This window comes from Mauremys reevesii, linkage group 19 (genome assembly GCF_016161935.1).
Source record: "Mauremys reevesii isolate NIE-2019 linkage group 19, ASM1616193v1, whole genome shotgun sequence".
NCBI lineage: Eukaryota > Metazoa > Chordata > Testudines > Geoemydidae > Mauremys > Mauremys reevesii.
Window position 1 is genome coordinate 16,572,296 of NC_052641.1, and position 423,182 is coordinate 16,995,477.

Genomic DNA, 423,182 nt, shown 5'->3' on the forward strand with positions numbered 1-423,182 from the left:
TATGCAACATATGCATGCATCATTTCACTGAGCCATTTCCCATTGGAAAACTGCCCATAAACTTGCTCAGAGGCAGTCAGTCAGTGGCACAGCCAGGCTGATAACACTAATAACATTCAGGGGGCTGCTATGAGGTTTGATATTGATGCTAGAGCTGTGCATAGTGAAATCAGAGACCAAATCCTAAAATCTTGAGATTGGTTATAAATCATGAGATTTAAATAAAAAAAAATACTGTTCCACCTTGTATTTAGCAGTGACACACTGAGTTAGTTTCCCAGACCTGAAGAAGAGCGCTGTATAAGCTTGTGAGCTTCTCTCTCTCACCAGCAGAAGTTGGTCCAATAAAAGATATGACCTCACCTATCTTGTCTCTCTAACATATCACACTGGTGTTTTTAATGATTTTCAAGTCTGCCCCTAATTTGTGCGTGATCATTTGTGAAGATGTTAAGGGAACTCTCTACCTCAGATGACAAGGCCTTTGGGGATGATTTATCCCACTTGGGGTCCAATATGCAACTGCCGTCACCATGGAGCATGACTGATGATGTGTTCTGATGGAGGAATATCCTCATCCAGCTATTATATTCTTTATCTGCAGATTTCCAAGTGTTAAACAGAGGAGGCTAAGTATCATTATTCCCATTTTACAGATGGGGAAACAAACACAGAGCTGAAGTGACTTGCCCATGGTCTGTTTCTGTCCACTAGACTGCACTAATTCAAGTAAAAGGTGCCCTGTGGGTAACTAGTGGAGGCTACACCTAGCATTAGGAGAGCTCCATAGAGTTTAACAGCCTTTCCCTGTCATATGCACATTTAGACCCTTACTGATAAAAAGCAATCTCCTTTTGATCTTTAGCTGCTGCCACTGTAACACTTCCCCAACTTTGAAGTGTCTCTTAGCTGCAGATGCATCCCTTGTAACCTCGCTGTCTCAGCCTTTGATAATTTTGCATTCTCAAGGACTTTCTCTAGAACACCACTGAGACCATTAATGTTCCATGAACATATGTTAAGTTACATATTTGTTTGACTCACTGGAGTTCTAGGGGACTCAGTTCTGTTTTTTAGTGCTGTTAGAGCCGCATGCTGTCATTTATAACGTAGCCTGCTACGCAGAACTTTGTCAGCGTTGATTCTCTCTTAGCTCTGGCCTAACTTTTTTTGTGTGGCACTTGTTTTTCTAGCTCTACCTACAATTACTTTGTTTCTTCCTCATGTTTCCTCTCCACCTGTGAGATGACAGCATTTCCTTCTGCACTCTATGATGTTTTGCTTCTTCAAAATAAATAAGTGAATGAGGAAGTTGGGTGTTATGTTACCGCCCTTTCAAGTCCCATTGACGGGACAAGAAAGAGTTAGTAAGTGCCTCTCTCCCAAAGATCCCGCTCCAGTGTGGCAGACTTCTCTTCATCCAGTCCTGCTGGTGAAAGAGACCAGAAACATAAGTGTCAAAATAAATAAGGCGGTCAGAATCACTGCCCTGTTTGGTTCCACTGCTGGAAAGGAATCTTGAGTGATAAGCTACTTCCCCTGCCCCATTCCCTCTGCAAGCTGTCTCCCTCTTGTTCCCTAGTAGATACAGGATATCTGCACATTACTCCAAGCAGTTGCTTGTACTGCAGGCTGCCATTGCACGCTAGCTCTAGCATGCAATTCTTGCTACTGTTACAGGCTTCACACCTACTCTAATTTTTTTTTTTTAAGAGGCAGCTATTCCACTTTATAAACCGGACAAAAACAATTTAGGTGATAGCTTAAACCAGGTTTATTGTACTACCACAGGGCCTGATTCTGAGGATGCTCAGCACCTCATAACTTCCATTGTTTCAATTAATTTGTGTGTCCTCCTTAAGAGGCATTTGTGAGAACCAAAGGGGTTAATTTAAGAGGGAGGACGGTTGAAATTCACCAAGGGCATGGCTACACTTGCAGATGTGGAGCGCTGAGAGTTAATCCTGCCTTTGGAGAGCACAGTAGGGAAAGCGCTGCAGTCTGTCCACACTGACAGCTGCTTGCACACTGGCATGGCCACATTTGCAGCACTTGTAGTGGCATTGGGAGCAGTGCATTATGGGCAGCTATCCCAACATGCAAGTGACTGCAATGTACTTTTCAAAGGGCGGGGTGGAGTGTGAGAGGGAGGGTGCTGTGTGTATGTGGGGGGAGAGAGAGTGGGTTTTTGGGGGGCTGAGAGCATGTCAGCATGCTGTCTTGTAAGTTCAGACAGCAGCAGACCCCCCCGCCCGCCTCTCTCTCACACACAGCATTCCACACTAATCTGTCTCGGAGCAGATAAGCAGCCGGCTGTCAGAAACGGAGCTCTCAAACGGCATATCCGCATTCCTACAGCAAGTTCAAAACAATGACAAGAGTGGCCACTTGACTTAAGGGGATTATGCGACTTCGGAGGCTGATCAGAGCGTAGTAATGCAACACCTCATCCACACTGGTGCCACGGTGCTCCAGCGGGGGCGCAGCAAACATTATTCCATTTGCCGAGGTGGAGTATCAAGCAGCGCTGTAGCTGCAGTCAGAGTGCTCTACATGCCTTGCCAGTGTGGATGGGTAGTGAGATAGTGCGCGTGGGGCTCTTTTATTGCGCTGTAACTTGCAAGTGTAGCCAAGCCCAAAGATTCTCAATGGCTGTGGACCAGTTGCTTATTATGACTCAATGTTATAATGAACTTAAGTTTTATTAAAGTTAAACAATAAAAAATAAAATCAAGAAGACAAACTACAAAAAAAAGATAAAACAATACAACTGTCAAATTAAAGTCAGATTAAAATCAACAAATTAAAAATTAACAAATTATGGATTTGAACCAAATAACCAAACCAATGTTAATTTTGTTGCAACAAATGTCAATTTTTTTTTAAATATAAGTGATACCACGTTATTTTAATATTATGTTGGATATAACTAGGGCCCTACCAAATTTGTGGGCACGAAAAATGCATCAAAGTCCATGAAATCTGGTCTCCCCCCGTGAAATCTGGTCTTTTGTGTGCTTTTACCCTATACTATTCAGATTTCACAGGGGAGACCAGTGTTTCTCAAATTGGACATCCTGACCGAAAAGGGAGCTTCAGGGAGGTCACAAGGTTATTTTAGGGGGGTCACGGTATTGCCACCCTTACTTCTGCGTTGCCTTCAGATCTGGGCAGCAGGAGAGCAGCAGCTGTTGGCCAGATGCCCAGCTCTGAAGGCAGCACCCCATCTGCAGCAGCACAGAAGTAAAGGTGGCAATATCATACGATGCCATCCTTACTTCTGCACTGCTGCTGATGGCAGCTCTGCCTTCAGAGCTGGGGCTCCAGCTAGCAGCTGCCTCTCTCCAGCTGCCCAGCTCTGAAAGCAGCGCCGCCACCAGCAGCAGCACAGAAGTAAGGGTAGCAGTTCCACAAGCCCCCTCACAATAATTTCACAAAACACCCCCCCCACACACAACTCCTTTTTGGGTCAGGATCCCTACAATTAAAAACACCACGAAATTTCAGATTTAAATGAAATTTATAACTGTTAAAATCCTATGACCATGAAATTGACCAAAATGGACCGTGAATTTGGTAGGACCCTAGATATAACCATATTATTATTATTAACAACCAATTTTTTTGCAAAAGCTCAAAAAGGCCTCATTAATACATATATATGCAATATATTTTTGACTCAACAAATAATGCAATTGCAAACAAAAATAATTTTCTTTTATTAATCACAAAGTTTTTTATTCAAAGGAACAAATGTAAGCGGAAACCTCAACATGAATGTATACGTAATATTAATAAAATGTAAATTTCTTGTTTAGGTTTTTATAAAGTTGTCTGTGCCTTTATTAATTATTGAAATATAGTTACAAGAATATTATATCAAAAATGTCAAAAAATAATATATACTATCTGGTTATGTCAAAAAACATTAAAGCTAACCAATTTCCAAAGTGAGCAAAAGTCAGGCCCTGCTGATATAAAGCAAAGTTAGCAAGAATCAGGCTACAAGCAAAAGTCAGGCCTTGTTATAAAGCAGATGCCTGCTTGCAGGTTCACTATCCAAAACATGAACTTGGCAAGAACAGGCCTGGCACTGCAAAAACAAAGCGCTCCAAGGCATAAAGTATTCACGCAAACACATTCCAGAAGATTGTGCCAGAACACCTCGATACAAGGGTATGGTGTAAAGACACTCCCCGAAGATGATACAGGGGCACACTGACCCCTCCCTATGGATAAAGTCAGGATGAGACGGTGATGGATAGAAATGTTTTGATTGGACCAACAAATACAAGGTAAAGGGTGGTAACTAACCACGTCAGAGGGGCAATGCGTAACTTGTTTGTATCAGTGTATAAGAAATGGGTCACAGAAGGGGGGTCTTTGTCTGGCCAAGAGGGAGTGGAAAGTCCTACTGCTCACTGAGCTGGTCCATTGTCGCAGGCATATATGTATTAGTGTACTTTGAGCCGGGGCATTAGTATTGTGCTTTGTTGGCAATAAACCTGGCTGAGTGCCTTCACCACTGATCTGAGTCTGTTGTCTTCCTGGGCAGTCTGATCAGAGTCTGCTATATTGGCTATCTGGCTAGAGCCGGTGCAGCACACAGAGAGAACACACACAGAACCAACAACTGACATCCCTTGTGTGTCTGGCTGAGTGCATACAATCAGAACAAGCATCTCAGTTTTTCAGATGCTAAAATGTGATCTTTGCAGGCCAGGATTAGCCAGCATCCACTTGTACAGTATTACTAATCCTACACTTTCAAAAATCATGAGTCAGACTCCCAAAAAATCATGATGGGCTTAAAAATGAGACTTTAAAAATAATCAATTTTGGATTCTTTTTATTTGCCTTCTAGTGTTTGAGCCTTTAGGGTTTACAGTTTTCAAACTGGAAACTTTTTTTTAAAGTGAGAGATAAGATTCTCACCTAACAACCTGCCTCCAGGAGGTGGAAGTTTAAGTAATACACTAAATATCATAACAGGTTGCAATACTGCTTGTATCCTCATTTTCTGATGAGTCTTTACAGAAAATGTAATGAACAAACCCTATACAAAGACAAACTTTACTTGCAGTCACAGCAAATTATTTACACTCTTAATCTATTTATAGAAAGATGCCATTATCTTACAACAATTAAATCCTAAAATGAAGACATATGTACAATTTTCATCTTGTCCATCAACATTCTTATTATTGTAATATTTACATAGAAATACTTCACTAAGAAAAAAGGAATATATGATCTATTGACTATTTTCTCTCTCCATTATAATAAAAAGAATATCTTAAGTGTGTCACTTCAGATTTCATAGAAACATTAAAACAAAGTAGTCAAAGTAAAAGGCACATATGCCCTTTTTTGTTGTATAAAAGATTAAAACAGAGTAACCCGAGCTCCAAAACTACTAACAGTTTATGCAGGACATATTACAGCTGTTTTTAAAACAAAATAGATGCCAAAACTACAATTCAGGTTTCCGCGATTACTGTGCAGCAACATAAGATGTCACAATAATCTAAAACAGTGCAGCTCCCTGATTTCTTTTAGTTGTTATTGGGTCATCAACTGTTGCTGGAGAAATAACTGAATTTCAGGTCTCAGCAGATGAATAGCTTTCTAAACTGAATTCATGGAAGTCCTATGGCCTGTATTTGCTAGATGTCTGACTAGATGACGACAATGGCATCATTTGGTTTTAACAACTATGAATAGATCATTCTAATATTGAAGAACTGGCAACATACCACCACACTGAGCATACACTAAGCATAAGTCAGAGTTTGACACTAGAATAAGCAGTCTTATTAATACAGTTTTCTGAACTAAACTTGCACCCTTCCTTATTCTGGAACAGTTTTCAGCTGTAGACAAGCCCTTAGGAAACAACCTAAAAGTTTTTACTCATAAAAGTTAGTATTTTTGATTAAAGAGAAAAATATAAAATGCACAGGCCAATAAAAACACATGATGTACCTAAGAGACCACACTATGGCTCCTCTATGAATGTGGACATTTTATAAACTTATACTATTTAACCAGAGGCCCAGAAATGCTCCATAACTCTTCAAAAATTTATTACTCTAATACTTCTACAGTGCCCAATGTGGGCTATATAATAAAGATTCTTAAGTATACTTTTCTGAAAAAAATTCTTCAGATCAATAGAGTGTTTATGAACTTCAGTTATTTGACCATTTTTACATTATCAAAATCAGTTTGGTCATATACTGAAATGGATACGTCTTAGCCAGTCAGAGCAAAGGGGAGCGGAAGGAGAAAGGGGGCAACTGTGCAGTTACTGACTCACCAGCTTAAATTAGCCAGATAGCAATCAATTCTCCGTAGTCTGGCTAACAGTATACTGGTTTCATTAATACTCCAATGTTTCAGTTAGGTGGAAAATGTTTGACAGAATCTACAAAATCTTAGTCATTACATTTCAAGTGGATTTATCCCCAGTTGTTGTTATCTCTGAAGACTGGCGGTACCCTCTACTTACCTAAACAGTTTGTTGCATTTTTTTAAATACATACTGAACACAACAAATTAAAAAAAAATTCTCCTTACACAGACTTAAAACAAATGGACTAAAAAAAAAAAAGCAGTTTTTTTTAAAAAGATCATAATTTGACATTAGAATGCTGAAAATCTAAATTCACTCAGACAGGTTTACCCAGGACTTTTAGTAAAGTTGTAATGAGTGAAGTATTAAGAAAAAAATATTGTTTTTCAGTGTTTCCACAAGTCCAATACACAGTGACCTTTAGCTTCCTCAAACAATCTGAAGATAAAGTTAAATGTCTCTAATAACAAAAGATACTGCAAAAAATAATCTATATTTACTTCTCTTTTCAATACAAAACAATAGAAGCAGGCTTGCGTGTCTTCATTCTTCCCATTATTTCAGTTTCTGATTTAAACCCAGTTTAATCAAAATCCATTTTTCATTTTGGGGGTGTGCAAAGAGGGAGCATTTTGGAGGATAATCAGTCATTGTCATCAGCATCATCTTCACTGTTGTCAAAGATATCGCTGAACTGGAAAACCTTTCTCTCACAGCTGGAAGGCAACCTGTCACAACTCTGAGACCTCTTCTGCCTTTTTTCTAATCTTTTCTCAAGCAATGGAAGTGTCTCTTCGTAAAGATAATCGATTATTTCTTTAAAAATGAACAACACTCAGTTTAGTTTTAATCTCATCTTGGTCTTTTCATTAGCAAACTGTGTTCTCTCAAAGATTTGCAAAACTAAACGTATTGTTACTTTTTCTTGCTGATTAAATTAACAATTGCATTTATGTGCTAAGAGTATATGGTGCACTTTTTGCAGACAATCTCAAGGCACCATATTAACATTAATGTTTGCAATGTACCCCCATAAGCATAAGATCTGTTTTACTGATATCAAAATTTTGACAAAGAGAAGTGACTTGACTAAGCTTAGGGAGCAAGTCAGCAAGTTGGAAGTAGAACCCAGGAATCCTGAGACTCTTCGTCTTCTGCTCTAACCATGAGTTTGTTCTGCACGGTCTTAATCACAGACTCAAAAAGGAAGTTTTTCTTGTTTAATATCAGAAAGGTATTATGTGATGGACGCTGCTGAGTGGCAGATTAGGAGACTAGGAGCTCAGACTCCTGAGTCCTCTTACTTGTGTCAATAATTCACTGTGTGAACTTGAGTAAATCCCTTAACCACATGTGAAATGGGGATGAAATACAATCTTACAAAGTGATTGGTATGTCTTAATTAGTTGGAAGTGCTTTAAGAACCTTGGTTTAAAGATGTGATGGATGTCTACAACACAGTACTGTAAAAACGTTGCAACAATCTCCACTTAAATGTCTGATGGTTTAAAAAGGAATAATTTAATATAATCTTTTAATGGGAAACCTCAATGCCCTACACCCTTAACAGCTTGGTATTCCACCACTGTAATCTGTTTATACTCTTCAGGGCTCAAATTGGTTACCAATGCCTTTTTTATGCCGCCTCCTTGTTCTCCAGAACCTAGGCTTTTTATTTTTAAATTAATTTTCTAGCTGTTATGGTTGCTGAGATAGCACTGAAAATGTGAACTGAGCATATAACTGATACACTGACGTCTGACTGCATTGGTGGTACCCAAAACAATAGCTCTGATAGGTGTGACCCCGCCCTATTCATCTCATACAGTAGGTGCTAATTCAGACACCCAGTGATAATACTTTAAATGTCAATATTGTTAACAGTTTCATGGCTCCTCAAAGCATGCCAGAAAGGAATGGGGAGATAACATGTGAAGATCTGCACAATGTATAATGAATGACAGCTCATTTTGGCACCATGAGCAAGTTGACTTGAAAAAAGCACCACTTCTTCCCACCTCAAATCAAGAAAGAGCCAAGCCCAGAGAGACTAGTAGAGCTCTACAAGGCATATAAACCACATTGCCACCCTTTATGGGAGCCACGTTTCAGAAGCCCAGTGGGACATACATGTCTAATGCAGGGCAAGTCAGGTCCAAGCTTCCCAGCAGAGCCATTGATCTGACCAAGAGGAAGCCAAGCATAGAGATCATGCATGATCATATTTTGAATATCTACTAGGAGCAGCATCTCCAATGGGTAGAGCTTGGACTGGTAATCCTATCAATACACACACATATATGCTTTCTAAGAAAAGTAGTACTAAAAGTTCCGAGTCTAGGGTGGTTGGGCAATGCAGACTGACACCGTGAAATACACCAGGGATTGGGTGCTATTGCGTAACTATACATCAAAAATATTAAACAACGATAGAATGTGTATGATCTTAGTCAAATTATATAGGGGAAAACCTGACAGAATGACACACAATGCAACCATAAATACACTAACCGGGAAAAGTCTTTGTTTGCCAAGAAGGGACACGGGTAGCTTTTAACTTGTAAAATTTGGCTTGAACATAGGCTTCAGGGACATCTCTGAAAACAGAAAGGTTCAAAATTAGTGATACAACATACTATCAGGAAGTTTCACTGTCAGAATGGCGTCCATTCATGGGAATGGCACTTTTTGCTCCAATTAACCAACCTCTCACAGTGTTAGCTAAAATCTTTTTGGTATTTAGACCACTGAATACAGATCCCAAATGAATAAAAAATATTGGCCAAGCCACTCGTCCCTTTAGCAATAGTACATCACGGCAAACGCTGTATGTTATGAATGTGTACTAAACAGTAAGTGGGGTTTACAGTGGAAAATAGTTTCCCTTCAAATCAGCTCTATTGTATGATCTGAAACATTCCGTACACGAAGTCCACAGTACAGGGTAATTTTACGTACAACATCCATTCTGTTCTAAGAAAAGACTGCAGAATTACAGTTCAATTATCCAATAATTATACTACAATGATGAAATAAAAATGTCCCCAGTGTTACTCATCACAGGCCTTCATATAGGGACCAGCAACTCAGCCTCAGAATGTAGGCAGTATTTGTATGGCTATAAGATGGGGTGGGTAGAAGAAATAGCTTTCTGGCATCCTAAATTTCAACACTGATACCCAAAGTTTTAGGTTCTAATCTTGCAGAGATCTTTGCAAGTGCAGAATCCTATTGAATTTAACAGGACAACATGAGGCTGTATGGGTCCAAACCTGTGGATTCCTTTGTAGCACAAGCCAAATAAGATGCATGATAAATGCTACTTGTTTGTGGCCAAATAATAAACAAATGTTTTTACCCAATTATCTCACAGAGCTCTTCCCAGTTCACTTCATTAGCATCTTCCACCTTCATTTCATACAATCTGAGAATCAAAATACAGAAGGAACTTATAGGGAGATCTGAGACGGCAATTAACTAAACCCTGAGTCTACGTTCCTCCTCCCCATTACAAGACACAGCACATTTTGGGCTGGTAAAATCTGTGTGTAAGTGTGCTTGTGTGTTGAGTGCACAAACTGTGTTAATGCAACATTAAGGTTGCCACACTAAAACAAAGCTCACAACAGCATTTTCAAATACTGTCTCATGCGCACTGGCAAGACTTACACTGTCCATCTATTGTATTACTGGTTTTAGGCTCCAGGGGGCAGGGACCACCTTTTTGTTCTGTGTTTGTACAGTGCCTAGCACAATGTGGTCATGGTCTATGACTAGGGCTCTCAGGTACTACAATAATAGTAATAGTAATAATAAAAGGAGAAGGAGAAGTAGTAGTAGTAGTAGTTAAGGTGCTAAAGTAGAAGCATTTAGTTTAAGTCCTTATTTTGAACTGCTCCTATCTTTCTGAAAGTTTAATCTATTTCCACTAAAATTTTCCAGATTGAGTATGCTCTGATTACAAGAGTAAAACCATTTTTTTCCAAGTGCCAGCCATGAAGATTCAGCCAACACTCTTTCCATCTCATGCTTCATTACCAGTAGATAAAGGTGCTGAAAACTAAATTAGGTCCTCAATAATACTTAACATGCATGCAACTGCCTGTCTTCAGATCATGCTCTCATTGACCTGTGGCAAAACCACTGAAGGCAATAGGATTACACAGTTGTTACTGATTGGAATTTAAGTAATTTTCTTGATGATGCACAAGATGGACTACTTGCTCAATATCAGCTAAATTGGCTCTGTAGGACTAACAAGAATAAAAAGAAATGGAGAACAAATATGAATCTGAACATACACAAGGAGCAGCTCTGTTGAGTATGAAAGTACTGTTTTTACATAGTCAAGCCACGGTCTAAGTCCCCAGGATAATTATTAGGGTGCTTTATAACTGTTTTTCTGTTACAAAATGCCTGTATAAACATTACAGAAACCTAAGTGTGGAATATAACACCATGGAGGTTACTGTCCTTTGAGTTTAATAATCCAGAAACCTCCCACTCTTCACTTTCCCTCTACATGTAGTACAGATTTTTACTTTACTAGCAGGTTCTTGTCAATCAGGACACTTTCATAACATAACCCATGATCCCTAGACAAAAACCACAGAACATTGCACAAATATGATCCATACCTTTTAATAAGATCGATTTTGGCATGTAAACCTTTAGTCCCACCATATACCTTCTGCCCATTGGACATTTTCTTTGTTACAATTGAAATCCTGGGGAAAACAAAGATAAGAAAAGAGCATTTTCCCACCATGTCAGAGAAAAAAAAAATCAGGGTTAGGGTATAAAAAAAAAATCTATTTTTGTTCCCCACAAAATTAGAGAGTGATGTGTTTTGTTAATTGTCTTATATGGCTCTATAGCTTTGCTTTTCCCTCTAAGACCCTTTCTCCCCTACCTTCCAATGGTTTTACCTCTCTTATGAGCTTGCTAACATGTTTTGTAAGTGAAACTGTTCAGATCCAAGAGGCTCAGTCTAATGCAACATTCAAATCTAGGGGCTTGAATCTCTTGTCACTTACATCAGTGTAATTCCACTCACTATAGTGGAATTACTCCAGATTTGCATTAGTGTAAGGTCAAACTCTGGTTCCAGATCTCCTAGTTCTTAAAACTTTTACTTTTCTGTCATTTCCCTAACAATTTCTTTTCATTGCTATGATGAAAACCACCAACTGTGCCTATGAAGTTGCCTCCTTTCTTTCAAAAAATAATTCATAATATGTAACACCCCACTGTCACAGACAACAATAGAACAGGCCCAGACTGTGCAAAGACTTAAGCATATGTGTAACTTCACATGTAAAAGTAGCCCCACTTCCAGTTATGCATATTCTTATGTCTTTCCAGAATTAGGGCCATAGTCTGTGCACAGGTAAACACAAGTTTTGGAACTGAAAAAGAAGAAAGTCTTTTAAAACCAACTGATGTGACACGTACCTATTCTGACCAGTTGTTTAATCATGCAAACATATGCCACAGTACTTCTAGTTTGGGGAAAGGGAAGAAGACGGTAAGAGAGGTAACTCCAGAAGTGTGTATTAGTATCCAGACCCAAAATAAACCTTACCATTTCTGTTTACACTGTCTCCAATATCTGGTTCCCACTTTAGCTTCTATCTCGGTCCAAGATATGTTCTTGTACAATTTTTCACGTTCAACTGAGAGAGTTCCCTCTGAGTTCTCTGCCTGTAGCAATAATTTTATGTCTTCCAGATCAGCCCTCTTCTGAATGGTCTCCTTCACTGCTTGAACTAGCTTCTGTGTCTCCTCCTTACTCCAAGGACCAGAATTAACCTCTGTATTATTAAATAAAGTTATTGATTTATATAGCACCTCTCACAAGTGAGTAGAATAAAGAGAAAAATAAGTGTCTGATCTTGCATCACAAGTGAACAAAAGACAATATCAGGAGCCACGAACTCCAGAGCTCCATTCCTGCACCTATCACTAACTCCTTCAGTAGACTTTGACTGAGTTACCTACCCTCTTTGGCTGAAGTTTTCAAAAAGGATACCAAAAATTAGAAGCCTAAATCCATATCCAGGCATACAAATAAGTGGCCTGATTTTCAAAAGTGCCAAGCACCCCAGCAATGCCCACTGACTTGAGTGGACATTGCTGGGTACTTGGCATTTTTGAAAAGTTGAGCCGCTTAGTTGCATGCCTAAATATGGACTTAGGCTCCTAACTTTAGGCATCCACTTTTGATAACTGGCCTCGGTACCAATTTCCCTGTCTGACAAATGCAAATCATACTTGCCTACTTCACACAGGAATGTTGTGATATTCACTTAGTGTTTATATAGCACATTATATTTTCAAAGTGCAGTGCAAAGAACTAATTAGGAAAACAAGAAAAAACTGTTACAAGCTAATGCCATCTGTTTCTTGTAGTAACAGCTGGAAAATAGAAATGGACCTCTTAGAGAACAGTGATTTTTTTCTCAATATTTGCTGATGAATTATACCTCACCTTAAATTACAATGCAGTTTCAAACAACGGCAACTTTTCAAACATTGTATATGAGAATATGGAAATGAGAGAGAGATAGAGAGAGTGTGTTGTTTGTGAGTGGGTGGAAGGGGGGAGAGAGATTAGATTAATGCACTGTTTGGGCTTCAATCTCCAATTTAATTTCTCCGGCAAACAACAAGTTTACTTGACTTTTCGTAAGTACTAAATTGAAAATGTAACAGGAATACATATACACTAGCTACTGTACAAGTATTACTTATTTGTGCTCTTTTTGCAATGGAGGAGCATGGGGAAGTGACACATACTAATGCATGTACTTTTTAACACCAGCCACTGTGTTACAAAAGCCTCCCAGTGAATATTTTTACTGCCATTCCATGAAGCAAGGAAAAATCTTTCCTCTCTGCAGATTAGAGTTACCCAAAAAAAAAAAAAAAAAAAAAAGTCTTTTCATTTTTGAGAAACAGCAAACCAAAAAACCACATTTAGCCATTTCTTTGGCTAAAGGGACTGCAGCCAACTGAATCGGTCTTAAATAGAATATGAATTTGCAAAGGGTATATTTCCCTGTACATGGGAATACCATTATATACATTATTATGTAATAAGTCATTTGATTGTGTTTAATTAGGCCTGTATACAGTTGATTAAATAAGTAGTTCCTGGGTCATTCCATGCCAGGTGTTGTTCTGTTTTACATATACTATGGCAACCTGCGACTCCTGAGTAAGCAGTTGAGCACATAAGTGGAATTTGATAACCCCAGAGATTGCTAGTTTAGCCTCACTATTTCCTGTGATTTCTTTCTCACTCATCAGATCCTGAAGCACTACATGAAACCCTTGGCAGAAGACAGTTCAACAGCAAGAGAAATTTGGCTCACTAAGTTGTATTCCTTTGTATTTGTTGGCTTGTGAAGACTGTGTCCTTGTAAGGAAACATTTATGCTGAGATAGTCAAAGGAGCCTAAAATGGTAGGTGACCCGAGTGCCATTGAAATTCAGTGAGAGTTAGGCACCCAGGGCCAGATTTTCAAAGGTGTCTAGGCACCCAATCATGCAGGTAGGCAAACTGTGAAAATCCTACTTAGGCACCTATCTGCATTTTTAGGCATCCATATACCTTTGAAAAACTGGCCCTAACTGCCTTAGGCTCCTTTAGTTTTCTAGTTTAAGTCTATCAAAATAAAAAGCATGTGTCAATCTAGATTTTGGAGTCACTTACTAAATAAATGTCCAAAACAGAGCTAAAAATTGAAGGGAAAATAGTGCATCACTTCATCGTTGTGCCTCTTATAAGATGTGCTTGTTCTTATCAATTACATATAAAGATATAGTTAATCATGTAGGCAGGACTTGATGAAATTCATCCTAGTGTACTTAAAAAACTTAAAAAGATGTGGACAAATTGAAGAAAATATAGAAGAAAGCAACAAAAATGTTAAAAGGTTTAGAAAAGCTGACCAATGAGGAAAGGTTTAAAAAAAAAAAACTGGGCATGTTTAGTCTTGAGAAAAAACTGAGTGGGAACATGATAAAAAGTCTTCAGATATGTCAAGAGCAGTTATAAGGAGAGTGGTGATCAACCATTCTCCACATCCAGTGAAGGTAGCACAATAAGTTAAGGGTTTAATCTGTAGCAAGGGAGATTTAGGTTAGATATTAGGAAAATCTGTTCAGTCAGGCTGCGAAATAGGCTTCCAAGAGAGGTTGTGAAATTCTCATCACTGGAGGATTTAAAACAGGTTGAACAAATACCTTTCAGGAATGGTCCATACAGTGTTGTTGTAGCCTTGGTCCCATGTTATAGAGAGATAAGGTGGGTGAGGTAATATCTTTTATAGGACCAACTTTTGTCAGTGAGAGAGACAAGCTTTTGATCTTACACAGAACGCTTCTTTAGGTCCGGGAAATGTTTTGGGATGGTCTAAGGTTTACATGTCCTGCATCAGTGCAGGGAGCTGCACTTGATGACCTTTCAAGATACCTTCTGGCCCTACATTTCTAAAATTCTATGCACTTAAAACAGTGATTTGGAAAAGCAAGAACCCATGCAACCCCCAGAAAGAAATCAACCCCCTGAACTGTTTAATTCATAACATCCAAAAATGATACTAAAAATACTTGCTAGAGTAGTAACTTAAAATGTGAATTGTTATTCTTAAATGATGCATATTATGACTTACGGGACTTAATCTGAGAATACTTCATAGCAACCGAGTGGGTACTGCGGGACATCATCTCAGAAATTTTCTTCCAGTTGTTGCCATGTATAGCATGATACTTCTTTAATTTTTCTTTTTCAGCCTCAGAATACCTACGATAGCAAAAAGTAAGTAGCTTCAATTGCAAATCCAAAAAACCCCAGGTTGCTATAGATGAACATCACCTTTAAAAAGTCTGAAAAGATGCCTGCTCCTGTTATAAGTAGTACTTTAAAACAGACTTTTCCCTCTCTCTAGTCTTACACTTACAGGAATATTAGTTTGTTTACTTTGGCTTTACTCACTGTCAAACGCACATTTTCCCTGTACTGTCAGTCTCCCTGTTTACATGGATGAAGCAACAAGGTAGAGAAAAATATTTTAGAGTAGAAAAATGTGATTGTAAACGCATAGACTTGGCAGAGGAACTTTGACAGAGGCAGTACACTTTATTCATTCAGTCATTATGAGACATGGAATTTTCAGACTACAGGGCTCAACAATTTATGTTTTAAAAGGAAAAAACCAATCAGCAATGAATTATACTTGCCACATTTTGTTTTTAAATGAACCCAAGTTGACTGCAACCATAAGAGAGCTTTTTTTAATGCAGTGTCAAACTCATCAAAAGATGTGTTCTGTTTAAGATAGCCCCTTCTCCATTGTTCACACAATGAGTAGCAATCACAACAGAAACTCTGGAACCAAAATTCTCTGAGAGCCTCAATTCTGAAATGCACTTCTTCCCATTCTGCCCAAACCCAGATTTTTTTAACCTTCCAGACATGCTGCAAGGTCCAACTTTTTGCTCAGATATTTGTGTAGGGGTTAGATTGAGGGCAGGACAGGGTGTTTCATTATGTGGGAGTTGCAATGTAATAGCAATGGAATTGGAATCAATTGGTCAGCAGAACAGTGTAAATTCATTATTTTGTTTTAATAACTGGCAAGTTCTCTCACATCAGGGGAGGGGAGTGGTTCTCTCAGTATATATGTTTTTAAAACTGAAATAAATTAATGTGTGAACATCTGAGACAATTTGTGAATTCAGATGCTGCCTGAATTATTTTCTTACCTCCCTTTATAGTTGTTTGGGTCAAACATCTTTCTTGCTCGAAAATATACCTGTTTCCAGGGCCGTGGAATCCCCTCAGCTACAAGACAGAAAAATAATACAGTTTTAAAATATATTCGACACAGAGGAAATGATATTGAGGAAAGTAACATAACATAGTAATTGGAAAAAGATCAGTGTTTTTATATAATAAAAGTGTAAAAACATATTCTATGGTGCCGAAGAAAAGACCAATTTGAACTGAATCTCCTGAGTAGTTTTGTCAGTCAGTACAACACAAAATAAACATAGTATGAAAAGTCATTTTGAAAGTGCATCAAATAAATAGCTAAAAGACACAGATGAACAAGTATGTTATTTGAAACATCTGCTTTTTGAAGAGAAAAAATGGTTTGATCCTGTTTTCTAGCACACATGAAAAAGGAGCTTAGCAAGTAACTTAGGAAATCATCAAAAGTTCAATAGTTAATTTTTCAAGATAGGAACAAAGCAAATAGAATTTTACACACAAACATTTTGACTAGTTGCCTCTTTTAGTAATCTAATTTCCTTTTGTTTAGGTCAACACTGCACGGAATTTGCCAGCTTATCATGTACACTGAGAACAATGGTTAAGATTTGCAAAGCAGCCTAAGGGATTTAGACTCATTTATAAGCCTCCTAGATTGCTTTGAAAATTTCAGCCAGTTGGTTTACTTATTGCCCAGCCAGTAAGAAATGGCAAAAATTGCACCTTCGATCATAATGGCCTTAAAAATCAATTAATCTTGCTAGGTGGGATGAAGCTGAATCCCAACCTCCAACCCCATCACAAATGAACACAGCTATTCACAACAGCATGAAAGATATTTTACCAACTATATGTAATCTCAAAACTCTGTTTCTTTCATTTTAGTAAGAGTTACAATTGAACATTTTTAAACAACAGATCATTTTACAAGACATGCAAATGATGCCACCATATAATGGGGGGCAGGATCCATTTACCTAAAGTGGAACTATAATTAATACTCACCAATCTTCATACCAAAAGCATATTTTGTTTTCAATTTGGTGATGGCTTCTCGCTCTTCTGGGTACCGGTAGGTAAATAATAGTTTCTCTGCATTCTCTATTTCTGTAAGTGATAAAAAGTCTTCAACATTCTTCTGTATTTGAGTATTTTCCTTCTGAGAAAACCTGCCAAACTTAATAGGCATCCCTGGAATATACAAGAAGTTAGGTTTAGGGAAACAAAAACTCAAACAACTCATTTGCATGACATCTTGAAAAGACAAGTTTACAGGAAATTTTGGCAAACAGATGATAAGATGGCAATTAACAGAGAAAGGGAGCAATGACGGATGATTTAGATGTACCCTAGTGATTGTAATTTGAGTGCCAGGATAATGTGCACCAATAAAGACTGAAATAAGAGAAAAACGGAACTGGGAATAAGAACATCATAGAGCTGTTCACAGATGGAATGCAACAATCGTTTTCAACAGACTATAACGCAGAACGAGGAAACAATATTCAGACAGTAAATGTTTTACCTCCTAAAGCAGAGGCCTTCAATCTGTGGGGTGTGCCCCCCTAGGGAGGCCTGGAGTAATGTTCGGGGAAGGACCGGGAACCTGGACCAGCCCCCTACAGGGGGCGGGGAGGGAGTGCTGCCCAGTTCCACTCATGACTACTGCCTTGGCTGCCACTCCGCTCCCAGGGATCTGTACCTGGGGTCCTGGCTGTCGGCCCCACGCCTAGGGTCCCCGCTGCCTGCTCTGCGCCTGGGGTTCTTTGTCCAGTCATCGCTGCTGACCTCACGTCCGCTCCTCCCCCACCCCCAGCTGTGGCCCCTGCCTTGGCCTCCTTATCCCTGTCCGTGACACACTCACACACCCCTCGGAGCCACAGCCCCGCTCCTGGATCTGGGGTAGGGGGCTGGAGGGGTGTGGGGCAAAAAGTTTGGGGACCACTGTCCTAAAGAAATACTCTAGCTGGAGCTAAGTCAGACTTTTTGTCTTTCTGTTAAATAATTTAAACCTGCTGCTATTCCACTTGAATTGGAAGCTGTGATAGAGTCTCCTGCATTTCAATTTCTAGAAGCCAGATATTTTGGACATGAAAGGCACTATATAAAATCTCCTTTTTATTCGCCTCTATCCAATTACTTTCAGTCCCCCAATCAGTACTGTGTCTTCCTGGAGGCTCACCTTGTTCTTTAAACTTTTTAAACCTGATCAGGTCTCTCCCAGCCATCTTTAGGACTGATGTTTCTGACATTGTCCACACTTGAGGAATAAACTCCTCCAGTTTCCTTTTGACAGTCTCCAAATCCATTGCTGAATACACGGAACTTTCAAGCAACTCTTCATTATTCAACACCATAGAGTTTTCTGATTCTGTAAATCCAACATCCTGGTCTTCCTCAGTTTCAGATGCTATAGACTCTGGTAACCTGGTAGAGAGAAGAATTATATAGCTCAATGGTGTAGATGATTATCAGCCTCCCTATGATTCTTCAAGCAAAGGGTAAGGAACTATATTCCTTGCCTCATCCCAACCTATATTTCTAACAATATAGCTGTAATTCCATTAAGGAATTCTGATACCAAATCCTGATCAAATGGTTTGTCAAGGTCATCAAAATCCCCAACATGTAAATGTAGCTCATATCCACAGACATTTTGATGGAGGACACAAGTAAGAGATGCTGTTGACTTATAACATTTCCCTTTCTCTCTGTTACTAATACCTTTGATTATTCATAGTGGAATAATTTTTAGAACATACTTTCCTTCACCAAATGCAGTAGCTCAGATAACTATGTGATGGATGCAATAGAAATGATGAGAGAGAAAATTCAAGCCTTACTTTCTCTTAGCTTCTGAGGTTGTTTGTTCAGAGTGTGATTGGAAAGGGAAATCAGTATTTCTAACTGGTACCATGGTTTCTTCAGAACAGCCATTATTACCCTCTGAAGTAATCTTAGAAACGTCAGCAGTCACATCCAGAGGATTTTCATCAAATACTGAAGAAATCTTTGTCATACCAGTCTTGTCTTCTTTGGAGGATTTTCTATGTTTATGGGTTTTGTGGTGTTTTTTGGGCACTATTGGGCTGCTCATTTTAGTAGATGACCCTGACATCATAACATCATCATTCCTTTCTTGAGAGGACGTAGAATTTTGTTCCGAATATGACAAAAATGATGATACAAAAGTTTCATCTCTGGCTTCTTGTGTATCACAGGGGCTGGTCTGTTTTCTCTTTTTTTGGCTTCTGCAATCATTTCCAAATGCATACAACCCAGGCAGTTTGTTTACCTCATCCTGCTCTTCTGACAAATTCTTTTTTCTTTTTTTCTTCTTAGCAGATGTATTTACATAAATACAATCAACGCTCTCCAAAGTTGTGTCCATCTCTTGATTCTCATCGATACAGAGTATATTATTTTCCTCCTGCTCACTAGCACTGTGTTTCCGTTTCTCTTTTTTCATTTTCTTTTTGGAAGCATTTGTTACAGTTTCATTATTAATTTCACACTTCCCACCAATATAAGAATTATCTAGCCAAGAGTCTTGTTTCTCTTGCTTAATTTTCTTTTTTTTCAATTTCTTTTTGTGAACGTCAATGTCCTGGGAAGACTGATCTTCAAAGAGCAAAGGAGAATGAGGGCAAACTTCCACCCTCTGCATACATTCCTCTTTGTTGCTTTCAAGGCTCTCACTATGTCCTCTGTTTTTCTTCTTCATCTTTATAAAGTGCAGGATACAAAAATAATTTGTACTCACTTATGTCTGCTTCACTCTCCTTGAATAATAAAAAGAAAAGAAGTTTTAGTCAAGTGTCATAATTTACACAAGTAAACTTCATAAAAGTCAACAACCTGCAATTGGATACTATCTTGATAATCTCTATATCAACACCATTAAATAGTTACATGGAGGAAAAACAAGAATATTTAAAATGACCATTGGCACTACTTAGAGTCATCCAGTTTTCCTAAAGAACCAAAACATTTAAGCCAAAGGTGGGCAAACTACAGCCCGCGGGACCTTCCTGCCTGGCTCCTGGCCAGGGAGGCTTGCCCCCAGCCCCTCCCCTGCTGGTCCCTCCCCTGCAGCCGTACTGCCCGCGCTCTGCTCTCAGCGGTGTGGCTGGCTCCGGCCAGGCCGTGCAGCTACAAGCTCCTGCCGCTCCAAGCGGCATGGTAAGGGGGCAGGGAGCAAGGGGGTTGGATAAGGGGTAGGGGGTCCCGGAGGAGTTAGAGGACAAGGAGCAGTTGGATGAGGTGGAGGTGGGGGAGTGGGTGAGTTGGGAATGGGGAGCCTGTCAGGGGGCGGGGTGTGGAAGGGGTTGGAACAGTCAGGGGACGGGAAGAGTTGAATAGAGGGTGGGGTCACGGGGGGCAGTTAGGGGCTGGGATCCCGGGAGGGGGCCATGAGGGGACAAGGAGGGGAGGGAGGTGGGTTGGATGGGTTGGGAGTTCTGAGGTCGGCAGTCAGGGGGCGGAGGCCAGGCTGTTTGGAGAGGCACAGCCTTCCCTACCCAGCCCTCATACAGTTTTGCAAGTCCATTGTGGCACTCAGGCCAAAAAGTTTGCTCACCCCCGATTTAAGCTGTTGTGTTTTCAAATGCAATTTTACTTTGAAAAGTGACTATGTAAAAGCTGGTCCAATAAAAGATATTATTTCACCCATCTTGTCTGTCTCTAGATAAAAGTGGTACATTCTTACTCAAAAGAGATCTCCCAGGTTCTATTCATTTCAGGTTATATCTCCTTACTACAGTGACAAAAATAATTTTTTATTGATAATTTACTATCAGCTCTTACTTGCCTAAGACCAACAGAGTTACGGAAGAGAGCTGAATTCTATCCTAGCTCAAGTATCATACTCTAGAACAGTGGTTCTCAAACTGTGGTCCGTGGACCACCCAGGGTCTGCGAGCTCCATTCAGTTGGTCTGCGGTTCGTTCCCTCTAAGGTGCGCGCCTGAGCAGCTGCACACAAGAGAATGAAGCGCCACCCACCTAAGTAGTGGAGCCACGCTGGTGCAGCTCCACTAATTAGGTGCCTGACCCTGGAGAAGATGCACATGTTAGGTGAGGTGGGAGGGGGCACTGGGGGAAGAAGAGGGGTGGGGAGAATTGGGACGTGCAGGGTTGTGGCAGCCAGAGAAAGAGGTGACTTTCCCCAGCTCCAGAGCTGCGGCTGTTGGGGAGAGACGGCTCTCCTTCCCAGCCGCAACTCTGTGGCAGGGGAGTGACCGCCCTCCTTCCCAGCCCCAGCTCGGGGGCGGTGGCAGGAGGGAGAGAGGGCACATCCATTACATTACACATCCATTACTGATATTAAAATATGAGTTGTGGGCTTTTATTTGTAGAACCAAAAAGTTAATTATTATTAAGGGGTTTTTTATATAGCACTTTTATGCAAAGCACTTTACAATAGTTAGCTAATGGCACCAACAACATTTGGAAAGATCATTAAGTGGTGTGCCAAGACCCTCAGCAATTTTCAAGTGGTCCACAAAAAAAAAAAAAAAAGTTTGAGAACCAGTGCTCTAGAAGATACACACTGATTACGGACAGATTTGCAAAGACTGCAGAAAGGTGCAAGCTGCCAATCAATCTGAAAAAGAAGAGGTCATGTATCAATCTGCGCAAGGGAAACCCAACACAAAACTAAAGCAACACACAGCTGGATGCTGGTACAAACTTCTGCTACCTTGGTAGTATACTGTCAAATGATATTACCATAGACACGGAGCTGACAAGTCATATTAACGAAGCCAGTTCATCATCTGGCAGACTATCAGAGTCTGGCAGCAACATGGTATAAAAGCAGTTGTGCTGTCCAACTTGCTGTATGGTTGTGAGACCTGGACATGCTACAGGCACCACATTAAGCTTCTAGGTAAGTTCCATTTACTATATCTGTGTGCCATACTGTGCATCAAACGGCAGGATAAAGTTACCAATAATGAGGTTCTGAAACGTAGTCACTCTACAGGGATTGAAGCTATGCTTATCGCATCACAGTTAAGCTGGGCTGGTCATGCATTTCGGAGGGGTGACACCAGAATGCCAAACCAGTTGCTGTATGACCAATTGTAAATGGGCCACGGCACATGAGGTGGCTAGAAAAAACACTTCAAGGACACATTTAAAGCATAACTTGAAACAGTACAACACTGAAGTTGACAGCTGGGAGTCGTCAGCAACACATAGATCACACTGGAAAGCAGAAGTCAAAAATGGGGTTACCCAGTTCAAGATTAACCACCATATGGATTTTGAAGCACAGAGTCTGAGTCGTAAACAGCATCAGACTCATCAGACACAGACTGTAATCCCTTGCTCAACATCAAGCTACTTATGCACTTTGTGTGAAAAGGACTGCCAGTCTTTTCAGTCACAGCCACACTTGCAATAGGTAAAACCATCATCAGCATCATCTTCAGTCATGGAGGACAACAGCAGCAACTAGGATGAAACTACAAAATTAGTCCACAATAGACTTCCTAATAATACCAACAGGAGATCATACAAAGATTAAGGCTAGAACATGACCCTTATATAAAATCAAATACAGGCCTGTCTCATCTTATGCTGGGGTTACGTTCCGCAGTCAGCACGTAAAGCGAAAATCGCGTAAAGTCAAAATTACATTGAGTGTAATGGCGGGCGGAATCGCCCGCACTACAGAAACAGTATTTAAATTGTTATTTTTCTCTTTTTTTGTTATTTTTTTCTTGTTTTTGCCCGACTGCGTAAAGCTGAAATCGTGCATGTTAAATGCACCTAAGATGCGACAGACCTGTAAGACCACTTTTTCAAAAAAGATGCTTAAAGATCAACACCTAAAGCCATTTTTAGGGACCTACATAAAAGTGGCGTGATTTTTAGAGATGTTACTGTTATAGAATTTAAGGCCGGAAAGGACCACTAGAAAAATCTAGTGTCACCTCCTGGACATCACAGGCCACCAACACCACCCTGCAGCCACACACTAAACCCAACATCTGAAATTAGACCAAAGTATTACAGTCCTCAGGAGACTAAACTATTATGTGCCACAGGCAGCGAACAGGAGGCACTGAGGTGCACCAATACCTGAAGACCCTGCAATAGCAGGAAGCTGATTACATGAGATGTACCCAGATGAACCTGGCAAACCACCATGCTGCAGAGGAAGGCAGAGCTCCCCAAAGGCCAGTGCCAATCTGACCTGGGAGAAAATTCCTTCCAATCCCAAATACCGTGATCAATTAGACCCAAGACATCTTTGTAAAGGTTAAGGCTTGTCTGGACACACTCCAAAGGTTTGTTGCTAGTGTAGCTGGGAAAATGTTTTGGAGAGCATCAAGATTAGCGTACCAAAGTGCTAAAGCTCTTGAGTTAATTAGCCATCAGTTAACCCAAGATAAAAATCGTCAGTAGGGACAAACCATCTGAGGGCTTCCCCTACTCCTGCCCCTTTTTTATTTGAGACAGACAAGGTGGGTGAGATAATATCTTTTATTGGACCAACTTCTGTTGGAGAGAGAGACAAGTTTTCGAGCCGCACTGTACACCATTTATAGCTGCAGCTACATTAACTACATATGAAGAAATCAAGCATGCTGCCATGAACCATTGACTCTCTGGCCTCTCTACTGAGTCTGCCAACAAGGGAACTGATTAGTCAGTAATAGTTTTTGTCATCTCATTACCTGATAGATACCCCTAAATTCATTTCACACAGATAGACATTCCATGGCCAGACAGTAGTTATTAGAGAATGGTAGGGCTGAACTACCTACCAACCTCAGGGAGGCAAGTTACGGTGTTAACGCCAGTGTTGTGATCCTTCCCATAATACCATCCACAGCTGCACTTACTCCCACACAAAGAAGCTCGGTTCTGGTGTCCCAATAATATTCTGCCCCAAGCCATTATAATTCTGACCATAATCCTCCCCACCTAGCCCCACCTTCCTTCCACTTGCCTCCTCACTGCCCCCAACCCTCCAACCATCCTTCCCTCCCTCCTGCCCCCAACCCTCCAACCATCCTTCCCTGCCCCCAACCCTCCAACCACTCTCCCCCTCACTGCCCCCAATCCTCCATCCATCCCCACTCACCCCCTCAACCCTCCCATCACTGCCCCCAATCCTCCATCCCTCCCCCTCACTGCCTCATCCCTAATCCTCCATCCATCTTCACTCGTCCCCTCACTGTCCCAACCCTCCCATCACTCGCCCCCTCACTGCCCCCAACCCTCCATCCCTCCCCCCAGTCACCCCTCACTAACCCATCCCTCGCCTCCACTCCCCCCAACCCTTCATCCACCCTCTCGTTCTCTCCAAAATCATCCCGCTTCCCGTCCCGCATCGCCGTCACTCCTCCTGCCAACCATCTCCCCACTCACTACTCCTATTTCAGGCCGCTCCCCCCACCCCATACCTGGCCGGCTCAGCTTTCCGCAGGACACAGCAGCGCCACAAACGCACACGCCTCGCTCCCGGAAGTGTCCGTCGCTATCGCTCTTCCCCCCGGCGGCCGGGCCGGAAGTGTCTTAGCCGAGTTCCGCTGCCCCATAGACCGGAAGCGTCCCCTGCCGGACCTGGGGAGGAACGGACCCGAGTTCTTCGGTCACTGGCTAGCGGCTGCGCTGCTTCCGCTCGGGAGGCGAGAACGCGGTGCCCCGCCGCGCCTGCGCCTCAGTGGGCTGGGCCTGGCCTGGTTCGCATCTCCCGACTAGGCCTGGGCCCTTCCCCCGACCCCCGCCGCCTCGGGGCTGTGGTGAGCCCGGCCAATCCCCTCCTCTCCCGGGCCAGGCCAAGCCCGGGGCGCTGCTGAGCCCATCGGCTTCGTTCAATGGGAAACCTGCACAACAGCCGGACACGTCCCACTGCGTCCTCAGTACACGTGCCCGCCCCCGAGTGTACATCACTGTACCAGAACCTAACGACGGGCCTGGGACCCGGTCTGCAGCTTCCTGGAAACCTGCCTGGGAAGCTGCTTTTGTTGGCAGGAAGGTCAAAAGTAAAAACGTGGCTAGGGTGACCAGACAGCAAATGTGAAAAATCAGGATGGGGGTGGGGGGGTAATAGGAGCCTATATAAGCAAAAGACCCAAAAATCGGGACTGTCCCTATAAAATCAGGACATCTTCTCGCCCTAAATGTGGCCAAAAACTGTGCTTTAAATATTCCAATTCTAGGTTTGTGTGAGCAACCTGGATGAGAAAATGTTTTAAAGTGACCATGTAATTAGCTGCTGGGAAGGCCTGATCCTGCAAATCACTTTACCCGGACACAGTGCACCTGCCTGCAGTAAATTATAGGATCAGTAGAGCCCTGAAAATCTGTGAATGTCCATGCATGGGAAGAGATACAAATTTTGTATCTGCACAGGGCTCTAAGGCTCAGGGATCTTGTATGTGCATTGTAACATGCATTTTCCCTGCACAGCTATTAATGCAGTATAGAAGTTTCAAAGACTGATTTTTTTAAAAAGAACTTGCACAGTTGAGGTGCATGGTGCTCATTTGCTTTAAAAAGCTAAAAGCTGAAATATCCATTTGCCTATCATATCTGGTCAAAAGCTCATCCAGCGTGATCATCATCAGTGACCTGAAGTAGAACATTGCAGAGGGAGAGATAGCTCCATGGTTTGAGCATTGGCCTGCTAAACCCAGGGTTGTGAGCTCGATTCACTTAGGGATCTGGAGCAAACTCAGTATTTGGTTCTGCTAGTAAAGGCAGGGGGCTGGACTTGATGACCTTTCAAGGTCCCTTCCAGTTCTATGAGATAGGTATATCTCCATATATATTATCCAGTTAGGATGTTTTGATGTAAAAAGGCAGCTAACCTTGCCAAGTGGGCATTTTGCTTTTCTGCTTTGTCCTGCCAATCACAGCTACTAGTAAAAGTGTATGTCCTGCTTCTTTTCATGGTGGTTGTTGGGTCAGGTGAGTAAAAGATTTGCTTAGCAACAACATTTTAAGGATGCATTTCCTTCAGAAATTAAAAAAAATAATCTTTCAGTGAGGATTAAAGCAGATTCTAGTGGGGGTATAACTTTAGGCTGTGATCCTGGAAAGACACAGACACTTAACTTTATACGCTATGAGCAGTGGCTGTGCACAAGTCTTCTTAAGATTGGAGTCTGAGGTTTTTTGAGTAATCCACTGTGAGAATCATAGTTGAATGTATGCACAAGGTTTAATGGGGCTTCAGTAGTATTCGCAAGAACGATAAGTCCATGAATGGCTACTAGGCAGGGTGGGCAGGGATGGTGTCCCTGGCCTCTGTTTGCCAGAAGCTGGGAATGGGCGACAGGGGATGGATCATTTGACGATTACCTGTTCTGTTCATTCCCTCTGGGGTGCCTGGCACTGGCCGCTGTTGGAAGACCGGATACCGGGCTAGATAGACCTTTGGTCGGACCCAGTAGGGCCGTTCTAATGTACTTTGGTGACCCAGGTTTCCTCCTCCATTGCTGCTGCTTTGGCACAGCAAAAGGCTTGTGACAGGGCCCGTCCCCCAGCAGGGCAGGAGCGGGGGTCAAAGCTTGCTTGGGAGGGAGGAGGCCGGGTTAGTGCCTGGGAGCCTCCCCGCCCCTTAGTAATTTTCCCCGCCCCGAAGCCCTTCCTATATCCATTAGAGCCTGTTAGCGTCCTTCGTTGTCCCGGCAACGGGCCGCTCCATCACTGCGGGGGGGTGTCTCCCCTCACAGCGGTGCCTATTGCCCCCCCCCAGCTGTAGCCCCGGTGGGGCGGGTCTCAGGGACGGGGTCTTCGCCTCCCTTCTCTCCCTGCGCCCGCAGGGTGCCCCTGCCCCAGGTGGGGGCTGTCTCCGCTTTCCCTCTCCCGAACCTGCCCCCCTCCCGCCTGGTGCGGTCTAGGGGCCCGGGAGCCAGCGGCACCGCGTTCCCGAGCGCCGGAGCGGGACCCCGGCCATGGCGGCGGCCCCCAGCGGCCCCAAGGAGCTCCCCCGGCGCCGCAGCGCCAGCCAGATCTGCCCCCCGCCGCGGCGGCCCAGGACCCTGGCCGAAGTGCAGCCGGGCAGCGAGAACGAGCGGCTGGGGGTGGCCCGAGACAGCATGGTGCAGAACCCGCTCATAGCCAAGGTGAGGGGCACCCCCGGCACAGATCCCCCATAGACACCCCCCGCCTGGGTAACCTTAACCCCAAACACCCACCTTCCCCCAGACAGCCTGGTGCAGAACCCGCTCATAGCCAAGGTGAGGGGCACCCCCGGCACAGATCCCCCATAGACACCCCGCCAGGTAACCCCAAACACCCACCTTCCCCCGGACAGCCTGGTGCAGAACCCGCTCATAGCCAAGGTGAGGGGCACCCCGGGCACAGATCCCCCATAGACACCCCCCGCCTGGGTAACCTTAACCCCAAACACCCACCTTCCCCCAGACAGCCTGGTGCAGAACCCGCTCATAGCCAAGGTGAGGGGCACCCCCGGCACAGATCCCCCATAGACACCCCCCGCCTGGGTAACCCCAAACACCCACCTTCCCCCGGACAGCCTGGTGCAGAACCCGCTCATAGCCAAGGTGAGGGGCACCCCCAGCACAGATCCCCCATAGATACCTCCCACCCGGGCAGAGGGAGACCCCACCCAACCTGGGGGGAACCCCTGTCCCAAATACCCACCTTCCCCCAGACTGCATAGTGAAGACTCCACTCGGAGCCAAGGAGAGGGGCAACCCTCGTTAGAAGCCCCCAGATACAATCCTCCCCCATCATAGAGCCCTCCAGGACCCTCCTCACTCCATCCTCCACCCTAAGTGAGCAATCCCTCCCCCAGTAGATTTCACACTTCTGGGGAGAGCATGGTGCAGAATCAACTTGTTTTCAAGGTACTTGGGTGCCCACCTCATTGGAAGACCCTCCATCCATGTCCCCCAAGGATAAGAAAGAGCCCCATGGAAAAGAAAGAGCCACACACATCTCCCAGGGGAACAGAGAGCTAGTTCCTGAACTTCCATTACTGGAGGGGAGGCTCCCTGGTTCCCCAGTCCTACTAAGGAGTCCCCCCGCTCAGCAGAAAATGGTCCAGATTACACCACAACCAAAGTACCCTCTTCCTCTCCTCCCACCACCAAGAAAGGGTAAATAGCAATGCCAGATTATGTAGTAGCAGGGTAAGTTTACTATATGGCTGTGATAAAGACCAGTGACCTTGATCTCCCTGACATAGTAACGTTGTTGAGCAGTGACAGCATGTTTATAAGTATTGAATAGAAGAGCAGTGCTTGCTGGTGCAGTTTTAAACGCTAGAGAGCAGCATTTAATACATTTATATCATGCAGTGGTGTCCTGCTCTTATTAATGCTGAGATGCAAGTGATCTCTGAAAATAAACGTTCCAGGCAGAGAGGAGTTGTGAAAATACTTGTTAAAATACAATTACTTACTAATAAATGTTGGTATTTAGAAACAAGCTTTCCATTGGGGTAAACAATTTTAGATCTGTTAATTTTTCAACAATAAACAGAATTTACACTATAACAATAACAATTACAAGAGTACCAGTAAAACAAACACATCTGCCATCCGTACTATAAGCTACAGAGAAAATGGGCTAGAGAGATCATACAGTAACCAAGATAAGGAGAAAATAGTTGTATGTACAGGGGTAGAGGGAGCCAATACTGATCCCATGGCCGCCAAAACTGGTAAAAGTTTTCAGAATGAAATACTGGGAAAGGGGGAGACTAAAAGGAAAGAAATCCCCATATCTATATAGTAGTAATAGAAAATGTTAATTCTCTCTCTCTCTCACTCAAGGAGATTAGTATCTTTTCATTAATAAGCAGGAACAGGTCTTAGTGGTCCAAAAATAGTAATGCAATAATAGTTTGCCTTTCTATAATACCTTTCATCTCAGGATCTGAAAGCATTTTACAAATATTAACTAACTGAGCCTCCACACCCGTGGAAGGTAGTTACGGGACGTACAGAGATCGTAAACTACTGAAATGCAGGTGCCGGACATGGTAGCTGTTTATCAGCACCTAGCAACACTAAACAATAATGTAGGGCAAGATGTGAAGAAAAATCCTGCATCCAGTTGTAAATTTAGAGGCTGGATTTAGTTTAGCCAGGTATAAGGCCTAAGTTGACATTTTAGCCAGAGTACTAGGGTTAATACCACTTCTGAGACCTCCAGACTTCTTGGCCATATCAGCTCAGCTTATATCTTTCTGAGGTGGATAAATTGAGCTTCATGCAGTTTACTGTGTGCACCTTTCAGACTAGACCTTAGAAATGGAGGTTCTGTGTGGACACGAAATATTCTAGGGTACTTTTTGTGGCAAGGTTTGCCCCAGTCAGGGCCGGCTCCAGGCACCAGCCGACCAAGCACGTCCTTGGGGCGGCACCTTCTAAGGGGAAGCCAATCTTGGGCTGGTGGGGCAGTGCTCCGGTTTTTTTGTTTTGTTTTTGTTTCGGCAGGGTGGCGCTTGGGGGGGGTTGTTTTGGTAGGGCGGCGCTGGGCGAGGTGGGTTGTTTCGGTGGGGCAGCACTCAGGGGGGTTTGGTTTTGTTTTGGTGGGGCAGTGCTCGGGGGGGTTGTTTTGGCAGGGCAGCGCTCCAGGGTTTTGGTTTTTGTTTCAGCAGGGCGGTGCTTGGGGTGGGTTGTTTCAGCGGGGCCGCGCTGGGGGGCGGGTTGTTTCAGCGGGGCAGCGCTCAGGGGTTTTTGTTTTTGTTTCCGCGGGGCAGTGCTCAGGGGGTTTGCTTTTTGTTTCGGTGGGGCAGTGCTTTGGGGGGGTTGTTTCAGCGGGGCAGCGTTCAGGGGCGTTGGTTTTTGTTTCGGCGGGGTGGCGCTTGGGGGGGTTGTTTCGGCAGGGCAGCACTCGGGTTTTGTTTTTTTTTGCTTGGGGTGGCAAAAAAGTTAGAGCTGGCCCTGGCCCCAGTGTCTTTGGGCAAAGTATCATTTCTCTCTACTTTTGTGCCTTGTGTTGTGTGTCTGTTAATTCCCTGACATCCTAGAATTGGCTGCATTTCAGTACTCTTGTACATACATAATTTGTACTTTGGGTCATTCCCCCCCCCCCCCAGTACCTTAAAATAGAAATAAGCCAGAAGGCCATTCACAAAGCTTGTCTCGATCAGATCCTACACTGTGCCTCAGGCATCTCTTCAGAGCAATTGTAAAAAGAGAGAGATCATTCATTTAAAAAGCAATTTAACTTTGCCAATGATAGCAGGAATAGGATTTCGGGGGGGGGGAGAGATAATCAGTTGGGAGTGGGAGGTGTTAGAAAATGAAAACTTGGCAAGTTTGCAGCTGTTCAGGGCTTGTGGGGCAGTGGAGATGGGAATCCCACTGTAAATATCAAACAGTGTAGCAACGTCTTAATCTGGGGCTTGTAAGGTAGGAACGTGCTTATGGAGAGAAGGGGTTGTGAACTGTTATTTCTCATTTAAAAACAATAGAATGGAGAAGGGCACAGCCTACGTCACAAGTGGAAATGGGCCTAAATCAAAATTCCAGAGCAGAGCACTCCCCAAGCTCAGCTTTTCCCTATTTACAAGTGAAAAATGAATTGCTGATTACATCTTACTTACATATCCACATAAGTTACCACAATGTTGTGCATGGCTGGCATGCTCTCAAGATCATAACTAAATAACAATGGGTGCTGACTGCACCTCAGAACTGGGAGTTTGCTCAAAGAGTGACAGAGATCACACACTGCTAAGATGTAGCCACTGGATTTGGTAGCTGTTTATCAACACCTAGCAACAATAAACAAGGATGCTTAGCAGCTTCTGGCAGGATGACTGTACTGTTAGGCTCTTGCTTCCTGGTTACTAAATTCACTCCAATTTGAAATTATTACAAATGGTGTGTGTGATATTTTTCTAGTCTCTGGCTTCTAGGCTTTCCTTTTAGTGCAATACTCAGGAAGAGTTTGGTAACCAGACTTCATCCATTGAGTATTCAGAGAGACTTGGGGCTGTTTTAAATTCCTCTCATCTTTGCTGCTGTAATATAGTAATCTCTTGCTAAATATACGTTTGCATATATTTATACACACTCATCGCTGCCGGATCTGAGCACCTTGTAAACCTTCTTGTATGTCTCTTCCTTTGAATGAGACATTTCAGACTAGCCTTTTTTGTCACCTTTTTCTTCAGTCATATTCATGTCGGTAAAGTTCTGCTTCTGCACAGAAATCACCAAAGCCTGACCTGTGGGGGGCATTCCAAGTCTTTCAGCATTTTCAGAGACACTGTTTGTATTACTGTTATGCCTTTTTAAAAAAAAAATTATTTCAGTGAGTGTTTGCTCCATTCCTCCTCCTGTTTTGCATCTAATTTAAATAGAAGTTATATTTAATATCATAAAGCAGTATGAGTAAATTGAGGGCTTGTCATAAACATAAGCAAACAGCAGCTCTGGGACCCTACTCTTGAGAGGCTTCCGCAGCCTGTACGAGTTCAGCAATATCACCCCTTTGGCAGTGGATGCAGAGCTGAAGGAAACCACTCACCAGCAAATGCCCATGCACACGTCAGCGCTGGGGCTTTTAGCCTGATTTCTCCTCCGCAGCCTTTCTGGAACTTTGGGGCCCTGCACATCATAAGCTCAGCCCTGAGCAGACCTCAGTTTTGTAGGTATGAAAAAGTAACTGATTTGCTTTTCCCCCTGGCAGCCACTTGAATTACAGCTTTTGTCCTCTTGATGGCACTCGCAGAATAGCCTCAAGGATCAACCAACTCCTTGAGTCCCAATCCTCAGCCAAGGGCTGGGAAAAAAATGCTGACCTATTAGTGTTCCTCCCTGCAGTACTGTGGGGCTGTGATTGCTTCTTGTTAGAGGATGAAGAGGAGAAGCAAGGTCTGCCTCAGTCAGTGCCAAGCCTCTCTTGAGTCAGCAGCATTGAGCAAATTGCAAGCGGTTGAACTGTGTCTGTGTTTTTTCCTCTCTCCTCTTGGAGGCAGCCTCTCCTGCTTAATTTCCTCATTTTACTACAACATACAGTGGTGCCATTCCTACGAATATCGTTCAGGTTGTGTCACTGTAGTTAGGGCTTGAGTTCCTTTTATAATCTCGCCCACCCGAATTCCATGGGGTTTATAGTTTAGCCATAAAAATTCAGAGTTTTAAACATGATATAAAAACTTCCAGCAATTAAATTTTTTTCTTTAAAAATCAACGTGGTGATTATATAATGGGAATACAAAGAAAAAAGTAGTTTTTTTTTTGCTTGTATCTCAAAACCAACTTCATTTTATAACCTGAAAATCTGAAGGCTGTTAACTCACTGGATCCTTCAGCTATGTTATCAAATGACACTTCCTTTTTTATAAGTGGAATTTGCCTGGGACAAGATTGTACTACATTTCATCCCTCCCTCCAACTAAAATTTTAGAAGGATTTTTATAAAGGACAGATGTTAACAGATCACTATGATTTTTCACTAACTAAAATTAGTCAATATTTTCCCCCTTTATTAAAAAAGGTGTTAAATAATTACGTATTTATTTGAGAGTTAAGGTCATGCTCAGTTAAGGAGTAGCTACTGTGTATTGGGTAAAAGCACTTCTCACAATTCATGCACATGCTTTACATCAAAGCAGGTATAAACAACCGATCTGCTGAATAAATTATATGTTTACAAAAAATATAAATTGGGATAATCCTGCCACGTACGTATCATATCATAATTGATATGCATTTGTTACCCAGTACACAACATTATTATAGAGACAAAGCTTCCACTGAAGTCAATTTAAGAACTACAGAACTGGGCTTAGAGTTACATGTGTCACTATCGCTCAGTTGATAGTGTTCTTATGCCTCCTCCAAGAAGTCATTTGTTCAACTCTAGCTCCAAGGCCTGAGTTTAGTCACTGCAGAGGAGCATGGCGATGGGAGTCCTGAACTGGTAAAGGAGCAAGCTTTTGCATGAGACATTTTAAAACAGTCTGTCTCTGATATTTCTGCAGGTGTAAATTAAAGATCCTATACCACTCTTTAAAAAGAGGAGATGATAATCTTGGTATCCTGGCCAACATTCCTTCAGTCAAAGCTCTAAGGCTGATCCTGGGAGTTGAGGTTATATAGCACCTTGCAAAATCAGGTCTTACACTGGTGGAGCATATAATGGTTACAGTCCAAAGCTACTTGTGATTTGAGACGTAATTTGAGAGAGACCATGGTTATGAAATGCACTATATAGAAATCACATGTTATGGGTACCAAAGCATGTGCTTAGTTGTAAACCACTTAAAGGGGGACTTTCAAGAAAGGAAGCCCCTGACCCAAGACACATACTAGTTTGCCTCCATTGAGTCTCATAGAAAAGCCAGATGCAATTTTAAAAAAAGTTACTTCAGTGTCAGCAACCAGCAGCTTGGAAAACAAGGATGGAAAGAATCCAAAAAGTCAGAGTTGCCACACAGGAGCCCTGTGCAGCTAGGGCCTAACCTTGACAGAGCTACTTTAAAAATGCCTAAATATGCTGGCCCCTGTGAATGGGCAGGTCTGTCAGGGTCCCAGAGCTCAGGCTTCCCACCACAAAAAAACCACCAGAGGTTTGCTAATGCTCTAAGTGTTCCAGAATCATGAGTCAACCTCCCCACAATCATCAGATTGGCTTAAAAAGCATGAAATTTTAAAAGCAACAGATCTGAGGTTCTTTTTATTTGCCTTCTGTTGTAGCATTTGGGGGCGGTGGGGAGGTCACATTTTTAAGCTTTTGTCCATAGCCACAAAGGCTAGAAATTGCCTTTAATCAAAAAATGAAAGCTAGGATACTCAGGCAATAACTTAAGTACGTGAGCGGAGGCTTTAAAAACAAGTAAAATATATCACAAAACTCCTGATAAAATCATGAGAGATGACAATGCTGATCCCATCACCATTAGCCCTGCAGTCACAGCAGAGCAATAATGGATTAAGTAGGGCAGAGAGACTGAACTTCCATTCCTTCCAAGTCAAAGTGAGATAGGGTGGGTAAAGCTAGCCCTGCTGCTGCCCTTGCTCTGGCAATTCTATGGCTACACAGAGTACTTCAGTTTCCAGGATCTTCAGTCCAGAACGTTTCACAGGGGCTCCACCTGGTATGTAGGTGTATAATAGGCCAGAACCTTGCCCCAACATGGCATTCAGATTTATTTTTTCAAAAAGCCTCAGTAATATTGCTACCAGATACTCCTAAACAATCTGATTGGTTACAGCCTGAGGCAACATGGAAAGTCACTCACGGAAGTAATTTTGTTTTCAGAAGCATAAGGGATAGGGAGGAAGAGGACAAGAAAGAAAAACCATATTGCATCAAGTTAAAGTGATAGTACACCCTGCAGAAATCCAGGAAACTAGGTTAAGGAAAGACATTAGCTATAAATATGTGTGGTGGGAGGGAAAGGCTATTTATTTCAACTTATAAAATGCACTAATCAAGGCTATCTCTAAGCACACCCGTGAGTTATTGTTGGGTTACCCACCTTCATTTGCAGTTCGGGCCTCTGTTAGCACGCCTGCATCCAGCATCATCATCCTAACAGTTTTTTGTATGTCCTGTAATCATCATGAATTAGTTTCTTGTACCTATAGTTAAATCCGATTTCATATCTTCAACCTTCTTTCCTAATCATTCTCTTTTCTTAAGCACTCACTGAATAGTTAGATCCATGTGCCAAGGTAAAACTGCAACTGTCAAATAGTCTCACCAGCACCCTCTGTCTTTGCACGAGCCAGTGTTACAAAGCCAACATGCTCTGCTTAACCTTTGGCCACTTGGTTTCTCACCATTTTCTTGGCAAGAGCAATCACCCTATTAAGCAAACCATGCCTATTTAGTGCACTGAGATTCAAAACTGCATTGCTGTGCCTTGTGACACTGCTAGATTTACACCTTCACACTATTATTTATTTTAGAAATTTCTCCATAATTGTATCAGGGCACATTTACAAAAATTATACAACAGTATTGCTAGCAACTGGTAAAATAACCAGATCCCTGCTCCTCCTCCTTCTCAGACTAACCTAGGGTGGAATCCTGCAATTTTCACTCATGTAAGGAATCTGTACACAGTTTTGTGTGAGTTGGAGGATTGGACTTTAAGTTACTAAAATAAGGGCTTCCTTTTAAAAAGGATCACCGCTACTGAAATTTACCAACATGTTCATAAACAATAACATAGCACATTAATGTTCATATGCATGTGAACATAGTGTCTTTGTGAAAGGTGACAGATTGACATGTAGTAAAATCATCACTCTAACCACCGAACAGATATAGCATATTCAGCAACAGTTCAAGGTTCTACACACTGCCTCATGTACATGCCTCCCCTGTGAACTGGAGGGACCAAATCTAGGAGTGAAATGATAGTTAACATAGCAACATAAGAATGGCCACACTGGGTCAGACCAATGGTCCATCTAGCCCATTATCCTGTCTTTTAACAGTGGCCAGTGCCAGATGCTTCAGAAGGAAAGGACAGAACAGGACAATTATCAAGGGATGCATCCCCTGTCGTCCAGTCCAAGCTTCTGGTAATCAGAGGTTTAGGGTCATCCGGCCACATGGGATTGTGTCCCTGACCATCTTGGCTAGTAGCCATTGATGGATCTGTCCTCCATGAATGTATCTAGTTCTTTTTTTGAACCCAGTTATACTTTTGGCCTTTACAACATCCCCTGGTGACGAGTTCCACAGTTGACTGTGCGTTATGTGAAAAAGTACTTCTTTATGGTTGTTTTAAACTTGTTGCCTATTAATTTCATTGGGTGACCCCTGGTTCTTGTGTTATGTGAAGGGCTAAATAACACTTCCATACTCACTTTCTCCAAACCATTCATGATTTGATGGATGTCTATCATTTCCCTCCATAGTTGTCTCTTTTCCAAGCTGAACAGTCCCAGTCTTTTTAATCTCTCATAGGGAAGCTGTTCCATACCCCTAATAATTTTTGTTGTCCTTCTCTGTACCTTTCCCAATTCTAATATATGTGTTTTTGAGATGGGGCAACCAGAACTTTGTGCAGTATTCAAGGGTGTACCATGGATTTGTATAGTGGTGTGGTGATATTTTCTGTCTCATTATCTATCAGTTTCTTAATGGTTCCTAACATTGTTAGTTTTTTTTGACTGCCGCTGCACATTGGGAAGATGTTCAAGACTTCAGAACCCATTCAGCCTTTGACCTCGCTGTGGAGGCTGCCAGGGAGAGGGCCAAATGTGGCGTGGCGGTTGTTTATCCGTCATGATCTGGAATCCAGAGGCACTCTAAGTAACTTCCCCTTAATTATCAGTTTTGTTGCTTTAAGTTATTGTTCTTTTTCCCAATTTCTGTATTGGCTTAGTTATTCAGAACCAAGAAATCTCCTGTTTAAAACATCTGAAGGGGCCAAATCTTAGCTTGCCTTAGTAATGTGAGTATTCCCACTTATCTAAATGAGACGACATGCATGAGCGGAGTGAGCAGGGTTTGGCCCAAAGTCTTTGTTTATTTGATGTTAATTATTCTATTTACCCAAATTCTCTGCATGTGGTGCCTTTTGTACCTACCAGTCAGGGACACTGAGGATTAATTAGTGTTTGTGCAGCACTTTGAGTCCTAAATATTATGATTACATTATTGCCATCTAAGGCCAACGTTACATTTTTAAAAGTGTGTTCCAAGAAATCTAGAGTGTAGCTCAGTAATTAATTAGATAAATACATTAATGTAGGGCTGGGTCGTTGAGTAATCATTCAACTGGTTTCTGAGCTTTCTTTCACCAATCCACTGATTTCTAAGGGTTCCCTTCTCAGCATGAACTGATCTAAGTTTTAAAACGTAAATTATTTGGTACCCAAGAAGTTAAACTCCCAGTGTGCTTCAGTGCCATCCCACATCTTACATGGTCACTGTTGAGATTAATAAGGCATTTCAAAGTAGTAAATAAATATTCTTTACAAATGAAAATGCTGCATTTTTCTCACAATAACTTAAAGGCACATCAGGGTTCAGGCTAGAAACTGACAAATGTGGGTCAGTGGACAGAGGAGTTAGTTACTAGTAGCACATTAAATGGAAAGTTGCTCAGCCAAAAGGATTGCGTAGAGTATATAAAAGAATGAGCAAGAGGGAGTTTTGATCCTTTATGCGACCCAAACAATACAAATTAGTGAGACCAATAAACCCATAGACATCACAAGGTGAAAGCCTTTATGTTGGTGAAAATCTCCTGTGTTTATCTGTGTAATACAATGGAAATAAAGACTCAAAGATGCTTTGATTTAAAGATGCAGTATTAAAGTTAGGCAGTACAATAATAACCATTAGACTGGATTGTTGTAATAGTGTAACCATAATGGCAGTGTTGTCATAGCAGAGAACATCTACACTGCCTCTTGTGAGAACCTTCAGTGCTGGGAAATCTCAAAGAAATTAAGCTAAAGGAGGACAGAACGTAGCTGGAAGAGAAAAAAGGTCACAAATGGAGCCATGCATAAAATGAGGCTGTAATGCCACTAAGTGCAGCTGGAGCGGTGTCAAGCTGTAACGTTTTGTGACAAACCTAAGTCTTGGACTGTGTCATCTGAAAGATTGAAGAAGCTTTTAGGTTAGCAACCAGTTTATGGCGTGGACCCAAAACCATGCCAAACCAGGGTTGTTGTTTTTTTCTTGGTGTTCTCAGATTAATTCAAATTCCAAGTGAAACTCAGAGGGAGTGAGCCCCTTTTAAATAGAGGAGAGAGGTCTTCAAAGTCGGCCAGCACCACTCAATTTCTCACAGTTCCTTTTAAAGTGTATTCCCCTCTGCTAGTTCAACCAAATACTTGATGATACCGCCTCATTCACACACCTTTCTCCAGAGGCAGAGAACCCAGCAACTTGAGAGCAACACCTTAGACTCCACTAAAAGAAACTCGTAAGAACACAATATCAGCCCTACCTACTGGAACAAAAAACCCCAGCACCTCGGGAAGAGCCGGAAGAAAGCAGGCTGAGCATACAGTAAAAAAAACCTGAAGAGGCTCAAATAAGGAATTGCGACATCCAGAAGAAATAAGAACTACACAATGGGGAAGGCAAGAAAAATTCTCAAGCACACAGGTATATTTCTAGTTTCCTGGAGGAAAGTCATAAGAATATCTCTTTATTTTTAGAGGATTTACTACAGTGAAAATAATTTGTCCATCTTTCCATGTACTGGATGGCAGAAGATAGATCAAACCAAATGCCATTACAAAGGTCTTAGGGACCAATTTTTTATTTCAACATTTTGAGAGTGAGTCACACTTTCTTAAAAGGCAAAAACCCCTTACCATGCCAATTCCCTTAGGCTAGGTATTATGTTTATTTATTGTATCTAAAATCTTTGTAATCTTGCAGTAATGATTTAGTTCTCACCTTGGCCACTCACTCTATATAGATTAGACAAAGTCTTGAATTTTCAAGGATGTTCTGATTTTAACTTTTACAATTCTTTAAAATAAAGTACATTGCAAAGTAACTTTTTGTTTGCATTTGTTTTGATTTAGAATTGATTTAAAGCAACACTGTCAAATGAAACTTGGACCGAAATTTTAGATAAATAAATCAGTAGAAAGATATATTCCATACTATGTTTATTTTATACACCTCTACCCTGATATAACATGACCCGATATAACACGAATTCAGATATAATGCGGTAAAGCAGCGCTCGGGGTGGGGGGCGCGCTCCGACAGATCAAAGCAAGTTCAATATAACGCAGTTTCACCTATAACGTGGTAAGATTTTTTGGCTCCTGAGGACAGCGTTATATCGGGGTAGAGGTGTATATACATATATTTTAATACCAGTGGAAATATTTATTTTTAAACAGACACCCCCTTCTGTGATTGCAACCCAAAACCAGAGCACTTAGAACCTGCAAGTGAAACTTCATTAAAAGTAAAAGTGAAACTGCCTTCACCAAATTCTCAAGCTAAGAGAATGGCAAATGTTCAAAGTGAGCTAAAGACTATTGAGTGAAGAGCAATTTGGATTTTTTTAAAAATCTGCTTTCATTATGCTTATTGGGTAACACAGATAAAGAGATTTCTTTGTTTACAGTATGATTTTTAAGCTGGCAATGTCCCTTTAAGTTTGCTTTCTTATGACTCATTCAGCTTGCCTCCATGGTTGCTACGTGTCCCCTTCTATAGTCCCATGAGACACAGATCAGCTGGCCAGGAGGCGATTGTAAGGACAATAATTACCATGTATTATGGTGTGTTAAAGCACTAATATACACTGAAATGTAAGTTTCCTCTCACATCCAAAAAAAAATAAATGTATCTTCTTCTCTCTCTCTGTCTCCACCCCTCTCTTCCTTTCCTTTTCCACCCAGAGCCACTGTTATGGGCTCCCTCACTATCTCTGCTTCCATAATCAGAGACATAAAATTATTATCAGATTAGCCCCAGCAATGAAAAGCACAGTCCCAGATCACACTCACAGTTAGTTAGCATTTAGATAGGCTGGGACAGGGGTCTGTACAATAGGCATCAAAGCTGAACTCTTGGTGCAGCAAGAGGGATTAATTTCTTTAACCAACATGCCTGATCTGGCCTATCTCATTACCCTGCCTTGTCAGTGTCGATGTTAGATTTGATTGAAGATTATACCATTTAGGCCTTTCCCCTGTTTTCCACAGAAATCAGGCCTATTGAATTGCACATTCTTCCATGGGCCCCCATCAATACTCAGTGGCCTGAGCCTCTAATTCTGCTTCATTTAAACTTCATCAACTTTTCCAATCAAGTGGAAGGATCTGAAATAGGCTCCGTAAGCAGAAAGGCCCTTTTTCCTTTTGTCAGATAATTTATTCTGTTTTCTCTCTTCCCCCCCCCGCTCTTTCCCTCTCTCTTTTTCTTCTTTTCGCTCCCCTTCCCTGATGCTGAAAATGAGATTACAGTATTTAAATGACTATGATAATCAATCGGGGGACCTTGAGCCAAGATTGAGGTTAATTTTTCTTAGCAGAACAAAGAAGCGTGATGCCTTTGGGGATTTGAAGGTGCAATCTGTGTTTCATGCTTGTGTTTTTCCCCCCCTAAAATTGCAGTTTTAGGAGTCTTTTCTTGTTACTAACTAGGCAGTTGTTGTGATTTTTAACGGAGGCAACCCCTAAGAGAGAAGAAATGTAATTTTGAGCTGATAAACAGCTAACGGCCTTCAATCAACAATTTTAATAGGAAAAAAAAGTCACTCATATAGTGTGACTACAGATCTAATGAAAGTGCTATCATTTACCTTATTTATTTTTAAACATACTTTGAATAATTTTCCACAGTGTTATAACTAGTAATTACAGCCTACATTGTGCTGCTCTAAACTTTTGAATGAATAGCCCTTTCATTCAGCTGTACTCCGCACTTTGGCAGCTTTTTGGTACCTGGAAAAAGTTGAGAGTTCATCATGTTTTTGTTAGCTGGAAATAGGATCACTATGATCTTCCTTAAAACACACACAGAAATGGCTTATTAAATTATTAGATAATGTATTTTTAGTTGTAACAAGTGGCCCTTCACTCCTACAGCTCTTTCCCCTACCTTCCTTAAGAAAAGGAAAAGAGAAACGTGTATTTCTTTGCTTCCATCCCAGCTGTCTTGTCAGAACTGTTTTACATGCTGCCACCCAATGTTATCTTTTATTTGTGTCAGGAGAGAGGATTTGACAAGTTCAGTACACAATGTTCATTTGGCAAGGCAAATTTTTCATACCAATTTTGAGTAGAAAATGAAACCATCTTTCAACAGAATGAGCAACATCATTTTTGGACAGACTTATTATGAGGGGAAGGATTGCAAAACTTTATTTCCCTACACGATCCTGAAAATCCTGGAAATAATACATTTTGTAAAAAATGTACCATTGTTTCTTGAGGCCATCAATTTGTTTTAGAAATAAAAAATCACCCCAAAAGGTAGTCAGGAAAGTGCAGCCCCTCTGTGCTAATCAGATGCTGCTGAAATTGGTTGCATCATAGATAATGTGGCTTTGTTTCAAATCTTTTAAACTGTCAGAAGGTTGGGAAAGGCAGATTGACTTCAGAAATGTGTCAGCATTCACCAAGAACATCCACTAATCAATAGCAGTAAAAGATGAGAGATTCAAAGGTGCCTGAGGAAATTAGGTGCCACGTCCTATAGAATTGCAATGGAATCTGGGTGCTTGCCTCTCTTAGGATCCTTTGAGAATCCCAACTGTAATTTCTGGCTGTAGTAAGAACTGTGAACAATCCCATAAAAGGAAAAGTCTAGTGGTAAATTCTACTGTCATGTGCTCCCCCAACTGTATGTATCCACCTGTTGTAATTTAGACTGTAAGCTCTATGGGGCAGGGACTGTCTTATTGGTCTGAGTTTGTACAATACTTAGCACCAATGGCATCCAGGACTGGGATTCCTAGGTGCTACCGCAATAGGAATCATAAATAATAAGATAGTAGATAGCTAAATATTTACTAAAGACAAATGTGTGTTTAAAAAGGAATGGTCAGAACCATATTTTAGAAACACCTTGCACAGTTTAAATATCTCCAGTGAAGTTTGGATTCATCCCAGTGCACAGGGCCCACACCAGGTCCTACCCGCCATTTAAGTACCACATTAAACAGCTTAGGGCCACATCGTGCATGAGCTACATGTTGCCACAGGAGTCCACCTTTGGATGTTGTGGAGGGCTTCAAATGAGCCCTCCGCAGATGGTGAATTTCACCCCCTGTAAGTAGGTCTGTCACTGAGGGGATTGTCATTATAAAAGATGCTTCCCAGCAAAGCCCCATTTGATGCAGGAAGGAAGGGCCCTGCTTACCCTTTAGAAAGTAGCAGAAATTGGAAAGATTCAATGCTATTGCAAAGTAAGTTTGTAAATTAACCAATGTACTTATTTAAAACACATTAAAGAACATATCTTACAACAAGCTTTAATATTTCAGATTTCCAGTGTTTTCTTGTGAGGGGAGGTTAGGGCTGCTGGATCCTTGTAATTGCGGATCAAGTGACCCACCCCCAACATGGGCTTTCCACACCAGAGCAAATGTCACTCTTTGGGATTCCAATCTCTCCTGTTGTACTGGAATTTTCTCCAATGGCGACATGCATGCAAGTGTAGATTCCTCCATGCTAGGCCCTCTGCATCTGTAAGCCTTTAAGATTTGATTTTGCTCCCAGGAAATCGCAAGTGCCACAGCTCCCACAGAGTTCAATGAGAGTTGAGAGCACTCAGCACATCCCAGGATAGGGCCCTTAATGAATTTCACCCATAATAAAAGAGGAAGTGGACCATGGATCTTCGTCACTATGTACCTGAAAGAGCCGCTCACTTAGCCTCTCCGTTACCAAACTCATTTGGGGCAATGGTTTGCAATGACATTTTCCTCTCTTTAAGCAAATGTTGACTCACCATGGGGGAATTAAAACTCCATTAGATGTTGCCACATTCTACTGCAGACCCCATTACGGTGGTTGAATTGCAATTAATTGGTTTCCTCAGATATTACTTAATTCAGAGAAGGCGGGGATGGAAAGGAAAGACAAGACTGATCTAAACAATAATTTCCTAAAATGACAATCTAAATAAACTAATGAGGTGATTACATAGTTATTAATCTCAATATAAAGCAGAGTTAGAAAAAATATTGGGTACATAATTAAAAAAATATAGTAGAGTTAGTATCCACTCTGGTTATAGTCATCATAAAGCAATCAGCCTGTGTATATAAAAATGGATGATGTCTTAGCACATTAATTATATTTTATGTGAAAATCTGCCACTTCGGAGGATAACCAGCCCCTACTTTTGTTTAGCTCTATTGTTTGTGTCGCTGTACTATAACTTTCTAATAGCTGAGTTTGCGGTGGCATCTGCAAATTTGTTGACGTCAAAAAAGTTTTGTTAATTTTGTGTTTTAAAAAAATTAGAACACAGTAACAGCAAATGGAGACACTAAGTATAAAAACTTGCTGTCGTTAGTAGTCATTTTGTAACAGTCGCATCTGTAATATATTCCATGATGTGATAGCCATATCGGTCCCAGGATATTAGAGAGACAAGGTGGGTGAGGTAATATCTTTTATTGGACCAACTTCTGCTGGTGAGAGACACAAGCTTGGAAAAACAAACCTACCTGTCTCTCTCACCAACAGAAGTTGGTCCAATAAAAGATATTACCTCACCCATCTTGTCTCTCTAATACACCTCTACCCTGATATAACGCGACCCGATATAACACAAATTTGGATCTAACACGGTAAAGCAGCGCTCCCGGGGGGGCAGGGCTGTGCACTCCGGTGGATCAAAGCATGTTCGATATAACGCGGTTTCACCTATAACGCGGTAAGATTTTTTGGTTCCCGAGGACAGCGTTATATCGGGGTAGAGGTGTATATGCCATGAGTCAAATGCCACCTGCTGTTTCCCCCCTGGTAAGAACGGTCCCAAAAGCACAGCCTCTTTAGTTGCACAGGGAGAGAGGCAGATCAGAGAAGAACCATGCAAGAGTGAATCTGTGATGTCACTCACTGAGGACTTCAGAAAATGGGCCAAATTGTGTTTCCAGTGGATCTCCATAATTTGTCCATCCAGTGTACTCTGTACACAGGGGCATTCAGGAGCTGTTACTCTCTAAGGCACCTATCTCTCAATTAGCTGAGCATCCATGGACTATAGTAGTGGCTGCAAAGCAGCTCTCTCACATCCTGCTGCCAGGGGAGCAGGGAGAGGATTTTGTCTCTTCCAGCTTGTATGCAATTCCTCTGTGCGAGGCTCATTTACTCAGAAGGAAAGCATTTGACTCTATGCTAATAAATAGGCCATATAATGTTTTAAAAGATATTATAGGGAAATTATTGAGTGGATGTATCTAATTTTTAATTCAAAGTTTTTACACAACGTTATTATTTATCACCACCCTCAGTTTTTAGGTGAATTTAGAACTTGTACTCATTGGAAATTGACGGCCCTTGAAATTGTAGGCTTGCAGCTTGGGCATCAGCACTGCAAGCTTCCCTCACATTGGCCCCTGCAAATATACCTTAATTTTGATGATCAACCTCTAGTGACAATAGTTCAGGTTGTGTGACCCATTCAGTCCGTGGTCTGTCTCCAGAGATTGCCAATTAGTGCAAGCTGGGGGTGGGGATCTTTGTGGTGTGATCACTGACCACTGGGAAGGAGACTGACACCAAGCTCACTTTTTTTTAAGGAAAATATTTTATTTATTGATTTCAGCTCATTTACAACAAAATATTTCAATTACAGTGTCTGGACATGTATAAATACCGATCTTATTACAACATGAATATTTAACAGCATATTGTATATTGGCTGTACAGTGCTGTATCATTATTTGTTGCCCTTTTTCAAATTATTTAAACAAAACCATAGGTTGATCTATAATATTTTAACAATTCCTATTCACTTTTTAAAATCTTTATTGGGAAGCTAAACATTTTCTGGGGTTGGGGTGGAGTCTTAGGAGATAGAAAGAGTGGAAAATTAGAGGAAGAAGGGGATGTAATTCAGTTTTCTTCTTTGTGTGCCCTTTTTGACTGACCAAATTCATTTCACAGAGGCTGCTGAACAACCATCAGAGGGTCACCTCTTTCAGCCACTACTGATCTAGGCTTGATTTGAGCTGAAAGATTCTATTATCCCACTTCCAACCTCTTGAGCCATCATGTCCTCTGGAAAAAGTACTGATTTTATATATAACAAACTTCAAAATACTGGTCCTGCTCCCATTGACAAAAGTGGGAGCAAAATTGGGTTCAAATAGACCACATCCACTTGACGGAATCTCTTCTGTGTGAAACTCATTGTTGGCAATGCTCATTCCTTGTGTCTTGGAAACTCCACAGTGTCCCTTCACAGGCCCCCTCACCACTTCAGGGAAGTTGGTTCTTTGGCCTAGTTTACATTTAAAATTTATACTGGCACAGCTATGTCAGTCAGGACCAGTGGTGCTGGAAATAGGGATGCTACTGCACCCCCTATCTTGAAGTAGTAATAAGCACCAAATACCATCATTAACCTCCCTCACTATAAAAAATGTGCCAGAACCCTGGTCAGTGGTGTGGAAGAGCCACACCCCAGTGACATGGCTATGCCAACAGAATCCCCAGTGTAGATGCAGCTATGCCGACAGAAGACGGCATAGCTAGCGTTGTTTGGGGTGGCGGTGGTGGTATGTTGCCAGAATCCTGCCTCCTGTCAGTATACATTGCATCTGTGTCAGCACACAGGAAAGAGTTGGGGGAAGGACATATGCAAATCAGTGGCCAGGAATCTTGTATATGGAACACAACAGCCGTCATAGGGGCCCATGTGGTTTCCCTGAGTTGAGGAGGTAGATATCTCTTCAGCCCCCACGCAGAGCAGTGCACAAAGGCTGATTGGCGGAGCTTTACATGGGTGAAGTGTATTTCCTGTATAGTTAACCAATGTAAATCTGCTAAGCACCACTTCATTGACACTAAGGCTTGAGCTACACTTAATGTATATTGACATAGCGATGTTGTCGGGGTGAGAAAAACCACACCCTTGCCCAATATAGCTCTGCCGACAAAGCCCCTTCTATGCCAATAGAAGAGTGCGGCTGTCAACACAGCTAATGTCCCTGGGCGATGGTATTCGCACACAGGCAGAAGAACTCCTGTCAGCATACACTGCATCTACGCTAGGGGGCTATGCGGGCATAGGCCTTGTAGCATCAACATAGTCTAACTGAATGTGTCCCCATTAAGCAGAATTTTTGGTAACTGTCCCATTTAAACAGCAGTCACTGCCATTTACTAGCATTCTCTTAAATATGCTCCCAAGGGGACTGACCCAGTTAAACAGATTCCCCAATTAATCACACCCAGATTAGGCAAAGTATCTTGTGTAGGCTCAGGACAAACCTTATAGTTCATGTAGAGGTGCAGTTTCCAATATAGGAAACATATATACAGCCTCTAGAAATGCTACATAGGTTGTCTAGGATTTATCCTCCTTACAGGGAGGTACTTTTTCATACCTAACCAGGATGTCGGCATCTCTTTAACATCTGAAGAGAGTCCATTGTAGACTTGCAAGGAGTATCAAACAAGAAGGAAGCTGGTGCATATTTCCCAGTGACACGTCTAGTTAGATCATATTAATTAGAACAGATTTTCTAGAGATAAACCAAAAGCATGCCAAAGCTTGGGCAAAAAAATCTAAGTGCCCAGTGTCAGTTATTCCTTCTGCCACTCCAGAGCATCCCTTTCCAGGACCAGGATGCCATTTTGAAGCACCTGAAATACACAAAGCAGTGTCAATAGCGAGAACTGCTGTAGACAAAGGCAAGGCATCATGGGAAATGCCAAACCAAAATTCCAGGATACAGATTATCGATGGCTATTCCACTAGTGTCGTTCTGGAGCTAATGCTTCAGTGTATTTAATTTTCACCTGCGTTCTTCTGCATCACAGTGAAATTGCTTCAGTTGTTTTTCTGAGACTCTTAGATTACATATCATTATGTATGTACAGTCAACCTCATTTATCCAATAAGATGCGGGATATGAAATAATTCAGATAACAGAATTTCTGATAAGCAAGTCATTTTTCAGCATATGTTATACACAATGAACTTGACTTTGGTTAAAATAAATTAGTTTTGTGGATTCTCATGATTTGGCTAGCTAAGGTTTAACTGTATTCATTTTTCTTAGCATCAGTGTAGTAAAATGAATCACCATTTTAAGGGAACTGGTTATTTCACACATCCTTGTCTTCAGTCTCACTCATTAAAATTATTGGTCTACTCATGCTGACTGAAGTCAATGGGAATTTGGCTATTGACTTCAGTAGGAGCAGAATTGGACTGCATGTTTTCTGTTGTCAACATTCTTAAATATTTGAGGCCACTAGATGAAGTCCAATCATTTTTGTTCATCTTACCGTAAGATGTAACCATTACAAGGTCTGGCAAAAACACTTGTGAAACTTTCCAATTTAGTTCACCTGTTTGATGTTATATCTCTGAGAATCTAAACTAACCAGACTCCAAAACAAACAGGCATTGGTGCCTAAAACTCCACAGTGACATATTTAGAATTGCTTAAGTGTCCATAAGCAAACAATATGTTTCTTTAAGGAAAATGTTGGGCAACCCCATTGTTCAATGATGAACAGAGATAATGTTAATTCAAACAGAAGAATCTATATTTAGCTATTCAGGTCAAGTAAAGTAGGACATAGGTCTGAATGATGAATCTTAATAGTTTAATACAATTTCTTTAATATGGATGAGGTTTTTGTGCAGTTTCCATTTCAAGAAATGAATTGTTTGTAATGTACATGACATTGATGCAAGAGACAAATTGCGACAATATGGCCCAAAGGAAGAGAGACTTGTGTTGGTTAGTAAAAATTAGAGATGGTCCTGAGCTGGAACATAGCAACTGAATTCCCACCAACTTTGGGGAAGTTTAGATATGGATCCAAACATCACTGCTCAGGTCTGTTTATAATGTGCTGAACAAGACATTGCCCAGAGCATGAGGACATTTGGATTTCGATCTGATTCCAGGTCAGAACTTAATGATTTGGACCCATCTCTTGTTTACAAATAATAGTCTGTGGGCCAATTACGGCTGCGCAGCTCCATTAGCATCACATGAGTGTACCAGAGAGCAGAATTTGTCCTTTTATGCTTGTATTAGCTCTGTGACCACATTTCAGTTAGCTGTTTCAGTATTGGTGAAACGTTACCATATGATTTCATGACCAGCTCTGTTTACCTGTGGTCATTTCTGTGCAAAAATGAACTCCACCAAGTGCTGACTAGAAAAAGAGAATTGCCTTTTCATAAGATCTGCGTAAATTGTTTATTTTTATGCCACCAAAATTCATAAGAGCCTATTTATGAAACTGTGCCACGCAATACAAACCTGCTCTGTTTTCTCTTCTTCTCCCCGCAGGGCTGTTTGTGTGCATCAGTCCTTTTGATTTGAGAATTTAACAAGTAATTCTAATTTGGGACTTTGGAAAACCTGTGATCCTATCTAGCATGTCGATCCTATCAGATGTGGCTCTGTGCTTTCACTGCATTGAAAACAAAAGGGAAGAAAGAGAACACATGGCAGTCTCAAACTAGAAAGGGCTTTGCCGTAAGAGGATATTGAGGTTTTTTTTATAAAGCCCAATATTACGCTTGAATTATGCCTGAATAAGGAGAAAGGACATTGTTAAAGAGCCCTAAACACTGACCATAGTGGATCCCCTTTCTTCCAAACCCTTCAGTGATGTTGTTTTTGGCTGTAATGATTTGGTATTGTATTTATAAGCCGACAGGGTAATCCAGAGAGCAGCAGGAGGGACGGCTGCCTTAAATAAAGCTTTACAATGCTGCTAATTAAAATGATCCTTCCTCTCACTAATGGCTAATGAGACAGAAAGAAGAACTAGGGAAAGTTAATGAAAATGTTGCCATGAGATTCCTTTCTTTAATTGGTCTTTTTAATGTTTTAATCTCCTTTTGCGGAGGGGAGGGGGGGTTGAGAAGAATTTTCTTTAAATCTTTTTTGTACAGTGCTGATAGGTTTAAAATCTTAATGTCTGGCCTTTAAAGTGTGTGTTTCTGTATATATTAAGTGCCAACAACAAAAATTGTGTGTGGTGGTAGTGGTGGTGCACGAGGGGACAGGTTTTGAATTTGAACCGACGTGAGAATAAAGAAATTTGAAATATATTTTAATGCGCTGCCTCCAAGAGTTCCAGGGGGGCTATTTTCAATGCATCCTTGCCCCAAGGGCTGAGCCTGTAATATATCTTGAAGAATTGGTACTGATGCTTGATGGTATTTAGAGGCTTTAGTCATGATGCTCTATTAAATGCAATGTTTATCCCATGAATGTGTCACAGGTCAGCTAAGATGTCAGGAATTCAATTAATATTCCATTTAATAGAACTCTCCCTGCCCTAACCTTTTAATACTATTAGCATGTCCCAGGCCTCTTTCTTGTTAGGGTCAGTCCTCTGACTTTTTGCCCGAGCTAATGCTTCTAGCAATAACAGGGCTGGGGAAATTAGCCGCACACACACTAAAAATTAAATTACAGTGGAACCTAATGGATCCGGATTTTTGTTCAATATGTAAACTCACCAACATTCAACTCTTGCAAAACTCAGCAATTTGGTTCACGGGGATTTCTGTGCAAACTCCTTCCCCACACCCCATTTTTCAGCTTGTATGGGGCTTGCATCCCATGAGTTTCATGTCCAGATGCCCCCCAAAACTCAGAGAAACTCAACTGAAACTGCCAAATTTTGCATAGTTGTGGGCCAGTGATTTCCACATGAAACCATATATCTCCTCTCTGGCACCTAAAACTCACTCAAAAATAGGGACTTCTCACTCATTGGGATTATTAATGTGCACAAAGCATACTCACATCAGTAACTGTTTATAGAATCAGATCTTTATTTTGGAACTCAGGCAGTTTAGCTTGATGGTGGATTTAAAGCTAATTACAATTGTATATCAACTGGAAGTCACTGTTTTAAAGTGTAGCTACACTATATCTCTCTTCCAGCATGCTCATGTTACCCAGTTTTAATGTGGGCAAAAGTTTAACAGAATGAAACCAATACCAAACAGTATCAGGATCATCTGTTCGAGCTTCAAGCATGCTTCAACTTTGAAAATCGACTCTGTGAAAGAGGTATCAGATCCTCAGCAGGTGTAAATTGATGATAGCTGTATTGAAGTTAATGTAGTTATGCCAATTTACATCAGCTGAGGATATGGTCCATTTTTTCTAAAAGCCAGCTCTCTGAACAAGTAATGAAAGAAAGCTAATATTGTGCCAGTATTTTTAAAGGGTTAATGGATGACCCTGGATAATTATAGGCCTATCAGCCTGACATCGATCTCAGGCAAAATAAAGTAATGACTGATAAGGGACTCTATTAATAAAGAATTTATGGAGGATAACATGATTTATGCTAATCAGCATGAGTTCATTGAAAATAGATCTTGTCTAACTTTGGTATTTTTTATGAGATTACATGGGTTTTCTGATAAAGGTAATATTATTGGTGTAATATACTTGCTATATTGCAAGGTCAGAAATCTAATAGAGGGCTCTTCAGTCTAGCAGATAAAGGTATAACAAGATCAAATGGCTGGAAGTTGAAGCTAGACAAATACAGATTAGAAATAAGGTGCAAATTTTTAACCGTGAGGGTAACTGGGACAATTTACCAACAGTTGTGGTGGACAGGGCCGCCGAGAGAGGGTTCAGGCCCCAGTGAAAAAAATTTTTCAGGCCCCCCCAGCAAGGGGGCTAAACAGGGCCGACGAAGCCAGGGAAGCCAGGCCCCAGGCCCCTTTCCAGACCGCTGGGCCCCGGTAATTTGTACCGGCTTCCCCCACGTCTCGTCGGCCCTGGTGGTGGATTCTCTATTACTGGAAATATTTGAATCAAGATTGGATGTTTTACTAAAAGAGATGCTCTAGTTTACCCACAGCTCTTAGACTTGAAGCAGGAATTAATTCATGAAGATCCTGTGGACTGTGTTGTGCAGGAGGACAGATTAGATGATCACAGTGATCTCGTCTAGCCTTACAATCTATGCAACTATGAATAAACTCAGGAATCTGAAGGTTGAGCTGGGCTCTTTCCTGTTTGGCACCACCAGCAATAAAGATTCTGCAGTTGGAACCTAAGTTAACAATTCTCTTGGTAATACAAGATCTGGAGTAGAATCCAGGTGCCCCCATCTTTGTGTTGTCTCTGGAGCGCTGAGAGGAGTAAAAAGTAGCAAAACCTTAGGCAAGTAAGCAGATCTGGCTACACTGAAGAACGGCTGAGTAAGAAGATGCTTTTCTCACTTTTCAGAGTAGACTCCATTTTAAGAACTCCTCAAGAAAGCAAGATTGGCCTATACTGTGCGAGGGAAAACAGAACTCCATCATGTAGTAAAAATGAAAGAATATTCAAAGGAAACCAATGTTCTAAATTATTCTTTACCCAGCTTGTCTTTACATTTCCAGCACTAAATGGAACAGGGTCCTTTTCAGGCAGCAATTATGGTGACTTAAAACAGACAATATGGGTTACAGACAGTAAGAACACTTGCATGTAGCTGTTATCAGGGACTCTGCTATTACCACAGCTGTGATTTCAATAAGATTTGTAAGAAGATCAACCAATAAATACAGAGTATGTACAGCAGCTCCTTAGAGTGGAATGAAAATCAGACTTTGTGCCAGATATTTTCATGCAACATTCATTATTTATGCAGAAGCGGAGATATTTCAGGAACACAGCATTGAACCATGAATGACAAGGCATCTTTCCACAGTGCAGGGTGCAGGAAAATTGCAGTGAAGTTGACAGCTTTTTAATGTAGAGTCGCTATTTCACTGAAATACGGCATGTTGGCATTTTTAAAGTACAAGATGACCTATTTATTAGCTGTGAATCAAAAGAAATTATATGCTAGAAAATAAAAAATGGAAAGTTACATGTTTCTTCCAGCTGGTAGGGTCTTTATCCCTCAAAAACAAAGGACCAGCGATCACAAAGCATTAAAAGAGGTGACTTCTTTTAACATGTGTGATCAGTGTTCATCTTGTAATACTGGGATTATCTGTTTGTGTTCCCTTATTATGTGATGTAACACTAAAGATAAGTGTAGTTTCACTATCATGACTTTACTTAGGCTCACATCATCCTCTCCCACATTGAAAGGGGAAGGTGCCTGAAAAACACTGGCTTCAATGGAGCTGCCCGTAACCTGCAGCAGGACATAAGGGTTCCCTGAATTTAAACTTGTGTGACTCCTAGGTGTCCGCTCATTCACAGGAAAGCATTTCCTTCCCATGAAGAAGATGGGGGTATGGCTCTCCAGTGCGTGGGATATCCCAGGATACATGAGGATCTCAGGGCGTTTATATGTAGAGGCAGTTCCCTCCATCCCTGCATGCTACTCTGAGGCTCTTCTTTTGATCCTAAAGAGTCAGCCATGCCATAACATGAGATCGCCAAAAATCACCAGAGGGTATAGAAGGTGCAGGGTTAATAAATGATGAAATTCAGTTGCTGTGACCAGAATTAATGACTCAATTTCTTTGAGGTTGAAGAGGGATAATGCCATGTAAAGCAGCCATACTGCCAACTCCGACACTGAATGCTTTACCCCATGTCCTCTTGGAATCCCAATCCTGAACAGTTTATTTAGCAAGGCATCTGTGGTATATCGGGAAGAAGGGGAAGTGTCACTTGGAGTTCTCTCCCGCACTTGCTTATGGGGGGTCTATCATCCTCTCCATGCAAAAAAGCAGCGGAATGCTATGGGCCCCTAGTTTTCATTTAACACTAGTGATCATAATGAATTATTTCTGTGCAGACATCATCATTTTGTAATTCAGCCATAGTCAATGAACTACAAGACCCCGAGTTTTGTAGTAATGTCGTCCATGTCCTGCCACCAGAAAAATGCACATTTTTTCTGCTGTAGGGAGACTAGATTGTCTCTCTGATTTACAGAAGTAACTTGGACAGAGCTGGCCACTAGGTCCATCCATGACATTTTAGGACCAGCAGGAATTTATCTGCAGTTTTCCCATTTCATTCAATGGGCAACAGCAGGCTGAGCCCCTCATCCAAGAGACTAATATCAACGTGTAAGTGAGACTAAGCCCAGTGTAATGAGCATTTATTTGAACATGGGAAGAGGTGTCTTTTCCTAACCTCATCTCCTACATCTAGTTAACTCACTGTACCAAAATCTTACAAGAAACTTGCTTAAATTCCTCTCACACGTGAAAAGGGGAACCGAATGCTACAAATGAAAGAGGACTCAATGGAAGAATGGGGTGTTAGAAAATACAACAACTCAGGAAGAGTTTTACCATACAATGAACAAAGGCAGATATCCAAAGCCACCTGAACAACTGTTTTACTCTCTGCCAAGAAGGGAAATGCCACATCTGGAGGAATATCCATGTAATCCAGTTTGTCATTTGGAGAGTGAAAATTCAGTTTCCTCTGAGAATTTTGCTAATTATGGTTTGAACAAATGCCAAAAAAAGAAGAAAATCCATTAAAATAGTTGGATTTGGCAACTGACATTCAAATGAAGGAGGAACAAGTTTCAACCATCTTTCTCTCCTATCCCCCACAGTTGACTTTAGTGTTTTATTTTAAGAAGGGAGGAGGGGTAATTAATGTATGAGCCCAGATTTGGTAGAGTGTTAAATGGAGCTTTATGAATCCACACCTGTGCATATGCAGTTGCATTTCATACATCTTACAAATCTCAAGGCAGCAGGTCCCTATCCTAGAGGGTTTGTTTTTAAATTGTTTCTCAGTTTTTACTTTAAGAACAGAATTTACAACCAGTTTACATGAAACCTAATCCCCACACAAAAAAAGGGAAATGCATGTAGTACAAAAGCATGTGCCAAATTGTTAGATATAGATATATATAGATATATATACACACACACACACACACACAGTAATACACGTTACTATCAATGTGCAAGTACAGGAGTAAAAATCCGATCCCTAGACTGATGCATGCCACCCGTGGGTCTGTAAATATCTGAATCTGCAGGATCATAGCTAGTTTGTGGCATCATCTCCTGGCTTAAGCAATCTATCTTTTTTCTGCTGCTTCTTTAGTGAGATGGTGATGTCTTGTTGTCCTACTGTATGACTTGGATGTTGTTTTCAAGATCAGAGTGGCAGACTTTGTAGGCAAGATGAAATGATTGCTGACTCTTTTCTTCTTATTAAGTTTGTTTACATGTTGGACCACTGAGATTTAGCTGGATTTCTATTTCATGAACTCTGTTGTGAGAAGACCCCCAACATTCATAAAAGTGAAGCTGTCTAAACCCACATGACTCTTAGATTACTTTGAAAGATATAATGTGAATTTTGTATCACAAACACAAAATTCTTAAAAATAAACCAAAAACACAATTGGCTGAATAGAAGGCTAGAGATACACCTAAGATTATAGGGTAGGTGCGGTGCAAACTTCAACACACAGGCCTCTCAATGCACTCTAGTCCTGAGCAGAGAATATCAGCCATGTCCAACTGTATAGTAGAATAGTGATGGGGACATGTATCCATTAGGCCATGACCACCAAACTCACTGACTCTGTTGTGACCTAACAAGGATTTGAACCTATGGGCAGATCTACGCTACGGGACTCAGTTGACCTAAGTTACGCAACTCCAGCTATGTGAATAACATAGCTGGAGTCAATGTAGCTTAGGTCGACTTTTGCAGTGTCTACACCATGCTGGGTCAACAGGAGAAACTCTCCTGTTGACTTACCTCACGCTTCTCATTCCGGAGTACCGGCGTCGACGGCAGAGCAATCGGCAGTAGATTTAGCATGTCTTCATTAGACCCTCTAAATCGAACCCCAATCGATCGATCACTGCACGTTGGATAGATAAGCCCTATGACTCCAGAAGTGGACAGTGGGTATTGCACAATAAACCATTCTGTATAGTTTTCACCTGTGCTAAGCCATCTGTGCATCAGGGAAGGAGAGAATTTCATTTAAAATCTTAAGAAAGGAAAATCCCCCTTCGGTTCCTTAGTTGTTTCTGTATATAAAAGTATATTAACAGTTTTGTTTGTCAGCTAACTACCTAAGAAGGTAATTAAGAGGTGGAAAAATGATATGAAACTCCCATTGACTTCAGTGGGAGCAAGACCACAGTCAACCTTTTAGTGAAGACTGAAGCAAAATAGGCATTAAACACCTCAACCTTCTCAGTCACATCTGTGATTAGCTCTCCTTCCCCACTAAGCAGAGGACCTACACTTTGCTTTCTGTATCTCTTGCTTCTAATGTATTTATAGAACATCTCTTATGTCCCTTGCTAGGTGTAATTTATTTTGTGCCACGGACTTTTGGATTTTGTCTCTACATACTTGTGCTATTCTTTAGAAATTTGTTCATGTTTCCGCTTTGTAAAATTTCTTTTTGGTTTTTAGGTCATTAAAGAGCTCCTGATGGAGCTGTATTGTCCTGTTACTATTCCTCCTATCTTTCTTTCACATTGGGATACATATTCCATCAGTATCATAGCCAGTCATATCAGTATAATCTTCACCTCCCTGAAACACCTGGCTAAAAGTTATTTTAAAATACATGTAGACTCATGGCACATTTGAACTACAAACAAGGCAGGTATTTCAACAATTATGTACATTCATTTATGCAAAGTTAACATATTTGCTCTTCCACAAATAATCAGTCCATTTAAAAAATACCTAATTGACCATTTGGCACTTAATCAAGTCCTCCGTGCTGAATTCTGAATAGTAAAACTTAACACAATTCCGTCTTTTTTGCTTAAATTATGTTTCTAGCGCCACACTTGCATATATACAAGCAACATACTGTAATACAAGATGCATACATTCATCTTAGTAATTTATCTCATTTCCTTTGGAATGGTGTCCCTCAGTGGCTCAGAGAAAGTGGAGCTGTTGTTTTAATAGATTTGAATTTTATCTGCCTCTGTATTTGCAGCAGGGCATCATAATAATAATAAATTATTATACTAATAAGTAAGTTGTACAGAATGGTAACAGTTGTACCATTCCCCACCCTCCAAAAACTAATTTATGGGTACATTCTTGTGACTTTAGGGGTGTAATAAATTATCAGAGTTCATTTTTTCATCCAATTTGAGGTGGTGCAGCTGTGTTTTGTAAGCAATAAACTCTCTTGTTGTATTTCTTAGCTAAGCACTGAAAAACAGTACGATTTTTCCCCTCCCTTTCCAGTTATTGTAGCAATGCCGCCTGGTAGCTTCTCTGTAGTTAAGAATTTGCCAGTATTTCCATTGTAAACCCCAATTTTCAGGGGTCTATAACTCTGCCCTTTTAAATCTCATTGGCCTGAAACTTGACATACAACTTTGTCAACCCAAATACATTTTAAAAAACTAAAATCTGGCCCCAGCCCAAAAGTCTTTCAGAGTCTAAAACTCCCAGGGAATTTAGAGCTATATGTGGTGCTCAGAGGTATATGTAAGTGTGTGTGCGTGAGAGAATTTATACCCCTTCAGTCTGCTCTTCTGTATTTGTGGCTGCCATACAGTGGCTGAGGACCTCTTGTCTCGAACACAACTCAGGACATGATTTGATCCTGGAAAATGTTAGATTTTTGTAATATGCTACTGCACAGTTGATATGCAAGGCCTGATTTACCCATGCAGTATGCCACTTTCCACCACACATCTGGTGGATTCTGCGGCAAAGCTGGTCCAGTCACTCAGAATTCCCCAAGGGAGTGTGATTCTCTAGTGCTGCAGAGCTGACAACAGTTCCCACACAAACCCACCTGCCTGAAAGCAACATAGAGATCAGAGGCCGATACATCCTCAAGCCCACCTAGTGCCCAGCTGCCACGTCATCTTCTTGGTGCTTTTGGGTGACAGAGTAACTTAGAGCAGCCTTCAGCCAGCCTAGGATCCAGGGGGTGGACCAGCAAGATTTGCATACACCCTTCTTCAGCTGTAGCATACGGTCTTTGGATGTAGCTGAGGATCAGACCAATATTATCAGTATCAATTACTGTCCCTGCGCAAATACATGTACTGTCTAAATTCAACATGACACAAGTGAAGGTCAAACAGAAAAAAAGCGTGAGAGCGAGCAGGGAAGATGAGGTACTATGGTGATAGTAATATCAAAAGGTAATGCTGTAAGGCAATTTTGGTGGTCCAGTTGCTGGGGATGGCTTGCATGATTAGAGCATGGCTCTGCCAGACAGTGGCATCTCACAAGGTATTATTTTAACTATGCAAAGTCTTCCTGAAATAAAAAGGAGGATTGATTTTGTCAGCTAGTATCTGATTCTGTATAGCTAGTATCATGCACTTGCTATGCTGTCTTGCTGATGCTCTGTGACGGAGGTCCAAGTAGGCTGGTAGCTTCTAGCACAATGGGGTGAACCAACAGTAGAATAAAAATCACCCAGGCTTTCAAGAGCTCTCTCAGGGGGAGCATCTGACCATGCTAGACAAAAAGCATTTCACAGTCCCTTTGTGCAGCATGCCATTCGATCTGATGTCACCTCAGACCTCAGCAGCAGTGCTAGACTAATGCTTTTGATAAGCCAGCCTTCTACGTGATCAGCAATTAAGCTGTGAAGTCAGCCCCTTAATATTATGTTAATATAGTTCAGTATATTAAATGTAAAACAAGTCATAATTTATAAAGGTACCTCAGCTTACTGAGTTTAAATGAAGGCAGCCGTAGGGCTATCACAACTGTATGCAAATCACCTGCCTTTTAAAGCTAACAATAGATTTTGCTTTATTGTTTTGGCATTTAACGACTGGGAAAATAATAAATTAAGCCACATGGGGAATCCCTGGTGCTTTTGCAAAGTGGAGCACTGCCTATTTGGAGAGAGAACATTCCCCATATTTTTCCCTAGCTGCATTTCTCTTAACCTACCACCTTGTTAAAGTTATAGGACAAAATACTCCTCTCACATTACCTGGTAGATCTCAGCTCTGAGATTCTGTTCTCCCTACATCCATTGTACAGCCATAGATGAAGGCGACAGTTCTCTGCATGTTCAGGGAACAGAACAACAGGATCAAGTTCTGTTAGGCCACAGGGATCTGGGAGAAGAATATTGTTCAGAGTGCTGGAACTTTTAAAATACCTGCTAGGTAATAACGAACGTGCTGTAATAGGGAGTGTGGTCAAATGGCTAGAGCAGGGGGGGACTTCACAGGTGTCACCACGCTGCACACCACGGTTATTCCAAACTTCCTGGTGACAGGAAGGAGAGAATTCAGATCCTCTTGCTTCAAAGCAGAGGTCCTTTTAGCTAAAGAAGAATCTCCTTTAGTTGCTCTCAGCATAGAGCCTATGACAATTGAGCAGTTCAGATTCCATCCAGTGGTGCAGATATGTATAGCAATCTTATAGGTATCTATAGAAATAAAAGAATGTGTTTGCTGAATCTTTCTATCGTGCAGCAGACCACCTAAAATATTAATTATATTACTGCTGGTCTTGTGCTCAGTAGACAAGCACATGGTGGAAGCGCTATAGATGGGGCAGGGAGAGAAAACAGGTGATTGTCTTATTAACGTTACCTGTCCAGTGGATTGAGAGGAGATCGGATTGCTCAGGGCATGGGAAAGAGTGGGGATGGACTTTTGCTTCTGATACTGATTCAGATCTGGTCCAGGTCAGTAATAGCTGCAAATTACTCCCACCGCATGGCTCTTTGGAGGACTATGTGAAATTAAGTTGGTTTGGTCCTTAATGGGCAGTTGTACACATCACAAATGGCACTATGTAGCCCCCACTCGTTGGCAGCCTCTCAACACAGAACCAAGTGTGTCATGGAGAGTCAACTCCCCCACATCCCTAGAGACGGGCCCTCCACGCCAAAGTTTTGCCAATCAGTGTGTGAGGGAAATGAGCTCTTCTGCTGCCCATGCTGTTCCTGTCCTGTTACTGAACATAGGACGTCATTCTCCAGGGCTGGCACCTTTCACAGGCACTTTCTTAATTCAACAATGTACATATCTATGTGAAGTAGCATGAGTGGCCTGTCTCTCGGAATGTGACTGATACCAAGGCCTCCTTGGAAATGGGGAAACCAAGGCATCCTAGAGACAACAACAGCAATATAGGAGCTTGAGCAAGATAGCCCCCCTGGAGTTACTGTGATACTAGGCAGCAACATTAATTAGCAACAGGAAATTGCCACCAAAAAAACCCCACAAAAAATTAAATACACAAATGTTTAAAAAAATTATAAATGCAAACACACACCCACAAAATGCAGCGAAATTCCACCTTGAGCGTCTCTACACTTATTTACAACCTCCTTAAAGCCTTCCTACATATGTCTGTTTCACATCAATGCTGCTGTTTGTCCTAGTTCACTCCATTTAATCCATTGTCCTACCATTTGCACTTATGCATGTGCCACGTGGGGAAAGTGTAGGTATCAGTTAATGTTTGTGCAGCGCTTACACAGCACTTTGTATGTTCAAAGTGCTGAGGATTATGGTTATTTTGATAATAATTCTGTACAGTTACCTCTGTTTGGAATAAAGGATGTCTGGTGAGTACAGATGGTTGAACCAGTCAAGCAGAACACACAAAAAGCCCCAATTAGTTTTACATCTCCAAAGCTCTTACAAATATTAATGCACTAAATAATCATTGCAACATGGAATGAGTACTGGTATGTATTATTGGCTCAAATCCATTCCTAATGTATCTTGTTAGAAATTGATAGTTGCACTATCAATTAATCTAGTCCATTCTCCCAGTCTGTAAAATGGGGAGGAGTCTGAAGTAGAGAGGTAAGTGACAAGTCATGCCACAGAGCAAGTTAATATCAGAGCTAGGATTTGACACTCAGCCATTCCTGGCTCCCAGTGCTGCACTCAGATCACTAAACTATGCCCCTTGCAAAATGCAGTCCCAACCTTCCATCTGCGAACAAACCTTTTTAAAGTTCAGATTCGGTCAGAGTGAATTAGGATTCACTGAAAATCTGGTCCTAGAGAACTGAAAACTGGATGTTGATCAAAACGTAGAAGGTATCAAAAATATGGAGCTAAATGTCTAGAGGGGCTAAAATGTTGGAATAAATGTTTGATTTAATAATACAGATGTGTGAGTACATACATAAGGAAGCCTTAGAATGAGATTTACAGAACGGAGTGTCTTTAAAAGAGCAGATTAAAATACAGATGCCCCTATTATTTTTCTGTAATAAAAGTGGAACACAGAACAGTTCGCTTGTGCCACAAACTATTTTTTCATTTGTGTTTTTGTTTCATGGTTCAATATCTTCCTCCAGCTGCTTGTGTCTCTTTTGCCTTCTCCTCACTTTGATCTATTAGTTTTCCACAGAAATGGGGTTTATAAATCATCGTAATGCAGCCCTGGGAAAGACGGTGCTTAGTGCAGGGAGAAATACATTGCAGCTAACAGCCACGGCGGGGAGGAAAACTCTCGCCTCGGAGCAGGGCTTTCGCGACAGGTTACTGATGTTGCTTGGTTATTTTATGTCTGCATTCGTGCCATCGGGGGCAAGGCCGCAGGGAGCACTGCCTGCACCCCCTTTGTAATATTTCAAACCTTCGTCTGCAAGCTAACACAAACAGCTCGTGGGCTGGCACGGGAAGGGGAAGCCAGCAGTACAATGGGAGGGAAGGTAGGACAGGTGGGGATGAATCGCTTTTGTTCCTGCTTTTGTGATACTGCCTCTTTTTTAAAAGAAAAATGTTTCATCACATCTCTAATACATGCTGGAAACATGCAGATTTCAAGCAAAATCTAATTTCTTGGGGGCGATAGTAGGGTCCAGCTCTCCCAGGGGCTTAACAGCTTTGATCCCTTCCAGCCAAATCTTTGGTGCCCCATTTTTCTTCTATGTTTGTACAGCCCCTAGCACGGTGGGGTCCTGGCCTCTGACTGGGGCTCCTAGGTGCTCTGGTAATAAAAATAAATAATCAATGTCCCCCCTTATGATTCTTATCCTCTGTATCGGGATCTTGCTGAGGAAGGTCCATGCTTGCTCGTGGTCTCAGTCCTGGCTGTTACATGAAACTGAGTAATGAAAAAGCAGGCCAGACACCAAGATTTAGGACTTGGCTAAATAGCCCCCATCTAAGTCAGTGTCCCATTCAGCCCCTGTGAAAGCAGGCACAATCCCATTCACTTCAGTGGAGTGGTGCCTGCTTATTTGTCTAGCTCACCTCTTGTGCTTTGTATATCAGAACTAAGAACGCTGCGCTTTTGCTTTTTGTTTTTGTTTTTTACTATGGCTTTTGAAAATGGCCGTTGCTGTTAAATAAAAAGAGAAAGCTAAGGGGCTGAGAATCCTAGTAATAGCCAGGGACCTAACATTTATCAATCAGCAACATGCATACGCCCAGTAGTGAATTGAGGTGAATTATTCCAGGCCAAATCCTGCTGGCCTTACTCATGTGTACACTGTCCCTGCTTTCAGTGGACCTACTTGCCTGAGTAAGGTAAGCAGGATTTGGGCCTCTGTCTATAGTTCACATAATGCAGGACACAAGCTCTTCTCTGTCCTGTTTGTAAGATTAGAAAATGATGCTCCCCTACAAGCCGTGCTGCTAGTTAGCTCTGCAATGGCTGGACACCATATCAGTGAGCAAGCTCAGGAGGACCCGCAGGGTCAAGCTGGTTCAAGAGCTATTGCAGATGTCTCACAGCAGAGCTCTGGTTATACCAGATAGGAGACAGAGACAAAGAACGTTTTCCAGTTTATCTGCTTCTTCCTGCATTTCCACTCACTCTCTCCACCGTCCTCCAACCCCCATTATTACTGGTATAACCTGTGTTGGCCAAACCCTTTGCCCTCCTCTGCAGCCATGGCAGACCCTAACCTACTGGACATGGTTCTGTTCTCCTCCAGAATGGGAGGGAGGAAGGTCAGTACCCTCACCCACACCCATGTGTGCTGTGAAGCTCTGATCTGCAGGAGGTCCCTATCGTCCGTGGTGCAGGACCAGCATCCCCTTGAGCGCATAGATCCACCAGCCATTCTCCCCTACAGAGGTGGTATGCACGAGTCACAGGGGTTCCTGCACATCCAAGGCTGCAGTAGCAGCCATGGTGCTGCTCCGTAGCCATTCTGCAGCACAAGACAGGGGTTTCCACATCCCCAGCCCAAGATGGGATCCCCTGAGCCTGGCTGCTGGGAACAAGGATTTAGTCCTAAATGCATGAAAACCGATACAGTAAATCACATCCTCCTTAGCTATGTGACTTTTAGCTATTAATATAATATGGGGGAGGGTTTTCCTAAAGGAAACCCACCTAGCTTTGTAAACACTTGCTGCGTTCTTAGGACCCTGGCTACTGATCAAATTACACACACACGCACACACACTCTGTCTCTCTCTCTCTCTCTCTCAGCACTGAAGAGCAGAAACAGCCTTGGATTGGCCACCATGCTGGAAACTTCCCCATCTTTACCAAAGCACTTGACCCTCCCCACCCTCTCCCCTGTAATTGCCTTGTGATTGTCATTGTTCATCGGCTGGCCCCGAGAGAGGCCCATGGGAGCAGTTCTGCCTTAGCTAAACCAATATCTCCTGCAATAACCCCCTGCAGTTTCCTCTTTGCTGTCCCACGTTGAATACATCCTCCATCTGTGTTTGCTGAATGATCATAAAGACATGATTGAAGTTTCAGATTTATGGCTTCCTTTGGGTTGAAGTGCAACGCTGGTAATGCCAGAGCCTGGTTTGTGACTTCATTTGACAAGGTATAGGTGAGGGGGATGGGTAGGAGCAGAAATAGGAATGCAAAGATTAAAACTATATTTTATATCCACAGTATGTACACACACGTGTGTGTTTAATTCACAGACCTTTCCATAGCACCTTCCTTCCAAGGACCATAATGCGCTTTACAAACATTCCTGAGACAGGTAGGGATGTGTGTGTAATATTTTACACGACCAGTGAAACCTGGCTCAAGTAACCACACCATGGGACCTAACAAGAATTGGTTGCTTAATACAGGTGGTCTTTTAACTACGGATCAAACAAAGTGGTACTGTTAACTACTCTAGAGTGGTTGCATCTGAGTGTGGTCCTTAGTGCAGGTTTCATTATCTATGTACCCATGTCACTTCTTCTAGATTCCATTGTTAGCCAGAGGTGGTCGCTAAGGGAGTGATGCCAAGCAATCCCCCTCGTATAGTAACGGAGCATGTTGCAGCCCTTTTTACGATCAAAGCACCAGCAACCAAAGAGGCTGAAATTCCTAACCTCAGCAAGTAACAGTCAGTCCTTTTGTGGCCAAAGGTACGTTGTGCTCCATGAAAACAGGAACTAACTTTGTAAATACACTGAGTATTCCATCCTCCTGTTTGGTAACAAGTTACTTTTGAAAATTTGGGGTATCTGTGTTTGGAGCTTTGGCAAGTGTCTTGATATTCACAGTCTTTCAGAGCAGCTGTGCATGCTACCATGTATTGAGACCTGTCCTGTGCCTTCTGCTCTAGCCCAACAGTATTTTATGGACTATTACAGGTGATTGATGGTCACGGTAACTTGAAACACTGAAACAGGTACTGTACAGCTGTCCCACTGGGAACTGCATGTACTTGGGGTGCATAAGTATTTTAATCTGGACAGTGTGGCCTTTAAGAACAAAGACCCACCATTCAACCTTGCTGAGATTTACATTTTTCAGCTTTGGTATAAAAAACCAAATGGAGCTTCCCAAATATAGTTTGCTTCCAAATATGTTGAGCCACCATTCTGCACAATTTTGTGGTCATAGTAAATTTACTCTTCTCTGATTCATGGCCATTTATATTCTAATTTCAGCAGAAACCTATAAAATTAATACAACACAATGCAGCCCTAAATTAAATGCTTTTCAGCATCCCTATATAACCAGTGAGTCTTTGGTCTTTAAATTACTGTGTGTGGCTGAGAAGGGAACCTCTCTGGGAAAATTTATTCCACCTTATTTAGAAGGGGAAAAAAACCTCTTCCCACCTTCTTCAGGAACAAAGATTATTGTGTGTGTTATAATGAGGTATTTATAATAATGAAAGCATTGCGTGTTTGACTGGCTATAAGGCAGACAGAAAAGGAATAGTAGACTTCTGTGAGCAGCAGTATTTGTGTGATGCATGGTGATATTTTTCCTTAGTGCATTATCAAAAGAAAAAGGCAAGATAAAAATATCTTCCATTTTCCCCTAATTTGTAGTTTTCTGGTGTTAGCAGGGCTTATAAGACACATGCTCCCAATTAGCTGCTCCTCTTAATTTAAATGCTTCATAAATTATCTCCTGCGCTTGTGGATTATCACTTCATAATGTGAGTTAGCATTTAAATAAATAGCTGCGATGTAGGAAATTAGAGAGGTTTACTGTCTGAGGTACCAGAATAATGAAGGAAAATACCACAGCAGCTGAACAGGGGTTGGGAGAGATATGAGGAGCCGCATATATCTTTACCTTTTAGCAACCATATTTGGGCTGCTGCACTGAAAATATGGGTCAGAACTCCAACAGAGCAGAATCCTTTTGTAAGAGTTGAGTAATAAGGGAACATACAGAATTTTGAAGCATATAAAACATCTGATGTAGCAAATACTGGCTTTTTAAGACCAAGTCTTGCTGGTCTTATACAATTAGCCCTTTTGGAAATGAGTGGCATTACTCGTGTATGTTAGACAAGCAGCACGACCCACAGTGCTTTAGACTTTCAACAAAACCCAATAAAGACAAAGTCATAGACATGAGTAGGGCTGGTATTTTATAGTAACGATTTGGTGAAGAAAGGAACAGGGAAATCACTAGCAGGACTATAGAAAATATAGTAATAAAGTAAAAAATAATTAGCATTAATATGTACCCCAAATTACTTAAACTAAAAATGTGGAAAAAAAATAAGTGACGTTCTCAGTCTGTGGGCTTCAGTTGCAGTTTTGACCATACCAGAGCCACCTTTGTAAACCCAAAGCAATAATTGGAAAGCCAGGTTAAGTGTAAAAATTTAGCAGGGTAAAGCAGGACAGGAAGAAAACTCAGGAGGGAATTAAAGATCTCACCAAGTGACCACTGTTCTGGTCCTTGGTGTGTCTGCAGTTTTTCTACATGAGCTCCTGGGCGAGATTGTGCAAGGTATCAAGCATGCTCTGCTCCGCTCCCATTGACTGACCTCAGTTGGGAACAGCTTCTCTCTGCTTGCCTCCCGTACAGCCGCAGGTTTAACACCACAGCTCTCCACGCAGTTTGTTGAGCCGTTACGTCTCCCAACCCACTCGCTCACACACACACACACACACGAGTCCCAACATGTCAAAATCATGGATATTTTTGGAAAAAAAAAACACAACAAAAATCATAGAATCTGTGACAGCCATGACCAAAGTCCAGCCTTAGGCAGGAGTAAAGTTATTAGTCACATTATTGCCTGGAGAAACAGTTTGACACATTAAGCTTTCACAGTAACTACCATTATGTAATGAGGAGGGTGTGATTTTGCTTGCCTGGTTTTGCTATTAAATTTCAATGTGCCAAATACTTTTTGCTGGGCGACGGAGTAAACAATATAGGCCAGAATCTTCTCTCAGTTACACATATGCAAGCCCCACTGAGTTTACTTATCACTGGCAGCACAATTTGGGTCCATTATATTTTATATACTCAAAGATGTGGGGCCAAATTCTGTCATTTACATCCATGCAAGCCTACTGATTTCAATAGAATTGCACAGATGTAACTCAGGACAAAATTTTGCCTGAAGAGAGACATTTAACCAACTTGATTTCCCCTATGTTTGGTTAGTAATTTTTATCTAATTTTTCTAACAGCCTGGGTTGAAAACTGCTCTCGGTTACCCATGCAAAGATTTTGATGTCTGTGGGGGTTGCACATGTGTAGTAGAGCTGAATATGGCCCCTCGTATACACAGATACACACCCCTGCATTCACATGATGATAATGAAGCATGCAATTATTATAGCATATATTTCTCCCTGGAGTGATATTGCAGTTCTCATATGACAAAAAGTGATGTGAGTATTGTGATACACTTCAAAATAGCAAATCCTGCCCTGTTCAGATCATGAAAACATACTAGTGGAAAAAGCCAAACTTGGACGCTGACAAGACAGACATATTTACTGGTTCGGGGCATCATTAGGAAGGAGAGAGAAGCCCACACTTGAAGCTCGCATGCACAGACACAGGGTGAATATTAGTGAAGATATTTCACTGCATGGTTTCTGACACAACTATCTTTAGATTGAGTGCTACCAAGTCAATTTGTGATGCACCAGAAGGGTTTAAGCTTGATATTCCTGACCTTACAAATAGCATAAGTGCTTCCTATGGCATTTCTTCTTTCAGGCAGCTGCAACAGCCAATAAATTTCAAATTCTGAGACTGAAATCATCAGTGGGGCTAGAATTTCTTCCTAGACTTTTTGGGGAGCCCATTTCAGCCTTTGCTTTAAAGTTCAGGTCCACTGTGAAATGTAATTCTGTAGAAAGTGTGTGTTGTGGGATCTCATGATTGTCTCCTAATAATTTCCATAGCAATTGTGCTCCATTTACAAATAAAAAGATGTTTGTTGGTCCCCTCCCTACACCTCAGAATATGAAAGTCAGGATGGGTTCTTGTCTTCTCACTCACCACCAGCAGGCCAAACTGTATCCTCATTGACATCTGGGAATCTCCATTGTACTCCATGACATAGTTGCATCCTGACTATCTTCAGATTATGTTCTGCGTGACATCCAATGTGTTTGCCCAGGTGTAACTGATTTGCCCCATAACTGGAAGTTAGTGAACACTTATTCTGGTGGTGCACAGGGAGTAGAATCTAGCTCTTTCTTCCCTAGCTGTGTTGGCTCTGCAGGTCTAAGTGTAAAAGCTTAAAGCATTAAAAGGAGCTGATCTGACTAAAGAGACACAGGGACCAGATCCATTTAGTAAGAAGGTGCCATTTTTACAGTCACTTTCTGATGCAGAATGGCACTTTACATAGTCAAATCGGAACCTGCTGCCTATGTCTTTCCAACTGATCTACTAATCATATTTCTGCAAATTTTATATCCCTGACCCTTGTAAAGGGATTGCAGTGAAGGCGTTTTTTAAGCTGCATTTTAATAAGTCAATATGAAAGCTCAAAATTATTTAAAGCTTCTTAAATAGGATTATATTTGATTTCTTATGGGAATTGTGGGGGATAGTCTAGTAAAGATGTTCTGTCCTGCTGAGGTTTTATTACATTAAAGAAACAGCATCCTTTTTAGTAGCAAAAACTTTTAACTGTTCTATGATGAAAATGGAGATTATTCAGTCCAAGAAGTACAGAAGCTGGTAACTTGTTGCAATTATCACAGCCTTGTGTCTTCCTATTGGAGGTCTAAGCACTGTAAATAAGGAAGGGTTGCCTGAATGTAACACATTGCTTGCCAATCTCTGATATTTGATTGTTTGGCTCTGGACGTTACTGTGATCGTATTGACTAATATGTATACAACAAATACCAATTCCCTTGAATTAACGTGTGCAACCCTCAACGCAGCCAACAGATACGTATCAGAGGGTCAAGTTTTGGTCCCCAAGACTGAGTTCTATGCCAACGGAAGTCAGCTTTGGACTGTATCCACGGCCAAGTAACACTGCCTCCACAGAAAGGCATTGAGCCAAATCCTGGTCTCTGTTACACTTTTCAGCTCCCTGGACATCACTGTCGTTGCATGGATCTCACTGAGAGCTTGAGGTCCACTGTGTTCTACTGAGCCCCAGGTGATTTATGAGGAAGGACCAAAAGTGCAAAATATGCGTAGCACAGCTAAAGCAGGGGACAGGATACATAAGTGTCTGCAGGGTGTGAACACCAAGGGCTTAATTCTCCCCTGACTCATTGGGCTCACAGTGGATGTAAATCTCAACAAAATTTGGCCTCAGTGTTCTAGAAGGATTCTATAAAGTGGTACCAGCGAGGTTCATGAGGAGTGGCGAAGTAGGTAAGTATTATCCCCATCTTGCATATGGGAAATCTCAGAGCAAGAATAAAACACAGAACTCTTGACAGCCAGTCCCATGCACTAATCACTAGACAATGTTCCCCCCACTAAGAACACCAAATAATGAGTCATATTCTACCTTCAGATAGGCACTCAAAATTCCTTTCAAAAGCAATGGGAGTTGAGCACAAGTATCTGAGGGCAGAATCTGGTTTAATCTGATGAATATTCTCAAAGCTCTGGTTGTTTTGGGAACAACGACCCATTTACTGCTAACCTTTCCAACCCCTCTTTTTAAGGGGTCAAATTTTCCTGGGTGCCAAATGCAGATATTGATACTAGTTGCTCCCACTGTCGGAATGGATGTACAGTATTTTGCCCACGTTCTTGCCTGTTTGTTCTAGGGTCTGATAATGTGCTGGAAAGACAGAACAGTTCAATCTACTTTCCCTTTGCCCCCTTCTAAAGGCATCTCTGCGCTCTGCTCTGCCACACTGTCTACATGACTCACATGAGTATACAATTCAGAGGGTTACCTGACATCAGCAGAGGCTGCTCTGGGAACCACGCCAAAGCCAGCAGAGCAGAGGCACCCCCACATCAGCCCCTCCATATTGTTTCCTCTGCTCACCTTCCACCTTTGACAGTCTTATTTCACCTCGTAGGGATGAGTGATTAGTGTAGCTGGTGTGTGGTGGGATTTTCAAAAGAGTAAGTGACTTAGGAGCATAAATCCTATTGAAAACCAATAGGGACTTATATTCCTAAATCACTTTAAACCCTTGAAAATTCCACCCACAGTGTCTATGTTGCTTTAGGAGTCATGCATGTGAGGAGCATAAATTTGGCCATCCCTGTTTAGAGATGGGCTCAAGCCAAAGCCCTGGATCTGAACACCCCTCAAAATTTGGAAAATTCAGATCTGAACTTCGCAGCTCAGACCCACTTCTATCCACACCCACTTTTGCTCTGACCATGTGCCCCCTTTTCTTCCTGCCTAGCAGCCTTGCATAATATGTACAGTCCAATCTCTCCTCCTTTTCTTGCTTGTGTATTAGCTCTGGAGCAGAATTGCTCTGGTGTGCACTTCACCAACTAGACCACCCTTACAGAGAACAGATTTGCTTTTTTGGCCCTGTCCATTGGCACAAGACTCATATTTGGCCTAAAATCAAGAGCAGATTTAATAACAGAGGGAAACTCATTTTCAATATTTCCTTTTGATCTAAATTAAACACTGAAGAACTTTCAATTTTCAGGTGTGTACCTGACGGACTTAATGCCATCTTAGCAGAATCAGCAGAAAGAGCAAAACTGTGCAGGATGTGGTTGATTTATCAGTGATCATTCATAGTGTAGACAGAGAAATGTATAAATACTGATGAAGAGCCCAGAACCCCCACAAATCTCCAGGGTTACCTGACACCATGAATAGACTGGAGCAAACCAAACTTGGAATTTCATTCCCTAGCAAATTGCCTCCTCTTTCCTTGTTATATGGAAAACTGATTCTGTGTTTGTGCTATTCTGGTGCTAGAACTGTCCATCTAGAATACAATATCTGCTAAGTCAAGAAACAGTGCAACAAGCATTTACAAACTACCACAAGTTGGGAGCAAAATGTAGCTGTCAAGTGAAAACTAAAAGACTGGTAAATACTCCCATGAAGAAGAATGAAAACAGTGTGCGCGTAAATACTTTCATATCTGGCTGGCCCTTTAAAACCAAAAAGATAGAGTTCATTTGCATTTAGATCTCTTTGGCTCCCTCTTTTCATCTAAAGACAAATCCTCACAAAGGCTGCTTAATTAGACCAAATTAGATTTCCACCTAGTGGCTTGTCATTCATTAGGAAATGCTGTTCTTTTTCTCTAGCTTGGTAATTATAAGCTGGTCTGTACCAGCCTCACAGTATTCGCTTCAGACTCGAAGTATGACTAGCATTCATGATTTGTGCAGAAGAGAAGAAAATTATTCAGTCCCACCAAGTCCGCCCATTTTACAAGTTGGATAAAGATCATCACTGGAGTCTTTTATATAATAGGGTAGCCTCTTTCTTAAGTCTTTAATAATTAATTGTAATAGCATATCTCATGGTAATTTTCAAGACTAAAAGCTAAGTACAAACAGTTCTCGCGTGTACCAGCATCTCGCATGGTCTAGCTCCTGTACCAGACAGTGCATTTCTTTCCCTTAGAGATGCACTCACAGTCCATCTAAGAAAACTCCCATTCAATCTTTTATTATTATTTGTATTACAGTCGTGCTCAGAGGCACCAGTGGAGGTAAGGGCGCTAGGCGCTGTACATATGCATAGTAAGAGACACTCCTTGCCCTGAAGAATTTACAACTAAATAGACAAAACAGACAAAAGGTGTGGGAGGGGAAGTATTATCATCCCCACTATTACAGATGGGGAACCGGGACAAGTCCTTTAATCTCTCTCGGCGAAATCCTTGCCCCAGTGAAGTTGATAGCAAAACTCCCATTATCTTCAGCTGAGTCAGGATTTCAACCTCAGTGTCTAAGGCCATGCAGGCAGTATGATGCAGAATGGAGGATTGAACCCAGCTTTTCTGAGCCCCGTTCCAATGGCTTAACCACAGGAACATCCTACCTTTTCACCCTCTGGTTAACATATCAACCATATTTCTGGAGTGAGTAGTTGATAACTACACTTTTAGACAATGCTGAAAACCCCAGCAAAGTCAGTCACCTGTTGACTAGTTTGCATCCTGTCTCAGGGCTCTGTTTGGAAATTTTACTTGCTTATATTTGAAGGGAGGCTTGCGAGCCACCGTATTTTTCCTTTCAGAAAGAGCAACTGAAATAAGTTTCCAGCTGAGCCTCTTCCATACTCTACAGTAGCTAAGAGAGAGCACTGTTTTCTAATTGTAGACCTCTTCAATCGCATATTAAGGCCCTGTGCCCCAACTCTGCTATACCAAATGGTCAGTTGCCAGGTGTTGTTAAATTCACTTTATAGCTGTCATCTGAGAGCGTAGTAGGATGAGCTGTAGCATAAAGCACGTCACCATAAAAAGGGATTTTTTGTTTCAGAAAAATAGTTCTAACTGTGCTTCTGCCCAACCTGGTTAAATGTGGACTTTGCCACACAAGGAGCCAGGGTTGCATTTCTCAGTCCCTATCCAATCTTGGAGATTATTTCTTCACAAGTTGGGGCAAGTGTTATCTTTCTCTGTGCCCCCTCACTTGGCCACCCCAAAAGTGAATGCAACCCGAACGTACAAGTCTTTTAAACTGGACCGGTTATTTTTCAGCACGGTCACTCCACTAGGGCAGTGGTCCCCAACCTTTCCCGGGTGGCGGGCGCCGGACGACGAGCCACTGAGGACCGTGGCCGGCAGACAAGAATCCGCCAAAATGTCGCTGAGAAGCGGCAACGTCAAGAGGCGTCGCCACCGAAAATCAGCGGCTTTTTGGCGGCAACGCCTCTTGGTGACGCCACTTTTTGGCGGCATTTCGGCGGATGTTTGTCCACCGTCCAGTACACGGGCGCACATAGATGTCCTGGCGGGTGCCATGGCACCCATGGGCACTGCATTGGGGACCACTGCACTAGGGTGTCTGGTGATTGCACATTTGGAGTGACTCATCCTCATCTTAAATGTTGACGTTTTGCCAACACACCATCCTTAGTGTGAGGCAGAGACCCTTTGCTCAGTGGAGGCCAGTGACATCTGACACTGTAGGCAAAACTGAGGCATGAAAGCCGGTTTATAGCAGTGGGTAAAGACCGTGCCAGAGAGCAGATGATGCCCGTCCTGCTTACCCTCACCAGCCTCTGCTACTTTTGTTTCTTAAACAACATCTCAAATGGGGAAAATCTTTCAAATGAAATAACACTTAGCACTTCAGTAGCACTTTCAAGTTCTACACACCTCAGTTAAACTTTGCAACCCTCACCTGTGAAGTTGCTAAATATTATCCTTACTTTACCAATCGGGAAATTAAGGCACGGGGAGTGCATGTCTCACCTTTGACGGTTACAGGAGATATGTCTGTCAAAGCCAGTACTCAAAAGTGGCTGACTCTCGGTCCAGGACTTACACCATTAGTGCTCTGCCTGTGGCTAACAACCATAACTTGACACTGCAACAACAATTAAAAAAGCCAGCCACCATAATGAAATATGTCAAAGTACAAGGCATTGGAGCCAACGTTTTCATCTGGTCTTTGGTAGGGAAGAGCCAGGAGTATGCACAGGAACTAGCACATTAATCATGTTCACTTCCCTCTTACATGGAGGGATTTTCAATGAATCTATAAAGAAATGAAAACAAACGCACACAGAATGACCCCTGCACCCGTCAAAACTTAAAACAGTTCAGTAGCTTTGATTTCTATTTTTGAAGCACTCCTGTCACTGTTTTATTTACTCAAGCTTCACTCCAAACTTGCTAACTCCACTGTCCAGTATATTCGACCCTTCACTGATTAGCTGGCCAAATGAGCGGGCCACAGATCTGCTAGATATTTATTATTTCATCCTATTTTTATATCCAAGATATCACCTGTACAACAGGAGCCAGGGGATATGGCACCAAATGAGGCTTTAGTCTCTCCTCTGCCACTGGTTTCAGAGGAGCAGCCATGTTAGTCTGTATCCGCAAAAAGAACAGGAGGACTTGTGGCACCTTAGAGACTAACACATTTATTTGAGCATAAGCTTTCGTGGGCTACAGCCCATTTCATCAGATGCATCTACCACTGACTCGCAGGGTGACCTTGAGAAGTCACTTTTCTCTGGCACAACGCCTCCATCTGTACAATGGGGGTTATGCCCACCGATCTTAGAAAGTCACTTGGAGATCTATTTTTTTTTTTTTTTTTACTCGTTTTCAGTGCTACAAAAGCATCATGCCATCCTTTTGGAAACAGATAAGCTGAATTCTTATCACAGTCCCATCCCCCATGCAGCCCAATGAACTCAATTGCATGAATACAATGGCAAGATTTAGCACAAAACGTGTTGATGTTAGGTCCAATTGTTACAGTATAGAAACGCTATTTGAAATCTAATGAGCAATACCTCTTCCCCCGCCTCACACTTTGTAAACTAGAGGCCAGATTCTGTCCCTCACTATAGCAGCACAAAAGACCTGGAAAGGCCTTCTGGGGAATTCACCTAGAACAAGGCCAGTGTAGGCAGCCCAGCCCATGCAGCCCTGGCACAGAAGTGCACTGATAGGAGGAGGAATGGTCAGTGTGCTTTGCACTACAGCTATTTTGGACTGCAGAGCAGCCCATTGGCAGCTGTGGGGATAGTCCCTGGGGCTGCTCTAACTTACACTGGGTGCCATGCTGGCCCCTACAATAGCCCAGAACTTCAGGAGGGAGAAAGGTGGCAGAAAGCCACCCCTCCCCACAGCCCAGCCCATGTTTACGTGCTGTATCTTCAAATTCATCCCTAGAGTAACTTCAATGAGAAGAGTGGAGTTACACCAGGGTGAATTTGGTCTAGTGTCTGAGAAAAACAGATTATTCTCAGATGTTGTAATACTTGTATCTAAAAACACCTCACCCTACGCCCTGTTGTATTAATCTAGATCAGGGGTGGGCAAACTACAGCCCAGGGGCTGCATCTAGCCCTTCAGCTCCTGCCGGGGAGCAGGGTCCAGGACTTGCCCCGCTCCATGCGTGCTGTGGCTCTGCACAGCTCCCGGAAGCAGCAGCATGTCCCTGCACTGGCTCCTACGTGTAGGGGCAGCTAGGGGGCTCCGCACGCTGCCCCTGCTCCAAGTGCTGCCCCCACAGCTCCCATTGGCTGGGAACAGTGGCCAATGGGAGCTGCAGGGGTGGCACCTGCAGACAGGGCAGCACGCAGAGCCGCCTGGCCTCACCTCCACCTAGGAGCTGGAGGGAGGACATGCCGCTGCTTTCGGGAGCTGCTTGAGGTAAGCACTGCCCAGAGCCTGCGCCCCTTACCTCCTCCAGAACCCCAACCCCCTGCCCCAGCCCTGGTCCCCCTCCCACCTTCCAAACCCTTCAGTCCCATCCTGCTGCACCCCAGAGCCCGTACCGCCTGCCAGAGCCCTCATCCCCCCACCTGCACCCCAACCCCCTGCTCCTCCCTGGAGCCCCCTTCTGCACACTGAATTCCTCATTTCTGGCTCCACCCCAGAGCCCACACCCCCTCCTGCACCCCACCCCTCAATTTCATGAGCAGTCATGGCCTGCCATACAATTTCCACACCCAAATGTGGCTCTCGAGCCAAAAGGTTTGCCCACCCCTTCTATAGAATGACAGATGCATCCTGGCCCACAGCATTTAGTAATTTTTGTTTTTAAAGGGAAAGAAAAAAAATCCTACCTTGTGTAACATTAAGATTATGGTTTTGAGTACTCAGAAGTCAGGAAGTGCAAAAATTAGGATTTGCACATTAGTGGATTAGCAGCTATTCCATTGAGTGCAATAGCTTTATCTATAATATGTGCAATGTGGGTGAGTTTAAGCTTATTATGAGAATATTAGCCATTGCATTTTTTTATTTTGAATATGTGACACTTATGCACGTGAGTCACTTTATTCACCAGAGTAGTTTAATTGAATTCACTGAACTACTCACGTAAGTAGCTTTATTGACATTTGTAAATGTTGGGTCCCTAACATGCTGTCATTGATGCTGAGTGTAAGTAGGTTTCTGCATTTAACATTAATTTGGCATTGTATTGTGTCTAATGTACCAACATACATAGCTTATTCTCCCACTGGCATCATATTATGAATAACAGATTCATAGACATTATGTCACGTCCAAGCAGTCCTTTTCAGACGGGATGCAACACCCATTGATATACAGCCCTGTACCGTTTTACTCTTTCTGATTTACTTCTGTGGCAGTAGTCTGTGGTCTGGTGATCTGACCACAAGACCGTGAGCCAGGAACCAATAAATTGTATTTCCTGCTATGTCCCTGATTTCCTCTGCAGTCTTGCACAAGATAATGAGCTTCTCTGTCTCTCTTTCCTCAGCTGTAATATAGGGATTATTACTTAAGGACGTGTTGTGAGGATTAATAAATTAGGGTCAAATTTTGTGGTCTTTCAGCAAGCAAAACTCCCATTGAATTTGACCTTTTATGTTTATGAAAAGCTTTGAGGATGGTAAAGCGCTGAGTGTTATTACTCCTCTGCTCAAGAATGGAAGTTATATGGAGCAAACTCCTTGTAACTAGCTGCCAGGTAGCATTTCTCCAGAGCTAACAAACCTGGAGCTGTCTTTAGAAAACTGCATCCACATTTTACTAATCATTTTGGGGCAGGAGGGGAGCAAACAAGTTTTCCCTCCCTTTTTTTTAAAGCTCAAATTTGCCTCCTTCAAAACACCAAACATTCCTGTTCTCATCTACCTAAACCTGATGTTGAGTTACTGTCCCCCAGAGGCTCTCAGTATCTCAGATCTGATGTATCCCTGCACTTTGTAGCTCACCGCCTTCTTAGAGTGTAATCAAACATCAAGCTAAGTAGCAAATAAATCTCCCGATCTCATAAGCTGCACAGCAAGATCATGTAAATGCAAATGAGGGGCTTGATTTCAAGCTGTCGCGGGGGGAAGGGGGGAAAAATGCTGGGCCGTGTCACTGCAATCACTTCACTCTGTAAGTGCAGTAAATCAGCAGTAATAATAGTAATGGCAGCGTGATGGGAGGCTTTACTGTACAAGGGGGTGTAATGAAAAGTAGAACAGAAGGTAGGGAAAGGAACAGAGTCATATGGATTGAAAAGGCACAGGCATGGGGTTTGCAGGCTTCCAAAGACCACAGAATCATCTAGGAAGAAGCTGGGTATGCCCAGCTGAATAAAAGCACAGAGAGAATTCATGAATTTCCAGAGCACCTCCTCCCAGTGAAGAGCTGTGTTAGATACAGAGATTAAAAATACATGCCTCCCTCTCTCTCTGTAGCTCTCTTTGCAGGCTTTTTCTATCTTTCTGTACCTCTCACATTCTAAATCTCCCTAGATGAGTGAATGTAGGGGGTGGGAGGTTGATACGCTATAAGTATATATGAAATGGGAGGTGCACAACATATTTGCAACAAAATAGGAAATGCTTGAAATGTTTGCATTTTGGTGAAATTTTGAAATCAGTCCCATTTCCACACTGAAACCGGCCCATTTCCAAGCAGATTTCTTTTCTTTGCCACTGAGTGAGATTTGGCGATCGCCTTGCGCTATTAGGAGTATATGGTTTATGACATGTAGCTGAGCAGTTCTGATTCTATCCAGCAGAGGGCAGTGGGGCACATACACAATAGCCATTTTCAAAATAAAACCAAACCTGCCAAAGCACAACCCCTATTTGAAAGTCTTATTAACAAAACAAAACAAAAAAATGGACAAGTGTACTCAGATTTAAATGGAATTCATTGTTTCTTATAGGAAATAGAACATTTACCACCCTTCTAACTGCATCCTCAGTGAATATATGGAAAGAGTTAGTTACAGCATGGGTCTCAAGGTGACATCTCTCTCGCTCCCATCCCTGGAAGGATGTGATCTCTGCAGGATGATTAAATGTATTGGGAATGCTTCAGGGGGAAAAAAAACAGGGTCGTCTTTTCTGAATGGGCTTTGTAAACAATATTTAAGATGCCTGATTTTCCTTGCTAACATCATAAAGGGAAGAAACTTGCAGAAGGCACCAAGAGAAAATTAGGACCGCCTGGGATGCAGAGCGAGATGGTTTTAATTAGAGCGGAGAGGTGGGAAATAAGGCGGAGAGATGACATCTTAATGAGGTTTAATGAAGTTGTCTGCTGATGGGGACAGCTGTCAGACAGATCTGTATTCCAGCCAAGCAGCTTTGTGACAGGCTAAAGACTGAAAGGAGGCAATGCTGCTGGGGTGGGGGAAGAGACAGGAGGCTTTGCATCAACTTTGGGTGCCTCTCTGAAGCATTTAGTAATGCAGCACATCTAATCACTTGATGACAAACAACTTAAACTGACTGATAAAGTTATAATAGTTTTTTGCTAATTCATGAACTAGGCGAACTTTAATCCTTAATGATTGTTACACAGATTGCCTTCCGATAAGGAGACTTCCTTACATAAGTGAGCACTTGTGGGCGGAAGGACGCATACGACTAAATTCTGGGAGGTGTTCAGAACCTCCCAGTTCCACTGTTTTCAGTGGCAGTCATGGGTTCTCTCAGGGTTTGACCTGTTGGGCCAGATTCTCCGTTGCCCTGCATCTTGTGTAGTCACTTACACCATGGGGCTGTAAAATGCAACCAGACGCAACTGTGCACTCACTGAGCAGTGGTGTAAATGACTGCACAAGGTGCAATGCAAAAGAGAATCAGGCCTCTTGACTATGAAATGAGCTCAGTTTGTGGAAAAATTCAAATCCTACCAGGGCCCCCATGCTAAAAATCTCAGTTAAGCTTTTTCAAACAGATTTGCAAGAGTGTTACAGTCCTCTGCCTTTGCTGGGGTTTCTCCCCCACAACACGTCGCCTTCATTTTAATAACTAATTTCTGACGGCAAATTGTCATGTTCTGTGATATCAGGATAGGATCCCAGGAAAAAGCCTGTGCTCATGTATTTGAAAAATGCTATAAAACCACAATTTGCCTTCTATGTCAAATTTTTCCTGCTGCTCAGGAGGAGGCTGTTTATTGGTTCTGGGTTATATGTAATCTCATGAAGGTGGCATCACGTACAGACTCCCTGCAGACCCTTTGAATAGGCAGTCTCTGGAACCAGGTTGCGTATTATTAAACCTTGCAGTAATCTGCAGTATCTAATGCAGCCTCTCTCTATAGCTGCTATTAATCTGGCGTTTATATAAAAGGTAGACACATTGCTTTTGTGGAGACATTTTCAAGGATTACAAAATGGGAAATGATTGCCTAGGAAGGAGTACTGCAGAAAGGGATCTGGGTGTCATAGTGGACCACAAGCTAAATATGAGTCAACAATGTAACACTGTTGCAAAAAAATGCAAACATCATTCTGGGATGTATTAGCAGGAGTGTTGTAAGCAAGACACAAGAAGTAATTCTTCCACTCTACTCCACGCTGATTAGGCCTCAACTGGAGTATTGTGTCCAGTTCTGGGTGCCACATTTCAGGAAAGATGTGGACAAATTGGAGAGAGTCCAGAGAAGAGCAACAAAAATGATTAAAGGTCTAGCAAACATGAGGGAAGATTGAAAAAAATTGGGCTTGTTTAGTCTGGAGAAGAAAAGACAGAGGGGACAGGAGAACAGTTTTCAAGTACATAAAAGATTGTTATAAGGAGGAGGGAGAAAAATTGTTCTTCTTAACTGCTGAGGCTAGGACAAGAAGCAATGGGCTTAAATTGCAGCAAGGGAGGTTTAGAAAAACTTCCTAACTGTCAGGGTGATTAAGCACTGGAATAAATTGTCTAGGAAGACTGTGGAATCTCCAACATTGGAGATTTTTAAGAGCAGGTTAGACAAACACCTGTCATAATACTTAGTCTTGCCATGAGTGCAGGGGACTAGACTAGTGGCTACAGTCAGCATTCACCCTTTGACTTATGTTAAGTTTTCTTTTCTTTAACATGCCAGGTTGCGAGGTGGGGTCCCCTCTCCAGCCTGTAGGTAAGCACTCTTCTGTGCCGTTTCCCCTCGCCTGGACCATACCAGCTTCCACCAGTCTTATGCCTCTCCAGCACCTCTTAAATGCAACCAAGTGGTTTGACACCTATACGCGAGGTTTTGCTGGATTGCTGTGCTGGAGTCTGGACTACAGTAGGGTGATTTGTAGAGCACACCAGTGTGTTGTACTCTAACTCCTGCAGGCTGACCCTGCTGCCGCACACTACGGGTTCCTTAATGGAAGCTGATGTAGCCCTGTTTGGAACACGACTCTATCAGCGCATGCTGGCAGGGTCTACACAGGGGAGTTAGAATGCAACACACTGGTGCTCTCTACAAATCACAACCCCGTAGTGCATTCTCTGGGGCTGTGTAGACAAGCCCGAAGATCCAGAGGAAGTCTGCAGGCCAGATTAAACCGTTCTGTGGGCCGGATGCAGGCCATACGTTTGACACGCCCGCTCTCAATGCATCACTGCCCTTCTTGTTCCGCTGAGCAGGAGAGAGGTTGCACAGAAGGATGGGTTTGTTGGCATGGCGCAAGGTATCTGCCACTGCACCAAGCCAAGGGCTCAATCCTCATCGTAAGAGTGCACAGCGGCTACTGAGCTATTGTAGGAGCACTGGAGCTGCTGCTCACCAAGGTGTCAGGTTAGAGTGGGGATGGTTTCATTGCCCTCCCAAAGAACTCTTTCATCCTGTTGCCTCAGGCTTTGCAGACAGGGCAGCGGTTGATCCAGAGAGGTGCCAATTGCCTACTATAGCTCAAAAGGGTGTTGACCCTGGAGTGTAACAACAGGCATTTAAATATCACTGCCTCACTGCTGATGATTCTGAAACATCCACATGTGGCTAGAGCTAAGAATTTCCACACCCATCCTGCCAACCTGACCCTGTGATACACACGACCTGGCAACTTCATATTTATATCCTCTCTGGACTGAAATAGATCCTGTCCCAAGGCCCACAGAGAGAACAAGGTCGACTGCAGAGGGTTTGGGAGCTCACTGCTTAATCTTGCTCCAGCCACCCGAGAGCAGAACCTCACTAGACATAAGCTTTCGGGCAGCCCCCTCCCTTTCAAAAGCCAATAAGGTTTCACGACACACAAATCTCAGAGTGACTTCACCATGGAGATCATGGTCCAAATATAAAGGAGGGAAGTGAGGTCGGTTAATCCCACAGATTCCACAAAGCTGGGACACACACAGGAGAGCAAAAGGGAGTTAATTTTAAAACTAAATAAAAACGAAGTGATTGTGTTCATGCTCTTTCTTTGCTGAGCCGTGAACACCAGTCAATAATATTTTTTGTTTTCTTTCCCCCCTTTGGTTGCTTAGATTTGGCTTCTCAGAGATTATTGATCATTCTGGGCATGAGTGAGAACATGACAGACTCTTCTGGGGTTAGTGCCAAGTTTCAAAAGGGATGCACAACTTGTAAATGAAAGACGCACCAGCAGAGCTGAAGGAAATTTAAGGACTTTTAGACACGGCAAAGGTATAATCTGCAGACGTAGCCCTCCAATAACCTTGTTCAAACAGATGGATTTACTCAGCGTTAACCAAGCAGATTTGAACATATACTATTTTAATATTTCAAATCCATGTATTCTTAAAAGCAAGCCTCGCCCCACTTTTCCAGTAAATCTAGGTTGGTTTACGATTTTGGGACAAACCCATGCAAAATTCTGGTGAACCTTGATGGTTTTGACTGAGTTTTGTTTTGAGATTTGGAGTTCATTTGAATCTGGGAGAGGGCAATTCAAACGCACATGGATCAAAAAAACCTAAAGCAAATGTTGGCACAAACCCCTGTGATCAAACCTGCTGAGTAATGTTTTTCTCTGACACAATGTAAGAACGGTCAGTTTGCGCCCCCACCCCATCCCCGTCATTCTCATCCACCAGTCCAAACTGGTTTACAGCTGCAAGCGACGACACTTGAAGAAAAGGGGTTGAAAGTAATGAAGGACCTGGAGAATCTAGGTAATTTTAATAAACAAGGGCTGAAAAAAAACCCTTATTGGTGCAATACAGAATAATGTTGCATAGATGAAAAATTTAAGTGTGAAAATATGAAGTGTTTCCATGTGCAGAAGTTCTGCTCCTGCCTCCTTCAATAAAACAAGAGCCTCTCCTTCTGAAGGTGCCGCTTTTTTATAGAGTTGCTTTTCAGACAGAAGCCACACTTCAAGGGACCCATCTGTGACGTACTATACCGTGGGGGAGTGGCTTGTAACCCCCATATTCCTCATCTGTATATATTTGTGATGTTGCAGATAAAGCATGCCGTGTGAGGTATCAGAGGAAATGTTATAATTGGCAGAAAGTCACTGTTCTATCTAAATATGTATCTCTTTAGTGCATATGAAGTTATGAGAATTGTGTTGTATGGTTGTCACTACAACATGCTGCAAGTTGGGGAATCAGCCAGATATTGGCTCCCCAGAGACAACAGCAAGGAAAGTAACCAGCGTCCAGGTGGGGTGTCAAACAACCATCAACAGCCATTGTCCAGCAAGGGAGCTACAATTCACTGACTCACCTGCCTAAGGCCACACCAGGGGAATTGCTCAACCTTGCCAGGGGACTCAGCAATGCCCACCAGACATGCCTGGACTTGTTTTCTCCAAACACATGGACTAAGGGTATAAAACAGAACAGAGGGGGCCCATGCTTCGCCTTTCTCCTGCCCCCACCTGTGCTGCAAGCAACAAAAACATTCAGAAGAAGACTGAAGACTCCAACAGAGGAGACTGGCCCAGGTTTAAGGGACAAACCTGTATATTATGAATTGCAGTACCCAGTGGGCTGAAGAAAAACTGCTTAATCTAGATGTTGCCCAGTCTAATAGGGTTGAGAGTTTAGACTATATGCTTAGATTTTATTTTATTTTGATAACTAACTTTTTGCCTATCACTTAAAATCTATCTTTTATAGTCAACAAATTTGTTTTACTGTTTATCTTTACCAGAGACTTTACCTGAAGTGTGTGGTAAATGTGCTCAGGTTTGCAAAGGCTAGTGTATATTCACTTCCCATTGAAGTGGTGAGCCAGTTAATAAATCCGCATGGCTCATCTTAAGCAGTCTATTCCTGAGGTACAGTGCTGGGAGCTGGGGGGATTTGGCTGGTGTCTTACTCTGTGTGATTCATGAGTGGCTCTGGGAGCATTCATGGTGTTGTGGGGCTCGACATGCTGTTGTGCTGAGTGATAACAGCACCCGGAGGGGCTTGCTGCTGGTCATTAGCAAGGCACGGTGAGCCAGCCCAGGCTGGAGAGTTAAGGGGGCCCAGCAGTCCCAGGCTGCACCCCAGGGATCCCATCACCGTCTACACTAGGAAATGACCCATTGCTGTCACCAGCAGGCTCTGCTAGCCCAGCCTCATCTGGAGATGACAACAATTTAGGTTCTGATGTGTTTCCATACCAAACTTGTTTCCATACCATTCCTGAGAGTGTAATATGTCTCATTAAGACCAGTCGAGCTCCACCTTTGTTAGCAACATGAAGACAAGGTTCCAAGCAGGTGCTGCCATTTTAAGAACTGTGTTGCCTAACTCTCCTCAGAGTAAGTCGAATTGACATGGTGCTTAAAATGACACCAGCAACTCATCTATGCTAGAACTCCCAGCATTGTTGACACTAGTAGAACCAAACTGGTGTTAGCAACATGAGGGACTTTTTGAGAAGTTTCCCTGCTGTAAACAGGGCTTAACTGTCCGAGCTTTTATTACAAATCCCTATTTTCAGAGGGTTTAACGTGTTAAGCAAAATCTTTACTTTTCAGACCCTCTTACTCCCAATCCTTTCCCTTGCAGGCAGAACTAGGAAAACCTCGGAGAAGCTGCTACACTCTTCCAGGCTATGACTTTGCATATGGGTTATACCTTCATGGGGCTGACGGAGGAGTACCTGAAGGTATGACAATGCAAGTAAAGATTAGAGATGCCATTAGAGGCTATTAAAAGGTTCCCCCCACCTGGATGTCACCAAACGACCTGCAGGTTAGAGTGTAACAACATGCCTTGTACCTATTAAAGTCTTAATACCAATGGAGGAGGGCAGGGCAGAAAACACTCTCATTGAGCTGAAGGGGGAGAATAAGAACTCTAGCATTTTACCTGCTCACGTGAACACCATCTGTGGCATTTGGTAACTGTTGTGTGCAAGAGTCCCTGGCCTTGTCTATATTTGGGATTCAGCCATCAATGGCCAGCAGCCGGCGTAGCCGCACCAGTGCAAGCCCCAAAAGCGTAGACCAGGAAAGTTGTAACATGCTCCAGGTGAGCTTACTCCTGTTTGAAATCAATGTAAGGTCAACTGGTGCAAGTCACAGCTTTCCTTTTCTACACTCGGGGCTCGTATTAGTGCAGCTACACCAGTGGCCAGGCTCCGATGATTGAATCAGGGCTAATTCCAAATATCAACAAGGCCTTTGCTTTGACCTGTACCCAACTGCTGAGCCTGGTACTCAAGCACATGAAAAACCCTGCTTTGCATAGATAGTGTGGAATGGATGAAAATAACCATGTGCTTCAATCAAGACCAAGTCAGGTTGTTGTGACCCTTCTGTCCTGTAGCAGAGGCCTTCCTAAGAGTGTACAAAGTTTTTCTAAGAAAATGCACAGCTACTCCCAAACTCAAGGTTTGTCACGGTTCCTTACAACTTTTGAAGCTGACCTACCTTTGCAGAAACTTTTGTTCATGTATGTGAAAACTGAGCAGAGCTGGGCCCAAATCCAAGCAATGATGGGCACGAATTGGCCCACTTTCATGAGCAGAGCTGGCTTTTGCATTGGATACTTGTGAAAATTCATGCCAGTTTCAGTGAGGAAAAAAATGGACGGCTCTGTCAAAATTGCTGAGCGTTACAAATTGGAGGTGGGGAAATTGTGGGAAACAGGAACAATTTACTTGAGAAACTCTGTGCTTAAGACTGATGGATCTTCTTGCTGGTCTCCGTTTGAACCGCACTGATGTGAATGCAGTTTGAATTTCGCTCTGACTAGAGGACTAGCAAAAGGCCTATGCATCACTTAATTCCCCCTATGTAGTACATAGGCCTTGAGCTGGCCCTCTGCACCAGAATGAGATTCACCCAGGCTGGGTTATTCAACATGAAATCCTAGTAACTTCCTTTATTCTGGCTCTTGTCTTCCTTTCTGTCCTTAGCGATAGGTCACTGGCATTCGATGAAACCCAGGCCCCCTTCCCCAAGGGAGATGCCACGGAATGACATTGCCATGAACCGTGGGGCTCTTAAGGCTGGTTACGTCACAGCACGTGAATACAACCTGTACCGCCAGCTCAAAGACATCCGCTGCAATGAAGATAACGAGAGTCGTTTTAAAAGAGCCCCCCCAAAAGTACCTCCAGATATGACCTATGGAATTCTAGCACGGTAAGAGGGAGAAAACCAGGGCTTCTCTAAGGGCTAGATTCTCCACTCAGATCTGATCCTCATCTCGCTGTCTCCAAACAGTGACTTAAGGGAGGTTTGCTGTGAGCTGAAGTGCTGTAGCGTAGGAGTCTCCTAAAACATGTTCAACTCCAGCATGCGTATCTCCTGAATCCCCAGAAGGGGAGGGAACACGGTGGGTTGGATAGGCGTGGGAGTCCCGGGGGGCCTGTGGGGAGTCAGGGCAGTCAGAGAACAGGGCAGGGGGGGGTTTAGATGAGGGGGAGTCTTTGTGGGTTGGATAGGCGTGGGAGTCCCGGGGGGCCTGTGGGGGGAGGGTGTGGATAGAGGTCAGGGCAGTCAGAGAACAGGGAGCAGGGGACGGTTAGATGAGGTGGAGGTTCTTGGGGGTGGTCAGGGGACGGGGAACACGGTGGGTTGGATAGGCGTGGGAGTCCCGGGGGGCCTGTCAGGGGGCGGGGGTGTGGATAGGGGTCAGGGCAGTCAGAGGACAGGGAGCAGGGGACGGTTAGATGAGGTGGAGATTCTTGGGGGGTGGTCAGGGACGGGGAACACGGTGGGTTGGATAGGCATGGGAGTCCTGGGGCCTGTCAGGGGCGGGGTGGGGATAGGGGTCAGGGCCGTCAGAGGACAGGGAGCAGGGGGCGGTTAGATGAGGTGGAGGTTCTTGGGGGGTGGTCAGGGGATGGGGAACACGGTGGGTTGGATAGGCATGGGAGTCCTGGGGGGCCTGTCAGGGGGCGGGGGTGTGGATAGGGGTCAGGGCAGTCAGGGGACAGGGAGCAGGGGGCAGTTAGATGAGGTAGAGGTTCTGAGGGGGCGGTCAGGGGGTGGAAAGTGGGAGGGGGCAGATAGGGGGCAGGGGCCAGGCTGTTTGGGGAGACACAGCCTTCCCTACCCAGCCCTCCATACAGTTTTGCAAGCCCAATGTGGTCCTCAGGCCAAAAAGTTTGCCCACCCCCGGTCTAGGCTCAGGCCACTGCCCTTTTTGGGATTCTGATATCTGAAATGCTGGAGATGTGCATGATGAAGGTCAGTATGTTGCAGGCGACTCCTATGCTGGAGCACTTCGATTCACAGCATAGTACATAGGGCCTGATTCTCTATCACCCTGCAGCCATGTAACCATTTACACGAGTACAAAATACGTATAAAATTCAGATTTGGTAGCATTTAGCATCCACTTTGCACTGATGTAAATGACAACATGAGGTGCTGGGCAATGGAGAATCTAGCTCATAATCTCAAAGAGCCTCAATTAGTTGGACTCAGTTATTTGAGTTAAAGGATTAGTGCTAAATGTATTTTTCAAAAGGGGCTTCGGTCGGGCCACTCTTTTTGTGGATGCAATTTTGCACCAGCAGCGAATTAGAGGCATGGCTAACTGCAGGCATGCAGGCTAGCATTAGATGTCTAGCTACCTATTTTCTACTGATGTAAATGATTACCCAGGTGCAGGGCATTAGAGAATCAGGCCCTACATACTTTATTCATGCATAGGTGATGACCTCTGTGTTTGGAGATATACATCCAAATAGATAGGTCATCAAATAGTCATCATATATGCATGAGTAAAGAACATAGGGCCTGAATCTGCATTTCTCTGCACCTGTGTAACCATATATGTATATAAATATAATCAGGAATAAAACATATACTCTTCAGAGACTTAACAACAAAGCAAAATAACTCAGGGTCTCGGTTAAGAGGGCTGAGAGATTAGAAAGCTCGATTTAAAAGTCATCCAGGGAGGGAGACAAAGCAGCTGCAGACTGGGTCAGCCTCTACTAACATACAAATCATAACAGCCTCTTGCAGAGGGGTTTAATTTATAGGGTTTTTTAATGAACAATAAAAGCATGCAAACAATAATGTATGGAGCAGCACAGAATATTCGCTTTTCATCCCGTTCACATATGCCTCTTTGTTTATTCATTTAGTACATGCAGAGTCTTCTATTTAGTGCCTTGAGTGGCTTGTTTTAAGATGTGTGTTTTGTCTTTGGTGACTGGGATGCTAATGGTTTCGGTCGCGGTCTCGCCACTTGACTCCCATATTACTATGCTACTAATACTTAAAAATTCCTTTTTGTCTCCAAAGCAACTCTCCTACCCATGATTTTATCACAAGCCTGGCAATATGGGGTGTTTTTCTTCAAGCGCCAGCTCCCAGAATCATGTGAATATGTGAGACTCTCAGCTTCCGTTTAAAAAAAAAAAAGTTTCTAGCCCTTGTAGATGAAGAAAACCTTGAAAACGTGACTCTGAAAGACTCAAACACCAGAGGGCAAATAAAAAGAACCCAACATTTTAAAATGCTCATATTTAAACTAGTCTCATGATTTATTTTATTTTTTTAGGGGGGGAGGGCAGGGGGACCCTCATGGTTTCTGGATGCTTGAGGCTGGCAGTACTGTATGATGGGGATGGGGGCACCCTGTTGGTCAGCCAGTTCCTCTCCCTTTCGATTTAGGATGTTCCTATTTTCTAATGCATTTGTGCAGTTTGTTCCCACCAGTGCCCCACTCCTCAGCCATCATTTCCCTGAGGAGACTATTCAACAGCCCAACACAACTCACTGCCATCCATTTTTTCCTATTATTCATCCTAAATTGTCTCCATCTTACTTTCATCCCATGCCTCTGTTATACTTCCATGAACCACCCTAAATCATTCCTCTTCCTCCTTGACATTTATGTCCCTCCTTAGCCATCTCTTAGCTAAGCCATACAAATGTAGCTCTCACATGGCCCCTTCGCTCTCTGATCTCTTTTGTGACTCTTCTCCAGTCTCCAATTCATTAGTATTTTTACAGCAATATCTCGGGGCAGTTGCCTCAGAGGTGAACAGAGAGGGATAAATACCTCCCTGCACTATGACATGATGCTTCTACACATGCAGCCCACTGGTTGCTTCAGTCACATCCAGACCTCAGAGCAGGAGTTTCATACCCGTATATTTGTCAGTAATTCTAAGACTATGATCCATGTGTTTCTCCTCTGCAAAAATACGGGATGCACACAAGAACTACGTGGCCCAGAAAGAGCTGCGGAGTCAGCATATTCTCCACCACGGGATAAGGTTGTATGGAGCAGCTGGCTCACAAATGTACAGAAAGCCAGAAATCTGCAGGACAGCAGTGCCCCAACTCTAGTGATCCTGGCCAGCTGCATGCAGGAACCCTCCTTGTATGCTTTCCCTGGACCCTGCTCATCCACATCCGCATGGGTAGGCCCAGGAATGCCTTAAATCATAGGCACAATAAGCTCATGCCTAAGGCCCCAGCTCCCTGAGTCATGGGATTACATCAGACTCTCATCTTTCATTTTAAAAAAGTAAACATCTAGCTCTCACGGATGCAAAGCGAACTTTAAAAACGTGACCTAAGGGTGACCAATGCAATAATTCCTGCCCGAGTCTGCAGACAGCCTGAAACAATAGCTCTGTCAGGTGCAAACTGGGCCCTGCCTCTCACTAGGGAGTTAACACCCAGACCCACCAACCTGACCTCAGAGAGTTCTGAGTGTGGCAGGAGGAGATGAGTGCAGTGGGCCCCACCTACCCAAGCAGACACATGCTGGTTGCTGGGGGTAAATACTAAGGTGCCCCCCCTGCTGCCACTCCTGCCTCTCTAGAGGGGAAGTGGACCTTTGTTGCTGTCCCTGCTGCCAGTCCTGGGGGAGAGAAAGGGGCTTGTACCTCTGCTTCCAGAGGAGGGGTGGGGATTACCTTGACATTGCCATTCCAGTTGTGGCACAGAGCCATGGCATGGCTCCAGCTGGAGCCACACTAGGCCCTGATCACCTTATTCAGTCCCCGGCTGGGCCAGTAGCTGTGCTGCCGTGGGCGGAAGAGCTGTCCCTTGCACTTCGCGACACCTTCAGAAAGGTTTTAGGGAGCACACAGCAGGCACAAATGCTGCCTTAACTTGCACCTGTTATACTGGGGGCGGGGGGAGCTTGAGGGGGTGGAGCAAGCCCCACGGCTTCATGGGGCTCTTCCCTTTGCATCTTGACCAGGATAATTTCCCCTTCCACCTTTTGCAGCAGGGAGTTAGTCAGCCACAAGGAAGAGCGGAAAGTATCCTGCTTAGCACCCTTTGCCTTCAGCCCTATCCTGCTGTGGCCTTCCCCACATTTCTCTCCCCTGGAGGGGTAGGAAGAGGGGAGCCTTTAAGAGCCAGTAAGAGTTTGTATCAGGTGCATCAAAAGCACCTCAAACACTTTCTGAAGCTGGTACAGAACTGCCTCTGTCGTTGTGTCTTGTAGGTTTTTTGTGCTCTGCCAGGGGCTGGGCTAGGCATTACTATCTAGCTTTTAAAATGAAATCTAATCACTAACAAAAGAAATAAATAGCAGCTACAAATTCAAGGGAAAAGACATGACGAGCAGTGGTGTGTATTTTACGCGATAGTAAATGGGCTTTGCATATGCAAATTGAATGGATTTTAAAATGGTATTTAATGACAATTTTCGTAGCAGACATTAACATTAATTGCATCAAAATGAAAATGCAGCATTAGCTTGCTGTTAGTAGCAAATGCCCCAGCTATAAAGCTTTATCTTTATCAGTACCAGCCCTTGCTGATGTGACAGGGCTGCTCTGCAAATTGCAGGCAAAAGGGCTTTTATGTTGCAAAAGTATCCCCTAACGCAGACCAAAATCAACATCAATTTTGCTTTATTTCTTCATAAACGGGAGGTTAAATGGCTGCCTGAGAGAGATCTAGGCCTGGCTCAAAAGTTTTACTGAAAATCCACAGACCCCACAGCATCAGGGAAAGAGGCACCAGTCTTTTAATTTAAAGTTATTGTAGCACATCTTGCCTGTTCTTTAATCGCCACCTTTTATGCAGACTGACTGTATTTATCCCCTTACTTTAAAAGCAGGTTATAGACAAAATCAAATTACTAGGATTATTAAGGAGTTGTTAGAAGTGGGGTATTTAACTCACTTCTCACAACTGGCGAGTTAAAGACACCACCAGCGAGGGCAAAAGCTATTGGGTCGGATTCTCTCTCAATTTACATTAATTTCAGCAGGGCGACCGAAGTTGTAAATCAAGGTGGAATTTGGCCAGTCATTCATTTATTCTAGGTCTGGAGAGTCTGCTTTAGCAGCCTCTTGGTTTAGTGGATTATGGCTTGGAAAATTATACTAGCCATGCTAAATTGTATTTGTAATGTCTGTTAATGTTAATTTACAGATCCCAGTCAGACGGCTTTAAGCAGATCCAAAATGCACAGGCTAGTTCATGCATGTTGGAGATGTCTAGGCCTTGATAGGTCAGGCAGCCAAAACTACACATTTTAAAAAAGTCACTTAATTATTGGTACATTTAAGTAATTTCCGTTTGCAGATTCAAAGCTATTGCCCGATACATGGGCCCCTACCAAATACACAGACCGTTTTGGTCAATTTCATGGTCATAGGATTTTTAAAATTATAAATTTCATGATTTCAGCTATTTAAATCTGAAATGTCACAGTGTTGTAATTGTAGGGGTCTGGACCCAAAAAGGAGTTGGGGGGGTCACATGGTTATTGTGGTGGGGGGAAGGTTGTGGTACTGCTACCCTGAATTCTGTGCAGCTGCTGGCAGCAGTGCTGCCTTCAGAGCTGGGTGCCTGGAGAGTGGCAGCTGCAGGCCAGGAGCCCAGCTCTGCAGGCAGAGCCGCTGCCAGCAGCAGCGCAGAAGTAAGGATGGCCTGGGATGGTATTGCCACCCTTGCTTCTGTGCTGCTGCCTGCAGAGCTGGGCCCTCAGTCAGCAGCTGCCACTCTCTGGCCTCCCAGCTTTGAAGTCAGCGGGTGGCAATACTGCGACCCCCTTAAAATAACCTTTTGACCACCCCCACAACTCCTTTTTGGGTCAGGACCCCCAATTTGAGAAACTCTGATCTCCCCCATGAAATCTGTATAGTATAGGGTAAAAGCACATAAAAGACAAGATTTCATGGGGGGAGACCAGATTTCACGGTCTGCAACGTGTTTTTCATGGCCACGAATTTGCTAGGGCCTTACCAATACATCTCAGCTGTGGCTGCTGATCATGGGAGAGCACTCTCAGTTAACAGGGGTAGGTGTTTGGAGGTGAAAGGGCAGAGATAATTGCAACATATGGTACCCTTCATGGATTCAGGGAGCTGGGAATTCAAATGCCTTTAGAAAAAAGCTGGTTTGGTGAACATCATATTCAAATAAAGCCAAGTTATATCAGACTATCTAGGGCATACTCTGTGCCTCATCTCCTGAGGTACAGCAGACAGCACAATTCAGGAGGAGTAGGGGCAAAGATGACTTTATGCCACCCTTGCCTCTTTTCTGGGCTGCTGCAGGAGTCCTAGGGTGGCCAGGGGCCTGGTTTTCAACTAGAAAGTCTAGTTGAAAGGGGGACCGGACAGTGTCCGGTCAGATCTACTGACCGGACACCCAAAGTCCAATTATTGTGAGTGGGGTAGGCAGGGAGGCACCAGGTCATCACCCGCTCCGGCCCCTGCTCAGCCAGGACCACCTCCTGGCCCCAGCTCCGCAGGCAAGTCCTTTCTGACCTAGGTGGCGGGGGGTGGGAGGGGAAAAACAGCAAGTGACAGGGGGAAGAGTAGACGGGGCAGGGCCTCTGGGAAAGAGGCAGGGCAGGGCCTCGGGGGAAGAGGAGGGCAGTGGCAGGGCCTTGGAGGGAATAGGTGGGGCAGCGGAGATTCCGGCACTCCTGCTGGAGTGTCCAGTTTTTAAATATTACCAAGTTGGCAACCGTATGTAGGACCTCTGCTTAAACTGCCTATAGGCTGCACAGCACCCCAGAATCCCACGTAGGGCTGACTACGAGCACTTGTAGACTGAGAGGAGGCAGCATAGGGACACTTCTGCTGGCCCTGCTCTGCATCCGGACTGGGGCAATCTCCCATGGCCTGTTGTGGTCACTTTACGCCACCAGAGGGGCCAGAATCCAGGTCTCTTGTTCACATTTCAGAACAGCAGCAGGAGTTATAAGGGCAATTTCATGTGGGGGAAGCAATTTTACTGTCACTGGCACATATTCTATATTATTATATTGCCGCCTCTGGATAATGCATAGACTCCTTTTCAAACTAGAGACATGTTTCTCTGGCCTCCTACATTTCAGGTGTCAGCCCCACTGCCATGACACAGGCCTACATGTCTCCCCCAGCCACTAATGTCAGGCATTCTCCAAGGGCACCGAGAGCAGACGTCCCTACCATTTGGGCTCATCCAGAAAAAAAAAATAAACATGAACATAATGCTTTGGTCGCTATCCAGGTCTTATTAATCTTGTCCCGATCTGTACATTCTCCATAGTAAGGCAGATCGTCTTATGCTTTTGAGAATGGCACTTTCCAATCTTGGTGGATGCATATTCCACAGTTCAGTTCGTATGCACAGAGTTGCGAGCATTAGGGTGAGGCTGAAGTTAGGGGGCCTGTTTCTTCCAATAGATGTTACCTTGGAAGGTCATGAGTGCTCCAGACTAGTTTACTAGGGGCTGGGCTCATTAGCCGCTCTGCTTTTTGCTGATTCCACCCCTCCCCCGCCCAGAGACTTGTTTTCTACAAACCATGTGGCCAGCTTTGTTGTAAGAGTCATAAAAAGGACATTTTTCATCTCCTTTTTCCTTCTCTCTCTCTCTCTTTTAGTATCAGACATAGATTTATTCTCTCCCTGATGCCTGTGGCATTCAGAGCTGGGAGGGGTCAGGGGAGGCGCTGATGGGACAATAATAGATAATACAGTGGTTCCCCAGGGTCTTGTCCAGCTCCATAGCCTATCCATCAGCAGGCAGTGCTTGTGCCAAGGTCAGCACTAACGAGGATGTGGTAGGGTCCCGGCCTCCCCCATGGGGCATCCTCCAATCAGAATCCTCGGATTCATGCTCCAGCTTCTGATCTTTACAAGAGCTACCTTGCGTGAACCAGGATTTGCAACAGAGAGTGTGTCCGCTGAGTACGAGGGCTGAAGTAATGGCTGGGCCGCTGCCTGTGCACATGCTCAGGCCCCGCTGAATTGTAAACAGGTTTCTGTGCTTTCTCGGAAGGAAAACGGCAGTCATCAGTGTTACCTCCTGCAACAGCTAAATACGCCCTTGCGGGATGAGAATCTCCTACACAGAGTGTAACATGCCTATATAATGTTTGCAAATTACGGTTACCATTTCCTTTGCATTTATTCCCCTGGCACCTTCACTTTAAGTAAAACCTTGCTCTGCGGTGTCAGCACTGAAAAATGGGTCTAACAGCTCTGTCCAGCCATGGTACTTATCTTGCCTCTATTCCTATAGTATCTGAGCACCTCACAATCTTTCATATATTTATCCTCGGCACCCCTGTGTGGTAGGAAAGTGCTGCTATCCCCACATTACAGGGGACAGAGGGCAGATTTTTAAAGGAATTTAAGCCCCTGAAGATGCAGATAGTATCTAGGGTGATTATTGTTTAAATCAATAGGAGGGGCACGTAGGTGCTGTTGAAAATCCCAGTCGGCAGCTATCTGCATTTTTAGGTACCTAAATGCCTTTAAAAATCTGAGTAAGTGACTTGCCCAAGGTCATGCAAGAAGTTTGTGAAAGAGCAGGAAGACTTGGGTTCACTTCTCAAGTCCTGGCCAGTGTCCTAACCACATGGTCACATTTCCACAGGTTTTAGTGACAAGTGTTTCTGTGACCATCACTGTGACTGGTGTTAGTTTCTCCTTTAGTGAATGCTCACACTTCGCCAATGCTCCACTAGACTCAACGTTCCTGTCAGGAAGTGGATTGAGACACAAGAAATGCATTTCACTATTGGACCGAATAGGAAATTAGGAATTTCTAGAGTTGTTGTAAGATAAATATGATTACTCTGGTTTGCTATTGTGAAATGAACCTTAAAAAAAAATCAGGACTAACCCCAACTGGACAATCAGCTTTCCAATCCAGTCCAAAGGCAACATGTATTTTCTGTGTCCTGACCACCATCCTCATGTAGTCAAGCGAGAAGCTTCTGTTTGAAGAATCATTCTTTTTATTATATTGGAAATATTTTAATTTTTTATACCAATTTACATTTCCTTCAACTAGCTGTAGTGTAGCTAGAGGCTGAATCTCTTTTATAGCACACTGCAGTTCTCCTAATTGTCTGCACAGTGCTTTGAACATGCAAAGTGCTCTGTAAAAGCTAAGTATTGTTATTGTTTTTAAATAACTTTGAGCGTACTCATGCAAACATTGGTTCTGGTAAAATATGGATATTTGCTGTAGTTGTTATGGCTTCTACTCAACTTCTTCAGGCTCTTCGATATTTTTCTTTTTAAGAGGAAATGAGCTGTCATATCGTTGTTAACATACAACCAAGTCTTGCTTATCTTACTTATTATGGAAGGCATGATGAGTAAGGAGAACAGCACATGGCCGTAGTGTTAAACTTAAGATCTAGATTGTTTCTTATCAAATCGGTCATCCTGAATAGCAAAAGAAAGGGAAAAGAATTTGCTCTCACACATATGTAATCACATTTTGTGGTTTGTGTGGGCTTTGATTGTACATAGATTAGAGCTGGTTGAAAAAATTCTACCCGTTTTTTTAAAACAGAAAATGGCTTTTTGGATTAAATGGAAATTTTCACCCCCCAAAAATTGTTTTTTTTGTCAAAAAATTATGGCTTTACAATGAAAAGCTGAAAATTTTAGAAGAAAAAATTTGATGGAAACCAAAAAAAATTGGAGTTTTTGTTAAAATGTTTCACAAGAAAAGTCCCTACCAGCTCTAATATAGATGTTCAAGCACTTTCCTTTTGCTGTAACTATTCTTTCAATAATGAGTGAAAGTCAAGGACCCGACGACTGATTTCCTCAACTCTGCTTTCACTTGTTGCTTTTGATGGTTGCCCATTGAATGCTGGAGCTGGTGAAGGCTCAGCCAACCTGCATTTCAAACTGTGCTTTAGGAACAGGGCCGGCGGGTTTGTAATGGCCGGCTTCCATAATAACCGTTTCCTGCCTTAGTTTTTCAGCGAGCAAGATACTGAGGCTTTCAAACCACTATGAAGGGAAAATATAGATATTTAGTTTTCTTACCCACTGCAAAGATCAAAAGGTTAAATTGGCCACAATTACAGCTGAGCTGCCTAACAGCCAATGCACAACTTTCAACTTGTGAAGTCAGTTATTTAATGGACAGTAAGAGCTGGACTTAGTCCCCTGTATATAAGATATGTGCTTGACTGTTATGAAGGTGTCTCTCATATTCTTAGCTTGGGAGAGAACAGTAAAGCAAATTGGTGCTCTTGTAACTATGTGTACTCCTAAGTACAGCTATGAGCATCTGATAAATCTTTTAAAGTGTATATTTACAATGGATTTTATTCTTTTTACTGTCCTATATGTACGAGCCCTCTGAGCAAAATAACAGATCCTCCAACACTTAAAAAAAAGCAGTTCTCCCATTGGCTGCCCACGGTGAAATAATGTATGTTATTTCCTCGTCCAGATTCCAAAGAAGAGTAGAGAAACACTGGAAATGCAGAGTAATCTGCAGCAGCACAGATCCAGCAGTCCCTGCGTAGGCAAAATACCCACTGATTTCACTGGGAGATTTGCCAGCATAAGGGCTGCAAAAAATTGGTCCCCATTTTTTAATTTTTAACCAGTTTGTCTCCTCTCATTTTCTTCAGCGGCTAATGAAAAGTGAGGCTAAGTGGAGGGCATTTAAAAATGATCTTTCAGGCTTCTCCATGGGTTTATTGCCAGGGCCCATTTAGAGTTCTCTGAAGCTGCAGGGGTAACTTTACTGTATGCTTTGCAAGCTCCTTAGGAAAATAAAGAGACAGGACATTAATGCCCTGCTAGTCTTTCCCTCTCTCCTTAGGAATATGTGTGCACGTGTATAGGGACTGTTGGAGCGGCTAATTGAATTCACCCTTGTGAAAATGTTAACAAATTGTAAATGACCTTTTATACAAATTTAGAAGTCAAGAATTTGCTGTTAAATATACGTCCCTCCTCTGCCGTTAGCTTTTATGCATAAACCACAATTAAAAAATAACAAAAAGCCCAGCGGCCCTCTTTCCTAATTAGCTGCAGAAGTCAACGCTTGTGAGTGTGGTTAAGTGCCTCAATTACTTCCCCCTCCTCTTGACTGTCCTTGTTAGAACAGACAGGGCTGCTGGCCAAAGGGGAACAATTAAGGCAAGCGAAAGGCAGGCGGTGTGCAGGGGGATGGCTGGCCTATGCCTGCCTCCCAAGCAAGGGCCATAGCTGTAATCATGCCCCGGATTCCTGCTGGGCTATACAGAGAGACAAATTAATGGTGGATAGATGGCTAGTTCTAGCTCATCAGTAACAAGGAAGGGTGGGGAGACAGCCTAAGAATACAGCTAGTGTAGCCGGCATTTTCCTGTGCTGTACACCTGCCCAGGCAGCCTGGGATAAAGCATTAACTCTTTACTATTATTTAAATTGTGGTCGCACCTGGGACCTCGATAGGACCAGAACCCCATTGTGCTAGGTGCTGTACAGACCCACAGCGTGTCTGTGGCCATGGCCCATCCTATGATGAACTGTAGTCATTAAATTGTGATAACTCTCAATGTCATCACATTTTTACATCTCCACGTCCGGACTGTTAGAGAGCAAGTGTCTGTCTCTGTGTCCCTTCCCCATCTCCTGATTTCAGAGTTGTTAGTCTAGGCTCACCCTAATGGCAAGAAAATAAAGTTCCATCTATTTTCAGAAAAAGAAAAACAGAATGAGGGGATCAACAGAAAACCCCATTTGCAGAAAACAATTTGCTGCTGTCTGTGGTCTTGCTAAGGAAACTTTTGCTTTGGAGAGTTCCAGGACATGATGGATTTCCTGATGAGGAATCCATATCGTAGCACCAGTTCCCCAGTTAACATTCTGAAGCCATCTACAGATAACAAGTTCTTGGTCAGTTAATGGGACACACAGATAAGTTCAGTAGGGAGAAAGTTGTTCAGTGGGTATCCAGATGGATAATAATAATAATATGAGGATAAAGAAGTAAATCCAGGCATCTTGCTAAGAGGTCATTCTATAAATGTGTTACTTTCTCTCCCACTGGGAGGAGCAGCTACTTCTCTGCAGTGTGACGATTCCAGCAATTAGCCCCCTGAGAGTCATACTACAGGAATGGAGGTTGATATTTAAGTCAATCTGATCATACCATGGGCCTACAGTATTGGTTGCACTGTTGTGACCAGGACATTTTCCTGGCTGGTGTGATGCAGCAAATTTTTCACGTCATATCCCACCATGTGACCAGAAATGACTGTTTCCCAAAAACCAATTGCCACCAAATAGTTACACTGCCTCGACATGGAAGGTAACTCATCTCACCCCAATGCAAACAAACTCTCCCTGCAACAAGGAAACTATTCACAGAAAAGATACAATGAAAGGCCTATATGGTGCTACCCACACATACTGTCTCACAGCACTTTACGACAAAAACAACAAAGCCAGAAGCTAAACAAACAGTAACCCAAAGCCTGTCCAATAAGAATAAGAGCTCAGTCTGCTTAGACTTTATCTACAAAGGCAGTGAGAAATTCAGAGTTCCTGATATCAACAGGAAACAAATTCCACAAAATGGGGACAACATCAAGAAAATGGCTCCATCAGACTCCTACATACAGGATTAACGGCAGCCTCAGGTCAGAGAATCGTTAAGAATAAACGGCTCTAGCGCATCTAGGATGTACAAGGGGCCTAAGCCATGCCAAATTTTAACAGTAAAAAGCAAGATCTTAATGTAAACATTGATTGCTCCCAGAAACCAGCGTATACTCTAGGGCAGGAGTTATATATTGTCCTTCAGAAGCTCTAGTATAGCACGTATGCTACAGCAAATGAAATCGCCCACTGTTCGGAGACATGAGCTTATGGATAAAGTTTCAACCCTAACTCTTATCTTGGGCTTTATCAAGCCAGTCCACTTAGGGCTGAATTTTCAGAAAATCTGCAAATCGGTGAGCACACCCTCCATTGCAAGATGTTTTGCACACCATAGGAATAAACAAAAAGCCTGAATTTGTACTTGCCAAGTTTGCATTTGTAGCAACGTTTGGAAATTCGGCCTTTACTGTGATCTTTGCCAATTGGAAATGCAATGCTCAGTTCTAAAGGAAAAGGAACTGGTTTGAAAGATTTTTCCAGTGAGTGCCAAGCTGGAAAAGTCATCTACTCATGCACTAATCTACTGCAACAAAACAGCAGCTAGGGTCTGACAAACCAACACAAACCAAAAATAATAGGCCTGGGCCTGCATTTTTTGCCTGCCCTCTGTTGCATCTAAACAGGATGTGGTTTTATGTAGCTCTTGTGCTGCAACTGTCATCCCTAAATCTAAGTTTTCCTGGCTTTTGGTGCATTTAACTCCTTGACATCCTAAGTCGTACTGATGGGAAGTCTATGAATAACAGCAGCAACCCAGTCCCCAAAAGAACTCAGCTAAACTCAGTGTTAATCTTACAGAATCTGTTTTGTAGACATTTCCATTTAAAAAAAAAATTTGATTAAGCTACCAGGAAGGTGGGTGACACCATAACTCTCATCTACTTGTTTGGCACTATTATGGTCTATAGCATAAATTCCATGTAGGGCTAGTTCCTGCTCCTATTAAAGCCCCATATGTCATGTACAGTTTTTGCAATAGGCCCTATCAGCTGCACCCTAAATATGGGTGAATCCAGTGGCAAATTCTGTCATTCTGCTCTGCCTGCCCATTTATCTTATTGATTATCAGTGGATGACCTGTAATGTGGGAGAAGCAGTATATTGGAGTTCAGGTCTACCAGGTCAATTTAAGAGCTCAATTTTGCCCTAAATGTTTATATCTGATCTGTTTTTGACTTACACTAAGCACAGAAAAGCACCTACAAGTATAGCTTTTACCCTTCTACTGCAGTGATCAAACCACTTGTGCCTTAAAAAATTCCTCCTGAGCAGAGTCCTTTATACCAACTTTTTGCCAAATGTGATTTTTTTTTCTTTTTTTTTTTTTTTATGGACAGTGTTTAAATCTTTGAAAAGAAGTTTGAGGGGAAACTGACACAACCTTGACTACAGTGGTGCCACTCTCAGAGTCGAGTATTGTCGATAGATTTAAATTTCATCGTAACAAAATAGCCGTCTCCACTGGAAGGAGCATCAAGAGCTAAATGAGGACCTGTCTTGAGCTGAATCACGTTGAACAGACCTCTGCGCTGTCATTGATTTTCTGGGAAGAAAAAAAATGCCTCTGGCTACTAAATCAAATTAGTAGTCACTGATGACCAATTATTTTGCCCCACTGTGAACGGAGAGGCGTACTAAAATTCCAGTTTGTCAGACCCAAGGCTCCCTTCTCAAACACCTTTCAACAAGCGTGTACCAAAAGTCCCTCAGAAGGTTCTGACGGCTCCCTATTTTCTGCAAGTTCTCATTCTCCACAAAGTTTTAATGAGCTGCAGATATTATGATGGCCTGCCGTAAAAGGATCCCGTCTAATCTTGGTAGAGCACTATTGGGCAGAACGCACGAATCATAGCTGTCAGGATTTATACACACATACACAAAGAAAGTGTCAGACTAATATTTGCAAATTATAATTACCATTTCTCTTGCATGTCCCCAGTGCCTTCATTTTAGATAAATCCCAGCTCCGTGGTATCAGTTGCAAAGCACTGAAGGATCGCATTGAGTAGAATAGATTTAACTAGTTTGTAGCTCATTTAAGGTCTACACCATTTTATTTTAATGTGTGTTAATACTTTATTATACTTAGCATTATTTTTACAGTAAAAAGAACCCATTAAAAGTTTCTTTTCCAAGAGATTTCTGGCAGGAGAGTCTACCACATCATATAACCAAGTTAGCAGGAGCCTGTCATTTCTATTGAATGTAGTTCTAAATCCTGTCTCTTGAAAATAATTTAGCAGAAGAGTCTATTAAAGACACAGAAAATGTTCCAAGGGTAATAGTTTTGAAAATGTGCATAAATAAATTTTAAACTATGTAGGGAAATGTCAACATTAGAAATGGCTCGAACAAGGTGACTATAAACGGAAGAGGCTGGGTTTTTTCCACAGGTATAAATAATTTGTTACATCATATCAAAACTTTTCTCTCCTCTCCTTCCCATGGCAGGGCCCTTGTGCCAAAACAAAGAAGATCTCGCTTGTTGTGAAGGAGCTTTGTTTTAATCCATAATAAATGTTTTAACTGGCTGCTCCCCAACCCCACACAAGCATCTGTAAAACAACAACAAATAAGTCTGCCTGATTTAAAACAATAGCATCTGTTTCCAGACATTTAGGCAGGGCTACAGGAAGAGAAACTCCTCTTCTTAAGTAACACTCATGTGAGAGTGAATTGCCTCTTAGGTCTGCTGCAGATGAGAGTTATTGCATTAGTGCCAAATCCTGGGCCCATTGAAATCAATGGCAAAACTCCTATCATCTTTGGACCAGGATTTGACCCACAAAGAGTGTGTTTCCCTCTGAAGTGTCTCTGGTTAAAGTTATTGTTGTAGAACTATTTTTCCCCCCTCCTCCATTCCCTTTTCCACATTTAGCTCATAGAGGATCTTGGAGAAACAAGGTGGCGCATCCACAATGAAAAGATACAGTGAAGCCCCTGCTCCAGCCAAGCACTTGAGGGTGGGTGTAACTTTGAACATGGGAGGCATCCCATTGAAGATTTAAAGTTACATATGTGCTTAAGAGCCTTGCAGGATCAGGACCTCAGTGTAATTAATCACAAGAGGGAAGGATCTCTGAAGAAGAGGATCAAACCGAAATTCATCTTTCAACCACTATGTTCAACACAGTTAAATAGTCACCTCCGTGGAGCGATGAGATGCCTCTGTTGCATAATGAATAACCCCAGTCTGTATTCAAAGCTTAGTTGAATACCTACCACACTTACACCTCTACCCCCTACGTACCATGTGGAAGTGAAATTAGTGCTGGTAGAAGGTGCAGTCTTGGAGACTAAATCCCTCTGTTTCTTAACACGTATAGCAGTGGCACTGGCAGCACAAGCTTCTTCCCACCCTCACTCTTGTGCTTTGACTCTAACCTGGATTTCATATCCAGGCTGAGAGGAGCTGAATATACAGTGGGGCCACACTTGCTGTCTGTTGGAGAGTGGGGGCAGGGTGGGAAGTGACATCACACAGCAGCAACCCCTCTGAATGATGAATGTGGGGAAGGAATCCCAGTCAACCAGGGAGATGGTGGCCATAAATAAATGGAGATATACCTAGCTCCTAGAACTGGAAGGGAAGGTTATTGAGTTGAGTCCAGCCCCCTGCCGTCACTAGCAGGACCAAGTACTGATTTTTGCCCCAGATCCTTAAGTAGCCCCCTCAAGGGCTGAGTTCACAACCCTGGGTTTAGCAGGCTAATGCTCAAACCACTGAGTTATCCCTCCCCCAAGCATGATCATAGATTAGGCCATGAAGTGTCGCACCAGTGGGAGTGGATTAGATGGGTCATTGCTCTGTCCCCAGTTTGATCATTTCTATGTTCCAAATGTATCTTTCTGCACACTGCAAGCCAATGTGATCAGTGATGCTTTCTGTTCCTTTGGGCATACTGCAGGGTACTGTAGTAGCAGCTTTCTGATGACACAATATGCGAGCACCGCACCAGTGGGACAGTGGCTTGCACTATACCATCCAAACAGTAACTAAAGGGTGATCCGCCAAGCAGCAAACAAGTTAATGTGTGTGGCTTTGTATTGTGTCTTTGCCAAGACTAAACAAACGTACCCAGCTAGACTGAGTTACTAACCCAGGCTGTCTAACTGAAGTTACCTGCTTAAGAGTTGCCCCAGTTTTCCCCCGGGGGCCCTCTCTGTGGATAAAGGGTGCTCAGCACTTCACACAATGAGACCTCAGTTTTGCATTTTCTTTTAGTAAATTATTTTAGTATCTAATTTGCCAAGCTCCCTGATCAGAATGTAGATTTAAATGAGAGGGAGCAAAGGAAACCAAAGGACAAGTCAGTGTAATCTTTTGTGTCATGGTGTCCCCTTGCTAGCCAGCTGGTGAATAGTTAGAGTCAGCAGCTGGTTTGTAAGCAAATGCTTGAAAAGCCCGACCCCGGCAGCATGTGATCTATGAAATGGTAGATTTGTAGAAAGATGTCTCTGCTCATACAAATGGCCTCTGGGGGTGTATATTGCTAGATTGGGCATCCAGTATCATTAGAAAACACGACCATAGATTAGGCTGTTCTGAAGCATGTGGCGTGCAATAATTAAGTAATAAAAGTCACCGCAGGGGTGAAGGAAACCGAAACAGAAGAGTTACTATTTGCATATGCACTGCTGGCATCCTTCTGCACTATTAAAAGATTCTCCAAGCACGAATGGCATTTAAAAGCTGGTTGCTATTGATTTCAGACCAAGTCCTGCTGGAAGCTTAGAAGCACAAGAAGGGAGTGGTTTTATGGACCAGAGGACATGCTCTCTCCACAGAAGACAATCTCCTGGTGCAGGAGGATGCAGTAGTAGCCCTGATGCTAACCAGTGGTGGTAGTTTCTTGCCGTTAATGACACCTAGCAGTTGGCCTGGACAGGCAGGGAAGAGAGAGCATTCCTGTTGTAGCAGTGGCAACTAAGGCTATGCTACAGGTGTAGGCAGAGCAGGGTGTCTGGTAGCTACATATTGTAATAGGCTGCTACTGCTGCAATGGAAGAATTCCTCATTGGAAGGGTGTGGGGGGAGGAGAATTTATAAAAATATTAAGACCGAGATCCCTTCACTTACTCATCATTTAGGGTTTTTATAGTTTAACATTTGCTGCTGGAAAAACCATCATGGAATCATAGGACTGGAAGGGACTTTGAGAAGTCATCTAGTTCAGTCCCCTGCACTCAAGGCAGGACTAAGATTCTCTAGACCGTCCTTGACAGGTGTTTATCTAACCTGCTCTTAAAAAAAAAAACCTCCTTGAGATTCCACAACCTCCCTAGGCAATTTATTCCAGTCCTTAACCACCCTGACAGTTCGGAAGTTTTTCCTAATGCCCAACCTAATCTATCCTTACTGCAATTTAAGCCCATTGCTTCTTGTCCTATACTCAGAGGTTAAATAAAAATTTTCTCCCTCCTCCTTGTAACCACCTTGTAAACTGTTATGTCCCCTCTCAGTCTTCTCTTCTCCAGACTAAACAAACCCAATTTTTTCAACCTTCCCTCATAGGTTATGTTTTCTAGACCTTTAATCAGTTTTGATGCTCTTCTCTGGACTCTCTCCAATCAGTCCACATCTTTCCTGAAATATGGTGCCCAGAACTGGACACAATACTCCAGCTGAGGCCTAATCAGCGCGGAGTAGAGCGGAAGACTTACTTCTCGTGTCTTGCTTACAACACTCCCGCTAATACAGCCCAGAATGATGTTTGCTTTTTTTGCAACAGTGTTATACTGTTGACTCATATTTAACTTGTGATCCCCTATGACCCCCAGATCCCTTTCCATAGTGCTCCTTCCTAGGCCGTCATTTCCCATTTTGTATGTGGGCAACTGATTGCTCCTTGTTAAGTGGAGGACTTTGCATTTGTCCTTATTGAATTTCATCCTGTTTACTTCTGACCATTTCTCCATCATGAAACTCACCCTGAGGAAACGAGCTGTATTTACAGTAAGGAAGTTTTCTGCTTTATTGCTGTTGCTCTGGCTGTCCCCATCTTTCACATGGGCTGGTGAAATTAAACCTGTCCTGCCACCTCGGACCAAAGGCGCAAAGAAGGAAGGATGCGCACACACACAGTTCTGATTCTAACAGCTTGCCGCTCTGGCTACTGTCAGCTCAATTTGGTTAGCCAGGAGACTAGCTGAGAAGCAGGTGCCTTTTTACTCTGTTTATTCTTCTGTTCCTCAAGGCTTAGCTGAGCCATGTGCTGAGCATGTTACCTCTGGCATCACACAGGCACTGTACATGTCTCCTGGCTGGAGCATTTCACCATTGTATCCATTCATACACAGCTAGTGTATTGGAGCCCGTGGGAACCCACATCGAAAGAGGAGTTTTTAGTGTGATATTAAAGTCAGACTTTTACTATTAAGACTCCGTCCCTCCTCCCTCCCCCCCACAAAAAAAAGGTTCTCCAATTTATTTGCCAACTTTAAGAACTTTATTTTAAGAGGCAGGTTGTATTTGGTGCACTTGGAGAAGACATTGGACTGGGACTCAGGAGATCTGGGCTCAGTTGCCAGCTCTGCTACAGACTCCCTACATGACCTTGAACAAGTCCATTTAATCTCTGTGCCTCAGTTCCTCCTTTGTTAAATGGAGATAATAACCCTTCCCTGCTCCCACATTTTGTCTTATCTATTAAGCTGTTTGGGGAAGGGTCTATCTTTTATTTATGTCTGTACAGGGCCTAGCACAATGGAACCCTGATTTCAGTTAGGGCCTATCGTCAGTAGCTATAGAAATTAAAATTCTGTATGAGCTTCAGAGCAGAGCCCTGCAACCCAACCCAAACCCGACAGGACCCAACTACAAGTGTTGGGTTCGGGTCACCTCTTCTCCTCCTACCCATGGGGTTGGTGCCGGGGCAGCTTCATGCCTTGCTCCTGCCAGCCAGCACCATCTTGCAGAGTGTGCGCGCCAAGGAGTCACAGCACCTCTCACTTCACAACACACATACCCAGGCTGGGGCAGTGGCTGGCAGGAGCAGAGCAGGAGCCACCGCTGGGCAGCTGCACTGACTTAAGTTTAGGGGGAAAAGTCGGAGTCAGGTCAGAAAACAACTCGACTCTTTTGGGCTTGGCTCATGTGGGCTTGGATCCAGTTTCGGTCTGGGTCGGGCGTAAAACTTAGGCCTGAGTACACCACCACTTCAGCCATCATCACTTGTAATTATCACTAAACCGCAGTGGCAGGGGTACCGGAATCTCTCTCTCTTTTGTTTTAATTGTATTTCCTTCCCTGATATAGTTGTCATTGTTTTGTATGAAGTGGGGGGAGGAGGTTAAAAAAAAAAAGAGGATAACAAAACAAAAACAAAAAAACTAAAAGTCCACCTACCATGCTAGGAATCAGGCTGTGAAACTCTATGCAAGGCCTGTGATTGGATTCATGGGGTGGGGGTGGGGTCGCTTTGCCATTGTTAGAAATTTTAAAATCAAGACTGGAGGTTTTTCTAAAAGATCTGAGCTAGTTCGAAAAGGAATTAAATGCGAGAAGCCCCATGGCCTCTGTTATACAGCAGGTCAGGCCAGATGATCACACTGGTCCCTTCTGGCCTTGGAATCTGTGAATCTTTGTGCAGCTTGTGTGATGAGTTCTGGCTCCTCTGTATACTGATTGCAGGGATCGAGGTCAGTGAATGATGAGCTTGGGGGACCTTGGCCTGAATGTCAATTTTCTTCATCAGTGAGGAGGAGTCTGTTGGGTTTGCTTTTCAAGACCTTCCTCTCTGAGCACAAAGGGGTCATTTTTCTGATGGAACATTTCAACTCTCATTTAAGTTGCTTAATGGGCAAGGTTTTTATCAGCATCTTCCCTTTGTCCCGCTACAGCTGAAAGCCCCTCCCAGGCCCAGTCTGCCAGGCCTTCAGCTCGGCCCTGCTGTTGCCTGGTTCAGCCTCTTTGGCACATGGGAGCTCTGATGGACTTCAGATCCTCTCGTCACACCACCTCACTCTTTGTGCCCCCTTGTTAATTCAGAGGCAACTACCACTCAGTTGGATGGGAACGTACTGACAAAGGCAGGACTTCTGGAGGCTTGTCAGGGCCAGAATCACAGCTCAGAGCTCTCGGATATTGATGTGAAGGCTCAGCACAGCCTTAGATCATTTTCCCCTGAGCTATTTGGTTTCCAAAATGGATGCCCCAAGTCCAGAAGGTGTTGTCTCTAAGCCTTAGCTGGGTCCAAGACTGAGTTGTCATGCAAGGTGCTGCTGTGATCCTTCCACCATACTAGAAACCTTTACTGCTGGAGATGACGCTGTCCCAGTAAAAGGCACATTTGGTGTTCGGGATGTGGTGAATGCACTAGGGAAGCTTACATTATAAATTGCATGGTTGTCTTGAGCAAATACTATACTTGGGGCATTTAGTGCTCTGTGAGTGTACATGATACTGTTTCTTTCTGCAGCAGGGCTCTCATCCAAACAGATTTTCGTGTTTCCAACAGAGAGGATGTAGCCATAGCATTCTCACCAGTCGCATTGTCCATCCTCTGCGGACATAAATCAAGGTCTTTTTTAGAGGGACCGAATGGGTGTACCTGGGGGGTGCTTTGGCCCATTGTGACATTATCTTCTGAATGTTTTGTAGGCCTTCCACTCCCTTCTTCGACCTTCTCCAGCACAGGTACAAGGAGGTGTGGATGGAACAACAGAGGGCAGTAGCCATGGCCCAGCAAGTGGGGAAAAAAAAGGTAACAGCACTTTGGACGTAGCATCCCTCACTTGCTGTCATAAACTTGTGTAGCTTTGCTGACTGCTGTTAAGCCCCTGCTTTGTTCCTCCCCAGAGTTGGAAACATTTCATGAGATGATGCTGGCTGGAAGGCACAGGGCTTTTATACTCTCACTCCCTAAGAATGTAGAGCTTGAGGGATACGCCTCAGCCCCTAGCAGCTCAAAACAATTCCATGGTTGGGCCTGGACTCTTCCTACAGAGCGACATCATGTAGGCAATGCATTTGGAGAACAAGAGCCCCTACATCCTACAAGCCCCCCCTTCATCCCCTTTTCATTTTTATAAATACCTGTGGGATTTTTCAGGGCAAAAGGCAATGCCCTAAATGTCAGTTGCTATAAGATCAATGATAAGTTTAAAGAGGAAGCTTTGGTTCCCTGGCTGCTAATAGCACCATCAAAACAAAGCAAAAAGATCTTAAAGTGCTGCATGTTCTGCGGCAAAGCATTTTCCCTCTGCAGAAATGTCTGTATTTCTCATTTTTTCCTTTCCATTAAAGTCAGCTTGGCTTCAGCTAGCAGGTATCTAGAGCATTGTGCTATGTCAGCTTACACCACCATAGCTATATAGTGCAAATCTCAAGATTTGTACAACTGAGTATATATTTTAGGGTCGGGGGGGGCAGATTTTTAGAGATATTTAGGCACCAAGAGAAGCAGATAGATGCTTAATGGGATTTTCAAAAGCCCCTTGGCGCCTAACTCCCAATGACTCAATAGGAATTAGGAATCTAACCTACCTAGGCAGTTTTGAAAATCCTACTATGCACCAATCTGCATCTTTAGTTGCCTAAATGCCATTTAAAGTCAAGCCCAAGGTTCCCACTGTGACTGAAAACCCTTATATCAATTAAGGTGAATGGGCTTGATTGTCCTTAACAGTAAGGCCTCTTTTTTGCCGCTGCTGAGTGAAGCGGCCTTTTTGTAAATGACCATTGGGCCCAAAGTCTTCTAAGTTCAGGAGTCCTCCAAGGAATTTTATCTTCACCTCAGGAGTCCCAGTGAAAGATCTCAGAATAATGTCACCCCCAGAAATGGACTCTCTGCAAGTTACTTGGGACCAGTGACCATCATAACATACATTCCAACATGCATTAAAATTAGTAAAGGCACCAGCCCTGATCTAGGCACTGCTTGTCTGTCTCCAGCAGTCAGAGTGGTAGTTTGAGTGTGAAACACAGCACCATTATATGCAGCAATATTGCAATAACATTTAAAAGCAGCCAATGACTGGTTTATTAGTTAATGGCTCAAGGAAGAGTTGAGTTAATATGGTAATGACCAATTTCAGTGGTATTATTGCCATTACAAAGTATGTTTTATAGTTGAAGTGCAAGAATACAATGTTTTTAATTAGCAGCTATTTTACGGCTGCACTGTCTGGAATGTTGGAAAATACATTGCTACCTGGTCTATTAATGACTGATTTTTTTTTTAAATCAGAGAGAGAGAGAGAGAGAGAGAGAGACTATTGTATTTCCCTCCATTTTATCAAGAGTTCCTGAAATCTGTAGGCATCTCCTATTGTATTAAGGAATGCAAACCTAAATACTAGACTGCACTTAGGTGATACAGAATCCCGAGTTTCACCATATAGCCAAAAATGTTCACAAAACCTGTAGCACTTTGTGTAATGAGTCTATCCGGTGCGACAAGCTAAGCATGGTCATGCTAGTGTAGTACTTGAATGGGCAACAGTCAAGAAATCCCCACCCTGCAGGGTGGACTCTTCTCCTGGGTCAGTATTGAACCACTGCTCTAGCATAGAGAATAGGGCTCTGTGCTGGTCCCTTTGGGATGGAGTATACAATAGAGGTCCTGGTCACTAAGAATCCCATAACCATTTTTGCAAGATAGGGCCATTAATCTTTATGCCCTGCTAAGATCAGAGCTACATCATCCGCTTATCTAAAATCCCTCTGCAATTCCGTTAAATATGGATAATTTTCTCCTTCCTCTTCGGAACAGCTGCCCTGTTTCACTCCAGAGGTGACTGCATTATCGTGAGGAGGGAAATGATGCGTCTGCATAGTTTTATCAGCTTATTACGTTTGTTGAACATTCAGGTTTTCCTGAGCAAAATGTTCTCTGCATAAATGCCAGCTAGAGTTAAAAGTTAATATGAGAGGAAGACACAACTCAATTTGGGAGGGAAGGATAGCTCAGTGGTTTGAGCATTGGGCTGCTTAAACCCAGGGTTATGAGTTCAATATCTGAGGGGGCCATTTGGGGATTGGTCCTGCTTTAAGCAGGAAAGGGAGGTCCCTTCCAAACCTAATAATCTATTATTCTAATTAAATAGGAGTAGCCCCTTTACCCAAAGGCTGCCTCTAAAGACTATTGATCCAAAAATGATTTATCAAGAAATGTCTAATTCACATAATTATATATCTGTTGGGATGAGGTTTAAATTGCCTCTTCATTTTGGAGATCACCTTATCCATGAAGGCATCTATTCACTGGAGTAGGCTTGTTCCTACGTGGTTATTTCCCACATTTTATTTACCTTTAGTTGCAGAAAAGGAAAGTCTATGAAACTCGGACCACGCTTCTCAGAAAACAACAACCGCCTGTGAAATTGGATTCCCTTTGGCACATGCCCCACTTCCAGAAGGTATGATTGGGCACCTGCACAGATACATGTGTACCCCATTTAACACTATACAACAGTGTGCTTGGTATTATTGTACAAAGCAAGCAATGAAGACAGCCCTTGCCCTGACGAGCTTGCAATCTAAAGCCCCAGTTTTGCAAACACTTACACATTTAATTTTAAGCTAAGCATGTGAATTGCCCCATTGACATCAGTTGTACCACTCACATGGTTAAAGTTGAGAATGTGCATGTTTGCAGCATATGGGCCTAGAAGATAGATACAGAGGAGACAGCCTGAAGGAAGGAGTAACCTGGAGGTTCCTATTTGTTTGCAAAATTCTTTTGTGAACGCTTTCAACAGTTTCGTCAGATTAAAAACTCATCTTTTTATGCCTCGCTCTTAATATTCTTTTATTCTTCATTAATATCTGAACTTCAAACGTACCCCTGAAAGGAGCATGCAATACTGTACAGAAAACAGGCATTTACAAAGCGCGCCATTTTGTTGCTTTGCTCTATAAATAATTCATATCACACCGGGTTAATTTGGTTCAAGAAGTATTGTTACCCTGAGAATTACAGGTTTCCAGAAAGTCTGCACTCTTGGTATTGCTCTAAACAGTCTGATTGACAATAGTCTCCTTGAGATTGAATGAAGGGTCTGCTGAGGATTATAGAACCACATGACACTTACCTAATTTGATCCAGGTAAGAGACAAGGTTAAGGTTTCATGTCCTAGCATGGGATCTAAACACCTCGCTGTATTAATCTATGCACCCTGTTGCACTCTTGGGTGCTTTTTTGAATTCTGGGATCTTTGTTTGTGGTGTAAATTACAGAGAAATTGCAAGTACAGAGCCAGGGGGCATTTCACAAAGAAAGGGAAGAAGGGAGCTAGGCTGAAGGGGAAGAACAACTGAAAGACTGAACATCCAAAACCTGTGGGGAGTTTACATGGCCAAAACCACATCTGGCATTGATAGATACTGGTATAAAGAACCCCTCAGCATGGGCCAACATGGGGGGGGCGGGGGCGGGTAGTTTTTGCCTCTACGTTGATTTAAACTGCAGTTTAAACAATGAAGAGGATTTGTGGCTTCCTGAAGCTAATCTACTTGAACAAGTTGCAGAGTTTCGACCAGGAAATATGTTTTGCACCACCTTGATGTATGCCTCTTACGTCCTGCCTAAGTCTGTCCTATTAGCATATGTCAGTAATCATTTATCCCAGCTGCCTGTCAGCACAGAGCTGCTGCTGCAGCTAATGTCAGGGAAGGAACATGACCGATCGCTGTTAAACAGATTGTGTAAGTCACACGAGATACTGGGGCAAGCCTTTGCTTTATAGTTCCTCTCACCCTGGACCTTTCCATCACTAGTCATTTTTCAGTCTCTCTCTGGTTTTCTTTTTCACTCGCCCCCTTTTGTTTGGTCTGTGAGAGCAGCTGGGTTTTTATATCGTGCCCACACAGGCAGTCTCATGCAGTCTCTTTTCCCAGCTCTTCTCTATCCGCTCTTCCCTTGGTCCACTGGGACGGTTTCAGCTGTGGGATCTAGGCCATAGCCAGTTTTCTATAGAGGCCCATTGATTCCATAATCCTTCGATTCCTTACTACATTAATCGGGAAAGTGTTGCTTCTCCCCAGCTGCAGATATGATTTGCTATCAGTCCATATGAGAACTGAGATTGGGAAAGGCAAAGCTCGACAGGGCTTCAGAGCATGGTTCCCATAAAGGGAAATTAAATATTTCCATTGTGCGGCCATGAAACTAGTTACCTAGTTAATAGAGCAATAATAATACAACAAAGGAGATGCATGGTCCTATGCCTGACAGTTCCATGGCCATGTACCTCTACTCAGTGGTTTCCAATCCCTGGACTTCATACATATCTCCCTTAGTTATAACTTCATATAAGGGGTGGTGAAACAGTTCCATTAAAATACGAACTGGTCCCACAGTTGAACCACACTGAACCTAAGCGTTTGTTGGGCATGGTACAAGATATCTTCTGAACTCAAGCACTTTCTTGGTTGTGGTTGACTGGCTGCGGTCTTAGTGAAAACTGAATATGATGGCACAGGGAGGGGAGCGGATAGTGCTGTCCACTGTCGGCAGTTTAACATGACGCCGCCTTTAATCTATATAATATGTCCCAATGCTTTGGTGATGGGGTTAAAAAAAAAATCAGTTAATAAACAATGTAAATCTCAAGAGTCTGTTCTCATTAGATTTCCAACCCATAAGAGGTTAGGAGAAGCTTCTCATAAGGCTTAAGCGGCACCTAGACTGGATCCTATCAATTAGTGCAAGAAACTCTATCACTCAGAACTGTTTGTAGACCAGTTTAAATTCTAATGGCTCCACTTCTCCCAGGCTTCCTACTTCTCTAAAGAAACCCTCTCCCAAGCATCACCTCTTGCAATCTTTGTTACTACTCCTTAGCCAGCCCACCCTGGTCTCACCATGCCCCACTCCTGCACACCTTCAGAATTCTGCCTCTGGAGCAGAAGCCAGCCCTGCATGGTTCCTAAGGTCCAGCTGAGCAGGGAGGTGCTCCAACAGAGATGAGGAGCTCCACGAATCAGACAGCCCACAGCTGGATTTTAACTATAATGGCTCTCCAGCTCCACCCTCTGTTTTGGGCGGTGTTCTGCATTACCCAGGGGAAACTCAAAAGAACCCCCTACACCTCCTGGCCACTGCTACATTTCCCCCAAGGAAGGCGGAGCATTTAAAGCCAGTTTATGGCAGCTGTCTAGAGCGTACGGGTAAGGCATATTCTTCTCAACCACACTAGCCCAGGGAATGGCAAGGAGAGAGGGTGATGGCAGTGCAGCAAATGGTTCTCGGCCTTGGAGCATAATGTTTTGGTCTAATGTGCCCCATAACACACATGGCACTTAATATACTGTCTTGTGTTATTTAACTGTGGATGGTAATTTGGGATTCAGGAGAAGGGTTGCTATGATACAAGACTGGAAGGCAGGAGATCCTGGTTCCACTCCAGGTCTGCCACAGCCTTGCTGAGACACTTGGGCAAATTCTATGCTTCAGTTTCCCCATCTGTAAAATGGGGACAATAACGCTTTCTCATCTCAATGAGGGGAGGAGGGAGGGTGGAAGGGTTGTAAGGTTCAAACTGATGTTTGTAAAATGTTTTGAGACCCTCCTCTGGAAGGCACCCTGAATGGACACCGATATTGTATTAATACTTAGCTCTCACATAGAGCGTGACAAGCATTAATCAGGCCTCAGCACTGTTAGGAGGTGGAAATTATTCCTGCGGCAACGCTGGAACAGGGAAGAGAAGGATATTCAATAGCGGCAGTGGGAGAGCAAGTGGTGTGAAGCGTCCTCTCCCTTAATGATCAGACTTTGTCATTGCACGTCATCTTCCAGGTGCTTTACAAACATCGGACCTGACGTCTCATTGATTTCCACGAGAAATGAGCGGGCTGAGTGCCCTGTAGCGCCACATCCTTGTAATGGAAGGATAAGCCCTATGGTAATGACATTCTTCTTTTAAGCCTTTGAAAATGAGAGGAAAATTTCTTACACATTTTGCCCTGGTCACTTGCAGGGAGCTGCAGAAATTGGGCACACAGATCTTCAGCAGCCCTTAAACTGGAGTCAACACTGAATCCACCTAGGACTTTCACCTGACCTCAAACTAGTGCTGGTGGGAGGGAGGGAGGAGGAGAAAATGAAGGAGCTTTGCTCTTTTCCACTAATTGCCTCTGTCCATTCTCCACAGCTCCACGGTTCTGTGACATTACATAGTCATTCAGTCACTAAAGTATAGACAAATTGACTATATTTTCATGTGGATTTAGGTTTCAGCCCCACTGCTTTAGAATAATGGCACATGCTATTAAGCTAACCATTTGATTTACAAGCTTTCATGCACTGTACAGTTTGTTCTTACTTAACAGCTCTTTGTGGAAGACTAACCCTGATTCCTGTCTCCTGGGCCCCCCAGCGCGGCAGTCGCTGCCCAGCTCGCTGATATAGCAGGGTAGTGGGGAGCCAGTGACACACCAAGGTGCAGTTCATTAGTGAAAGTTGCTGATCTGTGGTATTTTTACAAGACACAACAGGCAATTGCTCTAGGCTTAACCCCTTGTTTATCCCAACAGGAAGCCTTTACCCACCCACCCAAAGAAGGGAAAGGACACTTTTCAATTGATTTGTTTCAGTTTCTGTTCGGTTCCTGGGTTCCGATTTTGCTAATGTCGCTCTCATGTGTCCAAGAATTTCTCTTTGACCCATTTTATTTCTCCTTGATAGAGCTTAGCCTTGAGGGACCACATTCTAGGGAGTGCAGGGAAAAACAAACCGGTGTGTGATTAGTAGACACAACTACATACATACGCTACAAATGCAGGGGAATTCCAGCTAGGTACGGCCCAGAGAAATGCACCTTGCCCTCTTTAGACAATCTGTCCCTTCTAGACATGGGACTAAATACACAGGGGATTGTAAACAGTGGCCAACCTCTCAGAAGGGTCACGTGCATAAATACGCAGACCACCTCCCTTACTCATTGGTAGCATCTGTTATGCTCCGCTGCAATGCTGATTGTACAAGATGTGCAGATTGAGTTCTTCTGTAACCTTATCAGAGGCGCCGGGTGACGTGAGCTGTTTCACTGGCCAGCACATATATGCCCATGACCACCCAGAATTTGGCCATAAATTTGTTTTGCCTTTAAATCAACCAAATTCAGATTATTTTATAAGGGATGTTTTTCCTTGTGGGCCTGAAGGTCAGGATTCCAGCAATGCCCTTTGTGCCGACATGCCATGCAACAGCCGGGTAATTCAATTTATAAGAAGGAAATGTGGGGCCCAAACCAAAATCCCAGATCCAAACATTCCCAAGCTTTAAAGAAGTTTGGCACCAGTCCACCCTTTGCAGTGCTAACTAACTGCAAGTCAAAGCAAACAGAAGCACACAGTTCTTGTGTGTCCCCCATATACAAAGGAACCTTGTGCTCCCACGTTAGAAGCACACAATGACATCTCTGCATTTATGCTGTAGGGGCTGCTCACAAAGCCTTTTTTATTGTTTTAATATCTTGCTGCTATATGGAATAGTTTGAAAAGGAAGAGGTCATGAAAATCTTGAGCTTCAGAAGAAGAAAAGAGGTTAAGGTAATTTTGGAGATTTAAATAAATTGGACTCACCTCCTTGAATATTACCATGTGAGTTGATTAATCATGCTGGCATAATCTGACAGTGGTTGCCTAAAACCTCACCTTGTTAACAGGCAAGGATCCTGCTGGAAAGAATTGTGTTTTCCTGATATGCACTGGATATGAGGAAGTGGCTTTCTAGAAGAAGAATCCAGGATGCAGGCTGAGCAGTCCTGGGGGAGGAACCCTGGAGCAGCCAGAACCGGGGAGAAGGATTTGGCTTTGAGTTTTGTGTTTCATTTTGAATTTCTTTTGCAACTAAAACCAAACCCTATGAAAGGAGTAAATTTTGACCCACAGCAATCTAATCAGTGACAACTCCAAAGATGACTAGCTCTCTGCAATGCACTGGGCCAGCTTGGCTTCTGACCTCATATCTCAATCAAGGGTGTATCTGACCCTTTATCTGTTTAAAGGTCACCATTTGCCTGGTTGGTTTAACCAGAATTTAGTCCTAGGTGGCAATTCTGATTCTGGCAGGAAGCTGCTGTTGAAATATAGCATTTGTACAGCACCAAACACAGTGAGCGCCAGACCTGATTGGGACCTTTTGGCTCGACTCAAACATAAATGTTTAATAATAATAAGCTAGCATGTCAGTAAGCCAAAATTGGACAGTCTGGACTAGCTCCTAGTCTCAGTTGTACTAGTATAAATCCAGAATGGCTGTCAACTTGAGTGGAGTTACTCCAGATTGCACTGATATAAAAGAGAAGAACAGGCCCCTGTCAGAATAAATATACCTACACACTGTCATTGACACGCATTAGTGTCTCTTTACTCATTAGAAGTTTAAACTCACATAGGAATGCAGGCTCGCTTTCCAGGGAAAATATTCTTGTTTACTTGGGCACAAAAGAAAAAGAAAAAAAGAGAAATCCCACAACAACTTTGGACAAAACATTTGTCAACATGCACTGCTTTCCCAAACAGATAAAATAAGCTGCGCTCAATACACGATATGAATAAGCGATAAGCAATTGACAAGCAAGTGTTAGGATACCTTGGCAAAAGACTTAATTTGCAACCTAGCACAAAATCAAAGACACTGTCAACGGATGAGCAGCTCTCCTTGAATATGCCTTGCATTACCTGAGAAAGCACTGTCAGGTAAATTTCCAGTGAAAGTAATTAAGGAATCCCCACTGTATAAATTTTGCAGCAAAATTCTGGGCTCCAGAATTTGATTCTCACCAGGGATCTGATATCTGCTCTCAGCCTGATCCTTCGCAAAAATTAACAGTTGAGGTTTAATAAAAAAAAGGAGTAGAGTTTGTTTTTTTTATTCTGCACCTCTGTTTCTGTCTAAGGAACTGAACTGACAAGCACAGCTCATATAATCCTGCAATTGTCTTGTCAGAAAAGCCTTAGCCTGTGCTTAAATAACCAGTGTTGGATACATGTAATACACACTGGGCTAGCTGTTTAGATATGGCATTTATCTTCAAAAGTTTGAGGAGGACAGCAAAAAACTTCACACATCCGGGAGAGCTAGATCATGCTTAGAGAATAGAGTCATGGCCAAGAGAGCTTTCCATGCTAAGTTGCCAGTTGAAATCTAGCTCAGGTCAGAATATTGACTGACCAAGAGTCAATATCATCTGAGGGTTGTTCTGCGGACTACATGAAATGAATTGGTGGGTCTCAGTCCAGTTCCTAGTGGACAGAGCTCTGCATCAAATACCACTATGGCCTTTAATTGGCACCTTGTAGGCAATTTAGATGCCACGGTGATAGACGCTATATAAAAACCTAAGGCAGATAATCTCAGCAGAGGCACCAAAGATTGAATGGGTCTATGGAAAATGGAACTACCATTTTACCCTTAGAGGTGATCCTTCCAGATCTGGGTTGGGGCAACATGAGGGATTCTTACTACTGCCTGTGCAATCCTTGTTTTATGGCTAAACTGAGGACTTCAGTCTCCAGTGTTGGCACCAGCACTAAAATCACTTTGGTTTCCGCTAACACTTTTGCATAATGGTGGCCGATACCTCACTCAGCTCTGATCAGAGCCCCTGGTACTCCCCTTCCCATATATTTAATAACCTCAGTAATCCTATTTTCACCAGTATCCCTTTCCATGTCTACAGTGTAATTAGTAATTTCTCCCTTTGCATCTCTAAGCCCCCTTCAACAATCCTCAGTTTATCCTTCCTTCCCAGTGCACTGATGGCCCTCGGTGCTTTTCCTTCTCCACTGCTCTTCCAACTCTTTCTACTTCTCCTGATTGACACTGATGTAAGGGAAAGCCGGATCGGGTCCCGAAGTTCTCTGTTAAAAGGAGTTACCGTCTGATCAGAGAGGCCCAATCCGAAACCTAAACCCAAATACCTCAGAACCATTTGGAAGTTGATTTGCACCTGGTCCACTTCCACTGTACGTTCAATGAACCAGGCCAAAAATCTGAGCTCCAGACATACACACTGAACTTTGCAGCTCAGACTAGCTCTTGTTTTTGATGGGGGGGGGAAAAAGTCTATGTTTTAAATTGTTTTTCCTCCACATTTTGTTAAAATAAATTGAGTGATTTTAGTGCTGGAAGATCCCAGATTGACAGCCCTGGAGACTGAAGGCCTCAAAGTGTCCATAGGATAAGGTAGAGGACAGGCAGTGTGTAATCTTCCCCATACTAACACCTCCAGGGCTGAGAGGGTAAGCTCAGTATCCATGTTCATTCAAAGACTCGTCCCCTTCATTGGCTACCAACAAGGGTTGGCAGCTGGTGCCTGTTCTGCTGGTGTTTCTCGTGCTGGGGACACTTATCCATGAACAAATGGACTCAGACCAGTTTGCTTTCAACATCTTTTTGCAAATGTAATACAAATCATGTCCTCGGCATGCACTGCAGGGTACCTCCATCACTACTTTCACTATGAACTAAGCACATGCAAATGCTTTTTAAAATCACCTGACATTTCATACCATGGGTCCCTTTCTACCTTCAACACAGGACACATTTACCAACAGGTTTGTTGGTCTAGAGAATAGGCTCTCAGTTAAGCCCAGGACCTCATGCATGCTAACTCCCCAGGATGCTCTGACAGCCAACGTAAAAGTTATCTGAATCCAGTAGGATCATTTGTCAAGGTGAGCTGGATGAAGTTCCAAATGGGTGACTTCCTTTAGAGGAGTGGTTTTCGATCTTTGGTCCACAGACCTCTGGGGTCCGCAGACTGTGTCTAAGATATCCAAAGGGGTCCACGCCTCCATTTGAAAATGTGTAGGGGTCCACAAATGAAAAAAGGTTGAAAACCACTGCCCTATGCCCTCCCAAGGCCAAGTGACGGTCGGTGCTCAACTTAAGACATCTTAAAGGGCCCTAATTTTCAGAAAGTGCCAAGCACCTGCATTCTGCCAATCAGCCCCCTTTAAAGTGTCTCAAGACAAACAGAAAAATCACTAGTCACTTTTGAATAGCTTCATGTTTTTGAACCAAAATAAGAATTATACCCCCCCCACACACACGCCATTGTGTCTTTTAATCTCTTTATTTTCCTTTTAATTAGAAAAGAAAATGTGGAATGTGAGGAGGCAAATAACCCTCCATTTATTTAACTTGCTAACCACTCTACCTACAGTAATAGCCACAGTATTTTTATAACCCTAATAATCCAGATGCAAAACCCTCAGAGTCTGGTTCAGCTGTGGACAGAACAACATCTGCTTTAAAAATATCTCCTGCTCTGTAACTTGTCATGGCATTTGTTGACAACCCTACTGAAAGCAGCTCTCAATGTGACTGTGAAGGATCTTTCAGTACCTCTCTCTCTTTCCCAGACAGTTTTTGAAAGGGAGGTGCTGGGGCGGGGAGGGGGGGGAAACCATCAATACAGGGGGAAAAAGGCATCAGCAGCCAGCATCGGCTGATGAGGCTCCTCACCTGGGCCCCCAGCGCACCGCCTCCAATTAAATCAAAATGGTTTGTTTTTAATGGTCTTTTACACTGACAAGTGGGCTATCATTCCAGGCCCAGATAGCTGTCAGGGAGCTGAGGCAAATCCTCCGTTGATAATGCCCAATGCTTCCAATTAGGAACCGAGGCCGCTCCTGGCGTGCTAACGATTCCCCAGCCTCCCCCTAGGCCCCTTCGGCGCTGGCTGTTTCGTCTTCACTCCTCCTCCGCCGCAAATTACTGACACAAAACGGAGGCGCCCCGGCGTCTCCTCACCACGCCAGGCCCGGGCCCTGTTGGGTTTAATGAGGCGATGGAAGTTTTTGCGGCTCTTTCGCTAAATTCTTTTCTTGTTTGACAGCTGCTTGAGTGTTGACCTTATAAAAGATTTAGTGTTTCTCATTATTTTCTGTCAAGCTTCACAAGTGATGGCTTCACGGAAATCATTTGCATCCATATATGTGTGTGTGTGTGTGTGTGTGTGTGTGTGTCTGTGTTTTCTGCATGGGGAGATTGTGTATATAGGTGAGAGTGCACGTGGGTACTTGTCTCCCATATTGTGTTATTTTCCACTGGAAAGAAATCTATAAATATGACAGTGTTATTTTGTGTAGATTTTTTTTTTAAGAAAACTTAAAAGGGCCTGCCTTTGTTAGGATCCTGTAAATGAGCGATGCTTTGGAAAGGGAGTAAAGGTTGTTTTCCTGTAATGGAAGCTTAAAAAAGGGTTTTGTCACCTGCTAAAGGGATTAAATCAAGTGGGTGATGAGGAAACAAGGGGGAGTCTGGGGGCATCCTTGCTGTTAAAATGAAGAGTCATACAGGGAATGGATGCTACTTCCCCATACATGTGTAATTGGGGATGGAGCTTACAAAAGGAACAGGTAAAACTACATTTCTTTGCAACTGGATGCAGGTCCTTTCACGGAGGCAAGAAAAGCTCTGACCCCATTCATTCCCCACCTAGCATCCCTTAACAGGTTCATTCTCAAAAGCAAATCATATCAAATAATGTAATCCAGTTATGTCAATCAAATATTCTGCCACTCTCCCATGCAGCCCTGTTCATTAATAAATACTACTAATCACTTTATACATTCAAAGGGCTAAAGTGGTAATATAAATGTAGATTTCTAGTAAACAAACAAATTTAGTTCCTATATACTTGGAGCAAAATAAAAGTCTCGGGGCAGATCCTCAGAGTCACTCCATTGACACCAGTGGAGCTCTGCCAATTTTCACCAGCTGAGGATCAGGCCCTCAATCAGTGTTTATTGTCTTTCATACTATTTATCCACCCTCCATTAAAAAGATAGATCGGCCTTTACTTGCAGTGACTTTTGCACAACAATGCTAATGCTCAGTAGGTGATTCTTTATATTTTTCTCCCTTCTCAACTAAAAGGACTTTGTGTAATTGAGAAATGTATGTGGAAGTAACCCACAAATATGCATCTCTGATTTTTCATAATAAGGGTTTTCCCCTGTAATTCTTGGCTGTGAGGTCAGATGTTAGATACAATCCAGCTGCAAAAGGCTTGTATAGATTCTTGGTGTGATCTGACATTAAAATATGGTTTCAGTTAAAAGTTGCTTTTAATGAGCTGAGTTGAAAGTAATTACAAGTATAAAACCCTACAACATATGACATTTAAAAAAGCACTTTGTACATTAGCACCCGCTCACATGACTTGCTTCAATTTGTGTATCAGATGTGAGACTTCGGTATTACATTTCAAACACCATCAGAATAATAGTTTAGATTATCAGAGTTCTCTAGAGAAAATGTTATTTGGTCCATCATTTAAAATGAGAATTAGAAGTGGAACAGCCAGAGATTAGGATTCACCAGTTTAGCATTGACTTCTTGTACCAACCTCTGTCATATCATGACCTCTGACATAAAGCCATCCCAGTCTTGACTATAATTACTGTCCTGGGACTAATCCATACTTCTCAAACGACCCTTGTTATCAGAGGACTTCTCATTTTTAGGGGCAAATTTTGCTTTAACTTACACCTGGTGCTTCCCCACTTATTCATGCTGAGGTCAGATGCTTTAGGCTGTTCGTAAGTTTGTGGAGGGCTCTCACTGTTCTCATTGTTCCTACATTTGGGTGGTGTTAGGGTGCAATCTCAGTGCAAAGTTCCCAGGTGAGCCAGCCTCTCTCATTAGGGCCTCAAACACAACCAGGAGTTGATGTGTTATCGGTCAGGAGGGTTAGTTCCAGGTCCACCTAACTGCAACACGTTCAGATGCTCTGGAAGCTGCCACGCTTGAACTATTACCCCTGTGAAAAGTAGCCCTCCAAGTTTCGGGTGTCAGCCTGTGCCAGGAAGTTAATGTAGGAATTTCAAATCTAGGACTATTCGCATTCAACCATAATCAGCATTTACCCTGGGTAATGCTAATAGAATGCATCCACTTCTATTGTAGTTTATACACAGGACACCAGAGTACTGCTGTTCACTTGTAGGAGATCTTTACAAACCTAGGAACAAATCTGTTTAAATAACACTTTATTTCTCTTCTGTCATCTTTATATTTATGAACAAAGGACCCTGCATGAAAAGAGGGATTTCCCCCCCACCCCTTACGCATTCCCCTGCTTCTGTGTTCTGCTAGTGGTAGTCATTCTCACAGCATGCAATGCCAACGTCACAAACTATATCATGACTTCAGCTAGAGAATGAAGAGCTCGAGTGGAGGAAGTCAAGTCAGGAGTCTGAGCTTCTGGACTTGAAGTGCGATGGTAGAGAAATACAGCAAGTATTTATATATAAACTAGAATTGTTGCAAAATGTAGCACTTCCGTCCAGTTTCTCACAGTCTAATGGAAAATTAATACCATTGCATGTGAAATAAGTATATTCAAGTGATGTCTTTGTCCCTAAAGTATTTGAGTGGAATTTTCAAAAAGCACACAGCCCTGGTTCAATTCTACTTCAATTCCAGTCAGTGGTAAAACTCTCATGGTTTTCAAAAGGAGTAGAGTTAGCCCAACAATAAACACGTTTGAGAATTCCAAGTTCTGGCTCTTGAAAGAAACTGAAAAAATGATCAAATATTTTAAGAGAAAACACATTAGCTTCTTGGATATCTCTTCTCTCAGACACATTTTCTTCTCATAGAGAGATTTATTGTGTTACAACTGTGATGCTGAGACACTTATTATAGCCAAATTTTTCAAATTGGAGTGTCTACACTTAGGCACTTAAATCCATAAGAAAGCACTTAAATGCCTTATTTTCAGAGTTGCTGATAATCTAAACTCACCCTTTGTCTGCCTTAGTCTCTGCCCAGAAGGATTTACGATCTCATACACCCACATACATGCATAGACATTGTATATATTTGCTGTGTATGTACATGTACACACACCACCACGACTCTCAAAAATTTATGGGAACTAATATGTCATCTGCCAGCTATCACCCTGATCACTCTTCTTATATGTTCCATCCCTTTCCCCCACGCTATGTCTTCTTGCCTATTTAGGCTGTAACCTCTTCATGGCAACAGCTGTCTCTTAAGTATGTTTGTACAGCACCTAGCACAAGGAGGCTCTGATCCTGACTGGATCTTCTAGGTGCTACCATAACAACAGTATTTCCTCTTGTCTTCAGTGTGAGGAGTGGAATGCATGCCACACCTCTGACCATGAGCCCACTTACGTAGGGGCCAACCTTTAGCCAGGGACATTTGAAAATGTCAGCTTAAATGAGTGATTTGTTGTAATGAGGTTATAGGACTTGTTTCTGGAATGTTAACAAGATTATCTCCGTGATTAAATACTCATCAGCCAACCAGAGAGTTAGTCTTAATTTTAAAATTGTTAATTGACTCTCTTTAGAGTAAAAAGAATGAGGAGTCCGGTGGCACCTTAAAGGCTAACAGATTTATTTGGGCATAAGCTTTCATGGGTAAAAAAACCAACTTCTTCAAATGCAACTTTCTTTAGAGTGTGGAATCATGTTCTGAAAAAGACTGAAGCCGATGAGCTAAACTGTAATCTGTTTCCAGTTCATATTACAAGTTTCTTCTTTTTGAATTTCTGCTCGCTGTAACCAATCATATATCTGCTTCTTTCATTGTAGGTTGGTCCTCATCTCAGTACCTTTCCAGACCGTGACGCTCATAAAAAGGCGTTCAGTGTCTACCACTCAGAAATACCTGTGAGATGTGGTCCCCTTGCCCAGGGCATATATACAGCCGCCTGAAAGCTCCACAGAAGTCAATTATTGAACAATGTAACATGTTAGAATACTATGTTAGCAATATAAGATAGATTTTTATTCTAGTGTACAATTATTTTTTCAAGTTTAGAAAGGCTACATTCATGTTGATGTAACTGAATAAATCAGAACATTTACCAGTTTCTGGCTTCCATATACATTTCTTCACTAGGAGCATACACAAGCATTTTAACCAATCTTATCATATCAAATAAGAACGTAAGAACGGCCCTACTGGGTCAGATCAAAGGTCCATCTAGCCCAGTAGCCTGTCTTCTGTCAGAGGCTAGTGCCAGGGGCAATGAACAGAACAGGGAATCATCAAGTGATTGATCCCCTGTCGCCCATTCACAGCTTTTGGCAAACAGGAAAAAAAATCCATTACTGTGGTCAGGTTAATAATGCCACAGTGCATTTCTCCCTTGGATTCAAAATGGTAGCACAAAGCCACCCTTACCAGCTTGATTACATAGCATGACTACACTGAAGATAGCTCTTCTTTCCTTCATAGTACATTAGACAGGAGTAATGTTCCCTGATTTATATCTTATCATTGATATAATTTTTCCAATATTTTCCAATTGATAAATAAATCCTCCGGTAGGCCCCACCTCAGAACAGCACTTAATGGTGTATTTAACTTCAATAGGACTTAAGTACGTGCTTAACTACTTTGCTGAATTGGGGCCTCAGTGCAAAGTAACTCTTTACGTGGAGCCAGACAATGACGACATTTGTACTTGATTGACTCTTGGCTCTTTGTAGCAATCAGGCCTGTCCGTTTTCCACAGGGCTGCCAAATGAATTTACAAGCTCACCCAACCTCAGTAGGAGTCATGGCTATTAGTATTATTTCCTATACACATTACAGTAACGCACTTGGATGCCCCATTGTGCTAGACACTGTGCAAACACATATGAAGACCCAGACCTGCCCCTGAAGAGCAGCAATAACACTGGCAAGTTAAAAAAAAGGCCACTCCCAGTGGGATGTATCACCTTAAGGAAGTGCCTCTCAATAAGGGGTCTGATCACTTCAGTTGCTCTTCTGAAAAACTGTTCCCTGCATAATGAATCACTCCTGTGTTTTCTGCTTCTCAGCTCTATTAACATGTCTCACCTTGTACCAGATATATTTAAATACAATGTTTTAAACATCTGTTTGCATCAGTCTTTTCTCACTGAGTGGCCCTATCAAGCTAGGTCCTATCATTGTAGTTCCTTAGCACCTCACAATCATGCAAGTGTTTTAGCCTCACAGCACGGAGCCCCATGTACAATTCTAATAGAGAACTGGGTGGGCATGAAGCCAGCCAAGAGCTCAAACGGATGGTTTCAGAACTGGTGCCCAGCACAGGACTTCCACCTAAGAATATCAGGCTTTCCAGCCTGACCTCTTGAACCTATGCGTAATGGGACAGAGTCCTGCATGAATAGCGAGCATTTTTGATCTGGACACTGGGAATAAACAAGCACTTTTCTTACCTTGGAGGGATGACTCCATTACGCTGGCAGCTCCCTGGGGCGAGCTAGGCCTGGTGTGTTGTGGCTGAGATTTCTAAGTGGGCCTGCCCTTAGGGGCAGCTGCTGCTTAACTACCCATTTATATAAGGGAGTGTCTGCCTCACAGCTCCACCCTGAGCACACCTGAGCCCAGCTAAGCCTGGAGAGAGAGATAAAAGGCTAGTTGCTCTATATATTTCTCTCTGTCTAGTGTGGGTCTCTTAATAGAGCAGATTTGAAGTGACTGTCTGACTAATAGTAAGATGTGATGTGCTGAGAGAAGTTGGGTGTATCAAGAGACCTTTAAGGCTGGGCCTTAAATGTCTTGTTTAACTAAGAAGTGACTTGGCTTATAACCTGAATCCTGGAGCCAAGCAACTATGCATCTAATAAACCCTAGCAACAGGCTCTCATCTATACACTATGATTAAGTTCATACACAACCTGCCATTCAGCAACAGGAAAACAACTTCCCTGGCCATGTAAAGTGACCTGTCAGCTCCTTGGAAGGCTGGGTGAAAGGGGAAAGGACCATGGTAATAACATCTCTCTCCCCAGAAGGGCTTCATTAGAGCAGGGCTAAAAAAACTTTCTATGGCCCTAACGAATGCTTTTTGAGTGCTGTGGGCTCACAGAAAGTCAGTGTGGTGAAAAGGAGATTAGAACTAAGCTCCAGGGGTCTGATCCCACATGCTGAGAGCCCTCAACTCCTCTAGAAGTTAATAGGGTTTAGGCAATCTCCACACCTGGCAAGGCTGTGCCATATGAAATTGTGAAAATAAAGGGGTTTAGCTACCTCTCCCTACTGTACTATATTATACTATACTATGGGACCCTACCAGCTGGAATACTGAGCTTGTTACAGTAGTGGGTATCAGATGCCAAACACAGAATATGAGGGTAAGAAGAAGTAATGGTGGAGTCAAATAAAAGAGTGTTAAAGGGGCCTGGCTGGCTCAGGGGTTGGGTAATGGACTGTGGAGCACTTTACCTCTAGATTGCCAGGTTGAAGCCAAGGGCAAAAAGTTGCTGCAGTCTGGTGGCCTGCTCCAAAGGAAGTTGGTGCACCTCACTCCAGGTCCTACTGGACACACGTCCACATCACTTCAATTTGAACCAATTCCCACTCTCTGGCCTTTCTTGGCAGTTGCTGCAGAGAGGCCAAGGACTGAACGGGCCATGGAGCCTGAACTCCGTTCACACTGCAAGTTGTGGCACATTGGCAGGAGACGCCTACGCTGCTGCTGCCGCCCACCTAGCACCAAATTCACTAAGAAGAAGAAAATTAGGGTCCACTCATCTGTACATCATGATGCAAAGTGCTGTGTCAGCTAGTTCTAAAAGCTGTTTTGTTTATCTGTTAATTTGTTGCAAAGGGAACCTTGGCACTGCACAAATAGGGGGGGTAACAGAATATGCAGGTGTCCCACCTATTCATATGGTATTTCCAGGTCTGCCTCCTGTTTTTCAGATCCACTTTCTTCCCCCAGCCCTTCTTTACAGGATGCTGCTTGTCCTGCAGTGACACCCACTGGTAACTCTAAGATGTTGATGCTCTTGCAGGTTCCCCACAGCTGGGCCCTCTTTGTGAACACCTCCTAGTTAATGATTTCTGCAAAGCACAAAGCTGCAGGTTAACTCTGATTCCCCTTTCCCATGTTATCATCTTCCCGGAACCCCCTCTCCCTCTCTTCCCTTCTATCGGTGCTCTGCAGGCCTTCCTACCAGCTAATAAGATCTTCATTGAGTTATTAGAATATCCTGAGTACAGCACATCAACCCTGCTGCATTCCCTCGGCTGCTGGAACTATCTGCCCCTGCAGTCAATGCAGAGTTTACATGTCATCATATAACTATGAATTTAGCATAATAGAGTCTACGGGGATATTTTTATAGGTTAGCCTCTTAATAAGTCCAGGTGTGGTTTAAAGACTTTTTGTGGCAAGAGTTATACAAGAAATAGGTGCTAATTTAAAAAACAAAAACAAAAAACAAAAAAAAGGTATCGCTTCCATTTATAACTGTACCCAGACTGACCTGAAATCTCCTTGCCTTAAATATCTGCATGCATCCACCCTAACTGACTGAGATCGTTTACAGTTCACAGCCCCTGCCCTGATTTAGGGGCTCTCTTTGCCAGCTCACACACGCTCGGGAGCATGAGGGCTGGTTCTCCCACGTAAACAGGACAGCCAGTCACCTACAGGGCATTAAGAGCTAAATCCTCAGAACGGATGAACTCTTACAACACCCATGGGAGTTTTAGATGCCCTGTGCCTCTGAGGATGTGGTTCTAACAGATAAGGAGGCGCTTGCTTCGGAGGAAGGAGTGGATGTTTGTCAGTTTGTCACAAGACATCACAACTCCTAGCGGTGGCCCTGGGTGTGTGGCATAAGTATATAAGGACACTGCAGGAGGCACGGTTCAAACTCGGTGGGGTTTTGTGGTTGTGTACACACTTCTGGTGTTTTATGAACAGAAATGCCTCAGGAACATGGGTTTTAACAGCAGCTATGCTTGTGTTGTATAAAAATCACTGGACAACAAGCCTATCATAAGGACCAGATCCTGCAAAGGTGTTGGGTGCCCCCAATTCCTGCTTCAGTCAATGGGAGTTGGAGGACACGCAGCACCTCACAGGATCAGGCTCTAAAAGCTATAATAAGGCACTCATTAACTAAAGGATTTAGGCCCAGATCCTCAAAGGTAACTCCATGTGAGCTAGGTACCAAAATACCTTTGAGGGCCGTAGTGCCTGGGGCTTGGTAATAGAACACACAGCCTTTCATTTCTTGAGCAGTAGTCCAGCACCATCCCAGACGAGTAGCGCCCCAAAGTTGCTGCTGGCTGCATGGTGGCATGCTGTGAAAGGAGTTGATGGGGCTCGTTCCACTTGCTCCTGGACAACTGTGTACATCACAAAAGAAACCTGCACATTTGACACTGGAGACCCAACCTCACACGTTATATGCAGACAAAACTCCTGATGCAATCAGTGAGCATCTGGTGTGTGCAAGGAATGCAATATTGACCTCCTGACATTATTAACAGAAAGACCAATGAGCAAATGGGCCATGGAAACTGAACTACTTGACTTCCTCTCCCCTAGAATGGGGCCCTTTGCTCAGGTTTGAGACAGGTTCTAAGCGCCTGGAGGATAATAGGGTTATAAGGAAAAGCCAGCATGGATTTGTCAAGAACAAATCATGCCAAACCAACCTAATTTCCTCTTTGAAAAAATTACTGGCCATATTTCTGATAGGGAGGAAGCCATAAAAGTGTTATAGCTTGATTTTAGTAAGGCTTTTGACGCAGTCCCACATGCCAAACTAGGGAAATGTGGTCTAGATAAAATTAATATAAGGTGGGTGCACAACTGGTTGAAAGATCAACTGCAAGCGTAGTTATCAATGGTTTGCTGTCAAACTGGGAGGACAGATCGAGGGGGGTCACACAGGGGTAAGTCCTGGTACTATTCCCTATTTTCATTCATGACTTGGATACTGGAGTGGAGCGGATGCTTATAAAATTTGCAGATGACGCCAAGCTGGGAGGGGCTACAAGCACTTTAGAGGACAGGATTCAAATACAAACTTGAATATGCATCAACCATGTGATGCAGCTGTGAAAAAGGCTAATGTCATTCTGGGGTCTATTTACAGGAGTGTCATATGTCAGACATGAGAGGTAATTGTCCTGCTTTATGTGGTACCGGTGGGGCCTCTGCTGGAGAACTGTGTCCCATTCTGGGGAATCACACTTTAGGAAAGACATGGACAAACTGGAGAAAGTCCAGAGGAGAGCAACAAACATGATAAAATATTTAGAAAATTGGTCTATGAGGAAAGATTAAAAAAAATACTCAGCATGTTTAGTCTTGATGATTTCTCAGGTCCCATCCAGCCCTACAGGTCTACGATTCTACAATTCTGTGTTGATGGAGCAATGGGGAAGCTTGCACTGCTTCTACTGCACAGGTTGTTGCTATGGCTATGGATAAATAGAGATCCTCTGTTTCCAGTGCAATTGATCTAACGAAGTCCAAGCGAACTAGAATATAGTAAACACAGTGTGTGGTCAAAGCACAGGCCTAGGAGTCTACTGACTGGGGTTCTAGTCATGGATTTTCCACTAACTAGCAGTGAGACCTAGAATAAATCATCTGGGACCCAGGCCTGCGAAATGCTGAGTAATCTCAACATTTACTGATGTCAGTGGGAAATGAAGGCAGTCCAGTAAGAGGTGCTCAGTAATTCATGGGATTACATGCTCAACCACCCTTCTATATGGCAAATCTAACTGAAGTCCACCTAACTCACAAAGGGAGGGTTGAGTACCACACTCATTGCTTGGAAAGTGCTTTGAGATCCTCGGATGGAAGAGGAATAAGAAGGGCAAAGTATGTTATATTATATTATTCTTCCATCCAGTGTTCAGTTCTTCTAAATATATTTCACAGCGTTGGCTCCCCCAGTGCCAGATTCAACTAGAAGGTAGAGCCAGTGAAAAGTTTAGATCCTACAAAAACTTAAGCACATGCCCACACTGATTAGTTTCACTGAAGTCAAAATCCTAATTAATTAATACTTAATTGAAGTCAATAGGACTACTCACATGGGCAAAACTAGGCATGTGTTCAAATCTTTGGGAGACTAAATCTGGCATAACATAACGTTCATTCTTTATGTATATTAATGCATTAGTTATATTTATGTATTTATTAGTGATGTAGCACCCAGCAGATCTAGCAATGGCCCAGGACCCCAGTGTGATTGGTTCTATACAAACACAGAACCAAAAGACAGTCTCTGCCCCACAGAACTTATTCACAGCCGCTACCATTTACCATCAAGTGACTGGTTAGTAGAAGGTTAAAGGCAGAGGTTCCAAACCCAGACAGAAATCTAATCCCGCCTTTAAAAAACCTTAGACACAACCTGCTCCAAAGAGTTTAACATCAACTCTCCTCATTCCAGCGAGACTGCAGAATATTCCTTTTCCTGGTGTGCTGTTTAACAACTCTGAAAAGGATGAACATCAATCTACATGTAGTAATTTCCTCCCGAAAAATAATGACATGTAGATGACAGATTATGATGGACTTTGAAAGCCTCCGAGCTTGCATTACCTGGGAACCTTTCCAAAGCCTGTGAATGTTGGTATTTTACCAGTAAATACAACGTGGCAACTTGAGGCGCCAATATCACAACTTTCCCTCTAATTAACCCCCCCACGCCCGTGCCCTAAACGGAGTATTAATATTTTGTATTAATTAATGGCTGTTTGTTGTTGTTATTATTAGCAACATTCGCTGTAGAGCCCTCGGGGAACTGCTTTGTAATGTGCCCTGTCACATCTGACAAGACAATTACCTGACAGCCAACCTGAAGCAAAACCCAAACTGCCTCCGAACGGCTGCTGGGGAGAACGCCCGGAGCCCGAGCTGCTCTGTCTAGGAGGGAACTGAGCGGGTGGGAAATAGTCAGAGGGAAGTGAAACTGGCACCACCCTGGAAGGGGCCGAGTCGGTTTTCATTCCGTTCGCTCTGGAGGCTGCGCGGTGCAGCTAAAGAATTAAGCCACGAGGCGATTAGGATGTTTCTAATCAACCCGATCCAGTTAACCTGGTCACTACATCAAAATCAATCTGTTTAACCCGATTCTGTCTGGGGGAGGCTCGAGTCCTGGCTACTTACTGTGCCTGGATACCAGTGCAGTGGGGGACAGGCACTAGCGCAGCTAATCGAGGGCGATTACCCAGAAATGCAAAGAGCTTTTCGGAGCCACCTCTGTCTATTTCACCCGGGTTTAAAATACACAAAACTGCCTCTGCGGTTGGTCCCCAGTGTTCTTATTTCTCCCGTTTAAAATCCTGGCTCCTCGGAGCAGGTGGAACCCGGCGGAGACTTCCCCAAACTTGTGCCCTGCACCGTATTAAAAGGGCAAACGGCTCAAACCCACCTTTAGATCCGCCAGGGAGAAAGCGGTGGGGTCGGGGCTGAGCTCTGCTGGGAGAGGCCCTGCATATTCCCAAACTTGTAGCAACGAAACTCCCCCAGCGGAGAGATTTTTCGCAATGATCCAAGGGGGTGGGATGGAGCCAGACGCCCGATAGTCAACAGGAGTCTTTTCCTGGACTTCCCCGGGCTTTGGATCAGCCCCAGGAATCTAGGGGCGGTTCAACAAGGCAACTTCAGAGGTACAGTTAGAACTGAAACGTGTCAAATGACGCCCTAACCCCGCCACACACACCTGTGTAAGGACTTTGGGCAGAGTGACTGCAGCGTGGCCTGGCTCTGGTTAAACCCGTGCAGAGGCAGGAAGATGCTAATGGAATAATGTGCCACTAAAAACAAGGCTCTTTATGGACTCTGCGCGGGAAGCACTAACACTATCCAACCTTTCTGTTAAAAAACGAGGGGGAAAGAAATTAACCAGATTAACAGCAAGATTTCCTTCGCTAACTTCAAGAGAGCGCTTGCGTCCCCCCCCCCCCCAGGCTGGTGTGCTGAGCCTGGCTGGGAGGGAGGAAACTGGGGAGGGGAAAAAACCCAATAATAAAAGAGAACATGTAGGTATCTAAAATCCTGGCGCTCGTTGGCAGAGGAATCTCGATTTCAAGGTGGAGGCTCAAGGCTGCGGTTAGCCAGCCCCAAGGCAGAACTCCCCATGCAAACAGTTTGAAATAGCAGCCAGGGGAAGGAAGGGTGCAGCTACCTTCTCTCGGGAGCTGGCGTGAGGTGCCTGGGTTTTCGTTGACCGTTTCATAGCATGCGTCAATTTCAGAGGTGGCGGGGACTGTGCTAACCCGGGTCAGGGGGGGATCAGGGCTGAAGCGACGTTAAACAGCGCAGTTCAAAGGGGGTAAGGCCTCCCTGTAGGGGAAGGATGCGCTAAGAATCGCCCCTAGATTTTGTTTGTGTGGTTTGGTTTTGTTCTTGAAAGCGGAGGAGAAGGAACATCTTTAAACTGGCCATGGGGGGAGAGCGTGTGCTGGGGGGAGGACTAGGCTCAGCGTCCGACCCAGAACTCCAGAGCGAGTCCTGGAAGCGCTGGCAGGCTCTGCCCCTCTGCGACAGCTGGCAGCCGCGCTCCGGCCTCTCTGGGGATAAGGCGCAACTTCGGTGCAATTGCCCGCTTCCAAGCTGCTGGCCAAGGGGATCTTTGGAAGAGGGACAAGAGCCAGCCGCCGCCTGGATGGAAGGGGCGAAAGGCGAAGAGGAGGAAAATAAATAGAAAATGAGAGGGGGGGGGAAAGATTTGTAGAAAGAACAAAACTTTGTACAGACAGATCCCGGCAGGTCCCTGCCGTTGTGGCGAGGGGCGGCCCATGACTCAGCGTGGCATACAAGGCTGGGCAAAAGACCCGTCAGAAAGGACAAGAACTACCACAGATAAGTACCTGGGTGAATGGCCGGCCAGCCAGCTTTGAAGGGTGTAAACCCCGCAAAGGGTCTTGGAAGCTCTCCCAGCTGCATTGCCAGGGAGTAACTTGAATTAATTACAAACTCCGTTCCGGTTGGTATCCTTAGCCCCTTAAACTAGAAACAACGATGTACAAATCTTCGGAAATCCGGAGAGTTTGTTTTTTTAAAGAGCTCCAGAATCTAAGAAAATAAATCGTTCGTTTCTCTTGGGGAAATAGGAAGGGAAGCGGTTCCAGACAAGGGGTGGAGGGAACCCGCTCAGGGTTCTCACCTAAATGCATCCCGCCCCCCGATCCCTTTATTTCATCGGCATTGCTGGACGTTTGAGAGGCCGAGATGCAGCAGCTGCTTCGCCTCCCCTGAACTGAAAACTCGGGAGAGGAAAGAGTGAGCGCCGGTTAGCGCTCGGGCGTGGAGGTCATTTCTAGGTGTTCAACGAGAAATGGGGTCGCATTCCCCCGCGGGTTTCTGTGGAAGGGTTTAGGGGCAGGAAAAGCCAATCCGGCCAAATCCCCTAGCATGGACAGGGATGAGAACCACACACACACGCGCGCGATTCTATCGATTGTTACATTTACTTCCTAGTAGGATAAACCTGCCTTTGTATGTTATTTCTTCCTACCTGATGGCTCGGGTACGTGTGTCATTAAAAGCTAGATAATCCTGCTCTGGATCTGTTTCCTACTTTATGATTATTTCCTCCGTCTGCGCTGTATATACTTTGCTCGATTTACGGGTCTATTACTGTTGTGATGTTATTTCTAACTTATCAACCTTTAGCGCTATATTATTTAAAAAAAAACCATCAAACGCAAATAAACATTTCGCTAGACAGAGCCCGGCAACGGAGCAAGAATTAAAAAAAAGATGAAAATCGGTTTGAAGGAAAGAGTCTGAGAAATCTGCAAATAAATCACTAGAACATTAAAACTTCGTCCTTGTTAAAAGCCGTTTAAATGAGGAGGGGAGGGATTCTTCCTCCTCCTGTCTCGTCTTCAGCATTTAGAGCCCATTTAAATCATTCGTCCGTGGGTTTTTTGTTTTTAAACATGCAGAAAAACTTTCTCAGCGTGAGGGGAACTAATGATTCAGCTAATTGTGGAAAAAGCAAAAGTTAAAAAAAAAAACCCACAACCCCCACACACATCAACCCAGGCCTACCCCCTATTGGTAATAACCCCATTAGGAGCTTCATCAGCGGTGTAATGAAAGCAAACAGGGTGGAAATTGCCTGTAAACAGTTGGATCTGGGCTGTAATTAATTCAGTGTCTCTTTTAATCAAACTGAAAGGAGATCAGGTTCCTTAGTCAGTGTGTGACATCACCCAAAAAGCACCGCAGCCAATGAGAAGGGCGGATGCTCAGACACGTGGCCCTGGCACCTTAAAAAAAGAAGAAGAAGAAGAAACCCAAACTGAAGTGACACTAGTTCATTTTTTTAAAGGGGAACGTGTCACCAGCGGAGCCGGCGGGTCCAGCCTGCCGGTGCCTCTGTCCAAGGTGCTGAAACCGAGCCGCGCTCAGACCGCCCCGTCCGTCTCCGGGAGGGCGACCCAACCGCTTCGACACGATGGGTGCAGCCGCTCCCAGCCGCGCAGCCCGGCGCTCTCAGAGGTGCTGAAATCTCCATCCAGCCTTGTGTCGTTGGACCGGCCTGATTCTTGATCTCCAACGCAGGATCCGGCCGAGGTGCTGGCAGGGCGCCCCCCTCCCCCCTTAACACCCACCTCCCCTTCCCCCCACATTGATTTTTGAATCATTAACTAGTTACGGCGCTGAAAACCGCGTTGGATCGATTCCCCCCCCCTCCCCATCCAACCTGCGGGCGCTGGAGTTCAGAGCTGATAGATGTATGGGGGGGGGGGTGGAGTTAGGATTAAATCGACGGAGGGGGGTCCCCCAAGCAAACTTTGACTTTTTAATCCTTTCCCTCTTTCTGCCTGTCTGTCTGTCTGTCTCCCCCCGAACGCAGCTGGCTGCGATGCTGAAGCAGGAGGGCTGAGCCTTGGATTTAATGCACCGCGCCCCCGGGGATTGTTGCTCTACCGGCTCCCTGGATCCCAGGCTGAACTTTGCCTTGTCCCAGCCCCACCCGCCCCCGCCAGGTCCGGGCTGCCGGCCCATGTCCGCCTGAAAGGTGCCGGGTGTGAGCGAACGGCCGGGGCTGGGGGACGAACCTGGCCATGGAAGGCGCCAACGGCTTTGGGATCGACTCCATCCTGTCCCACCGAGCGGGGAGCCCGGCGGTGCCCAAAGGAGACCCTCTGATGGGGGAGTGCAGGTCCCCCCTGGAACTAAGCCCCGGCTCCGAAGTCAGCAGCGGGTGCCCGTCTCCCCATTCGCCGGGGAAGGACTGTCTGGAGGCGGTGGCCCCCCGGCAAGGGGTGGCCGTGGGCTTGGAATCTCACCTCCCGCCGGGTCAGGGCTCGGCTCCTTCCCAATCCAGAACAGTGACCTCGTCTTTCCTAATCAGGGACATCCTAGCCGACTGCAAGCCCCTGGCAGCCTGCGCGCCTTACTCCAGCACCAATGGACAGAGCGGCCCGGAGCCGGCGGGGCGAGTCCCCGCCAAACCCGGGGAGGACTTTCGAGAGAAAATGGACAAAAGTAGCAGCAACGCCTCGTCCGACTCGGAGTACAAAGGTAAGAACCGAGGGGAGGCGAGAGCCCCAGCCAGCGATTAGAGCTGCCACCGGCTTTGCTTTCAGAACACCCCGCCAGCCTTTCTCTTCACTCCTTGCTCTGCTGTGAAGGCATTTTAAAGAGCTGGACATTTCCTGCACTCCCCTTCCCCGTCCAAGAAAGCACCTGGCCTCTGTCTCTGGGAAAAGAAGCTGGGGCGATTTGGTTCCCTGTTATTTCTTGCGGGGGGTGAATCTTGATTTGCTCTTGATCCCGTAGGTTGGGGCTGGAGGGAAGCCTGATTCTTTACACCTGCCGCCGACAGCCCAGAAATCAGCGATAAATAATGAAAACTTCCCAAAGCTTGAGTTTAAAACAATCGGGCGGAACTTTAATTAGTGAGGTGAGGAGGGGGCGTTATAGCATCGGACTGAGGAATATTAAAATCACGTGGGGAGAAAAAAAATAGAAATGAACCCGCTCCTTAGACCAAACCCGCAGAATTTCCTTGCCCCGTAAAGATCTGAATAATTATTAATCACACGAGCGGTACATGCCCAAGGACTCCATTGATAGATTTTCTTTTAGCAATTTCATTCTGTATTTTCAGAGGGTAATTGGCTAGTACCTCGCGCAGAGAGAATTAACCTTTAGACTCTTGGGATTTTGCTTTCGAACTATTTACAGATTAAAAGAACCCGAAAGAAATGGCTGCCCCCCGTTTCGATGTATCCGTTCGCCTTTAGACATGCAGGGGAGCTGTGCGGTTTTTTAAAATAGCTGATTATTGAAATAACTTCGGGGTGATCCGAATTAATTTCACCTCCAATCCGTTCGGGAAGGATCGGCTATTACTACGCTGTACAAATGTGGGTAAACGCCACCGTGAAAAGAGAAAGAGATTCTTCTAATCCTAGTTAGTGAAAAACACTAGCAGGAGACTGGGGTTTTAACTTCACGTTGTTGAGAGGGACATTCTATAACCCCGGTGGGTTGTTTTTTTCCCTCCTGATGCGTCTGATTGTGGTGTCTCCTTGCAAGTGTATTCGGTCTCTCGCACTTTCTTTTCAAACTTTTAACGCGGAAACATTACAAATAGCTAGTTCTAACCTCTGCACCAAGTCCACAAGGGATCAAATCATTTCAAAGCGGCTGTTTGAAGTCTCCGCCGCTCTGATTGCAATAATGCACACGGGCACATCAGGCAGAATAAGATTTCTGCTGCAGACATTCCTCATTTCTGCATATTGTATTTATGGGTGACCGAAAGAAAGAAAGAAAGAAAGAAAGAAAGAAAGAAAGAAAGAGGGAGATGGTAAAAATAGGCCTGAATTTCCTTGGAAGTGAAGAACTATGATCTTCTTTGCTTGGCTGCTTCTTTATTTGTATCATTCTTAATAATGTTTTACCATTGACCTTACCATTTTAATTATAATTCATTCCCATCCTCTATTTTACATCAGATAAAAAACCCAACAGCAACAACTAGACATTAAATTAACAAGGGAAATGTGTCTCTTTACAAATATATTTGAGATAGAAAACTATTTACACCAAGCAGATTTTGGAAACTTTTTGAATATGCCCAAGTGAAGCTGCGTTTTATCGTCTCATTCCTCGCACAATAAGCCGAAGTGAAATGTATCTGGCTGGGAAGGAACAGAAATTGACTCCAGGCTTTTGAAGGCAGGTGATCAAATGGAACTCAGCATTACCAGCTTTTTTCCCCTTCATTTGTAAATCCTGCCTCTCTTTTTCAAAACTGCCAAGCTGCGAAAGAAACTAGGTAGAAAAATAAGTGCACGCTTGTAACTCCCCTAAAGCAGTAAATATAAACTATACAGAGAGATTTGATCCTCAACAGGAAATCTTTCAAACCAATTTTTTACCATGAAATATTTCTTATCAAAGCCATGCACGGCCAGGCTGCCTGCAAGTGGGAGCTGACAAATTGCATTTCATAGTAAGCGATTAAATAATATATAATAATTATTAATAATACTAATTAATAAAAGCCAACCAGCACTAACCAGGCGTTCCCCAGTGCAAGGGGGAGTCCGCAGTGAAGGACACTTTTCCGCTTCCCTGCCAGCAGAAACTCGTAGCGTGTGTTCACATTCGAACCAAGTACAGCTGGAGGGAAATACATTCAATGCATCAAATGGTAACAATGGTAACAAGTTGTTTAATTGATTAAAAATATAAGGCCCAGTCCCAAAGATAGGGCCCCTTACTCCGGTTTTAAATCAGTCTTTCCCATGGATTGAAATAAGCCCGAGTAAGGACCGAGGGCTCTGTTATGCCCTAGCTTTCCAGGCAGAGTTTACCGAGTTCAGTGGGAGATTTTGGTTTAAAACGCGCAGGCACACTTTGCTCCTTAGGATTTCAGGATTGAGCCCAGATGAAAAACAAACGCTTCCCATGCGTTTCTATGTGGCCAAGCCAGGAACTTTTCTAAGTGAGGTGGGAAAAAAACCCTGATATGTATAAGAAAAACGCCCTTAATACCCGAGCGAGCTTTTCAAAGCAATAGCTGTTAAGGAAGGTGTTTTATTTTACCTTCCGCACCTCATCTAAATAATGGGCTAAACATTTTTCGAAACTGTGTTGACTAGTCGTAGAGGAAATCAGATAAACTGTTTTGTATTCACTTGGACTGAAATCCAAAGGGAAGTTCAGTGGCTAAACAGGGCTTTCTGGGAAGCCGGGAGAACAATCGATTCCAAACTGTCATTTTTTCTCTCTCTTTTCTCTCTTTTCACCAATTAACTTTTTTCGAAGTCCAGACTTTAATAATGTTGAAGTGTTTGGCTCAGATCCTGCCCCCCAAATTCCAATGGACGTCTAAGGAAATCCAGCCACATCCGCAATAACTTTAATGACCGATCAAATAACCCCCAAAGTTTCTCCCCCATCGCTTCACCCTGAGACCTGAAATAAACATCGTGAAGATTCCATTGAAAGGGTGTTTTCCAAACTATCATCTTTGCAGAGGTCATAGGCTACTGGTTCCACCAGCCCAGATTTGATTTGATTTTTGGAGGGGGCGAAGATGGGGGAAAGTATTTGTTTCGCCAATAAATGAAACAGAAACTCATGTTTAAGAGCTATTCAGTGGGTTTGGTCTCTATCTGGTCTGCTAGATTCTGGATTTCTGGTTGAAGGGTTTCGTTCCCTGGTGGCTCAATTAACCGGATTATTGTCTTCCTACAGAGAGAAATCAACTCGCATTCAACTACAGCCCTGTCACTTCTAAAACCTTCCACAATGAAATTTACCATAAACCCCTGTAAAAACCTAATGCAGCCAATTTATATAAACTGAAGCTTTTTGTTACATAATCTCTTTAAGGAGGGGGGAAAAACAGAGCTTTTCTTGCTTAGATTTTCCAATCTAGTGCAGATGTTTTCTGGTGTAAATCATTCTTTCTGGTGTAAATCATTCTTTCTAGCCATCAGCGTCTCTGTAATATATTGGTCTGCTTGTGTGTATATTATAGAAACACAGACTTTCCTGCATTAACGAACTATCATTAAAACATCTCATTAGGCATTTTAAAAGTTAAATCATCGCAAAAGCATGTCCTCACAGCACCTTCTCACATATTTCCTTCTACCTCTTTAAGAATTCCATTTGTCTTATATCTGTGCGCCATATGCCCTATTCAGAGAGAGATGCATTTCTTTACAGTATATTAACAATGATTCGTCAGTGAAAAGTGGCTCTTTTTAAGCATTGCATGAATTTAAAAAGTAGGCAGTGCTAACAAGCCCCACGCTAACAAAGAATCTGCAGCGCCTCAACTTTATGGTCAGCAAATCCAGATTCCCTCCCACACTTGATTTTTCCTGTCCAAAAATAAACCAATCCATCCTTGCAATAACATTGGTTGGATTGACTGGAGTAAAGCTAGAGGGGATGGGGAAACTCCGTGGTCAGGCAGTGGCAGCGGAGGAGGAAATGTAAAAGAACTCAATCAACGATAATTATTATTTTTTTAAATTAGGATTTCTACTAAAAGACAAAATACAGGTCAATCCGGGACGTGATAGATAGATAGATAGATAGATAGATAGATAGATAGATAGATAGAGGGGGTGTCTGGGGATAGATAGATAGATAGATAGATAGACTTTCCCCCAGGAATTTTCTCTCCCTCTCTCTCTTTTTGAACTGCATCTCTGGTATTCAAACGAAACATGTGCCATTGGTTACTATTCTCACATCCGGTCATGCCCAGCATTTGCCCTTATTTTTTCCAACTTTTTCTGCGTTACCTTCCTTCCGAGCGCCATGACCTTTGCATCCCATCACCAGCCACACCGAGCCAAAATGCAGCAGTGATCACAGAACACCAGGGCCTAGGAGAAAAGGCAAAACTCAGGGCAGACTCGCCCGCTTGTATTTGCAAAACAATAGCCAGGGCAGAGAGAGAGAGTGTGTGTGTGTGTGTGAGAGAGAGAGACTTATTTCTTTCTCTGCCTGAGCCTCTCTGCTCCTGCTGTTGCAAGGAAGCAGCCCAGAGCCGCTCTGGATCACCCCTCCGTCTGTCCTGACACCATGTGCATTCTTCCCCCCTCCCCTTTAGTGAAAGAAGAAGGGGACCGAGAAATCTCCAGCTCCAGGGACAGCCCCCCGGTGAGGCTGAAAAAGCCCCGCAAAGCCCGCACCGCCTTCACCGATCACCAGCTGGCGCAGCTGGAGCGGAGCTTTGAGAGGCAGAAATACCTGAGCGTGCAGGACAGGATGGAGCTGGCGGCCTCCCTCAACCTCACTGACACCCAAGTGAAGACGTGGTACCAGAACAGAAGGTAAAGGCAACACGTCGCCAATCTCCCTGTTTTCCCCACCCGCCCAGGGGGGTTCTGGGGGCAGCCTCTGGGCCCAGGGCGGCTCCCGCGGGGCTGCACCAGGGCTTCCCCACACCCAGCGACTAGGAAGTGGCTTTGAAGCGAGTCCCTGAAAGCCCCCGAACGGGAAGTTTTGCAGGGCCTGGGGGACGCACAGCGCGGGTGCCAGGGCCCGGGCTGGCGCAGCGAAGGCAGCTGTGCGGAGCGCGGGCCAGAGGCTGCAGCGCGGTGTTACGGGCCCGGGTGAAAGGGAGGGGTTTGAACGCAGGCTGCAAAGCCAGGCCCGCGGGGGCAGGCGGCCCGCTGCTTGCAGCCCAGGGGCAGTGAACAGCGGAGATTGGCCAACGCCGCCGGACGCCTCCGCTTTGGCGGGTTTAAAAATAGCAACCAGAGAAGACAGCCCGACCCTTATCTTTAAAACAAAACCTCCCGGAGCCAGAGCCAAGGGAATCCACCCGTGGAGCGGCCAGCAGCCTGGCTGGGCGCCAAGGAACGGGGGCTGGGGGTTGGCCTGGTCCGAATCTGCCCCAGGTGCAGACGGACAAGCGTCCGGGGTCACTTTGCTACTCAAGAACTCTGCTCCCGAAGGCAGCCCAAGGGTAACCCTGCCTGAGCCCCCCCCCCCGTCCCCAAAGCCGCGCAGGATCGGGCCCGACCCAGCAGTAGGAGGCAGCTTGGCAGCCGCTCCTAGAACCGACTCAGAAAATCACAATGAACAATGCAAGGCCTGGGAGCCCTGCCCCCAAGCACCAGCCGGGTGAATGCACCCCCCCCATGCAATGGGTGACAATACCTGGGTCTGCGTGAAAGCAGGACCCCCACCCCCGGCTGGATAATAAGGATGAAGATGAGCCGCCCAGCCGTAGGCACACGGGGCTGGAGAGGCAGAGAGCCCCACAGCCTCTTTCACACCAGGCGAGGCCGCGGGACACGTGCCTTCCTCGTCTCCTTGTGATAGTTACTTGCTTAAAAAACAAAACACCAACAGCAACTGCCTCCTGCCCCCCTCTGCCCCCGGTGCTATCCTGGGGGGCTCCTGTTCCCAGCCCCCCCGGTGCTATCCTTGTGGGGCTCCTGCTCCCAGCCCCCCCCCGTGCTATCCTTGTGGGGCTCCTGCTCCCAGCCCCCTCCCGTGCTATCCTTGTGGGGCTCCTGTTCCCAGCCCCCCCCGTGCTATCCTTGTGGGGCTCCTGCTCCCCCCCGGTGCTATCCTTGTGGGGCTCCTGTGCCCCCCCGGTGCTATCCTGGGGGGCTCCTGTTCCCAGCCCCCCGGTGCTATCCTTGTGGGGCTCCTGCTCCCCCCGGTGCTATCCTTGTGGGGCTCCTTGTGGGGCTCCTGCTCCCCCAGTGCTATCCTGGGGGCTCCTGTTCCCAGCCCCTGGTGCTATCCTGGGGGCTCCTGTTCCCAGCCCCCGTGCTATCCTTGTGGGGCTCCTGGGGCTCCTGTTCCCAGCCCCGGTGCTATCCTTGTGGGGATCCTGTGCCCCCCCGGTGCTATCCTTGTGGGGCTCCTGTTCCCAGCCCCCCCCCGGTGCGATCCTTGTGGGGCTCCTGTTCACACCCCCCCCCGGTGCTATACTTTTTGGGCTACTGTTCCCTGCCCCCCCCGGTGCTATCCTTGTGGGGCTCCTGTGCCCCCGGTGCTATCCTTGTGGGGCTCCTGTTCCCAGCCCCCCAATCAGGAAGCCAAAGAATCCGCCCCCCAAACAACCGCCCAGGAAAAAGGAAGAAACGCGCTTTTCGATCAGCACAACAGCACAACACATCGGCCCATGAATAATAAATCCCGGGCATCAATAATTAACGCCAGTTACAGTAATTACACAATTATTATTATGATGAATAATTGAATGGTGGAAATAGGTCCAGCGCGTCAGCGACAAAACTGGCAAAGGCTCGAGACGGCCGAGGCGCCCAGCCGAGCCGGTGCCGCCCGCCCCGACCCGCTGGTCCCGGGCTCCGACCCCTGCTCCGGCCGGGGCTTTGCGAATCAGCGTCAGCGCCGCCAAAGGAGCGGCAGACACGCCTGGTTGTCAGCGTGACCCGCTGCCTGGTAAAAGTGCGTCCCGCCTTCACCCTGGAATCGCGTGTTTCTTGGAGGGGCCGCGCTTTCCTTACAGCCAAAGGACACTCGTAACACCCCCCAGCTAGGGATAGTTTATTCTATTTCCCACCCCCAGAGAGACAGCGGAGTGAGTATTTCTCAGGCCATTTAGAAACCGATCACAACATTTGTTTTTTATAAATTTTTTTTGGGGGCGGGACATGAACAAATCTTGTGGGAGTTTATTTTCCCCGTTTAGGGTTATTTATCTGGTTTCAATTAAACTCCTAAGGCAGCTATAGACATCTCAGGTGCTATTTCTCTCTCCAGATTTCCAAAAGACCTTGCACGAATTCAATCTTCTTTCTAGCTTCATCTGAAATCTGAACTTTTTAAACACAGCTTTAATTTGGTTCCGGTGATGTTCAGGTGCTTGTGTGAAAGTTTTAATAACACAGCGCCCTGATTAGAAACCAACAAGAATCCCAGTGTCTGAGATTGCAGATAATGCCGAACTATTCAGGAGTATGTTGCATCTAAAGAAGTGAGGGGTTTTTTTAAACCCAGGAAAGCATATGCCCAAATAAATCTGTTAGTCCGTAAGGTGCCACCGGCCTCCTTGTTGTTTTTTCAGGCATGTGTGTAATTCTATCTTAGCATGTGATCATCATATATGATAACATAGATAATCACCTGCCTGAGCTGGCAAATTAGAAACGGATATTTCCAATCACTATAGATCAGCCTATGTGCAGTTATGTTATCATGTGTTGTGATCACATATTATTATTACACACAATATAGCAGAGAGTATGTCTGAGACCAGTTACCTGAAGATATTTTTCCAGCTCAGACATACGATCTGATACATTATATCCTTGTGAGTAACTAATAATAATAATAATTCCTATCTCATGAGCACATGTGATAACATATACACATGCGCGTGCTGCATAGTTCGCATGACACTGCTAACATACTATTCTAATATAGCACCCTGGGCTTGCATAAATAGCGGGCAATTAATACTCTTGTCAATTTCCCTTCCCCCCCCCCCACTCCTTCACGTTAATATTCGCAAAGTCAACATCCAGCGAGTCCACCCTGGTTCCTGGCCGCTGGGAAGATAAATAGCTGCGGGAAGAGAATTTGGGTTCTGGAAACAATCGTCAAATCAAGGATTGTGTTGTCCTGCGGTCCAGCACAGGCGTGTTTGTGTTTGTGTGTGTGTGAGAGAGATTCCACAGCTTTCACCCAAACTATATCAAGCGTGCGCGCTGCAAATCTCTCCCACCGCTCACTGCAGGAGGGGCTGCGTGGGTCTCCAGGGGCTTGCCTGCTCCTGGGAGAAGCGGGGCTGGAGAGTTGCAAACGCTGAAGTAGCTGGAGGGGTGTTGAGGTTTCTTGCCCGTGGAAGGCCACTTCTGCTCAGTCGGAGGAGCGGGGGTGCCCCCTCGGCTCTGCACTAGGCCCGCGGGGCTGGTTTTTCGGTACCTGTTGGCTCTCTCCTGACCCGCCTATCTTGGCTTCCCTCCGCAGGACCAAGTGGAAGAGGCAGACAGCGGTGGGACTGGAGCTACTGGCAGAAGCTGGGAATTATTCGGCCCTCCAGCGAATGTTCCCCTCTCCCTATTTCTACCCGCAGAGCTTGGTCTCCAACCTGGACCCGGGAGCGGCCCTCTATCTGTACCGGGGCCCCAGCGCCCCTCCCCCGGCTTTGCAGAGACCTTTGGTACCCAGGATCCTCATTCACGGACTGCAGGGGGGTAGCGAGCCGCCCCCACCTCTGCCCCCCCTGGCAGGCGTCCTTCCGCGAGCGGCTCAACCGCGGTGAGGCGCCGACTCCGCAGCAAAGGCCGCTGCCAAGGAAGCCAAGAGGCCCCCTCTGCTCCCTTGCGTAGACCGTCCTGGCCATCAGAAACTGTACACCGAGCTGGGGGGGGGGGAGAGGCGGGCCAGATCCTTGGCACTTCAGCCCCCGCCTCGCCACCACACAAAACCATCGTTCACCCTAAAGGAGCAAGAGAAACTTGGAAAGGGAAAAAAAAACTCATCAAACGAAAACCTCGCGCGCGCTCATCTTGCGCTAACATCTTGCGCGCCCTCGCTTTCATCTTGCGCTAAAATCCTGCGCGCGCGCGCGCTCTTTCGCTGCGCTTAGCGGTCAGCGCTCCCGAACCGGGAAGGGGGGGAGAGAAAGGGAACCCAACAAACAACAATTCAAACTTCAGGGAAAGCGTCTGTTCAAACCCGGGGGAGGAGGCCCGGGGATGTGGGGGGACGGGACACAGCGGGAACACACGAATAGTCAAGTCTGTGTGATCGCCCTATTGCAGAATCTCCTCCGCCTTAAAAACACGGGGCAGAATTAAACCGCCCCGCGGTGTACAATCCCCCCCACCCCCACACAGAGTTTTTTTTCGGCCTTTTAAAAAAACTTTTTGCTCACCGAGGCCTTTCTGCCCCCTCCCCCGCGTTCTAGCACTAAAGTTTGTCACACACAAAAAGGAGACTTCGGGCCAGAGGCTACACAAAGATCGAATCAATAAGGAATCTCCACACGTTGCAGAATTCAGAGACGTTCCTCTTTCAGGCGGAGTTAGTTTGAAGAGAGGAACTGAATTAATCTGATAAACCATTAACAAAAATAGACGCATTGGATTGTAAAGGCTCAGGAACAAAACGAGGGTTCTGTGTGTAAGAGACACACGGTTAAAAAATACCCCGGGTTTTGTTTCCACTCAAAGAATTTACTGCGTTCCAATTATATGGCGGCTTGAAGATTTAGTTCACCAACAGGACTAGCGCCTTGCTAACTTCGGGGCAGCCTGGAGTTTCCCGTTCCTTGCAGGAGCTTTTAGCACCGTGCTCACGATTAATTAACCCTTTCCACTTGACCAACGATGAGCCCAGGGCGTGGGATGGGAGCTGGCTTATGTACAGAGCGGCGATCGCTAGCTATAAATAGCTGATTCTTATTGTTAATGAACATAATTTGAAACAATGATCCGTGACCCACCCGTGTGTCTATCACAAACACACTCCCTGGAAAGACAGACAGGCAGACAGACTTCCCTCATGCTAAACACGCACCTGACTTCAGTGGGTTTTGCCTGAGCAAGGACTGGAGGATGAGGCAAAGGTATTTGCAAATCAACTAGCTCACCTGAGCATGGCTTCTAATTGTTGTTTGTTTGTTCCCAAAGGCGTATTATCCATTCTCCTTTCTGCCAGCCCCATGCCGGGCTTTGCGCTAGGGCATCCGTGCCCTGGCCTTTGTAAGGAACAATTCTACTTGTGCAGGTAGGGGGATGGCCCGGATGTGCTGACATGAAACATACAACATCTGTACCCTAATCCGATCCATAATGAACAGCTCCCACTCACCCCATGGCACCGACCTGTCGGATCGCAGCGTTACGTAGCGGAAGAGGAGCCCTTTCATGCTAACCCAAGAGTGCTCAAAAGTATGTAACTAAGAAAAATTTGTAAATACTTGTGTGCAAAATGTATATGAATTATTTATTTGTGAACCCTGAGGACGTATTTGTGTAAGTGATTCTTGTAAGTCTGTATTCCCGGGTTCTCCTGTCTGGATTTCGCGAGGAAAAGAAGCGAAGGAGAATTGGGCTTTAAAGAGATCAGAAAAGAAAAACAAAAAACTCTGGTTCTCTCTCTCTCTTTTTTTTTAAATGTGGAAATAAACTTCTTTACAAACAAGCAGATCCAGCCATTCGCGGGCTTTTTTATGCCGTTTACTCTGGCTGATCAAAGAAGCCGAAGGGAAGGGAAGGGAAAGGAGGGGGGGGGGGAAAAGGACGTTTCCACGAGTCTCACCCACAGGCAAAACGTATTTTGGCCACTCGAAGAGGGGGCCTGATTCTGCTGGGTTGTAACTCCAGCCGCTCAAGAGAAGTCACCGCAGATTTACACCCGTGTCAGAGAAAGGAGACTCATCCCTGACTGCAAGGGAGTCGCTCCTGATTTCTAACAGGGGAATCAGGCCCTCTGACTCCAGAGCCACTCCTGATTTATACTGCAGCTGGATCCGCCCCAGAGCCACGGGAAACCCGGGCAGAGCCACAGTGCTGGCATGTATCAGAGGGGTAGCCGTGTTAGTCTGGTTCTGTAAAAGCAGCAAAGAATCCTGTGGCACCTTATAGACTAACAGACGTTTTGCAGCATGAGCTTTCGTGGGTGAATACCCACTTCTTCGGATGCAAGTGCTGGCATGTGGGGAGCAGAGCCGGCAGCCCCCTCCCCATTGTCCCGGCCCCTCGCACCTTGCGGGGCGGCGGGTGGAGGAGCCCTGGCCCAGGGGTAGCCGCGGTCCTGGTGAATTATTAACGCTAATCTTAAGTGTGTAATTGCCTAAGTGCTTTAAATGATCGCTTTGGAAAATGGATTGTTTCCACCCTTTAAAAGTGTCGCTCATCTGGCTGCAGCCAGCGAGCCCAGCAGCTGGTCACCGGGACAGGCTGGGAGCGGCTACCCGTCCCGGGGACCTGACAGATGGGCTGCGAGGCTTAGCCCTGTGCCGCCCCCTCTCTCACCCCCCCGCCCAGCCAACCTGTGGGCCAGGCTCCTTGCACAGCTCCCGTCCGAGCGCACGCGGCCCTTCCCGTGCAAAGGGCGGGGGAGGGGGTGAGATGGGAGGCACATGGGGGGGGGGAAAGAGAACCTAGTCTGCAGCAGGTCCTAGCCCCCCCGCCATCCCCTCCCCCACCCCAGCTCTGCAGACTTCTCAGCACACAGCCCAGGCAAAGTCCAGCACCCATCCTCTGTCACCCCCACCCCGGTGTCCCCAGGGCTGCAGCGTGGCGCGGGGGGGCTCCAGTCCAAACCCACCCGCCTTCCCCCGGCCGCTAGCACCGCGCCCCCGGGCGGGGGGGGCACCGGGATGGGACCCTACCTCGGGCAGGGTGAACTGCTGCTGATCAAGAACAACCAACCCCTGCAGCAGGAGCGGCTACCACAGCAAGCCACGCTGGGAAACGGGGGACCCGGCTCGGCCAGGGATCTACATGTAAATGGCAACAATAGAGAACTGGAGAGCTGGGTGCGGGGGGCGGGGGGAGCCTTCGAAGAAACAACACCCAGAATCTCACAGGCCTGAGGAAAGCCAGATTCAGAGCTGACCCTGTTTCTATTCGGGGTTTTTTTTTCTTCGTGACAGTATGTCGGCATTGTTATAATTTTGCAAAATGCACAGCAACTAATTAAGTCAAGCAGCCCCCTTGCCTTTGTGGAGGGTGCTGTTTCTTTGCATCTGAATGGTGGGGTTTGGTAAATCCTCGGCTCTGGATGGGAGGGATTGTCCCCAGCTCAGGGTTAATGAAGTGGGAAAGGAGTCTCTCAGAGCAGCATGCAAACAAAACTCCCCCATGCAACAAACCCAGTCCAAAATCCTACATGGATTGACTTAAACCCAGGGGATAAGTGCTTTAAATTAATCTCATTGAATAAGAATGAGGCCAAACAACACTCTTTAAAATCATATTAAAAATCTATCAAAGGACAACTTGCACTGGGTGTGCTTTTCATTTTGTGAGAGTGAAGGCAGAGAGAATACAGCAACCTTCCTTACATTTACACAGCAGGAATGTAAATCAAAGACATTCTCTACTATTTAATTGTCCTTGTACCTCCTAGCAGATTCCACCTCTTACATTAATGAAGTACAAGGCTTCCCTACAAGTTTAGAATGGCAATATTTAAATTTGTTTTGCTAATTCACACCTGGAAGAAGCTGCAAACCTCCACGGTAAAGTGAATTTTAACCAGCATTTTAAAATATTAACTAGCACGTGTTTGTGGTAAAATTACTGCAGTAGAAGAAACCAAGGCTACAATCCAAAAGAAATATCAAGCTTAGCGAATAGGAACTGACCAAACTCGAGTCCTTCTGGTAAAGAAAGTGGAGCGGTGTTGAAGTTTAGAGCTGTTTCTTTAAGGGAGCTTTAACAGTCACAGTAAAAGAGAGTTTATTTTTTAAAATCACAATTTAGTGAAAACATCACACTGAGTATATGCCCTTTATAATAATGAAGTCTATTTCCAATGTAAACAGCACCTTCTGCAAGAGGATCCCAAAGTAATTTGAAACTATTAAAACATTTCACCTCACTCTACCCTGCTGAGGTTGGGTATTATCGTCATTTTACAAATGGGGAAACTGAGGCACTGGGCAGGGGACGAGATTGCCCAGAGGAGTCATAGAGCAAGTTTGTGTCAGGAGTAGACGTAGAAGTCAGCAGCTTTAAGTCTTAGTTCTGTGCTTTAGGCACAAGACTGTCTTCCCCCAATATACTGAACATTGGAATGTAACGGGCCTCGGGACAGGGCCTGTTTTATTACTATCCATTTGGACATCTTGCCAAGTGCAGCTGTGACCCTGGGCTCTACTCTAAAGCAAAGAATAAACACCCTGGGGAATTCTTAGTGGAATTAAACCTGGTGCAATGGCTTTAAAACAAAAAAATGATTGAAATCAAATGCTGGATGACACGTATCAGTCACGTGACAGAAACCATCTACAAGACTACAACTGTTCTAGTCCAAGGCTTATTTTTCCCCAAGGGTCAAGATTTTCCTTGACAAACATTTCATTAACGTGTTGCTTTCTGTTCACAGTTTGGGTTCTGAAACATCAACACATGAGTACAATTGCCCGGCCCGCTATAAAATGCAATCTAGGTACCAAGCACAGAAAGGATCTGTTGTCCAACTTTGTGGTCTATCTTCATTCTTTGCTCTTTTGGTTTGAAGGGAGCTGTCTGCAGTAGGAATGGATGACAAGGGGGCTAACCCCAGCTCTCATTTAGAACGTGGTAAATCTGAAGCAACTCCATTAAAGTCAGAATTACTCTGCATTCCAGCCACTCTGTGTTTATACTGTAGCAGCAGTGATTCAATTAAGGGCACATACATGCCAGTGGATTGCTAGTCTGCTCCTCTCTCAATGCAGGGACTGTCAATGATCCTTTAACAGTTGACTTCAGGTGTAAACAGGTGCAACCATTGTGTCAAATGCTGGAACAAGATCACAGCCTGAGTGGTCAAGCAGCAGCGTGGGGTTCGCTGCAGAGGCTGAAGGAATACCCCACTCCCCTCCATTCCATACCACAGATCCGCAGAATCATCACTCTGCAGCAGCTCTCCATCAAAGGTATTTATAAGGCACTATTACCTTAGCATCTAAGCACTGAAGAAAATTATGCTGAAGCACGAGTCCAGAACAAATGGTGTTTCTCTCTCTGCTCCCCTGGGTCACAGAGGAATGAGAATTTGGATGGGCAGGGAAGTTTTGCTGTTTTAATTACAGGCATTGTCCCTAGGGAAAGGTTTTATGGCAAAGGTGTGTCTTCAACTTGGAACTGAACATGCTCAGCCTGATCGCCTCTGGAAAGGAAGCCCCAAGTAGAGCCCTACCACCACCACCACCTCCCCCTGCCAGCATCTGAGAGGTGAAATCTGGGGCATTTCAAATACCTGCGCAGAGTAGCTGTCTTGGAGGGTCTCAAAGGCAGTCTCTGCCGGACCAAGGCCCCAACCCAAAGGTACCTTAGGAGAAGAACCTTGAATTCTCTTCTGAAGCGAATGGGGAGTCAGTGGAGATCAAAAGCACTCACGGGATGATGCACCAACTTCAGCTTTCTGGGGATGGTTCCACTTAGCCTCCGGGAGAGCAAGAATTGCAAGTCTGCGCCAACTGGGCAGCACAACTGTACCAGTCCCACCCAGGCAGGGCCCTTTCTAACCTTGAAAGGAGAGTGGGATCTGGCCCCTTATTATTGGTAAAGCACAAAGGGCGTTCTTGGCCCTATGCCAGGCAAAGATGTGGTCACTGCCCCATGGATCTTACAATCTAAATAAACAGGAGTCCAAAGATATAAGCGAGAAGGTGCACGAGCGTTTTTTTAGAGTGAGAATTCCAGGCTCCATCCACACACCAGGAACAGAACTCCTTGACTGTAAGGGTATATATGAATGGAAATCTGAAGTGCAGCATATCAGAACAGGTGGGATTAACTGAAAATTAAAAACAAGAGGCTTTATCACTTTTAAAACCAAACTCTGCTCTGAAATCAAACTAAAAGTCAATGGGACAATAAAGGCACTCTTTAAAATTAAAAAAACAGACAAATACACAGTAGAATTATGCTGATGTTTTCACACAACCGAGGTAGAATATCTATACCAAGAGCAACACTCAGATACTGATTTATATTAAATGTGGTTTAAATTTAGCTAAAATTAGCTAAAGCTGCTACATGTGATAAACTAGATCAGAATACAGATTCTGGGACAGACAATGCAATCAGTTGGGGTGTATAGGTGTAACCGAGAGCAGAATTTAGCTACATATAAACCCACTCATAAATCCTGAGGTTTGCAGAAGGGACCTCAAGATCATGATCAGATAAACGTTTGACTTTTCTTTAAATATACATCTATTTCCTTTACCATTTTTTCTGATGATCTCCCCCACCTTCCCTCCCAGAATCACTCAGCATTAATCCACAGCTACCAACTAAAAGACGGTGAGGCTCACAGAGAAAGGTATACAGGTAAAAAAGCTTAATCGCTCACTGTTCCATCAAGCCCAGGACACGCCCCAATAACACAGAGAGTGAGGAGATTTCCTAATGTCTGACTGAGGTGCTGGCAGCTCTTTGGTATTAGTAGTATAAATTCACCAACAGTCTCTATTAATTCTCATATGACAGTCATCTTGGAGAAGGTCATATTTTCCCCCCCTTCATGCACAGGATCAATTCTCCCCAAGCTTACACTTTTTGCATCACACAATGAGTCATTTGCAGCCTCAGGTTACTTTTTAAACCTGATTACCCGTCCCCTTCCCCAAATATCAGGAGGGTGGTTTCTTTATTTAATTTTGATCTAATAAATCCTGATTACCCTCCGACTCTCTGCCCTTCACTTTATTTTACATCGGAGCATTTTTTTCACATCCTTCTTTCTCAAAAACTACTGCTTTAAAACCAGGAAGGTGTTGTTCAGTGATCACCTGGGAAGAGAAGAGAAGAATTGCTCTGATACTCAAGAGTTACACTCACTTGACAAAATAAACACTTTTGGACTGATTGCGCCCCTTCTGCAACACGGGACACAACTCACTGTTACTCTGCAGCGTGTGTCATCACTTATCTCAGTGCCAAGTGGATATCATGCTGATTCGGGTACATTTTAAGCCCACTTTGCACTGCTGTGAATTCTGTTTCATATACGTTCTTATACCACCCTCCTTGCTGTTCTATCTGAGCCCCTTATGGTAGTGCATTAGGTGACGTGTAACATCTGTCATGTGTAGTTTGTTCTCTCTCTCTCATCCTCTCCCCGGGGGAGAATTGTGTGTGCAGTGGAGCGCTCTGTTTTGGTAGGGTTTGTGTTTTGGTTGAGGTTTATTTTGTTTTTTTTACAGTGCGTGTTGGCTATGTGTTTTTCTTAGAGAAGGCAGACTGAGGGAGTGAGCCTTGCACTCAGAGTGGAAGGTGGTGAATTTTGCAAACGTCCATAGTTCCAGTGGGGAACTCATTCTAGTCTCAGACCAGGCCTTGAGAAAGCGCCATTTCCTGCACAGAATGACAATCCAACGGAATCCTGGCCCGACTGACGTCACTGGGAGTTTTGCCATTGACTTCAAAAGAGTTAGGATTTATTCCAAGTGCCAGGCAATCATGAACGGGCCCAATCACAGCCTCCGTCCGATCACACCACAAAGAACTCCCAGGAGTCCCCTCCCTCCTGGGTTCTGAGGAGGAATAAAATCAATAAAAGAAGGAAGAAATTCCAGCTTTTGGGTCTTTCCACTTCAAAGGCAAACAGGGGAACACAAGGAGACAAATCAATTAGCCTAGAATATGCTCCTGAAAAGGCGAAGAAAATAAATAAATAAGCTTGACCGATGCAAGGGACGGCTAAAGTCAATGTGCTTTTCAGAATGAGCAATAAAGCGCGCTACAAAATGATGGTATCACTAAGCGTTAGAAATGCTCCTCACAGACTTTTCTGTGCTGAGAAGCAAGACATATTACATGTGGCTAAATCCTGAAGGATTCGGGGACAAATCCTACCTCTAAATTTTGCCCGAGAGAGGAGTAGGGAATGGAGCGCATGTCTATTTACGTACAATCTTGTTCTCAAGTGATGGGGACTTTTGCCATTCACTTCAATGCCATCTGGATCTGGCCCAAGCTCCACAGCTTGCTCAGGTCAGGTGAAGGCTTGGATACTAGCTAATCTCAGAATAAACAACTAAGATAGTAACGTCCAGGCACCACTTCAGCTTTCTCTATTAAAAAAACCCAAACAACTGGTTCCTATAGGCCTTTTAAACATCATAATCGCCCCAATGAACTCAGCTCCTATCTTAACCCATTTGATGGTCACTTTATTTTTTGGTGGTTGCACATTTCTCTCTACACTTCATTTGACTGCTCCACATTTTCTTTACAAAAACAAAGGTCATGGTTTAAAACAGCAAAACTTAGAAACTTTGTGCATCTTCATGAAGCTGCATTTATTTGCAATGGAGCAATCTTGACTGAGAACAGAACTTGTTTGATTTCGGCTCCATTCAGGTCTTCTGGGGGCTCAGCTCTCTGAGGGTTTAGCCTTTTAAAAATTCTCTGTTAAATTCTGGTGCACCTCAGTTTGCATTGCATGTCGCCTTCCCTTCTGCCCCATGCGTTCTCCAGAACTAGTTTCTGCAGCAAAGAGCTGGAAACTCCCAGTTCAGCTCAGCATTTTCTGGTTGCCAGGTTTGCCGTGTCCTTTCCTTCTCTTGACCTTGGATACACCAGAGTCCATCCCACTAGAGTATTCAGATCGCAAGATTTCAGCAAGGCGGCGTTTGCCTTGGGTTTTCCTGCGAAGGTCAGGCCTGGAAAGAAGAGAGCAAAGAGAAGGGGTTTAGATTTCTTTCCTTTTGAAATCCAGTTTGGTGGGTGACTTATTCTACAGCTGTGGAAGTGACATTCGCGCATTAGCACAAGTACAGCTTCCTCTCCTTGATGCCTGTTTTGAAATTCCGTCTCATGCAGAATTAGATATTGTTGTGACAGTTTTTCATAAAAGTGGCAAAATATCATGCCATTTTTAAAAGGGAGCCTTTGTTCTGAACAAATGCTCTGGTGGGGGGGTAGGCGCTGACGGCTGAAGTGTGTGACACAGCAGTTTGCAAATAAAAAAAACCCAGCCTGAAGACACTGAGCAATGAAAACATTTTATAACAGAACTAAACCCTGTGCTAAAAAAAAAACAAACAAACACCCCAACCCAAGACAATCTTTTCTGCCAGTAGCCTGCAAACAACACACACATCTCGTAGGGTTTTGTGGCAGATATGGCAATTTCCTGCAATATCCTGGAAAAACCTTATTGAACTAAATCTGAGTATCTTTGGAGTCCACTGCATGAAATACAAAGGTTCTGTATTATTGGGGGCCTGGCTGATCAAAGGACCACACTGAACAATATAGCAGACAAGAATGGTCTTTTGGGGCAATATGTATGAAGTGGGTTTCCTGAGAAATATCTAGGGGGAGGTGAATAAAAATTCCTGGCCTCCTCCCCAGGTATGCCAAACCCCAGCCTTTTGAAGCTATGCCCCAAGGAAGGGACCATATGATGATCTATTCCTGGAATCGGAAGATCAAGTCGCATAAGGGAAAAGTATGCATGGGTGTGCTTGTTCTGAGCTACCGCTGTTATGAACTTGTAAACACAAGGGTTTGAAGGATTGATTCCTACCAGAGCACCTGCAGGAGTTGGCAGGCAGGGTGATCCTGAGTAAGTACATTTATTAGGCTCTTTTATTCTTTTAATACGTTTTCTCTCTGATTCTTTCCCCTTAAGAATACATGTGCTTGCTTAGAAAGACCTGTGTGGTAACTTATACATGCGGGCAATGATGCCACTTATAGCCTCTGAAGAGAGAGCCACCGACGCTGGCCTGTTTACACACTCTGGCTTGCGGGCAATAACACAGTATAGGCACGGAATTGTGCAGCCTGGAAAAACCCCAGCCAGGAAGAAGAGAGATGCAGGTCTCTACCCAAGAGAGGTGATGGCTGATGAGCCGGATCACTGAGGGGTAAGGCAGGTACACAGTTGCCTGGAACTCTGACAGCTTCTGCACCAGAGACTGTTGCAAAGGCAACTGTATTCTGACTGGCTGCTACATTCCAAAACGGATCTTCTAGTGGTTCTATAGGCTCTGCCACTGTCCTGCTCTGTGGCCTTGGGCAAGTCACCTCCCCTCTTGGGGCTTCTGTTATCCTCCCAGCCTTTAGCTGTCTTGTCTGTTTAGAGTGTAAGTTCTTCAGGGCAGGAGCTATCACTCACTATGTATCTGGACAGTGCCTAGCCCAATGGAGCCCCAGCTGTGGTAGGTGCCTGTAGGTGCTAGAGTGATATAAGTAATAAATAGTAATAATAGATCTCAAAGCCCATTGCAAAGCAGGTAAGAATGTATCTGCTCCTCTACAGGAGGTGATGGTATACAACAGCAAGCCTGTGCATGCTCCGGCAGTGACATTCATTTATATACAGGGGTATACATTAGAGCAGAGCCTTAGAAACCATAGGCTTTCAGTCTTGCATTTTGTGTTATACTATCTACCAAGTGCCAGGTCATTTAGCAGAGGGGGAAACTGAGGTACAGAGGTGAAATGACTCCCCCAAAGTCACACAATGAGTTGGGGGAAAAGCCAGGAATAGAACCGAGGAGTCGTAGCATGCAGACACCTACTTTTACTTAGGCAGTAACTTTAGTCACCATTTACTTATTTAGGTGAGTTTCTCAACATATGATGAAGTTTCTGATTGACACTTTCATTGCATCTCCAAGCACTTAGTACAGTAATTTGAGTATTACTGGGCAACAAATAAGTTTACTTAACAACACAAAACTATTTGTGCTGAGGACAAGTAACCTCCCAGTAGCCGCCAGGCTGAATTTCAGCTCAGCAGGGAGGTTGTACAGCACTTTATTATCAATCAGGTGAAATCACTGTCCAATTAGTAAATCAATACCCCCTGCTACAGTGATCAGCTGTAGAGGGAGAGGCGGGGAATGGGAATGCAGGAGAGGAGAGGCTGCTTCCTGTAACCAGTGCCACAAATCGATGGAGCTGTGCTGTAGAACCTACACTAATCATTAAGAAAAATACAGCACTGCTGTTGTCGGGACCCTACTTAAACAAGAGGTGCAAGAGCCATAGGCAGTAGTAATAATCTATAGCAATAGTAAATTTGGAAGGTCAGGATCACCGGGCCAGATTCTGATCTCAGTTTCACCAGAGTAAATCCGGAAACTCCACTGACTTCTGTGTTACTGTAGATCGCTAGAGTGTTGTCTACAAGAATAGCAGCATCCAGACAACCACAGTGAGGAAGGATGGCTTTGTGGTTATGACACTGGGCTGTGGGCTCAGACCTGGATTCAGTCCTTGACTCTGCCACAGACTCCCTGTGCAATGCTGGGCAAATCACTTAATTTCACTGTGCCTCAGCTCCCCCAGCTGCAAAACAGGGACAATAATACACCTCCTGTCACTCCACACCCTGTTGTACAGCTACATTCATGAAGGTTTGTGGGGCCCCCAGGTACTATGGTGAGGGGCTCTGCAGAAAGGCTTACAAATGCATAAACACAGCTGTGGTACATACAGAACCTGGGTTCCTATAACTGGGGGACTGGCCAAGGTTTCTTTCTGTGATCTAGCACCTAGACATGACAGGCTCGAGCCCTAACCAGGACATGTCATGATGGGCAGAAAAATCCACACCTGTTAAATTCCTCCTTCCAGAAGAGCCATTCCAAAAGCAGCCATCCACGTCTGAGGTAGAGTTCTGCAAACCCAGGTAACTTAGGGGCACTGGTAGGAAAAAGGTTTCTCAACACACAGACCTATTCCGACTCTCTGAAATGCCAAGATTTTAGCACAGTTCAGAGGAGGAGCAAACACTTAAATGGATTAAAAAAACCCCCCATCCTCTCTTTCATTAGATGGGGTAAAATGTGAAAGGGTCAGAAAATGTCATAGTTCAGGGCACAAGATAGACACTAAGTGTTGGGGGTTAGGAAGAAACTTCCCCTATAAGCAAGTCATTCCATTAACTGTTCATTATGGGGTTCCTTGTACTGTCTTCTGAAGCATTTGGACCTGGCTGCTGTCAGAGGCAGGATGCTCTTCAAGATGGACCGTGGACCTGGTCTAGTCTGACAATTCCTATGTTCCTACTGTATCTGATCTTTGCGGCATCTGGACTCTGGCCAAGAATTACCTAAAGCAATATTGGATCAGAGGCACTAACTGGGACAGATGTCAAGAGCACGTTCCATTGACTTTTCAGGGGCATAGTTACACCCTGATTTCCCGTGCCAGGCTGGTTAAAGGTCTAAGAATTTCTCTGGGCTACACAGCTAGGAACTTGGCACCCCCTCCCCAGAGACAGCCCTGGTTCCTGTTCTTTCTTGTCAGACATCTAGAAGATGGTTTTAGTGTTGCCAGGTGATAGGTAAGATCAAAGTCCCTCTGGAGTCCCTCTAGTCACTTCATTAAGAGGGTGGGGACAAAGCTGTGTTTGTGCAGTGGGGCAGGGGTGGGGGGACAAGGAGGAGAGGGAGGGAGAGAGAGAAGCCAGTAATTGCGTGGTGTCATTTGGGGAATAAACCTCCACACTGGTAGGAATAAGAGACCACACTTAAAGCTGCCTGTGCACACCTGTAATTAAATTGCAGCCTTGGAGAACAGGGCACCAGGAGCCTCTGAAGAGAGACAATGACGGGAGCAGAGGAAATGGCCTAAAATGGTTTGTTTTATCCTGAGCAAAGATGAAGGTGGCCGGATGCGGCCAGTTTTCAAAAGAGGAAAAAGCTCAGCACTCCAGGGGAAACAATAACCCGGAGTCATTTGACGCACACTCAGTATAACAGGCGATTCCCACATCACTCTGAATACAAAACCAGGCTAGTATCCAGAGGGGTTTATCAGTGTAAGAAGCTGGCAGCCAGGTCAACCTCAAACACTCCCCGCCCCCGACATTTCTGAGGTCTCTGTAAAGTGCCAAGTGCTGGAGCGTGAATTCAGGAGGACAGCACCGTCCCTACATCTTGGTTTCTCTTTCCGAGAAAGAGAGAGAGAGAGAGAGAGAATGTAGAACTGACACAATAGAAAATAAATGGAAAAGTTGTGGGGCCTGGGAGGAAAAAAAGACAAGAGAAAACAACATACTAGAGTGGAAAAATTAGGCAATTTGCAATTTTTCTTCCCAGTATTCATCACTCTTAAAAATAACAGTTTCCTCCCATCCCCACCTTGCCCCACAATCCGAGAGTCACCACCCCAGAATGCTACCTCCATGCAGGTGGTCAGGCAGCTCCTAAATGACCAACAACCTCTCCTCCCCTCAAAGCAAAATCCAATGCCTGTTCTTCGACATGTATCTTCCAAGCACCATCCTTCAGCGTAGCTGCTCTGAAGCCTGTAGCACCATTGCTTGGTGCAAGAAATATAACCCACAGTTTGAGAACCCCAGCAGACTGTACCAGGCATGAATCATCACTTTCACACTGCCTTGGGCACTTGATGGCTTTGCAAGTGGAGTGGATTCAAATGTTTATCACCTTCTGGACTCCAAGGCCACTGATGGTAAAATGCAGAGGGAAAGGAAAACCAGGGAAACATCCAACAGAAATGAGTTGTGACACAGCCAAGATCCAAAACAAGACTAGTGCCGCTGACACTTTGCACCAAACCGAGTTTCGGAACATTTCAGCAGCTGCTGAGACCTTCTGGACAACTGAGAGGAAGAAACAGAAGTGAGACGGGCACTGGAGAGTGGAGAGAACACCCAGAAACTGTTCTGCTTCTCTATAATTTCTGCTTTTATCTGCCCATTTGAAGCAATCATCTGCTCCTGAGATTTGTTCTCAGTCTCCAAGTCATAAAAGCCACCTGTGACATCACAAAGTAGAAAAAACAAATGTAATCGAGTCGGTCAGTCTTGGGAATTCAACAAGAGAACTAAGATGATGTGAGTCTAAAGAAGAATGTTTCCTCCCTTCCCCTCAATGTTCTCCATGATGCGTTGTTTCTCATTTGTCTTGAACGGTGTGAAATCCTGGTGCAATGCAACGCAACAAGTCCCCATGACCTTTAACCAACACATGTAGGTTGTAGCAACCCAAGAAGTTCCCAGAATTGCTCCAGGTTTAGAAAGAGTATCAAGTTCTGACGCACAGACCTAGAACTCATGGTGTGTCTTTGGAGAAGAACTGAGCGGACTGTATAATTTATCAGAGAACATTCCAATGTGGATTGTGCCATCAATCTCAGCTAATTCCATCCTGCGGCTGAACTTCTGCCAGGCAACAGGGCTGGGATACCTCTGGGCCAAGGCTGTTGCAACACCTGCTTTTTCTACCTTTCGTGTTGGATGAGCCATCTGCAGCCAACGCAACCCAGGCTTTTTTGGGCAAAGAATTCATCAGTGATGCTGCGCTCCTTTCAACAAGTCAACAGATGGCCTACGTACAACGTCATCAGCTGATGCAAACAAGCTTGGTAAGATAAAGGGAAAATATCATTGGATCACACTGAGCATCAACTGTCGCTCTGCTGCAGAAAATGTTAACCAATAAAGAAGCCAACCTTAGAATTATCTAGGTCGATCACACTATAGCTGTACATAAGAGAACTGACAGATCCCTCAGTTATCAACCATCCCCTATTCTTCTCCTTATGGAGTCAGGATGAAAAAATGCCACTGGAGAGCTGTTCACCACACAGAATCCTGGCCTGTGTCTACTCACTCCCTTGGCCTAACAGGCAGGAGAGACTCTTCAAACAGAGCGAGGTGTTCAATTCCAGCACCGGTCATTGCAATTTTCTGGCTCCACCTGCTTGGCTTAGAACACTGCAAAGCCAAAAGATGGAGCAAAGATTCTGTATTGTGGCTTTGGTGGGATAAGACAGGCATTCAAAGAGCACCTCCTCTGCCTCGCATGCATATGAGGATTATAAAGCATACTCTGCTTTCAGGACAAACCTTCTGCCAGCATCATGATGCTGGTAAGAAGGACTTGCCTGTTTTGCATGAAATACGGTGCGGAATGACTGTGCATTTGTCTCTACTGACTAGCTCCTCTCCTACCGGCCATTCCTCCTGCATTTTTTGGATCAACTTTGAATTTCTGAGTCTGGTTCCAGCCCTTCTCTTGTATCTTACATTTGGTCCTGTTTGCCTTTCTGCAGAGCAGACAGTCGATCAACCAAACTGAGAGAAATCCCTCAATGGGCAAAACTCCAGATTTGCCTTTGACTAATTAAGTGATATTAAGGAAGCTGTAAATGCCACACACAAATTGGCAGGCAAGCTGCTTCTAATGATTAGATTATTGCTTCGTAGGAAGATACAGCTGCAGCCTTGCTATGAGAGCCCTTTTGTTAGAGGAGTCAGTCTTTTCAAGGTTGTCAATGCCAAGGAAAAGTTCAAAGGGGTCACACCAAGGATACCAAAAAAAAAGGTACCAGTTTGCATCCCATTCTGCTCCCCAATGCCTGGGTGTGAGGCAGTCACGAGAGCGATCAGGAGAAGGATATGACTTCGGGTATAATGTATCACTCCAAGCAGAGTTAGTATAACTGACCACTACGTAGTCCATGTCAAAGTGCTCATCAGATGAACACGCGTAGCAACGTCACTACTTAGAGGAGGGGAGCTAGAGGAGAGACCAGCTGATCAATGTTCCACAGCAACGGTGATGTACATGGGCACAGGCATTTTCACCCCTGTCTCATCTAATTCTGAGAAGGCTTTCATGACACTGTGGTACAAAACACCTGAGCCCGGTCTGTGCTAATGCTTTCATCTCTGGTGGCACAGGTACAGATGCAACATTGCTGAGAAACAGGTACTCATTCTCCTAATGCAGACAAAGCCAAACGGCCCGAACCACTGAGGTGCTGAACACCCAGAGCTCACTTTGAAGTCACTGGGAGTGGAGGGAACTGAGCACACCCCCCAGTCTGGGCCCTTAGTGGGGAAGGAAAATGTAACAGACCAATTCGCCATCCAACTGGCCAGTGTGCTAGGCACCTTACAGACCTGCAAGTCTGACCTGTGCACTAAAAAGCTTGTCATCTAAAGAAGAGCTTTTAAAACTTTCTACCTAGCTAGCTACTTAGACAGCCCCACTGTAATACCTGGGTGCATCAAATTCATGAATGCATTTATCCTCACATCACCTCTGTGAGGGATTATCGTCTTCATTTTACTGATGGGGAACGGGGGCACAGAGAGATGATGTGACTTGATTTAGCAAGGTCCATACAGGAAATCTGCAAACTGAACTCTGGTCTCTGGAACCCCTGCCCAGTGCCTTAACTACAAGTCCATACCTCTTCCCTTTCCCTGAAGCAACAATTAATGGACACTGCCAAAGGCCCTGGTGATGACACTTTGCTCACAGTGTTTTAGAACAATTAATTAAATTAAGCCTCATAAAGACCCCTGTGAGGCAGGCAACACAGACTAGTGGGCTGGTCGGGTAAGTCCTACGTTCTTTATAACTTTTCATTTGTTACTTTATGTTCTAGTCCTTATTTTAACATCCCCTTTCTTCCCCTCCCAGAAAAGAGATAATATTCAAATATCAGCCTTTAATGTTAAATGGAATCATTGTAATGGACTTAGAAGTTGGTGGTGCCCAAGATTTTTTTGTACTTTTGTAACTGAAAAATGACTTCAGAGGAGCAGAGAATTCCCAGTCCAGCTTGGCAATCAAGCAGCAGCACTCCCCATCCTGATTATCCCACGTACAGTTCCTCACACAGAGAAAATAACTGGATGGAACTGGAACAGCATTCAGGCACAAAGGAACATGGGAACTGCCAGACTGGATCAGACCCGAGGTCCATCTAGCTCGGTGTCCTGTCTCAGACAGTAGCCAGCACTAGCTGCTTCAGAGGAAGGTGTAAGAACCCCTCAATAGACAGATGGGATGTAATCTACCCCCATCCCCCATAAAGATCTCACCAGATCCCTAACAGAGACTGGCTTAAACCCTAAAATGTTAGGTATTTTCCCCTTTCAAAACTTTTTTTTTTTTTTGGCTGCATTAATTATAACAACTCTAACTATTCCTATTAACTATATAAACATCCAATCCTTCTTTCAATCTCGGTAAGTTTGTGACCTCAATGACATCATGTGGCAAAGAGTTCCACCGTCTTTGACAGGAGAGAAAACTGCCAACTCCTCCTATACAACTACTAAATAAATGCTGCATTTCACCTTCCAAGAAGATCCTGAGTATTATTTTAATACAACATGCTATCTTCAGAATCAAGTCTTGCAAAGAGTGGTATTATTAAGGGGTTATTTAGTTTATACCAAACAGTTTATGAAGAGTACTAGCAAGCGTAAGAGACAGAGAAAACAAATGTGTGTATTCAGGATGAAAAGAGTGTGATACAGCATTTCAGCATTTACAACAAAACAAACACCTGGCTGCCATGTTGTCAGTTTTTGGCTTTTCTACCTGGTCTCTCTAAGGGTGATTAAGGAAGGATGTTTGAAAAAATGAAAAAAAACCCTTGTCTTTGTCTGTTTAATGACCCTCTCCCCTGCACTTTATTTCTCTATTTCTTTCTTTGTCTCTGGGCTGTCTGTTCTTTATTCTCCATGCAGGTGGTGAGAGATGGGGCTTTGGTTTGCAGACTACTAAAAAGATATCGGGTGTTTGGACACAATGTGTAATTACCATATGACAACCAATGCTTGCTTTATCACATGATAAACATTATGAAAAAGAAAGTCTGTTCAATGGCTGTGCTGCTATTATTTCAAGCCTGTATTTTACAAGCAATTAAAAAAAAATCAAGGCAAAATTCTGATTTCAGTTACACCAATGTGTAAATCCAGAGTAACGCTACAGAAATTAAGAGTTTCTCTGGATTTACATTAATGTAACAGAGAGCAGAATTTGAACCTATATTCACTACTCTTTTCACTATACATTCTAATATAGCCTCTCTCTCTCTCTCTCTCTCTCTCTCATACACACAGAGAGAAAGTTAATTAAAAAACAAGGTTCTGCGCAGAACAACAATTGTTGTACAGGGCAACTCTGGTTATTTTGTGGAGTCTTTATTTTCCAGCTGCCCCAAGTTTTGAAATCTGGAGTCTGAGCCGTGACCGCCCTGTGCAAAGCCTGCTCACTTTCCCTGACCTGCAATTATACAAATCCATGGGCACGTGAGCGTTCAAGTCACTCTTGCACCATTTGTTCTAACGCCCCCCCACTGCCTCATGCTACCTACTGTATCTTCAGCCTGTCTGTACGCTAATGGGATGGGAGGCTTGGGGAGGAGGAATGCCACCTAAAGAGGCACATAACAACAGAAAAAGTAGCTGTAACAGAGTAGCAACATCACAGGAACAGAGAGGGGCATTGTCAGGGGCCGAGTAATCCTGTGACACACTGCTGTCAGTCATCACTTGGCTCCCCGCTGGGCCAGCAAGACATCAAAGCCCGCCCCATACCATCTTACATGCTCTTTATCGGCTAAGCAGGCTATTCTTCCCTAAATAAAGCCCTGTTAAATCCCTGGCTCACAAGGGCATTCCCGTCCTGTTGCCCATCTGCTGGCGAGGGTCAGCTGAAGCAGGAGGCAGAGCCCCGGCCTATCCCCGGTGGCTTCTCAAAGCAGGGACAATGCTGTCTCCAACTTTCCCCCCCCCCTTCTCCCCAGCATCTCCTTCCCCTCCCCCCTTGCTTTTTCCAGTGTCTGTGCATGAGCTGGAGATGACACAGGCCTACAAACCATTATGTGGAGTAGTACTTTAAATGCACGGCAAACACTTGCTAATATGAGTTTGCAGCCACCATTACACAGAAAGAGTCCAACAGACATTTATTAACGAAAAGAGACTTTCTTCCTTTTAAACACAGCTACCGTTTAGTGGCAAGCGATTACTGGGAGCGAGTCCTCTGCTGTGGCTCCTGAGCAGGACCGTGGTGCCAATATTTCCTCCTTTCCAAGCGGAAGGGCCTTCATTTGTGTGGGATGAACTGGAAACACCAACGGTCTGATTTTCAGAGGTGCCAAGCACCCACAACACTGCAAGTTAATGAGAGCTATGGGGGCTCCGCACCGCTGAAAACCAAGCCCACTGTGTCTCAGGTTGGTCACACAAGAACCGAGACAGCCCAAATTAGGCCCTGTCTACACACAAAAGTTGTACTACTTCAACTATACTGGTATGAATCCCCTAGTGTGGATGCAGCAATACTGGTATAAAGGAGCTTATAGCTTATGCCTGTAAGGGAAGGGGAATAAGCTATTAAAGGCACCTTTACATCAGTGTAACTTAAGTGCTCAGTAGGGGTTGCATGAGTAGAACCATAAAACAGTTTGAAAAAAAAAACAAAAAACCCACTCCCCTAACCAACATAAATATACCAGTACAAGAACTGTGTACAGACCGGGCCTTTGCAGACCTTTTTGGGAAGAACGGGCTTTGTGCGCAGCAGACGGCAGGGGTGGGAATGCGTAAAGCACTGGATGAGCCAGAGCTGCCTGGGTCTGATCAAACACAAATTGCAGCCAGCTCTCTAAAAAGCAGGGGTGGCTGATCCACCCTTCCCCAGTCTGGCAGACAAATTCAACCTTCACCAGCAAACCCAGGAGAGGCTTCATCAGCCCAGTCTGTGTTACAGGATGAGCCCACAACTAAACCCAGAGGCAATGCAACAGGTCTGTGCAACTCTGGATTTGCTGACAAACAACTATCGGTCTATTGATTAACAATGAGTCATTTGGACTGATTCAAACTCGCTGAAAGTCTGGAGTGTTTAAAGCCCTGGTTGTAGTTTAACCACTAAGCCTTGTCTATACCAGGCTTTTCCTTAATTTCCTGTAGTTGCACTAGCACCAGTGAGACACTGCCCGTGGTAGGAACAGTGGGATTGCTAGTGTAATGGTAAAGGAGCAAATCCCGCAAGAAGATGAACTGAGGAAGTGCAGATGCAGGGCACCTCTGGGGATCTGGCCCAAGAACATTGTTAGCTGTAAGTGACAAGTAATATTTTGCGATCATCAGATTTATAAAGTAAAGTACTTTACAAATATTAATTAAGCCTCACAATCGTCTCACCAGCATCATCCTCATTTTACCAGCGATGACACGGAGAAGCTAAGGTCAACATTTTCAAATCTGGGGGGCTAGATTCTCAGCTGGTGTAAATGGGCATAACTCCCAAGGCTTCCTATGATACTGGGCCTATTTACACCAGTTAGGCGTCTGGCCCTGGGTGCCTAAAGTCAGACACCTAAATTCGTATGAAACCACTTCAGCAGCCTGATTTTCAGAGCTCAAGTCACTGGGTATTGTGAGTACTCAGAACCTCGGACAATCAGCCCTGTTGTTTATGTGCCTAACGTTGGAAATGTGAGTTTGGTGACACACCCAAGGCTGCACAGTAGCAGATAAGGGAACAGAACATCTAGGAGTTCTGAATTCCATTCTTCTGCTTTGAGGATGACGATGTGTTACTTAGACTGCAGTAGTGCTGAGAGGCCAGTAATGCTAAGTGCTATGCAAACATGTAGCAAGAAGATGGCCCCTGCCCAGAAGAGATTACAGTCTAGGTTTAAGATGAGAGGCAGATATGACAAACAGATGAGAGGAACGCAAGGTAACAGTGCGACGATAGTGATAAGCAACGGTCGCAGCACACCTGCTGCCTAACCACCGCCAAGTGTTTTGTAGGTCTCGATGGGTTCTACGGAGAGATGCCAGGGAGGATAATGCCTTGCAGATGCAGGGAGCTCCTTGAATGTGTAAGGGACAGTGCATGGGGGAAAAGCACCGACACAGCTTGCTGGGAAATCTGAAAAATAGGCAATCAGTGTAGGCATCACCGGCAGAATGGAGGTGGGAGTTTACACTTCTGTAGCACAGAAGAGAGGATAAATGGGATGGGAATACGCCATGAAAGCCCTTAAAAGTGAAGACCAGTCATTTGTGCTTGATGCGGTGGAAAAAGGGGAGCCAGTGGAGGGCATAAATTGGGAGTGCTATGGTCTCAAAGCAAGCCAGGAAGATCCTTTCTGCAGCAGCAACTGGGGGAGAGGAGGCTGCATTTGCCGAGGCCAGAGAGGAGGAGGTTGCAGTGGCTGAGCCGGGATATAAATGTTTGCTAATGCAGCCTCACTGCTAATGAACAGGAGAGTCACTTCTTAAAAACTTGAAAGTGAAAGCGTTCATCTCCTCACCATGCCTTCGATGCCAGCGCTTCCCCATCCAACACAGAATACCAGCCACGAGAGACTACATTAAACTAGGTCGGGGAGATGCTACAGGAGAATTTTTCTGAACATGTGGGAAAACAATGGTCTCAGCTTCTGAATGCCCAGAGGGCCAGCCTGGGAAGCAGGGTCGGCTCTAGGAATTTTGCCGCCCCAAGCACGGCAGGCAGGCTGCCTTCGGCGGCTTGCCTGCAAGAGGTCCCCGGTCCCGCGGATTCAGTGGCACGCCTGCGGGAGGTCTGCCGAAGCCGCGGGACCAGTGGACCCTTCGCAAGCATGCCGCCGAAGGCAACCTGTCTGCCACCCTCGCGGCGGCCAGCAGAGCGCCCCCCGTGGCTTGCCGCCCCAGGCACGTGCTTGGCGTGCTGGTGCCTGGAGCCGCCTCTGCTGGGAAGGTGTATTGTGGAACGTAGTATTTGCACTGTATACAAAGTAACATGCAAAGCAAAGCAATTCCTCTAAGCACCCCGCTGACTTGGGGATACTCTTCAGGAATCAGTTCAAGTGAAAACTATTATCTCTTGCAAACATTCAGAGTGAAGGGCCATGTCCCAGAGAACATACCTCCGGGAGGGAGAAGGGGGTAGTGAGCCGCTGGAACAGTGGTTCTCAACCTGCGGCCCATGGGCTGTTTGCAGCCCAATCAGCACAGAGCTGCGGCTCATGTGACATCCTCAGGGCCATACAGGTAGTATTGGATGTGGCCCGCAACGGTAAATAAGTTGAGAACCACTGCTCTAGGAGGTGCTAGAGCCTGGCAGCGGTGGAGACCAAATACTTGTCAATGGGAGAGAAAGATTCCAAGTTGTGAAATTTGTCACATTCTGCACTGTGTCCCGGAATGTTCACAGCAACCTTTGTATCCCGTCCCCCCTGCCTGCTTGCCTGTCCAAGCCCCAACACAGAGACTTCTGGCAGGTTCATTTCCTCCTCACATGAACTCTTCAAAGGGGGGAGAAAAAACTCCCAATCAAACCACGACCTTCCTGTTGAAAAGGCCAACTGGAGATGGTGTTTTCACAGAGGTAACAAGTGCCCGGAAAATAGAAATAAAACAACCGCAGCAAACTCAGAGCTACCGGGTGCAGAGCTGCTGATCCACACAGGAGCATCTTCATGCTTCTAAACTGAACTCAGAAAAGGTGATATTTACTGGAAGCCAAAATACAAGGTAATTTCATTTTTTTTTTTTTTAAAGACTGAGTGCCCACTCAAACACCCAGTTCAGCCGTGTTTAGTAATAAAGCTAATCAAAATAACACTTAGGACTAATAAAGGCTTTGGGAAAATAAACTAATTAAGTATACACTGCAATTAGCACTGGCGGAAACTGAGGCACAGAGAAATCACATAACTTGCCTAATCAAACAAATCAGTATCACAGCCAGAATTTCCTGGCTCCCAGTCCTATGTTCAGGATCGTTAGATCAGCCAGAAGCATTGCTTGTATTTATGAGGCTCATTTGGTCAAACACTGCCCACGGCCCAGGCAGTTCGCCTCGGCGGCACGCCCGCTCTCCCACATCAGGCTTCTAGGTCGCTCTCTTGTCCAGGTCTCATGTGCAGCAGTGACATTACAGTGGGCCAGGCGACACTGACACACATCCACAGACCAACCCCAGTTTTGCCAATGCCCTTTGGCTCATGCAGCAGAAGCGAATAGCTCTGTGCGGCGAACACCCAAGGATTTATTTCAGAATACGATCTGTTAATCTGAAAGGGGGAAGCGTGTTCATTTAAAGAAATAGATCAGAGAGGCAGAGATCCTAAGAGGCCAAATGAAACAGCACCTCTCTCCCCCCCTGCATGCTCATTAGCAGATTCATGGGGAAACATGCCACACGGCCACGCCTCAGTGCAGCTCAGCGTCGGGCAGATGTGACACGGTTAAGCCTTGTAGGCAGGTGTGTGTGTGTGGTGTCACTGTACAGTGTGTGTGGGTGTGTCCCCAAAGATGCTTGGCACAGAAATTCTGCCTTTCAACAACTGGCCAGAGGCACAGTGTATTGTCTACTCAATGTGGGCACTCAGTAGCACTGTCAGGTTATCTAATGGCCAAATGAAGTCCTCAGATGAGTCGCCCTCCGCTCAGAGCAGGTCATGCTTTTCCTAAGAGCCACCCACTGTATCCCACGGCCTCGCGAGTGACTTTTGGGTAGCAAGTCATTCAACAGCCCAGGGCCTCTCCATGACCCCAGCCCCCAGCACAGCGTGTAAAGAGGAGGGTGGCTGTTATTAAAGCAGAAGTCAATAGGGCAAACAAAAAACGCGAGCCCTCTTGAAGCAGCTCTTTCCACTGCAAACAGAAGCTATCAGGCCTTTTTCTTTTCTCTCTCCTGGGGGAGGCTCCTGACTGATTGGATGGTGGGACATTGTGTTGACAGTAGAAAGAGTGGACCCAGAGGGGCAGGTGTTTTTTGCGTCCTTGTCTCCATCTTTCTGTTCCTCAATTTATCCCAGTTTTCTCCCATTATTTCTCAGCCCCGTCGGTAGAAAACATTCAAACCAGGGGTCAAAACGACATGCTCATGATGTGGCCCTGGCTCCAGAGAGCTGGATCTTCCTACCTTTTTGGTTGCAGTTTGGTTTTCTTTCCTGGACTGGCAGCCATGGAGGCGCTGAGGCTCTGAGGGGCATCTCTCAGCCCAAAGCTCTTGGCTACATGGCCCAGATGGAGGGATTTGATGTGGAAGATGTGCTTCAGGGTCTTGGGGTAGGTGGTGTAGGAGCGAAGGAACGACTGCAGCGCTGCGAAGGACAGAGAGAGAGTTATGCTTTCTACCGCATTCTGGATTTTTTTTTTTAAAAACCTACTCCATCCTGCCTGTCTCAGCTGAAAGGATGTTGCTGAGCCATTTGTGACACCCTGGATATCAGCTCTAGGAATGGTTGGGATATTAAAAATACGAGAGGTATTAGTGCCCAATCCTGTGGGAGGAGGAAAGTTGTGAGGCGAGAGGTCGGGAGCAGAAAAGAAGCGACATGAAGATACACTGGGTTTGCACAGGTCTGCCTCCTCTAAACGCTGCCCCCCTGTCCGACAGAGTGGTGGTCTTCAACCGGCTCAGGAACTGAGCTGGTGACGTCGTCCGGAAGAAGCTTAGAGAGGGGAAAAAGGGGAGGTAGGAGGCGGAAGAAGACAGGAAGGCAGGGGGATGAAGAGAGGCAGAGAAGGGGTTGTGAGGAGGGTCGGGGGCAGACTCCTCCGGTACCACGATCCCAGCAACCAATAAATTCTTCGCCAGTCACCAGCTAGTCCCTTAGAAATACTTGAGAGACACATGGATTTTCCGTTTCATCACCAGGCTGAGAACAGAGCTCACCTTCTAAAAGGGAAAAAAAACCCAGTAGCATGTACATTTCCTTCGAGTCTTTACTCCTCTAATGCCTTCCTCAGATCTCACTGCTCTAAGGACAAGCCTCATGAATGGCAACACTGCGAACCACACCGGTGGCTATCCCAGAATGCTAAGCGCACCCACACCTCAGGCTGCAGCTTTCCTCTCTGCTATTGGGACACTCTTTGACTGAGGCTCACCCCCCGTTTCCCAAAATCCCCTGCTCGGCTCACTAAATCTCCCATTCAGACCTCCACCGACAGCCCCTCTCAGTCCCCGACGGCAGCAAGCTCTAAACTCTAACCTCCCATGCCCTGGGTTGTTGAGCCACTGGACCAGCAAGTTTGCCCACAGCTTAAATCTAATCTCTCAGCAGCAGCACGAGCTTGGAGTTTATGAACAGTAATAAAAATGTCATTTTAACAGCTCAGCTCCTGGAAGGACCCTGGGAATCCATCAAAGCTCTGTTTACTGAGTAAAGCGAACGCCTTTTCCCAATCGATGAGAAGAAACTCAGGTGAATCGTGCGCACCCCTCCCCTGATTTCCTATCGGGAGTCTTTTAGGGACATCTGAACAACTAAGGATCAGTATTTTTGGAGAGGGCACTTAACACTGCAAATGCCCAATCTGCTGGAGGGGCCCTCGATAAGACACCAAGAGCAATAAGGACCCAGCTTGAAAGCTCTCAAAATCCAAATGCTCCTGCTCTCTCTCTCTAAAGCTACTGGGTTAAATTCACTCCTGCTGTACGGTGTAACTCCCATGAAAAATTCTACGGCAGCTGCGCCCACTTACATCAGCTCAGAATCTGGCCCACTGGCTATTTCACTCCCATCAAAGCTATAAAGCCCCTTACAGCACTCAAAGTGCTTGGATCCCAAGGATCTTGGGGAGCCAATCTTTTTGGAAGCAGCCTGTAATCAAACACTGGATGATGTTACCACTGACTAGGTCAGAAAATGCAGAAAAGGGAAACAAATGCACTGCTGGCATGGTTTCCAGCGGACTGTCTGCCATGAAGGCAAAAGCCAGCTGCAATGTTAATTATTCATGATTCTTGGCTTGGAAGGGAAGGAAGAAGGGAGTCTATGGAAGCCAGTCAGTGATGGAAAATTTGCATATGCAGATAGTGGAACAGGAGATGGGGGGCAGGCAGCCCTGGTTCAAGACAAACAGTGGCTGCATCATGTTTCAACATTTCATGACATTCTGTACGGATTTCCCCACAGCAGCCATCAAAAGTCATCAGCCCGTAGCTCAGCAACAAGAGTGTGTGTATAGAGTTACACTGTGCCGGCACAGACATGGATCTGTTTTGTACAAGACTCAAGCCCATTCAGGTGTTTCCTTTTGTCACAGTATATTAGAGGTAGCATGGTCTGGAGACATGAGCAGGGCACTAGGGCCCAGGACTATTGGATTCTATTCCCAGCCCTTCTGCTGACGCTGCATGATCACTTGTAAGTCATGGAACGGCTCTCGGCCTCAGAGTTTCCTCAGCTGTAAAATGGGGATAACTGGGGACACTCACTGGCGTGTCAAGAAGCCTAGTTGGTTAGGACCAAGAATTTGATCAGGGAGGAGGGTTTGGTAATGAGCTTTGAGATACTTGGTTAAAATCCATAAAAGTACTATCGCGTCAATCAAGCAGTTCACAGCAACACCCACGACAGTGAGGTTTGGTTATTAGACTTGGCAAGTCTCTAGCACCTTCCATCCAAGGAGCTCAAAGTGCTTTAAAACATGAACAAATTAAGCCTCCCAGGCCTCCAGAGGAGGGAGACAAGAATTTAAAGGTGAAAACGAGGCAGAGAGATACTCTATGACATGCCCAAGGTCAAAGCCAGGGCCAGAACCCTAGAATTCCCTTGCTCATCATCATCCTGATGCATGCCATTTGAAATGTACAGATTAGGGCAGGAAGATCTATTACTCAACATGATTCCTTCACTATGTCCTTACTCAAGAAGCTAGCACGACATTCAGGAAATAGCACCTCTGCTCTCTTGGCAGCAGACCCAGCCATTTGTCTTAAATTTAATACAACAGCCTTGAATCCTGAATTTACATTATATATCGGGAGCATCTTCTCTCTCCCCAGCATGTACCGTTCCAAGATGGTGCTCTCCGATCACTTTCTTTATTTGTACCTTGAAGCGGAGTGAGCTGTTCCGGCAGACATTACCAGCCACAAGGAAAGTATTTCACTTTTATCGTGGGTTTTCTGGTTTGGTAAGAATGATTCAGATTGTTAATAACTCAATACACCGAGTGAATTCATAAAGAACCCTCCTCTCTCAGAAGTCAATGGGAAGTTCTGCACTGAAGTCACTGGGAATTCTAGCGAAGTCAGGACGGCAGTATTTAGCTCATACCTCAGTGGGATGGGAAGAAATTGACCAGGAGGTGAAGTGAGATGAGATGGAAGGAAGAGGGTTCAAAGGAAAATAATCTAGTTATATATTTACCCTAGAGCATAGATGGTTCAGTTCCTTGAGTGCAGGACTGGGGTCCTCAAAAGGGACCCAATATTAAGTTTGGGTAACAGCTAGTAATTTGCCTTGGACACTGTTTTCACAACAGGTACTTTGTTTTGCACACACATTCCCCTGTGCCCCAGATCAGCCTTGTAGAACCGGAGGGCTGTATCAGTTCATATTGTACCATCCCTTTGGTTTCTGCCAGGAGGCAGTGCATGAGTACAGGATCTCTGGCCACTCCCATGGCAATTTCCCCCCAGAGCAGATGCAATCTCTTGCCCCCTGTCCCACTGCCATATTCTCAAATCTAGGTATAGATGGTAAAAACTCACTGTATTGCTCTGTGCCATACTTTACAGATCCTACCTGGCAGATTTGTACATAAAGATTCAATAATTGTAGTTATCAGCAATTGTGCTTCCTCTGCTATTGCTGCTTCCCTCCATGCACACATGTACACACCCACGTACATACATCAAATGGAAATATATCCTTGGCTGAGGGCTGCTAGGCATCTCTTCCAAGACATTCTGTCTCACTGGCTCAAATGTATCCCTGGTGTAAACAATGGATTCAATGCAGTTACAACCAGGATGAGGTTAGCCTGTTGCCTCTGACCTTCCCCTTGTAACACAAAACTTAGACACTCACGTGACTGGGTCAGAGCTCCCTAGATGCAAATCCTAATGAAAGCCAAGACTGAACTTCATTTGTGCCTAATACGTGAAAGCAAGAAATTAACATTTAATATCGTTATAAAGCCTTCTGCGTCCATTTCAACCCCCCTTAGAGACACTTCTGCTAGGCCTTTCCGCCAAAGCCCACCCCATCGGAGGGGAACCCTTGCCGTTTGTATCAGCCATTCAGCAATAAGTTTAAAGAAACCTACTGACCTTTCTTTGCCCACTGGACAGTTCCCTCACCGGAGTGCACATAATTTTCAAATTCCGTCTGCAAGACCGTCGCCCGTTCCCGCACTTCCTGGGGGTTCGTGCCACGGGATTTCTAGGAGGGCGGTGGGAGGATTAAAGGAAAGACAGAGTTTGAGTCAGGAATAATGAAGCAGTTTAGAATAGATTTAATAACAGTAAAATCACACAGTAACCACCCCGGGGCCAACGAGGGTAATCCTCTCAATATTACTAGGGAAAAAAATATGTATAGATAAAGATGTTAAAGTCAAAGCAACCAGTGAGCACCGCTTCGTGAAGGGAGCAAATCAGGTTTAATTTTGTGTTTTCTAACACCTATCTCATATATTTTCCCCCCTCTCTTGCTAGCAGCCACTTTGGATTCACCGATTCAGCTTCCAATCTTGATTACAGCAGAGTCAGTCTGGAGTGGAGTTACTCCAGACTGACACCACTGGGCCCAGTTTTCTCTTGTGTTTTAGAATGATGTTATTCTAAGTAAGACAGGGAGTAAATCAAATCAATCAAATCAATCCATATAACCAGTCCCGCCCTAGGACAATGAATTAAAACCACCCACATTCGTTCTCTCTCATTCCCTATCAACTTCCTGCTCCTTATTCTCATCTTCCCTGATCTTCCTCTCCCTACACTTCCTTTTTCATTCCCATCTACTTCCCAGGACCCTCCATCCAAGCTGCTCTCTCCACTTCTTTCTTCCACTCTTGGCCTACCGCCTTCCTAGACCATGAACAATCTCTGCCTTCCTGCACCCTAAGCGCCCTCTCCACTTCCTTCCAGAGAGCCCCTGTTATGCAATGACGTCTCTGCACTTTCTCATGCGTGAACCATTGTCCCATGTATTGCATCTGTGCACGGTAGACAAGGGGCTCTAATCATTTTACTGGATTTGGGGGAAAAAAGGTCTCTATATAATCTCCAAGCTACAAAGCACAGCAGACCAAATTGACTCCTGGTGATACAGGGTGCAAGGCTGACTTCAATGCCGTCATGTCTGCTTACACCTGTGGAGAACTGAATTATTAACAATAACTAATCTGATGAGCTATTTCGCAGTCGAGGGTCCATGCAAGGATTTAATATGCCAGAAGTGGAGCCACCTCCCCAAAGCGGACATTTGTCATTGTCATTATCAAGTTTCTACTGATGTGAAACATAAAACTTTTTCTCTCTCCCCTTCCCACCCTCTCCACTTTTTCTTTTGTTAAGCCTCACAGGCGGCACAGAGTGTCACCTTCCTAGCGTTTTTTAATATGAATGTGAAATTAGCGAGGTTGCCCTTTCCCCTGGCGGAGAGAATCCTCTGTTATTAAAAAGTAAAGCACTTTAATAATGAAAACTTTTTCTCTTTTTCCTGTGTTTTAACTGTTTAAAATTAATGAGAAGGGCATAACAGTTGTCAAAGCGATATTGAAAGCCGGGTAGCCAGGACCGAATAAGCACGAAAATCCCTCCAGAGTGTTAAATAAACAGTGCTTCAGCCCTCTCCGAATCCCTCTGTTGGTTATTGTATACATTCTGTAACAGCACTCAGAATAGATCTGAGCGCTGGGGAGGCAGAAAGGTTTCAGAATTCCAATAAAGGCCTCAAATTAAAGACAGCCTGGTGCGAATTCCAGGAGAAAATTAAAGAGACCTCAAGCTTAAGTGACAGGTGACTTGCTTCTGTGTCACAACTGTCAGGGGATTTAGTGATAATATGGCAATATATTACAAAGGACTTTTCTTATTTCCCCCTTTAGGCTTCAAAATGAGGCATCTCTTCTTGCTGGTGGAAGGAGGGGGGGAAGTAAGACTAAAACGAGGGATAAAAACTAGTGCATAATTTCCGAAGTGTGAGGTCAGCCCAAGAAAAATAAATCAAAAAAAGCAAATGGAAGAAAACATAACGTCCTTAGAAAACACCTTCCCCCCTCCTCTCCTATCCCCCTCAACCCCGCCAGAAAGATTTCATTTTAAACTTCCCCCCTAATGGGCATGAAGAAATCTGGGTTTTGATTCCTGCCTTGCAGGGAGGTTGGTCTTAAAAAAAATAAAAGATCTAAATTTAAAACTGACTCAGAGTCGAGCAGTGTAAAAAAAAAAAACCCACCGTACACCACTGTCTGAGGCTATGGACAGATAAAACGAGTGGATTGGCAGCTACAAGCAAGTCTGCATCCTTTACACACTCAAGTAAATCTCATTCCTGAGAGTATCCCTGATCAAGTCAGAGAGACAATACACCCGAGGCCCTTCTACCATATGCCAAGGCCCAAAAGATAACGTATTGCAGTATTTGCTTGGCTGTTTCTCCTTCTACATATATTTACTGCCTCACTTAGTGGAACTAACCTTTGTAACTCATGGATGCTGAACTGTGTGTTGCGTGTATGTATGTGCTATGTTACAGACTCCACCTCATTTACGAAAGCCTCTACTACTCTTGTGTTTGTACAGTGCCTTGCGCAATGGGACCACATTCTTGGCTGGTCCAGAGGCACTGCCATAATAAACATAATTAATAAATAATAATATACACAAAGAGCAACTAATTTTATTTGCGCATTTCATGACATCACAGAAAAAAAAAGCAACCATGCTAAAAAAAAAAAGATACATTATTTATTTCATAAGAGAGAAACGTATGTCTATTAAGACTGGGGTTTTTTTGGGAAGGATACTGGAAATCTCCAAGTTCATTAAGGAAAAGGGTTAATAGAAACGAGAACAGGAGGGATTTTCTTATGGTTAAAAAAAGAAGGGGGGGGGGGATAATACATCCTGCTTCTGTGATGAAGGATGTTGTTTTAATAACTTTTTTTGCTTGGCTGATTCCAACCCTCTTGCACAGTCCCCAAAACCCACCAAGGTATTTTTTTCTAACCCTCCCCCCATAAAAGTTGAAAGATCAAATTTATTCTCTTTGTAGGTGGGTGAACAGTCACGCACCCAGATGTAGCCACATATATATTTTATGTGTCTAAATATAAAATATACATTTTACAGGCACTTCAACTCACTCCCCAGTTGCTCACAGGAGCCCAAAAATGTGTGTTCCAAAGGGGTATTTATAATGGACTTCAGTCAAGGCGGTGAGAGACGAAAAGCATTATAATGAGGACTCTGTGTGCAGGAGTATCACATATACATGACTCCATGCGTGGAGAGCTGATAAGGTAAAGAGAACTCTGTAACTTGCAAGCAGCAAAGTCATGACTGGGTTAGGTTAGATCCTTCATAACAAGCGGAAATTAAAAGTTGCAGTCGCTGTCTGTTCCACATCCAGTCTATTCTGTTCTTCGTTTGCTGTACTGGCTCTATGGAAAAGTCCTACAGCATTTAGTAGGGGATGATAGCCTTTCCATAGACCTTTTAGAAAGCATCCTATAGAATTTGAGAGAGAATTAGATCCCTGATATAGAATGCTACAGGCTGCCATAGAAAGGACTGCATCCTCTATTACATTTTATAGGCTTTTGAAGAGTAATGTCTATAGAATCCTATTTAATGTCCATAGAACTATATTGGTTTCATCCCTATTCAATTTTTCAGGACATTCCCGTAACAAGATATTTCTTCTCTTGGTCACTGTCTTTTAAACCTGTGTCAGGCAGCACCACCAACTTCCCACAACTAGGGTGAATCCCAGCTCCACTGAATTTAATGGCAAACTTCCCATTGTCTTAAATGGGGCCAGGATTACAACTTTAGACTGGCAAGCTCCTTGGGGAAGAGATCATCTTTTTGTTATACGTACCGCACCTAGCACAATGGGGTTCTCTAGACGCTACCACAAGTAATGAATGGAAATACTAACTGGTTTCCAAATATTGGTTTATTTTGGTGTGGTTAGCGGTTAGCCTTATTCTACAGATGGAGAAAATGAGGCACAAACAGTTTGTTAAGGCCAATGTTTTCAAAAGTGGCCACTGATTTGAGAACCCTCAGTGGTTGGGTTCTCAATTCAATGCACCATGGGCCTGATTGTCATAAGCTTCAAAAGAGCTGCAATTGAAAAACCAAACCAAAACCTTCCAGAGAAATATTTTCTCTTCCCAGCCAACACGATTACACTGGCCCAAGATGGGTTATATACTGCCCTGGGCCAGTGCCAGGTTTTAAGTGGGGTATCTTTAGAGCCAGCAGGGCTAGAAATTGGAGTTTTGTAATTGTTGAAAGGGGATTCCAAGTCTCCAAGGGTACACACAAAGCTTACTTCCAGGCAGGAGCGTGCACAGGAATAAAATATGACCATTTTTGGAGGGGCACATTCTGTGCCCCTGCTGCAGTCCCAGGGCTGGAGGAGCTGTCAGCTCCCCCCACAAACCTGGGGCCAGAGGAGTTCTGTGCCCCACCGATTACTGTGGGGAAGGGACATGCCCCTGCTTGCCCTCCCCCATGCACGCCTCTGCTTCCAGGGATACTGGACTTCAAAGTAGTGACACTTTTATGCATAGAAAAGGTACATTAGATCATTTTTAGAGAATGCAGCAATCCCAAACTCACACCAACAAATCCTTTATCCTAACACACACGCTTATTAAACTATGTATTTGTTAGACTACTTTACAGACCACACTCCTGAACAATAAGGATTTGTTCCAGTCAACATACAACAGAAAATAAAAAACAAACTGTATATACTGTATATTGACTCGAGGAAAGGGCCAGAAAGACATGGTATGACTAGAAATGTCAGATGATCCACAGATCTTCATGGCAGAAGATGTATGGCATAACAGAAGGAGGACTCTTTTTCAAAGGCATGGGAACACCCACAGTTGCCGTCAATGGGAAACTTGAAGACAGCGCACAAGTTGAAGACTGTTGGCTGGTGTAAGGGAACGAGGGAACTGGCAAATTAATGAGCAAGTGGAAAAATAAACCTGGATAATGCTTGACTTTCCCTCGCATTCTATCTAAGACCTGGGCTCTTGAACAGCAGTCCTCTCAATTTGCTCTAATGACTGAGAGATCCCTTGCAAGTGTCTCCATTCTGTGAATTAGCAAGGAAGGAGCTGATCCAAAACCCACCAATGTCAGAGGAAAGACTCCCATCCGCGGCAATGGGCTTTGAGCAGGCCCTACGCAAACAAAGGTGAAAATTAAAAAACCCTGGAGAATGCATCACAAAAATGTTTATTTACTTGGAGGACTGTTGTACAGTTTGTAATCACTTAGAATATTTCAGAATCTGCCAGCTAATGGACTGCAGTAGGTTTGTAAAAAAAAGCAATGCAGTTTCTTTGCCATAAAAGCCCTCACTACGGCACGGCTTGCAGTGAAATCTTTGCTGAGAATTGTAATGGGACATTTTGGAGCAAAACTTTCAAGGAACAGAGATTAGGGAAGTGTGGAATAGCAAGGTTCAACTGTCATTTTGCCCTGCCCAGATCATGGGTTTGCTAATACCTTGTCTTGAAGAAACAGAGCCAAGGAAAAGCTTATTGGTCATGCTTGGTTAGGAAACGTAAATTTAAGCAATTCCGAATCAGAACATTTGCTCACCTGGGTTCCCCATCGGCGCCCCTTGAAACGATCGTCTTTCATCAGGCTGGACAGAATATCCTCCATCTTCATTTCGGAGACACTGACGCAGCAGAAAAGGAAACAAAAAAATGGCGATGTCTCATCTTTTCCCAAAGACAACGCGCAGCTTTCTTTATGGCTACGTCTACACTGGCAATTGAACAACAAAACTTTTGTCTTTCAGAGGTGTTAAAACCACCCCCCCCAACCCTCAAAAGACAAAAGTTTTGCCATGACAAGTGCCTGTGTGAACAGCGCCGCTCGCTGGGAGTAGAAGTTTTTTGTCGGCAGAGAACCAACAAACAGCGGCTACATTGCGCGACTTTTAGGGGCATGGTTGTTGCAACACAGCCCTGTCACTAAAAGCTGTGTAGTGGAGACACAGCAGCAAAAAAGGACTCTCTCTCACCAAGAAGGGGATCAGACATACCAGGAAAAAAAAAAAATCTCAGAAATGGCAGGGGCAGGGGGACCCAACGCAAAAAATTTCAGCCTGAGAATCTGGCTGGCATGCTGCACGCCCGACTTTCTTCTTTTTCTTTCCCCTCACGTCTCTCACTTCAGCCACACACAAACACACACATAACTGACACAGAACAGATGAGAGACTGTGGAGAGATGACCTGAAATGAGAATCTAAGTCTCACTGAAGTCATTTATTTTTTATTTATATTTTTTTCAATAGGGCCACAATTTTACTTCAAATTGCAAAACATTAAACAAAGAAGGTCAAAAACAACAAATACTGGTGTGGTGCATAACAACATAACAGTAGCCATGGGTGGGAAGTGAAGAACACCACTGTAGTCATTTGTCTTGATTCACACACTCACCCTCACATAAGTCTTCAATAATTAGTACTTCCAATTTTATTTTAAAATTAAATTTTTATTATTACAAAAAAGAATCAAGAAAAAGTAAATAATATTAGAATTAGTTAATTAAACCAAAAGTACCAGTAACTGGGTTTTTTTCCTGGTATTAATTAATTAATTTTTTTTAGACTAATAATAATAAATAAATAAACTATGACACTCTAACACACATCTCAATGATCAAAAAACTTTAAAAACATTAAAAAAATGTGCAAATAAAAATAAATAAATGTGCACTGTGGTGCAGTATGTGAGAGAATAGAAGAGAGAGAGAACCAACCCATTCAACCAATCTCTCTTCATTCTCTCAGTCTCCAGCAGCCTTTCCATCCCATGGCACCGGCCGCGGAGGACCGTGGCGGTGGTGGAGAGCTCATGGATGCCACTGAACATCTTTGCAGTGTCGCTGCGCGCGCCGATGATGATGATGTCGGCGCATGCGGGCGCGCCGTCCGCGCCGCCCGCGCGCGAAATGCAGAGATTCGGGGCGACGCGCGACCGCACGCGCTTTTGCGCAGCAAGAAACATTTTGTTTTTTTGATCGGCCGATCACCGCCGCCCCCCATCCCTGGTCTCCTGTATAACCTGTATAACATTCCAGCAACAGACCTAAATAAAAAAAAAATTCTTTCTTTAAAAAAAAATCCATCAAAATTTAAAAACTGTCAGTGCTCAAATTACTACAATACCCTTTAAATTGTTGGATTATTTATTAATTACTTAATATTTTATTTTGTATTTTTTCTCTGAGTGTCTCTAGCTTCTTCTTTCAGTTCAAGAATCAATCAGAATCTCATTTTTTTTTGCTAGCTAGAAGATACTATCAAATTACATTTGTTCCACTTGTAGAGATTATTATAGAACTCAATCAAGTCCTTTATAACCTTCTCCAATTTATCAACTCCTTCTTGAATTGTGGACACATTGATGGCAGCATTCATAGCAGCAGCAGTATTATATCCAATTATAATAGAAAATTAGCTCTCTTCTTCTCTATATATCCCCCTGTTTATATATCCCATATGCATATTAGCTCTGGACCCCAAAAGACACAGCTGATCATCCAACATAGCCCCCAATCATTTTCAGAACCACTCCCCCCCAGGGCAGAGCCCCCCCCCAGGGCCCCCCCGCATCCCATTCTATGTATCATATGATATGTTCCTAGATATATATTTGGATCATATTCTTATGCCATATTAAATTTGATTTTCCATTTATTTTAACCTATGTCAGTGTGTATTTATATACTTATGTCTCTCTTCATATTTATTTACTGTCAATTTTTGTTTTCAATTTTGATTTTATTATTTCTTTGTTTTTTATTTTAAATTTAAGTATGCGATAATAATGTTAAACAGCATAGGGCAAAAAACAACAAAAATGAAATGGACACACACACCATACAATACACACAACACAACACACACACACACACACACACACACACACACACACCACACACACACACACACCCCACACACCCACGAAAACAAAAAGCTCTAAAACAGGTTAGTCTCTATTCTTGCTTTATTTGCTTTTGCTTTTACAAACACTCTTTTAGATTTCTACACACACACACACACCACACACACACACACTCTCTCTCTCTCTCTCTCTCTCTCTCTCTTTTCACCTTTTTTTTTTTTCTTTTTTTTTCTTTTTTTTTTTTTATTTTTTTAGTTTTTTACCTTTTAAGTTTTTTGAATGATCTTAAAGAAGTGAGAGCCAGAGTGAGAGAATGATGTGTTTGACTAGCAAAGGTGGGTGGGTTTTCTCATAGTAACAACCCCCACCCCAATATTGTAATGTGTAATAAAACAAAAAAAAAAAAATGGTATAAATTCATATAAAAAATATTGTAATTGAAAAATAATTTTTGAATTTTGTAAAAATGGACAAATATTTGGCTGTAATATTTTAATTTGAATATTAACCAATATTTATTTCTTAAAAAATCACTACAACATTTTTTTTTTTTTCTGGCTGCACTTGCTAATTTTAATTTTTTTTTTCTTTTTTACTTTTTGTGTCTATGTGACAAAGCTTAGAGCTATTTTTTTTTTCCCATCAGCTTAAATAAAACACACAAAATTTTTTTTAAGTGTTTTTTTTTTGCAAGCATGTTTTTTGACTCAGGCCAAAGACCAGACACATGGCTGCATCCACACACCAGCAACAAGTGCCCCAGATCAACAGGTGACTCCAACACACAACACCCACTTTCTCACAAGAAAGGCACAACAAAGACACAACAAGGCACATGCTATTAGTGGGTGCTGGGTGTGAGGGGGAGAGAGGCATAATAAGTGGTTTGGTGAGTAACACAAACAAAAGAGTGAGGAGTGGCAGTGCAGGGGGTTGGGAATGGAGTCAGGTCTGGGTCTATGTCTATATCTTCTATCAATGATTGAGATAATGGATTGGAGATGAGATTAAAACTTTAATGAGTAGAGATAAGGTGGTTGGGAGTACAGAATTAAATTAGAGGATGGCACAGAGAAAAAAAGAAATCACTGAGAAAAAAAAAAATGAAAAGAAATGAAAAAAATGATAATTCAAAAAGACATATGAAAAAATTAAAAAAATGGAAAAAAAAAATACTGGCAAACACAAGGAAATAATCAGTTGTGCACATACAAAATGGGAAATGATGATAATGAAGGGGGGGATAATAAAAAAAAAAGTAAAAATAGTGTGGGAAAAAACAAGCTAAAAAAAAAAAAAAAAATACAATTCAAAAAAGCAACAGTAAACATCAAAGAAAGAATTAAGAAATAAAAAAATGATTAAACTGAAAAAATAAAGCTTTTTTTTCCAACAAGATTGATTGGGTTTTTGGTGTCAAAGAGAGAGGGAAATGGAGCAAAAATTGGAGAAAGTGTGTCAAGAAAAGAAAAAGAAGAGAAAAAAAACAAAAAAAAAAAAGGACTGAGAAAAGGAAAGAAAAGAGAGGGAAAGAGAAAACTGAGCAGGACATGAGAGCAGTTTTTAGATTAGACAAAGGAAAAAAAAAGAGGAGGAGAGAAGACTGAGAGGAGGAGAAAAAAGGGATGGAAGAGGAGGAGGGAGAAAGGACAAAATAGAGAGGAATCAGTAGAAAAAGAGGGTTTTTAGGAACATAATGAAAAAGGTTAGAAAATCAATAAGGTTCTGTCAGGACTAGAATCAGGTTGGAATTAGAATGCTCTGGAGGGTTTTTTAAAGAGGGGAAAGAGCAGAATAGTCTTAGCAGTCTAGATGAACTCAGATGAAGAGCCTCTAGCCAGGGGACTGGAGATACATGACTGTCCAGGACTGACCCTATCCTACCCATCAGAGCCACCTCCTCCAGAGCCTCCAGACCTGCAAGGCAGCCTACACATAGCCAGCCTGGAGATCGATGATGGAGCTCATTGTCCCCAAGAGATGCCTCAAACATGACTAGGATCAGCAAATAAAGATGCTAGAGCCTAGAAGAAGAGGCTAGGGAGAGAGGAGTCCAGGCAGGGGAAAAGCAAAAAGAAAAGGAAAAATTTTGCAGCATTAATTCTAGCCCCATTTTTCAAAGCAAACTTAACCCTTCCCATTCTAACTTTCTGCAATATTACTCCATATCAACTTCTAACTGGCTCCATTTGAAAAACTGAACTAGCTGACTTTGACTGAGACTCACTTCAGGAATGTGACTCGACACAGCCTTTTCAAGCCCAGCCTCCCTCACTTTGCCTGAGCAACATAGCCTCAAATTTTTTCTCCCAAGCAGCAAGACACTTTTCTTTCTTTCTTTCTTCCTGATTCTTTTCAAAGTAAAAAAAAAATAAAAATCAGCCTTTTTCTGCCAAAAAGTTGCCAAATTCAATTCCGTGGAGCCTTTTTTAAAGCAAGAGAAAGTAAAACACAAACAACAAACAAAAGACAAGCCAGTTGTTTATTTGAGTTACTATGGATTTATACCTTTTTTATCTTTCCAGATACAAGGAAAGTTACTGACAGTAAGGAGTCTGGAAAAGGTTGTTTTATGTTGGATGTCTTTTTGTTTCTTGTCATTTTTTTTGAGGATCTCAAAGGTATCAATTTTGTTTTCTTTCAAAATTTATTATGAAAATCAATCTCGATCCTCACAATATTCTGCAAGACAGGGATAAAAGTAGTGACTTGCAGCTATGGAAAAAGTGGCACAGACAGGTTAAATAACTTTTCCCAGGTCACATAGGGAATCAGTGGCAGAACCAGGAATGGAACCCAAGAATAAATACTGACAGCTCCACAATTCACACTGCTAAATGCAAGCAAGGCACATGGGAAAGTTTCCCCCTACAGTTCTGCTTACGAACCTTGATCGTGACCTGCAGTACCACACCGTCCCTGCTGTTTCAGTCCTACCCAGTTAAAGGAACCAAGGTGAACACAACCTCTTGCAACATCAAGTTCATGACATGCCGAGGAAGGAGCAGAGCCAGTCCAGAGAAGTTATGATTTGGACCAAAGGGTTGTGAGTTATGGTTCTGCATTGGCCAATATCCCAGCCTAGGTGGAATGCAAGCGTCAGCTCTTATGCAGCTAGGAAATCTTGCACAGAGATGAGTCCTTCACAGAGAATGTAGAGGTAGAGAAAGGAAAGGGGAGGGGGGGAAGGGAAGGAAGGGAAATGGAGCATAAAAAGACAACTGAGGATTTTTCTGTTTGTTTTTGAAAAGCATAACAGTAAATTAAAACATAAATGGCAACCACTTAAGCAAGAGAAAGGCATTTCTCCCCATATCCCCAAAGGTTGCTCTGACACAGCTATGAATGAACATGTCAAGCCTTTGACATTGATTTGCCTGAGATATGTCACCCCCTTCTCCTCTCTCCTGGCGTGGTGCCAGCTTGCAGCCTTATAGATATGCGAACTCAGTTCACAGCGGGGAGCATCATGCAGAGGAGGAATGGGGGGATATGTAAGGGGGGAACGACTCGTGCCTTCACATGGATGCGCTTTCCTTCATAAATTAGGCAGCCGTTAAGAGAGAAAGAAATTATCTGATGGCTGTCGAAGCAGGCGCGGCTAGATTACACTTGAAGGAACTAAAAGAGACATAAGCAAAAAATATATATATCCATATCTCGCCGACTTTCTTATGCTTCTTGCTTCCTTCCTTTGAAGGAAAATCTTTTAGTTACACACAGGGCTGAGGCAGACCATTTTGGAATCTAACCTTAAAAAGAAGAGGGAAATACATATGAAATGACGGGGAGAGAGAGAGAGAGAGAGAGAGTGTGTTTCTGGCTAGGGAGGGAAAACGTAACATTAAATTACGCAAAGCAAGAAAACAAAGTTGCAAAGGAAACCATACAGCATTCCTGAACCCACTGGGTATTACCGTTCTCAGCAAAGCCAAAATGGAACGGTTTTGGCAAAGCCTAACCCTGCGCTGAGATTTTAGAAGCCAAATAACGACTTTAGGTACAGGTGAAAATTAACTGCGAGTGATTTCCGATGTCAAAGGTGGTCATTCCTAATTCTGAAATAGATTTTCATTCAGGAACAAGCCGCGGCTGCTCTGATTTGTTTATGACTGTCAACAGTTTTGAACCTAAACCCAATGCCCACTGGGGGAGGAAAAAAATCCTCCTGGCCAGATCCTCAGCTGGCATAAATCAGCACAGCTCTGTTAATTTACACCAAAACTCCAGCGACCTGTCTTGCCAGTTGTCTTCCTAGAGACACACATTTTACCTAGTATTTTACATATTGATAAACCCATCGGGACTTTATTTAAAAGCCTATTTTAAGTTAAGCAAAGAAACAAAATACAAACCCAAACAACTTATGCAGGCTTCATAGAAAGATATAAAGAAGATCCGGGAACAAAAGTTATCATGGCAGTCCAGCGCCTCTTGTCTTTCGCCCTCTACCCTAGTTTAAATTGTCAGGAATATCACCGTAATGCTCAGTTTATGAAGCGTGGTGGCAATTTGTATGGATGGCACTTGCTGCCCTGAGCTTCAAGCTGCCTTTCCGAATCTTTCGGTAATTCATCAGCACTGCTCTCTAGTCTGTTGCCCCCTCACATACGCTGGCAGGATGATTTGGAAGAGAACAAGATATGCCACTACATCTACATACAAGCCAAGCCACCCGCCTGTCCCAATTAGACACACATTTCTCCGATCAGGTAACTGTGGGTGAATTACACTCCACTCTTCTAGAGGCCCGTAATCCTATGGCAAGCAAGTTTTATTACGAGGATTAAATTGAAAAATCAGACAATATACTCAGTGTTATTTGGCTGTACTGATTTCAGAAGAGCTAAAATACATTCACATACACTTCCTCCGGTCAAGCTGTGGCACATAACATCTAAGGACACCCAAAGAGCAGCGGCCAGCTCAACAACAGGTCTCCTTAGCCGGTATAACTGCTAGCAGGCTCAGAAGACGCTGCTCCTTAAACTTGTCAAAAATACCCAAAGGGATGAAACTTTGTTAATTAAAATTAAAGTAAAATAAAAACAGGCAGTTTTACCTCTTTACCCCTTCCCCTCAAACAAACAAAAATACAACTTTCCAGATGGAGTGAAAAACTCACAATAATGTGGGATTTCACCTTTAAAATGTCAGTGCTACTTGTTACATGGGGAAAAAAAACCCAAAAAACCCACAACCCTGTCAGCTTAGCCCTCCATGTTTTGCTGGTGTCTGCTTAATTGATCATTTCCTGGGATGATGGATGGCTCTTTGTTAGACCACTACATGGCTCACCACCTAGAAGAATCCGGCATTTGTTGCCAATGTTAGTTTATTTCAAGAATTCAAAACCAAATTAGAATCTGGGCAGCTCCACCCCATTTATACACCCACAATATAAAAGCCAGTTCATGTGTGTATCATCGTTTACGGGTCTGCACTGCAGTGATTTGACTTGGCTGTTGTTTTGAACGACAAGAGACATTGATACGAGGAGCACAAGAAGGCGTGAACGTCCAAATGGTTTGGGACGTGGTGGCAGAATAAAGAGAGCTCCAAAGCAGCAGTGATTAGCAAGGATGGGAAGGATTCACTCTAGGATGCACAGCCCTGGTTAGAGGTAGGCTCCTTCCCTCCTAAATTGTGAGGAAGACTTCAGTGTTCACAACAACTTCAGGACCGATGGCTCCCAGACACAGGATTCCTATTTATACACAAAGCAGGGAGAGGCAGTGCAAACTTCCCCCACCTCAATATGCACCTCATGTTGGGTCACCTCTAAGGGTCAGAAGGCAATTCAGTCTTCATGACATGTTCCTCCTTGGTTTTATTCAGGAGGGAGCCGAGAGAGGGACTAACAGGGTGGTGGGTTTTGTGACGTGGATGCTTGTCCATTGAGAACTAAGACCTCATTTCATGCAGACTGCTGAACAACCATCCATATGTAGACTCTGGGCATCCTTACTAGCCTGTCTGGCCTTCCTCAGCCCTACTTCCACATTCTTTGACTAGCCACAGCTGGCAAGTGCTACTAAAGCCTCTTCCCCGGGCTTTGCCAATACACCTCACTCTTCGCCTGCAACACTCATGTCATCCCAGTGCCGGGAACCTGTACAGTTCTACCAGACTCTCGTAAATAGGACTTGCAACAGTCTCTACTATTGCAGTCCTGAGCCTAAACATATGGCACAGCTTGGCCAACTCTCTCTCAGCTGTGACCTCTAACTCCCCAGTTACGCCAGTCCTGGATCTCTGGTGAAGAGACAGCATGAACTCTGACAATATGGGCAAGTGTCCAGTAGCCATTAGAGACGCTCACTTGACTTGTGACCTCCAGTAGGCAAGGTCTGAATGCAGGGCTTTAAAGGTAACAATTGTGCACAATAGATCCCTTCCTTGCCATCCCCCCCACAGTAAATTTGTCATACTGATGATTTTATAAGGTTTTAGTTCTTTCTTTCTGCCATTCTGTGGCTAGTCCTGAAGCACAAGAATTAATAACTCTTATTAAAACCTGTACAAGACCCAGTCCCTCTGCAAGTGCCATGGAAGGTTAATTAGCTGAGATGAGCTGAAACTTTTGTTCAGGTTTCTGACTCACTTAATCTTGTGAGAAGCCAGCGAGTTGACATATTCTGCCTCCGAAGGAGTCAGGATGAGCAAGCTGTTCCCGTGACAGCCAATCCGAGCCGTCCTCCCAATTCGGTGGATGTATTCTGCAGGTGAAGCTGGAGCGTTATACTTCAAAAGGAAACATGAGAGAGAAAAGGAGGAATTAACAGAACACAGTGGTGTTAATTATAAACAAGGCACCTTGTCTATTAACCTAGAAAGAATCCGGGTGCCTTGCCTTCCTTAGAAAGGGGCTGTTTATAAAGAACCCATCGGCCTGATCCCTGGAACCATCACTCAGCTCAGCCTCATCAGCCATAGCAGGGTTTTGACATGAGAATGTGACACATTGGCCAAGTTTCAGATAATAGGACAGTTTCCCCATCTCAATGTCTCGCTTCGCTTTTTAAATTTTATTTCTACACAGGCTTGTCAGTAATCTGTTTGCTTTTTTTTTTTAAACAAGATTGCCCACACAGAGCAATAAGCTGCCTGCAGTACATTTGGGAGGAAAGCTGCCAGGAGAAAGGAGAAGGATTCAAATTCAAAGTCAGGCTAAATTGCTCTGGTTTATTTAAAGTGAATCAGTGCCAGTTACTCGGCAGAAAACAACCACAAGCAAAGTACAGGGGTGCAGCATTTTATGTTGGAGGTAGGTGATGGATACAGACCAATTGTCTTTCCATCTCTACCCATCAGACACTATTAACGTTTTGATTAAGCTCCCAGTAATAAACCAGTGACACCCATTTACTTCAATAGGCATTAAAGGTGCTCATCAATTTGCAGGATCCGGTCCTATAAAGTGGGGACACGTCTTCCCCCAAACATTTTTGGAAAACCAACACACACAGAGATACTGCTTAGACGTAAGCCCTCTGCAGTTTACCTGGAAAAAACCCAACAACCAAAGCCCATTTTAGTGTTTATACCTGCGCCCTTTGGCAAAATCTCCACTGGCTAGAGGTGTGAATAAGATGCTGTGAGCAATCTAATTGCTCCCTGCAGGTCAGTGCTCAGGGACACTGCTCTCATGACAACTGAGCTTTCGCCTTCTGGACAAGCAGAAGTCTCCCAGGGCCTTAGATAATTTGCACTGTGTTCAAGCATTGGCAACTATATCTCTGGATAAATAAATTGGGCCTGCAAACTAAAGACTTTGCCCCCATCCTCCTCTGACTAGCTATCTTTTTTAGCTAAAATTAAAATCAGACTAATTACATCAAGGGACGTGCTAGAAATTAAAAGGCTGTTACCCAAGTGTTACTAAGGAGCCATCTACACTGCTGCTGGGAGGCAGCAGCACCTTAGATCAGCTGTCCAGGTACGTACCTAGGGTCTTGGGCAGGATTATACTTCGGCAGCTAGTTTGAGCTGCCGTCACAGCCACACTGCTATTTTTAACATGCTGGCTCGATCAAAGCTAGAGTGTGCACAAATTACACCCCCCCAGCTGCAATGGAGATGGACCCTTAGTACGTGAAAATCTTGGGCTCAGTATTTTTCCTTGTATTTTTCAAAGTCAACTTGTAAAACTTACAATTATTTTAAAGTTAAAAACAATATTTTACACACACTCCTCTCTCCCTCAGTCCTTGAACTTACAACCTGCCACTTATTCCGGGCTCGACCCAGTTCCTACTGAAAAGAAGGGCAAATCCTGCTGTGGAACAAGAGGGTACCTGGGAATCCTGGGACTCAGAAGGAAGCTTGGGGTCTGTGGGAGCAACTGCACTTACGCAGAGTCTGCAGGACTCGATCTCGCATGGACCCCCGGCTTTCAGGGATTGTATCCAGGTATACGAGTATCAATACAAGGTTTCACTTGTCAAAACACGAGTGTATATTTATTTACACGCGCACAAATGAAAACCTACCTGAACAATCCATGTGACCTGAGGCAGGTCTAACCCTCGTGCTGCGACATCCTTTAAAAGTAAAAAAAAAAAACACACAATTTTTAAAAACTGCTTAAAAAATAAAGGCAGATACAATGCACTCAGAATGATCAATATTGGGGGAGCTGCAGAGTTTAAGGCTATGGGAGTTCTACATACTTTGTTTTTTAAACTTTCTATCTGTCCCCACTTAAACAATGTTTATGAGTTAAAACAAACAAAAGTCGAAAAAGGGTTTTTACAAAACCAGAAATATGTTCATTATTTTGGGCCAGCTCTTAACAGATGTAACTATACCCATTTCAATGGAGTTATGCTGATTTATGCTAGTTGAGTCTTTGGCCCTTTAAATTCTATGGGAGAGATTCTGCCACCCTCATGCTGATGACGCCTTGTTTCTTGATTTGTGCCACTGAAGAAAACGGAAGTGCTCAGACTGTAAGATACCACCCAGTGTGACTAAGGGTGGCAGTACGTAGCCCTGTGAAAACAACGTTACTGTTTGAATTTAAGCCTCCAACGCAATGTTTGCAATCTGGATGCTGCAGCTTGTGTTAGTGCATGAGAACCTAAGAGTGGAAACCGACTTGCCCGAATTTACTTTCCAAGCACCTGCTTCTTATTTAAAAGGCCAACAAGCACCTCAGTAGAGACCAAGACTTGCAGGGAGCAGGTGGGCTCCTCCAGAAGATGGGACCTGATCTAGCCATTTGATTTACACCGAACGGGTTTTGATTTGGAGCCATAAAATTCAACCCTGAAGAGAAGGGTCTGAAATCCTGCCGCTGCTGGGAGAGTTATATGAAGCACTGGCTAGCGAACTGGCCCACCAACTTACAGAAGGACTTTTGAGTGAGATCCTTTGACATACCCACAGCCAGTGCAGATTACAAACAAACCTCTTCAAACAGGTCTTAAGGTTTCAATATTGCCCTCCAAAATAGCTTCAAAATCCCCATCCCTGATTTCCTGCAGCATCCGTATCATCCTTACACATTCCTTGGATTTAGCAATCGCCCCACTCAGTACAGTGGAGCTATGCAGATTTGACTCCGCTGGGAAATGTTTTGGAACACATGTGTCTTTCAGCTCGTTGCAAAATAGGACACATTAAGAATGTAAGCAGGAGCCTAATGTGCTAAAAATGTGTCAGCCGCCCACTGAAGTGTTTTCATGCAACTCCCACACATGTGAAAGACTAGGAAGCCGAAGTTGCAGCAGCAAAGGCCTTCCCATGAACACCAGCCAGGTTACACTGTGGCTCCAAGTGAAGTCAAACAGGAGCCACTTTGCACAGAGCCCACTTAGGGTGTGTGGACACCTGCGGCTGGCCTGTGCCAGCAGACTCGGGCTCATGGGGCTTGGGCTGAGGGGACGTTTAATTATTATGTAGTTGTTTGGGCTCGGAGCTGCAGCCTGAGCTCTGGGACACTCCCACCTTGAAAGGCCATGGAGTTTGGCTTCCAGCCTGACCCCCGACGTCTACACTGCAATTAAACAGCCCCTTAGCCCAAGTCAGCTGGCACAGGCCAGCTGCGGGTGTCTAACTGCAGTGTAGACATACCCTTAGAAGTCAACACATCCTTTCGCTCTGAAGCGCTCATTATGAAACGGCTCACTCCTACAGTCAGATGAGCAGATGTGCAAAACGTCACATAAGAACATTAAAGCAAATAAATAAGGAGAAATCAATTTTGCAGCAGTATGGGACGATCAGAGAGGCCAATACCCCCTGTTCCTCTGATATGTGTTCTCAAGCCCCAGGCTGAGAGCCATTGCTGTAAATAGCATTATCCCCATTGTATACTTGGGAAAACAGACTGAAAAATAAAGAGGTTAGTTCTTGTCCTAACAGTGAGTCGGGGTAGGAGCTGGGATTAGAATTTAGGAGGAGTTCCAGGCTCCCAGCCTCCTGTTAAGTTCGTTAGGCTATGCTGCCTTCTCAGTATCAGCAGCAGGATTCAGTTTAGTTTGCTAATTACTAACATTTATTCTCTTGAGGATTATACTAGCCTTTTAAAACGAGGTCATGTGATTTACTAGTAATTGGAAAGCTCTGCAAACCTTCAAAGATTCCTCAATATCAGCCCACGGGGGTCTCCTGTGGATCCTATTCCTATAAACTGTGTAATGTGACAGCAGCACAGTACAGTTAGGAGGTAGCACGCTCAGCCTACTCGCCTTCTGCTGCTGGGACACCCCATATTCGATGAGATTCTTACTTCATGAACCTTCATAAAATATTCTTTGGGAATCTCCACTGGGGAGGTACCAGACAGAGCTACAGAACTGTGGGGATAAAGATCCATTTTACAAGCACTAACTAAACTAGGTGGTCACATTTAGCTGTTCTCAATGCTCCAGAGGTGACATCCTGGCATCAGTGAAGTCAATGAGGTTTAAATTTGATTTCACCAACTCCTTCAGTTCCACCCAGCTATTCGATTCCATTCTTAAGACCCAGTTAATAGAAGTGGGATTTACCACACTCAACAGAGATATGAGAATGAGCGTCGACTTGCCCCGGTCCACTTTATAACTAGATACGCTGCCAAACTCAATGAGTTGAAGCACACCAGGCACAGTACAATGCATGTCAGTAATGAACATGCTGATATCATCTCTAGTTCAATCAGGGCCAACGAGGGGGGGGAGGAGCCGGTAAAAATTACCGGGGCCCCGGTCTGGAAGGGGGCCCGGGGCCCGGCTTCGTTGGCCCTGTTTAGCCAGTCCGCCCTTGCTGGGGGGGCCCGAAAAATGTTTTTCTCCAGGGCCTGAACCCGCTCCCAGCGGCCCTGAGTACAATTAGGGCCAGATTTGCACGTGGCCTCCATTACTGCAGGTGGAGTTTTGTGCCCACAAGTAACTGTCCCCATGCTTTTGAGCCCCAAAGAAACTGCTGGTGCAAATATCAATAATTCCACCTCTACCCAGCTGATCTGAAACACAACCAGGTAGCTATCACTTAGCTACGAAGAGCCAGGCCTGCAACTCAGTGAGTGCAAAAAGGAGACCAGAGTTATGTGTGGGCACAAGAACTGCTCCTGCAAAAACAGAGGCTGGGGCTGAAAATCTGGCTCTTAACTTCACATCTTTAGTGGAAACGACAGAGACCCAGGGATTAGAGGTGAGAAAATACTATTCTGCCTCCCTGAGGAAGTCCAGAAGATCTTCCATTTAATGCTTCCCTTAGTTTTTCCAAGGCACATGACACAAGCGAGAAAATGCCCTTTGCAGCCTATCAACACCACTCCTTAATCAGCTGTAGGGATCCCTGCTGGCCCAAGCCAGGAGCTCCTCCTCCCACCTGGTGCCTGAGTGCACTGCCTCTCAACAGCGATGGGCCTTCCAGCTGGGAGTGGGAGGAACAAGGAGGCTATTTTACAGGAACGATGTGAAAGGAACAGCTATAGAGCAAGAAGGAAAAAAATCGCAGAAGCCGTATATGTGTGTTTTATCTGATCCCATCTGCAGCTAGACTGGAAGCCGCAGAAGGGCATGGCATCAGGACTTATCCAGCCTGGGGAACCACTGAAATTGGTGCAATTTCTGCTCTCACCGTTTCTTGTCACCAGACTGTGTTAGTTGCCTGTGGCAGGGTGAGGGGTCGGGAAAGTGACTGAGGAAGCTAAACAAGGTGAATTGCCACAAAACAGTACAGATGGACATGAAACTTTTGCTTGGGCCTCGGTTCACTCGGTCGCTCTTGTGCAACCTAATGACGGTGAAAGAAATCAGTAAAGTCGCTTTTGAAAGACACTCAATGGCGAGGTCTTGAAGACCCTGGGCTTGACAATTGGTTGCCTACATGAGGCCTGGAAGTACAGATGGAAGGCAGCTTGCTCAGGTGCCAGGCTGTCAGTTGGATTAAAATGACTCATTTATTTACCAAAGAACCTCACAAAGTGCTTTAGCTAACAGGGAGAGAGGGCCGAACAGCTCTCTGAGCTGGGGAAGGAGCTATCCTGCTTACCCGGCCTGCCAAAAGTCATTACTGCCGAGTGTGGAAAGCCATCAGCAGGGTAGAGACCCCCACCGGCAGGGTGACAGATTGGGCTGCGTAATCAGAGGAGGAAAGAGAGAGCACAGAAGCTGTCAGAGGCGAAAGCTCTTGGCTGGGGCCGCCAGAAAACTGGCAAGATGAGTTAGCGTGACTGAATAAACAGCAAACAATCTCCAAATGATCTTTCCTCTCTCCCTGGAAGAGATGAACTTGTTTAAAAGGCACATCCCAAAGGAAGCTGAGCAGAACTTTAGCTGCAGGAAACCCTGGGAGAGTCCCAGCCTCTCTAGTCTTTGTTTGCCAGCCTACTTTGCATGGCACAAAAAAATAAAAAATTATATTATATAAATAATAAAAGAAACAGAGCATCCCAGGGACTGCCACCGTGGAAAGATGAGTGAGAGAGATGCCAGAGTCACAGAGAAATAAAAAGGAGGAATTTCCCCCCCCCACACACACACATCTCTTTGTTAAGTAACAGAACCCTGTGTTTAGTGAGCAAGACCTGGCATCTTACGGGTACAAAGCACGTAGAGGGCTTTGTAGAAAAGGGGCTGGGAACTCCCCCACGTGAAACATTTTCACTGCTAGTCAGGGAACGACAACTTATAGAAGGCACCGGCTGTCAGACAGAGCAATGAACTAGTAGGCAGGAGGCAGGCACATTTCCTGGCTGCCCCGGGGACGTCTGTGTTAGGTGGCACCTGCAGTTCAGGAATAGTGCTAAGTGTCTCTCTTTCCCTAAGGTATTTATATGGCCCACATCTTCCAGACAGGGCAGTGAGGCACACAGAGAGACGAAGGGCTTGTCTGTGCAAACACTTCATTTGTGATAAGCTGGGGTGTGACTTGACCCTGCACTAGTCCGCACATGCTAAGGATCCATGTGGATCCTGCAGCTAAACACTAAAAGCTCCTTCGTGTGCTTTAATCAACTCCCATTTCACAGCGGGGTAGGTCAAAGCACACTAGGGAACCGTTAGGGTGCAGCAGCAGTGTCCACATGGACAGTTAGTGCTCAGCAGCCTAGTGCAGGGTAGATTTGTATCCCGGCTTGCCACAAACTACGTGTTCATACAGACAAGCCCTCTGACATCCTCAGGATCGCAGAGGACGGCTGTAGTAGAAGAGGGAACAGAATCCAGGTCTCCAGAGTCCCACGAGTATCTTTCTTCCTGTTCCCCTTCATCTTATTTATCTTCCCGTCTGTCTCCACCCTGCTCCCAAGAGCCAAGTATCTTGTAAAGGAGGTTGTCGTAGACTGCGTCTCCTCTCCCAGTCCAGCTTCCTGTTGAATTGTCTCTTCCAGGAGCAGATACCCGGCAAATCGATTCATCTCCATCTCTTTGTCCAAGGCTCAGTCTCTGCTCTCTACTTCTACCTGGGAAGAAGGTAACTGAATCTTCCCGTTCTCTCACTTCCCACCCAGCCCCACTGCAGCTGGATCCTGTGAGCCCAAGGAACCAACACCAACTTCTCAGCTGTTTATAAAGGGTCCATGCTGAGTATAAATGTACTTAACTAAAGATCCCCAGCCCAGAGACATACTCCTGCAGCCGCCTAGTCATGGCTTGAGACAAAGGAACAAAGCAGGCCACAAACCAAGGAACCGCTCCTGTTTATAAAACAGCCTAGTCCTCCAACTGCCTTTGCCCAGATTTGTGCTAAAGCTGATCACGGCACATAACTAGAAAGCAACAGGCTGTTTTAAGGAAGCAGAATCACCCACCACCACCTGCTGTGCCCTGGCGTGATCGGGTACAGCATTTGGTATGCACTGCAGGTCTTAGATGTGGAGAATCACCCAGGTAAAACCATGGCACAACGATTAGCAGGAGGAAGAGTGTTAAGCCACCAGCTTTTCATTTCTGTGGATTCTGGGTTCCAAACCGGGATCAAGTTCCAAGTGAAAAGGAATTTTCAAACCAGCCCCTTGCGCCATGTGACCGGCTCAGAAGAAGTGGGAATGTATCGAAATTCAGGAATGAGGTGCATTTGCACAGCTGCACCATGCTCACTATAACGCTCCCTAACTTCTGTGGGTGGATTTTGCAGCTCACTGCCCTTGCACTTCATCCATCCACTTAAAGCAGATCTGAATTTGTGCACTGATGGGGGACGGAGGGACCAAAACTACAGGATCGATAACTTTGAACATACGCCACACAGAAAAGACAATGTGTTTATGCTTCATCTGCACTTCTGCAGAAAAATGGAGCAATATGTTGTTAGCAAATCTACATTTACTACCCATTGAACCTTCACACAGCCTTGCATGCTGCTTTGTGAATTGCAGTTGGCCTGTAATGAGCTACTTCCTTGAAAATACTTTTAATTTATAGCATGAGCACAGATTCTAGTAAATAGCAGTGATGTAGTATTTAGCATTACCTGGTATTACTTTCAAAGTATTTTACAAACATCAGTGAATTAATAAGATTTACAGCCCTCCTCATGTCGCGGTAGATAAATAATCTCTTGATATTGCCAGGGGAAACTGAGGTACTGTGACTTGATCAAGGTCAAGCAAACGGAAGTGAGTTCCTAGGGCCTGGACTAGCATCAGATGGGCACATTTTGCAGGTGCCACAATCTGGGAGAAGCAACACTGCGAGTCAAAGGCTCCTCTATGCAGGCTTGGTAATCCCAGTGCAAACTATGGCTTTTACATACCATACAATAAACTACACACCCCACAAACCTGCCACCTTTTTCCTTTAAGAACACAGCAACGAGAGTAATTTCAGAGCTGGAGAGGGTTTCTCGGCTCTAATTACTCCCGATCACTGTAATTTACAAGTTTGCCGTGTGTCGAAATCACCAAGATTCACACGTTTTCAGATCAACAGCTGCCACTATTAGAGAGCAAATCGTGCAGCCTTCTGCACCATTGCAGCAGGCTAGCTGTGGCACCGACGGGTCAGAAGCTAGAAGTGGAAGGTGCCACATCTACACCAGGGTGCCAGCAAACTTCAGCAGAGCATGGCAATTCCCCTCCCCACCCCTGAAGGAAGCTTGAAGGGCAAGCCCTGGATAGCAACAAAGCAAAACACATTTATAATGAAGTAGTCCTCTGGCTGGTCTTCCCTTTGATCCCTGCATGTTTGTGTCCTTAACCTTGGGATAGTCATCAAGTCAGGACAGCTTTTCGTTTACTGCACATGTAGGGCAAGTTGCCACAGACAGACACATTTTCCAAGACATGCAGGTATACAGACACTTTACATATGGTGCCTTCCATGCAAGGATCATAAAGTAATTTACAAAGAGCGGCAGAGTTCCTATTCTACAGGTGAGGGAAACTTCAGCATACAGCAGATAAATGACTTTCCCCCAGAGAGTCGGGATTAGATCAAGGTCTCCTATCACCCAGTCATCTGCTCTAACCTGCAGACAATACTGCCTCCCAGATCAAGACCCATATAGTCTTTTGCATGTTACATTCTACGTTACCTACAGTGCAAAGTAAGACGCCTGTCTTGGATGGTAAGAACTCCTGGAACACTGCTGTCCTTTCCTAGAGGATAAAAGAAACACAGCACATGTTTATACTCTGTTGTAAAGCAAATAAAGAACATTTAACAGTTTATGTTTAAACCCTCTTCATCTTCCATCGTTTCTGTCCCGCTTCGAGAAGTGGGTGGAATTCTACGCCTCCATCCCAGCACCGCAGGAGATTTGGAAGTGAAAAAAATCTATGGCAGTGGTGGTGTCACTCCACACAGTAAAGACTATCACACCATCAAGGAAAGTGCAGGGTCTGGTGCAATGCATGCACCCAACTCAAGATGGCCAACATCCCAAGGGCTTGTGAAGACGCAGGGGGTGATGTTAGTATGGTGAAAAGGATCACCTGACTCTGTGGGAAAAGGACCCACCAAAGAAGGAAACAGTAGTTTATGTTGGACTAGAGGGAGACAGGTCTAGTTGCTGGCTTAGAAATAATTCTGCCTGGGAGAGTCTATGAGGTGCCCCCTAGTGGTCAAGTTGAGTTAAAGCACTGTCACAGTGACCCCCAATCCATGCAGCACTCACATCTTGGGGGGCTTAAGTATTAGAATCATCAACTGCTGAGCTGAATGAAACGTTTTCTCGAACCCACTCTAAAGCGAGACCCTCCCTGCCATTCCCCCATCAGCATCCCCAGGAAGACGCTCGCATGTGGGGAAGCAGCTTAGCCTTGGCACCAAGTCCTGGGCCATATAAACTGAATTCTCACCAGAGACGGTTCTCACCCGAACAGAGCTTGGAACGTGGGCTCATCTGATATCACCTCACACAGCTCTGCCGAGACCTGACACAGCTCTACCAATTCACCTGCCGCTCTACCTGCAGAACCTTTTGCTATTCCAGCCCTGGGCCTTTCCTGAACAGACACTGTTTATTGATCCAATCACACTGTATTTTCTTGTGAAATAAACAGGGACTTTGACTTACATCACCCCATCAAACCCACACGAGGCAATCCTTGAATCCAGGTCTCCAGAGGCAAAAGGCTAATGCTTTAATTTCCTGTACCCTCCGCCACCTCGCCTCTCTGCTCAGCTGAGGGAAGTCAGTGAACACGTCCCGATCTACTTTCCTGAGTTGTCTTAGATCTCACTCTTTCCATTTCTCTAGCTCAGGCTGTCTCTAGCCTCAAGAATATCACACTTCTCTTTGGTATCTATTGCCAGCAGTTTCCCCCCACTAAGGTAAAACTGCCCCCATGCTCCAAGCCTTGTTCCAACTCTGATCCCTAGAAATACAGGTCTATTTCTAGCAGAGGGCTAGATGAAAGAGACGTCTATGGAATCTTTACCCATTTGCCCCCCGGCTGGACATATCATTCTGCTCTGAGGAAGGACAATAGCAGCCTGGGCCGCTCTGACATGCCCAACCTTCTCCCAACAAAAGCGGAAGAAAAGAGCGCGTTGCATCTTGTTGACACGGACAGCAGCCGTGCTCAGCAGTACCATATGGGATCCACAATTTAGCTCCATTAATGCTCTTAATTTGAAGACATCAAGCACTAATTACACACTGGGTACTAAAAAGGCAAAACCCTTCCCCTGATGCCAGCTACTTAGTGGCGTTCTGTTGCCTTAACAGCTGGTTGGGGTAGAGCCGGACCAGACCAGGCCGGCTCACTCTCAGGCGGGCAGGCTGAGGGAAGGCCAGACTGCAGGACAGTGCAGCACATGTTCCTGGTCTTGGCAGGAGGGGAATGAGTGAGAAAAACAATGGCTCTTCACCTCTTGCCTCCTCAAATGAGCGCTGTTCATTTGCCATCTCTGCCTTGCTGCTCAGGGCAGGGCAGTGACTCTCCCCCTGGGAGAGGGGCAGGGAAGAGGGTTGCTGACTTTTCAAAGATAATGGCTCACACGTTTCACTCTCCTACTAAGAGAGAATGAACATTCACAGCAGAAACTGACACGCTTCTCCTGGCCTCTCACTTCCTTCTGGATCAAATCCTATTCTAATCAGCTGGTCAGCCAGGCCCTGCGTGTCCACCACCCACACACCAGTCACTTTTGTTAGGTGATCTTTCGTTGGGTTGGTGTAATACAATCCCCTGCCAGACAACTCCCTCCCACGGGACTGTTCTTTGCAGCCAAAGCCAGTCTGCTCAGCTCCAGAAGAATGGGGCCAGCAACTTGTTAGTCGATACACTGGCTGACCGAGTCCTAAACGTTATTTATAATAAACGTTTTTTGTAAGATTATTTCCTTTGTTAGTCGAAGCACTTTCCTGCCGACCTCAGAAAGCTGAAAACGTAGGCACACGAAATTTGTCCACTGGGAAACATTGTGTGACTGCATCAGCACGCTGAAACAACAGCACAGCTTTTCTGTAGCACTTCGCAGGTGTGGATCACTGTTCGCATTAATGCGTGGGGAAATCGAAGCCCCCCCAAGGTGAAACGACTCACCCAAAGTCACACAATCGATCACTGGCAGAGTCCGGTATAGAAGCCAAGTCTCTGGACTCCCATACCTGTGCCCTACCTGCTGGAGCACGTTGTCACACTTAAAGAGGGCTGACCAGGGCTGGAATCAGAAAAGGAGGAGAAGGCAGAGGAAGTTTCTGCTGCAAGACAGCATCTGTAGACCCCTTCACCAGTGTTTTGTTTCCACCATGTGATCCCTTGGATCTAAAGAACCCATAACGTGTCTAGAAGCACAGCTGCATAGATTCAACAGCACAGTGAGTGACAACTTTCCAGTCCTAGCACCATGTACCAGAGGAGATGATGATACTGACCTCCTTTGTAAAGTGCTTTGAGAGCCACTGATCAAAGGGAAGATATAAGACCGAGGTATTGGTATTATTATGATGTACCAGTTTTACCCCAGTCAAGTAACTGGAAGGTGGTTGTGGAAAAAAACAGATGTGAAAACACTTTTCCTGTGGGGTAGGAGATTAGGATGGGGGGGCAAATGAGGACCATCCTCAGCCCATTCCACTTTTAATACACTTTTCAGCGGTGCTCACCTCCTGTTCCATGTTGCCGTGTAGTCGCAGGAACTTTAAGTGTGAAGAGGAGAGTGGCAAACATTCAGGTTCTTCAGCCTCTTGGCCTCCCAGCAGGACTTTCAGGAGGAGCTTGTAGTGGAACTCCACTTGCTCACAGCTGGAGAAAAAAACGATCATCTTGTGGTGTTTTTCAAACTGCAGGGAGAACAAGAACACGCACACGGCCATGTTTATAAGCCTCTGACGATTCTCTGATCACCAAATGACCCCAATTTCTAATACAGCCGAAAACGGACAAATTAAAAATGCTGGCACATAAACTGGCTGCTAAAAACAAAAGTTCACATCCCACACAGGAGCCTCCCTGCTGAGCTAGGAAGACAGAGGAGAACACCCCACTTTGGCATCCTGCACACTCCTCTGGCTCCTAGTTCACTTCTGAATACAGATCTCTTGATGGCCTTGGACCAGGCAATGCCCCTCTCTGAGATAGCTGTATGCCACAGGAACACTACAGCTGACAGAGCCTAGGCTGGGATCTTTGGGAGCTGAAATAAGGGATTTCTCAGTGGAAGGCCCCTAGTTCCACAACTCCCGACCAGAAGAGGTTAGATTGAGCCCAAGTCTGATCATCATCAGAACACAATGCAATATAGGTATTCGTGTTTCCAAATGGGACTCAGTGTGTGTGTGTGTAAACTGTATATGTAAAGCTGGCCCCCAACCCCAGATCCCTTGAAAACACACACACACACACACACACACACACACACACACGGAGCTCAGGATTTGGCTCACAGACAAAATCAGGCGAACATGGGATGACTTTGGCCATCGGGTTTTATGCACCAGAACACAATCTCATCTGCTACTCGCTTTCATTTTCTGCTGCATCACCCTACAGAAAAATAGGAGGTAGAAATGCTCATGAGCCACTTCCCTCTAATCAGGCGTGAATACAACACAAACGGAACCTCACCTTGCACTTCCCCAGGATAAAAGCTGCCAGTGTGACAAGCCTCAGTTTGCTGGGAACCACCACCACATGCTGTTTGAGCTTCTCCGGTATGGCAAAGCCACCCTCTTCCATGTGGGCTGGTGAACCAATGGCTTCCTGCTCTGGTGTGGTTCTGTCCCAGGTTTCCTCCACAATGGCAATGCTCACTGGATCATGCAAACTGATATCGGCCAACCTTGTTACTCCTGCACCAAACAAAATCCATTACACACGAAACAGAAGCTTCTCTGTGAGTAAATTGTAGGAAATCATTCTGCTTTGTCTCCTTGAGTATTAACGTAGTAGGGTAAAGACGTGTACCTCAAGAGCAACGCATGCTGTTCTAGAGGAGCAGTAGAGGTCAGCTTGAAGTTGATGTAGGTGTAACGTTTTCAAGAAATTGGTAACACATTCCATCAAACTTCAATGTTCGATACATGAGAGATGTGTGATCTGAGAGAGAGGCATGGTCTAGGCATGCGCTATAACTAGAGGTGCTGGAACAATTTATATAGTGGGGATGTTGACAGCCATTGAACCAAACTGTAAACCTGATCTATGATGGAAACCACTTCAAGCCAGGGGGTGCGGTAGCACCCCCAGCACCAGCAACTATGTCTATAACTTACCTTCTGTGAGCGTGGCTGAGAGCAGGACATTCTGCCGCCTCTCGCTCTCTGCATTTAAAGCATTGAGTATCACGGTCACATCCTTCTCAAAGCCCATGTCCAGGATCCTGCAAATAGATGGAGACCACAGAAGACATTATGGGAAGAGAGAGGAAAAGAGAAGGAAGAGAAGGCTCAAGGCTACATGAGCCAATTAGGAATATAGGACGTGCCATAGTGGATTAGACAATGGCCTATCTAGTCCCGTATCCCATCTCCAACAGCGGCCAGCACCAGATGTGTCAGAAGGTGCAAGAATCCCTATAATGGACAACTGTAGAATAACCTGCCCAGAGGGGAAATATCATCCAAACCCCAGGCACTTAGTGGTTGGTTTTTGCCCTGGAGCAGGACGGTTTAGATCTCTTATTTTTAAAATATTGAATATATTAGCTACTGTAGCTGTAGAGGTTCTCGTTACCCATGTCAAATGTCTAAGCACTTAAAAGTTTACCTGTCGGCCTCATCCATAATCAGCCACTGAATACGACGGAAGTGAATGCACTTTGTGGACTTGATGTGATCAACCAGGCGGCCAGGAGTCGAAATGAGGATATTTATTCCTTTACGTAATCTGTTTAGATTAAATGAAATAAAGAGTTCACAGTTTATCCTTCATCTGGTAATAGCAGTGATCTGGATTTGGGAACTGGAGCCCACAGAATACAGGGGAGAAATCCTATCCCCACTAGAGTCAATGTCAGAACTCACTGACTTCAGTGGGGCCAGGATTTCACTATAGTTCTTTAAAGAGAAGCTGCTTCACACAGCTAAAAAGCAACCATGGACAACTCATCCCTAGTTTGCAAGAGATGCACTGGAGTTTTCAGCTTTACCCTGCAGAAGTTCCCATTCTTGGATAGCAGCATGTGTATTATATCATAGCTCACGTCGCTCTTCACTACACTAGCTCTTCATTTCCAATCATTAATACAAATAATACGTGGCATTAATATGGAGCTTATCTATCTTCAAAATGCTATACAAATACAGCTAACTAATGCAACCCCCTGTGAGATTCGTCAATATTTTAATCTCCATTTTACACAGGCAGGGTTAAATAACTTTCCCAAGGCCACAAAGTGAGCCAATGTCAGAGATTAAAACACAGGCATTCCTGGTTCTCAAGTCTTGTCCTGATAAATGCAGGTTTTTTTCCTACATCAGTGATAAATTTAGATAATGGGGGTTTGAGGCTATTCTGAGCATAAATATATGTGCATACACAATTTGCTTATATATAAACAATAATATAAAAATACAGATATCCACACCCCCCCTATAGCAGGGCGGACTGATTTAAATCATCACGGTTAATCATGACTTAAATCAGCAAGCAGGAAACCTAAATTTAAGGAATTGATTTTAAATCTTCTCTTGCATTTGTACTTTTTAGTTAATTTCCTTTAAAAAAAAAAGTTCATTCTCACTGGTTGGTAACGATTAAAATATCTTGATTTGCAACTAAATATAGCTGTTACACTAAATTTGGTACTTGTTTTTGCTAACCAGAAGGGTACACTATCTCTATACACATTTACTTTAGTAATTTTAAACCTGGACATACATTTCATTGAATTTTACTTGGTTTATTATGTTAGGTAATGGTGAGTGATGCATTTCTTATTTGCTAGATGATAATTTGTGATTTTTTCAAGCCGCACTTGGATGAAAACTGGAATTCAACTAAAATTACACAAAACCTGCATTTTAAAATTGTGCTGAAAAAAAGCAAGAAAAAAAAGCAAGTTTATCAAAACAAGCTCTGCATTTAAAACTGGTTTCTTAAACAAAGGAAATATTAACTGTAGCTTGTGAACTGATCAGCATAGGCCAGATTTTCAAAGGTATGTAGGCACTGTAACGGGGCACGCTCTGTCCCTGTACGCTGGTGCCCCAGGAACTTCTCAGACTCTGTCCAGTAAGAGGCAACTTCATGTGATTTATTTACATTCCCATCACCAACCCCAATACAGTCTTGTGCAGCAAATTATTTATAGCGCTTCGCCACCTTTAGCCCTTTCCCACAGGGCTAGAGAGGAACAGGGCTCTCTCTTATTGAGCTCTCTGCCACACCAGGCTCAGCCAGCCCAGGTCCTCTCTCCACTACTTCCTCCCTAGGTCTTTCTTATAGCCCTCGGCTGATGGGCTAATGGTTCATCAGCCTTCCCAATCTGATCTGTTAATTAGCTTGCATATCCCCAATCAGCCTTGTGGAGGGGAGAAGGGCTGATTGGTACATAAGTGATCAGAGTGCTGGCTCCTCTGTTAGCTTCCAGCACTGTCAAAAGCACCCAAGGATGCAGATAGGTGCATAGTGGGATTTTCAAAAGTGCCGACACAGTTTGGGCACCTAACTCCCATTGAAATCAATGGGAGTAAAGAGAATCAGCACCCAGCATCTGAAAACGCCAAAAGGCACTTATCAGTATCATTGAGGCCAAAAGTATAACTGGGTTCAAAAAATAATTAGGTAAGTTCCTAGAGGATAGGTCCGTCAATGCCTATTAACCAAGATGGCTAAGCCTCTGACTGCCAGATGCTGGAACCGGATGACAGGGGATAGATCATTCAGTAACTGCTCTGTTCTGTTCATTCCCTCTGAATGAGCAGAGGCATTGGTCACTATCAGAAGACAGGATACCGGGCTAGATGGACCATTGGTCTGACCCAGGATGGCCGTTCTTATGTAATACCTTTGAACATCTGGTACCACATCCTTCAGATGTTTAGAATTAGTAGACCTCTGTCTTCCACCTGCTTTTTATTCATAGATTGGAGGAGAAAACCAGCTTTCCTGTGTTTTCAACTCCCAATCAGCTTCCCGACTTTGAATGAACTAATTCAAATGAAGAAAACATTCCCTCTGCACATGCTACTTAAACTGAAACCAAAAGTAATTAAGGCAAAAGCTTTTCTGCACAACACAAACTGCAAATACTTCCATTTGGAAAAAATGTAAATACCAGCATTTGCTTCATTCGAAAGATGGACAATAATACAGATACTTAATGTAGAACATGACTGTGACATTTATAAGCTTGAGCGGACCACAAAAAATTAAATGCATTTTGTTCTTGATTTTATATATAATTTAAAAAGCAGTATTAACTCACTCAGAGTTGAGGAGGGCTCAGTGAAGCAGCATATTTTTTAAATGTTAAATTATTTTAATAGCTTACAGCAAATTTAATTGTAGCCGGTTCATTAAAAATATATATTTTGTTTTTAAAAAAGCCAGTTTTGATTTTTAACCACACAGGGTGTACATGTATATATTACAGCTGGTAAAAAGGATTTCCAATGGAAAGGATTTCCACTGGAAAATATATTTTCATCCAACTCAAAACTTTCTGTGGGAAAGTGTTGATTTTTGAGGAAATTTTGAAAACAAATTGAAATGAAAGGTTTTGATAACGCTGAAAAGCTCCATTTTGACTTTTTCATAACAGAACACTTCAGTTTTTTGTTTCAAAACAAAAAGTTGTTTTGAAATCTATTTTACATGATAAATAACAACATAAAACTAAAAAAACAGGTCAAAATCAAAATAAAACTTTGATCCAAAACAAAAAACATTCAAAAATTGTTTTGCAGAATATTTAGAAAGTCTTTGGTTTGGTTCCGATTCAGAACGAAAACAAATTCCAAAATCATGGAATTTCCCACAAAATGGAAGAGCTGGTTCCCGCACAGCTTTTATATATGTAATATCCACTCATGCAAGAACACTATTTAGGATTATTTGCTTGCAATTAAATAAAAAGGGCAAGATTTTAACAGTAGGGGGGAAAAATCCTGCTGTTCTTCCCATGGCAAATACACTCCTGTTGCAGACAGCACTGTAGACTAAGCAAATATAGGTGTTTGTCAGAGAAAGAAAAACACTGACATCGACAGGGATCATCTCATCAGAAGGCTCAACAACATTTTAAAACTAGGGCTAACTGAGGGAGGTGAATGCTCCCTGCTGACCCAGTCACTAGTTCTGTGTAAGATCTGGGGGGGTTCACCACTTGATCAGGCCACAAGCATCTCTCCCAGTAAAAAGGCATTCTCAGCAATAGAAACAGATGAAAGGATACAAGTAGACCCCAAATATAATTTTAAGAAGTTGGCTTCCTACCTGGCTTTTTCAGACTTCCTCTTTTCTCCCCCCATTAGCACGCCAGGCACAATCCAGGTAAACGGCTACAATGGGAGTAAACCAAGACCTATATGAAGTAGTCTTAAGAAGAGGCCTGATACTAATCCAAAACTGATTTTTCTTGACATAAAGACAGGCAACTCAGGTTTATAGCTGTGCTTCTGATTTGATCTAACAGATACAGCCCACATGCACTGTACCACCTGCAGCTAAATATCAGCGGTAAATTTAATTCTAGCTATTTAACTTGCTTCTAATGTTGTTTGGGAAGATGGAAATACAATCATTTTTGCATCGCTTCCAATAATATAATAAGTCTCCCCTTCCTCTCTGTGTAACCTAAAATGATCCAAGACCATTTGCAATTCTATTTCTTCCTGTTGCCTTTTAAGCAAAATCTTCCAATAGCCAAGCAAAATATAAAGAAACATAATAAAGGTCCTTTATACAGGTTTGTTATCGGGCTAATAAAGGCTCCCAAGGTGAAATACCAGCCCCACCGAAGTCAATAGGAGTTCTATCATTGACTTGGACGGGGTCCTAATCTCCGGCAGAATCGAGCGTAGCCCAGTTTTTAACAGAGGAAAACAACATATGCACCCCGTCCACCTCATTCAAGAGGGGGCATGGAAGATAGATGGCACGTAAGTTTTAACGCTGTGCATACATATCTTGTAGTTAATTAAAGGCCAGAACACTGCTCAGCTTGTTACATGCCATGTAGCAATATAAGAACTGCCCTAATGGAGCGGGTCATTGGACCATCTAGTCCAGCATACCATCTCCAATAATTCATTACATTCAAACTTATAATAAATAAATAAATAAATACATAATATTTTAAAAGGAGTGTATCTAACGTTCTAGGTGCTCCAACACTTCATGAATAACGCAATAAAATCCCAGCGGCATTAGTCATTTCAACAAGAATTCAGCCAGCCCTTTACAGAAATGCCTTTCCACCCCTTCATCATTATGGGAAGCCCTTCCAAAAACCCAGTCAAACCAATTAGCTATACCAGAAAATGTAGCTACACCAACACTACAAATTTTACCACACTGGACCCTCATACTATAACAAAGCAGTGGCCCTGATTGTATTTTAACAAGGTTTAGTCTTGCTTGTATGGATATGACTTGTCACACATAAGAAAGAAGAAAACAAAAGAGCCTGAGCCCAATTCCCCCCCCCCCCCCCCCCCCGGTTGAAATGTCACCTTTAACTGCTCTAGATCTTGATGGAATTGGCCAGTGTTAAAAAGATTTAAATTTAATATCAAAGATCTTCTAAATATTGCATCTAATTACAAAGAAAAAAATGACTGAAGTATTTTTAAATTGTCTTTAATATAATTTAAAAAAACCACCTTGACAGTAGATGATGGGGTAGGACTTGGGGAATCAGCTGGCTGTTTGAATGCAGGGGAAGGCAGAGACTAAGGCCTAGATCTTGCACATGCTTATTCATAGGCTTAACTTTACCACTGGCCGTAGTCCCATTGAAATCAATGGAACTACTCATGGAAGTAAAGTTCAACATATGTTTGCAGGACCATGCAAACTAAAGCTGTTGTGAGGGACGTTCTATTAGTCTTATCATTTTCTTTGGGTTAATTTAACCAAATTAAATTAATTTTTTTTTAAACCAACATAGCACTTTGAAAGTCTCCAATTTCCTCACACAGTTAAGTGGCTATCTGATTCCCTGAAGCCTATTTTACTACATCAGAGCCTTCTCTGTCTAACATCAATCTGAGTCCAGTGGCATCTGTCCTCGTAAGAGTTCCCATTCAGAGCCATGGAAATTCTGAAGCAGTGGCAGGCATCTCTAAAAACAAAACATTGCAAAAAAATCTATTTTTAATATCTATTACTCTTCTTTAACAAATACGTATTTAGCTCCCTAGGGTATTATAGTGAATCAGCACAGTAGTCACCGAATAGTTGAAAACATCCAATAGGAAAAATCAAGCTTCAATGTGCTGGGCTTTCCCTTGAATGCTAAAAATAAAGTGAACTGGTTTTATTCTTTATTTTAAGGACCAGAAATCCTGTTACATACTGAGTCCCCTCAACTCCCTATTGCGCTTAGGGGAAGTGATGGTGCTTAGCATCTCAAAGCAAAAGGCTCGGGAAGGAGTGAGAAGGAAATAAAAGAATGAAATCCTTACCTTCAGCAATTTCTGGACTGTATCAAAGCTCTGTAGTGCAAGCTGCAGATATCAATAGATGAAAATAAAGTTTTATGGACGTCTGACACGTCTGTATTAGAAGGATAGCGTCACACAATTTAGGTAAAAATTTTGATTTTTCTGCAGACTCTTAAAAACTGGTGATGTATGTTATTAGAATTCTAAATATCTTTATTAAATAAAAAAATATATACCCCACCCAGTATCCTACTCATTAGTCAACAAAAAGGAAGAAACCTCTATTAGCTTTGGACCTATACAAAAACAATGTCTTGTGCTCCCTCTGCTGGTTCAAATTAATAAACACTGTTCTCAGAGCTGTGCACATGTCTGTTAACATCTTCATTGATGCTGATGCACAAGAAAGAAACTATCCGAGGCATGCTGGGTTTTCCTTCACTAAAACCAGTGTGGGATAATATGGGAGAAAACTGTTAGAGAAAGAGAGTGTAAACCATAGGTTAAAGCAGTGGACTGGCAGCCAGCACTTGTGGGTTGCAATCCCAGCACTGCCACTGACTCACTGTGCGACTGAGGACATGCCATATGATCTTTCTGCAACTTCATTTCCCCACCTGCAAAGTGGGGGGAATATCCACCTAGCTCACATTGCACATGTATAAGAGTGAGGCTTATTTATGCAGGTAAAATTATTTGAATTCCTCTGACGAAACATGGGCAAGTGCTAAATATTATTTATTTGCCAAACTTTCAAAGAGGCCATTACAAACTCTGGAAAGTAAAAATAATACCAATTGTAATCACAGACTAACTTTAAAAATGTACTCAACAGCAACCCTTTAATCCATCTTACGAACATGCTTTGTATTCATGGAGCATCTTTAAATAGCGTCAGAGCCTTCTCCCTTCTCAGAATTGAGCTGAGATACTGCAGTGCAGGTTGCATAAAACATTGTGCCCAAAACTAGTTACCTGTGATCAATTCTCCACATGGAAGTTATTAGCGTTTGATATGGAAAACATTGATACTCTACTCTGAAATTGCCTTTGTAAGGCAAATAAAACAAATCAAATAAGAGTTCAGAGAACAAACCAACTCCTGGTTTGCCATGCATTCACTGATGGATTTGAAAAGGGGCTTTAAAAATCAACAGGAATGTCTGTATAAACTCTTGCATTTGCAGCACTGATTTTACTCACAAACTCTCCCCTCCCATGCTAGACAAATTTCTCCCTTACCACATATTAAGCCAAGGAGTTTCCAATGTTGCCAACCAATTCTTAAACACAAGGGGAAACTTGGATGTTTCTCCCCAGCTTACTTCTCACTAGCTAAGATATCTCACGAGAATGCTTGGGCTTCCCAATAGCCCAAACCTGCTCCTACTGGAATCAACAGCCAAATACTCAGGGCCTGAGAAAGTCACAGAAACCACAACACTAAAATGCCAGCACTAACCTTAGAAAAAAGGCGACTTAACTTACCTCTCTTGTTGGAACCAATATAAGTGCATACGGCCCATCACTGCGCTGCAGAAGAAGAGACAGAGTACCATTGAGCAGAATGCACCATGAACTCAGAGAATCATAGAAGACAGAGGTGGCTATTAGCTCATGAAATCAATCCTACTGGGATTCATCAGGGTGAGCTGATTCAGACAGCTCAAGGCAGGACTGTCCCCCTCACCGCGTTGCCCAGTCCAATTTGAAACGACTCAAAGCAATGGAGATTCTATCACTTCCCTTAAAGTTTCTAGTGAATTTCTACTAGACGGCAGAGCTCTGTTAGGAAGCTTTTCCCTGATAGTCGACCTACATTCGCTTTTGCAGTGTTGTTCCATTACTCCTACTTATAATCATAAACAAATCTTTTTTCCCCTCCCTGGTGCTAACAGCCTTTAAATATTAGTTGAGGATGGTCTTCTCTTTTTTGCACTCTGAAATCCACCATGCTCATTGTGCAGCTAAGATTTTATTATGTTCCACACACCTGTTATATATGATCTATATAATTTCACATATTATTTCTTAGTCTGCAGAAATACACTAATATCTGATGCACAGAAACAATCAGACACACAAGGGACAGACAGTGACAACCCAGGCTGTTCTGCGATTATTTCAACCCATAAAGAATTTAAGAACAAATCCCCCTTGTCACACCCTAAAGAGGCACAAAACAGGAGGACGGATCTGCAGCACCATCCCCTGGGTCAACATATTGATCTGAATGGGGAGAGGCTGTTGAAATACTGTATATGGAGGCCAGGACATGAAGAGGAGAAAGCATACCAGGAACCTGCCTTTGCAAGTCTCCAGACCTCCACCCTAGTTCTGAGCCACTGCCATGCTCTGGAGCCAGCCTCCTGGCATACGCTGACCACTCCCACCAGACTTTGAAAAGACATGGAGAGGGAGCTACTGCTGCTTCTAGAAATGACAACTTCCAAATGCTTTAAGCATGGTAACCCTTGATGGACTTGAGAGGGAACATGTAGGATAAAGCAGCTGTTCCCCGACTCCTCCTGCTTCAGCAACATGGATCCAGGCTTTATTGCTGCAGAAAGGAAAGAGGTAGCTATGCAGGAGTGGTGGAGGAAATCTACCATGTAACCATCTTTCCCACTACACAGATATTTCCCTACCCCTACGCCGCACCTTGAGATTTTGGCCCATCCACCCACCCTCTTTGGTACATTAAGTGTAGGGGAACATAAAGCCCATAATATTTTTCTTAGATTGCTTTTATATTTACTGAGTACGAGGGTCATGTAGGCCAAATTCCAAACTGTCATAACTAAATAGGGAGAGAGATGCTTAACCATCCTAACAAGAAGAGACACTACTGACCTCAGTGCACCAGCTGTAATTTATTTTTATTGCTTCGAAAATTAAGAGAGAGCACACTTATTTCTATAGTACGTACCTGTATTTTTGACTTCATTCCCTGCAAGGACTGTACAAGGGGGATGCCATAGGCAAGAGTTTTACCTTAGTAAGAAAAACAACAAGATGTTTATGTCATTTTAAAAATGGTAGAAATTGCAGATTTCAGTAGTGGTGGGAAATCAAATTTAATTAATAGAAGGTTTAAAGCAACCAAAAGGAGGTACTTTTTCACAGAATGTACAGTCAACCTGTGGAACTCACTGCCATGGGATGCTGTGAAGGCCAAAAAGTATAACTGGGTTCAAAAAATAATTAGATAAGTTAATGGAGGATAGATCTATTAATGGCTATTAGCCAAGATGGTCAGGAATGCAACCCTGTGCTCCATATGTCCCTGAAACTCCAACTGCCAGAAGCTGGGATGGGACTACAGAGGTGGGTCACTCAAAATTGCCCCACTTTGTTCATTCCCTCTAGAACACTTGGCACTTGCCACCATCAGAAGACAGGAGACTGGGCTAAATGGACCTTTGGTCTGGTCCAGTATGGCCGTTCTTATGTTCTTAAGTGCATCATGAAAAGACAGACATCCCACCACTCCTAAATTGAGGTCAGAGGCCAGAAACCTCAAATGAGAAGTGTGATGGGTCATGGGGTCAGACTGGGAGAAAAAAGGTGGTGATACTCTTTCCAGCCCCACCTATGTGAATCGGCAAAATTTGATGCTGCTCACAAAACACTGAGCAGGTATTCAAAATATGACTGTGTGCGCAGCCTGGATCCACTGGTCCCCTTGAGTGTGGCTTCCTCTTTGGCCTTTGCTGGGTTCCTTGGGTTTGGGACTAGCTGACAGATGCATGTCACGATTGAGATACACTGGTAGACCTGCATGGAAGAAATCTGCACACCCCATATCTATAGTTTGCCTGTCTTTAGCTAGTGTCGTCAGTCTATCATTTTCACAAACTGAAACAGGTGAACGTAATGCTTAGTTTGAGTATACGGAATCCAAACAATATTGTGCCTGAGTAAGGAACACTGTCAATTAAATACTGACCTGACCCTGTCTGGGACCTCACCAGTGCATCCTTGCCTTTTAGCAGCACAGGAATAGTTTGCTTCTGAACACTATGCAACAAATAACACAAATTAAGAACACACAAGCACCAACTCAGACTCAAAGTATTTATAAAGATGTGAGGTTTTAAAACCCTTCAATTGTTTCAAAACCATGTACCTGGGTTTACACAACCTGGGTGCTCTCCCAGTTATTGCTGAAAATTACTACCTCAGAAATGGGGATTCATGAAAATAGAGCAACAAAAAAGTGTTATTTATGCTAAATAGAAATAAGGATGATTTTGTGGTTAAAGCCCAAGAGCCAGGACTCCTGGGTTCCATTTCCAGCACTGCCAAAGACTCTCTACATCAAGTTACTTTATGGCTTGATTTTTGGAGGTGCAGCAAACCCACAGCTCCCGTAGACTTTCACAGGAATTGTGGGGGCTTATGAATTAATTACGTTTGTAAAGGGCTTGGAGATCATTCAGTGGAAGGTGCTACAAAAGTGGAAAGTATTTTATACAGGTTAGTTTACCTGGTCATACTAGACATCTTCAAGACAGTGGTTATTGTGGAAATCTAAAGAGATAAATACAGTGTTAAAAGATTTTAATGTTATACTGCTCACTTTCATGACTTTTGCAATTCAGGAGAGGGAGAAACCCCAAAGCCTGGTAGTCTCTCCCTCTTTCTGATCACTAATCCAGGCAAGTGCTTGGACAAGTTCACTGGTCCTACAAGCATTCCTGCTAGTCCCTCAGAATGTTATTAATCCTGGCGGGTCATGACATGCTACCAAATCATGGCCGCTGCGTGATCCTCAACATATTTTGGTCTGCAACCCACATGAAACCATGAGAGGTGTTTGGATGCAGTGGGATCGGGTGCCAGCTGGGCCTGGTGTTAGCTGAGAAACATGGATCTGGGACTGGTGGAGGTATGGGCTACTGGGGTTGAAATGGCATCTGCATGTAGTGCTGATGTGGGTTGCTGATGTTGGATGGAGCACAGCTAAGGGTACTGACGGGGATGTTGACGCAAAAGCTGCCCTCAGATGGCAACATCACTAATGAGCTAATCTGAGTCACCAGGAGCAGTTTCTACAAGGAGCAAGTCTCACTATCCTCCAAAAGTTCATCTCCAAGTATAAAAACACAAACCCTCCCAAACAAAGACCCATTAAAACAACTCACTCCTTACACCACTACACAATGACCTTGTTGCCAGTCTAGCACTCACCAGATGGGGATGGAGGTCCAGCTGGCTGAAAGAATCTGAAGTGAAAACTTTTTCCTGCACCTGTTTCACTCCACCTCTGCAAGTTAGGGGAAATAATCCAAAGCAACGTGAGACAGTTCCAATCACCCACAGGCTACGGGCCAGATTCATAGGAAAGTCAAGCTTGGGTTCCAATGCAAAGATCTCAGTGGCAGAAAGTCTGCCTGGAACAAGACATTTGCTTGGGGAAGGGACATGGTCAGGCCTGCCATGGAATATGCTGATTCAGCACATCCCTGGGGCACCCTCCAGTGGAAGCCCCCATTATCGGTGGAATCCTAATGTAATTTGCACCTTCTGGAGACAGCAAGAGTGAATCTGACTCCTTACTTAATGCTGCTTTTTCTTTACAAGGGCTCCCATTAAAGGCTACTTTCACAATCCAGCACGACAACAGACAATGAAGGAAAACTACCTAGTCAGTATATTGTTAACAGCAGCTAGGGAACCTATTACAATACTCCAGCTCCTGAGGGCCTACCCCACCAAAGGGCATGGGATTCATAAAGGACAATCAAGAAATAAAACAATTTAGAGCCAGGTTAAATCCACAGGGCAAAGCTTTTAAACCAGGATGGTCTCCATGCTACAATGTTATCAATCTAGGGAGAGGTACAGTCTATTTGAGGGGTTTGAGACCACTCTCTGTCATGGGTCTTTTGAAAATACCAACCAACCTTCAGTCTAATTCTTTCACCTGCCACTTAATTTCATGACAAAAATCCTAATGACTTCAGGGGAAGCAGAATCAGGATCTTTGTCTTATTAAATCAGAGGCTCTCAGCATGGGGGTCACAACCACCCTGCCCTTCCTATTCTATTCTATTCTACATGGGTTCTTATACCTTCCCAGACTGTTAAATGGGAGGAGCCTGGCTAGAACCACGGTACATGGGTTGGGGATCCTGGTCTAGAAATGGCTGAAAACTACCATCCTAGATGGATGATGAGACTGTAAGTACATAGCAAGGGGGGCGGGTGGGGGGGGGGGGGGAGGACAAAGCCTCATGCTTTATACATAAAAGGGTGAGAAATCAATCGCATTTTAGGGGGGAAGGGAGATTGTTTGTTTAAAATACCTGTGAATTTCTGGAATCTTAGGGTTGTTTTTAAACAGACAAGATGTCTTAATGAAAGGTCTGCTGCGTAGGCTCTCATTCTGTCTGTCAGTCGAGTGCTTCTTCGGAGGAGATTTTGATGACAAATTTCCCTTCACGCAGATGTCAGCCTCCTTAGTGCATTTCTTGATTGGGGATACTGACAACTTGGGTTTCTGCTTTGAAGGTGTGCCTTCGTCTGCCCACTGGAGCTTCCTTTTCAGAGCTTTAGATTGCTTCAGTGTTAGCAAATAAACAGGATGGATTAGTATGTAAGGATTAACTATGCAATATTATACCCTTCCTAAAGCCCTAGAGAGTTGCATCTCTTCCTATTGGAACCTTCATGCCCATGTACAGAGAACAGGGTTTGATTTTGCAACTGGACCTGTTCACGTTCTTCAGAGCAGAAACTGTAAGACAAATAGTAATAATCTAAATTCTTATTTTGGTGCCCATTACTACAATATCTGATACAGTTTCTGTAACTGAACAGTACCCTCTTTAAAATATATATCATCCAAATCATTGCTGTGCAAATCTCATGATCAGATTAAAGCCAGATCTCCACCCCTCCTCTTTCTTTCTTTCAGGGATGAATCCTCCTTGATTCTGACCTGTGCTTCCATCAGGCTTCAGGAATTCTGATCTCTCTATTCCTGGCTCTATAGTGATCCTGATTTCTTTTGAAATTCCTTCTGCTTCCTCTGAGAAATGTTTTTGCTCACCCCATATTCCTCTTGTCAATAATGAGGTGCACAATTAATTTAACTTTCTTCCATCACTAAATGTCCTTCACCATCTCATGCATGTCCTACATCAGTCATGTTGTTTTGCTTACGAACTTGAAAACTTTCTGAATCACCTTAACTCTCTGAGCAATCCTCTATTCTTTCTCTACTCGACCTTATATTTCCTCCCTATCCTCCACGTTCTTGATTTCATTCTGCAATCTTCCCAGCCCTCTCTGCACATGCCTCTCAAACCCTTTATTATGTTCAGCCTGTCTTTCTTCAATTATATCGGCCTTTACAAAACATAAACTCTTAGGGCATGTTCCTTATCTGGTGTAAATCAATGCAATGCTAGTGACGTCAATGGAACTGTGTCAATTTACACCAGTTCAGGGTCTGGCCCCTATTTCATAGATGGCTAACAGAAGTCTTAAGCACTTTAGTACATCAATTTCTCTTTGAATATTTTTTATTACCCCTCCATGTCCTTTTTCCCATTGATTTATCTTATTTAATGTTGTCCAACATCTTACACATTCGTCCAAAATGTGCTCAAATTCAAAGGGGGACTGTCAATGCAACACTTTTTTCTTTAAAAAGTTCCCCAATCAGGCAGTTAAGATGGTCACCAATCCCACTCCTACATGCCCCTTCTAATATCAAACTAACCCTAGTGCCCTCAAACAGTTACATCGCACACATTTTCATACTAACAACAAAAATAATGTTAACACATCTGCATCCACTTAAAAACCATCATGCTCTCACAGCAATTAAGAAGATTTGTCGTATGCTAATGATGTTAAACAACTTCCTTCAGAATTCTCTCCTCTACTGGGAAATAACTTGCTAACTGAATCCTATAATTCCATTGATTATGTAATTTTCAAAAGTGCCTAAGTCACTTTGTTGAATGTTGTGTACATTTTCAAAAGCACCAATCTCCAAATGACTCAAGAACAAATTATAAACTGAGAAAGCGGCAGCCTGTAGACTGCTGAGAATCTTCCTAGCATCCAAAGTTCAAAAAGGCTTAAGTTACAAAACAGTCTCATGCCTGCCATTTTCAAAATCATGCCCATCAGATGATGTATCTTTCACTTTGATATTCACAGCCAATGATCCTAATCCAAAAATCACATCTACATGGGGAGACCTTTGCACTCATGTAGAGGCACACAGACTTCAACGGGACTCAGCCTGGGTGCAAATTCCATCCATGGGGGTGGAACCCAACAGACTCCAAAGCACAAGATCCAGTGCTACACATTTTCTTGGCTGTAGATACTTATGCAGCCCTTTTGGCATTTCATTTACTGATCAAGAACAGTCACAAGGGAATCTCTTTGCTGACTATACAATGATTAATATATATATTAATAATATTTATCATCATTTGTTAACTATGCTTGGTACTATTCAAGACAAATGAAGACTGCAGATGCTGGGTGGTGGTGGTGGCCTGTGATATACTAGAGGTCAAAGGAAATGATCTGTCGTCCCCTCTGGCCTTAAACTCTGTGGCTATGGCCTGGTCTACACTACGACTTTAGGTTGAATTTAGCAGCGTTACCTCGATTTAAGCCTGGACCCGTCCACACAACGAAGCCCTTTTTTTCGACTTAAAGGGCTCTTTAAATTGATTTCTTTACTCCACCTCCAACGAGGGGATTAGCGCTGAAATTGGCTTTGCCGGGTGGAATTTGGGGTAGTGTGGACGCAATTCGATGGTATTGGCCAACGGGAGCTATCCCAGAGTGCTCCATTGTGACCGCTCTGGACAGCGCTCTCAACTCAGATGCACTGGCCAGGTAGACAGAAAAAGGCCCGCGAACTTTTGAATCTCATTTCCTGTTTGGCCAGCGTGGCAAGGTGCAGGTGAGTGCAGATCTCATCAGCACAGGTAACCATGATGGAGTCCCAGGATCGCAAAAGAGCTCCAGCATGGACCGAACGGGAGGTATGGGGTCTGCTCGCCATATGGGGAGACGAACCCATGCTAGCTGAACTCCGTTCCACTAAACGAAATGCCAAAACATTAGAAAAAGTCTCCAAGGGCATGACGGACAGAGGCCATAACAGGGACGCACAGCAGTGCCGCGTGAAAATTAAGGAGCTAAGGCAAGCCTACCACAAAACCAGAGAGGCAAACGGAAGATCTGGGGCAGAGCCACAGACATGCTGCTTCTACGCTGAGCTGCATGCCATGCTAGGGGGTGCAGCCACCAGTACCCCAACCCTGTGCTTTGACTCCATCAATGGAGAATCACGCAACAAGGAAGTGTGTTTTGGGGACGAGGAAGATGATGACAAAGAGACTGAAGATAGCTCACAGCAAGGAAGCGGAGAAACTGGTTTCCCCAACAGCCAAGATATGTTTCTCACCCTGGACCTGGAGCCAGTACCCCCCGAACCAACCCGAGGCGTGCTCACGGACCCTGTAGGCGGAGAAGGGCCCTCTGGTGAGTGCACCTTTGTAAATATTACACATGGTTTAAAGGCAAGCGTGTTTAATGATTAATCTGCCCTGGCATTCGCAGCCAGTACAGCTACTGCAAAAGTCTGTTAACGTATGGGGTTGGAGCAGAAATCCCGGTGTTTGCCGGCATTCAGACAACATCCATTCCTTTTCTCTCCCTGTGTTATCCTCAGGAGAGTGATATCATTCATGGTCACCTGGTTGAAATAGGGTGCTTTTATTAAGGGAACATTCGGAGGTGCCCGTTCCTGCTGGGCTGTTTGCCTGTGGCTGAACAGAAATGTTCCCCGCTGTTAGCCACGCGGTGGGGTGAGGGGTGAAGTGATCATCCCAGAGAATAGCGTGGTGGTGGGGGGGGGGGGTATTTGGGTTTGTGCTGCACGCTAACCCACAAACCGCAGCCCCTCCTTTTAAATTGCAAACCCATTTTAAATGGCCAACCCAACGGCTGCTTGGTATGGGAAATGAGGGCACTGCTGTTTGAAACCATTCCCACATGTTATGAAAGTTAAAGAAGCCAAAAGACTGTGGCTTACCATGGCTGCCTGCAAGCCGAATTCTGTTGCCTGGCACTGCGTGAGTGATCTCTCACACCACACCAGCAGGCCCTCAATATAAGAGGCAAAATGCTATCTTATAACGAAAGCACATGTCATAACACACCGTCTGCTGCCAAAAGGCAAGGAGCTGCTGCTGTGTAGCAATGCAGTCCCATGTCTGCCAGCACCCAGGAGAGTTACGGTGATGGTCAGCTGTGCGGGTTCCATGCTTGCCGTGGTATGGCGTCTGCACAGGTAACCCAGGAAAAAAGGCGTGAAACCATTGTCTGCCACTGCTTTCACGGAGGGAGGGAGGGAGAGGGGGGGCCTGATGACATTTACCCAGAACTACCTGCGACACTGTTTTTGCCCCATCAGGCATTAGGATCTGAACCCAGAATCCCAATGGGCAGCAGAGACTGCGGGAACTGTGGGATAGCTACTCACAGCTACCCACAGTGCAACGCTCTGGAAGTCGATGCTAGCCTCAGTACTGTGGACGCAGTCCACCGACTTAATGCACTTAGAACATTTTTTGTGGGGACACACACAGTCGACCGTATAAAAATGATTTCTGAAAAACCGACTTCTATAAATTTGACCTAATTTCATAGTGTAGACATACCCTATGACAAAGTCCCTACTTTGAAGAGTTCACAAACTAAGGTTCCAATCAGGCAAAAATGTGTGCATATGCTTAGCTTTAATGCCGTGAACAGCCCCATTGAATTTAATGGGCCTAAGGCGCTGAGCCTGCAATGAGCGCCTCACAGAAGGACTTCTGTGTCTGCACAGAGCCGACTCAGTGGTGCTACGACCAGGCCCCTGTCCACACAGATAGACTGCAGGATCAAAGCACCAGGACAAAATCCTTCACGTACATAGAATATCAAGGTTGAAAAGGGACCTCATTTAGTGCAACCCCCTGCTCAGAGCAGGACCAATCCCCAGACAGATTTTTGCCCCAGATCCCTAAATGGCCCCCTCAAGGATTGAACTCACAGCCCTGGGTTTAGCATGCTAATGCTCAAACCACTGAGCTATCCCTCCCCACAGTGTGGGCAGACTGCTGTGTCTGTGCAGAGCCTCACAATGATGTGCCCAGGCAGATCCAGCTGCAGCACTGGGGCCTAAAGAACCAATCCTGTGCCCCTTACTCATATGAGTAGTCTTTCTTCACATCAGTAGCTGTGCTAAAGACAATGGGAAGGTTTGAGTGAGTAAGCAGTGAGCATTGCAGGATCAGGCAGTTTTTATAAAGTTGAGGGCTTTTTAATTAGGCATAAGGGAAGCATACTCAGGGCCGGTGCAACCACATTAGGGCACTAGCATTTGGGGGGTGGCATTTCGGGTCCTTCAGTGGCGGCTGGATCTTCGGCCGCCCCGGTTGTCGTCGGCATTTAGGAGGAGGGACCTGGGGCAGGGGAGCGTGGGGAGGGCCGCCTGCAGCAAGGGGGGGGCGCGGCACGCAGGGGAACCGCTCCCCTCCCCAGCTCACCTCTGCTCCGCCTCCTCCCCTGAGCACGCCGCCTCGTTCTGCTTCTCTCCCTCCCAGGCTTGCGGCACCAAACAGCTAATTGGCGCCGCAAGCCTGGGATGTGGGAGAAGTGGAGCAGCGACGGCGTGCTTGAGGAGGAGAGAGAGCAGAGGTGAGCTGGGGCGGGGAGCTGCCGCACGGCTCCCTGTGCCGGGGGGAGCTGCCGCGGGGGAGGAGGGGGTGCTTCAGGGCGGGGGAGCTGCTGCAGGGAGGAGCACCTCAGGGCAGGGGGGGGGCGGAGAGCTGCCACAGGGCTCGGGGTGGGGGAGCGCAAGGTGGAAGTTTCGCCTAGGGCGCGAAACATCCTTGCACCCACTCTGAGCATACTGTTGGTTCTGGTTTGTGTTAGTGACTCTCACAGAATCAAACAAATAATATAAAATTCACCTTTGGACTGAGACCAAATATAGAAAGACTCAAACTCAAAAGCAAAATTTCTGAGAAAGTTACAAGCGATTGAAAAAAAGAGATTCATCATGAAAGTCCATATGTAACCTTAACTACAGAGAAACCTCAATTATCCAAAAACACCAGGGAGACCAAAATCTTTGAGTAATCAGTGGAAGCTGAACCAGCAAGATCCTCTAAGATCAGACTTCAAAGTCTACTTCTGATGTTCTTTTCCCCTAGACCGCACACACCCAAATACTGTAGCTTCCTCAAAGCTAGTTAGCTCGGCAGAATTAAACAATGAAATACTGCTCAGACCCAGCACTAAAGTCCTACTGTATTTTGCTGAGCCACTTGGCCTTGGGGAAATTCGCATGTGACTCCTGATTCAAACCTCACTTATCTGAACCACGCCATTCCCTAAGCCAAGATCCCATCACCCATACTAAGGCTAGAGGGATTTGGGGTGCAGCGGACCTAGTTACAGAGAACTGAATTATAATTAATGCTCATTTCAAATCTTAAAAAAAAAAAGAGGGAATGACTTGTTGCAAAGCACAAGCCATAGCAGTTTAGGTTTATAATATTGCAGTTTAAGTCTTTTCTGGGATAGTTTGGTCAAAGTTTTTTCCGTATGTATCAGACTCAGATGAAGAACTAAACATACCCACTTGTCCTTGCCGAGCGATGGCTTGCGGAACCTCTTGTGTCCTGCAGAATGGTGGGACTCTGGGGAAGGCAGAGAACTCACGTTGAGAATCAATCCCTCATCTGCCTCCATGGTTTAATACACAGCTTTTGCTGGGGGCCTTTATCTGCAATAAAACCACAGCCCTGAAGGACATTACTCCACAGAGACACCCATGCGACTGCAGAGAACCAGAAGCTCCTACGGCAGAGTTTAACTTAACTGCAGCTAGCTACACCAAACCCCACATGTGCAACCCAGTCCCAGCTCAGCTCAGTGAAGGAGGACCCCAAACATAGCTGTCTTGCAAAGTCCCCTCTGGACAGATTATTACATTTTGAGCCAACCAGCTCAAGCTCCTACATTCTTACTGAGAGAGGAAGAATTTAATTTGAAGGGCAGTGGTTAAAGTCCCTCTCTCTCTCTTTTTGCAGTACCAATAAGACATTTAAAATCTCACTCACTTGGGCTGCTCTCAAACTGGGGGGAAAAAGTGAAGGGGGGGCTCTCTTTTTTGCAAAATAAATGATTAATGAGATTCTTTAAATGTTGCTTTTACGTTTGTAGAGCAAAATGCTTCTTTCCAAAGAAAGCAGTTTTAAAATCACTCTACAATCCTTATTCCAAATATTTGCCATTTTCCTACTTTATTCTTCCCAAAATCTCTCCCAATCCCATGTATTTCAGAATTAAAATGCATTTCACTGTAAATATCCATGTGTACAGCTTTCAATATCCCCAGGACAATGGGTTGGTGTACAGCATAAATCCATAAGGCCATCAAGTATCTTTGGTGAGGATGGGCAGCAGGTCATGTAACTACGCAGACCTATTGTTGCTGTAAGGCCTGTGAGCTTGCCAGGGGCTGAGGATTCAATTGTTACAAATCCTGCATAGTTTCCACAGGCAAGCCTTTTAAATTTGGATTTCACTTGGGTTCAGTGAGAACATAGCGTTTTAGTTTTATTATTATTTATTTTATTGGCATTGTACCCAAGTGCTCCACTCATAGACCAGGGCTCTACTGTGCTGGGTGCTGCACAAACACAGAACAAAAAGACCCCGCCTTGAGAAGATTACAATGTCACATCTTCAATGTAATACAGTAATTACTGTCAATGTAATAATATGTGGACTATAGTAATATTATTTAGTATACAGCTGCACTGTGTTATTATTATTGCAGGGGACTGGACTAGATGCCCTCACAGTGGTCCCTTCTAGTTCTATGATTATTCGTTAAATCTCTGCCGTCATGTCATAACACTTGTTGACATTATTGTAAATTCTTCCCTGCGTAATTTTGGATGATTGTTATTACAGGGTAATATAATTGTAGTTCACATGTAATATTAATGAATATTGTTGTGGTTTATTATAATTATAGCCCCCAATGCAACATCATTATTGATCACTATTATGGATAATATCACTCTCCCTCATGCGCTCTAGGTTATACCCAGTCTAGTCGTTGCTCTAGCTGCAGCAGGAAGCGATTTCAGTCAGGCAGTGGCTGGGCCACCCCTAACCCAAGCCAGGCATTGGTCCTTTATGGTCGCGGGCTCGCTGGGCGCGGCGCATGCGCGGTGCGCTGCGAGCGGCTTGTGTGAGGCGGCGGCAAGATGGCGGCGGCGGAGGCAGCTGGTAGTGGGGGGAGCCCCGCGCTGTCCTCGGGAGGGGAAGAGCCACCAGCGGGCCCCGCGTCGCCGGCAGAGGAGGCGGTGTCAGCGGGGCCGAGCGCGGGGTTCCGGCTGACGGCGGTGCGGAGGGAGCCGGCCGTGCGGCTGCAGCACGGCGTGAGCGGGCTGGAGCCGCTGGCCTGGTCCGAGGACCACCGGGTGTCGGTGAGCACGGCCCGGAGCATCGCCGTGCTGGAGCAGCTCAGCGACATTCACAGCGGCGGGCAGGAGCTGGTCATCCACCGCACGGCCGTGCCCGCGCCCGCCGCGGGCTGCCTGCTCAAGGTGAGAGACCGGGCTCCCTCCTCCTCGGCCTGGGGATGGACCGGGGCCCCTCTCCCGCCTGGGGGCTGCAGGGTTGAGCGCCGCTCCCTCCCCTCCGTCATCCTTGTCTCCTCCCGGGCCCGGCCCTCCAGTGCGGGGCTTTGCCCTTCGCCTTTCCCAGCCGGCCCCCTAAATGTGAGGCAGGAGCTGCCTCCTGAGGGGAGACCCCTTAGACCTGCCCACGCCACGCCCCTGACTCGTCAAAGCGATGTGACCCCACTCTTGGCCCCGTCACCCAAGGGAGCGCTAGTCCAGTCCCGTTTCCACAGCTGCTGCTATTGTCTGAGGTTGTCCTGTGTTGGAGGTACATGTGGCTTGGTTTACTAGTGGCGTTTTTCTTACCCGGATTCCACCTCCACTGTTCCTCAGATCCAGGCTAATCCAGCTAAGGATTAATTACTGGACAACGAATTATTTATCCTGGGATAAAGTTTAGGAGATAATTTCTTAGTCCATGAGCACAGCCAGTCTATAGGATCTGTGTCGACACACCAAATAAATACCCCTTGTACACAAAAGCAAGAATAGGTTTTTGTCTGGACCAGTTTTTTTTTTAATGGAGATATATCTTTGTCATAGAACTGGAAAGGACTTTGAAAAGTCATAAAGTCCAGTCCCCAGTACCATCCCTGACAGATTTTTGCCCCAGATCCCTAAATGGCCCCCTCAAGGATTGAACTCACAACCTTGGGTTTACCAGGTCAATGCTCAAACCACTGACCTATCCCTTGCTCATTTGTATGTGACAGTAAAAATTATTGCCTTGTATATTCACTGAGTCCATCTATGAATAGCTGGTTCACAATCAGTGCCATGCAAAAAATAGTATGGAGAATATTAATTCTAAATGTGACTTTTTAAAAAAGGTTGTTGCTTTTGGTTTGCTTCTTGGAACAGCTAGAGTAGACTGACTGCATCTTTGCCTATACTAGAGAGAGAAGGTGGGTGAGGTAACATATTTTATTGGACCAATTTCTGTTGGTGAAAGAGAAGCTTTCAAGCTTACACTGAGCTTTTCTTCAGGTCTGGGAAAGGTACTCAGTGTCCTTTTTCTTCGACTTTCATTTTGTGTAGGGCACATTTCAGTGTGTTCTTGTACTGTGTAATGCACGATAGTCCCTACGTAAAAGGATAAATGGACACATATCAGATATTAGGAATGGCAATATACAAAAACCTGTAGGAGAACACTTCAATCTCCCTGGACACACAATAGCAGATTTAAAGGTAGCCATCCTGCGGCAAAAAAAACTTCAGGACCAGACTTCAAAGAGAAACTGCTGAGCTTCAGTTCATTTGCAAATTTGACACCATCAGCTCAGGATTAAACAAAGACTGTGAATGGCTAGCCAACTGCAAAAGCAATTTCTTCTCCCTTGGTGTTCACACCTCAACTGCTAGAAGAGGGCCTCACCCTCCATGATTGAACTGACCTCGTTATCTCCAGACTGATTCTTGCTTGCATATTTATACCCGCCTCTGGAAATTTCCACTACATGCATCCGACAAAGTGGGTATTCACCCACGAAAGCTCATGCTCCAATACGTCTGTTAGTCTATAAGGTGCCACAGGACTCTTTGCTGCTTTTACAGATCCAGACTAACACGGCTACCCCTCTGATACTTTACAATAATACCTTAAAACTGAAAGTAGGCTAGGCAACGACTTGACTTTCTAACTCTTGAAAAAAGTTTGAGGCACTAAAGCGTAAATGAAAACTACACCTGTGCTTAGCTCAGGAGTGTCCAAGTGAAATTATTTCAGTTTCAGTGAGCAACTATCATGCATCTGAAAAAGACTGTAATTACAGCTAAGTTTTACTGACACTCTTGCTGGTGTCAGCCTTGTATGAGACTGCAAATCAGCTTCCATTCTACTCTAGGACTTGTTTAACTAGAAGAGTATTGATTATTTAACCAAAATGCATTGTTGTTTAGAAGTGCAGTGGGGAAGAATGTACCAAACAGATATGTGACACTAATAAGTTTACTTCATCCAGTGCACTAAATGCCTCAATAGCAACTATATGGGTGAAACCAGACAATCCATATGTTCTCAAATGAACTTGCATAGGAAAATGATAACACACAAAAATGCCCTATCACCTGTGGGCATACATATTTTATAAAACAATCACTCCTTACCTGACCTTTCAGTCCTCCTCAACACCTTCCAAAGACAAGTCTGGGAGCTTAAATTCAAATGTTGCTAGAGACAAATCATGCACTGAACAGACACACTGCATTTGTGACTTCTTAGATCTGAAGAAGTGAGTTTTTTTACCGACGAAAGCTTGTGCCCAAATAAATCTTTAAGGTGCCACTGGACACCTTGTTGTTTTCGTGGCTACAGACTAACATGGCTACCCCCTGATACATTACAGCAATTTGTAACTCACCAACCCCCCCCCCCCCCTTTTTTTGTTCTTTGACTGCGGAGGTGTTAATAGGCCACTTCACCTTGAATGGGCTTTTTTTTTTTTGAGCTCTTAAACTTAGGGTATGTGTTAACTACAATACTTATGCTAAATAATCTGTTCTACCTTGTACCTGTGACATTCTTAGTACCTTTCCCAGACGTTTTAAGAAGAGCCTAATGTACACTCAAAAGCTTGGTCTCTTTCACCAACAGACGTTGGTCCCAAAAAATATTACCTCGCCAACCTTGTCTCGCTAATATGACACTAATATCAGATATGTTATCTTGGGATTTGTTTGGAGTGGATGTGTAAACTACAGTTTGGTCTCGTTGAAGTCTCCTATATTGTATGCTATTTGCTGACTGAAACTATTTTTAATATAGTATATGTGTCCTAACTGTGTTTATATCTGCATGACTGAAGAGCCCATTGAACCTGGTTTTGCTGACGGCTAGCATATAAAGATTTAAACCTGAAATCGTTGGCTGATTTTAGGGCTTGTCTACATTATGGATTTTTGCATCAGTGTAAACCTCTCCCAGTAAAGATGCACTGCCCCAGTATTTGCAGCAGTTTCAAACTGAGGTAAGTTGCACCGATGCAGTGCATCTTCAGTGGTGCAAAATTCCATAATGTAAACAAACCCTTAAATGGCTTATTAAACCCCTCATTTGACTAACTGAGTTTGGAGAGAGAGAATAGGCTGTCAAGGGGAGGGCTATAGTAGGAAAGTTTTTATGGAAGCAATATTGTAACAAGTTGTTCAACCTGCACAGAGTCGTGTGTGGAGTTTTTGATCATAAACTGATTGGTTTGATTCTATTTTCTAGTGTGTTTCTTTAATAAAATATACAGAGTGTGAAGATGCTATCTCACAAGAATATTCAAAATTTGGGGCTATTGTTGGTTGAGGAAGTAGCTATTTGTAAATTTCTTGCACCCATGCTCATGATATTTAAAAACTTTGACAATAACTTAGTGTATTACTACATGCTGCTTTTCAGGTTTTTGGTGGTTTGTTTTTGGAAGTGTAAGAGGCCATGATTAGTGTATCAGAAATTACATATTTGCAATTGGGTTTTCCTCTTTTGACCAGTATGAGGGAGTGCTTTACTTTAGTGTTGTGTGTACTTTTCAACTGCTGGACACAAATGCTGAAGTTTACATTTTAAGTTTGCGCAAAGTAGAGGCCAGACTTTCAGCCGTGTCTTCCATTGATTTTAATGGAAGCTAAAATCCTTCTCTCCTTCATTGGACACAGCATATAGAATTATTAATTTGATATTTTTTTGTTGTTGTACAACTAAAATACTGTTTTAGGAAATGTTTTTATAAAATTGTGTTTTAACAGTACTTATTCTGTTTCAGGTTGGTTCAAAAAAGGAGGTTGCAGAATGTAAGGAAAAGTTTGCAAACTCTAAGGATCCAACTGTTAGTCAAACCTTTATGCTAGATAGAGTATTCAACCCTGAGGGAAAGTCACTACCACCTATGCGAGGATTCAAATATTCCAGCTGGTCTCCACTGGGCTGTGATGCTAATGGAAGATGCCTTCTAGCAGCTCTAACTATGGACAATAGACTAACCATCCATGCTAATCTCAACAGACTACAATGGGTGCAGCTAGTTGATCTGACAGAAATTTATGGAGAGCGTCTGTATGAAACCAATTACAAACTTTCTAAGGTTGAGACTCACAGAGGAGAACTAGGGGACTTTGCAGAATTTCAGAGACGACATAGCATGCAGACTCCAGTCCGTATGGAGTGGTCAGGTATCTGCACCACCCAGCAGGTGAAGCACAACAATGAATGCCGAGATGTTGGCAGTGTACTCTTAGCTGTACTCTTTGAAAACGGAAACATTGCCGTTTGGCAATTTCAGCTTCCTTTTGTGGGTAAGGAATCCATCACTTCTTGCAATACCATAGAGTCAGGAATAAATTCCCCTAGCGTCTTGTCTTGGTGGGAATACGAACACAATAACCGAAAGATGAGTGGACTCATTGTAGGGAGCGCTTTTGGACCGGTTAAAATCCTTCCTGTCAACTTAAAAGCAGTTAAAGGCTACTTCACACTCAGGCAACCTGTTGTCTTATGGCAAGAAATGGACCAGTTGCCAGTACACAGTATCAAATGTATTCCTCTCTACCATCCTTACCAGAAATGTAGCTGTAGCTTAGTGGTGGCTGCAAGAGGGTCTTATGTGTTTTGGTGTCTTCTCTTGATATCTAAAGCAGGTCTGAATGTCCATAATTCCCACGTGACAGGGCTTCACTCTTTACCAATTGTATCCATGACTGCGGATAAACAGAATGGCACAGTATACACATGTTCAAGTGACGGAAAGGTAAGGCAACTGATTCCCATCTTCACAGATGTTGCATTAAAGTTTGAGCATCAGCTTATTAAGCTGTCTGAAGTGTTTGGCTCTGTGCGGACTCACGGGATAGCTGTAAGCCCATGTGGTGCATACCTAGCAGTTATTACAACAGAGGGCATGACCAATGGCCTTCACCCTGTAAACAAAAACTATCAAGTTCAGTTTGTAACTCTCAAAACATTTGAGGAGGCAGCCGCTCAGCTCTTGGAGTCTTCTGTGCAAAATCTTTTTAGACAAGTGGACCTGACAGACCTTGTGCGCTGGAAGATTTTGAAGGATAAGCATATCCCTCAATTCTTACAAGAAGCCTTGGATAAAAAGATTGAGAGCTGTGGATCCACTTACTTTTGGCGTTTTAAGCTATTCCTCTTGAGAATTTTGTACCAGTCAATGCAGAAAACGCCCTCTGAGGTCATGTGGAGGCCTTCGCATGAGGACACAAAAGTATTAATATCGGATTCCCCTGGAATGGGCAGTACTGAGGATGATCATCAAGAAGAGGGGACTTCAAAACAGGCCAGCAAGCAGAGTTTGTGTGAAGTGAGCAAAGGAACAGACCCAGAGGACCCAGCAGATGACACTCTTGCCCACTCAAGTGATGTAGGAGGACATGAGCCAATGGAAGAGAAGCTCCTTGAAATACAGGCACGAATAGAAGCAGTAGAAATGCACTTGACACGGGAACACATGAAGCGGGTGTTGGGAGAAGTCTACTTGCATACATGGATTACAGAGAACACCAGCATTCCTACCAGAGGAGTCTGTGATTTCTTAATGTCTGATGAAGGCTATGATGACAGAACAGCACGAGTAAGTGCACATGTATATTTTTGGGCATCCAAGCTACAAAATTTCCTGATTTTCTTCATCCTCAGTTTTACCATCTTGGGGGCAGAAGGTGGAGGGTTGCTTGTAAAGTGACTTGTATCTGTTTTGGAGATTAGTTGCCTGCCCTTCCAACTGAGGATAGTGGGTGGTGCTGGATGTGGGGAATCTGAATACACACCTTAGAATTTGGGTCACGCATAGTAAAGAACAAACTCGTGTTTAAATTTCTGCTGGTATGGTTAAATTGGGGAGGAGGACAGGTCTGTCATCACTTTCACAATAACTTGAATACAAATGTTTTATGTAAAACATCGTCGCTGTTCATTTTAAATGATAAATTTGGTTTATTTTAAACTTACTTCCCTTAGTGCTCTTGTGAAATCAAGGAAAGCATCAAATTTGAGATTCTTCAAAACTGACAAAATAAAACATTGTAAAAGTCAATCAGCATTTCAAAAAATTATGTAAATGGAAAACAAATCAATTGACTTAATTTAAAATTTGATTTATAAAACATGTATCCATTGCCTGAACCTCTGGGCACATTTATATTCTAAATATATTAAAATATAACTGAATATGATGTTGCAACCAAGTACTATCAAGAACATGCCCCAAATTTACAATTCTCCCTTCTGCAGTAAAACTTAAATACAAGAGTAACATCCAATCTATCACCAATCCTGAAAACAAAAATACCCATCACAGCTAATTCTGTTCACTCATGCTTTTTCCTGAACTATGTTCCTTGTTCTGGGTAATGAAGTTAATAAAATGTGTGCTGTATCAGACCAAGAAGGGAAGCAAGAGACCCTCTACTGAGAATGGTCTGCCACCAGATGTTCAGATTTAGAGTATGTCTACACTGCAATTGGACACCCGCAGCTGGCCCATGCCAGCTGACTCAGGCTTGCCGTGCTTGGGCTGTTTCATTGCAATGTAGATTTCTAGGCTTGGGCTGGAGGTGGGAGGTTCCCAGAGCTCAGGCTGCAGCCCGAACCCAGAATTCTACACTGCAGTGAAACAGCTCTGCAGCCCAAGCCTGAGTCAGCTGGTACAAGCCACCTATGGGTTTTTCTTTGCAGTGTAGGCATACCCTTAGGGGACTGAGTAAGAAGGTGTCAGATGATCCCTACAGTTCTGCATAGAGAGGTGCACTTTTTCCAGTAACTGAAGCTTTGCATCATTTAGGCTTTAAAGATCAAAATCAACCCCTTTAATTGCATCTGGAAACAAGTAGGAAACCAGTGCAGTCTCCAATACTGGGGTAAACAAGCAGCTCAGAACAGTGTGTGCCAGCTGAAGATTCTGAGTGGCCTTTAGTAATTCATTGGCAAAGTATTCTGTCAACACAGCTATGTTCTACTGGCATCCTCAAATTACTATGAATTGAAAGCCTGAGAGAGAGAGAGAAGTTACCCTTCACACGTTGTAGACAAATACAGTTTCTTTTTCTGGTGTTTAAAAATATATATAACTCTTGAATTCTGTTATGAACCCTCTGTCAATCATGACTGCTGTAACTGCCTAAAATATTTCTTCAGTATAACTTAGGGATATGGCTTGTATCAGTTGAAATGTCAAACGTAAATTATAAATGACAAGAATGGTAATAAATTTGACCTAATACTTAGCTGTTCCACTGAACGCCTATGTATATTGTATTTGATAGTGATTGCTAAAACAAACTCATCAGATTCATAAATAATTAACAGAACTTTAAACTCCTCCATTGCCATAAGACTATTTTAAAAAAATAATTGTTCAGTGTCCTTGATGTTCTCTAGTGTGGTGTAATATGTGGATCTCAAGTCCAAGTTGCTTTTTTTTCAGTCACCATTAGCATAAGTACCACAAATCCTGGTTATTTTCAAACAAAATCTGTATTCCTTTCAGTGATGTGTGGGGTTAGGCAATTAAATCCATCAGACTGCATGATTAGCATGTGGAGAAGAGTAAATCAATCCATCTCTACTACAGCACTATGTATTTGAGTTGCATTTTCTTTCATTTGAATTCAGTTGAATGGACTGGATTTTTGCATCTTGTATTTTCTTCTGAAATCACGCCATCCTGTGAGATTCTCCACCTTTCAACAGGCAGTGTCTTTTCCTATAAACACTGCTGACTGCCATGTGTTCCCAGGTGCTGATTGGACATATCTTAAAGAAAATGAACAAACAGACTTTCCCAGAGCACTGCAGCTTGTGTAAAGAGATCCTGCCATTCACAGATCGCAAACAGGCGGTCTGCTCCAACGGCCACATTTGGCTCAGGTAAACTGTTAAGGAGCTTTTGCTCTGATTCTCTTCTCTGTTTTGGATGAGCGGAAGGCATTTCAGTAGCTAATGTAAAATATATTCTCATATTGTGAATGAGTTAATGGCATGGCGTGTGTTGTCCATGCTCTGAAAAGGAAAGCGAGGAAGCAGACAAGGTGTCTGGTACTCTCTCTTTGGAAGAGTGGGGAAGATCTAAGGGATATTTTAGAGGGAGGTAGCTAGGCCTAAATTTGACCTTATTTATATTCTTTTGGATATTGTTTTATTTTCAAAACTAATGCTTCAGTGCTTGTAATTCACCCTTTGTTTCTCTTCTCCTCCTTTCCCCACCCCCAAAGGAAAATAAAAGGAAATCAAATGGCTTATAGCTTTTTGGATGGGAGGGTAAAAGAGAGAAGAGTCTGTATGGAAATACATTTTGTGCATTTCTGGCTATTTATGCCCCTTATCTCAAATTACTTGGTTGCCAAAATCAAATCTGTCAGCTGATTAGGTCTTAATGAAACCAGTCAATTTGCATGCCCAGAGTTACTTTAACATTATTTCAGAATGACCAGAGTGCAAAATCCTCTCAAAGCTTTTAACACTGAAGACCAAGAAATTTGATATTTAATGGGGGTTGTTTGCCCACCTCTTTTCTACAGACATCTGGCCTACGGGACCCTCTTGCCCGGCCCCTGAGCTCCTGACCCCGGAGGCTCACCCCACAGTCCCTCCTCTGCAGCCTCAGCTCACTGTGCCACTGGTGCAATGCTCTGGGCGGCGGGGCTGTGAGCTCTTGCCAGGCAGCACAGCTGCAGAGCCGCAGCCGTGGCTGGCTCCAGCTGGGCGGCATGGCTGCCTGTCCTGGTGCTCTGGGTGGCACAGTTGTCGCGCTGCCAGCCACTGGTGCACCAAGCAGCGCAGTAAGGGGGCAGGGAGCGGGGGGGGGGGAAGAGTTGGAGAGAGGGCAGGGGAGTTCAGGGTGGTGGTCAGGGGGTGGGGAACAGGGGGCTTGAATGGGGAAGGGGTCCTGGGGAGCAGTCAGGAAGGAGAGGGGGTTGGATGGGGGTGGTCAGGGAGGAGAGGAGGGGTTGGATGGGGCAGCAAGGGACCGTCAGGGGACAGGGAATGGGGGGGGTTGGATGGGGCAGGAGTCCCAGGGGGGCTGTTGGGGGCGAGAAGTGGGGGGGTTAGATAGGGGGCGGGGCCAGGCCACACCTGGCTGTTTGGGGAGGCACAGCCTCCTCTATCTGGCCCTCCAGACAATTTCAGAAACCCGATGTGGCCCTCAGCCCAAAAAGTTTGCCCGCCCCTGCTGTAGTGGTTTGGCCACAGCCATTGGTGTGAATTCATTATTCTGATGCTAACAGAATCCACTGTCTGGAAGAGGCCCTTGACTTTAAGTGTTTTAAGCCCTTACTGCATGCATCTTTAAATCATGGTGATTGCTATTCAGTGACTCTGTCCATTAAATGGCTCTGAAAAATCTTCATCTCTTCAGGTGTATTCTAGTTAAAATTGTAAATCCAGTAGTGGAAATACTGCCTCCCTTACCCTTTGACCTCTTGTACATGTATATTATTACAAGGCAATAATAATTAGTTCATGCCAGCCTACAGAATTTGGCTTAGTTAGACGTGAAATATGTTTATATTTTAATGCTAACCCATATTTGTTAAAGTTGCTGGTTTTGATATGATGTGATCAGTGATATTGGGCCAAATGCTGCTCTTACACAGCCTGACAGAAGCACAGCTTTTAGCTGAGAGCAGAATTTGGCCCTCTGTCATAAAGCATACGATTAGAAACTTCTGTTTGACGATGCAATTTGCCACCTTTCAGGTGCTTTTTAACCTACCAGTCCTGCCAGAGTTTGGTATACAGAAGGTGTCTGCTTCATGACAGCATTGCGCGGCATCCAACCCCAGAAGGTGAGCTACTTCCATGGCTTGAAAGGGCAAGATTGCATTTTCTCACCGAGTGCTTTGTCATCTGTATAATGACATGGATCAGGCTCAGTGACTCACTGTTATTTCAGACAGCTATCAAGTGGAGTAGTAACATTCTCCTCTTCATAATGATTGACTGTAGTCTGCGGCACAGTTGTAAAGCCCTAATTAGAATATAGTAATTAGAGAAAGTAATGTGTAAATATGTATTGAGTTTTAATATGAGCCAAGTACATATGCAGTCTGTGCTGGAGTGTTACAGCAGATAGACCATTAATACTAATTTAATTAGATTTCTTTACATGTACAAATTGCAAGCCCAATCCTACAAAATGCTGAGCACCATTGATTTCAACGAAAGGTGAGTTTTTCCAGCACAAGCTTAGAAGGATCTTGGCATCTTGGAGGCTTAGGCTCTGAAATGTGATAAATATATCTTGTTTAGACAATGTAATCAAAGTGAAGGAGCAGGTCTTTTTAGATATAGGAAAAGTATGGAAGTGCAAAATCAAAAGACAGAAATTCTGCAGTAACTTGTTTTGAATTGCAGCGGATGCCTTATAGGTCTTTGAAATAAGTGTTTTTTATATGTCCAAGTTTTTAACATTTTAAAACATCTACGATGTCTGATGGCAAAATATTAAACCTCAGTTCATTAACGGTTTTTTGTAGTGCTGTTCTTCGGGGAGGATATGATCTTATTCTTATCTGGTTTTCCATTGCACTTTTCTGTGATCTCAATGGAAGTTTTATTCTACTGGCATGTGTGTTCCCGTCCCAGGACTTGTGTTGTCTAATTCTCATTGATACTGGATCAGCTACAAATGGATCTAAAATGCTGGAGAAAGGGTTGCTGGCATCATTTTACATATGGGAGACTAAATACTGCAGTAATTCAAAGATCTAATTTCAACTCACAAAAACAAGGTCACTAAGTTATAGCAGAAAATTGTCCTTAAACTCTACCCATTTTGTCTGTGTATGGCAGGTTTGTTTGCAATACTAGGCAAGCTATAATGTGATGTGGACCGCTTCAGCCTTAACTTGGTCTCTTTCTGCTGAAATGGCATTTAAATTAGTATTTTAAATTCACTATTATTAGTGGAGTTGGATTCATCCTAAATCTTCAGTGAGTCTTGTCAGATGTACATTTCAAAACATCATTTCAGAGATTTTTGTAGAAGAAGTTTGGTCCAGCTAAAGGATGTGAAGCAAAATATTCATCCATCATTGTGAGCTCTCTTCTGCATAACCCCGGGCTTTAAACCACTTGTTTTCTTATTTGCAGATCCTGAATGGATCAAGAGGTTATTGCAAGGACCTTGTACTTTCTGTGATTCTCCTGTGTTCTAGAGAAAGCTGTGGGAAGCTTGAAGACATTTTCTCTACTGCATAAAACTCCATTCAGTCTGGAAGGAGGCAGAAGATGCAGGAGTACATACATTTTACTGAAGGAAGACGACACTGTTCCTAATCCTGTAAATAGAACACTTGAAGTTCAAGAAGCTCAATAGTGTAGTGACCCATTTCATACTCCAGAAACAAGAGCATCCTCTGAATACCTAGCACAATGGGGTTTATGGAACACTTTTGAGGCAACCACAGACCCTGTTAAAGCATCAGCATTTGATTGGATAAATTTCCTTTTATTGAAAAAAACAGAAATCTGAGAAGCATGCAGCCTGAACTCCGTCTCTGGTGAAAACTGGATGCTTTTCTCAAGGGTGAGAGCATCCCAATCAGGCAGAATGCAGGAGGCACTTCTTGAACAGTCTTGGTGGGAAGAGGGCTTCAGTCTGCAGTGCTCCTGTTTGTTTGCTTAATCAGTACTGGCACTCACTGTACCACAGAATATTAAACGATCAGAAATAACGTGTGGTTCTAATATATTTCTTAAATGATCTGCATGTCAGTTTTAGCCACTCGAGAGAAGTCAGCCACTGCATTAGATGTTTCACTCCATAACTAGCAAAATAATTCCTGGTATTTCTCAGGGTTTGGGGAAAAAAGTGCAGTCAGAAAGCTAAAAATCAGCAGCTTGTAACAAATATGGATCAATAAGAGGAAGTTTTTAAATCCTAATGGTTAAGTAAACAATATTAGCATTTAGATATTCCATGTCATCAGAGACCCAACTCTAAAATGTATAATGTCTAGTACTCAAATCTCCTTGTTCTTTTCTGAAATAAGTTTTAACCATTTACCACACTTGTGCCAACACCTGGTCTCTTCAGTTCGTTTCACACACTGTCAACAGGAACCACACTCCCCTCCTATATAACCTAGTAACCCAGCTAGCGCTCCAATCAGGCAGTGTGATTCTCTTCCAAAGCATTGCAATAACTTGGCCCAAAACCAATCATTTCTGGCTGTCATTTGGTTTTCTTAAACTGGATTTTTTTAGTAATTAGAGTATAAAAGAGAAATATTAAATTAGATGGGAAATGTCTAACCAAAACATTCGGAGTCTGGTGAAGCTGTTCTGTGTTAGTTATAAAATGAAAGATGATTATATCAGGTATTTGGAAACATACCTCTGAATTATCCTGGTGGAACCCCTGTTTGTCACTGAAACAGTGTTTTCTTTGACTGTCCCACTGGATAATTGTCCTTTCTGCTTCTGGGACCCAACTTATGTGGGGGACATTTCCTTTTCAACTTTCTTCAAAGTGCTAGAGGAATAATACTTCCAAAATGAGTTTGTCATTAGAATCCATCTTGTCTGGTTAAGAACCATTTTCTCAGGCAATCCAAAATTCTGTCTCCACTTCCACCCTTAAAAATGCCAGTCCACTAGATGCTCCCTGAAAAAAACCCAAGGTGTTTAGTTGTTTTGTTTGTGGGATGCATGATGTGTAAAATTCACTTCTCCAGGCTTCTTATTGTGTGGGAAGCAAGAGTGTGACTCTCCGGTGCATCAGCTTGTCATGCATTAACATTTTATGTGGACTCTGTTACAGAGCACAAATACTAGATTAGGTATTTGAGAGCAGCAAGGAATTATCCAGACAGTATTTAACAAATGCATGTGTGGAATGGTGCTTAAGTTTTCTTGACTTAATGGCTATGCACATTTTCTTAATTTTCCTTGCTCCTAGTAAGGGTAAGTCACATCTCAATTCATATTCAAACAAGTTAACTGCCTTTACAGTTCAGTGTTTCATGTGTTGAGCATGATAATGCTCCTACAATATACTAATAATAATCTAATAATTCAGAAGATTAGAAAACCATAAACACAGATAGATTCATTTGTAAAATAACCATAGCCTTGTCTAAATATCCCTGGGAGTGATACCATAATTGTATTAAAGAAATGTTTAGTTTTTTATTGGTGTGCATTACAAACTGAAATAAACTTAGTGGTATATTTGCAAACAGAGTTTGTAGCTCCCAGTGTCCGCTAGCAAAGCAAGCAATGGAAAACCATTGTCAGCTGGAATGCTCAGAGTTGCACTAACATCTATTGTATGCACAGTTTGAGGCGAGTACCAAGGTTATGCCTGGTAGGATTACTCTCCCTTCTCTGGGGAAACAAATGCATCCTTTTTAATCCAATCCGAATGCTGGGATAGTCCAGGATTGGTGGTGGGTAATGGACTTGCAAAGTAAAGCTTTATAGGCTCTTGTAAAAACAGTCCTAATCAACTGGTCCTAGTCAAGTATTCTATTGCCCTTCTGAAATAATTCTAATATTGGGGAGGGTTGGAGGAGCTTTTAAAAAAAAACATATAAATGAAATTAATTTTCTGATAAACTTGTTTTTGTATCTGTTTCAGGCTTAGTGGTTGTAAAATCTACTGGTCCACTGAAGTGTTTCTAGGTCTGGCAGACCAGAAGGTATTAGACCTAAACTCATTATTCTGATTACTGACTTGCTTTAATTATAGTATAATTTTAGCAGCTGTTCTCTCAAACTGCCCTAGCTAGAGCCTAATGCTTTATACACTTGGGAGGTAAGAGTCCAAGCTGCTTTCAGCATTGGTGTTTAGCTTCAGAAATTTTCAAGGTAGTGGACACTCAAATTAGATTAACTTGGTGGTGGTATATGGTGGCAGATGGGATGATGAGATTTTAAAGTCTTCCCATAACCTGCAGTTTACATGCCACTGGATAGCTGAGAGTCTCAGATTTCCTTATGGAAACAGCTTTTGTTTCTTATTGCTATGGGTCAAGAGGTACAGTGGGTTTTTAAGCCATTGCATTTTTTTAGCAATTAGTTGAGAGCTGAGTGAAATAGCAAGTTTCAGACAAGTAGAGTCCCACTGGATTTTTTTCCTCCCTCCCCCACTTACCTTCTCAGAACTTCCCTCTAGTGAAATAACTTGTAGCTGTTGAGTAGTGCCCATCACTTGCCGTTCTAGGAATAGGTTTAGTCCTATTTCTCTGGAGCATTGAAACAAGCTGCAGAACCTACATCAACAGCCCAAACATTGCTCTTCCTAAATACATTATTGTGGAATAGTCTCTCTCCCTGGAACATTTAACAGTAGACTGGACAGAGTACCAGTTCAATAGGGAACAGTCTTGCACAAGAACTGCTCTCCTCTGGGAGGGTACTTGGAATTGTTCCCAGCAGCTCGTGGGAGCACTACATAATTTCAAAATGAGACTCAAGAGAATGGAACAGTCATTGTCTCAACTATAGTCTGAGGAGCCCTTCCTGGGAGTCTGCAAGATGAGAGCAAGCAGCTGGGGCTTGGAAGAGGCCATATGTATCTCTCTGCTCCATACTGTGATTGTGCTGAAATGTAGCAAATACAGTCAGCAGTGTGGGGCTTGTACACCTGGCTGTGTAACTTTGCTGTGGCATGTGTTGTCCTAGAGGATTCCTCTGGAAGCATTCTGTGATTAAAGCATGTGTATGCTGCAGAGCAAATGTGTTGGAGTACGAAATCATGGTAGTCTGACTGTGGGGAAACATGCCTGAAGTGATCAGCACTCAGTCACCTCTCTTTTTAACTAACAGTTGAATGAAATGTATTAGAAACTCCATGGGACTAGCACCCAGATACCATGGTTATGAGTGTAGTAGATTCACAAGGCTAGATCGGTCCTTCCTGGGAAAAAATGCTATACAAGCTGGGGGGCGGGGGGTGTTCTTTGCAGAGATCCCCTCACCTTGTTCTCTTGTAGGGGTGGGAGACAGGATTTGCCTCCTCATGGCAGAATTGTGTCTGAGGCTGCTATTTCCACTCTATAAAACAGATTCTTGTACTGCTTTATCTTTGGGGTTTCAGTTTTTTAAACTAATCTGTGGTTCCTTAAAGCAGTGGTTTTCAACCTTTTTTTCATTTGCTAACCTCTAAAAAAAAATTGTCAGTAAAGGTGTAGACCCCTTTGGAAATCAATGACAGTCTGCAGACCCCCCAGATGTCCATGGACTACAGGTTGAAAACCGCTGCCTTAAAGGTAAAAGTCTGGTATTGGCACTCAGTTTTTGTTGTGAGAGAAACTTGGTGTCCTAAACTAACATTTTTAAGAGCACCTAAGCTCCTTTGAAAGTTAATGGACTGAAATTTCAAATTTCTTTTGAAATTTGTACCTCTAATGCTGAAGCAAGGACCTGCCTTTGCAGTGAAAGTGGATGCTTGAAGGTTCTAGTAGACTCTCTCAGCTTTTTGTTATAAGGACTCTAAACTTGGAGCTCCCAAATCTGACTTATAATTGAGAGGCCTATTTCAAATATATCTTGCCATCATCTAAAACTGACTAAATAATATTTCAGGACCAGCCGAGATACTATTAAGCTGGAGTTACTGCATTGCACTTAAAATACAATACAGAAGGTGATGCAGAGGCAAATTTAAGTTGTGTGCTGTTGTGTTTGGGGATTGATAGCCACATAGAGGTGATATATATCACCTACTCTCTGCCTGAAGTTAATATGTCATGATCCTTGATAGAGGCATAAGAAGCTATTCCTTAAGAACTAAGATTCATATGGCCATCAGTCTTCCATCCTGACTTCAGGCAATTCCTGCCTAACTGGTGTGTATGCCAGGATACTGAGGTGTTCTCACTGTTGGAAACTATTGGAACTGCTGAAGAAGCTTGTGGTTACTAGTGTAACTTTTCCCCCAAGCCTTGCCTTGCCTGTAGTTTGAGGCTATTCATGTTGTACTGTGAGTTTAATACATACCAGACAGTACACTGGGTTAATTGGATTAAAACAGTTTAAAAGGCTAATTAAATATTGAACAATGTATTCTTATTGTGGTAAGACTAATGGGAGCATACACAGTGGCTAAATCCTCTTCTGTTGGTGCTAGCTAAGAAATCCAAACTTCTATGATGGATTAACAAACAGGCTCTGGAAAGGCACTGACTGTCTGGATTTCTGATGATTTGGTGCTTAAACTTGTAGCTGTCAAAGCACCATCATTCAGGTTGTGGTGGAAATCTGGAGTGGCAGTGACTGGCTCCAGTGCTCCAACCACGCCTTGGATGTCAGGCTCAATAGTGATGGAAAGCACTTATTTTTACACCAGCCCCATCCAGTGGTTGAGAATTAATTCTTCTCTCCATTGTTTCCTTAAATTTAAAAGTAATTGAATATAAATACTCCTGAAAGAGCCTGTTTTGAAATGCCCCCTTCCAGGCTGCTAGTTCTGCTGTACATCACTGTTTTTTCCAGAGAGGCGATGATAGTGCTTGATCATGCATTTCTAACAAACCCAATAAACATTTCCTTGAGTTTCTCAGAATATAATGTGAATTTCCCTAGTGGCTCATGTATCATAGAGTGACTTTACGCTCAGTGTGTTGATACCCATTTATTTTATCATTGGGTCTAAGGATTCCTTGAGAGAAGAGTTACATGTAAATTTTGATGGTCCTACTTGATAGTCGTCTTTATTTATTTTCCTCTCTACACATTTCCAATCTGTTCTGTGCTGTCCTTATGCCCCAAAATAAAATTGAAGGTTAGTTAGTGCAAGAGATTAGTAACATCCTAAACACACAGTCCTTCGTCTGTCTGCTGTTCAAACAAACAGTTCAATTCCTTATAGGTACAATCCTCAGTTGACACCCTTGTGTGTAGCCTCTGCAGAAAGGTCAGGGAAGGTGAACTACCCTTTCTCTCCATAAGGGGGTTCCTTATCCTTTTGGGTGGGGAAACCCAAACTACTGCTCTTATGTCAATAAGTAGGATTTTTAGGCTCCAATACTTCAATCCTGCATCTTGTAGAGGCACAGAAAAAACAGCTGTAAGCAAGTCTACTAAAGCAAACCCAAGTCTCATAATTGTGTGTGGGTCAGCTTCTTAGTCAGAGAACAGGGCATTCCTAACCACACTATCCTGTGTCCTTTTGTGAATGGAGCAGCCAGACGTTTCAGTGGAACAATGCCATAGGCCTGTGCTTGCTATAATGCATCGACAAACAGCTGCTAGTTTGTTTTACCTGCCAGCCTTCACTGTGAGTTTCAATTGTCCATTCATTCTGGTAGCCACCCTCTGCTTTAAAAGCTCATATGTTTCCTGGAAGGTAGTAAGCATGCAAACCTTGCTAGATTCAAGCACTAAATCTGGTTTGTATTATCTTTTTGCAGCTGGGAATGGGAATAACGTACTCATCCTTTTAACCCTCAAAGTCAGATTTAGAGGTAAGACCTAAATAATAATTTTAAGTAAAATAGATTTAAAGTTGTAGGTATTTGGTTAATAAAAATGAAATTGTCTGAATAGCTATTGGATTTCTTTTCCACCCCCGTTTCTACCCTTTAAAATTCCCATTCTAAAGCATCTCGGGAAGCGTCCCTTTCAGGCTTGATCTAAACACACAAATTGCAGCAGTTTAATTGAATCAGTTTAAAAACTGATGCAGCTGCACTGCTACAGACCAATTGTTTAGCTTGCATTGGTATATTTACACTGGTACATTTTTAACTGGTAAAATTGCCCTGATTTTACATAAACAAGCACAGCTTATATGTGTAGATAGGGCCCCGGTCAACTCTGTGTAGTCTAGGAATCGAAAGTTCCATTAAGGATGCAAGAGTCCAGTTGGAATGCAGAGTAGGGCTGACCAAACAAGATTTCCATGTTGGGGAAAAGCCGAGGGTTTGGAATGTTCATTCCTGTGGGAATGAAATCTAGCTCTTGGGAAGTTTTTCCACAGAAAACGAGACCCCCCCCGGTATAGCCAATAGTCCCGTGCCCTCACCTGGGATGTGGGAGACCAAGGTTGTAGGCCCTGCTTGGCCTGATTCAGAGACAGGACTAGATCCTGGACTTCCCACATCCCAGGTGAGTGCCCTCATCACTGAGGTGTAGAGTCTCTCTCACACACAATCTCCTGTTGAAGCTGTTCCACTTCATATGACTATTCGCTGGGCCAGAAAGAGACTGACTCTATACCCCAGTGGCTAGGGTGCACTCCTGGGATGTGGAGGAGTCAGGGTTGAATTCAGGCAGCAGACCCCTCAAGAGTTTGATCAAACTCTTGTTTGCCAGGTCAGGTATAGCATTTCTAGTCAAACAGAGACACTACAGAACAAGCAATACCCTAATGGTTAGGCTATGGGAGAGCCAGGTTCAAGTCCATGCTCTGCCTGAATCAGACCTAATGAAAGTCTGATCAAAACAGGTAGGTCTCCACAGCATTTCAGTTTTGATGAATTGGCATTTTCCAATATAAGTTCCGGCTAAGTTCCCTGCTCTAATACAGAGTGCGTCTGGAATTCAGTCTGTGTAAACCTCGAGCCTGGCTAGTTCCTTTCATGCATCATAGAAACTAATGTATACCCAGAACTACGTGCAGTGACCTAGTGTCTGCATTAAACTGTAGTGAAGCAGGGCTATGTGTAAATGTTTTAATTAAAATTAACACCTATCCTAATCCTAAACTCTGTGTTCAGCTTGAAATTGTACAAAGTGTGTGAATATTTTTACACTGAAAATGCTCCCAGACCCTCAGTATCCGGTTGTATATCATTCTCTTATTCTCACAAGTGGGACATTGGGCTTTTCACCATTTTTACTTATAGCGTTAAAAACTAAAACGTACACTCTTAATTCAAAAGATCCGGAGCCTCTGCTGCTTTAGATTTTGTATGTGATATCTACTTACTGCCCTTGATGTGGCATCTGACTGTGTCCACACAGTGGGTGTTGCTTCCACTGCTGAACGCAGCCACCTCTTGGGTAGTACCTGGGTTACTTACTAGTGCTAACTACACTGCAGGTCAAGGCTAGAAGTGAAGGTTTTCTCTATGCTATCCTAGATTTCAGTGGGATACGCCAGAAGGTAGATGATAGCATTGGAGTTACCTCTTCATAGAGGAACTAACACACTGCGGTGTCTCGGACAGATGGTGCCATGTTCAATCCTTGTGGTATTTTCTTTATTTAATATTACTGCAGTTAACTGGCCCTGCCAAGGGAAAGTTGAGGGCCATGGAAGGGTTCAAAGAGGAGTTCTCAAGTTTTGATGCATTTTTGACCTAATGATGGAGCTGGAAGTTACATTTATTCACTGATCTTTTCAGGCCTAAAGGCCACTTAAATACATTCTGGGGTGGGAACATTTTAGCTGGCAGGCCACTCAGTTACCAGGCTGAATGGAAGGCTATTTATTTAATCTCTTCAATTCCTAGATTTCCCTTGTATTTCAAATTCAGCTCATAAGGGGGTCTGACAAAGTTGCTGTGAATATTGATGCTGTATAGATGGCACTTTTTGTAAATGTGAAGCAAACTTGAATGATGTGTTTTGTATACTGCAACAGTAGTATTGTAATCCTACCCTTTTTTTTATGCCAAATAAACAGACTAGTTCTTGTATTATGTGTGCATTATAAGGGGATGGATTTAGGGGAGAAACGTGGGTTCCCAAGAGTCGAGGGAGAAGTGGGGGGTGGTTTAAAGAAGATAGCTCTTCAGAGCGGCTTCATGGTTAACAATGACTGGATTTTATATTCTGTCATCTTGACAATAAATTGAAATATACAGACAGTTCGAATGTCAACAAGAAAACAGGCCTTCATGTTACCACTTTCAATCTTGGACGTCTTTCCTGTTCCTAACTCAGTAAATACCTGCTTTGAGGTTGACAAGTCATGTGTGTGAAGCAGACTCATGTGCTCTTTGATTTATATTTATTCTCCGGTTGGCAAGACTCATTGCTGAAAGGTATACGTCCATATTTGGTCCAATAGGTGTGTGTGGGGCAGGGGAGAAGAGTAGGCCACAGGTTTGTAAGTTAAAACTGATAAAGAACTAACAACTCTAGAACTAGTAAATATAAATGAAATATACTTGATCCACTTCCAAATATACAGACATGATGGTTATGTAGGTTTTGTTAGCAGCTTTACAGGTTGCACTGGGGGATTTTTTTTTAAGTTAAAGCAGGGATTTAGGTTTTATTATGCATAGAATTTGCTCTATAAAAAGTTAAGCCTGTAATCTTATCTTTTCATTCACTATCACCAGTCCTTAGAGTACATGCTCTGGTTCTGGGGGCCCACTAAAGTAAAAAAGGAATAGAAGTAAGGCTGCTATATTGGTTTCATCACAGTGTAAGCGTGTGATCATTGCTTAGCCATAGGGGTCCATGCTAGTTGATCTGATTGTAGGATGAGGGGCTCTGATTGGATCATTCAGGTGCAAGGCCTTATGTGAGAGAGAACTTCTTTACATTGGTAAATGCTGCTTTTGAATGTTAGATCCATGTTCTTGGTTATGGGCTTCTTCGTAACACATCTAGTTACTGTACAGCAAACACATTCTATGGTGTTGCTACCGCCTCAGAGGATGATCACACAGCTAGGATGCAATATAAAGAATTCCAGTGCCCTCAACTTGGAGAGTTCCTATGGGTAGGGCTTCCCGCCCTAGGGTTAGGGTTCCTATGGGTAGGGCGCTTGGAGCTAGGGTTAGGGTTCCTATGGGTAGGGCGCTTGGAGCTAGGGTTAGGGTCCCTATGGGTAGGGCACTTGGAGCTAGGGTTAGGGTCCCTATGGGTAGGGCACTTGGAGCTAGGGTTAGGATCAGGGCCATCTTTAGGCCAATTCCACCAATTTCCCCCGAATCTGGCCCCGCGCCTAAGAGGGCCCCGCGCCTAGTGGCAGGGCCGCCGGGGGCAAGTGTCTGAGAATCCCTTCCCTGGCTAGAGGCTCCTTTTTATTTTTTACTCACCCGGCGACACTCCGGGTCTTTGGCAGCACTTCAGTGCCGTCGAAGGCCCGGAGCGAGTGAATGACCCACCTCCGAAGACTAGGAGCTCCGCTGTGTGTGTCTGTGTGGTTTTTTTTTCTCCCAGTCATCCCTGCTGGGGCACCTTTGAAACTGTTCAAACCGGGCCCTGCACTTGCTAAAGCTGGCCCTGAACTTGGTTCTGACAAAATTAACCTAAGAAAAATAACAGAACGCTTCCAAACATCTAGTGGACATCTTAAACTCTACCTGCAGAGAACACTCCAAAACTAGTTATTGTCACCAAAGGTTTTTATAGGTGCACTTTTTCTTTAAAATAAATGTGTAACTCTTCCATCTACATATCTGCAATGCTTTGCAAATGGTACCAACCTCATCGGGGTTATGAGGGTTAAACTAAACATTATCCCTGCATGGAGAAGCAAAGGCAGAGGAAGTGCTAGCCATTACACCAAGGCACCGCCTTCCTGTATATGAGTGAAGCGACCTGATGCATGTTTCCCTCTCCTATCCCCCCAAAGAATCAAACTGCCTCTCCTATAGAGTGGCGAGAGTAACCCAAGTCATTTTCTAGATGGGAAACAATTTCAGCATTAACAAAAAAAAAAAAAAAAAAAAAAACCCTACAAATGAGGAAAAAATTACCTCTTAGGCCCTGCATCCATGCAGCCAGAGGCAATTCATGGTCATGACCTCAGTTTGTTCTTACTTGAGACTAACCCATCTCCAGCTGCATCTAGGGGAAGCAGGCCTGGGGTGCAAGAAATGGTATCAAGACAGAACGTATAGTCTCAACCCATTGAACTACAGGCAAGTTTTATCCTAACAAGGTTTTCAGAGCACAGGAGGATTCCTGGGAGCTTTTTGGTTTAGGGGGAGGGATAGCTCAGTGGTTTGAGCAATGGCCTGCTAAACCCAGGGTTGTGAGTTCAATCCTGAGGAGGCCACTTAAGGATCTGGGGCAAAAAAAAAAATTGGTCCTGCTAGTGAAGGCAGGGGGCTGGACTCGATGACCTTTCAAGCTCCTTTCCAGTTCTAGGAGATTGGTATATCTCCAATTATTACCTTTATTATTATTTGATCTCTTGAACTACTCTTTTCTCTCTCCCTCCACCCATTGATCTTGTTGTTTCTATAGCATCTTACTTCTGAAGGTACGTCTACCTATTTTAGGGTTTTGCACAGGCACCCATCCCTGCAGACTCACTGTTGGCATTCCTCTAGTGAGGATAAGTACCTTCTCCCTCCTCCAGGTTTTGTTTCACGTTTACAAGAGAGGTGGGGGTCCACCACTGACACAGTATCAAATGGACAAGATTCCTGCCTCCAGCCATTCAAACTTCATCCTACAGGGTGATTTGCTCCAGGATCTGTCATTTTATAAGAACGTAAAAATGGCCAACCCAGTCAGACCAAAGGTCCATCTAGCCCAGTAACCTGTCTTCTGACAGTGGCCAATGCCATGTGCTTCAGAGGGAATGAACAGAACAGGGAATCATCAAACGATTCATCCTGTCGCCCATTCCCAGCTTCTGGCAAACAGAGGCTAAGGACACCATCCCTGCCCATCCTGGCTAATAGCCATTGATGGACCGATCCTCCATGAACATATCTAATTATCTTTTTAACCCTGTTATCTTGGCCTTCACAACATCCTCTGCAAAGAGTTCCACAGGCTGACTAAGCGCAGGGCCGCCCAGACGGGGGGGCAAGTGGGGCAATTTGCCCCAGGCCCAGCAGGGGCCCCCACGAGAGTTTTTCAGGGCCCCTGTAGCAGAGTCCTTCACTCGCTCCAAGAGCTCTGGAAAACTCTCACGGGGCCCGGGCACCGGAGCTTCTTCGTTCCTGGTCTTCACCTGCGGGGGGGTCCTTCCGCTCCGGGACCCGCCGCTGAAGTGCCCCGAAGACCCGCGTCGGGGGGCTCCCCCACCACCGAATTACTGCCAAAGACCCGGCACTTCGGCGGCAGGTCCTGCTTCGGCGGTAATTCGGCAGCAGTGGGGTCCCCGCCTCGGGTCTTCGGGGCACTTTGGCGGCAGGTCCCAGAACGGAAGGACCCCCCCAGCTGCCGAATTACCGCCGAAGCGCCCCCACCGAACACCCCAGGCCCCCTGTATCCTCTGGGTGGCCCTGACTAGGCGTTGTGTGAAGAAATACTTCCTTTCTTCAACAGGTGCACATGGAAGTTTATGCACCAATTGGACTACTTCATTCTTTGCCAAGCTCCACAATTAACAGTGTAACATGCACTGTGCAATACAACCTCCGAACACCCCTCTCTGCAAAGCGGCTTTGCAACACAGTGGGAAGATCCAAGCTGTATGTGTCAGATCTATACTAGTATTGCAGAATAAGTAAGAAGTTCTTTCCCTGCTGTGCTGCTACCTTCTCCTCTTTGCCTTGTTTTTCTTGTTGCTTAGTGTTTGTTTGGCCAGAATAAGATGCTAATAAAACTCAAGCATAGTTTCCAAATTGGTTTTAAAATGCCATATTCCAATTATAAAAGCCTAATTCCTTCTTCCATCCACTGAACCTTTTTGGTATTAACAGGCTTTACTATGCAAAGTGATGCAAGGGGCTGTTTCATTTACAGTAATTAAATGAATGTCAATTGTTTTAGTTGTTTCTGAGGGAGAGTTCTACAAGAGTATTAGCATGTTCTGCTAACCCTTATGTGCTGCACTTCAGGCCTGCTGCAAACCCTTGGGGGTTGACCATTGACCTGAGACTCCATGCACAGACATGCCAAGTGCATCTCAATGAGATGAGCTCTTTTTCTCAGTTTCTATGGAACCAGCAGAGTGGAACTAATATAGCATTCGCATGTAGATGAAAGAATGGAGAGGAAAAAGGGCTTTACAGCTAAATTAATTAAGCAGATGTACCTGTCTAATTAAAGATGCACTGTCCCTTTTGTACCCTACTTGCAGCGCAAACAGTATTTAAATGCAGTCTTGATCCATTTCAACTATCAAAATATTTAGCAGGAACACTCAAACGGAGGCAATATTAGCAAGATGAGCTTCTATGTATTATTAATAGAAGGGCTCCCAATTACACATAGAGGCTACAGCATGTCTTTGTATCCATTGAGGAAAAAACAGCTGTCTAACTTGGTTACCGAACAGCACATTTGTAACTGGGGACTGTTACAAATGCACCGGCCCAGCCTCATGCGAGGATACTGCAGTCAGGCCCCAGCCCTGTGTAAACTACCTTCACCATTAGTCCCCTGGTGCTGTGGCTTGGAATTTCTTGGCACAAAATTCATTAGTGATTCACGCTGCTGGTGCCAGTAGCCTTAGTTTTCTTAGATTTCAACACAGACACTTAAACTGAGATTTTCTAAATTGCCTAGTCATTTGCACACCCAAGTCTCATTTTTTAATCTTTTAGAAAGCTTTGAAAAAAATCTCAGCTTTAAAGGCTAATTATCTGAACCCCAAATATCCCAAACATTGCAGTGTCCCCTGGGCCCTTTGGCTAATGGAGAAGCTCACCTATGTATTTTGTATGTGCAGGGAGAGGATTTTACAGGGGCTTTCCTGCTGATTTGTCTGTAACCTTGGACAAACATGATCCTGACAGCCACAAGCATAGAAACTTATTTACCGTGATCTGGACAGTGCTTAATTTGTGCCAGGGCTTGCCAGGGTTGAGCGCTAGCACCTTTGGCTTGGGGCATCAGTTATGAACGTAAAAAAATTGCTTGAGCCCTGGCACCTCTTTCATTGCAAATTAAGCACTGGATCTGGACCAGGCAGAAATTGTTTGGAGACTAAGAGTTCTTGGGGGACTGCATGGTAGGGAACACACAGCTCCTGAAGGAGAAGGTAGGAGCCTCCCTTCCTTCCCCCCGTCAAGACCCTGGGGAAGCTCCCCTTTCATTTTTTAGTGCCTTCTCTGCACTGAGAGCACATAGGGATGGTAGATAAAGGGTCTAACTCTCCTCCTCTCTTTTCCCCAATCCCTGCAGACTGCTGTTCCTCCAACCCTTTCCCAGGATCAGGAGGGAATCAGTGCTGCCCTAGATATGGAGTGATCTAGTTAACAGTAGTGCAGTGTGGTTAGCATAGGCTAAAGTCTAGCATCTTCTACTGAAGACAAACTTACCTGGCATGGCTGCTCCTTGGCTCTGGTTTGCTCCAGAGAGAGTGTGTGTGAATCATTATCTGCTACTTCCTGATAAATGGCTACTATTAGGCTCTGGCAGTTCAGTTGTGGCTAGTTTAAGGCAGTCTCAGGTGGAATGGAGCAGGATCAGTGTCTGCTGGACAGAAGCCTGGCTTTTCACTCCATGAGGAAGGAGGGCTCTAGTACATGTCTCAATGGCTGGAGATAATCTCTTTAATTTAATTCTGAAACAGGAATCTGCGACCCATTTGGTGGGTGTGTTAATAGATGTTTTTGTTTTAGCTTCACTTGCTGCATCCCTTGGGAAGCCTGTCCCAGTCCCTGTATTAGGAGCTATAACCCTGCAGTAGTAGATGCTATTGTGCAGACAACATGCAGGTGTTTTTACTGCTGTCTCATCTGCACTTACTCACAGCAAGCTTAAGTGACGGGGGTAAAAGTGCTTGCATTCTGTCAACACTTCAGACTCTGTGGTTGCTACCACTGATCCTAATTTTCAAAGCCCTAGTGCCCTGTTTTTTAAATCCTAGAATAGCATGATGATAAACGTCATCATCCTATCTGTACGCCATACAGTGAACTGCAGCTGCGCAGAGCACACGTGGTCTAGCTGCAGTGTGGAGGCAGTGAGTATGACTCCAGACAAGTACACTTCAAATAGGTTTAATATTCCAAACATGCATGCTACATGTGTGTTACATACATGAGACAAAGCTGCCGCTAACGTATTTCCTGAAAACACGTTCACACTTTTCACTGAATCACCCACCTGGAAAAGAGAGGCAGTTTAAACATCATTTCTAAAAAATGAACTTCCTTCCCGTCTCATCCTCTGGGATTATTAAAACAAAGAGCTCAAACCAGCTAAACTTTTCACCGTTTATGTTGTTTGTTTACTCTCTGCACTTCACTCACTTCGGACAATGCCAGTCCATTTGAGTTCTAGGTCCCCGCCACTAGCCCAATACTGCAATGTTTGGGTTGCAAACACTGCAGGGGAAAGTTTAAATCCAAACAAGCTTTTCATTTTATAAGGTTTTGGGAAATCATCCCTTTAATTAATATTAGCTTTTGCAAAAAAATTTAGCCTCATAAATTTGTGTATTAAGTCACCAACTAATTGACATTGCCTGCTAGCATTTTGGACTAGCTGGAACTGCTGTTTTTAATATGTCAGGACTTATGTGGAAGGGGCTTAACAATACAGCTTTCTATATACTCAAAGACAACATAAGGGTCTTGGTCAGCATTGATGTAGAAGGCATCTTCATAAAACTCCTCCAAGTCGCCAGCATGCCTGTAATAGGTCTCCAGGCAAATCCTGATATTTTCTTCAGTGTCTTTAGGGTTCTGCTTGAGACGGGCTTGGACATCTGGTAACGGAGCTGGTTTGTACATGGCATGATATCTAGAGATAAGACACAAACCCCACTTCAGTTCATAATGAAAATCTGGGAAGTGACAGATGTTACCAAATACATAGTTTGTTTTTGCTTATCCAAGTAGCTGTCCCCTGCTGGGCAACTAGCTTGGCAGTTAGGCTCTGTCAAAAAGATGTTGGGCAAGTTCAGGACAAGTTGGTACTTCCGATTTATTTGATATCATTATTGTCAAGGATCCTAGACACTTGAAGATACGAGTTTTTCTTGAAGTGATCTAGTCCTGAATACTGATTTGGCACAATCAATCCCATAGGTGACTGAACAAGAGTCTCCCATTTGAGGGCTCTGTTAGCAGGAATTTGAATGTTTATGAAGACTTCAAGGGTATACTGAGCTTGGCCTGTTGCAGAGCCTAATAAGAACGGCCGTACAGGGTCAGATCAAAGGTCCATCCAGCCCAGTATCCTGTCTACCGACAGTGGCCAAGGCCAGGTGCCCCAGAGGGAGTGAACCTAACAGGTAATGATCAAGTGATCTCTCTCCTGCCATCCATCACCTCCCCCTGACAAACAGAGACTAGGGACACCATTCCTTACCCATCCTGGCTAATAGCCATTAATGGATCTAACCTCCATGAATTTATCCAGTTCTCTTTTAAATCCTGTTATAGTCCTAGCCTTCACAAGCTCCTCAGGCAAGGAGTTCCACAAGTTGACTGTGCGCTGTGTGAAGAAGAACTTCTTTTTATTTGTTTTAAACCTGCTGCCCATTAATTTCATTTGGTGGCCCCTAGTTCTTATGGGAACAAGTAAATAACTTTTCCTTATTCACTTTCTCCACATCACTCATGACTTTATATACCTCTATCATATCCCCCCTTAGTCTCCTCTTTTCCAAGCTGAAAAGTCCTAGCCTCTTTAATCTCTCCTCATATGGGATCCGTTCCGAACCCCTAATCATTTTAGTTGCCTTTTTCTGAACCTTTTCTAATGCCAGTATATCTTTTTTGAGATGAGGAGACCACATCTGTATGCAGTATTCAAGATGTGGGCGTACCATGGATTTATATAAGGGCAATAAGATATTCTCCGTCCTATTCTCTATCTCCTTTTTAATAATTCCTAACAGCCTGTTTTCCTTTTTTGACTGCCGCTGCACACTGCATGGACATCTTCAGAGAACTATCCACGATGACACAAGATCTTTTTCCTGATTAGTTGTAGCTAAATTAGCCCCCATCATATTGTATGTATAGTTGGGGTTATTTTTCCCAATGTACATTACTTTACATTTATCCATATTAAATTTCATTTGCCATTTTGTTGCCCAATCACTTGGTTTTGTGAGATCTTTTTGAAGTTCTTCACAGTCTGCTTTGGTCTTAACTATCTTGAGCAGTTTAGTATCATCTGCAAACTTTGCCACCTCACTGTTTACCCCTTTCTCCAGATCATTTATGAATAAGTTGATTAGGATTGGTCCTAGGACTGACCCTTGGGGAACACCATTCGTTACCTCTCTCCATTCTGAAAATTTACCATTTTTTCTGAACCTTTGTTCCCTGTCTTTTAACCAGTTCTCAATCGATGAAAGGATCTTCCCTCTTATCTCATGACAACTTAATTTACGTAAGAGCCTTTGGTGGGGGACCTTGTCAAAGGCTTTCTGGAAATCTAAGTACACGATGTCCACTGGATCCCCCTTGTCCATATGTTTGTTGACCCCTTCAAAGAACTCTAATAGATTAGTAAGACATGATTTCCCTTTACAGAAACCATGTTGACTTTTGCCCAACAATTTATGTCCTTCTATGTGTCTGACAATTTTATTCTTTACAATTATTTCAACTAATTTCCCCGGTACTGACATTAGACTTACCAGTCTATAATTGCCAGGATCACCTCTAGAGCCCTTTTTAAATATTGGCGTTACATTAGCTATCTTCCAGTCACTAGCTACAGAAGCCGATTTAAGGGGCAGGTTACAAACCATAGTTAGTAGTTCCTCAATTTCACATTTGAGTTCTTTCAGAACTCTTGGGTGAATGCCATCTGGTCCTGGTGACTTGTTACTGTTAAGTTTATCAATTAATTCCAAAACCACCTCTAGTGACACTTCAATCTGTTACAATTCCTCAGATTTGTCACCTACAAAAGCCGGCTCAGGTTTGGGAATCTGATGCTCTAGTACTCTGCTGCTTGGTTCTCAAAGGGTTTCAAGTTTACAACGTGCTGGAAAGAGCTCGACAGAATGCTGCTGGCCCAAAGCCCATAACCACTGAGCTAAAGAAGACACAAGCCACCCTTCTCCTGATCCTGTCTCTCATGGAGGATACCACGTAGAATATATTAAATCCTGTTAGGATTTTCTAGGATCACCATCAATCTGTCTTTGAAGAGCGTTTATTTGTATGGGAAGGGGAGAGGAAGACGGTTAACCCATTTCTGAGCTGGACTGTGGATATTTCTAACAATGCCTTCCAAAGGCATAGGATTTTGACTTTCTGGAATTAATAGCAAAAGCCCAATCATCTACACCGCAATTTTTAGTAAATCAGAGGAACATGTTTATAACCTGAGCCCCCTAGCAAAGCTGTAATAGTTTGGGTTGCCTGTGTAGCTGGAACCAAAATGTGCTTTACCCATGTTTCCAAAGTTATGATACAGCCTTGTGAAGATCACAAAAACTGCTTTGTAAACAGGTTCTCAGAACTGATGCCACAGTCCTATTTCAGATGAATTATTTCTTTTCCTCAAATGAAGAAACAACTTCATCCCTCTCACTGTATCACCCTGAAAGCAAGTCTTATGTGCAAAAGACTTACATGTAGATAAGATGGTTGGATAAATACAAAACCAAGAAGAAAAGCAGAGTCCAGTTAAGATACTGTCTTGGATCTAGTGTGTTCATCCTACGTTCCTACGAGTTAGAATCCAATGGAGGGCTAGCCTACTCCCTTCCCTGCATTGGATCTAGTGCTGCACTAGCATAATGCCCAGGATTAGATGTAGCATCTAAAACATATTTCCATCAATTCACAATGAATTTGGAAAGACTAAAACCAAGACTCGAAGCCTGAAAGCCTATTAACTAGAGCAGATACTGTACAGACTAATCCTAATGATAAGAAATGCAAAGATGTGGGAATGATTTGCTTCATAGCATTAACTTCTGCCGAATAACTGTGTCACTTATTACCAGAACAAAAGGAGGGAGAATAATTACAGCAAATTACATGTTGCACCTAGAGTGAAATGTCTGAATAATAGTGTACCACTTTGACATAAATACAGTATTTATGCCTTTAACCCTTTAGGACTAGGATTTAAAAGATTCCCAGCATTTGTCATTAATTCAGTGTTGGGAAGGCAGTAAGACATACTTTCCCAATAGATTTGGATTGTAAAATATTGTTTTGCTGTTTCTCAGCATGGGGGTTTAATATTGTTCACAAATGGATGCGCTACTTACAAAAATAAAGCACAAATGTAAGGTGCAATTCAAGCACCACTTCTGGAAGGAATTTAGGAAGAGTTTTCCTTGTTACTTTATTCCTAGAACAGTTAGGATGGATCAGGCAGTAGAGCTTGAAGGTCACTGACCCCACCAAGCTGGAGTGACGGCCATTATGAAGAGCTGTCACATATGAAACTTGAGCTCATATCCAATGGCTCAGATAAAAGCTTGATCTATTGAGGCACAAATGCATTAATATTTCACAACACAAGCAGCCACCAGTGGGAATGGGGAAATCAAATGTGGCCAGATGTCCAGGTACCTCTGCTGGAAAGCCTTCCCTGATTGCAGTCTGGTTTACAGCATTATCATCTCTAAACATTATTTTGCCACCCATTTTAGTTTTCATGGAACATGTAGAAGTTAGATCAACTGCTGCTATGGATTTTGATATCGGAGATTTAAAATTGCACTGAGCTGAAGTCTGGAACTTCCTGCATGGAGTGCTGGTACCTGAGGGGCTATGAATGACCTTTTCCTTTTCAGGAATCCTTAAGCAAGAGCACAGTCTACTTGATTTTCTTTAGTTTTCTACAAAGCCTGTCAGAGGCTTTTGTCTTGCTGACAGCCCTACAAAGTTACAGACATTGGTCCAGTAAAGGTTATTACCTCACCCACCTGGTCAGCCTTACAAATTGTTAAACACGAGACATTAGTGCTAACCTTTCTCCTGTGACTGGATCAATCATCCGCTGAGCGAGACGTTCCATGACAGATTCAGATGGGAGATTCAGGAAAAATATCCTATTTGTAGACAAACAGTAAGGAACAGCATTAACATCCTCAGAATAGTAACTCACAGTATGAATTAATATTTACACTACAGGAATGCACACACAATGACAAAGGAAATGATTTTGAACAACCCAGAGGTCAATGTCAAAAGGCATAATGCATGTAAAGAAACTCTTTTCTTCGGTTCACTCATTACATCTCGGTCTTACTTGTATTTTTTAGATTATAAACTCCTTAGGCTGGGGACTATTTGATACGTGTCCTATACAAAACCAAGCATATTGCCCGTGTATAACAAATAATATAGTGCAGATTCATACTTGATTTCCACAGGCTAAGCATATATCTGCCAGGGGGTTCCACATTTCATTTGCCATCCAATAGTCAGTGCTACCTCTGGACTTTCTCAGAATCCACTCACTAAACCCAATTCACAGTTCAAGTCATATTAATATTCTGCAAGAGCCAGATGGAAGATCATTCCAATGACTAGCCTTTCAGTGGAATCTCAAGGACAGAGAAATAGCTCAGCTTGTAACAGTGTCTCCAATTGCAGGATGGAGTTTGCTCCCTTATTCTACAATTTTTCTTCTTCTGTAAAACCCCCCAGCAACATTGTATGACTGCTAGTGCTTGTGCCAGTGGACATCTTAAGTAGAACCCAGTTTGTCTTCTTCTCCCTTTGTCTTCATCGCAGTATGGCTACTTCCAACCACAGTGCCCCAGCATTCAAGTCCCTCTACATCCCACTCCTGCTACTCCACCCCGACAGACATCCTTCTGTAGCAGTGTAGGGAATCAGATTTGGTATCCATCACATACTAATTATCACTGTTTGGTGCCAGCATAGAATTGTCCTTTCTCTCAAACTTGACCCGGAGGGACCACTGCTATGAGGAGTTTGGTTGCCATGGTGCATTCAACACTTGGTTCCTCTGTTGAGACTGCCAACATGGCAGACAATGAGGGCTTGATTTTCAGAGGGTGAGCACCTGCAGCTCCCATTACCTATAACTGGAGATGCAGTTGCTCAGCACTTGTAAAAATCGGACCCTAGATCCAGATCCACAAAGGTACTTAGGCACCTAAACCCCAGACTTTGGCACCTAAGTCCCCCTTTTAGGCACCACCATGATCCACAAAACCTGTGTTTGGTGGTCACCTAAACTCACTTGACATCTACATTATCTCTGTCAAAGTTCCCTAGGCACCTAAGTTTCTATCTCTGGGCACGTGCAGTGCTGCCTCACTCTGGACATCCTGACATCCATCTTCTGCCTAAGTCCTGATGTGATCCATGAACCATGAGAAAATAGGTGGAGGAGCAGCTATCTCACCTCTGGGGCCCAATCTGGTAGGCGTGCTCCTAATACCACCCCCCTGAGCTACACTGTAGTATCAACTGAAAGAAACAAATAGAGTTGCCCTGGCCATACAATTATCTTCCTAAATCAGTGAACCTCAATGTAATGTTTTTATTAATTTTATATTCAAGCTCAAACTCTTAAGCAGAAAATTCTCACAAATACATTTATGAAGAGTAGAGGTAAATCACTAGGCTGTGGGACATTCCACAGACTGTGCTGATGTCACATAAAGGGAAATTTTTCATATGGGTCACATTTAATGATTTTTTAAAAGAACAAAAAAAAATTCCTTCCAAACTTGTGGAACTAAACTTAAAATAAAATAAAATAAAATAAAATAAATAAAAAAGATTGTGGGCTTTCAAATGTGGATTTATTTACAATACAATAACTTCTTCTGCCTTCAAGGGCAGACTTCCTATTTTCATTTTTGTCTGCCTCACAAAAGATACTGTATGCTTTAGACATTCACCAAAGAAACATTTTACACTGACTGGGTGGGATCAGACCAGATGAAAGGCTGAGCTTTACCTTGGCATGCATATAACAGATTACTAGAATCCTTTGTAGGACTTATAGTTATGAAAATCATTTCTCTCTTCAAATGTTTACAGATAATGACTTCTATTCACGTTGTGGTAACAAAATAACAGGCTGGAATAAAACATTCAAGATCTCCAAGATTCTAAAGACAGGAAAAGAATCACAGTTCCAACATTCTTTTATCCCTTACACTCTAACATTTTGTTTTTCTTTGTTTCTGTTGCCCAACAATGGCACAAAAACGTGATTGTCAGAATAGGTAACATCTGATGATATATCTCGAGATGAATATTCTAGTAGAGTGGTACAATGTTTATACAGCCCTGATAATTGATACGGCTCCCTATTATACTCTGAAATAAACAGAACCGTTAAAGGATTATAACCTGGCATATCAAGAAAGCTTGTCGCATTCATAGTTACTAACTCAAAAAATATTATGGTATTTGAAACAGAAGAGCCTAAAAATTGTACTTAAAAAGCTGCTAACAAAATGAACTCTGAAAGCCTTGTCTGAGACTCATCTTTTTTTATACAAGATGCTTCTTATTATCCAGTCTGGTGTCACCATTAAAGAAAAGTGTAGGGGGAAGATGTAGGAGACTACAGACATCTTTTCTAAGATGTGTTTTTTCCCCAAAACAACACATGACGGAATATAACATACAACATCACAGAATCAAATCTGATGGCCTTTTCAGAACAGGGGTTAGGCCTACATGGGGTGTGCAGAAGCTTGCACTGCACTGTCCAAACAGTACATACTGTACATGTTCTGTGGATAAAGAGAATATCAGTCTCTAGGGCTCATCACTCATGAGCAATATATTCAATGGAAAAATGTAAAAGAGAAAATATATTTAGCTAGTGACTGCAGTTAAAATGCTTCTAACTAGAAAGATTATACCAGTTTGAGAGAGATTTCTAATACACATAGGGTCTTCCTGTGCAACTTAATGGGGCTTACTCATGTGATTAAGGGCTGCCCAACCTATCCCATTAATGGGGAATATGGGAGAGACTTTTAAAATAAATCCACTGTATAATACACATCTTGGGCACATAATCATTCTCTTTCTGTTCAGGAAAGTGTTTCTGGAAAACACCAACCTCCAGCCCTGCGTCAGTTTCTTCAAGAGGCTATGATTTTGGTTAGGTAATTTAACTAAGCCCACCAATTGTTTGAGTGATATTTTGGTAAGATTTCTGTCTGGAATACTTCACAGATACAACATTGTGTCCTCAGATTTTTAAAAAGCACAGCGTTTGACCCAGCATTCATTGACGTCAATGGAAAGACTCCCAATGGACACTGGATTGGGCCCATTCCTTGGCCCCTTACCCTTGAAGAATGTAATATCTTTTATACATACACTCTCCTTAGGTATCATCATGTCTGTGTGTGTTGCAATGTGTTGTATCTTCTATCCATGGGAAATTTGCACTGTGGTTGGTAGGCAGGAAGGCAAGGAAAAGTAGCTTAATATTGAAGAAGAATAATACATTATAGTGATGGATTAGCATCCGGTACAGCTTCTATTTCAGAGCTGGCAAGCTGCTAGTTTAACTAAGCAACCATATGTCATTGAAAAATATCAAACAGTGATGGCATAATAGAAGATTGGATGGCTTGGGGGGAGCAGCACATAGGATCTTTCACCGCTGCATCATTGATTCAAATCTCATCCAGCTCAGTAATGACCAAAAGTTATTAGCATCGATTGCTGCTTGGTGTCCTACATGACTTAACTTTGTAGGGTCTCAGTTCAGTTCCCAGTGGAAACATATCCCCATCACAAAAATCACCACCACTGGCTGGCAGTCTTGTTGGCAGTCTCAGTGTACAGGCCAAGGATCGAGTGGGTCATGGATACATTATTCTCTCTCCCCTAGTGGTGGTCCCTTATGTCAGAGTTCAAGCATGTTGGCAGGCAATATTAGGAAAGTACATATGCCACTGACTGTAGGAAGACTTCAGGTTTCAGTGCTGTCAATCTAGCAGCTTTCCCAAGTAATGAAATAATAAATAAAACAGTTAAAAGGAACAAGGTGAGAGAGATATCAGAACCCTGTCTCTTCCTCACCGTATCTGACATTACTAATCTAATCTCTTAGAGCATTAGGGCACAGCAGTAAGGTTAAGTCCCACAGACTGATAAGATTGATGGTAACCATCATTGCCTGTCAAGGCAAAGAACTTTTTTGTTGCTCCATTCTGGGACATTGAGGGAACCTATTGGTTTTGCAGAGGCTCTGGGGAAGAATGCTGCTTTGGTGACAGACTACTATAGATTGTCTGATAGGACTCGTACTGTCATCTTTTGCTCTTGCTACTGGTATAGCCTCTTTACTGTCTGAATCCTTATAAATCACCATGGTATTTTGACGGCTTCACGGTGACTCATGGAGTAAGACGGAACCTGGCAAGAGCATTGGGGACAGAATTTTCATTCCAAACCAGAGCAACTGTGACAAAGCATTTCTGGAAACATGCGCCATAGCCATGTAGTAGGCAAAGGAAGGTTTCTTTACAGCTGCCATGGCATCCACCTCACTGTGATCAACACACCTGTTTTGGCTGGTGAACAACCTGGTTAATTCAAGTTATTTGCATCTAGTGACCGTGTTAAATCTTCCTCATCATGAGGAATTTTTGTGCTGTTTTGTGAATAAAACTGCACAGTGCCAAAGCAAACTGTTTCTAGAATGGTAGAATCACGCCTGGTGGAACAACAAACATGTTCTGTACTTGAATTGTGACTGGAGTTACTCCCTGATCTGCTGTGGGCACTGTATGCTGTAACTTGTGAGTTAGATCTATGTTCCTCTCGGCTAGTGAAGGCAAATGTAGAAGCAATGGGACCATCGTTGGTATAGACAGTGAATACCTCCTCTTTAGGAGGCAAGATGCCAGCTTTTTTTAAATAAGTGGTTAATCATTTGCTCAAGGAAATATCTCTTGACATGGAAGTTCTCCAATTATTGTTCTGTCTGAAACCTTCCCTTTTTGGGAAGATTATTGAGAAGATCATTTTGGAACATCTCCAGCAGCCTCTAGAGTCCTCAGATCTTCTTGCCCCCAGTCACTTTGGTTTTAGGCTAGGCATATGTTAGGGGCTCATTGGTTGTGCTGGTGGATCTTCTCTTGGTGACTGACAAAAATGAGGTCACCATGTCAAATTTGTCTTAACTGCCAACTACTGTAGGTGTTGCTGGAGCCCTAAGCATAGCTGGCAGGGTGAACCGAAGTAGGCCTGGCCTTAGCAGAATAGTAACACACCATGTATTAGCTAACCAAGTAAACACATTCCTGACCTGAGAGGCTGGAACAAGAACACCCAGAGTTCTCAAGTAACTACGTAAACAAATTCCCAAAAGAGGGTACAGGAACACACTGGCCCCTCGTAAGATAAGGATGGAATGACAGGATAATGGTTGAGGACTTTTTTTCAAATTAGCAGGTACAAAGTACAGGATAATAATGAAAAACATGGAATGCGTAACTTGTTTGTATCAATGTATAAAAGGAGAGTCGAAGGAGGGGCATCTTTGTATTGGCCCACAGAACAGCATTATGTTATGTTGATTGAGCCTCTACCTTGTCACAGGCATACATGTGTTTAGTGTACCCATAACCAATGAGCCAGGGCACTAGTACCACGCTTTGTCGACAATAAACCTGGCCGAGTGCCTTCTCCACCAAACCAAGCCTGTGTTTTTTCTTTAAGAGTAACACTGAGGGATGATGAATCAACATGCTGCACTCTCTGCTAGTGCAGCTAACATCAGAGCTCCAACAACAGCAGCTCTAGCAGCATTAACAACACTGCAGCACTAGCGACACTCCACAGCACTAACAACAACTCCCATCAATACTACTGAGCACAACGTGCTACTGACTTGTCTATGAACCCTCGCAAAGGAAGATAGTCTGAGTTGCTCCACTCCTTTATATCTGAGGAAACAGAGGTTTGTATTGTGTAGTTGTCCATCTGCCCTGAGGATGCCATCAAGTTGAGTTTTGCAACTTTCTATGCTGTTGGCCCCTCTGCACCACATGCATATGGAATCAATAAGAGGGTTAGTGCATAACCACAGAGTACATTGTCTTCAGGATGATGACGACACTCATTTTTATATTACCATCTCTTCCAGTTTGCCTGGTGTGATTTAAGAACTTGTCCCATGTCTAGAAGAAAGTGGGGCACAGATGAGGGTTAACTGTCTGAGGCTCAAGCCAGATAAGAACTAGTGAAATTTATGTAAACTAGGTAAAGCCAGTTGTTTGGCTATACTCAGGATTCAAAATTAAAAATATTCAAGAGACCAAATAGCCAAGCTTAGACTGTTTATTAGTCAAAGACAAAGCAGGAGAACATGAAAAGGAGCCATACATACCAGCCCTCTCGGGAAGCAATCTCCCAGCAGTCACCTTAGATGATAGTTCTGATTCAAAAATATGCATTCAAGACTATATATATTTATACTATAGTTGTTTACATGCTAAAAGCACTCTATACATCACCCAGCCTCAACCCACCAGTTTCTATCAGTTCCGTATCTTGTTTTTCTATATTGTCCTGCACCTTCCTTATCTTTGTTTTGAATATCACATTCCAGGTGTCAGTGGGCTATGGAGATACCTCCAAAATGTACAAGGACATGCTAGTCATACATTTTGTTTCTGACGGGTTTTGTATTTGTCTATGCCAAGGTCAGAGTTCAACAGTGCAAAGCGTAATAGAATACACGATATAGGATACATGAGCGAACAGCATTCTGGGAAAAACATAATAAAATTCAGTGATATGATTTAACATAACTACCCAACATTCAGATAGACTAGAATATGTACAATATGAATGTTGTGCATGTAACACATATGAATGTGGTGTACCATATGCAACATCCCACATAGATATTGGCTAACTCCTACAGGCTGGGGAAAGCAACCAAAAGAATTGACAGAGTTGTTACTAGCACCCCCCCCAATAGGAGATTTCCCCAAAATTTGCTATGAAGCTTTGCACCCTGATGATCTTGTTGGCTCTCCAACTACGGATTGATCCCTCTCTGGGGATGGATGATCAGGCAGTAGCAGCTACCTAGGAAGTTTTTTTTCACTTGGACTTGAAAAGAAGGTTGCAACCTTTCCCTCTTCCTGGACACAGTCAGGCCTGAATGACTGTGATGTGTTTACACAAAGCTACCTCGTAAGGCCACTTGGAAAGGGCAACTAGTGCAGAATGCAGCTGCCTGCTTGCTAAGCAGTGTTTCCCACAGAGAACACGACACCTGTCCTCCTAACTAACAATTCATGTTTGGGGGAAGTTTAAAGTGCTGGTTTCAACCTACAGAACACTAAATAGCTCGGGCCTGCCTATCTAGAGACAATCTCTCTTCTTGAGTGATACCATGGTGCATTGCGGTCAACTGAGACTAATAGTCCCCTACTTTAAAATAAGAGGGAGCTGCTGGCAATGTGTTCTCAGTCAGCAGTCTTTGGCTCTGGGATTTAAGTCTAGTTGTTCTACCGGGCTTTCCTGGGACAAAGGGGTTGAGTGGGGTTCTGGAGCTGATGGTTTGGAGAACCCACTATTAGTATTGTGCCATTTTATATATATCATGGGTCTGATTCTGAGCTCTGTTACAGTGGTGTAAATGCAGAGTATTTTCACTGACTTTAATGGAGTTACTTCAGATTTACCCCAGTGTAATTGAGACCAAATCTGTCCCATTTTGTTTAATTACTGTCTGGGAGTGTGTTGATCAGCACATTAAAAACAGATCTAAATAAATAAATAACTTTTCATTATTAAGAAATAAAAAGAAAGATCTCAGCTAGAAAGATCCATGCAGAATGCTACCTTTCTGGGTACCATTTATAGACAGGCTAGGACCAATGACACACGACCGTTGGTGTTCTTGTGACAACCTTGGTGATGGACCAAGTTCTCCTGCAATGAAGTTGGAAAGCCTAGATTTTAAAAAATTCTTTGCCACTTCTAATGCAGCATTTTAACTTTTAAGTTGAAACAGCAACTTTAAAAATAGCAGGCTATTCGTCTTGTTCTTGTTTTTTTTAAAATCCTATACATCTTCCCTCTTGCACACAGGTAGCAGCTGCAATATTCCCATTCTGCACGCTCTGCACTCAACAACAAAAAAGAGGCCCCTGCTGGCCATTTCTTGTTTAAAACTGTGCATAATTGATAGTGGCAAATCTACCCCAGCTGTGTCTAAAACCTCTCCAGGGGCAAGAAAAACACTCTCTATGACTGTCATTAACTACTAAATTAGCAAGCGCTCCTGGCAATTTACAATGCACCACATCAGTCTGTTTTAAGGAGGAGGATGCAAGGATCAAATTCTTGTGTGATCTTAAAGTTATAGCAAACTTTACTATCAAATATTTAAACACCCCGAGTTGAGTCTGAAATGCACCTTCAGGACAGAGAAAAACAAAAATAAAAAAATTACCAACTTTTCCAAGGCAGACAAATAGAGCCTGTCAAAATCAGTGTTGGGAAGTTAGAAAACAAAGACATTAGCAAAGTGCTATACATCTTATGGAACATGCAGATAGACATACAAAGACTAAATTCACTAGCAGCTTACACTGGCTTTAACTGTGGCGGAATTCCCTGGGGACAGGAACTCTGCTGCAGGACGCGGCTCCAGAAGTGTCATGGCCACAGTTCCATTAACTGAGATAAGAGGTAGTGCTGGCTAAAAAGTAGGTGAGGCTGGGCTATTGGAGAGTGTGCTGATTCAACAGCTCTCTGAAGAAGTTCCCACCAGCAAAACTCCGATCTGGCACTCACACAAATTTCTGAAGGGCAGAAATGGAAACACCATAGGCCAGCCAAAGTGGTAAAAAAGCCCTGGAGCAATATAGGCTTAGTTGGCACTGGGTGATGTACTTTCTATTTCCCTGCGCCATCTCTGCTGGATTTGGCTAAATTGAACACCCAGTGACCTAATTTTCTAGCTGAAGAAAGTTTCAAAGGAGATCTTTGAAATATATACTGTGAAATAACTGTGGGAAGTGCCTACAGCCATACCACCCCATGTTGGGTCACGTCAGGCCTAAGAAGCTACGTAGGGTCTGGCTAAGTAAGTAGTCTGGGATGGGATGCCATCTTCCGGTTGAGATATAAAAATGAGGTCCTGACCACTTGTGGTCATTAAAGGTCAGATGATGCTTGTTTTTCCAAGAGTCAGGGTGCTAGCTCAAGTAGGCTGGCCATATTTCAGTTTTTGCACATTCTGCATCCCTAAATTTCCTCTGAAAGTTCAATTGTATACTTAGGTGCACCCGCTAGGAGGAACAAGAGGGATATGTTCCCCTCCCCCCATTTTTTCTGTCTTGCTTATGTTCCCCTTAGTTGAGCTGTACATATTTCCACTACTGAAACACATCCAACCAATCTTTTAATGTGCTTGCACCACTGACTGGACATTGTATTCTTTACTTCTTGTCCTAAGTGTTGCTTCTGCATCCCTGCTCAGTGATAGGTGAAGTATTTATCCCTTACTTATGTAAGAGGGCTGTTGTGAGGTTTAATTAATTAATGCCTTCAGATCCTTCGATGAAAGATGTGAGGTATTATTATGGGAAGCAATCTTAGCCTCTAGGCTTTAACCATAAGGGAAGAATACATTGTATAACATCTAAGACACAGGTTAATCAACGAAAATGAAGCTATCAATAATAATTAATTTGATGTCAAGCTATTTCCAGACACTAGATTCTTCTTTTTCAACAGCTATGTTTCTGTCAAATAGCTACAAAAGGAAGCTAAGTGGGTCACTATTCCAAGTACCTGGCCTCTGGCCAGGAGAGCAAGATGAACAACTTCCTCTCTGGCTGCAGTCATGCTGCTCTATATATGAATCAGTAGGGCAGAGCCATGACAGAGTCAGATGGCTCTCCCTCCCCTAGACCAAGAGCATCACTTCTGAGCTGTGCTCACTCTCCAGCGGCCCAGGGAGTCCAAATGTCCCGGTCCCACCCACATCACAGCACACCACTCTGCTATCTCAGCATCACTGATAGTGGGTACCAAGACCATCTTTTCATACAGAGAACAAATATAGCTTTCCTAGGTAATTACCATCAGTGCTGATTTATTTTACAAAAGCAGTGAGTTGGATCTTCAGCAGGTATAAATCGGTGTATCTCCACTCAGCAGAGCTGCATCAATTTACACCAGCTGAGGTTCTGGTCCCATTTATTGTATCCGGGAAAGCTACTCAATTCAAAAGTGGTCTGAAGAATGATCTGTTGTGTAAATGTTCCATACGCACATTGAAAAGCAGTCTCAAATATACAGAAAATGTTTCCATTCCATTCAATACATTTTTAAAGCTTCTTTTGAGAAGTCAGTTTTAACCCTTTCTACACTTAATAGGCAGGGGGTTTGGATGCATTAGTAGCTCCATCCAAAACTGCTTTACATTTTCCCCTCATTTTTATTCTTTGCCTCCTTCTTACTCTCAGCTATTATTCTAGCATCTTTGCATTCCCTCTGGAGCTCATTCCTGTGGTGCTTTATGAATCACAGAGTAAGATGGCAGCAGGGCTGCTTCAGAGTAATGTGTAGCTGGCACAGTTTCCCCTACCTGTAAGGTTAATAAAATCCCGTCTCAGATATTCTAAAGCCTCTGCTTCCTCAAGGCCTGAGGTCAGGAATCTGAATCCATTCCCAAAAATGCAATCTTAACGTTTCCTTAGAAGCTTACCGTGCTCCCCTCCAAGAATTAGATTCTGCAGAGCAAATTTTGAGCAGTGCAAGAATTCCAGGGTTAAGGACTAACAAACTCATATCACAATTGATGTCCTGGTTACTTGTCTGTCCCCTTTTTCACTAGCACCACCTGTGCTTAACAAAGAAAAGCTATATTCCCTCCCCCTTTTAAACAATCAGATTTACCAGAAATAATGTTTTATCCTTGTTGCTGCTATGCAATATTACATTGAATGATTTTTTGGGGGTGGGGGGAGCATTAAACATTAACTTTTGTTATTGGTAGAGTATTTAGTTATTAAATAAATACAAAAGAATTGACACCAAAAAGTGCACTGGGAAAAATAAAAGAGTGGATTATCATGTGTCATTTTATATATGTGTCAAAGGAAACTAATTTCATAGTAGGGAATAAAAATTCTCTGTTTAAATACTGTCAGATAAACCCTCAAATCTAATAGGGTTCACTTCTGGGGAAAAGAAAAACTAAATCTGATTAAATATTAATATCAAGTCGTATTAATTAAGAGGGAAAAAGGTCCATCAAGAGAACCCCAATATGTTTACTGTGTCCCCAGGAAGCTGGAAAATTTCACAATCAAGTGTGTAAATGTTCTAAAAAAGGGTCCTGAATATTTTATGAATATTTGTCATAAAACAGAAATAATAACCACTGTGCAGAGCTATTAGAATTAATATTTATGCTTCCCGCCATGAAATATTCATGGGGACAGAGAAAGGGGGGCCCGTAAGACAAGAATTAATTTACATTGGGCTCGGTTTACCCGCTGGCTTGATGTTTAAAGACGGGTTGACAAGCCTCCATATGAATCCGTCAGTCACTTTCAGCAGTGGGTGGGGTGAAGGGATGGGAAGGAGGGGTAAGAAATGGGTCCAAGCTGCTGACAGCTCACAGATTGAGTTTCTGACAGCCCTTAAAAAACCTAAACGGCCCCCCACCTTTTTTTCCTTCTTCCATTGCCCAAGGCGCTCTGTACTGCCACCGTTCATCCAATCTCCCCTTCCATCTGCTGAAATTAACGAATTAATGAGCGCTATACACTTTACAGTGGGCCCCAGGAATGTTTACTGGTGATTAAATTATAATGCGGCAGAGCTGTATAATTCATGAACCAATTAAAGGAAGTGTTAGTTGATTTGATGGGATGAGGACGTACAAAAAGCATTTAACTAATAGGGAACCGTGGGCTGCCGGTCGCCTTGGCTTTCTGGGATTACGCGGCTAATTGCCCTGCTTTATAGGGCTGTCACAGATAGCCATGCATATTTCATTGTTCTCAAATACTTCAATTGTTTGCTTTCGTGTTGCTGCTGTAATATGTAGAAGCCCAGCCAAACTTCAGTGTAGTTAAAGCACTACTCCACAAAAGCAGGCTGATTGGGGATGGAGGGGGTGGGAGGGATGAGAAAGGGCAGAAGGAGAAGGCTGGCTGACAAAGGAGTAATTTAAAGCCTTAGAGTTAAATGTCACTCAGCAATTACATGATTAAAAGGCGAAACATAGGATAGTCTTTTGTTTTACAACTTTTTGGACACTAATTTTCTATGCTGACTTCACCGCAGACAAAATATTAGGAAACTAAACACTTGAGTCCTTTTTATTTATTGGGGGGGCGAGGGAGGGTTTGATTTAAACAAATAAATAAATAAAGGTCCAGCAGGAAAGAGCTGAATTGCTATGGTTATCACAGATAATATATATCATGTTTTAACTTACATGGTTCTGTATTGTGAAATACATGGGAGATGAAGGAGGCTGATTTCCCATCTGGGAGAATGTTCTATGTCTAATTTAGAGAGCTGCTGAGTTGTGCTAGCTACTCATACCAACAACTTCAGTTTATTACTCTGCAAGAAGGGGGAATTTACCAATTCTGCTGTTACAAAGCACCCCCTCCCCCAGCTGACAGGCCACTGGATTTGATTAAACAGATCCACTAAAACACTTACCGCCTATCAGTCAGGCTACTGCAGCCCTCTATCAAAACCAGGCACATTTCTCTGATAAAATGAAAAGTACAAAACCAAAACAATAAACACACATACACCCTATATTCCTGAAGATATTAGTGGTTACCGTCCTAAATCCTTCTGGTGAATGGACATAAAATCACAGACAAGGAAGTGGCAAGTCAAGGAACTCTCTCACACAAATCCACACACTGGACTCAAAACCATGGGCCCAATGTCACCCTTGTCACCCCTTGCCCAATCAGCCTGGGATCTCTCACACTTTATTTTGGTGTCTAGGCCTGGAAATCATTGGTACTAACTGATGCCACTAAATAAAACGCCAGGTAAATACATAAGCAAAATTGTAAGTAGATAACAAGGATTGCTAATGTCAATTTTTCCCTAATCAGGAAGACTGTCATAAGGCAGTTTATGTTGACCTAATTATGTCAGTGTCTACACTACAGCCTTCCTGCCACCGATGTAAGTACCCTACTACACCAACATCATAACTCCACCTCCACAAGAGGCATAAGCCTTATGTTGGTGTAGTTAGGGCAACACACATCAGCTGTCTTGTCAATTTCATGGCAGGAGTGGGGGGGTGGATGAAGGTAGTGGAGAAGCCCCAGGCAGCTTCCTCCACTCCCTCTGGGGAATGTGGTGGTGGTGGGGGGAAGCCTGCCAGGAGCCTGTCAGCTCCCTGCACTGTCTCTCTTAGGTCGGTGGAAGCACTCCTGGTGAGGATGTGCACCACTGACCCAAGGAGGGTAGTGTGGACATGCACCACCGCAGCTATAAGTCAACCTAATATAGGTTGACTTAGGTTTGTAGCATAGACATCTCTCAATGTTTTATATTTTCTAAGTGCAGTGCAAACATTAACTACATGATTTTTACAACCCCGCTGTGAGTTACTATGGTCTGGATCATCTCCTCCCACAGACAAACCCACAGGAGAGAGCCCTTACTGACTCCTCCTCTAACATTCTGCTAAGTCCAGATGAGTGTGGGTCTCTCTCAACCCCCACCCCAACCCAGGACACAGATCCCCATTGTTGGTACCAATAGGCAAAGGAGTCGTTGTTCTCTACAAGCAGCTCTTGTCTCAGACCTGACAAACTCACTACACTGAATACAGCATTTTCATGGTATTATCCATGAAGGGTAACTTGTGAGGTCTCTACTGAAAGCTTGTAACTTATTAATACCTATAATTATTGTGAGATGTGTTTATGGGTAATATTTAAGGAATAATGTACCTATATTGAAAATTATGCCCTTATGGTCTTGGAGTATAAGTTAGTTAGCAGGGAATCATATGTCTCAGTGAGACCTGTTGAAGTGAGAGGGAGTTGTCACCCCTCCCTCGCTAGCTGATGATGTAATGTATTATTCAACTGCCTACCCTTGCCCCATCCCAGAATAGTCAATGGAAAACCATCAAAGCCAACTACAAACAATCGACACCACATGGAGGTAAAAAGGAACATTCTAAACGACGGGATCGCCCTGTCTGTGAATAAAGACAGAACAGAAGACTGATTCAGTATATGAGAGAATGGAGAAAGACCCTCTACATCCATTCACTGAGGAGACATCTTGTGGAGCGAGGGGAGTTTCTCATGAAAGGTTGGATCCTGGTCCCTGCAAGGCCAGCCAGCTCTGCAAGGGAATGTAAGGGAACATAAATTACACTGCCTTACACATCACCTCGGTATTAGGTCTAGAACAGAGGTTCCCTAACTTTTCTTTTGCTGTGCCCTTCAACTCCCGCCTGTCTGAGGCAGAAAGTGACTCATTAAAGGCCCTGGGTGGCTCACACCCAGGGTAGCAACGGGACCCCAGCTGGAGCCCAAAGGCAGTGTGGCTCAGAGCAGATCAGGGATCCGCTCCCTCCCTCACCTCGCCAAGAGCCTCTCGCTCCTGCAGGCTCCAGGGAGTTTAAAATACATGGGGCTGCAGCTGGCCAGGTGCCCTGGGCAGGGCAGCAACAGGGAGGGCATGCAGGGAGTTCCCAGCAGTCTGTAAGAGGTAGAGCAGGAGAGGACCAAGCTGCTGCTGTGGTGGGGCAGGGCTGAGTGGGCTGTGTTCCCCCACCCACCCCAGGTACTCTCTGTGTGCTCTCTCCACTACTGCCCTGCCCTGGCACACTGCAGCTCTGCCCCCTACCTCGCGGCCCTTAATAACTTTGTTGCGCTCCCTAGTTTGAAAACCAATGGTCAAGAGCATTTAAGTGACTTTCTCATGTCTACCCAGTGAGTCGGAGGCACAGCCTGATTAGAACACAGGAGTTCCTGATTTCCTGACCAATGCTCAAAGCACCAGAATATGATGGTTCTTGCTGGGATTACAATCTGGTCACATCAATCTAGGACCCATAGTATGCAGTGTTCGATATAATGAACTCAGGCTTGCTTGGTGGTCTAGCAGTTGTACAATGTAATACCATGTCTGGTGGAATTTGACTTTGACATTAACTTGATCCTTCACTCCCCAAGCTGGCTGGAGATGGGAAATGCAATGCTGCAATTCCTCAGGATACTCCTCCAACTATATGGGTTACCTTTACTGGGAGGTTCTACCTTATGCCCCATCTATATTACAAAAATACCCTCTAAACATGGTTTTGTCCAAGACATGCTATAATATGCTTTTTCCTTGCTTGTGCAGACAGAAAAAATTATGTTAATACCCTGGTAAATATCTAGTCTAATTCTTAAAAGAAGTAAAATTTGTAACAATTTGGCCACAACCATGTTTAAACATGGTTATTTTGCAGTGTAAATGGGATTTAAGTCTTTGGCACAAGACATAGGACACCCAGTGGAGTTTGGTAGAGGGATCTGAACATGTTCCTACTGGAAAGCCAAAATATTGGCCAAAATATGCCAATGCAAGAGCAAGGGTGGGGTGATAGAGGGCTCCTGGGTTAATGTCTCATTCCCCTTGCCAATGAAACTACAAAGCATTTTCACTAACCATTACCCAGCCCCAGAGAGATACTATTACAGAGAGACAAATCAAAGTGTCAGACAGCTGAGGGGCTAGAGAAATGGGGAGCAGCCAAAAACCAGTGAATTCAGGAGTTTACATTTGCAATTGAAAATGCAAGATCTGTATTTCAGGATGGATTATTTAATCAAAAGAACTCTATTCCAACACTGCAGGGCAAAGGAGAACTGATGTACAGGGGCGTTTCAAAAAAGGCCCTGCAAGAGTAAGAGAGGATGGAACAAGATCCTGGCAGAAAAACTGGATAAATCATACTTTTTTAAAGCAACCCAGAAAAGTGGAATGTTGAGCCCATGAAGCGAACCAGATTCATGTTCTGATGTGTGCAGGCAGCACTCAGAATCACTGTTTGGAGAGGTAGGGCTGTACACTCACTATTTAGTCCGATGGATTTGTGGGCAAACCTGCTATTAGAATCTGGAGGTCTCAAATCAAACCCATTGACTAGACATAGAGCAGTGCTCTCCTGTTTTGTAATAGATATGTTTGGGGTCCCTTCTAGTGATTTCATTTGCTGCTTTGATTTAAATAACTGCAGGGCAGACTTTAATATAACAGCTGACTTTTCTTTTAAGTATATAGGGCCAAATTCTGTGCTGGCTTGCACACCCATAGCCTCACTGAAGTTAGCAAGGCTCTATGTCAAAGAAAACTTTACACCATTTGTTTTAGTCAGAGATATTTAAATACAGGCCAATGTCGAAGTGGTTACTTTATCCTCAATTTCTGGGTCAGTCGAGTGATGCAAGTTAAGCCCTAGGTTTACGTCGTTAACTAAGCAGGTGGGCTCTGGAGTAAGGAATGATGATACCACTTACACAACACAGGAAAGTTTGCCATTAACCCCACTGCCTAGTTGAGTAGAATGGAAATTCAATTGCTTGTTTAGGGAAAAATGCCTGGTTAGCCTGTTTATTTGGGAGAATAAAGGTGGAGCTAAACTCCCTTAAGGGGGCAGTGCCTAAGATTTGAAATCTGAATTGCTAGGTTATCAGCTGGCTAGTTAAGATACAATTTAAAGCCTGGGAGCTCTATGGGTAGGTTTGGAACTAAACCCATTACTGGGGTAATCAGATCTGCAACTTGCCAAGATACATTAAATATCAATTTTACTCTTTCAATGCCTTATGACATCCAAGGAAGGAAATTTCCAAGACTCTTTAGACATAAGCTAAATGACCTGACACACCATTCCCAGAAATGGGAAACTGCATCAACAAGTAGCCCTGGAGATTCCAACCTAATCAGGGAAAGTTGGAAGTGGGACACACACAGAAACTGCTCTCTGCCAATGCTTGCTGACAGGAGACATCAGAATATGACAGTGCCATGAAATAAGAAGCACTGCAGAAATCATTTTCTTTGTTGTTTTTGAAGTGCCCTCGATACAATCAATCATAAAAAAAATCCTATATTTTGGGTCAGTATGGAAATGGCTATTTGCATTTTAATATGTTCGACTCATGCTGCCAATAAAAACATGGAACCAAGAAGAAGAGATCAGCCCGCTGGAGTGGAAAACAGAAGATGACATCCTGCAGACCTTTCAGATAAAACAGCTCCTTACTTGTAACACTTCTGTTGACTTGCCAATATTTCTGAATGATTGGGTTTTCAAATGAGATCAGTCAGCATGCAAATAAGGAAACAGGATCAAGATGTCTCCCTTATCTGATTGGATGGGGAAATTATCAAAAGCCCTTTTTTCATATCAAATTTCCATCACCAAAGGTCAAGCTTTCAACTCCCATTATTCTTGCTAACTGCATTTCTCTGTGCCTGCCAGCTCATTCCTGCTGCTGTTTTAGGAGGAAAAAAGAAATGTAACAAACGACAGCGTTTTCCTCCACATCTGTCATACAAGATGGACAAATATTTTCTAATCTTATTCTATTTTTCTCTACAGCCCTGAAAAATCTGAAGCCAAAACATTACTTCTATCCCAATTAGCTATTCCCAACTTGAGGTTTTTTTACTGGCTCTTTTCTTATTTTTCAGCCCACATACTGACAGGAGTGCTAGTTGTGTTGCCAGAATGTTTTGTTCTACGATTTGGTCATTTAAAATATTTAAGAGTGATTCTTTAAAAATATCTTTCTCGGTGTTGCTTAGCTGGATCAGTACCTATACACAAGCATAATGGACATTCTAGAAAAGCTGAGAGGAAGGGGAAAGAGAGAAAGACAAAGCATCATTTCCCCTGAAATTCTCATGTGTTTATTATTTTACCATGCAGACCTTCCCCTGTAACAAATACTGCCTGATGTTTGTAGATTGCTTTCCACAGTGTACTCAGAATCACTCTCCTCTGTTCTTTAACTGAAGCCCCACAATGCCAGCTAGTCTCCTAGTGGAATAGTTCAAATGTCTGACATCGGTCGGAGTTTGCCTCACTAAGGAGTTCACATTATTTCCCCCCACGTGCATTAACTTGTATTTTGCCAAGTCAAATCTCATTTGTTATTTTCTTCAGGTCCCTTTATTAGGGAACTGTTACTGCTGTGCATAATACCTCCCAATCCGTGGGGGGATCGGTCCCTCTTTCCACATAGTGCTCCTTTTTGAGACTTACACTGCACTGATGTGTGTCACTTTTGTTGTCCTGTATGTAACTGGAGATGAAATTCAAAGGCATATCCAGCCCTTGAGAGAGCCTAGATCCTCCTCTTGGGAGCAAGGAAAGTCAGAAAGAATGACAGACTCCTTGCTAAAGGGACTGTTACCCATGAACATGAGTTGGGGCCCCAGGCCTTTTCCAGTTTGAGGTGGATGGGGTTGAGGGAGTTGGGCAATTTTTCTTGGAAGCATTGCTTGGCCCAACCTGGAGAGATCAAAATCACCTTACTCTAGACCAGGTGTCGGCAACCTCTGGCACGCGGCTCGCCAGGGTAAGCACGCTGGTGGGCCGGGCCAGTTTGTTTACCTGCCGCGTTGACAGGTTCGGCTGATCGCGGTTCCCTCTGGCCGCGGTTCGCCATCCCTGGCCAATTGGGGCGGCGGGAAGCCGCAGCCAGCACATCCCTCGCCTGTGCTGCTTCCCGCAGCCCCCATTGGCCTGGGACGGTGAACCATGGCCAGTGGGAGCCGCAATCGGCCGAACCTGGTGACGCGGCAGGTAAACAAACTAGCCCGGCCCGCCAGGGTGCTTACCCTGGCGAGCCGCGTGCCAGAGGTTGCCAACCCCTGGTCTAGGCCTATCTGATCTTTCTAATCACCAGTGGAAGTCATGGAACAGCGAGAAATTATAGAGGAGATCTCTACCCTAGTGTGACAAGGTCATGTCTGCTTCCCCTTTTATTCTTTTTCTTCCATTAGGAATCAGAAAGATCAGGTTATACTGATACACAGCTCTCCTGTATCTATCATGGGAACCTTCATATCATCTACCAGTGTCACTGCATCACCTAATGGATGAAGGGCTCATTCCAAATCCTAATTCACTCACTTCACCTCATGGCCTGGATCCTGGGGAATTTACTATTTCTGATCTAGTATATTCTGCTATCTGGCTATATTCCAGGAAACCATACACACTGAAATATTTCTCCTGGAAAAGAAAAAGATTTCTTATGAGCAGCAGATACAAATCTATATCCGTATTTTGCCTCCATTGTTTCTATTTTGGACTATTTATTATACCTGAATGATACACAGTATTTGTACTGATATAACTATTTCAGTTAGGGGTGTGATTTCCTTACCTAAATAATTATACTGGTACAAGCCCTTGTGCGGGTGCACTTATACCAGCATAAAGAAGCCTTATACCAGTGGAGCTTATTTCCCTTCCCTTATGGGAATAAGTCCTGGTCTACACTAGAAAATTAGGTCAGTTTAACTATGTCAGTCAGGAGGAGGAGAGGGTTCTTTAATTCACCAGTCACTGAGGACAGCATTTCTGGATCATGACTTCTTCCTTCTCCTGTCTAAGATATCAGGGCTGTGCCTGTCTTTGTGCAAATACCAGAGGCAGCTCAGATTTTTCATGGGGCTTTTGTCCTCACTCCAGATTTTCTGTCCCAGGTCATGGAAACAGCAGTGACTAGTTAGCACTCCCACCTTATCCTTTACCATACTGCCTTTAAAGACACATTTTGGGGCAGCAATGAGTGCTATTCTTGTACGTGGGGTGAAGTACAGGGAGATGAAGACATTAGTAAAAAGTGCAGGGCTCTATGTATTTGATGCCTCTAGTCCCATAAAATTTCTCTCTCAATATTATTATCATTGCAACATATATAACACATCAGATTAGTACCTAGAGATTTCTACTCATCTGATTTTCTCTGTTCTTCTTATTACTCAACAACTAAATGTTTCACAAAGCCATTTCCTACAGAAATATTTATGTTCCCAAATGTTTATTGGCCCCTCTATCATGATCAAGATTTTATGAGCACTCTGTACACAACTCTGAATTAAATACATAATTCCTGATCTATCAAATCTTGGCTTGATGCTATGTTTGTCTACATTATACAGTAAGCCATTGTAGTGAGCTACAGAATGCCTTATAAGAAAACTAATTTATATAGTAAAGATATTTCTATCCAACACTGGCTGTGCAGGTTAGTGATTAAAGCAAGATAATGAGAACTAGAGAGATTCTGGGTTTAAAGTCAGGCTAAGCCACTACTCACTCATTATATTGTGATCCTTGAACAACCATTTTATGTAATTTACACACAGATATGGACATTTGGATTTGTACCATCACATGCCAGGAAGAGGAGATGGAAAAAACACCTTGTAAATGTTACATATACACTTTTCTCACCTCTTAATTCACATCTCCCACACGTGTGCACAACTACAGAAAGGGATTCTCTCCCAATGCATTTTAACAGTTGGATCTTTTATTCTGTGCTTGCAGCTGCTAGTCATAACCACTGATAAAATGATCAGACTGTTAGCCATTTTTAAGAGCTCTTTGCAAGCTCATTTGTTTCATTTTTAGTTATCCAGGCATTTTCCTTTCCTCCTTTTCATCATGAGCTCCTCTAATGATTTAGACCCATTACAGAGGCATCCAGTGGACCAGTTAGTCAGCCTCAGTGGTCATTTATAATGTCAGAACCAGCCCAGATTAGCTTGAAAGTCCAGTGTTACTCCAAATTGGATTAATATGGTTGGATATTTTTGTTTCCCTTTTACCAAAAAAAAACTAATCTCATAACCAGAATCCAAGGAGAATTTCTGATTTAAGAATGTTCTGCAGTAGTAAAATAATGGAGAAGGTACTTTGTCAATACATCTCCTGCTCTTCCTAATCCTATTACTACTGAGACCCAAATAATCAGGCCTCATATAATTTCTTAGTTTACTGCCATTTTCAGTGACAAAAGGGCTTTTGGGGGCTTAAAGTTTAAAATCTTCAATCTTCTCTGAAACTTGTCCAGTCAGAGGCTGTTCAGGATGCACTGTGTAACTCAGCCACTGGGGAAAGCCTGGAGCTCACAAGGTTTAAAGACATCAGCTAGTCCAATGGAGACTAACAAGATCTCGTCATGAATTTTTAAAGCCTAGCAGGAAAGATAGGGGACTGGTTGGTTGCAGAACTGATCTTGTTTTCAGATAGAGGGACACTTGGTATTTGAAGTTAGGTTTGGGCTTGTTCTTATATTTTCCAGTCTGAAAGATGGAGAATTAGAAGACTTCCTCTGGAAGGGATCAACTGGTAAAAGTAGAAAATACGGTTGTAATAGGAGACAGAGCTATAACAAGACTAACTTTAAATCTGGAGCAATTTTTAATTTTAATTTAAAAAAGTGCTTAGAGAATACAGCTCCTTTTAAAAAAGTCTAAAATGGAAGCCCTCCGAGTTCCCATCTAATTTAGTGGTGGTCAGTACTACTTCTTTGGTCTACCTCCAGTCCTTATTGCGAGTGACATTATGTTAGCTTAACAAAGAGAAGGTTAATGGGTGACTTGATTACAGCCTATATATCTATATGGGGAACAAATATTTAATAATGGGCTCTTCAATCTAGCACAGAAAAGTATAACAAGATCCAGTGGCTGGATGATGAAGCTAGACCAAATTCAGACTGGAAATTCAAGTTGTAAATTTTTAAAGTTGAGAGTAATTAACCACTGGAACAATTTACCAAGAGTCATGGTGGATTCTCCATCACCAGCAATTTTTAAATCAAGATTGGATGTGTGTCTAAAAGATCTGCTCAAGGAATTATTTTGGGGAAGTTCTATGGCCCGTGTTATACAGGAGGTCAGCCTAGATGATAAAAATGATCCCTTTTGGCCTTTGAATCTATGAATCTATGTTTGGACAGAATTTGAAAGCTACTGAAAAAAAAAAAGGCAGATTTTCACCCTGAATAATGTTCTAAAGAAAGAAAATCCACATGCTTTAAAGGCTCAGCATCTTTGTGAAACCATTTGTATCTATGCTTAAATGTAGGATAAGGTCATCTCCTCTCCCAATTTATACAAAGCAGGCCAATCCACAGAGCCTCAGGTTTACAATAATTAAATCACAAGAATTCGCACTCTGAAACCAATAATCAAGGCAACACTTTTACAGAGCCAAAAGCTGCAGTCTTTCCAAAGGTAAAACTCCCAGAAAATCCTGAATTGTTAAATATTCTAAGGGCACTGTGCACATAGCTTAAGCAACGTCACTGGCATTGTATTTGTTTGTGCAGAATAAAGTATGTTTAGAAGGATTGAAAAATCATAAGCCATTTTTGCTAGGGCTGGTTGGTCCCAGAATAGGTTTCTATACAGGCCTCAAATGAAGGGCTTGCTCTGTCATTACCATAAATTACACTAGAATATTAGCACTGATACAGCATCTTTCATTAAAAAAATAGAAAGCAAGCCTTTCAGAAGGGCTGCCACTTGCCATTCCTTCTAGGTAATCAGATAGCTGTTAATTAATAAACCTGTCAGGTGAATCGTCCTGCTCCGGTCATCATTATCCATTCTGTAACAGAATCCTGCTATCATCACCACTATCTGCCCCATGGCTTCCAGCTCAATTACCTTAATGCTATGCAAATGAGAGGCTCTCTTCATCATTAGCTTATAGCCCACGAATGTTAATAACATAATTGGGCCTTCAACAGGGTAATTAGACACGATTTCTTCCATTAGTCTTACAAGGCTAATTATTGTTGATAGGAGAGAGGGGACAAGTCCCAGTGCTGCAAGCAAAGAGGGGCATCTGGTTAAAGCAAATATAGACAAAACATCAACCAGGTTAAACAACAGTTGAAATCTATAGCAGGGTCAGGTAGGGGGAGAGGAAGGTAACACTGTGAGAAACATAGGAACTGCGGCAGAAATTGTCCATGAGGCAGTAATTTAAAATATCATTCTGCTTGAAGATAGAGCTCTCATACACCGAACACCACAATAATATGATGCTTAACAAACTGTAGGAAGTTAACATGAGGTACTCCTAGAAGGGAGGGTTTGAAAGCTGGACCTTTTAACACCACATGTTTGTAATGCAAATGTATGGAAATAGGGTGCACAAAAGACAGATTGAAAACTGATCTGGTCCAAAATTTCTCATGTCAAGATGTTTAGGGGCCCAATTCTGGAACCTTAACTCAGGCAAGTTCCTTTGACTTTTATGGGACTGTTCACCTGAGTAACTGCTACTCAAACAATAGTAAGGATTGCAGACTCAGCGTATAAGATAGCATGTCTAACAGATAAAATGCTCTTTAAAAGCCAGTGAGCAGGATGCATTCCAGAAATTTATTTACAACTCCTTTTTTAAAAATAAATAAAACTCAATACCACATGCAGGAATTCAAACCATCATGCTCTTGTATGTCACTATAATTGAACTTCTAGTAATGTTCTCAAACTGAAGTTAAAAGAACTGGACAGTGTGTTTTCAAGCTGTATTTACATTTGTGATGAAGCTATAAAAACTAATGACTAAATTCTGCTCCAGTTATGTGTATGCAGCCCTGGTTACAGAGGTTACACAGGTGTAACTGGAGAAAGAATTCTGTCCTAAAGTTGTCTTTTTTTGGAAGGGGAAAGAGCATTAAAAAAAATCTCTAAAAGCTTTCAAACACCTGCAACTTGTATTTGAGCTCAAAAATCCTTAAGTGTAATGCAGGCTTCAACATTTCAGTGCTTTATTACATAGCACTAAGAAAGACAGAGAATTGAAGTGAAATCTGAAGACTCCCAAAGTATGATATGGTTGAGGAAAAATACAGTTCTTTTAAGTTCTCTGTTTTTTGAACCATTGGGGCTGAATTATTGTCTACTGCAACTCCACTGACTTCACTGCAGTTACACTAAGGAGGAAGTTGGTCCTTTGTCCTTAGCCTGGAAATTAGTTTGTTAACTGTTCGGTCTTATATTTACTAACACTGGTGACATTTATTCATCAATAATTAAATCAAATGCCAAGTATTTTGTGGTCTGCTCTCTGCTAAACATTAACCCGATGTCCTGTGAGATGTCTCAGACTCATTAATTTAGTACATATCAGTGGGACAAGGTTTGTAAAGTAATATATTTTATTGGACCAACTTTTGTTGGTGGAAAGTACAAGTTTTCAAACTACACACAAAGTTCTTTTTCAGGTCAGTGTATGTCCAATAAAAGATATTATCTTCTGTACCTTGTCTGTCTCACATCCTGGGACCAAAAAGGCTACAACAAGACTACAAGCACACACATTAGTGGGATATTTATCCGAGTTCATATTATAAGAATTAGAATCCAAAGGTAATTTAATTATCTCCGTTTTGCTGATCTGTACAATGTGTGACACTGCTTTTAAGAAGCCCATAAGCTTCTCGGAAACAAATAGGTCTGTATGGAAAAGAAGCAAACCTGGTTCAAAATTCAGCCTATGCCATACTAAGAGAGAAAAACAGCATTAATAGAGAACTTGTAAATATAATGCATTTAAGGACAGAAAATATGAGACTTACATATCACAATCCTGCATCTTGCATCACCTATGCAAAGTGTGTGTGAAATGGTACCAAATTAGAATGGTGGCAGTTTACATGTGTAAGTGACCGCATGAGATACAAAGTAGTCAAGAGTCAGGCCCAATGAGGCTGTAAGAAGGGGAAAATGCTCCAACGATATCTTTCCTACAATAACAGCTGTAACGATATTACATTTCTGACCTCAGTCTTAAATTATCCTGCATTTACCTGCTAGAAAATACTGAGCAAATATCTTGTTGCAAGGCAAACAGCAGTAAATCCATTGGTATTTTAATGTAGATTAGGTTTGTTAATCCTCATGGTAATAACAAACTAGTTTCCATTCAACATGCAGTATCACTTGACAGTTCTAACCATCCCATCTGAATTGTATTTGCTGCAGAAGGATGCATTCATCTTTCCAAATTTTCAGCTCTAAACAGACAATTTTAGGATCCTAAGTAAAAGCTGCGTATTCCCTGCTCTGTAGGTGGATTTCACTATGGCCTAGATTCTGTCAGCACTACTCGCTTTGAGTAGTGCCTTCCTCTAGGAGTAGTCCCATTGATTACAAAGGAGGATTCGAGGTCCTACTCAAGATGAGTACAGTTGGCAGAATCTGACCCTATGTTTTTATTCCCAAAGTTCTGGGAGCTGGCAGCCATGAGGTTCAAAGGTAATGTACATTTTTGATGTAGTTGCTTCAAAAGTAATTGCCCTTGTGCCCTCAAAGGCAGACAGCAAACGTAGTAACAGACTTTCATAAACTAAGTTTTAACCCACCCAGAAGCAAGGACGACCTTTCCACATTTACTCAGAATAATATTCACCAGACTTTTTCTAGCACAAACACTGGAGATAAAAGATAAAATGTCAACAGTCCAATATGCTGAAACTAATGGGATAGCCTTCCTTGTCCTACTACTGTTTCTCAGTTACTATGGGCTTCATCCCACCGTTCTTACAGAGACAAAATTCCCATCAACTTAGTCAATGAGCATTTGGTCTCTTGCAGGATCAGTCCCCAGAAGATTAGAATGCTACATCATAATACATTTGATGTTTCTCCATCCCAATTATTATTTGCCAAAAAAATTTCTGGCCCCGGTCAATTCTTGCCTCCAGTTGCTTCCTTTGAAAGCTTCCTAAAACATCTACAATCAGACTAGCAAATATCAGATATTTTTGTTAACTCTAGAAGGGATGAGGAAATTAAAGATGAAAAATTAATCTTAAAAATTGCTGGCCTAGTTTTTCTAAGAAATGGTCAGATCTGTCACAGTAGAAGACTTCAATACATCTTATGTTAGTCGGTCAGTTCTATCAATGCTACATTTCAGGAAATGGAGTGATGCTACATGACAACTTTGGGCATACAGCAAACTTAACTGAGACTGGCTAGTTAAAAGTAGCAAGTAAGCTCAGCTGAAATTTGCAGCCTGGACTTACTGTTTCAAATGACGATGCCTAAAATAACATCTTGGGATACTGGCATCTCGTTGGATTCTGAGTCAAAAAGTCACTGAGACCAAAATTAATGTGGAGCAAACTGGGAGACTTCGGTGAACCAAGTTCTGTGGGGTTGGTAAGGAGCTATTAGGAGTACACTTGCTGGCTCTGTCTGTCCTGATTTTCTGCTGACCTAAGCAAGGAGAGTTAAGGGAGGAAAAGTACAAATCAGATGATTAGACTAGTTGAATAAGAACACATTGCTTTTCCATTACCATCAAAGGGAGCCTGTATCAGATGAATTTCCAAAAACAGCATCTGCCTCCCATGAGCAAAGCCAGCTATGCCCCCTAGCCACACTGGAACAGACCCAAGAACAAGAGGTGAATCTCGTGATAACATGTGCAGCATCCTCCATAAGTGAAAGGGATTCTCTATTGATTTTGTTATGCTTGGTTCTAGATTCTGAACACATATTAATGGCTTTACCCCAGGATAGAGAGGCCCTGAAGGTGACAGCACAGGTGTGACATGGTGGGTTAGGTCTGGAGGCTCCCTGATGGAGGCTTCTTGGCCCTGTCTCACCCCCACCCCAGCAAAGAGCAAAGGAGAAGTCCTCAAGGTAGCCTAGAGTGGCTGCAGGAGAGACCAACCAGGGGCCAGATGGACCATATAAAAGGAACCAGGCAGCAGAGACAGAGCAGTCAGTTGCTGCCTAGAGCTCAAAAATGGAGGACTGGCTAACTAGAAGAGCAGCAGGACCATGGACAGGTCAGTGCGGCTGGCTGAGCCCAGGGGACTGAGCCCAGAACCTAGCCAGACCAGGTGAGGGTACCATGATGGCCCTGCTGGTCTGGTTGAAGACTGAGCCCAGGCGAGGGCTGCTGAAAGGACACCAACCGAGTGTACCAACATGGGCCCCTGGTGGGCTGTTATAGAAGGCAGTGCCTCTGGAGAGGAAGCCTTGGCGCTACAGCCCCATACCAGGGCCACGAACAAGAACTAGAGACTGCATACCCCAGAAGGGGGGACAGTGTGTGTTACTTGGCCTCGGGGAGGGGTGCTTGCGAGAGGGGGGTGCCACCTCATTCAAGACTGAGTGATTGCAGGCACATATCGGCCAGAGAGCAGGCACCTGCAAGAGGTGGGCGCCAGCCCCGTTAGTCATACAGTAGTTGCACCAAGAGCTGCAGAAAAGACATCAATCTCTTTTCGGGGGAATGCTCAGATGTTTTTTATCCACTGGTTCCCTTGGGAGAAATAGCTTCAACTGGGATTAGTGTTATTCTACCAAGGGAAGAGGTGATAGAACAAAATTTAATCCTTTTATCCTTTGTGACTTCATAAAGTTTCAGAAAAGTTTGCTAGCAGGTCTCGTCTTCCCTGAGGAGAACCATTTAGAATCTACATTATCTTTTAAAGATTCAGGAATTAGAGTCGATTGTTTTCCCTTATGCTTTTTCATTTAGAGGGGGGTCTCTCTGGGGAGCATCAAGTGACTTGCTGTCTGTCTCCTCGATCTCCAGCATTTTAGCAATCTTCAAAATCAGTTGGTCCAAGTCACCTGAGTCAAAGAGTCTTGCAGTCTCCAGAGGAGCCAAAGCGGAGGAGAAGACTTTCCCTTCCTATGAGGATGAAGGCATTATCTTTCTGACTGGTTTCCTACCCTTGCCACCTTTCTCTCTCTTTGCCTGTGGTTTTTTCTTAGGAGGAAACGCTGTGGAGGATGGGAGACAATTCCAAATGTTCTCTGGTGAAGAAGGTTGATCCTTGGCAGTGGATGGGGAAAGAGGAAGGAAGGAAAGGTCAAAAGCAAGGGGGGTTGTCAGGTCTAGAGGTGCATCATCATCTCATTTAAGTACATGCATCTCTGTTGTAATAAAGATCCCTTGGACACTGGATGAGGTGGGCTGGTGGGCTGAGGTGGCACCGAGCAGTCTCTCTCCCCGGTGCTTGGCTGCCTGGTGCTTGCTCTCATGCTGAGGATCTAGCAGATTGCCATATGTGGGCTCAGGAAGTAATTTTCCCCCATATAAGATTGGCAGTGACTTGGTAGGATTTTCGTCTTCCTCTACAGCATGAGATGCAGGTCACTTGCCAGGATCATCTGGGTATATCTCATTTAATATTTCCCTGCTATTGCAGGGGCCTCAGACATTGGTGTAACTAGGTCTCGCCTATTCTCTCCCTGTGACACAAAATAACAGTCTCCTGGGGACTGCAATACCTTAGTCTAATGTGCAGGTGCTGGGTGGTACTGGTGGCCTGTGATACACAGCACGTCGGACTAGATAATATGATGATGCTTTCAGGCCTTAAATTCCATGACTTTATGACACTGTTCCTCATTGCTGAGTGTGAGGCATCACTCTTGCCACACACTTGTTGTCTCCTACTAAGGTGGCCAAGTCTGCAGGAAGCCAGGGTGAGACAAGGAGTGGAAAAAAATAGATTCCCCTCTGCTATCCAGGCCACAGAAATCCACACCTCTCTGGGCAAGGAGCTACTTCTGCCAGTTAAGGGGTTTGGGTGCAGTTCTCCTCACTAAATACAGGCAGAGCCCTACCAAATTCATGGCTGTGAAAAACACGTCATGGACTGTGAAATCTGATCTCCACCATGAAATCTGGTCTTCTGTGTACTTTTACCTTATACTGTACAGATTTCACGGGGAAGACCAGCGTTTCTCAAACTGGAGGGTCCTGACCCAAAAGGGGGTTGATGGGGGGTTGAAAGGTTATTGTAGGGGGTTCATGGTATTGCCACCCTTACTTCTGCGCTGCCTTCAGACCCAGATGGCCAGAAAGCAGCAGCTGCTGGCCACGCATCCAGTTCTGAAGGCAGCACCACCAGCAGCGGTGCAGAAGTAAGGGTGGCAATGGGCGGCCAGAGAATGGTGGCTGCTGGCCAAGGGCCCAGCTCTGCAGGCAGCAGCACAGAAGTAACAGTAGCAGAACCACACCAGGCCATCCTTACTTCTGTGCTGCTGCTGGTGGTGGCGCTGCCTTCAGAGCTGGACTCCCAGCCAGCAGCTGCCGCTCTCCAGCTACCCAGCTCTGAAGGCAATGCCGCCACCAGCAGCAGCGCAGAAATAAGTTTAGCAATACCATGACCCCACTACAATAACCTTGACACCCCCACTACTCCCTTTTGGGTCAGGACCCCTATAGTTACAACACTGTGAAATTTCATATTTAAATATCTGAAATCATGAAATTTATGATTTTAAAAATCCTATGACCGTGAACTTGACCACAATCCACTGTGAATTTGGTAGGGCCCTATATAAGGGATTAGTTGGTGCCAAAAAGTATCCAACTGAGCTGCCTCTGTGAATGCAATTGGTCTGTTTATCTAAAGGAATCCCTGAATGTGACAGCAATGTATACAGCAATATATAAATATGTTACATATGTATGTAACAGGCTGGCAGTGTTTGCTTGAAATATCACACACAGTTAGCAGCTGTTGATCTTGTTGAAAAAGAATTATGCGGGGTCTGCTGACTCAGTGAGACAGATGCCCCAATCTCTAACACAGATATAAAGGAAGAGGAAGCAGATTTCTAGGAAAAGAGGATCTAGAGTGTGGGCTGAGTAAGGAACCCTGGAAGCAGCCAAACTTGGGGAAAAGGGTTGTGCTAATCTTTATCATTCTTATTGTACTGATAAAGCCAAAGCCCAGTAAAGTGATCTGTTTGGACTTTGTATAGTATGTGGACTGTGTTTATAAAAGTTGTTTGGGAAAGGTGCCTGTTCACAATCGCTCTCTCTGTATTCCTGATGTTGGTGAAGATTATTATATTGGTTTAAATGTCTTGATCACCAAACTTTTTAATTTTTTTTCTGTGTTTTTCTTGTGAAAATGAGGAGCAAATCGGAAGAGAAATTATAACACTGACCTCTCCGTCATTCATCACAGATTTTTGTATATCATCAGTTAAAAAGCATGCCTATGGTAAACACATATAATCCAGCATTTAAATTAGACCCATGTTTTAAAAAATGCCCTTGTAACACTTTCCATGCCAGAATAATTGGGTCATTTTATGGATTCTCGATACAACTATTTGGGGACTTACCTTTTTCCTCATTAACAAAGCAAGATATTAAGTCATTTACCTTCATTTCCATATCTATGACAGCTACAGAGGGTAGCAAGGAAACGTTGAGAAAAAAAGAATTTGAAGTTCTGATCTTTAACAAAAATATTTCTTCTGATAAAGAAAATGCATCTGTGGAATACATATTCAGTGATAAGTATTCTAGTCCATGTCTGGTAAACTCTCAGATAATGGCAGCATGGTAGGGTCACAGGGATTCTATTAGCTCAATTAACGAGGAGTAAGATAAGGCTAACACCTAGCTCTTCAAACGGCTAAAAAATAGAGCTGGTAGTAATGGAGTTATTAACCTTCGCCAGCCATTGAATTTTGCTGCTGATTCAAACTCCATTTCCTAGTTCAGGCCTCCATTAATAGGCTGTTTATTATCCCTAATCCACATTGGGATCAGCTGCAGAAATATGAAAGCTCCATGTAAAGACCAAATGATAAAAAAAAATCCCTGTTTTGCATTCTATTTTTTTTCTTTTGTTCTTAATATATTCCCAGATTCTGTTTTAGGAAATAAGTACAACATTATCCTTGTTCTAAGTTATTGGAATACAGGCTATTATTAATCAGATGAAAAAGAAGTTTAAAAATATTAGATAAAAGTGACGTTAACTGTAGATACAGCCACATCCTTTTGAAGTCTGATCAAGAAGCAATATGATCTCCAAAATTAACTCTCTAGTGTCATCTTTAAAGTGTTTTCTGCATTGGTAAAAAACTTTGGGATTTGACAACTGGGAATTTAGTGAAGTATACCATAAACCTCTATTCATTTTATTGTTAGCTCCTCCTTCCAACTCACTGAATTCATGTGTCTATTTTGTTCACCTGTTGTGTCCTATCTGACATTGTGTGCTTTCTGGGGCAGGGACTGGGACTGTCAGCTTTGTTACTTGTGTAGTACAATGGGGCTCTGATCTTTGATTCAGATAAATATAATAGCAATATAAATCTCTCTCTCTCTCTGTAGGTGCAGTGTGCCCAGCCATTTGATAGCAGCATCATCAGCCAGGTAAAGAGCCAGTAGCCTACTGTCAAAGTAAGTCAGCTGGCACCCATCAAGGATATGCAACATAGTCTTAAGTTGACCGCATCTACATCACGGGTCATTAAAGAAACCCCATTAGAAAAGATTAGCCAAACAATTGCCGTGTCCTGTTCGAAACTGGTTCAGAGATAACCACAGGTGCCTTGACAGGTCAAAACCTGGTGGACAGATGGTTGGGTTGGTGACAAGACAGTGATTAATGATTGTCGTCGCAGACCACTTGTTATGCCAAGCAGATTCCACCGTCATATCCTGTGGTGGCATAAGTGACCATAAAGGTAATTTATCCGCTATCAGTGTAGCAGAACGTTATGTATTGATGGCTTTGACATCATTTCACATTTCTCGGATGTTCAACATTGCTATGCAACATATGTGCGTTCCAACATATCTGATGCTATTCCACTCTCTTCCTCCAGATTTTATCATGTGATCTAGGTTGGTGGCTTTTGGACTGCCAACATATATGAGTCACCAACTTTGCACTGGGACCTCCCAACACTTGATCATGGTGGTGGAAGCATTAGAGAGAGAGAGACTGTATCAAGGCACACACATTCTCAGCCACTTTAACAAACTGCCAACATAAACCAGACCACAGGATCACCAGTGGTAGAAAGTCCACCAGAGGGAGGGTGCAGTGGCACAAGGTGGTCACAACTTCCTTTCTCTCAGGGACTTACAAAGAGCTAGAGCTCACAAAAAGTGAGCAGCCCAGATTAGGGAGCTGTGCATGGCCAGGGAATCTAGGAGATGCATGATTTAGAGCATCACTACACCTGGCTTGGCCTGCATGCTTCCCACAGAGCCAACAGCAGAAATGAAAGGGAAGCCACATCTTTAATGAAGGATGCTAACATGCCAATAGGAACTGTATCAGGAATCATATTTTAGCATAAAAATAGCATGGTGTTTAATGCTGAAAATTTGTTTCCTCTCGCTCAGATATATCAAATGGATTATGGATTATACTCGAACTTAAATAAATAAAAACAGATCTTTTTTGATTGAGTCCATGCATGGAAAGATATAGTCTAAAAATAAATTATTAGGAAAGTTATGAATGGTAGAATACAGGGGTTTTGACTTACCACCTCAATATTTACAGTATGATCAATAACAATAAGGTAACAAAAAGAGGGGTTGTTTTACCAGTTTTGAAGGGTGGGGAAAAAGGCATTGATAACAGGCATATAATACAGGCTTATTGGGTCTTGAGCTAAAGGGTCTTATGCTACTTTTTTTGAGTCCATATACACTGAATCAATATATGATATTCATGATGAAAAGCAATTTTTCAGTGCGTCTTCAGTGAAATGGGAAGTTCTATTCCTTAGCAAGCACAGACAAATGCAGTCAGTTTGTAGACAAATGTGCTCTCATACACTCAGTTGATGTGCCTGTGATCACTGTCATTATATTTAGAATTGACTGAGACAAGCTGTGCACCAGTTGAGAGCTGAAGTTAATAACTAGAGATATATAATAGTAATAGCCTACATTGTTGCTGGTGAACTTTATTTCAGCTGTAAGTGTGGCAAAGAGCTGTAGCTCTGTTTTACTCACTGTGTACTTTTGTAGAAAATCCAAACTTGATATTTTCATTTGGCCTGTGGTTTTCTCCAGATTGTTTGCCCAAGACCTAGTTCATAGAGGTTTTACTGTATCTTAGAAACATCCAGAGTTGTACAATCTACTTTCTATTTTAGCTTGAGTAATAAAAGAACAAGAACAAGAGCTAGAACTGACATTTGCACCTGCTTTGATAAAGGACTACATTGAACCCTTAACACCAGCAGTCCTGAGCACCTGATGCTAACCTGTAACTATATCTGGACTCTCATTTACTGCAGACTCTAAGGGGTTAACAGTCTTCCTTTACTAGGAGGCTGAGACACCACTAATAGATTCAGCTTCTTATTTGCCCTAAAGGCTGCCACAGTTCAACACGATTAGGATCCTGTCCACTTAAGCTATAACGGCATCATAAGGAGGAATGTAGAAGGCAACGCATGTGTTCTCAGAGTACAGAAAGACTGGCGCTACAGAAGGACATAGCTGTCTGATAGAATACAGGTTTCCCTGCACCAGTCTGCAGGCTAGTCTTGCTCTATGGTAAATACTAATTAAAAAAAAAAATCTAATACCTTAGATTTGCAATGTGAAAATGAATTATTTTCCTCCTTGTTCTAGGGCAGTTCTTTGGATGCAGTGGCGGATGCTGTATGCACTTTTTTTATTATTACATTTTAACAAACTTTATAGCCCATTTTGTTTGTTTTCAAATAACTTTATTTTCTTTCTTTTTTTCCATCAATTACTAGGTTTGTTTCTCTTTCCATAAGATGGAGGAGTCAGGAGACTGATCCCGCTCAATGGTGTATAATTTAGTATTATGTGCACTAGGTTTATGTGGTGGGAGTCTGATAAAACATAGTATTTGAACACTAACCATTTATTAGCTCTAAGGAACAGATTTACGACTTGACAACCAGACAATAACTCTGTTTTCTGATCAGCCAAAGAGGTCTACTTTGAGTTCAAAACACAGAGTAACGTACCCTTTCACAAATAATTTTGTTTACTGATGTGACTAGATTTTAATAATAAACTTGATATATATGTAAATTTATTTTAATTTAATTTCATCTACAGAGCCCTCCTAAAATGAGACTTTGTAGGTTGTTTTGTGTCTGATTTATAGATTTCTGCATTCTATTCCCAGATTGATTTCAAGGCTATAATTCTATCCGGATTTTCTACTGATGTCAAAAACACCACCACTGCAGATAGTGTTTTATAACTAGCATCACAAGAGAAACTAAATTACAGCCCTGCTATTCCGTGCTGCTATATGTCCTTTGTTTATAATCTCTCTTTCTTTCTGTATATACCTGGTACTTCAGTTTCATGGAAAAAAATCAACTCCAAAATCAATCAGGTTAGCATGATATCTGTTTTTGTCCCTTACTTCAACCCCTGTGTAAAACAGTAAAAGGCCAAAGTCTGTACTGAAATACATACAATGCAGCTTCTATTAAAGCCGATGGGAGTTGAGTGCATGGATCAGAGTGGAATTTTCATATCTAAGCCTTTATACACCAGCCACTGTTATGTGCATTATTAGGCCCTGATTCTACAAACATGCACAGTGAATTAAATGGGAATACTCACATGCATACATCTACCTATAAGTAGGGCTCAGTGTCTGTCATGGAGATCGCGGAAGTCATGGATTCTGTGACTTTCCGCTACCTCCGTGACTTCTGCAGCAGCCAGTGTGACTGACTCCAGGGCTGCCCAAGCAGCTGGCCCAGGCAGCCCCGGGGACAGCCACACCAACTGCTGCTTGAACGGCTCCGCAGCCAGGTGCTGCTGGAGTGGCCCCGGGGCAGCGGTCAGGGTGTGTGTGGCTGGAGCAGCGTCAGGGGGCGGCCCCAGGCAGCCGGCCCTGGGGACCGCCCGAGCAGTGGCTTGTGCAGTTGGCTCCAAGGTAAAGGTCCTGGGGGCAACGGGAGCAGTGGCAGGTGGGCTGCACCGGGGTCAGCCGTAGCAGCTGCGGCTTGGTGGCCCCCAGCAGTTGGTGACGCTGGCCACCAAGCCCCCCAGCCCCCGAGCAGTGGCCGCCCTGCCCCCCCCCAAAACGGAGCCCCCTCCCCCGCCCGGCCTCCAAGAGCAGTACCACTACCCACCAGCTAAGATTTAGTCAGGGGTATATAGTACAAGCCATGGGCAGGTCACGGCCCATGAATTTTTGTTTATTGCCCATGACCTGTCCATGACTTTTACTAAAAATACTCACAACTAAGTTGTAGCCTTACTTATGGTCATGTATACAGTCTCAGTCCTTTCATTGGTTTTGTTTATGAATGCACCTTCCAGGAAATGCTATTGTTTAACCTAATCTAACACAGGTTTAAGCATCCTCTCCTCTTTATCTCAAGTCATCAGGAAACTGGTTTCTCTTTAAAAATATCTGTTTTCAATAATGTTTCTATACCAAAGACTTTATACGAAAACAACACACTCCCTTCTCTTTCCGTGCCACATCCACAATACCTCCTCTCCCAACTCAATCCTACCCTTTCACCTATCCTAGCCTTGGATAGCAGCCATATGGAAAAACAGCTGGGGGAAGGAGAGATTTTGCCAGTTTAGTGTTGTGTTAAACATTTTTTTGCATGTGAATTTCCTTTTTCAAGGTTAGCTCTGGAAGTGTAGGAGCTAAGAATGTCTAATGAGTGCTTTTGTGATGGCCACCATCTTGGTCAATACCAAAGTACTGGAACCATGGACCTCCTGAGGTGAAAGCAGGAATGTTAACAGCTCAAACTGAATAGCCAGGACCTCTAGCTGAGAGCTGTAACAGACTCCCATCCTCTGTGGACCAGGCCCAGAGAGTGCCATATATTATTTTCTCAAGAGGTTATAACAGTTCTTTTATGATGTTTAAGTAGTTTCTGCCCCAAGAACTCATGTCCCTTATGCCATGTTCCTGAACATTATTTTAATAAGCTAAAATCAAATACAGACATCACATTGTCTTTCATTATTCCACATAAAACAAAAAGACACTGATCTCATAGTGAGGTCCCAGCCATACTAATATAATTCTAGGAGATCACACTTACACAGATGTAAGCAGCTATAATTTACACCCAGCTCTAACAAAATATACGCACTGCATATAGTCCAAATTTAACCCCTTCTTGGGGTCTGGCTTTCATGATAAACCATCACAAAACAAATCTCAACCTCAGCTTGCTCCCCAAGTTTGGCTGTCCCTAGGGTTTCCCTGTAGGACATCTCTGTTCTAGCCTCTCTCTCTCTAACAGAGAAGCTCCAAACCCTTTTTATATCTCTGGCTGGAGTTAACAACATTCATCTGTCACTATGATTCCACAGTAATTATCCTGCATCTTTATGCAGGGCTCAAGCACCTGTCATTGGGATGACTCAGAAGGGGAGCCCTCATTCCTGTACAAAGTCCTAGAGTCTGTTATAACTGGCATAATAGCCAGACTCTGGTTTAAAATTCTCAAAGTAATAATGACGCACCTAGTATAAGTATCTTCTCTAAACTTGCAGGGTGGGATTTTCTGAAGCCCTCATCATTGGCCTAACTCGGCTCCCACTAAAATCAATGGTAAAACTCCTATTGACTTCAGTGGGACCCGAGTTCTTTTGAAAATCCTTCCCTTAGACTCCTGGCTCAATCAAAAAAGTGGATCACCTAAAGAAGGAGCATTTACCCATACAAAAATGGAGTCTTCAATGAGCCAAGAAAAAATGGATAAAAGGAATCAACTGCTTCTATGAGAATCAGACTTTTTTATCTCTCATATTTGATTAAAGTAGGTAAGAATAACAAATAAACACATATTGTTATTTAAAACATCTTTTAAAGTCTTACCTGTTCGGAATAATTCCTGCTCTTTCCATCTGTTCTGCCTGATCTAAGTCTTTTGGGAAACCATGTAGCACCCAACCGTCAGTCATGCAGTCTAATCTGTTGAGACGATCTGCCAGTAACTTTAAAACGATGTTGTCTGGGACTGGAGAGGATTAAAAAAAAAAAGCCCACCCTTATTTTGTTTGTCAAATCTCAGCACTAAGCAGACAGCAGAATGCTTCTTGTTAGCCTGTGACGTGAATTTAGATACAAAAAAGTTATGAATGTTTGAAAGCTGTAAGCTTTTTGAGTAGGGACTATCATTTACTGTGTGTGTACAGTGCCACAATGGGGCTTCAAACTTGTTGAGGCCTTCAGGACAATCACAATATAAATAATAAATACTGCCTACATAAGCATGCAGAGTAATTTTTCTCATAAACAGTTAGCTATGTATATCTAGATTATCCATATTTTAGCTCTCTACTGTGTGACATGCCCACATAAGCCCTGCACAGGCAATGATGTAAATTGGAATAAATACCTACTTTGTAAAAAAATATATAAGTATTTGAACATATTTAACATAGCAGATCATAGTGGCTCCTCTACAGCAGTGCCTAGTGTATATTTTGGCCTCACGCTTTCCTGTAAAAATAATTATTATTTTCTAGTCTTTGACCAAAAGATAAATTTCCAAATGTGATACAACTGTAAACTGTTGCAGTGTTGTCTTCCTCAGCTTGCAGAGTTCTAGCGCCTCTGTTGCTGTTTCTGTTTACAAGGCTCTGATCGGTTTCACAACTGCTGTTATTTAACAAAGTAAACCTTTGTTTTAATTTTATAGGACAAAGGAGAATGGAGGGATGGATCAGTTTTCACTATACCCTTCATAATCTAAACTACTTCAATCAAGATACTCCATTATCATTGCTTATTCCTACTGATTTACTGAAGAATTAAATTAGTGGACTGAACAATGACTATTGCCAAATTTCCAAAGGCTGATCTAATGTATTCGGTTTAGAAGCAAATACCCAACTAGCCCCATGGAAGTGGTTAGGGAGCATGATCAGAAACACCCATTAGGAGTCATTCATGGGCAAACATCCAAAACAATTTTTAAAAAGCAGAGACAGTGCCTCCTCTTGTATTTGCACAGTGTCTAGTACATTAGGGGTCCTATTGGAAACAAAGAAAAATAATGGATTGCCACATAAATCCATAACATGGAACATCGATATTTTATTATTCGCCCTGCCATAGCATTTGCATACAACAGTACAATGGGAAGTTTTCATACCAGAGTATGTGTTTCAGATCTGTAATGCTGGCACTCACCTTTGCAGCAAATGGACAGGTGCACACCTGTATTTCAGTTGGGTATGTTACCATTGACATGATACTATCACAAGTGCTGGGTACTGCAGGACACACTGAATAGTCCATGTTTCTAGCGATTTTTAAAGAATGGAATCTCCACTGCATCCCAATTTCTATTCCCAAAACTTCAACATCATCCACAAGGGAAAAATCCCTTCAGTCCTAGTTGTTGGGAAGTCTTGTTTCTATTCACTCTTGTAAATCTATGATAGCTGCCACTCCATTTCCAGCACCAGTACATGCTGATTCTCTCATTTTTCAGAGCCTTCAACCCTCAGCCATGAAATTCACCACTTCTCCTTTTGGAATTGAATCACTGAGTTTACAGAATTGCTCTCAGGCTTCAATGTACCAGCAAAAATTAAAGAAAACCATAGGGAATTAATTAGAAAACTGATTAGTGTATTAATTGAGGATACGCACTTCACACTAACAAGTTAAGGATAGTACTCTTCTCTAAAAAGCATCTGCTAAAAGAAAACTGCAATGGAATATAATATTTTCCAGTCACCTGATCCCATGTAAAATGACAAAATCACAATCACTTCTGTAAAATGCCAGAATGAAGATAGAAGCAGCCATATTGTCAGACTGATGATATATATAACAAGAGGACGATCAGAGCTGCATCCAGAGACACAAGGAATAGACACTGGTTGGCTTTTGGGGGGGGAGGAAATAAAGATAAATTCTTTATTTTTTCCAGGAGTTTCACACATTAACACAAAACTGAAAAAGCCCAGGACAAAAATTAAGAACTCAGCTAAAGAGAAGCGATGGAAATTTCTTCCTGTTCCCTGCATCTCTGGCTCGAGGACTGGACTTTCTGTCTTGATATTCATGACGCCTGCAGTAATCATCTTCAAAATGGGTTTACACAGATGCCCAATTCATATCAATGGAAATTTTAAAAGATTCCTTAAAATGTTTCACCACCACTTCATAAAGGAATTAAATGATACTGGCCTGACTCTTCACTGGAGCCCCATTACTGATGTGGAACACCCTTTCATGCAGGATTCCAGAGGCAGCAGCTGGCCAGAGCTCTCGCTGGCTCCAATAAGGTGACTAGGGAAATAGAGGGAGCAGCATAAGGCCTGGAAGATGGTACAGAGGAACAGGCTGGTACACAGCATCCCCAAGCCTCCAGCAGATCTCAGGGATCCTCAGATTTAAGGTGCCAAGTCTCTGCTTCTTGCACAGTGGGAGGGAAAACCCCCAAGCCCTAAAGCAAAAATTCAAAAGAAACTGTGAAGGGAACATTGTGGAATTATTCCTGGCCCTGGCCATCTTCCACAAGTCTTTAGTTTGAGTGAATGATCAGATTCCAGTTCTTAGATGACGGTTTCTTTTGGCCAGAGTGTAGCAGCCATAAGATAAAAAGGGAAAATTCTACTGTAGGGTGAACCAACAATCCATCAGTTAATGGTGTGACTTTTGTGCAATGTACTAGACATATCTGCAGTGATGAAGAATATATCAAGTATATCGTGAAACACTGCTAATTTCAATGCCATGTCACTAGATAACAGCAACACAAATGGATAACCAGGAATCACTTTATATATTCAGTACAGTACATGTGTACATAAACACACACCGGTATATATGTTTACGTGTTTTCTTGTGTCTCTAAGTTTGATGGTGAGAAATGAAACATAAACAAGTCAGAGAGCAGGCTCTACTCCTGATTAGAAAACATAATTATCACTTTTATACAATAGGAGAAGATAGCTTGTAGGCTGTTCAATGGCATTACAAAGTACATCAGCCACCCTTGAACAGAAATAGTCACAGTTAAAGCAGCTGCTTTAAAACTGTAACATCCGTAGCAGACAAAAAAAAAAAAGAAAGAAAGAAAGAAAAAGAAATCCATATTATTCTTACTTCCCTGTGGTACAAACAGAGTAGTAGATAATGAAGAACTGTGGGGTATGGAATTCCTTTTCACTCATGTGGAACTCTCTGGTGATTGCGAGGGAAATTACTAACCTGTAATTGGAGTGATACACAGTCTCTAGATAACTAGCCTTGGATCCACTGGCCTCAAGCGTATGACCAAGAGTGCTTGCAAGCAAAGTAGAATTTAGAGCCGTTCTGATGAGGCAGTCAATCTACATGCTTTAGGGGGATTATGAAGCACATGAGCTTTGAATAATCTTTTTTTTCCCCGCAACCTAAACTTGTGTGAGTTTCCAACTCTGTCTCTGAGAGTTGGGCAAATGAGGCTCTAGAGAGGTTTCTTATCTTTACAGAAGTCCAAATATAAGAGACTTTTAGAGATTTCCACTTGTGGAGATTGTTAGCCAAGAAGGATGTCCCTATTAAGTATCGTGCAAACATATCTCCATTAGCTAGTGAGATCAAGACACAGAGATGAAGTTCAGCCACTAGCACAGAATCAGCAAGGCAGCAGAACCACACTGATGTCTCTACATTGGGATGGGGTAAGTAGCTGTGGACAAGGAACCAAGGGTGCTCCATAATCTGAATACGTGGCAGAGCTGGGCTGGCCCCACACAGAAGTGCAAAGATCAAGAATTTATACTGGTCCTGAAGAAAGAATAGAGGAATATCCATAATATCTTCCAACAAAGCATATGTAGAAGATCTCCAGCAATTGCTGGAAGTTGAAGCTAGACAAACTCAGACTGGAAATAAAGCATACATTTTTTGAGAGAGAGATAATTAACCACCATTGAAACAACTTACTATGGGTCATGGTGGATTCTCCATCACCGGCCATTTTAAAATCAAGATTGGATTTTTTTTTCTAAATGATCTGCTCTAGGAATTATTTAGAGGAAGTTCTATGGCCTGTGTTACACAGGAGGTCACACTAGATGATCACAGTGGTCCCTTCTGGCCTTGGAACCTATGAATATGGTGATATGTATGATAAGTACCAATGGGAGTCCCTTATCTCGGAACCATACATTGCATTATCTGCATTATACTGTGATGTTTAGCTAAGGAAGTATGCTCTTCGCTTTACTGTGCATTCCTGCCAAATCAGTATCAATGCTTCATGCCAGAAAAATTTGCATGTCTCCATTATCTCACAGTCATTGACACAGTGGACACATGACCTGTGTCATACAGCTGAACTCCTTGAATTAGACATGAAGACTGAATCAGCCTCTTGACCTAAGAGGTGATCCAATCAATTGAAGGATGAGGCACGTTGGCAGGGCGGTGTGGGTAAAGTGTGAACTGCTGCTCTTTGTACTGTAACCGTTCTGTGAATAACAAGAGAACTTCAGTCTCTAGGATAGTCAATCAGCACTTTTCATGAGTCCTAGTTTTCAGACATTAGAGTACAACGCAGACACTCATGATCAGAAGACAACATAGAACGTTTAATGCATGTCACCACATACACTTGCAGCAGTTTGCTGTAAAGTAGACAAAACAGCAGGACAAGTTGATGGTATACAAGGGAAGTCATGAGCCTGCCATTCATCCCGAAGGACTGCAAACTTTCCCACAAAGTCCCCATGGGCGAAACTCATGGGAATGTGGCCTATAAGCTTGCTCCCGTCACACAAAAAAAGAGAACAGAAGTGCGGATCAGTTAACAAAATTTTCTCTCTATTGGCTGCTAAAGGTAAAAGGGGGGAGGGATAGCTCAGTGGTTTGAGCATTGGCCTGCTAAACCCAGGGTTGTGAGTTCAATCTTTGAGGGGGCCATTTAGGGATCTGGGGCAAAAATCTGTCTGGGGATTGGCCCTGCTTTGAGCAGGGGGTTGGACTAGATACCTCCTGAGGTCCCTTCCAACCCTGATATGCTATGATTCTATGATAACAAAAAAGAAGTGGTACATTAAGGGCAGAGGTGCCGAGGCTCAGTAGAGGCTGTGTAAGTGATGTTGTGGTGGAAGGTTTCTCTCATGAAGACCCACAGAGGAACAGTGCAATCAAGCATTTCTCGTGCACATCAGGAAGGAAGGAAATATATTACTTGGGAGGCTGCAATATATTACACCCCTCCATGCATGCAAGTTCAAGTGCTTCTTCAGAGATACAGTAAACTTTATTAAATCACCTTGCCAGTCAGCTCCAGAGTGAAACACTAGAGCAGTGGTTCTCAACTCAACTCAGCTAGCTGTGTGCTAGATGCTGTTGGGCTGCCTGGCACGACAGGATCCGGAGTCAGGGCTGTCAGCCAGCCCTGCACAGTGGGATCTGGGGTGCCTGCCACCCATGGTTCCACTCCTGGCCCCACTCTGTGGAGGGGTCTCTGGGTGGGAGGTCCTGGGCATAGAGGTCTGTGAGGTGAGGGGGACACTGTGGTTCTCAACCTGTGGCCCAGGTAACACATTGTGGGCCACATATGTTGAGAACCACTGCATTAGAGGGTGCACATAAGCCAAGACTCTGGATCCACAAAGGATACTTCTGTAGAACTGGTAAAATTCACATGTTCCAAGCTGAACACCTCGTATTTCAAATGATACCTCCCCAATATCTTTTCCTTTAAAACACAATGTTGAAAGATACTGACTCACTTCTCCAAACCTATAACTCCTTGATTCCAAGTACAGTACAAATACGTTTGCAGGAATGTGTCCTGTCAGTTTTGTGCAGCAGCAGGAAGTTTAAAGTCCCTTTGATAATACTGTCCATATAGCCTTTATCATTTCCTTAGACAGAGATTTTTCAGTTAGGTCTAAAGTCTTCCACTGTTAATTCAGATGCCTGAGGCCTGATCTCAATGTTTGACAGTTAACATCTTGCCCTGAGTATAAACCACTGCCAAGGGCTACTTCCTTGGATTGTCCTGTCAACTGTAAATTTAGCAAAGTGTGAGATGTGAATATTGTATTGTTCCAAGAGCATCAGATTACCCACACTGGATAATTTTATTTGGTTCTTTGTGGGAAGCCTTCAGTTTTCTCACTGACCTCAGGGTTGTTAGAGTTCATATTCATTTGGGTTTTTTAAAATGTGCTAAAGAGAGATTTAAACAGTGGTTTATTTACTGTGGTGTAGGCTGGCCAATACCTTCATTCAGCCTAGCCAATGCATCAGATTTGTGACGATAGAAGGATTTTCTCACCATATATTATGCACTGTGTTTCACCTCATTGAATATCAGGGTTGGAAGGGACCTCAGGAGGTCATCTAGTCCAACCCCCTGCTCAAAGCAGAGCCAATCCCCAGTCAGATTTTTACCTCAGTTCCCTATATGGCTCTTTCAAAGACTGAACTCACAACCCTGAGTTTAGCAGGCCAATGCTCAAACCACTGAGCTATCTCTCCTCCCAAAAACCTAATGAAATATATACAAATAAATATAATTCTTCAGGATTCCAATGGTAACTCAGTACAAAAAGGAATAGCAAGGAATGATTTTTGTTCACATGCACAGAGTTGATCATAGAAGGAATTTCCTCCCCACACCAGTATTGGGGAGTTTTCACCTTCTCCTGGAGCACTGAGCAGGAACACATGGGTGAGTAACACATGTTCAGTTCCCTGCCCTCGCAGGGGGCACAGCGCATCAGACATCAGTGAACAGCAGTCATCTAGTCTTCTGTTCCTTTGAATGTGAATTTATTAATTCAGCAGCTCATATATAGCCTGCCTCCACTCCTAGGGTATGTGCATGGACTCAGATATGACTCTCTAGAAAACTCAAGACGCTTTGAAGATGACTCCCAAAGCTACATTCAGTATAAAGGCCACAATATATTGCAAGGAGGGTTATATAAATTAGGCTTTCCATTGGAAACTAAGTTTTGGACTTTTCAAGTGGCAGCTAACACACAGTATGGTGATAGCAAAACAACCATTATTTCCTTAACACTAAAGCTGCATTTATGGTTTTGAGCCCCCTCAATTGGTGCTTTCATAAGCTCCTCACTGATATTACCAGAAATCATGACTACTGTAGATGCCTATGATAGTAATAAACAGAACAGCGATCATATTAGGCAAGGATTTTTTCGATGCTGTTGTTTGTTGTTTACTGCCACCTGCTGGTAAAATGAGATTACTGCAACACAGGCTAATCACTCTAGACAAGGTATGGGAAAAGGCAAGTTAAATTATGAAATGGAGACGACCCTGCGTGGAAGTTTCAATCATGCATTTCTGCAGAATCTCATCAGGTGAAGGCTGGAACAAGAAAACACGACTTGCCATAGAACAGACTCTTATTTGTCCACAACCACAACCGACAATAGAGTCCCACAGTATTATATGCCTATCAACAGCATACAATATCGGCTAATTTACAGGAACTGTCAGAGATACTTCTCAGTAGCTCTGTTAGCCTCCTTTAAGTACAGAGATTTAGCTACTTGACCCAGGGGATCTTAGAAGCATTTCTATTTATTCATTCTGAAACCACTTTTAATCTGGTTAAGATAAAATTTAATAAATAATAACCAATATTTAATGTAGCATTTTCAAAGCACTGTGCAACTTAAACAAAATAAAAAAACCAAGAAATACTCTTACTGTATGCTCATATTCACTATCCCTAGCTATGCTGATGTAGGACTTGTCATCAGAATTAGAATAATTATTTGTATGTAATAAAATAAAATATTATAATCTAAATATTTCCATTCTACAGTCTCACCTTTTTACCTCTTGGGACAAATGTGGAGCTTTTTGATTCCTAAGGTTTTACAGAGATAATATGATATAACTTTGGGCTTTAATTTTTGGGTTTTTTTAAAAATAGAAAGCAGCTACATTAGAGTTGAAGTGAAAATATTTGTAAAAGACATTTAAGATCTTAAAATCATGTGTAGAATTAAAAATAACAAGATATATATTTTAAATAAAAGGAGTTGACCATTCTTTTTCTCAGCTGCCAAGCATGAGTTTCAGGAGTCTTTCTTTGCCCCATTACATGTTATGATATTCTTCATGCTTAAAGAACTAAGAAAGACAGCTCCCTATACTGATGTAGCTATTAGTGATATCCTTAGCTATCGCAGGAGAAACAGAGAAATCCAAACTCAAGGGCCGGTACATAAAAAACTACTGTTTCTCTTTAAAATATTATTTGAATTTTTCCAGTTCCAAGCAAAGACACAAATTCTTCTCCATTTACACCTGGGCAGTCTTAGTGAAGATCATAGGGTTTGTGACTGAAGGAAGAATTTGGCCTGCAGAATCTTTCCTGCTGCTGCTGATGTGCAGGAAGGAAAGAACCTAGGCCAGCACTTGCAAAAACTATCTTTTGACTTCTAAACTGAACAAGCTTGATAAGGGGTCATTAATGCAATAAATCTGGAACCCCACCAGGCCATTTTTACGGTCACTTGGAGAACAGAACGGCTTGTTCATGTTAATACAATCCTGTGAAAATACACAGCATTATGTAAGAGCTAACTATGTTTTTTAAACCTCTTTAAAAAAAAACAAAATGCTTTTCAGTTTCGCATTAAGGCCTGGTTCTATATACATGGCTCCTAATGAAACATGCCCACAGATTTTAATTTTTAATATTTGCAGAATAAAAATGATGGCTGCCAAAATGTGATATGCTTTCCCCTTCATAGGTGTCTTATAAATTGATGTGATTACGTAACCCCACCCAGAAAATACAATTTGGTATTAAAAACAAAAACAGAAAAGAAACCAAGTTAGCAGTCTAGTGCTCATGAGCCACTCGTTTAGTCAGCTGGGCAGGATGGAGAATAGTGGGAAGGGAAAGAAGATATTTGTCAGCTTCTCAAGAATTCTTGTAAACAAGAAGGAGTTAAATAAATTTTACATGATTAACACATAGCATTTTCCCTCTTCAAAGCTCTTTATGAACACAGGGCTCCACCCTATGAAGTACTCAGCACCTTCAGTTCCTACTGATGTCAGTCAAGATTTAGAGCACTCAGCACATTGCAGATTGGGCCCACTGATATCAATGGGAATTGTAGACACTCATCACCTTGTAACATGCGTCCTGTCCTGAACCCCTTATTTATGTGAATAGTTCCATTAATTTGAATAGCACTTTTCATCTAAGTAAGGACCATTAATAGATGCTACCAAAATACAAATAATAATTTTAAATAAGGGTTGAGGATCAGGACCTGAGGCCATGATTGTACTTTCACTGAAGCCAATGACAAAACTTTCATTTACATCAATCAGAGCAGGCCCATTAACTAATTAATGAGCACAACTGCATTGGAAAATACCTCACTAGTATCTATTTCCTCTGTTCTGGGTTCCAATATGGGATCTTCATTTTAAAAGGATGATCTTTCGGATTTTTATTTCTTTGCTGAGTGATTCTCACCATGGCCCATTTCTGATCTGAATGTTTGGTAACAGTATTTGTCAATTTTAGCTGGTCTGTGCTGAGCAGAAATAGAGCCAATAGATTCCAAGATATTAAATTAAAAGAAAAGTGTACACTAATTTCTCATCACTGTGACAATTCAAACACATAAGGAAAAAAAATAACAGCAGAACTCAGACAAGCAGAGGGACAACTTATAGCCCACATATGTTGATGTACAGCTCACTAGTCTATAACCTCTCCTCTTTTATTGAAACATTAGCATTTAAAAAGGAAAATATCTATATTTTAAAATGTTATTTTGTTCTTCTGACCACCAATTTTCTACTAGTGGAAAAAAAGGCTCCTACCTATTTTCCATAAAGAAATCTTTGTAGCAGTCCCAGTGGAAAAGTCAAAAGTTTGACTTGAAAAACGGAGCTACTTCAAAAGCATTGTCAAGCAGAGGTGAAGGGTTCTTAAAAATGTATAAATTAAAGTGTGGTGTGTTAATAAATATCTCTATAACTTTATACTGTCTGTTTGTGATATAGATGTGTGTACAGAAGGACCGGATGAATGTACAGTCTGGGTATAAATAGAACTTTAATAAAATAGGAAATCAATCTGTTTATTAGTGACTGCTTGGATTGTATGTGTATGTGCGTGTGTGTGTGTGAAAAATGAAAGAAAAGTGGAGAGTTTTTTTCAATAATAAAAAGGGAGTTGCACTGCAGGGCCCCTAAAGCTTGTGAAAAATTAAACTCGACGGATTCAAACTGTCCTATTTCCACTTCAAAAGAGAAGAGGCACTGAGCTCTTCCCAACTTATCTTCAAACGCCCAGCACCCTAGAAAGTTTCTTTAAAAAAAAATAAAGTCTCTAGTTCCCCCAAGCACTGTACCCGTTACTGTAGCTGCTGTCTCTCCCTCTTCTAATTATACCCATGTGAGTCTATTAATCAACTTGTAAATTATTTAGAGAGCCATGCGCTGTCTTCAGCTAGTACAAACACACTGCATGCAAAGACTTGCTGAAAACCAATGGAGCTCCCAAAGGGTCTCTCTCCAATGTTCAGACAGCTTGCAGCTTGCCAGTACAACACTGTTAAAAACAAGAAATAATACTAAGCTTACCTCCTCAGATATCAAGATTTACTTCTCCTTTCAACTCTCAAGCTCTTTGCAAGTTTTTAACAAAAGAGAAAGCTGTTCTATTGTCAAATCTTTAGCTCACACTTAGTGATGAGAATATTAATTTACTGTCAAAAGAAATGAAGTGCTTCAGGGAGGCTGTGATCACCATCGCCAGGGGACCCCAACTTTAACAGACTGCACCACAAGCACCCCTTTAAAATCATGCCGATAAAAAAAAAAGCTACATTTGTATAGCAATACTTTGTATTAGTAATTTCAGAAATTAGGGAATCCCATATTTTATTCCCCCACATGGAGAATGCTATTGGGGACAGCTTCAGATATTACTATTTTATAAATAGAAAAGGTATGGGGGGGGAAAGCAACACAGATTGTTTGTGATTGACTCTAACAGGCTGCAAACAGTAGGATGTTTTCTATCTTCCACGAATTAGCTATCTTTACTATCTGAATCTTCCCTTTTGGTGGAAAAGCCATTATCCAAACTAACAGCACTTTTCCCAGCTGAAAAGCAGCATCGAGTTTTTCACATTTTGGTGCTTGCTTTCCACGGTTCGGTTTAATTTTTCTGGGCTTGGCTTACTGCAGTATTCCAAACAGGTATATGAATTAGCCGTGATTCTTCCATCCCATCTCTCTGATAAATACATGCAAATGTTTGAAAGGTAAAGAATGACACATGAATTCCTTCTCATCTGAAGATTAACCCTGGTGTTCTCATAATGACCTCACATCCCAGGAAATTATTGCTTCTATTTTTGTTAATAAAAACACACTCCTCACATACCAAACAACAAGGATTTCAACTGAAAAATCAGATACACTTTTTGCAGTTTTTAATGTCCTCCCAAAGTATCATATTTTGACAGGCGTCTGAAAAATGGTGAACGTATATGCTGCAAAAGCAGCATCACTGTGCACCTGTATTGTGGCAGAGATCTGCTTCATGTGCAATCTAGCCCTACTACTACTAATAATAATCCAGGAAGGAGGTGGTAGCTGTTCATAAAGGTCAAGAGTGTATATGAATGGTCCCTATGCACGTAGATTCCTTCACTACGTCTCAAAAGGATGTAGGAGAGAGGTGGTCTGCAGAACAGCCTCTCCATAATATTTTGGAGGGAATCAAATAGATTGGATTAATGTGGGCCTTGTGCTGTTGTTGTTGGCTGTGGTCTTTCTGGCATGAGTCAATGCATGGAGCAAGCAAATCTGGCTCAAAAAATGTGTCCTCCAAAGATATCCATGCAAAGAGTGAGAATGGTCAGCATTACCGTACCACTAATATCCAGTAACACAGTCAACTAAAAGAGGGAATGGAGAATTAGACTAACTGGATTTAGCTACAGAAAACTGGGATCAAACTCTAATACTGTCACTTTTCACAAATAGTCAAGACTAAATTTAGCAATAATTCATGTTTAACACTTGGTGAAAACACAAGATCAAAGAACCCCTGAGGAACACTCAGTGAATTTCAGACTGGTTATCCAAAGGATGACTCTATGGACATGACAGCCAGAAAGAATTTGGATGCTGAACTTTTGAGTGAAAATACATTTTTAAATTATCCAATGGGCACAAAGTGTAGGATGTGTCCTGGGAAATTAAAAATTCATGGACTCAAGGACATTTATGCTGCCTTCATTAAGCCAAATAAATCACCATGAACAACCTGGATGAGGCTGATAAAGCAAGGAGTTAGGAACTTCAGGAGAGTGTGACTGTAAGCAAATGCACAGAATAGAAATGTAGAGAGTTTGCTAGTGGCTTGAATAACAGCATTGTTTGAATATAAGATTGGGGTCCTCTTGTAGTACGTGTAATATATTGAAAGGACAATCACAGGGAAAACATCCCCCGGCAATACCAAGAATAATTCTGTTTGTTTTTGAATCTTTAAAAGCTAACAGAGAAACTGTGCTTATCTACCAGAATTTAAGAACTGGTATGAATCCACTATATTGCTGGAAAGGAGAGTGTCAAGATTCTTCTGGTAGCACATAACTATATGATTTAGGGCTCAAATTTACCACGTAATTCATAGAGTGTCTCACCCCCACTCTGACTCCTTTACATCAGTAAAACGGCTAGAGCAATGCAAAGGGGCTCACAAAGGCCTGACTGTTTGTGAAAGAATTCCTCTGGCACAGGAAGTGAAGAAGACAGCCACCGGCTGTCTTCTGAGGACTTTTCGCAAAGTCTGACATAAAGGGTTTGCCAGGGTGGGCCTGGAGGGGGGTGTTAAGAATGGAGCCACAGCACCTACAACTGTGAAGATTCTAGGCAGTGTTGCTGTCCATAGGCAGCCAGGGACAGGCTGCCATAACATAAACAGCCCCACAGTGATGTCTACACTGCCCCTCAGTTCAGACTGTGAACAGCAGTGTGCACCAACGTGCAGCACTGTAACTCCTCAGTGTGGCTGCGATGGGCACACTTAAAGTTCCAGAGTTTGCACTATTCCCAGCTTTGCCACTGGACTGCAGAGTGACCTTGGGCAAGTCACATCATCTCCCTGCATCTCTGGTTCCCCATATGTAAAATACGGATAATGCTACTTACGGCCTTTGTAAAGTTTAGACTATGAAACAGTTTCCCAAGGGAAGTGGTGGAAGCTCTATTGGACAGAGTACTGAAGGATTGTACTATACTAGAACAATCTTGAACAGGCAGCAGGAGGAATAATGCTTTAACAGGGCTATTCCACTTCTAGACTCTGTGATAAAACTATTACATTTAGATCTTAATACTACTGCTTGTTACTGGCTTCCTTAAGCATTTTCATTACATTTTTATGCTCTGTGGCTGGGCTAGTTGTTAATTTATTGGCATGTGCCAAACTGTCATACATTGCTGCAGCGTTTGTGTGTTGGGGTCAGATTTTTAAAAGCTGACCTCCAGTTCCATGCCCATAATTTGAAAGTACAATATTGTGGGTACAGTTAATGTCAGACATTGAAATGTCTCATTTACTGGCACAATCTGGTACTTCAATGTCTAAATGACATTAATTATGTGTGCAATTACTTGTGCACACAAAAAGAGTGGCTGGGTTCAGGCCAGTCTCAAAACTTGGCTTTATATGAGAGTTTCAGAGAAGTCACATGATGTTAAGACTATTGTGATTCTGAGAGATAATAACTTGGGGGTTAGGTTTCACGGGGGCTATCTTTGGTTCCCCCATAGTGGCTGATGTCATTTATGACTCCTTGCTTGGAAGGAGGAATAGGGCCCCTTTGTCTGTACCTTGTGAGGTTTGTTGGCTCAGAGGTCTAGGGATGCCATGAAAAGTTTCATTGCCTTTCACATTTTAAACACTGCCAGTTGCTGGATAATTAAGTAAGCAGTTGACATATGACCTCGAGACCAAATTCGGTCAAATATTATGTATGTTTCTCTCCTGTTTTAACCTGGTTGCATTTTTGCACCATTCTAAATGGAATTCTTTGCCATCTTCCCTCCTCAGTATGCTATGCTCTTTCATTTTCTCAAGGCCTTTGTGAGGGCACTAATGAATTCTTGTTAGTGTTTACTAATGTAAATTCATTCTTTGTTATCCCTGGGAGAGGAGGATTAGTGAAATGACAGAACTTATTATTCCTGGTACTGCTATATAATATTTATTGTTATTCAGTACTTAATTCTGTAGTATGTCCCACCAACAAAAACAAACAAACAGTATATATAAGCAAAAACAATGGGAAAATTTTTTAGCACAATGCACAGGAATCATTATGGCTCCCATTAACATCAATAAGAATTGGACGGCTGCATTCTTGCATGTTACAATAAAAAATATGTTCATATTAATTTGAAATAATTCCTAATTTTCTGGGGAAGTTATAATTCTAATTTCACTTTGCTGAAGTGAAAGCAGATCACTTGGACTAAGGAAGGACATATTTTTTGGACAGGCTAGGATATTAATATCCTTCCAATTATTTTAACATATTGGGAATGCTCCCAACATCTTCATTAAAGAAACCTTAATGGTTAAGGAGAAGTTTGTAAAATACACATGAAGCATTCATGGTAAAGCTCTTAAAGGACTTATCCTATAAGGATATAATTCACCCAGGTTCCCAACACAGCTATAATTGAAGAGAGGCATGTCTTTACAACACTTGTTCTTCAGTTTAGTGGGCTGAGGAGAAAGTGAAAATGGAGTATGCATAAGAGTCTCTACAAGTATTATAAACTGTGAAAGATACATGGGCCCTGATCCTGCAACCACTTAGGCATGCAAGTATCTTCACACATGAGGCATCCCACTGAGTTCAATGGGACTGCTTGCATGCATAAAGTTAATCCCATACATAAATGTCTTATCTGTGATTTATTTTTTTTAAACTAATAACCCACATAGGTCTCCTACCCTTGAGTTATAGGACCACCAAGTTTAGTACAGAAAATACCTTAACACTCGATCTGTATAGAATCTTCTCTTAAAAATGGCAGCTACAAGCCAAAGGGGCGGGGAAGTGGTGGTGGTGATAGGCGTGTGAAAGTTATTGTAACCCAACTGGTCAGTGTCCTTTGCGTGTCCCCCTCACTGCTGGATCGACTGAGGATATGAGTCTGTTGCAGACCCCATTTACACCACCTATCCTCCTCAGCTCAAGTTGTAAAAGCTCATACTGTCATGCTTTGGAAGTCCCTGGTTCAATCTCTGATGTCAGCCAAGATGGTGACTGTCACACTGTATTACATATCTTGAACCAGATGGAGTTATTGCACCAGCAATGAACATGACCCATTCAGTGGAGCTGAAGTTAAGTGTTAAAAACTATTATCATGTGGTTTGACAAATTGACAGAGGATAGAACACCCAAAGCTGCAGGCTGCCGGAGGCCTTTTTGAAATGCTTCAAAAAGTACTGAGTCTCCTGACATGGTATCTGGGGAACATCAGTTAATTTTATAGGCTCACGTTTCGGATCTATGTAATTCAATCTCAGAATTAAGCTACTGTATGAAAGAGGGGACTTGCTGGGCTTTCCAATTCACCAAATGGCTTTCTTTGCCGAAAATAAAAGACAATGCAGATTTCCCTGCACTCAGAGGGGGTTTGTTCAAAACTCCATTAATACTGAAGCTTAACTGAGATTTCTCCATCTTCAGCTAGACTATTTCCCTGTAATACTTGTTCCTCTGGTAACTATTTGGCATGGTGCCAAAAAAAGGATTGGCGGTTCCTATACTATCTAGGCTCTTGTACTTGCCAAAATACAAGCATTCCTTCACCACATTGATATACAACTTACTCTTTGGAATTGTGGGGTCTTTCTCATATCTGTAAGAATAAATGTTAAAGACTGTAAGCTTCTCAGGGCAGCAGCCTACCCTTATTCGGCTGTTAATTGCCTTTCACAGTTATGGCCCTATATATAACGTGCAAGGCAATTAACGTCCGAATAAGACTAGGCTGCTACCCTGAGAAGCTTACAAGCTTTACCATTTTTCTCAATATAATCAGTCCTCAGCCTTCCAAAAGCAAAACTGCTAAGTTCTTATGGTGCCCCCTCACCAAAAAATCCTCTGGGACAAATCTTACAGTAGCATTTCTCATAAGTTAAAATACTTGTATCAAACCAGGCAGACAATCTCCATCAGAGCATGCTTCAAATGAAAATCAAAAGGTTGTTGTGTTTTACAAACTACCAATGACAAAAAAACCCACCAGACTCCTAATTTTAATTCAGGGACACAATTAGAATTCAAAGATGGGATCTGGAAGTAAAGAGGCTGGGCTTCACTCACATAGGTACTCAGTCTCAGGTACCCTGAAGAGATTTACCAGCTGAAAATTCTGATCTCAGTTACACTCCAGTGTAAATCTGGAATAACTAAACTGCATCAATGAAGTAACTTCATATTTCAACCAGTGGCTGTATGAATTTCTCCCACAGATTATTTTCGCCCACGAACTTGTAACTACAGTGCAGTAAGACAACAACATGCCCTACCTGGCCATCCACTGTCAAAATAAGGCTTAATGAGTTCTCCAAGTTTTGTCTTGTCTGCAACAGCTTCCTTTAGCAGTTGCCCGCAGCAAACTGAGAGGAAGGAGGAACAAAAAGACACAAGGTTAAATTTTAAAAAGGAAGCAAGCAAGAAAGGAAAAAAAAACCCAAGAAGCTGCATATTGGAAAAAGGTCACTGAATAAAATAAAAGTTATGGGATTTTTTTGGATTTTGGGGTTGGTTTTTTTTGGCCAAGCAAACCCAAAAGCAAAGAGATTGAGCAAGGGAGAATACTGAATAAAAAAGAATACATTTGACAAGGAACATATTAAAAACGGAGGCAGAGAGAAAGATACTAATCAAATACGTTACTAAAATAATAACTCAAGGGATAGCTGCTGGGGTTTTCACTTTTTATAAACTTATAATTACTGAATAAAGTTACACTTGCTGAACAGCTCTGCTGGAGGTACAGGAGAATATGCAGTTCAAGAAAGTGGCCCCTGGATCATTTAACAATCATGTAAGAATTATATTGATGAAACTGTGCTAATGCAATATGATGGTTCAGAGTTCAGATAAGCAGAACATCATGAAATTTAGAATTAAGGTACCAAATCAGGACCACTGCATATTAAATAACAATACTTTGTACCTGTATGGCACATTTCATCCAAGCAAATTAATTAAGCCTCATTACCCCTACAGGAGTTAGATAAGTATTAGTTATTATTATTATAATCAATTTTATTTTTGATTAGTCAAATGACTGTCATCACTGCATTAAAGGATAAAGCTTTTGTTAAAATTAATAAAATATTTTAAAAATAAAGACACAATGTAACATAATGGAATTAACATACTTCAAGGTACAGTAAGGTTTTACTAATTTTATTTGCAGATTTAATTTTTTTATTATACAGATTTAAAAAATAAGGATTCTTATCTTTTTTCACTTTATTAGATAATGTTTGTTAATTATTTGTAGTGTATTTTCAGACGCATTTAAGTAAAATGATAATTGTTTAAAATAAAAAAAACAAGGGCCAGATCCCCAACTGGTATAATTTCAACATAGCTTCATGACTCCAATGGAGCTACACCAATTTATAGCTGCTAAAGATCTGGACGGAGAATGTTTTCCTTTAGTTGCAATGATCTTAAGCAACGTATGAGCCCACTCTTGCAATCCATACAGGGAACTCACACTGAACTCATTGCAGGTTCTGAACACACAGCACTTACAGGATGGGGCCATGGCTAGGACTAGTGTAAATGTAGGGCTGGTCAAAAATTTTCTGTAGAAACAGTTTTGACAGAAAAGTGGGTTTTTCAACAAAATAATTTTTTTTGGCAAAAGGTGTCTGCCTTCTGCAGAACATTTTGAGTTTTTGTCTAAAAAAAAAAATCTAAATCTAAAACGTATTTGTTTTCTTTCTAAAATTTTGGTTTGTTTGTTTTTTGACAAAAAGCCAAAATTTTCCACAGCAATGTAGACAAACATGTTTTTTTGTTTTCATCAAAATTTTTAATGACGCCTCTGCATTTTCTGATCCGTAATAACATGGGTAAGATCATTCAGTTCTTATTCACAAGAGTAATCTCACGGGATTGCTTCGCTGAGGGCCTGATCCAGCTCTCATTGAATTCTTTCTGTTGACTTCAGCAAGAGTTCAATTAAGTCCATAGGATTTGTCACATCAATATAGGAGGCAGGATCAGGCCTACTGCTGTCTTTTTTCCCTAAAACTTATTATTGTAGAGTTTTGTGTGTTTAAAGCACACTAATGAAATCGGCTTAAATATTACTTGAAGGAAAAGAGCTGATCAGCTATGCAGTTTTACAGTGACAATTCCAAAATATCTGCAGTTTTTCCAGTATTACATAATATTACACAATGTGACTGCAAATTACATTGACTACATTGCCAGTTGTGGTCTACTTTAGCCTACTTTGATGCACTTGATACTATGAACATGTACCAGAACAAGCCCCATGTGATGTTTTCTGGGGCTCCCTTATAAAAGGCAGAGAAAGGTCACTTTGATATTTGTTCCCTTTTTAAAAATTATATATTTGAAATGCGTAAAAACTAAGAATCTTATTCCCATTTCAGAACCACTTTTCTTTTAAAAGCCTCCCAATACTGAGTAGACATGAGAAAGTGCAAAGTCATTATGCAAGACCCACTGATGCGATGGAGAATTCAGAGCACTACAGACTGTTCACAGGAGTACCTCTGGTGTATAACACGTGAAAAACTACTGATCTAAAGGGTATAAAAAATGATGACTAAAAAAAATGTTGGAGCTAGTTTGGCACAGGATATATGTTTTTATTGGTTAATATTTTTTTATTGCAAGATTTTCCAGCCCCCACCCCCGCAAAAAGTTTGACATCCACAGTGATGGACTAACAGAGAAATTTTACGAGCGAGTAAGAAAGAAAGACAGCAAAAGATAAATGATCAAAAGGAGAGAAAGAGGGAATGGAGCAAAGTGCATATTTACTGAGAACTTACTGTTGACAATGTTGTATTTCTGAGCTATTAGTGCTGCCTGCAGGCTCTTCCCACTGCCTGGGGGTCCACAAAAGAGAATCCGTGGTGTAAAGGGGGCAGCTGATCGGCACCAGGTTTGGACATAGGTCAGAACTAGAAAGATGAGAAAGTCAGATGCCGAGAAAAAGAGTTAAAATTCATTTACTTTTGCTTTCTTAACAGAAACAATAATTGATTAATTTCTTTATTTATAACTATGACATTATCATCATGTATTTGTATTACATGAATTGAGATCAGGGCTCCAACATAAATGACATACTCTATCTGTAACTTACAATACTATGGTGACAGGCATTTTAGGAAACCTATAGTTAAAATATACTTAGCACTCATATTGTGCCTTTCATCTGTGGATCTCAAAGCACTTTAAAAGAGAGATTCAATTACTAACTGCACTTTAACCATGTAATTTTTAACAGAAACCAGCTTTGCTTTTTAGCTACACTTATCATGCACGCTGCAGGGGGATTATCATTACATTTAATAGTTATGGTAGTTTCTAAACAAATAGATATGGTAATTATGAAAGAGGCAGGATGTCAATTTGTCATGACACTTCCCCAGCTTCTTATGTGATCAACACCCTCCTATTTAGTATGTTTTAAATTTTTGTGGCACTAGTGTAAGTCATGACACAATACAACATTGATGCCATATAATTACATGTGATTTTATTCTTGTGCACATCATTTTTGCATGAAGGGTAAAGACAACTTGATGTTTTCAGCCCAGCTCCACTCTCCCTGTTGGGCATCGCCTAATTTTTGTTGATCTTGCTTTGTATTGGGTAGGAAACTATTAATTTTATATCAGTCTAGGGGCCCATCTCCTGGGAACTTTGAAAAGACCATAGACCTTGTAAAGAATAATTCAAATGTTGCATTACAAGTGATCCCAACTTTGCTGCAGTCCTAGAAGAAGAGTTTATAAGATAGGTCTGCAAGAAGGTACAGTAAGGTTTAGCTTGATAATGAAGATATTTTATCATCAGAATATTTGGAACAGAGTCTGCCAACGTGTTGAGACCCTCAACTCCCATACTCCTTTCAGGATCAGGTCCTTGATGAACAAGAAGAAGTAGATATGCAGTGTTGTTGTAGCCATGTTAGACCTAGGATGTAAGAGAGGTAAGATATTACCTCTCCTACCTTATCTCTCTAAAGAGAAATAGAGACACTTAAGCAAGACTCTAAATTTCCCATGTTACACAATAACATATGTTCTATAGAAGACACAACTCAATGTCTGAATGACTATTTCAGTCCAGACAACCTTAAATTCATATAGATTCTACGAAGATGCAATGGGGTCTCTGTGATACACACTACATTTAAATCTAATAAAATGGGTACAAGAATCCAAATCTTAGACACTGATTTTCCCTTTAAGAGTAATCCTATATTTTAAACAAGTTCTCCTTCACTCCATTTGGCACTTTAGGGGATTGGTGCTTTAATCTAGCATTTTACATGTTTTTGAGACACTAACACACACTTGTTTAATGATCTCCCTTTGTGTCTGATTTCCAGATCCTTGTACCTCCTATTGTAGAAAAAAGGCAGAATAGCACATTCCACTTCTGACATTTCTAGCTCCCGAACTGGGAGTAGTTGCTAAGGAGCATTTGAATCATACTGCAAGTGCATGGGATACATTCCTTGCTCCCAAACCATGGTGAATGCTGTACTGATGAGATCTCTGAATATATTGGATGTAAGTTTGATCTCACACCAGAGTAAATCAGGAGCAATTCCAATTAAGTCATTGGAGTTGCACTGGTGTTTAATTGGTGTGGGATCAGAATCAGACCCTCAGTTCCAAAAAATCTAATGAAGTTGCAATTTCTTGACTCCCTTTCTCACCCACATCTGTCATTAAAAATACAAATTAAACACACAAATCTTGAAAATCATAATCTGTCTATCACATAATTTATCCAAAAACAAATGTCAGCTAACCAAGGAGAGGTCTAGTTATTCTAAGCACTTTCCACAACCAGGGTATCCAAAAGCACACACATTACTGGCAAACCACCCTGCTTACAAATGATGCTTAATTTGCAGTAAATAACCAAGTTAATTAGGAGTAATGATCCCCCAGACAGTCTCCACATCTAATTATTCCTTAAAAAAATATCTGGCTGCTTGATGCACTGCAGAAAAAGATCTAGAGAGGATTTTTTTTCATTCCAATTTTCAATTTATCTCACTACATTATTAATTAATAATAATTAATATTCAGGCACTCACATTTTTATTTACAATTCAAGGCATGAATTCTTTATGAATTATGATATGAACTTTTAAATTTAATTAAGTAATTTAGAGGTAATTAATGTGTAAATTCCGAATATAAACTTCCTAGTTGTTTATCTTAAAAGTGCAGCACTTGTCATTAAAAAAGACCTTTTTGAGATGCAAAACTACAGGGCTATACTACACCATCAACAGGCTGACAGATACAACATACATTATCACTTGGTCTTCCCGACAGTTTCCTCATTTTTTTCATGAAGAATCAACATGCAATATCAGAATGCATCAAAGAAAAGTTGAACAAAAGCAAATAAAGGATTACCACATAGCAAACCTTTCAGTGCAGACAACTTTTATATAATGAAATACAACCCGCCTTGAACTACTACTACTTGTTAATGGACTTGTGCAGGTAGTACCTGTACAGGAGATTACCAGTGGTTCCAGTATGTATACCAATATTGATACTGCGGGCTTTTATAACTGCAGCTCTAGGCTTCTCCATCCCTTAGGAAATGATTCTGTAATATCTGTTAGTCTATAAGGTGCCACAGGACTCTTTGCCGATTCTGTAACCCTTACTCATATTGCATCCCCAATGGGACTACTCTTATGAGGAACTGCTTTTCATTGTGAGTAAGGGTTGCAGAATCAAGAAGACCTCCCATTCAACCATGCCTGTTCTAACCAGCAAAGAAGCTGTCTGGAACAGCCCAAGCTTAGCAGGCCACACGGAACACAATCAAATTAGAGGCAAGTCAACATTGACTGATACAGGTGAGATCTTAGTCCTATAACTTGGCACAGTTGTCTCTAAATGTTGGGAATCACTCTTTCAGATGAGAATTTGTCAGCTATCAAATTTTCTTCCAACTGTACACAATCGATATTTACCCTGGGAGAAGACATCTGCACAAGGTTGGTCAGCATTGATCGATTTTAGTATTTGCTGATAGATCTGGAAAACTCTGGGAAAGTTTCTATGATACTCCAGCAGGTGCTTTGCTGTCTCCTGTTCAGATATGCCTTCCGCCTCCACCAAACGCTGTTGCACCAGGGGGTCGCTTGGCCAGTCAAAGGTGGTATGGTACACCTCTAGAAGTTAAACAGTAATTAGGACCCAGTAGGAAAAAGAATTTGATAGAACTTGTTCAGCTTGCAAAAAGGTTCCTCACCATAATCAAGGTCTAGATTGTACCAAGACCTTAGGTTGGGGTATAAGGAGAAGGGAAGCACAGTGATTCCTTCCTAACTACTATCGTATAGTTCCACAAAGAAGACAGATAGTGGCAGAGGGAACTAGCCAGCCATGTGACAGTGGGGGGTAGGTATGTTTGTGTCCCTTAGTGCAGTGCAGCAGTGTGCCCGCTACCACTATACACTGGGATCTGTAGAACAGATCTATGCTTATCTGGTACCATCAAGCCTTTAATTAAGAATAAGAATAATACTTTGCACTTCCCTATCACCTTCCACCTAATGATCTCTAAAAACTTTTTAAGCATTAAAATATTGATTCCTATAGCACAGCTGTAAGGTAGGATATTATCCCTGTTTTCCAAATGGGGAGACGGAGGTGCAGAATGGTTGCCCACGGTTACACAAGAAGTCTGTGGCAGAGCTGGGAACAGGACTTAGATTTCCTGGCTCCTACTCTGAACTTTAACCAAGGCCTCTGTAGAAAAGCAAATAAAAGCCATCTCTTTAATTCAGCATGTCCTTCCCAATGCTACTCCTAAAACAACTGACATGGGTTCCTGTGGAACACCCAAAGTGTCATCTGCAACAGTGCCATTTCCTGTTGGCTCTTCCACTTGGCATCACACACAGTGGAGGTTATCCAAAGGTGTAACTGCCTTTTATGGAGAGGCAGACATTCAAGGTCTATCAAAGATGCCATGGTAAATAGTAAAATTCTTATGGTGTGACTACACACATTAGGGTGACCTATGCTGTAATGGAGCAGTGCTGCTTGCCACAAAACAGGTCTTTACAAATACTTTCCCCACTAAATTGGTGCAGAAAATTATACATGTTGAATTTAAAACAAATTAAAATAAATCTGATTCAGAATTACATTGCCTACTCACATCGTAAAGGGACAGCATTACAAATCAACTTTAAAAGCATCAACACTTCAGTGTCTCTTGGGTTGGCACAAAAACGTTCTCCTAGAAGGGATCAGTAACAAATGCATACTACACCTTTCGTGGATGGATCAATCCTTTTCCCAAGGTTCCTCTCAATAAGCACCGTGTCTGGAGCATACAGCACAACTAAGCACAGAAGAAACAGAATAGAAATGCATTTTCAGTTAGTTACTGATTTCATTTCTTGGAGATGCTTCCAAGTGTGCTCTGCAAGTAAGGATGGATCGATGCAGTTCATGTACATTTAGCCATCTTCCCCATTTGTAACATTTTTCCTTATTTCCCTGTATTTTACCTATCAGCATTTGATTTTGGGGGGAAATTTTGGCCAAAACTATCAGTCAGATGGCAGTTAGGAAGAAATATATTGTGATAAATACATAGCTCAATTTAGTACATTCTGTGATGCAATAATCTTGCTTCTTTTATGGTCATTCACTTACTAAATTCAACTAATTTAGGCATGTGCATTCAATCTTGCAAAGTTCTTCTTCATTTATATTCTAAATAAGGGTGCTATTTTGTTCTTGGTTATACAGATAAAATTGAGGGAAGAATTTGACCTTCAATATTGTTAGCTACCTTCAGAAATGACCCTTTCAATACATGCACCACATACAAGTACTATCCAATATATCTATTTTTCTAAACACTATCACAGCAATTCTGAATTCCTTTACTAACAGCGGAATTGTGTACAAATCAAATCCAAAGTAGCAAATTATCCTATCCCTGCTGACTACAACTGGGGCTGATTTATTACTCACACTTGAGCTGTGCAGTTTTTAAATCATTCCCTGCCCCACCCCCACCCCAATTTTCATTTTTCTCATGCATTTTGGATAGGTCCCTATCTAACAATGACTTGGAAATGCAGATAGTCCCAAGGTGGGGAGGGAAGGTGCTAGGGTCTTGTCCTTCAAGGCCCTGCCACTATAGAATTATCTTTGCTTGGACTTACCCAAGATTCCACCTGTGGCATGAAAGGTCAGGCTTAAGGCCTGGGTGTATCCATTTCATTTTGTGTGTATTGAGTAAATTGTATTTATTATTCTATCATACAGAGGGAATGGCTTGGGGGCTCTTTTAGATCCTTTTTGCTCCCAGGGATCAATTAAAGCAGAATCCTTGAGATTTGGGTCCTGAGGTCAGAGGAGGTTTGGACTCACTGGTGAGGCAGAGGCAGAGAGGCACAGCTGTTTGCAGTCACTTGCTAGAAGAGGCTTGAATTTGATGGAAGTGGGCTGTAGCCCACAAAAGCTTATGCTCAAATAAATGTGTTAGTCTCTAAGGTGCCACAAGTACTCCTGTTTTTTTGAAGAAGACAAAGGTTCATCTAGGGATGGGGTAAATAGTTCAACAGACTGCCCCAAAGTTTTGGAGGTCGCAGGACTCATGCAGTCATTTCCTCCAGTCCAGTGACTGTTTCTGATTTGCTCTGACCTCTTGGGCGTGTTATACACATTTAAGAAATACTGGTTTTAACATTTTAAGGTGTTTTTGTTTAGGTCAGTAGTGGCTTTCACCTCTGGTACACAAACAATCTTGTATTTCTTACCAACATGTCTCGGAGTGATGCCAGCTGACTGCAGCATCCATGCTTGATCCCGGTTTTCAGGAAAACCTTCCAAAATCCAACCCTATTGCACAAAAAACATGAAAGAATTATTGATCTAAACCGAGGGAACCTTAACAATTAAATCCTAGGACTAAAAATCCCATTTGTTGAACACAGACTATCTGATTCTGATCTCATATCAGTGTAAATCGGGAATAAGTCATGCATTTAGACCAGGGCTTCCCAAATGTTTCCAAAAAATGTACTCATTTCCCAGACTAAAACATCAGTTAACATTTGAATCTCCTTCTACCTCTTTGAAACACTGAGTTATCTCACCTGCTCAGACAAAAACAATTGTAACCTCATTTCATTCTTTCCTAGTGGACAAGTTCAACCTATGAAATTTTTTAGGATCATAATCTTATACTGACCCTAAAACAAGGGGAGGATTTGGATAATGCACATATTCAGAGTACTTTTCCAATAAATCGTTTAGTACAATCCATACAAGCCTCTGAAATGAATGACTGATGAAGACTCTTCCACGCTGAGCTCCTCTATGGAATATCATAATCACATGCAATGAGCGGAGGGTAGTTTGATGTTTTGAAAGCTCAATAGTTTCAGTACTGGGCACTTTTGAGATTTTTGAGTGTCGAGAACATTTAATTACAATCTACAGATCATTGGAGACCCAATTCTTTAAGGTGTCAAGAGCACTTGATTCTCAGTTCATTCTAATCAATGGGATTTAAGAACATAGCACACACATACCCCTCCCCCAGGATTGAGCCTTTGGTAATATTGATAATTACATCAAGTTTTTACCTCTTGAATATTTATCTGGATAAAGCCTGGATCCTTGGATCTGACTGAGATATGTTCAACACAGGACATGAGAGGGTGGAGAGGCAGCTGGGGGCCAGTTCATCCTCTACATGTGTCAGAGCAGCCTCAGCGCTGCTCTAGTTTATGGTGTAAATGCCAGGTGGGGATATTTGGAGTATACCATGTTCTTTCCAAGCGCACTGCCCCGGCATAACCCCTATTTGGGGGTGGGAGTGGATTTTAGAGGTTAGAACAGACTAGCTGTAAACCAGTCTGGAATTCCTCTTTGCTGGGGGAATCTTCAGATGTCATCTTAGGGCAGTTTTATGACCCCTTAATGCCAGTAGAGTTGTACAATGGGGTCATAGCATGAGCCAAGGTCTGGCCCTAAATGCCTAGTTCTTATTGACTGGTGGTTCATCTTTTTCTAGAAAGCTGATCTCTTAACATTTCTATAGGACACATAAAGTTTAGGTGCAGTGAGATGGAGACTTGCTAAATGCAAATGAATGTATCCAATTTTGCCATATTTTAGATTATTTATGTGATTAACTTTTTTCTTAATTTTGGATCGTTTTAAAAAAATATATTACATTTATTGAAGTTTTTGGTACATGAGAAACCGCAAATAAAGCCATCTTTTAGTTGATTGCACTTTTAATTCCTATTGAAGATTATATACCATCTTCCTCCTCGCTCACTGTATGATTCATTAAGTTCACATAGTAATATAAATAATATAAATTAAGCTTAAAGAGACACCATCAAAAATTAGCATCAGATATTAAAAAATCATTTCACGTGTTTTTAACATCATCTCAATTTATTACAACTGAAATAATTTCTTAAATCAAATTTACTTTTCACCACTTGAACTATCAGCACTCAGCTTGGACAGTGAAACCAGATAGGTCCGATTATTATCCCCATTTGCCAGACAGGGAAACTGAGGAACAGAGCAGTGAAGTGACTTGCTCAAGTTCAGACAGGGAATTCAGAGGCGGTAACAGGAACCAGATCTCTTCACCTCTTGTCCTGTGCTTTAGCTGCAATATCATCCCTTCTCCCTTATTTAGGGTAAAACTCACACCCACACCCACCCAAAGCCCAAGAAATCAGATTTGATGTGAACCATTAGGCAGGCATTAAGGAAATATACCATTTACACATCCCAAACTGCACGCCAACCATGGTGTTGCAATGCAGTCCCTCTAAAGTAGTTACTCCAGCTTTCTGCAGAGGGCAGTCCACCCCTCCACAATACAGATGTGATGCCCCTTTGCCTGCACACATAAAATTTTGCCTCAAAATGGGACCTTGTTTGGGTCCTCAGTACCAAAAATGAATTTCATCCAGCAGGAAAAAAACATCTCAATGAACTAGAGCATAAGATGTGTTCTACTGTGGATGTTTGGGAGAAAAGAAACTGACCATTTCCAGTGTTGAATGTGTCTGAAGGCAACATGCACTAATAACATCACCACAGTAAAATGGACACTTACATATTCTACTAGTGATTTATTTTTAAAGTTTTAATCTAAAAAACCCTCAAAGGATACAAACGTCTTCTTTCTTGAAACACAAAACAAAAGGCAAAAATACCCCCACCCAGCACAAACCCACCACAATTTCTACAATTTTGAAATATTCAAAAGAATACCAAGCCACACCATGGATTTATAAAAAGAGAAACTAAACAAATCTAAAGAGCAATGAGCACTGAAGAAAATATGCACTTTTTCATTATTTTCGTAAATTATACAGGAAAACTCATAGTAATGGAACCCTACTTTCCAGAGCTAATGAAGCAACAGAGCGAAAGAAAGAAAGAAAGAAAGAAAGAAAGAAAGAAAGAAAGAAAGAAAGAAAGAAAGAAAAGCCTTTTGCTCCCTTAAGTCCTTGTTATAGCCAGATAAGTGTTGGAGTGAACATCTTAAAAAAAAAGAAGCATTTACAGATCTATGAAATACCACAGGAGTGCTGCAGCATTATTCAATTTCTATGTGATGCAGTATCTGAAATCTACCTCTCTTATAGCCCCGGAGTCTAAACCTGCTAAACTTTGTCTAAATTTCTCTTTGTTAGTTGTTTAGCTGAACAAGTCCTTGTCACTGTACTCCCAATAACTTTCTGGGGTGGTAAGGAAGCTGAAAGAACATATCTTTTTATGAAAAAAGACATTTTAATAGTGTATTGCATTAGCTAGCAACCATCATCATCTCCCACATAAATTTTAGCATTATTTCAGGGAAACATACCTCAGTGATTTTTGTAAGAGGAAATCAGGGCATTCCAATTACACACAAAAAATAGAGTAGACTACTTAAAATTCCCTAATTAGCCCAATATCACTAACATGCCATCCTGCAGTTATCTGAGGGCAATAAAAAAAAAGACTCCAGTAACTGCAAGCCATTTTTTGCCACTCCCAGTGTTTGCTTTATCAAATTAGGATGAACTGCTGAATAAGGTCACACAGGTGCTAAAAAATCAATTTTTCCCTTGAGAGTTACAGAGGAGAGAGAACAGAAATAGGTTCTACCGTGTTTTAGCAGTATGTTAGGAACCTAAGCATTGTATTGTAAATGCACTCTGTTCAGCCAGACATGTGAAACCAAGTCCTGTACCCACAGTGGGCCAGATCCTACGCTGGTGTAAATGAACATAGCACCTCTGACATCAGTGCAGCTATGCCAATTTACACCAGTTGAGGACCTGACCCACTATCTCCATTCCTAGTTTAATATTCTTTGGAATCTAAACTAAACAACATATTACAAGATTTCTGGTGCCAGGGCAGTTTAGGAGCATTACAGCTCAAAAGCAAATACTCGGCAATGAACAAGAGATAGAGGATGATCTTTTTAACAAGATGCAACACACTTTATAAGATTCACATACAATTATACAAATGCCAAAGTCCCTTAAAGCAGATAGCATACAATTTAATGGCTAAAAGTTCAAGTAAGAAATCATAGCTCAGTGAATAGCTGCTTGTAACAAATATATTTTAAGGCACTAAACAAATACATAATAAATAAACCCTATATAAATAGTTAGTTTTTTTGAATCTTATTTCCAAGGTCTCTGAATTCTGAGGTACCAGTAGTCCCTAATTAGAATACATTATCCATCTACTTGACACTTCAGTGAAATGTCTATTCTACCAGAGTTGCAGCTTTGTTCAGAGCAGGTTTATTGATATTCTGATGCGTTCCCTCTCCATACCCCCAGTGGCTTGGTTCTGTTTTATCACACATCAAAAAGGCCGTATGCTCAGGGCACCCCATGCACAGCTCAGAGCTGGAGGTCTGAACAGCTGCAAGTAGTATGGTATCACAGGAGGGACAAGCTCCAAGCAGATGTCACAGATAAAAAAAAAAAAAAACACAGTAAAAAGGGAGTGTGGCTTGGGAACTAAGCAAGAGGTAGCAACATACAGCAGAGCAAGACCTGACTTAAAATATGCCTATCATGCTTTATGCAAACACTGGTCTTTTCTGCCCTCCTGACTATCATTAAAGTGTAATTAGTAACTTCACTTGATAAGAATGTGTTTCTTTATGAAATCATCTATTTTCTCTTCTTGATAACAATAACCTCCAGGCAATCCAAGCATAGGCAGCACATCCTCACGTCTAGCCGTGAATAAAAGCTAGGGTCCTGAGGATTCCATAATGCTTCATTCTGGGGCCATCATCTACTCCCCACAACTGGACCCTCAAATCCCCTCCAACTTCAAGACAGTGATAAAGGCGGCATTCAGCTCTTGCCTTAAGGTCAGGTAAAGTGCTCCTTGGACACCTACCTCCCTGTGTAAATCAGCAGCAATGAGGTATTTGTACGGATATCACCTCACTCCTTCAAATTCAAGGAATCTGGAGCAGAAGAAACCCAAGGTCATTCTCAAACATGGGTGTCCTTTGCTGCAGTGCAGTATTGCTATCAACCTATCAGTGAGTGACACCTTCCACCCAAATAATAGTTACACTGATACTCAGCTTTCTTTTATTACTGTTTGGCCTGAGCATCCTCAAAACTTATTACAAAAATAGAAAGCTATTGACACAGATAGGGTTAGAACAAGACAAAGAGTGAAGAAATGCAGAAAATCACCACTCAATCACATTAGACTTGAGAAAGAATTCTCAGCCACAGGCCCACAGCTTTGGCATTCCCTTTCACAAAAGATTAGAAAGACCACAAATCTTGTTGCCTTCAGAACAAAATGTCTTCACCATTGTTTTCCCACAACATTCAGATTTTAAAAAAAAATGATATGCCCTTCCCTCCCATCCAAAGAATGGAGAGGTAACCAAACAACAAAAAAATATCAATGATTAAAGTCTACTGTGGACCCAAGTCGTTCTCTAAGACTGTCAGATACCGGGGCAAGGAGTGCAGTATAAATACTGAGATAAGCAGACAGACCTAAAGGTGACATAATAATTCTTACAAGAATTGGAGCATCCAGACTGATGTAGGCTGCATGACCTTTGTCGACTGAAACTCTCCCATGACTGCAACTACCTCTTGCAAATACAATGTACTGTCTCAGGCCTTTTGATGCCATCTCTATAAGCTTGCATTGCACAATATTTTCTGCAGTGAACTACTCCTTTATTTACTGTGCCCATCATTTATTCTGTACTGTGCCCATCCTCTTTCTCCATCCCTATGAACTAGGAGGACAAGAGCAAAGGAAATCAGGGGAGTACACACCTAGCAAAGATGCCACAATTATCACTATGCAGAAGGCAGTAGATATGTGAAAGTCTCTACTGACAAGCTGATTCCTACAATTTGTCGGTATTAGGAGTGTGACACTACACTCCATATTCTTCATAGAGATATTGTTATGAAATGAATATGGCATAACTAAGACGTGTTTTATGCAAGATGGGTCTTGTGAGACATCACTGGAAAGATTATGATTTGATGAATATGATTATCCTATTTGTATGCATGTATCATTTCTGTATCTGAAGTTAGGAATATTGACTATGTATCAATTACAAAAGTGTTTGTACCTGGGGAACGCCCAGATGACAGAATGCAATCAGTCTGCATGGGCCATTAGGGAGAACAATAGGACTTTGAAGATGCTAATCTCCCACCTTCCTGAGAAGCTTCCTGGAATGCTACAAATGTCCTTTGACTCATGGCTGCTTTGACACTGCAGGGTCATGTGATCATGTCACCTGGTACTGGACTCCATCATAGAATACCAGTATTTTCCACTAAGGGGAGTGGGAATCCCACTGAAAGACAAAGTAAACCCTGCCATATGTAAATCCTATTTAAGGCAGGGAAGTGAGTTAATCAGGGTTCATTCTTCATGGAATCCCTGCCCAGGATGACTGCTGAAAATGTCTTAGGAACAAGGACGAAGGGGGCGGGGGGAAGAAGATCTGAGCCCAGGCTGGAAAAAGTGTCTGGCCTATGAGAGAAATGCCTAATACAACATTTAGGGTGAGAAATTACTACCTGCTCACGAAAGCTCATGCTAAAATAAATTTGTTAGTCTCTAAGGTGCCACAAGTACTCCTGTTCTTTTTACCTGTAACCAGTTTCTTTCGTGTATTAAAGCTTAGTTTGTGTGTTTGTTTTATTTGCTCAGTAATCTGCTTTGATCTGTTTGCGATCCCTTATAATCACTTAAAATCTATCTTTTAAAAATCTAATAAACTTGGTTTTGTTTTCTCTAAAACCAGTTTGTGGAATTCAGAACTGGGGGGAGGAAAGCTGTGCAGATCTTCCTCCACACTGAGGGAGGGGGTGAATTTCATGAGCTTACACTGTGCAGTTCTCTGTGCAGCGCAAGACGATACAATTTTGGGTTTACATTTCAGAGAGGGTGTGCACTTGAGTGCTGGGCAATTCCTTAGCCGAAGCCTTCCCAGGCAGAGCTGATTTCAGTGTCTGTGTCTTTCTGCAGCTGGGCGTGTCCCTACCTGTGTGGGGGCTGGAGGAGGCTTGAGGGCCTGGTTCAGCAGGACAATGTAAGGAAACCCAGGCTGGTGGAACAGGCAGGCTCAGTGGTACTCCAATACATCAGGTGGGGGAGGGGGCAACCTGTCACAAGGAGGACTAGAGGTTGGAAGAGGTCATACTTTGTCAATCTCTTTATTGGAAAGGAAACTCTTTGCCCACATAAAAAGCATTTTGGTAGCTTCAGTACTGAATAAGAAGCCATGTCCTGTGTAGACAAATAAATTGATATTAATGGGCCGAATTCTCCCCTCCATGACACTTGTCTAACACAGTACACTATCAGCTTGCACGGCGCTGCACAGATGAAACTGGAGGCAGGATTTGGCCCACTGATTACATGATCTCATCCACCAAACAACAACCAAAGAAAGTTCCTGTAACCAATGCAAGTGTGAGTTCATCACTTTTTACAGCCAAACACCTCTTCTACTCTTCTGAACTGCTTAGTTTTAACAAGTGAAATACTCCAATTACTCAAGTTAATCACTGGCAAAGGCTTAGTTCCCAAATGATCTTGAGACTGGTGCATAAGGTTCAACTGCTCCTTTCTCAGGCAGCCATTCCTAAGGGTGCAAATTCACCACCTAGCAACCTCTATACTAGACTTCTCCAGTTCTATAAATTCATTCCACAACATTACATCCCAAGAATTAGGTAATAGCCAGTGGAGCTTTAGACACCATGTACTAACACTATAAGATGAAACAGCCTCATATCAGCTTCACAAGTCCCTGGTTCTAACATAATGCTTGCAATAAGTTTTCTGTGTATGCTGTAAGACCTACCCGCCTGGTCCCTTGCAGTCCTAACTACATTTGTATTAGAGGAACACACAACATACAGTCTCAGCAGAGCTGTTGATCAATAAAATTGTACTCCTTAGAGGATGCCTGTGACATCTATAAACCTGTGAGTGTCAAAACAATGGCACAAAAAATTCTGTATTCCTACTGTCAGTGGGATGAAAGCTGTGCAATTAATGCCAGCCCAATGACACCACAAGGAGAAATAAAACAAACAGCTGGTGGTATTATGGTCCAGCACACTGCTCCTACAATCTAGTAACATCTTCAGTATAAAATACTGACTTATGTTATGAGCAATATACCATAAATCTATACAAATAATTCAAAAATCTACAGTCCACAATATTAATTGTATGAGATTTCACTTAAAAAGAGTAATAAAAATGCACGGATCCTCTTTCATATGGAAATTGAACATGCACAAGAAGAAGACATCCGTACATTTAATGACTGTTGATTACAGCACCATTATACATTCTTTCTAGAGCTCAGTGAACTTACTCACATCTAACTGAACTAGTAGCAAGCACTTCCTTTTTGCTCAACTTGGCTTTTTTTGGAGATGTCTGTAAGTTTTTATTGCCCCAAATGTCCCATCACTGCAAGCACTGGTTCCGTTCTACTGGCAGTAACAATAATGGAAGTGACAGGGTTCCAGGCAGTTGCTGGCATTTTAAGTATCATGATGTCCTAAGCAGGTCTACATGCTTAAAATGTCAGTAGCTGGAAGTGCCTTTTCTTGACTCAAGCTCCGATCTTTGCCACGACCAGTGGCGCTTAAACAGCATTAGCCACTGTGGAAAATATGGGGCAAAAAAGTGTAGTGTGCACAGGACCTGTGGAGAAGAGTGGAATTTGTCTGCATACTGAAGAATGTCAACACCTATCTTAATAGCACCACAATGAACACGTATGAAACTTATCTGTTAAAAACATGTGCTTCAGCAAGAGAGAATATGGTTTCTGTGAGGGATGGGAGCACATTACAAAGGGTTTAGAAATACCCTGGTGTTTTTCAAAAACTCCTAAACTGAAGAATTATTCACCAGAAAACAGAATCTGCTTTGAAGGCCTTGTCTGCACACACCCTCCTTCTCTAAAATTTCCCACCATTTCTACCACCAATCACCTCCACTAGTGGTGACAACAGTGGAAACACTAGTGTACACAATGCACCAGCAGCTATCATTTCAGTAGGTCTGACTGACCATGGTTAAACAACATGCTTTTAAAAACACTAGTGGCAGCCTGCAACCTTGTCTACACTAGCGACCCCATCGCTTCCACCACCAGTGGAGTTGCACCAGTGGTAGTTATGGTGGCAAATCTGACTAAAAATAAAAACCTAGTATAGACACTCCTTTCTTTGATAATGCAAGGACAGTGTGTCGAGTGGTTAGCACTCAGAACTCCTGGACTTCATTCTGGGATTTGCTGTGTTTTGTAATTATTTTTATTTCGATGGGTTTGGCCTCTGAGAACAAGCAAGCAGTTCCATCTAGCACTTTATAGCCATCAGGCGTCTTACCTCCCGGTCTCCTGGTCTAGCCATTAGATCACATTCCCTGCCTTCCAAGTCAGAATTGTGTCACTATTATTAAGTGGCATGATAAGCATGCTGATTTTACTCAACTAGAGAAATATTAAAATGTTCATATCCAATTGTGGGGGCAACAATCGTACAATAAACTGAATCATTCCTTGCCATAGAATTGCCACAGATATTTGACAGTCTCATAGCACTACCTCGATACAAAATTTTGGTTGTTTCTATTCCCCCATTCTGCTCGGTTTCAATTATACCCACAGCTGACAATATTGGTTTCACTTGAGTTCAGCAGTTAAATTATTTAATTTAAAATACCATATAAATGTACAAGAAACTGTACTGTGTACTTGGGTCTTTAAACACATTCTACAGCTACACAGAAAGGCTTAATTCCAGCGTGTATTTAGTCCATTTATGCAGATACAGTAAATACCACCAGATATTTGGCCTGAAGGGATAAACGTCTATCACCATAAAAAAAAAAAAAAGGGCAGATCATCTTTAAAAAAGCTCTAAGAGAAACTAGGCAGACCCAGATAATTCAAGAATAATGATTTGCAATGCAGAAGTTTAATTCTACTTTGCAAATTCAAAATGAACAGATAAATTATGGATTAAGGCATACAGTATTTTGTACAGGAAAACTGACAACCACTTCCCAGACATTTAGGTTTTTTTTCCCAATCTCTTTACTAATTTCTTTCTAACAATTCAAAATGATTGTTTCAAATCTCCCAGTGGTTGAGAGATGGAGAGTGTGCCATGACATTCTAAAATGCAAAGAAAATGGGCCATTTAAAAAAGGACGGGGGAGGGGAAGTCTTATACATCATGAACTGAAAAGCTATTCCATAGTTTTTTCTGTCCTGGACTCCTACCAATATAGCATGAGGGTTCAAAGGGCAAATAACAGCTAGATTTAGGGAAGGAGCATCAGCTTGAATTAATAAGTTGTGCCTTTTGTTATAGATGATGTAATTTAGCTATCTTGGGCCTGATTCATCATTATGCTACTCCAGTTTTATGCAGCTGTAACCCCATTGATTTCAAGGGAGTTCCACTGGCATAAATCTGGATTAACGTAGTGGTGAATCAGGTACTTGGTCCTTGAATTTCCCTTTGTAAAATTATGGTATATATTTGTTTGGGGTTTTTTAATACATGGTAACTTGGAAAAAAAATCTTATTGAAAGGTTACAAAGCATACCCTGATTTTTTGGATGACTCCAGTCTCCTTAGTAAATACATATTTAGCTAAATATATATTAAGGTGTTTTAAACCACTTTATTTGTAAAATATGTAGAAATAATTTAACAGATTCCAAGAGAAGAAGGAACCATTTTGATCATCTAGCCTGACCTCATATAACAGGCCATAGAACTTCCCCAAAATAATTCCATTTGAACACCTTTTAGAGAAACATCCAATCTTGATTTAAAAATTGCCAATCATGGAGAATTCACAACGACCCTTGATAAATTGTTCCAGGGGTTAATTACCCTCACTGTTAAAAATTTACACCTTCTTTCCAGTCTGAAACTGTCTAGCTTCAACTTCCAATCATTGCACTGTTATGCCTTTAGCCGTTAGATTGAAAAGTGCTTTATTAAATATTTTTCCCCATGTAGGAAACTATGGACTGTGATTTGTTTATTCCTTTGATGCCTTCTCTTTAGATTTGAATGGAATTGCTTAAGGAATAAGATACAGCACAATGCAATTAATGGTACCAGCATGTGGCCTTCCGTGAACTGCAAATAGGTAACCATAGTGTATTAATGTCATTTTTTGCATTTGATTGTCTTTTTGTCATTTGTTTTTTTTAATTTCCACATTACCATTTAAATGGTTGCATGTAAACACTTAAGTTCAGACTTCATAGTGGTAATGGGGTGAACAATGGGACTGCGCACACTTTAGCTGTTGCTTGGCTGGAGAGCATTCTCTGCCACAGGATAGTACCACACCACTTACATGGTCATAGCTATATATTTGCAACAAAAATAGATAGAAAAGTTACCACCACCTGTGCCACAAAAATCTACCATCTTAAAGCACAAGGTAGTGGCCCAAGTATGTGGTATCCATGGTTTGGTCTCACCTGTGACGATGGGACCATGACATGTTATAATCATATTCTAGCTCTGGGTGTTTAAATGTGGTTGGTTTTGTAAAATAAACAAGGCCTCTATTTTTCCTTTTACAACAAAAGCCTAGAATTTGCAGAACATTGCAAAATGCAGTACAAATCAAGGAAACACTATGGAAGCATGGGCTACATGACATTTGTGGCACTTGCAATTATCTCCTGTCCCTGATGTTAAGGCTGTTTTAGGAGAGGATTTTTCAGTATTTCAATAAGACATCCCAGCATTAGCGGCTGTCTTTGCTTTACTCAATGAACAAACAAGGCAGTGATGTCAAAAAGGGACAAGGTTTTATTAAATGGCAAACCTCAACATCCCTGTGATGGCAGGAAGTGCCATCTGCAGGTGGATAAACTGAGGCACAGTTCAGCTGATACACCACAGACTGCATGAATCTAATGTAGACTGTGGTTTGTACACTCATTTTAGAAAAGTGCACCATATACTGCATAGTCTGTGTTATGGCATAACTTAGAAAGAGGCTTTATACCCAACAGACTGTTATGGCTCTATCAATCTTAATAATGGGCTGATTATTGACTCAATAAACCATAACAGCTTCTCCTGATCTAAAGGAAATACACAAGAGGGGGTTGGGCTTTCCTTTAGTCCAGATTCAAACCACTCAGTTTGCCCAGTATTAATCTACTTCAGAAGTTCCGGTTTAGGACACCCGACTTACATTTATGAATTCCTTGCACCCATGGGCATATTCAAGGCTATTCACTTGCCCATTTCTGCAACCTAATAACTAACTTATTAATTATTACCTAGAAGAGTGTATGTTCAAATACAGCATTTCCTAGCATGGAGGGGGAAAAAAAGATAAGACGAGAAACAGAGGAGATTGAAATGAAATGATAAACATTAGGGCTCTTTTCCCTCACCTTCAAGGGGAGTTAAAAATCTAAATCAATATATTGATTTTTATGTATTTTCTGTTTATCTGTTTTGTCCACTATAACTCTGCCAGTTGCCCCAGGCAATCAACAAAGCTATGCTTGTTCAGCCTTTGATCATCTTGCTGCTATACGATTAGCATATGCATACTCTCATCCTCCCCTTTATCCTGTTAGTAAAGCTCCAAACTCCCTCCACGGATGTTCAAGAAAGCAATCCGCTTCTGAGCCCCTGTTGATTTGCCCCCATTCCCTCCTCTGCTCGGGACTTGGAATGCTAACTACTGTGTGTGAGTCGTGTAAGTGCTTATCCACTGGCCCTCCGAGGAGCAATTCTTACTTGTTTGATGCAGTCCACGTTTGACAGACGCTCCTGGATCAGATTGGCCCACAGTGCATTGGGAATTTTCTAAAGAAAGAACAAAACAAAAAACAAAAAAAAGAGAAAGGCTGAATATTCACAGTGGAGTTCAAAAGGAATTTTATCATGAAGGCACTCTGGCTAAAGGTGGACTGAAATGCCTTCTTAAAATAAATAAATAAATCAAACCGAGACCCCCAAATCATTAACACAACATATATGGTGAGTTAAAAATAACAGAGAAATTCATTTAAAAAATAAACTAAATGACTTTTTACTTACCAAGCTCTGAGTTCATGGTTCTGCATTTCCCCTACCAGGCTTAAACATGTCACAAACGTGTAAATAGCCCCAAGATCTGCACTTCTACTATTGTGTTAGGCCACAATCCTGCAACTGAAGAAAAACCTTCCGCTCGTGAGAAGTCCCACTGACTTCAGTAGAATTCTGGTTTACGTGCTGCTTTACAGGACAAGGTCTGTGGCATTAGTGATGTTATCAGCTGTAATATGGGACACGAAGAACCCTGAACTCAGCACTGGCAATCAGGGAGAACCTGATTTTCAAATATTGTGTTTTATAATCTTATATCTCTGCATTTTTTACATACATACCCTGATAATTTCCTGGGTTCTTAAAACAGTCCTTTATATTTTTCCCCAAAGCATTTCTCCTTTTAAATTAAGGGTAACAATTTGCAAATATATCAGAGGAAAACAAATACAATACCATAGGTTCATTAATAAGAGAAGTGAGAGACAGGAAATTGACAATGATTCTAAAAAGCTACTGAACGTTTTTTTAATAACAAGGAAAAAAAGGTGAAAAGCATACAGACAGTAAGAAAAAAATGAAGAATGCTTTAAAAAAAAAACAATCTATACTAATTCACCAGGTCTGGATGGTCTGCAACACAGATTACTAAATGAATTATTTGCTAACAAATGTACTGAGCTACTGACATTGTTATGAAGCCAAGGAAAACTGGAGAAACACCTGAGTATTGGGGGACACAAATAGGACATTAACTTTCCCAAAAAAGAGGAAAGGACAATCCTGGTAGTTACTCACTGAAAAACCTAACTTAAATCACTGCTCGAATAACCAAACAACTCTCCAAGAGGAAAATAATCTGTAAGCACCTACAGGATAATGGAACTACAAGCAATAACTAGCATGGGTTTATAAAAAACAAATCATGCCACACAAACATGGTCGCTTTCTTCAATTAAATGTTAAAGACTTAGAGGGAAAACATAATGCAGGATCCTCGACTCAAAAAATTGGATATAGAAAAAAATATCTATTAGGCCACCTAGTGCATCCTCTGTTAAACCAAGACTGTTCCCTACCATATTTTGTCTAGAGCTTAACTCAGTGTAATTTTTAATGTATTGAGAAATATGGGTTCCACAACTTCCCTTAGGAGAATATTCCACAGTCTTGTACCTCTTGCCGTCAGGAAAGTTTTCTTGATAATCAATTTGAATTTCCCTTTCTTTACTTTATCACAATACTCCTAATTAATAACTCTTTGTATCTCCCTAAATAATTTGTGCTGTGTACGCCACATATCGGCAGACAGTTATCATGTCCCACCTCACAAAGCTCTAGTTGTTAGTCAGACAAATTAAACATTAACAAAAGCTTTTCATCTTTCCTCATAATTAAAGCCCTTCAGCCCCCTATTCCTTTCAGTTACTCTTTTCTGTACTCTATCCAACTTGTCAATATCTTTACTTTCTGGCAATATTTCATAAGAAAATATCTTCCACGTCCGATAGCAGAAGAGATTATATCATTCGAGATGTTTAGTGATTTTTTTCCCTAATATTTGTTCCATTGTTTTACTAGGTTTACTCGGCAGCTATTGTCAGAAACACCCTTCTTTCTTTTTCTGAAGGCTTGTACCACATTTCTCCATTATTTTAGTGCCTCCCATTTCTCCATGGCTTTTCAAAAATAATGAATAATGGTTTGGTAAGTTCATTAGCTAATTACTCTGACTCCATAAATGAGTATCATTCTATCAGTGTTAAGATAACTATTAATTATTAAATTACTAGGGCAATTGCTCTTTTTCTTTTTACTTAAAAGTCTTAGCTGACTGAGTAGCCTCATAAAGGCACTGTACATTGGAAATTTCTTTTTCTTTGGAAATTAACATATTAAGCCTTATTTAGGTCATCCAGACTGGTGGATCTTAAAATCCCTTTCTACCACTTCTTATTCACTAGGGGCCTGATCCTACAATGAGCTTTACACAGGCAGACCCCCAAAGGCCCACACAGAGTTCATTGCAGGATAAGTACCTTAATTTTGCAGTTTTCCAAAATGTACCTTGCAGAAGTCTAAAACCCTCTACTGCTCAGCAAAACCACTAATTACTCTGCTAAATTGAAGTAGCTCATGGTCCATGGTACCAAGCTCCCCCATTAATTCTCACAATCTCATTAAGTTCCCCATTATTGATAAGAACTAAATCCAGAATTACTTCTCTGGCTGGATATTCTACTTTCTGACTCACAGTTATCCTCCACCTAACACAGGAAACTCTTTGATTATGTGCATTCGATGTTTGTTGTTCCAAACAAATATTTACAATCACCAGTGGGTTTCCCCATTCCTTGCTTTCACCACACAATCTGATGGGTGTAAACCTGAAGAAGCAGCAAAGAATCCTGTGGAAGGTTTAGTTTTGGGGGGGTTTTTTGTCCTTCTGGTTGAGGATGACAACCTCTAGTATAACTAGATGAATCTAGTATAACTAGATGAAAGTGAACAACAGAAAATTTGGCTGAACATCAGGAAAGATTCCCTAACAATGATCTCTGTTAGATCATGGAAAAATTCCCAAAGGAAATGGTGAAAGCGCCATTATGCAAGTCATTTAAAATTAGATGGACAAAGCATTTAAGAATATACCACAGAGAACAATGCTGCCCCGGCTGGGGAATAGCCAAGATGACCCAATTAGGTCTTTGTTATCTCTAATGTCTCCAGTTCTCAATCATTTTCCTAATATCAGCCATTCACGAAGCAGCATTCAAGCAGGTAAAAGAGAAAAAGTGAAAGAAATTGCTCTGTTTCTTGAAAGTCGGCAGGTCCCATAGGGTGGTGCGTCAAAGTCTCCTGCAGCCTTTCACTGTTGGAGCCTGGGTGTGTGGCTTTGAGTCTGTCACCTTCCAAAGGTGCGTCATGCTGCTATCAGAAACAGCTAGTGTCTTACTGACTTCTTTGATGTGTCACGTCAAGAGAGGCTAGCAACTGCCAGGGGGTCCACTCTGCTAAGCCCTGCCAAACCAATTTAAACCAAAATTATTCTAACTTCTTTCACTGCAGTGGTAATCTTAGCCCGCTCTTTCGACCAGAATTTGCTGAAGAAAAATAATCAAGGGCATATGTATGGGTGCTGCACTTTATCAGCACTCAAGCCAGATCTTTCTGAAGACTATGGCTCAATTCCAGTTTAGTTTCCTGGTCAGTGAAGTTTTCCCTAAGCAGTAGTCTACAAAATCACCACTCTGCTTAATATTTTAATAGGGCATATTCAATCACTACACTAAAAATGGCCAAATCTGATAGACAGCATCCGATAGAACACAGCTATTTAGAGCAATTCCTTGCCCCATCACAGCAAAATTACAGTAGGAGCTAACACACCGGTGTTATTACAAAAAAAACCCTCAAGTCTATTATGTTGTTAAACATCCTCCCACTGATCTGTGATCTCAGACATTGGTGCACATGCATGGTTGGTAACTGGGAAACTGTATTCCTACCTGCTACGGCATTCTGAGCCTGATCCAAAATCCATTGAAGTCAATGGACAAACCCACTATTTGGAATGTTAGATTTTCCTAAAACGGTGATGTGGTTTTTGCCTTTAAAGACTAAATTTTTTTATGTATACATGGATTTGATGAGTTCTATTCATGATTCTACCTTATTAATAATGAATATTATGTGTTAGTCCAATGACAACATAATGCATACTCTGTGCACAGTCTTCCCACAAAAGCATTTGAGTAAAACCCTTACAAGTGCTTTTTGATTGGGGACAGGGATGTTCCCTATATGTTCCAAATGGAGTTTCTTCGCTTTCTTATTGCAAAAATGTCTGCATCTAGAAACTTCAAACTTGGCTTGTTTTATAGTTCTCCCTGAGGAAAGAAAAGCATTCAAGTTTGAAGAAAACTGGTTTAGTATTTTAGAAGTCAAAAAAGTTTCAATTCAGCTTGTTCTCTCTCTCCCTTACAGACGCATACAGATCTTTTTACATATTGTGATGGGGTGTGCATATCACACACTGGACAAGAGACGATTAATCCCATGCTATGGGCAGTGGAAGTCCCACCACTCAGACCATTCTGTGCATGCTCCAACTGCTGCCTCAGTATAAAAGGGAGAAGCCCAGCTCATTCTAGGCTGAATGCTGTGGAGGGGAAGGACTTTTGGCAGAGACTCCAGCTGAAGAGCCGTCACATCCCTCGCCTGCGGGACCTGGAGATCCTGAGAGTCGGACTGGAGGTCTATGGCCAATGGATCCCCAGGGAATCCTCCATGCTGAGGAGCCCAGAGACCCTGATGCCCCAGGGATTGAAGCTTCTGGAAGCACAGTAGGAAGTGACCCAGGGAGGGTGCACGAGTGGTATCTCCCACTTGAGTGACATTCCCTGCTGACCCAGTAGTGGACCACACTGTTAGGGCCCTGGGTTGGGGCCCGGTGGAGTCAGGTGCGCCTGGGCCCCCCTACCCAGGTACTGGCTGATACAAGGGCCACTGTAATTGACTCTGGCCGCTAGGCCGCGCTGCCCTGAATGCAAGGGCCATTGTAATTGACTCTGGCCACTAGGCCGCGCTGCCCTGAATGCAAGGGCCGCTGTAATTGATTCTGGCCAATGGGCTGCCCTGCCCTAACCCCAAGGGCAGCCATATTGTCTCCAACCTCTGGGCCGTGCCGCTTTCAGCCTAAAGACTGTCAGGTAGACTGTAACCGTGGTGGTATCACAACTCCACTCTGGCCCAAAGGAGGATAGGGTATGCATACCACACGACACATACATACAAAGATTAAAACATTTTCTATTTGTTCTTTTGTAGTGCCTTGTCCTGGAACAGATCAGATCACTGGACATGCAAAGATAAGGATGCCTCTGTTTTTCTTCTCTTCTCTATTTCTTCTTTAAAAGCACAGGGAGACTATGCCGGTGCTGACTCGCAACAGCAGAGCAGTTTTAAGTAACTACATAGTATGCACATATCTGCACTACAATCTGCTACAGTCCAAAGAACAAACCTTCGAAAGCCCCTAAAACCAATAGTTGTTTCAACTTCTTGTTTTAGCCAGTTGAAAAAAGAAGTAAATCTTTAAATACTTAATCATTAAACTTCACTAGAGGAATAACCTGAAGGTGGTTTCTACTACATTGTCCTAACTAGAGAAGAGGAAATAATTTGCAATGATTTATCTAAAAATTGAGCCTCTACTTCCTTTCATGGAATATTTGTTAGCAGATCATGATTCCCTCAAATTTATCCAATATTCAAAAATATTTGACTTCTTTTTTGAATATTTGTAAATGTGGATTGATGACAGTTGGCTGTCACTATTTGAGCTCATTAGTTAGTGCCAGACCATGGATCAGCGAATGCTTGCATGTGCAAATTTAAAATTCAGTTTCTGAGAATAATCATACATTTAAAATCCCCATTCCATGAACTCCTGGGCCAGTAAAACTCAAATGCTCAAATTTTCATAGGAAAAATGGGACCAAAGTGAACTAATCAAAAAGTTTGAATAAATATTTGTGGAAATTTTTTTGCAATACGTGCCTAGCCCTAGTAACAATACGTAGGTAGATTGAGTTAATGAATGCCTGAAATTTTTGGCCTTTGGGTTAATTTAGCCCTGGTTACCTCACACATATGAAGTGAAATGATCATCTAAATAAATTAAACTGCAATGAATGATCTTCAAGGTGGACCTTACAAAACAAAAGCTCATTTCATTTATTAAACTGCCTTAGAGAGGATTGCAGTTTTTTAGTGCCCAGTTGTATATTGCGCTATATGAACTGTTCTGTATTCTAGTCTCTGCATACCCACCCTTTTCTTCTTAGTGCTAATGGGTGTTAAGTGTGCATATGGGATCAAATTCACCACTGGAATTATGGCCACTTATGCCAAAAGTGGGTTTAGCCCCTGGACAGAAGGAGTGAACAAGGAGAAAAAATTTTTTTAAAAAACAAAACCAAAAATCTTTGAGGGTGATATTCTGGCTACAGTTAAATCAGTGTCAAAGCTCCCATTGACTTCCATAGAGCCAGAATTTCATCCTTAGTCATAACACTCATATATGAAGAGTCAAAATCATGCAAGGGAATTGGAAAAATGATTTATGAAAGTCATCCCTCTAGTAGCTAACATCCTACAAACAAAGGTGTAAACAGCACAACACTAAAACACCACCAATTTCGGCTCTCAGATGCTCTTTGCCACCTGATTAGCCCTGACATCTTTGGCTTTCATCTTCCACATCATCAGTGTTTTTAAATCAAGTAAGCCCAAAAGGACACCCTTGAAAGTGCTTCTCTTCAGTTTGAAATATGTTAATAATTAGAGTAATTAAACCAAAGGGAATTTTTGTTTTAAATTTCCCCTTTTCTAAATTGAGTTTCATGAATCTAGTAAAATAATCTTTTAAAAAATCCTTCAATCAAATTATTCAAGTTCATTTTCTCAATAAAAGCCGTTTTTACACCAACCTATTCTATCCCAGTCAAAAGCAGATGTTTTGTAGGTAGTCTCAGTGATTTTGATGGACTTTTTCTTCACAAATCTTCAGACCAGGAGTTCTACTCAAGGCATCTCCAAACCTTATTCTTTGATTCAATGTAATAAATATAGGGTCTTATTTTCATTTTTTTTGTGGAGGGGAGGGTAAATGGGGTGCTGACCCGATTTATGCAGGACATCCTTCCCCCATTTCATTCTCTTCTATCTTCACTAGCTGTCAACTCTGTACGACTTACTTCACTGACCTACAAGGCAAGTAACTCTCATGTCAATACCATACCTCAAATCAACTGGCAAAAATGCTCATTGAACAACTTATTTCAAAAAATCTTCCACGAGATGTTAGGGAGGGGGAAAGAATAGCTCCAGAGTACTGGGCCATAGATGAGAGGTGGAAGGATTAATGAATTCAGAGCGAGTAGTGAAACAAATGCTCTTCTGAAGGTTGGTTGAAGCATTTAAATTTGGCCAGCCTAAGAACTGGGTATGTCTACACTGCTATGTAAGCCCCAGGTTAGTAGAACTTGAGTTAGTTAACCTACCAGATCCTGGGTTTGGTAACCAAGGGCTTCAGCATCTAAATTCAACTGTAACCCCAGTTTAGGAACTGTTGAACCCTGGGTCCCAATCTGGGACCCCAGCGTCTACGCTGCATTATGTGGACCTGAGTCCAACCACCCCTATCCCAGAATTCCTAACGCCTTCCCAAAACGTGGCCACTCTACCCCTTTGATCAGGTGCAGTGTGGGAAAACTTGACTGTCCACCAAACTTGACTGTACAGAGGACAAAAAAAGTCGGCCCATGGGATTGTGGAATACTTTTGGTGGACTCTGAGAGTGAGTCCGGTCTAGCTGCATCTTCACTACAAAGCAATACGGTTGGAATCCTGGGTCCTGGATCAGAGGTTCCACCCTCATGGGACCCTGGGTTAGCATGATTGTGTTTAGACGGAAGGGGTGTTAGGCTTGAGCCTGAGTTTGAACCCTGGGCTTACGCTGCAGTATACACATACCCTAAAAGTCCTCCTGATGCTGCTGCTGCCTCCTCAGCCTGAGCGCCTCTTGGGTTTGCACTCACCAAATGACTGGATTGGCACACTACTCTGAATTAGTGTGTCTGAATTAGTGTACCATTATTTGTGTCATGCTACAGAAAAATCAACCCTACATAGCTAAGTAGCTCTGTCACATCAAAGAAGTGTTCTCCATGAACATATCTTCTGGAAGTATTTTGTACTGAAACAGACCCCAGAGAATAGTGCTTACTTAATGGGGATCATCAAACATGCTAAAACAGAACAGGCTTTCTCTTGTGAAACCGTATAACTCTTTAAACAGTACAATGCATACCCAGAAATGTATTTCTAGTATCTAATAGGAATCTAATGTTAAGGTTTTCAATCGCTGCCAATCTCCCATCCCTGTCTGTGTCATAGTATATTTTTATCTCTGTTCATGTTATTATATGTAGCAAAAAGGTTATTTTCTCCCTATGGAAACCCCTTCACCTACAAATTCATACACTCATGTTCAAACCACCATTGATGCAAAACTTTGTACTTTAATCTGATCAAGTTGTCCACCATTTGAAATCATGGCAGTGTCATATAATTTGTCTTCCATAACTCACAGAGCTGGTCTGTTACCTCTCCCTACTTACCTGTCCTCTCTCTTGAAATGCCTTTACTTCTTTTGTCAGCTCTAATGTTTCTTCCAATAAAGTCTCCTGAGTGATACGAGGGGTATTCAATTGTTTACAAAGCCACGTTGCCTGGGGAAAGAAATGGGGGGGAAAGATGGGTGCAAAGAAAATATGTTTTCAGAAGCCCCACAGAAAGCAAAACAAGTCAGTATTTTCCTAGCCTCCAATTTAGACAAATAATCCATAACTATAAGCTTAATAAGTACTCACATTGCAGAACAGATGCTTTGTTAATATGCAATTAAGGTTGTGAATACTTATCAGTAACTTAATGGGAAATAAAAGAATGCTGAAGTTTTCAAAACCATATATACTGAACAGCCAGGAAAATTTGAATTTAAGGTAAAACTTAAAAAAAGCAGAATATGAATATGCATTGTTAAGAAACACAAAAACAACCTTAACTCTGTATCCATGCCCCTAACGCTCCATCCAAATTAATGACACAACCTTATGCTTGTATGACATCTTTCCTGGCTTAGAAAGTAATTAAATAGGTTTCTAATACCACAGATAGATATTGAAAAATGAGCCAAATACTTCCATTACACTGTGACCATACTCAGCATAATTTGTGCAATACCCACCCACTCCATGGTCACAGGCTGTCCTCTATTCACAACATGGCAACACCAAACACTTACCTTTTACACTTCATAAGCACAAAGGTTCCAATCCAAGGCCCACTGAAATCAAAGAGAGTATTTCCACTGACTTCAGCAGGTTTTGGATGAGGCCCGAACAACTCACCTAACCTCTTTCTCACTTTCCCAATATAGTTTCCTATATACTCTTGCAACTCAGCTATGTAAACCGTGGTATATCAGTCCAGGGGGGAATTCTGTAAAAGGTGTCTGGAGTTACAGACTTCTTAAACTCTATGGATGAACCACCAAATTATAAGACTGAACCTGAGAAGTACTGAGCATCGCCAACTCCCACTTACTACCTAGGATTTAAGATGTCCCCCAGACATCAGGGGTCAGGAGCCAACCACGAAGGCATATATAGGGTTGAATAGGGAAGCTGGCTGTAATATACAACAATACCTGTCAAACAAGTAACTATCTTTCAGGTAGGGTGCACTGGATGGTGGGGATATCAGGACAGAATATAGATAATTTATGGTACTTTAATTCTCTAATTACATAGTATTGTTTAAAATTTTAATTTAACTTAATTTCCTAGCTTTTCAATGTTTTCTTTGAAATTCCACAGTTCTTTTAAAGTTTATTTCCTCCCTATTTTACATTTTTAATATGTATTTACAAATTTAACACCATTTTCACAGATTCTTTTACTGGGAATTTCATAAAAACTCTTATAATCTTGTCAAGGGAAGATACCAGTACTCTGCCATATAATGGAAATATATATTTATATTACATGGAAAATAAACACCAGCGCAATTTCATTATTTTCAGTGGCATTGTACCAGCGTAAATGAGTAGTATTGGCCCTGCAACTGAACCAGTAACAATTTTCTTAATGATGCACAGACCAGATCAGAATCCAGCTTCCTATCTCACAACTGCACTGTTTCTGCACTGCCAAAAGGAGGGGGGAAAAAAACATTAGAAACTTATTTTTGTCCCTGAAATTTGCAAATGTGATTTTAAATACACACAGAGAATGGAAGCTGTTGAGAAAGATGCTAGTTGTACATAGACCATTTCTTTGGCAAGTCTTAACTGCATCTGAAAAAAGTTTCTAAAAAAGAAAAATATAAATGGATGTTAATTCTGAAAGCATAAAAAGCCATAACTGTTGGGGTTTTTTTTGGAATATACACTGTTATACTGTAGTCCTATAAACTGTAAAACTTCTAGATCAAAAGCAGTTGTGACAATTAACACATTTTAAATTCTATGTGGCTCAATCCCCTTCTTCCCGTCCCACACACACACACCAATAGTAGTACACTAAGAACCACACTTTCAAAAGTGGCCTCTAAGTTTGAGTGCCTAACTTTAGACACTCAGGGTAGAATTTTCAGAAGTGCCTAGGTGATTAAGGAACACTAACTTTTAATAGTATTTGTGCTCCTAAGTCACATAAGCACTATGAAAATCATATCCCTCAAGCCTGATTTTCAGAAGTGCTGAGCACCCAGAACTCCAACTTAATTGGGAGCTGTGGGTGACCATCACCTCTGAAAATCAAGCCCAAAACATCTAAAGTTGTACACCCAAAACTTAGAAAACACTTCTGAATATTTGAACCTAAATGTCTCAAATCCATAAACGTAACAAGCCTGCCAGGTTGTTTTGTGTAGACACCCCTCGTTTCTCACATTTTTTCAGTTCCTCTGTTCTGAGGTGCCAGTGCTTCTGTCTAATCTAATCTAGACTGTCTGTCTGTCTGCCTATCACTGTGGTATCTAGGCACAGGTCAAAACTATGGCCCACAAAAGCCCACAAAACAGGAATAAAAGTTATTTTTATTCTATTGTCACAAGACTTTTGACTTCTAAATACATAATTATTCTAGCATAATTGAACAAGAAGTTCTAATTTGCAAACATATGGCAGTGCAGTGTTATAACACTTAAGGTATTATACTTACAATAGTGGTTTTTCCAGAGGCGGGTGGACCAAGTATACAAATTCTTGGAACTATAAAATAAATATACATGAATGTCAAGATGCAGAAAGGCAAGACACCTTTATTGTTTCTCTATATTACATAATATACAACACGTAATTATACTGTAGTATAGTTATTTCACTGGGAGTTCTGCTTGAGTAAGGACTGCAAGATTAGGAGACCAAGCTAGTCATGACTATGTCTTAATTTAATTTCCATAGTTAACACGTTTAAGACTCTGATTTGACAAGGTACTTAGCACATATCTAGCTTTAAGCACAGACAGCTTACTTGTAACTCACATAAACAGGGCATAAATACGGAATACTTGTATTTCTAACTTTGCTTTTTATTCCCAACATGTTGAATGGTTTCGATCTGATGCAGCTTACAGTATTTTAATTTTGTATATGCAGTATGATGGCCAATTTCAAAGTGTATAGTTTCTTATTTTACTACTTTGTACTAATAATGCATTTCCTTTTAATTTTTAGAAAATGAAACACGAGTAATGTAATTTCAACTCACACCTTTCTCTAGACAGGTTATGTCATGGATCAAGAAGGTTTATACATTGTAAAATGGGCACTTTTCTTTGCTATTGCGGATAGCTACCTCGTGGGTAGAAATAGGAAAAAAATGTATACGGAACATTTCTCAGATTGCCTGTGGGACACTAAAACTTTTCACAGTCCCAAGACAAAATGGGCTACTCCACATTTCTCCTCTATCCTTTTATCCACTGCCCTTCATTTCTCTAGTCAGCATTAAGTTCCATTTTTTTCTCCTTTTGTGTTTATCTGCTGCATGTCAATGTCCCTTCCATGCGGAGGGGATGCAAGATGAAAGGAAGGAACAAGAGTTACTTGCCATGGCAGCAACCTCTTTTCCCTTAGCACACAAGTTCCTGTTTCATCTCTGCTAGTATTTATTAGTGCCATAGCTGTACAAGGCGATCTAAAGAATAAAAAAAAAACTGGATACGTTCCCAGTCCCAAGAATTTACAATCATATAGACAACACAATGATTATTCTCATTCTACAGTGATGTAGGGAAGCATCAGCGGTGTGAAAAAACAAGGAGAAAGGGGAAAGATCGCTTGAGAAAGATTTGAGGCTTTTCTGCATGTGTACATTTTGGGCTGTGATCCCTTGAATTGCTACATTAACATCTTGGGTTTTTCTTTCCACTTTCCATTGTGGGGAGAGAAGGAATCAGGCTTGAGAACAGTGACTGATAGGTATTTGTTGGCGGTAGTATGGGTTAAAGAAGATGAGTTGGGGGATCTATCCAGCCAAAAACCTCTCCAGGTCATGACAACAAAAAGGAATATACTCTCTGATCTCGGCAGACAGGAAAGGATGGGAAATGTAATTTTATGAGGACCTTCCAAACACTTAGGAGCAGCTGGGCAGGTACAATTTTTAAACCTTCATAAAACCCAAATTACAGCTTCATCTTTACAAAGTTATTTGATGGGGAAGGTTTAAGGAAAACTCCCCCCGTATTGGTTCTTGCAAGCGCAACAGAACTAGTACACAATGTCGAAAAATACTTTAAAAGGATACATCGGCTGTTTTTATCACCTAATTTCTTTCAAATGTAATGTGATTAAATCCTAGTTTCTTAAAATCTAACACCTTGAAACTCCAGCCCGGTACTGAGGAATTATTTATAAACAGCGTCATAAAAGAGTGCTCGGGTGCCAACACTAATCAACTTCTTCAAACCACTTCAAAGAAAATCAAAAAACCTTTCCATCCACAGATCCTTTTGAGGTTTAACTAGGAGCATGATTTAAAATTCACAAGAAAACCCGTAGGTATTGAAGCTTTAATACACAACTTTCTTGGACAAACGTTTGATGAAAAACGAAACGTACCATTATATACACCATATCATGCTTTAATATTGCCCAGGGCTACTGTAAATGCTCACTTTGTACTAAATCTGGTTTTCTCTCTGCTTAGTGGCTGGCAGCAGATGAGGCAGTGTAATGCACTGATTTACTCATTTGCACACTTGTAAGAATCTTCTAAGGCATTTTTCCCTAAACATATGACACAAGGGCACAACCAGAGCATCACTGTATGTAACGTTTAACCCCTCAGATCAGCACACAGTTAGTATTAAATGCTCGAGGTCTACACAGGCAGCTAAATGAACACTGAGAAATCTGTAAAACACCTTTTTCTTTGGTAATAAACCATATCTCAGTGTTGAATCTTGAGATGTTACAGAATTTACTTTTCCAAGCAGTCTTAACGTTTAGCATTCAGGTACAGTTTTAGGGGGAACTGAATTATTCCTGGTACAATGCAAAAGGATGGACTGGACTCAGTAGGGGTCCCTTCAAGTCCAAATGATTCTGTGATTAATATTAATGCAAAAAAAATCACTTAACTTGCAAGGCAACTCCTCAGTCGAACCTATATATACAGAAGTATACAATACAAGACTAACATTTTTCCAGAATTTTGAAACATTTCATCATAGGCATGGTTATATAGGAAGTACTCACCAAAAAAAAAAATGTTACTTGGATTTTGGAAACCTTTTATTAGCACAAACCCAGATAAAATGTATAAAACTGACTTCTTTGCATTAAAAAATAGCTTAGTCATCACATTGTTCTAGCTTTTTAGAACAATCACATGAAAGAACAATACCACATAGCCTTGAGTATGAGAGCCCAGTCACCTAATATTTGACCCAAGAGCTTCATCAGGATTGTTGTAAGTTATAATCATTAGGTTTGTTTGTATTTTGTAAAGAGTGCTTTAGATCCTATTATTAATTAAAAAGATTTTCTGACTTCACACCTAGGGTAGCTGCAATACTTTTTTTCCACATCTCTGTTTGAAAATTTCTCTGGGGCTAAAACTGTCTAGCAAGGCAAGATCATGAAAATTCATCACTTTACTGATGGCTCTAATAAGGGTTTTTTCTTCTAAAGAGTCAGCACCTTCCACCATGATCAAAAAGTAAATATCAGCTCTACTACAGATTTCTCTTACATTGTTTTCCATAAAATTTACTTTTAAAACAACATTTAGGCTTTAATTTTAATTGGAGTTCCATCCACGTCTTAACAGATTCTTTCAAACCACAAACAGATAGCAGTTTTTCATTTGACAAACAATTGCTGTGGTTCGATCTTTAGCCTCTTATTTTACTGAAGTCATGAATGGCAACCTGCTTGATTCTGTTCAACTAATACCATGTGGTTAAAGAACAAGCTCAGTGTGATGGAGATTTATCAGCATTCTATAAAATCCCATGAAACTCAACTGTGTACTTTCAACGGGGCTGTAAAACAGATCAGATTTCTCATGCTGCCCACATCAGAACAGGCTGGACACAATTTGCAGGATTTGATTTTTGCTATTTAACTGCATTTCAGTCGACATCCATCTGATCACTAAGTAGAAAGAGCTCTCAGCATCTCTTGTGATAATGATTTCATTGATGCTGCAGCAGAACTTTCATAATGGTTTACTATGGTTTTAAAGAAACATCAAAGCAACATGACACCAGCTACTCCTGACAGCTCATGCGGAACAAAATTATAGTTCAGTTGTGCATCTCCAAATATAATCTGCCTAAGGGTGAACAGTTTGTAAATCAAATAATTTGATTGAGTGTACATGCTTTTATTGTGCAGAATACATACTTCCTATTCAGTTTATCAGGTTTTGTTATACACATGGGTAGGCATGCTTGCTGTTCCTTCATCTGAGATGCCACTGAGCTGTGGAACTCATTAACAGTAGCAAGTAACTAAGTACTCAGAAAAACAGAGAAGCTGCCAGCCCAGGTAGAATGGGAAACCAATTGTACACCTGACAAAAGGGGTAATTAGCGAGTTTAAAGACAACAGGAAATATCAGATGGGGCACAGAAAGCATTAATAATTGATACACTAGAACTCTTTGTTATTCCCTTAGAGGATTTCATTTTTATAACTGTTCAAGTGCATTTTTATTAGATTATCCACTAGAAAAGAAATTAAAAATATCTTACCAATAACCATTCCAAATCGCTTACAAAAATTTGAGAGACGGGCTGAAAACTTTTATCCACCATTTGCCAACTGAAGTAGAGCTTCACAACAATGGTTTATAAATCATGAGTTGAACTACATATGGTCTCTCATTTTCACTTACCATGATCATTGTCTTGCTTTAAGTGGCTTATCATATACTGGATGGGCTCATCAGGTTTATGGATTAACAACCCTTCAAGCATGTTCTGAAAATAAATAGGACAGACTCAGCAGGAAATTTAACACAGCCATAGTAATAATAACAAATAAATAATAACAACGATGATGATGATGATACTTTGCATTTCTATAGCAATATTTCATATGAGGACCTCAAAGAGATTGATATTCATTCATCTTCATAAATTCCTGTGAGGTAGGGAAATATGAAGCGTATTTTAGAGCGGGCCAGACTAAGTACATAGAGGTTAAAGATGATTTGCGAAGGAAAATAAATGGATGTGGGTCCCTTTTATTATTTCTGATGCAGAAAGAAGGCCTTAAAGATTTGGGAGATGTTATTTATTTTATTTATAAACTCCCACCCCACCCTTACTTGATTTACCTTAAAACTATCAAGAATTTCACGTATAGTCTTCCCTGTTCTTGCTGGAAGGCTTCTTGGAGAACACAGAAATGTGGATTGTGAGCTCTCTCAGACCTTAATTGAAAGGGCATGATGTTGAATCTTAAAGACATCCTTTATCCCAAACGTTTTGCAGCCAAGTCAAGGCAGTGTTAACACAAAACAAATTAAAAAAATAAGGAATTGTGACTAGTGTAAATAAAAATAACTTTCCTTCTTGATCAGTTTTCACATCCTCTTTCGGTCATAATTGTATTAGTTCTCCAGTAGCCTATAAGTCTTCAAGGGCAGACAAGACCTGAATTTCTGTTGTAAAAAACCCTGCCTTGAACCAAAAAAAGAGAGAGAGAGAGCGAGCACAAACTTCTTTCAGGTCACGTTTCCATTACTCAGGTTCATACAGGATCTGATCCAATTCCCATTGAAATCAATGGGTATCTTTCCACTGACTTCAGAATAAGATCCAGGAATCCTAACTTTCAGACACTCTTACTGTAACTACACAGCACCACTCCATCACAGCAGATAAGTCCATAACTGGACCTACATGTGAAAAATGACTCTAATATTACTCCTTAGTTTTTTCAGTGCTGGAATTTTACAGTGATAGAGTAGTGCATATTATTTCTGGTAGCAGGCAACAACGCTCAGGAGGTTAGCCTATAGGAATATAGGACCTAACTCAATAAAACTTCCTTCCATTTTCTCTGATACCTAAGGACTGGTCTACTCTACAAAGTTAGTTTGACAGAAGTTGCTTTGAGTCAACTATTTATTCATGTGTCTACACTCAATGTGCCTCCCACTGATGTAAGCACCCCATTCGTGAGAAGCAGTTAACACCACCTCCCCAAATGGCATTGATTCATGGTTGACGTACCATGGTCAACACAATGCAAAGTAGACATTGCGTGACATATGTCAACCTTACCACTCCCCCAGTAGCTGTCGCACAATGCCTGACAGTGATCGCTCTGATCACAATTGTGAACTCCACTTCCCAGGTCATGGAGACCAGAAGCCAATCCCTCCCCCACCGATCTCTGTGTATTTTTTAAATGCCATTTCCCGACTGCCAGCTTGGCGAGACCCACCTAGCAATTCTCCCTTGTTGTGTGCAACTTTCCAAACGACCCTGCTGGCCATGGTTATAGACATGCTCCTTGCCTCCAGTATCCAGGAGGTACTGGATCTCCTGGGTCCGAGGAGAGAAGAGGCTATGCAATCACAGCTAGAAACCACTTGTAGAAACATGGACATCTACAGAAAGATTGCACAGGGGATGAAAGCAAAAGGGTATGACAGGGATCAGCAGCAGTGACATGTAGAGGTAAAGGAACTGCAGCAGGCATATCATAAGGCCAGGGAGGCCAACAGTCAATCTGGTGCTGAGCTTCAGACCTGCTGCTTTTACAGGAAGCTGCATGCCATACCTGGCAGAAACCCCACCAGCACCCCGCAGAGCACCATGGGTTCCTCAGTGGAGCCCGAGACCAAGGCTGTGAACAAGGCGGGGGGGGGGGGGGGGGGGGGAGTCCAGCTATGGGTGAGCCAAGATCTATTCAAGACTCTATCGCAGTCTAGCCAGTTCTGCCAGCCAAGCCTGATCTGGGGGAAGAAACCAGGATAAGCACATGCATGTATTCCCCCATAAAAAGCTTAAATGTGAAGATGGTACCCAGCACAAACCCAAGTTAGCAGGACACAGGTATCTGCTTTTCACTGTTTCACTTGTACGAAAAGACACAGAGGTACAACAATCAGAAGTAGAGTTATCTGCTTTTCATTCCCTTGTATTATTAGGTTGGGTGGGTGGGGTGGAATGGCATGCTGAGCAGTTTATTTATGTATACAGGGATGTCCCTTATAGCCTTCTGAGGGATCTCAATGAAACTTCCATGGAAGTACTCTGGAATCCTTTCCCAAAGAATATGAGGAAAGGCTGCTTTATTTCTCCCTCCTCAGTAGGACACTTTCCTACGCCACTCTGCAATGACTTCAGCAGGCACCACTGTGGCAAACAGGCTAGCAGGACAAGGGCCTAGGCAGCTTCAGGATACCAACAGCAGCTGTGCTCTCTGTACCTTTGTTAGCCTCAGGAGTGAGATAACAGCTAAAATCACCACCACCTGTGGAAAATAGCACCTGTACACAGTGCCACTGCCCTGTACTCGTACCCATGGAAACAGGGGCTGAATTTTTTTTGGTTTACTTAACCAAACGACTCACTCTTCACCCTACCCTCTCCTCACCCTCAGCAAGCCAGACTCACTATGGCTGCAGCTAGACAGTGATGTTGTGCGGAGGTGCACCAAAGCTGAAGTGTCTTGATTGAAGCGTATCTGATTTAAAACTTTTATGGGAATAGGGGAAAGGAGTTCTGAAACTTATCTTTTGCTTCCCTTTGTGACTGTAAACACAATGATACATCTGTCTGTTTTATCTGTAGCTGCTGCCATTGCAGCCTTGAAGGGTGCCCCATTCACACCTACAGAATGCCTGACTCTGATGAGAAGAAAGAAGCAGACTTGGGAGGACATGTGCAGTGAGATCCTGCAAGCCAGTGCTGTCTTGGACCACAAGCAGAGGGTTTGGTGGGTGAATATAGAAGTCAGCCTGGAGAAGGAAAGAGCAGACAGGAGAAAGGCCTCGGAGTCCCAGCAGGAAAAGGAGAGGGAGATGCCCCAGGATATAATAGGGCATCTCAGGCAGCAAATGCAAATGCTGCAGACTCCTGCTGTCCTACAGGTCCAACAGTCAAGTGCTCGCCTCCCTCTGCAATCAATGGAGAACTCCATTTCACCAGCTCCCTACGCCCCCCATGGCATCATGGGCCACATCTCTATCATTACCACTCCATGCCAGGGGACAATAACAAAAACCACAGCTTCACACATACTGGCCTGTGAGAATCATGGCTGATGTATGTTTGGCAGAAATGAATTGAAATTGCTAGAAAACATTCATATCCTTCTAATTTGAAAGCTCCATTCTGTTTATTTATTTTATACATTTGCACTGTATTGCTTTTTAACTGCACATTACTCTTTGCACCGTTTTTGTTACACAATACATTTTTATTTTTTCAAAATAAATTAATCTTACTTCATAACATATACAGCAGACTACCTAGTGCTATCAAAAGCACACAAATTGTAGTTGAACAGGATCACAGAATTCATAGGTTCAGTGCAAAACACATTGTAATAATTATAAATGTCCAGTAAGCAGTGTGATATTCATAAATGTACTCTATAATTGCAAATACCCCCCAAAACATCAGGGCCAGGCAAAGCACAGTCCAGCACAGCATACTAACGTCGCTGACTGTTAAAGTGCTCTTTCAAAGCCTCCTTCAGTGCCTGCATAGCTCCCTGTTGAGCTCTTGTATAGCCCTGGTGTCTGGCAATTCAAAGTCAGCAGACAGATGCTCCACCTCTACCTTCCCCCTTTGCCTCACAGATATTATGCAGGACAAACAGGCAGCTATAACATTGAGATATTTTTCTCACTGAGAGCTAATTTCGTGAGTAAACATCACCAGTGTCCCTTCAATCCACCAAAACCACATTCAATTTTATCATTCTGCACCTGCTGAGCTGGTAGTTGAATCTTTCCTTGGGATCACTACTGGCATTTCATCACCACAAATGGTAATCTGCCAGTCAAGAAAGAATGTCCCTGCTTGCAGCTTTCTGAACAGTCCTGTGTTCTTAAAGATACAAGTGTCATCCATCTTCCCTGACCAGCCCATACTGATATCAGGGAAGTGGCCCCGGTTACTCACCAATGCTTGCATAACCATAGAAAAGTAGCCCTTTTTCTGATGTACTGTGTTGCAAGGTGGGATGTGGCCAAAATATGGATGTGCATGCCATCTATCACCCCACTGCAGTTTGAGAACCTCACAGCTGCAAATCCATCCACAATGTTGTGCACATTGCTGAGAATCACAGTCCTGCATAGCCAATTAACCAACTCCAAAATTATTTCCCACTAAGCAGTAGCAATCCAGTGTTGCAAGCAGGCACAGTGCAATCACCACTCGTTTCTCAAATGTCAATGCAGCTCTCATTCTGGTGTCCAGGCTCTGGAGCGCTGGTATGAGCTCGGCAGACAGCTCCAAGAATGTGGCTTTTTGCATCTGGAAGTTCTGCAGCCACTGCTCGTGATTCCCAACCTGCATTGTGATGCGATCCCACCAGTCAGTGCTCATTTCTCTGACCCAGAAGCAGTGATCCACCACTTGCAGCTGCTCCGTGAACACCATCAACCTTGAATTGGTTTTGCTATGCCCATTTGCACTCCCTCCTCAAAGAAATCATCCTATCCCCCACTGTTGCAGTACTTCCTGCAGCTCTGCAATTACCTGAGGATCATATGTCCTGTGTTTGCAATGTTCATGACAATAGTACAGAGCTGTGCGGGCTCCACGCTTCTGTCAGAGATAGCAGGCAGCGATAAGTGCCATGAGGGTTTATGAGATTTTAACAAAAGGTCTGAAAATTATGTCATAGGGATGGCATTATGGAATGGTGAAAGCTGCATAATGGGAACTTATCATAGGACTGGAAGGTACCTCGAGAGGTCATCTAGTCCAGTCCCCTGCAGTCATGGAAGGTTTAAGTATTAGCTAGACCATTCCTGACAGGTGTTTATCTAACCTGCTCTTAAAAATCTCAAATGTTGGAGATTCCACAACCTCCCTAGGCAATTTATTCCAGTGCTTAACCATCCTGACAGTTAGGAAGTTTTTCCTAATGTCCAACCTAAACCTCCCTTGAAGCAATGAACTTAAATTGCAGCTTGTCCTATCCTCAGAGGTTAAGAAGAACAATTCCTCTCTCTCTTTTGTAACAACCTTTTGTGTACTTGAAAACTGTTATGTCCCCTCTCAGTCTTCTCTTTTCCAGACTAAACAAACCCATTCTTTTCAATCTTCCCTCATAAGTCATGTTTTCTAGACCTTTAATCATTTTTGTTGCTCTTCTCTGGACTTTCTCCAATTTGTCCACATCTTTCCTGAAATGTGGCACCCAGAACTGGACACAATACTCCAGCTGAGGCCTAATCAGCGCAGAGTAAAGCAGAAGAATTACTTCTCGTGTCTTGCTTACAACACTCCTGCTAATACATCCTAGAATTATGTTCACTTTTTTTGCTAAAGCATTACACTGTTGACTCATATTTAGCTTGTGGTCCACTATGACCCCCCAGATCCCTTTCCGCAGTACTCCTTCCTAGGCCGTCATTTCCCATTTTGTGTGTGTGCAATGATTGTTCCTTCGTAAATGGAGTACTTGGCATTTGTCCTTATTGAATTTCATCCTATCTACTTCAGAACATTTCTCCAGTTTGTCCAGATCATTTTGAATTATAATCCTATCCTCCAAAGCACTTGCAACCCCTCCAAGCTTTGTATAATCCACCAATTAATCCTTATCTCCCAAAGTTCTGTGTGCAACTCATTTCTACACTAATAAAATCTCGCATCCAAAACCTTCCTATCTAAAAGTAGGGAACATAATGAGCCTCAGTTACACTTATATCCAAAACCCCATTTATCCAAATAAATTCCACATCTCCTGTACCATTTTGATAAACTGAGTGTGTGAGGGAAAAGGAATCTACAGCATATCTGCCTGACTTTTCACTATTTATGCTGTTTAGCTTTTGTATTTTATCCAGTTTGGACAATGAAAATAAACTAACCAGTTTCACTTGCAAGTTCTCATGCTGCAATGTCTGAGTAACAAACACCACAGGAAAATATTTAAATCTCAGGAAATAAAATTGTTTTCATTGGTATTACAGTGTAAATACATGAACAATATACTATGTTTTTCAAAAATGATTTAAAAAACCCAAATTTAGCACCTAAGTTTACCTGATAGTGATTCTTTAAAGATTATAAATAACAAACCCAGAAAACTTGCAAAGTTATAATGACACATGGTTCTTTGAACTGTTGATTATTACTTCTACGATTCTAAGCCTCAGTGCTGCAATCACTTATGCACAAACGTAATTTTACTCACATGTTTAAGGTTAGGTAGATGCATAAATGTTGAAGAGTTGGGGCTATTATTTACAGGTGTGTTTGTTTGTGCCCTCAGATGGCTAACAAAGCTGTGATCTGAGCAGATCCAGATTCGCTCTTAGCAGTCCAAGAAGGATTTTTTGTGATGTGTGGTCATGCTGGTGTTTTTCACCTCTCTGGCATGCAGAATGAAGTTTTGCTTTGAAGAACAAGTTTTATACACCATTCCTCATACTAAGTGGATCTCAAAATTCTCACTGAATAACCTGGTTAAGTTACTGAGCTAACAAATAATAGCAGAGACAGAGAAAAAAGGCATATGCAAAGGAGAAAAAGTATGTTTTGGGGTAAGATATGAGAAGAGATGGTCTTCATAACACACAAAAGAAGGATGTGAAAAATGTTAACACTGGTATGTGTTATGGCCACTAACAAACTATAACAATGCCCATCACAATATTAGAACTCTTTTCCCTCAACAAAATATTCAATGCTCAAAATTAGACCGAAGGAACAGACTGTAAAAACTCACAACCTCCTTTTTGGCTAGGAAGTCAATCTCATTCTTTACTAAAATAACAAGGCTTCTTTGTAACTGGGTTTTTATTGGTTTCATATTAGTTGTACATGTGCATAAAAAGGCACAAGAGCATAAATGTTTGATGAAACAGCAGAAAATAGACAATGTCCCCCCCCCTAAAAAAAACCCACATACATTAGATTATGCATTAATTCATTAACCTAGTCTCAAAAAGGGCAGTTACTTTCACATAACAATTTTTAAATACAGGTTTCTCTACTACTGTTCCACCATACTACTACCCATCCCAATCCACAAAGTATCATATTTATCAGGCCTGCTTTGCATTTGATCGACTGAACACCTTTCTTCCACAGACAGTCAACATTTTTGAAGAATTATATATTGCAATTAAACCTGGCTGATAGCCAGTGCATTATGTTTTTCTAACATATAGCTTGTCCAATTTCCCTGAGACAGGGACAGTGTCATCTAAGTTTTCCAGAGTAGCAAGCCCAACAATAGTGTTTGAAAAGTAAAGAATCATAGTGCTTAAATAAATAACAATACACCTAGATACATGGTGGATACAAAGAGATTAGTATTTCCTTGTGTTTAATTGGACAACACCTCATGTTGCAGACATAAACAGTGTTCCATCGTGAAAGATAATGAGGAGTCCAGCGGCACCTTAAAGACTAACAGATTTATTTGGGCATAAGCTTTCATGGGTAAAAAACCCACTTCTTCAGATGCATGGAGTGAAAATTACAAATACAGGCATAAATATATCTTGAAAGATGTGGTAAGAGACCTTGTGTTGTAAGTGCTGCCTGCACCAAAAGTGCCCAACTGCGTATCAGAGGTGCTCCGACGTACCCTAGGAATCATTGCTTCTTTTTTTGCCAGATGCGCCACAGCAAGTGCTAGCATCACTCTTCATGGTTCTGAATCCATCCACCCCATAGCTCTCAACTGCCTGCTGGGAATGGTCATTACAATTTCCCCCACCTTCAGGGTACCCCATTGTATGCTGGGAATGGTTAATACACCTCTTCTGAGCACCCTACTACATGCTGGGAACAGTCATTACACTACTCCATACCCTCAAATATACTGTGGCATGTTGGTACTCAGGAACAGTCTGCACTGGGTAACCCCAGAACTGGAGTAGGGTTACCCAGTGTGTGCTAGGAATCGTCAATATGTCCAAATAAACCCACACACATGGGGCAGGACCCACACTATGCTGGGTGCAGTCCAACCAGTGCTGGGAATTGTAAGTCCCACCCCACCCCACATGCGCTTGGGCACCCCAACGCCTGCTGGGAGCAGTTCTCCGTACAGGGCTCCCCCCCCCAACCAATGCTGGTGCAAGCTGGGAACTATAGTTGTTACCACCATCACCCCCCTCCCTTCACTTCTGGCTTGGGCCCCCCAGGCACGCTGGGAGCTATAGTTACTGCTATCACCACCACCATACCCACCCGGGGACGGGGAGAGCACTGTTATTCCATCAGTATCACCTGCGGGCGAAGGGACTTGCGGCCGCCCCGCCCCGCCCCTCACCTGCAGGAGCTGGAAGAGCTCGTGCTTTTCCGCATACATGCCCATCTCCGGGGGCACACGGAGCGGCCGGGAGGTAGCGTCCATCGCACCCTTAGCAACCGCTCGTCGCTAAGGAGCTTACGTCATCACGACGCGACGCAGCAGGCCCCGCCCGCCCCTGAATCAGCCTCTCAGGGACCCGCCCTTCCAGGGGCTCGGAATGGGGCGTGACCTCATCGAACAGCGACAGACTCCTTTAAAGGGGCAGTAACTGCGCCCGGCTTGTCCGTGCCCCGGCGAGTCAATGACACCCCCCTTCTGCCTCTCACCCAAGGGTGTGGGCACAAGTCCTTCGCGTCAGAGCCCCAGCGGTCTGGACGTGGGGGGAGCGGCAAGTGTCCTGGCGGGGGAGAAAAAAGATGAATCAGATCTTCGCGCCTTCCAAGTCCCGACCCCAGGACCCGTCCCCCACAGACCCCTATCTGTGCCCCTACCCCTCCCACATAGCCCCCTGCCACTACCCCTTCCCCCCTCCCACACAGCCCCCTGCCAGTATCCCCTGGCCCTCCCCCACACATCCCCTGCCACTACCCCCTGGCCCTCCCACACAGCCCCCTGCCACTACCCCTTCCCCCCTCCCACACAGCCCCCTGCCAGTATCCCCTGGCCCTCCCCCACACATCCCCTGCCCCCTCCCACACAGCCCCCTGCCACTACCCCCTGGCCCTCCCACACAGCCCCCTGCCACTACCCCTTCCCCCCTCCCACACAGCCCCCTGACAGTATCCCCTGGCCCTCCCCACACATCCCCTGCCCCTCCCACACAGCCCCTGCCACTTCCCTCTGGCCCTCCCACACAGCCCCCTGCCAGTATCCCCGGGTCCTCCCCACATCCCCTGCCCCCTCCCACACAGCCCCTGCCACTTCCTCTGGCCCTCCCACACAGCCCCCTGCCAGTATCCCCTGGTCCTCCCCACACATCCCCTGCCCCTCCCACACAGCCCCTGCCACTTCCTCTGGCCCTCCCACACAGCCCCTGCCAGTATCCCCTGGTCCTCCCCCACACCTCCCCTGACCCCACCCACACAGGCCCCTGCCACTACCCCCTGCCCCCTCACATACAGCCTCCTGGGCCCTTGCCCCCTCAGCCCTCTGTCGGTGCCCCTGTCCCCTCAAATACAGCCTCATACCAGTGCCCCCTCCCACACTGCCTCTGCCAGTGCTCCCCGCCAACAATGCCCCCCACAGCCTCTGCCAACGCTGCCCAGCTCAGTGCCCACTCCTCCTACTCGACCCAAACTGACTCCCCCTCCCGCCCCCCGCCGGTCTCTGTGGCCCTATGGCAGGGAGAGGCGTGGGTAGCCTACGTCACCGTTACCTAGGGAGACGGTTGTAACAATTGCCCTGCTGGGAGCTCGCAGCAGGGGCTGGCGGCCGCAGGGCTGCGGGGAGCAGGCGGTGTCGGGGCAGGAGGTCCGGGACATGCAGGAGTGGAACAGGAGACGCAGGTGAGTGGAGCTCCGAGTCCAGACTGGCCACAGGGACTCACCAATCTGCGGGCTGTGGGGCTGGGATAAGGGGCGCCCTTCGGCCAATGCAAATGCCCCTCCCCGCACCCGCGAGCCCCTCCGCCCTTGGATGCATGTGGCGATCAGTGCACCTGCAGCGAACCCCAAAGGCTGAAGCTGCATGTTCAAAATTCTAAACATGTCTTTGGTCAAGACCACAGCCCTGTTCACTGCCAGCCCCCGCATAGTCCACTGACCCGCCAGGCTCCTGAGCCAACTCGTCTCTGTCCTCTCAGCGACCCAAACAGCGCGGCCTACAGCGTCTGCTATTAAAACTAGCCAGCAGCTAGGTGAAACTGACCTCCTGCCTTGACAGCTATAGAAAATAAATCCTCAAACAGCCACACTAATCAACACCAATTCCTCGTGTGCCATTTACTACACAACTTTTTTTCTTGTCTAAGGCCTTTCTGCTAAAGACTTAAAAGCACTTTACACGGCATCAGGGAGTGTTCAGAAGAGCCTAATTGAATTTAACTGTGAGGTTACCTCATTCCTAGGAAAATCCCATCCATCCTCCTGTCTCTGTTTACTACTGGATGAAAATGGTATTGTGAGTTTTAATCTGTCTGTTCTTAGTTTAGTCTCACTTTTGTGACAGTCAAACTGTTTTGATGTCACCCCCAAGAAGCAGGACTTTAGAGATGATGAATAAGTAACAGGAACAAGTGAATGCCATATGACTGATTCTGGGAAGTGCTGGGTGCCCTGTATGCCCCATTGAAACCTTAAAGGCAAGTTGAGGGCCTATTGTATCTTCCAAGCTGCTAGAGTTTCCATTTTAATGAACATTTGCTCAAAAATAAATCATAATAGAGTTACAGAGGGTGGTTTTAAAGGCAAGGTATCTCAAAAGTTTTTCAAACTTTCCCATGAAGAGCAAGACTTTACGGCTCAGCCCAATTCACATGGTACTTTAGACAAGAATATACATTTTGGTTAAACCTTTTTACTGTCTTATAAAAACATCCATTAATAGATCTTGTAATGAATTATTTTGCTAGTAAAACACTAATAGTAAGGAGTACAAGCTTTTTTTAAAAAAGGCAATAGCCAGACCTTTAACTTGCTCTGTTTCTGAAATCCATTGCAGACCTATACTTTTTTTTTGTACACTTTGGACATTTTTCCCCAACAGAGTTGCAGCCTATTTATGACACCTGCAAATAAATTAATTTGACAGAATACCTGTGCTTCGATTTTTAGAGGAGCTATGCAATCCAACTCCCACTGAATTCAAATGGGAGCTGCAGGTGTTCCGTAACTTTGGGAAGAATCAAGACATTATATTGCACATTTATTATGGAAAGTCACATGCATTTTGTATTTAATTTAGATTTGTTATATTTCTGATTTAATCTCTACGTGCTTACAAATAATTGTAAACATTAATTTTTATTGCAGAAATGTAAATGTTTCCTGTGTCAAACTATTAGGAGTGGGTGAAAAATACATTTTCTCCATTGGAGACTTTTACATTGAGGCTTTCAATGCCAAATTGCTACTTAGTTATTAAACATGCAGAAAGTGTAAATAGCTTCTTTGTGATCAATTTTGATCTTGATAGAGGGACAAACCTAAGCCCACCCAAGTGAGTTTCCCATCCTCACCCATCCCAGAGTATGTGCCAATGTAGATTTCACCTCTCTCCAACATGAGGGCTTCTGAGGGCCAGCTATAGTTTTTATGTGGGGATGCGTGGGGCCTCAGGCATACATCCATAAACTCCACCACATATTTGGGAGTGGGAGGGTTTGGAAGCTGGGTAGGACAGATCGGTATGGGGATATAGGAAGATTTCAAACTAGTATTGGGGGAAGATAGGGACATCAGGATGCTTGTTACTATGGGGCATCATCAGAAGTGTAGAGAGAGGGATTTTAGCAACTACAAGGTGGCCTATGTTCTGTCTGTAAGAGGGGAAAGCCTCACGATCTGTTAATGGAGAAGGCACTGTGATGTTGCAGTCTATATAATTTTATTAAAATATGCTAATGAGTGACTATAATGTAACTGGAATATGCTTCATGCAAAAGGTCTCTTGTAAGGTATCATTACAAAGCTTATAATCTACTGCATGTGATCATCCTATTTGTATAAATGTACCACTCTTGTATCTGAAACTAGAAATATGAAATATAACTCTGAGGGCCTATTGTAATTATGAAAGTGTGGGCCACTAATGATGGTTTGGAATCTTGGTGACTCCCATTAACCAGGACAATTGTCTGCAGATGGGTGTGTTTTAATGTAAGTCTTCCTGTATACCGGCAAGTGGGCAATGAAGTCTTGCAGTGACATGTGATCATGTCACCTGAACTGGCATCCATCTTTAACCTGGTGTCTTTCCATTGAGAAGGAGGGGGTGGGAACCCAGAGAGGGACAAAGGATTTTGCTTTATGCAAAAGACACATAAATGGGTGGAACAGAACAAATGGGGGAGAGGAGCCATCATGAGAAATCCCCTAGCTACCAACTGAGCTGGAACAAGAGCTGTACCAGGGGAAAGAATTGTGCCCAGGTCTGGAAGTCGTCCAGTGAGGAAAAAACTTATTGAAGCATCTCTTAGGATGAGATTATCTGTATTCCGTTTGATTAGACATAGATTTGCGCATTTTATTTTACTTGGTGACTTACTTTGTTCTGTCTGTTACTACTTGGAACCACATAAATCCTACTTGCTGTATTTAATAAAATCACTTTTTACTTATTAATTAACTCAGAGGGGGGAGCAAACAACTGTGCATCTCTCTCTATCAGTGTTATAGAGGGCAAACAATGTTTGAGTTTAGCCTGCATAAGCTTTGTAGAGGGTAAAACAGATTTGAGTTTAGACCCCATTGGGAGTTGGGCATCTGAGTGTTAAAGACAGGAACACTTCTATGAGCTGCTTTCTGGTAAACCTGGAGCTTTGGGGCAAGTAATTCAGACCCTGGGTCTTTGCTGGATAAGACAGGAGTGTGTGGCTCAGCAAGACAGGGTGCTGGAGTCCTGAGCTGGCAGGGCAAGCACGGGTAGAAATAGTCTTGGCACATTGGGTGGCAGATCCCGAGGAGGTGTCTGTGATCCAACCCGTCACAAGCACCCAAAAGTAACTATACACTTGACAAATCCAGCCATGGAATTTGGAACCATGGACAGTTTTCCCTTTCATTCTGGGTCACCTTCTGGCTCTGCACTGTATCCTCAGAGTATTAATACCACTCCCAGCTGAGTGGTGTGTGCACTTATGGGCACTATAACAATCCTTCCTGTGACCACAGAACTTGAGAGCCAGATTTAACCAAGGACATGCAATGGTGGTGGTGCCCACAGTGCCCCTTTAGCATCTAGGGCTAGAAGCAATAATTATGATTTTTTATTTTTTAAACTGGAGGAAGATCAAAAGGGCAAGAACAGTAGGAGCTTCTCTGGGATAGGGACAAGGCAAGTTAAGGTGAAACTAGGGGGGTGGGGGAGTATAGAAACTGGTAGCCCTAGGCAGTGCTCACACAGCCTCTACATTCATACAAGACCAGCACTGGAAATCAGCACCCGTTGCCAGGCCCTCATCTTGCTGAGAAAGAGCCAGAGGTTAACCTCAAGTCCACGTCTCCCTTGTTCCATCGCACTTTACTGCACACTGCCTCTCAAGCTGGCCTTCATTTAATGTTAGAAGACAGTTTTCAAGCCACTTGGGCAATAGCTTTACACTGGATAAGAGAAGATATTTCTCCCTTTGGTCCTCTCACAGCATTGTGTTTGATGCATTGCTACATTATGTTTACAATAGATCCTATAGGGTTTATGGCATCTGATTGTCAGTGGTCCCCTCTGGGTTCTCTACCTCTGTTTGCAGCATCATTACTACCTCATTGACTTACTGTTTGGGGTTCTGGGACTGCAGAGCCTTAACACAATATATTTTCCCATCTTGATATTTTTTCATTTTTGGGGGGCAATTCAACCCATCTGGTTACAGCTGTAGATGAAAATAAAGTTGTACATGTAAAACTGTATCACTTTAAAAAACTAACGTCCTCCCTCTCCTTTTTCAAAATCCAGGAGGGGGGGAAAATGAACGAGGTAAAAGAATGTCTGAGAAACATAGAACAGACTTACAAGATCTTCCAGCAACAGCAGTTTACATTTATTGCAGCACTGGAACACACCCGAGAGGATGCACATGACAAGATCAGGCCTGTAGCAAGTATTGGACAGGTAACAAAGAAATCAGCACAAAGATCTCTGCCAGCAGTGATGGGGACAACATAATGCTGTCATGCACTTGTGTATATTTCAATGGTGAATAATTTTTTACTAGGGGATGCTATATACAAACTCCTCTAGTAAGATCTGTTTATTAACTCAATATTATATGCTACAATCGATTATCAAATACAGAAGTATCTACATTATGATTTACCCATTTATACAAACGCTACACTGCTTAGTACCACTTTAGACAACTTAGCCTAACAATCCCATTTCCCCACCTTACTCCTAACCACAAATACACAGTACAAGACAAACATACCCCTCCTCCCCCGCCACACATGGAATCTGTAAACCTTAACTTGTTGTAGTAAGCAGCTTACTTGCCAGTCCCCCCTGGTATTGGAGCGACTGTATTTTTCTGTAGTGTTTATTAAAAATAATGGCTTTGTTACAGAGGTGGAATGAGGGCTGAATGTCCCTATAGAGTAGGGGGTTCTGAGTTGGTATGTGAATGGTCTTGGAACCTTCAAAAATATTCAATATTTTAAATAAATAATGTGAAGAACTCAGTCTCAGACACACTGGGAAAAAAAATCTCAATAAAATGACAGTTGTGGATGTGCTGAGAGCAATATTTTACATCACAAGGATCAATCCCTTTGCATGTTTAGACAGCATGTGTCACTAAAATCAGGGTTCATTAGGATTTAATTTTTCTACTTTAATAAGGCAAGGGCTTTGTTCACTATTAAGAAGAGTATCTGGATAGATTGTGTTATGAAATAATGTCAGTTTCTACCAGGAATTAGCATTGAGATTTAGTCTTAATTTTATTAAATAATAAACTTAGCAATACAGATGGTTTGTAAGTGGTAATTATTATAATGTCAATGACCAAGGTTCAAACTAATCCACCTCCTGCCACTTGGCAGGAAGACCCTATACCTAGCCATTTCATCTCTTTAATTTTGATCCACCACTCACTAGTATTAAAAAAGGGTGACAGGAAACACCCTCTTCTGCACCCTTAGATCACAGTAATGGAGCCACACTGGCCACGTGACTGCAGTAGCTCAGCCAGCACTCCTGTTCCAGCAGGGGAGGAGGAAGAATGGCCATGGATTTGCACATCAGTGGATTCCACCAGCCACACCTCTCCAAATCCTATTGCACAGGAAAGGAGGAAGCTTTTTACCCAGGCAGGCTCCAGAAATCCTATTGCATATATCAGAGGGGTAGCCGTGTTAGTCTGGATCTGTAAAAAGCAACAGAGAGTCCTGTGGCATCTTAAAGACTAACGGATGTATTGGAGCATAAGCTTTCATGGGTGAATACCCACTTAATCAGACGCATGTCTACATATAGGTTCCCCTGCACATTGCTTCCTTCAGAGCCATGGTTGAGAGGGCAGTTTCTCTGCAGTGTAACACAAACTGCATTGAAACGGCCTTTTGTATGTAAAGCAATAAAAACGGCACCAGCTTGTTTGAACTAGTTTCAATGCAGTTTAAATATTGCCCTTCCTTGCACGTGTTGCGCTACATAGGTGCAGGCATACATGGATCATCACTGTAACAACACTACCGACAGACGCATCCTCCTCATGTTCTTGAACATCTGTAGTGAACTGAACAAACTCTGCCAAAAGCTAGAAGCCCTGCATCCTGGTACCAGTGTAACAAACAATATCTTGGAGAAATGCAAGCTGCTAGTTAGCCCCAGCAACGACCTGAGCACCATCCGAGCCAAGTAGGTCTATTATCAGCTCACTTTTATACATTTCTCATTGTAAAAAAAAAGCAAACATCACTTAAGCAATTTATAAAGCTGGGAAACAGAGAGGCATGGTCTTCTGCTGATGTAAGGAAAATTTGTACTCCAGACCACCACACACATCTATTAGAGCCATGTGACTATGTCTTCTAATTCTAATGAAAGAGCAGCGGCGCCCCAGTAATCCCGTTGGTCTTTCGAGAATTTCCCCTAATACTATTCACTCCCCACTCACAAATGATTAGATTTTTTTTGTTACGTTTGTAAATTTCAGTGCTAGTGAAATGTAACATATGGGCAGCCTAGTACTCTGAAGTCACATGCAACGGCAGTACAGGTTTTCCCCACCCCATACTGTCAATGGTTTATTTCAACTCGGCAGAGGAGAGACATGTCTATTTTACATGTGGTTGAAATTAAATCTGGGGGCAACCAGATTTGGGCCCAGTGATGAGGAATGTTATTGGGCAGGAACAATTTAAGCCACACAGTCTATTTCTGACCATCACTGACCCTTTGTCTTGAGAAAGTAATTGAAAGTGCCTATGTACTTGTAGCAATGACTCTCAAAGTGGCATTGTGGGGTTCCATGTGTGTTTGTTTATTTACCATCTGGTAAATAACTGCTTTCCCTCCCCCCCTCCCCCACAGGTACCCTCATGATGTGGTGAATCACCTGAGCTGCGATGAAGCAAAGAACCACTACGGAGGTGTGGTGAGCCTCATACCCATAGTGCTGGACTGCATGAAAGCATGGGTGGCCCACAGTGAGAAGTTGCCTCGGAACTTCCTGCATAATGTGAGTGATGGAAATGCTGACTCTCAGAAGAGAACACAGCAGGATGTGTCAGCAAAGGCATCTATTCCCCTAGGCCCACGTCCTGCTACCCTCACTACTGCTACTCAGACCTTGGTTAGTTACAAAGACTATTCACGAGAGCAGAACAGTAAACATGGTAAAAAAGAGCACCTGAATGGCACAGGGAGAAACACTTGGAAATATCTGAATGGTCCCTGGAAACCACCTGGGAAACACTCCTTTTAGAAGGACCAAAGCTCATACATCTTTTGGATAGATGTGGCTGATTATTAAATATGGTCTCCAGTATTCACTTCAGTTGTTTCCTCCCATCTTGACCCAAGTTCTGAATGAAAATATATATTATATATATAAAATCAGGAGATGGCGTTAGAACTAATCAGATTCTGGTCTCTCACCAATGCTGTGTCTTGGGCAAGTCACTTGAAGTCCAATTCTATGATTTCCTATCTGATTTTTTCAGGTTGCTCAAATTCACTGCTGTAAATAGCCTGGTATCTGAAATCTAAGATGGGTGCATTGCATCCCACACCGATATCAGTAATAAAGACTGAGCCAAAATTTGTCTTCATTTATAGCTGTTCAACCCCTTCACTCTCCATGGGGTAGCACAGGTGTAAGGGAGGACAGAATTTGGCCCTGTAGTTGAAATTTGATTGACACTGTGTGAACCATAATAGAATCCAGCTCACTCTCCCAGAGCTGTTTTGGCTCTGCAGGGCTAACACGAGGAAAAAGTTTTTTATCACTAGTATTAGTGTGCAAGACTCTAATCCAGGGAGCAGATCTACTGAAGAAGAGGTGACCATTCTCAGACACAGCCTCTTTTCAAAGTAGAATTGCACTTGAAGGTCTCTATGCCTCTGCTTTCCCTTGGGTACATCTTACCTACCTCACAGAAGTGTTTGATGCTTAGGTCATTAACAGCTGTAAGGCATTTGAGATCAGCTGATGGAGCATGCATAGAAAAGTGCAAAGTATTTTTAAATCATTGCCTTCCTATAGAGTCTCTGAAGCCAGCTAGCTACCTTATCAGGACTGGTTTATGAAAGCCAGGCCACCTGTAGGCTCTCTTCCCATAGTTATCACTTAGACCTGATTTGTATCATTTGTGATGCATTATGGAAGCATCATTAACTAAGCTCTTGATAGTCTGATGTATTTGCCTGTATCTGATTGCTCTTTTCCCCTCCCACAGGCAAGTTAGCTCCTGTTCTTTTGCCTCCTGCCTGAAGACACTCCTGAATAAACGTTTCCCGTGCATGCATGGCTGTGTTTGCTAAAATTATGGGGGTGCTATTATCTTAAGGTGACCAGATTTTTTTAAACAAGTATCAACTGAGATGGGAGGGTTGAGCAAACAAGGAAGTGCAGGAGGGAATGGCAGTTCAGAAGGATAGAGGAAGTATTTACAGGTGAACTTTCACCCCTTCTTTTACCTCCCCCTCTGTGTATTTGTTCTTAATCTCTCCCACCACCACTCATACACTTCTCCATAAGATGTATAGGAATCATTGCACTAATCCTCAGCTCTGGGATAGACACGATTTCTTCAGCAAACTTCATAATTATTTTTAAGTGATCCTATTAAATTGAAACTACTGGGGAATTCAAAGAGATTTAAGATTGTTGGGCTATTTAAGACATAGTTGTTGTAGGATTTTAGGTAGCAAAAAAGCCACCCCTCCTGTGGAAGGCTTTATTTCATAGCTGTATCATGGAGGTGGCTTTAGAGAGAAAAATTAAAGTCACTAATAGCATCTAAATACTTCAAATCAAGTTTCAGGCCTGACTGTGCTAGGCACCGTACAGACAAGTAACAGATGAAATGCTCTCTGGGACAGGAACTGTTAAGCAGGAAATGTGGCCTATTGGTTAGACCATGGGCCTGAAGGTTACAACTTCCAGGTCCTATTCCCACCTCTGCTACTCATTGAATAACCTTATGTAAAAGGTCATCTAACCTCTGTGGCTTAATTTCCCAATCTGAAAATGAGGATACCTACTGCATAGCAGAGGGGCTGGGAAGCTTATTGTTTGTAAAAGCACCTTTTAAAATCCTTAGATGAAAGGGGCTATAACAAGGGTAATTTTTACCTGCTAAAAATCAGTTTCTCCAAGGCCTTTGCTCTGTCAGCCCAGAGAGTGGGTGTAAGTCCTACCAGCAGCAAAGGAAAACTCCCGGAGGGATATCACTCCCCCCATGGATAAGGCTGGCTGAGCATGCCCAATTTGAGACTTGCAGAGCTCTGAAAGTAAATCTGCAACGAATATCCTGAGTGTCTCCAGATCCACATACACAACAAACATTGGGTGATGTCTGAGTTTGCGTAACTAGGGACCCCATCCTTCTGCCATTTAAGTCAAAGGGAACATTGACATTGATTTCAGTGAGAGAAGAATCAGGACCTGTGTTAGGAAGTTAGAAACAACCCTTCTTCAGTATCAGTGTGTCAGCCAGTCTGAACTTCCTTCCACAGCCGCACCTAACTCCAGATGAGACACAGGGCACAAATTCCTGCTTCAAGTCCAATAGCTGTGGTTGAACTAGAGCATATCTTCTAGAAAAACATCCAATCTTGATTTTAACAGTTCCAGTGATGGAGAATCCACCATCACCCTTGTTAAGTTGTTCCAATGGTTAATTACTCTCACCGTAACAGGGTTCCATTATTTTGCCTATGCTTATGCTACACAGAACTACAAGCGGTGCGGAGGAAGGGGGAAAATCTAGCAAGGGTACTTCCCATTCATTAAAATCACCAACTTTTTTACTGCAATGCAAGTTGATCAGAAATCACCATCTAAATTTAGTTTTAAAAGGGTCATAAGTGTGACTAAAATGGCAATTAAAAAATTCAATTGTCAAAACAGATATTCAGTTATCTCTTTAAATACCTCTATTTTAAATGTCAAAGGCAAGCAGTTATCACTTATCTGTTCTTGCTACATAAAATGAGTGCAGTTTAGGATTTCTGAGAGTAGTGGTTACATGACCATATATTCTGATCTATATTTAAATAAAAATAGTATGAAAATAAGGAATTTGCACTTACTGTAAATGTCTGCCAGTCCAATCAAAAGTTATGCTATATGGAAGATAAATGTCCTAGCATTTGTTTGTACATTTTCATATGTTGATCAATATGTTGTTCCGGCGGCTGTATAAGTCTGAGAAGAGAATCTCTGCTATGCTAGGTGAGCTAAGTGACTCTACAAGAGGAAAAGCGCAAAGAATCTCCCAAAAAACAAAACAAAAATTGCAGGGTGGGCAGAAAGGCATGTGTCATCTACCAAGCATTTACAAATATTGTCATTCACAACTCTGTGAGATGGGCAAACAAACAGTCTCCCATTTTACAGATGGGAAAATGGAGGCACAGCGAGGGAGCAAGTGACTTGCCCAAGGCCAAAGTCCAAGTGTTGGGAACTCCTGATTTCTAATCCCAACTTTGACTCCCAGTCCTGTGCACAGACCAGGTCTTATTGCACTAGTATAGATCTGAAAATCCAGTTTTAACATCATTCTTTATGCAGTGTAAGCCGGAATACTTGGATTCTGATCTGATCAAACTACTGTATTAACTTTGAGGTTAACGTAGTATCAGTTCACTTTCAGTTGTGTATTAAATATCACAACCCTGCCACCCAACAAGCTAACAGCTGTTGCTCATGTCCAAGAGTTCCTAAACTGTAGCAAATTACTGAATTCCAAAACTAACTGCCCCAGTCCTCTCAGTCCTGCTCATTAAATTTCCTCAAGGACTCTTGAATGGAAAAATTGGAAGTTTCTTGAGAAACTATAGTGTTGCAATAACATGACAATGGTCTTTTGGAAGATTTTTTCAAAGATAAGTTGCAAAAACTTTGTTCAAATTACTTTAGTTTCTATAAAAGTTTTCTTCTACACAATGGATGACCACCACTTCAGATAGAGCGAAGTTTGAGAAGGTTGGTAGGGTAGGAAGAGACAAGAATCAGCTTAGCAACAGCAACCTAGTGGCAATGTTGGAAAGAGTACCATCTTGCCATAAATCCAGTTGACACTGAGTAGAAATTGAGGTAGTTGGAATGTAATTATCCAAACATAGCTCTGTAATAAAACTTTGCTTTAACTTTGTCTTCCAAGTTCACACAAACACAAGAAACCTGGGAAGCAGCCAAACTAGCTTACTTTGTGTTCCTCAAGTTCCTGAGAGATCTCCTTGATGACCTGCTTTTCCTTCTGAAGACAAATACAGATACAAGCAGAGTATACATGATCCCAACAAAATCCAGCTGTCTGTATGCTGCATACTTCTGTAGTTCTGGTCCAATTTAGACAGGGGACGGAATCAATTAAAAACCTATATCAAATCCAAAATATCCCTTAGGTTAAAGATTTGGTTTTTAAAAGTTTAAGTCTGGAGACACCGTAACCAACAGGATGCTGCTTATAGGCCATCCAGAAGAGAGCTGGGATCAAGTCAGCAATTAGAAAGTCAGGGATTCGACTAGACCTGAAAAGTCTTGCAGGGAACCACAACAGGGAGTGTGGTGGAAGCTCAGCAGCTCAAAAGATTAGTTCTGAGTGAGGTGGTGGAATCATGGAGGCCTCTAGTGGTCAGGTCTAGGAAGCAGCACTAAAGAACGCAACACGAAGGTCAAAAGGAGAGTTGGCTTTTCAGTCTATGTGGCAGCAGAACTGGGAGGAAAGCCATGGCTGGTGGAAGGATGATTCTTATTTATGGTTGTGTTTATGAGCATTAGAAAGTAAAGAGGATTCTCTACCTTTGTGGAAATATATATTTAATTATTTTTATGCTGGAAAGAACAGGTTTTGAATGTTAAACTTGGATTGAGATATGTAACAATAAAAGAAAGTCAAGATTCTGTTTCTGCTGTTTTTCTGCCATTTAGATCCTATAGGAAAAATTCACCCAAGTGCAGAGGGTCCAAACAAGGCTTCCCACATCACCTGACCCTCACAGTAAGGGATTAAAGTGTGCATAAATCCTCCATTATGGGGATGAAGTTTGTCCCCATACAAGTAGTTGATCTGTGCAAAAAGAATATGATCTCTCTGACAGAATCAAACAGTCCAAGTTGGTTCATGCATTTAAAAGTGTTAATTTTTATGCTCAAAGTACTTAACTTCACCATTGATATTCATGCTTGATGAGCAACTTTTATTTTTATTTTTAAAAGAGTTGCATTTGTGCTCTTTCAGATTTTCATTCTGATTCCAATTGTTGTAAGAGTACAGGTCAGCTTCTGAAACATCCTTTTGCTAATTTGTAATTAAGAATGGCTGTCCCATTGCATTTGAGAAGTCGTTCTATGGATCGATTGGTCCTTCAGTGCATACAATTCCCTAGGCTGTGCATACATTCCTATGTAAAAAGTCCCAAAGTGGAATTTGTTATGCAGACACAACCTTAATCATAGTAAAACTAGCTGGCAAAATTCTAATACAAGTCAGACCTCTAAGATGATTCTAACTGGGCCATCTGCAGTAGATGTAAATGTGTTCCAAGAACTAGACACTTTTCTGTTGTCTTTGGGGGACTTCAAACATACACAATTTCTCTTTGGGAACTTCAGGTATGGTATCTGAAGCTGACATCTGGAATAAAGTCACAATGGTAAATGCTTTCTTTCTGGAAAGGATAGCCCACTGTACCATTGTGATGTTCAGCTATCATTGGTTGCTTGTAGAAGATGAACAGCAGCATTCTGATCACAGTCCTACCCTCTAGACTAGCAAGCAATGCTATGTAGAAGATGAGTCAAATATCCAGACTACTTGCACGTATCTCTGGGTATGTAGATATGCTTGGATACCATAAGTAGTAGGACTGGCACAGAATTAACACTGAAAACTACATGTGCAGTTAAATTACTGGATTATACATAGCTATGACAACATCAAAGCTATTTAGCAAAGAGGAAAAAATTGCTCATGCTATTTATAAAAATGGATTATAGAAATATAAAGGACTCCTTCAGAAGGGCAGGACATTTATCTGTTTTATACCATACCCAATACTATTAAACACTTGGGCCTCTGAAAGTGCTTTAATGCTAATCTTGTTTCTGCACAGCTCAGGTTTAGTCAGTATAGGTTAGCAGCACAGATCCTTCACCCTGAGGGCGCAGCTTGCAGAGAGCTCAACGCAAAGTAGTGCAAAACAATACATTTTTATTTGTTCACAGTTAAACACAAGCAACTGCCTTGACATTTTAGAACATTCTAATAAGGACAGCAAAACCTCCTTTTGGTTTAAAGTTCTCTTTAGCTTAGATTGTACCATTTTTCCTTGTATTTCATATTTATGGCATTTAATGTGGATTGTTTAACATGCTTACAAAGAGCGAGGCAGGGAACAGATTAACTTTTGACAAAGACAGTGTTTTTAGATTTAACTAAAAGCAGTCAGTTAAAAATATATCTGTCTCCACTTCACTGATGGGATCCCTTTAAACAAAATGCAAGTTACTACATACAGTAGATCCATAATTTTAGAGATTTACAAAAACAATGGCAAAATTTGTTCCTCCATAATCTTCGTGGTCCATAGATAAACTTTCTAAAGTGGTTTCTGATTCCATCCCAGGGCTTGGCTACACTGGCGCTTTACAGCGCTGCAACTTTCTCACTCAGGGGTGTGAAAAAACACCCCCCTGAGCGCAGCAAGTTACAGCGCTGCAAAGCGCCAGTGTGAGCGTGGCTCCCAGCGCTGTAAGCTAATCCCCATGGGGAGGTGGAGTACGTGCAGCGCTGGGAGAGCTCTCTCCCAGCGCCGGCCCTGCGACCACACTCACACTTCAAAGCGCTGCCGTGGGAGCGCTCTCACGGCAGTGCTGTGCAGCTCTAAGTGTAGCCATACCCCCAGTGCCAACATCCTTTTAAAAGAGAAAAGGCCACCTACTGATGAGCTCTGATTAGCTCCAGCGCATTTTTGCTACTAACAACAACAACAAAAGTCCCTCCACTAAAAGAAGTGAGTCACCATGTGGCAGGATAGTCTGTTGGGAATTGCCAAACTGAAGGGATGGTCTATCTGATTCCCGTAACAGAACGGTATCCAATAGCTGAGCTAGCCCTGTTAGGAGAAATGTGCAAACTTCACTTCTGGGTGAGTGGGATATGAAGCCTTTGAGTCTTCACTCATTTGCTATTGCAACTACCACCAAATCTTAGAAAACCTATAGACGTGTCAACAAAACCAGTCAATGTCACTTGTAAGTGATACTATTTCCTATTCTGTGCAGGTTCAAACTTTGAAAAAACCACCAAAGTTCACCTTTACTTTCAGAGTCAGGACTGGCTGACAGGCAGAAATGTATACAGACCATAGGTGTTACGGGAGAGGTGGAATGGAAGGGAAGATATTGTCTGGTTGGGCAATGGGGGGTGGAGGTGGGGGAAGGAAATCACAGCAGCTCAGTTTGTCAGGTTAGCAGAATGCCAGCCTGCTTTGATCAGTTCTATCCCTACTTAGATTAGGTCAAGCTAGAAAAACAGAGTACAAGTGTAGTTACCTTTCGGAAGATTCTTACCACCACCCCTGTAGACTGTTTAAGGAAAAAAAAAAAGACAACATCTGTAAAAGTAGGAACAAAATGAAAACTGGGGCAGCATGGCTCTGAAGCTTGAAAAGGTCATATTACAGACTAAGTGATCCTGGACCCAGACATATCAGAGTCTTGCATAAATGAACTTCTCTCTCTTTCCTAATAATGGATCTCTGTTCTGACAGGAAGGAAACCAGAGTTTGATGACTGACATAAACCCTTATCCCAAAGTCCTTCAGCATGCAAGGCTCCCCATTGACTTCAATGGGAATAATAAAGATGGGAAGGCTGCAGAATTGGGTCCAGTATATTATTTTGAGCTACATACACTGGCCCAACAGCAAGCTCAGTTGCTTGGGAGAGTGGAGGGGAAGGAGAGAGAGAGAGAGAAAGAGAAAAAGAGAGAAAGAGAAAACTAGGTAGCCACAAATTGGACTGCCATGACCTCTGTATCCAAGAGAGCAATAGCATTGGAGGGAGGACCTCCTTTGGGAGTTTATCCAATGATTCTTGATTCAAGCCTGGAATTGTATAAACTATTCCTGTGAAGAAGAATTTTGAGATTCTTCAACCCCGAATGAGACTGTCTTGGTCAGCCTGGACAAAGATCACAATGAAAAGAGTCCAGGCAGCACCACTGTCTCCCAGCTTAGAGAAACATTTGCAGAATCTTCTTCAAAATGCTCACTTGGAAGTTTTGGTGAACCTGCCACTTTACACAAAATCTCTACATACTGTCCTTGTTTGGATCTCCCTGCACTCAGTATTCAGTTCTCACCACCTCCACTCATGCAACAATTTAAGGTCAGACAAGTACCAATTTTTCAAACAATGAACATTCCCCTTACCCACCCAAGAAAAAAAAAATCAGAAGCAAGAGTGTTTTAACGAGACTTCAGCAAATAGTTTGCAGTTCCTCGGGGAAGGACAACATTTGTTCACATATAATTTTCCAGGAAATGTTAAGGACAAAAGAAACAATGATTATGAATTGGAGTGAATGCAACATCAGTTTGCAGATGTGTGTTGTTCTTTAACCATTCAGTCACTTGACCATAGTCCAATCTAACAAAGACCAGAGTTGGGAGGAAACAAACAGGCAAAATAAAGACCTTCAGATGAATGCATTAGAAACTCTGGTTTTGCTTCTTTCCAGAAGAACATAACCAAAGTCATCTGCAAGGGGAACACAATTAACTGTTCTAAATTGGAAGCTTGCTAAGATATTTCAGCTAAGTAAAGCACTAAGCATTCATAGGTAGATTCACAAAGGTTAATTTGGCCTCATATTGCACTCAAGTTCATAGGATGCAACCACTCACGGGGGGGGGGGGGGAGGGAAAAAATACTTATAAATGCTAACAGCTGCCCCTTCAAATTAGTACACGCTGCTAATGACGGGATTTGAGAGAGGAGAAGCAAAAGAAAGTTAGGTTGGGCATTACCATTCCAGACTCTAAATCCATTTTGCATTCATTCAGCAGTCATCTTATGTAAAAAGACGTCACTCCTGTTTCCACTGCACGAGCTAGCTGCTCAGACCAATGAAACATAAAAGCTTTTAGTTAAACTTGCATTTGCGCCTCCTGTTCTATGCCAAGAATATGAAAATAACACTGATTGACTATCTTCCTTTTTAACTGTGGTCATGATGAGTTTCATTGTAGTCCATGATATGAAGCTGTCCAACACTGCTTTCCTGGTTCATGGGTGAGGGGCTGGGGTTGTCGGGACTAGAAGGAGCCTTTGCCTCCACCATGCTTGGATCTTTACATAGTTCACTCTTTAGAGTGTCAGAAAGACTGTTGATGGTCATACTCTCATCACACTGGCTCTCGCTCTTGTTGCGGAATAATTCACGCACCTTCATTTCAAGAAAGCTCTTGGAACTGGGGAGTGAGCCTACAGTTAGTGGGACACTAGTGGAAGGCTCCAGCAACATGGATGCTTCCCAGCGACTGCTGAACTGACCCATCCTCTGGTTCTGGGATTTTTCTGGGGTGGATAGCTCACTGCTGCTGCCGCCTTTACTGCTACTACTACCCCGGGTGCTTGGAGGTTTGGTCTCTCCATTTCTAGCAATTGCTTCTTCACTGTATCCTGCCACAGAGTCTGCAAAACCTTCACTACTACAATCCATCCTGTTTTGGAATGAGACAGAGAAAGAAAGTCAAACTGATGGTAGCAATAGTATACCATGAAGAAATTAACTTGCTGGAGAAGAAGGCAGTTTACTTTGATTAGTTTCAATCTCTACCATTACAGATGTGCTAAAACATACCGTCACCAGTTTCTCCTTTCAATCATTCCCACAAGGCATAAACCATTGAACATACTATAGCCAGAAAGATAACCAACATCACAGATTTAGTGGTGGATGTAGGTCCAAGACTGGCAGAGATCCAAAGGGTAGGATGTACCTGCATCCTCACTGCTTTAGGAAAGTTCCCACCTGGAGTTGTAGATCTATCCTTTGCCTGCCGCAGGCGTGAACAATATCTGCTCTTACTGTCAATTGTTTTTTGTAGCCATTCTGAAACTACTACAGGGCTAGGAGCAGGAAGCACTTCATGAGTGGGAGGATTTATTTAAATCCTATATATGTGGGTGCTAATCAGCAGAACAGATAAATTCCTAAGAGGATAAAGGTAACTTGAGTATAATCAAGGTTAGTATTTCCTTCCCCAGTGGAGAATCCCTTTTTAAACTCTGATAGAAGTCTCAAGACTTCAATGAAAGCAATAAATAGAGAGCTTTTCCTTGACTTCCAGATAGTCAACTTCAATTCAAATGTACTACGTTTGCATAAAAGGGATGCCTCTGACATATCCTACTCAAGCCATTCATGCCCAACAAGTTTTGGTTGGTGATGATGGTAAATCCAGGTAAGTTGTGAGAAACAATGTCTCATAACGGACAATGTTTCAGACCAGAAAAGATGGTCAATTCCTGAGACTTTTGTAGTCATAATGAAGGTTCAGCAACTTTCATGATAAATGCAGCAGTTTGAATTAGATCTCAACATCCAATTTTGGATATTAGCAATCCTAAAGGTCCTTATTTAACGCAACAGGAACAAAGTGCCAATGGAGTAAACTATTTCCCTGGAAAACATCCCATTTAAATAGACTGTATTGTCTACATTGCCTACACTAGTTCCTACCAGTCAACTAATTGTTACAAAGGGTAGAGCTGCCCAATCAGATAAGCTAAACTAGATTCATTATGCAGCAATTAAAATAGTTAAGACAATTCTGTTTTGTTGTAGATTAAAATGATAGGTCCTGGATGTGAGCTACTGGAGCTCAAATTCTTTTTTACTAGAATGGTTTTCATCTGTAGCTAGTTTGCATAGTATTTTAGTTACTAAAGAGCTCCTTTACAGTTTATTCTCAACTCTGTTACTGACTCACTGGGTGACTTGGACAAGCCACTCATCTCAGTTTCACTACTTGCAAGAATGAGAAAAGCTGATGCTTCACAAAGGTGAGTAAAGTACTTGGATACTTAAGGATGGCAGACACTGAATGCTAAACATTACTAAGGGAGGTTTACCTCAAGCAGCTTGCAAGTAGCTCATCAAGTTTTGTAATATTGTCCTTACCTTTCTTCTGCTGCTTCAGCTGCTTCTGTTTTTTCATCATCAAGTTTTTTCAATAGGCTATCCTTCTCCCATCGGCCATACAGATCTAAAATCTCCAGCTCAAATGCTTGTGTAATTCTTTTCTGGGCTTTGTATCTGCTCTCTACCGCTTGCAGCTGGCCTCTGAACATACAAAGAGCACATTACTATTAAATTTCTCAAAGTATAACCCATCTGCCAATACATTTTTTGAACTTTAATTATAACATAATACATTTTATTGCACCAACTTCTATCGGTGAAAGAGACAAGCTTTCTTCTGAGCTTACACATACTTCTTCAGGTCCTGAAGAAGAGCTCCATGTAAACTTGTCTCTTGCACCAATAGAAGTTGGTCCAATAAAAGATATTACCTCACCCACCTTGTTTCTCTAATATCCTGGGACCTACACAGCTACAACACGGCAAATAACTTTATCTATAATGTTAGTTAGTATTAGTTACTGAAGTGAAATCCCAACCTTGCTTGGATTTTGACATCCTCCAGATATTTCTTTTGCTCCAGTAACAGGTGATCTTTCTTAGAAAGCTGAGACTCCAGTTCAACTATCCGCTTCTGGGAGGCATCAAGCCTCTGGCTTTGCTGTTGAACACAGAATTTTGCTTTCTCCAGTTCTTTCCGAAAGGCAGCCTGCATCATTTCCACTTCCTGAAAAAGAGGGGTAACTCTGTGTTACTGAGAAATACACCATTTAGTGTCACACAAGTAAAAGGCTAAACTTTTGTCAGATACATTAAAACATCTACTACACTGGACTCATCCCATGCCCCTTTGCTTTGAAGAGTCTAAATCTGTTTTCTCAGGATTTCACTGGGGAAGAAAGGGTTACAGTTTTAAAGAGAGCTTTAATAGGGACCAGATTCCTATATGTTTGTAGTATTTATACGTGTGCATACAGTTACAGATAGCACAATTTCTATGTAAGATGAAACAAAGCAAGTGTCCAAAAAAAGAGATGCAGAACTGGAGAACTTGTGAATGTATCAGGGATACTAAATTACCATGAATATAGCTCCACGTGACCGGCATTTATTAGCACATCAGTGTTCCTTACTTAAGCCCTTTCCAATAGGGGTAAGGCTTGTCAGTCTTGTATCAGATTAGAATGGATAATTTTCAATCTCTTTGAAATGTGGCCCTCAAAGTGCTAAAAAAGGCACCTTTTTTTGGCTTGAAAGTTCACTTTTAATGGTTGCTGTCTCTCATGTAAAAGCAGGTACACTGTCCTGTAAGTGTCACCCTACTGGTACAAAAATGTTTCCCTGAGCAGGGGTAATAAAATCATGTGGTCCTTAGACGTTTTACAAAAAAAGAAGCATGAGATGTATATGTGGTTGCAAGAGATAAGCACTTTTAGTGACAATTGTTGGAGTGACATGGCAGTACTTCTGCATGCTGCGAGACCTACTGTATTAACACTAAGCGCCTTCCCATGCAATATCTCAAGCAGCAGATTCTCTTGTTACCTTCACATAGAAAATTATGTGTGATATGGATTTCTGCTCCAGGGTGACACAAATGTAAGTTTCCAAGGTTACTGAACTTATTAAGGGTTGGCAATTTTCCAGGAAAAGCTAGTTTATGCCAGGACGCTGGTAAATACTAGGTTAAACCCAGTTTAAACTGAGAAAAATAACTGCATCACCATCCAGTAAGTTCAGCAAGCATAGAACAAATCTTTTCAACCGTTGGATACACCCATTCAAAACTGAGGAATAAGCTCGGTCTATCCACTAAATCAAAGTTGGTCTTTTTCTGCATGGCCAAATGGACTGGTAGTTTGCAACTCTGCATGCTTCTGATTGCTCAATGCTTCAAGCCTACAACTCTGCATTACTGTCATTTTCATATAATATTTTTGACTTTTATTTATATAATATTGAAAACAGAAATGAGTCATGACATGAATAACTTCCTTGAGAAAATACCAAACCAAAATGCACAGTCATTCCAATGTTCAGTATAATAATTACATATATTAGTATTATGCCCACTGCACTTTGTTAAGGGTAGTTAGCATGAGCAACTCCATTTTGTAAGTTTCCCTATTTTGTATCCATCATTAACTAAAAACGAGCACATCACATACACAGCTCCCAAGGGCAGCATTAAAGAAAGATAAAGTCAGGAACAGGAAAGAGGATAGGAACACAGCTGTAGTAACATAATTAAGGAAAAATTCTAGCATGCAAGGTAACAGCTGGACTGCGCACTAGCCAGCACGCGGACAGTGATTAACTGTAATAGGCGAAAGATAAGAAAATGGCTTGTTTATTGGTTAAGGCTTCCGATTCACGAGGGTAGCATGCACTCCTAAAAGGTATAACACTTCTATGTAATCCGTAGCATGGGTCTCTCGCTGACTAGCAGGGGGACACCATGTTTGAACGTTGTTTGAACCTTGTGCAATAAAACTTTGTTATTTGGACACTCTGTAAATCTTTGGTTTTTGTGCCTCAGCCTAGACACGAACGGTGCGTGGCCTACAGGTATAATTCGCAACAACTTTTACTTTTTATTTATGCAACTCTACATTAATCTATGTATCTACTGCATTATGTAACAACAATCTGAATGTATAACTAAACTTAAGTGTAATGTGGTGTGCGTTAATTAAACAATTTTTAAAATAGAAAGTGCCTTAACCTGTGACAAACTAGTTTTTCCCGGGGCAGTAAAAACCATCATTTGACCTAGTTAAAACTATGCCATCCAAGAAGCTATTTGAAGACAGACTGGATAGCCTGGCATGACTAACACAAAAGCTCTCATTGAAAGATAAATCATAGTAGTATATTCCTTCATTTGCTTTGAAATTGGATGCAAACATTTATGTCTGTTTGCTGATTTATAAAAAGAGTTTCCTTCTTCACTGAAAAGCCACTACTGAACTTGATGATGATCCTAAGGCAAATCTTTCAAGAAAGGCCTTGCCTGTGACCCACATACTGTACCTTTGTCGTGTCTGCATGCTTGTGCTGCAGCTGTTCCAAGTACAACTCATTGACCTCCCCAAGAACCAGAAGTTGCCTATTCAAGAACTCCATCTGCTGCTGGACTGACTCGCTGTTGGAAAGCTTTAAAAAAAATAAAAATAAAATAGAGTCCACCGTGAACAGTTTAATCTTCACACCTGACCTACACTACATCTGGGGGTTATTTTTTACTAAAAAGAAAAAGAAAAAAAATCAAACCATGATGCCTAGGGAAAGTAGCAGGCAATTATGACAATCAAGTGAATGGATGTTACTCAAAGTTGCCGCAGGTAAATTATTGCATCCCATGAGACAAATGCAGCATTGAGTTAGCTTAACCCCTCAGTTTGCTTCAAATAAGGTAACTGCTTCTCCATTTGTATGTGAAGTCCCTTTAGCTTCTGACAGGGGCTCTTTAACATACCGTAAAATACAAGCACATTATGAATTACTCCTGGGGGAATTCTGTGCCACTGCACATGTGTAGAATTTATGCCCCCCTGCAGATTTCTTTACTTCCCCGCAGTAAAATGCCTTTCTGACGGGGAAGCATAGGGAAGCCACAAGAGTGGTCATGAGACCCTCCCCAGCAGTATGTTTTGGGTGTCCAGGGCGGCCAGCCGGCCAGCCGAGACGTAAATCACTGTGGGGCATGGGGCAGGACTGGGGAAGACCTGGCCAGTGGCTTCTACCCTGCACCAGGCTCAGCTGCTACTCCCGGCTGGGCTGGGGAGGATGGAACTTCCTTTTCCCCTGCATGGCATCTCGGGTCGGATCAGACCCACCCCAAGACTTCTTCCCCAGTTCCAGAAAGCTCTGCAAACTCCTCCCTCTCACCCACCACTTCCTACAACCATCGCTCCTCAGCTGCAGGGGAAGGAATCCCTGTACAGGGAGCTGCTCCCGCTTCTGCCCAACCCCTGTGCATCCAGACCCCCCTCACACCCAGACCCTCCTGCCGAGCCTCACCTGCTCAAACTCAGAAGCTGCCTGCTGAGCCCCACTCCCCCTGAACCTGGACCACCCTGACAAGCCACCCACACCCAGATCCCCACCCAGCCAATGCCCAAGCAGCTGCACCTGGATCCCCACCCCACTGATCCAACTCCCCCAGCATCTGGACCCCCCAGAGTCCCCCACACCCAGACCCCCCTCTGAGCCCCAACCACCTTCACCTGGACCACCCTGCAGAGTCCCATTACTGTTGCATCCAGAACCACCTCCCAACAAGCCTCTGTGCATCCAGATCTCCCCTCCACCCAGATCTCCCACTGAGCCACCCGCACCCAGACTGCCCCACGCAGAACCTTCTCAACCCACACCAGGCTCTCCCCACATTAAGCCCCTCCACACTTGGATCCTGCCTTCCTGAGCCAGCCTGCCCACACCTGGTGCACCTGGCATGGAGGGGCAGGGCCCTGGGGTGTTTCTGGGACAGGTCCAGTCCTTGCGCTGTGTCAGGGCTGGGGGTTGGGTGCAACTTCACCACTGAGTCCGTAACCCGGGGGAGAGAAAGGGGGGAAGCTGCACAGTGATCTCCCACCTCTTTGCAGCCAGTGGCCTGTGCTCCCCAATGCCAAGCTGGAACCTCCACACATTTATTTGACAAATAAAATTAGCAGAATTTTAAAATACTGTGTTCGGAGTTTTTATATTTCTGGCACAGAATTTTTAATTTTTTTTTGGCACAGATGCCCTCAGGAGTAATACTGCTCAATCTGTGAAATTCCAAATGTGGGCCAGAGACCCAAATGAGGAGCAAGATTTCAGAAGTACCAGAACCAAGCAAATTTAATTTCTTCAGCATAAAATTCTTCATGCTCTGTGTTCTCACTCAGTTAAAATCAATACCATGGAACTGAGTGTGGTATTATGAGAAGCAGCTTATTCAAAGTGATAAAGGCCTTATGAGGAACCAAGAGAAATTTGAAAATGGGTACTAGCAAAAAAGGACACAACAAAAGGGCCACAAAGGGAATCATACCTTCTGAGAAACTTGGCTGAGAAGCAACTCTGTGTGACACACCTTGTTGTTGGCTTTCTTTAATTCTAACCTCAAATCTGCAATCATATTCCTACAGTCCTTCAGCTTGGTCTGTTCAAATAGAAAGCAAGAGGCTTAAGGTTCTGAAACTGTATTACAAACCTAGCAAAATACACATTTGGCAGGATGGTCAGCATTCCTCCCACACAGCATAATCAGCGGTTACAGACTAAACACTAAAAATGATCATTATCTACGGACTAGTTAAAGGCACGCAATTTGCCATTTCAAAGCAAAACAGAACAAAGCCACAAAGAATGGAATCAACTTAGATGAATTTTTAACTGCATGTTGTCTTATTTGGATTGAAGCGAGAGGTTTAATATACTTAAGAGCCATTTCATACCAGATCATGGGGGGGGGGGTATTTTTAAAGCTATGTTATCTGTTCACTATAGCTTTTCCATGCTATGTTTCATACCTGCAATTCCTGGCTCTGGTTGTAGAATTCTTCCCTGTCATGTTGCAGCTGTCGGATCTGGCTGTGAAGCTGAGCCACTATATTATCATGCTCTTCCTGAAACTGGTGGTACCTGGCCTGCTCTTTCTGCAGACTAAGCTTCAAGGACTGGATATCTTTCTCCTGTAGTTTCAGCTGATCTTTCTGTCCAGAACCATATACCAAAAGTCAGATGACCAAATTTTCTACTTCAACTAGTACATCAGAGACCACTGCCCCAGCTCAACCACCAAATAAAGGATCAAAAACAAAACCCACTAATAGCACAGTCTTCAAACTTGGCTATGTTACAGCACTTTAGTATGTTCCTCATATAAAAAGGGTTTTTTCTTTTTTTAAAGAAATGGTTAAAGGTGCCAGGCTGAACATACTGGAAATTGAAGTTACATCCACAAAATATGGTCAGCAGTTATGTATGTTCCTCCACATCACCCCATGCTCCAGTGGTGACCTAAAGGGACAGCCTCAGGGAAGAGAGGGTAGTTCCATTTCCAATAATTACTTAGTTCTTAGCCTCTTTGCTGAGACTGCTACAAAGATCCCAATTTACATGACAGCTTTTATAATATGGACATAACTTCAATCTTGTTTGAATTCTTATTTCACATGGACTACACACCGCTAAGTTTCCATCACTAATTAGGGCCAGATTCAGAGTCTCAGAGAGAGAACACACTTGAAATACTTAGTTTTCTGCCAGCATTCCTCCTCCTCAAATGGAAAGCATGTACCTCTTCAGGAAACTTAACAAGGTTACTGGCCTAATGTTAAGACTGCCCAAATGTTAAGCAAGCAGAACACTGACTGTTAAATCACAACATCTTTCTAAGCAAAGTTTGGCAGTTATTTAAGCCAGTTGGCTTCATGTATGTGTTCAGTTCAATGCCCTTTACAGTAAATTTCCAGTTTCAGCTAATCACAATGTATCAAAATTATCCACAATCCATTCCACAAAAATTGGAGTGTTCGAAGGTTACTTTAAAAACAACAAAACTTCAATAATAAATACTTTAAAAGATTTTAAAGTTCTATGATACTATAGTAGATGTTGTCTGGGGCAGGTATTCATAAGATTGAATAGTGATGTATTGGTAGCACTTCTTGGCATGCACAGCACTCTAATCCTTGCTCACCATGGCAGCATTATGTTCCTCCAGTGCTGTTGCTTTGATCACTTTCCGCAGGAGTCGCCGGTTCCGAAGGGCATGTTGTTGCCTTTTGAAGCGCTCATACAATAACTGGTTGTGTAGCAAAAGCAGCTGGTTACGCAGGGTGTGAATCTCATCTGAAGGGGGAGAACCTAGACAGGAGTTAAATGACAGAGCAAAGGTTACTGCTAAATATACTGGATTCTATTACACACATTCAAATTTACATCCTCATTCAGGCCCATTCTACTTTTGCAGGGTTATTTTTTAACTGCAAAACTGAATGGAAAAAATTAGGAATTTAAATAAAGGTATCAATAGTTAGTACAAAACTTTACATGTTCAAAGCTTTATACAGTCTTGAATCCTCATCATACCCACAGTTCAAAGGTACCAATTTATTATCTACATTTTACAGATGGGAGTAGTTTTCTAGAATGCTTACATGGCTTAGCCCTGGGTCTATATTGGGGGGGGAAGATATCGATCTAAGTTATGCAAGTTCAGCTACGTGAATAACGTAGCTGAAGTCGACGTACTTAGATCAACTTACTGTGGTGTCTTCATCGCAGTGAGTTGACTGCTGCCACTCCCCCGTCGACTCTGCCTGCACCTCTCGTGGCGGTGGAGTACAGAAGTTGACAGGAGAACGCTTGGGGGTCCATTTATTGCGTCTAGACTAGACGCGATAAATCAACCCCCGCTGGATTGAGCTCTGCCCGCCGATCCGGCGGGTAGTGTAGACATACCCTTAGATACTTTAGAAAGTGTGACTGAGATTATGTCAATACTACAAAGTGAAAAAAAAACTCACGGCACCAGGTCTCAGAGCCTGGGTCAACTGACTTGGACTTGCAGGGCTCAGGCTGCCGGACTAAAAATAGCAGTGTAGACCCACTCAGGGTGAAGCCTAGGCTCTAACACCCTCCCCTCTTGCCAGATTTCAGAGCCCAGGCTCTAGCCTGAGGGGGAATGTCTATACTGTTATTTTTAACCCTGCAACCCAAGCCAACTGTCCTGGGTTCTGAGACTGGGCTCCACGTTTTTTTCTTTGCAGTGTAGACCTAGCCTAAGCTACCTAAGTGCCACTGACTTCCAGTGCTACCTAAGACACTTTTGGAAGTTTTACCCGCAGAATTTGAAAGAACTGATTTCCATTAAGTTACACAGCAAATCAGTGACAGAACCAGAATTAAAATTAGAGTTTAGGACCTTCCAATTTCTAAGGCTGTGGCTCATTCCTCCAACCTACACAGCCTTCATAATTATAAAAAAAAAAATGCAACAACTCATTTGAAGCCTGAAACTGAAGTCTGTTTCCCTGCCAACATTTTCTCCTACATTACATGTTTTTGTCACGAGCAACCTGCTCATGAGTGGCTTACATGATTATTTTTTGGGAAAGAGTAATGAGAAATTGTAGGACATGGCTTTTACTGCATCAGCTAAAAGTGTTAAGATTGAGATTAGCCTCAAGCCATTTAAAAATGTCAGTTTTAAATATTTCAGGAGAGGATGTCTTCCAAAAAGCCACTGGAAAGATTTCAGACAGACCAATTTCACACTCCTTTGTTATTTCACCATCCTACCTTAGTAAGACAGATTTATCTAAAAGCATTTCTAAGCATAGGCAACATTTAAAAGTTTTCTAACAGTGTACAGGGTAGGTTTTTGATTGACAAAACTGTGCTTAAGTCAGTTATGACTTCAGTGGAGCTTCCGGATGCCTCAGGTGAAGCAAGAGGAGGGACATATTTGAATTAAGGGAACCAGACCAATATGTCCAAAAATGACTTCTGCTCTAAAACCCTGCTGCCTCCTAGTTATATGGATTTTTCAACTGGCTCATATTTTTTAATCTCCCTAGAGGAGTAAAGATCACCAACACGGAAGTCAAAAGGAAGCCTAAGATGACAAAACTGTGAGATATATGTTAAATGGTGAGGAAAGATTTCAGTTTTAGGCTCTATGACTTATGATCAGTTGGGGGTGGAATGGGGGGAATATTTAAATAGCTCTTTAAACCAGGTGGAATTCAGCTTTAAAACTGAAGAGCCATTTACCTCAGGAGTATTCGTTTCTACATAGGTGGCCATAAAAACAAAATCATAAAAGAGAATCAGTGTCTCTTTGAAGAAGGCCAGTACATGCAATTGCAGATTTGATAATGGGCATGAGTACCACTGCAATTTGGTGGGGGAAAAAAGCACATAGTAATATTCTTGGTTCTGTAGGAAAAGTAATTATCACTTTCCAAAGAGAAAGAAACTTGTAACGTTGAAACAGAAAGGTGCATCATCTCCTGAGCAGATAAACTACATCCTAATAACGGTCACCATCCAACTTCAGCGTGTGAAAAGAAAGAAGCCAAATAAATATGCAGTCCATCATTTAATTAATCAAGTAGAAGAAGATACAAAGAAATGCATTTTTTTTTTTAACTGATTATGGACTACATTTATGGTCCTAAACCAAGAAAAACTTGTTTACCTCCAAAGTGGGTCCAGTCAGCAGATTTGCTTGGCAGAGGCAATCTGGAAATAAAAACACAGTATTAATAGTTTATACACTGTAAGTGAACACTTTACAAGGCAGATTGAAATTCAGTCCCTGTCCCTAAGGCTTTGTAATCTAACAAATGAAACATCATACTAGAGAATAATTCAGATGAGAGGGTGTAAAGATCACTGCAAGAAGTGGGCTTTAAGGAGGAATTTGAAAGACAGCAAGGGTGCTTGGTAGACAGAAAAGGAGAGACTGTCCCAAATGTAAAAACCAGCTTGAGAAAGGGGCGAAGCAGGAAGTAGAATAAGGAGATGAAGGGAGTACATAATAGGAAATTAAAACAGACATGAATGTATCCATATATGACTCTCCCTTCTTACACCTTGGCCCAAACAAGTTTTTGGAAGGAATTGCTATGCTTCTCCTGGCCACTAGACTTCGTCCTGCTACTGGATACCTAATTCTGCCCTCATGAACAACTTTATCTAAGTGCATGTCTACACTACAGACTTTAAATTGACACATGTCCACACTACCCTCCTTCAGTCAGTGGTGCGCATCCTCCTCTGGAGTGCTTCCACTGACTGAAGAGGGGTAGTGTGTGAGAGAGGGGGGCGGGGGCTGAGAGCCATGGCTCTCAGCTCCATGCAGTTCCCCACCAGGAGCAAGGGGACCAGCCACCCCCTAGGATTCTTGACTCTCCGCTGGGAGCGGGGGCAGCTGCTCAGGCTTCTCAGCTCCCTAAGTGGGGAACCGGGCATGGGCAGCCTGGCTTCCTTCTCAATTTCAGGGCTCCAGCAAGACAAGACAGCCAATAGCAGCATCTACACAGACACTGTGTTGCCCTACACTGACAAAACACCTCCACGAGAGGCTTAGGGTGAGTTATGTCAGTGTTGACGGGCACTTTTATATCAGCAGGACAAGGCTGTAGCGTGTACACTGATATAATTAGGTTGACGTAAGCTCAACCTAACTGTCTCAGACAAGCATCCAAGCCACATTAGAGACTGGCAGCCAGTGGACCCCACTTCCTCACCATCAGGTTTAGTAACACAGCTGAGCTCCATCAGCAAAGGCAGCAAGATCCTTCGGTTATGCACAGACTCAGACTTTAAAGGTCTGAAGGAACCATTGTGATCATCTAGTCCGACCTCCTGCACATGGCAGGCCACAGAACCTCACCCACCCACTCCTGAAATAGACTCAGAACCTCTGGCTGAGTTACTGAAGTCCTCAAATCATGGTTTAAAGACTATGTTACAGAGAATTTACCATTTACATGAGTTTAAACCTGCAAGTGCCTTATGTCTCATGCTGCAGGGGAAGGAGAAAACCCCCAGGGTCTCTGCCAATCTGACCCAGGGAGAAATTCCTTCCAACCCCAAATATGGCCATCAGTTAGACCCTGAGCATGTGGGCAAGACCCGCCAGGCAGATACCTGGGAAAGAATTCTCTGTAGTAACTCAGCTCTCTCCATCTAGTGTCCCATCTCTCTTTTTTTTTTTTTTTTTTTTTTGCTACTGACAGTAGCCAATGGGCCACATGCCATTGTAGGCAATCTCCTCATATCATCCCCTTCATAAACTTATCAAGCTCAGTCTTGAAGCTAGGTAGGTGTTTGGCCCAGCAGTGCTTCACTTGGAAGGCTGTTCCAGAACTTGACTCCTTTGATGATTAGAAACCTTTGCCTAATTTTGAGCTGAAACTTGTTGATGGCCAGGTTATAACCATTTGTTCTTGTGTCCACATTGGTGCTTAACTTAAATAACTCCTCTCCCTTCCTGGTATTTATTATTCTGATGTATTTATAGAGAGCAATCATATCTCCCCTCAGCCTTTTTTTGGTTAGGCTAAACAAGCCAAGCTCTTTGAGTCTCCTTTTATAAAGTAGGCTTTCCATTCCTCAGATCATCCTAGTAACCTTTCTCTGCACCTGTTCCAATTTGAATTCATCTTTCTTAAACATGGGAGACTAGAATTGCACACAGTATTCCAGACGAGATCTGACCAGTGCCTGGTATAATGGTACTAACAATTCCCTGTCTCTACTGGAAATACCTCGCCTGATGCATCCTAGTACTGCATTAGCCTTTTTTTAAAACTGTATCACACTGACAGCTCATAGTCATCCTGTGATCAATACACCCAGGTCTCTCTCTTCCTCTGTCACTTTGAACTGATAAGTCCCCAGCTTATAGCAAAAATTCTTGTTGTTGGTCCTTAAATGCATTACCTTGCATTTTGCTCTATTAAATTTCATCCAATTTCTATTACTCCAGTTTACAAAGTTATCCAGATCATCTTGTACGATATTTTGGGTCCTCCTCGGTATTGGCAATACCTCCCAACTTTGTGTCATCCACAAATTTTATTAGCGCACACTCACTTTCTGTACCAAAGTCAGCAATAAAAATGTTTAATAAGGTTGATTCCAAGACCAGTCCTGACAGTTCACCTTCCAGTATCATCCATTGTAGTATCACCCTTTAACCAATTCTTTATCCACCTTTCAATTCTCATATTAATCCCCATCTGCTCCAATTTGGCTAATAATTTCCCATGTGGAACTGTACCAAATGCCTTACAGAAATCCAGGTAGATTAGATCTACTGCATTTCCTTTGTCTAAAAGATCAGTTATCTTCTCAAAGGAGATCAGGTTAGTTTGGCATGATCTACCTTTTGTATAACCATATCGTATTTTATCCCAATTGCCGTTCATCTCTATGTCCTTAATTACTTTCTCTTCCAAAATTTGTTCCAAGACCTTGCATACAATTGAGGTCAAACTAACAGGCCTGTAGATTCCTGGATCACTTTTTCCCCTTTATTAAAAATAGGAACTATATTAGCAATTCTCCAGTCATAGAGTACGACCCCTGGGTTTACAGATTCATTAAAAATCCTTGTTATTGAGCTTGAAATTTCATGTGTCAGTTCCTTTAATATTCTAGGATGGAGATTATCTGGGCCCCATTAAGCTGTTTGAGTTTGACTTCCACCTCAGATGTGGTAAATTCTACCTTCATAAAGACATTTTTCTTATGCAGATAAATGTTAAGCTACCATTCTGGCTAGAAAGTTCACTTTCAAGAACTCATGCATGTCCAGCTAGGAACCTCTGAAGAGGTGACTTAACATGAAGCAATTATGCACTTTCAATATAAGGACTACAGAGCCATGTCTGCAGAGCTTCTTGGTTTCCAAGCAAAGCAGCCTTTCAGGCACAGCTACTGATATATGGACTGACAAGGAAAGTGGTAACGAAGTGTTTGCAGAGCAAGGTCTGTAGACACTTACTTGTTGAGCTCCTTGGTATGTGCATCTGCTCCTTGCTGTATCAGTCTATCCAGTACTTCCATTGGAGAGGTGGAGGATGTGCAATCTTCATCCTGGTTTCCCTTGACTTTCTTTAGCAGCTCCTCAGTCTTCTTGCTAACAAAGAGGTAGGCAGTCTTTGGTAATGCAACCTCAAAAAGGTGCTCATATGAGAGAGGCTGCCCGCTCCCAAACCCCATTCTTCTCTGTGCTGGTACTTTGCAAGGGCTGGGAGTGAGGATACTGGTCTCCATAGAGGATTGGCCTACCCTGTTACCAGCAGGGCTTTCATCAGAGGCTCCACAGGGCCTGTCAATGGGAGTAAATGCTTGTTTAGGTGTGTCTCGTGCACCCTCAGGCCCAGATTTGTCCAGAGATGAGGCTAACGGTTCAGAGCTCAGACTGTGTCCTTGAACACTGGAGGCTACTGAAAGGGGCTTCTTTTGAGAGGCTGGTAAACTCTCACTTGTGCGGTAAAAAGGAGAGTCAAATCCTCCTCTAGGCACCACGGGCTCAGCATCTGCTGTAGTGATCTCAGAGATCTCTTTTGATATTGCATCTGAGAAAAAAACAAAAGGAAGTTAATAGGCAAATAAGCTTTAAAAAAAATAAGTTTGGTGCTGTGTTAAGACAATCCACCTTTCACCCCAAACCAACTCCTGTGAACATTTAGACATCAGTTTACCTGGTATACACTCAGGGTTGCTCTTTGTAACCTGGGATACAAATCCTGTAAACTTTCTTAATGTAAAATTAGAACAGGGTACAACTTCAAAATTGAGGGATGCAAATTAACTCATGACTTTATGACAGAGAGATGAATTTTTCACAATGTAATTTTAGTTCTTAAAACTTTGGGAAGATTTTTGAAATTGAAATTGACCAGACAAAGTATTTGGGAATATGCACAATAGGATGTACATTATTTACCACTATTAAGATAATACAAATAAGAGTAGGTTTTATTAAATTGGAAACGCTAGCTTGTGGGTAAAGCTAGAAAGAAAGCAAATAAAATAAACCTGCCTTTCTATACAGGGTGGATAAAAACACCAATTAAAAACATTTTAAAATTGGTTTATTTAAATCAGGTGTTTTTTTAAATTTAGTTAAATACTTAAAATTAAGTTTCAAATTGACAACTTATTTTAAGGCCTAAACTTATTACAAATTACAATCATTTTAATCAACCACAAAAAATATTCAGCAGTTCATATTTGCTGCTAAGTTTGAGGTAGAAGTCAAACCCCTGAATAATAGTGAAAGTCACTGAATAAACATTTGGAACCATAGTTTGTGAAAGTGCTAAACCAGCTTTTGACAGCAGTAGCCTCTTTTGCAGGTGCAGAGAGAATCTTTTCTTCATTTCAGTTTTTCAGCTTCCAATCAATTTCTTAACACTGAAATGAACTAGTTGAATAAAGCAGGAAAGCTTGTTTTCCTCTTCCAATCTATGAATAAAAACTAGGTATGAAAAAATGAGATCTATTAATTCTAAAATCTTGAAAGACATTCTGACCAGAAATCATCAGTTCAATTCACTAACTACAGATAATACTTCATTTAATAAAACTGTTTGTTTTGATAAGGTTTTTTTAAACATATCCAGCACATTTAAGGTAGTTTTATTGAATAAAAAAATTAAATGTTATTTTGTGCATTTTAACTGAATTTGAATTTCTATCCAAATAGTGCTTTACACAAATCACAAATAAATAAAAAAAAAATCAATTCAGTAAATAAGAAATCCATCATTCACCATTTTCTAACAATAAAAAATGTGAAAATTCAGAAACCAAATAAAGGTAAGTTAAGCTATATAGTTGCTTAAATATAAGTATATAGATATAGTGTATCCTCCTGGTTATCAAAAAGAAGCACCAAAGTCTATGTAAAAAGACTATATTTAGTTACAAATCAACATGTTTTAATGGTTGTCAACCAATGAGAATCAACTTTTCATTAGGAAAGTAATTAAAAAAGTATAAAGATCTCTCGATCTCTCTCAAGGGTTCCTGCTTGCTGATTTAAATCATGATCAAAACTGGTGAAATCAATTCGCTTTGTTTCTAGAGTTTTGTTTTTTTAATTTAATTTGAGTCTTTGTCAATTAAAGTTCCAAAGAAGAGTGATAAATTTGTAAATATATTGTTCAGTTTACCCATAGGAAAAAAACGCCTCTGAATTAAAAAGTCATAAATCTGTAAGAAAAAGGGAAACTAACTATACTAAACATGGAAAAACTGTTACATCGTCCCTTATAGCACTTATATGAAGAAAATATTGAAAGACACCCTATCAACGCAATGTGTGTGAAGACAATACTATGAAACTGACCACTGTCTCACTCAAAATAGGGTTTTAAGTGGTACATAAACCTTGCAATAGTCCTTTGCATAAGAGTGAATTTTCCACATAGCAAGTCTGTTTTTATACAAAAAGAAAATATTTGCTTATCCTCTTATAAGTTTGTTTTTAGAAATTTTGTCAGAAAGGAAGTTCTTTTCCTTTTCTGCTAACTACTTCCTAATAAAGAATTTGGATTTTTACTTGTGGGGAAAGAAGGCTGTTGTGAATACTGGAAATAAGGAGGACAGACTTTAGGATGGAATAATTTTTCAAAGGAGTAGTTGGGGTACTGCAACAATTTTTTTTGAAATAATGGCTATCCCTGTTTATGGATCTAGAAAATACAGATATTATGCTGTTTTACAGAATAATCAGAAAACTAACAGAACAGGGATGGAAAAAAATGCAAGTTAACCTCTAGATATTAAAAATTATATAAATTTTTGGAATAAAATCTTAAAGGAGAGTGAAAAGAGATACTATAAGTGCCTGATCTAAAATCCATTGAAGTCAATGGAGTCACTCCACTGACTTCAACAGACTTTGGCTCAGGCCCCAAATAAAGCCACTAGAAGAAAATCTAGAGTAGTGCCATCCAGCCTGGTATGCTAATTAAGGAACATAGTAAAGTTTTATTTCAAAATTATCTTGATCAGAAAATTTTAATAAAGGGACTATGTAATCATCATGTATTTCAGGGGTGGGTGCGCAGAAGTAGTTCATTCTTACAAAATGTAAATTGTAATATCCTAAAATTAAGATAGTTTGATCTCTGATATTAAAATAAATAAATTTTTCACTTGGCTGTAAATGGTAATTTTTTTTTTTAACCAATGCAAAAAAAAGACTCAACTAGGGACTTACTGGTTGTCTCAAAGTCAGAAATTCTTCCCAGATTAAAAAGAGGAAATACAGCCAAACACTAGTCACGTAAAGAAGGGTTTACTATTATTTATGTATTACATTTACTTCTGAAATAATCTGATTTTTACATTGATACATATGTAAACGATAAGGATCACTAAGAGGAGTCTTGCATAAAAGGAGAAGGTTTCAAAAATAGAACAATGTTTAAATGGACCAGGAAGACAAAGCCAATAGGGAGGGTTACAACAATTAAGCAGGGCAGTGTGGCTCAATATACCCTGACAGCAACAATTTCTTTCAGAAATTAAGGATATTTCATTCCCATCCAAAATTTGTGCAGAGTTGCTGTACATCGAACATGAAGTCTCTTGATTTATGTGGGAAGAGTTGATAAGAAGCAAGGTGAAATTAACTAACTATACATTTATGCCACTTTTGGAACACTTATCAGGAAGAAGCTGGTATCCCCAATAGGTTCCCTGAATCAGACTAACACGGCTGCTACTCTGAAACATTTTCTTCTGTGTGCAGTAATCAGTAATACTCATTTATATCTGGCTTGATAAAATTAAAAAGTCTGAATCGTCAAACTCAGTACCATACTAGCTCGAGGTCTAAATGCATATAAAACCTACATAAGGATACCAAGAGACATTACCTTCTTCTCTGTCCTTCTCAACACTATCTTCATCAGAGGCCAGGCAACCTAAAAATTCTGGAAGATCACTTAAATTTACAGAACTTTTACTGCCAGGCACTTCTGAAGAAAAAAAAAATAAAAATTAATTGTACAGATGCTATATGTCATCATAAGACTTAACAATACGATATCTTCCACTTCTGCTGAAATAGTCTTCAAACAACATTCTCCATCCCTCTAGATCCTCCCCAAAACAGGAGCGTACCCCATTTCTGCTCCACCCGCAAATCAAAGAGTCCTGAAGTGTTAGGTCACTGGTCCCTCCAGAGACAGCCAATGTGATTTTGAAATGACAAGAAGTGCTACTGCAGAGTGAGATGAGGTAGTCTCCTCCACAGAAGAGAAGTATGTTGTCTGCAGTTCTCCTACCCATGAAAAGGAAGGACAAAGCTTAAGTCTCAAATATGTTTGCACTGCTAGATTTCCAGGCCACCTCTAAGCTCCCTTTAAAACACTGATCTTGCTCCAATAAACAGTACTTACCTACAAAAAAAGCTTAACTGAATGAATGCAGTACAAACTAAACCATATGTGACTGAATAACAGATCAAAAGTCTGAGACAGCTGATAGAGAAGCATATACTAAGCAATGCAGGGATAGAAACCTTAGGTTCGCAACTCAGGCACAAGTTGGGAAAGTCTAGCACAAATGCCAAATACCAAAAAGTTCAGATACCAGTGTTGCAAGACAACTCCACTGTGGAAAGCCAGTTTTAAATTCCAGTATCTTCTCCACCCTGAAGACATTTCTACAGCAGTTCTTTAGTACCTTAAATGTGGTACCATCAAAGTCCTTTCCCACCCCTTCCAGAGATGTGTGGGTGGGGGATAGAGGAAATGGCAAGTATAAATTCCATTTCCAATAAGATACTTTTCTCTCAAACATTCTCTACAGATTTTACTACTCCATGTGGAACTAGAAAGGGTTCTCTCAAATGCAGTGATATAGTAACACTGCAGGAGCATGAAAAAATACCAAGTTCTGCTTCCAGAAGCATTTGAGTCTATCCTGAACTGCTGACACAGTGAAGGAACACACATGGGCAGCCTTATAGATGCGTAACACTGCAAGTCCTTTTGCAGTTGAGGAATCTAAACATAAGAGAGCTTCCAAAGATCATCCTCAAAGCCTGAGCTTCTCCCTTTTAATCTTTTGCAACCTTCACTTTAGTGCTGTGTTCCAAACGTTAAATATTTTAATTGTGGAACACTGGGGTGGGGTTGAGGGGCAGCTAAAAAGGCAGTCCACACAAAGCATTTCTGGAGGTGAATAGTTAACAGGAAACAAATCAAAAGTTTTTATCATATGACATTAAGCTGAATCGTAGCATTAGAGTGGGATTCTGGAACCACTATGGAATGGATGGGGAAAAAATGGAGAAAGAGCAGAGGAGAAGTCTTTTGTAACTAGAAACATTTATCCAGAAATGAGATCACTGCTTTGGGGTAAGACTATTGAGAGGTGGGAGAAGATGATGTAGTTTACCCAATGCTTTCTCACTGTTTATGACATTTTGCTGTCGGGACAGCGAAGGCCTCCCAGGATCCGGTTTCTCCTCCTAGAAGAAAATAAGGATTCTTTGCAACAGACATCTATCACAAAGCAGCCTCTAGTACAGGGGTAGGCAACCGATGGCATGTGTGCCGAAGGCAGCATGCGAGCTGATTTTCAGTGGCACTCACACTGCCCAGGTCCTGGCCACCGGTATGGGGGCTCTGCATTTTAATTTAATTTTAAATGAAGCTTCTTAAACATTTTAAAAACCTTATTTACTTTACATACAACAATAGTTTAGTTATATATTATTGACTTATAGAAAGAGACCTTCTAAAATCGTTAAAATGTATGACTGGCACCCGAAACCTTAAATTAGAGTGAATAAATGAAGACTCGGCCCACCACTTCTGAAAGGCTGCCGACCCCTGCTCTAGTACATGTTCAGTGAGAGGGAATTTTTCCAGACAGATGACTTAAGTGGCACATCAATAAAGGACTTCAGAGACAGGCTAAGCCAAATATAAATTGCCTGAAGTTACAGGCAATTTGTTAGTTTGTGTTAAGGTCCAAACTGTACTTTTCATAATTAAATAACTTTTGATTTACACACAGACAACCACGACTGAAAAACAGGTTCTCATGAAAAGTTAACCCAGAGACTGAAGCCAGCTTTGCCTGGCAGTTACATTTTGCCTTTACCTTCTTGGGAGGTGTGGCAGCAGCTGAAGGGAGTGAAACATGCACAAAGTCATCTGAAATGCAGGGTGGAGGAGGGGAGGTGGCAGGTGTTCCTAGAGGGGTTCCTTTTCCACCTGCTCAAAAAAAAGAAAAGAAAAGGTTAATCACCATTAAAACTCCATATCCTTCTTAATTTGAGTTAATTTCACATTCATAAAGTTCAAGTGATACACACTTCAAATGATTTGCCATTCAAACCTCACAATTTTCAGTTTCATATGCGACATCCAGTTTTCAAACTTCAGTACTTAACTTGGGGTAGCCAGTTCTCTGTATCAGTGTTCATATTAGAACTTAGCTATGTTAAATGAGTACTTGGATGTCTAAATGCTGATTTGGAGAACTCAAATGCAGAACTGTCTGTTCCCATTTAAGACACCCATTCAAAAAATTGTATGTTCCGTTCAAGTGTGAAGTAATGATCTAGTTAAAGACGTCAAAACTTACAAACAGCAAACTATGTAAGAGAATTTTTAGGGGAAAAGCAGTTTAAAGAAGTTCCAAATACACTTAGATTCACCTTTAAAGAGCCTGTATGCAACCCTAAGTATCGACAAAGATATTTTTAACCAAGTTAAAAAACCCATTAAAATGTTGTTAACTCTGAAATGCAGTACATACCAGGTGTGCTAAAATATTTGCTATAAGGCTGTGATGAAGTTTGTGAGGACTCCGATGAGACAATTCCTGGAGAGGTTGGTGGAGTGGTCATACCACAAGCTGCAGAGGGGCTCCAGATGGTAACCTGTGTCACAATATAAGCAAATCAATTAGGCATATGTAATAAAAACCTATATGAAACACACACATCTGGCCCATGCCCAATGTCAAAAACAAAAAGGTATCAATGAGGATTACATTTACTATACTAGGTACAGAAGTTATACTAGGAAGCTGCAATGCTTGCTCAACTGAAAGCAAATGCGCCTATTTCTAAAATATTCAAATCCAATGAGAAGCCAATTTAAGGAGTGAAGAGTGACCATCTTTGTAATAACATGCTGGTGTGCCATGGTTAGGTGCATTAATAAATAATAATAATAATATATGGTGATATACCTATCTCATAGAACTAGAAGAGATCCTGAAAGGTCATTGAGTCCAGCTCCCTGCCTTCACTAGCAGGACCAAGTACTGATTTTGCCCCAGATCCCTAAGTGGCCTCCTCAAGGATTGAACTCATAACCCTGGGTTTAGCAGGCCAATGCTCAAACCACTGAGCTATCCCTCCCCTTATGCATTACCTGCTGTGGCTCAGTTGACAGCCGCGTAGACTGTGGGCTCAGAATCTGAGGTAGCTGCCCTTGCATTTGTGATAGGGTTAGCCTAGGAGTGGAATAAGGGGTAGAAGTGGAAGTCCCTGGAGTTTAAAAAAAAGGAACATTCACATTAGTTTATCAAATCTGATTTAGGTCTTGACGGTCCTTCTTGCAGATATTTAACAGTTTTTATTTTTAAAAAAAATCAAATCCACTCATCTGTTCCTATACACAATCTGGCTATTGGAGAGCAGATTTATCCCTTTCCATCCATGCAAAATATATAACAACAATAATTTTAAGTGGCTAATGATTTGGGGTGTCTCAGTATTTGAGTGTGCAACCTTAAAGAGGCCTAATTCTCAGAAAGTGCTGAACACTTGACCAGCTAATCACTACTGTCAATTACGAGTAAATGACAGACAAGGCAACAGGAATGTTCTTAGCTCATCCTTCAAGGGAAAAAAAAGTCACAGCTTTGTGACATTGCCAGAGAATAGTATAACAGGACTTCATATGCGTGTACAGAATAGGGAACAAAACAACTTTTTTTGCAAAAGTAGCCTTATAGAACTGGACTCCAAGAAGGGTACATTAGTAAGAACTGTGATTTTTTGTAACATAGCTGGTCTGCTTCCAATGGATATTAAAAGTCCCAATTAGCTCTTACCGTAGCTGCTGTGTGTGTCAATATAAGGACTGGCATTGGGGTCAATTTGACGAGGCTGCAAGCATATGCTGACTGGCTGAGACACAGAGTAATAGCTGTCTTCATATGAGGCTTCTTTTGGGTCCAGGGAGATTTTGGCACATTCTATCACAACATCATGAGTTTCTAGTCTTTTCCACCTGTAGACAGTTTTGGGAGCCAAGAGAGTAAGTTAGTCTTAAATAAGATAATTAGGATTATAAATCAAGGTTCCTGGACATATTAGGAACTGGTTTGTCAGATGGCTCATTTGTGTTCCTGCCAGCTTTGCATGATCCCAGCTGAAACACGACTGAGGCACCATACAATTGTGTGCCTTGCAATGTTTTAGACAGTTTACAAAGAAATAGATGACTCATAAGAGGTGACTCCAGTTTGGCAACATAACAGCTTTGAAACAGATCTATTTGAACCCAGCAGGGTCTTCTGTGGAGCACTCTGGAAAGGAGGAACAGCATACGAAGTCTTGAATGGTCCTGAGCTTCAACACATGGAGAGATCAGATCAGCTACCCTCAGATGTTGGGAGCCAAATTTAGACAAACCAGCAGTGCAGAATCTGAAACTATTTTGCAAGTTGCTATCTGGTATGCCAATTAAGGAGTTTTACTTGTTTTAAGTTTTGGGCATAAATATTCTAATTTATTTCTTTCACTCTGTACACCTCTTCTCTGTATAACTGAGTAACTAAATTCAGCAGTCAAATTAGAACAGGCCAAGACCTCAGAGGATGTAAGTTCATTGCATGTTAAAGTATAGTAAGAAAAAAATGGGAAGCTATCCATTTAGAAGCTGCTTTGCTTTTGGCCATAAGATAAAATTTGAAGCAAGACAGTTTATGCAAAATACTAACCCAAAGGGCTTTAACTGACAATTCTGTGCCATTCTAACTCTTTAGAGGTGCTGCCCCCCCACCCAAATGCAGCTGGGAGAAGCCTGCAAAACTGATCACTGTGATAGTCAATGGGTTCCCATTTAGTAGTGTGTTCCTAGTGGCTCTGAAAGCAGGGGAAGAGCACTATTATGCAGGAACAAGAGTCAATTTCTCCTCTTCAGTTGCTGGGCCTGTGGAGACAAGAGAAAAGCAGCAAGTGGTGCTGCTGCAGGCAAACGGGCCTATTTCTAAAAAAGCTAGTACAGCTGAGGCCACATAAAAACACACCTGTTAAAAGAATTGATCTGTTAACCGAATCAAATTTTCTAGGCACCAAATCAGATACATTGAAGTCATTTTAAATACTTAAATCCTATCAAGCACTTTCAATGAGCCAATGGTAAAAAAAAAAAAAAAAAAATCTTAAAACTTGACCCAGTAAAACAGACATGAATAACTTATGTCAAATCAAAATGCTCATAATGAGACTGCAGATTCCTCTTTATTTTGTTAAGGAAAAAGAGCAAATTAGTTGTTGATAGCATTGTTACATCACAGTAGTACTGACTGGTTTCTACCATAACTAAAATATCTTCCTCGGGTATTGTAATTATCCACCCACCAGATACAAAATTAAGTTCAACCCCCAAACAAATCACTGGTAAATGACCTATTCCAACAATTTTTGTGTCCCCACCCCTAACTGTAACCTAGGATGCAGAAACCTTACGTTTTATCTGGGGTACCTTAGAGTATTGATTGCAGAGTATCACTGGCATAGGACTTTTCTGTTGACAGGCACAACTTTCTGTTGTGAGCCTCCTGAAAAAGACCATCTAAAGACTGCTCATTCACAGCCTTTCCTAATAGAAGAGCAAATGTATATACCTTCGTGGGTCCAGTTCATGGTCCTTGGATCCAGTCACTAATTCTGGATGAATTCGTACATGTTCCATCATTGGCTGGAAAAGTGGGGGCAAAACAGATAAATATGTATTTAGTGCATCTGGAAAAGCTTTGTACCATATTAAACTCCAAAAAAATGGAGCACTAACAAGTAGTTCCAACAGGCAAATGCTAAAAGTTTAGAGGACAGTTACACAAGTGAGACAGCTAGATTAATTGTTCAGACTTGCTTGTATTTAGAAAGCTGTTCTTGCTTCTGCCAGTAATCTGTCATGATCCTGTTTCACTGCACAGTACTCAATCCAATTATATCAATGCAGTAGCTCTGTTTGGCAGATAACTACAATCTTGCAGCTATAAACTACACATTTTTCTTAGCGGATGTGAACATAAGCTATATTTTACCTTGACCACCTCTTCAAAAGTCTCCAAGTTTTCCTTCATACTGTAGTGAGAGCGCAGAAAGGAGACAAAGTTGCAAGGATACATTCCATAAAGGCGGTGAAAGAGAGCATAAACACTGGCATGAAGATGGACGAGATAGATCTCTGCCACATGACCTGGGGGAAATAGTTGGAGCCTTTTTACATGATTGAATTGGAGGAGAGAAAGAAGAGAAATTCTGCTGATGAATTTTGAGTGTCAGAAGTTAAGAGATAGTGCTTTAAGAATGCCTGTTATGATTCAAGACAAATGACAGTTTGGCAGTACCAAAGCCTAGCAATGCTTAAGACCGTCAGCTGTGTGAAAGGAGAGGCTGCACTTGCACGTCACAAGTGTCAATCAGCTCTGAACTAAACAGTAAAATCAGGAATGGCGTATTCGTTCAGGCTATGTTATCTTGTGTTTGTACAGAACCTAAGGTCCACAACTAGGGAGCCTAGATGCTACAGCAATACACATCATAAATAGTCCTTAAAACAAATCCTTACTATTCAGATTGGGACCTTTGCAGAAGAGTTAATTTTTCAACAATTGTAGTTTGCATGACTGACTGAACACTAAGCAAATCAATAAGGACACCCCTTTCAGCTCAAAGTCAAATAAAAATCTGATAACCACAGGGGGAAAAAAAAAAATCACACGTTTGAATTGTGTAACTACTGGCTTGTCTTTCTGGCCTGTAGGAGCAGCTATGACATTAGTCAATGCCAAAATAGCCTTCTAAATCACACCTCTATATACTCAACTATGGCGTTTGTTCACAGGGTCACACAGACAGAAGACATACAACTTCTAGAGTTGTGCCCCAAAATGGCTTATGGATTTTCAGAATGGACTAAGACCAATCAATGTTAAAATGAAAAGTCTAATATAACCAGTACTTTAGAGATTACTGGATCAGAAGCACTGTCCGAAATTCCTACCTCCATAGCTAACACTCATAACCTCCAAACTGGCACCTAGTTCAAGCTAGTTGTTTTCTCTCTCACCTTTCCATCTACTAGACCTAACTGTCCATCCATATCCTTGGAGCTCTAAGAGTTGCATTCCTGCCATGTAGTGGCAGCAGCAGCACTACTGATCTTAAAGCATCACAGAATCCCTCATTTCAGAGTGTTGCACCAATAAGCGCCATGGTGCAAGAGCAAAATCCAGACGACATTAACTGTGAAAGAAAAGGAATAGCTTTTGCGTTTAGTATCTAATTTTCCCCATTTAACTAACCCCAGGAGGGTCAGAACTGCAGCCCACCACTAGTCTCCCAAGATTGACTGCTGGCGAGCACTCTGAGAAATGGTGCTACTGAATCATACTTGCAACAAAGTCAGATCTCTCACCTGGATTCTTCAAGCACCAGGATGAGAGACGGCCAAATATACCAAAGAAATCATGAAGGTACATTTTGCCAGACTGTGGAATCATTGGCAGCATGGTTATTAACACTAGAACACCAGTGGTGAGTACTACTACATCTGTGTCAGTCTGCAATGAAGAAAAGTCATATTAGTCAGAATTCAAATGGAAAAGCTTCATTTTTTCCTGACGCAGCACTAGTACACAATGGACATCGCATATTTACACTCGGATAAGGCTCCATACTTTAAGGGTGCCTAATCTAAACCTACCAAACCTTGGTTCACTATCACACCTGCCCCTTTAATCTTGCAGATCCCCAAGAGAAAGGTCAGGGATTCCAGCTACTATCCTGTCTTCCAACCACTGACCTGCTGCCTAAGAATTTGTTGACTTCCTTCAAAGGCAGTCTTTATACCTGTTCCTTATCTGAATGGAGAGAACCACTACCGGTATACCTACCTCTGCCTGTCTAGAGCTAAACATCCTCTGCCTCCAGAACCCAAGAGATTTGAAATTTGATCTGGGTACCTCACATAGCTGGCAGACGACTAAAACGTGAGGCCCCAGCTATCCTCAAGTTAACATCTCTTAAATGCATACAAGGCTCTTTCTGTGCAGCCACACAAGTTAAATAGTATACCTATTATAGTAACAAGGCCAAATACATGATAAAAATGAAACCATTTGGACCAGAGCATAATAATCTGTATCTTGAGTTTAGAGCTTCAGTATTAAAACTTGAGGTTAGCTACAATCAGTTTGTCAGATTGCTGAAACACACATAAAAAAACTGAGCACTACTGAAACAAAACACTGATGTTAGCTGAAGGTACTGTTGCATGGTAAATCTAAGGTAACTGAAGAGGTCCCAAACTGTAAATTCTGTCTGCCTGATGCCTCCAATTTAAAAGAAGAGGAAAAAAGAAGCTTTATGAATAGTGACTCTACTAATGCTAATCTACTATTATAACTAATTATGCAAATTTCTGTACCTTGTATTCATGTATCTTTGCAAACTTCAATCTAGTCTCATAACACTCATGTGAGATACACACAGGGTATATAATTACTACTTATTTATCAGATGGGGGAAACAAAAGTACAGGACAGTCAAGTGACTTGCTCACGTTCTCTCAGCAAGTTAGTGGCACAGGAAGGAAAAGAAACCAGGAGTCTTGACTTGCAGTCTTCCTGCTAATCACAAAACACTGTTTTCTCCCTATATTAACTTTAGTATTTTAACTTTTTACATGTTTTCATAAAGCAAAGGATACAAAGTTGTACAGTTTAGGGAAATTCAGTGCTTATAAAACAAGAAACATTCTGACCTAGGGTTGTCAGGGATCCACAGAACATCTACTATGTGGGAACTGACAATGTAAGCTTCCTCCACCGGTGTGCGTCAATGGAAATGGAGTACGTACTCACTATTTTGTCAAAATGTTCCTTCCCCCTAACCAATTTATGCAAATGGCACCCAGATATTACAGCAAGGGCCCCTTATAACACATATAATAAATGCTCAGTGTTGACATCGTTCTTACCTTAAGACACTTCAGTAAAGAAAGCAGGAGAGGTGCTTGAGAAAGTTTATGTTTCCAAGATGGCTGTCGTCTTATCACATGACCCAACAGTGAGAGAGTATGTAAACGGGTAGCAGCTTTGCCCATATATTCATTAATTTTGTCCAGTAGGTGCTGAAACCGAAATTGGGGGAGGGGGCAGAGGAGTAGAAAATGAAATGAAATGTTACAGAATATTTACAGGTACCTGATGAACAGGAAAGGACACCAATCTGTATGTTTGACAAGTTGCTCTTCTCAGTTATAGGAATTAAATGGGTTTTACAAGTGTGTCTATGGAGCCAGATTGAATACAACCCTGTGAGTACAACAACGGGATACAGATTAAGTCTCTGTGTGGTGATATTGACAACAAAATGTTGTTCAAAACAGAATTTGTCATTGTGCTTGGAAACACATTCTGCTCCAAAGTATTCAGCCATTGCAGAAAAAACAGCTGTTAGTTTTGCCAAGTGTTCATTAAAAAATTCCCACATGCCTGCAGAATCCGTGTATATTCTTGTGCAGCTGCGCTTCCCCCTCCCTTCAATGAGTAACAAATCTAGTAACAGTAATGAGCAGCTGCTGCCGCGAGCTGTAAAGCAATTATATTACAAGTAAAAGATATTAAATATCTGTATGAAAGATCTTCCATGATCTTTGTAATTTCATCTCTTGTGATCAAGGTGTAAAGCTGATTGCAGTCATGGACCCAGTTTAAGTAATCCATGAAACAAAATGAAGTTTTGTGTTTGAGATTTTTTTTTTTTTAAACTAACCTACTCTTACTACACAGATAAAACACAGCAATTGATTGTACATCAAGGGAAAAGAAGAATTTTAACCGGCCTTCTATTTAGAAGCTTCTCTAATACTAGAGTAACATCTGCCATTCTCCATGTTCTCCAAAAACTAAGTTATTTTACCTTGTCATGAGGTTCTTGCAGTGTGGACAGGATCTGCAATGCCTGCTGAGAATTGTTTTCCAAGTAGTAATCTACTAGCATATTCACAAGCATCGGTCCACGATCTATCAGTTTGTTGTCAGCAACAAAAAGGAATAGGACAGGTTATAATGAACAAAAATTTTCTATTGTAAAAGATTAAAATAATTACAGAATTGAACAACATTCTTAGAAGTGCCTCTAGGAAGTTACCCAGGTTTTTAAAAATGAGACCTCCCAATTACATTCTCCCATCCCCAAGTGTCTTTCTGATTGTCTAGCCTGGTGAGAAAGAAGACCTTCCTAAAAACTGACAACAGGATTTCCTAAAGTGTCCCAAACTAAATGATTAGACGCGTGACACTGACTAAACTTTCCTAGAGAGTCTACAGCCAGTGTTCCACGCTGCTGGGTGGAGTCTGGCAATCAGTTGGATTCCCTCCTCTGTTCTCCACATGAAGCAAGTTTAGGGGCAAGGGGAGTTAATGATTCTGTTCCACATTGAAATGAGTCCACTAATAGCCTTAGGAATGCTCTTAGTGGTAGCAGAAAGCATTCGTACAGCAAAATGAAGAATGGCATTTCACAAGAGGAAGTCATTGTTTGAAATGAGTAAAGTGGATGAAACACCTTCACTTTCTGGACATACTTGGTAGGAAGGGAGCATGATATCTACTTACAACGGGGGTGTGCATGTTTACTTTAGTACACCACGAAACCCTAGTAACCTTATAAAAGGGTCAAGAAGACAGTCCCAAGGAACCAGGAGTTACAGTTTATCAGATCTTCCAAGAAGTGTCTCTTTTAGCAAGAGGAACAAAAGGAGCATTAATCCTTGAAGCAATCACTGCCTCTGACATAGAGGGTTTCTTCAAAGTAAGTCACATTTGCAGGAGCTTTGATGGGAACTTTAACTTTTTGCTTATTTCTATACAAAGCTTCCTCCAACCCTCCAGTTTAACATCTAAGACGCACATACCAGAGTTGAGGTTATCTTTGAAGACAGCTGTTATATCTTCCTGGACAAGCAGAACTGAAGAATCCAACATAGAGAAGAGCTCACCAATATTTGCTTGCTGGGCCATTCTGTTTACCACTATAGGCTTATGCACGTGTTATGTGAATGTGCAAGTTAAAACTTCTTCAGGTTCCTCATTGGTGCCCCTACCAGCCTGGAAAGACAGAGCAGAGTACAGATAACAGAATATATCTCCCTCGTTCTCTCTCATCTCAAAGACCTCATCACTGCTCTACTGGTAACTGCAGAATTACCCTTTTTGACAGTTAAATGCCAAAAAAGTTTGTTAGTGCAGAGTTAAGGCTGCCCAGTGATAGCTTGTACCCTTCCAGAACATCGAGTTCAGCAGAACTCAAACTTCTGAAAACCACGAAATACAGAGTTAAGGTGGAGGAATATATTGGAGCAGTTTGGGAGAGCTGTGATTGAGGAGATCTGGGCCTGAGCCCCCTATGTACATTATCAAAGGAAACAGGTGCATCTGTACCATGAAGCTCCAGTCTACATTATTTCAAATACAGAATTGTGTAGATTGTATCAGTGAAAGGGCACTGGGGTCTCTTTGCTATGGGTACTGCCAGTAGTGAAGTGGGATATAAGAGCAGTCTGTGGATTTAATGATGGGTACAGGAAAGAATACGTTTAGGCGGTATCCTGTGTTCAAGTGTGCAAGAGTTATAAAAGGGTATGAAATTGTTAAATTTTTTTTAAGTATGATATCGTGCTGGGAGAAGAGGCTCAGTGTTTGAGCACAGGGCAAGGGCAGATTACCTTTTCACTGTAACGTGGACTGAGTGAGAATGTGTGCATCATAGGTGTATTGGTGCATCGCTGAAAGACGGCAAAGTTAAAGTTGCATTGGCATTTACCATGACTCTATATTTTCTGGTTTTCACAAGTCTGAGTTTTGCTGAATTTAATTTTCTCAAAGGGCACAAGCTATCTCCAGGCAACATTAACGACATGTTTTGCCATTTAGTTTTCAAGATTTTAAACAGAAAGAGAGAAACCTTTGTTGGTAGGCAATAGTGGTTTTTTATACAGTAGTTCTCACATGGTTTGCAGATGATATGCTGCTGTAACTATGCAACAATCAAAAGACCCTTGGCTGGTCTACACTGAGAACTTACATCACCATAGGTACATCCCTCATAGGTTTGAAAAATCCAAACCACTGAGAGACGTAGCTATGCCAATCTAACCCTGGCTATAGAATTCTACTGTCAACCTAGTGCTATCTTCTGTTGACTTAATCCACCTCCACAAGTGGTGGTAGCTAACTATACCGATGGAAGACCCTGCCCATTGGCATAGGTAGTGTCAACACTGAAGTGTTACAGCAGCGCAGCTGCACCAATGTAGCGGTTTAAGTATAGACATACCCCTAGCTTTTATATACTGCATTTCACCAGAAAATCTCAACTTTACATCATTATCCTCATTTTACAGATGGGAAACTGAGGCAAAGAGGGGTGAAATGACTTGCCCAACGTCACCCAGCACACCAATAGCAGAGCTAGGAATAATCCCAGTCAAGTGGTCTTTCCATGAAGCTGCATAGTTGCTATGATTTCTCAGTGCTCCTCTCTCATCCTGTATATTTTGTGATAGTGGAATTGGGATAATGAGCATCCTTTGAAATATATTCAGTGTGTAGTTGCTAACAGCGCTGGTGAGAGAAATCTCATCCATGGTTTATGTCCCAAAACCTTGACAGTTTTATTACCTGGTTGTTACAGTAACTTTCAGGACTGAGAGAAGCCTGATTTCTCTCTCTTTCCTTCTCTACACCCTGGCCCATCGCTCCCCGCAACATGTAGCCTCCTGACAACATTTCCAGCTCCCCCTTCCTTTCCCATCCTATTAAGCCATTAGTTGACACCGTAGAAGCCATTAATACGCAAGAAAAATCGCTCCTTGCTCTCTCCTGCTGTACGCTGCTGCATACATGTATCACAGACAGCAACTTACTGAAGGGTGGCAAACTACCTTGGATATGTAAACAAGCTGCACAGAGCTGGGCCCCTCACTCCCATTACTCACTTCCACCTGGGCCTTCTGCTTCAGCCAGTCTTCCCCTCCCAGGCCCCAGATTCACCTAATCTGCCCTTCCTCCAAACCTAGCACCTCCCCCACACATTCTGATCCACTCTCTCTGAATGATGTGTATCTTAACTATTTATTTTCTGCTGTTTTCAGATGTTTAAACGTGTATTACTTTCAGTCCCCCCAACTCATATGGAGGGACAGAGTGAGGGGCTCAGACCCCTGAAGGGCGGTAGAGGTCCCCTACATCCTAGAGTACACGTACTGAAGAGAAAAATTCAGGGCTGACCCCCCTCTCCAATTCCTCTGCTACTCCTCATTCTCCAACCTATTCCTAATCCTTACTTCTTCCCCCTTAACCTGAGCCCTCCCCAACCCCGCTTCTCTACCCAACCCCTCATTTCCATTTATTCTTCTCCCCATAATACCCCCATCCCTCACTTCAGGCCTAAATCCTCTCCCCTACCACCACCTATTCTTTTACCCCTCCCCTTTCAGTAAGCATTCACACCTGTAATTTATTTTCTATTCAAAAAATAGTTTCACACCTTCTGAATATTCTGCTGTACTCAGCATTTCTCCTATTAAAATGCTTGACAAAGACAGATTTTTCTAAGCTGTTTACAGCTCATTCTCAGTGTGACATTACACTCCATATTCTTTATTAAAATATGCTTATGATATGGATATGACATAACTAAGATATTTTTAATGCAAGATGGCTCATGTAAGATATCATTGGAAAGGTTATGATTTACTGAATGTGATTATCCAATTTGTATGCATGTATCATTTCTGTATCTAACGCTAGGAATAGGTAATAAAAAATAGGTAATAATTGGAGATATACCAATCTCCTAGAACTGGAAGGGACCTTGAAAGGTCATCTAGTCCAGCCCCTGCCTTCACTAGCAGGACCAATTTTTGCCCCAGATCCCTAAGTGGCCTCCTCAAGGATTGAACTCACAACCCTGGGTTTAGCAGGCCAATGCTCAAACCACTGAGCTATCCCTCCCCCCCAATGTGGCCTATGTGACAATTACTGGGTGTGTATTTGGAAGACACCCACCAGACAACAGGCCATCAAATCTGATGGGCCATTAGAAAGAAACAACAAGACTGTGATGATACTAATCTCTTCTCCTTCCTGGGACTTAGCTGTGACACTACTAGGTCAGGTGGTCTTGTCAGCTAATACTAAAGACTAAACATTATCTTGGACTTCTTGTAATTTTCCACTAAAGGGGAGTGGGTGGGTGTGTGTAAGTAAAAGTTTGGGAAACAAAAGATTCACACTTTATGTAAACCTTACTTAAGGGTCAGTAGGAAGGCAAACTGGACTCTCCTCCATTGCCTACCCAAGAAGAAAAACTGCTGAAAGAACCTGAAAGGACAAAGGAACTAACCTGAAGGGTGAGTCCAGACTGATATAGGGGTCCAGGCTGTAAGAAGAAATATCTGGAACTCTGACCTACAGAAACTCTGCATCCTGCCTAATTCAACATTTAGGGTGAGAAATTACATTTTGTAACCCATTTCTTTAGTAAATCAAGCTTAGTTTGCATGTTTTGTTTTATTTGCTTAGAATCTGCTTTGTTCTGTTTACTATCCCTGTAACCCTTTAAAAATCCACCTTTTATAGTTAATTTGTTTGGTTCACATGAAGCGGGGAAACAGACTGCCATAGATGGGCAGCCCCACCCCCCAAGCGTGGCACAGACAAGGGGCAGGAAGCAGGGGCTGACATTCCCCATATAGGCAAGCCTCCTCCAAAACCTGGCTCATATGGGAGGGTCAAACCCCCTGTAGATGGGCTGCGGACCAGAGGACAGCACACACTCACACTCTCCCCCAGAGGAATTCTGCACCACTGTGCACATGCAGAATGTATGTTCCCCACAGCTTTCTTTGCTTCCCCCCAAAAAAATGACTGATGGGGAAGCCACATGAGCAGTCATGCGACGCTCCCCAGCAATACGTTTCGGGTGCCCAGGGCAGCCAGCAGAGAGGTAAATCACTGTGGGACATGGGGCGGGACTGGGAAAGACCCAGCTGGTGGCTCGTATCCGGTTCCGGGCTCAGTTACTAGTCCCAACTGGGCAGGGGAGGACAGGACTTCCTCTTTCCCAGCACAATATCCGGGGCTGTGTCAGACCCACTCCCAGCTTTCGCCCCTACATGTAGGAAGCTCTGCAAACTCTACTCCCCTCCCCTCCCAGCACCCATCTCTCCTCAGCTGCAGGGGAGAAGGATCACTGTACAAGGAGCTGCTCCCCCATCTATCCAACCCTCCCGCATTCAGACACTCACCCCCCACCAATGAGCACTACTCCCCCTGAACTACCCTGATGAGCCACCCACACCTGGATCCCCACCCTACCGACCCCTCACTGCACCTGGATCCCCACCCCACTGAGTCTCACTCCCCCAGCATCCGGACCCCTTGCTGAGCCCCCCTCGCTGGGCTCTATCCTCCCCACACCCAGGCCCCTCCACCCAACTGAGCCCCAACCACCTTCACCTGAACACCCCCTGCAGAGTCCCATTATCACTGCACCCAGAATCCCCCCCAACAAGCCCCTGTGCATCTAGATCCCCCTCACACTGAAACCTCTCAACCTACACCTGGATCCCCCCACTCTAAGCTCCTCCACACTTGGATCCTGCCTTGCTGAGCCTGCCTGCCTGCACCTGGCTCAGAGAGACAGGGCCCTGGGGTGTTTCTGGGGCAGGCCCTGTCCTTGGGCTGTGTCAGGATTGGTTGCGTCCTCGCTGTTGAGTCCAGGTCCGGGGGTGGGAAGGGCTGCACAGTGATCTCGCACTTCTGTGCAGCCAGTGGCCTGTGCTCCCCAATGCCATGCTGGAGCTTCCACATTTATTTGACAAATAAAAGTTGCAGAATTTTTAGGCACAGAATTCCCTCAGGAGTAACAGAGCCGGGGAATGTGGGGCTCTCCGGGCACTCACTCCTTGTCCCCCTTCCCACTCTCCTCTCTCCCCGCTCCCACTTCACCTACTCTTCCACCCCAATCACGCTCCCCTCCCAGGAAGCATTTGCTTGCATCATTTTTTAAAATAGTTTCAGCACTTTCTGAATATTCTGCTGTATTCAGGTTACATTTCTCCAAAATAGCCCACCCCCCCCCAAGAGAGGCGGATTGGAGCAGCATACCCACTTTTCTTACTTCAGATTTCTGCCCTGGCTTGGATTTGACCTCACAGTGCCTTGGGTGGTGCTCAGACTCAATGAACTTAAAACATCCTCAGAGTAACCCAGCCCCTGTGATCATAGGCGGCAGGTTTGTATAATTTTTGGTGGGGCCCAAAATGGTGGAACGCCACAAGATTACAAGGGTCAAATAAAAAGGAAAGTCAGAAGCAGCACTTGGCACTTTTCAATATACAGTATTATATTTTGTTTTGTGTTGTGATGAAAGTGAAAATGGTTCTTCTTTTTTTCTGAATACTGTGTGGTGTGCCAGTTTTCCCTGCAAGATGCCAACTGAGGTTGAAGGGACAAGATCAGGTGTGGCCTCCTTCAGAAGAAGAGACACAGAGGGAGGAGGGAGGAGAGAGGTGGTTTGCTGGGGGGGGGGGGGGAGAGACCAGAACAGATGGACCTGACAGAGGGGTCTGTTTTTCTGTACCAACAAGCTGTTTTTACTGTGTGTCCCCATCATCTATAAAACCTTCTTTTTTGTCTGGCTGAGAGAGAGTCATCTGACTGCAGAGAGTGGGGGGCAGCGACCTCTGGTTGCCCCCAGGACCAGCCTGGGCAGACTCACTTGGAAAGTGCATGATGGAAGGCTGAATGCTCTGCTCGTCAGACCACAGAAGGGGGGGTTGCTTTTTCCCCTGGACAGACACATGAGTCCTGACTGGCTTTGTATGGAGATGTTCCAAAGCATCAGCATCTCCTCCGGCCTTTGTCTCTTTCCCAGGCATTAGGGCCACCTGATCTCTCTCTTCTCCAACACCTTCAGTTGGCACCTTGCAAAATTTGGGGGAGAAAATGAAGTTGGCAGCAACTGTCTGGAGCTGCATGGAGCCAGACACGCTGGTGGGAGTGGCAAGTAAGCAGTTTGGGGGGGGAGAAGAGGTAGTAGGGAGGGGGGGGTCAAGGGACAAGGAGAGCAGGGGAGTGGATGGGGCAGGGTCAAGGCAGGCAGGGAGGGACAGGCAGCATTGGATAGGAGGGAGAGTCTAAGGTTTAGGGAGGGGGGAACAAGGACCAGTGGGGCTTAGATAGGGGTGGAGGTCTGGGGGCAGATTGGTGAGGCAGAGCCCCTGCTTGGGATTTATTCATGGGGCTAAAGCCCCAGAGCCCCATATAAGTCGGCGCCTATGCCTGTGATATGGGTTAGTTTTCCACATAGATTACAGTGAGCATGTACATAGAGAGATACTTGCATGCCTATTTGTGTGTCTGATAACTGGAGAAGCAAACTTTTTGAAAAAATATTTTAATTTGATGTTCCCGAAACAGCTGAAGGGTGCCATGCACTCTATTGGGATAACACTGAGATCATGGTGCAACAAACTGAGCCCTAGTATGAGCTCTATCAGTGAGCAAAGAGGTTGTCAACTTCAACCTAGGTGCTGTATTTCTGGAACACTTTGGTCAAATGCCCCCAAATTTGGATCACTAAAATAACCCAAGCCCTCAAGAGGCATTCCAACTTTCAAGTCAATCCATATAACCATGTAGATTTCAGAGCACTTAGAATTGAGCTTTAAACAGAAAAAGTTGGTCTTACTCTGCTATAATGTTAAATGGAAGAGGCTACTAGGGATATTTTACCTATGAGGGACGCACATGCATGGGAGAAAGTTTATAGCCTTCCCTTCACACTCAATAAAACCAGTAAATTATATGCAACCGTGAACATTAGACCCTGTTTTGTTAAGAATATGTTGGCTGAGACACCTGGATTACGCCCTTTTCATCAGAGTGCTATGAATCTTCAGCGTAGATCTGGTCAGCCAGTTATGACGACAAGAGAAAGCAGTTGTGAACAAAGTGGCAATCGCTCCCTGAAAGCACCAATCCTCCTTCTCCCATAGTGGCCCCTAACGCAGCTGGGCTTCAGAACAGTTCACACATACTAGGCTACACTGAAGAAGTAACCTACATGCTCAACGATTCTCTTTCCTCCTCCCATATTTTCAGGTCATCTGCAATCCAGCCTCATTCCAGAGAGTTACTTACAGCCCTTCCTCTGTCTTCCAGCTGCTCATAGCCCTTTAGTGAATGAGAGCAACTCTGAGTGGAAAGGTTGGTGTGGGAAGGGGTAGAGAAAGGAAAATGAGAGGGGGGGAAAGGTAATAAAGTGTAGCTGAAGGTAATTGTGCTAGAGTATGACCCAAGAAACATGGTGCTATCTGTCAATTCACTGACAGATCTTGTTCACATATAGATGTCTAAATATGGAGTGGCACATTTGTATTAATATACAGAAGGCAAAACTGAACTGCATTCCGATCAGTTTTTATGACAGTAATGTTCTACTACATTAACCTTTCAGATTCCTATTTTGAATACATGGATGCATAAGCCACTGCTGAGTTCATAACTAGTAGCCAAAATTCTATAATTTACTAATGTAGTTCTATTCTTTATTTTACCCAAAGGAAATCTAAACCAATATCAACCTCCCCAGATAATGCCAGCAAACTGTCTTTAGACGGTTATTCTACATCCATATTAAAACATGTCAATTCTTACTCAATGGGACAGGGTGATTTTATTTACCCAAAAGGTATACAAAATGTTAGACTAGCAGAAAACCAGCACAGTGACATTTCTGACTAGTTGCTTGGTTTCATGAAACAAGATAAATGAATTACAGGGAGGATAATTTTATCACCTATATAGGTAAAATTCTGAAAAATATGGCAAGTCACATTCTTTTGTAGTCTACAGCCTGCCCACTTAACTTTTTAAAGGGAACAAGTACAGTTTACAGTACATCACGAACAGGAAGTAAAATGAGCAAACACAAACTTGAGTGGATTAGGAGTCAAAGCACAGATTTACACATACACCGCCCTGCTCCGAGTCCACAATAAATAGTACTGGGATCCTGGTTTATTGCCCAACTAGCAGAAATCACAATCTCATAAATACACCAAGAATGGCAGACTGTGTTAGGAGTTTCCTAAAGCAAGAGAGTCATCTTGTGTTTGGAACCCTCAAAGTCAGCGTTCATATTTAGCTGGACAATAGCAGGCTAAGCATTTAGCATAATAAAGAAGGAAAAAGTGAACGCAAGAAAACAAACCAGTCACTTGAGAACTAGTTAAATCTAAGTTCTTAAGAACATAAGGTGAAACATTTAATTCTAATGCGAGTCAAACTGAAAGTACCTTGCTCAGTTATCTTGAAGTCAAGAGCCAAACCAACAGCAACGAGAAGGCCACAGCCTATTATGGGTCAAGCAGAATGGGATGCTGTAGTTTATCCGTTAGACTGTTTAGCTGTAGAATCAGTCACTGTCAACTTTATCAGGACTTTAATACCCAGGATTAAGAAACTGGGTGGGATATAGGGTTCAGATTCACACCCCCCAGTTAGCCCTTTCACATGTATTGAGATGTTTTTCTAAACAAGGACTGAAATAGAGACGATTCAGTCAAAACAGGAAAAAGAAACTATTTCAGTTTAACATCGAGGGCAAGCCTGTGAGTTAGAAAAATGCTGTATTACATTTTGAATCTTTCATACAGAAGCACACCATGCTAAATATACAAGACCATACTCTACATCCTACTTGCAACTGTAGTGCTTCATAACACTTGGGGGGAGGGAGGGGCAACAAAAATAAACCACCCACCCTCTGCCTTCTAGCGTAATGTATTCTTAAAGGAAATCTGTAGAAGGTCTCTTTAATCTCACTTGTGAATCAAGCAACATGCTAAATCATCAGCAGTACGTAAACTTTAAAGTTACAAGTTTTCCCTCTTTTTCTACCTTGAAGGACTATACTCTCATGTTTTCATTTCAGTTATTCAAGCTTCTGGGCAACCTCCTTTCTGGTCCTTCTAGTAAATGTTTTAAATGGCTTTATACCATATTTTTCCTTGATCACCAAACCTCAGATCAGTTAGTTCTTGCTGAATAAGCAACTATTACCAACTAAAATCTCTTTCTGTGATAGAAAGACAAACCTTTATCAAGTAACCACAGAGAGCCTGGTTTTATGCTTACCACAATAATCTCTATTCTGCAAATACTGAAATCTAGGCTGAATAGTTGAAACCAGTTATCTTGGCTGTAGCCAAGTAAACTGGACACTTGCCATCATTGTCTGGTTTTGATGTCAGCTTTACACCGCAGTGCTGACTGCATTCAAAATGTCAAGCTAACATCACAACTCTCTAATTCCAAATGAGAACCAGTGTTTACAAATCTCATTTTAGAAGTTATTCTATAATCGACCTTTACACCCAAATTAAAAAGGCAACTACTGTACTGATTTTACAGTATGAACAATCTAGAAAATAAATCCCAGTAGGTAAGAGTTAGAACTGTGCTATACAAGGAATATATCACATACCATCTCATTAATATAAAACAAAGCAAACATGGAAATCACCTGGTTAATCTGGAGCAGAGAAATAAGACTGTTTAAGGTGTACTTTTTTCCAAGAGTTGCTATTAAATTGTTAAAATGGATTAGCTTTATTATTTTAGAACAAGGGCTAGTTGCCCAATAAAGACATGGTTAACTTAGAAATCAGAAAGGGTCAGCCTTTGCACATGCAAAGATAATTTGCTGAAACACTCCATGAGCTTTAGCTAGTGTAGATAAGAGGGGCAGCTCTAAGTAAATGATGGTTAATTCCCTCCCCCCATAGCACATTAAGGACGACAATATCAGAGGAGGCAAAGTGTTTGCTCATTTAAAAAAAAACAACAACAAAACAAAACTCAGGATGAGGCTTAATTTGACTCTAGAGCAGTGGTTCCCAAACTTCAACAACCTACGAACCCCTTTCACTAAAATGTCAGGTGTTACAAATCCCCTCCTAAAAATGAATATTTCCAGGGATTTTCTCCTTTATCGGAGTATAAATTATAAAAGCAGTGATCTGGGAAATATAAATTTGTTTTTATGACATGCATATTACGCACTTACTATTTAACATTACAGTATTTTTATTACATTATGAAAATGGCAACACTCTTCCAAGATCTCACTTTCGTAGCTTGTATCACTTTGAATAAGCCTGTTATAAGACAAGGCTCCTATGTTTCATCAAGGAGTATCAGATGTGAATCATCATGAAGGTATTTAAGAAGCCAACTCAAAGAGTTCCTCCTACACAAGCATTCCGGTCTTCAGCAGTCCAGGCAAACAATGCACATTACAACAAAGCTTAAACTTGTTGTTCATAATAATTTTAAAACACAATACTAGCTGCCTATTTAATTTTAAAAACAGCAAAAAATATCCACCTCTCTTTCCATTTCTTATAAGGATTCTTGAAGTTTAAATCTCCTCAGTGCGATAGATAGGCTTGCTTTGATGCGCTAACTCTTGGAAGTCCAAAGGCTCCGGGCTGCTGGCCCCATGCTGCCCAGGGTCCCTAGCTCTGTCTGCCATTAGGGATTTTTTTTTCCCCAGAACCCCCAGTAACATTTTGCAAACCCCCAGGGGGTCACGAACCACAGTTGGGGAACCACTGTTCTAGAGTCTATCTGCAGTATGTCTCTGTTATAACAGGTGTCAACTATTTAAATCTTCTGCACAGACGGAATAGCAAAGGTCTCAAATTGTAAAGAATCCCTTTTCAACAGGGTAGCATCCAGAGTTACCAATTGTGACAAATACAATCTGAAAAAGTTTGGTAAACAGCTCCCAATAAAAGCCTTCTATGTGCATTTTTTATTAGTCTCTAACATTTTATAAAGAAAACTCACTTTCAAGTAAATAATTTGACTCACAGTGAGATCCTCTAATCACCTTTTATTCTGATATTCTTAACTCAAATATGTTCAGTGAAAGACAAAAAGATACAACCATTACCTTGCAGCAAGGGTAGGCAAACTTAATTTTTAAAAAACTGCTTTAATGAAATACTGAGAGTGAAACTCAATGCACAAATCAGAAAATCCTAAGTTATGGTTCACACAGTAACCAGAACCTCCCTGGCCTGCCTGTATTTGTATTAAGTTGCGCTGCTCAGTATGTGACTTACTTGGCTTCATTGCACGTAGTAACAGCAGATGTAGTAACCACAACTGAATTTCCTGACAACAGCTGCTATGTGAGCATGTTGCATGTATTAAAACACAAATTTAACAGCATACAGTAATACTAAGTACAGGATAGCAGAATTCTGGTCACTGTGGGAACCATAGCCTTGAATTTCCTGATTTGTGCATTTAAAGTTTCACTTATCATATTGCATTAAAACAGATTCTGAAAAGTGTTTTTTTTTTTTTTACACACACACAAGAGTGTCTGAAAACTGGGGCTTACACTGCAAGTATCACAAGTGTATACGTACTGGAACAAGGAGACCAAAGTCATCTTCATTTTGATCCAAATCCTCCAACATTCATCAGGAAAATGACTGTATCTTAAACATTTAATCCTGTCTCATTCTCAAATACAAAGGTAATGAGAGAGTGCATGGGTCTACAGCAACAGGATGAAGTCCGAACTGCTGTTGTTGCATCTTTCTTTACTCTTTGCTCCCAGCATTGGGAACAGCAATACAGTGTTATGCCTGCTCTTCTGAAAAGAAAAATATTAACGCCAATTTCAAGACATGAACACAATCCACCATATGGTATAGTAATACAGTAAAGCCTACAACCCCCATTATGGTAGGTGCTGCTATACAGACATTGTAAAAATTGGTCAGGAACCAGCAAAAGCAAACTCTTCAAGCTCCAGAAAGACAGTCACACTGGCTGAAACTTTTATATTTGAAAAGTCCTAGATTCATGGAAACTGAATGATTCCAATACATTACTTCACCACCACACAAACTTTTTAAAGTTTTAAAAAAAGAAGATTTTCCTGGCCTAAAGGTATGTTATTTAACAAGTCATGTTCTGTTCTGCAATGTGTAATTCAGTTTCTGATCCAGACTCCCTCTTTCTAGTTTGGCATCACTTAACAGCAACCCCTCTGACTCCATAAGGAGAAGCTAACAGGCTCTCTACATCCTTTGCTAGAAGTAAGGCAAAAAACAGTGGACTTTGAAAGGTGTTTGGAAAGGGCGTGGGGGGAAATGGATTGACACTTGGAGCTTTAACAGGAATTCCGAGAACCCCTCAGGGTGGAAAGAGAAGGGCTTAGCACAACAATTTCCACAGATTTCAGGCTCTCATTTTTAAAAAGTTAAATTCCTAGCTCTTATGTTTGCAAATAAAACCAGTTGTAGTGCCGTCTTCCCAAACCTGCTGGGATGGCTCCAGTGTCTACTGTTGTTCATAGCTTTACCAAGAAACAGTATGAAGATAACAAAACTCTGGACCATTTCAGTGCCAATATTCAGAATGCTGTGAGCAGCAATCAAGAATTAAATCAGTTTCACACTCCTAATGCTACTTGGGAAAGCTATGAACAGAGACAGGCACTGGCATTATTCAAGGAGAAGGAATGAAAAAACAAAGGTTGAGAAATACTGGTGACACCCCTGCTTTCACAGCAGCCAGGAACTCAGCAGTAGGAAGACAAGACAGAAAACTCCTCCTTTCTAGCAGCTAGGGAAGGGCTTCAGGTAAGATACTTACTAGCCACAACCTGATGCAAATAATGGAGTTTCCCTCCTTCCAGCAGTGTCCAGGGACAGGACACTTACCAGCAGCGGATGTGGTAGAAGGGCCTCAGCTTCTCACTAGGCTCTTCCCCACCCCAATAATCTCACTGGTGAACACCTTACCCTTTGTATTTACCTCTGGCTAGTAGATTTTGGATAAATTTTACAAGTCCTGAACTATTCTCCCCCTCAGAAGTCATCCCTCAAAAATCAGGATTGAAATACAGAGTGTGCAGGGGAAGCTTTTAACTGCTGTTGGGTATGCTGTACCTGTTCTGTGGACAAGTAGGACTTCAGTTTCCAGTGCTGTCAATCTGGCACCTTTCATGACCACTGAATTGAAAAAAAGAACAGAGAGGTTAGCATATGCTACCATTAACACTGTTATAAAGCAGTGGAAAAAGCCTGTTATGTTTCTCTGCAGTTTTGTCGTTCCTGCATTACAACATCAGCCCCCAGTATGAGTAACAACCAAAAAAGTTGCATGGTTACTTCTGGTTCTTGATAGGTTAAAGGCACAAGAGAATCAACAAAATGTTGGCCTCCCCATTCATATTTTTGCTTAATTATATGAATTTACAAAACCTGCTATGAAGAGAATTTTTTTAGTTTATATTTTTAAATTTTAATAAACACAGATTTTTGGATTTAAACATTCCCCTAGAGAATCATGAACCCAAATAATTGGACAGCGAAGAGGACTGTAGACAGAAGTGAAGATGACCATTCCATTTTGCTGTCCAAATTGAGCAAGATACAAAACTAAAATTATAACTGTAGAAAATAAAAGATTAAAATTCAGTTTTGTCTATAGTGTTAGAAACAGAATCAAGGACTTGATTTAAATATACGTTTTATGTTGACAGGATTGCTTTAAAAAAAGGAAGATGAATTTATTTATTTTTAATAAACACTTGTGCATCTCAAGATGATTCATTACAGAAAATAATTCCATTCACACACCTAAACGTTTGGGCCATTTCTATTACTTGGACACATTGCTATGAGTTAGCTGAGGGCTGTAGAGCAGTCTCAGATGTTTATAAGATCACATAATTATTAAGCCTGACACTTCAATGATTCTCATGCTCAGTACCTTTACTGGTAAGTTGTGTTTTAAAATGCGAGCTGGGTTTATCCAGTTCCCGGGTGAAGCCATGGACACAACAGATACCCTACTGAGGGTCTGTCACAGTACAGCTGCCTGGCCTTGCATAGAATCGCAAACATTAGAAATGTAGAAAGATTTAGATGACTGAGTCAATCCCTATACACGCAATAAGCATAGGCCCCTCGAAGGAGGGGAAGGGGGAGGGATATCACTTGATCCGCCTGAAGAAAAAGGTTTTTGGTTTAACTGGGTAGAGTGGCAGCCGAGAAGTTATATTTAAACACCTTCCAAAAAGGTGCTTTTGAAAAGTTATTATGCACATGGGCTTGATTTTGTATGGGGAGGTGAGAGGTTATTTCTTAGCACTTATAGAGCAATTTATACAGTAGAAATGATGTAGGTTAACTTATGTTGAATTTCAGTTTTCCAATTAATTGGCTTAGAAATAGCATTTCTTCTTCCAGTGAGTCTCATTACTCCTTTAGTTTACTTAAGTTTTTGCCTGACTATCCTGAGAATGACAGTGAGGAAAAATACACATGAATGTGTAGGAACAAAGACAGGATTACACAAAGTGATAGCTGCCGAGCATTCCCAACAGAAGCAAAATAAGAAGTGTGGCGAGTGAGAGGAAAATAGTTGCAAGTTCAAAGTTGGCAACTTAGTTGTATTTACAAGAGGTATATCTTTCGCAACAAACTATCCAACAATGTTCCTAGGATGGCTAGAGCATAGACATTTTGCTCTTCCTCTTAGCAATGGGACTTTAATTCAGTTTTCAGCAGTCATGGCTGGACAGTCAAAGTGAAATTTCACAGTCCATTTATAAACAAGCAGTGTTATGGCCAGAATCCTTCAATAGTCAAATGTTTCAAATGTAAAGGCTATCCCTTCACACAGTCTGACTGTTAGGCTCTGACTGACAATTCCAACTGGGATCAACAGCAAGACTTCCTATGGAAGATACTTAACAGGAGACTATTAACACCTGTTTCAAATTCTCATCAGCAGTTTGTTTTCAAGTGTTTTCCAAAGGAGATGGGTAGCTCATTATTTTTATATGGATTGGACCACACAAGCATCCAGAGTGTGCCAGACACTTTCCAAAGTTAAAATGTGAGCCCTTTGGGAAAGTGACTTCATTTTATGAAGGCAACTGAGATATGAAGGAGAGAAAGGAATAACACACACAATCCTTTATAAAAAGCAAAACAAAGAAACAGCTAGCCCTCTCTCTAGCCTACGTTCAGAGAGTTAATGTACTGGCCTTTCATTCTAGCAACCGCATTCAAACCCTCAGTAGATCACAAGTTGACTAGTGGGTTGGTCTCAAACTTCCCTCTGAATATGTTTACACCTCTAAGTTTGACTGTTAAAACCTTCACCTGAGACATCAACATTTTTAATAGGCATACTACACATCAGGATTGAGGTACATTGGCAGAACTGTATGGGGGAAAATTGCTTGCCTGCAAGCAACACTGTCTACAAGCAAGCAGTTGTTCCTTGATTTCCCTGGACATTACCTGCAAGATTATATAATGGAGTTAGAGAGCTAGATGCCTCAATTGTTTTTTTAGGATATGGAGTCTGCCAAACATAGGATGCTGGTGAATCCATTCCAGAACAATAGTGAAGTAAAGTTATCATCATTTCACAACTGTTTAGTGCCTAAATTAACAGAATTGGTGATCTAAGTCTAGTTACTAGGACACATATCCACATCAAACCAGTGACAAGTGAAACCTATTTTGAGACCGAGGCCAAAAACAAAAGAGGCGTAAGTTCTAGCCTACTCCTTTACTCTCCTATGGACTTGTCTACATTCTCCTTTTTCTTCAGATCTCCCTCTGTCATACCACCAAGGCAGATGCACCTACAGTAGTGGAAACACTACTGTAAACAGAGTTCAGGCTTTCATTTAAAAAAAAAAAAGCGTCCTCTATAAATGCTTAGAATAGGTCCAGATGACAGTGGTAAAAACACCAACAGCAGCTCTTCACAAGCGCTTGCTATCGTTAGAGCACGTGAAGCTATACTGCTGTTAGTGTAGCAGTGAGAAATTAAGAAAAATGCCCATGGAGAAAAAGCAGATAAGTCTCACAAGCACAAGGTTCCACAACACGGTGACAGGAGTGTGGGGAAGCATTGCAGGTGATCTACCTGTTCTGTAGATAAGTGAATGTCAAACTTTAGGCTGACCAAGATGAGGATGATAGTAAAGAACATGGCTGTTTATTAGAGATGTAGTTATCTAAAAAATTTACTCACCTTCCCTAACTAATTAAAACCTGGAGTGACCTTGTGCCAGTAAATGCAGAATATTCCTGAAGGACATGTCAGTCAGTGGATTGTACACTATTACTGCTCTATTTTTATAGAAGTACTAACAATCTTCACTCCAATAAGCTGGTTTTTGAAACATTTGTAAAAATATTCTACACAAGTTTCAAATTTACACTGTACAGCATCTTGCAACCTCATTTGATATATTGCTGAAGTTAAATGAAAAGAGCAAGTAACACAATGCCATGAACTAAAAACCATTAAGACAAATTAAATACTTTTGCTGACACAGGGTTTAAATTGAATTATTTGTCGATATTAGTCTTAAGCTGTCAATTGTGGCTCTCTGATCAACCTGGTCTATGATGCTCACCGTAAGATGAAGGAACTCATATTACAGCACCACTCTTGAAGACTAAGCTACAAGTTGTCCTCTAATAACTAAATCGATTTTAAAGCCAATTTTGGAAAAGTATTTAACTTATATAAGGAGGCAGTGTGTTCCAATGGAACAAGCACAGGTTCTGGAAGATGTATACCCATTCCTGCCAAAGACTTGCTGTATAATCTTCTGCAAAAAAAACCACAGACATCACTTGAGTTTCTCTTCTGTAAGATACTTACCCTACTGTGTAAAACACGGAAATCTTCAGATGAAGAATATCATAGCTGTTTGATATTATTATATCCACCTAATATTTGCAATATTGTCAGTAGTAAACCATCTGACCCTTGCCTAAGGTGAAGAACAGTCACTTCTTTCATCCCCATTTACATTGTGCACGAGACAGACTTTAAATAAAATTCCTTATTTCCCAATTTGCATGCTCTCAGTCCCGTTAGAGACAATAAATTCAGCAAGATACTGTCAATGCTTCGAGTTGGTAGGATGAAAATGGTGAATCAATAACTTTTCCTTCAGTTTATCACTAGGTATTTTAGTCTCTAATGATTTATATTTTTTATTTGGCTAATTTTAATATCTTCTACAACAAAAGTCAAGATCCCTTGGTTGGCTATTTATAAAAAGAAAAGAAAAAGTGAGCTTGTTTAAGTGTTTATACACACACAAGTTCATCCCCTCCCATTGAAAAATTAGAAATAGCTATAGGCAATTAGCCTAATCTTACATTCAGGAGCTTTCACAAAAGAGAATCTTATTAAATGAGTCAAAGCAGTAGGACTAAAGAATTGGCCCACAGAGAAGGAGGGAGAAGCCAGGAAACCTCAATTATGGAACCTATAAAAGATGTGTTCTTTTCAAGGTGCAGTTTGCCCACAAGGCATTGTAACCAGTCAAGGAACAATAGACTGAGGCCAGAAGGGAAAGGGTAAATAAAGCATCTGCACAGTGAAAGAGATAATGGGATCTCCCTACAGGGCACAGGACTTCTACACACATTTTTGTCAAGAGAAAATTTTCTTCTGTTGTGAGCTTTTATCCCAAGCAGAAGAAAAGAATACACATTCCTTCCATAAAGGTATTACAACTTGCTATAGTAATACAGATTTAGACAAGTGAGGCACTTTTTCCATTGCTGACATCAGTATTTCACCCCACTTGCAATAATTTTAAGTTTGGCGGGCAAGGGAGGGAGAAGAGGCCAACAAATTGTTTCAAGATGCACCTCATAAGTGAGAGGAAATGTTTTAAGTTACCAAACAGATACACTTCAACAGCACATGACCTCCACTAACATCCTGGACTCTTCACAATCAGGAAATAGACTTGGCTATGGTAATACAAATCTTAAGGCTCATACTACTCCACCTAACTAGTGTTTTAAGCAGATACCACAAGGTGCTGCTTAACCAGCATTACTGGATATAATGGGAGTGAATGGTGGTGTAATCATTCCTTTCAATAAGAACTCAGAAATTGATAAGCAGTTGCTCCTTGTCCTCAGGAGCCCTCACATACAATCCTGAAAGGATCAATCATGTCTCCTCTCACTTGAGATACAAGACTTCTGAGAGAGCCTATGTGTCACCAGGGCTCTACTGCCATCAATATGCCAACAGTGCCCAGTTGTACACTTCCTTCTCACATAAGACGATCATCATCACCACAAAGGTAATGGATGAAATAAGTGACAATGAAAAACTGTTACTCTCAACTCAGAAGAGAGTAATGCTTGTATGGAGAGGGAAACACTGAACAGCTAACCAAAGAACTGACCTCACTCTCGACAAAATACACCTGCTCTCCAATTGTCAAAACAGTAATTACCCTAAGGCTATGCAAAGTTAATCTTTTCTCTCTGGCTGCAGAAAGTAGCAAGAAATGTCATTCCACTGCCAGACCTACAAAGCTGTTCTGTTTCCTCTCGGACCTAGCAACTATGATGTACACATTTGTCTAGCCTTAACCAACACCACTATGTAGCTGGGATTACAACAGTCCAAACAATAACTCCAGCATGTTATAATATGTGGCAGCCTGTATTTCAATAGAATTAGCCACTAGTAACACATCACACATCTCCTCTGCCCTGTTCACTTCCAAGTCCAATGTAAGCTGCCAATTCTAAACCTAGTTACTAACTACTGAGTTAAAAATCATAGTTGCCTAGCCTGTCCATTTTCATCTTCCTTTTTGCAGAAGGTTACCCTCAACAGAAAGGAAGGGGAAAAAAAAATCAAGGTTAAACAGACAAATCATAGGATGGTAAGAGCAGAGTCCAATTCAGTGGTTTTTATGCTTCTCTTGAAATTCTGTTTTGTGCCAAGATACTATGCTAATTGCTTCCCTACAAATACCTGACAGAGGAAAAAAAGAAGAAAGTTAAAAAAAAGCATGTCAGGAAAGGGGGGGAAAAATGAAGTTTGGTAGGGCTGATATTCTTTGGCCCTTTGATAGAAGCCATGGACATTTTGCTAATAAGCCATTACTAACCTAAAAATTTTTTATTTTAGTTTTGCTTACAAGACACAAAAGAGATTAGTAATAAAAAGGAACAGAGTGATCTATTTTACTATACTATTTTTATTAAACAATAAATACCTTGTCAGATCCCTTAGGTAAACTAACAGGCAAGTGAAGGGCTCTACACTCCACAGTGATATATGAGCATCAAGCCTCTCCTAAATCTTGAGAACAAATTTCTATCAGCAACAGTTACTCTTGGCAAATATTCACTGAACTGGGCTGCAATTATGCTGCTCTTGAATATAGTGCAAGACAGATAAGGTAACTGGTCTGGTTAGACTAAGCATTTTAACTCCCATAGAATTAAGGAAAATACTTGATACCTTAACATGCAACCCAGAGAGTAAGAAAGAAAACAGTGCAGATGCACAAGGCATACTGAGAGCAAACATCTGCCTTTCTAAATGCAGCTGTTCTGGTTCCGGTAATCCCACTGACTATATTAAACTAAATGCCCTAGTTTGTGGCTACTACATTGTGAATTCTATCTTAAGCCATTATAATACCCCTTTAAAAAAACCATACACCTGGCTGCTACATACCACACAAATCCCACAGTCCCCCAAGGACACCATTAGAGGATGTTTTGTTTACTCATTTGACTTGCTGACTTGTCATTGTTGAAGGCATATTTTCTTATTGTTTTGTATGATAGAACAATCAGTTCCTGTAAAGACCAGTGTCAGTGATCAGATACTCCACTTGCAACATGAGGTAAACAAGATCTTTGATAGTGTAAGACTGCTGGGGTTAGATAAAAAAAAAAATCAGCATCCTACTAATCAGCATCAGTTTTAGATCACATATGTATGTTTTAATCCAGAAGTCACTAGAGAAACCAAAAGATTGTTCATTAAACCCAAAATATCTGTAGTTGGACAAAAACACCTCAGATTAAAGCCCTTTAACAAAGAACAAAATAGTTTTAGTCAATATAACCCTGAGTTTTTATACTCAAGTATAAGACACCTTGTCAAAAAAAGACAATTAAGGTTTAAGTGATTTTACCTTATCTAAATCAGATGGTGTAACCATCATATTTTAGTTTGAACAACCAAGGAGATCCACACAACTTCATTGGGAAAGCAGGTTTTGTTTTAAAAATTACAAAACTAAATCTCTCTCTTTTATAAAGATGTCTTAATTATTTTAGTGTGCATTTAAACGTTACCCTGCAGTGTTTACAATGCAACACCAGAGCCTTGTACTAGTGTTCAACAGGAAATGAAACCAAGAACAAACAAAAAGACTGTGTAGTCTTACTTCTCACAAAAAAGTAAAACGAACTGCATACACTGTGGAAGATCTAATTTTTAGTTCTTTGTTTTCAAACGTCTAAAATATTGTTAGTAACAAACTAACTGAAAAGAGTTATTTGATCTAACAGTGTCACTATAATACCACTTCCATTTTCACAAGCTTACTTGTACAGAAGATAAGTTACAACAATGGTCAGTCTGATCCTATGGCATCCTGAAAACCTTCAATTCTAGCATCTACTAGGAGGCGCTCAGCATCCAATTTCAAGAGTGAGAAGTGGTTTTGGATGCTACAACTGCTCCCAAGTCTCCCTGCCAATTTGTGTGGTTTCAGACCCACATGCTCCTTATAGGCCTGTGTTTCTCTCCCTTGTTGACTCGTATGAGACTCTCACAAACAATAAGAGAAAGAGACTGACTGTATTACTCTGTTTCCCCAGTACAAATTACATACAAAGTAAACAAAGACAGAAAGAAAATTTTTTTGTCTCTCTACCCTTTTATATATAGTCCTTTCAGGTGTTACTTGTAATACCAACAAAATATTTTCAAGCAAAGTGTGATTTAAAAAAAAAAGTTAATAGTATCCAAGCAATTTTTCCATTGACTTGACACAACTACCATTCTGAAAGAGAGAGAGAAAATCCTTTATCACCAGAGGGAGAGACTAAAACTGCTTTAAAATTAATCTCAAATGAATGAGTCCCCCTTGCAAATGAGTGAGAGACCTTGGGGTCAGGTCTGGAAATTGCCACTCAGCATTTGAAAGGAAGGTGCAGAGTCTGCTTCCACAGTCAATGCACCAGATGATTAAAATAAAATAAAATAAAGAGAGAAACCATCTTAAAGGAGGATGCCCAGAGGAGCTGTGTCTGGGCAGAGTCACATGGGGGAGCTGCTGACAAAGACCAGGTTTAACTGGGGGACACAAACAACCAGGGAGGAGGGGGATTGCACATTATTCATCCTCCCTCTTTCCCCTCTCACAGCTTCTCACCTCCCTCTCCTCCTCCCCTTCCCCCCCTCCTCCATCTATCCCTCCTCTTCTCCTTACTCCCCCTCCTCACTCCTAGCTTCTCCCATCCCCTCTTCCCCTCCTCACCTTCTCTCCCCATCTATTCCCTCTCTTCTCCTCACTCCTAACATCTCCCACCCCTTTCTTCCCCCTCCTCCTCCTCATCTCCTCTCCATCTATTCCCTCCCTCCTTTTCATACTCCCCCTCCTCATTCCTAACACCTCCCACCTCCTTCTTCCCCCCATCTATCCCTCCTCTTCTTACCCCCCTCCTCACTCCTAGCTTCTCCAACGCCCTTTTCTTTCTATCCCCTCCCCCTCCTTTCTCTCTCTCACTCTTCCCCATCTCCCTCATACGGGGGGGGGGGGGTCCGGGATACTCACCCCTCCTGCTCTCCAACTCAGCTGTTTACCACTCGGGGCTCCTCTAGCCCACAGGGCGCCGCCATCTTGGCCCTGCCTCCCTCCTCCCCTTCCAATTCCCCAGCCTAACCTGTGACTCCTCGAATCCCTCCGCTGCAGAAAGTAGTGCGTGGGACCAGCCCCGTCTGCGCGATACGCCGCCGCCTGCCCACGCCCCGCCCTAGCCGTTTCCTCTGCGCGGCCTCTGTCTCTCGGCGGTCCGCGTTCCAGGCTTGGGATGCCCCGCGCCGGAGTGGCGCGGAGCTATCTCAAAAGGGAGCGATGCGGCTCCAGAGCGGTCTCGTGATTCTCGAGAGGGCAGCAAGAAGCGCCGGTTGAGGATCACGTGACTTGGAGGCTCCAGGAGGGAGTGGGCGGGGCGAGGCAGGCTGGGAGGTAAACAAGGCCTGCTGCCTCTGGGGGTGAGGCAGGCTGGCTCTTGTCGTGGGCCTGGACGCCTGCTGCAGCCTCAGCGCCTAGCACCCCAAGGGCGTCTGAGGGCTGAGCTCAGGCAGCTTCCCAGGCAGGCTGTCTGGCTGTCATGTTACAATGCCAAGGATGCAGCATGCTGACACACACCGCCGCACACAGGAGGTGCCACACAGAGTGGCACTCGGTGGCTGGTTGTGGCACCACCATGGTGACATGCACTGTGATGCCATGGTGGACACACAGTTACACCAAGCAACATGCCATGAGGCCCCCTTCGCATTGGCATCTGCAATGACAAGCCCCAGCAGCACCACGGCAATATTGCAGCACCTCAATGCAATACTCTGACACCATGTTGCCAGGGTGACATAGGATGGTGATGCCACTGAAATCAGGGGAGTTACACTAGATATAAATGTGACCCATGTGGACCTCCCCCTGACCCTCTCAACCAGAATGTGCTCCTATGCAGTGTTGCCAACTCTTAAGATATTATCACAAGTCTTGCAATATATGTGCTTTTTTGGAAAGCCCCAGCTCCTGGAATCAATTGGCTCTCAGCTTTCATTTTAAAAAAGGAAAATTTCTAGTCCTCATGGTTTCAGAGGAAAGCTTGAAAACATGAAGCAAGGCTCAGAAACTGAAAAGTAAACGAAAAGAACCTCAGCACTATTATAAAAAAAAAATCTGAAGATTTTTGCCACTTGTGGTTTTAGAGGGCCCTGACTCAATTTTTGAGGTTGGCAGTACTGTTTTGGTGAAGTAATGATCGAACAAGCAGCACATCTGTGAGTTTTCTTGTGTAATACACCTAGGCAATTTCCATTTATCCACAAATCATACAGTTACCCGTTTAAAACAGGGAGCTAATGCAGCCCCACTTTTGTCCTCCTTTTAGCTTATCTAAGCCATGGAGAACTTCATTTCTGGAAAGTCCTGAATTTTTTTTTAGCCATATAATTCCCATGGAACTCTGTAATTTTTAATCTTAACATTGCAAATATACAAAATGGGCTGTCCTAGAATATCAGTCAGTGCCATTTCAAATTTACATTATAATGAACAAGCCCCTTAGCCCACAAAGAACAAAATTACCTTACTCATAAAAGTAAGTGGACGATGTAAGAAAGCATATGGCTGTGTGTCAGAGGGCACTATTGAAACCTGACATACAGCTATCAAAATATTCAGTTCTTTTAGGCTATCAATTGCTGTGGTTGTCAGTGTACTTTTAACCTGGGACCAAAAATGTGTTGCAGCACCACCATGTGTAAAAATAATAGTACTGCAGATCTGAAAAATAAACATCCTCACAAAGCTGGCCAAGTTCCACACTGATGTAACGCTACTGCCTTCACCAGAGTTCTACAGGGTCAGGATTTGAATTGCAGGAGGTGGGATCAGTGGTGGTCCCATCAAGTTCTGCCACATCAAGCTCTGCCCTCTCAAGACATCAGAATGAGATTAGACTCACAGCAGATTGTGCAGCTGTTCAAAATGTGATCACATGGGTTCAGCTGGATGCCTCAAGCTCGGCTCCCCACCAGCAGTGATACATCCTTGCACAGGCCAGATTAAGACAAAGATACAATAGACACGTGATTAGTGCCATGGTAGCCAGAGTCATGGGATGCTATGAGAATCTAAGCTTTCATTTTTAAAAAGTTTCTAAGCTCAGGGTTGTGCAAAAAAGCATGAAAACATGATCTGAGGATAACTGATTTACGTTTATGTGAAATAATATTTACAAGACAGTATGGAGGCATGCACCATTGTTGCAGAAAATTTACAGGAAAACTCTGATGTCTGGTACACTCAAAATGTGATCTACTTTTTACTTTGAATTAGCAAAGTGAAACCACACACCTCCTGGGGGTGGTGTTCTGTCCTGTCTAGTGGCACTGAAACCACTTAGAGATAGATAGATAAAATGGGTCAGCTCTACAGCCTTAGCTAACAGCCAGGTGGTTTTTCACTCATGTGGTAGAGGCTCATGCCTTAAGCTCCAGAGGCCCCAAGTTTGATCCTGCCTGCTGAGGACCAGGGTCTGTGGGTGTTGCAAAAGCTCATGCAATTCTTTATATTTTTAATGATCTATTTATATAAATTGCAAAATGCTTCATTAACTGATGTACCAACCTTGCACAGGGATCACTTCACCCCTTGCCAAAATGCAGCAACTGTGGGAAGATGCATAACATTTCACCCCTTTAGGTTTGGAGATTAAGTATATCTTATCCAGTTAAAAGTGCAAGAAGAATTTAAGGAGGAAGAATGAAAGTATATAAGATAGGGTTCTCCTGACTTTTAATTTTGTAGACCATTCATGGACCTCTCACCAACCGTCTCTTGTTCCTACACCCCAGTCTCTATACAGGTTGGTTCTCAAATTTTTTTCATTCTGTGGGCTAGCAGGAAGAGTTCTGTGGCTCTCTGGTGATCCACATGCTACAGCTTGTGAACCTCTTACCGGATTCTGCAACTCATATTAGTAGTCCCTTTGAAGCTAATGAGAATTTTCTCATAAGGATGGCAAGATAGAGCCTAGGTTCAAAGAAAATAAAAGCAGGATTAAAATGCTACCAGTGAGGTATCAGTGGCTCTTTAACTACTTCAGCACTAGCTGGCATATGTCACAGCTCTGATTGCTCTCCCTGTGGAACTGAGATCCCTCTGAGCTTGTTTCCCTTGCTGTTGCACCTGTAATAGGTCATCCTATTGTAAGGTGAGAAAGAGTTTCTTGATGTGAGCACATCGCTAGTCCTGCTTTGTGCATTACAATTAATTTTTATTTCAGTCTGGGCTGAGAGGGCTTTTTTTTTCTCCCTGCTATGCTGGAGACATGTTTATTTAATCTTCCTTGAAAAAAGATCTCAAATTAGGCTGAGTTTCAGAAAAGAAATGGAAGCAATTAGTGGTGTTATTCCACGTTGACTTAATTACCATAATACTACAAGCACAAAAGGAAACCCAGACAAGCTGGGAGGGGTTTGCACATGCTTCTTATTGCTGGATAGACACAAAAAGGAAAGAATAGTGCGTAAAGAGTGGCTTTTGTGTGATATAATTAACCTTGTTTATTCTTATTTACCTACATGCTTCAATGATTTATTTAATGTGCCCATCATGAGGCATCTGAGGTGTATTAAGAGCAGGTAGCAATACATGGAATTAAATTGTCCTCAGTGGACAGCACAAATAGACCTGCCTCCAGTATGCTCCCTGTGCACCATGGGTGAAATTCATCCTTGTGCAAGGAGCCAGCACACGCCTAAGCAGTCCCACTTAAGCCCTCTATGGCAGTCTTTCTTCCTTCCTCCTATGTCCTGCAGAGGGTGCTCTACTGGTCCTGGAAATTTCAAGGGGAACAGATGAGATGGGGAGTGAATCAGCTGGAGGCAGGGCCAGATGGATATATATTGTGCCCACATCAGCCCAGTGGAGATCAGGACAGAAAGAAAATACAGCCCCAGCTTGATCCACAGTGGAGATCCCCCTCAAAGGGTGTGTCTCTGGGGAGCTGCTGCTGTGGGAGCTCTCTCAATGGGCTTCTCTTCACTGCAAAGTTAACTGGAGTTATGACATGAGACTTGCCCTGTCCACACACAAAATCCTTCAACACAAGTTGTGCAGCCCATCAGGGCATATAGTAGGATGACCAGACAGCAAATGTAAAAAATCGGGACGGGGGTGGGGGGGTAAAAGGAGCCTATATAAGAAAAAGACCCAAAAATCGGGACTGTCCCTATAAAATCGGGACATCTGATCACCCTACTGTATAGGGTAAAACCTAAGTGATCACAACTCGTCAGCTACTGTCACGACCACTCTGTAGGATGGACACAGGCTAGTGCCACTTGAGTGCTTCTAATCTTCCAATGTCTTGCCACAATTCCCTGTGTGCCCAGAAAGGACAGACACCTCTCATACGTCACAAGGAAAGAATTCATAGTGTGGCTCAGCTTAATGTGGCACTAAAAGCCATGGGAGGTACCCTCTGAACTCCTAGTGCCACACGCAAGTGAATTAAGCTCCAGTGTGGACACAGCAGCTCAAGTGTTATTTCAGCGTGGCCGCTCTCACTCAAGGTTGGCTAACGCAGGGGGACTAACTCAAGTGTACTTATACTTGAGTTACTATGCAGTAAAGACAGCTGTGGCTCCATTGAAGGAAAGGTGGTAATAGTCACTCTCTGATCCTCAACTTCCCATGGGGTGTAATAGGGATAATAATAATCCTTCCTTCCTCCTGCCCTTTGTCTGTGTTGTCTATTTAGATTGGGGCAGGGACTGTCCCTTATGTATGGAGCCTAGCACAAAGGGGCCCCGATCTTGGTTGCGGTCTCTAGGCTGTATTGGGCTACAAATAATAAATAAAACAACTGTACCTATTATGTTAATGATCCGATTGTGTGCAAGGACATTTCTGCTTTGGGAGATTATGGCAAACTGGGACAGTGGATTGGCTGGTATACATGTCGTATTTCCAGCTGTGCTCCTCCCCATTGGTCACTGAGGCCCAGAAATCTAGCTGTCATCCTTCTAGTGAGCCCTGGGCACTACACCCTTTGGAGCCTGTGACACCTGATTCAGCCAGATGGGTTTGGTGAGATTTTATTAAGTACATTGCTGGGTTCCCTACATAGTTTGCCCAGCAAACAAAGCCTAATAGAGTCAGGCCTGATTGGGTGGCTGTTTTCCCCAACTGCAGTCCCAGAACTAGATTCTGGCCCCAAGTGTTTCAGGAAATAACATCTCAGCTCTTTCACCAGCCTTTCATCTTTCCCTTTTGTTTAATTCCTGCAATTCTCTTCATATAAAACCCCTGACGTTCCATTTCCCTTAATGGTTTTCTTTCACAATGCATGTTTTTGCAGGGGGAAATATAATACCACAAATGTCTGTGTTTAAGAGGATGCAAATCAGTTTGCCAGCACAATGCTTTGTGAACAGTTTCTTTCATGCAAAACTCTGCTAGATAAATAAAAATCAAAGGGGGGAATAGGAAGGAGGAGGTAGGGGAGATGCTGCTTCTATAAACAAGAGTTAATTATCATTCAGCAAAATCACAGATGTGACAGAATCAAAAAACTTAAGATCTGAATCTTTCTGAACTTTGGAGAAGTCTAGATCTAGAGCTAAATGTTGCAACAAAACCTGTAGCAAGGGCCCTCGCCTTGTCTAGTATTGTGGGGAAGTAAGGAGTCTGAAGGGCTGGGGGCTGGCTGTGTCATGTGATTTGAGATAGCACCAGTAGATGGCACCATAAACAGAAAACCTCACAAGAACTGTCATTAGTAAAGAGACAAGGTGGATGAGGTAATAGGACCGCCTGGTGAAGGTCATCGCCCCGCACCTGGGAGAGATCGCTGTCAATCGCGCCATCCCCGGCACCGACAGCCTGCTGCGCCCGGACATCGTCATCACGGATGAGGACCGGAAAAAGATCATCCTCGTCGACGTGACAATCCCGTTCGAGAATAGGAGCATGGCCTTCCGCCAAGCCCGAGCCCGCAAACTCGAAAAGTACGCTCCCCTGGCTGACACCCTACGAGCAAAGGGCTACGAGGTCTACACCGACGCTCTGATAGTTGGGGCCTTGGGCGCCTGGGACCCCCTTAATGAACGCGTGCTGCGGTCCTGTGGGGTGGGCCGTC

General features: G+C 42.7%; 8 protein-coding genes and 1 long non-coding RNA gene across 37 annotated transcripts; 4 read left to right on the plus strand and 5 right to left on the minus strand.

The window, feature by feature from the left end:
* Positions 1 to 3,335: 3,335 nt before the first annotated feature.
* On the minus strand, positions 3,336 to 24,696 carry TTF1 (transcription termination factor 1). Of its 3 annotated transcripts, none has more exons than XM_039507019.1 (11): positions 24,556 to 24,696; positions 18,980 to 19,918; positions 18,319 to 18,563; positions 17,142 to 17,327; positions 16,127 to 16,205; positions 15,034 to 15,164; positions 11,940 to 12,168; positions 10,993 to 11,082; positions 9,714 to 9,779; positions 8,867 to 8,952; positions 3,336 to 7,171 (listed from the first exon to the last, which is right to left on the minus strand). In XM_039507019.1, the coding sequence occupies exons 2-11, from the start codon at positions 19,858 to 19,860 to the stop codon at positions 6,999 to 7,001; spliced, it is 2,166 nt and encodes a 721-aa protein (XP_039362953.1). In that variant the 5' UTR covers positions 19,861 to 19,918; positions 24,556 to 24,696; the 3' UTR covers positions 3,336 to 6,998. The 3 variants fall into 3 exon arrangements, with proteins under 3 accessions (XP_039362953.1, XP_039362955.1, XP_039362954.1); XM_039507021.1 differs by having other exon boundaries at positions 17,142 to 17,243; positions 24,556 to 24,693; XM_039507020.1 differs by lacking the exon at positions 24,556 to 24,696 and adding an exon at positions 23,824 to 24,034.
* A 2,209-nt stretch (positions 24,697 to 26,905) lies between these two features.
* On the plus strand, positions 26,906 to 121,142 carry CFAP77 (cilia and flagella associated protein 77). The gene is made up of 6 exons (XM_039506723.1): positions 26,906 to 27,225; positions 82,047 to 82,146; positions 83,401 to 83,629; positions 104,934 to 105,036; positions 107,591 to 107,692; positions 120,865 to 121,142. Exons 1-6 carry the CDS (start codon positions 27,055 to 27,057, stop codon positions 120,985 to 120,987), a joined length of 828 nt encoding a protein of 275 aa, XP_039362657.1. The 5' UTR covers positions 26,906 to 27,054; the 3' UTR covers positions 120,988 to 121,142.
* Positions 121,143 to 131,313: 10,171 nt separating this feature from the next.
* BARHL1 (BarH like homeobox 1) lies at positions 131,314 to 143,164 on the plus strand. 3 transcript variants are annotated; one of them, XM_039505943.1, is made up of 4 exons: positions 131,314 to 131,621; positions 131,905 to 132,575; positions 137,143 to 137,365; positions 140,988 to 143,164. In XM_039505943.1, exons 2-4 carry the CDS (start codon positions 132,116 to 132,118, stop codon positions 141,280 to 141,282), a joined length of 978 nt encoding a protein of 325 aa, XP_039361877.1. In that variant the 5' UTR covers positions 131,314 to 131,621; positions 131,905 to 132,115; the 3' UTR covers positions 141,283 to 143,164. The 3 variants fall into 3 exon arrangements, with proteins under 3 accessions (XP_039361877.1, XP_039361878.1, XP_039361879.1); XM_039505944.1 differs by having other exon boundaries at positions 131,314 to 131,546; XM_039505945.1 differs by lacking the exon at positions 131,314 to 131,621 and having other exon boundaries at positions 131,850 to 132,575.
* Positions 134,277 to 137,376, minus strand: LOC120386567. The gene is made up of 4 exons (XR_005589783.1): positions 137,283 to 137,376; positions 136,832 to 136,915; positions 134,585 to 134,687; positions 134,277 to 134,336 (listed from the first exon to the last, which is right to left on the minus strand). It is a non-coding gene; the product is annotated as an uncharacterized LOC120386567 (long non-coding RNA).
* A 3,873-nt stretch (positions 143,165 to 147,037) lies between the features above and the next one.
* On the minus strand, positions 147,038 to 244,156 carry DDX31 (DEAD-box helicase 31). 4 transcript variants are annotated; one of them, XM_039506657.1, is made up of 22 exons: positions 244,109 to 244,156; positions 231,370 to 231,639; positions 216,969 to 217,116; positions 210,605 to 210,858; positions 209,487 to 209,562; positions 208,783 to 208,826; positions 208,243 to 208,313; positions 207,223 to 207,287; positions 205,782 to 205,826; positions 204,315 to 204,356; positions 202,123 to 202,187; positions 198,451 to 198,570; positions 197,958 to 198,064; positions 197,311 to 197,534; positions 196,350 to 196,526; positions 193,333 to 193,392; positions 185,852 to 185,902; positions 183,964 to 184,103; positions 175,036 to 175,117; positions 169,507 to 169,618; positions 165,361 to 165,541; positions 147,038 to 150,354 (listed from the first exon to the last, which is right to left on the minus strand). In XM_039506657.1, the coding sequence occupies exons 3-22, from the start codon at positions 217,080 to 217,082 to the stop codon at positions 150,207 to 150,209; spliced, it is 2,178 nt and encodes a 725-aa protein (XP_039362591.1). In that variant the 5' UTR covers positions 217,083 to 217,116; positions 231,370 to 231,639; positions 244,109 to 244,156; the 3' UTR covers positions 147,038 to 150,206. The 4 variants fall into 4 exon arrangements, with proteins under 4 accessions (XP_039362591.1, XP_039362592.1, XP_039362593.1 ...); XM_039506658.1 differs by lacking the exon at positions 244,109 to 244,156 and adding an exon at positions 240,641 to 240,746; XM_039506659.1 differs by lacking the exon at positions 244,109 to 244,156 and adding an exon at positions 236,242 to 236,318.
* Positions 218,489 to 230,704, plus strand: GTF3C4 (general transcription factor IIIC subunit 4). Its single transcript, XM_039506655.1, has 5 exons — positions 218,489 to 218,953; positions 222,781 to 224,604; positions 226,768 to 226,898; positions 228,729 to 228,817; positions 230,124 to 230,704. The coding sequence occupies exons 1-5, from the start codon at positions 218,612 to 218,614 to the stop codon at positions 230,186 to 230,188; spliced, it is 2,451 nt and encodes an 816-aa protein (XP_039362589.1). The 5' UTR covers positions 218,489 to 218,611; the 3' UTR covers positions 230,189 to 230,704.
* Positions 244,157 to 244,832: 676 nt separating the features above from the next.
* AK8 (adenylate kinase 8) lies at positions 244,833 to 349,675 on the minus strand. Of its 14 annotated transcripts, XR_005589926.1 has the most exons (16): positions 349,413 to 349,675; positions 348,364 to 348,434; positions 339,462 to 339,546; positions 335,274 to 335,323; positions 332,667 to 332,777; positions 324,187 to 324,255; positions 311,620 to 311,701; positions 310,116 to 310,187; positions 308,806 to 309,006; positions 305,615 to 305,746; positions 303,095 to 303,184; positions 286,366 to 286,507; positions 282,519 to 282,594; positions 275,791 to 275,983; positions 249,691 to 249,771; positions 245,512 to 245,537 (listed from the first exon to the last, which is right to left on the minus strand). XR_005589926.1 is itself a non-coding variant. In XM_039506661.1 (14 exons), exons 1-14 carry the CDS (start codon positions 349,516 to 349,518, stop codon positions 245,303 to 245,305), a joined length of 1,527 nt encoding a protein of 508 aa, XP_039362595.1. In that variant the 5' UTR covers positions 349,519 to 349,670; the 3' UTR covers positions 244,833 to 245,302. The 14 variants fall into 14 exon arrangements, 12 of the variants coding, with proteins under 12 accessions (XP_039362595.1, XP_039362604.1, XP_039362599.1 ...); XR_005589927.1 differs by lacking the exon at positions 275,791 to 275,983 and having other exon boundaries at positions 245,402 to 245,537; positions 349,413 to 349,673; XM_039506661.1 differs by lacking the exons at positions 275,791 to 275,983; positions 282,519 to 282,594 and having other exon boundaries at positions 244,833 to 245,537; positions 349,413 to 349,670.
* On the plus strand, positions 349,417 to 357,660 carry SPACA9 (sperm acrosome associated 9). 5 transcript variants are annotated; one of them, XM_039506680.1, is made up of 6 exons: positions 349,447 to 349,542; positions 350,007 to 350,150; positions 353,648 to 353,803; positions 355,347 to 355,549; positions 356,225 to 356,372; positions 357,592 to 357,660. In XM_039506680.1, the coding sequence occupies exons 2-6, from the start codon at positions 350,142 to 350,144 to the stop codon at positions 357,598 to 357,600; spliced, it is 525 nt and encodes a 174-aa protein (XP_039362614.1). In that variant the 5' UTR covers positions 349,447 to 349,542; positions 350,007 to 350,141; the 3' UTR covers positions 357,601 to 357,660. The 5 variants fall into 5 exon arrangements, with proteins under 5 accessions (XP_039362610.1, XP_039362609.1, XP_039362613.1 ...); XM_039506675.1 differs by lacking the exon at positions 357,592 to 357,660 and having other exon boundaries at positions 349,428 to 349,542; positions 356,225 to 356,685; XM_039506679.1 differs by lacking the exon at positions 357,592 to 357,660 and having other exon boundaries at positions 349,434 to 349,542; positions 350,007 to 350,155; positions 356,225 to 356,685.
* A 4,894-nt stretch (positions 357,661 to 362,554) lies between these two features.
* Positions 362,555 to 417,402, minus strand: TSC1 (TSC complex subunit 1). 5 transcript variants are annotated; one of them, XM_039506551.1, is made up of 24 exons: positions 417,186 to 417,402; positions 408,363 to 408,425; positions 406,830 to 407,059; positions 395,232 to 395,424; positions 394,235 to 394,338; positions 393,291 to 393,443; positions 391,728 to 391,872; positions 390,352 to 390,506; positions 389,929 to 390,002; positions 388,129 to 388,307; positions 387,444 to 387,559; positions 386,821 to 386,944; positions 386,161 to 386,273; positions 385,450 to 385,522; positions 383,922 to 384,023; positions 380,030 to 380,606; positions 376,712 to 376,755; positions 374,207 to 374,373; positions 373,035 to 373,217; positions 372,554 to 372,664; positions 370,549 to 370,671; positions 368,055 to 368,242; positions 367,555 to 367,716; positions 362,555 to 366,091 (listed from the first exon to the last, which is right to left on the minus strand). In XM_039506551.1, exons 4-24 carry the CDS (start codon positions 395,335 to 395,337, stop codon positions 365,587 to 365,589), a joined length of 3,504 nt encoding a protein of 1,167 aa, XP_039362485.1. In that variant the 5' UTR covers positions 395,338 to 395,424; positions 406,830 to 407,059; positions 408,363 to 408,425; positions 417,186 to 417,402; the 3' UTR covers positions 362,555 to 365,586. The 5 variants fall into 5 exon arrangements, with proteins under 5 accessions (XP_039362485.1, XP_039362483.1, XP_039362484.1 ...); XM_039506549.1 differs by lacking the exon at positions 417,186 to 417,402 and adding an exon at positions 417,077 to 417,179; XM_039506550.1 differs by lacking the exons at positions 406,830 to 407,059; positions 417,186 to 417,402 and adding an exon at positions 417,077 to 417,179.
* Positions 417,403 to 423,182: the final 5,780 nt, after the last annotated feature.

Coding starts and splice junctions, on each gene's coding strand:
- DDX31 (XM_039506657.1), bottom strand. CDS start 217,082: ATGGAGGCAGATGAGGGATTGATTCTCAACGTGAGTTCTCTGCCTTCC. Junction 197,535..197,957: donor CTCAGCCACGCTCACAGAAG/GTAAGTTATAGA, acceptor TGTTTGGTGCAG/GAGTAACAAGGTTGGCCGAT. Junction 175,118..183,963: donor CTGGCTTCTCACAAGATTAA/GTGAGTCAGAAA, acceptor CTGCTGCGTCAG/TGTCTCCGAAATGAAGATGG.
- GTF3C4 (XM_039506655.1), top strand. CDS start 218,612: ATGGCGGCGGCGGAGGCAGCTGGTAGTGGGGGGAGCCCCGCGCTGTCC. Junction 224,605..226,767: donor ATGATGACAGAACAGCACGA/GTAAGTGCACAT, acceptor ATGTGTTCCCAG/GTGCTGATTGGACATATCTT. Junction 228,818..230,123: donor GCGGCATCCAACCCCAGAAG/GTGAGCTACTTC, acceptor TCTTATTTGCAG/ATCCTGAATGGATCAAGAGG.
- CFAP77 (XM_039506723.1), top strand. CDS start 27,055: ATGGCGGCGGCCCCCAGCGGCCCCAAGGAGCTCCCCCGGCGCCGCAGC. Junction 27,226..82,046: donor AGAACCCGCTCATAGCCAAG/GTGAGGGGCACC, acceptor TTTCCCTTGCAG/GCAGAACTAGGAAAACCTCG. Junction 82,147..83,400: donor TGACGGAGGAGTACCTGAAG/GTATGACAATGC, acceptor TTCTGTCCTTAG/CGATAGGTCACTGGCATTCG.
- TSC1 (XM_039506553.1), bottom strand. CDS start 395,337: ATGGCCCAGCAAGCAAATATTGGTGAGCTCTTCTCTATGTTGGATTCT. Junction 393,444..394,234: donor TGCAAGAACCTCATGACAAG/GTAAAATAACTT, acceptor TTTCGGTTTCAG/CACCTACTGGACAAAATTAA. Junction 391,873..393,290: donor CTTTACTGAAGTGTCTTAAG/GTAAGAACGATG, acceptor TCTTCATTGCAG/ACTGACACAGATGTAGTAGT.
- BARHL1 (XM_039505943.1), top strand. CDS start 132,116: ATGGAAGGCGCCAACGGCTTTGGGATCGACTCCATCCTGTCCCACCGA. Junction 132,576..137,142: donor GTCCGACTCGGAGTACAAAG/GTAAGAACCGAG, acceptor CCTCCCCTTTAG/TGAAAGAAGAAGGGGACCGA. Junction 137,366..140,987: donor ACGTGGTACCAGAACAGAAG/GTAAAGGCAACA, acceptor TTCCCTCCGCAG/GACCAAGTGGAAGAGGCAGA.
- TTF1 (XM_039507019.1), bottom strand. CDS start 19,860: ATGAAGAAGAAAAACAGAGGACATAGTGAGAGCCTTGAAAGCAACAAA. Junction 18,564..18,979: donor ACCTCAGAAGCTAAGAGAAA/GTAAGGCTTGAA, acceptor TCTCTCTACCAG/GTTACCAGAGTCTATAGCAT. Junction 9,780..10,992: donor AAAATCGATCTTATTAAAAG/GTATGGATCATA, acceptor TTTGATTCTCAG/ATTGTATGAAATGAAGGTGG.
- AK8 (XM_039506661.1), bottom strand. CDS start 349,518: ATGTCCCGGACCTCCTGCCCCGACACCGCCTGCTCCCCGCAGCCCTGC. Junction 310,188..311,619: donor CATCACTCCGAGACATGTTG/GTAAGAAATACA, acceptor TTCTGTGCTTAG/TTGTGCTGTATGCTCCAGAC. Junction 286,508..303,094: donor TTTTGACAGTGGATGGCCAG/GTAGGGCATGTT, acceptor AATCCTCTCCAG/TCCCAGACAACATCGTTTTA.
- SPACA9 (XM_039506675.1), top strand. Junction 353,804..355,346: donor CTGTAGCAAGTATTGGACAG/GTAACAAAGAAA, acceptor TGCGCTACATAG/GTGCAGGCATACATGGATCA. Junction 355,550..356,224: donor CTGAGCACCATCCGAGCCAA/GTAGGTCTATTA, acceptor CCTCCCCCACAG/GTACCCTCATGATGTGGTGA.